Source organism: Triturus cristatus, chromosome 7, assembly GCF_964204655.1.
Source record: "Triturus cristatus chromosome 7, aTriCri1.1, whole genome shotgun sequence".
NCBI lineage: Eukaryota > Metazoa > Chordata > Amphibia > Caudata > Salamandridae > Triturus > Triturus cristatus.
Window position 1 is genome coordinate 1167015474 of NC_140590.1, and position 576716 is coordinate 1167592189.

General features: G+C 47.3%; 1 protein-coding gene and 1 pseudogene across 3 annotated transcripts; both read left to right on the forward strand.

Annotated features, from left to right (window-relative positions):
- Nucleotides 1-22102: 22102 nt before the first annotated feature.
- Nucleotides 22103-482922, forward strand: FBRS (fibrosin). 3 transcript variants are annotated; one of them, XM_085618447.1, is made up of 19 exons: nt 22103-22896; nt 147173-147352; nt 196000-196086; nt 197981-198016; nt 233118-233147; nt 239384-239432; nt 254124-254508; nt 256198-256427; nt 256682-256899; nt 257304-257348; nt 301602-301682; nt 350682-350750; nt 396506-396535; nt 396752-396823; nt 411183-411315; nt 411399-411479; nt 430745-430828; nt 455966-456182; nt 481288-482922. In XM_085618447.1, exons 1-19 carry the CDS (start codon nt 22612-22614, stop codon nt 482462-482464), a joined length of 3489 nt encoding a protein of 1162 aa, XP_085474573.1. In that variant the 5' UTR covers nt 22103-22611; the 3' UTR covers nt 482465-482922. The 3 variants fall into 3 exon arrangements, with proteins under 3 accessions (XP_085474573.1, XP_085474575.1, XP_085474574.1); XM_085618449.1 differs by having other exon boundaries at nt 22121-22896; nt 256682-256878; XM_085618448.1 differs by having other exon boundaries at nt 22469-22896; nt 147176-147352.
- LOC146811343 (CCAAT/enhancer-binding protein delta-like) lies at nt 344433-348810 on the forward strand (annotated as a pseudogene).
- Nucleotides 482923-576716: the final 93794 nt, after the last annotated feature.

A 576716-nucleotide genomic window follows, 5' to 3' on the forward strand; every position in this document is an offset into this window, starting at 1 on the left:
ATAATATGTAGTTTAAAGTGCTACGTAAGTAGATAGTTGGTATGCATCGTGAGGACCTTGTCCACGATAGTGTCCATCCAGAACAGTAGAGCACGTGGTACCACAAATGAACCACGGCTCGACACATATAGCACAATAAGGATGGCTAAAAATACATATATTGATCCCAACCTAATGAAGGATCAAAGATAACTTAGCGATGAAAAAACACGGGGGGATTATCTGTGTCAAATGACTTTACTTGATTGCTTGATCCCATGGAATTAACAAATTCAATCCCCTAATAGCTGTACCCAGAGTAAAGATCCAGTACACTTCTCTGAATTTTCTGATACTATCCATATTAGTTCCTACTTTCTGTATGATCTTTTCAATGACATACCACTGCATGTCATCAGGTTGGTGATTCTGTTCCAGATAATGTATGACCATTGGGGCCGTAACCTTTTTAGTCCGTATAGCGGACCTATGTTCAGTTAGTCTTACATTTAGGGCTCTGCTTGTTTCGCCTACATATCCAAGGCTGCATGGACATACTATCAGATAAATGACATTAGATGTCTTACAATTGCTCAAGCTAGTAGAGGTCAGAACCTGATTGTTGAACCGGAATGTTGGGCCTTCTATTGCTGATACACAACTAGTACATTTATATGTGCCAACCACTGGTTGCATCCCTGTTAAACTGGTCTGATAAGATGGGACAATGTTGTTCATAGGAGAATTGACTATGTAGTCTTTTAAATTTTTATTGCGCCTAAACGCAAACATGGGTTTAGGCATAACATCTGTAGTCAATGTGTCCACATTGAGTATTTGCCAGCTAGAATAAACTGCGTGTCTAATCCTGTCATTCAACATGGAGTGACGGGCAATAAACACTAAAGAAGGATCTTTTGTGTCCTGTCTTTGAGTCAACAAGTGCTGCCGGTCAAAAAACTGGGCTCGCTTGTATGAATCTCTGATGATCTTCTTAGGGTAGCCTCTATTCTGAAATTTAGTTTTCATGGCTATAGCCTTGGTGTCAAAGTCCATTATACTGGTGCAATTGCGTCTAAGACCCTTCCTGGAATATTGCTGGTTTACAGCGTAGACTCCCGGTAGCAGAGTGGACAGACTTTGTGGAGGAGTATGATATTTGGGCTTTTCAGGAGACATGGGCTGTTGAACCCGTTCACCGTTTAGGTTTTTTTAAATTTTTATAAAGCAGAAGTGAAAGGAAAAGTAGGTAGGCCCTCGGGGGGCCTTACTCTTTGGGTTAGGCAATCAATTAACTATAGTTTGGAGGAGATCCCCACAAATAGCTCTGATATCCTCGCCGTTAAACTACACCGTCCTGCTTCAAAGGATATTCTCATTGTTAACGTATATATGCGAGGGATGCCAGGGGGCCAGAGTTCGAAAACTTTTGCTGACTTTGATTCCCTCTTTGATTTAGTGGGGCATGATTGTATTACGATCATAGCGGGGGATTTTAATTGCACATTTGAACACCTAAATTATGAAGGGAGAAATATCATGGATGAGGAGAATGTCGAGTGGAATATTCCCTCGCTTGATCTACCACCCATAAAAAGATGGTCTGAATCGGCTGTGCAATTGCTGGGTTTTTGTTTGGAACGTGGCTTTAGAGCTACCAACGGACGCTCATCGTCAGACAAAATGGGTAGGGCCACCTTTGATAATGGTCTGCATAAAAGCAGAATTGATTATATTTTAATCAACATTGAACATTGGTCCATTTTGGATGATATAATGATTATTGATCGTCCTGAAAGCGATCACAATCCTTTGCTTCTTAGTATCAACCTTACTGTAATGTCGGTTGGTAATGAACCAACAGTGGTGGCCACCGCTGATGCCCTACTAACAAATGATCTACGTAGAGTTCGATGGTCAAGAATGTTTGATGATAAGGAAGCTCTAGAAAACATAAGATCCGAGGTTGCACGGTCATTGGCCATATTGCGATCTTTTAATACCCAGGTGGAAATCAATGATAGCATCTCTAACATTCATGAAGACTTATTTCTAAGTTTGAAATCCCATTTCTCTAACCCCACTAGACCCCAGAAAATAATGAGCCAGAGTAGAGAGAAATCATGGTACAATAAGTCAGGCCGTGAATCTTATAAACTCCTGTCCCTGGCAATTAGGTCCAAACAAATGCCAAACATCAAGATGGCCAGGTAAAATTATAGAAAAGCCTTGCACTGTGCCAAAAAAGAATGGGACGAGCAGCATTGGAAAGATCTGCTCGATGCTAGCAGATTGAAAAACCAGGCCAAGTTTTGGCATATTGTTAAATGGGGTAAGGGTATTCAAACACAATCCCCCGCAAACTATGTTTCCCCAGAAGACTGGGTTAATCATTTTGGTGCTCAGTTGTCTGTATTAGGGGCTGGGACTGATCACTCGCTGCCAGACTTATTATTGGAGTTTAACCCTTGTTCTCCAACAAATAAACAATTTATACCGTTTGATAATAAGGAGGCAGAGGATGCCCTTAACAAGGCCACCAGTGGTAGGGCATCGGGCATGGATTGTGTTCCGGTGGATCTCTATAAAAATTATATTGTCAATGGGTGCCATATATAGTATTTATTGCAAATGCAATGGCTACTGGGGCACACATTCCAGATTCATGGCGGGGAGCTGAGATCTTGCCAATTTACAAGAAGGGAGACCGCTCCAATCCAGGTAATTACCGCCCGATCAGCTTGATCGATTGCATACAAAAAATAGTTGCAAGGATGGTTCTCGTAAGAATACTGAGTTGGATGGAGCAAGAGGATATATTGTCCCCACTACAGGCTGGGTTTCGACCATGCGTAGGCACCATCGAGCAAGTTTTTAGGTTTTTATTGATATATTGGCGTGTGGTGAGTTTGGGTGGTCGTACCATCTATGCCGCCTTTATTGACCTCAAGTCTGCGTTCGATTTGGTGCCTAGGAGGAAGCTATGGAGGGCATTGAGCGAAATGGGGATGCCTTCGGATTTATTGGCCCTAGTTATTGAGCTACATGAGGGAAATTTTGCACGTGTTCGCTGGGGTTTACAAGGGCAGGTCACAAACAAATTCACTGTGTCACGTGGGGTTAGACAGGGATGTGTCTTAGCGCCAACACTGTTTTTGTTGTTTATCAACAGGGTTATGGACTATTTTTCTACCTTTCCAACGGATGCTCCATCCCTGGATGGCACCAAAGTGCCGTTACTTATGTTTGCGGACGACACTCTCTTATTACCCAAAACCCAGATAAGTTTACAACGGGCACTAGATAAATTTGAAGAGTTTTGTTTCGACAATGATCTACAGGTTAATGTCGACAAAACCAAATTTATGATCCTTACTAAGAAAAATCAAGTGGATGGTTTTGTTACCATGAACAGTATCAAGTTAGCCCAGACTAATGTGATGACCTATTTAGGAATCACATTAGAGTCCAAAATAAAATGGAAACCACAGATTGATGTTTTTTCTCTCAAGTTTGCCCAGCTGACAGGGTGCTTAATTAAAGAACAGCGTTCGTCCCTGACCAAAAGGATAGGTCCTGCCCTTAAAATTTACAATTCAAGGATTAGCTCTGCAATCCTGTATGGAGCAGAACTATGGGGCTTCTCTGATCTATCCATGTTGGTTAAGGTCCAAAACAATTTTTTTAGGAATCTGATAGGTCTCCCCGGTTGTACCCCACAAAAACCTCTTTTAATGGATCTGGGATGTTATTCCATTGAGGATGTGGCACGTTATAGGCCGTTGGCCTTTTGGCGGCGGATATGGATTACCCCAGAACTTGATTCATTTGCTAGGGCAATCCTGGATGTTAGATCAATTGCAGGTTCAGGTAACATCCCATGGTTTAAGGAAGTTAGAACGTTCCTGGTGGATATGGGGATGAGTAACTTGTGGTCTGACCCCGCTAATAGCCAATTTCCCACAAAAAAGGTTTTTAAAGAAACATATTGGGCATTAGTGTGTCACAAATATATAACTAAGATTGAGGCCACCTCCCTGACTGGCTTATTTTATGAACACAAAATCGTCCCCTTTATGGAGGATAACTGGGATATTATTACTAGTCTTGTGATCGTAAATTATATCACCAATTCAGGGTTGGCAGCCTTCCAATTAAATCCTTTACCAAATCTTGGAACGGCATGCAGGATGATGTCTGCAAATGGTGTATGGGCCAAAAAGAATCTATTGCCCATATATTTTTTGTATGTCCAGCCTATATTGCCCCACGTAACAAGTGGCTGGTACCTATCTGCCGGAATCTAGGCACACGAGTCTGTTCTGAAGCATTGAGAATTCTGACAACTAATACTCAAGAACCTCTGGTTATAGCGGTTGCTAAATTTCTTGGCTGGATGTGGATCATTAGGGCTGGGAGCATTCCAACAACAATAACTTAGTCTGGGGTCTTCCGGATTGCCGCTAATAGAGATGTTTTCCTGTTTTATTATTGATATTTGATGTCATCGAAATTGACAATAATTGTGTGGTTTTCTTACTGAGAATTATTTTTTATAATTCTTACTTTTATCTGTTTTTTAAACAACTTGGATTTTATTGTCTGGTAATATGTTCTTTGATCAATACTGGTTTATAGTGTATGGAATTTTTAATTATGCCCGATTTTCATTTTACTTGTTTTTTGTTATTGTCATGTCTTTTATGATGAAATATCGAAATAAAGACTAATGAATGAATGAAAGGACACCTGGCATTTGAGATCTTGCTCAGTTAGGCCAAATTCCATGTGAAATAATGACCGGTGGGTGTATTTTGGGAGATGGAATAATCTTCTGTACGCAGAACATTTTAATCTATCTAAAATAGAGGCACGCTTCCCTAGGTACACTTAGTGGCCATATGAAAGTGTAGGTATTAGCTTGGCCTGTTTAAGTCATGTGATGGATTCAGCTGAAGGTGCAAAAAGATGAGAGTTTGGTTTAGATAAGGCGACTATGACCCAATCAAACTTCCTGGCTATATAGTTTATCTGAGAGCTCGCCTTGCCAGTGTCTGGGAACTATAACCTAGGTAATTGTAGGTGGTTGTCTGCACGGTGGTTAAACTTCCTAACTTCCATCAGAGTTTTGCTTTATTTTTTTATATCTCCCAAAGGTCATTACCTTAGTTTTTTTTACATTGACAGCCAGCGTGTTGTCTTCATTGTATCTGTTTACTGCGTCAATAGCACATTGCATGTATACTTTAGTATGGTGAAGAATCAGCAAGGGTCTGCATGTTGAATTATTAGGTGTCTACTTGAGCAAATCCTAGGGGGGTGGTCTTAGACTTATCAGGTGAGCATTCTAAATCAGCAGTGTAAAGATTGAGCAAAATGGGGGCTTGGACGCAGCCTTGTTTGAAGCCCTGATTGGTTGTAATTTGATGTGTGCCTAAGTTCTCCTTTCCAGTTTTGATGCAGACCCATGTGTTTGTCTAAAGCGAGATATTTCCTCTCAGTAGGGTGGGAGAAATTCCCAAAGCCTCTAATTTAGACCACCTTATATTTTGATTGACACCGTCAAAGGCTGCTGTGTAGTCAACAAACATGCAAATAAGGGTGGCCAGGATGGTCGAAGGGTGCGGTCAACCAAATAAGACAAGGCTACCATGTTATCCAGCATGGACGAGTGTCTTCTAAATCCTGTTTGATTGAAGGGGATAATCTTGGCCCTGAGTGCCCAAACCTCCAACTCCCTTAGTAGATCTTTGGCGTAGGCTTAGGCCTCCAAGTCCAGTAGTGCGATCAGGCAGTAATGACTTGGGGCCGGGGGGAATGCCCTTTTTTGTGTATTGGCTGATTATACATAACACAAAACAGTAGGCCTAAGCTAACCAATATACCATGCATGAAAATATGAAAGAAAGCACACTATTGTGAGATGAAAAATGCAACAAATACTGTTTTATATAGTTATATGCATAAAGTAGTCAGAAATAGGAGAGAACAGTTGGGGGCATTAGGTCACAGCAGGGGTGGCTCTAGGCTCATGGTGGCCCTGTGCAGGGAGCGCAGGTAGGGGGCCCCGGAAGAGGGGGTCCGGGCGGGGCGGAGCTCAGGAAGGTGTTTTAATAAAACGTCCAGAAAAGGCGTTAGATGACCAGTACCTGCGGCTGCTCCTACCCTTCCGAATTCGTCTCAGAACGATAACATTTAGAAGGAGGAGGAGGAGGAGGAGGGCATTGTGACACACGACGTGAGGGACTGGCACAGACGGCTGCAGGGCCATGACAGGACCTGTGTCCTCTGGATACGCGGGCAGCGATGTAGTAAATAAGGGTCCGTTTTCACCCAGGCACACCAGGAAAACTTCAAAAGAAACGAATTTCCGCAACCTCAGCACGTGACGCACTACTCATGTTTACCTACTGTTTACCAAAAACCTATCATGCTTCCCTTTCTTCCATTTTTCACCTAAAATGTTTTTTTTCTTTGTATTTAAAAAAATTGTAAGACTCACTGAGACACATCTTCCTACCACAGTTTGGCAATGTGTGACAGCTAGATGGCACCGCACGTATCGTAACGTTCCGAGTCCGACCACAGAAAGAATGCAGACTGATGACACACGCCACGCCGCACGCGGGAAGCAGTTTGAGGAGGTTGAGTCTGCGCAGATCACTCTATCCCCACAGAGACAGAAACACTAATAGGCAGCGTTACTGACCCAAAAAGAAAGACAAAATGACAGACTGCACTGACACATCCAGAAAAATACAGGGAGTAAAGGACCCCTGCATTCAGAGACACACATGCCTGTTGCCCGCTTCATCCGCCTGGAAGGCAGATGTCTCACCTACATCCAGTCACCGCTGTCCCGAGTGGACAGACAGACGGACGTGGTCCGGTATGCGGCCCTCAGGCCGATAAGAGCTTGTGACAGGGCCCGGCCGGACGCGAAGGCTCTCAGATCTCGCGGACGCCACCAGCTCAGCAGTAAAAGGCTTCATCCCGAGCCGCGGATGGACAATAGAAGACCAGACAGACAGACAGAGCAAGATGGCGGCGTCCGCGAGCGCGCCCGTTGAGGGGGAGGCGCGAATCAGGAACGAGAAACACAGGTGCGGGAAGGGGGGGGGGGGTGACGGTCAGGGTGTTTGCAAGTTAGTGGAAGCCGGAGGCCGCCAAATCTCTGCCAGGGGCCGCCACGAATATGTATTGTATCCAGTGGTCAAAGTGGGGGAAAAGAAGTAGGGGAACTGTGGGCGGAGAATCAGAGGGCGGGAATAACCGGAGGATTGGATCAGTGGGCGGAGTTAGAGGTGTGGCCAGGATTGGCAAAACATCCCAATCTTTAGTATTTGTTTGGCATTTCACTGACCATTTACAGCTTATTATGTTATGTAATTCAACCAATAGATACACATGATTATTTAACGATTAATATGAGTTATTGACATTAAAATAAATTCACAAAGTGGGATATGTTTCTAATCACAGAATGTCCCAAATATGCTTAAAAGTGGAAGAACAAGCCATTTGTTTCTGAGCCATGGATTTTCTGTTGTCAGCAATATACACAGAGACAATCAATTTTACGTGTGTAAATCACTGTATGGGAAATGTTACATCAGACAAAGGACTACAAGGTGTAGGAGTCACATGACAACCATATTAGTAGGCAGTATAGTTTAATAGTGATTGATCTGGAGAAACACAAACTCAGAATTTAAAACTTATTACCATGATTGGAGGTTCCCTTTAATAATCATTATTGATTTCTATCCAAATGAACACTTTTTGCAAAAAAACATAAAGCTCTAGTCTATACCTTGCAGTTTGTATGCAGCTCTAAGATGAAAGCTAATAGCTCACTGTTCTTTGTTAGGATTTTAACTTATAAACTGCAAGTAGCAAAATGATCTTACTGTCAAAAGCAGTAACCCACTAACCTATTTACAATATGTGCACTTTGTGATGGGCATGGTACATATTCTTAGCAGCAGGCACATTAACCCTCTGCGCTATCTTTCCATGAGTCAAAACTTCCACTAGACAAAACTCAGATCTCGCTCTAGTAAGACGTTTATTCACCGGAGTTATCATGACATTTTTATTATTGCCGAAAATTGCTGTAGGCCAGGAAGGAGGCCGCAAGTGCTATTAAAACCATAATATACAATGCCCCCACTCAAAGTCAGCACCCGTTGCGGCCACACCGGTCGCATCACCCTAGTGCCAGCTCTTCTCAGGGGTCCTGTGACCTGACTGTTGCTCTAGGGTCTGCTGCTTCTTAGGCCTGCCAGCAAGACTGGAGGTGAACTTCAGTATGGATTGTGGTGGGCAAGCCTTCAAGGTGAACCCACACGCCACTGCTAGGGTTCACCTGCTGGTGTTAAGACAACAGGGCTTTTCCGGATTTGCAGGGTCTTCTAAGGTCTAGCGTGGGAATGTGCTCCCTCGGGAAAGAGGTCTGGGGGACTGCTCATGAAGGCTGAACCTGGTTCCTCAGTTCTAAATTCGGCAGCTCTGCTCCCAGTGCTACATTTGCTCCCTCACTGAACACCATACTGCCCCACTGAGAGAAATTCACATTGCCTTCAACTACAATCCAATTTGACCTGCTATAAACAACTGGATGCGACTCAATTCAAATTAAGCACTGGCAAGAGCAATATGCTCCCTAAAGGAAAAAGTAACAACATCCTGGAAAAAGCAAACACTCATTGGGAATGAAAGATTAAATAAAGCTTGTGAAATGTAAGCAGGAACAACATGGTGAACTTAACGCTTTTACACTCACTATTCAGAAATCAGTGAGTGCTTCTGCCTGAAAACTACAGGGCCCAGAAAGGACCCATTTCAATGTCCACTGCTTATATGCTTACAAAACGTAAGCAGTATGGTTTAAAAAGACCACATTCGTGAACACAAAGCCGCCGTACACATTTTGTTTTCCAATCCACCCATCAACCAGGTATCGCAGTACCTCCAGGTTTGGCGCACTTACCCACCGGGGGAAAACAGCGCTTCACTGGCAAACTGAGTAAAGTGACGCTAATGTTTTTGGGGTTTGAATAAAACCGATCTGGGCACTTTAAGAACATTCCGTCTTGCTTTATTTATTGATTTTTCATATTTTGAACCTTTTATTTCCGTGGCTGCACTTTGGAATAGAAAAATGTCAAAACGGCATTTCCAGCAAAAGTGTTTTTCTTTTTTGCATCCATTTCACAGGGGAACAAATGAACGACAGGAAGAAAGAGAGGGTGAGAACCATTTCTTGAGTCACGGTTTTCGGTAAGTGAGGAGGAGTTAGACAGACAGAGAGGGAATAAGAGTAAGAAAGAGAGGGGGGCAGCTGCCAACGGCAGAGCAGAAGCGGACACCTTCCTTGTCTTGTCTGGGCAGGAAGCAAGAGATGGAGACCTTTTCCTTCTCTGCTCCCCGCCCGTCCCCAAACAGCCACTAATGCCAGCCTTCTCTGCAGTGCTTGGATATTTCTTACGTCCAGGGACGCATGTTCCATATAAAAAAGTAGGGGCACGGAATCTATAGAATTAAAGAAGTAGGGGCACGCCGTGCCCTGCCGTTCCCGCCCACTTCGACCACTGATTGTATCCGATTCCTCGTGGCGGCCCCTGGGGTTTGGCGGCCCTGTGCTGGTGCAGAAGCCTGGAGGCCAACGTCCCCGGGACTCGCTCGGCCATGTTCCAGGAGGGACGTGGCTTGAACAGGTGCGTCAACGCTTGCGGGGGAACTGGGAGACGGGCGGTGGGTCCGGGAGGAGCAGGGGCACCAGTGGAATAGCCGAGTAGTGGGTTATGTGTGCCGATAAGCCCTTGATACCTGCGCGACCCTGGTGGCAGTTACCCTCCCCACACCGCCCTGACTGAAATCCGGGTGATTTACCCCCCCCCCCCCCACGCCCTCTCTTTCAAGCACTCCGTTCTCCGTAGCACTAAAACGTGCTGTTTTCTTCTTTTCTTTTATGTCCTCTCGTATTGGTCTGGCTGCCTTGGATTTCACCCTGATGTAAGAGACCCCAAGGAACAGTGCCGTGGTGGAGAATCCTATCCCTTGACGGAAGACGCGGGAGACTTCCCTTTTTGCTTTTCCTTTATTTTTTTGATTGCATTACTTCCCTTTTGACTGCCCTTTGGGAACTCATTTGTTAAATAAAATACCCTTACAAGCATAATACGTGTGGTACGCTTACTGCCCCCGACAGCCTACCGACCAGAGGCTTCTGGAGTGGTAGAACAGATGAATGGCACCATAAAGAACCGATTGGGAAAAATGTGTTTGGCCACGGATCTCAAATGGCCAGATGTCTTGCCTCTTGTTCTGATGATTATTCCAAACAGGGGTTCAGAGTATACAATTTCACAGTAAGTAAGAGCAATTAATGAACTAGCATTTACAAGTATAACAATGCACACATTGGAATACCAAAAGGATAGAAGAAACTGAATAAAAGACCCTAATTGAAAAATATAATGATACAAAATTTATTTAGTGCAAAATATCACCATGGCTCAGTATCATAAGCTGGTACATATAACATATTACAATCATAAACAAAACCAGACAAGTGGCGGACAAGGAGGAAGAAACATATAGGGCAGAGTTTCAACACTTTACATAAAACTCCGACAAATAAAGCAATGTGTCCTCCAATAATTGCGGCCACAGTAGCGTCGACGGCGTTTCGACCTTTGGCATTAATCCATGGTCATCATCAGGACATAAAATTTAACTGAGCATCCCAAATGAACAATCTAAGAATAAAAATCATAATTACAATCAATTAGAATTAAAAGGGTCAATGTAATGTTTTTTAGAAAGTGTGCTTTCCCAAAAACAAACTATCTTAAAAAAGGTGAGTAAAAGGAAAGAAAACCTTCCACCATACCCAATCAATGGTCATCAATAACCAGTGTGTAGCAACAGAAAAAATCACTGTGCTGTTAATATAAACAAACTTTCAGAAATTAAAAAAAGAGAAGAGAAGAAACTATGTATATTAAATACCAACACCATAGTAGCAAAGAAGCTTCACAAGAACTTACATGTGTATCAAATGACTTCTGTGTTGCTCTTAAATAAATTCAGCAACTGACCACCAAAGCAGAGTTTGGACAATTAACCGTCTCATGGGGCCAAAAAATCGAATTAATCCACTTCAATTAAAGCCCATGTTGTTACCAGGCTAAACCGCAAAAACAATTAGGATTATGATAATTGATTGTCAAATAGCAACAATGTAATTCAACACGTGCATATTTCTTACAGAGGTAATATATATACTGCGATAATATCCACCTCTAATGTCTAAAGCAATTAGCAATCCAACGTTTTCACGTGAGTAGAAAGCTTAAAAACATCAAAAACGATAAGCACGTATTAATTGCCATACGGGGAATAACTTCACCTGCATCGTATTTATGAATTGGTAGGAATAGAAAAAGTAACTTTACGCGGGGCATAACAAAGAAGCCCCATCATCTAAAAAGGCAGAAGTCAGTATTAATTGCCATACAGGAGATAACTTCACTGACATCGTATTTAGAAAATGGCGGGTAAAAATAAAGAAAACAACTTTGCGCGAGGCGTGACAAAAAAGCCTCATCATCTAAAAAGGCATTTTATTGTTGAATTAGCGCGAGTCGTAGCAAAAGGCCTCAGCGTCTTGAGGGGTACGAAAGGGAGGGAAACTTCTATGAAGACTAAAATTAATAGCGGAAGTCTATCTACCGGGACCTAGCTAAACTTATAGCAATCAATTATTGCCGCCTAATATTTTACAAAAAGGATTGGATATCTAAAGCAAAAGCTAAAACTGCGGATGTTACAAGGCTCATTAGACAAGTGTCAAGACCGCTTACCCGACAGAGCGTGCAGCACAGCAAATAAATTACCGACTTGTTCTGATGAGCATTAGATCAATTCCTGATAGGAAGACTGGTCTGAGCCCCCATGAAATTATCATGGGTAGAGCAATGAGACATGTTTTCATTCCTGTCAACAAACTGCTGCCTATATCGGATGACTTTGTCTTGGATTATTGCAAAAGATTGCCTGATATGGTACATTCTGTGTTTCATCAGGTTGGACTAGATGCGACCACTCTTGAAAAGAAGCCAGCTCATGACTTGATTCCTGGAGATTGGGTCCGCACAAAAGTGCACCGAAGAATAAATTGTCTTATTTCACGCTAGGGAAAACCACGTCAAGTGATTCTGAAAACAACAACTGCTGTGATGTGTGCAGGGGTGAAGAACTGGATTCATGCCAGTCACACTCTTCGAGTCCCAAATCCGGAAGACTAATCTGAAGAAGAACATCGAGAAGTATCGGATACCAGTTCAGAATCAGAATCAGTAGAAACAAGAACAAGACAAGAACCAGAAGCAGGGGAACAAGGTCCAAGTCTAATTGCTGGACAGGAAAATGTACCACTAAGAAGACGACTTGAAATTTCTGATACTAGCTCTGAATCTGAGACAGAACAAGGAGGAATATGAGAAAGAACAAATTATGAAACTGGAAAAACTGAACAAGTAATCTTTGGCAAAGAAATCCTGAGCACAAGCATAAGAGAAATTCCACCTGAGGTTATAGAGATAGAAGGTGAGGAATTAGATACAGAGAGTGAGGGTGAAGTAATTGCGGAAGAACCCCGAGGAGGGTTAGGGACACAACACACACAGGTAGAAAAAGGGTCAGATAGTCAGCAGGAAGATTGTGTGGAAGAAACACGAGGAGGGATAGATTCAGATAGTGAACCTGAAATATTGAGGATAACATTAAAAGAAGGTGAAATCCAGACAGAGACAGAATCAGAAGAAAGTGAAGCAGAAAATAAAGGTGGAAGAATTTTGAGGAAAAGAGCTTGGAAAACTGAGTGGGAAAGGAAAGGATCTAAATTAAAAAGACCTTTGAAAGAAGATATTTGGCCCAACAAAATCAAGAGGTTGAGGTACCGACTGACTAGAATAAAGCATGATAATGCTGAACAAGTGAATGAAGTGTCTAGTCAAGAGAAACATAAGGACACTGATCAGAAGCACTTGGAAAGCACAAAGAGGATAAAGAGACCAAATCAGAAGTACAAGTCACCAGAATGGACATATGTGGCACTTCCTGATATACAAGAGGAAGCTGATAGCCAAGAAAGACTAAGAGTGACTGTGCAGGAGGCAGACCAGGAAGAAGAAGATTCGGAAATCCTGAGAGTTATCTTGTCTGACACAAGAGAAGAAACAGATGATCGGGAAGTTCTGAACAAAGACTGTGAACCTAAGGATAAGGACGATTCATACATGGATTGAGTGACAAAAGAAATCGGAGCGAATTAAAAGCCCAGACCAGCACATGACCACAAAAGAACAAAGTAGGCAACTAAATCCTTAGGTTTAGACAAAGGTAAATTGTTGAAGAAAGAGGCTAAGTCAAAAGACACTGATCATTACCAAAATGGCAAACAATGAAAATAGAAATCCAACATGTGGATTTCTCCGGAGATGGTGTAAAATGTGTTTTTGTTGTACAGGATTATTTTGTTTTTTTTTTTTGAAAATTTTTTATTGTGCAGAGAAAAGGTTACAAGCACGGGCCTACAACCGCCAGGGCCGGCCGCTAGTAGTTAAAGTGGTCAAGCAGTTCAAAAACAATGACTGGCCCACAGGGGCTCCGCTATATTACAGTAGCTCAGACTGCACGTAAGGGAAGTCAGGATACACACTTTTAATATAAATAACAACAAAAATAAAGAAAAACAAAAAGCAAGGCGAGACGACTTGAAATGGGCGTCGATGTACAGGATTATTAATGTGCTCGTTTAGATTATATTGGCAATAACAATTTCATTTAGAGTAACATTTGAAAATATAGGTGAGCACACTATAAATGAAACTAATAATGAAAACGCTGATGACAGTCATGTCACAAAACTGGTAGATAGAACAGAATTTCACAAAGATAAGTCTATAAATGATTTTCCTAAGAATGTTTTTTCAAAGTTATTGTATGAGTATGTAAAAACCATGGACGTTAGAGATTGCTATGTATGCATGCAGTTACCTGCATCTGTATCAGAAGGTGTCACTTATCATCACCTTCCTTTCGCATATGGGATGACTTGTAGTGTCTTAGCCAGTTTGTTTTATAAAACAGGAAAATTAGAATACTATTACACTGATATAGATAATATTTTCTCACAGATTCCTGTAGTTCCTGAACTAAACAAGGTGATTCCTGGTAAACCTCTTGGTGAATTTTTTTCTGGAAGCAAGAGAATTAACTTTAGAAGAAGTGTTTAAGAATAACCTTACTTGTAGTTTAAGAAAAGAAGAGAAAACTTTCCTGAACATGGTAGAGGAGAGGAGAGTTAAAATGCAAAAGAAGGTGTCTGGGGAAAAGATGGAAACAAAATTTTGGGATGTTGGGAAGGAAAATCATTTAAAGGGACAAACACACCCGGCAATGGCTTTGGATTGGCCCCAGAAAGGGAAGTTATGCATAACTAGAGAAAATACTGTATATGATAATTATTTTGTAGGTGCAAGTGAGTGCCATGACTTATTCAAAATCATGGGAGGATGGGGATTTAAAGGAGGAAAAGATCCGGTATTCCCTGGAATATATTACATCTGTGGGAACAGAGCTTATTATAGGTTGCCGGACCATTAGTACGGGACTTGTTACGTAGGCCTGGTCTTTCCAAAAATATTTCATGTGGAAAGGGGAGATGACGGATTGCATAAAATAGGTAGACGGCTAACACGTAGGAGAAGGGAGAGTTGGTCAGAAATTATTGGTGATATCTTTGGAGCACTGATACCAGCAGTTGGAATGTCTCTGAATGCACATAAAATTAGAAAATTGTCTACAGTTGTGGATCTTTTATCAACAAGCACAGCTGGAGGGTTCTTAATGGTAAATACCGAAATGGTTGCCATGAGAGCTATGGTAATGCAAAATCGACTTGCCCTAGACATTATATTGGCAAAAGAGGGAGGAGTCTGTGGAATGCTGAAGGTACAACATTGCTGTACTTATATTCCTGACGAAAGTCAGAACATAAAGAATTATATTAAGAATATAACTGAATTGCATGAAGAAATTGTTCCAATGGTGGTTGAAGGTGTATGGGAGAAACTTGGTAAGGGTTTTTCCACTATTAAGAATTTATTAACAACATTAGGTAGCTCCTTTGTGGGAAAAATACTGATATCTGTGACTTTAGTGATTATTTTAGTGCTAATATTAAGATTAGGATGTTTGTGCATAAAAAGAAGAAAATGACAAAATAAGATAAAAAGAGAAAACAAGAAAAATAAAGAGAAACAGATAGAAGAAAAGGAATTAGAAGAATTTCAAGAACATTTGTACAAGAAGACAAAAGAGAACAGTATGGCGAACACTATGATTTAAACTAACAAATGCAAGTGGAACTGAATAAAACCATTTCCGTAGATACATTTAGGGGGGGGATTTATGGAGCAGGTAAAACAAAATGCTGTATACCTCCTCTAATTTGCATGAAATTAATTACGTAATCGTTTTCTAAAATTAATTTAAAATTCCATGTTTGCAGTGGAAGTGTTATTAATCAACCTTTACATAAATACACATGGGACTAAATTGCTAATTGCATGGCAGAACAATTAATTAATTAACTATGGTACGCAAACTAACCTTAGATTGCGGTGAAATAGTAAAATTGCATGATTTATGTTGCTTTGTGATCGTTTGTGCTTTAAAAGTTATCAAGTGGTAAGTATTATTGCTTTAAATGTTGCTACAGCTAGGAAAATACTAATATATATTGGGATTAGTATGGGTTTGAACATCAGAACTTTCATTTCTATATTTTAATTGCTGTTATGTCTATTTCTGCTTTAGTTGACATTTTGGCCTACCCACATTGATTTCTGGAAGTCGGATATGTCCCTCGGCATGATGGTAATTAACGAAAGGTAATTGTACCTGAAAAACGCAATAAAAATTGTTTTTGCAAAAAAAAAAAAAAAAGTTGACATTTTGGCCTATTAGGCCGCAGTACCCAAGATGGCGTTCTCTGAAGCAGATGCTATCATGTGCATGTGATGACTTCAGCGCATGCCCTGATGGCTCTTGAAATCACGAGGTAGCTTGAACTCCTGACATCGTGTTCCATGCCAATGACAAAAGTCGGAACTTGACCACAAGCCAGGAGATGACCAAATGAAAGTCAAGGAAGAGACAAAGAGAGGACCTATCAGTAGGACCCTTTTACCTTGGAAAAAGATACAAACTGCAAATAACCCCGAACTGTCCAATCAGAACAATTGGTCTGCCCCTAAAATTGTTATATCTAAAATGAAGTAAGGCAGAAAAGGGTATAAAACCCTCCCATCAATCATTACGTGAGAGTTGGAGTTGGAAGGGTTGGTTGCAGCAGCGTTCGTTGGTTCGTTCGTTCGTTGGGTCTCGGTTGTGGCTGCATATATCTTTGGGTTATTTCTTTGTGTTTTCCCTAAATTCTATGCTATCAGTCTGAGTGTGGAATTGGTCCATGCTCCGGATTGATGTTCGGACTTTGCTGAAATTCTGAACTTTACTACGCTGTATCCTGTATTTCGCACGATGGTTTGATCCTTTGGTGAGGATTGGACTGCCTGTTCGAGGGAGCCTTCATTTGAGAATGCAGATAACTCTGTTTGATCTGAACCTTTCATCATCTTTCAATTGGTAATGATTCAATGTACTTTTCTGAAAATCTATGTCTAAGAGTATTTTCTGAATGTTCATATTTTTCTCATTAATAAATGTAATGATCAAATACCGAGCTCTAGAAAATAAATGACAATTTAAGAGTTTAATTAACTGTAAGATAAACAAAATTGAAATAATAAGAATTGAGTCTGTGGTTCTTAAATTAATTACAGAAAATATCAAATGTTTCCTAGGCTTTAATTGTGTCTTAGCTGGTTCTAATTCACCATCAACCAGTCCAACTAGTTGGTCCATCGACCAAATAGTGGAGTGCCTTGATGTTAAAGTCAGGATTCTGAAGTTGTACATAGAATGTGTATATAATGTAAAGCAAATTAATCCTGATAGGTAATAAGGTACCCACATGTCCAGCGTCTTTATCCTCCTGTGTTATAAATTCAAGTGAAATTGATTGAATGATGAGTGTGTTGGTGTTATGGGCCCCACCAATAAATGAGTGTATGAATGAGCTGTTGTGAAAAAGAATCTGTGACGTAAGGAGAATATGAAAATGTTTTCCACCCCGATGGATCAGTTTTTCTTGGTAGCAGATTGATGGTTATTATTGTATTGGTTTGGTGATTATCGATTTATGTTTAACACTTTATGTTGAGTATTGTTTATGTTACGTGTAGTTGAAAAATGTGAAGCTTCTGGGAAGTAGGAAGTGGATTTTTGTGGCAAGAGAAGTCACATGGAATTGAACATTGTCTGGTTTCAAGAATTGTGATAACACGGAATTGTGTTATGTTAGGGAAATCTCTGTATGAATGTGTGTGAGTGGAATAGTAGTAGGTTCTTTTGTGAAACTCTGGCCTTAATTCTCAGGAGCATTGGAGTCTCCACATGTGTTTTATCCCGAGAGAAACAGGTTTGCCTTTTGCTTGATAGAAGGGTAAGGTAGAGTTAAGTGCTACTTTATCGGCGAAAGGGAAAAATTCTGTGGTAGGGTAGAGGTAAGCTCTGCCTACTGGAAAGACAGAATTCTTGTGTAAATGAACAAAGCTATCTCTTTGGTTTAGCGAAACAGGCAATGGAGATGTTTTATGTTGTTACTAACAGATTTTGATTAAAGAAAACGTAAGAAAAGTTTACTGATAAAATTTTGTAAAGAAGGGGTCAGCAAGAGCAGGAGTAGTGGGAAAGGCTGACGTCAGAAAGACCGTGCTGGGATTGGTCAGCGGTAGAAAGACAAAGCTTTCACTGATTGGTGCGTTAGTGTGAGATGCGCTGGGATTAGAGAATTACAAAAGTGACGTAGACGCTCCGGATTGGTGCGTTAATATGAGTCGCGCTAGGATTGGTCAGAATACGGAGAAGCCGTAAAGAGGTGATTTGCAAAGCTTAGTTGATTAAGAACTTTTGAAAATAAAAATGATGTACTACGATCCATCTGAGAAAGAGAAAAAGTCATGGTTTGGAAAAATCAAAGACCTATTATAGTTGGGTCTGAGAAAGAGTTGACTGTAAGGTGGGCTTTACGATACCTTTTCTTTTGTTGTAGTATTCTCTGATGCCTGCCTTGTTGTTTTATCTTAGTTACCTAGAGGCTATTGCCTCTAGATTGCACTGCAATAGGGCTCACATTTGAGAGAGTTTAGGGTATTGTCATTGTAAACGACAATGCCTTTAATTTATGTTTTACAAAACCCATAAATAAAAGGCATTGTCATTTACAATGTCCATAGCTAAAACCATTGCAAATGCGAGACCTATTGCATTGCAAATGCTTGTTTTATTTATAGCCAAGCCTTTGAGCCTGCCCCCACACTAACTAACCACGCCCCATCAGACTGAGGAACATAGTTCCCATACTTTGAACAAACCAGGCCTCGCTAAATTCTATCCTGTCGTTATCAGGGGAATCAAGGTACCGGTCAAGTGTACCCAGATAACAAGGCCACAAAGTCATGCTGAATTATTTCAAGCGACTCTCTTAAAAGATGGGTCAAACCGCTGCCAAAGAGACAAATTTTACCAGCGTCACTCACTCCTGATCTTTTAGTCAACAGCGCTTGGCATTCTGGGACCGTCATATGTTCACTATAACGAAGGCCCCACGCGCCACAGTCTGAAAGCCGATGCTAGTTTAACAGCCAATTGAACTGATCATTTTTTCATTTAATTTTTGGTAGTTCCATTTTACAAAAGCCAATATCCGCTAACGGAATTCATATTACAAAAGTAACTTCGTGGTACAAAGCTGAGGCACTTATGAAACAACCGACAACCTAAGCTTTCCAAACGTGCACGACTTGTGATAAAGAGTAAAATGTGCTTCGATTGGGTATTCAATGCAAACAAACAAGGCAATACAGTCTTGCCTTGATTGTTTGCATTGCCAAGTCTTGCCAAGACTGCCTGAGCGTCCTGGTCAGGGCACCATTTGTGACAACGGATGGCGTTGTGCCGTCTATCACGTGCCCTTTCCTGTGCCCTGGAAAGCGAGATGGAACGTGCTAGGTGTTCAGGTCCTGCAGCTCAAACGTAAAACCAGATGTGCCGCACAGCTGCTGATTAACCCCTGAACCTTTCAAGGCTCCAGGGTTTGAAGCGCTATCAACATATACTAACACAGGACTCGTGCACGTCCCAAATTCACTAGTCTAGGTTTCTCTGTTATTTCCACAATATCGGCGTTGTTTAAAAAAATCTGCAAAATACAAAGTTGCATTTGTCATGCAGCAGTAACCCCCCCCCCCCCCCTCAGCCAACACACAAGCCCCTAGTGGAGAGTCCAAAGGAAGAGGGGGGATTCTGATTAAACTTGTTTTGTTTTGCTTGTCTCCAGCAGATGAGCACGTCCCTGGATCCATTCAAACAAAAGAATGCCTGCAGCCCACCCACCGGCCCGCCCCTCCCCTCCTCTCCCCTCCCCCAGCCCCCCCGGCCCGGGCGCTTTACTTCGCAGAGCCCCGATCAGCATGCTGCCGTGCTTGATAAGCTCCTTGATGAACTTGTTGGTTCGGTCCAGTTTGTTCTCGTGAAACTTTAGGCGGTCCCTTAAGTCCGGGCTGTCCAAGTACGAATCGCTCAACTCCAAGGTGGGCAGCCCCATGGCACAAGCGGGGTGCCGAGACTCCGAGGGAAGTGCGCAAGGGGCTGGGAGACTGTGACCCCCCCTGCTGTCCGCCGCGGCTGGAGCACCCCCGCTAGAAGTTCCCTCCAGCGGCGGGGAGCGCATCAGCCTCCAGAAGCCGGGAGTCGTCGTCTGCCGGCTGCATGTTGGCTGCACCCGATCTGAGGGCTGAGGCTCTTGCTGGAGTTTCAGAATGTTTCTGTGCACATACACTTCCGGCAGCTCCGGGCTCTCACCCTCTCCCTCCCAAACTCCTCCTTCCCACTCTCTCCCGTCCGCCTCCCTCTTTCCTCTCTTCCTCACCTCCCCCCCTTATCCAACTCACTTCCCCGCACCGACGTTTTCTCCTCACCTCTCACCCTTGCTCCCTCCCTTCTTCTCCTTTTCAGGCTCCCTCACACGTACAGAGACCCCTTTCCCAGACCCATGATAAACCTCGCGCAGCAGCGCCCCCTCTTTGGGATACAGCTGAAGAAATAAACCCTGTTGACTATTTCTTTAGGTGCACAACTGTGCGCTAGAGGCTCGTGAATGGCAGCCTGACGGGGGTTAATCCTATCCCTCCTCTCCTGGTCTTCGCTGGCAGCCCTCTGCCCTGCGGGCCATACTTTCATTCCAGAAACTCTTCCTGATTTCAGGATAGCTGCTTGGGACTTGGGAGGCAAGCTGTGCAGTGTTGGAATCTGGGATGCACAACTGCTGTGGGCAGTCTGCGAGAAGCAGCATTGTGGTGGTAACACACAGCAAAACTTTTGCGAATGACCTAAGAAGCAGAAAAAGAGAGAACTTTATAAAGGCTTAGAGTTGCTATTGTAGGATGGAGAGAATCTATACACATTAGTTGTGCTGGCGCCAGCAGTTTTTTTTACAGGTGCCCCCCACAGCCAAAAGTTACATAAGATGTGCCCATGGCAGAATTTTGTCCATTTGTGCCGTCTGTATAGCATAGATGGCCCTTATTTCAGAATTCTTCTCTAGTATGCCAGGACCAGCATTTTCTCATTTGCCCTCCCCTTCCCCTGTGGCATGGTTCCACTCTTGTTCTTCCTTATGCAATGAATTACATCCGATATGCCAGCATCAGCATTTTGTCATGGGAGCCCCCATGCCAAGAACTTCCTCTATTATATCAGCAGCATCAGTTTTCCACAGATGCCTCTATGCCAATAAGTACCATCAGTATGCCAGTAGCAGCATTTTGCCATGAGTGCCTTCATAAGCCAAATAATTATTTTCAGTTTTCCAGTGCCAGTTGCAGACTTGCACGCATAACACACTCACACTCTCATTCACTAACACTAATTATTTTACTCACATTTAGTCTGACTCACTCATACTTTCTCAGTCTTACACTCACTCATTCTCACTCACTGTAACTCATTCTCGGTCCCTCACGCTCTCTAACACTCCTCACAATCATTCTTATTCATTCTGCCTCATTTCCAGTTATACTTTTGCTCACTTCTCATTCTCAATCACTCTGACTCAATCACACAATTATTGATAATCCATCTCACTCATTCCTGTGCTCCATGTAAATTTAAATCATAAAGAATAATTTATTATTAGTATAATAAACAAGCATTGCCATAGCGAATAGGTCTCGCCATTGGGACCTTATAAGTGTTTAACAATGCAACAGTTAATGTTGTTGCACCAATGATATTGTGCTGCATAACTAAATAGATATACGGTCCCAAAGGCGAGACCTATGGGCTATGCCAATGCTTTTTTTTTTGTTTTTCTTGACTTCCTTTCTCTTGTGTCTGTGCGCTCGGACCCCAAGCATACAGGTTTAAAATAGAGAGGGCTCTGCGCTGACCAAGACAGGGCGTTATGAGTGCAGATGCGATACTTTAACTCTGAACTTGGGGGAGGGGATGTGGTCCGTGGGCTAAACTGCCGACTTTGGTGTTGGAAATCAGGGTTCAAGCCTCGAGGTCGCGTCCAAATCCTGTGATTCTGGGCAAATCACTTAATCTCCCCGTGCCTGAATGTGTAATGTAAATACGGTGCTCACGTAAAGCGCTCCAATACCTTCAGGTCGAGTTCGCGCTATATAAATATGCAAAAAAACGCTGGAGCGGGCCTTTAAAGCTATAATAAATCTAACGTGCCCCTACCTAGCCTGTTGTCGTTATTACACTTTACCACTGAGATCTATTCGTTTCTCTATAGAAATACGAAATATAACCTAAGGTCCACAAACTCACAACGGGAAGGAACACCTGATCTCGATATTCACATGCGCACTGCTTTTGTGTACGTCCGCTGGGATACGTTACATCACGTGACAGGCGTACACTGCGCTGTGACGACATTACGCACGACGTGCGCGCGGACCGGGCGGCTCCTGAAGAGAAAGAAGAAGGCGGAGAGAGACGAGAGGATAAAGATACTGGAGGCTGTAAGCGGAACTGTAGAGGAGGGCCGGAGCCCCTCACCTCCGGTACCGTTCGTGGAGGGAGTCACACCAGAGGGCCGGGGGGTGACAAGAAACCAGGGGTGCCTGTGAGCCACTAGAAAGGAAGAGCCACGGGGGCGCGCGCAGAGGCCATTTAAGGGGGGAAGGAGGTAGAGAGCCGGCGTCGCCAGTCCAGTTACAGTGACGTCAGCTGCGCGAGGGTACCAAAGGGGTGCCTGAACTAAAATTGCTGTGACGTCAAAGGACAGGTGCAGTGACGTCAGTGACTTGAGCGAGCAGTAAAGCCGCGGTGGAAGGGAAACTTCATTGTGACGTCAGAAGGATACCAAATCTCAAGTGCCATTTAAAGGTTTGGGCTATGCGCGGTGAGTGACTAGGCCTGGCCATGGAGGCCCCGCCCCTCTGCGCGCGTCTGGCCCCGCCCCCGCTGCGCTCGAGGCGTTCTCGCTCCGCGCGGGACCGACGTCGACCCCTCCGTGCCGTTCCGGCCCCGCCCTCGTCTGGTTCGGAGGGGGAGGAGCGTGGACCACATCCCCGTCACCGGCGCCCTCCGAGGCGCCGTGCCGCAACCGGGCCGCCCCCGGAACCACCTAGTGAGGAGGCGGAAGAGGAGGAGCTGATCATCGATGGATTCGCCATCTGCAGCTTCAGCAGCCTGGAGGCGCTTCAGGTGAGCTGGGGCAGATCAGAGGGGGCGGGGCCTTTTATTACAGGAGGAGGCAAGGCAAGAACAAATGTCCTGAGGATTTTCTTACAGGTGTAGGACCCGTTGCTACCCCCCCCGGACCTCAGTGGGATGAGTCGCTTGGTAGATTGAGCTATGGGGGATGTAGTGAACATGGCATGGTTAGTCAGTGGAATAATTCCCTCAAGAGATACTATCTTATGATAAATTGTTTCATATTTAGTAACACTTTCGGTGCGCAGCGTCTGCCAGGGGTCCAGTGTATGTATATGTTTGGCAGACATCAGTTTCATGTGATACCAAGTTCAAACATAATAGTAAACAATACAAGTCAAATAGCATTTTGTATAAAGGAGGAGAGATCGTTGATGGAGAGGTAAATCTTTTTAATTAACGACTTGTTTAACCGAGGAGAGACTGAGAAGAGCAGGGAAGTTGGGAGCGTGAATGGAAAACTAGAGTGACGTCGGTGTATGCCCAGAATGGAGTGCAGATTATTGTTTAAAGTTGGAAGGCTCATACCGTTATGCAATTCAGATCTCATGGCGGGAGAGCGTAGGCAGTGATGTTGGAGGTCTAGTTATTAGACTTTCTGAAGTAGTGTTGCTGTGTAATTGTTGTACTTTTGTCTTCTTATCTTAACTATCGGTATAAATACGAGCACGGAAAGCATATGCCCATAAGATTAAAATTAACTATTAAAATGATACAGATTTTTACGATTACTAACTGCCATTGCATTGGCTGATGAACTTGGTGGAAGAGTGAGGTTCAATGCTGTAGCTATAGCTTTTAGGCGGTTACATGTATTCAAGGGTCAGAGTTGGTCTTTTTTAATAAAATGTGTATACGTTGGTCATAGAAAATAGCACAAGGTAAAGTAAGATAGCTCTGCCTGTTTGAAACTATATTTGTCACTTTTAAGCTAGATACGGCCACTTCATCTGATGAGTTGGAACATGAAGAACCCATCATAACTTGAGAAACTTTTCACTTTAAATTATATATTTGTTCTTTCTCTGGCATTTGTTAATCTCTGTATCGAATGGAACATTTTAATCGAGATTCATCCAATAATTGGCAAACGTCTTAACCTGTTCCTTAAGAGAAGTCAAGTACAGAACTGCCCACCGCTCAAACTTTTATATAACCATGCAGCACCAACCAATCACTCAAAGCTACAAAACTTATTTTGATAACACGTATACATTGTAGTTAAGCAGAGAGTTGGATGACTGGAATTATGTAGAATGTTTTGATCACACTAGATCGTAATGTAAAAGATATTTACCTTCCAATTTGGTCAAAATTAAAGTAAGCATCTTTGTATGATATCCATGCCGAGCTTATGGTGTATTGTTGACTAATACACCTTCTGAAGGATGTTCACTGAACGGCCCCATATGCTAGGTTGAAATAAGTACGTTCATTTCATTATCTTCGCTTTACCCCAGCTAATGAATCTGTGTGAGGTCCAAGCTAAGACTTGTGTTTTTGTAAAATGATTCTTAAATACCTGCACATTTTTTACATCCTTCTAATACCGTGCTTGTGTCTTTCCAACGTTACAAGTCTGTCAAACTCTCAATATTTGACAAGACAAGCCAGTTGTTGCTACAGGCCTTGCTTGGGTCTGTAAGGATGGCTAAGGGCCTTATTTAGGGTTTGATGAAGCAGGATGAACGCTGTAAACTAGTGGTTCCCCTTGCTCTGAGTTGCGGAAACTGCTGAGTTGCTGTTGTCGGAGCAGCTTCCATTGAGGGTAAAACCTGAACCAGAAATTCGCACACCACAGGGTCTCGATGATGGTTGTCCTGACTGAGAGAGGCAGGAAAAATATAAAAAATGATGCGTGCACAAAGGTAGAAAGTTTTCTGCGCATCAAAGCCATTTACCTTTTGTGAATGAACACAACTCCCACTTTGTTTTCCCTTAATAAAAAAAAATGCTTGGACAACTTTCTCCAATCTCATTTTAACAGAGATCCTCTCTTCTTATCCAGGAGCAACAAGCTTGCAATTGCACCACCCCAATCCACTTGTTTTCTTTGAGATTTATCACTAATGCTCAAATTTGCACAAGAATGGTCAAGGGCTGACGAGAGGGTGCACTGGCCCCCAATGGGATCCCACCAATTTTGTTCAAACTTGACTAAGAATATTGACCAGTGGTCACTGAAACCAGTCTTCGAAAAAATCTTGCTAACCTCAACAATTCCAGTATCATGGAGGGGCTCAACTATCTCCCCAATATATGAAAAGGGCAACATAAATTATCCAGTAAACTACCGGTTATTAGCCTTGTTAGACATTGATGCCAAATACTATGCTAGACTTATTTTTCAAGAACTAACAAACTGCTACAAACAACTCAGTCATTCCACTAAATCAAACAGGTTTTTGCAAGCACATGGGGAACACCATCAATATCCTATCCATTTCACTGACGATAGATGCCACAATCGCATTCAAACAACCTTTGTACATATGCTTAATCGACTACAGTTCAACATTTGACCACATTAATAGAATCAATCTATGGTAAAAGCTTTTAAAGATGAACACTCCGCCACTAGTCTTAAAACAGCTAATCCTCATACAGTCTGACAAGTGGTCCAAGTAAAACTGGTGACTATCGGACAAGGAAGATCCCAACAACTGTCGGGCTGAAGCAATGCTGTGTGTTAGCCCCAATACTGTTCAATCTCTTCATGTCAGACTTGTCAGCCAGAATGGACAAGTGTAATTCACACGCCCCGAGGATGGGGGGGGTTTGGCCTTCTCAACCCTACTTTATACGGATGCTCTCATCCTCATTAGCCGGACTCCGATCAGCCTTCAACGCCTGCTCAATGTCATATCTAACTACTCTGGCGAAAATGCACTGACCCTCAACCAGGAAAAAAACAAAGGTCATGAGCGTGCACTCACAGTGAGCAAAGGTACCCTACTGATGGCATCTGCCGTTGCATCAGCTAGCAGTTGTGGAGGAGTATAAATACTTAAGTCATTATTGACAATCGCCATCCTAAAAAATGGCCATAAAAAGTAGGGGGATAGCGACAGCTGTGGCTATGAGGAATCTAAAACACAAGATCATCAGGTCAAGCTTCACCTCTGACACGAGTGATTCAGGCAAAACATATACCATCTATCAGCTGTGGAAGCAAGTCTGAGAGGGAGAGATGCAAACACACTAGAAAACACTATATCAAGAGCATTGCAAATGATCTTTGGCTTACCAAGGTGCACAACTGAGAGTAGAATTTGGGTTTCAAAGGCAAGACCTGGCTCGCAAAGGAGCGTACATCAAAAGCTGGCACAAGATTAAACAAGCATTGGCATAGCCAATAGGTCTTGCCTTTGGGACCTTATAAGTGTTTAGCCATGCTACAGTTGCATAACTAAATACTTATTAGGTCCCAAAAGCGAGACCTATTGGCTATGCAAAGCAGCCATGCGGCCACGAAAGTGAAAGTAATCACGGTAAAGCCCGCGCACATGCACTGTAGCTCTAGGCTGGCCTGGTAGCACTTTTTGGAGCCCTCTCAATAAGTCTTGCCAGTCCAGCGCATGCGCTGGGTCAGGCGAGACATAAAAAGGGACCCAGGGACCCTATAACTTCCACCTATGGAAAGAACTGCAAGCCAAAGGAGTGGGCCCGGCCAGACACTACCTGGAAGATTCATTAGAGCAACTAGGCTTCCAAGACCTCTGGCTGACTTCTGGGACAAGTGAGGGTTTCAAAAAGCTAGTCAACAAAACCATTAAGATTCTCCCTAATGGAGGCTAAAGCCACCCTTTCAGGGAGAGTACACAGCTGGCACACCATACAGAGCTACACTAGGGCCATGCCTCAAACGTACCAGTGCACCACCTTTCCTAAATCCATAAAAGAGAAGCCCATGAAGTTCCGCCCAGGTATATTACCATCTGCACTCAATCAACCGCCGTGGATGCTCTCCCCCCCCCCCCCATTTCCCCCCTTGACTTCGGCAACCTGCCGACTTTGTGGGGGAAGGAAAGGAGAACATACTGCACCTGCTATTTATATGCAGGGTACTGCTAAGGGAATGGCGAACATTACTCCAACAGCTCTGTAATAGCAACAAAATACGTACATGCAGACAAGTGGTCAAAGCAAGTTTTTCTGGAGAGGATGTCCAGCTGAGTTGTGGCCTGGTTAAACTCTCCATAGAAAAAGAATTTGATTTTTTTTTTATGGCAGGACAGGCGGCAAACACTCCGTCCACGAGCACAGAGGAATCGAGCAGGAAAATGAGAAATGCCAAACAGTGTGAGGATAAAAGCGCGTAGGAAGGACATCCAATACCAAGAAACAACCTACAGGCAGACGCCGGTAAACCCAAATTCAGACAACAGTCAAACCATCATACTAGTATTAATCTTAAGGATGGTATAGGGCACTGGGATTTTATCTTGAGAATATACCAACTTGGTTAGGGCAGCAGAACAAAATGCTTATTAATATGGTGACACTTTGTTTAAACAACAACTTATTTGTTTCAAAACCTCGTTTACCAGCAAATGCACAGTGTGGCCATGGAAGCCAGCTTCTCGCCCAGCTATGCCTGTTTACACATGGGCTTGTGGGAGAAGCCGTTCGGGGGGGGGGGGGGGCACACATGGCACACATGGCACAACAATGAAGCAAAATGTAATACTCTTGCTACGTTTTATAGACCACTTATTTGTGGTATGGAAAGGCACCAAGCCAAGTGTACTGTACTTTGTGTCATCCATCAATCGCAACAAAATCCATTTGAACTTCAGTCAGTGAAAAAACTGGAAACTTTTTCGATGTGCAGATCTACATTGAGAATGAAAGAATAGAAACAAAAGCACACCATAAAGAAACAGCAGGCAACTCTGTTTCATGCCACAAGCTTTCATCCCAGGCATTTGATAGAAAGTATACCCTATGGAGAAATGCTTAGGCTGAAAAGAATTTGTAGAAACACCCAGGACCTAGAGATGGCCCAACAGGCAAGCAAACCGATTCTTAGCACACATACTCTCAAAAGGAACTGTAGAGTCTGCCATCACTAAAACAAAATGTTTGGACAGAGCAAAACTATCAGTTAACACCCAAGCTGTGCCTAACAAGGCTGGCCAACCTCTGTCCCAAACCATCAAAAAATATGAAAATCAATTTAAAATATTAGCTTTTAACAAACGGGACAAAGCGCTGAGATGCATCATTGGATGCAATTGGCCCGTAGTCCTAAATGATGCTGTAATTGGCCATCTCCTTCTAAAACAGATCTCCATTACGTACAGAAGAGCACCATCCATGAGCATTTCCTTGTCAAAAGCAGCCCTGAGATAGCAGATGGTAACACCTGGCTATCACAAAGAGCGTTGTTTTTTTTTTTAAATGTAAAACCTGTAAGGCATGCCAATTTGGGGTAAACAAAGCAACCTACACTACACCATTTGGTGATAAAGATCGGAAGATCAATAAATCATTGACGTGTAAAATAGATTGTGTGCTGGAGTGTTCTTGTGGACTACATTATGTGGGTAGCACCAAGCTACAGGCTCAAACGTATACTCCAGCACATACGCGTAGTCACCAATCGGGACCCGTGGCCTGTCACTTCCAAGTATAGGCACAAACAACCATTAACATCTCAAATATTATTTGATTGATACAGTGCCTTTGAACAGAAGAGGGGCAACGGAGAGGGGGTTTTGAGAAAATTAGAGACCCAGTATATATTGGAACTCTATTCCAAACATCCGGGAGGCTTAAACACAATGGAGTAACTGTTCATATGTCTATAAAAAAGATTATTGATCATCAGTTATTGTAGTGCTACAACCATACCAAAATGAGAGTCAAAAGGGTCCATTACTTGGCTGACAAATCTAGAACTTGCCATGTGAGGAATTGAACAAACATTTCTACACTACATAGGAACTATACAAATTATGCGTTTAGACATTTATTATATACAGAGTTTATAAACTGCATACGCTATTAGTCCTATAAAATATATGTGTGTGTGTGTGTGTGTGTGTGTGTGTGTGTGTGTGTATATATATATATATATATATACATATACTTTTTGTATATCGGCACTAAAGCTCTTTAGACTGATATAAGCGGTGAGGTATGCACACACAACACTTTCACAGCATAGCACTTTGCACAAAAGCACTTTAAACAGTCGATTCTACAAAATGTTGGTGTGCAATATAATTAATAACATCAATGTGAATAGTTGTCCGCAAATTGAATCTGAGCAATTTTCATTTTATTGTGTCAACTGGCACTTTAAGCATGTATCCACAACCTGTACTGTATTCTTGAAGTGTAAAGTTTTTATTCAACATGCATTTTATGAAAACAGTAATTGGGTTTTGACCGCAACTAAATTAATGTCCTAACTAACTTTGCCTCACTAATACTGTGAATTCGAGGCATACCATGTAGTCTGTTTATATTAACGACTGTTTGTATGAGCACCTGTCACTTTAAAAATGATAGAACGACGCAGTGATTGTCATGTGATCAAGGCCTGCAAGGGCAGAAATGCGTAATGGCTGACTAAGAAAAAATAAAAAGCAAATTTGCACATATGCTGTGGTCCGTTCCTGTTCATCTGCACCAGGGAATGGCGGGCAAGTAGTGGAGTACATTTTTGTATCTGTGTATGGTTAGTGGGGTACATTTTTGTATGTGTGTATGGTTATATATTTCTTCCAAGCAATCTCCCCGTACTTCCTTTCGGCGAACAGAGAGAGACGGACCCAAACATGTAAGGCAGGAAATGGTATTTATTGTCTCCCTCTGCGACGCGTTTCGAGCACCCTGTGCCCTTGATCACACAAGAAAACAAACGTCCGCCAATGTTATAAATGCTAGGTGTCCACCCATTAGTGAGTCACATGTTCATAAACATAGAAGAAATATTTTGGAAACCGGCATACTTGTTGTGCAATTGGCAAAAAGTCCCCACTTAAAACACACATTTGAAATATAGACGTTTTGCATATTTTGATCAGCATAATACTTAAAAAAGAGAAAAGTGACAATGTCTGAATAAATAAATACGTATCTTACTTATGGTTAAAAAGTGACAGGCAGCATATGTAATAATAAATATATTTATTTACATCAATAAATATAACCATACGACATTTGTGCAAAAATTCGCAAATATGCAAATGAGAACAATAAATATCACCGCAAAAGATTTCTTGTCAGACCGACCTGTTCTTAATTTTGCTGATTATATGTTTCTCTCTATATTATGACCTTAATGCCGTAATCTGCAATACACTTCACCCCATTTGTGTAACATAGATAATTATCTGCATAAATGCTCCTTACATCATTGTCAATATGTCTCTAACCCTCAACCTTGATTGGGTTGTTTTGCAACGTCTCGTGTTTGTGTGGTTCTATGACTGTTGCCTAAAGTTGTCATTTTCACTAATTGGCTCCTCCATAGATTTTGGTTTTCTGTTCGTTATCACTCGTAGCTCTGGGAGTCTATTTTCTATTACTCCATCTGTAAGGACAATAGGCCAATTCTTCCTAATAATCAACTTAATCTTTCTTTCTTGTTTACTATAAGTCGTAATGAGGCGGGACTGTCCTCTTTAATTTCGCCCCCCAATGCCTCTTTAGAAAGCAATAACGTCTCTTGGCCTTTCTTGTACTTTCATTGTAGCATTTTTGAGCACTCTTTCACTATAGCCTCTAATACGCAATCTGTTGAGCGCATCTTGTGTGCATCTTTCAAATTTGTGTGGTGTACTACAAATGCATTTTAGTCTTAGTAACTCACCATAAGGTATGCTTTCTATGAGGTGTTTTGGGTGTCCACTACTTGCATGTAATGTGCTGTTTCCTGCTGTGGCTTTTCTGAATAGTGATGTCTCTAATTTGCTGTTGATAACCAAGAGTTGTACATCCAAAAAATCTATCTTGGTACTACTTATGTTGGAGGTAAAAACGAGATTGCTAGAATTAGTATCCAAAGTTGTAATAAACTCTTGAGCTTCCTCCTCATCTCTATTCCATACAAAATAGACATCGTCTATGTAACGCAGCCACTGTCGCACATGATGCACAGTTTAAACCACTTTCCGGACCTGTTCCTCCCACCAGCCAACATGCAAACGAGCATAGCTGGGGGAGTAACATGATCCCATAGCTACTCCCCTAACTTGTTTTAGGGTTTCTTTTCCAAACAAGAAATCCTTATTTAAACACCATGCAATTAAGCCCAGTAGCATTGTGTTGTGCCCATAATATTCGACAAGTCTCTGAGCTCAAAAAAATTAACTGCATTGAGTCCAGTTTCATGATTGATGCTTGTGTAAAGCGACTCAATGTTTAATGTAATTAAAATAAGGCCATCTTCCCACTTAGTGTCATTTATTTTGATTCAAGAAATCTCCTGTATCTTTGACGTAGCTTGGTAATTCTTTGACAAAGTCCTGCAGGTAATAATCTACACATTGTGAAATGTGTTCACTGACACTATTAATAGCAGAAATGATGGGTCTACCTGGTGTTGGAGAGCCCATTTTGTGCACTTTAGGCATTAGGTACATGATAGGAATAACCGGGCATTCAATATGCAGAAAGTTGAATTCAGTGGATGAAATTAATCCCTCTCTCATATTGTAAAAGTTGTTTTTTAAGGCCTACTTTTGCCTTTTTGTATTCCTTCATGTTGCACCTCATGTAACTTCTTTCATCATTCAATTGTCTCATGGCTTCCGCGATGTATTCTTTCTTAGGCCATAAGACAATATTTCCTCCCTTTTCTGACTTGTTGATGATTATTTCTTGATTGTCCCCTAGTTTTTTCATTAGTTTAGCAGATTGTTTGTCATTATAGCTTTTCTTGTGTTCTTTCTTCTTTGTTGTTTTATCACAAGATCCTAGTAAAGAACAAAGCCTGTTCCAAAGAGATTCTAGCAAGAATTATTACAGTCCCCTAGGATCTGTCAATGGTGGTAATCGGCACCAAAATCTTTACCTACGAAGGTTGTTTGAGATTTCCTATATCTGACTATATTGTAATTCCTTTTATATAGCACTTCCTATCCCTGACGAGGCATCAAAGCTCTTTTCGGCGAGTAGCGTACTACTTCGTAACCCAAACAGGATTTGTGGTGAATTAATATACAGAAATATGAAATTAATTTGAACAGTGGACATGTGAGTCTGTTATTTGGATTGAAAAAGGATAGTGGGGGGGATCAAAGAGGGAAGGGTTTGCATTTATATAGTGCTGGGTTTCCCTGATGAGGCGTCAAGGCACTTTTGGCGAGTAGCACGCTACTCGGGAACCCAAACAAGATTAGTGGTGAAATAGTATAGGGAATTATGCAACTAATTTGGACACATTAGTCTGTTATTTGGATCGAAAAGGATAGTGGAGGGTAGAAGAGGCAAGGGTCCAGAAAGTGTTTATTTGGAGATCATAGCAGCAGGAGGAGGTTTGGAATGTGAATGCAGGCTTTAACAGTTCCACATCAAACCACTCTTAATCCTATTTACTTTACTATATGCGCATTCCATAATAAATCGGGCATGCTTCCTTTGTTCCAATAGGCTAATAACCTTTGTCATTGGATATCCCCATGACCAACTATTTTGAGTATACGGTTTCTTGCACGGCATCCATCAAAAATATAATGGTCAACATCGCAGTTGTCAAAATAACATAATCCCTCTTGAGGTCGTAAAAAAGATTAACATAGTGCAACTCTTCTGCCTCCATGGTTTGTCACCAAAACCCCTGCCTGCTACTGTAATCACTGAGATTCTATGTAACAAAATACCTGCCCACCATATTTAGCACTGTGTAATAACAATGCATCCTTAAAAGCCTGTTCCTTTTTGCACATGTTTTTCTCAATTGGCCATTCGGGCGGACTGGTTTTGTCATAACTACTTATAATAAACCGAGCAAACGTGTAGAACAGACATAACTTTTTCCAACAAACCAATAAGGCCCACATCCTTTACCATTGGTGTACTATAATCAACACAGGTCTACAGAAGTGCGCATAATCTAGCAACCATAATGTGCACAGTTATATAATTATGAATATTTACAAGTCTAGGCAAAGCAATATAGATCCCCTTCCAACAGGGCTTACAGGAATTATCACAGTGAAAACCTTCTACCCCCACTGTTTGTCAGAGGGGGTGACAAGCTCAAACTCTTGTCTACCCTGGTATTCAGAGATTTCACAAAAAAAAGCGATAACAATCCACAATTAAAAGGCTTGTTAGCTTAACAAATGCCTTTTACAGTAAATACGACAGGTCTGCTGTTTTTTGTCATAACTATCTATTGTAAAATATTACCATGGTCATGGCATGCCACCATAATAACTCGGTCTTTGCTTTATTGAGCATAAGCTTTCACAGAAGACAAAGTGCAATACAGTTGCTGCCTTTGAAGGAAGCATACAGCTTCCGCTCAGTCAAATGCTATACGCAAGACAATGTGTGGGCAGAGTGTAGGACAATTTCTCAGTACTGCTGAAAGATTATTTTTCCCGGTTCAATTTTGGAATTGTTTTTTTTTTTTTTTACAGTTTAAGAAAAGGAGGATCTTCCTACATAGTTCGCATAAATACAAATGATATTACAGTTCTTATGGCAAGAGGTACAGTGAGGGCCCCTTCATAGTGTCCATGTTTCAGTACATTCCTTCCCAAGTGTCAACTATAATAAACACTGCAATCGGATAACTTTTATTAAAAAAATATAAAAGGCAACAAACTCTCACCCCCCCACTTGGGTTGCTATTTCATTGGTGCAGTATGCTCATATTGTGCATTTTAGGCGCAGTGGTGTAGGTAAAAACACAAATACTTTTCTGAACGTCAGGGTGGAGCTGGGGCATGTCCAGATACCTATAGGTTGCGGAGCCCACCGAGGCTGTTCCCGGTATTGGTACTGTTAGCAGGCCCATACTACCCATCCATACACACCAGAGTCACTTCTCCAATTCCCTGGCCATTGCGTTGTGTGTAAACGTGTGAGGAGAGTATTCCTATTCTAATTGTGGGTCTAATGCTTTAAAAGCATTAGACCCACAATTAGAATAGGAATACTAATAAAATGGATATTGGGGTCTTCCTAAGCCCCCTATATTCCTCCCTGTGTAATGATTTCACTCTGCCCTCCCCCACCTAACGACTTTCTCCCGCCAGACGTGTATAGTGGCTGGGATTGGTGACTTTTATTGTCTCGTTATAAGCCGCTTTGCTAATAGCAATAACAAATCAGCGAATCTAGTTTGTACGTTTGGTGATCTGGGTCTACGGTAAACCCCCAGTATGCAGCTTTCAAGATATCCCAGTCTTGTTCCTCCAATCACTTGGTTATTGTCTGACTACTCGTGTTATCTACCCTGATAGAGTTGGGCATGACCACATCATGTGCGTCAGTGTCGCATCTGGGTCTACATACCTAGGGCATTGCGCTGATACTCCCGGGTACATCTCATGTAACGTGTGAGGTACGCCCTCTTCAATACCATGTATTGAATACATTTAAATCTCGTGCTTCTGGATACTTTTTTAGGGTAGGACAGCATTTCCTCCCACTCTTTGTCTTGAAGTTCTTTACTTAATTCCCTTTCCCATTTGTCCCTTAATGTTGTGGGGTATCACTGCATGTGGACGTATTCCTCTGTACAGCCACCTAATTTAAGTGTTTTCCATTACCCATCAGGTGTAGGTTGTGTACTAGTTCATGTGTTGGTGGTTCTACATTCTCTGGAGCCCAGTGCTTTCTTACCCACCTCTTTATATGTGCGTTGAGTAGGAACAAAGTTTCCGGGAGCCCCTACTCATGCACAAAGTCCATATGGCTAAGCAACATTCCATCTCTGAATAATGCTCCCATCGTTGTTACCCCGCCTCCTCCCATAATCTTACTCTGCGGGTCGTCCCTATGCCATTCGGAGTGGTTATACCCTGAAGCGCTATATTTGGAGCATATGGCACTGTATGCCTTGTGTATTGCATTGCACTTTTCCAGTACATGAGAGCAATTCCCTGTTTACATAAGGTATTGAGGCACACCAAAAAAATCAACTAGTCTATTGAATCAATTTATAGGGGCTGGTCCAAAATGCAAAAATAAACTGGAGAGCGATATCCTGGGTTGCAATTCCACAATGCTACACAGCAAAGGTAATAGGCATTAAACGTGTCTCAATTAATTGCACTACACCCTGTTTTAGGCCAGGCTCCAGACTAACTCTCATGCTAAAGTTTAAGCAAGATGAATCCAAGACGTAATGAATCTGGAAAATGCAAAGAAATGTCTGAGTTTATGTTCTGTGTAAAAGATAATATAGTGAATTCTGCAATGGGATGGGATTTCAACACAATCCAAGATAAACTAGGCCACGATTCATAAAATAAAATTAATGGTTGGACTGATCTGAATCAGCGTTGAACATTGACACAGGCTGTCTGTTACCTGATTACTTCATGGCAGTCAAGATGACCTAGGGGTTTAGACCTACCTAGAATGACATCTTTAGTGAGACTTGTTCTTGGTGCTTAAAATCTATACTGGTAATCTTACTGACAAATGTTTGTACACCAAAATGTAATCCCCACAGGAATAAAGTAACTGCGACTGTAAGGTGTGTGTAATTTAAACAATTGTGCACTTTCTCCTGGTCTGTACCGAAACCTAGGCGATGGCTATTACACCCTTTAGGACATGTGGTGTAAAGAATCGGATGGTTACTTTGGTGCTGTGCTCTATGTTTAACACACCTGCAGTTTATAAGCCTGTAGCATTGTATGTGGGCTGCATGACTGAATATACAGGAGAAATTCTCTTTACCTTTCCTAAAGTCTTTTAATTCCTTTGGCCCTTTGTAGCCTGCAAATCACTTTTTATAGCGCTATCCTAAGTTCTTTGTTGTGTTTGAATGTTCCTGTTTTTTTATTTTTATTGAATGGTTTCAATTGCTTATATCTCAAACAAAACTGCTTGAACTTGATTCCGTGCTGATCTGTTAATTTGCTTAACTACACGTTACAGGCCAGTGAGATTTTCAGATTTTTTTTCTGTAATATTTCGTAATCTACTTTGTTGAATACTGTGTGCAGGTTGACCAAACAAATGAACAGTTTACTGTTATCCATCCTTGTTGAATTTTGTGCTAGCTACCAAAGTGGATGTATATAATGGGGAATACTCCAGCCTAAGCAGAACCAGGCTGTTCCTTGGGGGGGGGGGGGGGGGGGTTAGGGTGTTCTGTTTTTACCCCCTGTGACGGCTTGCACAGGTAACAAGCATTGGCATGGCCAATAGGTCTCGCCTTTGGGATCTTATAAGAGAGCAATCGCTACCAAAGTGGGTGTAACAAGGATTGACTCAAGGCCGGCAAATCCAAATACGACAGCAAAAAAGTGTAACTTGGACTCAATTCACATAAGTTACTCCAATACAACTGGCGCAATACTGCAAACTGCACTAAATAATGTCTGCAATAAAGTGACTTTGCTGAGCCCAGCCCAATCGCCAAAATTTGATACCAGAAAATTCATTGTTTCCTCTTTCCATGCTTTGTCATGGACATTGAATTATGTAAAGCAATACTGTCATCTTAACAATAATTGATCACAAATATGCACAACATTGTCTGCCAAAAGACAGCAATTCTAGAATACATAATGAAAAAACATACAATTATGTATACTAAAGATCATTTGAATGCCAAATATATTTTTCATTTTAAATCTCTTGCTGTCTTGTCCTGGTGCTAGAAACTTTATTGTTGTGTTCTTGATGTAAAATTACTTGACAATTATAAAGCCGCATTTGTTTATGCGTGTCCTAAAACACTTAAAGTCTCTCAAGTTTTAATCAACAACCGATCCTATAATTAAGAAAACTTGTTGAAAGATCATATACGTTGAGACATTTGCTGAGCTGAATTTGTTATTAAGTGAACCTACTGTAGACTATCATATCAGCTTATTTGATAGGCGAGGGGTGCGTTTTTTGGGGGGAGTGCACGTTTCGTTTTCAGTATTCCAATAAAAAAAATTATGAGCCTGTACGGGCTTTCTGTAACCAGAGATCTGAGGCGTGTGGAAATGTGCCAATCTTGGGTAGGATTTTGAGGTCGATAGCAGAACAACAAATGCAAATGATATTATGCAGCACTTATAATAGTCTTGCACTAGAGGGCGCCAAAGCTGCACACATCAAGGAAATTCATATTAGAGTCAGCGCGCATGCGCTGCCCGGAGAGACTTCAGTAGGTGAGTTTTCAAAGTGCTGCTGAAGGCTGGCGGTTCGCGCGTGAACGCAAGCTTGTCGCCAGCCAGCAGCACTTTGAAAACTCCTAAAGTCTCTCCAAGCAGCGCATGCGCGCTGACTCAGCGAGACCTAAAAAGGGTAGGGGTGGTGGAAGTCGACAGACAACGGTATGGGTAATATTCCATTTTAGAAAACACTTACCTCTGTGCATCGCATACTCTACGATGTGGCATGCCCAAGGTAAGTGGGTTTATTTATTATTGCCTATCCCGTCTGTCTACTTTCGCCTGGCTGCTACTGGTTACTCCTAATTTTTATTTGTAATAGGTGGGTAAAACATAGCTCCAGTTTCCATCTGGGGTATCAATCTGTAATCACTAGGGTCAGATCTACTTTTGAGAAGGAAAAAAAAATTGTAAGGGTCTGGCCTAGTAGCAGTTTTAGATTGTTTTGCCAGCCTTGTGTAATAGTCATGAATGCAAAATCTACATATAGGGGCTTTGTTGATCTGTTCAGCTGTTGTCTTTTTTTATTTTGCAAGCGCCCGCCAGATCATACAACATTGTGCAGTAGATCAGCCCACTTCTGCCATTGGGTGCCATTTTTCCTTGTCCCAAGTGCATATATGTGCATATGTGTAAAAATGTGTATTTCAGTGCCAGGGCTGGTAAGCCAGTATTGACGTACCAGTGCTTTTCTAGGTCTCGCCTGAGCCAGGGCGCATGCTCTGCGAGGCTTTATGTAAGGGCTTAAAACTCTGACCACACGCCCGTGTGTTTTTTTTTTTTTTTTTTTTGGTCACAGGCTATTGGCCTTTCGTGCGTCTTTCTAAGAAAGACAGCACGCAATTGGCCAAAGACAGGTGCATGTCCCGCCTTCTCTCTCCCCTTGCCTAGGGAGCTCGGGAGCGAGCAGCAGTGCGGCCGGGTGCCAGCTGCATACCTTGCATTCCTCGCGTGGCCGCGCTTGTTTTTTTTCTGTCCATTTTTTGCATTTAGTTTTTTAGCCACTCGTAAGCGTTCAAGCTATGTTTGCACTATCTTTGAGTCGCGTGCCAACATAGTATGTTGGCCCTGCCTACCACCAGGCTTTCTCCTAATATTTGTCTGCTGTGTGAGGAAGTAGGGTCTTCATTGTAGCTTTTAATGCTCTCCCCTTAGGTGTGAGGGGAAACTTGTACTGGGCTTTCTGTGCTGTGATTCTTAGTGTTTGTGCTGTAGCATTTAACGTTTCGAGGGAAGGGAAATGAACCCCATGATAGTTAGCATGTTTTTGTTCTGCTGTCTTTTAGTTGAACTTCAAATACTTGTGGCAGAAATGCCAGTATTTATTAATAAACATTGTTGCAATTTGTTCCTCAGTGGGACTTTTAATCGTAACCTATCTCAGTTGAGTGTATAATAAGATGAGAAGGGTGCATGATTACAAAGATGGACACTTTACTAGATGTGTACATGAATGTGTTGTATGACGATTGAATAAACGTATGAATTTACAGGCTGGATGTCATTTTTATTTTTAAAGTGTGGTTTTAAATAAAAAATTAGACCCTTTTTTCAGTTCTCAATTGAGAGTTGAGATTGGAACTAATCAAGCTTCAACCGTAATGCCACCGATAAACAATGTTTATTTTAAGTAGCTACTGTGGTCTGTTGCTAGGTTTCATGTCTTGCTGCTGTAGTGAAGTTGTCCACCTTATTGTGCGTTTTTTTTTTTGTTTGGTTTTTTTTACATTCATTTTACTTATTTATTAGGTCGAGCGCAGCGCACATGTGTTGCTCTAGGAGAAGGCCTCTTGGAATCACTTCAGACTTTCTGCAAACGGGTGCACGTGGTGTTCGATTTTCCACACATGCTATTTGGCCTTTGTGTGAGTGGCTTTGAAAAATGAAAGCACGCAATTGGCCAAAGGCTGGTGCATGTCCTACCTTTTCTGAAAATGTTTACTCCCACAGTGGTTAGCTGTCGGGAGCGAGCAGCGGCGTGCAGCGTGCCATCTGTTGTGGATCATGTTTCATTTCAAGAGCTTGCAGCTTTCCTTACAAGGTGCGTCCCCCTCCACCCAAGGGAAGACCCCCACCGCCACAAGAGTGCGCGCTTCTTTTCCAGCACTCGCATTCATGACAATAAGATACGAACAAGGCGCGTCCCCTCCACTTCGGCCATGGGACTGACCCCCAGCGCCACAAGTGTGCGCGCTTCCATCTCCAGCACTCACATTTCATCTGTCAGCGCTCTTTCTGCACTGTTTTCTTTGTATTAGTATGTTATTGTCAAGACATTTGCTGTACTATGTAGTTGGCCTCTATAGTCTCCTCGTTTTCAGTACCATCTTAAAAATTGACCGCACCTTTTAACATTAGCGTTTTTTCATCACCGTAGTGCGTGCTTCCTTTTTACACTTCTGCGCAGCTGTCGTGCGTGCTACCTTTGACATCTCTGCATAGTGCACAGCTGTCGTGCGTGTTTCCTTTCCCCACATTGCTTTTGGTGCTTGCTCAATCCAGGGGCGTAACGTAGGCCATTGCTGGGGGCTTAATTTGAGCCGGTGTCATGGGCACTTAATTATTAGCACTTGCTTTTTGTGCATGCTTGCTGGCACCGGCTGCTAAATAATGCCTCTGTGCAGCTGTGGTGCGTGCTACCTTTGACATCTCTGCACAATGCACAGCTGTGGTGCGTGCTTCCTTTCCCCTCATTGCAAAGTAAAAAGCTGTGGCGAGTGCTTTCTTTCACCCCACTGCACAGTAGTGGCGCGTGCTTCCTTTCATAATACTGCACAGTGCAGATATGTGGTGTTTGCCTCCTTTCACCCCAGTGCACAGCTGTGGTGCATGCTTCCTTCACCCCACTGCACGTGCCCCCTCCATCACACCCACGTGGTTCTCTCGTTTTCTGTTTAATAAACAAATTTCACACACCGATGCCCAGGTTTCCGATGTTAGCATTTGTGAACTCACTGGGCTGCCAGCTTTTCTTACAAGGCGCGTCCCCTCCACCCCGGCAGAGGGACAGACCCCACAGCCATAAGCTGGATTATAAAGCGCCCTGACAGAAGCACCAAGGCGCTGGACCGTGCCGCTTTCCTTACAAGGCGTGTCCTCTCCACCCCGGCTGAGGGACAAACTCCTCCGCCACAAGCTGCTGTGATAGTAGAAAAAATATTCCCTCAGCTATCAGGAAATTTCTATTGGAGACATTAGATATTAACTTGGTCAGTGTGGCTAATGGCAATTTGTCATCAGCTGCACTAGCACGATCTCCCTCCGGGTACCTGACAACAAATCGTACAAGAAGAATTATTGGTACCAGGCTGGATTTTGGACCATACCTCCTAATTATCCATACTTATCACAAATACCCTATATTAAGTGCACAATGTTGTTTCCCTATGTTGCAATTCAGCATTTGCTTGGAAGTAGACTGCTCAAATGGAGCTCTATATCTGTCACACAAGGACGAGATACTACAGAGAGGGGAAAATATTCATCTTTTCTAGATGAACCTCTCTGAAACAGTGACCTGTGCTCAGGCAGGCAGCTTTGTCTTCTTTTTTCAGCCGTGTAATATTTAGATAAAAATCAAAACTCGACTTTTTGTTTTAAAACTAGGTTACGGCACTGTCAAACTCCACTACAAAAATTGTTTATCCAGCCCCTGGAGCCCCTTTGACTGGTGCTACTTTACTATGGTAACATATATCCGCAATGAATAGGATAACCAGATCAACTGTATCTCCTTTACTACCTAATGGACAAAGATTTTTGTAAAGGTGCTACACATATACGATGTTTACGCACAAAAATGAAACTTAGCCGAATTTCAAACTATGGTACAAGGAACCTTTGAGACAAACTCTATTCCCAAGAAGTCTGAGTGGATCTACTGCTAGTCTCAAGACTGCGAGGGTATGGGTCTGCTTGACCATCTTCGAGACCCCGACATGGCTGATTCCGCTGAAAGGGGGCTGCTCCACGGGGCCAGGTGTCTAATTGGAGAACAGAAAGGGATGGGTGAATGGCAGCTGCATCTGGCTTATCGCCTGAGGTATTGGATCACTGGATTAGTTGAGAGGAAAGGGGGTGTAAAAAGCTGGAAGGTAAATCTCATTTGGGGCATAGTGTCACGTCCATGCTAGCATGCTACTCTGCAAGAAGGCCCGTGGCGTATGCACCTTCCTACGCTCCTGGGCCGTTAACTAAACATAGAAAGCCGGGCACTCTCTTCGCACAACTCTTATCATATTTCTCCCGGCCCTTGCTCTCTGCCCAGGTGCATCCTCTTTGTCACAGCAATCATGGGCTAGACATGTATTGCTAACTCTAAGCGTTGATGGATGGCAACATATCTGTCCTCTATCCCCTTCGTATTTATATTTACCCGTGTCAGTGTCTGGTCACACTCTTAACCCTTTCGTCTAGTACGCCTTTAACCTCTTGCTTTGTCTTTTAACATGCTCTTTGCTCCTGCCCTTGGCTCTGTTCCCTGTGCCTTGTAAACTGCCGGTCTACTCTTTACTTCTATTTCTCGCCATTTAGCATTTTCCTTCAAGGGTCCGATATATGTAAGCTTCTTTCCAAGTCCAACTACTGAGGGCCTCCGGGGGCGGGTACACCCGACAGGCAGACGAGGTCGTATCTTCCCACACCATTTTGCTACTTACCATTAGCAGCTTCCCAGGCAAGTACTTGTGTGAGCTGAAGGACGGTCGGCTTGCGGTATCCTCATCAGGAGGGAAGCCATGGCCGCCTGTATCTAGAGAGTCTGGGAAGCGTCAGTGGAAGGAGGCCTGGAAAATCGTCTGAGTCACTGGCAGCGGCAAACTCTTAATCCACCGTTCCCGTGTCCCTGGCACCGGCCGTTGTCTGTCCTCAACCGGCAGTGGCTGTCGCACAGAACAAGGGGCGGAGATTGTCAAAAGACTGCGTGCCCATTGGATGCCACAGTCACAGACCGAGAACGACACCTCATGCGACTGCAGGATGCATCGTACGCTGTTAAAACCAGCCGGGACGCTAATCTTCTCGCTCGGCGATGGCCCTTGGAGAAAAGTGTGCAATTTAAACGACCGAAAGTACTGCCCTTAAGGGCCGAGAGGGGAGAACAAGGGAACCCTACTCATTAAGGAACCATGGTGCGTAATTTATATAAGGAAACAATGGTTCCAGTGGAATAATACTGTAGAATGCAGTAGTATATCAAAAAGCGTAATAGCAATAAAAGGGTTACGTGGATGTCAGAGAGAGCCAGAAACACCAAGGGTTATATGACATATAGGTCTGTGTTATTCACAGTTTTTAAAGATGTATACAAAATGATATACATAACGTAGTTTTTGCAGTACAATGTGTCCCAAGTGTCATATGAACCTAACAGTTGAGTGACATATAGTGACAATATTTACAAGGTTTCACAAGTGTTCTCAAGGAAAGCGACCGTTAATGAATTTTATCATACAGTAACTTCAGCAACTATATTTAATCATAAGTGCTGCGTGATTGGTTCACTTTCATCAATCGTGTCGATGGCATTTTGACCCGCTTAGGGTATGGGGTCTCTTCAGGACCTGTGATAGTAGGGACATCTAAAAGAGAGCAAAAACTAGAGTCACGGGGAGTAGTACCATGAATGAGTACAATAGATGGATCTAAGGACAAAAATAGACATAGTACTGGTCTTCGTCAAACGCCAAACTCGTATGTGCACAGTGCCAACCATGGGTGAAAAAGGGGTAAATAACTTTTTACTCACAAGTGAACCCAGCCGGGTTCTGGTCAAGTCAGGGGGAGATAAGAACGGAAACGGGAAAGATATGAGCATGGTTTCAACAATTGGACAATATTGCTGGATAGGCTAGTGCCTGGCACTTAGAGTAGGCACTTACCGCTGGTGAGAGTGTGAGTCAGTGGTGGATATCAATTGAGGAGTAAATCTTAGGTCTGCTGGATGGTGAACTTCTATAAAATCTTTTTTTTTTAGTGTGCCCCAGGGATGTGGAACCGCTGCAAGTGTGGCCAAGGACGATGCCTGTAATGAATAAAGTACCAACATTAGCGACCACTCATTACCAATGCTCGTGGGGGTTGGGGGAGGGCAGTATTGCAAGTTGCCTACCTTGTGCACTTCATAGGAGCGATGCGTGGTTCAGCAGTCCGCGCTAATCTGTCTGCCGGCAATGGATTACGTTTTCACTGACGTGCACGAGGGATCTATGATTACCGTAAGCAACAAAGAGCGTGCGCAGGCAAACTGTAGATTGCCGCGGCACTGATGTGTCGGAAGATCTGGCAATAGGGAAGGTCTGAGGGAAGGGACGGCACAGGTTGGAGTGTAAAAAATATACATGAGCAAAGTAGAGGTTGGCAAGCACGCAGAGTGTGGATTAAGTATGGACAGTCTGGCAACGAAGGTAGTTGTTATACGGGTAAGGGAAAGGGACAAGCTAATTAGTGGTGAGCTAAGAATGTGCCCACGCATTAGTAAACACACTGTGTATGCAAATGCATCACTTGACATAGTCCAACAATGTACCGCAATAAAAACAGCTCACATGGAATTACAATATGCGTTGGAGGTAAATCACGTAGCAGTATTACTTTTCTCATGGACATGCGCTGACATACATGTCTTCGTAAAACTCATAAGCATGTCAGTGCCACTGTAAATTGTTCATTGTTACAACAGGGAGGTCAATGCAATACATAGTATACAAATAGCGTTTTGTAATAAGGGTATATGGGCCCTGCGTGTAGAGGTGGTGAGCACGTAGTGTGAGCATCATGAATAGAGGAAGAGTGGGCCATACCAGAGGTACGGGTTGAGGTACACGTTGGTGAGCGGAGCAGTGTTGACGGTGTGCATGTCAGACACCGCCTAGCAGGTCTGGTTATGCTGGCACTGCTGTGGGCTATCGACTGGGCGACACATGAAAGGCAACAGCGAGTTCCACTGGGTGGTGAAACGTTACGGGCATCTGACCGCCGGTTTACGTGACTCGTCAGTTTAAGGTTGCTACAAAACCGCGCCATTCCTCTGTGGAATTGAGTCTTTTGTTAATGGAGTCAGTTCTTTCTATCCAGTGACACTCTTGTCTCGAAAGTATTTGTGTGATGTCCCCTCCTCTCTCTGGAATTTTAGCAATGTCAATAACCTGCCACCTGATCTCATCAGCTGTGTGATGCTTCTCATTGAAATGAGACCAATGGTGCTTTGGCAATCGAACGTCTGATGCGACTCCGGTGTTGCCCTATCCGGGCTTTAATGGGTTGTTGTCTGTCCTATATACGGCAGTTCACAGGGGCACCAGATGCAGTACACAACGTTGCATGTGTTACAGTTGGAGAAGAAGTCTAGGGTGTGGTTACAGTCACCATGTTTTGAAGAGTTGGTATGTTCAGTGGTGCTTTGGTGCTTAAGCAAACGACACACAATTGATGGACGGAATGCAGAACAAATCAAAACATTCTCCCCCCCCCCCCCCCCCGTCGAGATCTGGGTTAAATCCATCATTCTTTTGCTCACCATGCCACCCCAGTTTAGACCTGGCTATATGCAAATCAGTCTTGACCCTGTGCCTCATGGGAGCAGTCCAGCCCGAATTGCCAAGCCAGGTCCTCCCTGGACCTGAAACAAGCATCCTAGGACCAGTTTCGGGGTTTCACCCCTCTTCAGCCAGGATAGCTTGATTCCAGTGGCACAGTGAGCCCAGGACTCGCGTCTGAGCATACCTGGCGCACTTGCGGCGAGAAAGCAAACGACACACAATTGATGGACGGAATGCAGAACAAATCAAAACATTCACCCCCAGTCAAGAGATCGGAGTTAAATCCATCATTCTTTTGCTCACCATGCCACCCCAGTTTAGCCCTGGCTATATGCAAATCAGTCTTGACCCTGTGCCTCATGGGAACAGTCCAGCCCAAACTGGTTTTGGTGCTTAGCAGTTCCTCCCTGGGGCAATACCATGGCCGTTTTTAATGACCTTTTCACGATTTTGTTGTGATAACCTCTGAACAGTAATCTGGTTTTCAATATTTCCGCCTCCCTCATATAGTCTTTTTTTCGAGAGCAGTTCCTGCGCACTCGCAGGAACTGCCCGAAGGGTAGGCCATCCCTGAGTGCCCTGGGATGGTGGCTTTTATAGGCCAGTAATGTGTTTCTTTCTGTCGGTTTCCTGTGGAGTGACGTGTAAAGTTTGCCTTCTGCATGTTGAATGTTAAGGTCTAGGAACGCTATAGTGGATTTGTGTAAAGTCGTAGTGAAGGTCAGATGTGTCTGAATGTTGTTGAGGTATAGTACGAAATCATAGAAATTCTTTTAATTGCAACTCCAAATGAGAAAAATATCATCTATATACCTGTGCCAGCATTTGATGCATGAGCGTTGTTGGTTCAAGTTGCTGAGTGCATAGGTGCGTTCTATGTGATCCATGTAGATGTTCGCTAGGTTAGGAGCGAAAACGGCTCCCATGCTCGTACCAGACCATTGCTAATAGTACTGACCTCCTGATACAAAGTAGTTGGTTTGCAGTGCCACCCTGAGTAATGAGATTATGAAAGTGGTGGGACAACTACTGAGAAGGGGGACCCCTGGTGAGTGATATAGGCAGGTATATCAGGGGAAATGAAGAACAACCAGAACATGCGGTACCTGCCAGAATTAATTCAAGAAAGGCCCTAATAAGGGTCCTAATGATAATAACAAGCCCTCGTGGCAGATGAACACAGAAGTCAAGAGAAAAAGAACACAATTGCAACCACGTTAGATTTTGATAAAGCAAATCAATTACATTTATTTTTCTATATTTTTAAATACCATTTTGTTATATGTACAGATATATCTTACAATGCATCAATCCACAGTTCAAAAAGCTGTCAAATTTCTGTCCCACAACTCTCATCCAGGAAACAACAATCATACTTTCATACACTCCACAACAACATAATCTGATATGTCAAGACACACAATTATATTCAAAAAGTAAAAAAGGCATCAATATGATGAATCTGCCACATAATAATTAGGGTAACAAAGAGGCAGTTGGCATCCAAAGTGTAAGGGTAGTGGGGTTCCAGCTACCACAGTAGCCTTAGATAGCGCCGACGCGCGTTTCGGTGTACTTCCCCAGCCGGGGCTACACCTTCATCAGGGCGAGGATGCACCAGTAGTGTGGAACAGAAAGACCTGATGGTAGGGTTCTTTACGGATGGCCAAAGGAAGTTAGAGGCCCCTCGGGGCAGTAACAAGGGCTTCTGGAAGGGATGGTATCCTTAGACTATCATTGTCCATCGGGTGTTTGTCCTCGAGACGAAGATCAAACGGGTCCACAGGGCGAGGACGACAGTGTTTTAAGGTACTCTCAGGATAATCTGGTAAATGGGCAGTAGAGGCCGGATGTCAATATTCAACTCGGAGAACACTGGGGTGTCTAAATAGATGGGTGGGCTCCAAACGTATAATTCGTTAATTTCCACAACTCAAGGTGGAAGCGCCATCCTCAGGAAACGAAAGTGGTGTGTACACAGAATGGTCTTGGTCTGGTTTCCAGTAGTTGTTCTATAACCAGAATGCTTTCATTTCGGGGGATATTCGTATATAGTGATATGTCTAGAGTTGCTTACCAGTCGGTGGCCAAATTGTAGGGTGTGCCATCCACCAGGTTAATCATGTGCATTGTCACGGACATAGCTATCTTGGGACGGAACAAACTCTTTTATAAAGAAATCAATGTACCTCCCAATGGGTTCCAGGATAGAGCCACATCCTGATAGGATGGGTTTGCCTGGAGGGTTGGTAATGCTTTTGTGTAGAGTATAGAGTATTGGGGTTCTGGGATTGTCTGCATTGAGGAATTCAAACTCTTTTTTTTGGTTAAAAAAAAACGAGTTCCAGGCCTTCCGTAGTTAAGCGCAATATCTCATTTCTTATATCAGATAGCGGATTGTAGTTGAGCTTTTTATAGTGCTTTTCTTCAGAAATTTGTTTATTAACCTCTGTATCATAGTCTGCACGTCCCTGAATGACAATGCCACCCTCTTTGTCCGCTGGCTTAATTAAGTATTAAAGACTTGTCATTTTTCAAGGTGTTGTGAGCGATTCGTTCTTGTAGTGTGATGTTGTAGGGTGTATAATGTCTGGTGTTTTTAAGATCATCTACACTGTTCAAGATTAGTTTCTCAAATGTAAGTAGCTCAGGTGGCATCATACCATTAGTGTGGTAGAACGTTGACGGTGGTCTGAGACCTGTCGCAGATTAATGTGAGGTGTATTCTTTTTCTTTGAAAAACAGTATTGGGCGTATTTTTTTTTAAAGAACTGAAATAGTTCTGCCTTTAGAGTGAACAAGTTTGTTCTTTCCATAATGACGAAAGAAAGGCCCTTGCTCAGTAGTGGATACTTCAGAGGAGGACAATATATGTTTGGACAGGTTATAGATGGGAATAGTCTCCATGTTGTCAGTGTTTCGTTCTAATATGGTTGTGGACCCCACTGGTAGTGTTTGTTCCTGGTCTGCCTTTCTCCCGGGTATTGGTGCCAAATTCTCCTTTTGGCTCTTCCTCCCCTGTCTTAAAAAGGTTGCCCAGGGTGGTTATCCGAGCGACTAGGACCCGCTTGTGCTTCCGAGTCGCTTGAGCCTCCTGAGGATTCGGAGAAGGTGATCGGCTGGTTTCTCCTGAATCTTCCCCAGGTGTTTTCCTTGTTTTGGATCGTGAAGGTGGTATAATAATACTCTTTCTAAGATGGGGATAGGCCTTTTCTTTAGTGAAATTCTTTGTCATTTGACACTTTATCGGCTTTTTTCTTAATCTCAAAAGAATTGAATTCTTCTATGGTTTTGCTAAGTTTGTCTAGTAATGTTCTAGCCTCAGCTACTCCGTCACCACCTAGAAGTTCTTTTTCTAAGTCTTCAATTTCCTTCAGTTCAGTTTTTGCATGTTCTATTGCTGTCTCTACGCCCAGCACCATCCAGTTGTGCGAGCATGTGATGGAAATGCCACAAAAGCTTCCTTTGAATTTAGGATCCTCACAGAAAATACCTGGGACGTTCTCAACTTGCAAGCCCTGAGGAATAATGCCTGCCTTTAGGTACTCAGTTAGCATACGTGCATGTAACTCTATTCTTACGTGTTTCTTCTTTGCCTTTTCTAGTTTGTCTAATAGCTGTTGTCTGGGGCTAGTGACGTGGCTAGGTAAACTTGAAAACAATGATAGTCCACTTGTAATTTTTGCAATGTATTCATCAGTGTATAATTGCACTTCTCTCTCTGTCATTCTAACCCTAAAGAGAAAAATGACCCTGTAGATACATAGGGTGTAGGAAAAAATCTGTGCTAAAGATGCATCCCTTGCGGTGCAGCCACCGCACAAAAAGTCGAAAGGGGAGAACAAGGTAACCCTACTCACTAAGGAACCAGGGTGCGTAATTTATATAAGGAAACAATGGTTCCAGTGGAATAATACTGTAGAATGCAGTAGTACATCAAACAGCGTAATCGCAATAAAAGGGTTACGTGGATGTCAAAGAGAGAGAGCCAGAAACACCAAGGGTTATTTGACATATAGGTCTGTATTATTCACAATTTTTAAAGATATATACAAAACGATATACATAACGTGGTTTTTGCAGTGCAATGTGTCCCAAGTGTCATATGAACCTAATAGTTGAGTGACATATAGTGACAATATTTACAAGGTTTCACAAGTGTTCTCAAGGAAAGCGACCGTTAATGAATTTTAGCATACAGTAACTTCAGCAACTATATTCAATCATACGTGCTGCGTGATTGGTTCACTTTCATCAATCGTGTCGACGGCGTTTCGACCCGCTTAGGGTATGGGGGGCCTCAGCAGGACCTGTGATAGTAGGGACATCTAAAAGAGAACAAAAACTAGAGTGAGGGGGAGTAGGACCATGAAGGAGTACAATAGCTGGATCTAAGGACCTTAACCTCTTCTGTGCCCATGACGAGATAGTCTCGTCATGGAGCACGGTCGCGCTGTGCTCATGACGAGACTATCTCGTCATGAAACCCGCCCACTAATGAAACGCCCAGCACAGGAGGAAGAAAGGGCGTGGCACAGAAGGGGTTAAGGGAGCAGCTGACTGCTAGAAACAAATAGCAATTAGCTACTGATGCGCCATTAAGTAATTTTCTGCCCAGTAATGCGCGAAGACTGTCAGATAAAAACAGCACGTATCTCTCATATAACAAGAGTGCTCCTCACATAACTAACTGCGCCTTGTGTAAAACTGACCGCAAAAGCCAGAGCGTTTGTTTACTTAGGAACGCAAGATCACGATAATGAAGGCATGCAGCTCCTGATGCTGCTAATTAGAAACAGTTGGACTCCTTAAGATAAAAAAATGCTTCGTGACAGCCGCAAAGCAGATGATCCTGTGTGGATGGGCCGGACGAAAGGGAGAAAGGACAGTGACCAAAAAGCATCATTTTCAATGGGAAGCCTGCGTTTAGCATAAACGCTGATGCGACCAAATGAAAATGATGGGCGGGGCTTCAAGTTCCCTTCTGAAATCTTCTCTCACTATGTCTCGCCGAGCGAGTAGCGCATGCGCTGCAACGCTAGGCGAGACGTAAAAACTATAACAAAAATTAATTACAACAAGCAAGGAAACATTTACCTGCATTGCAGAAACAAACTAGAAAACATTTTTTGTATTAATTTTGGTTTTTAGTACAATACTTCAGTTGTGTATATAATGTTTTTTTGGTTAGATATAAGGTGACAGAAATAGTTATAACACTTTGTTTATAGCCTATACATTTTCAACATGCTGCACAACATTCACAATGCTCTACAACACATATTAAAAACGTTAACAAAGCCGATAGGTCTGTCTGCACACTTGCAACGCCCCAAAGGCTAGACCTATTGGCTATGCCATTATTTGTTTGTTTAGTGTCACTGTTAAGGATTTCCAAGTAATGGCGGAGAATTGTGTTATTGACATTAATCCTTTTCCCGTTCTGAGCTTTAAGATGTTAGACAATAGTGGCTGCCAATAATTCAAATGCAGCTGTAGAGTGGTGTTAGGCTGCATAGTCAATAGATTTTGCAGTTTCACCTGGAAACTGTATTTTACTAATGGGTATTAACTTCTCACATCATCCTCAAACAGATATCAAGGCTCAGCCCTTTAATCACTGCATGTTTTTTTGCTGTTCTTGCAGTGGAGAAAATGTTTAACTTGAAGACTCTACAAATGTTAAGAAGTAAATGTCCAAATAAATGTAATTGTTGGACCTCGTTTGGGGTAGAGGGGCATAGAGTAGATGGGGGGGGGGGGGGGTAATACTGGGCCATGCAGTGGTTTTTGAGACCTTTTGCCACAGGTGTTCTGGTCTTCTACAAACTAGGCCAAGCCACACCCCTTTCCACACTTTTTTCACAGGGCAGAGAGGGAGATCAGTCACCGCCTTCTCCTGGAGGTACTGTAGCTCAAAACTCAATAGTAAACTGACAGACATAATGTCTTTTTCAGCCCAGTGCTTGCTTATTAGTGAAAAAAAAAAAGTACTTTCTCTGAGAGCAAACTAAATACTACACAGCACAATTTGAGTAACAGTTACAGGCTTGTAATCCTGTTTTGGATCTTAAGTGAGGTGCTACACCCCCTTCAGTACTCGCCTTCCCTGATTTCTGCGTTTCCTAGTGGTGCCTACCCCCAGTGGTATTAAGTATGTCTAGGCTTAACAATGGCTGTAAACTCACAAATCCCCCTACATTTGAATGCAGCAATTGCTTTCACTGATTTCAGTTCATTTGGTGAAAATCTTAGATTTATATGGGATAGCCCTTCTAAAGAGGAGAGACTTCACTGGTTGGATGAGAAAAGGGCTCTCCACTTCTACATTGATCGTACCAAAAAATGCTAGGTGGATAAACAGCTCTTTATTGGATTCACTGGAGCAAATAAAGGCAAGGCTTTGCATTGAAGGACCATTTTGCACTGGTTCGTACTTTATTAAAAGCTTCTACGGTCTGTCCAAAAAGCATTCCCCTGACGTCTTACTAGCTCATTCTACATGGGCACCACTACATACAGTCACCAGGCACTATTGTCTAGACATTCTGTCCGTCAGGACACTTTAGTCTGAGTCAGTTCAGACCCACCACCTAGATTAGAGGTCTTTAGACTGCCCCGGGGGGCCATACTTGATCCCAGGAGGGGGCACCAGGCTCTGGCCACGAGCAGAATCATGCTTTGTTTTTAAGTGATTAAAAAATGAGCGCCAGTCAGCCCCTTAGTAATGGGCCATCACTAACCTCTTTTGTCATTTATATCCTGACTAGGAGTATGTGTAAAAGGGGTAATAGAAGTTAACTGCAATATTCAAATATGTTTAGACCCATTTACACACTGCTAGCGGGCGGCCCGGGCTGGGTGCAGTGCTCTGCTGAGTAAGGCCCTTTGGCAGAAGTGGCTGTTGACCAGTGCCTGCAGAGTTATATTAAGCGCCTGCTCTGGGATAGGTACTATTAAGTAACTCTGCCAAAGCAAACTCCTTTAGGTCCTGGCCCTGGAAGTGTGTCATCTTGGAGGAGGTTAAACAGGGTCATTGGTACTACTACATGCTGTCAGAGCACTGTGAGCTGTATGGCAGAGGCCCTTGAATCTACTGGGCAATAACTGTACACAAGAAACTGAATTGGGGCGCCTATACACGGGACTGAAGTAAGGTGATAGAAGACATACATTGCTGTGAGTACTCTGTGGGCACCGCATGAAGACCGCGGGGGCCCGTATACTGAGATTTGCTGGCTGGGAGCTCTGGGACCTCGCCAGTATGGAGAAAACAGATAGGCAGCAAGCATGCCTTCAGTTTAAAGCACAGAAACCTGCCAAAACATGCTGCATGTTTTCTCAGACTCTGAGCAGGAGCCTCCATTGCAGTCAGCCACGACTTTGGAAACTACTCTCCTATCTATGCAGCACAGTCTGCAATAAATAGGCGGCAAAATAGATGACCTCAACCTGCGCGTAGACCATATGGCGGCTAAATTAGATGAACAGGGCACCAGGTTGCGTGTAGCGGAGTAGCGCATCTCCACGGCGGAAGACAGCCTGCAGACTGTCGCCACGAAATGCTTAAATGTGTTCAAAGTGCTGGCTGTATTCCAAGATAAGAAGGAGGATTTAGAGGTGCGCTCCTGCTGCAATAATCTTGGGATTACCAGACTGCCTGAGTCTACCAGTACTGGGAGATTGGAGCTGTACATGGAAACTATGCTGTGTGAGATATTCGGTTCTATACTTGTCCGTAGCCCCGATAGTGGAGAGAGCACATAATTCACTGGTGGGGCGCCCTGTGACGGGAGCTCCTCCGTACCCGGTTATTACCAAGTTACCGGGATGCAGTGCTTCGCCTAGCTAGGGAGAAGCAGTCAATAAATTAACATTGCTTTTAATCCTGATTTTACTGCAATAGTTCAAGCAGTGCGCCAATAATTTCTTAAAGTGAAAAACGTGCAGCCTGAACATATACAGCATACCATGCTGCACCTGCCACGGCTGTGCTTAGAGGCTGGGGGCAAAAATAAGATCTTCACTTGGCTGAAACTGGCAATGGACTATGTTAAAACACTGTCGAAGAGGTGGAGAGAACAACCTGAAAAGAAGAAAGACTACGTGGCTAATGAAGACTAGGTCGACGCACCTGGGCAGAGGTCTGGCTGGAGCAAGTATCTGCCACAAGGTAGCAAACTCTCTGTGGCAGAGACTATCCATGCTCTCGGAGATGTTGGATTGCTGAAACCTGGAGTGAAAGGTTGTTTGAAAGTTGGTTTGCTACAGGTGCCCTTCATGACCTTCATAGTTCCTTAGATACTGAGATCCTGATATGCATGGAACTGGGTTTCCTCACATTAACTGTACTTTACAAATGCAGTCTCAATGGTGTAATTTGGCCATCCTCAACCATCAGGAGGAATTACAGGCAATTAGTATAAGGCCCCCCCCCCGAAAAAAAAGGGGTGTATCCCTAGAGCTGATACTTGACCCTTTTTGTCCCTTTTGTTTCTATTGTTGATTGAGATTACTTTAGCAAGTTTGGGGTGCTGACGTGTGGAGGGAGGGCTTATGTTTGTTCGCTGTTGCAGACACAGTGCATATTATGAAGAGTGCAGAGTACATGGCTACCACTTTTCCAGCCGTTTAGGAATACACACAGGAAATGCGTGTCCGAGGGGCCTTGCTAAATTGCTCACATGAATGTGAGGGGTCTTAATAATCCCCCCAAAAATACAGGTACTGGCGTACCTTGACTGTCATGATGTTGAAATAGCCCTGTTGCAAGAAACGCACCTCACGAAATCGACAGAACACAACAAATGGGCTCGTTTGGTGGCAGTGAGTGTGGCCTCGCCATACTCCTCCTATTCTAGAGAGGGGCTATGGTTAGTGAAGGAGGGGACGCCATTTAATCTCCTCCACACAAAAATCAATGAACGCGGACTGTTTCTGCTGGCACAGGCTTTCTGGGAGGCACGAAGGTGACGATGGTTAACACTTAGACCTAACGTAGACAACCCTGCATTTTACAGCGGGTAATGGGGACCACTGTTGCAATGGAGGCTCCAGCCCACTTCATTGCTCGATCCACTATTTAAGGAATGCATAGGCACTGCAACTGCACACTTCTTCCAGGAGAATGAGGGATCTGTAGAAGGGGCGGGGATGCTGTAGGAGGCCTTTAAGGCCATCATACAGGGTGAGGGCATAGTAGTACAAGCGGGCATCCTGAAAGCGCTCAGTAATAAACTGCACTAACTAGAGAGCCCCCTACAAACACTAGAAAGATGCTACGATTGATTGCCCCACCTGAACTTCGCTAGCCCAAATAAGATAGCGGCTTGCAGAATATGCTGATCTGGCGGAGCAAGAAGTGTGACATATGTCCAGAATATGGAAAGCAAGATCATGTGGGGAGGGCTTAAGGCCTGGACGGACATTGGCCTAAAAAATAGCGGAACCTAAAACACAGGCACACATTGGAGACCAGCATTATGTTAAATGCTACACTACAACGGGCATTTTTTAGCATTTATGGACTTTTACGCAGACCTCTATGGGCCGCGATACACTGCCAGCTCAATACCTGGACGATGTGGCCTTGGGCTAGCTATCTCGGGGTCAGAGAGAATACTTGGCAAAGACAATCAGATTAGAAGATGTGAAAGAGGCCATAGGTGCCCTGCCGAATGGCAAGGCGGCCGGGGGAGGTGGGGGGAGGGAGGATGGGCTCCCTAATGCATTTTATAAAATCTATGCAGATCGCCTGGCCCCACAGTTACTACGTAGAGGCTTATGAGAGGAACATCCTACCCCCCCCCCCCCCCCCCCCCTCCCTCCGCGAGGCCCTTAAAATCACACGTCTGAAGCCAGATAAGGGCCCAAACAGGTGTGAGTCATAAAGAGCGCTATCACTTACAAAATATAGACACCAAAATCTTGGCTAAAATAATGGCTACTAGATTCAGCCTCTCGTGCCGAACCTGGTTCTGGTAGATCAATTGGGGTTTGTATCAGACTGTTCGCCTCATAACCTGCAAACACTGTTTACCAAATGGCATCAATTAGACCCGGAAAGGAAGGCTGCAGCTGTGTTGCTAGATGCCACCAAAGCTTTCAAGACTATCCAATGAGGATATATGTTCACGGAATTGCATTGCATGGTAATACCGCAGGCATTTCTGAGGTGGATAAGATTATTGTACAATGACCCAGTAGCAAGGATACAAATCAACAGTTCATCTCTGATCCAGCCTGAATTTGCAGGGGCACTAGGTAAGGCTGCCTATTATCTCCGATGCTGTTCTACATTGCTTTAGAGCCACTAGCGTGTATAATCTGGCAGAGACGTGCATTAGCTAAACTAAGGTTTCTGCAGCGTAAGTTGACCATCTTCCTATATGCAGATGATATGCTGTTATATGTGCGGGACCCTGAGATATATCGGTCACCACTTACACGGAAGTATGTGCGCTTCGAAAAATAGTCAGGTCTCAGCATAAACTGGGATAAGTCCACTATATTCTTATTACGTAAAATACTGACCCGCATTAAATGGGATTCCCACTTGCATGGGATACTGAGCTGAGCCCATCTAATATCTGGGCAAATGGATACACCGGGACCCGGAGGTGGTAGTTTGCATGAACTACGGATGTGCAATTGCGAAACTGACGGACCAAGTCACTAGGTGGATATGGCTACCGCAATCACTGGCTGACCGTATAGCGATAATGAAAATGTCTGTCTTCCCCAAGTTTATATACATGTTTATGAATATACCTATAGTTTTGAACAGCCCTTGGGCTGGAGCTGCCTGCTGTAGCCGTGAGGACTAACCTCCTCACTGAAGTGCTCCAGCCGTCAGCAAGCTCCTCGGAGCCTCTGCTGCAGTTTAATGAAGCACTGACTGACGTTCTGAAGGGCACCTGGTCCAAGCCCTCCACAGTTCCTCCTGTAGACCGGAACGTGGCCCAGTGCCACCGCCCTGCACCGGGTGACCCCAGTTTTCTGTCCATGCACGCCACACCCGAGAGCCTGGTTATCCAGGCCTCTACCTCCCAGACCTCCTTCCCGTCCGCTCCCCCGGATCGGGAATCCAAAAGGCTAGAACAGTTTGGGAAGAAACTGTTCTCTTCACTTAGTTTAGGGCTGCGATTTATCAACACCACGTGCCTTTTGGACCGTTACTCCCACTCCCTGTGGGATACGGTGGAGGACGTGCTGCCCCAGTGTCCGTAGGAGGCCCGGACACCGCTCGCCCAGGCTCTTGCCGAGGGGGTGGATGCGGCACGGCATGCCATCTGATGTGGACTGGACACAACGGACTCGCTGGGCAGGACAATGTCGACCACGGTGGCGCTTCGTCGCCACTCCTGGCTGCGGTCCACAAGTTTTTCCGGGGATGTCCAGAGCACCCTCATGGACATGCCTTTCGATGGCAGTCGCCTTTTTGGCGACAAAGCAGATAGTGCGCTGGAGCGCTTTAAGGACTCCAGGGCTACGGCCAAGTCCTTGGGCCTCTCGGCCCCACGCCTGCAAACTTCCGCTTTTCACCCTTTTCGTGGCCAAGTAAGGGGCACCCCCTTCACGTCCGCCAAGCCACAGGCCGCAGAACCAACCTCCACACGGTCGCGGATGTGGATTCCGCCGAGGCGGTACAGGTGAACAACGTGCCGGTCCGTCCACATCTACCCCAGCATCATCTGCCTCAAAGCCCTCCTAGTCCGAGCTTTCAGGCCCATTCCACGCCAGTGGGAGGCAGAGTTCGCCATCACCTGCTCCACTGGCGTACCATCACATCGGACAGGTGGGTGCTGCAAATCGTCCGAAGGGGCTACTCCCTCCCCTTCGAGGCGACCCCTCCAGCCATGCCACCGCAGTGCCACCGAATTTCGGGGAATGACTTGAAACGTCTGCAGGAGGAAGCTACGGCCCTCTTGGCCAAGGGGGCCATCGAGCGCGTTCCTGGTCCAGAAGTAGGTCGTGGTTGTTATCCCACTACTTTCTGGTTCCCAAGAAGGGCAAAGGGGGCCTGCGCCCTATCTTGGACCTCAGGAGCGTAAACGCCTTCCTCCGGAAGGAGAATTTCAAGATGCTCACCTTAGCTCAAGTTCTGGCTGCCCTAGTCCCTGGAGACTGGATGGTAGCGTTGAACTTGCAGGACGCTTATTTCCACATCACCGTCTTGCCGGCCCACCGGCGTTACCTGCGGTTCACGGTGGGCCAAGAGCATTTTCAGTTTACCGTGCTCCCCTTCGGCCTCACCAGTGCCCCTCGGGTGTTCACAAAAGTGATGGCGGTGGTCGCAGCTCATCTGCGCAGATTAGGGGTTCCCGTCTTCCCCCTATCTCGATGACTGGTTGTTGAAGGCGGGCTCGCCCCAGGTAGTCGTCTCCCACCTCCAGACTACGGCCGACCTCTTGCATTTGCTGGGGTTCTCCATCAATGTACTGAAGTCGCATCGGAGTCCTTCCCAAAAGCTCCTCTTCATCGAAGCGGTTCTGGACTCTGCGCAGTTCCGGGCCTATCCTCCGGAACAGCGGGCCCGGGATATTCAGGCTCTGATTCCCTTCTTTCGGCCTCTATCCTGGGTTTCGGTCAGGTTGTTGCTGCGGCTTCTGGGTCTGATGGCCTCCTGCATCCTGTTGGTGCATCATGCCACATGGCGAATGCGGGCTCTGCAGTGGGACCTGAAGTTTCAGTGGGCCCAGCATCGGGGCAACCTGTCCGACCACGTCCTGATCTCGGCGGGCACTGTGCGACAGTTGCAGTAGTGGCTCATGGACTGCGATTGGGTCAGCGGCAGATCCCTCTCCCTACCCCAACAAGAGCACGTAGTAGTGATGGATGCGTCCCTCCTGGGATGGGGGGGCCACATGGGAGCGGCGGAGCTCAGAGGCCTCTGGTCTCCGGCGGAGTCCCGGCTCCATATCAACCTTCTGGAGCTGAGGGCGATCTGACTTGCACTGAAGGCATTCCTTCCCTCTGTCGGGAGAAGTGTAGTGCAGGTGTTCACGGACAACACCACCGCCATGTGCTATTGCAACAAACAGGGCTGAGTGGGGTCGTGGACCCTTTGTCGGGAGGCTCTGCGCCTCTGGACATGGCTGGAACATCAGGGAATCACCCTGCTGGTTCAACATCTGGCGGGCTCTCTGAACGCCAGAGCAGACGAACTCAGCCGGCGGTGCATGATGGATCACGAATGGCGTCTGAACTCGGACGTGGCGCAAGGCCTCTTTCGGCAGTTGGGAGAGCCTTGGTTAGATCTATTCGCCACCGAAGAGAACGCGCAATGTCAGCAGTTCTGCGCGTTGGAGTTGGCCATTCCTGAGTGGAGTAGCGGTCTGTTGTACGCCTTTCCGCCTATGCCACTTCTGCCCAGAGTGCTGAAGATCAGGCGCAACTGGGCCCAAGTCATCCTGGTGGCTCCGGATTGGGTACGAAGATACTGGTATCCTGAGCTACTCAGTCTGTCGATCGATTCCCCCGATACGACTGCCTCTTCAGGAGGACCTTTTGTCGCAGCAGCGGGGGACGGTCCTCCACCCGAACCTGTCCAGTCAGCACCTCCATGCGTGGAGATTGAGCGGCAGCAGTTGATGCCATTTGACTTGCCTCCTGAAGTCTGTAATGTTGTTCTGGCAGCCAGGCGTCCCTCCACAAAATCGGTATATGCCTGCAGGTGGAACAAATTCGTGGCATTGTGTACAGCAAAGGCTGTGGATCCCCTTTCCGCCCCTCTTTCTGAGGTTCTCCTCTTTCTCCTTTCCCTGGCCCAGCAGGGCTCTGCTCTGGGCACCCTCAAGGGCTATCTTTCAGCCATTTCTGCCTTCTTACGGCTTCCTGATCAGCCTTCTCTTTTCAAATCCCCTATTTCTTGATTCTTTAAGGGCATTACTCACATGTTTCCTCCTGTCCCTTTCGTAATGCCTCAGTGGGATTTGAACCTTGTATTGACCTTTCTGATGTGCGCTCCCTTTGAGCCACTTCATAATTGTCTCCTTCATCTCCTCACTCTTAAGACTGCATTCCTGGTTGCCATCACCTCTGCTAGACGGGTGAGTGAGCTTTAGGCTCTCTCTTCTAAGCCTCCTTTCCTTTCTGTCCATCCGGACAAAGTTGTTCTCAGGACTCTTCCTTCCTTTCTCCCTAAGGTGGTAACTGCCTTTCACATCGGACAGTCTGTTACTCTGCCCACCTTCTTTCCACCTCCACATCCCTCGAAAGAAGAGGAAGAGAGGCTCCACCGTCTGGACCCAAAGCGGGCGTTGTCTTTCTATCTGAACCGCACCAAACAGTTCCGGGTGGACGACCAACTATTTGTTGGCTACGTGTGCGCTAAGAAGGTGTGGGTCTCTGTGGGTCGTTTTGTGTATCAAGGCCTGTTGCTCCTTAGCTAAAAAGGAACCTCCTGTAGGGCTGAGGGCCCATTTCACTCGGGCCACAGCGGCGATCACTGCCCTGTGCCGGTGAGTCCCCTTGCAGGACATCTGTCAGGCAGCAACGTTTGCCAAACACTATTGCCTGGACAGCCAAGTCCGGAGAGACGGCTTCTTTGGCTGTTTTGTTCTCCAGGACTTCCTGGTGTGATCTTGGTTCGCAGGCTCACGACGGGGGTTGGTATTGCTGGGGTATCTATTGTAAGGTGAGGAATCTATCTAACGTGTTTCTTTCAGATGAACAAGTTACTTACCTTCGGCAACGATATATCTGTAAGAAACATTAGTTAGATTCCTCACAGCCCCACCCATCCTCCCCGTTCTGCGAACTGATATCTAGGGTTGAGGTCATCTGTTTCAGGGCCCTAGAATTTTTGGCACCAGTGTCGGTCTCTTGCATGGCTCTGCGTTGCTGGCGCCGAAAGCTATGTACTAGAACTGACGTCCGCGCGTGAGGGCTGCGTCTAAGTACTCCGACGTCATCCCGGCGATGCCGACGACGGACGCGGAGCCGCAGACTACGCCTAGCTACGCGCAAGGGTATTGCTGACAAAATCTTTCCGGATCCAGCCTGGCGCCTGGGGATATTCTAAGGTGAGGAATCTAACTGTTTCTTACAGATATATCGTTACCGAAGGTAAGTAACTTGTTCGACAGGGAGTCTCTCTGAGCTCTGGTCAGTTTTGCTTCACCTTTGGCTGAACCTTGTGAGTAGCTATGTCTGATTCTTCAAAGAAAAGCTTGTTTTTTCCTTTTCTTCCCACATGAAGTACAAGACTACATTTTTTAGGATCCCCCACAAGGAATGTATTTATTGTCTTTACCCAGCACACAATGTTAAAGACTGCAGCATTTGTAGAACCTTCCCTGCCAAGACTTTGAAGGACAGAGAAGGAAGATTGCTGGTTTGGCTGGAGAAATTGAAGGCTACATCTGATGTTGTTTCAGGAGATGATGGCAGTGTTAGTCCTCAGGCGTCCACCCCTCTGGCCAAAAAGAGGGATAGATCAGCTGATCCCCCTGAGCGACAGAGTAAGACCTTAAAGAAGCCTCGCTCTGAGACTGGTCACTCTTCCTCTAGAAAAGAGAAGCTTCCATTCTCTTCAGAGGTGTAATCTGGTGAAAAAATTAGGATTTCAGTGAAAACTGCCTCAAAACAGCAGAAAACTAATTCTGAGTCTGTCAGGATTCCGTCGACGTCGAAAAAAGCACAGTCGACTATGTAATCTCCAATGGTGAGTGATTCCTAGACGAAGCAAATCCCATCGTCGACTATCGCTTTGAGGATGACGGCACTGTCGACTATTATATCATCGCAGTCGATGATGCCAGTCTCTTCGATGCTTACCTCATTGTCGAGAGGTCACATGCTGTAGACGCTTTTGACGATGGTACAACTCTCGTCGACGAGTCCACCGTCAACTATGGCAGCGGCTTCGACAACATCGTAGACTATGGTTTCTCTGTCGACAACGATTACAACGTCGAGAGTAGGTTCTGTTATGGCTCTCGGCTGATACTGGCACACAGTCTATGTACATCTTGTCGACGCTGAAGCGTTCAAGGCCTACATCTTTACAGATTACGCCAGTTTTGACATTTGCCTCCTAGTCACTATCTGGAGGAGTCAGATGATGGACTTTTTAGCCCAGCACGTAACCCTTCTGAACTCCGGATCAAATATTAGGATGACAACTATGAGGAAGAGTACTATGAGCCTTGTGAGTCTCTGCAAGGTTCTCAAGAGACTTCATTTCAGCAGGAACCTATGGTGCAAATGCCTATGGCCTTGATGCAAGATCTGACTGCTATGTTGAGGGATTATCATACACGCTTTCCACCAACAGCGCCTGTTCCAACACAGCCCACTACGCCTACGGTTTTGCAGATTGCAGGTCCTTCTGCCCCTATCAATGTACCTCAGGAGGTTGTACCTGTGACACATTTAGTCCAAGATGATGGCGATACTGTGGCTGAAGATGGGAAATTACCAAACTCAACGACAACTGTGGATGAATGGGATGATTACTTGATTCCTGCGCCATCCTCACCAGTTCCTCAGGCAGTAGATTCCCCTCCTGAAGACATTGGAGGTTTTCATGCAATTATGGACAGGGCAGCAACCAGGTTTCATCTGCCTGCATCTGTGAAGCAAACGGATTGTTTACTATACAATTTTAAGGACCAGAGTAGGAAGTCCGTACGTTCTATCCCTATAATGGATCATATCTGGGAAGAAGTGACTAAAATAAAAAACTCAATTTTCAGTGCCTGCGATTCTCCCTAGAATCGATAAAAAGTACAAAGCACCGGATAATGCTCCTGCTTGCCTGTCCGGACATACTAGACCAGATTCCGTTATTTCACAGGTGGCTCAGCGTAAGCCTCAGAATCCATCCATTCCTGTGACAGCACCGCCGGATAAGGATGGGAGGTGCCTTGATAACATTGGTAAGCGTTTCACCACCATAGCGGGTGCTTCAGTTCGTGCTACAAACTCTTTGTCGATTCTAGGGAGATATGACCGCCAACTATGGTCGGACATTTCTCCATACCTCAATTGCCTACCTGATGACAAGAAGCAGGAGGCAAAGAAATTTCTTCTTGAAGGAGAAAGGGCTGCATCAGAAATTATTGATATTTCTATGGACCTAGCCTCCTTGGGCTTTCGTCAACTTGCCGGAGCAGCAGTCCTTAGACGTCCGGGATGGTTGAAATCTACCACCTTTCGCCCTGAGGTCTAAACTAAGTTTTTGGACATGCCATTTGATGGTGATATGTTATTCGGGAAACATATAGATGAGGCTCTGCAAGACATCAAAACAGATACTGACACTGCCAGAGCCCTTAGCACCATACAATATCGGACGACTCCTTTTCGGGGAGCTAGGGGCAGAGGATCGTATTCCTTTTGTGGTGTCTATCAAAGATACCAAAACCAAGGCAATGGGGGCAGATATAATTATCAACAGCATTCCTACAGAAACCCTCCAGCTGACGGTTATAGACAGCAGAATAGAAGACGTCCACCTCAAGGCAGGGATTCTGCTAGAAAGCAGTGACGACGGCTTAACACCTGCAGCAGATCTGCCACACCTTATTTACAGGATTCCGAATGTATCCCGACATCTCAACAATTGAAAAAGAATAATCGCAGACAAGTGAGTCTTGGATATTCTCAAATTTGGGCATACCCTGGAATTTCAGTACCCCCTCCTCATCCACCTTTTAAAGAAACATCCTCCATCTTGCTCTTCTCAGGAAGGAAGCAAAAACCATGCTCTCGAAAGGAGCGATAGAAAGAGTGCCTCGCTCTCAGGTGGGGAAAGGGTTTTATTCCCGCTTTTTTCTAATAAAGAGAAAGTCTGGGGAATGGAGACCTATCCTGGATTTAAGAAAGCTAAACAAATATCTTCAAAAGAAATCCTTTCGCATGGTCACGCCTCAAGAAATACTTCAGCTTCTTGACCATGCAGATTTCATTACAACATTGGATCTCCAGGATGCGTATTTGAACATCCCCATTCACCCCAAGCATCGGAAATTCCTTTGTTTCACTGTGGCAGGTGCCCATTTCCAATTCAAAGTCCTCCCCTTCTAGCAATGTCCACATGCCTACAGCTATTTTAATCCCTGGGACTGTCCCTGAACATTCAAAAATCAGTTATTTGTCCTTCTCAAAGAATTCAATTTCTAGGGGCAGTGTTGGATACTACCCGGGACAAGGCATTCTTGTCCAAAGAAAGTCAATCACGTCTCATTTCTCTGGCATCAGAACTCCTAAAAAGAAGTATCGCTTCCGTGAGAATCATCAAATCATTCCTGGGAATACGATCATCAGCAATTCTGTTACTGCCTCACACCCGTCTAAGGATGCGGCCGATTCAATAGGAACTAGACAGTCAGTGGCTGCAGATCTCGGGGTTGTTCGACGACCTAGTGGAAACAACTCTAGCTATGCGAGAAGCGCTGTTCTGGAGGCTGCGCTCCGAGAATGTCTCAATCGGGCTCACTTTTCTGTCTTCCGTGCCGAACTTCAGCCTCACTACAGATGCCTCCCTAGAAGGGTGGGGTGCACACCTTCAAGATCTTTGCATAAGAGAAAGGTGGTCCGATGCTATGGTGAAAATGCATATCAATTTCTTGGAGCTTCGAGCCATTTTCCTGGCATTGCAGTCCTTTCTCCCAAGGCTTCAAGGGTCAACAGTTCTTATCAGAACCGACAATACCACTTGCATGCACTACTTAAGCAAGGAGGTACCCGTTCTCACATTCTGTCTCAAGATGCTCAAAGCATTTGGGAATGGCTGCTTTCTCACAATAGCACGAACAAGGTGGAGCATTTGCAGGGGATTCACAACACTTTAGCGGACACTCTGAGCAGGACCTCGAAGTCATGTCATGAATGGGAATTGGATCAATCAGTCGTGGAACACATATTTCGGAAGTGGGGCAAACCAAATCTGGATCTCTTTGCCTCCAAGAACAATCGGAAGTGCTCATTCTTTGCCAGTTGGGAACCAGAGAAGGGCTCGTGGGGATACGCCTTCATAATGAGATGGACAGGGATCTTTGCGTAGGCATTCCCCCCCCCCCCCCCCCTTTCCATTGATCCCAAGACTTCTACACAAGCTCAAGATGGAACCATGTTGCATGATTCTCATTGCTCCGCGGTGGCCGCGTCTGCATTGGTTTACGGAGCTTCTCCTACTGTCCAAACGCATACCATACCGCCTTTCTACAGTTCCGACTTTGTTCTCAATGAGCAAGGGCCAGATTCTTCATACTCGTCCAGTCCAATTGCATCTTCATGCATGGTTTCTGGATTTACAGAATTCAAGGAGATGGATCTACCTCAGGATTGTAGAGATATTCTTGCTAGGGCAAGAGCTCCTTCTACCTTAAAGACTTATGCTTTTAAATGGAAACGATTCTGTGCCTGGTGCGCTGACCAGAGATGTACATCCTGTACGATGTTCTCCAGATAAAGTTCTGCCTTCTCTCCTTTCGTTATCTAAGTCTGGTCTTCTGTTTACTTCTGTCAAGTTACATTTAGCGGCTATCTCGACCTACAGACGTTCTGCAGGAGCTGCATCCCTTTGCTCTAATCGCTTGATCAAACAATTTCTAAAGGGGCTGTTGAACTTTTTCACCCGTCAAAGCCCCTCCTCCAGAATGGAGGCTTAATCTGGTGTTACAGTAACTCATGTAGCATCTATTTGAGCCTGTTCACAAGGCTTGCCTCAAATACATCTCTTGGAAAACTGCACTTTTAGTGGCACTCACCTCAGCTAGGAGAGTCAGCAAAAACCAGGCTTTCACTATCAAACAACCTAATTTGAAATTCACCAACAATTATGTCCTCCTCAGAACTAATCCAACGTTTATTCCGAAGGTTCCCTCTACATTCCATCTTAATGAACCTTTTCTACTGCGTTCTTTCTTTCCCAATCAGTCTTCCTCTGGTGAAAAGACTTTGCATACCTTGGATGTTAAAAGATGTCTGAAATTTTATATTTCACGTACTGTCCATCAAAGTCGGATGAATTTTCTTATGGTGGTCAAAAGCCAGGAACAGCAGTTACAAAATCCACAAGGTGGATTGTATCTACTATCCAATTCTGCCATACTAAAGCTGGACATAATTTATGTGCGAAAACCCAAGGCTCATTCCACATGGGCAGTGTCCTCATCTACTGCTCTTTTTGCCGGAATGCCTATAAAGAAGATTTGCCGTGCTGCGACCTGGAAAACTGTGCACACTTTTACACGACATTACCGTGTGGATCCGGGGACTGAGGCTGAATCAGCTGTGGGTCAAGCAGTGTTGCGAAACCTTTTTAAATAAAGTAAGTTGCTGTAAGGAGGTGATTATTTCATTATCATGGTGTATTGTTTATTCTGTTTTCCTATTATGGCATATAAACATTTTTTCTGCATATGTTATAACATTCTAACCCAAATAAGGGGAAGCATTATATTACATTGCTGAATTGGTGTTACAAGGTATCTATTGTTTTTCTTATGATACCCACCATCCACTGTACAACTAAGGATTTTTTTACTGCTAACTATTCGGATTCTAAGCATGTGAATCTATGAAAGATACCCCAATACTGGATAAGAAAACGATTTACTTACCTGTTACTTTAGTTTTCCAGTTTTGGTATCTTTTATAGATTCACATGCAACCCACCCTCCTTCCCGGAGAGGCTTACCTTACCTGTACATCTTATTGTCACTTGTGCTCCGAAAATCTTAGGGTTTGCCTCTCTGTGGAGGGTTCTAAGAGGGTGCTGCAGCCTGATTGTATGTGTTCCAAATTTGGTTCTTTTTACAAAAGGACTAAGCTAGGCTAATGTAGTGACTTTACTGACCATAGTAGCCTATTGTTGAATGTTTTTTATGACTATTATGTATATATTTTATGTACCGCAAGACTCCCACCTCGTTGGCGGGGATGATTCTAAGCATGTGAATCTATGAAAGATACCAATACTGGATAACTAAAGAGACCGGTAAGTAACTCGTTTTCTCAACGCACGTAGCAGTAGTGGCTTATGATGCTCCCACCAATCCCCTCACAGCCAATTTTACTACACACATGGTCTGAGATCACTCGGCTAGAGATCAGCACTCTACACAGTACCTCTAAGGCCTTGCATGACCCAAGTGCTAGAATGGGCAGACCCTCTATCTGTGCACCAGCTGTGCCATTGGCTGCTCATCTAAATATATCCGTGACACACAATCCCGGGGCAATGGAAATATTAAAGATAGCAGGGGTGACCACATTGGGAGACTTATACACAGATGGACAGTTTATGATGCTAGAAGCACTCTCCGCTAAGCACCCTTTCACTGCGCTACTGGTGTTCGTGTACACCAGCCTCCGAGCTGCGGTAATGTCATTATATGCCATGTTTTCGGAAGAGCCAGTCATTTTAAAAGCGCTGCAGGTGCTTCTGTCGTGTGGTTCACACACTGACCTCCTAACCCAATTGTACAACACATCCCTTAGGGAAAACCCAGAAGACAGAACAGCGGCTCTAGACAGGTGGAATGCAACACTGGATACGCAGGTGACATGGGAGCACTGGGAGACATACTGTGCACTTACAGGGCGCCTCACCACTAACTGTAACCTTGGAACAATACATTTCAAGTGCCTACAATAAATATACTATACTTCTCTCTAACTGCACAGTTATGGGCTCCGAGCCAGCTCCTGTTGTGGGATACGCAGTGGGGCCGGCACTGACTTTCTACACCTGGCCTAGGGATGTAGCCTTGTTTATGAGTTCTCAAAAATGGTGATGGAAAGGGTAGAGTGCACTTCGCAGCTATGTCTGCTGTGGCAGGTCCCATCGTTGCAGCCATGTAATCGCAAATTGGTAGTAATAACTACGTTGCTAGCCAAATGACTGTTGTCCAAACACTAGGGAGGGAAAGCAGTTCCTATAGTGGTTCATTGGTTGAAAGACGTAGTCTATTGCAGAGACCAATTAGATACCTATGCAGAATAACTTCCAGTTGCATCTAGACCTAAGGATATATTGTCACTGGTGACATCATATTTATTAGAATATCCTGGTTTGGCATAATTGATGTAAAATGGAAGGCTATCCAATAAAGATGTGCGTGGTTGACAAAGCATCACACTGGAGGGAAGTATGTGGGCAGCAGTTTCTGCTGTATGGATAATTATGATATTCTCTGAGATGTGTACTGGAATGTACTGCACTGTTTGTTTTCTTTTATTTCTTTTTCATCAATTGTTGTAAGTGAATGTAACAAATGCCTTAAAGTTCAAGAAATAAATATTTAAAAAAATTATCTTGAACATACGTCGAAATTTGTGGTATCGAGCATGCCACCCATTCTGTCTTTCGCCGTAGTACTGCCCTCCCTAAACCATTCAGTTGTCTTTAGAGCTTCCAGTTATTCGATTATGGTAACACTGCCATCCCGCCCCACTTTTTTTGGGCATCCAGTTGGTTTGGATGACGTTTCCTATTGTTGCTTGGATATCTCTGTTTTGAATTCCAACAACTTGTTACATCTCTGTTACCTTGTGATCTTTAATGACGTTTGGAAGTCATTCTTCACATGTTCATATTTGCCTTTGTTGACTGCATTGGTAAGCAATCATCCTGTTAACCCCTTCAGTGCCCGCCCCTTTCCCCGCCCTGTGCCGGCCGTTGCATTAGCGGGCGGGGTTTATGACGAGCTGGTCTCGTCATGGGCACAGCGCAACCGCGGCCCATGACGAGACCAGCTCGTCATGGGCATTGAAGAGGTTAAGCCACAGCACTGTCACCTGCAATAAAAAATCGTTTGCTGCTGGTTGTTGTTGTTGTATGGACCATTGATTCCCATTCTATAGTTTGAGAGGATTAAAGTAGATGATCAAAGTAGTGCAGTTGTCTTTCACATATTTTCTGACAATAAACGGGTGGGAAACATTGTATACTCTGTGGTCATTTTGGCTGCTGTTGCCGTTTGTTTTCACTTTGTTTACACCATGGGCCTTATCAGTTGACATTTCAGCCTTAACATCTAGTGCAAATGCCATGCTTTTTTTTGTGTCCTCTGTATTGGATCTTACTGTATGTTAGTTGATGACTGATGGCTAAGCAATTTACTAAGTTCATTTTGATGGTCTCCATTGGTTAAATGAACTATTCTCTGCTACTCTATTATCTGGCAGATTGCCTCAACAATCACAACATTGAACTTTCACTGCTTTGTTGAATGTAAAGTCAGTACACAAGTGTAGCTTTGTTTCTATATACTGGGCATACTTTATCAATCATGCTGTTGTGTCCCCCTACCTTGGAAAAGTTTAATGGAAGTTATATGATTTCATTGTGATTGTGATGTGCTCTGTTTGATTTGATAAAAGGGAAATTTGGTGGTTTTATTTTTGTTTTCCTTAAAATGAGGTCTGCTACAAGCCAAAACAATAATTATTGGGCTAATCAAACCCAACAGTTGTCTGCAGATTATTATTGTTCTGCAGTTTTATTGCTGTCTTAGCTGCTTGAGAATATGAAATGACTGATTCCAGGCAAAGTTATACCACCTTATGCATCTTGTGATTATTAAAGTGTACATGGTCGATCACAATCCAAATAACTGATCATTCTTTAGTTTATCTAAATAAGACCTATGTTCTATTGCATTCTTTAATCTGATGGCTAGTCTCGTGAATGCTTGCGCTTTGAACACCGTTTTGTGCATTCTTTCTTAGTTGGGGGAGCTGTGATGACATGTTTAAAGCTCTCTTTCAAATAACTGAATATGCCCAGAAGAAACTGGGTTAACGGGTCTCCTGGACAAGAATAATGGTGGCCGCGCCTTTGTTTTATTATTAACATCGCGGAATGCTGCCCCATGCCTTTCTTTTTATGTGTATTATTTTTTTACATTTTTTTTTTTACACAATGGCTGCACCATGGTTTAGCTTTAAACATCCGGCGGGTGCCACCATTGTGCCAAAAGTAAGAAATTTTAAGAAAACACGCCCAGCGGCTTGCCTCCAAGCAGATCTGCTTTTTCTGCAACATTTCCTGTCTTTAAGATTGCTGGCGCTATTTTTGTCACTACGAAAACGTAAAAATTCCACCCTCCCCTTAGTGCAAATAGTAAATTGCCTTCCTACTAAATGGTAGTCTGCCAGCGCCGCCCATCCTCGGAACTCCAGCACAAGCGTCTCCCGCCCTCCACTACCCCCGCCCAGAACTATGACCAAACACTCAGCACAAGTTTAAGACCGCCCTCTGCTTCCCTGCCCAGAACTGTGAGAACACAAGCTTCTCCCACCTCAGCTGCGTTTGGCCCTCCACTACCCCCGCCCAGAACTGTGACGAAACACTCAGCAAAAGCTTCTCCCACTTCACACCTCCGCTTTGTACCGCCCTGCACTACCCACGCCCGGAAATCTGGTGGATGTGCGGGTCAGTTAGTGACACTCACCTTCCACACCTCGCAGCACTTCTTACAGAACTCTGCGAAGTTCGCAAATGCTTCCGGGTGTTTCTTTTCTGCTCCTACCTGCACGTTTGTACAAAGTAGGCATAGGACGACAATTCGGTTTGTATCCTGCTGTTAATTTATGTTGACTACTTCCTGCCGCAGGTCCGTAAATGAAATCCCCGTAACCCTAGTTATCGTAAAATGCATATCTCGCCCACCCAGACCTCTCCGCTATTGGTAAGGTGTGTGTCAGGGGTGCTCTTTGAGTTCTCAAAAACAGAAGCATAACATGGGCCCAACATAAACAAAATCTTCCTGCTTTAACCCCTTCGCCGCGGCACGAATTCCGCCGCGGCGCTGGGGGGGTTTGGGGGCAGTGCGGCGGCGGCACGCTCGTGATGGAACCACTCCGTCATGAGTCACGGGCGAGCTGTGCTCATGACGGAGTGGTTCCATCACGACTCCGCACACTGCGCTAATCGCCCGCACAGGTGGGGAATTAGCGCCGCGTGGGCGGAGCGGCCGCCAACGGCCGCAGCATGACGGAACCACTCCGTCATGAGCACACGGCGCCCGTGGCTCATGGCAGAGTGGTTCCGTCATGAGCACGGAACGGGTTAAGAAACACTGAAGTTTCAATGGTGCTTGAAGCTGCTTCCGCAGCAGGACTCGGACGTGTAGAGTCACACATACTCCAACTGCCTTTTGTCTCCGGCCAGCATGTGTTTGTGGGGGTGGGGCAAAAAACTCCTGTTATCTCACTGGCTTTGTCTTATAAAACATATATATGCACATTACCATTTAGAAACACCTGATATGGGCGTAAAACAAGGGAGTTTTCATTTCCATGGATCTGCACGCAGAGTCCGGAATAGTTAAGAAGGGGACTAATCGACACCGAAATCAACACTATTTTTGGCTAAAAGGAATGTCTTTCACCATATTTGTGTTTTTAGCAAAACAAATGTTATGTTAATGTAAATCACACTTGTAGAGCGCACGGTTACCCTGGGATTTCGTGGTGTCTGCCCTACTTCTTGACTTTTACACGTCCTATGTATGAACCCTATAATCCTCAATGTTTAACGATATTTTTATTAATTAGCCCCACCAAAACCATCTGCACATGTCATTGTTTTGACCCTTCGCGCAGCCCCATCTCTTCCTTCCTGTTGCTGATTGTCAACATTTTTAAAGTTTTCAAAGTATTTTATTCCAGATTTAATCTGTTCCAACCAGTGCTCAGCTGCCACAAAGAAGCGTCACGGTTTAATTCATTTATATTAGGGACGAGAAAAACTTTCTTTTGTTTACTGCAGGGTATCTCCCCATTCGACAACCATGCATGCTGCTGTTTACGCATGTCCTGGCATGTGAAGTGCGCGCGCACTTCCCATCCTCCCTGATGAAGAGCTGGTTCCTTGCTCTCTGGTTAGCTCTGCTGTTTTCATAACACATGTGCATGCTTTCCATACTTCCTTCCGCTCCGGAAACCCAGTTTTCAGGAGCCTTCCTTGTAAGTTAGGCCATGCTGGTGACGACGGCACGCGAGTGCAGAATAATGAACACTGATAATCAACACAATAACTGCGTGACTTAAGGCGATCGCTATATAGGTAGCCTTAGAAACCATTCATTACATATGCGTTCCTCTCCCCAAAACATTAATGTAAATATGCACATTTTAAGCCCCGCCCCTTACATGAAACTTTTCCTACACAGCAGATAAATACATGCTACAGCGACATGGGCTTTTAATCCGAGTAAGCAAATAGCTACTTAAGTATCGGGTTTAGGAGGAAGCATGGCTGTTAAAGTTGCATCAAGGGCCTTCTTACTTGGAAATGCTGGTTCACCATAAACTCTTAACATGCCATGTACTGTGCTGTAATTAATTGCAGCAGCATAAGTAATAAAATTATATCCACCAAGCACGGAAAGGATGCAGTACCACAGTCTGTTACATGTGTCACTATATAGTTGTAAACTAAAGTCATCTCTATTAGCCACATTAGGTACTGCACCCTTTCCTTGCTTCATGGAATGGCTTGTATTGCTTATGCTACCGATGGGATATTTTTTTAACCAAAACATTTATAATTTTACAGACAGTAGCATTTGCAATGTCAATAGCTCAGTTTTACTAATCCGAGACCTATTGCATTGCAAATGCTTGTGTTTTTTTTTGTAGTTATAAATGTGCTTTTTAGCATTCTTAACATCCTATTGCTCTAGACCTTTTATTCAGCCTCTGTCATTCTTCAGTAGTAGGTACAATGCAGTCCATATTTTGATCCTTTGATTTTTCATACACGCCTGTATTGTATTTGTTCTGTCCTTGAAATACTGCTTGTCTTTTGCTTCAGCTGCATTCGTTTTGTGGCCTTGCATTGCTAGTTTGAGGGTGTTATTCAGTTAGGTTTTAGGCAGTCTCCACGAATAATAGGCAAGCATCAGACAATCTGTACCTGTTTGCTTAGCCTTTTCAAGGCTAGTTATGTAAATGGAGTTTCTTTTGCATATTTCCCATGTGTTCGGTTTCTCAATTGTCATTGTGTGATCTGTAGACATGGATGTTAACCTGGTGTATGTATGTATGTATGTATGTATGTATGTATATATATATATATATATTTTTTTTTTGTGGCGTATAGTTGCTGTCTTTTTTTTTTTTTAGCATTACCGCCTGGTACTGATGCACATGACCTCGGGTTCCATTTGACTCCTGCTTGTACCTGCTAGAACACATGCTTTTAAAACTAGTTCCCTCCAAAATACTGTTAAGATGATCAACTGGTTGCTGGTAAGCACCACTGGGACTCTGGCACAGCCAGGGCTCATTTTGGACCACCACTTCAAGGATCAACAGTCACTGGTGTTGGTGCACACACCATGATTGTTACTGCAGTCTGCCATATTAGTTTTATATTTTGGAGGCAGACGGGATCATGGCTACGTTACGTTCGCTTTTTTTTTTGTGTGTCTTGATCACAGTGGTGAAAAAGATACGGATTTATTATTTTTGTAAATGCGCCACATGTGGGACACGGGACAGGTTGGATTGGTGTACCATAGTTATTTAGCTGTACACCACCCAATACTTGACTTTGTCCCAGTCATTACATAACAGCTATACCAAAGCCAAGCTGGCCTTTTAAATGCACTAAGTCATGTCATATATTCACTAAATGCACTACCTTTACTTAGTAGGTGTATATATGCGATTTGCTTCAAAATTACGCCAGTACCATAATTTATCAACTCTGTGGTGCTTTACTAAAGTGTCCACAAAAGCCCATGTAGCTGTACGAGAAATCTTAGAGGGACACAAAGGACATCCGCCTATGATGCCATCACTCCTCTTGTAGTGCTTCCCTGTATCCCTTCTGGGATTGTACTGTCCACTAGGGAGTAGGCATTAATAAGAGCGAACAAATCTACCTACTTACTGGATAATTTACATCCTTGGTTAGCCTTACTCCCTAACCCCCAAATGTGATAAACAAATTGTCGAACTTTGTAAAAGTTCTGAGTGTTCCTGATAAATGTAGCTAGCTCTCCAACAGGGGCACCCCCACAACTTCCCACCATTACTCAACTCAGAATAGAATCTGAAAAGATTAGAACCCCTCAAATTAATAGGGACTTTGGTAATCTCTGCTCGCAGTCTAGCAAGACTTACAAAGCCATGCTTTTCGCTATTAGAGATAGGAAGTACCTGTTGAGCTGATCAGAAAAATGGCTTTAAAAAATGGAGGTTCTTCAGAATTCCATTCACGAGACACAAGTTAAACATCGTTCCACCCCAATGGCGGCATCAAACAGAATTTACCGCCCCCGTACGCAACTCGGCTATTAGACAGTGAGATTTTAACCATTCTGTCTACATACAAACCTACTCCCACTAAGATAGGTGAAAACTATATCCAAACAGTCCCAACGAATGCTGGCAGAACTGCTAAGACTAACAATAGAAGGCTAAATTTTAGCAACCTAAAAAATGTTATTAATTCCTGACAAGATTGTCTCGCCAATGATCAATCCACAGACACATTTGTTGCATACTACTCCACTGTCGTTCAGCAACAAAACATGCTGCTGACATTGCCGACCTCATACTAAACCAAGAAATTGACGTAACCATTTAAACAGAAACATGGCTATCTGACTCATCCTCCCCATGCCTAGACGTGTTAGTCCACCCGACAGAATAGGAGGAGGCATTGCTTGTATACACAGATCAGACATTACAATCTGACCCTTTAGAGTCTTGTGAATATCTGGGCATGTCTTTAAGATCGGCTGATAACCAAAACTGTATTCTCCACGCACTCTACCACCCCCCGGGTATAAAGACCAAGTTCATAGACCAGATGATAGAAATCACTGCCAACTCTAATCTGCAGTCTAATGATCGTTTCTTAGGAGACTTCAATCTTCACTGGTAGGATCATGCCGACAGTCAGATCGCCCTTTTCAAAGCCTTCCTGGAAGAGCACTCGTTGGTCCAAGAAGGTCATCTACCTACCCACTTCAAAGGTTCCACCTTAGATTGGATCATAGCTAAAGAGAAAACGATCGATAAAATTGTAATCACCCCCTGCGACTGGTCTGATCACCACATAATTACATTCGAAATTCCCTTCATAAAAACCAAATTGTCCTCACAACCTATTAGGCCCAAAAAATGGACTCGTGACACTAGGGGAATCAATATGGATAAAGTAGCTCGCTGTGAAATAGAATTGCAACCACCTGAGAGCATGGTTGATGTCAGTGACCTCACGATGCATTATAACAAGACAATGTCAAGCATTATCGAGGACATAGCCCCTTTAAAACTAAAAAGGATCAATGACAAAGACAAAATCCCATGGTTCAATAGTGCCCATGAAGAAGGAAGGTCACAGACTTTCAGAACGTAAATGGCGACAACACCCTTCTACGCCCCACTGATCCCAACTGAGACAGTCCAGGAAAGCCTATAACAAAAGCATTCTAAAATCAAAAAAATACTTTTTCAGGAAAGAACTGGATAATGCAGTAAACAGACCAAGGAAACGATCTACTAAAAGAACAATCCAATAAATCTGCCAAATTGGCACCAGCTATTATAAAAACAATCTTAAATAGTGAAGATTTCTCCTTTCTTTACAAACAAAGCAAACTCACTGGAGGGGGAGCTCAAAAAAGCAGTCGAAGACATTGAAAGCGATAAGGGTACTTTAGATGAACAACAGTTTCCACGAGAATTAGAAAAACCAAAAAACAATGCTCGATGGTCAGGATTTAAGCCGGTCACTGAACTAGACATTGCAAAGATCATGTCGACCACTAAACCTAACAATCACTTTAACGATCCTTTACCGGCAAAGTGCTGGTCTTCTATAAACCACCTGCTAATCCCGTCATGGACAAAGGTCATAAATGCTTCATTGACACAAAGCCAAATACCGGTCTGTCTAAAAACAGGTCAAGTCATTCCACTCTTAAAAAAACCAACAGAGAACCCCTCTGATCCCAATAATTTCAGACCAGTAACAAACATTACCATGCTAGCCAAAGTACTGGAAAAATGTGTCCAACAACAATTGAGTCTTCATATTTCGGAATTCAATCTGTTAAATAATTGCCAATCAGACCAAACCATAGTACAGAAACAGCAATTCTGCACATAGTGGATGAAGCTTTACTTGCTCTCGACCACAACGAAACATGTCTCCTAATCCTGCTGGACCTTTCGTCGGCTTTTGACACGGTAAACCATGCCAAAATACTAGATCGCATGAAAAACAGAATGGTGCTGGAGGGAACAGTCCTAAAATGGTTTAGTTCCTTTCTTGAGCACCGATCACAAAAATTGTCAACCAAGCTCTATCAGGCCCAACCAGAAATTCAATCGGAGTTCCGCAAGGGTCAACACTGTCAACGGCGTTATTTAATCTATACGTAGAACCACTCACAGATATATTACAAAATGCGAACATTGCTTTCCACATGTAGGCAGATGACACTTGGCTGTACATCAAGGTCGCATTGACAGAAGATATAAAGACCATGAGAACCAGGCACTAAAGAGAACCCTCCAATGGTTAACCATCAACCACCTGAAGCTAAACCCTCAGAAAACAGGATTCCTGCTGATTACGCCCCAGAAAAGCAAATCAAATATAGTAAAATGGACCAACCTAATCACGGCTCTAAAGTGTACTCCGAAGATTGTTGACTCTACTAAATCTCTGGGAATTATTCTGGGCAAAAATCTGAACATGTTAGCACATATCAACACAATGGCAAAAAATGCCCGATTCCATTTAAGCTACCTGAGAAAACTAAAATAATTCCTAAATAAAACATCTCAAAACAGCAGTTCAGGCACTGGTCATATCAAGAATAGTGTATGATTGCACAACTCTGGCCAGGCTCCTCAAGATCTCAACAGCCCCACTGAAAGCGGGTCTTAATGCAGCTACAAGACTAATATCTGGATCCCAAAAATGCGACCATATCTCCCCTCATTTTGAAAGTACTTAACTGGTTGCCATTCGAAGCAAGAATTCAATTCAAGTTGGCATGCATCACTCACAAAGCGATACATTACAAAACACCAGTTTACCTAGCCCAGAAACTCGTGCTATCAGGAGGGTGCCGGGTTTCCAGGAGCCACGCAAACCTACTATTGAAACCGGCTCTTTTTTGTAAGAAAATAACATGACCGAGCGTTCTCCAGGGCAGCACAGAGAATCTGGAACTCTTTCCCCCCCCCCCCGCCTAACATTAGAAGAATCCCATCCATCGCGGCATTAAAAAAGTAAGCAAAATTGTTCTCTATGAGGAAATATCTCCCTTAATTATATGCAGTATAGCTATTGTCTGCAAACTTATCATGACTGTTTTCTTGCTACCTCTAGTCGCTCATTAACCAGGTGTGGAGTTGTGTGCATATATGTTTTCCTTGAAGCTTAATGTGTTATCCTAGTCATGGTAAACTAACTGATGACTTGGTAACTTATAAGGTTTTGTTTGTGTAAATGCAACTGTAAAGCGCTCTGATACCCTACGCAGGGTCATGTTCGCGCTACAGAAAAGACTAAATAAAAATAAATAGACCCAGCATGCTTAACATTCAGTAATTGAACGTCGGTGACCCGAGCGGTTCTGGTGGCCTGACGCTCTGCCTTAAGACCACCGCAGTGGAATAACAAACTGAGTCGTCAAACACCTCTCTGCCAGGGCGTGTGGCTGTGTTATAGAGGGGTTTAAAGGATGGGACCACATTGGTATATTGTAGCTAGGTGATGTATGGGTGGGTGACCACATTAGAACATTGCAGTACTTGCAAGGATGCAACATCCTCCATGCTTCACAATTTTACTAATAATTACAGCAACGACACGCCCAAAACACCCGTTTATCAACCACCACCACACTTCTCGAAATTAGTCCACTGGAAGCACAGGTCATGATATGGGGTGGGGGGGGGGGGAAGGGAGGGAGGGGGGGAATGTGGGAGGGAGGGAGAAGTGTCATGAATCTACCGCTCCCTAACTATTAACCGCCTAACGGCGCTCAACTCGCTCAGACGCCAGTGGGAGGGGTGGCTGGCCCCCTGCAGGAGGAAGACTAGTGTGACGCCCTTATGGCCTCCAAGACCATTACCACCTCAGCCAGACTCCGCTTAATTCAGCTATATTATCTCCATACCGCCTACCTTGCCCCAGAGCGCCTCTATAAGGCGGGCTTACATCCTTCATCGGACTGACTGCGTGCATGCGCTGTGGGCTAGAGCTGGCAGACTTTTATCATATGGTCTGGTCATGTCCTCGCCTTACCCCGTACTGGGAAACACTGGAATCTGAACTCGCACAAGTTCTGGCCTGGCAGGTACCCCATAACCCCCTACATCTCATCCTGGGAGTCATGGAGGGTTTAGATGGGTCTTGCACAGACAAACCTTTCCTTGGGACGGCTACTATGGTGGCTAAATGCGACATAGCCATGGCATTTGCACAATCTGAGCCCCCAGGGTTAGCTAAATGGCGTAGGGGAGTGGATGGGTGTGCTTCCCAAGAGACCCCCTTTTTTGGGGCCAAATGGTTAAATCAGTTAGGATGATTGGATCTTATGTCTTTTTAATCGCATTGATTGTATTGTCTATGCACTGTGGAACTGAACCGAGATGTATGTTTACACGCAACCAATGCAGGTACTCACTAAATTGCTAGTGACTAATGGTGCTGTAATGTTTTTTTTTTACCCTTAAATCAAAGTACATCCTGTAGTCAACTGTGGAAGAAATCTGGGTGAGAAGAACACCACTGTTTTAACATAGACAAAAATGGGGGATCGCATAATAAAGCCCCCAAATCTTCTGACAGATGTAATAGTCTCTAGAAATGCCATTTTCCGATACATGTTCTTCAAATCTATGGACAATAGAGGTTTCAAAGGTAACCGGTATACCCTGCAAAGATATCCGTTCTAGAGGGAGATACCAAAGAGGAACAGGGCCGACCACTAGTCTCGAATTTCTCAATAGCCTCCACACTAGACCCTCATCCTTGTCTATTCCTCTCCAAGAGCTCCTCCATGCTGTAATTTTTGCCAACTGATCTCTCATGGAAGAGACAGACATATTTGTCTGAAACCTAGCCTGTAAGATAGCAGTAGTCTCATTTTACCAGAGATCAGGATCTAACCGAAGTTTCCAGTGTTAATCATAATTCTTGAGGTTAGAGGGACGCCTAGAACCCTAAAGAGATATTCCCAAATGCTCTGGCATCCCTCTAATCTAAATCCAACCCTCCATTAATAGAAAGTTTTGATATTGGAAGACACCCCAGTGCATGGAGAGAGGGTGAGAGATATTTTCTGGGCAGGAGCTAGAGTCCTAGATTGCAGCAATGGAAACAAGGTGCTGCAAGCCCAAACAGGAAATAAAGCTGCTACCTCTGTTTCCAACTTCTGGATCCTTGAAAGAAGTAGACTCATAAGGGGAAGCGGAGGAAAAGCATGAATCTGATGACTATGCCATGCTATTTGTGTGCATGGGTTTTCACTGAACAATCCAAAGGATAAAGTGCTGTTAGAGATGGGTAAAAATGTTTGTTGTAACGTACAATTTTAAATAAAAAAAAAAAGCCGAACTTCACCAGTTTACTGAGGTATCTTTGACTTGCACGCCGCCATTCACAGCTTATGATCTCGCATATTACATCACTCATGCCATAATAACATCATTAATAACCTTCAATGAGTGTGACAGTTTGCTAAACTCTTAAATTTATTTTTAGTAAGGTACATGTAGAGCAAATTTTCTATACTTTTGTACTGCTGCATGCACATTCTTATACATGCTTGGCCAACTATTGGGGGATTTGGTGTATGGAGAGAGTCGAATCTCTGCGAAAAGCTGTGCAGAGGATGAAAGCTGTGTTTTGTAGGGGCTTCACTACTTGATGTCTCCTGGCTGTCTGGAGGGAGTGGGTATCCGTGAAGAGTTGTACACAGGGTAAACCCTGTGCGTAGGAGTTTAGGCACCAAATCGGGTTTGGGTCTGTGGAGAAAGTGACCTCTGTGTCGAGCTGTGATCAGGACGAAGGCTGTGTGTAGTAGGGACTTGGCCGCCAAATGAGACTTGGTTTCTGGAGGGTGTGGGCTCTCGCAGAAGAGCTGTGTACATGTAGTCGGCTATGGATAGTACAGGCCTAGCCACATAATTGGGTTTGGGTGTCAGGAAGGTTTGGACTCTCTTTAAACAGCTGTCTAAAGGGTGAAGGCGGTGCTCAGTAAGGACTTTGCCACCTAACGGTGCTTGGATGTCTTGAGGTAGTGGCTTCTCCATGAAGAGCTGTATTGGTTTGTAGAGTAAATTAAACAGCACTAGTGATGTCATCAATGATGTCATTGAACAGAAGTGATGCAGTTCGTGGCGGACGCACAAGTTCTAGTTGGCTCAGTAAAAATTCAATTTTTTTCTTTTTAATTTCCAATTGCCTCACTATAACTGATATTTTCACCTAACCATAACGTCACTTTAACCTTTGTTTTTTCAGTAAACTTCTAAAGTTAAAAAATAACATGTGTTGCTACCGTGAGGCACCATCACTCCACTTTCACAATTTTTTCACTACAATTTTTTTCACCACATCAGGGTGTTAGAGACACAGGCCAGGGGCTACAGAGATAGTTTTCATTTCGTATGAAATTCCTTTTTCTTTCCTTTATTGGTGATTCATACCTATAGCAGTATAGATGGCGTAACCACTTGATTTATAGATTGTCTAAAAATATATGACAGCTTTAATAGGTGTATGAGCTGTGTTTTCACCGTGTGAACAGGTCATTTATTGTATACAAGTCTTTGAGTGGGGGACGACCTGTTCTCTGCCCCTATAGCTCCTTGTGTTTTAGGCCTGTTGGCTTTGTCAAGGGAGCATCACATTAAAATGCAAGTCAGTCATCACTCTAAGATTCCCCATTAAAACCAGTGGATTCGGTAGTTATGTTTAAATGCATGCATTACCGATAAGCATTGCATTATTCATCAACAAAATGATCAATGCAGCATTTCTTTTCAAAACCACATTAAACACGTCTGAGTCGTTCCTTTAGCACTTCAGGCCACATCATGCAGTCATAGGTCTAACCACTAGAAGTCCCTGCACTCCCGAACTGCAGAGCATTAAGCCCCAGCTCTGGGGATACTTATAATTTGATTGAAAAGTCTCCCCAAGTCATGCGTCAGTAGAACTCGGGAGACACAGGGTGAGGTTAATGCAATTTTTTTGATGGGAGCATCACCTCGTGGAGCTCCCTCATAAGTAGCTGGGTGAAATTTGGTGGTGACCCTGCCCCTACACAAGGGTACCACATGCAAGAAAAGGTTAGTTAGCCCCCTTTTCCATTTTGAAATTGCACTGGGGGGAAGCATTTTGAGACCCCCCTCCATTTTCTCTGCCCACACTTTACAGATCATTCCAAACAAGTTCTGCCCTGTTTTCTCATATGTATTGCCCTTCAGAGGCTTTATGGGCTTGTACTTTTAATAGAATCTGGATCGTGAGCTGCGACTAGCAGTGCATTTTTACTTGAATATTTGTCAGTGTGGCAAATAAGGAATACATTATCACTGCGTCCAAGCGGGTAACGTCATGGAAGATGTTTGACTAAGCCTGTGTTCCTGAGCAGTATTTTGACTGTTCAGGCTGTTAAAGCGGTTCTCCAGTTCCCTATCTGCACCACCTCTTCAGCCTTGGCTTTCACCTGGCCATGCACAGAAATGCCACTGCAGGATTTGTACCCTGGAGAAAGGGTAGTGCAGAATCCTTTTGGGAGGTGGTAGGTGTTTCGTATTGGGCAGTGGTAAGGGTTTCAGTGGGGTTATTGAAGCTGCTTGGCTATGGGCTGCGTTGTTGGTATGTATAGTTGATTTTACAAACTTTAGTAAAAAAGACTACCCAATATGTATAATCTGTTAGTTTCTTTCTGTGAAATATTTTTACATTCGTAAGTCTGGGTAATGTTAAAGTTTCGTGTACGTTGAACGTGTATCAGTTGGTTGCCTCCGAGTGAGGATGTTCAGTTCAAAGCAGAGTGTTGTGGTGGTATTTCCCTTTGTAAGGCTACAGTTTTTTTTTATATTTTTGCCTGTATTTAACCATTTTGCTATCCTTTTAACTGTATTTAACCACATTGGTTTGTGTCTGAACTGAGTTGCAAGTAGTATTTTACACATTTTGTATTTAAAAATGTACTGTAGCCTTGTACAAAACAACATCTGTTTTAGTGATTTATTAAACCCATGATCTGAGCTGTATTTTGCTTTGCAATTTTTGCATACCCATGTTTCCAAGTACACAGACTTTGTGCTATCAGTAACAGGTCGTTTTTAAAGTGTGTAGAGCCATGCTGCATCTAAGGATGATAATTGTGCAGTTTGAAATCTTGGACAGTGTTCTACACTATACTTGAAACCCTTGGTGGCACCTGGGGCAGTAATTCAAAAAAAGTGTACTATTTATTTCTTGTCTTTATAAAGAAATACAGTGAAATTGATGCATGTGTGTTTTTATATACACAAACCAGTAAAAAAAAAACGTATGTTGGCAAGGCCAATAATTCTGGCATTAGCTGTCAGCCTTTTGGCTTTGTCAGTGCTTGTTTTGTATTTTCATGGCTTTTACAAAATTTACTGTGGGGGAATGTGCTGGTCCCTTGTCAGTCCATAAAAAAACCTTGGCTAAAATCAAAGTGTTTTGATCTCTAAAAGCCCACATTTCCATAGTAGGCGATTGAACTGAAGCCAACTACTTAGTGTATGTGCTACTTGTGAAAGGACTGCCAGAATTCGTGTGAAGTTGGTTGATGGGGTCTGCTCTGTTGTATGCTATAGTAGGCGCAACAAAAATATGAATTACTCAATAATAGTCAAGTGAATAAAGAGAAATTTCTGAAAGCCCCTGTAAGTTAGCAGCTTTTATCACCAGTCTGAGATGGGAAATACAAAAGGCAATTTGTTTAGAGCTCTAGGAATCTTAAAGATTTATTGGTGCTGCTAGACAGCGTTGTTGGGTTTGTAGAAAGTGATGGGTTACTCTAAATCCTTTGTAGCATGAGAATGTTATTCAGTGTCTATAGTCACATGGATTGTCTCTAAATAAAAGTAAAAAAAAATGTTTATTGGTTTTTCATTGAACAAAGTGCATTCATACTTTGTCATTTGTGATCAGTTACCCAATCATTGTATACACATTGATGTTACACAATTGCACAACCTTCCATTCTGAAATGGATGTTTAGCGGACGCATTGTACTAGTGTGGCCGGTACTGCTGATCTCAGGTTGGGAGGTTCCTTTCTGCAACAGTTTCTTTGTTCCGCCCGACATATGTTCCTTTGTATTTAAAAAAAAAAATTGTGTAGGCACTTTCGTTGCTGCAGCAATCACAAAAGTACAACTGAACTATATGATTTTTTAGACCTATCATACCAGTTGTAGACAGCTGTGGTTTTACCAAAATGTAATGGATTCTTTGAAGCTGTTGACATCTAGCTTATGTTCCCCTCTGTTATCTCAGTGGTATATCGGGATATCAAGGTTTCAGAATGAATGTAGCTCCCATTTCAGCGCCAGCTCTGGTAGGTCGAGGACTTCTTGTGCAGTTTAGAGCTGCAGTGGAAATAGGCATGATTTATCTGTTCGCCTTCAAGCCAGGCATCTGGTCAAATTGTTCTACCAGTTGTCGCTATGGTCCAAAGTCTGCACCTTCCTTTTTGAAGATAAAGTGCTTTATCTGCATTCAGTAAGATTGTCAGTGTTCATACAGCCTGGTTATTAGCACTGGTTTCTCCTTCCTATCTATCACTACCATTGGTTTCATCACTAAGTTGAAGGGAAGTGGGGGTGGGGGGGGGAACCTTTTTGAACTTAATCAGTACTGTGAATTGATCCAGCCTCTGTGCACCTGGGCTGTCCGGTGTAAGTAGAGTAGTCTTGTACATGCTTTACTTTAGTCTCTGTAGCCCATGTTCTTAAAAATTACAAATGGCCAACTCCAGCCAGGGGCAGTGAACGTTTTTTTCAGGTATTTGCTATGGCATTCAGTAAGGTATAGCTCAAAACAAGGGGCAGTTTTCCAAAGCTTAGTGACTTGTTTCTACCAGGTGTGAAGCCAGGTTGATCAGGGTGACTCGGGCCCCAGTAGGAAGAGACCTAGACTGGCTTCATTGGAAGAACTAGAGCTTTGCGAAGATGGACGACATTGTCGAGATTGCACTGGAGAGCTACTCTGCTGAAGGCACTGTGCAAGTCCTCTTGAGTGTTGCCTAGTGGACGTTTTAAAAAAAACCAAAAAAAAACAATTTTATTAATAGTTTTTGCACTTTTTGCCATTGTGGGGTTCTATATAAATTTGTGGAGCGGTCTGTCACAAGCAAGGAGCGTGAACCAATGGCCTGCTTTTACCCATTTCTAGGTTTATAGCATGCGGGTCAGCTGTGAGCCAATTTCACAGTCTACTTATCACCACCAATTTGCTGCATCACTTTTAGGACCTGAACATAATGTGTCTCCATGAACTTGCAGGGCAATAAAAACTGTGTTCTCCCAGTGAAAAAACGAACTGTGTAGAAAGAGCCTTCATCTTTGCAACAGGCCTTATGGTTCATGTGAGGAGGGTGCCACGTGTGTAGTCCCAAAGGGTCTCCTTGTCATGATGAACCTGAATCCCAAGGTATATAAACATTTCCGACTGCCAAGGCAGCAGTCCACTCACCCCAACCCCCTACCTGTTCACATCAGGGTCCTCAGCTTGTGGGTTTAAGGGGACTGCACCAGTACTTAATTTGAGCCGGTAGTTGCTTTTGGGGACCGGCATTATTTTTCCATGCCAGATACTTACTGAGAGGTGGAAAAACACAGTTTGGCGAGACGAAGGAAGCAAAAGACAGAAAACACGTCCCAAAGTGAGAGAGAATGATCCTCCAAGAGTGGGAAAAAAAGGGGAAGAGATTGCCTGGTAGTAGAATAATGAGGCATGAGCTGGATTTAAGACTGTGCAGCCTTGGTATTCGGCACACACCAGTTTAATAGCACTCAACGTGGACATCTTAGCAGCGTCTCGGGCACTAGCCCTCTTTCATTTACAAATTAAACTGTGGACGAGATAGGATTTTTCCAATTGATGTGAAACCTGGAGATAACACTGAAGCTTGCAAGGGTGGTAGTGATGTCTGAGAGGTCCACTCTTCTGTCCCAGATCTTAAGCACTGTCCTCTACGTGTAAAGATACCATGTGAGTTACCAAGCGGTATCCCCTCCCTCAAACCCCCCCCCCCCCCCACAGAAACCCCCTCCCATGCAAATGAATGTCCGCCGGTTCTATGGCAAGCAAGAATAGAATAGAAGAGAGGGTGTTGGGCAGCCTGCTTTGTGCCCCTATATAGTTGTAAAGCAGGGAAGATATGCTTTCCTACTTGGCATTAACCCATTCTAGTTGATATGCATCATGCATGGGATCAATGGAAGGAGATGTTCAGCTACAGTTTTGCTGAGGATTTGTAATCTGTATGAAGCATCATTAGAAGTCGATACGAGGAAAAAACCGAGGCATCTGTGCATAGTTTGGGAATGGGTATCATTGTATCTGCCTTAAGCAACGATTGGGGATGGGCCTCCGCCACTCCTGCGTTGACTAGTTGTTTCAGATGTGGTGTGAGGAAGTCCGAGAACGTCTGAAGATTAGATGAGGTGGTCGTTCGGGCCTAGAGTTCTGTTAGTGGCAAGGGAACAAATAACTTAATTGATCTCTTCTACGGAGATAGGTAGAGAAAGTTCCTGTTAGTCCGGGGTTATGTGGGGCAACAGGAGGTTGTGAAAGAAGGCTGCCATAGCCTCGACCTTAACGTTTGGGTCATGTCCATAAAGTTCAGCATAATGTGTTGTGAATGCTGCATGTATATATGCTTCAGTATGGGTATATATGCTGCAAGTCAGGCAAAGTGAGGGCAGCGCGGATTGAGTTATGTCCAGCCAGGCAAGAAGGGCACCAGATCTGACCACCTTGACACGTGTTCGTGGTGGAATAAAAGGAGTGTACCCGGATATCTGAATGATTGTGCCAGATGTCTTCTAGGGATCTACCCAAAGCCAGTGTGATAGGTGTTCAGGTTGTCTTGCAGCCGGTGCCTAAGACCAAGGAGAGCACGCTCGATCCAGCATGCTGTTCGTGTCGTGCCCCCCCCCCCCCCCCCAACACAAATCCAGGGTAGGCCAACCCTGTAGGCAGGATGCCAGGCAAGCGGTCTGTTCTGTGGCAGTAGTGTAAATTCTGCATATTACCACCGGTTGTCCATAAAGACTCCCTTGACTAGCACCCATCTGCCCTCCTTGTCTAGCACAGTAGGGCACAACGCAGTTGGAAGGGGACCCCCAGCTTTGATCCATATCAGGGTGCCTCCGACAAATGCTGAATAAGTTGAGGAAAGAAGCTTACTACGCGAAGTGCCTCTGAATCCGGTTTATCTCTGGTTCAGTGGTGTGGGATTCCTGTAGACGCAATATGTCCCTCCTGCCTCTTGGTTAAGAAAATACTGCATAGCGCTTGCTGGCTATCTTTTATACCCATATCTGTCCATGTGATTACATTTTAATCCCTGAGTGGCATTAGTGCGATGGAGAGGGGGTCAGGTGCACGTAGAGTTATTAAATGGTGAGGGAGTGCTGCTGAGAGGAAGTGGTTCCCAACTCCTTGGGACAGGGGATAAAAGATTCTCCCGAGCCTCTCTGGGACAGAAGAGTTACAAGAAAAGAACTGCGGTAACATTACCAAGAGCAAAGGGCAAGCAGCCCTCTGTCCAAACCTCAAGCAACAAGCGGATAATATGATGTGGGTTAGTAGCTAATTCGAAATGCTAGGAAGGAGTTATGTGACTGTTGCTCGTTGAGGATGGAGTGCCTGCCCTTTTGATTGGACCTGCCACCGGACTGCTGCTGTTTCTTTCTCCACTCTCTGCCCTTTGGAAAAGCCACAGCAACTCGCCGGACCCGCTTTGCGGGTCCCGCAGCGCGTGTGACATCAGCGGGAGCTGCTGTCGGGAGAGGGGCGGTCTCTTGTGCTAGGACTTGGGGCGTGTTGTTGCTGGCAGGGCTGCGAGCACGGTAGCAGGGACTCCATCGCCTAGGAGTCCCTGCGAGCCCAATCTGATTCACCTGGGCTGCTCTCCCTGCTGGCCCCGCCCCCCCGCCAACGGAGTAAAAACAGGTTCCAGGACTTTGTTCGTGGGACGCTTACCTGCCCTTTTGATTGGACCTGCCACCGGACTGCTGCTGTTTCTTTCTCCACCCTCTGCCCTTTGGAAAAGCCACAGCAACTCGCCGGACCCGCTTCGCGGGTCCCGCAGCGCGTGTGATATCAACGGGAGCTGCTGTCGGGAGAGGGGCGGTCTCTTGTGCTAGGACTTGGGGCGTGTTGTTGCTGGCAGGGCTGCGAGCACGGTAGCAGGGACTCCATCGCCCAGGAGTCCCTGCGAGCCCAATCTGATTCACCTGGGCTGCTCTCCCTGCTGGCTCCGCCCCCCCCGCCAACAGAGTAAAAACAGGTTCCAGGACTTTGTTCGTGGGACGCTTACCTGCCCTTTTTATTGGACCTGCCAACGGACTGCTGCTGTTTCTTTCTTCACCCTCTGCCCTTTGGAAAAGCCACAGCAACTGGCCGGACCCGCTTCGCGGGTGACATCAGCGGGAGCTGCTGTCGGGAGAGGGGCGGTCTCTTGTGCTAGGACTTGGGGCGTGTTGTTGCTGGCAGGGCTGTGAGCACGGTAGCAGGGACTCCATCGCCCAGGAGTCCCTGCGAGCCCAATCTGATTCACCTGGGCTGCTCTTCCTGCTGGCCCCGCCAACGGAGTAAAAACAGGTTCCAAGACTTTGTTCATGGGACGCTTACCTGCCCTTTTGATTGGACCTGCCACCGGACTGCTGCTGTTTCTTTCTTCACCCTCTGCCCTTTGGAAAAGCCACAGCAACTCGCCGGACCCGCTTCGCGGGTCCCGCAGCGCGTGTGTCATCAGCGGGAGCTGCTGTCGGGAGAGGGGCGGTCTCTTGTGCTAGGACTTGGGGCGTGTTGTTGCTGGCAGGGCTGCGAGCACGGTAGCAGGGACTCCATCGCCCAGGAGTCCCTGCGAGCCCAATCTGATTCACCTGGGCTGCTCTCCCTGCTGGCCCCGCCCATCACTCCTACCTTTTGCTATTTTAGAAGGACGCGCGCCCGCCGCGCGGGAGCGCCTGGGGTCTAAGCCCGGGCCGGGCTTATCCTCTTTCATCACAGACCTGAAGTATTTGTTTTATATTTTTTAAGTGTTATTATTATCTTTTAATGGTCTGATTTATAGGTTGTTTTCTTCAGTTGGGATCCTGCCCTGTATTACTCCTCTCAAAAGAATTTCCCCATGATGGCCTTACGTTCCGGAAAGGGTAGGCAGGTTACATCGAAAACGAGTAGTGTTAAAGCAACTGGAACTTTGGATGATTTTATAATTCGGGCAACAGGGATATTGGAAAAAGAAATCGCTCTTACAGAAAAGCGCCTCTCAATAGATCTGGTAACAGGGAAACGCTCTTCACTAGGACGTATTGGTTCTATAATTACCCCTGAAAAAATTTTAGTAAATGATCTGGTAGATAGCCCAATTCCTGTAATGAATTCTAATTCTTATTTAATTTCTTCGATTGACCTGGTGGACTGCCCAAACGAAGACTGTATATCATCAAGCACTGCTAGTGGGGATAGCATACAAAACTGTAATTTGAGCCTTATAGTGCCCACATTAACACAACCCCAGGTCTTAGAACCCGAGCCAGTAGGAATTGAAATTATAAAAACTAGTAAACGGAAAAAAGGAGGGGGTAACAATAAGGGTAGTAGAGCCAAAACAGTAAAAATAAATACTTTAAGAGTAACATCGAAATCAGCAAAACAAAGGGGGATTTCATCTGGGGATTATGAACATACAAATCATTCCTGCCCAAATAATGATGAATTATTGCTTAATATTGAAAAGCTGGTTAGAGGGCTTCTGACGCCTCTTGTAGAAAGAACGCAAATAGTAAATTTGAAACTGGACCAATTAGAACATCTTATTTCGGGCAATACTCGTTGTCTTGAGAAATTGGCTAAGAACAGTAAACCTATTGAAACCATGGGGGGTAACCCCAATGCTATAAAGAAAGTGGGACCAAAAAATCAAGTTGCAGTGTCTCAAATGGCTGCAACTGCTACTTTTGCTAAAGTACCCTTACAAACTGCCTCAAATAATTCTACTTTGGTGGTTGCTATGGGTTGTCAGCAAAAGCCCGCAGTGGCCGCTGCATCCACATCAAAGTTATCCGCACCTAAGCAGGCAGTCACTTCTGGGCCTAGGGTAATACCACAACAGGGACTTCTAAATCATAGAGAAAAAGCTCCACTAAAGAAGCCGGTTTGTGTAGATCTACCCCCTGACTGCGCTCCTTTTATCGCAATTTTGACAGGAGTCCCAGGAGTCAGGCCAAATCAATTGGAGTCAAACATGGATCTTAGAAATAAAGTAACCTTTTGGCTCAATAAAAATGGGGCACTTCCCTCTGCCTCTAGAACAGAAATATTAAGTGTCCGAAGGGTTCCTTGTGTGGGGCCAAGTGAGCAAGATTTTGAGGGGGATTGTATCCTCATAAACTTTAGGGACAATTGGGTTAAAGATTTTATTTGTTGTAAACCAAGGTTTGGTAGATTGGGGGATATACAATGTATAGGCTTAGAATACTTTTACCCCAATCTAAAGCATGTTGCTTTTCAACAATCCCAAAATTATCCTAGGATGAGACCCCAGGGTGAGAGATATTTCGGGTGGACACCAAGTAATATTCCTTTACAACCACCGCGAAATCATCACGGAATGAGATTTCGGGGTGAGGAATACCTTGGGTGGATGCCAAATAATATTGCCCTAAGTAATCGTTTTGACCCACTCTTGGGGATGGAGGGGATAGACTGGCTACCAACCAGTCAAAAGCCCATTGAATTATTCAGCGAAAAGGCTAGTTCCTTAGTGGAACATAGTTATGATGGATCGAGGGATAATACTAATGAGGTGGTATTAACTTGTAATGTACAACGGGATAATCTCTTGGAATCAGAGGTTTGTGATATTGTAGACTATGAGCTGACCTTGCCTGCCCCTAGGTTGGATGGGGCCACCCGTATCGAACATCCAGGTAATCCGTCAGGGGAAACAAGGTTCCGCCTGATTTCGTGGAATATTGCAGGCCTTTCTGGGAGACTACAAGATGAAGCATGGCTGGATTATGCAGGTAGCCATTATTTCTTGTGTCTACAGGAGACACGGAGTAGAACTGAACAGGATATTGACTGTTTTCAGTCCTTTAGTGTACTAGCTGTGCCATCACAGGCAGGCAGGGCAAAGGGTGGGATACTGACTGCACTTTCCCTAAAATTGAATAATTTAACAACATCTAAAATAGTGGACACTCCCTGGTTCCAATTACTTTTGCTACAATCTCTGTTTCCTGTGCCCTTATTGTTGATTAATTGGTATCACAATGTCTTTGATCAAAATGAAATATCTGTAATTGTGAGCTTGCAGGAAGCTATATCCAAGGTGCGTAGCGATTTACCACTACTTTTTATCATTTGGGTTGGTGATTTCAACTGTTCATTGTGTAAATTTGGTGGGTCAAATGAATGTGGCTTGGAAGATCTAAATGAACACCCTGTGCAACACTTTAAGCACACACCCCATGGTGATGCGTTAAATATCATTATTGTAATTAACGATTTATGCATAATGGAACCATGGGTTCCACCAAATTCCCTCCCAATACCAACTTTCCAGGGAACTAGAGGCTCGATGAGTGTTATTGACTTTGCCATTGTGTCCAGTGGTTATTCTCAATACATTGATAAACTTGAGACGCTTGCAAATTTGGCAAGCGATCACAACCCTCTGATTCTAACATTATGCCCCCCTGTTAGCACAAGGCACCCAATCTGGGACCAACCTATAAAATATAATAGGAACCAAGGTGTTATCTTGAAGTGGGGGAAAGTAGACGCAATTGGGTTAGAGGCGGAGGTTTTAAGTGCCAATAGCTCCGAAATGGAGTCCTGTTTTTTACCAACAACTGACCCTGAAATTGTCATTACGAACTTTGAAATCCTATGTGGAAATGTGGCAGAGTATCTTAAAAAACCAATTGGTAATGACAAGATCAAGGGTTTTAAATGGTTTGATGCTGTATGTTCTGCCTCTCTAAAATCATTAAAAATGGCTTTGCAACAAAAACCAAGGAATAAGGAGCTGGTAAAAATGGCTAGAGGCGCCTACAAAGAGGCAATTAGAAAATGGTAGTTGGACTTAAAAAACCTCGCTTGGGATGATTTAGAGAAGGCCTCGGAATTAAAAGACAGCAAGCTTTTTTGGGAAGTGGTAAATCGCCCCCTATTCTCTAGCAATGATAAGGATAATATGGTGATGCAGATAACAGGTGAGACATGGGAGGCCTATTTTGGGGCAATTTTTAATCCCAATTCACTAGCGCTCTTAGGACTGCAGGATGAAACAAAGGATATGGAGTTCTCGCTGACAGCTTCTTTGCTTAGTTCTTCGCTTACATTGCAGGAAGTTGAAGAGGCCTTGAGGAAAGGTGTCCCACTAAAAGCCCCTGGCCCAGATGCAGTGCCATTGGACTTTTCTAAACATAACATTGTTGTATGGGCCCCATTGCTGCTAAATGTAATTAAAGCGGTTATTGTTGGTCGTTTTCCCCTATCCTGGAAGGAGGCAGTGGTGGTGACGATTTTCAAGAAGGGTGATAAGAGCGACCCTCGTTGTTATCGCCCAATATCATTAATTGACGCATCATGTAAATTACTGGGTAGGATAATCCTTATTAGATTGGAGACGTGGGCAGATTCTGTGGGCCTAATTGTAGATTCCCAATATGGATTCAGAAGAGGAAAGGGAACAATCGAACAGTGTCTAAATTTGGCACGGATTATGAGTAAGTACATGAAGGCCAGGAATTCTTCTGTTCATCTGGCCTTCATGGACTTATCCAGTGCCTTTGACACTGTTTGCAGAAACAAATTATGGCGAATGATGGAGGATATGGGTTTTGAGGAACCCTTGGTTACCCTGCTCCGCAGATTACATGCATCTACAACCGTGGCAATAAGGTTTGGGCCAGGGGGGGGGAAAACAATCTATCCCCTCAACTGAGGGTGTGCGACAATGTTGCATTTTAGCGCCTTTTTTGTTCCTAGTTTATACAAATGGCTTGGAAAAGTACTTGTTGGATCATTGCTCTGATTTCCCAAAGGTAAACGGCAAGAAGATACCTATGTTATCTTATGCCGATGATACGGTATTATTAACTCTCACACCAAATAGCATGCAGACTTGTCTGGATGCATTTAATAACTTCATGTTGGACCTGGACCTAAAGGTAAACTTTGCAAAATCTTTCGCAATGGTCTGTGGTCCAAAAGGGACAAAAACCCGTAAGTTTATGGTAACCAACAACACCATTGAAAAAGTGGATAATTTTAATTACTTGGGAAATCTTTTTAACAGTAAATTGAGTTGATGAAGGCGAGAGTACAAAGTACTAGTCGATCCATAGAGGGTCTTTTTCGCTTTTGTAGTAAACTAGGGCAAAAACCGGTCGCACAATTAAAAAGCTTGTATAGAGCAAAACGCTTATCTGTGGCCACTTATGGGGCAGGGGTCTGGGGTACAGAAAGCCCAGCCATGATCCAGGTCATGGAAAACAAATTTATGAAGCGTTTGTTGTCAATCCCATCAGGTTCATCTAACCGTTTGTCACACTGAGATGGGAATGGAATATGTGACTGACATCATTCGCATTTCGCCCTTATTATTATGGGGTAAAATATGGCTATCAGAAGACCTTCAGCTCTCTAAAGATATCCTCCAAGACTGCAAAAATCTTGACGATGCAATGCAGATCCCATGGCTTTCATACGTCAGCGATACTTTGCACAGAATAGGTCTGGGCCACTTTTATGACAACCCCGAAAAAATACAGGGAGACATAAAAACTCTAATTAAAACAAGTTATCGTAAAAGTTTAAGCATGTCATGTCTAGACCAGTCAATAAACTGCTTGGGCAAACTACAGCACCAATTTTATCTAACATTTACCACTCATGTGCAATGGCGTTTTTACCTGACAAGGTTTACTTCATTTTTTTTTGCCTTTCCAAAACAAGGGGGTTGGTGTGAGAGGCTGCCCCCTTGTCCTTGTACAAAGTTAGTCAAAGTACTATCCATATTGTTCTTTTTTTTTGTCCTTTATATAAGGAACCAAGGAGTAGGTTTATTAAGCCTATTCTAAAAGAACAGCAACCATGTAATTATAAAGAAGGCTATGACTACTTGTTATCATTATCTCCTGGAGTATGTTGTGCTATGTTAAGTTTTATAAGATTGTCTCTCCAGATCAGGAAACGGTATAGCTAGTTTGGTCTAAAAACCTTTTATGGTTCCCATTGCTTTCTGACAAATGATGTAAAATTGTACACATTTTTCTTTTTATTCTTTTAATGTACAAATTGTAGAATGATTTTCTAATGGTGTTCTGTATACTTTTATGATTCTTTCTTTTTGAATCGAATAAAGTTTATGAATCGAATCGAGTGCCACGAAGAAGATAATGAGGATAACTGTGAGGCCATAGGATCAGGGCCTACGGAAAGGGAGAGGCAGAATTATGACCCAAGGGGGGACCCTTGTGGGCCCCTATTGGTGCCCGGCTAAGCACGCAGGGTGGGGTGGTGGGTCGGGGTTCAGAGGGCGGCTTGTTTGGGATGCTGACCTGTGATCCAAAGGGGCATGCCATCTAGTGCTCCACGCGGACTGTCCATGCTTGCAGTGGCACTGCGACAGGGCCTCTGTGCCTGTAGAGTGAGGGGAACTTTGGCCTCAAATCTGTTCCACCCAGTCCCAGATAAGAGCTGGGTCATTGAAGAAGTGTGACGTGTTGGCATGAACAAATTTGAGCTTAGCTGTGAATAGGAGCGGGTAAGTGAGGCCCAGCAAGCTCAGTTGCCGTTTAACTGTGGTGAAGGACATGCACCTGCACTGCGATCGTGTTACCTGGGAAGAATATGACTTGTGCATTCTCAATTTGTAACTGGGATGTCGGTCAAGCCTCCCTCAACACCTCGTCTCGACCCCTGTAACACCCTAGAGCAAGAATCTGGCTACTAGCTGGGGGATGGTATCTTTTCGCTCCGATCATGTGTGCCCTTTTTATGGAGAAAAAGGAGGAAAGCTTGTCCCAAAGCATGGTTAAGGCTCCCGGATTTATGGTATTTTTTTTTTTTAAACATTTGTCTGTATTTATCTATATTTTTTATTGCTCATCCCATTGGTATTCCAAATACTCGCAAAACACTAGTCATAAAATGATATGTCCACATTTTTTCAACTGATAAACATGCACTCATACTTTGTTGCTTGTCGCTTTTTTTTTTTTTTAGTAAATTAAGCAGCCAAATATAGCAAAACACTACACCTTCAGGTAAATTTGAGCATAATACAAATAAATATTACCATAAACCTTCATTTATTGACATCTCAACCTATTTTTAACTTCCCATGCTGCCTTATCTGCTCCTTAAAATCACGAAAAACTGCATGGAGAGTCAACCACAAGAAGCACACTTTTCTGCATTTTTCCACTTTTAAAAATAAATACATACAGGAAACACTTTGTTTTCTGTCTGTAAATTATCTGTAAAAATACGTAAAAATGAAAAACCGGGAGCCTTATTTATGATCCATGTCTCCAGATAGAGCACAGTGTCGTATCCCTACACACCCTCTGCCAGGCCCATAATGTGAATATTATTTCTGCAAGACTGTCCGTCCGCATCCTCCATTCGTCCCTCCAAGTAGGAGGCCTTGGCTTGCAAGGCTGTGACAAGCTGCTTCGTCTCAACAGACTCCGGGTTAAGCTCCGCAATGATAGTCTTCTTGCAGGAAATTGTCAGTTTCCTGTGGTCATCTCGGATCAGCCCTAGGTCCATGGCAACAGTGTAACTTACTGGAGTCTTCAGTGGCAGCCAAAATGCAGTCCAGTTTTACCGGGATGTCCATGCTTGTTAATAAAAGGGGAAGTAAGTCATCTGGAGGCGCCGGGCACGCTGTCGCAGATGGAGGTTTCACCATTGTGTCTCACCAGCAACGTGAGGGACTGGGCAAGGCAGTCGCTGCCGTTTGCAGTGCGGTGTAGAGTTCAGTGAAGTAGGGGCACCTTCTAGAGTGCTGAGTCCATCATAGTGTGCCACTGAGGGTGCTGGGCCAGGGGGCTTTTGTTTTTGCCAACTCCATCGCCCCACAGCTCATCTGCTTCCAGGCGCCGCACCTGGAGAGGAGAAAAGTCAGATGTGAGGGAATCCATCACTGTATTACAGAGGATGTGACAGTCGGATAGTGATCCCAGGACAGGCTCGCTCTTCCGTGCCGATAGGCAGGAATTGCGTCAAAGAAGTCAGTAGACCCTAGAGCATGTGTAGGGGTCTCTACAGCTCAACGACCATAGCACGTTTTCTCAGGGCCCTGTTAGGCTGGCCATCACTCACTGCCAGCATATCTGGCAGTTCTAGCTCTCCTTAGCTTGGGAGGGCTGCTTGTCGTGGCCCAGGTAGTTGAGCCTGCTAGGCAGAGTAGTCTTCAATAGCCGCCTTCTGACGGGGTCAGAGGTGTAGCACAATATTCAGCCTGCCTTTGCAGAGCAACAGGTCTGAGTCGGGAAGTCCAATGCCTAAGAGTGAAGCTACTGCTAGTTTACTTTGAAATGACAGATTTAAGATTCCCAAAGTTAATTGTGACACACCAAAATGAATGGATCTGTAAGTTAAACTTGTCCTTTTTAAAGCTCATCCTTGTATGTAGAGTAGTCCATGTAGACATGCCTGAACGACCACTTGAGTCCGACATGCAGCTCTACCTTACGGGAGAGCAAAAATATTGGAATGCCAGCCACTGCACAGCTATACAAGTTGAATTCTACTTTTTCTCAGAGCAGGTATTGAACAGGCCAAAATGGGGGACATGGGGATAGGAACACTGTGCTAGCCTAAAATTTTTTCTTTCACTTCAGCGTCCTTCATATGGGCAAAGAACTAGTATGGATGGGCGCGCAAAAGCAGCAAATTAAACAAGCATTGGCATAGCCAATAGGTCTCGCTTTTGGGACCTTAGAAGTACTTGGGTATGCATCACAATATCCTTAGTGCAACAACACCAACTGTTGCATGGCTAAATACTTCTAAGGTTCCAAAAGCGAGACCTATTGGCTATGCCAATGCTTGTTTAATCTAACTAACCTTTCTGCCTCATGCCCAGAAGTGTTGAGGTTTCAGATGTTAGGCTTGAAACCAGTTGTGCTTGTTCTGCATGCTGAGCTAGCTCTTGTTTTCTGCTGCATTTAGTTATTAAACCTGAATGTTTCTGCAGAAAGCTACCTGCTCTTGCAGTGTCAGTGTATAATTCCCCATGAGACTGACTCAGGTCATGCAACTTTACAGTATGGATGTATAAGAATTTGTCAAAGCTGCTCATTTTTATTTTCTGAAAATGTAAGCGCTATCAGTACCGACACATGAATGCGCTTGCGTTATTCAAAGTATTTAAAAGTAATGAGTCTGAAAAGAGTAAAATAAGCAAACTGTCCCCTACTGTCTTTAATTAAAGGTCAGATGTAAAGAGATGGGTCCACTTGGTAATTGTACATCGAACTGATGTGGCGTCAGCACAACTGTAAAAATATTAGGTGGGTAACAGCAGAAAAACCCCTTAACGCTGCATGTGTTTGACTAAAGAAACCCAAAACAAATGAGCTATGCAACATATACTGTAATGCCTAGATGGACACTATGAAAGTTACCAACATAATATTAAACATACAGCTGCCTCTGCCAGGCCAGTTGGGTTAGGACAGTGTCCCTCTAAAACCAAACCTTGTTGTTCTGCCTGCCTCGAGCATCCAACTGACCCATTTGCAGGTCTGCGTGTAAGGCAGTTGGAGGAAGTCTGCTCACTAGAAATGGGGAACGCCAGAAAATGAAGGGGAAATGTGTTATGATTGTGCAGCAGCTGTTCGGTTGTTGCCGAATTTTCTGTTTTATTGAAACTTTTTCCGAGATATTTGAAGCTGTTTTAATATTCCCGGATGCATTATGGGGCAGTGCAATTTCATCTCAATGCACTTACTTAGCCAATTCCACTCAATTTGCATCATCTGATGACCTTTTGCAGCACCTTTGTGTGTTATTTAGCACTGAGATTTGTTTTATGAAGTAGTCCTGCGTTGACACCGGTCACATGTTACATCAACATAGGTAGAGATTTAGCAAATCCCATGAAAAGGGAGTGAGAATATAAAACAAAATATATGCACTCAGCCCCACAGCTCCTAGAGACCGGAGGCTCTTGCCGTAGAAAGACACTTAGGAGCCCATATATTCCTAACAATGAAGGACACTGCGCGGTAGAGGCTGAAAAATCGATTTACCATGTACCAAAAAATATTTATTTACTTTACTGAACTTAAGTAACACGGAGGGGTCCAGCATGAGCGGGGGATTAAAAAGAAAAGAGGTGAAACAGACAGATTTCTAATGCGCCTTGGTCCCTTCGTAATCCGCTTATGTTGTGGTGGGAAGAGGGCGCCTGTCAGCTGAGATCATGCAAAGCTGCCCCCAGTGTGTGAACCGAGCACGTGCGGGCAGTAGCGTGAAAGGGTGGGGAGGGGGGCGAGGTCGGGTCAGACGTGAGGATGGAGAAGGGCGGAAGAGGCGGTATTAAAGTGTTTCTAGATCAGCACTGGGAATGAGGAAGAAGGGCGGGGCTATGAGGATAGCAAAGCAGCACATGGACAGGAAGAGGCGCGAGGAGATGGAATGGGCGGGTCTAGAATGTAGAGCAGCTCGCGGGCAGGAGAAGGGGAAACCGAGGGGATTGAAGGAGGCAGGGTTATAGCAGTAGACAGACCACGGGGAAGAGTGGGGCGGGATTAGAGTGATAGAGCAGTACACAATCATGGGGGAGAAGAGAGAAAGGTGCGTGGTTAAAGTGACAGCTGCACACATAATTCAGGAGTTGCAACCAATAGACTACCTTTTATTAGCATGGCATTGCCATAGAAATAGAAAAGACTGTTATTGCGCCTTTTAATAACATTTCCCATCACATGGCCACTGCGTGGGCCAAAGACGGAAAAAATATGGGTTATCACTAGTCTGTCGTTTGTCGTTTTCAGAGTGTAACTGAAGTGCTGTAATGGCGAGTGTAGGGTCAGTCATGCTTGGTCTGTTGTTCCTTTGTTGTTTCCCGGCCGGCGGTTGTCAGGCGTAGATTGTGAAGGTGAGCGGATCTGTGCTGCTTGCTTTGTATAGACAACGACGCACTCTGAAGTACCCCTTACACACTGACAATCCCTCATCGCGATCGCTCTAAAAGCGAAAGCGATCGCGCACGCTAGGGATGCGTGCGTAGCAGCGGGTGGAGGGGTATGGTGTTGAAGGCTGGCGCAGGAGATGGCTGGGCGAGAAGGGAGGGGGGGAATGCAGGGAGCAGCTGTGCGCGTGCACGCCATTGTGCACTGTAGCTTGTCGCCAGCACAAAAATGTGGGTAGCACTTTCTAAACCCACCTACTAAATGCCTCGCCAGACCAGCGCATGCACTGGGTCAGGCGATACCTAAAAAGGAGGGTGCGTTTTCATCAAAGGCAGTCTTTGGGTGCATTGACAAGTGTTTTGAGCACAATCTTACTTCCTATTTAACTGTTTAACAAAATATGGTCTATGTGTAAGAGGTTTACCATACTAAAAGCGCAGATACTGGGAAGGCTTTGGTAGTACATTAAGTGGTCTGGGATAGCACTGATTTGTACATAGTAAAGTTTTTAGATAATGATTGTGTGGTGTAAATGAAGGAATTGCTTATTGGTCTCTAATGTTGGTGTATAACATGTCTACTTGTATATTTCTTCTTTATATGTGTATATTTCTTTAAGCATTGCACTTTCTCCTGCACAAATTTAGTTCACATCGTTACGGCCTTTTTGTTTTATTGTCTGTACAAAGGTTTTCCAAAACATTGTTTAAAGTTGGCATTAGAGCAGCTAAAATGTGGCAATGAGTGCCAGTGCCAATTACATGTTTAAACTCTATTAAAGGTGTCCTCAAGTCTCTTACCCCCACTTAATTTAACAAGTAGCATAGAGCCAAAGAGTCTCTGTAGTTATAGATTTTACCCAACTGTAAATGTGTAAACTCTTTAGTAGCCCTATTTAGGTCTTGCCTATTCAGCTTTTACCTTTTAAAGAAAGTCTCTTGTGGACCACACCAAAAACCACCAGTGAACTTAGAACCCTCCTTTTACTTACCATTGGTTGACTTTACCTTTCTCATAGGCTTACTTCGTATTCAATGACTTGCCACCTCTTTTTGTGTTTGTTCCTCACTGGATCATAACCTGTTGATCATCCTTTTGATTAGCTGGTTTGTGTCCTTCACTGCTCCTATTTAAGCAGCTACTTCAAATTTTTGTTAAGCACTCTGTGAAAGTAAATATTTTCTTACTTTCTCTTGTGTGCTTTGTGCCACCCCCTTTGCCTCCCATTCGCCTGGCCCCCATCCCTTCCTCCATTACTCCCTTACCTCACAACATACAATAAGGTAATCTTTTTCAAGAGAACCTGGCAGCTGCCTTTTTCTGCTAAGGCCCCACCAAGCACTTGTACCCCTTTTTTAAGCACGTTTACACCATTTTTTTTTTTGCTCCCTCGCCTCATCCCCTTTTCTTCTCCACTCCTAACTCCTCCACCCCTTACAGGTATGTATTTACATTGTTTTTTTGTTTTTTTTTAACTTTCCAATCTAAGCTGTACCACCACCTTAAATCTGTCAATAAAATAACATTGGCGCCTGCATCATTCTGTAGGCTTGCGCATGCGTGGCGACAAATTGTATTGTAATTGCATTTATATAGCGCTTACTACCCCATACAAGTTGGCAGAACGCTTTTTCGGCGAGTAGCACGCTACACAGGAACCCATGAAGGATTAGTGATGAATTAGTATAGTGAAATATGAGCGGTGGATATGTTAGTCATTTGGATTGAGCAGTTTAGTGGGGGGGGGGGGGGGGGGAGGGGGGGAGGGGGGGAGGGGGGATAGAGGCAAAAAGGCTTGCGTTTATATAGCGTTTGCTACCCCTGATGAGGTGTTGAAGTGCTTTTTCGGCGAGTAGCATGCTACTCCAGGATACCTAAAGGATAAGTGGTGAATTGGTATACTGAAATATGGAATTAATTTGAGTGGTGGACTTGTTAGTCTGTTATTTGGATTGAAAGGGATAGTGGAGGGATAAAAAAGGGAAGGATTTAGATTTGGTTAGATATATTTTTTTTTTTCCTCGAGCTCCTAGTAGGAGGCGGAGGCTTATGATGAGTAAAAGCGAGGAGGGGGAAGAGTCTGAGGGAAGGGTTTAGAAAGGCTTGTTTTGGGAGATTGGGATAGTAAAAGTGGTATGAGATGATGCAAGGATAGGTAGAGTAGGGAAGAGTATAGAAAGGTTTTTTGGGGGATCATAGTATTGGCATGGGGTTTGGGATGAATGAGAGGGTGGAGGTAAAGGATGTATTGATAGAGGTATAGGGTGAGAAATAGGGTAGTGCGTTGGATTGGCTGAATTAGAAGAACAGTAATAAATATATATAGATCCATTAGTACATGGAAGGTAAACTCCGGCTTTGAAGTGTTGTTCTACTTTATGGTTTAATTATTTTATTAAACACTGCAAAAAACAAGCTTGCAGAGACAGGGCCACACTGGCCCATCAGCAATACTGATCAGTGCATTATTTTAACCAAAATCAACAATGAACAATTACAATCCCACCCACCACCCAGTGAGACGGAAGAGGAAGAAGAAAGGAAACATTGAGAGACCCTCCCCCGGTCCATACCAGCAATATAGCGATGTGCCAAGCGGCCCATCGGTCTTGAAGGCGAGTCAGCCTATGCGGAGAGCTCCGGCATCGTTAGGCATAACCGGCAAAAGTATCTCTGGCAGGAAAGCTCCCGGAATTCTTGTGCAAGCAGTGAGAGGAACTGCTGCCATAGTTCGATAAAGGAGGAACCTTTCCCTCCTAGGGTAAGAAATGTTTTGCATGCCTAGCACGTGCCATAGTCGTTGATAACACGCTGAGTGTGCAGGAATACGGGTGGTTCTCCAATGAATTAATATGTTCTGGACGGCAGTACCCAGTGCTATGGCTATCTGCTTCCCTTGCCTAGATTTTAATGGCTAAGCGGGTTTGGCACCCCCAATAGGACCTAAGCAGGATGCCTAGGGATTTCAGTGTCGATATTTGTCCACGTTGTCTAGAATGTGTGTCCAATAGCTTCGGAGAGATTTGCAGTCCCACGGTAAGTGGACCAGTGTGCCCCTTTTCCCGCACCCCCGCCAGCAGTCAGGGCTCTGCGTCGCGTCAGTTTGGTGGAGTCTCTCTGGGGTGTAATACCAGTGATAAACTAACTTGGTGAGCGTCTCAGTGAGGCCAACGTGTGTTGCGTATGGCGCGCTCGGTAGCATGCACCCTCCCATTCCTCGAGGCGAAGATTACGTCCAAGGTCACTCTCAAGGCACGCACGCCCTGCAGGATAAGTATGGGTATATCTGGACAGAAGCATCTTATATAGGTCTGAGATCAGCTTCTTGTCAGAGGTCCGCTTGATGAGCCATCATTCGTATGAAGTGTGAAGTCTAGTGGCCTGGGAGTGGTTGTCCGGGTGCATAGCCCAGTGTCGTACTTGTAAGTAGTGCATACGTTTGGATTCCGGGAGGCCATAGTCTGCCCGAAGCTGCGAGAAGGGGATGATCCTTGGCGAATAAGAGACCTAATGCGTGACATCCAGCTTCTCGCCACAAACGGAAGGGCTGTGGGCCCATCCCGGGGCTAAAGTCAGGATTATTCACAAGTGATGCGAGTGGAGAAGGGAAGGTCGTGAGGCCATGGCGTGTGTTGGTATGATCCCAGACTGTGAGGATTGAGCGTGTCACCTCAGAAGCATACAGATTTGGTGGTGGGGGGGGGGGGGGGGGGGGGGGGGGGTTAGGGGTGTGATGAGCCTTCATGAGAGACGTGCCAGCGACAGCACGATCTTCAAAGAGCCAGTGTTTCTCAGATTCAGCCCGGCTTCATTTGAAGCTGCGTGGCGGTATAATAAAGCGTGAGATCTGGAATCCCTAGACGTCCTTCGCGGGGCGGAAGAAATCGAACTATATGTTTTAGTCGTGGTTTGCGCCCCTGCCAGATGAAATGGGAAAGTTCCGACTCCACCCTATTTAGCCATCCAGGTGGGGGCGGCAGGGGAAGCGTTTGAACAAATAGAGGATTTTGGGGAGTATCGTCATTTTGATAGCTGCGACACGCCCCAGCCATGAGATCGGATGGTGTTTCCACCTCTGTAGCTCAGTGCGGATGTGCGAGTTAAGAAGGGAGTAGTTAGACGTCCGCATAGCCTGTAGGGTCGGGGCCAGATGAATACCCAGATAGGGGACGGCCTCATCGGACCACTGCAGGGGATGACGAGCTTGCAGGTCCGCCTGCTCCTGGGGCGACAGGGAAAGGTTAATCGCTATGGATTTGGTCTAGTTGACCTTAAACCCAGAGGCGCTGGCGAAAGTGTCCAGTTCCTCCAAAAAAGGTCCCAACGCCCTCTCAGGATTCGCTAGGGTGACTAGCACGCCGTCAGCATAGAGACTTGTGGAGTGTGTCCCCTCCAAAGCGAATGCCCTTGATCTGAGGGGGATCCCTAACCCTCTGCGCCATAGGCTCCATGTAGAGAGTGAAGAGCAGGGGCGACAGAGGGCACCCCTGCCTCGTGCCTCTATTGATAGGGAATGGGGTAGACGTGTGCACATTGATTCGTACTGTGGCAGTGGGAGATCTGTAGCAGTTAAAAATGTCTCTTATCTTTTTCCCCAAGCCGAAGCGGACCAGTGCCTGCTCGAGATATGGCCAATGGACCCTATCAAAGGCCTTCTCCGCATCGATTGTAAGGAGCATCTATTTCCCAGGGATGCGAGAGGCTTTCTCTATGAGATGCGCAACATGTTTTGTCGCTTGTCTGCCGCTGTGGTATGAATCTGGCCTGATCAGGATCCACTATTCCCTGTATATAGGGGGCAAGCCTGCTTGTCAATATGCCGGTGTATAGCTTCAGATCTACATTCAAAAGTGAGATAGGCTGATATGACCCACACTCTGACTTTCCCTTCCCTGGCTTAGGGATAACCGCTATCGCCACTTCCAACATCGAAGGGGGGATTGCCCCAGGTGTTGAAAAGGAATTAAATAGCCGGGTGAGCAAGTAGGCGAGAGTTGTGCAAAACTGCTTGTAGAAGGCAGCGGTGTATTCATCCGGACCAGGTGACTTGCCCGGTTTCAAGCGGTCAATAGCCGTGATAACCTCCTCCGGTCTAATCTCTCTTTACGTGAGCCGCTTGAGCTGGAGTCAGAGTGGGGAGACGGGACTGTGTGAGGTATGCCTCAATATCGGCCCCCTCCAGAGGCTGTTCATCATAAAGTTGAGCAAGGGAATTGCAGAAGGTCTCGGCAGGGGCAGTGTCCTCCGAGTGTAGCTCCCCTATATTGTCCCTGATTTCCCTGACACCCTCACGCAGTCGAGCCTCCCAGAGCCTATGCGCAAGTAGACGACCGCATTTGTCCCCGCCCATGTAAAAGGAGCGCCGTAACCGCATCACTGCGTATTCTGCCTTGTCCCGATCAATGGCTGTCAGTTGTGCCCAAGCAGCCGTTAACTGCCGCCATATGCGGGGTGCCCCAATGCGCTGGTGCATCTGCTCCAGTTCCCGCACCTTCTGTCAGTTCCTCCCGCTTTGCGATCCGCATTGTCTGCAGATGAGATGGCAATGACCTCCCCCCTGATGACCGCTTTGAGGGCCTCCCACCGTGTAGAAAGGGAGGTGTCCGGATTATCATTGTGTGAGAGTACGTCCTCTAGTGCGTGTTGTAGCTGTGCAACTGTCAGGTCTGTGCAGTAGGGCATCGCGACAGCGCCAATGTCGGACCGGATGTTAGATTTGTTGGAGGGCCAATAGGACCTCTGCTGGGGCATGGTGGAAGAAGGCAGCTGCCAATATGTCGGCTGAGAGCGTGGTTCGTGCAGTGCCTTGGAACCCAGGAAATCTAACCTAGTGTAAGTTTTGTGGGCGTTGGAATAAAATGAGAATTCTCGTGACCGGGGGTGTTGGTGTCTCCTTAAGTCTGTGAGGTCTAAATCCTGTAGTCTGGTGAGCCCTGTGGGTGAAAGGGCGCCAACCTGGCTCGTGCGTTGTGCTGACCTATCTAACTGGTTATCAAACACCAGGTTAGGATCTCCCCCTATCAAGATATGACGGTCCGGAGTTGCCGTGACATCAGTAAAAGCTTTCTGCAAGTATCGTTCCTGACCCTCATTAGGTGCATTCATAGATCCCACATGTAAAGTATGCCCCCCCCAACAAGAAACTGATAAGTGAGGAGTCTACCTTTTTATCTAAACCCCTTTCTGTATCACCTTCCCCTGGAAAACCCTAGAGACTAGAATTGCTACTCCGGCTGTCTTGTGTGGCTTGGAGGAAAAGAATTGGGTAGGGAATTCGCGTGACCTAAGCTGATGGCAGTCTTTAGGGAGGAAATGTCTCTTGAAGGAGGCAAATGTCCGCACGTGTACTCTCCAGGTAGGAAAGGAGTGCCCTGCGTTTGATGGGATTGTTGAGCCCTCTTGCATTGAGCGTCAGTATCTTAACCGAAGCCGCTGGCATCTAGTATCTAAAGGTGGGTGGGTGCCGAGAATGAGCAGCAGGACAACTAAGACCCCACAGCGCAAGGGCAAGAAGATCATAGTTCCACTAGCAGAAGAGAGGATAGAGCAAGAACCTTCGAGAAGTAAAACCAAGATACCGAGGCGCACCAGGTGCCAAAGGAAGTCTTGAGTTCAGTCATTAGTCCGTCATCCAAGGATGAACCGCAAAGAAGTCTATGGGGATGTAGAGTGGCCAATGGGAGTCGCACCCCCCGCCCCACCCCGCAACAGCAAAAAAAAAAAAGGATATGTCATAGTAGCCAGGCTCAGTCACGTTGTTGATGATTTGGCCAGGACTCCGGTCAAAGCTTCAAGGGCGGCCTGCTGCTCTTTCTTGACCACCAGCGGACCTGGTTGTTGAGTACGGCGGCGTCGGCGCTGCTGTCTCCACTTTGGACGACTGTCACTAGCACCAGAATCCAAGCGTTCACCTTCCTCAGTGTCCTTACAGAGGGCTCCCCAATAGTTTGCTTGCTTCAGACAGGGAACGGAGTTGGAATAGCTTCCCGTCATGCCGGAAGACCAGGCGGAACGGGTTCCCCCAGGAATAGGCAATGTTTCGCTGGCGCAAGGCCTACGTGATGGGCCGGAATGTCCTACGTTTCTGGAGCGTAATAGCATCCAGGTCTTGGTAGGGATCTGGTGATTGGTTGCGAAAAGTGATTGGTTGTGAAAAGTGAGCGGTTGAAGCAATCTAGCATTACGTAGGATTTCTTCTTTGGTGCGAGTCCTGTACGCAGACCAGGATGTCTGCTGGGGGTGCCGTCATTGCCCTTGGGAGGGCCTACTCTGTGTGCTCTGTCCAGCTTCAGGTCAAAGTCCGGTGGGTTACCCAGGATACGATTGAAGAGTTCACGTACGTATCCAAAGATGTCCCCCGCCTCCTCATCGGTGCCCACCCCTGGATTGGGATGTTGTGATAGGAGTGGTTTTTGAGCTCTTCCAGATGGGATTAATCGTCCACCTGCGCTCGTGTATTCGAAGCACTTCTTGTTGCATGGCCTCCAATTCAGTGTCACGGTCATCGCTTTTGTCTTCCAAGGGCGCCACCCTCTCTCCTATGTCATCTACATCTTTGCGTATATCTTTGATCTCCGCTGTGAGATCGCGTTTCACTGTCTGGAGGTAGTCACGCAAGGCTGTGAACAGGAATTCAAGAAAGGCCCGCGTCACCGGTGCATCCCCATTAGTGGCCATCTGTGCTGCCGCGTCTGGCCAGCCAGGAGTCGCTGGACCTCTGCTCTGCGCTCGGGCAAAGAGATCCTGGAGTGATTTCTCCTTCGTGGTCGACTTATCCCTTCTGCCTCGGAAGGATGTCATGCTGAGCACCCCTTGCCGTGCCGGCCCCCACAGCCACGTGTCTGAATGCGTTGGGAGTCTCTACGGCCTTGCGTCTCCTGGCCCAAGCAAATGGATGCCGACTATGTTGCACCTGGTGTAGCAAGATGTCCGCCGGTGCTCTGCGGGTCACCTCCGCTGCGCTGGGCCGTCACCACCCTCCAGTCTCTCAGGGGTCGAATGTGGCGCAGTAAATGTGCAGCTTCTGCGGAGGGGTAAGTCCAACCGCCCACCTCTTGTGTAGGCCCCTCTAACTTATGTGCAATGTTGATCGAGGGGGGAGCAAGGCAGGAACGCGCCTGAGCTCCGCAGGGGCTCTTGGACCGTGTAGCGTCCGATGCTAGGGCTCCACAAAGCGAGAACCCAGCCCCTGAGGCCCGTCCCAATGAGCAGGGTTGGAGCTCTCCGCCATCTTGGCCACGCCCCCTGTGTAGTTGTACTTTAAACAATTTTTTGTTGTAATTCAGCAGTGAAGTGAAGCAATTGTAGATAGTTATGATAAAAGATGTACTTATTTATGCAGTACTTATGCATGTTAAAACCATAGAATAATGTAACTATCAGTTATATGTACATTTGTTAAGCAGAACTAATGAACATCTGTATTTAAAAAAAAAAAAATCTACATGTTTATACAAAGCAATACACATATATAGGTACATATCTACAGTACAAATGAATGCTTATATACAGAGGAGTATACTGTATATTTCTGTTTGTGAATTGTGGTTATGTGGGGAAGAGCCAATTCCTGAGTAGTTTTCTGAAGATAAGGTCGTTGTCATAAAACGTGCATACAGATCTAAGTGACTAGCAACATCGGCACATTGTTTTTTTTCCTTTTTTATTTACTCCTCCCTCACCCCCCAGCAAAAAGCATTGGCTTTTCTAATGTTCGTTTGATATGGGTTTGACTGTACAGCTGTCAAACAGAACAGTTGCTGACAGTATACACATGGGCACTGGAATTATGTGGCAGGGGAGGGCAAATTAAGCGGCAGGGTTGAATGAATTATGCGGTAGAGTTGAGTAAATTATGTGAGAAGAAAAGGAAAATAATGCGGTTTTTAGACTGAACCCTATCTGGTTGCACCTCATTAGTACCAGTTTAATACCTCAATATAGCAATAAACAGAAACTTGACATGAAAACTTTTGCAAAGGGTCTTCCACCGCTTGGCGACATGTATTGCTGTGTTTTTAGAAACCTTTGAACTGTTTATGCTAGAAACAATTTTTGTGTGTTAAAATCAGCAGATTGTGTAGAGTTCCTGGTTTTATGGTTTTTATTTTGTTGAAATTGTACTTATCCAGATCTAATTTCTATGTATTTATCTATTTGTATATTGTTTTCTGTATAAATGAAGCTGCAATAAGGATTTTACCGCATTTGATTGATAAATGTATACACACATTTGAATGTCCAAAAAGTTTCAGTACTATAAAGCGCAATAGCGTTATCTGAAAACACAGGCATTGTGGAATAGCATAAATAATTAAGACTTTCCACAGCTAGGGTGGGTAGAAAATCATGATTTTATAAAAGACACAGAGGCTGATCTCTCTTTAATTGCCAACTAGAAAACCATGAAAAAGAACTTAGAATAGTAAACTTAAACATTCTATTGTCTTTATAATCCAGTGTGCGGCAGCCATCTTCCTTCTTTATGCTGCGAACATGCTTGAAAGTTCGAACCATGAAATTAAAATCTGTTACCAAGTAGAACTTAAAGTCCCAAAGATCCTTTTCTTTCTCCAAAATTACTTCATGTACTCTCCTCCTGAAAAGAATCATAAAACTACATTAATGGGTGGCAAACATACCTTGAAATCTTGTTCTTCTCTCTCCTCTAAAACGACCCCTTCCTCTTTGCTTCTGAGGATAGAATCTGGGAGTGTAGCTTCCAGTTAAAAATCCACCTGATCTGAAACCACGGGAGAAGGAGCATCGCGAAATTCCAAGGCCAGGGAACCGACCCCGCATTCTCCCGGCCATTCCAAATACCTTTTGTCCTTTTGGACCTTTTGGATGGAAGTAAAGGCTCCTGCTTACCTAGCCATCTTTTATGAACTCCTCACCAAAGAGCAAACAGTTTGCCTTGTAACCCGACTCTTAACAGGCTAGCTCTGCTACCTTTGGGTCAATTTTTATGAGCAAGCTTTTCCTTCTCTCAATACACAGTGAAGCGTTGGCATTGCCCAACAAGCATACGTCTCTTTGAAGCCACAGCTCCTCAGTGTTTACTGCACCTTCATGCAAATAAGCATTTCTTACATAAATCAGATATTTTAGTCAACAGACCAAAAATATCAGGAAGGCGGTCTTTGCACCCCTTCAAACCTTTCTCAAGTCCCCTTCTTAGGTCTAGGGTCAAACAAGAGTTCCCATAACAGATCCATGACATGATCCAAAATACTTTCGTCTTTCTCTTTTTTAGCTTTCTTCCTCTTAACATCCTCCTCATCCGAGGAGTCAAAATCAGATGAGCATGAGATAATAATGTCCCCACTACTTGAGGACTCATCGCAGACGATAGCCCTGCGATCCCCTTTACCGGCCTTTATAAACTGATCTTTAAACTCCTTACGAGTTGTCTTCCATGCGCCTTGCAAAGTAAAGACCCCTTTTCCTTTCCTCTCCCTATCCTTCCCCAGATGTTTTCTCTTCTGGGTAACCTTCATTCCACTTCCACTAGCTGTGGTCCCATCCAAAACCTCTTCAACAGACCAGAATTGCTCATCATTATTTTTGCTACCAAATCTGCCCTCTAGGTTATCTATACAATCGTCCAATTCTTTACCTAGTTGTGAAGCCAGGACAGACACAGCCTTTTTCAACGCACTCCCTAACTTTGACATCAACAGCATCACCATTCTCATTAATCTGCTGCATTTTAATTATTTACTAATAATGCTCTTCAAATTATATAACCATTTACAATCCACTCAAAGATCCAATAAATAACTTCTAAAGTCACCTTCCTCTAACATAAACTCCAGATCCACTCCAATCAACTGTTGTACTCCTGACCGCTACAGTGTAACTGGAAACAAAATTAATTAACATTCAGCCACTGGCTGCCAAATATACATAGAAAAAAGCTCTTTATTACCAGTCTAAAATGGCTGCCGTGTTATGTGATGCACCTACGGTGACCCATTAACATTTACTCTACAATCATCCGATGAGTAACTTGCCTTAATGACCAATTTAATTCGATAATTATCACCGTCACTAAATTTCTTAAAAATGTATTGCCTTGATATTACAATGCTTCCCTATCACGCCCAAGCAGTTTAAAGCAGCGGGAGAGGCTTGGAGACTTGTGCTCTCCCGCGATGTAAAACCCGAAATAGCCTCTCTCCCCGAAGTGACCCCTTGGCTCAACCTGACAGTCGTAGAGAGGGCGCCTGAAAAGACACGTCAGGCTTAACTTAAACGGAATAAGCTCGTTCAGCAACGCTCGCGCTTGTTTAACACTTGTAAGTCCCGAAAAAAGTCACATAATCAATTTTTACTGCTGATAAATAATCGTGGTGGAAAACATTGAGAAAATCTTGTTCAAAACAATACTTGGGGCATATAAGAAACCCACTTGAACACGAAGTCACTAATTATATAAAAAATTAGCTGTTAATATAAATCTAGTATTTTAGAATACTCTAAAGAATAAACCAAGACAAAAGAGCATGACTCATCTATCACAACACACTAGCACACAGTAAAAAGACCGCGTCAGTCATGCATATTAAGTAATCATTAATAATTGCGAGCTTCTCAGCTGTGCGCAGCAACAAAGAAGGAAGATGCTGCCACACACTGGAATATAAAGACATTAGATTGTTCAAGTTTACTATTCTTTTTCAGTGTTTTGTAGTTACTGCTGTGAGTCTGCAATTAAAGAGATATGCATAATATTTGCCTTGCCATAAAATTGTAGATCTGTGTGAGAAAGTGACTCTATTTGCATGCTTAGCCCCTACTTTTTGCCTGGTTTTGATGTTTCAATTGTAGTGCACTGTTTCCCTGCCAACCAGGTCCCCTGTGTCAGTGTTTTTCCCCCAAACATATCCACAATTGGTACTTCTGCCCCTGCAAGTCTCGAGTAAATGGTACCCTGAGTACCTTGGCCTGGGAGCTGAAGAGGGTCCTCTGAGACCCACTCATTGGGACCATACCACTGCCCTTGCAGCTTGCATGCCCCAGTGAGTGAGAACTCCAGTCGATCTGGCACCCTGCCTGGATGCCATGCCAGCCAGCACTGCATGAAGGTATAGGTAGGTCATCCCTCTAGCTGGCCTCACAGCCCTTAGACAGGGTGCACTATACCACAGGTGAGGGCAGATCTGCATGAGCAGATTTGCCCCAACAGTATTCGTGTCCATTCCTTAATATTGTATGTGCCAGTGAAGCCATAGAGAGTACATAGCCTGGAATATCTACAACTAGAGTTCCACTGCACCATGGTAGCTTCACTGAACACAGGTGTTTGGTACCAAACTACTCCTCTCAATAAATCCACACTGATGCCAGTGTGAGATTTATTGCACCATGTACTCTGAGGGCACGTCAGGGGAGCCCTCTGAAAACCTACCAACCCTGGTGTGGTCGTGACCAGCTGTACACAGCCAGCCCTGACCATACACATTTCTGCACCCCTGGGTGGAGAACTCCTGCTCTCTGGGACCAGAAACAATGCACATCCTGGGCAGAGGTGTCACGACACCTCCCCCAGGATGGGTCAGTGCTTGAAGGGGGAAGCTTCAAAGGCCTGCTGCCTTGGTATTGCGACCCCCAGCCTCTGCTGCTAACATCAGATGGCAGCCCCGGTTTACTCTCCGATTATGGGCGGGAAAACGTAGAAGAATAGGACATGTCCCCACCTCCTGACAACTCCACCCCTAAGGCAAGGGTGGCGAGGTGAAGCCCATCTTCCAGTCCCTGCCATCTTGAAGATGGGGAGACCCCTCCAATCAGGGCTAGGTCTGCGCCACCTCCCACAGGACGGTGGCATAATAGAGGGTGTAGTCACCCCAGGTAAGGTGCCCATTGGCCGTACCTTCTACTCCCCACATTTTGTATTTAGGTGGCTCCCCCAAACCTAAAACTAGATCCGTGATGACTTAAGAAGAAAGAAGACATTCCTGCCGAGAAGACTGAAGACAACTGCCTTGACCCTATCCCTCATGGCCTGTCTCCAGCTTCTGCGAACCTGCGATTTGTCTTGTAGCTAATGACCTCTGAAAATCCTGGGAGGCCTGCTGCCTTCGAAAAGACTCCATTCTCCTGTGGGCAGCGGACCTGTCCAGAAGAAACTAACTCCAAGGACCCTGGACTCGGGCAGATCTGCGTCTCCTGCCCACTCTGCGCCTGATGCCCATGACCCAAGTCTGAGTGGGTCACCTAGGCAATAAAGTCTCTCTAGAGATCATGACCTTGAGTTAAGTGTTGGCTGATCTCCACTGTGGCGCCTGCAGTGTGAATCCACAGGCTCCCCCGACTGCGTCCTGCTTCGGTAAGAAGACTCAAACGTCGAAAGGCATCCCTGCACCCATAGCCCCTGGGCCTTGGTGAGCTGAACAGACGGCGCCTCTACAACCCCATGCTTCTCTCCTTAACTCTGCGGTCATTGGTTTCCCTCCTGCAACCTTTGGCAAACAGGCTGCAGGCGTTGCACCAAAGTAAGAATCTCCATTGAACAGTATTGTGTGCCCGCTGCTGAAATGGCACCCTGCACCCAGCCGCCCCGGTGCTGCTGGTGGTGTATGTTTGGTGCTGCTTTGTGTTCCCCTGTGTCCCCCCTTTGCTGGTCCTAACCCCTAAAGCTTGGCCCCTGCAACCGATCCACTTACCTGCAAGCAGTGTGGCCTGAACTCTGACTTTGCCCTCTGCACCTGGGCTCCCCTGTGCCGCTGGTGGTGCCATTTTGGTACTCACCTGACCCTTGCTCCTTGCTGACCTTTGGTCCTGAAGACTGGATTTGTAAATGTGATACATACCTGTTTAACCGCGATATTGTTTTCCCCATAGGATAACATTGAACTGTTATAAGTGAATATAATTTTCATTTAAAAACATACCTTATTGCGAAGATCTTTGTATTAAAATAAAATACAAACCAAGCTTATTTTTTATAAAATTAGTGTGGATCTCCTGTTTGAGTCGTGTGTCCATTATTGGTCCTTGTAGTGCAATACACTCCTCTGTGTTGGGCCTAAGGCTGCTTGCCCCCAATACCACTAATGGACCACTTTGGGTTTTGCATTGAGCTCTTTACACTTTCGGGGAACATTAAATTCAGACTTTTTGTCTTTGTCGTTGAATATATTTGATTGTTATTGACTACTTTTGGCAAGGGAAAATATCCACAAAAATTAAGGAGTCTGAAAGTCTGTTAAGGCATCAGTTGTTTAAATAACCATTATTGAGGTCTTTAGGTTTTAGCAAGGTTTTAAAGTGGACGCATTGTTTTAAAATATTTTTTTCTGAAGCACTGTGCATCAATGTACACTAACTCCCATGCTACCTGTTTGACCAACATTAACCTTCCTGATAGTGCCAAAGGAAATTAATGGGATAGTTGTAATTCCCTTTGGTCAAAGGAGAATACGAATTTAATGGATGATGTACCATGGCAAGGCAATTTCTCTTAACACAACCCCTTCCCTCCTAATAGCTGTTAGAGCTTCAGTGAACTGCTGCCTCCCTCTTAGTAAAATCCCAAATCAATCTTTCTGACTTTTTTTTTAGTACTTCCTGATCTGACTAACCCGCTTCCTTATAGAGGAATGTTTGGAAGCCAGGTTACTTAAGCATTAAGGTACTGTGTGCTAATCCTTTCTTGTTAGGAAGGACATCTGTCAAAAAGTGAGTACCTTTTCTTTGAAGATCCAGAAAAAAAAGGAAAGGTATTTCTAGTTGAAACCTCTTGGAGCACATTAGAATACCAAAAAATCTATTGACAAAACTGCACAAGGGGATAGATTTTCTACTCTGAAGGGCAGAACCCAGTGTTTCTAAGTATTACTGATTGCAGCCAGAAACTAGCATTGACCAAGCCAATTGGTCTCACCTATGCAAGAGCTATTGGCTTTTGCCAATATGTTTTAATAATGTTTCACACCAACGTACTGCTGTTCAGCATGTCTAGAAGTTAGTGGGGTAAAGGAGAGGGACATGAAGTGTTGTGAAGTGGAACTTAGTGGATTGGCGTGGAGGGAGTAATGTCGTAGAGTGGAAGTGTGTAGAGTAGAGTGGAGTTGAATGGCGTAGTGTCCGAGAGGAGTATAGTGTCATGGAGTGGAGTAGTGTGTCCTTAGAATAGAGTGAAGAGTATCGTAGAGTGTAGTGTTGTATAAATTATAGTGGTGCAGAGTAGATTGTCGTAGAATTCGTTGGTTTTTAGTGAAGGGGCGAAGGGTGCAGTGGCGTGCAGTGCAGTAGTGAAGAGTAGAACACCGGAGAGTGACAGAGCGCAATGATGTAGATAATTGTCGTTTGCAGTGTCCGTCCATTGGTGCAGAGTAGAGTGGTTTGGAGTTAAGTGGCCGAGAGTGCAGGGTAGAGTGACGCAGGGATAGAGTGACGCAGGGATAGAATGGAGCAGGGGCACAGAGTAGAGTGTTGCGCCCCTCACCTTTTTGTTTTAAAAACAAAAAAGAGAAAAAAAATCCCTGTTTGAGAAAAGCGTTTTTCATTGCAACAGCACCGATATGCAACATGTAGTGTAAAACAATACATGACAACCTGCATTATGGTACTATTTAATTTGAAAATTAATCATACTAAATCTTTTGTAACCAAAGATTAAGAATTATAGGATGGAAGGGTCAAAGTTGGGTAGAACAAATACCTTTAACTATTTGGGAATTTTATTCATATCGTTATTGACTTAGTCCCCCATGATAAACTTAAGAAAATATTTTAGCAGAACAAATGATGCAGTGCTTAGATTTGCACATAAACACAGGCGTTATGTATGACTAGTGTTCTTAAATATTCTGCTGTTTGCACTTCTGTAGGACCAGAACCTTAGTTATCACTTTTAACACATCCTAGATAACATTTCTATGTAACTCGTGCACTTTATTATCGCTTTTCCGACGTAGGAAACAGAATGTTACCACCCTGTGATGGAGTTTCTAGGCATAGCACTTGTCACTTATTCTTTTCCCCGTCACTAATTTTTGGTCCCTATTTTGACAAAGTAAAGCCAGACAATATAAACTATCCATGATGTGTTTACCAAAGCTAGATAGCCCAACGATCTGTTTTTTTTTTTGTTTGTTTTAAATTTCATTAAGAAAGCAATTTGTGTCAAAGATGTGAATCTAGTTTTTGCTGTGTAATTTTAAAAAAAACTTGTACCTTTTATTAATGTATGAGGTCATTCATTCACAATCTGGTATTAGTTTATTTCTTGGAACTTGGCAGGAATTCCATCTAAACTGGTTAACCCTGATTGGCTATTGTACATTGGTGAACATGATGTTAGGATGTTTCAAGAGACCTGGGCCACTGAAAAAGTGTTTGTGTTTACCGCCTTTAGCGTGGAAGCCAAACCCCTTGAGCGCTATGGGAGGGCAATTGGGGGTCTTCTGATCCTATTTAAGAAGAATGTATTCAGATCTTGCACTTTATTGCAATTAAAATACCCAGATCTAATGGGGATCAATGTTATTTTTGCCCCGGGTTGGATTTTGTTCTCTTGAACACCGCAACGATGACATCTGTCGTCGCGCAAGTTAAAGCGGTGGAGCTTGGCTGGTGTAGAATATGTGCGATGAAGAAATTTGTAATGTAGGATGTGGAGTCGGCTACTGGACGTGCTTTGTTCCATCTGTTTGCAGCAATAGTTCCATTGCTAGTCAGTGAGGACTAGTCCCAATTCTACGGATTAATTGTCCCTGGCAGTGCTCTGTGTTGGGCCCTGAGTGGTGCAAAGATTGTGGTAAAGTGAAGAAACCAAGTGTGACGCTGCGTCACTGCGCAATATTGGGCGCAATGAGGTAATCTCCGGAGGTTCCTCAGGGAGGTAGGAGTATGTTCCTTAATGCCCTGGCGCAAGCGGACATATAAAAATATATCCATAGGAGAGGGCGGCTGTGTAGAGAAGAGTTGCTGCGATGTATGGAATTTGCCATGAAGGTAGAGATCTCCCCAGGTCTTAATACCATATTTGCCTCGAGTTTTCCTAAAACATCCCTTCCTGAAGGACGGGCATTTTTAGATCGAAAACTAGGGGAAGCAAGGGTGAATATAACATGGGAGCCTGGGATCGTGTGCCAATATTTTGCCACAACTTCACCATGCTGGTGATGGGGGATCGGTCCTCAGTGCATAGTGCAATGCCAGTAAATATGGCGCTCTCCAGTGGAATGGGATCAGATAACCAATGTTCGGTGGCTACTTGCGGCATGTACCTGGGAGGGTGGATCCAGAAATGGGCGTAATGGGCCTGTGCATGTGTGTAATGGAGTTCAAAATTTGGTATACCGAACCCCGATTGCGAATAAGGTCTAGTGAGAACATCCCATTGTATTTTGGGTTGTTTGCCACCCCAGGTAAGGCGTATCAGTTCTGTGCGAAGCATAGTAAAAAAAGTTTTCCCCGTATGTTCAGAAATAAAAAATAAAGGAGTTTAGGAAGGATAACCATTTTAATCCGGGATATGCGTCCTGCAATGGAGAGCGGTAATGCGATCCATCGTGTGATATTGTCTCTTATCCCATCCAGAGCACGACCATTATTGAGCCGCATCAGTGGTTCGCGGTAACATAAATACCGAGATACTTAACTTTATCAGGGCACCACTCAATGGGAAAATCCGGGGCGAATTTCGTGACCGAAGAGGTAAGCGGGAAAATTTGGGACTTGGACCAGTTTATATGAATTCCGGAAAGCCCTCCAAATCGCACAAATTTGCCGAGCAACTGATGAGGTTAATTTGAGGTTCCTTGACATATAGCGTGATGTCCGCGAATAGGGAGATAAGAATATGGCGGAGTGGGCACCGAAGGGCTTTATCTTGGTGATATTGTCGAATCTTAGTTGCAAGTGGTTTAACTGCGAGAACGAACAAAAGAGGTGAAAGCGGGCACCCTTGTCGGGTGCCCCGAGTGATGGGGAAAGAAGAGTGGCCATTGATAAGGACCTTAGCTTCGGGACTAGTGTAGAGTAAACAAACCTATGAGAGGTATCCTTTCGGCATGCCCATGTTTTGAAGGATTACAAATGGGTAGTCCCACTCTACAGAATCAAATGCCTTTGTGGCATCAAGGAATACGGCTGCTAAAGGTATCTTCAGGTCCACCGTGTACGAAGAGTGGAATAGAGCGTGCATAGATTGATGTCGCCCGGCCGGGAATAAAACTAGCCTGATCCGGGAGCACCAATTTCTCCAGAAGTAGGCTGAGGCGATTGGCTAGAAACTTTGCGAGGATTTTAGTATCCGTATTATGGACAGAAGTCTGTAAGAATCACAGTAATCCGTTGGTGTACCGGGCTTCAGGAGAGAGATCAATGCCGGTCGCATGGACGGGGGGGAAGACAGCCCAGCTCTTGTGCCTCATTAAAGAGTTGTTTGAGAACGGGGAGTATTTGATAAATATAAGCCTTATTAAAGTCGATGGGAAGGCCATCCGAACCTGGGGCTTGCCCGGACTTCATTTGCATTATCGCCTTATTTATCTTGTCATTCTCAAAGGGCGCCGCGAGAAACTCCCATTACGCATCACCAAGCCAGCCAAGGGTGATATCTTGCAAATATGAGGCAAAGTCGGGGGAGTTCATCCCTGCAGGTACCCTATAAATTAGTGTAGAAGTGAGTAAAGGTATGGAGAATGTCCTGACTGTCTCCGTGACGCGCCTCAGCAGAATCCTTGATCTCAAGAACATAATTAAAGAAACTGGTTAGACGGATGGGTTGTGCCAGCATCTTAACCTGGGCGCTTGCCCTCGCCGTACCTGCACGCGATATATTTTTCCCTAAAATGAGGGCTGCTTCCTTGTATTCAGTGAGCTTTTCTCTAAAGGTCGCTAGACGTGGGCCAGACTTATCCCCCCAGAGGTCGCACTCCAGTTGTTCGAGTTCACATTCAAGCTTATGCAGAGTACGACGAAGGTCTCGCAAAACCCCAAAACGTTTGGCCATGCAAGCGCCCCAGATTGTGCCATTAAAGGCCTCCCGGACCGTACTTAACGATGAAACCGAGTCAATGTTGGTTTGAAAAAAGTTAGTGATTTCCTCTCCAATCTCAGCCCTGAATACGGTATCGAGCAACGCCTCGGGCATGAGTCTCCAGATTCTAGGAGAAGACCTTGAGTTGGGCGGGGCTATTGTTATCAGCACCGGGGAGTGATCTGAGTAAGTTCTAGCGAAATGGGTTGCCTGTGTGAGCCATGAGGCCGCACCCCAGGAGACTACCCAGTAATCTAGGCGAGCCCAGGAAGCATGCGATGCAGTGTAATGGGTACCCTCCCTTCCATCTGGATAGACGTGTCGCCAGGCCTCTGTGAGCCCATGAGCTGTGAATATTCCCTGCAGGACCTATTGTGTTTTTGTGTAATGCAAGGGTGATGGGTTGGATCTGTCTGCCGCTGGATTAAAAGCGGTATTAAACGCTTGAGGTGTAAGAACCATCTCCCGTTGTCAAGGGGACACTGAGTGATAGAAGGGGGGAGGGGTTGCTTGGCATAGTATGAGTCATAGGATAAAGACAGAAGAGAGAGTGACGTACAGTCCAAGTCTCATCTGGTCACGGCAGCTCTGAACAGACATGGAGAACACCAATATCAACATTTGTCCCAGGCGCAGAGGACAAGGTTGAGTAACACGAATCAGAGTTTTTTATTCAGTCAGCACTCAACGATGGAGATTGAGAGAGGCGGTCTGGGGAGACTCTGGAGTGAGAGTTCTTACTGACAGCACAAAGGAAATCATCTACCTGCTGACCGTTCGTAAAGAAGTGGTGTTTGTCACGTTATGTGACGCGCAGCTGGGTAGGATATAATAGGGCATACTCGATCTGCAGTTTGCCAAGCTTCTGCTTGGCAGGCAGAAAGTTCCGGCGCGCCACCTGCACCACTAACGTGAAGTTGGGGTATATGGAGAAGTTCGAATTGTAGGTTTTTTTGGTCTCTGGCTTATAAGGTCCCAAATGCGAGACCTATTGGCTATGCCAATGCTTGTTAATTACGCTGGCTCTCGTGAGTCCGCGTTTGCGACTCCTCTTCGAAATATAAAGGGGTTTGTCTGCCGTCTATTAAGGTGCACTTTTCAGGCTAACTGCACCACCCCGGGGGACAAGAAACACTGAAGATGTCCGGGAGCAACTGGGAGGAGGAAGTTTACGGGGGCCGCTCTGAAGACGGAGAATGCCTCTCAGCGCTTTGCTGCCCACAAGCCCGAGGCCTCAACATGCCCCTCGCCAGGCCTAAGATGCGCACTCCACCCGTGCGTTGCTTTACATGCAGCCTCATGTGGGTTTGCATTCTGTCACTCAGAGTATCGGAATGCAAAGAAAATAGGAGTGGGTGAGCAAATAACTCCAGCCGTAGGGCAGGGTGATATCTCCGAACACCGTGAAATACACCAACCAACCCCGCGGCAGGCTGGTCTCTTTGAAGCTTGTGAGATCCACCAACCACAGCGCAGGGTGTTAAAATAAATACCATTCTAAACTCCTTACGTTGTACGCAGCCAATCTCTAAAACTTGAGCACAGCAGAAGTTTTCATGGAAGTATAACCACTTTGTTCAGTCACGCTAATAGCCATAAATGCATCCCATACGCAACATCGCATGAAATCGTAAAATTTGTTTTGCAGCAAGCCTCACGCGCCTCTAGCGTGAAACCACATTTTAATTAACAAAATGCTTCCCATACGCAAAACGCATAGTAACGACAACGTATAGTAACAAGATAGCAGAACACAATGTTGCATGTACCAAATTCAGCCCACACGCAAGACGCCGCGCCTCAAGCGTATACTCAAAAGATAGCGTGTAATGAATAAAATGCATTCCACACGCAACACACCGCGCCTAAAGCGTATAAAAAGAAGATTGTAAATAACACAGCCGATATCAAACAAAACATTCAGTTAAACATTAGCTAATAGTGGTAAATGCACCCCACGTGCAGACGCATGCAATAGTAAAAGAAAAAGGGCCACGAGTTAATATTAAAGCCGTCGTCTCACTCCGCCAGTAAAACATCCAATCCTGGTGGGCATGGCCTAAAGCGGACAGGGTGGCAACCAGGAGGGACTAAATACCCTCCAGTGCAATCAAGGCAGCATGTTCAGCATAATTAGTGATGAAAATCGACGCATGCCAATTACAATCGCACGCGGAGCGGACACACGACTACTGGAACTGTATTGATTCCAAGAAGACCTCGCAGGGCGAGTGCAGCGCATGCGCGCTTCTAACGCCAGGCGAAACCTGAAAAGGTGATGCATGCCCGCTCTCAATTAGCTAATCGATAATGCCCCAAAAAAAATTTGCAGAGCAACATCTTGAAAAACTTACATTGGGTAGATTCAAACAATATTATCTCAGCCCACCAAGCTGGGTTTTGCTCAAAGATAAATACCTCTGATTTTTAGATGTGCCATACTATTCTGGACATCTATTTTATTGCGTCATTAAAAACTTTGTGGCATATCGATCTTGGAGCCGCTTTTGATCTCATTCCACGCACTAATTTGTGGCATGTTTTAAACACTGTGGGGGTCCCCAGGAATCTGATCCATCTTATGTCTCAACTGCTTAGGAATGGTGCTGTCACATGGGAGAAATAACCGAACGCATCCCCATCCAGCAGGGTGCACGGCAAGGGTGCACCCACGCTCTTCCTACTTTATGTAAATGACGTTAATATTTTGATCAACTGCAGAAATTATTCCCTTGTCCAGAACAGTAATAAGGTACTGATTATTTTATTTGCAGTTGACTCCCTTATCATTTCTAAGACACAGATGGGGCTCCAGCTCCTTTGTTGACAAATGTACAGACTTTTGTCTGTCAAGGGACTTAGCTCAATGTTATGAAGACCAAATATATGGTGTTTGGGAAGGGAGTGGTCAAAACTCCATTATTCAAATAGATGGAGAAGCCCTAGAGAGGGTATGGAGTTCTGATTACCTGGGATTCAAAGCAATAGAGAACTTTAAGTGGAAAGGTCAAGTTAGCAAAAGTATGCTACTAGTTGAGCACAGAGCAAATGCTATCAAAATGTTGCATAGGCAAACGAGCTCTTGTGCGGTCTCACCAGCCCTTGAGGTATATCGTGCCAAGACACAAGGGGTCCGCTCTTTATGGTACTGAGACTTGGGGTTGTACTGACGTTTGTCCACTTATAACCGCAGAAAATACATTTGTCAGACAGTGGGGGTTCCGTTGCAAACAGCACACCGTTAATTCCCATATTCTTTGACGTCGTTTAAAAAAAAATGGACTATCTTGCCTCACTTAGACCACTTGTTTACTGGGTTCGCTTATGGGTTACACCCGAGCTAAGAGTTCAGAGACTACCTTGTAGACTTGCTTAGTGCAGGAGGTGTTAAATCAGTACACTGGGTTAAATTTGTTTTGGACTAGCTAAAAAAGTTGTTCTGCAAAGGCTATGGGCCAACCCCCAAAAAATGTGTAAAGATGATTTAATATCTTGAAATCTAGCTGTTTGGACTTGCATCCAAGAGGGCTATATCAATAACAAGTCAACTGGCCCAATGCCAAATAGATTTTTAGATATCAAACCATTTCCTCGTTTTGAGGAATTTTTAGATTTTGTTTCCTCTCCTTTACCGAAAAGTCTCTATATCCGCTTTCGATAAGGTACTTTACCAACAAATGGAATAAGGACTTAGCTTCTAGTATTTGCCCGGCATGTGGCTTGAAAACGAAGAAGAGACAAATATCCTATTCGTTTGTCCTGGCTATCCAGGCCAGCGCCGGAAATGGATCACCCCTCTGTCGTGACCTGGAGGTGACCAGATGTTTAGTGGCTTTTAGAATTTTAGAGAGTGATACTACTCCTGTAATTGTGATGGCTATTAGCAACTTTTTGCAGGTGGTCTTGTTTAAACGTGGTAGATTACAGACTGAGATTGCCAAGGATTAAGATATCTTTTTAAATTATCACCTAGTTTAAAAAAATATATATATATATTCGCTTCAACATCCATATCGTGATGATTGAGCTCTCTTTTTAACACAAACTATTGCAAACTCAAGATTCGAGGTGCAAATAAAATTTTTATTTTGGCCCTTACACCACCGCCATGAGCAGGCCTTGATCACCTCACTCAACGGCAGAGTGCCTTCACATATTCAAAGTGCTAAGTGCATACACATGTCACATGAGATTTTCATAGACCGAGAAGACCTATGAATTTTACGTGCAATATTTCATTATCATGGCTGTTTCTAATGAAAGAGAAACCAATGAATACTTTTCACATAAATGATAAAAACAGTTAACAAAGAATACCTTTTAAATAATTAAAAATGTAAATATTCTAAAATGTAACTGTTTTAAAATTCAACTGTACATCACAGGGTTTGTGTAATACGGCACCTGAATGCATACATGAGTGTACAATATTTGCATGTGTAGGGAGATAAAAATCGTAGGACTGTATGGATTTTTAGTTTCCATAATCCCTCATACTGTGACCCTTCACATAATTTGTTCACCCATGTTCTCGCATCTATGCATTGCCATGCATATAGCCCAAGTGGGCCTATCCCTGTCTCTTCGTTTATATAATCTATGTAAACAAAGTGCTATAGTGCTAAAAAGTGCCACCACAATGAACAATTACTGTTCATAAAGTGCTAAAAGTGTGATTGATAAAAGGAGACTTTTTTTCCTATTGTTGCTATATGATGGAATTCAGCATATTGTTTTATTATTTCTTGTAAGGCAATAGTCTCTCTGGTGGATGATCTACATAATGTGTGATGGGATTAGAGGGAGGTGTAAAAACCTTTACTTGAATTATGACCCTGTGGTGTCTTGGGTGTCCGGTTCAAATGTATACCTTGTCTCAAGTTTTCGTAAAAGTGCTTCCCGGTTGCCACCTCGTCTTAGGACGGGGACTGCATCCACAACAAAGTATTTCAGATGTTCTAGGTTGTTGTTGTGGGTGTCTTTGAAATGCCTTGCAACTGGGTAAGCAGGGTCCGAATTCGTGATTGCCCTTATGTGTTGGAGTGTTCTTTTGTGGACCTGCAGTTTAGTACTGCCCACATGAACACTCCAACACATAGATAGCGTATTCTGTTTTACATGTGAGCAATTTTTTAATGGGCATAGGTTCGTCCGTGAATGGTGTTTTGTAGGTTGTTTTGTTAATTCCAAACCTACATGCACGACAGGTTTTATTGTTGTAAACCAATTGATGCTTGGTCTAACTTCTGGACCACTACTCACTAGGGCATCCTCCATGGACCTCGCTTTCTTGAATGTTATGTTTGGATTCTTTGGCAGTTGACCCCCCAAGTACTGGGTCACTCAGAACTACGTGCCAGTTTTTGTTAAGAATCTTACTTAACATCTGATGTGCGGTTTGTTAAACGTATGTATTAATCTGGTCTTTTGTTCTGATTGTGATGTGTCCGGATTCTTCACCGGGGCCTTCTTGATGAATAGATCTCACCTATTTAATGCTTTGGTTTTTCTAATCGCATTGTCTATTCAAATCAAATCAAATCAAAAATAAGCTTTATTCGGAAAGTTGATTTCAATCCATAAAAGCATATACTTTATAACATATCATACTAAATACATATACGCATAAAAAGGTTTATAAAATCCTATATGTACAAGAAGTAGTGCAAGAACATTATTAGTACAAAATTGGAAAAAGCGAAAGCAACTTTACAGCTCGAAAGATATACAAGTCATTATTTCAAATTTATATGCCCTGTTATTAAATTGGTTAAGATTTTGTGAAACTGGAGACCAAAAGCAATATAATGTATGCCCCCTGCTGCGTTATTAGGATGCAGTTGGGGGATGAAACCAAAACAGCGTTTGGGGCTATGTCTTATATCTATAATACTGTTGGTCCATCTGTTCACCTAGAGCCTAACTGGGAGCCATTTATATGTCATGTGAAGGCGATAAGGAGAATCCACCGAGCAGAAATATATAATACGATATTAACAGCTTTAAAAGTCCATATATACAAAGGTGCTAAAGACGAGTTAACAGTTTTTTAGGGCAAAATAGAAGAAACATATGCCCCCTAGTGCTTTTTTAGGATGCATTGGGGGATAAATCCAAAACAACGTTTGGTAACTGATGTCTATTATTCTTCTAAGGATTTGCTCTATTCACAAAGAATCTAGAGCAATACTATTTCTGTGTTTAATCAAATGTTTTAAAAAGACTGCAACATTGTAATTTATACTGTTGTTATCGAGACATTGTAGGGCCAAAAATGCTGGTCGACATTGACGAATTCCCCAAAGTTTAAAAATTGGTTTCAACCATCTCTTTCTGTGTTCATCGTAAAATTTACAAAATAAGATGACATGAATTGTTGATTGCACAGAAATGGAATCACATGGACAGGGTAAAAGTTCGTTAGACCAGTTATTGACAGTTGGAAAAGTCACCAGCCTATGGAAAACATTTAAACGGAAGCGAGTGAGCACAAATCTATCATAACTTTTATCTGTGTTTAGAAGATATAATTGCATGCCTGGTGAGGTGGATATCATTAGGTTGTGGCTCACTGATAGTTTTGTGGCTTCATTAGTTAGTCTCAAACTCTCCATATGGTTCATACAACGTTTCTTAAAGTCTTTCCTTGCAATAGCTGTCATGGAAAAAGGATTGTTAAAATAGTCGGGATTACCAATGTCTGTCATAAAATCCTTCACATACTTAATCCATTTGATTTCGAGGCAGTGATCCAGTTTGAGAACATCTTGAAGCACCAGTTGATTAAAGTGGTTTGTTTCTGACTTCCAGATACGGTGCCATAAAGTTACGGGTTGAATTTTTATAATGTCCGTGATATAAGGGACTCCCAACTCAGCATGGCAGACGAAAGTGGAAGTTGAAGCTGGAACCGCTAATAGATACCTTAGGAATGCGTTTTCCACTTTCTGCAGTTCAAATACATTCCTATGTCCCCAGATCCCTGCCCCGTATGTTGCCACACTTATACATTTTGCTTTGTAAATTTTGATCAGTTCTGATGGTGGTCTTTTCCCCAGTTTTTGTGAAAAATTAACAAGGGCAGTGGTGGCTCTCGTAAAAAGGAGTTTTCTTTGTAAGATTGCTTGGTTCCATGTGCCCTTATCGTCTATAAGTATTCCCAGGTAAGAGTAAGTAGGTGTACTGGCCAATTTATTCCCATTTAGGTAGATATCTTTACTCTTTTTGCTACCATTACCACAGTTCATCACAAAAGTTTTTGAAATATTGATATTTAAGTCGATGCCTTGCATATATTTGTTATACAATACTAATGCCTTCTGGAGAGCTATGGGGGTCCTAGCGAGGATCACAGCGTCGTCAGCATACAATAATGCTGGTATACGTCTAGGGGTCGAGATTTGCTGAACCTGGGGGACGTCCTGGGTTCCATCCAGTAAAGCCTTCTCGAGGCCGTTTGTATAAAGAGTAAAAAGGAATGGGGCCAGGACGCACCCCTGTCTAACCCCTCTAAGTACTTTAAATGACGAAGTGCATTCTCCCGCTTTTCCGTATCGAACTCTCGCTGAGGCATTGCTGTAGAGGGCTTTTAAAAAATCTTTTAAAGGTTCTTCTACTTTCATTTCCTTTAAAATAAGCCACAGTTTATCGTGAGCAACACAATCGAAGGCTGAAGAGAGGTCAACAAACGCAAGGTATAGTTTCCCTCTCTTCGCCCTCGTGTATTTGCCCAACAAAATGGCTAGATTAAGTCCCTGGTCTATTGTCCCCAGGCCTTCTCTGAAACCGAACTGTAAGTCAGACAGTATATTGTTGTCTGCAGCCCAGGTTTGCAGCCGCGTCAGAAGGATCCTTCCTGCTACTTTTCCTAGTGAATCCAGGAGTGAGATTGGTCTGTAGCAAGAAGGATCCTGTCTATTCCCCTTTTTGTAAATAGGGACCATGATGGATTCCGTCCAGCTGTTAATGAGGCCCTGAGAGGAAGTAGCATTGAGAACGCGGGTTAATATTGGAGCCCAGAGATCTGTGTTGTATTTATAGATGTCTACCGGGACCCCGTCAGGACCAGGGGCCTTGGAGCCTTTACTTTCGTTTAGTGCAATTAGGACTTCCTCAAGTGAGAAAGATAACTCAGAAGTAAGGGGAATAAGAACTTCATGTTGCGGTGGTGAATTTGGGGGACAATTATTTCGCGACTCTGGGTCGCCAAAGATTCTTGCGAAGTGATTCACCCATTGGGCCTCGTCAATAGCTATTTCTATTGATGGTTCATTATCCGTTGAAAGAAACGGGGACCTAATTACTTTCCAGAATTTTTTAATATCATTCTGGATGCTTGCCCTATGTAGATCCTCCCACAGTGATTCTTTTAATAGCTTTTTTCTTGTCGCGATAGCCTGTTTGTAACTTTTCCTTGCTTGCCGGACTGCTAGTCCATCTTTGTCCCTTTTATGGATGGCTCTTTTTAGAGTGCGATAGGCAGTTGTACAGGTTTTATCGAACCATTTTGTTTTCTTGGAGTCTATATTTTTCTTGTTTACGGTCAATGCGTTTTTTATGGTAGTTGTAATGGAAATAAAACTGTCTATGATGGTCGATGGAGGGGTATTGTCTTCCAGACAAGACATTATATGGGGTAGGGCCTTAGTCACCACTGCAGAAGTAATGGTTTCTGGATCTACTAGTTCCCATTTTAAGGAGAAACCATTCAGACTATCAATAGCAAGATTGGGACAATTGTGACGGAATATATTCGTTTTGCGTTTAGTGAGAGAATTGAAATTTTTCCTCATGATATCTACGGTCTGTGGGAAGTGGTCGCTGATGGCGATCTTATGGGTGGTAAATTGCTTTACCCTATTTCCAAGACTGTTTGATGCAAGAATAAAATCTATTACAGAGCCTGTTCCTCTCCCATTGTAAGTGGGTAGGAATGCAGTTGGAGGGATCACTAGTTCATTTGCGAATCTCAGGTTCAGCATAAATAGAGATTCATTCAGAGCACCCCCCAAAATGTTATGAGGAAAGTGTGTATGATTGTAATTGTCCTCGTCAGTCATACCGCAAGTCCTATTATTATTTATGGGGCACAATCTAACGTTAAAATCCCCTCCCCAGATGATTTGGGCATCACCTGAGTTAACCAGCTGAATGTCGTGAACAGCTTGTCTGAGGTGATCAATAACTTTAAGTTCGTTCTCTTTTGGGATGTTATTGTAGAAATTGACGAGTATTAGAACGTCTTTCCTATCTAGTGTGAGGGTGAGTATTTGAAAATAAGAATTTGAGCATTCTAGTTTGGCTTTTTTTAGTACCACAAGATTTGATAAGTATATACATAGGCCTCCCTTTGGTCTTCCATGAGGGGAGGGAGAGGCTGGACTATGGAAAGTTTTGAAGCCATTGATATTAATTGCCCTTACCGACCAAGTCTCCTGCAGACATAAAACGTCCGAGTTTTTAACAAAATCAGTGAAAAGGTCGTTATGAATTTTTGAGTATAGGCCCCATATATTCCAGTATGTGATATTAATATAACCTTCTTCTTTCCTAGAAAATATAAGTGGGAGGTCGGCTAGTCTTCGGGCCTCTGTTTCCTCTAAAGTAAGATTTAGGTTGGTTTTATTATTGCAGGCTATAGTGAGTATATCCTCCTGCATTAACTTATGCCGTGGCTGCTTTTCGAGGTCAGCGGGTGTTGCTACTAAATCGATCTCAATCTCAGGAGAGCTCCTACGAGGCTGGGGAGGCAAGCAGATGTCGGAGTTCCCAGCTAAACTCCTAGCACTATTTAATGGCTTTAGGAAGAGTCAATCTTGATCATCAAGAGAGGTGAGAGCACCAAAACGATTACGGACAGGAATGTTGAATTTCTGATTCAACGAAAATTGGTGATGAACCGGATTCATTTGTTCGCAAGGTGGGCGATAGAAAAAGCCTAAGGGAAGAATCTTAATCCCTTTATCGAACATATTTATTGGCGCGGACCCCAAAATTTTTCTAGCTAACCAAGGGGATCTAAAAGTTAGTATCAGACAGTCGCCCATAAAGGATTTCCTTGATCTACCTATCCATCCTATTCTGCGTATCATCTTGCACTCTTCGAACAGGATGTTAGTGTCACCCACTCTGTCTCCCAACCAATATAGAGCTTTGTTCCTTAGTGATTCATAGCTCTCCTGATCGTTCGGGCCTAAATGGGGAACATTGCCCAGAATCACTGTATAAGGAGTACAAGCTGGAGGGAGATCAAGATGTAAAGGATGAGACGTCTTTACAGATGTTGGATTAATAGCAGAAGAAGAGTGACTTTTAGATACTATATGGGACGGCATGACTGTAATATGTGGTGTCTTTATTACCCTAAGCTGTTTGGTACTTTCAGTTGTGGGAGTATCTACAGGTGCGTCAATAACGAGATTAGTGGTTCGAGATTTCCTGGTGTAATTCGCGCTGTTACTAGTGGACCTTAGGCTGGGGGATGAGATAGGTGTATCTTCTTTACGCGTAAAGAGTTTCGCAACCTGGGACTCAATCTGATCTAGTCTAGAACCAATCGCCTCAACAGCTTCTCTAACAAAAGCATCAAGAATTTTAATGGAAGAGAGGATACATTCCGGTTCAGTCCCCTTATTATGTTGTTGTATGGGGTTATTTGTTACTATGTGGGATGTATCAGGAAGTTGTGTTGAGATTTTCGCCCTGTCTTGGGTTTTTTTCTTGCCAAAATTGTCCTTACCTCTATGTTGCCTGGATTGACTAACCACTTTTGTGCTTTTACCTTGTTTCCCTAACTGTTTCTTAGTCAAGTTTTTCCCCTTATCTTGTTGTGCTAAATTTTGATCGCTGTTATTGTGTACTATTATATCATTTGTAATATTTTGAACACACCCGTTAACTGGTATTACAATATCTGTACGCACAGTCGAAATATTGGGGTTAATGAGAGTGAGTTGATCGTCCCCCTCACTGGCTTCTTCATTCACCAGGGTACCGGCTGCTAGGGATTGTTCTACTGAGGAGATTTGTTTTTCAATTGCCCCCATTGCCCCGGTCAAGTATGTTAATAGGGTTTGCTTTTTTGGCTTCTTTGTGTCCATTCCCTCTATTGGTTCACAGCTCAATGCTTTCCTTTTGCCCATGATAGAGAGAGATGTTCGACTATATCTAAGTGCGTTTATTTTGCCCACAGTCTGGTAGGTGTAATCAAAACAGTTCGGATCGGTTTAGTGTTACAGGAATGAATGGCAATTACCTGCGGATGGACACCAATCCTAGAGGGAGGATCGTGATGGGAAGATATCAGGATATAAGAAAAAAGCCACGATGGGTGGTCCAGTCCGGTCTCACACGGGCACAGACGGGCAAGGACGGGCCCGCCCTTGGCCCGGGCTGCGCCCGGGCGCTGCCCGCGCGCGTCCCGCGCTGCGTGAGCGCCTGCTCAGATTTAAAGCAGACCGGCGCTGAATCGCGTCATCATCAGCGTGCGCTGCCAAGGAGAATGCTGGGATGTGGAGTTTGAACAGGCCGTTTCCCTCACGGCGGTGTTACTCCGTGGAAATTCAGCCCCGCAGCACCTCTGCGAGCCGTTCCCCTCACGGCAAGTAGGTAGGTTGTGGATTTCTGCTTTCTCTGCGTCCTGTAATGAGCGTCCCGCGCTGCGTGAGCGCCTGCTCAGATTTAAAGCAGACCGGCGCTGAATCGCGTCATCATCAGCGTGCGCTGCCAAGGAGAATGCTGGGATGTGGAGTTTGAACAGGCCGTTTCCCTCACGGCGGTGTTACTCCGTGGAAATTCAGCCCCGCAGCACCTCTGCGAGCCGTTCCCCTCACGGCAAGTAGGTAGGTTGTGGATTTCTGCTTTCTCTGCGTCCTGTAATGAGCGTCCCGCGCTGCGTGAGCGCCTGCTCAGATTTAAAGCAGACCGGCGCTGAATCGCGTCATCATCAGCGTGCGCTGCCAAGGAGAATGCTGGGATGTGGAGTTTGAACAGGCCGTTTCCCTCACGGCGGTGTTACTCCGTGGAAATTCAGCCCCGCAGCACCTCTGCGAGCCGTTCCCCTGTGCTGTAAAATATTTGGGGTCTCGCATTGTCTATTACTCTCTGGCCATACATCTATATTTGCTATCAATCTGCGCCTGCTTGAGCTCAATGTCAGTGCTACAGATTCTTCTGATCCTCCGCATCTCGTCATACGAGATGCTTTTAATTATGTGTTTGGGGTGATGACTTGTAGCGTGCAGTAAAATGTTTCCTGCTGTCTTTTTTCGGTGTAATTTGGTTTCAATTTTGCCACCTGTTTTATAGCTTTCAACATCTAGAAAGCACACTGATTGCTAATGGTCTTGGTAAAATGTAAATTCAACATATTAACATTTATTTGTTCATTGAATGAGTGCACTTGCTTCCGTGCCCCTCCAAATCACGAACAAATAATCAATATACCTTAACCAGGTTATAACATGATAATTCAATATGCACTCATATTTCACTTGTAAAACATTCTTCCCACATGGAGGCAAGCATAGCTTGGTTAAAAGCAAGCCCTCATTGCTACACCCCGTGTTTGCTGGAAGACTTGATTCTGAAAAAGAAAATTGTTTTTTAAAAACAGAATGCAATAGTGTTCACAAGCATTTTGTTGTGTTGGTATAAGTGCATTGGCCTGGAGCCCAAATAGTGTTCCACGGCCTTTATGCCATCTCTATAATGGATGCTTGTGTCTAGCGAGGTAACGTCGAGGGACATCAGTAAGTAAGTAATCTGATTCCCATTCGAAATTGTTATTGTTCCTGAGGAGATCACTGGTGTCCTGGATGAACGACTGCAATGATCATACGTGCAGTAGGTCTCGCATTTATGAGAGTTTCAGCTATTGTCATTTACAATGGCAATAGCTCAAACTCTTGTAAATGTGAGACCTATTTCACTTCAAAGAAGTGCCTGCCGTTGTCCGGTAAATATAACCAATGCAATGACACAAGATCACACATGGAGTGAGTTGTGCACACTTTATTCGGGAATAGTGAGCGGAATCCCAGGCTGAATACGGGGTGCGCCGGGGGGATAAAGGGTGCAGGGGGCTGTGTGCCCCGGCAGGTTACTGACGAGGGCCCAGGGGCCCCTGGCTCATGCCATGAGGTCCAGGTACTGGGAATGAGTCACCAGGAGGGCAGGGGTGTTTAAGAGCCATCCCTCACACACTAGAGAGCAAAAAAACACACAAACTCAAATGAAGTTTTAAAAGCCAAAGGAAACAAGACCTATTGGCTATGCCAATGCTTGTTTAGCTATTCCATTCGCTAATGGTGGCCACGCTTAACTTGGTGCCCGATCTATTTTCTGTCCCAGTCCGACCCAGATTAGAGGAAAAAGGTGTAAAGAGATGAAGGTGTAGTTTGCGGTGTGGGTGTGCACGACTGAACTGTCAGGCCCTTTCCAGTGCACCTTTCCAGCAGCTGCAAAGAAGTCGTCTGTCGTCACTGCCTGTCACCAATGTAGGAAATAGCTTTTTTGTACACTCATTGATAGTGCGTGGCCTACTTGCCAGTAAAGGGCGGAGCTTGGCCGGGGACTTCAGCTGCTGTGCTTGTCACTGAAGTTGGAGGTAAGGAACGTTCCTAGTCCTTGGAGGTACGCACCATGGTCAGGAACTGCTGCCGGGTGCAAACAGGAGTGTTGCGAGGCAGCACTGTACCCTGGGACAAAGAACTTCACCAGGCCGGGGCCGTGCTACCACCAGGCGGAACGTGAAGATCAACAGGAGAATAACTTGTGCTGAGCTCTTACCAGACCCGGCCACTGTCTCTTCTGAGGCCACCTTTCACTAGCCCTTAATACAAGCTGGGACTGCACGTTGTGTTACACCACAAGGTGAGCTTTTCTCATGGAGATTAGCGAGTCCTATGCCTGTGGGCTGGCCCATGTAAATGTCATCCTGTGTAGCCTAATAGCTAGAGCGGTCCACCCCGAAGGTGTGGAACCGGCTTTAAGTCCCGGTAGGAGCACGCCGCATCCTGTGATTCTGGGCAAATCACTTAATCTGCCCTGCATAACAAATTGATGGCCGTCTGTAACGCAACTGGTACTCATGTAAAGCACACTGATACCTTCTTGGGGTCGAGTTTGCGCTATATAAAACTCCAGGTGGAAAAAAAACATGTTAAATACCCCTGAGAATGACGGGCCTGATGGAGAGGCTATAGTTAAAGCTGCATCTCAAAAAATAAATGCAGATCCTTCACGGTTTATTGCATTCATAAGTAAAACGTCCCTGGTACTTACTCCAATCTGCGTTCACCCACTGCTTCATCCAGTTTACTCCTATGCTTAGGTCCGCGCCCATTATGTGGCAACTCACAAGATAAATTAGTCTTGCATAGGGAACCAGGCCGTAATAAAATAGTGCTTTAACCCCTTCAGCGCTGCGCGGATTCCCCCGCGGTGCTGAAGGGTTCGAGCGCGGGCGGGGCCATGACGGAACGGTTCCGTCATGAGCACAGCTCAACCGATGCTCATGACTGAATCGTTCCGTCATGAGCATGGAAGGGGTTAAGGCTTGCACGGGGTATGAGAAGCGCTACATAAAATATAATACAATACACAATGTATTTCCGTGCGAGTCTGATTGAGAACCTGAAATCCAGGCAAGAACGCAGCGATGAAAGGAAGTGCATTTGCAAGTGAAGGGTCGTAGAACGTGTATTGCTGAAACTGCGCATTAAAAAGGAGCTTTAACTGCAGCTGGCGGACGGGTGGGTGGAGCACGAGACAGGGAGGCGGAGGTCGAGCGAGGGGCGCGGGTGCGAGTGTATTAGCACCACAGATGACCCGGGGCAAGGGAGCGCGGCAGCGAGGCGAACGCGCGCTGCTGCGCGTAATAGACACCGATGGGAATGGGCGGAGCAAAAGCGGGACATGCGCCCGCCTTTGGCCAATTGCGTGCCTTTTAAAAAAAAAAAAAAAAAACACGCTAAAGCCAATTGCAGCCGGCGAAAGCAAAGCTTCCAGAACCCCCTACATGAGGTCTCGTGCTGTGCGAGCAGTGTTGCGCACTGCAACGCTAGGTGCGAGACCTAAAACGAAGTGTATGTAGCAGGTGGTGTTTTCTAGCCAGCTGTTCCACGCATAAATAATCGGTCTGCCATGTGGTTTGATGGTGTCTTTGTGTACCTTCGGAATAAATTATATCACGGCATCATTTTGTGATCGTTTTTCAGATATTTTAATTCATCACTGCTTTTATAAAAAGGAAGAAAATAAAAATAAATCTCTGGACCTCCCATGCTGCTTGTTGCTTGCTTGCATATAGCCCTTGTTAAACTTTTACGTCCCGTTTTGTATACAGTAAGGATTGCAGGACTGAACTTTTAGAAGCACTTGCTTTTTATCACAAGTCTGAGCTATGTTTTAAAAAGGTATTTTAATGTTATCTATTGTATTACTCTGTGTATATACACTTTGAGGGTACTTGGATACTGAATAATGTATTTTACTGCTACTACTAAAAAATAAATGTGTAATTTACTGGAATGGGTTTGGTGTTCGGTTTGTTTTATGGCTACCCTATAGCTGAATAAAGATACAATGAACTGATAAACGTTTTTGATTGTAACTGCACCAAGATGGAACATATAATAAAAAACTAAAAAAAACGAATACCTGTATTATGTTCCTATATTGACTTCAAAGATTTGTCGGCCTTGTGGCTTGTAAATGTGAGCAGAACTCTGAGATGGCGACATTGTTATTTGCGGTTTGCATATTTTTATAATTGCATGTTTATTTTAATATAGTTCCCCGGTTAAAGTTTTTATTCTGATAGTGAAATATATTTACTGAAAACATTAAGTAAAATACTGTAGTTCACTGGTTTGCTGTCTGCTCTAATATAGAAAAATATTTGGTTAGTTAATGTCAGGGTTTAGTAAAGCATGTTTTACTTTGTTAAATTGTTACTGTCTATAAAATGCAGTTTTGATGCTGTTGCCTTGGAAGTCATAGCTACCGATATAGGCCCTGAGTGTGGAGTGTTCAATTTGAGTACCTTTTAATAAAGATGATAATAGGAGTGGAAATAGTAAAGCTTATTGTGTGTGTTTATATATGCATATTGCCAAACTGTAAATGCTGTTTATCGTCCTTGAGTGTGGAGAGGGGCCACCTGCCACTCACCCCACCCATGCAAACCTCAGCAAGTACAGATACTGTCTCTGCAGTCACTATCTGATAGGGAGATCTAGCCCCACATTCCTTAAATTTTGAATTCTCCCCAGGCGGCAGACTGGATCCGGAAATTTGTCACCAGTCACTGCGCAACGACTGCGCCTTACAAGTCTGTGATGACGTCGACTCCGGTTGTGACGTCGGAGTGATGCAAGTACCCTCTGGGGCGCAGACGTCCGTTTCTTCTCTTCCGTGCTGCAACGCGGATCCGGAGAAGTGGTTCCTCAGGCCGTTTTTCTGGCCTACTGTGACAGTTCTTTGTCGGTGGGAATAGTGTGCCTTTCTCTAATGTCATCGGTTTTGGATTCTGTACTGAACAAATGTCAGTTTACAGACCTGCATTCCATTTGTGTGTGGTGTTTGGGAGAACACCACAACTCCGACGATTGTGGCTCCTGTAAGATACTGAAGGTGCTCAAGGAACACTGTATGAAGTTGCTAGTGGCACGCCTGTTGCGGTCCTCAGACTTTGTGGCCTCTTTTATGGTCATGCAGAGGTCAGTTTGCAAGGCCGTTCTCGGAGCTGTTCTCCAGTATGTCATGCCTCAAACGTCCTAGTGTAAACACAGGAGTTTGAAGTTGCAGTACCCCCTGGTTTTGCCTCACGAAGACTGTCTCCCATGGCTCATCAATGGCCCAGATGAGGGAGTATTCTAATGCTCTACATCTCATTTTTGGGCCCCCACCTTCCTCTGGAGTGCTCACAGGCCCCATGGAGGGGAGTGGAGCCACGCCGGTGGGTTTGTCCTCTATGCCAGTTGGGCCATTTGAATCTTTGGGCCGGCGTTTGCCGACACAGCTACGGTGCCCGTGCACAGCCCTTCGGGGACTCCACCTTTGACAGTTATCGATCAGCTGACTCCGTCATTGATGTCGGTGGTGATGATCTAAGTCTATTCTTCTATCGACATCGAAGGGTCTTCTTCCCGACGGCGATTAGCGTTGGTAGAGCAAATTGGGGGGAATGTGGTATTTTCACTTCCTTCTCAGGGTGATACTTCGGATGGTCACCTTGTAACTGGTGGTGCAAGGGGGCCTTGGCTCTTTCAGCTCATTTCTGAGGTTATTACATCTCGGGTGGAGAAGAGTATATCTGCTCTTAGTGAGGCTAGTGGGCTGGAGTCCTCTCCAGCCTCTGGGCTTCTTTTCTCTCCTAGTCTTGCTATGGAGACAAGTTCCTCCTTTGCATACAAGTTGAGGAAAGTTGCAGCAGTTTTGGAGTTGTCACTGCCTACAGTGGAGAAGTCCGCCAACCCTCTGATTGACGTCCTTTACCAAGGACACACTGGGGACGAGTCTGTCCTTCCATTCAGGGAGGCCCTGTTTGACATATTGCCTGGAAATTGGGCTAAGCCTGATTCTGGGGTCACGGTGAACTGCGCTATATCTTGCAGACATCTGCCTGCAGCACAAGATCTAGTTTCTCATCAGACATCCTACCTCATATAGCCTGGTAGATCAGGGCGACTACAGCCTCTCAAGATATGGATTCTTAACTTAAGTCTCCATTAAGTAGGAACTCTTGGAGTCGAGATACATGTGGCAAACACATCTTTGCTTCTGGTAGTTCTGCGTTAAGGTCTACAAACATGTTTTATGTTCTGGGGTGTTTTCCCATGCTCTGTGGGATACCTTGAAGACTATGTTGCAAAAATGCAATGTTGAGAGGTGGAGGCAAGACTACCACTGACCGGCTGTAGCTAGAAGTCTCAGATCTCCCTACCCCCCCCCCCCCCTTTCTACATTCTGATGGTGATTTAAAGAATGCTGTTGATCCCTATCTGGATAAGTCATCGATTTTATCTGCTCGGGCAAAGGAATTCGATTTATGGCGGTGGTTTCCTCATTCAGTTGCTCTGCTGGTGGGTTTTGTGCAGTATAAACTTGGTCGTATATCAGGGCTGTTACAGTGGTGGAGAGCTAAGTGTAGTATGGCGCCGAGGGGTCCCAAACAACTGAAGGAACAGAATGACCAGAAAGACCAGAAGGGTGCAGGCGGAATTAAAGAAACGCTGAAGGATGCGACGGCCCTGGTCTCGTCTCAGCGTGGCACGGGACAGCCTTGCAGGGTGATGACTAAAAAGCCGGATGAATCGCAGGGCAATGGATGCAGCGGGATCGTCGCGACTGGCGGCAAGAAAGATTCAGCCGGCGCAATTCGGTAAGTCGCTGCATCTAAAACTGGAAGAGATGCGGGCAAACCCAAGGAAACCACACTGCGGCAACCTACCTTGATTGAGTCTTTTACTGAGAGGTCGGCGGAGACCGCTGGAGCCGCTGTGCTTGGACGCTGAAAGTTTGGTAACTGGGCAACGCGAGGATACAATGTTGCACCCCACTCTCTGGGGCTGTTGACAGTCAAAGGGAATAGAGTACGGAGCTAACCGGCAGTGCTCAGGACACAGACTATTGAGGTAGAAACTGCCGCTCTTGGTGCTACGAAAATGAACGTGATCGAGGTGGTGAATGATGTCAGGGGTGCTGAGCTCGAGATTGCTGGGGGAGCGGCGGGGAGGGGACTGCCCCAATGAGTGGTAATTGGAGTAGCCAAGCACTGACCCCCTCAGTAACCTCTCCAGCAGCCGTTGATGTGGCAATCCCAAGGCAGTCACACGAGCTAACCCAACATAAGGGAATTACTGGCTCACCTGATGGGGATTGTTTCTTCTCCCTCAATGATGACTCTGATTCCTTTCTTTCGAGTGAAGGAAGCGTATCTAGTGACTCAGACTCAGTGGTGGGCTCATCTGTGCAGAAGGCGCCTGCGGCCCATAGGGGTTCTCAGCATAAGAGGTCTAAATCAAAATCCAAACTACCAGTTAGTCCGTCAAACACTGGGGCCGCCAGGAAACTTATTTGGGATTACTCAGCCACATCAGTTATATCATGATCGTAGCGGCACAAACACGCAGACTGGGCAGAATAATTTAAGCAGCCCACCTCAGGCCCTTTCAATGGATCCCCCTCTACACTACCCTGCAGCTAATGCAGGTAGACTAGGACAGAGTCGGAGAGCAAAGCAGGCAACAAAGAAGATACAGGGCTCTCTGAGAAAGATGAACAAACTGTACGAAGACATGGCAGATAGGGTCGCCCATGTGGAGGAAAGAACAGGAGGATTGGAATATGATGTTAGTAGGTGGCAGACATTTAAGGAGGCAGACATTTAAGGAGGCACAAGAGAAGGCGGTCGAGGACGTTCAATGGCAGTTGGAGGATTTTGAGAACAGCCAGAGGCGGAACAACATAAGGCTGCTGGGGGTCGCTGAGGGGGGTTGAAGGTCAGGACGTCCGGTTGTTTGTTATTAATTTGCTGAAGGGAGCCTTTCCCAAGATGCCTTCTTGGAACTGGGAGAATAAGGTGCAGAGAGCTCACCGGTTTCCTCTGACCCAAAGGAAAGTCCATGGAGCGGCTCAAGCTGAAAGACCTAGGGCAATCCTGGTCTATGTTGGTAATTACCTTCTTAGGCAAGAAATTATGGATAAGGCAAAGCTGGAGTCTAGGCGCATATTTGACGGTGTTGCATTCTTTGCCCGTCCGGACTTTTGCCACGTTACTGTGGAAAGAAGGTGGAGGCTAAGACAGTTGATTGCTCCCTTTCAGGGTCTTGGGTGTGAGGTCTATTTTATTGTATCAAGCGCGACTTAAAGTTATAGCCAAAGGGCAAGTCAGAATGTTTATTTCCGAAGTGAAGGCCCAACAATATTTGGTAGAGCTGAAGGAGCGATAAGGGAGAGGTCTTGGCTGGGATTATGCATAGTTAGGGGGGATTTTTTTATTTTTATTATAGATATGAGATTTAGGTGGTACAAAGGGTGGAAACAATAGGAAGAGGGGCGACTTGCGACAGTCTAAGCTGTCACACATAGGGCACGAGTGACCTATTTGCCTGTAAGGAGGGTGGGGGGGACTGGGGGGAGGGCTCCTAGGCTGGGGGGGGGGTTGGGAGAGGATTGGGGGTTCATATGGTATAGCACGGCATCTGATATGGTTGGGTGGACACACGAGGTGTGGCAAGAATGGGGTAAGGAGTTCAGAATGGGGGGAAGAGGAATTTGCGTATTGATTCACTGGTCAATTGGATGGGACAGGTATTTGATGTGTTTTAATGAGTGTCCAGATTGCTTCGGCTAATGTGTGTGGGCTGAATGATCATCTGAAAAGGCAACGAGTCACAGCCATTTTGAGATCAATGCGATTGGATTTCGTTTGCCTACAAGAGACGCATGTAGAGGGGTTAAGGGGCTATTTACTGGAGCAGCTGTTTTTTTTTTTTTACTTGCTCATACGAGACAGGGGGCTAATACTAGAGGGGTTGCCATACTGTCTAAAATAAATTTTATGGTCAAAAGAAAGAAGGAAGATCAATGGGGTAGATGTGTCCTACTGAAATGCATAATAAACTATGAAGTGGTTACTATAGGATTGGTATATGGCTCTACTGAGGATGATCTGGATATATTTGAGTTTTTAGACTTGGAGCTAGCTTCATGGCCTGAGCCGGTTATCCTATGCGGAGATTTTAATATAAATGGTGTAGGGGGGCTAGGTACGGAAGTCGGACATTGCTATTGTCGGTCGCAAAAAAAAAAAATGTCGAGCAATAGTTAATCTGGCTCGGCACAACTCCTTAACAGACGTGTTGGCTCGTTTGAAGCCCTTTGATTCTGGTAGTACCTACTATTCTGCCCCACATAAGGTCTGTGTCAGATTGGATTTTTTTTTTATATCAAATTCCTTGTTGTCAAGAAGTCAGATTGTGAAATTGCCTCGGATTCTTTCTGACCATAATCCGCTGGTGTTAACATTAAAATTTACAAGAGCAGTTAGGCGGGAGCAGATATGGACTTTTGAAAGAGGATTACTTAAAGATGAAAGATATCTTAAACATGAAGGATTGGATAGTTACCTACTGGGAAATTAATAGAGGTAGCACTTCTTCAGGGGCAACTTGGGATGCTTTTAAGGCGGGCGTCCGCGGGGAGACGCTGAGCTATAGCTTATATAAACAAAAGCAGGAGGAATTGAGAGCAAAAAAGCTAGCTAAAACAGTTAATGATGGAGAGGAGGAACTGAATTTTAAAATTCTCTCTAGACGCTCCTTAAAGTTGTATGCGCAAAGGCGGAAGCAGTGGAGAGCATTGCTAGTAAGGCAGCTGCTACTATTTTAATAAAGGAGCAATGTCATGAACTGAGTGAGCGTGTTGGGCTTACTCTGGCGGTCCGCACAAGGCAGAAAGTGGCCTCTGGAGAAGTTAAGGAGATTTCGGATGGTAAGGGGTGTACAGTTATTGACCCTGATGGGATCCGAGAGGTTTTTAGACAGTTTTACGCTAGGTTATATAGCGAGGATCATCCAAGGGACCTTACAGCTATCCAAGGGTATCTTAGGGATATTTCTGCTCCTTTACCTTCTGAAGGGGATAGGGAGGCACTTGATGCACTTTTGACTCCCGAAGAGATTTTCGCAGCATTGAATAGTCTCCCGTCTGGTAAAGTCGCTGGACCCGATCAGATCCCCATTGAATTTGATAAAGTTTTCCAGGAGGTAATCCGTCATGATTTGGTAGACAGTACTACAGGCTCAATTAGGAAATTCTGTACCAAGTTCTTGGCCAGGCGCCGATATAGTGGTGATATTGAAAAAAGGTAAATCGCCTCTAGAGCCAGGGTCTTATAGACCTATAACTCTTATGAACTTGGACGCAAACATTTTCTCTAAGGCAATGGCTCTTAGGCTCTGCAAGATTATAGGTGAATTGGTTCGATTCACCCACCCAGCATGGTTTCATTCCAGGGAGGGGTACTACACAGCATGTCTGTAAAGCTATCACCCTCTTCGATGCCATGGAAGTCTCAGGAGACCCTATGGCGGTCATGCTGCTGGATGCAGAAAAGGCATTTGATGGGTCTCCTGGGGCTACCTCTGGATGGCCTTGAGGTGGTGTGGTATTGGCAAGGGATTTATCAATGCAGTCCAGGCTCTTTATAGAGCTCCCACAGCTCGACTTGGAGTCAATGGAGGTTATACGGTGTCCTTGCAGATTAAGCGTGGCACTCGTCAAGGGTGCCCATGTTCGCAGCTTTTATTCGCGGTATATATTGACCCACTGATACGTAAATTGGAAGCAAACTATAAGATTCCTTCGATAAAGGCCCAAGGTCAAGATTTTAAAACTGTGGCATACGCAGATGACGTGGCTATAGTGACCCCTTTACCCGCTAGCGCTATAGTCGAGGTGGAATCAGAAGCCCTGGTATTAGGGCCATTTAACGCGTAGCCTGAAACCTGACCAAAGACCCAGATAATTAAGAATAAGGGGGCAGTCTGTAACGAAGTACAAGTTGTTGATTCTGCTGTATATTTAGGGATTAGTATCTCGGCAGATCTGGATAAGACTGTTAATAGAAATATTGAACCCATAATATTTAAAGCCAAAAAGACCTGGACAGAATGCACAACCTCCTCCTTAGTAGGGCGCTCCAATGTGGTAAAAATGATTATTTTGCCCAAGTTCCTCTATCTATTTAGGGCAATACCATTGATATTTGAGGCTAAATGGTTTTTGGCGCTGGAGCATTTAATCAATAGGTTTATTTGGGCACACGGGAAATCCAGGAGGGCCCTCCGTTTTATGACTGTTCCTTGGGCTAGGCGACCCGACCACTTGAACGGGTTCACCTCAAATTTAAGTGCGGGTTCGTAATAGATCCTGCTCGTCTCCGCCTCATCCGAATATCTCCTTCCACCCCACTCCTGGGAGGTGGAACGTCAGTTCAAGAACCCTAAATTTAGGGCATTGTTATTCAGAAGGGTAGATTACATCCTTTGTCTGACCATTGAAGGTCATTACATATAGACTTCTACCCCTCTGTCCTGAAGAAGTGTCGCTCTATCTTGGAGCACTAATACACGAAACATGTTTACACAAGTCAACTAAAGGCTACCTCAATACCTTTACTCATTAACGTAGCCTCACTGACTTTTAATTAGTCCCAACCTTGAACACTTATTAAAGAGAATCAACAAGGTGTGGGCCTATTTTAAATCACTTTCTCCACACATCAGAAGACATTGTCTTTCTAATAGCCCCACACACCTCTCACAAAACGGCGTACCTCAGATCAGAAGATCTCCGATAAAGATGCCACCAGGCCCGTTGGACATTGCAGCGCCGGTCCGACGAGGAGCGCCCAATGATGAAGCATGACACCCTAACAGGTGTGTGAGGGCATTATGATCTGAATTTCAGATCTCCCCAGATACCATTTATAATCGTGTCGAAAGCCATTGATACTCTCTACTTAGGCCACAAGAGAGGAACTGTTCCCTTCTGATGTGTATATATATATAGCATACTACATCCTTTCCTTGGGCTGAGATTGTAATCTGACTGCCATTGTTTGTATTCCACAGATAGCTGTGTCGCCATATGGAAGTAAATAACCAGCACATTTACACCACCAATGTGAGGGCCTTGTACACAATGCCAAGGCAATGTGATAGTGTTCTCGCGATAGTTCATTCATGTTAGCAGGGATGGTGTTTCCAAGAAACAAACCCAAGTGTAACAAATGCAAACGTGTGTCAAAAGTCGATGTGGAAAAGTGAAGGCAACTTTAGGAAAAAAACGTATACATGTAAAAATGGCAACAGGTCCTACTAGGCGTAACTGGGACACATGACACTAATGCCTCCTTGCTGCCAAAGCACTGTGCATTCATGCCAAAGGCTAGAGTTCTAGACATACACTCCAACCTTGCTGTGGCTATTGAAATTCTAAACTAGGCTGGGCATACCACAATTTTACACATCTTGCACAAGGCTGCAAACATCAAACCAAATGAACCACAAATAACCACTAGTTACTTTATAATTTTTCTAGAAAATACTACACCCCAACCCTTTTTCTCCATCCATAGACACTGGCGGTTTGTTTGAGACACTAAAATGCCACTCTAACAGACTACTGAGCACCATACCTCCTCAATAGCAAAATAATCAAACAGACCATCTGCTCTTTGCTACACTAAGTAACTTGATGTGCCCAATTGGGAACCTGCAGTTCAGAAATACACTGTATACTTTTTACTTTAACTGCTGAGCCCAAGATGTGCAGGATTCGGATGCAATCATGGCATCGCTCACACCATTCATTGTATTACCCTCCTGCAGAATTCTACGTCTCACAAGATCCAAGTCAACTCCAACACTCTGCTTGCAACCCTTTAAATATGTTTTGCAACATACCCAAATAGTGTTTGAATCCATCGACACCAGATTACCTTTCCAAAATCCTTGTTTTTGTTTGCCACTTCATTTCTTCCAGGTAGCTAAATGGCATGTGTCTTTGGAAGGCACACTGGTGTATTGTGCTGCAGTCGTCGCAGTGCTCCTGGGTAAATATGCCCTCACTCTTCCCTTCAACAAGCTCTTTGCTGTGGCCAAAGGTGATGCTGGCTGACAGCTAGTGTATTATTTATTCCCCGTTTGGATGGGGACACCCTCTTCCTGGATGGGGGAGAACATTTCTCAGAAAGAATGTTGTCATTTTTAGAAGGGTTTGCAGTGCCAATGTACGAGCATCACCACCTATATGAATCTCCAACTGACCCAGCCAGTTCTTGTCAACCTGTTGACACCTGAACTTCCCTTATCAATGGAGCCCATGCCACAAAACTTCACATTACCGTAGTGGCAAATCCCAGGGTAAATCTGACTTCAGCACATAAGTATGAAAGACTTCTTTTGGTCTGGCATTTCCACCTCTAGTTCCATTGTTTGCTTAATACAGTTGCTAGAGCATTTTTTTAGGCCATTTTGTCACATAGGTATGGTGGTTCCATAGACTTTAATGGACTGTTATTGGCACAGTTTTATAGGAATCATGCAATGTTAACTACTCATTAACCATACCTAGACTATTTATTTCAATATCTTTGTGTAGTCTCTAAATTTGTCAACCTTGCAACTCCATCTCAGTGAAGGGATTTCTTTTCATTTCTAACTCTTGTACTTTCTGTGGCCAACGTCTTGGAGTACAGCTGAGGGTTCACTACAGAGATCTTTATGCACTTGTAATGCAGATCTTACTTAAAGATCCCAGAGTCAGTGAGTAACTGGAGATTGTTTTTCTAGTTTTATGCCATTTCTCTTGTACAGTCCCTAGCAACACAAAGGCACAGTCTTCCTGCACAAATACAGAAAAACTTGATTTAATAGTTTGCAACCTAGTGTTTCACCTTTTGAAGTTTAGTCTTTGCACATCAACATTCTACAACTAGCGTCTCCAGTTAGGTGAGCACTTCTGTAGCGAGTATATATGAGGGGGATCCCACTCACTGAATAAGATGGGGTGGTCATTTCCGATTTCATTGTGAATGCAAACTTTTCCTTAGTCTTATTGTTCGCTCCAAATTAGATTTGTACCTTTCATCTCCTCGTCTTTGCAATGTAGAGTTTTCTATTTAAAATCTACCCTCATTAATGTTGCAACGTACACAGCATGCACAAAATAAATTCTTGTACACTAGACAAGCCAAAATTCAATTTCACATTCACTTTAATTCTGGCCTTGAGTTATTCCATGCAGAATATCTGCAAGGCTTTAGGCGAAGAAGTCAGAAGGGAGATGAGAAATCTCACTTTTTAGGTCTTGCCTAGCTATTGCAATAGCAATTGCTATGCGAGACTTTAGTAAAGGGGCATTTCAAAGTGCTCCCAAAAGTGGATTGCATGGCGAGCACGCGCACAATCACGTGCATCGTGCCGCCATGCAATCCACTTTTGGGGAAGCGCTTCAGCCCACTGGTGCCCTCGGCATCATACTTCAAAGGGTCCGCTCCCCCGCCTGGAATGCGCTCCCCCGCCAAGCGCGCACGCTTGCTTTCCCTTTCGCGCGTCGTGCGCTCGCGTCCTCAGCTCAGATCAGCTGTCTCATTTCCTGGTTCGATGCTGGCGGAGTGCTTTCCCTGTTTTAAGGGGGTTATTAGCGTACATCCATTTGGGCAGCCGTTGTGTTCAGTTTCTAGCTGCTGTGCAAAGGTGACTTGCAGGTGAGAATGATTTTACTTATTTATTGGGGCTACGTCACGCGGATGCTGTTTGTGGTGACAGGATACATGCTACCGGTTGCTTGAATTAGTTGAAAGGACAACCCCCACTCTGGTGGGATGGCGGTGCATCCAGGGCTTAATTTTGGCTCGCTGCTGCACCCATCTGACCACTTCATCGTTTCGCACGTCGCCGTTTGTTTGGTGTTCTTTAAACATCCTTATAAAAAAATCAAAGACTATTTTTTTCTGAGACACGAGTCCAGATTAAGAAAGCATCGAGGAACAGCAGACGTTAAGTATTCGAGCAGTGGTGTTCCTTTGGTCATGGGACCCGCAGACATTTACCTTGTTTTGGTAGGTACGGTGGACTGGGGAGTAAACTTTTTTTTTCCTCTAGAAAAAAACCCTTTCATACCAACCTGATTGCCGTATATAGCAAGGGGTCTGATTCGGAAAGAACGGTGGTTTGCACGGCTGTAGTCAGTTACTAAGACCGGCACACAGACATATGATAGTGATGCAGAGCAATTTCTTGTACCTGGGGAAAAAACACCAAACTATTGCATGTTAAAAAAAAAAAAAAAAAAAAAAAAAAAAAAAGTCACATTTATGTATTAGTTTTCAGTGAAAATTGCAGATTTAAATGTGTCAAACAAGTTAACCTTACATTCTTAGGTCTAGCATTAGCCTGTACCTTTTGATGTTACTAAAGCGCTCTGATACCTACGGGTCTAGCTAGCGCTATATAAAACTTTAAAAATAAATAAAATCCATATAATGAACTTACTTAAAAGGGTTTTCAGCCACCTCTCTTCACCTAGTGGACTGTTGTTGTGTCGTTTATTTTTTGCTTCCACCCACTACAGCATGGGGCAATGGGTCTGATTAATCCTCTGTTTAACGTCACTTTGAGTGACTGCATTTTGAAGGGCCAGTGGCATCCCTTTGTCGTCCCTAGCTGTTAAGTCACAGGGGCTTCGCTTAGTATGGAGGAATGGGACCTGTGATGAAAAACTTGTGTGCCAACCACCTTGACATGCTGCTCAATTGCCTAACCCCCCTGGATGATCTGTAGGCTGAGGCTAATTGACTTGCCCAACCGGGGCTAGCCATCTGTAACTTCCTTATGAAGCTAATTAGACCTGTTAACCCCCGCGTCCAAGTGGTTTCAATGCTCCTGGAGAAAGTCCTCTGCAAACTTGCATAGGCGCTCAAACTTAGAGGCCCTGTGTAGCAAGTGTAAGGAGATTAAAACCGAGTCCCGTGGGAGGCTGGTACAGTCATGTTTTTATAGCATGGGCACATTTGGTGTTGAGTCTCATATTTTACTCCGTAGTTCGCCCTCCATGTGGAACAGAAGTGCATGGTTTATACAATTAAATGTAAACAATTTGTTGTCCGATCCAAAAGGCTCATTTACCTAATGATTTGTTTACAATCGGACACAGAAGTAAACACATTAGGAAATAGACCGGAATGTGTGGCAGCAAGCCATCCGCATCGCATCTTTATTTATTGATTTCAAAACGAGCGACGCTTTGACTTTAACTCGCCTTTCATTGTTTAAAACAGAGTTGCTTTCACAACGTATTTACTTTTCTTTATTTCACACTGGCAAACCAATTGATTTGCTTTTCAGAAACTGCTGGGCCAGCAGCTGGTTGTTCTCCAGTACCCAGATCACCCCCACCCTCCCTCCCACCCCGCTGTTCACTTGCTCTCATGTCCCAGCCTTTCATCTCCCACCCTGAACCACTTCCCTTCCCGCTGTCTCCTGAGCGCCGATCGCTTGATTTACAGCCTCAACATAGCTTTAACTCTAGTAATACTAGTAATAAAAAAAAAAGCTACACTGCAAACAAAACATGTGTAAAAACATTACCACTACTTCATTGCTGTCTCTCTGCTCTTACTGTCACTTTTTTCACATCGTCACACTACCTCCTCTTTACCAGAGGCTCTCAGTTTATTAGTGGACTCCTCCTTTCACCTCAGCCTTTAACTGTCTTCTAATGGCACTACCCTCCGTTACTTCATGGCCTACCTCTCCCCTCTTCATTCTGTCACTCCTTTTACCAGAGTCTCTCGGTTTCTCAGCCTGTCCCTCTTTTCATCCCAGCCTTTTAGTCCCTCCATCTTATCCATTCAGTCTCTCTATGCGGCTCTTCCACCAGTACTTCATAGCAGTCTCTTCGCTCTACTTGTCACACTGTCCCTCCTTTAGGCTCGCTCTTTTTATTGCCCATTAACTTGTTCTCCAGCGTCGCAAACTCATACCATACCAATAGCACTATGCAAATATATTTACACTACTGCAAATACAAAAGCACAAGTAAAAAATATTGTCCTTTTCAATGCCAATTGCTCCAAGTTTAATAAATGCGAGACCTATTGCATTGTAAATGCTTGTTAGTATATGCATCAAGTGCATTCCGCTGGTTCCCAAATCTTTCTGTTCAGACTTATATTTCCTTCCGGTACATGGCACATCAGTTGCTCTCCCCACCTTTGATGCCACACCTGTTCTTTTAAGCTGAACATGCTGTATTGCAACCGTGCATGTCAAAGAAATGTAGCAATTGAACGGGATATTTCATGATGGAGGTATTAGTGGTGAGGCTAAGCTTGGTGCTGCTGGACGGGTGCATGGCTTTAATTGTTTTAAACTGATAGTGGTTTTTAGAAGCTCTTTCCTTGGTTCTGCCTGCTAAGTGTGCCAGAATGACCACGAAGATAATTTTCAGGGGTGGGTGAAACTCAAGGAGTTGCATAAAACTGAGATTGCGTGGAGTTCTGCCAGCAAGTGGAATTGTGCATGTTGCGTTGCAATTTAGTGGCAGGGCTGAAAAATGAGCGAGAACGACACCATACAGTAAACAAAAGCGTGTAGCTATTCAAGTTGATTTGCTGCAGTTTAAGTAGAAAATCTACCTGAGTGGCAGAAAATCTACTCGAAGCAGCCCCATGGGTGTGAAATTCCTATAGCCAGACGCCCAGGACATAATGTTTTTGTCCTTTGGACAAGTAGGCCCAACCCCCTGCAGCACAAACCCTTAGTCTGCCAGTTTACAGTACCACATTATGATTTGGCACTATCTGCAATTAAGGGAATGCTTGTGTCTGTTAATGTTGTTTTAACTTGTATTTATGGTTCATGAATGCAAAGCCTTTATTGTTTGGGTGAGCGCTGTAGGGAAAAGCGTAAACTTGAACTGCACTACTGAGAGCAGTTCCACTCTAAAATGTGTGCACACGTTTGCGACGTTTAACATGAGGCTACATATAATGCTCCTAGAATGCTTTCTGATTAGATGCATGTATTTGTAGAAGCTTGAAAGCATTACTAATGATTTTTTGATTTCAAATTACAATGTGAACAAAAAATGCAACTAGAAAAAAATGTTTTTATAAACTGTGAAATTGTGGATATCATTTCTTTAAAGCATCATTTAGTAAAATGCGTTGATGCAGGCCAATATTTCCCCCAAAAATATTTATATTTGCAAAATCGGTTTAACCGGTTTCAGCATGATTGTGGGAAGCATGAAAATACACAGGCACTGGCAAAACCAATAGGACGTACATTGTCAATGCGGGTATTGTTATGATATGGTTTTTTTTAAACTTTGTTGTTGTGGGAGCTGCCAGGCCCTCACCATTCTAACAAACACTTGCCAATTATTTTTTTGGGTCACAAAAAGCACACATTACCACAGTAGTCCCTGGTCCTGAGCAAAATTACTTTGTGCCGATCTGTTCCTTGTGCATGAGCAGAATGCGGTCACTCAAAGTGAAAACTGCTGTCGGAGAGATGGGGCTAGAGAGAATTTTAATAAAAAGGTCTTGGTTGGTGCCAGACCCAATTAGGATTCCACTTTTTAAAGAACATAACAAAAGTGCACCCATGGTATTTCTTTGCATTTGTGCAGACTTGCAGCTTTCATGAACTCACAAGAGCTTACAGAAGTAGGCCAGGAAATAGTATTCCTAGAAAATATTTGTGAACTTCATTTTAGCATGAGCATACATGTATGTGTAGATTTGCTCATGTGAAAACTGAGTATTTAAAAGTTACTTAACCTCCATTCCCTTTTTTAACCCCCAATCCTGGAAGAACTTTTACTTCTGTTCTTGTCAGGATTGCATTTTCAACCTTTCTCAATATGGGAAAAGATTAGAGAAGAGCTAGTGAAAACCGCTAAAACATGCAAGTTAGGTTTGCACAGACTCAAAAGGGCATTCCAACCCTGAAACTATTGTTTACCTTGTCTCCAGCCCCAGGATGTACATCTCCGGTGAGGTGGCAAAATGAGGGAATTGCTAGTATTCAAACCCTACTATAATATGAGCTCTGGCATAATCAGAGAGGCTATTATCAGAGCTCTTACATAATGAGATTGCTGCCATAATTTGTGGCTGCACTACTTGACAGCAAAGGGACAAGTGACGTTTTTTACAGGACAAGTAGATTACTGTATCAACCAGTACCATGGGCAAGTGGATATTTGATTAAATTCCACACACCTTCAGCCCACTGGCCACATTAGAAAATGGTGCTAGGGGACGCCATATCTCGCACTCACATCTTGAGCCTCACTAGGAACAGTTCAGCCACATGGCGATTGGCGGAATTCGTCCAGAACTCCACGCTACAAGAGTAGCACGGAGACGCCGATTCCACGAGCGGGATGAGGCCTTCCACCCAATCCTAGTAATTTTTCAATTTTCACGTTTTTCTTTTTCCTTTTCAGAAGGATGCATCCTTGAAGCCCCCTCAGCGTAAAGAGCATCGCATGAAGCACACTGGGAAGAGGAAACGCCCTGATAACGACTCTGAGCCTGAGCACCCAGAGGGCTGTCCAGAACAAGATCTTAACCAGGCCAGTGGGGAAAAGGAGAGAAGGAAACAGAGTAAAAGGAGTAGCAAAGAGGTAAGAAAGAGGTAGAGGGTAATGTGATTACAGAGCTGTTGCACACTGCAGAGAACAGGTGAATAAGCCCACAGAATATTTGACTGTGTACCTTTTTGAGACTTGTAACTTCTAAGATTAGGAGACTGAGCACGCTACCTAGCGTTTAGGCATTCACTTTTCAAACTGCAGAACTGTGAGTGCATATTGAACATACTGGTTGCAGTTGCAATCGCTGTGTGCATAACAATCACCAGGGTGAGGAAGGAGGTGGGATGTTGTACAAAGTCTAGCATTTGTCTTAAGGAGTTGGACAGGTAATTGAGCGAAGTTTAACACTATTATAGAAGTTAAGGATTGCATTATTCTGGCGTTCTAAAGGTGTGGTTTGTGAAGCCAAAGGTTGGTTTGGAGAGAGGTTTAAAAGGTACCGGAGACATTGAGTCTGGGTGGAAGTGGCACTGAGGCTAGGCTGCGGGACCAAATATGTAAAAGGCCAGGAGTACTAAAATTTAAATTTGATACTTGTATAGCGCACTACTCACCCGCAAGGGTCTCAAGGCGCTTGTACGAATACCGCTGTGGAACCCATCCTGGCTTTCCCTGTGAGGCGTCCACTCCTGGGCACCCCCAAGGTGGAGGCCAGGCATCCTTAGCGTTGTGGGGGCCGTTGTGGAGATTAAGCAAGCTATTGCCCAGAGTTGCAGAGTGGGACTCCATGATTGGAATAGGCACCGAGGCGAGAATGATCAGGTCCGTGGAATTTTTGAGCCTAAGACCTGCCAAGGCGGGGAATTGAACCCTGGTCCCAGGCTAGACCTCTGCATCAGGGTCTGCCGCTCTAATCATTGAGCCGCACTTCTCCACTGAAGCGTAGGGAGAGGCTAGGAATCCTGAAGGGTGTGTGCATTAAGATAGATCTTTTTATTTTTATGGGAGTCTGTTACATGGTCTTGCAATGTGTGGTGCATGGCTTATAAAGAAAGAGGCCCACGCCTACGGATTGCAAACTTGGTTTCTGAAGTAGCATGCTGGTGATAGATTCTGGTAAGATATCAGCCCAGGTACATGGCCTGAGGTCATGCAGACATGATCGGTGCCATGTTTAGAAACAAGTGTGACCTATGGATTGGGAGTGGTGTTCCTAAGTGCAAGGTAGAGTGGCTGCCTAAAGGTGAGTAATCAGTGAGTGTATTATGAGGCCAAGAAACTTGGGCAGGAGGTTGTGGAAACTGGATAAAAACAAAGGGGGAACTTGTGACATTCACTCAGGCTTTGAGAAGTCCTTGCTAAGTTTATGTACACCTGATTCTGGGTTCCTGCGAGACTGGTTTCTAGCGAGTTTGAGTTTGGTGTTACGGGCCCAATAGATAATGGGCCTGCGTCAGGATTCTGAGTGCTGTCTTTTTGGACCTAGATGCTTTGTGTCTGACTCAGATTTGATACGTTGTAATCTTTTCTTTTTAATATTAGTATGATTTGTCCTGATGTTTGCGGAGATTATTAAGTTGTATGAATTGTTTGACGTCCTTGTTTCTTAGTTGTTACGGGTTGCTTAGCAGAACTTTGTGTGATTTGTCAAGTTAGTCTGCATTACTTTAGTAGATCTGAGTTGAAAGGTAGCTTTGGTATAGGGGGTAACAGTGTTAAAATTGTGCCTGATTGACCTAGTTTCTTCTGGGCGGATATTGCTACATGTTAGCATATTTTGACCTATTTTGCCTAACCCTTTTAAACTGATTTCACTGTTCAGAAGCTAATTTTGGCCAGAAGTAATTAATAGATTTGGACAATGCTTCCTCTGTCTCTTGCATAGTTTTTGTATATGGGTGATACATTAGGAATTCTGTCCTGTAGTTTGATCTTACTGTTGCGAGAATAATTGGTACCTCTTTTCATGGTGCACCCTTTAAGATGGATTAGATTGGCCATTTTGCTTACTCTTGGTTTGATTTTGCTCATGGGACAATGCCACATTTAGACTAGAGCTGCTGGATCTTATGTTGAGATAAGATTGATGTTCAAAGAATGATAGACTGGATCTGAATTTGAAAGTGGAGCTGTTCTTCCTTGTATTGAAGAGAAGTCACTGATGGGTGGATCTGGGTGTGATTATTATTTTTTTTTCGCTTGGGCCTTCTTTTGCTTTCCTTGGGTAATTCTCATTTTTAAAGGGTATCTTGTGATTATGTTAGACTCAAGTTCTTCTTAAGTCAATCTGTTAAGTTCGGTTAGACCAAGCAGTAGCTCTTGGATGGAAATTTATTTTGGATGATTGGTAGTTTGTTTGATAGTTCTAATTGGTCCTTGAAGTCTCTCTTGGGTTTATGTCCATGTTTATAGTGCTGTTGGTTGGATCAAGAAATCTTTGTAAGAGCTTGGTATGCCCTTTGATTTTGTGTGTTGTAGGTCTGCTGGTTGGTTTGTAAGATCTTCGTCATAAATCTTATTTTAAATTCACATTAATTGCTTAATTCAGCTGTTCAGGGTTAAGCACAAAATACTTGTAATTAAGATTGGGCCTCTGCCATGGGCTTGTTAAAAGTTACTTCTTAGGACGTATACCCAAAGCCTGCAGTGCTGCTCTCCTCCATACCATCTTCAGTTTTTGTTTCCACCACTGCAATTGGAATCGGGGTGATGTCCATAAGCAACAGCAACTACAAAATGAAGGACTCAGTAAGTGAAGAGAAACTATAACTTTTCCAAACCTTCAGTCACTGGCTAGGACGTCCTTTTTAACATGGTCTGTTGGTCTAAATGTACTATTTAAGGTAGAATACAAAAGTTCTTTAAGCCCCCAACACAAGTACAGTGCTGTTATATAGACCATTACTGCATGATGCATCCTATCTTTGAAACCTACGTTAACCAGCTATATGTATAGTGAAGACCTGCAGTTCAAGACACCGGATTGTTTTGCTAAATCTAGATTAGCATAATCACAGTAGGGTAAACCACATTGGAAATCTGTTGCTACTTCTGCTGCACACAGACTTTCATGTTACAGGAGATGACACTGCTGGTAAGTTGATGCTGTATTGTTCTTGGCAGTGTTTGTATTCTTCATAGGAAATCCAATTTCTTCAGTTAGTTGAAGTGGCAAAGCTGTGCATATTAATAGATATGTATACTACCCTAGGCACAGGGCATTGTGAGCTTTGACATCCTACTCCTCATCATGCCTCTGGTCAGCACCTTCTTTTGTTTCACAATTTTTTTTAAAACAAAGTTTGAGTCCTAAATGGATGAAATATACACCAATGTGAACATATAGTAGATGAGAAAATTGCAAAACTGTTGGTGGCAGTTCACTTTTTCTTGGATTAAATTTAATGTTGCAGGAGCATTAATTGGTTTGAGTGATTTTGTTTGGTGAGGTAACATCCTAAGTTGATTTACTTTTAAATAGTTACTGGTTGATTTATTGCTTTGTCTAGCTCTGTTTTGGGTTTGGCTAGTGGTTTGATTACTATTGTTGTGACTTGAAAGAGCTCCTGACTTGAGATGTATGTGTTCGAGGTATCTCAGCTGCAGATCACACACTGTGCATAGATCGCCATCTGGTGTTGGGCCCGGATGTTTGCACTTGTTTTTTTCCTGGAAAAGTCTTTGGAAGTCACGGGACAGGTGACTCCTTCTTTGGACTATAATGCGCATGGGCATCGGCTCCATCCTCAGATTGTTTTTTTTCCGCCATCGGGCTCGGATGTGTTTGTTGCGCTCCAGTTCGGAACCGTTACCGATTCCACTTTCGACGCGCAATCCTTCACCCTTTCGACGGTATTGTCTCGATCGCGAACCCTAATCGTCGCGCATCTCTCCAACTCGAAGTCCTCGATTCCGATTGTCGATGAAGGCCTTCGGGCCTACCTGGGCCTTGGCTTCTGGCTCATGGAAAGAATGCCATTCAAGAATTGTCCTCCATGTGGGTCGAAGTTTCCCCACACCGATCTGCTTGAGGTGTGCAACCTCTGCCTTTCACCAGAGCACGAGGCCAGAGACTGTCCAGCTTGTGCCTCTTTCTGCTCAAAGACCACCATTCGGGACCGACGCGCGCGAAGAACCATGGCTCGCTCGTCGACGTCAATCCCCGACGACCTCTTCCAAGAGGGTGTCGACATGCTGGAGCGAGAGCGGGTCGAAGAAGGCCTCGTCAGCGCCTCAGAAGAAGATGACTCAGACTTCGAAGAGATCACTCCGGCGCAGCGGGTCGTAAGTAAGAACGTCGACCCCTGACCACCTCCCTGCACCATCAAAAAAGTCTTCGGGCCCTGGTGCACACTAAGACTGCTTCCCATGCCCTCCCTCGGGCCTGGCAAAGAAGCCTACTAAGCCTTCAGGCAGCTCTGGCTCGAGTCTGCCTGCCGTCGGTACCGAAACACAATCACCGGCACCAAAAAAGAAACCGCCCTCCTCCTCCTCCTCCTCCATGCCGACAGCTGCTTCCACATCCAAGCACACGGCACCAAAACCCACAAGCACCGACTCGTCGACACCGAAAAAACATTCCGAGCCAAACAAAAAACCACTACTGAAGGGTCCTGATTCGGAGGCAAGGAAAGCCTCGGAACTGAAAAAACAAGTTCCACAGGCCACAGAGACTGTAAATAAGCATGGTTCCAAACCAAAACACAGAACCGCTACAGAGTCTGTGCCGAAGATGCCTACGGAACCAAAACGCTCGGCACCGAAAGACCAACCTCCAGCAGAAGAGCTGTTCACACCAGACCCTGCTCAAAAGACTCTCATAGGGGATCCTAAAACTGGTCAATTGACGATTAGATCTAGGAAAAGACCACTAGAGGCGCCTGCACCGGCTCCACCACCTAAAAAGACTCTCTTCTCCACCTCCCCCACCACCACACCGTTCCCCTACACCATTTACTACACCAGTAGACGATGACACCTTGGATGACATGGGGGAGGATCCGGACGATGTGCTTGTGATGATTATAACACGCCAGATGTCCCTAATGTTCCACAGGATGACATCTGCCCCTCCAGGCCTTAACCTCCAGAGGACACCATGGGCTTTAATCATCTCGCACACAGAGCTGCCCAGTTCGAGGCATGTGGGCTGCTGAATTCATATCTATGCATAGATCGCCGCCTAGTGTTGGGTCCGGATGATTGCACATTGTTGTCCTGGAAGAGTCTTCGAAGTATCACGAGATAGGTGGCTCCTCCCCTGGACTACAGTGCGCATGGGCATCCCCTCCATCCTTAGATTGTTTTTTTGCGCATTGGGTTCGGATGTCCTAATCTTAGCTCTTTGAGTATTTAGGCCTTTACATTCGTCGGTATTGTTTTCGTTCGGCGCCAAGTATATTTGTCGAGGGCGTTCTCGAGTAGATCATCAACGATGGAACCAAAGACATCGAATAGCCCTTTTAAGCGTTGCCCTCTTTGCAACGCTAAGTATGCTCGCTTCGACGTGCACCCGGTGTGCAACAAGTGCCTCTCTCCAAACCACGACGAAGCCACCTGTATGGCGTGTTCCAGGTTTCGATCGAAGAAGACCCTTCGCATTCGTAGAGCAGCTCGGCTCGAGGCGCAAAAAGCGACGCCGAACCCGGACAACATCTTCAGGACAGAAGATGAGGAGGTCGTGGACCTTGAAGTTCGGGGGGAGCTATCGGATCCGGCTTCGGAGCGAGAATCCGACTATGATGCCGAAGACGAGCGTATAGTAGACTAACAGGAAGATGGTGTCGTCGAAGAGGTAGGAGACGACGAGGAGGCCCTTGGGGCTGAGGAGGATGGCTCAGAAGATGAGCTAGGCCCACATGTCGGTACAGGGCCCAGAGAGGCACTCGATAAGGCTCAGGTCGAGGGATCGCCACAAGGCCTTACCCAAGATCATTCCTCTTGTTCTACAGCCCCGCATAAAGGCCCGGCTACGAACTACCCTAAAGAGCCATCGGTATCGAAAGCGCCATCATTCGATCAAACAAAATCGAAACTGAAGGCACAGGCACCTAACTCGAAACCGAAAGTGAAAGAGTCTCTCATCGGCAACAAGGCCTCGAAGCCCTCGGAGCCGAACAAACAAAAGAAGGCCGTCGACGCACAGAGATTCCATGGGGACGTCGAGCCGAAGGCGGCGCCAACAACCAAGGTCAAGGTTGCCGACCCGAAAAAATCGGCGCCGAGGATCGTCGACACAAAAATACAGAGCGACTCGCGACGGCCGACCCATCCCAGTCCTCGTGTCGAGAACACGGCGTCTGGTTCGGGGTTAGATGCCACGTCCAAAAGGGTATCGAAGGAACGTGTCGAATCAACCACACCGTCTCCCTTCCTAAAGAAGAAGGTGTCGGAGTCGTTACTCCGCATCCGCGACACGGCTTCCATGCTCGGCGCAAAAGCACCCCCGCAGCCGAAGACGGTCAGCACAGTTCACATCACGTCGACGCACATAAAATTCGGACTACCACCGGCGGTACGACCGAAGATGTTCGACGCAAAGAAGGGTCCCGAGCCGCAAAAAGGGGTCGACCCGACACCTGTCGAAGCACCAACAGGAATGCCACTTGGACAGAGAGCTGTCGAAGTACCTCAGGAAGATGAGGAGCCAAGACAGTTTATCGATGCGGAGACTGGTAGACTTTCAATATATAAAAGAAAGATACTTCCAGAGAAATCAATGGAGCCATACAAAATTCCATTGAAGAAGAAGAGGACCACATCACCAGTTCTAGTAGAACATGTTCAATATTATGACCAGGAGCCTCAATCATTCTCACCCACACAATTTGATGTGGATGCAGGGGATGCTGGTGATGTTGAGGACACTTATCCTGTGGACACTGACCCTGAAGATCAAAACCAACCTTGGGTGGACGTTATTGGTACAGGGGACCCACATACTGCTCCAGACACACAGGCATATGTGGTAAAATCATCTCCTACTGAGGATACTGCTGCTTTCAATGCCTTGATTGAGAGAGCAGCTAAAAATCATGATGTACAGCTCCACACTGATCCTATTGAGGATGATTTTCTGATGGATACCTTCTCTACCTCAGAAAGATCTGTTAACTCTGCCCATGCTGAAGGGGGTCCTAAAACCGGCTAATGACATTTTTAAGGAGACCACAAGGGCGAGAGTACTAAACCCTAGGATTGACAAAACATAGGCCAGCTCCTGTGGACCCTACCTACATAAGAGGCCAGTTGCCTTTGGACTCATTGGTGGTGTCCAATGCTCGGAAGAGAGCTAATTCACAGACAACGGGTGATGCTCCTCCCCCTGACAATGAGTCTAAGGTCTTGGAAACTTCAGGAAAAAGAGTTGCTGCAAAGGCAGCTAACATCTGGAGAATTGCCAATAGTCAGGCACTTCTGGCTCGATACGACAGGGCGCATTATGATACCCTAGAGACACTGCTACAGCACCTCCCAGATCAGTTTAAGGAAGGAGCAGAGTCGCTTATTACAGAAGGGAAGCTCATAAGCAACGCTTCCATTAAGTGCGCTCTTGACGTAGCGGACACTGCAGCTAGGGCTATTAACACCAGCGTCATGTTAAGAAGGCATGCTTGGCTGAGAATCTCAGTATTCAAACCAGAGATACAGACAACGATACTCAATCAACCTTTCAACCCTGACTCCCTTTTTGGCCCCGAAGTTGACACCACCCTAGAGAAGATCAAAAAAGATACAGAGACTGCAAAGTCTATGGGGGCTCTGCAATCACAGCAGTTTCGGAGTGGGTCCTTTCGTCGCTCTAGCAACAGAGGACCATCTATAAACCAGAACTCCCAACAGTCGCAGTACACTAAAGGAGGTTCACAGACCACCTATAATAAGAATACTAGAGGTGGATACCGTGGAAACAACGTCAAAGGCAGAGGCCGAGGGAACAACAGCTCCAGGTCCTCCGCCACCAACAAACAGTGACGCCTTGTCACTGCCCCCCGACCACGTAACACCTGTCGGGGGGGAGACTCCAGGAGTTCCTGCCGGTCTGGAAGTCCATCACTACAGACAGGTGGGTGAGAGACATTGTCCAGTACGGTTATTGTCTGGAGCTCACATCCACTCCACCAAACATACCACCAAGACACCGTCCTATGTCCGCAGAGCACTTGCACTTATTCCACCAGGAAGTTCTCAGTATGCTCCAAAAAAGAGCCATAGAACTCGTGCCAGCAGAAGAACGGGGATCAGTAGTGTACTCACTGTATTTTCTGATCCCCAAAAAGGACGGGTCTCTCAGACCCATACTGGATTTAAGACCTCTAAACCGTTACATTCTGTCAGAGCATTTTCACATGCTCGCCTTGCAACAGGTGCTGCCGTTGCTCAAACAGGGAGACTTTCTCGCAACACTAGATCTCAAAGATGCGTATTTCCATATACCCATACACCCATCACACAGAAAATATCTCAGGTTCACTGTTCTCAATCAACATTACCAGTTCAAGGTCCTCCCTTTCGGAGTAACAACGGCACCCAGAGTGTTCACCAAGTGCCTGGCAACACTGGCGGCGCACTTAAGGAGACAGCACATACATGTCTATCCTTATCTGGACGACTGGCTTATCCAGGGAAAGTCGGCCCAGCAGTGTGCCAACCACGTAACCCACACCATTCACCTTCTTCACAGCCTTGGCTTCTCCCTGAATTATCCAAAGTCACACCTTCAACCCACCCACGTACAGCAGTACCTAGGCGTGACCATAGACACTCTGGCAGCCAAGGCACAGCCCAATTCACTAAGGATCAACAGCATGCAGTTGCTCATAAAAAAGTTCAAACCTCAACACACACTACCGGCACGAGTGTTTATGCAGTTGATAGGCATGATGGCCTCCTGCATCTTCATAGTCCCGCACGCGAGGTTACATATGCGCCCGCTTCAGGAGTGCTTGGCACGTCAGTGGAATCAGGCTCACGGACAATTGAAGGACCTAGTGTTGGTGAGCGGTTGGGCATACAACTCTCTGCATTGGTGGAATCCACAAAACCTTTGCAAGGGCCGACCGTTCCGAGAGCCTGTCCCACAAATCATACTGACGGTGGACGCGTCTCTCCAGGGATGGGGAGCTCATGTACTCAATTACACAGTGCAGGGACTAAGGACGACACAGCAAAGGAGGATGCACATCAACCTTCTGGAACTCCTGGCAATCTTCCTTGCAATGAAGGCATTCAAAGTACACTTGTGCAACAAAGTCGTGTTGATCCGGACGGACAACATGACTGCCATGTACTACATACAAAAGCAGGGAGGGACACACTCCCCACAGTTGTCTCATCTGGCTCAGAGCATGTGGAAGTGGGCCATTCAGAGGAACATCGTCCTCATGGCGGAACACCTCCCGGTGAAGGACAACCAGATGGCGGATCTGCTCAGCAGACACAGCCACCAAATACACGAGTGGGAGATACATCCATCAGTACTCCAACCGTACTTCCAACGGTGGGGTCATCCGGAGATAGACCTATTCGCCACAAGGGAAAACGCAAAATGCCAAAACTTTGCCGCCAGGTTCCCACATCCACAGTCGCAGGGCAATGCAATATGGATGAACTGGTCAGGCAGATTTGCGTACGCTTTTCCCCCAGCACCATTAATACCGCTGGTGGCACGCAAACTGAGGCAACACTCAATGACGCTCATCCTGGTTGCTCCAACGTGGGCACGCCAACCATGGTACACCACGTTTCTGGAACTCTCCGTGGTACCGCATCAACGACTACGGCTAACACCCACGCTTTTAACGCACAGCCATGGCGAGATTCAGCACCCAGATCCGCAACCGCTGAACCTGGCGATCTGGCTCCTGAGATCTTAGAATTTGGCTACCTAAACTTGCCTCCAGAATGTATGAATATCAAGGAGGCACGGAGACCCACTACCAGAGCCTGCTACGCCGCTAAGTGGAAAAGATTTGTCATTTATTGTAAAAATAATGACATCAATCCGCTGGATGCATCAACGCAAAACATTATCTGTTATCTATTACACTTATACCGATGCCATCTAGCATACAATTCCATCTGTATACATTTAACCGCACTGGCAGCTTACCTTCAGAACAGGCAGCACCTCTCACTGTTCAAAGTGCCTGCCATCAGAGCTTTCTTGGAGGGACTCAAACGTGTGATTCCTCCAAGACACCCCCCTTCACCAGTCTGGAACCTAAATGTGGTCCTCACCAGACTGATGGGACCACCTTTTGAACCTCTACACTCTTGTGAGATTCAATTTCTAACATGGAAAGTAGCTTTCCTAGTAGCCATTACTTCCCTAAGAAGAGTTAGTGAACTTCAGGCACTAATCATTCAAGAGCCATTTATACAGGTTCATGCCAACAGGGTCGTACTACGCACCAACCCTACTTTCATGCCCAAGGTAATTTCGCAGTTCCATATGAACCAATCCATAGAACTACCGGTGTTTTATCCTAATCCTGAGAATGTAGCAGAGAGAATGCTCCACACACTTGATATCAAAAGAGCTCTCCTGTACTATATTGACAGAACACAAAATTTCAGGAAAACAAAACAACTGTTTGTTGCCTTTTCTCCACAGCACAAAGGCAACCCCATTTCCAAAGCAGTAATAGCTAGGTGGATCGTTAGTGTATATAGATTTGCTATGAAAAAGCTAAGCGCACACTAACAATTCCTCCAAGAGCCCACTCTACAAGAAAGTTAGGGGCCTCCATGGCTTTCCTGGGAAATATTCCTTTAGAGGAGATATGTAGAGCAGCCACATGGTCCACTATACATACATTTACCAAGCACTACTGTGTAGATGTACACTCAAGACAGCAGGCAGCTGTAGGACAGGCTGTTCTCAAAACTCTTTTTCAGACTGCTGCAGCTGGCACGGGAAGCCGCCGCTAAATGGAGGGACTGCTATATAATCTATGCACAGATATGAATTCAGCAGCCCACATGCCTCGAACCGAATATGCTACTTACCAGTATGCATCTGTTCTTGGCATGTAGGGCTGCTGACATTCATATCGCCCACCCTCCTCCCCGGCGCCTGTAGCAGCTGTAGCATTCAGTAATTACTAGTTAGCATGGTCATCATTCACTGTATTACCCTCCATCTATGCCACAATGGCGAAAAACAATCTGAGGATGGAGGGGATGCCCATGCGCACTGTAGTCCAGGGGAGGAGCCACCTATCTCGTGATACTTCGAAGAATCTTCCAGGACAACAATGTGCAATCATCCGGACCCAACACTAGGCGGCGATCTATGCACAGATATGAATGTCAGCAGCCCTACATGCCAAGAACAGATGCATACTGGTAAGTAGCATATTCGATACCACGGGGTTGCCTTGCATACAGACCCCATGGAGCAGGATTCCCAAATGGATACATTTGACACCACTCAAAGATCCACCTCAATACTACCTCTGCTTAAAGGCGTTATTAAGCATGCACCTGAAGTCTTTAAAGATCCTGTCAGGGCTCGAGTTATTAACCCCAGGATTGAGAGAAAATATAAAGCTGCCCCTGATGACCCAGCTTACATTAAAGGCCCAGTGCCCTTAGACTCCCTGGTAGTTTCCAAGGCTAGGAAAAGGGCCAGTTCTCAGACATCTGGTGACGCTCCACCACCCAACAAGGAGTCTAAACTCTTGGACGTCTCTGGCAAAAGAACAGCCTCACAAGCGGGTAACATATGGCACATTGCCAACACTCAGGCGCTGTTAGCCAGGTATGATGGGGCACATTATGATGAACTAGAGTCCATAATGCAGCACCTCCCAGATAAATACAAAAATGGGGCCAATGAACTCATACAGAAGGGTACGCTTATCACCAACACCTCCATCCGTTGCGCTCTTGACGTGGCAGACACCGCCTCCAGAGCAGTAAATACAAGTGTCCTTTTGCGTGGGCATTCCTGGCTGCGCATCTCTGGTTTTAAACCTGAAGTTCAAAGCTCCATCCTCAACCAGCCATTTGATCGGGAGCACCTATTTGGCCCAAATGTATGTTCAACCCTTGAAAAAATGAAAGGATACGGAAACCGCTAAATCAATCGGAGCCTTGCAGTTGCAAGCTCCCAGACGTTCCTTTCGTCGCTCACCTTAAAAGGGCACCCCAGAGGCTACTTCTCAGACAACCCCTCCACCTCTTACAAGGCTCCCGCCCAGTCTACGTTTACCAGAGGTTACTAGAGAGTAGGCTACAGAGGCAACAATAACCAAGGCAGAGGCAAGACCAACAACACCTGCTCTGCCTCCACCCCTACCCAATGACTTCCCTCCACTTTCCCCATACCATTCCACTCCAGTCGGGGGAAGACTACAACAGCTCCTGCCTGTCTGGACCAACATCACTACGGACAGGTGGGTGTGACAAATAGTTCAATCAGGTTACTGTCTGGAACTTACTTCTGCCCCCCCCCCCCCCCCCCCCCCCCCCCCCATACCACCCAAACAACGCCCAATGTCCTCACAACACTTAGCTCTGCTAAAGCAGGAGGTGATCTCCCTCCTACAGAAGGGTGCAATAGAACCGGTTCCCCTGCAACAACAAAAAACAGGAGTTTACTCCCTGTATTTTCTCATACCACAGGACGACGTATCTCTCAGGCCTATTATAGACCTCAGACCTCTAAACCTGTACATACAATCGCACCACTGTCACATGGTTACACTCCCAACAGGTCCTTCCTCTTCTTTCACAAGGCGACTTCCTTGCTACTCTAGATCTCAAGGACGCATATTTCCATATTCCCATTCACACAGCTCACAGGAAATATCTAAGGTTTGTAGTGGACGGCCAACACTATCAATTCAAAGTACTCCCTTTCGGAGTCACAACAGCACCACGGGTAATGTAATGTAATGTAATGTAAAATCCACTTCTATAGCGCTGCTATCACTCCAGGGAGTATCTTGGCGCTCACCCAACTCAGGTGTACGAGAAGGGGGGGGAAGAGGTAGACAACATCTCACACAGGACACTGCATCTCTAAACCATTGCTAAGCAAGCTGAATCGGACATAGAGTATACCCAGGTTTTTAGTGCTTTCCTATAATGGGTTTCATCCGACATGGAACGTAGGAAAAGGGGGAGCTTGTTCCAGGCCTTGGCACCCAACACAAAGAGATTTACCACCCTTTGTTGTCAGTCTGAATTTAGGGATAACCAGCAGATTCTGACCCCCAGACCTTAGACAACGTACTGGATTATATCGTCTAAAGCCCTGGCTTAGATATTTTGGGCCTTGATGGTGAAAAGCCCTAAAGGTAATCAAGAGGACCTTAAAAAGGATCCTCTTTGCAATTGGAAGCCAGTGTAGAGCATCCATTGCCGCGGAAGCTGATGATCTGCGTGACCAGCCTAGTACTAGGCGGGCTGCTGCATGTTGGACCATTTGAAGTCTGTGGAGTACCGATCTATTGGTTCCAGCATATAGACTATTACAGTAGTCCAGCCTAGAGGTAATCAAGGCTACAGCAACAGTTTTCCTAGCTGACAATGGCAGAAGATCGAAGAACTTTCTCAAGGTTTTAATGATATGAAAACACGTGCCAGCTACCGCAACAGCTTGTTGTTTAAAGGACAACTGATTGTCAAATGTAATGCCTAAGTTCCGGGCTGATGTGATGGTATTAGGGGGAGTTTCCTCCCCATCAGGCCAACATCCTATCGGGGAAAACAGATTTTCTTTCCCAACTGGTAGAATTTCCGTTTTACCCGCATTACATTTAAGGTGGTTATTTGTCATCCATTTAAATGTTGCAGCTAGGCATCCTTTGAGATTTTCTTCGGCGCCAACCTGCTCCCTGTCTAGTACTAGCATAAGCTGGGTGTCATCAGCATACGAGATGGTACTGATCTGAAAGGAAGCAATCAAGTCTATCAGGGGAGCCAAATACAGATTAAAAAGTATAGGACTTAAGCTCGAACCCTGGGGAACTCCAGAGCTAAGGGCCTTTGCTTCAGATTGGTACTGGCCCAATACTGTAATTTGGTGTCTGTCCCTGAGAAAGTTTCTCAGCCAGGTCAGGGCTGTCCCATCTACCCCTGCGGCAGCTAGACGGTCCACCAGGATGTTATGTGAGACCGTGTCAAAAGCTGCCGACAGGTCAAGTAGAATTAGGACAGCCTTTTTCCCTTGGTCGATGGCCATACGGAGAGTCTCAGTTGTGAACAGTAGGGCAGACTCGGTAGAATGTTTTGACCGAAAACCTGACTGATTCTGATGTAAAATGTCGTTTGCTTCCAAGAAATTCGTGAGTTGAATATTCACAAATTTTTCAGTCAGTTTAGCCATCACCGGGAGCAGGGAGATCGGGCGAAGGTTGGAAAGGGTGGTTGGGTCTGCAAGAGACTTCTTCTGAAGCGGCTTGACGGCGGCAAGCTTCCAGTCACTAGGGACGTCTGCCGTCGTCAGTGATGAATTTATAATACTGTTTATAATAGGATTGATGGTTTCTGCTAAGGTTTGTAAAGCCAAGGGAGGGCACGGATCAAAAGGAGATCCGGATTTGCTTGCGAGAATGGCTTTAAGGGAGTCTTCAACAGAGACAGGAGCAAAAGTATCCAACCTAACTAGAGGTTTAACCCTCTCCACTCTTTCATCTGCTTCTGGTATGGAGGAAGCTGGTGGAAAGGTTCTTACAATGTTAGCAATTTTGTTGTCAAAATAATCTGAGATGTCATCACATAGGCTTTGAGATGGCGGAATGTCCTGCCGCAAGGCAGAAGGATTCATAAAGTCCTTGACTATTCTGAAAATTACTCTTTGCTCTTGAGCAGCCATGTCGATGGCCTGAAGATAGTAGGCTTTTTTGGCTGATTTAATATCAGCATGATACTGTCTTCTTGCCTGTTTGTAGGTGTCGCGGGCAATGATGTCATAGTGCCTGCGCCACCGACGTTCTAGTGATCTTATTTTACCCGTTTCTAATCTCAACGATGGTGTAAACCAAGGGGCCTTCTTTTTCTTTTTAATCGAGTTTATAATGTTGGAAGGGCCTAATTGATGGCCTATTTTTGTTAGCCAATCCCGTAAATTTTGGTTATCTACGATGGTGTTGCCTGTTGGCGCCGGGGTACAAATTCCAGGAATATCCAACACGTCCAATCTGCTAGGTAATTGTTTCCAGTTAGGCTTACAACTCAGATTGGGGGCAGTGGTGTTACATATAGTGCTATTCAGCATTTTATGCTTTAATGAGATTTGAAACGGGATAAAAAAATGGTCGGACCAAATCTGAGGACAGGGGGATTGAACTGTCAGCCTGCTGGAATTGGAGCAAATACAGTCTATTGAGTGACCTCCTGAATGTGTCTGTTGGTGAGTCAGAAGATTGAGTCCTAAGATGTTGATAATGTCCATGAAACAATCAACTCCAGGGGCTGTAGGAGAGTCAAGGTGCAAGTTTAGATCACCCAGTATGGTGAAGTTCGAAAATCTGAGTACCAGATTACTGAGTGTGTCTCCTACCGTTTCCAGGAATTCCTTAGGGGAACCTGGAGGGCGATAAATGAGTACCCCTGAAAAAGTAAACGAATCATGTATCCCCAAGGGTATTCAAGTGCCTAGCGGTAGTAACAGCCCACTTAAGAAGACAACACATTCATGTCTTCCCATATCTGGACGACTGGCTCATAAAAGCCAGCTCATCCAATCAGTGTGTACATCACACTCACACCACATACAACAATACCTCGTTGCCGCAATAGACACCTCAAAAGCATTAGCCTATCCCAACCCCACCAGGATAGCAAGCATCCAAGCTCTCCTACACATTTCAGCCTCAACACTCTTCCAGCACGAGTGTTCATGCAGCTAATAGGGATGATGGACTCTTGCATACTCATAGTACCTCATGCAAGACTCCACATGTGTCCTCTCCAGGAGTGCTTAGCACGCCAATGGAACCAGGCTCAAGGTCAGCTAACAGATCTGGTGTTGGTAGACGGTCGCACTCCTCGATCTCTGCAATGGTGGAACACCAAGAACCTTTCTAAAGGGCACCCATTCCTAGAGCCAGTTCCACAGATAGTCATGACAGCGGACGCATCGCTCTCCGGCTGGGGAGGCAACGATTACATCACACCATGCAAGGCAGGTGGACTCCTCAACAAAAGTTACTCCACATCAACCACCTGGGGCTACTAGCCAGTTTCCTAGCCTTAAAAGCTTTCTAAAAACAAATATCGAGCAAAGCTGTCTTAGTCTGCACAGACAACATGACAGCCATGTACTACATACAGAAACAAGGCAGAACACACTCTGCAGCTCTCTCAACTGGCACAGAGCACATGGAGATGGGCTATACCCCAGAACATCTTTCTCCTAGCTCAACATGTCCCAGGAGTCCAACACCATAGCCGATCTGTTAAGCCGCCAAACGCAACAGATTCACGAGTGGAACTTCATCCATAAGTTCTTCAGCCATTCTTTCAAATGTGGGGACAACCAGAGATAGACCTCTTCGCCACGCACAAACGCCAAATGCCCAAGCTTCGCCACCAGGTATCCACACCCATTGTCCAAAGGCAATGTGATATGGATGAATTGGTCAGGCAGATTTGCGTACGCCTTTCCACCTCTCCCACTCATTCCAATGGTGGTGCGCAAACTACAGCAACATGCACTGACTCTCATCCTAGTTGCTCCAACTGGGGCTCGACAACTGTGGTACACCACATTACTGGAACTGTCTGTAGTTCCGCACCAAAGACTACACCTCTCCCCACGCCTAATCCAGAACCGTGGAGCGATCAGACATCCGGACCCAGCTCAGCTCAACCTTGAGATCTGGCTCCTGAGGTCTTACAATTCGGTTACCTTCATCTGCCCCCTGAATGCATGAACGTCATTAAGGAAGCTAGACGCCCCACCACTAGAGCCTGCTATGCAGCCAAGTGGAAGAGATTTGTAATATACTGTCATACCAACATCAATCCCCTAGACGTGTCTATCCAACACATCATAGGTTACCTACTACATCTCCAAAGGTGCAATTTAGCCTACACACCTATTAGGCTACACCTCGTTGCCATAGCAACGTATTTAAAAAGTGATAGGTGTTGTCTATTTTGTAGAGAGCCTGCCATCAAAGCCTTTATGGGAGGCCTCAAAATTTAAACCTCATTCTCACAAGACTAATGGGTCCTCCCTTTGAACCTCTGCATAAATTTGAGCTCCAACTTCTAACATGGAAAGTTGCTTTCCTAGTAGCTATCACTTCTCTTAGAGTTAGTGAACTGCAAGCGCTAACTATTCAGGAACCTTTCCTACAAATCCATCACAATAAGGTTGTTCTCAGAACCAATCCAAAATTCCTCCCTAAAGTCGTTTCTCCTTTCCATCTCAATCAGTCTGTAGAGTTGCCAGTGTTCTTCTCACAGCCACAGACAGTCACGGAAAGAGCTCTTCATATCCTAGATGTCAAAAGAGCATTGCTCTATTTCAGTGAGAGGACACAACCTTTTCGTAAGACCAAACAACTTTTTGTGTCATTTTCACCACCACACAAAAGCAACCCAATAGTGAAGTCTGGGAGATCTACCCACCCGCCTCTCCAGCTACCTTTATCTGTTTCAGTACTATCGTATTTAGATACAGCATACACGGGCATCTTTCTGTCTCTTACAAAAATCCATTTCCCTGCTGGCGAAAAACAATCTGAGAATGGAGCCAATGCCCATGCGCACTATAGTCCAAAGGAGGAGTCACCTGTCCCGTGACTTCCAAAGACTTTTCCAGGACAAAAACCAGTGCAAACATCCGAGCCCAACACCAGATGGCGATCTATGCCAAGTGTGTCAATCTGCAGCTCTACATGCCAAGAACAGATGCATACTGGTAAGTAGCATTTTCCTTCTTACCTGCCTGTTTAATAGATGTTGTCAATTGCTCATCTAATTGTTTGTGGGATCATTTTGCATCTTGAGGAAAGTACTTGTTTAATCGGAGTGTTGGGAGGCTGTTTCTTGAGTTCAGTTGTTCCTTGAAGTTGCAGAGCTGAAGATTGTATTTTGTGTGTGACTGGTCTTCAGTATAACATTCTGAACAGAATGTATACAATTAAATGATTCTGATGTGGTCTTCCTTATGGAAACATGGTTCTCAGCCGACTCTAACCCACTTCTTCTACTTTGCATAGTTCCTAATAACTATAACTATAGTCGAACTGACTCGAAGGGTTGCCACGGTCATGGTGTAACAATTATCACTCATTTAAATGGCTAGAAACTGCAGCGGGAATAGCAAATATTTTTTTGGCCAATCTAGTTATGACAATGCCCCGGTAAAATTTACATTTCCACAGTGTAATTTTTTTTAACTTTGAGAATTTCATGTTGTGCTGAAATTCCTTAAATTATGCAATTACAGCACGTGTCATAATTATGTGCCTTTTGCGGCAAAATGCACACTTGCACCAAAAATTGACACGAGGGTGAATTTTTGCACTATAATGTAGCACTAAATGATGTGTGTTTTTGTATAATCACGCAGTTTCACATAATGACACAAATTTTGCACACCACCTCGTAATGACCGGCCTATAATATATGGTATCTTGCAGATTTGTACATTGTGCCATTAAAAACCATTGCGTCGCAGCTGAAGCAGCCACATGCACGTTCTCCTTCACAAATTGAAATACATGAAATAAAGGCATGCCCTATGGCTTCTTTTGTTCTACAGGCACGTGCTGACTTTACCAAAAGTTTTATTAGATACTATATGTTCGAGGCATGTGTGCTGTAGAAACACATGCTTTGCATAAGTTTAACTTCTAGTGTCGGGCTTGGATGATTACAAGTTGTTTTTGTTCCAAGAAGTTTTCTAGACGGTCCACCAGGATGTTATGTGAGACCGTGTCAAAAGCTGCCGACAGGTCAAGTAGAATTAGGACAGCCTTTTTCCCTTGGTCGATGGCCATACGGAGAGTCTCAGTTGTGAACAGTAGGGCAGACTCGGTAGAATGTTTTGACCGAAAACCTGACTGATTCTGATGTAAAATGTCGTTTGCTTCCAAGAAATTCGTGAGTTGAATATTCACAAATTTTTCAGTCAGTTTAGCCATCACCGGGAGCAGGGAGATCGGGCGAAGGTTGGAAAGGGTGGTTGGGTCTGCAAGAGACTTCTTCTGAAGCGGCTTGACGGCGGCAAGCTTCCAGTCACTAGGGACGTCTGCCGTCGTCAGTGATGAATTTATAATACTGTTTATAATAGGATTGATGGTTTCTGCTAAGGTTTGTAAAGCCAAGGGAGGGCACGGATCAAAAGGAGATCCGGATTTGCTTGCGAGAATGGCTTTAAGGGAGTCTTCAACAGAGACAGGAGCAAAAGTATCCAACCTAACTAGAGGTTTAACCCTCTCCACTCTTTCATCTGCTTCTGGTATGGAGGAAGCTGGTGGAAAGGTTCTTACAATGTTAGCAATTTTGTTGTCAAAATAATTGAGATGTCATCACATAGGCTTTGAGATGGCGGAATGTCCTGCCGCAAGGCAGAAGGATTCATAAAGTCCTTGACTATTCTGAAAATTACTCTTTGCTCTTGAGCAGCCATGTCGATGGCCTGAAGATAGTAGGCTTTTTTGGCTGATTTAATATCAGCATGATACTGTCTTCTTGCCTGTTTGTAGGTGTCGCGGGCAATGATGTCATAGTGCCTGCGCCACCGACGTTCTAGTGATCTTATTTTACCCGTTTCTAATCTCAACGATGGTGTAAACCAAGGGGCCTTCTTTTTCTTTTTAATCGAGTTTATAATGTTGGAAGGGCCTAATTGATGGCCTATTTTTGTTAGCCAATCCCGTAAATTTTGGTTATCTACGATGGTGTTGCCTGTTGGCGCCGGGGTACAAATTCCAGGAATATCCAACACGTCCAATCTGCTAGGTAATTGTTTCCAGTTAGGCTTACAACTCAGATTGGGGGCAGTGGTGTTACATATAGTGCTATTCAGCATTTTATGCTTTAATGAGATTTGAAACGGGATAAAAAAATGGTCGGACCAAATCTGAGGACAGGGGGATTGAACTGTCAGCCTGCTGGAATTGGAGCAAATACAGTCTATTGAGTGACCTCCTGAATGTGTCTGTTGGTGAGTCAGAAGATTGAGTCCTAAGATGTTGATAATGTCCATGAAACAATCAACTCCAGGGGCTGTAGGAGAGTCAAGGTGCAAGTTTAGATCACCCAGTATGGTGAAGTTCGAAAATCTGAGTACCAGATTACTGAGTGTGTCTCCTACCGTTTCCAGGAATTCCTTAGGGGAACCTGGAGGGCGATAAATGAGTACCCCTGAAAAAGTAAACGAATCATGTATCCCCAAGGGTATTCAAGTGCCTAGCGGTAGTAACAGCCCACTTAAGAAGACAACACATTCATGTCTTCCCATATCTGGACGACTGGCTCATAAAAGCCAGCTCATCCAATCAGTGTGTACATCACACTCACACCACATACAACAATACCTCGTTGCCGCAATAGACACCTCAAAAGCATTAGCCTATCCCAACCCCACCAGGATAGCAAGCATCCAAGCTCTCCTACACATTTCAGCCTCAACACTCTTCCAGCACGAGTGTTCATGCAGCTAATAGGGATGATGGACTCTTGCATACTCATAGTACCTCATGCAAGACTCCACATGTGTCCTCTCCAGGAGTGCTTAGCACGCCAATGGAACCAGGCTCAAGGTCAGCTAACAGATCTGGTGTTGGTAGACGGTCGCACTCCTCGATCTCTGCAATGGTGGAACACCAAGAACCTTTCTAAAGGGCACCCATTCCTAGAGCCAGTTCCACAGATAGTCATGACAGCGGACGCATCGCTCTCCGGCTGGGGAGGCAACGATTACATCACACCATGCAAGGCAGGTGGACTCCTCAACAAAAGTTACTCCACATCAACCACCTGGGGCTACTAGCCAGTTTCCTAGCCTTAAAAGCTTTCTAAAAACAAATATCGAGCAAAGCTGTCTTAGTCTGCACAGACAACATGACAGCCATGTACTACATACAGAAACAAGGCAGAACACACTCTGCAGCTCTCTCAACTGGCACAGAGCACATGGAGATGGGCTATACCCCAGAACATCTTTCTCCTAGCTCAACATGTCCCAGGAGTCCAACACCATAGCCGATCTGTTAAGCCGCCAAACGCAACAGATTCACGAGTGGAACTTCATCCATAAGTTCTTCAGCCATCTTTCTGTCTCTTACAAAAATCCATTTCCCTGCTGGCGAAAAACAATCTGAGAATGGAGCCAATGCCCATGCGCACTATAGTCCAAAGGAGGAGTCACCTGTCCCGTGACTTCCAAAGACTTTTCCAGGACAAAAACCAGTGCAAACATCCGAGCCCAACACCAGATGGCGATCTATGCCAAGTGTGTCAATCTGCAGCTCTACATGCCAAGAACAGATGCATACTGGTAAGTAGCATTTTCCTTCTTACCTGCCTGTTTAATAGATGTTGTCAATTGCTCATCTAATTGTTTGTGGGATCATTTTGCATCTTGAGGAAAGTACTTGTTTAATCGGAGTGTTGGGAGGCTGTTTCTTGAGTTCAGTTGTTCCTTGAAGTTGCAGAGCTGAAGATTGTATTTTGTGTGTGACTGGTCTTCAGTATAACATTCTGAACAGAATGTATACAATGTATACAATTGGATGATTACAAGTTGTTTTTGTTCCAAGAAGTTTTCTTCGAGTCACAAGGCTGTGTGACTCCTCGTATTGGGAATACTGCGCATGGTCAACCTATTTTTCAGATTTTTTTGGATGTAATATCTTGTGCTCCGGATCGAGTCTCCTTCTGTCCCCCATCGGTCCGGGATATATATCTCAACGGTATTGTTTTGATCTGTATAATATACATTTCATACAAGATTTAGTAGTGGGTTTTCGATTAGTCTCTTTGGCATATGGGCCCCGCCTGGCCGGGTAACACTTAAAACAAAGTAAATAACAGAGCAGGAGTTAGCTTATACTTTGGCCAATCAAGTAGCCATTGAGTAATAAGACTGGAGATGTTGTAGCATAGTCAGGGAAGTGGCATCATCTGTGGCTATTGAAGAACATAATGAGACTAGTGCATCTGAGCACCATGTTGTGACCAAAATCCTGGTGCGTAGTCCAAGAAATGGAGAACAATGCCGCCATGCCAAGGAGTCTGTAGGATAGGATGCTACTGGACATGGTGGACATGTTAGTCTGTTATTTGGATTGAGAAGGGTAGTAGCATACTACTAGCAGCAGCTTTAAAGGCCTGAACACCACCCTCACGCCATTTTCTTCTCACTAGAAAATATGGACATCATCCAGCTATAGAAACTATCCTGGCATGATTCATCACCCTAAAACATAATAGTGCCAGTTCTGGTGGACTTGCTTTGGCATCACAGTATCTACAAGTGTTTCTTCTCCTAAAATAGGTATTTTAATGTCCACCTTTAAAATGGAGTTTACTCTTATCAGAATGGTGTAAGGTTTCTTGCAGCAAAGATATTAGCCCGCTGTGCCTGGAGTAGTTTATATTGGGCATAAACATTTTGTTGTAATCTCACTGTTTCCTCTTGGTACGTTCCACCCCCTCCTCATCACCTTACCATGGAATGATCCGCTGAAGCTTGGCTTAGAATGTTGACAGGTTGGAGGGTGGCACATCCCAGTTCTGTGGAAGCTAGCAAAAAGGTCAAACTGCACCAGGCAAAATACAAAGTTTGGTATGACAAAAAGAATGGATTCAAAGCCCCAGGGGTGGAGGGTAGGTGATGTGGTGCATGTGCAGAAGAGCGTAAAGGGGCCTCCCAGCCCAAGCAAGTTCTACCCTCCCTGTCACATAGCCAAAACATAAAAAAATGTGGTCCTTCTTGAAAATGGACACTATTGGAGCTCTGACAAGATTGCAAAATGTAATGTGTTCTCTGTTGGTAAATAAGGGAGATGTGTTGTAATCTCACCGTTTCCTCTTGGTACGTTCCATCCCCTCACTGGGGAATGATCTGCTGAAGCTTGGCTTAGAATGTTGACAAACGTCAGTTGAGAAGAGTTGGATGGCCATTATAGCATATTTGCAACTTCCTCCGTTTCCTGTGCTTATACTTTTTTAACACATTTCTTATAAACCTATGTAAAATTATTGCTGTGAAGAAATGTAGCTCCTAGTTAGTGGGCCCAGATTTTAATTATTGAATTAATTCCCCTTAAGAACTGTCTGTAAAAGCTATGTTTCTTAGCCAGAATATTTAGGCAAATGCAGTAAAATGCAATTTTTAGTCTCAATTTGTTTTCAGAAATGTTCTTGTGGGTCAACTCCCACATCATCTTAGTGTCTGTCTGGTTGCCAATGGCTCTGTGAACATGGAGCTGAAATGAATACATGTCCAGGCCTAGTTATTTATGTATAAAGTGTTATATAGCTTTATGGTAAGTTATGTTCATATGTATAGCAGACGACTCACCCGGGACGTTATCCTGGGTATTTTGATGAATAGTCCAGAGCTAGTGTTAAGGAACTGGCGAGAATTATAAAGATAATGTAAAATATACAGAAGAATGCAGTATGCGGATGCAAAGCAGAGAAAGGGGCGCACATGATGACATCGTGTTTACAGGAAAGTATATACCATGCTCATCAGCAGTCCTATCCACTTGTCTCTTCACATCCTCCCTCTCTTGCGGTGCCCCCCCCACATACTGTTCCAGTACGCCAATGGTGAAGGGAGCACATTTTTGTTCCTTAATATTCTGTGAACATTTGGCACGTAACTGCAGCTGAACAGTGTCCCAGAGGCCTACAGTAGCCGCACGTGTTTTGGTGGTGTGAGGCTGGAAATCTTTCAGGGTGGGCTAGAAGTCAATCATTAGAAGAAGGCGCTGGACCAATAATGCCACCGGCTTGCCTGAGATTTCAGATGTTTAATACCAGGCTGCTGTACATCACACTAGCATTCTCATTTCTTCTGTGCCCAGCCAGTGCCAGTTCACAGCCACCATAAATCTTTTCCTGTGATAGAATACACCCAGGCAGGGGCTAACAAAGGCAGTTTACATGCTTCTCAAGCTGTACATCCTGCTTTGGCTTGTCAATCAGAAGCCTGTAAACATGCCTGTACACCTATATCCATGAAGGAGAGCACAAATTGGCTGCCATCTGATTGGCTGATTGCAACTAAACCTCAGTATTCCGAGCAGTGTTGCAATCAGCCAATCCACACCTTTGCTTTCACAGTTTGTCACGTTCTCAAACATTTCCTCCTGCTGCCATCTAGAGCCTTGTACTGGCACTGCATTGAACTCTGATTAGCACAGCAGCAGGGATCACTCGCCAGGCCAGTCAAGTAGGCCTGAAAACTGGCTCACCCTGAAGAAAATCGACTCAATAGAGAGTGGGCGTGTACATTTTTCACGCCCTGTAATGGAATGCACTCCATTCTGTTTCTGTCTGAAGTGCCACTCCAAATAGCCTCACGCAGACCAACATTCAGTTTGCAACTCGTGTCTCTCGCCCAAACATAGAGAGGACACCTGTGAGGCCTGTAAGTTTTTCGGTCTAAAAACACTCTGAGATTGAAGGGCTAGATGACGAGATGTAGCGCAAGCAAATGGATGATGTCACCGACATCTTCAGTTGACAAGAGGAGGAAGAGGCTTCAGGGGCACAAGAAGAATCCCTTTCCATACATGACTCAGATTCTGAGTATCAGTCAGAAGGACTCGGCCACTGTTCAGCCAGCACAAAAACAACGTTCCGGAAGTACCTCTGCCAATCCAATCCAAATCCTCAGCCTCCACTGAACTGCTCACGGGCGCCACTGCACACAACCCATGGCGTGTACCGAAATCATGATTCAGAACCTTTGTCCTTTGACCCCGCTCCGAAAGTTCAGCCTACAGCAGGGGCCTCTCTTCCATCCGAGATCAAACAATCTCACTCTTTGGTCTCTGCACCGAAAAAAGACCTGTTTTTTTCCGAATGGAATCTTGCTCCATCAAAGAGCAAGCCGCCTCCACCAAAATGCTTGGTTTTCGGTCCGAAATCTCACCCGGAGCCAATCCTCGAGCAATTTAATCAAAAGCTCGATCCAAAGCATAAAAACACTTCAAATTCAGCCTATAACATAGACAATTATGGGACAGTCACCAAAACAAGAAACCTCTAAGAAGCAGTTGAGTTTTGAGGCTTTGGACATTCTTTTTCAAACCTAAGAAAAGAAATGATGATGCAACTAGTCCATTGCACATTTCCATTCCTTCTTCACCTGTATCACAACAAACCTCTTCACCACCCACCCCACCACCTCACTCACCACAATTGTCTGAGGTTGGTAATGTCTTCTGAGTCAACAATAGATGAGGAGCAACACATCCCAGATGACACACAGCCAGTGGATCCTTGGGAGGATTAAAATATTGATCCTCATGTTGACACTGATCCTGATTTATACTCTAGCCGTTCATCACCACCTGACGCATCTGCTTATCAGGGTCTCCTAGCGAGAACAGCCACTTTTCATTAGGTACCTATTGTATTTCAAGCAGGCTCAAGCGAGGAGTACTTATGAATATAAGTTTATTTCTTAAGGAAAGATCCTATCCACCAGCAAGCCAGATCAACAGATCAACTCCAACTGCCCTTTCCAAGAACTCCGTCTCCCCAACCTTCCAACCCACAAAGATTCTACATAACCAACACTTGTCATACATAGCAACTATAGAATAAAGAACCCAGATATGTCATGCCTTACAACCACAGTAAAAATGGAAGATACCACACATCTCCCTTCCTCATAATAAAAAACAGAAATAAATCGGCATGACAAATAAAAAAAAAAATGTGCAAAGTTAAACATAATCCTTCAGATAACTAGGATATGAAGCAACTCTCGACGAACGTCGGACCATCACAGCAGGAGTACATGGATTCTTCCTTAAAGTATTCTTATTTTCTCTTTTCTCCACAGTCTCCTTCAACTTGCCATGGCCATTTTTCAAGAGTACCACTCTGTTCAAATTCCATACACGGTGATCTTGAGTCTTGACTGCATTCCTAAAGACCTTAATAACAGTCATTGGATCAAAATACTTGAGATTTGCATTACCAATTTGACCAGGTTTTTTAACAGCCACAAGATCACCAACCTTTACCTTTAGTGCCTTGACACATTTCTACAGTCAAACTTCATTTTCCTCTCACCAGCTTTAATATCCTCTCTTTCCTTGAGATCCTCTTCATCACACACATTCTCTTTACCCCTACTCACACCGTACTCATTAACCCAACTTGGATCCAAAAGAGTGTTAGGAATTCTCCTTCGAAACAAAAAAAATTGAGTTTTTCCTGTAGTGGAATGAGGAGTTCTTCTATATTCCTCAATTTTCTTAAGAACCTCACCCCTCCAATCCAAAGAAAGACTTTGCAAGGGTAATCGTCTCCTTTAAAACCCTATTGAATCTCTCCACCATCCCATTAGCTTCGGGATGGTAGAGAGAACATTTCTTATGCACAATCCCACAAGAACTCAAAAATTCTTCCATTTCATTAGATACAAATTGTACCCCATTATCAGACAAAACAGACTTAGGGAAACCCTCTCTACTAAACAACTTCTTCAAACACTTGATGACATTCATTGAATCAATATGGGACAAAAAAAATACCTCCGGCCAGCGAGAGTACATATCAATTACAACCAAAAGATAAATCTGAGAATGCTTGGAATGGGGCTACCTGTCCACGGTGTTGCTACAATACAGGTTGGATGGGGATTTCCTCCGGATGGTCGACCTACTCTACAGGAACCCCCCGGTCCGTGTTCGGCTGGGCCCCCATGTCTCGGAGGCGGTACCGGTGGGCCGGGGCACCCGGCAGGGATGCCCCTTGTCCCTGTTGCTGTTCGCCCTGGCGATGGAGCCCCTGGCGGAGGCTGTGCGGACGGCCCTGGGAGATGGTATACCGCTGGGAGACGCTGTTCACCAGGTGTCGCTCTATGTGGACGACCTGTTAGTGTACGTTAAGGATGTGGGATGTATGCCGGAGCGGCTGGCCCCGTTGTTGCGGTCCTTTGCCACTGTTTCGGGACTTCGCGTGAACGCGGGTAAATCTTGTCTGTACGCTTTTAGCGAGGGGACTGCGGACCCGGGTTATCACCTGAATGGCACGCCGGTTCAATGGAGGGACGGCACCTTTCGATACCTGGGGGATACACGTCTACCGCTGCCCAACCGACTTATTCGATGGCAACCTGGGGAGGGCGGTCACGGCGCTCAGGTCGCAGGTGGCCTTTTGGAGCACGCTCCCGCTGACGACCACGGGCAGGGTGGCGCTCGCCAAAATGGTCATGCTCCCTCGCCTCCTGTACTACTTTGTCAATTTACCGCTGTATGTCCCCCCCGCCTTTTTTGGTAGGCTCAATAGGATGCTGCGGGATTTTGTTTGGGGCACTGCCAGGCACAGGTTGGCGCTCGCAAAGCTCTTCCTCCCGACGGACAGGGGTGGTCTGGCGGCTCCATGTTTTGAGCACTACTACCTGGCGGCCCAGCTACAATGGATTGCCCGCTGGTTGGCTGACAGAGGCAGGGATGATACAGCCACGGTGGCAGCCCCTTACTCGCTGGAACGTGTGACCGGTCTTTTTCACCCCTTGGCCGCGGATGCGGGACCGCTGCCGCTCCTCCTGGCTGTGGCGCATAGGTGCTTCCGGAGGGCCTTGTACCTCACGCGCGCTGTAGTGCCATACGCGCCGGCAATACCCCTAGAGGGTTCTCCCGGAGGTGGGGGGGTACTTGCGGCCCCCGCACTGACTGGCTGGTGGGAGGCGGACGTGCACACGCTGGGGGACCTATACAGGGATGGTGAGCTGATACCGTATGAAACCTTAGTGTCAGAGGACGGGCTCCCACCCGGCGGGTTCCTTACACACCGCTCACTACTGGCGAGCTTGACCGCCAAATGGGGAAGCATGGCTACGGAGCCTGGCCAGCACCTAACTATGCAATACCTGCACGTCATGGGGAGGGGCGGGCACCTGGTCCGCTGGTTCGCCGCCTTGTTACGGGAGCACACGGCGATTGGTCTGGGCCCACTCCGCGGCAAATGGGAACTGGACCTGGGGAGGCCGCTGGCGGACAAGGAGTAGGAGAGGGTCCTTAAAAGCCCAGTGCGTATCCCCCGAAATACGAGGTTCCGCCAAATCCAGCTGTTCATAGTTCATAGGGCCTACCTCACACCTGAGCTGATTAATAGGTACTTCCTGATTAATAGGTACTTCCACCGCAACGACGCGCTCTTCCCTCGGTGCCGGGAGCTGGGGGCGGGGATTTTGCACATGCTGTGGAGCTGCCCTGAGTTGCGCACCTATTGGAGGGCGGTCAGTGGGCTGTTACAGGGGAGTGTTGGTCTTAACATCCCCTTAGACTGGCCTGAGCACATCTTACACCAATTTACCAGATCGCCCAAAGACAAGGTAGCGTCCCGATTCCTAGACCTGGGGCTTGTAGTAGCAAAGCGCCTCATCACCAGGCGATGGAAGGCGCATGACCCACCACACACACGGGCCTGGAGTTCCTCATTCCCGGCATGGGCCAGGGCGGAGGGTACAGCCATCCGTAGGGAGGATACTCTGGGGCTGCGGAGGGAGCCCATGGCGGACCACTGGGAGCAGTTGCTTGCTGAGTCCTGGCGCTTGGACGGGGAGGGTACCACGGGCTGCATAGGGGTGGCCAGACAGGACAGCGCAAGCGGCGGCGCAGTGCAGGCAGTCTTGCTGACGGGATAGCATATCCCCTATTATCTCTGGCCCAAAGACGGGGCGTCTGCGAACACTTGAGGATAGTTGCATCTGGGGATAGTTGCATCCGTGGGAGCTGGGGGGGGGGGGGGTGGTGATCCGGGGGGTTGGGATGGGGTGGGGGCGGGGGAGCGGGGGGGGAGTCTGGGTAGGAAGGGGGAAGGAGCAAACTATGTGAATCACTGTTCACGCTGCCTCTGTTATGGGTTCTTCTTTTGCATTGTATGTAACTTCTCTGTCTTTTTTTTACGCCTAAGTTGTGTGGGCGATATAAGTTTCCATGTACGGCGCAGTGGCTGGTAGGTGGTGGCGATGGCCCCTTCTCAAGAGACGACACCAGAACTGATAAGGACAATGTAGGTGGTGGTTGGCGCAGAACCCGACAGCAGGTTATATTCTCTTGACTGCCAGCACGGCTTGCCAATCTGTATATGCTTATGAATCACTGTGTGTAAAGTATGCTGCCGTAACATGTATTCTTTTACCAAAACTACAAACCAATAAAAACAGATTCGCAAAAAAAAAAATAAAGATAAATCTGAGAACCACTAATATTAATAGGTCCCAGGATATCCAATGAAATCTCGTCCCAAGGAACCTTGGGACGACCCCTCACAACCATTGGTTGTACCCTTGGTACTTTAGATTTGTCACTTAAATTACACAAAACACATTCACGAATTTCTCTTCGATAAATTTGTCCATACCTGGCCACCAATAAGATGACCGCAACCTCTCTTTAGTCTTAGTAATCCCAGGATGACTAACATGGCCAAGGTCCACTAACTCTTTCCTAATCCTAGTAGGAGGAATAAGTTTCGAACCTCTACACAAAATGCCTCCATCTACCGCAAGTTCATTCATCACATACCAAAAAGGTCTAGTGATTTCAGACCCACACTTCACTCTTACCCAATTACTCCGAATCAACTCCATAACCTCACAAAGCGTACCATCCTGTGCTACTTCATCAGACCATTTCTCCTCCGAAATGTGATGCGGTTCCACCGTGCAGACACATTCACCTCCTTCATCAACATCATCACAATCACTACAATTCTCAGTCACTAACCTTGAAACCACATCCGCAACCATATTGTCCGCACCAGGAATATACTTAACAGAAAAAGAATACTCCTGTAGTCCAATTACCCATTTGGGAATCCTGCTTGATATCAAGTCCAATGACCTCATCCAACGTAGGTTCATCCCTTAGCCATAATTCCTCCCTAACCTTATCCATATTACAACCCAACATGAATTGATCACGCAAGTGCTCATCCATCAAAGCATCAAATTTGCATGCAGATGCTAACTTCCTCAAACCAGTTAAGTAGCTTTCTACAGTTTCTTCATCACGCTGCATCCTTTTCCCAAAGTGATACCTTTCAAGTATCGTACTTATTTTGGGAAGATAATGTTTGTCTAACTTGCATATACAAATCTCATAATCATTCAAACCAGCAGTTTCACTAAAAGGCAAATCGGGTAAATGATCAAAAACATCTTGACCGTCTGATCCTAAGCAATGAAGTAGCAGAGATGTTTTTTCTTTCCGCACTCAATGACGCACCACATACTCTTGCATACCTTTCAAAAACTTTTTTCCACTTTTTCCATTTAATTGTGGGCTTGCCTGGAGAAGTAAAAAAAAAAAATGGAGCAGCAGTAACATTTTGCATTGCTCCAAACATCTAATGACCCACCTAACGTCAAATTTGAAGAAATATATATATATATATATATATATATATATATATATATATATATATATATATATTTATATATATATATATATTTTCCCTTCTTTATAAAACGCTGAACTTACGTCACCTTTACAATCCTTAACTTTGTTACACTTATATTAAAATTTTGCTCGAAAAACACTCCGACATGAACATTATTCAAAACTCATTACATCATAAACATGTATAGTGATGCATGAATTATTTAAATGGGCATTACATAGAAGCTAACATACTGAGTAAATGAGAATTAAATGGTGGTATATTTATAATGATGACTCTAAAATGTTCATGAGAGTGCGTATCGCTGAACCAACGCACTGTACCAACCAAAGCGTTTTACATAGCTTAAATGTAATCAGTAAATAAAATGCGTGCCCATCGCAGAAGAAGCACAAACACCCTGAAAGGACAATGCTCACCAGAGCAGCGTGCGTGTCGCTGTTGATTGAAATTCAGAAACACTCAAAATATAAAGCAAAGAGCGTACGTTCATACTTTCTCCCACAGAGCGTACGCTTATACTCTTCTAGCGTCCTTGACAACAATCTGATGCGTAGCTGGGCAACCACGACGATAGACGCACGTTAGTACATGTCATTACGCCAAGCCATGCAGAAATAGATTACGTGCTACGCATTCCCATTATTCCCTTGCGTGACGAAGAACTCCAACAATGACGATGGAACGCCGCTTGCAGGGTAAGTGGAACCCTTCAACAAACTTGCTTGCGTTTGTATTTTTAAATGCTGCTCGTTGCGTTATAAAAAAAAACCGAACCAATAGGTGATCCGGATAAACGCCACTACAACACAAGTATCAAACTCCTCAAAGTCCGTGAATTACATCAAAATTCCACACACGAGTATAATAGCACACCGATCGCTCCCAACTCGAAACAGGACCTACAAATGTACACGGGGGAGCATTGTGTGTCGATGACAGGTTATGAGCAGGCACTTAAGGGACGCTGAGCTCTCCGTGTGTTACGTAAATCACAACACCAGCAGACACCTTACGAGGCGCTGAACTCTTCGTGTGTTACGACAATCTCAACACCACAGCCCCAGCCACACACACCGATCGCTCCCAACTCCCAACATAAAGCTTCCCACGTGGATATGAGTGAGCGTTGTGTGTAGAAGAAAGCTAGAGCACACGGGATTGAGTTGTATGAGAAGGAAAAGTCTCACCATCCACCAGCACAGTGTTGAGTCTTTCAGTCCTCCACGGTAAAAATCTTTGAGCGTGTTAGGATCTTCCTGTTGAAAGAGCTGCTGATTACGCCAGTATTGTATTTCAAGCAGGCTCAAACGAGGAGTACTTATGAATATAGGTTTTTTTCTTAAGGAAAGATCCTATCCACCAGCAAGCCAGATCAACAGATCAACTCCAACTGCCCTTTCCAAGAACTCCGTCTCCCCAACCTTCCAACCCACAAAGATTCTACATAACCAACACTTGTCATACATAGCAACTATAGAATAAAGAACCCAGAATGGAGTCAAGGAATTCTCCAGCCATCATAAACACCGTTTTGAAATCAGGTTTAACATTAATTGCAAAACCAAATTCGTTGTGTATGTGCTTGAGTGCACCTGCAAGAGCCAATACGTGGGCAGCACCATCAGAGCCCTGAAAGAAAGAATCAGCGAACATGCCAGGGCCATTCACACCAACGACTCAAGATACCCTATGGCCATACATATAGGCTCTTGCCCCACCCAAGGAGCTCACAAGAGATTTTCCTTTTTTGGAATTGACATTGCCCCACCCAACATAAGGGGTGGTAACCGTGAACTAAGATTGAGACGCCTTGAAGCAACCTGGATAATGCGTCTTCACACAGTGAGCCACGGCCAAAATTCTGACCACGAACTCCAATATTTCTTGGGTTCCTAACTTGTACTGCTCTTCTTTCTCATCTCCCACTCATTGTCCTTTATTGCTGACTACTCCTCTTGTGCTCTTCAAATTAAGCCTTCTTAACCTTAACCTTTTTCCTTGCTTTGAAGTCCACCTTTTCTTTCCTTAGCTGTTTCTCTCTTCCTTCCTTGGTTTTCTCCACTAGAATTTTTAGCCTTATTTTCCTATTTCCTAAACTTTCAATTATTTTGTTCTTTTGATGCACTGCGAAATATATACTACTTCTAAAACATGTTATTTCCTTTTAAACGTTTACTTTCTCTTGTTACTCATATTCAAAGCACGTATTATTCTCTTTTAACATATTTTTCTGCAACAATTGTAACTTTGTGAATACTTTAATTATGCTTCCTCTTCCTTTTCTTTTTCTATCTTTTCCTACATTCATCTCGCCACTCCCCCTTTTTTTGCCTACCATGTTATGCATTTTCTGTGTTTACTTGCTGATAATTAATTTTGCTCTGTCTATAACACTTGTACTGTTGATGTGGCATTTGTCCATTTTTGCGATTATTTAGTCATGCTTTTTTTGCTATATTAATACCTTTTCACGTTTTTGCTTGCAACAACATGATCCATTGGGCGTAGTCTCTTCTCTGTTTTTACATCACCTACGTCACCAGAACCAAAACCACTTCCGGCTATTCTCACGAAAGTTAGCCTTCTAGTCCTCAGTTTATTTTTCCTTTATAACCGCTTTCCGGTTTTACCGCCATCCTCCCGCACTTCGGAAGACAGATCTTCTACCTTGCACCGACATATACAGGTATGTGTCTTTCTCCGTACGCATTGGCCGTCTTGCCGTACCTATGCTGTGCCCTTTAGTTCCTCATTCCTACCGTTTTTTTCCAGCCCATTGGTTTCCTGGTCGCACCGACCCATGGGAGACCGCTTCACTTTTTGATCCCGACGGCATTCCATCATTTTTCTCGTGACATTGCTCATCGTGGTGAGTTTTGTTGCAGTTTTCCTTCCGCACTACGTTGTTTTTGTTTTCTTTTAATTCCCTCCTCTCAGCATGCTTCTATACTTTGCCGTTTTGCCTTTCATAGTCGTAGCTGTTATTTGACATCACCTGTCAACTTAGACTTGTCGTTTCTAATCGTATTTACATGGTGCCACGCACCGCTTGATAGTTGCATGCTTATACGTTTTTTTATTTGTTTTTTTTAATTATTTTTCACTACTGTGTATACTTCTCACTCCGTTTTTTACGGCACCCCTACCTCGTTTTCTGCCCTTTTGCCTCACAGTTGTTGCATCTTTGACGTCCATTGCTTTACTTGTTCTCGAATCTTCAGTTTAGATTTCCGTGGTTTTGAGCAATTGAGGCTGTTTTTATTAAATACAATTGTTTTCTCTTTCTAAACTGCTTTTGCTGTATATATTGTTGATTATGTCAAGACATTCTCTATTACTCCGTGCCAACATTATGTCATTTGACAACACCACTTGGTGAGACCTTATTTCTCCTAGAGCTGTTCATTTTTCATGCTTTTTGCCATTAAGTCTCCATTTATGAACCCTTACCTTTTTGTTCAGATTCTCTTGCCGTTGTCCTTTTTGTTGTTACCCCCTTTTTCATTGACATTTGTCCTTTTTCATATAGTGTTTTATTCACTTATTGTGTCACTTTATTCACCGTGTTCTAGATTCATTTTATGTTTTGTCACCACCATTTTTATATTTTATTAATTGTCACTCCGTTCCTTTTACTTTGTGGTTTTTTGATCCAATATCATATTGTTTCCCAGCCCTGAAGAGTCACAGTTGTTCTACTGTTGACAAAACACGTGTCGGCTGGCGCTCTTTGTACTGATGAAAGACATCGTTTGAATTAAAACAACATCTTTCCATTGTTCATTGAACTGTTATTTTTTCTGTGATCTCATTAATAATACTATCACGTGTGCACAGGATTTGCTTATAATTGTTCTGGTATGGGCTTCTGCCCACACCTTATACAGGGGTTTTGGGTATTCCCCTGACCTGTTTGCACCGTTAAGCATTGGTTCTTTGTTCTTCTGACTTCATCTGTCCGTTTATCTGCCTTAGCGCCATTTATCCTGTCTCCAAAACCCTCTCTGGTCTATAAAAGAACCCAGATATGTCATGCCTTACAACCACAGTAGAAATGGAAGATACCACAGTACCTTTATATATGACTCAATAGAGAAGGATTTCCTCTTTGAAATTTTATCTACTACACAAAGAGGGGCACAATACTCAACACTTTTAAAAGGGAGGACACCTCATGCAGATGAAACTTTCAAACAACCAGTCAAAGCAAGAATAATTACTCGCGTGGATTTAAAAAATACAAACACCACCTTCAGACCCCATTTTTATTAGCGGTCAATTGACTCCTGACTCTTTAGTAGTCTCCAATGCTAGGAAATGGGCTCGCTCCAAACAATTGGAGATCATCAATCAATCATAGCATTTATAAAGCGCACTACATACCCATGAGGGTCTCGACGCGGGGGAGGGGGGGAGGGACGCTGCTACTGTTCGCAGAGCCACGTCTTGAGGAGTCTCCTTAAGGTTAGGAGGTCTTCGGTCTGCCGCAGGCGGATGGGGAGGGTGTTCCATGTCTTGGCGGGGAGGTGGGAGAATGATCTGCCGCCGGCGGTCACTCTTCGGATGCGGGGGACGGTGGCGAGGGCGCGGTCTGCAGAGTGGAGCTGGCGGGTGGGGGTGTAGAGGCAGAGTCGGCCGTTGAGGTACGCTGGTCCGGTGTCGTTGAGTCCCTTGTGTGCGTGGGTGAGGAGCTTGAAGGTTATATTCATGTTGATGGGGAGCCAGTGCAGGTCTCTCGTGGGGTGTGATGTGGCTGCGGCGAGCGATGTCTAGGATCAGGTGTGCGGAGGCGTACTGGATGCGTTGGAGCAGTTTCAGTAGTTTGGCCGGGGCTCCTGCGTTGAGTGCGTTGCCGTAGTCCAATCTACTGCTGACGAGGGCCTGGGTGACCGTCCTTCTCGTTTCGGTGGGGATCCACTTGAAGATCCTGCGGAGGATGTTGGAGGAGGAGACTGCGTTGGCCTGCTTCGTCATGGAGAGGGTGGAGTCGAGGATGACCCCTAGGTTGAATGCGTGGTCGGGGTGGGTTTAGGGGGTTTTCCTAGTGCAGTCGGCTACCAGGAGTCGTCCCAGGCTGAGGGGGTGGGTCCGAAGATGAGGACCTCCGTCTTGTCCGATTTCAGCTTCAGTCGGCTGATTGTCATCCTGTCGGTGATGGCCTGCATTCCTTTGTGGAGGCTGGTTTTGGCGGTGTGGGGGTCTTTGGTGAGGGAGAGGATCAGCTGGGTGTCGTCGGCGTAGGAGATGATGTTGAGGTCGTACCGTCGTGTGACGTGGACGAGCGGTGCCATGTAGAGGTTGAACAACGTTGGGCTGAGGGATGAGCCTTGGGGGATGCCGCAGATTATCTCGGTGGCTTCGGAGCGGAAGGAGGGGGGGCGGACGCTCTGTGTTCTGTCGGAGAGGAAGGAGGTGGTCCAGTCCAAGGCCTTCTCTTGGATTCTGGCGTCGTGGAGGCGTGTTATTAGTGTGCGGTGGCAGACCGTGTCAATGGCAGCTGACAGGTCAAGGAGGATGAGGGTCGTGGTTTCTCCGTTGTCAAGCAGGGTCCTGATGTCGTCGGTGGCGGCGATGAGGGCAGTTTCGGTGCTGTGGTTGCTGCGGAATCCGGACTGGGACGGGTCCAGGATGATGTTCTCTTTGAGGAAGCTGGTCAGTTGATTGACGCCCTTTTCAATGACCTTCGCCGGGAGCAGGGAGATGGGATCGGAAGTTCTTGGGGACCGCCTTGGGTTTCTTGAGTAAGGCGTTGATCTCTGCGTGCTTCCAGCTCTCCGGAAAGGTCGCTGTCTAGCAGGAGATGTTAATGGTTTTCCGGAGGTGGGGTGCGATGGTGCTGCTGGCTTTGTTGAAGATGTGGTGTGGGCAGGGGTCTTCTGGGGATCCGGAGTGGATGGTGTTCATGATCTTGATGGTGTCGTCGTCGTTGATGTTGGTCCAGGCGAGCAGTCGGTTGGTGCGGGTGGTGGTCGTGGGAGCGGTTGGTCTCAGCGGTTACCGGGGTGGTGACGGCGTCGAAGCTGTCATGGATGTCTGTAATCTTGCGATGGAAGAAGGTGGCCAGCGAGTCGCACAGGTCTTGTGACGGTGGGATGTCGTTGGTGTAGGAGCTGGGGTTGGAGAGATCCTTCACAATGCTGAAGAGCTCTTTGCTGTTTTGTGCGTTGTTGTCTAGGCGGTCTTTAAAGGAGGTCCTTTTGGCGAATCTGATGAGGTGGTGGTGTCTGCGGGGGGCGTTCTTGTGGGCGGCGTTCTTGTGGGCTGTGTAGATTTCCGGTGTTCGTTCACGGATCCAGTTCTTTTTGTGTTTTCGGCAGGATCGCTTGGAGGCCTGAAGGTGTTCGGTGAACCAGCTGGCTCTCTTGCTGGTGTGGGTGTGGGGGGGGTTTAGCGGGGTGAGGGTGTTGGTGCAGTCGTCGATCCATTGCCGCGGGCTGCGGCGTCTGGGTCGGTCGGGTTTGCGGGTGGGCTCTGGGTGAGGGCGGTGATTAGCTGGTCCTCGGTGACCTTGCTCCAGCTGCGGCGAGGCATCTGCTGGGTGCGGTGGTGTGTGGTGGGTTTCCAGAAGGTGAAGTGGATGCAGCGGTGGTCGGTCCAGTGGAGTTCGGTGGAAGAAGACGTGGGTGCTTGCTGAGAACATGGGGTCAAGCGTGTGGCCGGCGGAGTGGGTGGGTGTTGTGACGAGTTGTCTGAGTCCGAGGTTGGTGAGGTTGTCAATCAGGGTGGAAGAGTTGGCGTCGTTGTTGTTCTCGGGGTGGAAGTTCAGGTCCCCGAGGAGGATGTAGTCCGTGGAGGCGAGGGCGTGTGTGCTGATGAAGTCTGCGATGGAGTCGCTGAACTGCGGTCGGGGTCCGGGGGGGGGGGGGGGGGGGGTCTGTAGACGAAGGTGCCTCTGAGGGTGGTGTTGGGGTTGGTGTGGATCTGAAAGTGCAGGTGTTCGGCGGTGCTGAGGGTGTCTATGTTTGTTGAGACTTTGAGAGTCTACCTGTAGCTCCTGAGGCGGAAGCCTCAGGTGCTCACTGTATTCTTCCTGGGCACTCCCCCTCCTTTAATTGAGCACAATCACCCCGCGCAGCCGATGTAAACGCTGCCGCGGGTTCTACCTCATTCCTGCCGCCATTAGCCTGACTACGAGGCCACGCCCACTCGCTCGAGGCCACGCCCACCACAGATAGCATATAAGCCGCGCTGAGAGGCAGTTCGCATTAGTATACCTGTAGCTCCCGAGGCGGAAGCCGGGAGGATTACGAAGCGTTTTTAAAAAACTGTACAATTGCTAAAATCTTTGTTTTTACCTGCTCACTGTATTCTTCCTGGGCACTCCCCCTCCTTCAATTGAGCACAATCACCCCGAGCAGCCGATGTAAACGCTGCCACGGGTTCTACCTCATTCCTGCCGCCATTAGCCTGACTACGAGGCCACGCCCACTTGCTCGAGGACACACCCTCCCCTTCCACCCCTTAAGGATGGATCTCGGCCGGACGCACAGCGGGCGCGTGCTGCGGGCGCGCCGAAGGCGCGCCTAAGGCAAGCCTGTCTGTGCCCGTCCGCGCTAGACCGAGCCCAGAGCCCCGGACCCCTGCCTCTGCAACACCTTCGCCACTAAGGTATTCCCAAGATACCCTCTTCCAAATTGGGAATTCTCTCCCAATCCCTCGTTGTAACACCATCTTGCTGGAAGAAGGACAATCTTGTTGCTCAATCTGCCCATTCAGACTGGCACAATGTACTCCCCCGAAAATACGTTGCTTCAAAATGGCCCTACTTAACTGTAGGTCTCTCCCGAAACACCGAGCTGAAATCAATATGCTCCTTATGGAATCTGAACTTGAGGTTCTCTTTCTTACAGAAACATGGATCAAACCCTCATCTGACCCAGATATAGTTCAATCACTCCCCCCCCGGTTACCTTATTAAACATCCGGACAGGTCAGGGGGTGGAATCGCGATCATCTATAAAAACAACTTGTCCTGCCATTTCAAAGACAGCCCAATCCAGGATTGTGAAAACGTCCAGTTCGTCATCCACATATCCCCAGTAAAAACCCTTTCAGGTATACTTGTCTATCGTCCACCAGGACAGTCGAATCTCTTCTGCAAATCCTTAGTGGAAACTATATCATCTCTGGCATGTCTGTCACCTAACTTTATGGTTTTAGGAGATTTAAATCTCCATTTTGATGACCCTTTGAATAAATTATTGGAGGACCTCAAGGAAGATCTCGTCGCCCTTAACATTTATCTGAAAAGTAATTATCCCACCCACTCCAAGGGCCACCTATTAGACCCCATATTCACTAACCTGCCGAACCTAGTAGTGGATGAACCCCTCCCCATCCCTTGGTCAGACCATCACTTAATTCCTTTTAAGCTTCCACTCACAAACGAAGTGTCGAACAAACCCCCTCCCCAAGCACCTTCTCGCCCATGGCAAAAACTAGATATAGCAGCTTGGACCCGCGAACTAGCCTCCACTACTCCAGTCTTAGACCCAGACCCCTCCCGAGCAGATGTCCAACTTCGCTCCTGGATCGAACATTCCCTCGATGTTATCCTCCCCGTTAAACCCCTCTCCAGTAAAAAGCGAACTCTTAAATCCCCCTGGTATAGTCCGGAACTGCACGATCTTAGAAAAAGGTGCAAAAAGCTTGAGCGCCTTTGGAGGAAGGACTGGGCGTACGAAAGTAAAAAGGAATATAGATCAGCCATGAGGGACTATAAAATCTGTACAAAAAATACCAAGGCAACTTTCTTTGAGGGGAAAATACTTGCTGCAGCAAATTCCGCTAAAGAAACTTATCGCATCGTCCGCCTCCTGACAAGAACGCCGGAATTACCTCCAATACCAGACCCTTCAGGCACCAGATGCAATCAACTAGCTGAGTTTTTCTCAACTAAAATTAACAATATCCTAAGAACCCTTTCTCCCCCCAGGCTCCCCACACACCCCCTGATTTTCCCAACTGATACGGAGGCTCCACGTCTCGAAGCATTCCCCCTGGTGTCAACCGAAACATTCATGTCTACTCTCCACACTGTGAAAAGTGGTGCCCCCTCTGATCCAGCACCCCTGAGCAAACTAAAAATGGTCGCTCCCATGGTCTCCATGCCCTTTATCAACCTTATTAACGCGTCCCTTGCTCAAGGAATGGTTCCAACCAACTGGAAAAAAGCCACAGTACGGGCGTTGCTCAAAAAACCCCACCTCGACCCGGCTGACCTGTCCGAACTTCAGACCCATTTCCCTCCTCCCGGCTATCCGCAAAATAGCCGAGAAAATCATTAATCACCATCTATCCCATTACCTCGAGACCAACAATCTTCTCCGTCAATCCCAGACAGGGTTTAGACCAGGACAGGGAACAGATACCGCACTCCTAGCTGTAGTCGAAGAGGCAAGAACCATCTTGGATATGGGGGGGATCAGTGGCAGTGATCCTTCTAGATCTGAGTGCCGCCTTCGACACAGTGGATCATGCCATCCTCATCCACCGGCTCAATATGGCAGGAATATCTGGTGCCGCCTTGTCTTGGATTGAGTCCTTTTTAAAAGGCAGAACCTTCCAGGTCTCTGATGGCCCAGTTAACTCCAGACCTTTTCCCCTTCAGTGCGGGGTCCCCCAGGGCTCTTCACTGAGCCCTACTCTCTTTAACGTATACATGTCGCCCCTTGATGTCGTAACCCCTTTTGGTATAAAAACTGTTATGTACGCCGACGACACCCAACTGGTCGTCTACATAAACCAGTTGACTAATTGTCTGGACAACTTGTTATTCTGTCTCCAGAACATTTCTCAATGGATGTGTGACTCCCACCTGAAACTTAACGGTGAGAAATCCGAGATCCTCCTCCTGGGGAACCCACTCAGATTCCCTCCTTCCCTCTCCTGGCCTCCCTGCATGGGATTACCTCCTACTCCCAAGACAGAAGTCAAGAGCCTGGGTATTTGGATGGACAAGGACCTTAATTTTAAGGCCCAGGCCAGGAAAACTGCCGGCACATGCTTTGGCCTCACTAAGATAGCCCGCAAGATCCTCCACCTGATCCCCTTCCATTCAAGGAAACTGCTAATGCAGGGGTTGGTCAACTCTAGACTGGACTATGGAAACGCCCTTTACTTAGGTGCTCCTGCTTCGGTCATTAACAGATTGCAGTGTGCTCAGAACGCCGCGGCTAGACTCCTGACTGGGTCCAAATCTCGAAGCTCGACCAAACCAGCCCTCAGATCTTTACACTGGCTCCCGATAAAGGAAAGGATCACCTTTAAAGCCCTCTGCATTTCACACAATACTCCATGGTAAAGGCCCGCCGATCCTGAGATCTCTGGTCAAACCTCATCACTCTAACCGACACCTTAGATCAGACTCCCTCGCCCTAGCCAGCGTCCCCAGAATAAACGGGGCCCGCTCAGGGGGACGACTCTTCTCATACAATGCATCCAAGCTGTGGAACTCTCTCCCACTCCACATCCGAAGAGAATCCAACTTGCTGGCCTTTCGTAGGCAATTAAAAACTTGGCTCTTCTCTTAAATATCCTCCCCTCAACTCCCTTCTCTATTGGCCACTGGTCGACTTTCAGCGCTGGGACGCCCCAGGGTAGCTACGCGCTTTATAAATCGGAAATCAAATCAAAAGAGTGTTCCTGTGGACAATGGCAATTCCTCCTCCGACTCGGTTGGTGCGATCCTTGCGGGTGATCTTGTAGCCTTCCGGGATGGCTATGGTGTTGTCGGGTGCCGAGGAGGGGTTCAGCCAGATCTCCGTAAGGAAGGCGACGTCTGGGGCGTTGGTGTTGAATAGGTCCCAGAGTTCAACGGCGTGTTTGCGGGCTGAGCGGGTGTTGAGCAGGATGCATCTGAGGAAGTTGGGTTCTTCGGTGGGTGGGTTGGCTGGCCAGATGCTGGTGAAGCTGCAGTTCCGGCAGGAGAAGGGTCTTTGGGTGCGCTTCGGGACGGCCTGGCAGCAGGTGCGTGATCGTCTGGTGTTGAGTGCGTGGAGGGTGCTGGAGTTGTAGCAGAGGCGGACGTCGTGGGGCTTGCGAGGGCCAGGGGTCCTGGAGCTAGGTGTGGTCCTGGCGCTAGGCGTGGTCCTGGCGCTAGGCGTGGTCCTGGCGCGGATGGGCGCGGGCAGAGTTGCCTTAGGTGCGCCCGCTGCATGGCCTCCATATGTGGGGATGTGGAAGGGAGGAGCAGCTGGGAGGCGGGTGCGGGGCCGCGAATGGGGAGCGGGGGGGGGTCACAGAAGGCAAAATGGGGGCACAGGGGGGGGGGGGGGGAAGGACAACAGTGCTGGTGACAATCCGGGACACAGGAAAAAAACTGAAAAAAAACAGTAATAATTACAGCAGATCGGAATGCAGGCAATAGAAAAGCTGGACACAACCACATGCGAGCGGCAGCAGCAGCGGGCTCAGGGCACACGGGGGCTATGTGTCGGTGAGGGCAGCGACCTGCCTGGTGACAGGGTCAAGGGTCGCGCTCTCTACCGCTGCGTTGCCTCTATATGTGGGAGGAGCAGCTGGGAGGCGGGAGCGGGGCGGCCAATGGGACGCAGCGGCGGGAAACACGAAGGGGGGAGCGGGCGGGGGTCGCAGAAGGCAAAATGGGGAAGGACAACAGTGCTGGTGACAATCAGGAACACAGAAAAAACACAGTAATAATTACAGCAGATCGGAATGCAGGCAATAGAAAAGCGGGACACAACCAAATGCGAGTGGCAGCAGCAGCGGGCTCAGGGCACACAGGGGGGCTGTGTGGCGGTGAGGGGAGCGACCTGCCTGGTTAAGGGTCCAGAAAAGGAATCCAAACATATGGATTCCTCAGGTAAAAGAGTTGTGCCACAAGCTGCTAATTGTTGGCGAATAGCTTATAGCCAAGCATTACTAGCAAGGTACAACCGAGCCCACTGGGACGAAATGGAGGGCCTTCTCCAGCATCTCCCAGATGAAAAAAAGGTCAAGAGCTTGTTAATGAAGGCAAACTTAACAACTCTCATTAACTGCGCATTAGATGCAGCCGACACTGCTGCTAGGAGTACAAGTACTAGTGTCCTAACAAGAAGATATGCACGGTTAAGGGTGTCCAGTGTCAAACCGGAGTTACAACAGACCATATTGAACTTCCAATTTGACAAGGAACATCTCTTTGTCCCCCAGGTGGACAGAGTCTTTTTCGTAGGCCCAGTTTTGAACAAGCGGCAAGGGCAGCTTCCACAGATGTCTTTGGTTCACAATATAAAAGGACCAACCTCAACAACTAAAACTTTCTACAGAGGTTCTTACAGATGTAACCATTTTAAAGGAAGAGACAGAGGGAACAATACATGTTCCTCAAATAATAGTAAACTTTCCCCCACAACACCAAACATCAGTTTGTTGGTCATCTTCAACAATTTCTCCAAAAAGGAAAGTCCATTGCAACAGACCAATGGGTCTTAGACATTATCCAACATGGTTATTCATAAGAACTCCTCTAAATATTCCACCTCGCAAACACAAACTATCTATGCAACACCAAATCCTTCCGCAACAAGAAATAACAGCTCTGTTGTAAAAAAAAAAAAAAAAAAAGCTATAGAACCAGTGTCATTACAATTTCACGGGACAAAAGTGCATTAAAGATGGATCTCTCAGGCCCATTCTAGATCTCGTGAAATCATTACATAATATCAGAACATTTCTATATGGTCGCTCTTCAAGAGATCATCCCTTTGTTACAAAAAGGAGACTTCATTGCACCCTTGGATCTAACGGACGCATATTTTCATATACCAAATTGACCTGCGCGCAGAAATTACCTCAGATTTCTATTTCAGGGAAATCATTATCAGTTCAAAGTTCTTCCTTTTGGAATCACTACAGCACCATGAGTATTCACAAAGTGCTTAACAGTTGTAGCAGCACATCTGCGCTGGGCAAACATTCATGTCTTCCCTTATCTACAATACTGGCTAATTAAAGCAAATACTTTCATACTTTGCAAACAAAACACTCAAAAGACCCTAGATTTGCTACATCAACTAGGGTTCACTGCAACCTAAAATAAATCTCATCTACAGCCAGGTACTACTCTCACGTTTCTAGGGGCTATACAGCACCAATCTAGCGTTTGCATCCCCAAACAGACAAAATACCCAATATACTAACGTTAATTCAATAATTTCAAACATGAACTCACATTCCACCAAAATTTCTCAGACTTCTGGGCATGTTGGCATCTTGTATTTACATAGTTCCACATGCCAGACTCAATGTGAGATCTCTACAACAATGTCTCTCCTCAGTCACTGGACCAACTTCACAAACAAGTGTTGTTAAACAGCCGCACGTATCACTCTGCAATGACGGAATCCACAAAATCGATTCAAAGGGAGGGCGTTTTAAGATCCAGTCCCACAAATAACTCTTAACAGATGCATCTCCAACAGGATGGGGAGCACATCTCCAAAACCTTACTATTCAGGAACTAGGGGATTCCAGACACAAAATCTCCATACCAATCACCTAGAGCTGCAAGCTGTTCATCTAGCGATCAAAACCTTCCTAATTCAACTACAACACAAAGTTGTCCTTATTTGAACAGACAATATGACCATGTATTTACAAAAACAGCGGGGGGGCACACACTCCAATTAACTCACTTAGCTCGGAAAATATGGAAGTTAGCAATACACCACAACATTCAACTATTAGCAGAACATGTCCCAGGAACAAGCAATCAGATTGACTTTCTTAGCCAATCACAAATGAGAATTTTACCCCAGTGTTCTTCAACCATACTTTCGTAAACGGGGATTCCCAGAGATAGACCTATTTGCAACAGAAGAAAACGCGAAATGTCCACACTTCACAAGCAGTTGTCACCAGCATCAGTCCAAAGGCAATGCTCTGTGGATGAACTGGTCAGGGATATTTGCATTCACTTTTTCACCTCTCCCACTAGAGGTCACTAAACTCAGGCAAATGTTGCTCACCATGATCCTATTAGCTCCCATGTGGGCTCGACAACCGTGGTTCTCAGCACTCATGGAACTATCACTAGTCCCACACGAGAAGCTTCACGTCAACCTGGACCTTCTCATGCAGAACCATGGAACATTTAGACATCCTAAAGAAATGAATCTTGCAATTTGACTCCTGAAGTCTTAAAGTTTAGATACTTAAATTTGCCTCAAGACTATATGAACATTCTTAAAGAAGCTCGTAAACCTACTACAAGGCAATGTTATGCAGCAAAAGGGAAACGTTTTGTTATGTTCTGTCACAAACAAAACGTTAATCCTCTTCAAGCAAAGGTATAAACTCTTATTTTATACCTATTGCATTTACGAACAGCTGGATTAGCATATGCTTCTGAGATTACATCCTGAAGCTATTGCCACATATCTCCAAAATTGACAACACATCAGTGTTTAAAATTCCTGTTATAAAAGCTTTCATGGAGGGACTTAAAAGAACAATTTCCCCTAGACTGCCACCTGTCCCAGCATGTCCTATCAAGATTTATGGGTCTTCCTTTTGAACCATTAATTTCTTGTCAGTTGCATCTTCTTTTGTGAGAACTCGCTTTTTTTAATTGCTTTTACTTAGTCAGTGGCATTCAGGCATTAACCCTAGAATAGCCTTTCTTTCTGCTACACAGGGATAGGGTAGTGCTTGGAACTAACCCTAAATGTGTAGCAAACATAGTTTCCAGTTTTCATATTAATCAATCGATAGATTTACCTGTGTTTTTGCCACAGCCTGACAGTTGCAGAAAGGTCATTACACACTTGAGATGTAAAAAGGACATTAATGTATTACATTGACAGGACTAAATCATTTAGGAAAACAAAACCGTTGTTTGTTGCCGTTGTACCTCCCCTTTAGGTAAAGCAATTCCTATATCTGGATTTTCAAGATGGATAGTTAAATGCATGTATACAGACATGCTATGCAAAGGCTAAACTACTTTTACCTGTTACACCAAAAGCACACTCCAGTAGGAAAATTGAAGCTTCTATGGCTTTTTTTTAGGAAACATTCCTATTGCTGTTATTTGTAAAGCAGCAACATGGTCTACTCCACACACACCTTCACGAAACATTATTGTGTGGATGTATTTGCGCTCCAACAAGCCAATGTTGATCAGGCAGTACTTAAGACTCTTTTTCTTTTGCAACCCCTGCAAGTTAACCACTACTCTGGGAGACTGACTGTTTTACAGTCTATGCAAAGCATGTGTATTTACAGGACACCTTCCTTGAATGGATTGTTACCCTATAAGCATCTGTTCTTGGCGTGTAGTGCTGTAGTTTCACATGCACCATCCCTCTTCCCCAAATTCTTGTGTAAATTGCAGTTCATATACTTAATCTCACATGAACACATGGCCATCTCAATGCTTACATACACAGCATTCTTTACATTGTCATCTACCCACGGCAAAACAATCTGAAGATGGCGTCAATGACCATGCGCAGTATTCCCAAGAGGAGGAGTCACACAACCTCGTGACTCAAAGAAAACCTTTTGAAACAAAACCATCTTGTAATCATCCGAGCCCAACACTAGATGGTGGACTTAAGCAAAGCACGTGAACCTACAGCACTACATGCCAAGAGAAGATGCCTACAGGGTAAGTAACGTAATCCTTCCTACCAGCAACTTCATTGTTTTCTAAAACCTTCCCACTAACCCGTTCAGATCACTTTTGTTTATCCCTGACTCGGGCAAGGCCACCAGGAAATGGAAACTATTAGAGGAAGGCTAGTTGCATAATGTTTTAAAAACGGAATTTGACAAGCCTCTTTGGGCCATTCTGGAGGCTGTCCTGAATGTAACTTATAATAATGTTTTAACTTCAGTCTTAAACTAATCTTTTTTTTAATTGGTAACTGTGCTTTCTGATGGCCATTCACGTAACCCATGGTACTTGCAAGAGCGGCAGTCATTGAATATATAACTTCAAATGGCTAAATGAGCTTGGTGCACCAGAGTTCTGTTTACAGAAATATAAACTAAATACACTCTATCTTTAAAAGATGCCAAAAAAATCATACTATAATGTTCAGGTTGCTGAATCTGCAAACTTCTCCAAAGAGCTATTGAGACTATTATGGTTGTCCGCAAGTACCATAGACTCCCCAGATTTTGTGATTTGGCGCTCTGAGTTTGGGATAAAGTGGAGAATATTAGATAACCAAAGCACAACCATTTCTTTAATGCCGATTGACCCCCCCCCCCCCCTCCCCCCAAAGTCCATCTGGTTACTTTTGACCAAGTCTCGGTATATGAATTTATTGAAATGGTGGCTGGTGCTCTACCCTTGCCCCACCGAAAGCGTCAAGAACAATAATAATTGCGCCCATGAACAGAAAGCCCTGTAATCGCTGCTTGCTTAATAAACCCAATTCAGTCTCCAAGAATCCTCAAAAGACCAGTTGGTTACCATTTACAAAATCTAATGTAGGCTCATTGTATCTTGGGTACAGCCAATCAGGCTTTCGCTTGGGCTGTAGTACGGAATTAGTTGTATTGTTTTTCCTTGATGTTTTAAGGATGGAGTTAAAGGTACAGTTGGTTTATTTGTAGCAGCTTAGAATGCATTCATAATCTCCGCATCTAAACATAGATAAACATCCGTTCCCAAGGAAAGGTCTTGAATTGGCCTATATTCTTCCTTAAGATGGTAACACAGGTTGTGTGCACTTAATTTTTGTTGTCACCGTGCACTTTGAAATGGGAGTTGTCGCAGGGGTGCATCCTCTTGCCTTGGCTATTTAACATTTGTATGCAACAGTTAACAGTACTCCTGGAGAGTTGAATTCTACATGTATGAAGACGATACACTTTCGGTGCTCATTGTGACTCCCTCTCACAGCCAGAAAAATCGATCACTGGTGTCTTCCCTCGCTTTAGTGCCGTGGTGGTTGTCTAGTAACTTATTATAGCACAGTCCTGCCAAGGCAGAGGTCCTTCTCACAGCAATTCTCCTGTCTAAAATATGTTTGAATGGCCTTTCCTCTTGGGTGACTACTCTACTCAATTTACCTCTGCCCGTCTCCTTCAACATTGTAATAAATGAACAGCTTCCATTGTAGCTCTTAGCAGCTGCAGTTTCAAGGGACTGCTTTGTATTGCTAAAGCTACTTTGACCTGTTCTTTCATTTTTCAATTTGCAATATTCCATCCTAGATGCCAGTGAAGGTTTTTAATCCAGGCAGGGTTAGGGCTGTAGCTTATATCTGAGCACAGCAGAACATTTTCTGGCTCATCTCCAACTTAATACAAAAATGCAAGCCAATCTGATCGTGGGACAAAAAGTCATATTTCCATAACCTTCCATCTGCTTCAAAGGCTCGCTATTCATAAAAGGATTGTTTATATTGATAAGAATTGTGATAAAGACAATCCTGAAGGCTTCTCGCAATTTCTTAGCAACTGAGTTTAAACTGAATGCACCCAAATGCACCCAAAGATCTTCTGATTTGCTCCTGTTAAATAGCCCTTGAACCTGAAAATTCAAGTCAGGTGAGAGAGCTTCCTTGGTGGACTCTGAAATTCCAGCCGACCTACCGCCACTTCCCCATATCAAATCAGGAAAGAATTAAAAACATAGTTGTTCGTACTCTAGTAGACCCTAATCACCATAATATTGCATTACAGAACAGCATTTATATAGCAATCACTAACTTTATGTAGTGCACTGAAATGCTTGTCTACATGAGTTGCATGGAAGACTGAGGAGTGTGGTGGGAAATGTGTTCTTTGTTTTGATCCTATTGTTGAAGTGTTTCTTTTTTTGGGCGTGCTGACCACCCAGGATTGGCTATTACATTTTGGGACGCACTACTTAGCAGTGTGATGGATAAAGAGGTGTTCGAGACAGAGCTGTGCAGTTTCATTTTCAGTATGCTACTAGCTTGAACCGCTCTTCAGGTCCCTTTAAAGTATTTATTAAGATCATAGTCCACTTAGCTGGTTACTGCATTGGTATGACCAGTCTGAAATATATTATTTAAAGTTTGAAGTGTGAATGTTCCAAACAATGGCAAGAAGGTGCAGCATTGCTGAACTTTATAAATAACCAGTACACTCTTAGTTGGGCTTTGTGATGTTTGTCTCTTGTTGACCAGTGACTCTTTTGGCCCAAATTTAACTTAATCTTGGTTTTGTAGGTGAAATGGGTGGAAAGTGAGAGTGAAACTGGAAAAGCTGAAAGAAAAATTGCAAAAAGAAGTGAGTCCTTCGAAGTTGGAAGTGATGTGAGTATTAAGTTTTGCAGTTTCTCTTTCTCTTGAGTGTGGAAAACTTGCTATATTCTCTGTTTTGCTTTGGGACAAGTTCTTCCTGAGCATGAATATTTAATGATTTAGTTACTTTCCTCTTTATCCTTTTTAGGTTTCTCTTGTATCTAATATATATTAGAAGTGGGCTGTTTTCACTTCCCGTTGTCAAATTACTGTTTCCGTCCGTTGTTGTGAACTTTTTAAAAATATTTTTTATAGGGCTCGCGCCCTGCTTTGCAGAGCGCAGAACTGCTCGCGCAGGCGAGAGCCCTTTTGTCCGGGGTTTGAAAACGGACCCTGGAATCGCACACGCTCGTGTGTGTGCTTTTCCTTTTGGGTTCCGCTATTGGGCTTTGAGTGCGGGTTTTTTTTTTAAACAGAGCACGCAGTAGGCCAAAGGCAGGCGCATTGCTCCGCCCATGGCCTGTTGGTGTCTGTTAAGCGCACCAAAGCCCATGTGGTTTCAATTATCGTGCCCAGACACGGGCACGATAATTGAAAACATATGGCTCGCTGTGGCGCGCACCACTAGCGGGCGTGTTTTTTTTTTTTTATTTTAAAATAGCGATCGCAAAAGCGATCGCTTTCAGTGCCGCTTGTTAATTACACTTGCAGCGGGCATGACATCTGAAGACTTTACAAAAGAGAACCTAATCGTTGGTCCTTGTGGGCACATGTTTTTGTAAAGGATATTTTTAATATGTTTTCACTGCGGAGGATAGTGTGTTTCTGGCTGTACGTCATTGGGTCAAGCTCCCGCCCTGACAGTAATGTCTGTTTTTTCTTTAAAAACTGCTGGCTTACGTTGGTTTCTTAATTTTTTTTCCCCTCTTTCTAACTTTTTCGCTGTTATTTGGCAGTCAATTTCTTATCCTACTCGGGTCTATTTCTATCCCTGTTAGGGTCTGTATTACAATAAGTGTCTAGAGGGTGTTATCGTGTAACAGACAGTGCGAGTGCATTGTGCACCCCCCAGGGTACCCAGGCTTTTATTACAGACGTGCGTCCGCTACTGTAATACTGAATGTCTCGGCACACATGTACCAAAGGCTGAATCCTAAAGGGGTGTTCCCTCAATTCCACAGGCTAGTGCTTTGGCCCTATGCAAATGAGGTAAACCCTGACTCTGTAAATACCAGAGGTGAAACTAGTGACAAATTTCGGGGGAGGGCAGGGGCTAAGAAAAAAAAATGTGGTGGGGGAGGGGTAACTCTCCAAGCATAGGCAGAGTGGAGATGCAGGGGCTCTAAGATGGGGCGAAAAAACGGCAAGCATTTGCAATGCAATAGGTCTAGCAGTAGTTAAAGTTTGAGCTACTGGCGTTGCATATAATGATGCAACGCCAATAGCTCAAACTTTCAGTAATGCGAGACCTATTGCATTGCAAATGCTTGTTTTAACTTTCCCTGGCTGCATGCATTGAAACAGCTTTTACATTCCTGCTCTTTTCATCATGACCCCACCGAGGAGTATTCATTTGATTTCACTACATTCTATGTGGGCTTAAGTTCTCAAACTCTATTTCATGACTTTGTTTTTGGGCAGTTCAAGTGCCTGCATGAGCCGTGTGAAGTTAATTGAATACAAAAAAAATGGCTTGCATACATTTTACTCTTCAGGTTTTATGTTGCTCGAGTACTGAACAGAGTGAGTAGTACCAGTAGTCAACTTAGATATCCAGTCTGATTTATTTATTTTTGTTGATTTTTTTTTATTATAGTTTATAAGCTTTTTTTTTATCACATCTGCTTGGATATCAAGTCTGATATCTTTGTTTTTAGGTTTTGCCTGCACGAACAGCTTATTATTAATCACATAGATGAAACCTAATGCATTTACCAATGTTTGTTGCTTTTTCTTTCTTTTGCAGGCTTCTGGTCATTCCTACCTGGAAACTGGATATGTCGTAAGTGCATTTACTTCTGTTCACTGGTCCTTTCATTCTGCCACCCACCTGTAATTGTCCTGGGTGGGGTATTGGTTAGTTTAGCCCTCTGATAAGTGAGAATGTTATTAAAGGATTGTTTTAATGTTCAATGGAGGGGCGGTGGAGTGTGACGACGGTCCGATTGTATTGTGGTGTAATTGCATTTATATAGCGCTTACTACCCCTGACGAGGCAGTGAATCGCTTTTTCTGCAAGTAGCACGCTACTCCGGAACCCATAAAGGATTAGTGGTGAATGAAAAATTTCCTAGCTATCGTAACATAAAGTTTCTATTTTATTAAGGACTCTGAGGCGAGGATTATGCCTTCTTTCTTCACTTTATTCATACAGCAGCGTTGAAAGAAAACTAACAAAGACTACGTTTCCCATGAACCATAGGGGAAAAAAGTAGTCGATCACAATGTGTAAACAACCAATCACAAGAAAGCGACAACGTCCAATCAGGGCCTCTCAGGATCCATATCGTCCTTTGTTAGTTTCCTGTCCTCCCCTTTCGGAGCGCGAAGACAGCCAAAGTATCGTCTTCAGGAATCCTGTTTTTGGGTATCCGAACCTGCAACAAACAAGGAAGCATTACCAGAGTAAACTACCACCCTAAGTATCATTATTTCAGGTAAGAATACATTATAGTCAATCATTTCCATCAATTCAATAGAACATCAAACCACAACATCTTCCGACATAGGAATGAAGAGAAGAGAAAACATACCTACTTCCATACGGGGAGGGATTTCTTCCAAGAGCATAGGGCGGGATAATCCTCTCCTCAGAGTCCTTAATAGAATTGAAACTTTCCGTTACGATAGCTAGGAAATTTTTCATTCTATGTCAGGACTGGAGGCGAGGATTATGCTTGTTTAAAGCTTGCCCACAACCAGATGAGCCATATTTAGAATTGGCTTGAAGTAAAAACGCTTAAAGGTGGAATCTGAGGACCAGTCCGCCGCATTGAGGATATTCTCCAAGCGAGCACCCAGACCAAACGCCTTAGATGCCATGGCTCCTCTTGCAGAATGCCCACCAAAGTGTCTGAGGCTAATGCCTGCTTCTTGCATCACCCAACAAACCCATCTGGCAATGGTGGGTGAGGAAACCGCCCTAAAGGGTTTCCGGAGCACAATGAGAAGCTGACGTTTTGCAGCGTGAATCTTTCTGGATTCACTATGCTGTGCATTATTCCGCGATCTGGTGGTTGGGTCCGGATTCGTAGTCTTTTTTTTTTTTTTTTTTTGTAGCCCAGGTGGGCGCCGACGTCCCATTTAGTGTACCTCCCGTGACGTCGGCGTGCTTCCTGCGGAAGTCCCACCTTTGGGGCGCCATCTTCAGATTCTTTTTTCCGCCGTTGGGTCTGGATCGTCATCGAGAAGCTCCAGAGTTTTTAACGAAGGAAGAAGAAAAATACACGAGTTTCATCGAAGGAGAAATTATAGAAGACTACAGAGAGCAAGAGCATACAGCCGGGACGACGAAGGAGGAGATCCTCAATCTTCGACGCCCTTACGAAAATGCGCACTCAGACTCGTGAGCGCAATGGACAAGACACCCTTTAAATTCTGCCGTAATTGCCACCACAAATACGCGCAGAAGGACCAACATCCGGTCTGCAACCTTTGCCTGCCGATCGACCACGAGAGCAAGGACTGCAACGCCTGTTCCGTCTTCACGTCGAAGACACTCCGGGTGAGAGAAAGGCAGAGGAGAGCCAACTTCAACATGGAGGGCAAGGGTAAGGCCCCGTCGCTGTACGAACTGGGCCTCTCTACCGACGATGAAGACAACATTGCCGAGGGACCTGATGTCTTCACGGTAGCAGAGACTGATAAGAAAACGCCTGACAAGGTAGGAGACACGTCTAGTACGAAACCCCCGAAAGGGCCCCAAAAATCTGAGTGACTCTCGAAAAACAGAGTCCAAGTCCTCGAAAGGAACACCGGCGCCGAAAATTTCGACGACCGCGAGTGGATCCAAGGACGAAAGGCCCAGCGGATCCTTCGAGAATGACTCCCAGGTGCCGAAGGCCGCCGAGAAACAGAGTTCGTCGAAGCAGGCCCACGAGGTGGGGCGTTCGGCGACAAAGGAGAAGGCCGCGTCGACGCAAGCTCCGTCGAAAAGACCAGCGTTCGCCGCCGAACATGCCTCCGAAATGGAGAAGAAAAAGAGAAGGCTCGAGGCGGAGATGGAGAGCATCCTTTCGAGGAAGATCGATGAAAAAAATTCAAAATCCCAACGAAACCGTCGACGGATGTCGTCGAGATCGAAGAACAGGAAGAGTTCGACGCCGAAGAGCAGTCGAGAGATCCTGAAGAGGAGGAAGAAGACCCCCTACTATGAGGGAGAAGATGAGGAAGAGGAGCAGCAGTCGATCTACGGCTCTGCGCCGTCGACGACACATGAGCTGGATGGCAGGACATCGACGCCGAAAATCCCGAAGAGCCCGTGGAGACCTATCCTTCGAGGCCTTCGCCGCCAGACGACATTGGGGCATACAACATGGTAGTCAAGAGCGCTGCAGCAGCTTTTGGCGTGAAATTGGACGAGGAGAAGCCGAAAGCAGATTTTCTACTCTAAACACTGCTCCCCATCCAGACTAGGAGCCAGTTCCTCCCCATGCTCCAAAGCATAATGAACCAAGGGAAGGAGGCGTTCAAGGACCCAGGAACTTGCAGATCCATCCCTCCCAGAACAGAGAAGAAATACAAGCACTCCTCACAGGACCCGCCATATATCAAAGGATCAGTCACAGCTGACTCCATCATTGCGTCCACGGCCAGGAAAAGGGCCAATGTACCGGCAACCTCAGGGCCGCCTCCCGACAAGGAGAGCAGAAGGATGGACCTCACCGGGAGAAAGGTTGAGAGAAATGCGGCAATGCACTGGCGCATGGCGAACTCCAATGCCCTATTGAACAGGCACCAGTACCAGCACTGGAACGAGATGGGAGAACTAATCAAACATCTCCCCGAGCAATACCAGCAGAGAGCTTCCCATCTGGTGGAGCAAGGGAAGAATATTGCAAACTCATGCATTAAGACAGCTTTGGACGGGGCAGAGACATCGAGCAGACTGATGGCTATAGGAATCACATGCCTACCTGCGCATCCCGATGAACAGGCGCCACAAAAACCTGTTAAGGTTCAACATCAACCAGGATCATTCCCAATTTACAACCCTGGCATTCGGGCTAAAGTCCGCACCAAGGGTTTTCACAAAATGCCTTGCAGTAGTAGCAGCGTACCTACGGAGGGAAGGGATTCATATGTATCCTTACCTAGACAACTGGCTAATCAAAGCAAGTACTCGCGAGGAGCACGCAGAGCGGGTGACAAGAACACTAACAAACCTGGGGTTCTCGATACACTGTGGGGGAAGTCATCAATGGAACCAGAACAGGTGAAGATCTTCCTGGGAGCGCAGATCAACACCTTAGACAAAACGGTCATCCCCAGCGACAGGAGAACAATAGCCCTGCTAAAGGAGACTCGTCTCTACCAGAAGGGGCGAGCTCTGACAGTGAGAACAGCGAGCAAGATCATGGGTATGATGGCGTCGTGCATTCACCTAGTCCCCAATGTACGGCTTCACATGAGACCGTTCCAGGAATGGCTGCAACAACAATGGTCACAAGCAAACGGAAGTTGGGAGGATCTAGTGGTTGTTACGCACGCAGTGCAAGAGGAGATAGCATGGTGGAACAGGGAGAACATAACTATAGGAAAGCCCTTGACACCACCAAACCCAACTGTGACCATTACCACAGACGCATCCCAGATAGGATGGGGAGCGCACATGAACAAGCTCAGAGTGAGGGGTCTGTAGACTCCAGCAGATGCGGTCAGACACATCAACTACCTGGAATTGAAGACCGTACTGCTAGCCCTGAAGGCCTTCCAGAGGCAGCTATACAACCAAAAAGTTTTGATACAGACTGACAATACTACCACAATGTTCTACATCAACAAGCAGGGAGGAACACAATCGTTCCCCCCCTTTCAACTCTGGCACAAGAGATTTGGAGGTGGGCCATCCCACTCAAAATAGACCTGCTGGCGATACACCTACCAGGGAAGGACAATGTGGAAGCCGATTGGCTCAGCAGGCAGACCTCGGCATCCCACGAGTGGGAGCTCAATGGACAGGAAATGCAAAGGCTATTCAAAAGGTGGGGTACACCGACAATAGACCTGTTTGCAACACACCTGAATGCAAAATGCCGAAACTTTGCATCCAGACAACCAGAAAAACAATCCCAGGGGAATGCCCTATGGATAAGTTGGTCAAGGCCTTTTGCATACGCTTTTCCACCAATACCACTGATACACAGGGTACTCAACCAGTGCAAGACCAGCAACATGACAATGATCCTGGAGGCACCACAGTGGGCAAGACAGACATGGTACTCACAAATAGTGGAGATGGCACAGGGACCTCCACACAAATTCGCAAAAAGAAAGGACTTGCTCTCCATGCAGAACGGAGAGGTTCTACACCCAGAGCCAGAGAGCCTCGGACTGTCAGCTTGGCTCCTGAAGACATAGAGTTTGCACACCTTAAACTACCTCAAAGCTCTATGCGAGTGCTGCGGGAGGCAAGGAGGCCAACAACACGAAAATGTTATGGGGAAAAGTGGAAAAGGTTCACAATGTGGTGCAGCAAAAATAAACTGCAAAATAAATTGACAAAGGAATCAACGGTGCTCAGATACCTCACACACCTTCTAAAGGCGAAACTATGCTGATCGTCGCTGAGGGTCCACCTAGCGGCGATCGTAGCTTACACACGAGGTGAGACAGGAGGAAGCTTCTTTACGTCACGGGTAGTAAAGAGATTCCTGGAAGGGGCAAAAAGAATAGCGCCACCAAAGAGGATGCCGCCTCCGGCATGGAACCTCAACATAGTCCTGACGGAACTTATGAAGGCGCCCTTTGAGCCCATTCACAAGGCCTCCCTTCAAATGCTAACAATGAAGACAGCCTTTCTGGTGGCAATAACCTCACTGCGCAGAGTAAGCGAGCTGCAAGCGCTAACGCCGCAAGAGCCCTACATCCAGATACACGAGGACAGAGTCGTAATGAGAACGGACCCACACTTCATGCCAAAGGTGGTGTCAGCATTCCATATAAATCAAACAATTCAAATACCAAGTTTCTTTCAGAACCCAGCAACAAGCGCAGAGAGGGCACTGCACACTCTAGACGCTAGAAGGGCGGTGATGCACTACATCGAGAGGACAAAAGAACACAGGAAAACCAAGCAGTTTTTTGTGTCCTTCGCAACGAGCTTCCTGGGTAGACCAGTGACAAAAAGCACCATCGCACGATGGATTGCACGAACAATACAATTCTGCCACAAACAGGTGGGGCAAGAACTATCCGAGGGGCCACGGGCCCACTCCACAAGGAAGAAGGGAGCAACAATCGCCTTTCTGGCAAATACACCCATTCAAGACATATGCCTGGCGGCAACATGGGCTTCGGTGCACACGTTCACTAAGCACTACTGCGTGGATATACAGATGAACAAGGAAGCACAAGTAGGACAGAAGGTGCTCCAACATATATTCAACGACCAACGCTCATCTTCCACCCAGCCGCCACAGAGATAACAAACCGCTACAAAATCTATGCACAGCATAGTAAATCCAGAAAGATTCACGCTGCAAAACGAATAGTTTCTTACCTGTCGGTGTAGTTTTGCAGCTTGAAGATCTTTCTGGATTCACTAGCGAACCCACCCACCTCCGCCAGGAAGATGAGGCAGGAGTAAAAAGAGTGGAAGGACAGACTGAATTAACAAGATAAAACTGAAAGGATACATATAAGGAAATTACTTAACGCCTAGAGTTAAAAAAAAGAGGAAAGAAAAAAAGAACCCGAAGATGGCGCCCCAAAGGTGGGACTTCTGCAGGAAGCACGCCGACGTCACGGGAGGTACACCAAATGGTGGGATGCCGACGCCCACCAGGGCCACAAAAAAAACAAAAAACAAAAGACTACGAATCCGGACCCAACCACCAGATCGCGGAATAATGCACAGCATAGTTAATCCAGAAAGATCTTCAAGCTGCAAAACTACACCGACCGGTAAGTAACTATTTGTTCTCCCGGAGGACGGTACTCGTCTGTCATTTCCTCGTATGCCTTGAGGCAGCGAACCACGCAAAGGTTCAGAGAATCCAAAAATTCTGGATAAGTGATGACTCTCGTGTGGTACTTGGTACGGCATAAAAGGGTAAACGTCACCCCATCCGGAGTGAACATGTGACTAGAGATGTCTCGTGCCCGCACATCAGAGACCCGCCAGCAAGACGCCAGGCACAGGAGCATTGCGAGTTTAGCTGACAACTCCTTACGGGATAGAAACCTATTAGGTTGCCATGAAAGGAAAAGATTCAAGACCTGATTAATATCCCATGAAGCCGAATACCGCGGCTCCGGCGGTAAAGAGACGAATACCTCTTAAGAGTCTGCAAACCAAAGGGTGTTCCCCCCACAGGGGAGCCACACACCGGGACATGGCCAGAAGAAATGGCCGACCTGAAAGTGTTAATAGACCGATCGGCCATTCCGTCTGACGCAAGTCGCACCAAGAAATTCACGACGTGGACCACGTCAGCGACCAAGGGATCGAGACCCCTTCGCAAAAACCAACGGGACCATCTGCCCCACGCGGACTTGTATCTTTAAACCGTACTTTCCTCCCAGGCTTTTTAGATGAGCTCCTCAGCTGCTCGCGAAAGGCCTGGGGTTTGCCATCTACCCCTGAAATCCTCCACGCCATGAGCCACAGCGAGTTTGTGGATAATAAAGCATGAGGAGTGCCGTTCGGATCCTTGAAGATCCGGAAACCGGGCGGAGTAGGATTGGAAAATCCCATTAAAGTTCCAGAAGAACGAGAACTGGAAACCACACTTGGGACCTCCAAAGTGGGGTGATTAGGACTAATTCTGCTTGCTGCCTGCGGACTTGAGCTGTTGACCGGGTGATCATCGCGAAAGGAGGGAACGCATCACCCCGTTCTTTGCTCCAATCTTGGAGAAACGCATCCATGGCCGCTGCCCTGGGATTGGGCCTTCAACTGAAAAACCCCGGGAGTTGATGGTCTAGTCGGGACGCAAACAGATCCACCGTAAACGGACCCCAAAGGTCGTTGAGGGACGCAAAGATCAAGTCGTCCAGCTTCCAAAGGCTGGAATCCCGGAAGTGGCTTGAGTGGAAATCTGCCTCCACATTGTCGCAGCCCGGCAGATACTACGCCGTGACCGACACGTGACTGTCCAGGCAATGTTACCAGAAACTTGCCGCTAGGTCCGAGAGAGCCTTTGACTTGGTGTCTCCTAGATGGTTGATGTAATGGACTGCCGAAACGTTGTCCATTTTGAGAAGTACATACGACTGCACTGAATCTCGTCCAGCATCTCAGGGCAAATGAGGCCGCCAGAAGCTCGAGACAATTTATATGTAATCTCTGTTCTTCGGGAGACCACAAGCCCCCCGTGGAAAGGTCGCCGCAACGCGCGCCCCAACCGTGTCTGCTGGCGTCCGATTCGATAACCAAATCTGGAACGGAACCGAAGATCGCTCTTACGTTCCATGCTTCCATGTGTGTTAACCACCATTGGATCTCGTCCCGAGCTTCGTCGGACAAGTTGACCTTGTGGGAGTATGGATACCCTTTCCGAAGTAAATACGCCTTGAGGCGCTGAAGGGCCCTGTAGTGGAGCGGGCCCGGAAAGATAGCCTGAATCCAAGCTGACAGGAGCCCTACCACTCGAGCCAGCTGGCGAAGAGACACTCGCTGTTTGGGCCAGAACTCGTCGCAACTCGTGGTGAATCTTTGCAAGCTTTCTGGTTGGCAAACTTGGAGTGGAGGTGGTGGAGTCGATGACGAACCCCAAGAATGTAACGGACTGAGCCGTATGAAGGAGAGATTTTTTCCCATTGATCACAAAACCGAGATCCTGAAGTAGAGTCACTATCATCTGAAGCTGATCCGTCAAAAGACTTGGACAGGACGCCATCAAGAGAAGGTCTAGATAAACGATCAATCTTACACCTCGAGCCCTTAGAAACTCCACCACCGGCTTGAGCACCTTGGTAAAGCACCAGGGTGCTGAAGAGAGCCCGAAAGGGAGAGAATTGAATTCGTAAACCTGATGACGTCAGGCAAACTGAAAAAAACGGCGATGCGGTTGAAAAATTGGGACCACGAGATCAGCGTCCTTCAGGTCCAAGCAGACCATCCAATCTTGAGGGCGGAGGACATCTCGAAGGAGGTGAATGCCCTCCATCTTGAAATGGCGGTAAACTAACCACCCGTTGAACTCGCATAGATTTATGACAGGGCGCTTGCCTCTATCGGTCTTGTCGACCAAAAAGATGTTGCTGAGAAACCCGCGCGGATGGGGCGATGTAAGCGAGATGGCGCCTTTGAGAAGAAGAGAAGCCACTTCCTCGTCCACCAGATTTGCGTTGTGAATTGAAAAGTGAATGGGTCGTGGAGGAACCTGTTGTACTAGGTTCCCGACTAATTCTATATGGAATCCCCTCACCGTCTGAAGTACCCAGACGTCGCGCATGATGGATAACCATGCCTCGTAACAACTGGCCAGCCGCCCCCCTATGTTTTGTGGGGAAGAAGGGAGAACAATCACCAGAGTTTGCGTTAGACGCTCCTCCCCTGAAGCCTCTGCATTTTCCTCGGCGTCTTCTTGTGCGGTAAAAATTCCTGAATTTGGACTGATCTTGGTACTGTGCAGGGCCTCTTTGGTTGGCTTGGTGATTCTGCCGACCGGTCGAGTGGCCCCTCCCTCGACCAGCCCCTCGAAAAACACGGGGAAACACTTTTTTGATAGTGGATTGGGCCCTGTCTAATAAGGTAAAAGTATTGACCAATTTACCCAGCTGGTTAATGAAGGGTTCTCCAAACAGTCCCCCTTGGGCAATGGCACCCGCCTCCGAATCTGCCAGGTCTCCGAGTTTCGGGTCAATTTTAATAAGGAGGGACCTACGCCGTTCGGTGGACAGGGCGCAGTTAGCATTGCCCAAAAATATCACTACCTGCTGAGCCCAGCCGGATAGCGTCTTGGGTGAAATCATGGAGCCCGAAGCTTTGGCTTCTTCAGCAATGTCCAGGATTTTAGTGGTGGGCTCGGACGTCCAAGAGTTCATCTTGGCACGCGCTCCAAGATCTATCCATGCCCTTTTTGGGATACCTAATAAACATTCTAGGGTCAATCTCCGGGGTAAGTGGCACTTTTCCCTCTAGGGAAGGACGGGGACATTCCGCTCGAAGACAATTGCGCGCTTCTTTCTCCAGTGGACGTCTGATATGTTCTGCGACATACGTCGCGACTTTCTCGGCAGGGGACCAGTCCGAAGACAGTAGATGTACAATATCGTTAGGGTCTAACATGTCTGAAGGAGTCGGTGGAGGTTGCAAATCAGAGGGGACTGAAGGAACCTGAAGGACTTGGGAGGGTTGGGAGGGAAGCCAAGGTCAGACGGGCTTGAATCGGGGTCCCCTGAAGGACCTGGCTGTGGGGAAGGAGCTGGAGGCAGGGAGTCCCCCGTACCTTTAACAGACTGGCTATCTATAAAAGCCTGCTTAAGGCGCTCAAAAGCGCCCACATCTACCCCCTGTGCACATGGGCGTTTAGGAGGGGGCGGGCTAGGGTTATCCTGAGAACTAGGAAGACTGGGCAGGTTGAGGAGCAGATCTACACTCCAGGCGCTAAAATGTCTGTTCTATTTTTCGTGTATGCCTGTCCTCTAAAGGGGAAATGGCTTGGTCCAGTGCCCTATAGATAGAGGTATCAACAGCCTCGTAAAACTCCTCACCCCATGGCATATCCGCTAAGAGGTCCTCTTCATCCTCATGGTAATCATCGTAATACTCCATTACGGGTGAGGGAGTGTTTAAAAAGTTTTTGTGCCACAACAGCCAACTGTTAACCAGAGCTGGGTGTCAGCTTTTAATTTCTTGCGTGGCAAAACCCACAAGTTCGAGGCATGTGGGCTGCTGAATTCATATCTGTGCATAGATCGCCGCCTAGTGTTGGGTCCGGATTGTGGTAAATAAAATTCCTTTACCTGGACTTAATTTGATACAGAAACATAATAAAATAGCTCAGTAAAATGAGAGGCAGAATCCGTGGTATTAGAGGTTCGGAATGGGCTTTATTCCAGTGATCGATTATAATCGGTTGCTCCAAGTTCCATCACCACGGGGGTTCAGGAAGTGAAGTACATACTTTATTGACAAGAAGTAACTTTTATAGATCATACATTACAATGAAGCGAATGCAGTAGGCGTAACAATTGATAAGGAAAATGACGATTTATCTGCGTAACCAAAAATGGGTGGAACAAGGAGTAAAAAGGAACATAATTGGTTATGATGTCATATATAGGTGGATCCATAAGATAATACTTGGCATAGATGCGCGCGCAGCAGTATGACGTGTGATTGACGTGCAACTAGGGGGTGAAGGGGACTTGACATTTAGCTCTACATGTGGAGACAAAAAGTCTGGGGGGTCAAGTCAACCTAATCCCAAATCATATCTAACATCCTATGTTTAAAGAACTATGTTATCCACAAAAGAAGGACTCTCGGACAGAATCTATTCTATACTGACTGTGCGTGCGTGTACAAGCGTCTAAGTGTCTACACTAAATGCGAGGGGGTAGAAATATTCCATGGTAACAGGACTATGAATTACTTGCATAAGGGCAGAGAAGCCGGGCCTTTTGCTCGGTAGCTGGAAGAATGTTTACTTAAACTATTAGGCAGGAATGCATCGGCTGAGGGGGAAGCAGATAATTCGAAGGTGAAATACAGTTCTTGGCAGAGAATAGGCTGATGTCAGGCTTCGTGAGCCGCGCAGAGAATGAGACAAAGTTCATGGTCACAGATGCAGGCTCAGACTGGAGCTTTCAGAGGCAGAAGGCAAGAAGAGTTTGATGACAGAATCAGGGCCTACTTGCCTGGACTGTAAAATGGAGTAACTGAGCCATATAAAACCGGTGGCCTTTCATATTTAGGAATGGAATATCCGGCCTATTCATGGCGGATCTGACAGAGGACATGTTGACGGTGGACGCACATGTATTTGCGTCTTCATAACTGGAACTGGAGGGAACATACATGTACTTGTGACATGCACATAGAACCGTTGGGGTCCAAGATAGGGGACATAACTGACCAGAAAAATCCATATTTCCACAGGATGATTGCACATTGTTAACCTGGAAGAGTCTTCGAAGTATCACAAGATAGGTGGCTCCTCCCCTGGATTACAGTGCGCATGGGCATCCTCTCCATCCTCAGATTGTTTTTTTCCGCCATTGGGTTCGGATGTGCTTATCTTAGCTCAAGTTAGGAAAAACTTTATTTAAGGCCAAAAGCCTTTAGATATAGTCGGTATTGTTTGCGTTCGGTATCGATAGATTATTATACTTGTTCTCGGACTCATTCACCCTTCTCGGACCGAGTTTCGGTCCGACCATCGATCAACGTTCGAAGATGGAATCGAGGACTCCCTTCAAGAGATGTCCTCTATGTCACGCAAAATATCCACACGTCGATGTCCATCCGGTGTGTAACAAATGTTTATCAACGGATCATGATGAGTCCAGGTGTATGGCCTGCGCTCGGTTCCGGTCGAAGAAGACCCTTCGGAATAGACGGGCGGCTAGATTGGAGGCCAAAAAGTCGGCGCCTAACCCGGTTAACATATTCAGCACCGATGATGAAGTCGAGAGAGTCGAAGAGATAGAATCGAGCCATGCTTGGGAGCATGACTCCCAATATGACGACGATGATGAGGAGATCTTCGAGGACGAAGACGTCGTCGACTAGGTAGGAGACGACGATGAGGCCCTTGGGGCCGAGGAGGATAGCTCAGGCGAGGAGCTAGGCCAATCCGTCGATGCGGAGGCCGAGGGAGATAGTCTTGATAAGGCTCAGGTCGAGGCATCGCCTGCGGGCCTTACCCAAGATCGGTCGGATCATTCTACAGCCCCGCCTGAAGGCCCGGCTTCGAACATTTCAAAAGAGCCGGAAATATCGAACCGGACTGGAGTCGATTCCGTGAAATCGAAACCAAAACCAGCACCGGTCAAGTCGAAGCCGAAAGTGCAACTGGTACAGGTCGGATCGAAGGCATCGAAACCTTCCAATCCGTCGACACAGAAGGACGTCGGAACCGACCAAAGAAAGAAGGACTTCGGTACCGAGAAACCAAAAAAGGACTTCGGCACCGAGAAACAGAAGGCCCTCGGTCCCGAGAAGACGCAGCGGCCTATGGCACCGAAGGTTGTGGCACCAACAACCAAGGTCAAGGTGGTCGATCCGACTACATCAACACCGAAGAGTGCTGAGACTGCCAAAATACCGGATTAACAAGGCGTCGATCCCAAACTTTGGATCGAAGACCCGAAGACTGGAAAGAAACCGGAGACTGCGTTGAGGCCTGTCTCCAAAGAGCCTGGTGGTTCAAAAGCACCGTCAGCATTCACGTTGCAACAGGTGTCGGAGTCCCTGAAGCGCATCAGGGAACGGGCCACTCTCGAACCGAAAACGGGTCCTGAACCGCACAAGGTCGGCAAGGCTCACTCGGCACCGATCAAGTTTGGATTGCCACCGCCGGCGACACCGAAGATGTTCGAACTTAGGAAGAGTATCGAACAACCACGAACAGTGTCCACGGAAAGAACCAATGTCGACGACTCACAAGACCAGTTTATCGACGCCGACACTGGTAGGCTGTTCGGCAAGCGGAGAATTGTTCTAGAAAAGGCTTTGGACTCATACAAAATTCCACTAAAAAGGAAAATGGCGTCCGGTTCGACACCAGTGCTTGTAGAACCTTACCACACATATGATCAGGTACCACCATCCTTTTCTCCCACACACTCGGAGGTGGATGCTGGAGAAGGCTATACTGAGGATGATACCACTTATCCTGTGGATAATGACCCTGATGAACAACAGCAAGACCAGGATCAAGCATGGGGAGACCCTAATGACCCAGGAGACCCACAAAATGCTCCTGACACTCATCTTTATAATATAAAACCATCTCCCACTGAAGATACTGCTGCTTTTAACGCCCTCATTGAAAGAGCGGCTGCCAATCACGGAGTGGAACTTCATTCTGACTCTGTGGAGGAGGATTTCTTGGTGGACACGTTCTCCACATCAGAAAGAACGGTCAAAACTCTACCAATGTTAAAAGGGGTTATTTGTTTTATTTTTATTTTTTTATTTTTTTGAAAATTTTATTGAACAACAAATCAATTACAAGCATGGGCCTACAACCACCAGGGCCGGCCGCTAGATTCAGAAAGGATCATACAGATGTTAAGGCAGTAGTCGACTCCCGGGGTCCAGCCCCGTACATGAATCCGGATAGTCCTAGGGAAGCAGGATACATAAGTTTAACATAAATAACAAATAAAAACAAAAGGCGAGGCGTAAGGGCAAAAAATGTGGGTCAGGCTACATCCGGGGGACTCTACTTCTGACCTTCAAATAGCTATTAAAAGGAAGGAGTAATGATAGGTCGGGGGGGGGGGTCACGGGAGAGGAACGTCTATATTCGATTCTTCCAAAAGTCGCAAGGAACCATCAAGGGTCAGGGGGACAAGGCAATATCGGTGTCCACTAGGGGGGGGACACAGATACCCCCACGATACGCGTTCCATTGCCCCCAGATTCTACCCCATGCCCCCGGTTTGCCACGAGCCACATACACAGTCTTCTCCCTGAACATGCACCAGTCCATGTTCTCCTACCATACGGACACGGTGGGAGGCCGCTGGGAACCCCAAAGCTGCGCTATATCTCTCTTGGCAATCATGTTTCCCAGGGCCGCCCACCGAGTCTGAGCCGCGTTATAATCATTGGGCTCCCACACATTCAGGACACAGCGACGCACCTCCGGCAGCAGCACAACCCCGGTGACTTGTCCCATGACCACATGAACCCGGCGCCAGTATTCCGCCACCTCGCGACACTCCCAAAGGATATGGAGAAAGGTGGCACTGAGTCCACATCCCCGCTTACAGAGCCCGTCTTCAGAAAATCCCATCGAGACCAAACGGGGACCCGTCACATACACCCGGTGGAGAATCTTAAGTTGGACCAGGCGGAGACGGGCTGGAATGGCCACTTCCTTGGGGGACGACAGTGCGGACTGCCAGTCCTCGTCGTCCAGTTCCACCCCATCCCCCGTCCACGCCTCCCGGAGGCGCACCAAGAGGTCAGCCCGATTATTGATAAGTTTTTTATAAATTAATGAAATAGTACTGTCGGGGACATGACCATCGAGTATGCGGTCCTCGAGGGGCGAAGAAGCCGGGATATTGGTCCCCTCCCCAAAAACAGAGAGCAGGGCATGCCGGATCTGGGCGTAGCGGAAGAACTCCCTTTCCGTAAGTTCGTATTCGCTCTGGAGCGCCGCGAATGTTTTAACAGCACCCTTAATCCATAAGTCTCCCACTCTACTAATACCAATCGTGTCCCAACGTTCAAACCCCTTCGTTGTCCAGAGGCTTCCCAGGCGGTCGGAGGCAAACAGAGGAGTAGCACATGTTAATCGCTCACTCCAGCCCAAGGCTACATTGGCCGCCTTCCAGATCCGTACCGCAATCTTAGTAGGGCCCGTAAGGGTCCGTCCAGCCGAGCTGGAGTAAAGTGCCCTGTTATAGTTTCCGCCGGGAAGCAGGAATTTATCCATCTCATACGCCGGATTCAAGCCAGGCGCATACGTGGCATGGTTAATGGCCGACAGCTGTGAGGCCCAATAATACCTGCGAATGTCGGGAAGCGCGATGCCCCCGTCGTACCAGGGGAGAGTAAGCTTTGCAGAGCGATACGCGCCCGTCCGTCCCACACCAGTCTCCTCTGCAGGCTCTCCACCTCCCGAAAGTAGGACACAGGAATAACATCGAAGGAGTTCTGAAGTGCATAGAGAAATCTGGGAAGGGACATCATTTTAAACCGTGCTGCCCGACCCAGCGGGGACAAGGGCAGCTTACACCACCGAGCCGTGTCCTCCCTCAAACGACGAAGTGGAAGCAGGAGATTCTGCTCATAGCGAGCCACCGGGTCCATCGAGACGTATATTCCCAGGTATTTAAAGCCGGACAGAGATAATTGGATCGGAAGCCGAGGCGGCAAGAGAGGAGGGTCACCGGAGATAGGATAGACACAGGATTTAGACCAGTTGATCGTTAGACCCGAATTTCTCCCAAAGGAAGTCAGAACATCAAAGAGCATTAAGCGACTGCCGCGGCGAGGTGAGATACAGGAGAATATCGTCCGCATACAACGAGACCCGATCCTCGAAGCCCGGGGCCCACCGGATCCCTCTGAGCGAGGGCTCCCAGCGGAGCCACGCAGCGAGCGGCTCCAAGGCAAGAGCAAAGAGCAGAGGGGACAACGGGCACCCCTGCCTCGTACCCCTACCGAGAGCGAAGGGCCGAGAGACCCGCCCATTAACTACCACCTGAGCCATGGGTCCCGTGTAAAGAACCTTCACCCAGCCAAGAAATCCCTCCCCAAAGCCGAATTTGGTCAAGACAGCCCAGAGAAATGGCCACTCGATGGTGTCAAAGGCCATCGTGGCGTCTAAAGAAACCAGCACGGCTGGTTCGGAGAGGTACTCCGCCCTGGCGAGGGCGCCGTGAAGACGCCGCAAGTTAAGAGCGGTGTTACGGTGAGGGATGAAGCCGCATTGATCAGGATGAATCAAATCGCAGATGACGCTCAACAAACGATTGGCAAGGACTTTCGCCAGGATTTTAGGCTCTGCATTTAGCAGCGAAATAGGCCTGTAGGAGGCACAGCGATCTCGTGGCTTACCGTCCTTAGGGATCACGACTATCGTTGCCAGACGTTGGTCGTCAGGAAGGGAGCCTGCCTCAAGGGACTCCTGAAACATACGACGGAGGAAGGGCGCGAGTTTATCCGGGCGCAACTTATATAATTCAATAGGCAGCCCGTTGGGACCCATCGCCTTGCCCACCTCCCAGTCAGACACACATAGCGCCCTCTGTCATCCGAGACTACCCTAGTGATATCCAACGGAAGTGAGGATCGCAGGAGAATGCCCGCCCCCCTGGAACCAGTTGTGAAACCAGAATGGGCCACGAGGCGGTATCCCCCCCTGTTCATTGCATGACAGACATTGCCCACCAGATGCGTCTCCTGGATAAACACCACATCAGGAGTAAGACGACGCAAATACTGCAGTACTATACCCCGTTTGATACGATCCCCCCAACCCATTGACGTTCCATGACATCAGTCTCAACCCGTCCCCCCCCATCCCCTCCAATAGAGCAAAGGCCCCCCAGTCAGTAGCACAGTTCCCGTATCTGGACAATAATCAATACCTCGCCCTGTGAACAAAAAACACACAGCAAAACAACCCCTCCCTCCCCCCAACCCCCCCCCCAAATCCAACTCCCCCCACCCTGCACCCCTGCGGGCCTGAAAACCCCCCCAACTTGCAGTGTGCCTGTCGCCCTACTAACCCCATTCTACGAAAAGACCCCGGAGGAGGAAAGGGACCCGTCCCCGCCCGCCCCCCACACAGGTCCTAGTGAGACAAAATGAACAAAAGAAGTAAAACCCAGCTGAACAATGCAAAATGGTAAAATCAAGGACCAAAAGTCACTCCAAAGGGGGCCCGTCACCTTCGGCGCCTGCAGAGGGCCCGGGACGGTCACCTCTGTCCGGCAGCGAGTCCAGCCAGTCACTCACGGCCACAGGAGAGTCAAAAAAGGCAGTCCGATCCTCATGTTCCACTCGGAGTTTTGCAGGGTAGAGCATAGAGTACTTTAGGCCCAGTTCACGGAGACGGCGCTTCACCCCCTGGAATCCCATCCGCTGTTTCTGGACAAGTTGGGTAAAGTCCGGATAAAAGTTAATGGATGAGTTCTCATGACGCACCGGGCCGTGGACCCGTGAGGCCTGCAGAATCGCATCTCGGTCTCTATAGTGGAACAGTTTGGCCACGATAGGCCTCGGGGGGGGCCCCCGGCCGTGGCCGACCGCCCGGAACTCGATGGGCCCGCTCCACGGCAAAGAACTTACTTAGGCCTGCAGGGGCCAACTGTTGGAGGATGAGTTCCTCAACCAGGAGGTCAACCGGGCGGCTGTCGGAGGACTCCGGTACGCCTATGACACGGATGTTGTTGCGTCGGGCCCGTCCCTCGAAGTCCTCCAGCCGCCGGGCCATCTGGTCGTTGACCGCCTTAATGTCACCAAGCGCGGCCTGCAGGTCCGACACATCCGTACCAAGGGTGGAGGTCCGCACATCGAGAGCCTGAACCCTCTCATTAGTTTTGGAGAGATCTGCCCGAATTAAGGTGACATCGATTGCCACCGTGTCGATTTTACGGGCCAGGGCCTCGTATTGCGTGGCGATGGTTTCCCTGATGCCATCAATGGCGCCCATGATGTCCTGCAGGGAGAGCTCCGGAGAGACGGTCGTGCCACCACCGACTGCATCCGGGGGGGGGGCCGGTCGCTCCAGGGGACCCTCTGCCCTGAGTGTAGCGGTCCATGTTGTTGGCCTGGACCGGTCCCCCGCGGAGGGAGGCCTTAGTCTTACGCCCCTCGGGGCCCCCCATGTGGTCACGGACACCGAAGGGGACCTCCGATCAATAGTCGTAGGGGCACCGGCACCGCAGACCAGCTCCTCACAGAGACCACGATGTAACGGTGCGGGGGGACCCAAGGCGATGGGCACTCTAGTAGCAGGTGGAGACAAGGCCTCGCGCCGAGGCCAAGGAAACACCCCGCCACATCAATTGCATCCGCAGGCCAGCCCCCTGAAGTCCGAAAGTGAAACCGAAAGTGGTAGAGCGGCCACTGGCACCGCAATGCAGCCGCTGTTGTTCAATTACGACACGGCTCCACGGTTCACCTTCGCCCCGGGCACCTCCGTCGGGTGGGTCCCAAAAGTTCGAACACCGACAACTCAGGATTCCCAGGTCCGATTCGAGTTCTGAAAAGAGATACGTGCTCAGCCGGTCTTCATCTGCCAGATTCTACAAACCACATCAGGATATTCTCAGGATAAATTCCGAGGAGCAGCAAGGGTCCGGGGAGCCCTGTGCTCACGCGACCATCTTGGATGCGCGCTAGGCTCCTCCTCCTAAAAGGGGTTATTAAACATGCTAAGGACATCTTTAAGGAGATAACCAGAGTACGGGTATTGAACCCGAGAATAGAGAAAAAATATAAACCAGCCCCAGGAGACCTCATGTACATTAAGGGTCAATTGCCTTTGGACTCCATGGTAGTCTCTAATGCTCGCAAGAGAGCTAACTCGCAGACTACCGGTGATGCTCCTCCTCCGGACAAGGAGTCCAAAGTGCTAGAAACATCAGGAAAAAGGATAGCAGCACAAGCAGCAAACATCTGGCGCATTGCCAACACTCAGGCACTCCTGGCCCGATACGACAGGTCACACTACGACACCCTAGAAACACTGCTAGAACACCTACCAGATGACTACAAAGATGGAGCGGAGCTCCTCATCAGAGAGGGACAACTCATTACAAATGCGTCCATCAAATGCGCACTAGATGCAGCTGACACTGCAGCAAGGGCAATCAACACTAGTGTGATGTTGAGGAGGCACGCATGGCTGAGAATATAGGGTTTCAAACCAGAGATTCAAAATAATATCTTGAATCAACCAGTCAACCCAGACTTTTTATTTGTCCCCGAGGTTGACGCTACACTGGAAAAGATTAAAAAGGACACAAACTGCGAAATCTATGGGGGCTCTACAGTCGCAGCAGTTTCTCGGTGGCTCCTTTCGTCGCCCTGGGAATAGAGGAGCAGCTAGAGGTCAGGGGTCCCAGCAGCAGTATAGTAAAGGAGGTACCCAGAGTACCTATAATAAGAACAATAGGGGTGGATACCGTGGATCCAGCACCAAAGGCAGAGGACGAGGACACAACAACACCAGGTCCTCCGCCAATAACAAACAGTGACGTCTTGTCACTGCCCCCCGCCCACATAACACCGGTCGGGGGGAGACTCCAACAGTTCCTGCCAGTCTGGAGATCCATCACCACAGACAGGTGGGTCAGAGAAATTGTCCAGTACGGTTATTGTCTGGAATTAACATCCAATCCACCCAACATACCACCAAGACACCGTCCTATGTCCGCAGAGCACTTAACATTATTGCAGCAGGAAGTACTAAGTATGCTGCAGAAAGGAGCCATAGAGCTCGTGCCTGTAGAACAACAAGGGTCAGGGGTGTACTCTCTGTATTTCTTGATCCTAAAAAAGGACGGGTCTCTCAGACCTAGACTGGACCTCAGACCTCTCAACCAATACATTCTGTCAGAGCATTTTCATATGCTCACCCTCCAGCAGGTTCTGCCGTTACTCAGTCAGGGAGACTTCCTAGCAACACTGGATTTGAAGGATGCGTATTTCCACATACCCATACACCCATCACACAGAAAATATCTCAGGTTCACTCTTCAGGATCAGCATTATCAGTTCAAAGTACTCCCTTTCGGGGTGACAACGGCGCCCAGAGTCTTTACCAAGTGCCTCACGACAGTGGCTGCACACTTAAGGAGACAGCACATTCACGTCTTCCCTTACCTGGACGACTGGCTTGTTCAGGCAAAGTCAGCCCAGCAGTGTGCCAGCCTCATATCCCACACCATTCACCTTCTTCACAGTCTGGGATTCTCACTAAATTATCCGAAGTCACATCTTCAACCCGCCCACGTACGGCAGTACTTGGGCGCGACCATAGACACTCTGGCAGCCAAAGCTCAGCCAAATTTGATGAGGATCAACAGCATGCAACTGCTGATAAAAAAAAGTTCAGACCTCAACACTCCCTTCCAGCGCGAGTGTTCATGCAGTTGATAGGCATGATGGCCTCCTGCATCTTCATAGTCCCGCACGTGAGACTACATATGCGCCCGTTTCAGGAGTGCTTGGCACGTCAATGGAATCAGACTCAAGGACAGTTGAAAGACCTAGTGTTGGTGAGCGGTCGGGCATACAACTCTCTGCATTGGTGGAATCCACAAAACCTTTGCAAGGGACGACCGTTCCAAGAGCCTGTTCCACAAATAATCCTGACGGCGGACGCGTCTCTCCAGGGATGGGGAGCTCATGTACTCAATTACACAGTGCAGGGACTATGGACGACACAGCAACAGAAGATGCACATCAACCTTCTGGAACTGATGGCAATCTTCCTGGCAATGAAGGCATTCAAAGTACACTTGTGCAACAAAGTCGTGTTGATCCGGACGGACAACATGACTGCCATGTACTACATACAGAAGCAGGGAGGAACACACTCTCCACAGTTGTCTCATCTGGCTCAGAGCATGTGGAAGTGGGCCATTCAAAGGAACATGTTCCTCATGGCAGAACACCTCCCGGGCAAGGACAACCAAATGGCGGATCTGCTCAGCAGACACAGCCACCAAATGCACGAGTGGGAGCTACATCCATCAGTACTCCAACCGTACTTCCAGCAGTGGGGTCATCCGGAGATAGACCTATTCGCCACAAGGGAAAACGCAAAATGCCAAAGCTTTGCCGCCAGGTTCCCGCATCCACAGTCGCAGGGCAATGCGATATGGATGAACTGGTCAGGCAGATTTGTGTACGCTTTTCCCCCAGCGCCATTAATACCCCTAGTGGCACGCAAACTAAGGCAACACTCAATGACACTCATCCTGGTTGCTCCAATGTGGGCACGCCAGCCATGGTACACCACGTTACTATAACTTTCCGTGGTGCCGCCTCAAAGACTGCGGCTAACACCCAAACTTTTAACACAGAACCATGGCGAAATTCAGCACCCAGATCCGCAACAGCTGAACCTGGCGATCTGGCTCCTGAAGTCTTAGAGTTCGGCTACCTGAACCTGCCTCCAGAATGTATGAATATCATCAAGGAGGCCAGGAGACCCACGACCAGAGCTTGCTATACGGCTAAATGGAAAAGATTTGTCATTTACTGTAAAAACAATGACATTAATCCGCTGGACGCATCCATTCAGAACATCATCTGTTACCTGCTACACTTATACCGATGCAATCTGGCATACAGCTCCATCCGTATACATCTAACCGCACTAGCGGCCTATCTTCAGAACAGGCAGCACCTCTTTATTCAGAGTGCCTGCCATCATCAAAGCCTTCTTAGAGGGACTCAAAAGAGTGATTCCAACACACCCACCGGCACCGGTGTGGAACCTGAATGTGGTCCTCACCAGATTGATGGGTCCACCTTTTGAACCTCTACATTCATGTGAGATTCAATACCTCACCTGGCAATCACTTAGTTGAGAAGAGTTAGTGAACTCCTGGCACTAACCATTCAGGAGCCATTCATACAGGTTCACACAAACAGAGTTGTACTACGTACCAACCCCAAATTCATGCCTAAAGTGATATCGCAGTTCCACATGAATCAGACTATTGAACTGCCTGTTTTCTTTCCAAATCCAGAAAATGTCGCAGAGAGAATGCTCCATACACTAGATGTAAAGAGGGCCCTCATGTACTATATAGACAGAACAAAGGATTTTAGGAAAACAAAACAACTGTTCGGTGCCTTTTCTCCACAACACAAGGGCAACGCCATTTCCAAAGCAGGGATAATCAGATGGATCGTTAAATGTATTCAAATTTGCTATCAAAAAGCTAAACGCACATTAACGATTCCTCCAAGAGCCCACTCAACACGCAAGTTAGGGGCGTCCATGGCTTTCCTAGGGAACATTCCTTTAGAGGAAATATGTAGAGCAGCCACATGGTCCACTATACATACATTTACCAAACACTACTGTGTAGATGTACATTCAAAACAGCAGGCAGCTGTAGGACAGGCTGTTCTCAAGACCCTTTTTCAGACTGCTGCAGCTGACACGGGCAGCCGCCGCTAATGGAGGGACTGCTATATAATCTATGCACAGATATGAATTCAGCAGCCCACATGCCTCTAACCGAATATGCTACTTACCAGTATGCATCTGTTCTTGGCATGTAGGGCTGCTGACCTTCATATCGCCCACCCTCCTCCCCGGCGCCTGTAGTGGCTGCAGCACTCAGAATTACTGTATAGCATGGTCATCACTTACTGCATCTACTCCATCACTGCCACAATGGCGAAAAACAATCTAAGGATGGAGAGGATGCCCATGCGCACTGTAGCCCAGGGGAGGAGCCACCTATGTCGTGATACTTCGAAGACTCTTCCAGGACAACAACGTGCAATCATCCGGACCCATCACTAGGCGGCGATCTATGCACAGATATGAATGTCAGCAGCCCTACATGCCAAGAAAAGATGCATACTGGTAAGTAGCATATTCGTTCTATAGGGCGACTGACCCTAAAGGGACTATAGCTGGTAAAATCAAATTTAAAATAACACCGTAGTGAAAACTGGGCTGACAATGTCCCCTTACAGAGAAAGGCCTAATGGCCGGTACCAGACCTCCCAAGGAGGCGTCAGCGCTTTCACAGCAATACTGGACTTGAATCCCTATTCTGCAATATAAGCAGGGAAAACTAGCGTAAATCAAAGCAAATGGCCGCGAGCGCTAACGTTCAGGTCGTGAGTCCGTTACAGACCGTTACCGGCGTTCTCCACCAGCACCAGAGCCCCTGAATGAAACAAACGCGCGCGCGTCTCTGACAGACTGTTGGAAACCCCAGAGACGTGCCGCGCTTGCCTCAGCCTCCCGTGCCCCCAGGCGGTGGGAGGTCCGGAGCCGCACACCAGCCAAATTACCACGTAGGAGTGAGGGCTCTCGCTCCCGCGGCAAAAAGGAAAAACCACACACTCAATAAGCACTCAAGTCTAGAATAACAACAGCGCGTCGCATCAAAGACTCGTAAATCTTCACAACTGACAGCACGATCGCGGCGCTCGCAATAAGCGGCAGCTCTGCTTGAAAAACCAAATGCGCTGCAAATATGACAAGAAGTATGGAAAATTAGACTTAACAAAGCCCCCCAAACAGAACAAGAATCTGAGGAGACTTAACTGGCTGCGCAGCAGCGAACAAAGAGGAGGACAGGACACTAACAAAGGACTATATGGATCTTGAGAGGCCCTGATTGGACATTGTCCCTTTCTTGTGATGGGTTGTTTACACATTGTGATTGACTGCTTTTTTCCCTATGGTTCATGGGAAACGTAGTCTTTGTTAGTTTTCTTTCAACGCTGCTGTATGAATAAAGTGAAGAAAGAAGGCATAATCCTCGCCTCCAGTCCTGACATAGAATTAGTATAGTGACACTATGAAAGTAATTTGAGTGGTGGATATGTTAGTTGTTTGGATTGAGAAGTATAGCAAAGGGTTGGAAGAGGCAAAAAGGTTTGCATTTATATAGCGCTTGCTACCCCTGATGAGGTGTTGAAGTGCTTTTTTGGCGAGTAGCACACTACCCCCCAGATCAATGTGTTTGAATTTAAAGTGTTCTACGTAAAATTTTCAAACTGTTCCGTGGAGTGGTCTAGCTAAAAAATCTATTGTAAACAGCTGTTTATGAATAATAAAGTGCAGTTGGCAAAGTAGACCTGTGACATTCAAAGTGTGATCAGCATTAGTATTTTAACTTGGTGGAGATGCTGTTTTGAGCAGATGTGGTATGTGTGTATATGTATATAACGCACCGGTTCTGTACAATGCCTTACAACTACTGCATCCTTAGTCCCCATTTCACCCGCAGTCCCTCCCATTTTTGAGTTTTGATGTCACAATGCCTTTTACCAGAGCAGGCAGTCAAGGTGAAAGGCAGGCCACAGAGCACAATTGCAGCTGTCGTTTAAAATCAGAAAAAGAGCTGGCTTTTCCTTCTGCTGATCTGCTTCTTAATTGAAGTATGATCAGCAAACAGAAAATATTTATGGATAGGATTATTTTTGGTTTGTGACACTTCGTTACAGGAAAGATACCACTGCTCTGCATGCTTCTACATATTTTTAACAACTTTTAATCTGATTTAAAATAAACTGAAATAAGGAAAATTACTGTGTACTTTTTGGTGTGTTAAAACCATGCCGTGGTTTCACTTTAATGTTGGCCACGCCCCTTTCTTTAGACGTGGCTGGTCTTCCTCTGCGAAGACTTGGCAGTAGGAGGGAGTTCATACATGAAGTTTACTGGACAGGGTGGGATCCAGACAGTATAAAAATACCTCAAAGTTCTTCATATATCACCTTTAGTCATGAAGACTTTGGGTATAGTTATAAACACTTCGCTCTGTGGGTAAGGAGAGCACAATGGCTCAAACCGGTCTGCTAGTTGCCAACATGTTTCTGCCCTCAAAAGTCAGCTTATCTGTTCTGGGGCATTTGTCAGGGCTTAAGGATACTTATCATGAGAGCTGCTAGGCTTAATCTATCATTCTTGGTAGTGCATAATTTGTTTAGGAAAACCAAAGATACAAGATAGGCCTCAATTGCTTGTCTGATTTTTGCACCAGAAAGTAAACCAAGTAGACACTCTGGTTCATTTAGTTTCTTGATAATTTTTTATTTTGCCTGATTCTTTAGGACATCTTCCACTTCATGTCAAAGGCAAATGGATTCTTCCTAGTTTTTGTACAAGTTCTATGCAATTAAATGAAGAAACAACTCCCCTAAGACCTATATTTCTTTACCTTGGATTGAATCTATGCATGGGTTAACACCTACATGTAGTCATTACATAGTTTGAACATACAAATGCACAAATACATGATCTTTTTCCTTTTTTATAAAATATTTTTTATTTCTGGTTAATATTATTTTATAACTGTTATAGGTCAGTATCAATTATTTTATAAAACAGTACAAATCATTTTATATTATAGAAATGACATTCATTAGAAAAGCACCATTTTTTTATACAATTTTTTTTTTTAGTAGTATGAACAAAAATATAATATATACAAGCAGCAACACCCTACTCATGAAAACAATCACTTCTCAAACACATTCATGACTGACTCACTCTCAGTCACACAAAACACATATGCTTGATGGGTACAAGGAGCATATAGATGTAAAGACATCTCCAATATTCTGTTTAGATGACAGCAACCTAAATAGGTCTGGGCGCACATGGTCTACGCGCGTTTCGGTGGGATAACACAACCGTGAACCACCTTCATCAGGATCTCGCCCAACTAGGGTATAGTGTCACCAAAGCAATTCAAGGTAGGGGTACCTTACTAATTGAAGTTGGGGAAAGTACCCGTAATCCAAGTTAGTCAAACTTTGGAGGATTGAAACAGCTAGCTCTTTTTCATCTAGAGCAAACCAAGTTCTATTAACAAGGAATGGTAAATTTAATTTCTGGGGGATTTGTTCAAGAAAAGGACAATTTCCATACATCACTTCGATAAGAATTTATATGTATTGTAGGTTAGTAGTTCACGCACTCATGTACTGGGCCACATGGTAGATTTTATCAAGGGCAGATACATGTATGGACTTTTAATAAGCCCCATGGGCCAAAACCTCCATATTCTAATCTCCTCCCTCAGCAGAAGTTTCTATCTTGAATCCACTAGCATCCCGCAAGTTCTATGCAATTGCCATGTTCTAGGACATTGAGGATCCACTGGTCAGAGGGGACTGCTAGTCATTCCTCGAAGAAGTCACCTATCCGGACCCCTACTTGTGTGTAGGGGTAATCTTTTGGCATTGCATCTGGCTGCAGGCCTCAACTCTTTGGATCATGCCATTTCCTAGGGCTATGCCACAAAAGGAATGCTTTGGTGTTGAACATACTGCCATTGCTAAGTTCAAGGCACTAGTCTGTGGTGCAAGGTAGTGCGAGGAGTGCGGGCTGTGATCATTCTCTTGCCGGGTTCCTGTGATAGGAATTGCTCCTTTCTTTAATTACATCTTGAACTGCAAGCCTCCCACCAATCGCTTTAGCAGTGTGTATTTTTTCATATGCTGGAGGGAATCGTCCCACTGCCATTCTGAAGAGATTTTCCTCTGGAATTACATATTACTGCTCCTTCCACATCTTATTTAAACCCAGACTGTCGCAGCTAGGCACGTCTCCTTAGGGTGGTGCCCAAGCACATCTGTCTGTTGACGCTGTCCATCTCATCCAGTGCTGATTTTAGGCAGGCATTAAATGTGATCTTCCCCTCCTGTATTTCTGGTTTTGTCATCTTCGTGTATTGCTCCTGAAGATGTTCCATTAAATCCTACACCTTCTCCCATTATGGATGCCCATATCTGTTCAGTAGCTCACAGAATTAGCTATGAGCCACTGTGAGGCCGCTGCTTTGTCATTTTTCAGCCCATATTCTCCACTCTCTTGCTCTCCTTGCCTGGTGGTAGTCCTAAGGAAGTGGCTCGCTTTCTTGCCTTGGGCATGATGACAGCCTGCAACTGCACTGTATCTGATGTAAATGGGGTCCTGGAAGAGTGCTTGCATTTCTTCCCTACCCTGGTAGTTACAACTTTGTCAGAACCCGGCTATTTAATGGCTTCCCTCCCCTGAACCAAAATGTTTGTTAGCATGGGAGGTACAGTTTTTTCCCCCCTCTGCAATAGGAACAGTTTCTAGGAGGAAATTGTATTTAGTTTGTTCCGCTTCCAAGTGCACTCTGGAAGCGTACGCTGCTCTCTAGATGGTGTTCGACAGCTATGCCTTTCGCAGGACCTTGGGTGGGTAAGTATTGATCCTTTCATCTGGCGAGTCCGTGTCTAGTTCCTGACACCTCCCTTCTAATGATTTGTGGGGTCCTATAAATAGCTCTGTTCCAACTGGCCTACCTCCTGGGATTCATTCTCGTTTAATAGCTTTTCACCTCTTCTTGAGGCTTGGGTGTTGTCAGACCAAACAATGCGGCACGATATGTAGGATTAATTTACATTTTCCTCTTGTTTCAAGTTGTAATTTCAGGATCTCACCTGAACTAGCGAACCGCAACATATGATTGTAAAGTCTTGATTAACTGCCATTATTGTATGCCTACTTATATGTTAAATAATGAACAGGCAATAAAAATTGTTAAAAAAAAAACTGGCCTAGCAGAAGAAATTAATAATAAAAACTGAATAAATTTAAGTCAACAGCAAAAAAAGGTGACTAAAGAGGCCACAACACTCCTGTAATTACAGATCTGCTTTTATACCGGCATTGCTGTTTCCTTTGTGTTATAAATTCTTTCAGTCGGATAGTGTGAGAAAGTGGCTCTGTATATACTGTTCCTTAATTGGTACAGGGTGTACAGAGTCCACAGTCCCCCAGGGTTTGACAGAGGTTAAAGTTGGGTATAACCTTACTCGCTAAAGTGGTAGCTTGGTCGAGCAGTAAGGCAGTACCAGAGGACAGTGTAAAGCATTCGTTGCACACACTCAGTCAGCAAATGGTTTCACACACTCAATAACTGAACTCTAGGCCAATGGTTTATATATAAAAAATATATGCTTGTTTTATTTTAGAACCAACCAGTTAAAATATACTTTCTCAACAGTAGATGTTTCATATAAATACTTTTGCAATATGCAATAGACTTTAGTAAACAGTTACAAGTGGTTGCAGTAGGCAACTCTATTTTTAAACACAACAATACATTGAGCTCAATGGTAAATTCAAGTTATTTGCAACAGATTACTTTTTAGATTACTTTTGGAATTACAGGACTGGATCCTAGATTCAGTCCTGGGTCAGTTCTCAGACTCAAGTGATAAAAGTCGACTATATAACTAATATTTAGCTATTTTTAAAGTTTACACTTAGAAAATATTTCCGAGAAAACAGTCCATGATTCCCTACGGAAGAAAATGCAGGTTACAGGTACAGTATGTTCTCGTCACTTTTGTAATCCAGTACTGGGTGCCTAGACTCAGTACTGGGACCTTTATCCAAAACAGGTAAGTAATTACGTTTTCAGATATTATACGATTTTTGAAGAATATTTAAAGATTGCAGAAATCGACACTTAGAAGAAATTTCACAGAAAAACAGTCAATGATTTCCTATGGAAGAAAATTGAGTTAAGGGTATGTACAGTTGTAGGTATTTTTCAGAGTCAGTGCTGGGCACCAAGATCCAGCACTGGGAGCTCACCTAAGAGCAGGTGAGTAAATTCGTTTTTGTCACTCGGCTGATTTTTGGTGAATATTTGAAGATTTGAAAAGTCCACACTTAGAAGAAATTTCAGGAGAAAGCCAGTCAATGTTACCCTATGAGGAAAATAGAATTTGTGGTTTAAGGGTAAGTACTCGACTGGCTGAGTTGAGGTTCTGGGCACAGACTCAGGGGTCTCCCAGGGTCAGGTAGGTACAATTGGTTCACCCTCAGCGGCTCTAGGGCGGGCGGGTGCAGAGAGAGTTAGGCCCAATGTTATCCTATGAGGGATAGGGGGGGCCTTGTTTGGTGGCTGGTGACTGGCAAGCCACGTGGCTGTTGGAGCTGGGCTCCTGGTCACTTACTCAGGGCAAGTGGGGAAGTAGGTAGGTGTAGAGTTTTCACTGCCAGGGCCACTCGGGCGGCTGGGTGCAGAGTGCTTTTGAGCCTTCGGGCGCTCAATGGATTTCAATGGGAAATCTCCGGTTAAGAAAAAGACTGCAAGCTCGGGGACGAGGACTCTTCAGGTGCCACCACCACTTCGAGAGGTAAGTTGGGTAGTTGGAGGATAGGTAGGAACCCTGGGATTGGGCACGGGGCCGTGGGGCGCCGCGTGCAGGGGTGCCTTTAGGTGTCGGAAATCTTACCCTCTGTTGATCGCGGTTGGGGGAGCACCTGGTTCTGAGGCTGTAGGCTTCTTCAGGAGTGTCGAGGGAGGTCCTTGGGTGCCGGATTCGGGGTCACAGTCGCCGTGGGGTCGCCCTCAGGGTCTTTGTTCACTCCGGCACAGGCCAGGCTCGGCTGGTGCAGAGTGTGCTGGGTTCGCGGTTCCGGGCTGCTGCCAGGGGTTAGGGATAGGTTTCGAGTAGAGCCGCTACTCATGGGAGTCCCAGGGGCTTAGAGCCAAAAGGTAGCCAGGTCCTCCGGGGTTGGTGAGGTTGCTAGCCACAAGAGATGCCGGGCTGGAGCAGGAGCAGGTTCGAGGGTCGACAGGCCGGTAGGGCTGGGGCCACAGCAGTTGGTGTCTTCCTCTTTTCAGCAGCTGCAGGGCAGGTCTTCTTTCTTCTTGCTCTTCGTAGTTTGGAATCTGGAATCTGGGGAAGGAAGGTTCAGGGTGCCCCTAAATACTAGATTTAGGGGCGTTACAGGTAGGTGAAGGGCAGGGACCAATGGGTCCCCGTCCTGGGGTGGGTACACCCCCTATCCTGCCTCTCTCCTTTGGGAGGGGGGCAGTAGCCTAGTCCTGATAGGGTAGGGCTCCCCATCTTCAAGATGGCGAGAGCCTGGAGATGTGCTTCACCTTGCCTCCCCCACTGGAGGGGTGGGGTTGGCAGGCTGGCACATCCCCTGTCCTTATTTGGGGTTTCCGGCCAAAGCTTCCCGCCAGAGTGGGGGGTTGCAGGGGCCTGGGGAAGCTCACAGAGGCGGCATGCCTTTGAAGCTTCCCCCTGCCCATCCTGGGGGAGGAGATTTAGCACCGCGCCCAGGATGTGCATTGTTGCAGGCCCAGGAGAGCAGGGGCTCTCCTACCCAGGGGTCCAGCAACATGTCTGCTGGGTGGCAGCCTAGGCAGCCTCAGAGCAGGCAGCTGCTTGTTTATATTTGCATTGCCCTTTCACTTTAACAATAGCTGCCGCCCCACACAGCACTCGCGGGGTTGGCCGGCAGCTATTGTTAAAGTGAAAGCACAATGCAAAAATAAACACGCGGCCGCCATTGCCAAATCAGACTGAAAAATAGTGCTTACCGACTAATTAAGGAGACAGTGTAACGCCACAAGTAAATGATCCAGTCCTCATGGGAGGTACCAAATGGCGACAGGGCGGTAACTAGGAGGAACTAATAAGCCTCATGGACAATGACACCAGCCAATAAAAAGTATAGGCCGGAGCGAAGGCGAGGCTTACACACCATACTCTACTACTGCATACCCCGCAGAGCGAGCAACGCTAGACCTAAAAACTAGAGTACATTCCGGATCCAACCACTAGAAGGACAAATATTGTTTCATTGGGGTAGCAGGCCAACAATACTGTTGTACTTCAGTTGAATGGTTAGGTTCTTGCTTTTAGCACTTGGTTCTCTTTTTCTCTACATAATGAGGGTGGCAATAGACTACTTACTCCAGGTGGTGGAGGTGCGTAAATTCAGAAAGCAGTGTGACACTACAGATCTCATTTAGTAGCTTAATTGTCTAGTCGGTACTATGCTAAACGTTTGTTAACTAGTAAGTAAAATACTCCAGTTAAAATATGTTGTACAAAGACAAATATACGCAGTAAAGTCATTTGGAGGTAGTTGGAGATCGCAGTTGCGACCTCTAGCTTGCTCCTTGCTACTCCTGGCACTTCCTTTGCGACCCCTGGCCTCCGAGGAAGCAAACATTTTGCCCACTCTGAGGCCAGGGGTCACAAAGGAAGTGCCAGGAGTAGCAGGAAGCAAGCTAGAAGTTGCAGTTGTGACCCCGGACTACTCCCAAATGACTTTACTGAACCTATGGTCCTTTCTCTTACTGTGTGAGAGAGCAAACTCCTAACATTGGATAAGTTTCCCTCCTGCCGATTGCTACTTTTCTATTCCCTTCAGATAAGAGATGCTTGGTTGGCCTTTATTTCTTAATGGGATAGTGAATGTTCTGGAATTCACGGTTTATGGCCTGACAAATGGTGTTTATAAACAATGAAGTTTAAAGTCAAATGTATTTTTGAAAAGAAACCATAAAAAAGCAACTTCTGTCTCATCGGCATATGTTCCCTATTTAAGTCAACTTGTAAAATTGAATAATAGATTTCAAAATATCTTTCAGAAAAGATTTTTTTCCCCTAACAGAACTGTTTGTTTAAAATTTAGATCTATATTTAGATCATGTCTTTAGTGTTCTTAAGAAGCTTAAACTTAGCGATGCGAAAAGAAAACTAAATAGGCCAGTCTGTCTCTCACCAGACTTTGCAGTGAGAGTATTGTGCTACAAAAAGCCGAAAAAAGGGTCAGTCAAAAAGTGGCATGGTTTACATGAGCATCAGTAGTGTTACAGACTCGGACATTAATTCTGTTAGACATGAGGAGATTAAGTTATTTGCCAGATTTCAGTAAAGCCATTATGGTGCTGTTGAGTTTGTAATGACAAACTCCCAGACCATATACTCTTTATGGCTTTACTGCACTTAAAATGTCTAAGAATGGACTTAAAAACTGTAGGGGTACAGGGCTCATGCACCTGCAATCTCACCAGTGGTAGTGCACCCTGCTAGAGGCGTGGCTTGCCTATCTCCGAGGCTGTAGGCATGGCACACAGGGATGTTTGATATCAAACTTCTCTGCACATTAAACTCACTCTGATGCCAGTATGGGATTTAATAAAAAATGCACTCCGAGGGCATCTGAAAGATGCCCCCTGAGAAACGACTTAACCCTATTGTCTGGGCTGACTGGTTGCTTGCCAGCTGACACCCCAGACATGTTTCTGGACCCCTGGGTCAAGAGCCTCACGCTCTTGGGGTCCTGAAACAAAGCACATCCTGGGCAGAGATGCCAAGCCTCCTCCCCCAGGATGGGCAGGGTCCACGAAGGGGAAGCTTCAAAGGCTTACCGCCTTTGTAAGCTGACCCAGCCATTTGCTGCTCCCAGCAACTGGCCCCCAACAGTTCTGACCCCCACTTTGGGCAGGAGAATCATTGAGAAAACCAAGTTTGGAGGAGGTGTGGCAGGTGAGGTGAAGCAGAACTCTGTTCCCGCCATCTTGACTATGGGGGACCCAGTCAACCAGAGTGAGGTTTATGGCCGCCTCCCACTGGAGGATAGCATCATAGGGGGTGTACACACCGCAAGGAAGGGACCCATTGGTCCCAACCTGTACCTACCTTAAACATGATTTAGGCGCAACCCCCCAACCTTGCTTACTCAGACGAGAAGAACCACCAAAGAGCTGTGCTGAAGGAAGAAGAGGACACCAACGGCCTTGGCATTAGCCCTACTGGCCTGTCCTGACCTCAACTTGCCCCAGCGATATCCAAAGATGTCCTGCAGCCCCCCAGAACCCTGAGGACCTGCCATGCCTTCTCTAAAAAGACTGTCTCCCGTGTGCACTCTATTAGCTTTCCAACAGACTTGGATTCCAGACAGATCTAAAAGTCTGCACCAATCTGCATACGATGCCCAGGGCCCGAGTTGCTGTGTCCGAATACCATTGGGGGGGGGGGGGGGTCTCCCTGCCGATCCTGACCCGAAGTGACCCCTGACCTGCCTGCAGCCTCTATCCACAGTGTTCCGCCAACTGCGACCAGGAGCTGGTAAGGAAACCAGACGACACAAGACACCTCTGCACACGACTGCCCACGGCCTTGGGTAGCCCGACTGACCGGGTCCAAGCATCCCACAGCACCTCAACTTACCTCTCCAACCACTGGTCGCCTCCAGAAGATATTCTTGTCCGAGCCAGCAGTGTTTTTCCAAACCGGAGAATTCACATTGAAAGTAACAGGGCACATGACTCCAAAACTGCACCATGCACCTGGTCGCCCTAGTGCCGCTATGGGTAAACCTTGGGTGCTAACTTGAACCCCACCTTTGCCCTGATCTTAAGTCCAGAAGCTTTGCTCCCTCAACCTTGTGGCCTGCTCGTGAGCAACCACGAACCAAATGCCCCCTATCCCCCACTGGATAACATCGGGCCTCAGAACTTTGCACCTGGCCCCCCTAGTGCTGCCGAGAGTGCTTTGAGAGTGCATCTTTGACCCTGGGAAAACCCACTGCTGAGACCGAGTACTAACCTTAAAACCGATAACCTGATTTTCTCTCATAGGACTGCATTGACTGCTTTTCTGTGAAAAAGTTTCTAGGTGTGAAGTTGGAAAAATTGTATGAGAACCCAAGAAAACTATTTTTCAAGAAAAACTAACTTAACTTTAATCCAGGAAGTGTCCCAGTGCGCTATCTAGCATACCACAGAGTAAGAAAAGTGACCTAAAAAGTGATATTGCAAATACCCATACGGTAATTACAAAATACATGTACAGTAATTTCAACTGTTACTTTACAATTGATTTGCCTGTAACCAAAACAAAGTACATACAAACTGTATTGTTTCTGCAAAGTATAATTTCACTTACCTGTACCAGGCCTGGCTTGGTTCTAGAAATAAGACAAATACTTGTATACAAAATAAATTGGTCAGAGTTCAGTCCTTGAGTGTGTGAAATAATTTCTTGCCTGAGTGTGTACAATAAATGCTTAACACTACCCTCTGATAAAGCCTCATTGCTCGCCCACACTACTTCAAATAGAGAGTAAGGTACTATCTACTTTAACTTCTGCCTACCTTTGGGGATCCACTGGACACTGTGCACACTATACCTCACTTTGGGATAGTTTATACAGAGCCAGCTTCCTAGAGCAAAGCATCACCATTCCAGTTTTCTTAGCTCTGTCCCACTACCAGAAAGAAGAGACTCCATTGGTTGGACCCCAAAATAGCTTTAAACTTGTACATCTCTTGTACCAAAGACCATAGGTTGATCAGCTTTTGTGATGTTCTCTGGGGCAAAGAAAGGGAAGACTGTTTGGAAAAGTACTTTGTCAAGGTAGTTTAATGCAGGGAGCCATCCGCCATCAAGATGTCCTCTATAATTTGGCCAAGAAGCAGCCTCTAGAAGGGCTGAGACCGCATTTTCTCTGGGCCAAGGCTGATACCATCGCTTTGCTATGAGTATTTCGGATTCTTGGTATTTTAGCCCACGACCTAGTTATCGGTGGACATGTTCAGAAAGCATTGTTGCCTTGACAGCCAGGTTCAATGGGAAGTACATTTTGCACAGTTCTTTCCTGCAGGGCTGTTTGATACTCTGAGCCCACTCCACAGACCCTCCAACTTGGGAGGTACTGCTTTTGTGAGTATTCTAAAGATGATTGAACTTTGGTTGGCAGTATCCTTCAGGAGAAAGTTACTTCCCTATATTAATGCTCTTTCTGGTGGATTCGTTGTACGACCACAGATTCCTCACTGTACTACCACCTCCCCATTCTGTTAAGTGGGCCCTTTTTACCATCCAAAAAGGTCCCAAATTAGATATCTACACACTGGTACCTCCAATTGCTTTATGCTCTGCATCCGAAATTAAATTAAATGAATCCGAGAGCTTGGAAAGAGTCACCAGGAAACTGACATCTACATTCAGGGGAGGTGCCTATTTGCTGCTCAATTCTATAATTTCAGGAGCGCAATGAAACCAACAAAGAGGCAAAAACCGTGTCAAAATGATTGTCGTCTTTGGGGTAGTTGGCTTGCACCTTGCCTGGCGTGTAGTATGTGAGTAAAGCAAATGGCAATATTGTTAGAAAACCATTAGGGCCTCATTGTGGTTCATCGAGCCTGTTTTGGTTGAAATGTATATGCTCTTTCTAATGTGTTTTGTTAATTTGTGTGCAGTGTGAACACTGCTAACCATCTACAGGGATTATTGCCAGTACTGGGTGTATGTGCTGTGTTCTGTCAGATTTCTTGGGGGGAGGGGTAGTTTTATAGAGGGTGAGCACATTGATACACAGTGCCGTTCAGCACATGTTCACCTGATCGAAGTTCAGGTAAACAATGTCATGAATGGGTAGTACTGCACATTGTAATGACATAGTAGTGAATGCCTGTTAATATGCTGCTAGTTAAAAAGTACCTTTGAAGATCAGACTGATGATGGGAAATGGTTCATGCGCATGGATCTATGAAAAGTACCAATACTTTAGAGCGGTCATTAAAGGGAAGTTGCTTTTTCTTCCTCCTAATGTAGAAACCCTATGGCTAATATCCATATATGATGTGGTGATGCTTGATGTTCTTGTGGTGAGCACAGCAAGTGCTGTGACCTGGTTGAAATTCATTAAATACTAGATTGAGTGTCTTAGAATTTTATCTTGTTGATGTTTGTCTCTGAGGTAATCAATCTTGCCTTTTTTTTCTTTCAGTGCGACACAGAGAGCGACTCGGATGGCAAGGTAAAGACTGTTTATTTGTGCATGACACAAAGGGCAAAACTGGATGGCACCAAACTCTCATTATTAGTCTATGGTGGTAAACAGACAAGCTAGAATTCATGCTGAGAGCACCGAATCCTGCGTAATTATACCACCTTGGGTCATTTCTAGGTTACATTTGTTTGACTCTGACATCCCTATTTGAGTTTATCAGTCTGTATGGATTACATTTTTTGGTACCCTCACTGATCGTATTTAAGATACTATGTTTCCTGTTCACAATCTGTGACATCTAAGCCTCCTAGAGACTGTACTTCTGCTGTTTTTAAATTGAAAGCTAGGTACAGAGGTTAGATATACATACATAATATGCAGCATGCCCCTATCTCTCAGCAGATGTTTACTTGCCTTGTCCCTTTTTTTGTGCTGACTGCTGTAGATGAGAACCAGCTTCTCGTTTTCGTAATAGGATGCAGCCCAAATTTGTTGCTTGTTGTAAAGTCTTTTTATGTTTTAACCCTTCAAGTATTTCTTCCTTCAAGTTGAGTAACTTATGTCATTGCACTCTGTCTTTAAGCTGCGCACATCGTGCTGTTGGCCATTGATGGCTGCAAGCCCACATAACCTGAACATTTCATGTGTTATGTAAACTAGGGCTGAGACCTAGCTCTACAAGGTTTGGCTTTCCCACCCACGGGTGCCTAGGCTAAGTTCCGTGCACCAGGGCTTGACCCGGTAAAGTCCAGGTTATTGTAGCCACACTCAACCCCACTTGACATACCTGTTGGCGTGTGTGTGCTTTATTTTTCCTTTTCACTGCAGATTCATCATCTTTTCAGTACTTCCCCAGGCGTCTGACTCGATCCTGAAACATTTGAGCTGTACCTCTGTGCACCGCCAGGTGGCGCTGAGGGGCTCTACACTGCTGCTCAGGAAATGATGTGCAGTGCCAGTATACTGCCACACAAGTTTGTTCATTCTTTTCTTTCAAGCCACCAGCTTCTATTCTGAGCTATCTCCTTGTCTTTTCAAGACCAGTTTACTTCAAAATTCAAAAATCCACGGTGTAAAGGAAGTCGGCTCCTACGACCGAGTTTATACATTCTAGGCATTGGCTTAACCGAATGTCTGTGAAGGGTCCCCATCTGGTTTGATTCTGGTGCTTCTGGTCTGCTCACGACAGTGAATCCAAAGGCCATTTTAGACCACGAGGCGAAGCTCTGTTGCCAAATATCGAAAGTTCAGGTGTCGTGACCGGTCCAAGTCCAAAGTTCGGTGTCTGATACTTACCAGGTCCAGAACCCTGTCCTGAGTTTGATCGGTGGACTCCAAATCCTTGGCTAGTTCAAAGGAAAAACACGAAACTTCCAAGCAGGACTCTACCCCTACTCTCCCAACTTGAGGTGCGAGGGCATTGTCCTACCTCTCAGTCTTGCTCCTGAGGTCTGTTGACCTCTGAGTCAATCCTGCAACTTGTCCCAGCACAATCTGAGTTTACGGTGCCATTTGCAACACTGAGGTAATATCCGCGAGGCCATGCTGATCTTTGGATCCCTTCCAGCTCTTTAGTGCTCCAGGTATACCGCCGGCAGCTTGGTGTGCCAGTTGGATCCTCTGAACTCATCACATTCTCTACCGGCACCTTTGCCTAATCCTCTTCCAGCTCCAGTTTGGTCCCTGGGTCGTTAACGTCGACTCCATTGATGCCGATGGATGAGGCACAACCTGACTCAGTCTGTGCCATCCTGACCGGGGCCAACCTTGGTGCCCATATAACCAAAACTTTTGCCCTCTCTTCCTGAGCAGCTTAACATCCCAGTTCCGCAAGACAGGCCTCTTACGCTTTATTCATTATTTGAAATGGACTCCGGTAATGAACTTGATGCGGTAGACACATTTGGACAACTCTGCCATGAAGAAAATTGGTATGAGGACCTCCAGGATGCCAGTGGCAGCAACACCTGTCCAAGCACAGGTCTATTCTTACCTCCAGGCCCTGCTACTGAGGAAAGTGCCTCCTTCGCAATGGTTATGCGGAGGGTGGCTCAGGTTCTCTACTTTCAGCTCCCTACCTTGGAGGTCAAAACTAATGTTCTAACGGAAGTTCTCTAACGAGACAGACCAATACTGAACCCCTGTTGCGCTTTAATGAGGCCCTCCATGACATCCTGTTAGGGGCCTGGGCCAAACCTTGCTCCGGTCAACCCCTCTTTTTTGTTAATTTCCTGACTGCTTGCTCCCTATACCCGAGAGCTTGGTGGTGCAAGCTTCCAGCAGCATGACAAATCTGAATGCCTTACAAACTACTCTGCAGGATAGCGAGTCAAAATAAAAATAGAGACCTTTGGCAATAGGGTAGTTTTCCCCACAAGTTCTGTTCTCTGGTCGGTGAATGCCAGTTGCCTTTTTGACCACTATTTCCACACTCTAGATTCTGTGTAGCTGGAGTACTTCCCGTCATCCCTGCAGACATTTGTGCTGTAATGGCCACAGCCATACAAGATGGCCGCAACGCTGCTAAATTTACCATCCGTTGTGGCCTGGACACCACATGTTCTATAGGTTGGGTCATTTGCAAATTAGTGTCACTATCTATCACAATGCCTGGATGTGATCTACAGGTTTCTCTAGTTGGTTCAGTGGTCCCTTATGGACATGCCCTTGAATAGGACTTGCCTTTTTGGGGATAAAGCAGACTTCTCCATGGAGCGTCTCAAAAACAGGGTAGCAGCATGCTCCTTGGGCTTGTCTGCTCCGCCATGCCTACTGCATCATTCTTTTCAATCTTTCTGCAGCTCTTCCAGGGGTACCCCATAAAAACAGCCACTTCAGCCTCATCAGGGCTCCCAACTTTTTCATGGGCGAGGCTGTGGCACCCACCGATCCTTTGGTCAGGGACAGCGTGCCAGTTAGTCTACCCCCTCCCCCACGGCTCCACTTGCTAAGTACCTTTAGTATGTCATTAGTGGAGCACAGCTAGCTGTTTGGAGACGAGAACCAACAATTTTTACTCGGTTGGCAGCCAGTAATATCAGATAGGTGGGTCCTGCAAACTGTTCAGAGGGGTATGCCCTACCCTTCCTAGCTGCTCCACCATCCCCTGAACAACTGACTGAGGACCATCTGGTCATCTTGTTTCAGGATGTAAAAAGCTTTTGGCGTAAGGGGCTATCAAAAGGGTCTCTGCATCAAAAGTGGGTTGCGGTTGTTATTTCACTATTTTCTGGTCCCAGGGAAGGTCGGAGGCCTTCATCCTATTTTAGACGTTGGCCCTTTAAACACCTTCCTCAGAGGATAACATTTGAATGCTCACTCTGGCCCAGGTTTTGTCTTCCCTCGAGACAGGATGATGGACCTACATCACACTTATTTACTCTATTTCTGTCTTGCTGTTCCACCGGTGCTACATTGGTTTTGTGGTGGGAAGGAGTATTTTCAGTTTGTTGTGATTTCCCTTGGTCTTCACCAGTCCCCTTCTGGTGTTCACGAAAGTAATGGCAGTGGTGATACCACACCTTGGGAGGTCAGGGGGGGTCCCAATCTTCCCTCTACCTTGATGACTGGCTGTTGAGGTGGGCTTGTCCCAGGCAGTTGTGACCCATCTCCAAACGACAGCACACCTCCTGACTTCTTTGGGGTTCACTATCAACATAGCCAAGTCACACCTGACTCCTTCTCAGATGCTCCCCTTTATTGGAGCCATTCAGGACAAGGTTTAGTTCCTTGCCTTTCCTCTGGAAAGATATCAGGATATTAAAGCTATGATCAGGATGCAGGATGTTTCAGCCTCTGTCTGAGATCTGAGTGAGGTCCCCTCTGAGGCTGCTGGTACTGATGGCCTCTTGTATCCTGGTGGTCAAGCGCGACAGGTGGTGCATGCTCGCTCTGCAGAGGGTACTGAAATTTAAGTGGGCCTAATATCTACAGGAACTCTCAGGTCCTGTCCAGATTTTGGAGGAGGCTGCAAATGACCTTCAATGGTGGTTGCTGGACCACGATTGGGTCGGCAGTAGAACCCTGTCCCTACTCCTCGCATTGCTTCTTGGTTGAGTAGGCCACCTCTTAGAAGTGGGGGTGAGTCCTCTGGTCTCCAAGGGAATTGACTCACAACAACCTTCTGGAGCTGAGGGCTATCCACCCGACGTTGAGTTTTCCTTACTTCAATCATGGGGAGCCCCGCTGGTGCAGGTGCTTACGGACAACGCCACTATGTGGTGCAGCAACAGGCTGTGCTGGGTTGGGTCGTGAACCCTGTCCCAGCAGGTGCTATGTGTATGGAAAAGACTGGAACATCACGGTTTATTCAGGTGGTTACCCACCTGGCAGGATCTTTGAATGCCAGGCTGGACAAATGTAGCTTTAAATGCGTAGTAGGTCATGAGTGGCAGTTAAACCTTGAGGTGGCACAAGCCCTCTTTTGCGAATGAGTAGAATCTTGCCTCGATCTCTTTTCCTCTGCATAAAACACCCTCAGTTAGCAATTCTGTGTTGGTTTTTACAATGCGTCTCTCACTAGGAGAGATTGTTCACCTTTGGTGGAACTCAAGACCCCTGTATGCCTTCATCAAATACCTCTCCTACTCAGAGTTCTGAAGATCAGGACCGATAGGGCCCAAGTTATCCTAGTGGCTCCAGATGAGGAACAAGAGTATGGTATCCAGAGATCTTGGACCTGAGCATCTGTCCTTAAATACAGCTGACCTTCCTGGAGGATCTGCTGCAGCAGCAATGCGGTCTGGTCCTGTAGCCAGGCCGTTGCAATCTTGATGCTTGCATGCAGCGACAACTGACCACCTTTGCCCTTCCTCTGGAGGGTTTCGATGTCATCTTGGCAGCCCTGCGTCTGTTGACAAACTCTACACACCTGTCTTTGGGATAAATCTTTGGCTTGGTGTGGCACACGCCACATTGATCCTGACCTGCCAAAGCTATATGATTATATCTATTTGTTCTATCCCTCGACTGGCAATGTTTTGCTTCGGGCATGGTCAAAGGATTACTGTCGGCTCTTTTGTCCTTAATACAGTTGCTAGACAAGCCCTCAGTTTTTTAAATAACTCAGCATTTGTTTTCTCTTTCCCCCTTTGGCGTGCCACGGTGTGATCTTAACCTGATCCTCACATATTTCCTGTCCTTTGCAGCATCTCGCCCTCAAGACAATGTTCCTCATTACCATAACATTGACAATGTGGGTGAGTGAGGTCCAAGCTCTTTGTGTCAACCCGCCATATGCCACCTTCTTCCCAGGCAAACTGGCTCTGGGAACTCTGGCATCATTTCCTCCAAAGGTAGTGACACTGTTCCACGTCTGTCAAACCATCACCTTACCCGCATTCTATACTCTGCCTCCCTCCTATAAGTTGGAGTGGGAACTCCATCTCGTAGATCTCCAAAAAAGCACTGGGCTTTTACATTGATGGTACCAGAGACCACTAAGTGGGCAATCCGTTCTTTGTGTGGTTCTGGGAATGATGAAGGGCTGTGCAAAAAGGCCATCTCTTGCTGGATCCTGCTCTGCATCAAGATTTTCTACACATTGGCCAAGAATCAGTCCCTGGAAGAGTTAAGGGCTCAATTCGCCAAGGCTGCTACAACGGTGTTGGCACAAAGTTTTCTGGGCATTTGTCAGGCGGCTACTTGGGCATTCCTCCATATGTTCACAAAGCACTACTGTCTGGACAGCCAGGTTTGCCGATATTGACATTTCGCCCACTTGGTCCTGCAGAACATTTTGGTTCAATCCAACTCACAGCTCCACCTCCGAATAGGTATTTCCTTGGTTTCTATTCCAAAGGTGAGGAATATGGAGTTGAACGTCTCTCAGAAGAACAAATTGCTTACTTTCGGTAACACTGTCACATATTCCTCACCAATCCTCCCATCTTCTCCGTTTTGTGATTTGGACTCTATTAAAAAGTTCCCAACTTGAGTCTGCGCACCTTCTAAAACTAACTTACTGTTTGAGCACTGCTTTTGTGGGTGCGGGCAGCCTCGAAAGCAACTGCTGTCAGCGCGCGAGAGAGGCACCTATATTGACTGCACGTCATTTCGGGAAAAGAAATGTCAGTGCAGAGTTTCAGGATTCGGTCTGACACCTGGAGAAGTATTCAAAAGGTGAGGGTTTTTCAGATAGTCTGTACCAGAAAGAGTGTTACCTTAGATAAGTAACTTGTTTTTTGTGAATACAGTTGATAAATGAACAGGTAATAACATCATTGTCTTTGCACTACTTATTTTTTATCTTTCCCCCCCTGCAGGTGTCTTGTGATGGCCTTGAATCATCATTCATTATATCAGCTAGCAAAGGTTAGTTTTGAGCTTGGTCTGAAATGTGGGTTTGTCTGTGTGGACTGCACTATAATGTGCCCAATGCTTTTACAGGAGAAATTAATTTTCTGGTGGAGGTGTAAATATGGAGAATATTTGTTTGGATCTTTGGGATGTAGGTGGTGCATCTTTCAAGTAGCAAGATGCTGCTTTGGAAGAGTGATTTCTTGCAACAAAAAACAGAGCGTTACTTAAGTTGTTCCACATAGGTCTTTGGACAAGCCTGAACATATGTTGAAAGTGAAGTCTTTTATTGTTTATTAAAAAACATAAAATATCGAAAATACTTAGTACCCTCTGTCTTAAAATTGTTAGCAAAAGATTTCATAAGAACATTATTAAAAGGTTATTTCATGAGAGAATATACAGTGTTACTGACTTTCTAAATAGAAACAAGACAGAATACTTTAAAAACCAATCTAAGAACCTTACCTAACATATTAAAACCAAAATACATGGTCCAATTTGTATTTGCCGAGAAACTGAGCTTCCATTACTACTTATTTCAGTCCCAATTTTGGAGTCAATAGTGCAATTTCTGCTACCACTTATCAGTTCATAACTGAGGGACTTGACATTTTCTGATACTTGCAAACACTACACAATCAATGACATGGTGATTTTTTTTGTGTCCATTTTCAATAATCAGTATTCTGTTCATACGTATCAAAAATGTCATCACCTCACAGTTTAAATGGGAATCCGTTGAGTCCAAACCCTTGATTATTGCAGATCTACAAGACCTAATCCCTCCATCATTAAATGCCCTTTTAAAAAAATAGGTTGATCCGTTCACTTTGTCTTCATGGTACCACTTGGCCCCATTGATCGTTTCTTTGAGGTTATTTCAGAACCACAACTAAAACATCCCATGATATGGCTGGTGAGATTTTCCCAAATGCCTGGGCCCATCTGAATTTCCAGTAAGATTGACTGAAGCAAACAATGCCGTAGGCCTTTATCGTCTGGACCGTTTTTTGGGTTGTTTCTGAACTTGGGAATAACTTGCAAATAGCTTTAAAGCTATGCAAGAGTCAGACCCAGTTTTTTTTTTTTGGGGGGGGTGGCAGTCACATGGCTAACATGTAACTGGGATGGGGAGATGAGGATCAACTAGTCCCGAAGGTTTTCAAGACGTTTTAAGGAAATAATGAGCAAGCTCTTTCTACTGAGCTCAAATAGTCTCTTTTCTATAAAGTCTATATGTCCATCAAGGCCAAAAGTTTCCTGTGGATGGGTCACCCACTGCTGGCACAAGTCCCACCTGGGATTGATTGGGGTTAGCCTTGACTGTTGCTTTAACCATTGAGATCTTCAGAACCGCATAGGGACACCATTTTGGGGATAATTCATTGGCTCTTTAAAGCCACTCTTGTTTCACGTGCGACCCAACCAGCTCCCTGGAAATGAGCACGGAAGACAAGGCATTACATCGCAATGGTGGACAACGTCAAGGAAGCTGCAACAAAAAGTCGTAAAGAAAAAAAAACTGAAGATGGCAGCTGAACAAAGAGGCGTTCAGGGCAGGAGTCTGTTGTTACAGGGGAAGGACCCAGACAACAAATGATCGATGCTGCGCAGCAGCAAAAAAAAAGACTAACAGAAGAATTCTGGGCCCAACCAGTAGATGACAGAGTAATGCACAGCATGTGAATACAGAAAATTCTTAAAGCTGCAAAACTACTTTTACAGGAAATAGTTTTCTTCTAAGTTAGTCCCCTGCAGAAGCCCTTACCGCAGGTTTCTGTTGCCCATAAAGGATGTACCCCTTTTCAGATTGCCCACACAATGGAGTCTCGAGTCAGTTGGTGAAACTTAATATACGTGGCATGTGTTGGCTGCAGGTACATATGCTGTGCACATTCCTGCCATCTAGTGTTGGGCTCTGACTTCCCAAATAGTTTTTCTGGAAGAAGTTTTTTTATTGCTAACGTGACGGAGAGTTTTCTCTTGAAGAGAATGCGCATATTCAGTGACTCCATTGTTGGATTAATTTATTTGCATTTTTCCCGTCATCTTCGGATGGACTGTGCCAGAGCTCCGTGCATCTTCATTTCCCGCTTACGCCGAAATGATTTGTAGCGGGTTCAACTCGACAAATCAATTTCGCTTTGACATAGTCAGCTGTCAGATCCAGGTTTTCCAGTGACCACTTCGTTCCGACCAGCTTCTATTCCAAAGCCTCCTTCCAGGGTCCGCCTAGAAAAATGTTCAGTTCCAGGTGCTAGAAGGGGAAAAAGGAGAGACACTTTTTTGTTTTAGGAAATACTATCAATGCGGGGCTAAATACACATACTCAGACCAGCACAAAGTCTGTACCCTTTGTATTCGAGGCATGTGTAGCTACACATGCTTTGCATACTTCCACCATCTAGTGTTTGCTCCGGATATGTGCAGTTTTTCATCGAAGTGTTTCGAGTCACGAGATAGTGACTTCTTTCTCCTCTTGGGGAATACTGCGCTTGGGCATCGACTCAAGTCCGATTTGTTTTCTTTCTGCCATCGAGGTTAGGTTGTGTGCTCTATTGCTCCTACTCGAGACCATTTCGGACTCCTTTTGGTTGGTAATTTTTCACCCGTACCCTAGTCTGTATTGTTTCTCGAACGGGTTATCACCCGCAGCGTTTCGATTGAAGAAAACCATCGCCCATCAGTCCAACATGCTTCGATTGCGGACAGCTGGGCCTCTCCCTTTGGGGCTTAGCTTCTCTCCATACGGCTTCATCTACAATGCACTGCTGATGCAACAGACTCTCTTCTATTTTTGCACCAGGTGCCATTCCAAGTACCCACGAACCAAACAACTCCGGTCTGCAACCTCTGCCTGTCCCCTGACCACCGGGAAGAAGACGGTGAGGCTAGTAAATCTTTCGGTCAAAGAAAACTCTTCTGGATCAAAGTAGGCTGCAGAGAAATTCAGCGGTTGGACTTCCGTGAGGAATCGGACACCTTGGCTCAATTTGTTGAACAGGAAGAAGAGATCTTTGAGGCCTCTGCTGCAGAAGAAGAGGCCTTCTCTATCAGGGACTCCCATTCAGATACCGAGACAGACTCTTGGTCAGTGTACCGTGAGTACAGACAACTCTGTCGTCCTACCTAAAAAACATTCTGGCTGATTGAGCAGGAAGCTCCTGGGCCACCACTGCCCTCAGGCCATGGTCGACACCGAAAATCAGCTTTGGACCCTCCAGCTCTGCTCAAACGCTTGCTGAAACCCTCGACCCAAACCGACCATCTTAGGCTCCAGCCCCTTCAGTACCAACTGGTACTGAAAAGAAAACATCTCTGCACCGAAAATTCCAAAGATCGCGCAGAAGACTCTTTCTACTCTGTAGAGCCAATCCTCCATAGGATGGAGGAGAAACTTGACGGCAAGCAAAAAGCAAATACATATTCACCCTACAGGGCATATCCTGGCTAAAGCAGTGATCCCGGCTCCACAGCCACACAAGCGACAACTCTCCTTTGGGGAAGTAATTGATCAGCTTATGCCACACAAAAAAACAAAGACTAATGCAAAGCATCCAGCCCTTCACTTCCTCCTTCACCACTACTACCGTCTAGCCCTCTTCCTCTACCACCTTCACCCTCTCCTCTACCACCTTCACCCTCTCCTCTACCACCTTCACCCTCTCCTCTACCACCTTCACCCTCTCCTCTACCACCTTCACCCTCTCCTCTACCACCTTCACCCTCTCCTCCACCACCTTCACCCTCTCCTCCACCACCTTCAACCTCTCCTCCACCACCTTCAACCTCTCCTCCACCACCTTCAACCTCTCCTCCACCATCTTCACCCTCTCCTCCACATCCACATGGTAATCTACTTGATGTCACCCCTCAGGGGTTCCCAAGGGGAGCAAGACCGACTATTACGTCTGACAAACCACAGGCACCGGACTCTTGGTCAGTATGTAACATGGACCCTCCACGGGACACGGATCTAGATCTATACCCAGCCAGACCGTCGCCTCTTGATGACATCACCTCCTATCAGGAGCTTATCAGCAGAGCCCCTATATACAATCAGGTACCCTCAAATGAGGACCTCTTAGAAGAGGATTTTCTCTTTGAAACCCTCTCTAGCACACGTAGGGCGGCGCAGTATCTCCTTATGCCTAAGGTGTATACTTGATCATACATATATTTTTAAAGACCCTGCATGGGCTTGGGCACGCGTCATTACTCCCGAGGTCAAAAAGAAATAGAAGGCATCACTATCAGACCCAATTTACTTTAGAGGGTCGATTCTACCAGATTAACTAGTGATTTCCAATGCAAGGAAAAGGGCCAATTCACAAGCGCAGAGTGAATCTCGCCCTCCCAATAAGGAAAGTAAGCTTATTGGCGCGTCAGAAAAGAGTGGTTGCACAATCTGCCGACCACCGGCGCATTGCTAATACACGAGGACTCCTCGTAAAATATAATCGTACACACGGACTAAATGGAGGAATTTCTCCTGCCCCTCCCATCTGAGTACAAAAAGAAAGCTCATCTCTAATGCATCAATCAAATGTGCCCTTGATTCCGCAGACATTGCTGCACGGGGCATCTGATAGAGACTACTAGCCGCAGATTCCTTAACGTAGAATTATCCCCAGGCGTGAGACTGGATCTGGAAAATTTTCTGCCACAGCATATCTGCGCACCGGGGGGTGGCACCTCGTGACCCCACCCTGACGTCATCCGCGGAGGTGACGTCCGCGAGGTCACAAGTCCCACCCCGGCGAACTGACGTCAGTTTCCTTTTCCGCGCGCAACGGGAATCCGGAGTGTCCGGTTATTAGGCCTCCTTTAACTCCTTTGCGTAGGGGAACAGTGTGCAATGCCTTCGGGTTTCGAAACATGTGCTTCTTGTTAGCGTCAGATGTCGGCGACGGACCCTCACTATTTGTATGTGATGTTTGGGCGAGCACCATGATACGACGGACTGCGAAGCTTGTCAGCATCTCAAACCGAAGTCCCGGCGGGAGCGTCGGATGAAATTGCTTTCGGCCAGCTTGTCCAGATCGGTCTCGTCATAGCGCCCGTTCCCGGAAGGGTCCAGAAGTCGCCGATTTCAGCTGCGGCGTCATCTTTCGCCGAGGCCCCATGGGCGTCGCTCGCTCGTCGGGAAGTCCGGCAGCTTGCCGCCGTGGCCCTGTCCTCAATTGGCAGAGGGCTCTGGTTCCTCTCTGGACGTGCGCCCTCGCCCGTTGCCACCCTATCCGCCGTTTCCTGGTGTTGGGGCGACACTGGCTCAAATGAGGGCTTACGCTACGGCTGTGCAGGCTTCTTTGGGCTCCCCTCCTCTCCCTGTTGGTCTGCGGATCCCTCGCCATGCGCGGGGCCTTCTGCGGATTTGCCGGCAGCTTTGCCCCCGACGCCGACGAATTCGGCTTCAGGTGTTGGAGGTGTGGTGTCGTCGAGGTGCGGCCCTACAGGGTTCCCCTCTTCGACCCACGGCGTCCCTGCCGCAAAACCCTGCTGGGTTCTCTGTGGTGTTGCAGGAGGTTGCAGGAGGTTGCCGGGACTCGCGGCTTGTCCCCGAGTCCTCCTCGGTCCTCTGGGCAGGCAGCTGTCTTACCAGAGGCAGAGCAGACGCCCTTCCGGCGCCGACGGCTCTCCTCTGGCGACGACGGCTCTCCTCCGGCACCGTGGGTGGAGGCCGGGACTCACAGTAACTCAGAGTCCCTCTCGGTCCTCTGTGCAGGCGTCTGCCTCGGAGGTCGAGCCGGCACCTTTTCGGTGCCGTTCATTGGCTGATTCGGAGCTGACCCCGCCCCTTTCTCCTCTGAGGCACGTGGTGGTTGACTCGGAACCCCTGGTGGACACTTTGGCGCCGATCAAGGGCACACCGGTGCCCAAAGCGGACTCCCCGGCGCCGTCCCATCAGATCGTCGATTCTTCTCTGGTCGTCCCTTCCTCTCCGGAGGATTGTCGTCTCCTTGTCTCCTTCACCAGAGACTGGACGCCGCATCATGGCCTTTTCCCCGGCTGCTTCCAGGGCGGGTTCTATGCTGTCTCCACGTTCACTGCCCCTGGAACAGCTCTCCCGCTCCTTGCAGTTGGTTGCCCCGCTGGCTTCTCCTCCTTCTCAGGAGACCCCTCAGGCCCCTCACTCGTCCATGGGTCTTCCATCACACAGGGGTGGCCGTTTCTTCCTCCATCAGGGCAAGGGGATGGGCGGCTTAGTTTGCAGCCTTTGCCCACGGAAGAGTTGCTCTCTTCCCCACGACGCTCTACGGAGGCGAGTGCGGCCTTTGTCCGGGCCGTTGCCACGGCCGCCAGCATTTTGCAGCTGGGCAACCCAGTCACTCCACTCCCAACGGACCACTTGCTGGAGGTTCTCCACCAGGGCTCTGGTGGAGGGGAGCCGCTTCTTCCATTTGAAGTTTCGCTCCATGACTCTCTTCTGGGTGCCTGGGGGTGTCCTGCCACAGGGGATCCGGTGCCTCAGCCGCTCCTCCACTGCCACCGTCCTGCTCCTCCACTGCCACCATCCTGCTCCTCCACTGCCACCGGTCCAGTCTGCCTTCTTAACCACCCCTCTGCCCAGGGCCCTGTCCTTCAGACTGCTTTTCCTTCCTTTCCTCCAGTGTTGCTCCCTCCATCACTGGAGGCCCAGTGGCGTAACATTTTCGCTTCCACTAGTGCTGCTCTGTGCGCGCTCAACACGCTTTGTGTGTTGGCCAGGGCTACCTCCGTCCTATGGGATTCCGCAGAGTCCCTTTTGTCTCGCACTTCCCACGAAGGTGCCCCTGCTGATCTGCTGCACTGTGTGCTGGATGGCCGGGAGTTACCTGCATTTGTTCTCCGTTCGGCCTTGGAGGTCTCTGATTCTCTTGCCCGGTCTATGGCGAGTTCTGTGGCCCTCCGCCGCCATGCTTGGTTGCGGGATAGCGTCTTTCCGGAGAATATTCGGGAGCGTCTTGTTGACCTGCCCTTTGATGAGGTTCTTTTGTTTAATATCCATAAGACACCTGAGGACCGACAAGCCGAAGCTTACGGAGGGGGAGGAGGACAGAGCCATGCAAGAAGGCGCTGAACAGCAAATACCCACGTGGACTCTACTGTTCAGTGCCTTCTTGCGTGGCTCTGTCCTCCTCCCCCTCCGTAAGCTTCGGCTTGTCGGTCCTCAGGTGTCTTATGGGAGGTGTTTATCCCACCTTTCTCATTGGGCCTAATGTTTTGGTTGGCCCATCTGTGTGCTGTGTGTGGCATGGAATGCCTTCGGGGTCCTTGTGAGAAAGTGGCTCTATATATACTGTTCCCAAATAGGTACAGGGTGTACAGAGTCCACAGTCCCCAGAGGCTTGGCAGAGGCTAAAGTTAGATATAACCTTACTCTCTAAAGTGGTAGCTTGGTCGAGCAGTAAGGCAGTATCCGAGGACAGTGTAAAGCATTTGTTGTACACACTCAGCAAATGGTCTCACACACTCAATAACTAAACTCTAGGCCAATGGTTTACATATAAAAAATATATGCTTGTTTTATTTTAGAACCAACAATTGGATTTAAAATATACTTTCTCAGAATGAGATGCTTTATATAAATACTTTTGCAATATGCAATTGACTTTTGTAAACCGTTACAAGTGGTTGCAATAGGCAACACTATTTTAAACACAATGCAGTGAGTTCAATGGAAGTTTCATGTTATTTGCCACAGATTACTTTTGGAATTCCAGGACTGGATCCTAGATTCAGTCCTGGGTCAGTACTTGGAATCAAGTGATAAAAGTCGACTTAATTACTGTGATTTTTAGACCATATTTTGCTATTTTAAAAGTTGACACTTAGAAAATATTTCATACTGTCAATGATTCCCTATGGCAGAAAATTCAAGTTACAGGTATAGTGTGTTCTCGTTACTTTTGTAATCCAGTACTGGGTGCCTAGACTCAGTACTGGGACCTTTATCCAAAACAGGTAAGTAATTACGTTTTCAGATATTATACAATTTTTAAAGAATATTTAAAGATTGCAGAAATTGACACTTAGAAGAAATTTTACAGAAAAACAGTCAGTGATTTCATATGGAAGTAAATTGGGTTACTGGTAAGTACAGTTGTAAGTATTTTTCAGAGTCAGTGCTGGGCACCAAGATCCAGCACTGGGAGCTCACCTAAGAGCAGGTGAGTATTTTCGTTTTCACTATTCGGCTGATTTTTGGTGAATATTTTTAGTTTTGAAAAGTCCACACTTAGAAGAAATTTCAGGAAAAAGCCAGTCAATGTTACCCTATGAAGAAAATTGAGTTATCGGTTTAAAGGTAAGTACTCGACTGGCAGAGTTGAGGTTCTGGGCATAGACTCAGGGGTCCCCCAGGGTCAGGTAGGTATAGCTGGTTCACTCCCAGCGGCACTAGGGTGGCTGGGTGCAGAGAGAGTTAGGCCCAATGTTATCCTATGAGGGATAGGTGGGCCTTGGTTGGTGGCTTCTGACTAGCAGGCCACGCGGCTGTGGGAGCTGGGCTCCTGGTCACTTACTCAGGGCAAGAGGGGAAGTAGATGGGTGTAGAGGTTGCACTGCCAGGGCCACTCGGGCGGCTGGGTGCTTTTGAGCCTTCGGGCGCTCAATTGATTTCAATGGGAAATCTCCGGTTTAGAAAGACTGCAAGCTCGGGGACGAGGATTCTTCAGGTTCCACCACCACTTCGAGAGTTAAGTTGGGTAGTTGGAGCATAGGTAGGTACCCCGGGATTGGGCACAGGGGGCCGCGTGGCGCCGGGTGCAAGGGTGCCTTTTGGTGTCGGGAAATCTTACCCTCTGTTGATCGCGGTTGGGGGGGGGGGGGGCTTGTTCTGAGGCTGCAGGTTTCTTCAGGAGTGTCGAGGGAGGTCCTTGGGTGCCGGACTCAGGGTCACAGTTGCCTGGGGTCGTCCTCGTGGTCTGTTCACTCAGGCTTGGCTGGTGCAGTGTGTGCTGGGTTCGCGGTTCCCAGCTGCTGCCAGGGATTGGAAGTAGATTTTGAGTAGAGCCTCTACTCATGGGAGTCCCAGGGACTTGGAGTCAAAAGGTAGCCAGGTCCTCCGGGGTTTGTGAGGTTGCTGGCCACAAGAGATGCCGGGTTGGAGCAGGAGCAGGTTCGAGGGTCGACAGGCCGGTAGGGCTTGGGCTAAAGCAGTTGATGTCTTCCTCTTCTTAGCCGCTGCAGTGTCTGTCTTCTTTCTTCTAGCTCTTCTTCGGATTTTGGAATCTGGGGAAGGAAGTTCAGGGTGCCCCTAAATACTAGATTTAGGGGCGTTACAGGTAGGTGAAGGGCAGGGACCAATGGGTCCCTGTCCTGGGCTGGGTACACCCCCTATCCTTCCTCTCTCCTGTGGGAGGGGGGCAGTAGCCAAGTCCTGATAGGGTAGGGCTTCCCATCTTCAAGATGGCGAGAGCCCGGAGATGTGCTTCACCTCGCCTCCCCCACCTGAGGAGTGGGGTTGGCAGGCTGGCACATCCCCTGTCCTTATTTGGGGTTTCCAGCCAAGCTTCCCGCCAGAGTGAGGGGTTGCAGTGGCCTGGGGAAGCTCATAGAGGCGGCATGCCTTTGAAGCTTCCCCCTGGCCATCCTGGGGGAGGAGATTTAGCACCTCGCCCAGGATGTGCATTGTTGCAGGCCCAGGAGAGCAGGGGCTCTCCTACCCAGGGGTCCAGCAACGTGTCTGCTGTGTGGCAGCCTAGGCAGCCTCAGAACAGACGTGGATTGTAGTTTAGGTTTCAGGGGGCATCTCTAAGATGCCCTCTGTGGTGCTTGGTACATTAAATCCCACACTGGCATCAGTGTGGGTTTATTGTGCTGAGAAGTTTGATACCAAACTTCTCAGTCTTCAGTGTTGCCATTATGGTGCTGTGGAGTTCGTGTTTGTCGAGCTCCCAGCACCATATACTCTTAAATGGCAGCACTGCACTTACAGTGAACAGAAATTGACCTGGGTACTGTAGGGGCACAGGGCTCCTGCTCCTGTGCCCACACCATAGGCATAATGCACCCAGCTAGAGGGGTGGCTGACATATGCCTTGGCAGTGTAGGTGATGGGCATGGTACACAGTGATGTGTGCCATGTCGACTCTTTGTTTTGTCTTGTACCCAGACACTCAGCCTGCAAGGGCAGTGTGTGTGTGTAAGGGTACAGGGCCTCTAAGGGTGGCACAGTGAGTGCTGCAGCCCTTAGAGGCCTTCCCTGGTCAGAAGGCCCTGGGTACCTAGGGTACCATTTACTAGGGGCTGACATGTGGCCAGGGTTTGCCAATTTGGTTTTTGTGTTTTAGGGAAGGAACATAGGCCCTGGGCGCCTGATTGGCAGGAGTCCAGGGCACACTCAGTCAAAGTACATTCAGCAATTTAGCAAAAAGTGGGGGCATACCATGCAAGAAAGATGGCACTTTCTCACACTACTCCCTTACTTTCTGAAGTGGAGGTTTCCACAAAGAACTTTAAAAGCTCAGTCAGCAACCTGGGACCGTATATCTTAGAATGTATTACTTAAATCTTCCACAAGAGTGTATGGATATTCTACAGGAAGCACGTAGGCCTTACAACTAGGGCCTGCAACGCAGCAAAGTGAAAAATGTTTGTCCACTAGTGTAACTCAGTGTTTAGACCAGTGGGCTCCAATGAGTAGCTCGGGAGCTACTGGTAGCTTACCAGCACTCTCAAAGTAGCTCGCAGAGGTATACCCAATAATCTTATTCAGAGAGTCTGTGCATATTAATGAAGGCAATACTTCCACTCTCAAGACCCTTAGTGACAGCCAAGCAAACTGACACTCCTCGTGATTATCAGATACATACTCTGCCAGTCAGAGGTCTGCAAAATCACTATTTGTCTCCCGTCTCAATCTAGTTAAGTGTTGTAGATTGAACATGTTGTAGGCCCTGCTCTATCAGTCACACACTGTGTGTGAGGAATTGGCCATTAAAGAAGTGACAGCAGTAGCCTGAGCAATAACCAGTGCTGAAAATTGTGTTATTCTGGTGCATGATCTGTCAGAGCGGAGAAGAATAGCATATGGATATACGGAGTTGAGACGAGTACCATCTGGGTGTGTGTGTATGCATGTGTACACATTTATGTGTGTCTGTGTGTGTGACATTGTGTCCCTCCATAATGCACAGCATTGCTCCCTGAAGGGTTTGCCTGGTGTCATGGACGACAGGAGTCTAACAACCCCCCATCATAAAGGGTTAATCTCTGGCACAATGGTGTTCGTTCATGTCATATTCGTGTGTATGGCATAATAATGGTTCTCATTGACCATTTTGGGCATTCTTGGTCTGGCTGTGACATTCTGGAAGCCATCATTAACCTCTTAAGAGCATGACTGGCCACCTTATAGACATCCCTGAAAATGGTGGCTGCTCCTCACATAAAAATGGCACTATCTGATAGTTAAAAGATAGTTCAAGCTGAGTTGGGGTGACATGTTGATGTGGTTATGTCCTTTGTGCTTTAGGGCATGTGATAAAATATGCTAGTAGCTTGTGAGGACTTTCCTTGAGCAGAAGTAGCTCTCATTACAGAAAAGGTTGGAGACCCCTGGTTTAGACCCTCTTACACCTATGGCCCTAGTCATTGTTTGATATTTGCTTAGCATACACTCCCATACACCAACATCTTGCAGTCATGCAAAAAAGTAAACATTTTACTCTTAGCAAAATACGTCATTAAAACTTTTAGGGAAGGCCATAAAGTGCTTTCACCTAGAGTCCCACCTTATTCCTCTTTGGATTATTAACATAGTACTCACTAGGCTTATGGGTCCCACCTAATTCGAGCCATTGCTTTCCCATCCTTTGGTGTTCCTTTCTTGGAAAGTGACTTCACCGATAGCCATCACTTGTAATGTAATTTGTTATTTGTAAAGCGCTGACTGCCACTCCGAAAGGAGCATCCTGGCACTGTTTGGCTGGAGGTGAGAGGGGACCTTGGGACTGCTAGATGAGAGAGAGAGGCATAATTCGTCTGGGGTGCTAACTACCCACGTTTTCAAGGCCTTCCTAAATTGTGTTTCTGTTTTTAATAATCTTAAATGAGTTGGTAGAAGATTCCAGGCTTTAGTCCCTAGTGTGGCCACTGTTTTTCCTCCTTTAGTCTTGCGTCTGAAGGTAGGTGGTTTGAGGAGGTTGGCTGAAGAGGACCTGAGGTTCCTGGTGGTGACGTCGGAAGTGAACCGTGCGGATAGGTACTTAGGTCCTATTTTGTTCATGGCTCTATAGGTGATTAGGAGAATTTTAAAGAGAATTCTCTTGTGCAGCGGAAGCCAATGAAGTACATTTAGTGCTGCAGATGCTGAAGATCTTCGTGGAAGTTTGAGAACTAGACGTGCCGCAGCATGTTGGACCACTTGTAGTTTTTTTAGTGTTGATTTGTTGGCACCTGCCAGAAGGCTGTTGCAGTAGTCAAGGTGCGAGAGAATCAAGGCCACTGCCACGGATTTCCTTGCGGCAATTGGGATCAGACCAAAGAAGTTTTTTCGCGATTTGATAAGGCTATAGCCGATCCCTGCTTCAACCGTAGCGTGTGGGAGGAAGGAAAGCGCGGTATCAAATTGTACTCCTAAATTTTTAGCTACCTTGACCATGTCAGGTGGAGGTGTTCCTTCTGGCCACCATTTATCAGGCTGGAAGGAGACATCTTTCCCTATAGGGAGAATTTCAGTTTTGTCGGTGTTACATCTGAGGTGGTTGTTCCTCATCCACTGTAGAGTGTTTAAAGTTGAGTTCAGCATCTGTCGAATTATTATCCAAAGAAAGGATCATTTGGGTATCATCTGCATAAGACGTGACTTCGATCCCAAAGGATCCTATCAGAGAAATAAGCGGGGTCATATAGATGTTGAACAAAAGTGGGCTCAATGATGATCCCCGTGGAACTTCTGTTTTCCACCGAGAGGAAGGTGCCAAGGGTAGCCGCTTGTCTGCGGTGGGTGAGGAATGATTTTATCCATTCCAGAACGGTTCCTGAGATGCCACCGCGTTCAAGTCGCTTCAGCAAGATTCTGTGCGAGATGGTATCGAACGTGGCAGACAAAATCAGAACCACTTTACTGCCTTTGTCGGCGATGGTTTTTAGGGTGTCAGTTATTTCCAGGAGGGCTTATTCTGTGGCGTGCTTTGGGCAAAAACCAGATTGTTGAGGATGTTAGTGGCTTCAATGAATTTGGTAAGTTAATTGTGCACAAATTTTTCTGTGATTTTGCCTAGCAGGGGAAGTAGGTAAATAGGGCGGAGGTTTGAGAGCACAGAGGGGTCAATGTTTTGTTTCTTTTTCAGTGGTTTTACTATTGCAAGCTTCCAATCATCTGGAACTATCCCTGAGCTTGCGGAAGAATTGACTATCTTCTTCACTAAGGCTAAGTTATAAGCCCTTACTTTGCCAGAACTTTTGTCCCAGTTTCATCGCAATAGAGTTGTCCTTTGAACCGATCCGAAATTCCTTCCTAAGGTGCGGTCTCCTTTCAACTCAAACCATTGAGTTGCAAAGTTTGTTTACTCTCCTATACCTAAGTAGGCTGTTCGTACCCTTGATGTCAAAAGAGCCTTAATGTACTGCTTTGACCGAACTGAACCTTTTCATAAAACTCAACAGCTTTTTGTCGCCTCAGCTTAACCTTATAAAGGCCATCCAAAATCCAAAGTTGGCATAGCTAGATGGATAGCTAAATGTATTGAACAGGTTCCCTTCAAGCAATGGTGTATCGCCCCACACCCCCTAGGCCAAATTCCACTAGGAAGATAGGAGCAACCATGGCGTTTTTAGTGAACACTCCCATAGCGGACATCTGCAAAGTAGCTACATGATCAACCAATCATTACTGTGTGAATTTTCTTGCCAGTCAACAGGGTAGAGTTGCCTAACTGTATTAAGAACTCCATTTCAGACATCTGCATCAACCACTGACTAGCCACTGCTTGAAGTACTGCTTTACAGTCTATACGGAGCATGTGTATCTACAGCCTCACATGACCCTACCTGCATGTTACCTTTTAAAGAGCTGTTCTTCGCTTGTGCTGTAGTTTCACATTCACCCTCCCTTTCCCCTGGAGTCAGTGTCTTGATTGCACAGATATGTAACATTAAGCATATACTTTATTTGGAAAAAACTATCCGCATGGTCACCACTTTCTCAATACTAGTCCCTCCATACTTAAACTCACCCGTTGTGCGGACTGCAATCTTAAGAATGCAGTCGGCGCTAATGTGCATTCTCTAATAAGGAGGAGTCACAGAATACATTGCGACTTGAAAGGACTTCTTTGAAGAAATTCAACTTGAAAGGCCTAAGCCCAATTCTAAATGGCAGGGATATGCAGAGCATGTGAATATCTACAGTAACACAAGCTATAAACAGATGCTTACAGGATAAGTAACATATTCCTTCTGCTTCTTGGAAGATTGAGGCCACATGCACACAGTAAGCATGTTCACAGAACATAGATTTCTTCATTTCTTTCCTTGTTGAAAGTTGTTTGCAGGCAGTTTTTCCAAGGAGACACGCAAGTGTGGCCCGTTAACTTTAGTTACGGAATCTTCCAAAGTAGCAGGTAGATGTTGCATGCACATTGCTGTTTACGTTTTTATGGTTTCTAGCGTGTGTAGCTGTGTTAAATGGGTTTGTGAGGGGTGCAGCAGTCGTTTGTGGACGGTAGGTGTACCGAGGGAAGATGTTGATCAAGTTTTTATGTCGCTCTTTTGCAGCACCAGATTTTACTACTTTTAATGGTGGTGGTCAGGCCAAACTCTCTGTGCTCCCTAAAATTTCTGGACTGGAGCGGAGCCGAGAGAAGAATCAAGAACCAGAAAAAGACCTTCTGCTAGTGCCTTTACCTCCAAAGGAATCTTCGTCTCAGGCAGCCGTGCCAGGCCCCCTTCCAGCTCCGGTATGCACCTCATCCAGGCCTCCCACCCCAGCTCGCAGCCGGTGTCAGACTCCTCAACTGCAGACTGCAGCACGAACAACACCCCAGCCAAAAGTGCACACCCCTCAGAATCTGCCTCAACCTCAGATGCACATGAAGGTGACACCATACAACTCTCAGCCTCTGAACACATACACTGGTGGTCTGGACCTCACCACGCTCAGGTAAGGTTCTAACATTTTACACAAAACAGTTGCCAATCTCCCCATCGTGGTCAGAGGTGTGAATCTGTCATAACTGTCAACTGTCTTTGAAACAAAATTATGGTGACTTCCTTTGATAGCCACCCTTCATGGAGCATAGATATTTCTTCCTTACTCCTCTGAGCTGAGCCTCTCAGTGGAACACCTGCTTGTCCTGTTCTGTAATGTCCTCTCAAGCATTTTTAGGTCTCTGCTTTAGACAGCGTGCATGTGCTGTCTCAAACCAAGACATGCTGTATCTACTCAGTTTCATCACGTTCCTTGCACGCCTTTGCTTTTAATTGGTGCTTTGGTGGGTCTTTTACTCTCCGTGTCTTTTGGGTTGTGTAACTGTGCCAATTGTCCCGCCTTTGTTTGTTTCTGCCCATGGTGATAGGCCCTTTCACATGTTTTCTTTCTTCTGTGTCTGTTTGTTGTTTTCTCCGGACTCTTTTGTTATTTTAGCTTGCCCACAGGATTTTGGAAGATGTACTTCAGGTTTTGGTGAATCCACTGCATTTAAGCACCATATGCAGGCTTTACAAAAAATGCATACTATGAAGCACAGACCATCTAGAAGTGTTCAGCTGACAGGGTTAAGGGGGTATCTGTTTGAATGGTACGCATCAGGATTTGTAAACATCGGTCCAAAAACAATTTTAAAGGCCGATATCCCTGTGTAACTGACAAATGCTCGGCCTCCTTCCTATCTCCATTAAGAATGGTTTTTTGAGACTAAACAAAACCATCTGTGAACTTTAGATATTATTTATTTATGGTTATCTTCAGATAACACATTTCAGTTTATTTTTTGTGTGCAGAGGGCTATTTAAATATCAGGGCCCATGTTAACTTGTTGTTCAGGATACAAAAAGTGCCTTTTTTAGAAGTATGTTCTTTCACTTCCAAAGACTGTTGATCTGAACAGGAAGGGAGGAGCTCCCAACAGTGCAGCACAATCTGTTCGCTTCCCAGGGGCCTGCAGCACCTATGGGTAAAGTGTAAATAAATAGCCATTTGGCTAACGTGGCACCGAGGCTGCAGCTCAGAAGAGTTTCCACTAATTATCAAGGGTGGAGTCAGTGCCATCATGGATCTGTGCTATAAACAATGTGTGCATTTAACCAATCATAATTGTGGTGTTTGAAGCAGAAAAACCCCATAGGATTCAAGTGCATCCCAATACTTTAACCCCTGTGTGCCAATTACTTTAGAATAGGATTTTGTTAATCATACAAGAAGAAAAAAGTGGCTTAGGATCTAAGGGTCTGTTCTTAAAGCTGTTGGGGACCTTAGCTGATCTTGGGCGCACCCAAATCTCATTCGACTAACACCACATGACTGACTTCTGCATAACTGCAAACTCCCAACATTTTGAAGCCAAAAAGGCTTTTTTCCCCCCTCGTCTCTCGTTTGAAATTGCCTCTGATTCAATATATTAGAAAAATGCACCCCCATTGCTTTTTCACACAAATGCATTTACATTGCCCATAGCTCTTGGATTGCCAAGACCTATTGGCTTTGCCAATGCTTGTTTTCACATAAGCAAGTATTGTGTTGTCATGTTTAGTTTTCCTAAAGTCACATTTTGCAGCCACTTACTCTTTCTTCACTTCTTTGCTGTTTTTTGCATTGTCTTTACTGATGGAAACGTTTTGCTTTCTGTTTCAGTTCAAACCGGAACAGCCATCCTTCAAAGCCCGTTAATGTCAACTCGCAGATAACCCACCGTCCCTCTACACCTTCCCTCCCTCTTCCTCTTAGTAATCATTCCACATCGCACAGCTACTCCTCGGCTGTCAGAGCTGTGTCCCAGCACCATCACCCTGCTATGTTTACACAGTCTCCTGGGCTTCCGCCACCTCCTCCATTGTTGCAAGTCCCAGGACATCCTACAGCTGGTAAGTTTAGATGGTTGAAATATTTTTATTGTAATAGGAACTTTCCTGTGTTTAGGTTAGCTGAATATACGTTAAGCTCCAATCCATGCACAATGGTGATTCAATTAATACCTTGCCTTTAGGCTTTTGCATTCTTTTGTTTAGTATTATAATTTATATGGTCTTACATTGTGTCTTGAAAACGTTTTTGTCTGCATGCGTGGGATGTGTGAATCTCACTTTGAGTGATGATGCCACAATATGTTTGTTTTCAGAACATGAACTGATACGTCAAGATCTGAGTTCGGGTTTCCTGACCTCGCAGGGCGGGGCAGAAATGAATACGGCAGTCAGACCAATGGCATTCCAGTTCCACCAGCATAATCACCAGCATCAGCATACTCACCAACATACTCACCAGCACTTCACACCTTACCCGCCTTCTATCGTCCAGGCACCGGCACCTCCCATGGTGCGTACCACTCGTCAAAATGTGAGGATAAGTAGAACGCGTCCAAGCATCGCCTCTGAGCTGGTCGTACCTTTCTGCCAAGGGAAACCCCGTGCTCTGGGCAGGTACCATGTCTATAGAGAGGGTGAGGGGGTTTAGCTGGTAATTGAAAATAAACCCTAGTAAAGGGCCGTCATACGATGTTAAAGGAACTATTGAGGTGTATGGCCCTCTTGTAAGTTCTCTGCCTCCTAAAGTCTAATACCTTATTGCTGTGTTAGTGATTCTTCTCCACCACTTATGTTTACTGTTTTACTACAATTTATTCTTTGCCAAATTTTTCTCTTTACTGTCAAACCTACCTTTCCCCACTTTCCTCTTGACTTTAATGTTACCCTAATCAGTCTGTTACTTGATTACTGTCATTTGTTTTTTATATTTTCCAGTTTGATAAATATCCTGGACAAAAAGATGGTTTATATAGACAAAATGTGAGTATAGTAGCATGTACTAAATATAACCAACTATTCCCCTTTCTCCTGTGTTGCCCTCATTGCCGGTTATATATTGAAAGTTAGATTCAAAATGTGTTAATTATGATATTTATGGGAATTTCTTCAATAGTCCTAAATCTTAAAGTAGCCCAAACCTACGTGTGCAATCCCTAGCACTTAAGTACTTTTTTGTTTAATTATTTTAGTAAAATACATTTTAATCTATTAAATAGCCCCTCCCCCATAAAGAGTAAATCAGTCTATATAATTTTGATGCGACTACTTGCATGATTCTTGAAGCGCCGCGGTTGCAGAATGCAAAACAGAATTATTTTTTTTCTGATAGATACTTCTAACCGATAGGTCTTTAAACGTATCTGCTACGAGTATTGCATTGCCTCCTCTGCCCTCCCCACCGGGCCATCACTCCTCGGCCTGACTTCCAAACCAGGCTGTTTACCCCCTAGTGTTTAAAAACAAGAAAAAAAACGCGGAGGAGGGAGGGCTCTCATATCTTGCCCCCTCACCTTGCTTCCTGTTGCTTGAGCTCTGTTCCCTGCACATTAAGGGTGACATGGGCCTTAATGCTAGCAAGAAGAAATGGGCCTCCATTTCCTTTTTTGTTGTAAAACAGCCTCACACTCCTGCCTCCCAGTCACTGCATCTGCTGCACTAATGGTAACAATGGCCTTTGAAAGAAAATGTCACCCCCTTCCTCAAGCCATCTGGGAAGGTGGTTTGTCCATTTGTAAATTAAACAAGAATTAGCAAAGTAGACAGTCTGTCAATGGGAGCTATTGACCTTGGAAGTGACTTGGGCTTGTAGCCTGCTGTACAACTACGCAGCTGATATGTAGCATGTCTAATGATTTCTTCTTCTTTTTTTTTTTTTAAAGTGATATTACGTGGTCCGCTATTGTATCTTTTTAAAAAGTAAATCACAATAGTGCTATCCACATCATAGTGTTTTTTTTTTGTTTTTTTTAGCTGTATTCTCTCCCATTTCCTCTTGCCTGTCCTCTCCCCCACACTTTCTGACTGACAGAGTGGGTGAGTAGACAAGGCAACACTGAAGGAGGGAGGGTGTTGGAGAAGAATATGGGTGTGGGGGACAGTGGACAGGGTATGGGAAAGTGTGCATACAAAAGATGGTGGGTGGGGGGGATGCGACAAGCATAGGGACAAAGGAGGCTGGGAGAGGGCCTGGGATAGCATTGAGACGATAGAGGGTGGACAGGAGGGGCTGGAGAAATGCACAGACAACAGGGTAGGCAGAAGGGGGAATGGAACAAACACTAGAAGAGTAAGGAAAGCATACAGAAAGTGGATGCATAAGAAGCAAGCAATAAGAGCGGGACAGTGACACCAACCAGTGATAGGCAATAGGTGGCCTCTAAGCCCATTGTAAGGTAGAAAAAGATAGTATATGGGCAGTCTTAGTAGAGATTTACAAATGGGCTCCCACATAGTGCTCCTCTCTTGTAGGCCATCACATGTCTCTTTTTATGGGACTTTACTTTGAGGTCCCAGGGGTCGCGGTCTATTGGGGCTCTAATATCTGAATGTGACTCTGCTGACATCCTTCCTGCCACATCGACTCAAGTGAAAGGACACCTGTATGTAAACAGAAGTCTAAGTGGGAGGGATTTATGGGGACAAACATCCCCATGCTGTTTTAATTTTACAATGACCGTCCTTGGGCAGTTAATGCTGACAATGAAGTGCCGTTGGTTGAATGTGAAGTGGGTGTCCGGTCTCTGTGCTGTGAAGCAGAGAGAGGGACAGAGAACTAAAGAATAAGAATTCACAGGCACCTGCCTGCTACCAGAAAAAAATGAAAATGTGTGCAATTGGTTAATCACCAAATGTAAAGGCTGCTTGGGAGCCTCTACAGACTTTAATTGATGAAGCCACTTGAAGCTTAATGAACATTTATTCTTTTATGAGTGATATTGCAAAAGGGTTGTCAGCCGAGTTCTGCAAAGGTTCGTTTTAAAGAACACTTCTAAAACTGTTAACGCTTGGTACATCTTAATTAGTATTGCTAAAATACTAAAATATATACTTTAAAAACGTAATTTATCTTCAAAACACTAAATCATTTTGGGACAACCATCTTCTATTATGTGTAATGCAGGATCTGAAAGAAACACGTTAGTTAGATTCCTCACCTTAGAATATCCCCAGACGTCAGACTGGATCCGGAAGATTTTTGTAGCAATACCCCTTGCGCGTCGCTAGGCGTCGTCTGCGGCTCCACGTCCGTCGTTGGCGTCGTGCCCCGGAATGACGTCGCCGGAGTACTTAGACGCCGCCCTCGCGCGCTGACGTCAGTTCTTCTTTTTTCCGCGCCAGTAAACGCCGATCCGGGAGAGCTACCCCTTTTAGTCAATTTTTGACTAACTTTTTCGACTCTTTATGGTCACTTTCTCGACTCTGGTGCCGGTAGGATGCCTGGTTTCAAGGCCTGCGACGACTGTCACCGACTGATGTCGGTGACCGATCATCACCGCCGGTGCCTGTACTGCTTGGGCCTCGACCACGACGCGGAGTCGTGCTCCGATTTGTATGGCCCTGACCTCGAAAGCTAGGCGGGAGCTGTCCCGCAAGCTTCTCGAGCTTCGCCACTCGGCTCCGCGCCCCTCTCGATCCCGGTCCAGGAGGAGGTCCAAGGATCGGTCGCGGAGCCGCACTCGACATCGTCGCTCGTCTGGCTCGAAGTTTTCAGGTAAGTCGAAGCGCTCTAAGAAGTCCAAGAGGCGACACCGCTCTTCGGACTCCCCTCGCCGGTCGCGCGACTCGGCCGAGGGTCAGGGTGGTTCCACCCCCGCGGCTCCACCGGAGCCGCAGGCGCCGCGCAAATCCCCATACCCGCCGGTCCCTGGGATTGACGCGATGCCGGCGGAGGTTAGTGCCTTCCTCTCGGCCATGAGGAGCCTGGCCCCGCCGTCGACACCCGCTGGCGCGCCTTCGGACCCCGCAGACTCGACTGGGCGACCTTGCGTGCCGGCGGCTCCGGCCCCGACGCCGCAGGTCCCTGAGGGGCCCGGGCCTGGGCCCCCGTCGATGCCGGTCGACCTCGTCACGCCTCCTCCGCCGGCGTCTACACCGGTACCACCTCCGACGCCGACTCTGGTCGACGTCGATCCCCGGTTCAGCCCCTGTCCGGTCCCGGCGCCGCCCGACGCCGCATACGACGCCGCTAGAGACACATTATGTCTATCCACCGGCTCCGATCATTCCTCCTGTTTACCAGGAATCGGATGACGGGGGCGACTGGGGAGGGGTCTGAGGACCCTCTGGCCCTTTAAGGGCAACTTTCACAGGACTGGGCAGATGAACTGGGGGAGGCCAGTGGATTGGATACCTCACCGGACACTGGATTCATCTCTCCTCCGACTGTGGCTTCGGAGGAGGGTGCAGCTTTTTCTGTGGTGCTGCGCAAGGCGGACGCGGCCCTTGGGCTTGAGCTGCCTGCCGTGGCTGTGAGGACGAACGTCCTCACTGAGGTGCTTCAGTCTGCCGCATGCTCCACTGAGCCTCTGCTGCAATTCAATGAGGCCCTCACTGACGTTCTGCAGGTCACCTGGTCCAAGCCCTCCACAGTCCCTCCTGTGGATAGGAACGTTGCCAGGCGCCACCGCCCTGCTCCGGGCGACCCCAGTTTTCCCCAATCCTCCTTCCCGTCTGCTCCTCCGGACCGGGATTCCAAGAGACTGGAACAGTTCGGTAAGAAGCTGTTCTTCTCGCTCAGTTTGGGCCTGCGGTCTTTAAACACCGCCAGTCTCTTGGACCGTTATTCCCACTCTCTGTGGGATACGGTGGAGGACGTGCTGCCACTGTGCCCGGAGGAGGCCCGGGCACGGCTTTCCTCGGCTCTGGCCGACGGGAGAGATGCAGCGCGCCATGCCATCCGATGTGGACTCGACACTACGGACTCGCTGGGTAGGGCGATTTCTACCACGGTGGCGCTTAGACGTCACGCCTAGCTGCGGTCCACGTCCTTTTCAGGGGATGTCCACACTCATGGACATGCCTTTTGATGGCGCTCGCCTTTTTAGTGAGAAAGCGGACAGTGCGCTGGCTCGCTTCAAGGACTCCCGGGCTATGGCCAAGTCCTTGGGCCTCTCGGCCCCGCGGCCACAAACTTCCGCTTTTCGCTCCTTTCGTGGCCAAGGAAGGGGCACCTCCTCACGTCCGCCTCGCCACCGGCCGCAGAACCAGCCTGCACGCGGTCGCGAACGTGGTTTTCGCCGAGGCGGTACTGGAGGACAACGCGGTCAGTCCACATCCACCCCGGCAGCATCCGCCTCAAAGCCTTCCTAGTCCGACCTTTCAGGCCCATTCCTCGCCAGTGGGAGGCCGGGTTCGCCATCACCTGCTCCACTGGCGTACCATTACTTCGGACAGGTGGGTGCTGCAAATCGTCCGAAAGGGGCTACTCCCTCCCCTTCGAGACGACCCCTCCAGCCATGCCACCGCAGCACCACCGAATCTCGGAGGATCATTTGAATCTTCTGCAAGAGGAAGTTTCGGCCCTCTTGACCAAAGAGGCCGTCGAGCGCGTTCCGAGCCCAGAAGTAGGTCGTGGTTGTTATTCCCACTACTTTCTGGTTCCCAAGAAGGGCAAAGGAGGCCTACGCCCTATCTTGGACCTCAGGAACGTCAATGCCTTCCACCGGAAGGAACGGTTCAAAATGTTGACATTGGCTCAGGTTCTAGCTGCCCTAGACCCCGGAGACTGGATGGTAGTGTTGGACTTGCAGGACGCATTTTTCCATATCCCCGTCCTGCCGGCCCACCGGCGTTACCTGCGGTTCACGGTGGGTCAGGAGCACTTTCAGTTCACCGTGGTCCCCTTCGGCCTTACCAGTGCCCTTCGGGTGTTCACGAAAGTGATGGCGGTGGTCGCAGATTATCTGCGCAGATCAGGGGTTCCAGTCTTCCCCTATCTCGACGACTGGTTGTTGAAGGCGTGCTCGCCCCAGACAGTCGTCTCCCACCTCCAGACTACGGCGGATCTCCTGCATTTGCTGGGGTTTTCCATCAACGTGCCGAAGTCACACCTGAGCCCCTCTCAGAAGCTCCTCTTCATCGGAGCGGTTCTCGATTCGGCGCAGTTCCGGGTCCATCCACCGGAACAACTGGTCCGGGATATACAGGCCCTGATTCCCGTCTTTCGGCCTCTATCCTGGGTTTCGGTCAGGCTAGTGTTGCGGCTTCTGGGGCTGATGGGCTCCTGCATCCTACTAGTGCATCACGCCAGGCGGCGCATGCGGGCTCTGCAGTGGGACCTGAAGTTTCAGTGGGCCCAGCATCACGGCAACCTGTCCGACCATGTCTTGATCTCGGAGGGCACTGCACAGCAGTTGCAGTGGTGGCTCACGGACCGCGATTGGGTCACGGGCAAGAGCCTCTCCCTACCGGAGCATGTCGTAGTGACGGATGCGTCCCTCCTGGGATGGGGTGGCCATATGGGAGAGGCGGAGATCACAGGCCTCTGGTCTCCGGCGGAGTCTCTCCTCCACATCAACTTGTTGGAGCGGAGAGCGATCCGACTTGCACTGAAAGCCTTCCTTCCCTCTGTCCGGGGAAGTGTCGTGCAGGTGTTCACGGACAACACCACCGCCATGTGGTATTGCAACAAACAGGGCGGGGTGGGGTTGTGGACCCTTTGTCAGGAGGCTCTGCGCCTCTGGACATGGCTGGAACACCAGGGCATCACCCTAGTGGTTCAGCATCTGGCGGGCTCTCTGAACGCCAGAGCAGACGAACTCAGCCGCCGGTGCATGATGGATCACGAATGGCGTCTGAACTCCGAGGTGGCGCAAGGTCTCTTTCAGCAGTGGGGAGAGCCTTGGTTAGATCTATTCGCCACCGACGAGAACGCGCAATGTCAGCAGTTCTGCGCGTTGGAATTTCCAAGGCGGCACTCGCTCGGCGACGCTTTTCGTCGCGAGTGGAGTTGCGGTCTGTTGTACGCCTTTCCGCCTATACCACTTCTGCCCAGAGTGCTGAAGAAGATCAGGCGCGGATGGGCCCAAGTCATCTTGGTGGCTCCGGATTGGGCACGAAGGTACTGGTATCCTGAGCTACTCAGTATGTTGACCGATCCTCTGATACGTCTGCCCCTTCGGGAGGATCTTCTGTCGCAGCAGCAGGGGACGGTCCTCCACCCGAACCTGTCCAGCCTCCACCTCCATGCGTGGAGATTGAGCGGCGGCAGTTGATGCCATTTGACTTGCCTCCTGAAGTCTGGGATATCATTCTGGCAGCCAGGCGTCCCTCCACAAAGACGGTATACGCCTGCCGGTGGAACAAATTTGTGGCATGGTGCACAGCAAAGGCTGTGGATCCCCTTTCCGCCCCTCTTTCTGAGGTTCTCCTCTTTCTTTGGCCCAGCAGGGCTCTGCCCTGGGCACCTTGAAAGGTTATCTTGCTGCCATCTCTACCTTCTTGCGGCTTCCTGATCAGCCCTCTCTTTTCAAGTCCCCTGTAGTGTCACACTTTCTTAAAGGCATTACTCACACGTTCCCTCCTGTCCCTTTCGTAATGCCTCAGTGGGACTTGAATTTTGTCTTAACATTTCTGATGTGCGCTCCCTTTGAGCCTCTTCACAATTGTCCTCTTAGTCTTCTCACTCTTAAGACTGCTTTCCTGGTAGCCATCACCTCGGCTAGATGGGTGAGTGAGCTCCAGGCTCTTATCGTCCAAGCCTCCTTTTCTATCTGTTCATCCGGACAAGGTTGTCCTTCGGCCTCGTCCTTCCTTTCTACCGAAGGTGGTGACCCCCTTTCATCTTGGGCAATCTGTCACCTTGCCCACCTTCTTTCCACCTCCGCATCCTTCCAAAGAGGAAGAGCGGCTCCACCGTCTGGACCCAAAACGTGCGCTCTCCTTTTATTTGGACCGCACGAAACTGTTCGGGGTGGACGACCAGCTTTTCGTTGGCTACGTGGGTGCTAAGAAGGGAAAAGCTGTGCACAAACGGACCCTCTCCCGGTGGGTCGTTTTGTGTATAAAAATCTGTTATTCCTTGGCAAAAAAGGACCCTCCTGTTGGGCTGCGAGCATATTCTACTCGGGCCACGGCGGCTACTACTGCTTTGGGACGGGGAGTCCCTTTGCCGGACATCTGTCAGGCGGCGACGTGGGCTTCACTCCACACGTTTGCCAGGCACTATTGCCTAGACAGCCAAATCCGGAGGGATGGCTTCTTTGGCCGTTCTGTCCTCCAGGACTTTCTGGTGTGATCTTGGTTCGCAGACCCACCACCGGGGTTGGTATTGCTTGGGTATCTATTCTAAGGTGAGGAATCTAACTAACGTGTTTTTTTCAGATCAACTAGTTACTTACCTTCGGTAACGATGTATCTGTAAGAAACATTAGTTAGTTAGATTCCTCACCGACCCACCCATCCTCCCCGTTCTGCGAACCGACATCTAGGGTTAAGGCTATCCTTTTCAGGGCCCTAGATTTTTTGGCACCAGTGTCGGTCTCTTGCATGGCTCTGCGTTCCTGGCGCGGAAAGCTATGTACAAGAACTGACGTCAGCGCGCGAGGGCGGGGTTAAGTACTCCGGCGACGTCATTCCGGCGTACGACGCCAACGACGGACGCGGAGCCGCAGACTACGCCTAGCGACGCGCAAGGGGTATTGCTACAAAAATCTTCCGGATCCAGTCTGACGCCTGGGGATATTCTAAGGTGAGTAATCTAACTATTGTTTCTTACAGATACATCGTTACCGAAGGTAAGTAACTTGTTCTTTAAAATAACTTGCATATTCACAGTGCCTATCACAGACTGATACCTCGTAGCACTATAAATACAAAAGTCACTATTCCCCATCGACCCAACCAGGATTCAATTGTTACTGTAGTCACCTACAAAGACTTCTGCAGTGATCACATTAACCAATTGAAATTGAGGTTCATAATGTAAGAGTGGATTCTCCAGGATTCAATCTTTCATATATATTCACATGCTTGAATCTTCCCTGTTGTTGAGGTGGGAAGTCCCATGGTAGGTATAAGAATTGATGCAAAGAAAGCATTGTACAGCCAAGCTTAGACAAGTGACGTATTTTAATACGGATCAACATGTCAACCATTGGGTTTGGATTTTTTTTGTGTGCTCTGTTAAAGTTAGGCCTTTATTTTGAAATAGGAGCCCTGAAGACCTGTAGAATCATGCCATGGCATTGCACACACTAGCCAGCACTGATAAGAGATCGCTCAGAACAGCTTTTAGCTAGGTCCTTTGAAAATTACTTGGCGGTTGGTGGTGTGGGTATTACTTTTAAATTATGCCTCGCCATTTTTCATTTGGTCACTTGGCAGACTTTTTTTGTTTCACATAAACAAGCTCCTAAAGTGGGACCTTGCTTTTTATATTGGTATAAAAGAGAATACTAATGACGCTGACGCCCTGAGGGCATTCTCCCACAATGTAGCGTAAATTGTCATCTTTTTTCTATCTCGTTTTAGACCGCAAGGCTTTTCCTAGTGGTGCTGAACAGGAAAAAGTACCCCAGACTTTCCGCCCTAGGTAGGCCGGACAGTCTGATATACTTAAACAGACGGCCCAAAGTCTGTCAGACTGTCGTGTACGATTTCTGTCACCACAACCAGTGAGGGCATCACTGACAAACATCACACCTCTCTGGCCACATGTCAGTCCCTTGTAAGGGGTACCATGGGTATCGGGGGCACTGTGGCCAGGGAGGGTCTCGAAGGGCTGCAGTACTTTTTGTGTCAGCCTTAGAGGCCCTGTACCTACACACACACACACACGCTCTCTCGCTCTCTCTTCAGGCTGGGTGTTATGGTGCAGAACAAAGTGAAGAGTTGACATGGCACACATCACTGTGTACCATGCCTACAATCCACTGCCCTGGCATAAGTCATCAACCCTTCTAGCTGGGTGCACTATACCAGTGGTGAGGGTACAGGTGCATGAGTCCTGTACCCCTACAGTAGCTAGACCATTTCTTAGACATTGTAAGTGCGGTAATGCCATTAGGAGTATATGTGCTGGGAGTTTGTCATTATGAACTCCACAGCACCATAATGGCCTCACTGAAAACTGAGAAGTTTGGTATCAAACTTCTTAGCACATTAAATCCACACTGATGCCAGTGTGATCTTTAATGAAAAATGCTCTGAGGGCATTTTAGAGATGCCCCCTAAAAATCGACCAGCCTCTGGTGGGTTACCGGACTGGTACACACTTGCCTGCCACCACAAGACCTGTTTCTGGACCCCTGGGGTGGGACCTTCGCTCCCTGAGCTCAGAAACAAAGCCTTTCCTCGGCGGAGGTGGTCACACAACTCCCCCAGGCCAGGAAGAGCCATCTGTGGCAGGGAAGCTTCAAAGGCCTTTCCGCTAGCCTCTCCTGCTATCAGGAGCAGGCCTCCTTCCTGTCTCCCCTTCTTTTTGGCGTGAAGACAGACGGGATACATTAGCACAGCTCAGAAAGTGGGCCCACCACTGCAAACCCCACCCTTAAGGTGGGGGAGGCGAGGTGAAGCCCACTCTTCAGTGCCCGCCATCGTGCAGATGACAGGCACTCTCCAATCAGGATTAGGGATTGTGCACACTCCTTCACGTGGGATGAGCACACCAAGGGTGTAGTCACCCTAAGTTCAGTAGCCCATTGGCTACTGACCAAAAGAGCCCTAAAAAGCCCCCTAAATGCATTATTTAGTGGGTAGCCCTGAACCAAGTAGACTGATTACTGCAACCTAAGAAGGACAAAAGATGCCTAGCATAGGAGACTACAGAGAAGAATTGACTTGGCCCCAGCCCTGCCGGCCCGTCTGTAGTTTCCAGCCATCCTGCCCCAAAAGTAGCCTTGTCCTGCAGCTAGTGACCTCCGAATCCCTCGGAGGACTGACTGCCTTCAACAAACACCGGATCTCCTGTGAACAGCTGCTCTGTTCAAAAGAATCACAAAGAAAGACTTAGCCTGCTGAGGACTAAGAAACCTGACGTCTGGAACCACCACTGGACCTGACGCCTACGGCCCGAATCCGGGTGGCCCAGTGAGATCCCCCAGCGCTCCAGAATCAAAGTCCATCATCGGTTGACCCCTTCAGGACTCCCCGACATGGCCTGCAGCCTCTGCACGGAGATCCCCCCCCCCCCCCCCCCCAACCACGAGTGACACGCTAAGGTGATATCCAACCTCAAGACACCCCTGCATCCAGGTGCCCTGCGCCCTGGATAGAACCAGAGGTGCACCTAAGTCCCTGAGCCCTCAAACTTACCGGCCCAGCTGTTGGTTCCTCCCATAAGTGTTCCTGGACTGAGCCTGCAGCCAAAACCGGCAACTCCCATTAAAAACAGGGCACCCGATGTCAGAACAGCACCCTGCACCCAGCTGCTCTGCGGGTGCACCTTGTGTGCTAACTCTGATCCCCCTTTGACCTGAGCCTAACACCAGGAGCTTTGCTCCCACAACCTTGTGGCCCTCATGTGCTGCCACCAACCAGAGGCCCTATTCCCCATTGGATAACATTGTGCCTCAGCACTCTGCACCCAGCGGCCCTAGTGCCGCTGAGGGTGCTGCGAGAGTGCATCCTTGACCCTGGGGGAACCCTAGTTCAAACCCCAGAATACCAACTCCGACAGACAAATACTTAACTGTAATCCGATAACTTAATTTCCTCCTATAGGATTGCATTGACTGTTTTCCTTAAATTCTTCTAGGTGTGGAGTTGGTTTGCATGAAACCCTGAAAATCTGCAAGTGTACACTGAGTAGAAAAAGTAACTTAAAAAGTAACGTACAAAGTGATCTATAAAGTAATTGAAAATGTATTTCGAAATATTGACTTACCTGTATTTCAACCAACTGCATTTGAACCTGCATTCAACTGTAAAACATTGCATAAGATTTTGCAAAGTAGTATTTCACTTAACTCCACCAGGCTTGGCTTGGTTCTAGAAAATAAAATAACGAAAAGAATATTTTTATGGAAAACCAATTGGTCTGAAGTTCAGTCTTTTGGTGTGACACATCATTTGCTCCCTGAGTGTGTACAACAAATACTTAACACTACCCTCTGATAAAGCCTTGCTGCTTTCCCACACTATCACAAACCGAGAGTAAGGTGCTATCTACTTTTACCTCTGCCTACCTTTGGGGTTCCACTGGACTCTGTGTACACAATACCTCATTTTGGTATAGTATATACAGAGCCAACTTCCTACATTGACTGATCAGCGGTGGGATATGCAACCTTGCATTTGTTGGACTGACTTGGTCAACACCTGATCACACGACAGAACTCTTAAGTTAGGGGTAAGAGAGGTTAGAATTTTTTGTTAGAATATCTTAACAAGAACCCAGCTGTTTGTGGAGATAACAACAATGACAAAAGAGAATATGGTTGAGGAGCTCGACCTCACCACTTATCTCCACTTAGAATTTAGGGAGATACGGTCTCTATGTAAACTTGAACACGATAATATGGGGTCCATCCCTCATTACAAAAGTTGTTGGCAGGGTATGCTAAGGACCATTCCTCTGAGAATGGTAAAGACCTCTCAGAAGGCAAAGAGAATAGAGGGGATGAGGATATGTTCCAACCCCCCTCCCCTTCTTAGGTAGAAAAGGGCCCCAGTGCCCCTGACTCCAAGAATACAACTCTCAGAACCTAAAGCCCACACAGGTGCTTTTGAGGACATTGAGGACAGCCTCAATGAAGAGACCAGCCTTTTTAGTAAGGTGGTTGGCTAAAAGATTAGACCGAGATACCAGACTCCTGGCTCTAAAAAAAGAAAGAGCAGAGATGGGCCTGGCATCCATCAATGGTGGCAGCAACTTAATAAATAGGGTCAGAGAGCAATCTTATGATCCCAAAATCCCCAAAGGGATTGTCCCTAATTTAGAGGATGGTGATATCACCAAGTGGTTCACAGCCTTCGAGAGGGCTTGTGAAGCCAGAAAAGTGAAGAAAACTCACCGGGGAGGGGGGGGCGGGGCACTCCTTGGGCAACTGTTCTCTGGTAAATGTAGAGACAGACTTCTTACCCTTAGTGGGGCAGAAGCAGAATCCAATGAACTCACGAAGGGCACCCTGATTAAGGGATTTGGACTCGCTACTTGTGAGAGAGTGGCTCTGTATATACTGTTCCCTAATAGGTACAGGGTGTACAGAGTCCACAGTCCCCCCAGGGGCTGATAGAGGTTCAAGTTAGGTATGACCTTACTCTCTGAAGTGGTAGCTTGGTCGAGCAGTAAGGCAGTACCAGAGGACAGTGTAAAGCATTTGTTGTACACACTCAGTCAGCAAATGGTCTCACACACTCAATAACTGAACTCTAGGCCAATGGTTTATATATATAAAATATATGCTTGTTTTATTTTTAGAACCACAAAGGGAATAAAAATATACTTTCTCAGAATGAGAGGTTGAATATAAATACTTTTGCAATAAGCAATGGATTTTTGTAAATAGTCACAGTTGGTTGCAATAAACAATCCTATTTCCTAAACATAACAATGCATTGAGCTCAATGGTAAATTCAGGTTATTTGTAATAAATTACTTTTCAGATTACTTTTGGAATTCCAGGTCTGGCTCCTAGATCCAGCCCTGGGACAATATTCAGAATCAAGTGGTGAAAGTCGACTTAATTACTGTACTGATTTTTAAATAATATTTAGCTATTTCCAAAGTTGACACTTAGAAAGTATTTCAAAGAAAACATTCAATGGATCTCTATGGCAAGAAATTCAAGTTGCAGGTAGAGTACTTTATCGTTACTTTTGTAATCCAGGTCTGAGTACCTAGACTCAGCACTGGGGTCTTTATCAGAAACAGGTAAGTAATTACGTTTGCAGAAATTGTACAATTTTAAAAGAATATTTCAAGATTGCAGAAATCAACACTTAGAAGAAATTTCACAGAAAAGCAGTCAATGGTTTCCTATGGAAGGAGTCAGTGCTGGGCACCAAGATCCAGCACTGGGAGCTCACCTAAGAGCAGGTGAGTAAATTCGTTTTTGGTACTTGGCTGATTTTTGGTGAATGTTTTGAAAAGTTCACACTTAGAAGAATTTCCAAGAAAAAGCCAGCCAATGTTACCCTATGAGGAAAATGAAGATCGCGGTTTAAGGGTAAGTTCTCGACTGGCAGAGTTGAAGTTCTGGGCATAGACTCAGGGGTCTCCCAGTGTCAGGTAGGTACAGTCAGTTCACCCTCAGCGGTTTCAGGACGGCCGGGTGCAGAGAGAGTTAGGCCCAATGTTGGCCTATGAGGAATAGGGGGGGCCTGGTTTGGTGGCTGCTGACTAGCAGGCCACGCGGCTGTGGGAGCTGGGCTCCTGGTCACTCACTCAGGGCAAGTGGGGAAGTAGGCTAGTGTAGAGATTGCACTGCCAGGGCCACTCGGGCGGCTGGGTGCAGGGTGCTTTTGAGCCGTCGGGCGCTCAATGGAAATCAATGGGAATGTTCCGGTTTGGAAAAAGGCTGCAAGCTCTGGGACGAGGATGCTTCAGGTGCCACCACCACTTCGAGAGGTAAGTTGGGTAGTTGTAGGTTAGGTGGGTACCCCGGGATTGGGCACAGGGGGCCGCAGGGCGCCGGGTGCAGGGGTGCCTTTTGATGTCGGAAATCTTACCCTCTTGTTGATCGCGGTTTGGGGTGGCACTCTGTTCCGAGGCTGCAGGCTTCTTCCGGAATGTCGAGGGGGGGTCCTTGGGTGCCGGACTCGGGGTCACTGTCGCCGTGGGGTCGTCCTCAGGGTCTTTGTCCACTCCGGCACTGGCCAGGCTTGGCTGGTGCAGAGTGTGTTGGGTTCGCGGTTCCGGGCTGCTGCCAGGGGTTAGAAATAGGTTTCTGAGTAGAGCCTCTACTCATGGGAGTCCCAGGGGCTTAGAGCCAAAAGGTAGCCAGGTCCTCCGGGGTTTGGTGAGGTTGCTGGCCACGAGAGATGCCGCGCTGGTGCAGGTCCGGGAGTCGACAGGCCGGTAGGGCTGGGGCCAAAGCAGTTGGTGTCTTCTTCCCTTTTTAGCAGCTGCAGGGCTGGTCTTTGTTCTTCTTGCTCTTCTTGTATTTTTTCGAATCTGGAATCTGGGGAAGGAAGGTTCAGGGTGCCCCTAAATACTAGATTTAGGGGCGTTACAGGTAGGTGAAGGCCAGGGACCAATGGGTCCTTGTCCTGGGGTGGGTACACCCCCTATCCTGCCTCTCTCCTGTGGGAGGGGGGCAGTAGCCTAATCCTGATAGGGTAGGGCCCCCCATCTTCAAGATGGCGAGAGCCCGGAGGTGTGCTTCACCTCTCCTCCCCCACCTGAGGGGTGGGGTGGGCAGGCTGGCACATCCCCTGTCCTTGTATGGGGTTTCCGGCCAAGCTTCCCGCCAGAGTGGGGGGTTGCAGTGGCCTGGGGAAACTCCAAGAGGCGGCATGCCTTTGAAGCCTCCCTTTGCTCATCCTGGGGGAGGAGATTTATCACCTCACCCAGGATGTGCATTGCTGCAGGCCCGGGAGAGCAGGGGCTCCCCCACCCAGGGGTCCAGCAACGTGTCTGCTGTGTGGCAGCCTGGGCAGCCTCAGAGCAGACGTGGATTGTAGGTTAGTTGTAAGGGGGCATCTCTAAGATGCCCTCTGGGTTGCTTAGTACATTAAATCCCACACTGGCATCAGTGTGGGTTTAATGTGCTGAGAAGTTTGATACCAAACTTCCCAGTCTTCAGTGTTGCCATTATGGTGCTGTGGAGCTCGTGTTTGACGAGCTCTCAGCACCATGTACTCTTAAATGGCAGCACTGCACTTACAGTGCCCAGGAATGGACCCGGGTACTGTAGGGGCACAGGGCTCCTGCTCCTGTGCCCACACCATAGGCGTAAAGCACCCAGCTAGAGGGGTGACTGATATATGCCTTGGCAGTGTAGGTGATGGGCATGGCACACAGAGATGTGTGCCATGTCGACTGTTTTGTTCTGCACCCAGACACTCAGCCTGCAAAGGCAGTTTGTGTGTGTAAGGGTACAGGGCCTCTAAGGGTGGAACAACGAGTGCTGCAGCCCCTAGAGGCCTTCCCTTGCCACCAGGCCCTGGGTACCTAGGGTACCATTTACCAGGGGCTGACATGTGGCTAGGGTTTGCCAATTTGGAGTTGGAGTGTTTTAAGGAAGGAACATAGGCCCTGGGCACCTGATTGGCAGGAGTCCAGGGTACACTTAATCAAAGTACATTCAGCAATTTAGCAAAAAGTGGGGGCATACCATGCAAGAAAGATGGCACTTTCTCACACTACTGAGGAGTATAGAATTGGATTCAGTGGGGCTCAGAAAAACAAGAGTCAGCCCTGGGGGGAATTTGTAGACGACTGTGAAAACACTAGGTGGCTGGTTGACTCGAATTAAAGTGCAAGATTATGATGGTGTAGGAAGCTGGCTCTGTATATATAAAGTGAGGTATAGTGTGCACAGAGTCCAGTGGAACCCCAAAGGTAGTGAGAGGTAAAGTTCGATAGAACCTTACTCTCTATTTGTGGTAGTGTGGTCGAGCAGTAAGGCAGTATCAGAGGACAGTGTTGAGCATTTGTTGTACACACTTAGTCAGCAAATGAATTCACACACTCAGACTGAACTTCAGACCAATTGTTTTTGTATAAAAATATTCTTTTAGTTATTTTATTTTCTAGAACCAAGCAAGCCTAGCACAGGTAAGTTGATAAATACTTTGCAGTAGATATACAGTTTTCTTTCATTTCCCTGTTAGAAAGGAAAAAATGTTCGAGACATGTGACCATGTGAGCTTTCCAGTCACGAGGTTGATGACTCCTTTCGGTGATAGTGCACATGGGCATTGACTTCATAGTTCGATTATCTTTTTCCGCCATCTGGTTCGGACGTGTATTGCTGCGCTCCACTTTAAAACTGTTTCTTCGGGTACTCCTCAGTGCGCAATCCACTCTACCCACGTCGGTATTGTTTCGAACGCGTATCCCACTTCTCTGCGCATCGTATCCGTCGAAGAAAAACTCTTTAGATCGAAGATCTTCTGGAATGCCATCCGGCCTAACTGCGTCGGTCCACTTCTCAGTCGATAGAACAGGCTCCATTCAAATTCTGCCCTCTATGCCATGCCGAGTATCCGCGCACCGTCTCGCACGAAGTGTGCGACTTGTGCTTGTCGTCAGAGCACAACAAACAGGACTGACTCGCTCAGATCGTTCTGATCGAAGAAAGCGCTCCGTGATCATCTGGCTCACCGTCATGAAATGCATAGTCAAAATGTCGAATACACTCCAGACATCTTAGGCGAAGGATCCGAGCATGAATTCGATGGACATGGGGCCTAAGAAGAACTTGCCTCCATTCCAGAATCTGACTCCGAGATGGAAGATTTTAAACTGGTCTGATCACATGCTAATAAGATTCTCCTGGCCCTTGTCCCGCCCTGCTGAGACCAACCACGCTGAGGCTCATACACAGAAAATTAATTTAGCTTTGCTCTGTGATCATCTCGATACCTTTCGCCCCTCACTGCCTTCAGAAATTGAACCAGCAGTGAGCTTATTCAATTCATGGATTGAAGAAGGGGTTGCTCTTTCCACCAAATTAGGTCGCGTCTGTAGAGTTCGCTCCTCCCCCTCTAAACCCTGGTTCTCCAACACCCTCCGCGATCTTAAATCAGGCTGCAAAAAACTCGAAAGACGTTGGAGACAAGCATACCTCCCTGAGGCCAAGAAAGAACTCAGAACAGCTCAAAAGAAGTATTATGCTGCAATTAGAGTGGCAAAAAGCTCATACTATGAAGGGCGTATTTCCAAGGCCAATAACAACAGCGCAGAAATCTTTGCTGTTGTCAAAAGCTTTGTCTCTCCTAGCGCCGCTCACCCTCTTCTAGCCTCATCGGCAAAATGGTGTGAGGAACTCTGTGTTTTTTGTGGAAAAAATTGATAAAATCCAAGATGATCTACTTACCGTATGCAACAATTTTCCATCCTCCATGACTACTTCTATCCCCACTATGCCCGCTTCTACGGATCAGTTTGCCCTCTTCACTCCAGTGAATACAACCGAGGTCGTGAAAATTCTGGCTACCTTAAAATCGGGTTCCCCTGCGGACCCCTGCCCAGCCAGAGTCCTTGCGGGCCTGGGTAACACAGTCGGCCAAGAGGTGACACATATTGTGAACCTCTCTTTTTCCAGCGCCACAGTGCCAGCTTGCTGGAAACAGGCAAAACTGCTACCACTCCTTAAGAAAAATGGCCTAGATCCAAAAACTCCCGCTAATTTCCGACCCATTTCTTTACTGCCAGCTCTAACAAAGATATGCGAAAAAGTTGCATTTTCACAGCTGGACCGATTCGTAGAAAACTCTCAAGCTCTCCTCCCTGCGCAATCAGGCTTTAGAGCTGCTTTCAGTACAGAGACGGCCCTAGTTGAGGTCTCTGAGGCTATCCGTGAGTGCTTAGACGGAGGTGGCAGAGCGGCGCTGATTTTATTGGACCTCTGCCGCCTTCGATACGGTTCCTCACTCCCTCCTACTTACCAGACTAGCAGACATAGGCATAACTGGCCCTGCTCTCGGATGGTTAAGATCTTTCTTAGATGACAGGTCCCAGCAAGTGTGGATGCCGCCTTTCTCTTCTTCTCCCAAAAAACTTTCAACTGGCGTACCACAGGGCTCCACCTTGAGCCCCCTGCTTTTTAATGTCTATATGACCCCCCTTATCTATCTAGCGGAACAGCTGGGGGCCAAAATTATGGCCTACGCCGATGATACCCAGCTCTTGTTTACATGGCCCAAAAACAACCTGGACACGACGAGAGTCCAATTCTGCTTATCATCGGTCTTCCGCTGGCTGGCCTTGGCTCAACTCAAGTGTAATGAGAGCAAATCGGAAATTCTGCTGTACGGCTCCTTCCCAGATAATTTCTATGATTCTCTCTGGCCCACCGATTTTCCCAGCCCCAAATCCACAGGTGGACCTGCAAAAAACCTAGGAATCTGGTTTAGCAATAATCTAAGATTTGAAGATCACCTGAAAAAACTCACCGGAATCTGCTTCTCCACTCTCAAAACTCTACGCAGATTCCTTCCTTTGCTCCCGCGAGCAGCTAAGGAGACGGTCATTCGCGCTCTGATATTATCCAGATTGGATTATGCGAATGCTCTCTACTGCGGACTCCCAGCCTATCTGATCCACCGCCTCCAAGTCATCCAAAATGCTGCGGTCCGGCTGCTGTTCAACATCCCCAGAAGATCTAGCGTCCGCCAACCTCTCCGAGACCTTCACTGGCTTCCAGTGGCTCAAAGGATCTTATTTAAGATCCTTGTGTTAGCATACCGTGCACTCCACCTAACAGGCCCTACCTATTTGAGAAAAAGATTTTCCCTTTATGCCCCCAACCGCCCACTCAGATCAAGCAATCTTCATCAAATGACTGTACCAAAGTTCAAATATAGTAGGCTAGGTGGACAATCCATTTCTGTTAGAGCAGCGAGAGCTTGGAATGCCCTCCCCCTGCAACTGAGAACAGCCCCTTCCATCATGGCATTTAGGAAAGGCCTAAAAACCTACCTCTTTAACACCAACGCCTAATGACTGTCCCTCTTTTGCATTTACTGTGATCTGCCCCCTTCCTTTTCTCTCCGCGCCAGGATACTATACTATTTAGTAGCAGAGCGCGTTACAAAAGCCTCTATAATAATAATAATAATAAAGACTTGCCACAAGGTCAACGTCCCATGAGTACCGAACGGCCCTTGACCCAAACTCCAACGCAGTAGAAACAAAAGGCTTTGGTGTCCTTGTGGCCACGGCTGACATTGAGGAGATGTTTCTGACATCTGCCCTCATGCTCGGCACCGAAACACATCGCTAAGCTTTCCCGCTCGGGATCGAGTCGGCCAAATAGTGGTACCAAGCCGAAATCATTAACTCCAAAAAACGAAGCCTCCTTCTGCACTGAAATCTTCTGCCCGAATAGTCATTCTACCCCGGCACCGAAATCCTTTGTGCTGAAACCTAAACCTGTTCCTCCAAGACTGCAGGATCTGATTTTCTATGCCCCAACACCGAAATCGCACCCAAAACAAAAGCTTTAGATAAACCCAGAGACAGGACATGTTCTTACTAAATCGCCTCAAATGCAAACCCTTTACCAAATTCCTTTGAAGAGGAAGAATGTATGTACTAACCCCTCTCCATGTTCCCCTACACCAACTTCTCCACCTTTGCAGCATTTACTGATTACACCAACTAACACTCCACCTCCACCCAATGATGATGACAATATTTAACCAATAGACCCCTGGAAGGATTATAACACGGATTCACCTACAGATAACGACCCAGATCTTTACCCTGCAAATTCTTCTCCTCCTCTCGACAATGTAGGCTATCTAGAATTACTCCGCTAAAGCTGCAGAATATCATGGGGTACAGATACACAAGGAATCTCTAAAGGAAGATTTCCTATTTGAAACGCTCGGTAGCACACAAAGGGCTAGCCACATTTTACCTATGCTTAAAGGTATGATGACATGCCGATATCTTTAAAGATCCAGTGCGTGCTCGCTTTCTCACCCCCAGAATAGATAAAAAATATATAAACCTGCTCCCTCAGATCCAGTCTTTATTAAAGGACAGTTACCACTAGGCTCCTTGGTGGTCTCTAAAGCCCGTAAACGGGCCAATTCACAGACTACAGGGGCCTCCGGTAAACGAGTAGCCCCCAAGCAGCAAATCATTCCCGCATTGCCAACACCCAGGCCCTGCTAGCCAGATATGATAGGACACACTGGGACGAAATGGAGCAATTGCTACAACACCTCCTAGATGAGCACAAAGCAAAAGCCCAGGGTTTAGTCCGGGAAGTGAAGCTCATATCCAATTCCTCAATTAGATGTGCTTTAGATGCTGCAGACACCGCAGCTAGAGAGATCAAGACCTGCATGGTTGAGGATTTCTGGCTTTAAACCCAAAGTACAACAGTCTATTTCAAATACTCCTTTTGATAAGGAACATCTCATCGGGCCCGAAGTAGATAAGTCATTAGAAAAAAAGACACAGAAGTAGCCAAGTCCATGGGAGCTCTGCAGTCTCCCTCTTAAAGGGGCTCCTTTTGTCGCTCCTTCTACAGTGGGGGGTCGAAAACCATGTCCTCAGACAATACTGCTGCCTCCTACAAAGGCAACAATAAATCTTCCTCTACAAGGGCCTTCTTTAGAGGAGGATACAGAGGCAACAACAACAAAGGTTGAGGCAGGGGTTCCACACCACGTAATTCCCCCTCCCCCAACAAGCAGTGACTTGCCTAAACTTCCCCGATCTTTTAACACATGTTGGGGATGTCTTCTACAATTCTCTTCCAGGGGATTCTCATCAATAGTCATAAGCACTGAATATTCCCACCCATGTGTGGGGACCCCGGAAATAATAAAACATATAATTTTTCCCCATATCAATGCAGCCCCATAGAGGCTAAACTATGCAATAATAAACAAATTAATGCATTTGCAGATACAAAATGTTAATATATACCACAGGCGTAGAAGTACACTTGAACTCTTTTTAATGAGTAAACTCATGAAAAACTGCGCAAAAAAGCCAGCATTGTTAGCCTACAGGTTGCATTGTAAAGCAATCGCATAGAAACTGAAAGCCATTGTACAGAAAACTGGCACCGTGCCTTTAAGGCAGCCATGACCCCAAGCTTCCTATCATGCCTCAGGGGTGACAGGTCAGTTGTTCTTTCCGGCTCCTTCAGGACCCTGGATTCACAGCTCTTTTGACTTTTCTGTCAAAAAGACCTTTTTTTGTTTGTTTTTTTTGCCTACACTCGACGTCTTGTGACCTTAGAGTGAGGTTTAAACCATTTTTTTGTGACAGAGGAATTTTTTTCTGTCAAGAATGCCTTCTTTGTTAGACTCTTGCCCAGCCTGTGGCAAAAAGAAGGCCAAGTCAGACACACATGATGTGTGCATCCTCTGCCTCCCTGAGTCTCACTCTTCTGCCTCCTGTCAACACTGCAGGAAGCTATCTAGAAGAACCATCAAAGACTGGGAGAGAATCCGTCTTTATGGCCTCTCTGAAAGAGGTAGGTCTCCAGTAAGGAGAAAAAAGAGAACGCGTTCGACGTCGAGGAGCATGTTCCCAGTAAGTTCTCCTTTGGCATCGGGCTTGACGTCGAAGTTATCGTCAGCAGAAAAACAGTCGTCGTCAAACTTTATTGGCGCAGGAGCGTCACTCTTCAACTTCGATGACCAAGTCTCCAATAAGGTTAGAGAAGTGTCGGGCGTCGAGACAAGATCCTCCACTGTTGACCCTTCCACGACGATCGACATCGACACATAGGTCGACGTCGAATCCGAGGTCTTCGGCGTCAAAGCGTAAGACACCATCACCGACGTTGAGACTGAAGACTCCATCGACCTCTCAGCGTAGGTTGATGTCAAGACACAGATCATCAGAACATCAACGATCGACATCGAGGAAAGGGCTTCCGTCGACGTCGAGGCACGATCTCCGCTGGTTTCACAACCGTCGCCGAGACAGAGTCCTCCGTCGACAGAAAGGCACTCAAAGTCGAAACGGAGCCCTCCGTCAAAGAAGATCAACGTCGAGACAGCGGTCTCCGTCGATGCAGTCTGCGTCGAGGCAGAAGTCTCTGCTGGGAAGGGTTAGGTCGACGTCAAGACAGATCAGTTGCTGATGACGCCAAGGCAGAAGTCTCAGTCGGTGTCAGTCCCTGTAAGCTTCTCTCAGTCTCCATCATCAACGTCGAGAGCAGGCTCCCACCATTTCTTCTCCAAGTCTAGATCTCCGGAAGTGGTGATGTCATCATCAAGAAACCAGACCTCTCCCTCTGGACATGAGTGTTCAGTTGAAAGGTCTCATCCGGAGGGGTGAAAATCTCCTTCCACATGTCTACTCTGCTTTTAGAGTAAAGAGGACACCATCGATTAATCTCTCACCCAGATGGATGCGGCCTCTACACTACTGGGCTGATCCTACACAATCGGCAGGTGCTCGGCGTGAGTCCTTCTCACAGGTCTCCTCTGGCTCGCCTGGTACAGACTGTGGATCTCTCTCCACCAAGAGATAGAGCCCGCACTCACTCGCTTGCGCTTCCCTCTAGGAGGAGATCAAGATCATGAAGCAGAAGGAGGTGGCGCAGATCTCCATCTGCTTCCACCTCCTTGACATGCTCCTCAAAAAGGGACTACTCGCCCACTCTTACCGACAGTCCAACGTCAAGGATTTCTCTGGTGGACGATGTTGGCACGTTCCAGGATGTGCTTGGCAGGAGAGCTAACAAGCTGAACATCTCTATGCCAACTCAGCAGAGCACGTCATCGGTAATTTGCGAAACTTTAAACCACAGTACTGCTTCTAGACCGTCACTTCCATTGTTACCGGGTCTCCTCCAGCTGGTTATGGATATCTTTCTCATGCCGGCAACCCTCAAAACCGCACCGGCGAGAATTCCAAAGAAGTATCACCCACCAGAAGGGGACGCATTATTTCTGAAGTCTGATCCACCACCGGACTCTGTGATTATCGCTGCGGCTAGGAAGACCCACTCAGTGGCCGCCTCGTCTACAGTACCACCGGACAAGGAGAGCAAGATGGAGGATGCGTGGGGGAGAAAAGTGGGGGGAAAGTATTGCGAATCATGTGCAAGAGTGTCAAGCTATCACGAAGGACCAGTGGGTGTTAGCTACGCTGCAGAATGGGTACTCTACCTTTTTGGCGTTGCCCACCCTCGATCCCTCCGGTGCCGTCATTGTGCCACCAGATCAACATGCTGCAAAGAGAAGTGGCAATCCTTCTACACAAGTCAGCCATAGGGAAGGTGCCAAAATTACAAAGAGGTTGAGGGGTCTATTCAAGATACTTCTTAGTGAAGAAAAAAGGTTGAAAGTCAGATTACAGGTCCATTCTGGATCTGCGAGCACTCAACAAGTCCATCAAAAGGGAGAAAATTTGCATGTTGGCTCTCCACCAAATATATCCTCATCTCTGAAAAGGGGATTGGATGTGTTCGCTGGTCCTACAAGATGCCTACTTTCAAGTCCCAATAAGTCCGCATCACAGGCAACGCCTAAAATTCCTTGTGGGATCGTCCCACTATCAATTCAAAGTGCTGCCCTTTGGACTGACGTTAGCTCCCCGAGTGTTCACGAAGTGCATGGTGGTAGTGGCAGCCGCTCTGCGACGCAGAGGCATTTTTTTCTATCCTTACCTGGACGATTGACTGCTGAAAGGTCCCTCTCCCCAGAGTGTGAGGAACCATTTCCGGCAGTGCCTAGATCTTTGTCACCAACTAGGCCTCCATGTGAACTTCGAAAAGTCGACACAGCAGCCCACACAAAAAATACACTACCTGGGGGCTATGATAGACTCCGAGCTAGGAAAAGTGTTTCCTTCTTGGATGAGAAAATTATCCATCACACAGAAAGGCAGACAGATTTTAATCAACAATCTGTCTTTGGTGAGTCAGATCGCCTCCCTGCTAGGGTCAATGGCATCCTGCATTTTTCTGGTCCCCAATGCAAGGTTGAGAATGCGTCCTCTGCAGCAGGATCTGGAGGACAAATGGGATCAGCAGACATCTCGCTGGGAAGACAGAATCCATCTGTCACACGCAGCCAGAGCATCCATTAACGTGGTGGATGAACAACCTGAGTAGGGTTTCAGTTCCATCAAACTCCTCCTCAGACTCTGATCAGACTCGTCCCTCCAAGAATGGGGGGCTGTAAGAAAGTGCCATTTTCTTGCATGGTATGCCCCCACTTTTTGCTGAATTGCTGAATGTAGTTTGACAGAGTGTGCCCTGGACTCCTGCCAATCAGGTACCAAGGGCCTATGTTCCTTCCCTAAAACCCCAAATCGGCAAACCCTGGCCACACGTCAGCCCCTGGTAAATGGTACCCAAGGCCTTGTGACCAGGGAAGGCCTCGAAGGGCTGCAGCAGTTATTGTGCCACCTTTGGAGGCCCTGTACCCTAACACAACCACACTGCCCTTGCAGGCTGAGTGTCTGGGTACAAGGCAAAACAGTCGACATGGCACACATCCCTGTGCCATGCCCACAACCAACACTGCCCTGGCATACATCAACCACCACTCTAGCTGGGTGCCCTATGCCAGTGGTGTGGGCACAGGAGCATGAGCCCTGTGCCCCTGTAGTACCCAGGTCCATTCCTGGGCACTGTGTGCAGTGCTGCCATTTAAGAGTATATGGTGCTGAGAGCTCGTCAAACACGAACTCCACAGCACCATAATGGCAACACTGAAGACTGAGAAGTTTGGTATCAACCTTCTCAGCACATTAAACCCGCACTGATGCCAGTGTGGGATTTAATGTACAAAGCACCACAGAGGGCATCTTAGAGATGCCCCCTGAACCTAACCTACAATCCACAATTGGTTGGCTGCCTAGGCTGCCTCACAGGAGACATGTTGCTGCTCCCCTGGGTGGAGAGCCCCCGCTCTCCTGGGCCTGCAACAATGCACATTCTGGGCGAGGTGCTAGGTCTCCTCCCCCAGGATGGGCAGGGGGAAGCTTCAAAGGCATGCCGCCTCTGTGAGCATCTCCAGGCCACTTGCTGTACCCAGTAAACTGGCCCCCCCGGTTCTGACCCCCACTCTGGCGGGAAGACTGGCCGGAAACCCCAAATAAGGACAGGGGATGTGCCAGCCTGCCAACCCCATCCCTCAGGTGGGGGAGGCGATGTGAAGCACATCTCTGGGCGCTTGCCATCTTGAAGAATGGAAGCCCTGCCCAATTAGGACTAGGCTACTTCTCCCTCCCCCCTCCTCCCACAGGAGAGTGGGAGGAATGGGGGTGTACCCACCCCAGGGCAGGGACCCATTGGTCCCTGCCCTTTACCTACCTGTAAAGCCCCTAAATCTAGTATTTAGAGGCACCCTGAACCTTCCTTCTCCAGATTCCGAAAAAGCAACGAAGAGCAAGAAGAAAGAAGACCTGCCGTGCAGCTGCTAAGAAGAGGAAGACACCAACTTGTGGGACACCCCCGCGCCGCACTGCCACCAGCTGCTGCGTGTGCCCCTTTGCCTTGCCTAACTGCCTCGCCGCCGGCCTCGCTGCCGTCTTGGTTCTCCCCATTTGTTCTCCCCATTTGTTTTCGCCATTTGTTTTGCCCCCCATTTGTGCTTGTTTTTCTGTAATCATTGTGCCGTGGTAACAGTTTCCTTCCTGTTTGCCCGCCTACCTCGCCGCCCTCCGCTCTCCCTTCCCGCCACCGCCATTTACCCCGCCCCTTTCTCTTCTGTACCCTCCCCGCTCCCGCCTCCCAGCTGCTCCGCCCACCCGCGCACTTCGCCTTATATGGCGACCGTGCGAACGCGCAGCGGCCACGCGCAGCGGGTGCGCCGATTGTGCGCCAAAGGTAAGCCCGTCTGCGCCCGTCCGCGACCGGATCGCGACCAGCGCCAGGACCCCTGGCCCCGGAAGACCCCGACCAACCCGCCTGACGTACTCCGCCGCCACCCTCATCGCACTAAACACCGGCCGACTCCCAGGATGCCACCAAGCCACACCACGACGCACCCACGGACCCTTCAGCTGCCACGCCTGCAAATTCTCCTGCATCCGGACCTGCCTCGCACCAGCACCTGCCAAGTCGAACACCAGCAGCACCCACCTCAAGTGCATCCTGCTCAACACCCGCTCCGTCCACAGACACGCCATCGAACTCTGGAACCTCCTAGACGCCACAGCCCCTGACGTTGCCTTCCTCACAGAGACCTGGATGAACGCCTCTTCAGCTCCCGACATCGCCATCGCTATCCCAGAGGGCTACAAGATCGTCCGGAGGGACCGCACCGCCAACCAGATGGGAGGAGGCATCGCCATCATCCACAGGAACACCATCCGTCTCACGACCAGCACCGACAACACCCTGACCACCGCCGAACACCTGCATTTCCAGATCCACACCGACCCGAACACCACCCTCAGAGGCACCCTGATCTACCGACCTCCGGGACCACGCACCCAATTCAGCGAGGACATCGCCGACTTCGTCAGCCCGCATGCCCTCCCCTCCGCTGACTACATCCTCCTGGGGGACCTCAACTTCCACCTGGAGAACAACAACGACCGCAACACCAGCACCCTGCTCGACAACCTCGCCAATCTTGGACTCAAGCAGCTGGTGTCCACCCCCACCCACCTCGCCGGACACACACTCGACGCAGTCGTCTCTTCCTGCACAGACATCGACTTCAGCCACGCCACAGAGCTTCAATGGACGGACCACAGCTGCGTCCACTTCACCTTCAAGAGAACGACGACCCACCACCACCAGCAACAGGCCGCCCGCAGAAGCTGGAACAAGATCACAGCAGACCAGCTCGCCACCTTCCTGAGCCAGCACCCTCCTGCCAGCTCAGCAAACCCCAGCCAGGCCGCCGACAACCTCACGAAGTGGATCAGCATCTGCGCGGGCGAACTCGCCCCGCTGAGGACCCCGCCCAGCAGACCCGGCAGCAAGAAAGCCCCGTGGTTCACCGACGAACTCAAGAGCTCCAAGAAGAACTGCCGAGCCCTCGAGAAAGTCTGGAGAAGGGAACCTACACCGGACAACAGGACCACCCTCAAGCTGGCCACCCGGAAGCACCACCAGCTGATCCGCGCCGCCAAGAAAACTGCATTCAAGGACCGGCTGGACAACAACGCACACAACTGCAAGGAACTCTTCAACATCGTGAAAGAGCTATCCAACCCCAGCGCAGGAAACAACGACATCACCCCATCGCAAGACCTCTGCAACTCCCTCGCTTCATACTTCCACAACAAGATCGCGGACATACACAACAGCTTCAACAACCAACCAACGCACACCAAGACCGAACAACCACCCCCCACCACCACCCTCCACGCCTGGACCCTGATCAGCACCGAAGACACCATCCGCACGATGAACTCCATCCACTCCGGATCACCGACCGACCCCTGCCCTCACCACGTCTTCAACAAGGCCGACGCTGTCAAAGCACCCCACCTGCGAGACATCATCAACACATCCTTTGACACCGCCACCTTCCCTGAGAGCTGGAAGCACGCCGAACTCAGCGCTCTACTCAAGAAACCCACTGCGGACCCTACCGAACTCAAGAATTACCGCCCCATCTCGCTCCTCCCATTTCCTGCCAAAGTCATCGAGAAGACCGTCAACAAGCAGATGGCCGCCTTCCTCGAGACGAATGGATCCCTCGACCCCTCACAGTCCGGCTTCCGAGCCAATCACAGCACCGAGACCGCCCTCATCGCCGCCACCGATGACATCCGAGCCCTGATGGACAACGGAGAAACAGCGGCCCTCATCCTCCTAGACCTCTCCGCGGCATTCGACACTGTCTGCCACCGCACCCTAGTACAGCGCCTCAGCAACGTCGGAATCCTGGACAAGGCGCTGGAATGGATCATCTCCTTCCTCGACGGAAGAACACAGAGAGTCCGCCTACCACCGTACAAGTCAGAGGCCACCGAAGTCATCTGCGGCGTCCCTCAAGGATCCTCACTGAGCCCCACCCTCTTCAACGTCTACATGAGCCCCCTCGCGACCATCGCACGCCAAAACAACCTCAACATAATCTCCTACGCCGACGACACCCAGCTGATCCTCTCCCTGACCAACGACCTCGCCGCCGCCAGAGCTAACCTGCTCGAAGGGATGAAAGAGGTAGCCGAGTGGATGACGACCAGCCGCCTGAAACTGAACTCGGACAAGACGGAGGTCCTCATCCTGGGCTCTTCACCCTCCGCCTGGGACGACTCCTGGTGGCCTCCCGCCCTGGGCACCGCACCCAAACCGACAGACCATGCACGCAACCTGGGCTTCATCTTGGACTCCTCCCTCTCCATGACCAGGCAAGTCAACAACGTCTCCTCGGCGTGCTTCAACATCCTACGCATGCTACGGAAGATCTTCTGGTGGATCCCCACCGAGACCAGGAAGACCGTCACCCAGGCCCTCGTCACTAGCCGACTGGACTACGGCAACGCCCTCTACGCCGGTACCACCGCCAAGCTCCAGAAGAGACTCCAGCGGATCCAGAACGCCTCAGCCAGACTCATCCTCGACATCCCACGAACCAGCCACATCTCCGGACATCTGAGAGACCTTCACTGGCTCCCCGTCAACAAAAGAATCACCTTCCGCCTCCTCACCCACGCACACAAAGCCCTACACGACCAAGGCCCGAGCTACCTCAACAGCCGAATCAACTTCTACGCTCCCAAACGCCACCTCCGATCAGCCAACCACGCCCTCGCCGCCGTCCCCCGCATCCGAAGAGCGACTACAGGAGGAAGATCCTTCTCCTACCTGGCCGCCAAGACCTGTAACTCCCTCCCGACCGACCTGCGCCTGACCCAAGACCACCTCTCCTTCAGGAAGAAGCTGAAGACCTGGCTGTTCGAGCAGTAGCGGCACCCCCCCCACCCCCAGCGCATTGAGACGCTACGGGTATGTAGTGCGCTCTATAAATGTCATTGATTGATTGATTGATTGATTGATTGCTTTGGCCCCAGGCCTGTCGACCCTTGAACCTGCTCCTGCTAAATCCCGGCACATCTTGTGGCCAGCAACGTCACAAACCCCGGTGAAACTGGCTACCTTGTGACTCTGAGCATCTGGGACTCCCATGAGCAGTGGCTCTGCTCAAAGCAAGTTTCTTACCCCTGGCATCAGCCCGGAACCGCGAACTCTGCACACTCTGCACCTGCCTGGCCTGTGCCGGAGTGGACAAAGACCCTGAGGACATCTCCCCAGCGACTGTGACCCCGAATCCGGCACCCAAGGACTCACCTCGATGCTCCTGACGCCTGTAGCCTCAGAACCAGGGACCCCCCACTGCGAGCAACAGAGGGTAAGATTTCCCGACACCAAAAGGCACCCCGGCACCTTGTGCCCGACTCCTGGGTACCTACCTATCCTCCATCTACCCAACTTACCTCTCGAAGTGGTGGTGGCACCTGAAGAATCTTCATCCTCGAGCTTGCAGCCTTTGTTTGTCCTGGAGCTTTCCCATTGAAATCCATTGAGCGCCCGAAGGCTCAAAAGCACCCAGCTGCCAGAGTGGCCCTGGCAGTGTAACTTCTACTCCTACCTACTTCCCCATTTGCCCTGAGCAAGTGACCAGGAGCCCAGCTCCCACAGCTGCGTGGCCTGCTACTCAGCAGCCACCAACCAAGGCCCCCCCCTGCCTCCCATAGGATAACATTGGGCCTAACTCACTCTGCACCTGTCCGCCCCAGTGCCGCTGAGGGTGTAACAACTGTACCAACCTGACCCTGGGAGACCCCTGAGTCTGTGCCCAGAACCTTAACCTTGCCAGTCGAGTACTTACCCAAAAGCCGATAACCCAATTTTCTTCCATAGGGTAACATTGACTGATTTCTTCTAAGTGTGGAGTTTCTAAAACTTAAAATATTCACCTAAAATCAACCGAGTAACAAACGGAAATACTCACCTATTAGGAGAGATCCCAGTGCTGGATCTTGGTGCCCAGCACTGACCCTGAAAAGTACTCACAACCGTACTTACCACTAACCCAATTTTCTTCCATAGGAAATCATTGACTGTTTCTCTGTGAAATTTCTTCTAAGTTTCGATTTTTGCAAACTACAAATATTCTTTAAAAATCGTACCATCTGTGAAAACTTAATTACTTACCTGTTTTAGATAGAGGTCCCAGTACTGAGCCTAGGAGCCCAGCCCTGGATTACAAAAGTAACTTGAACATTCTTTACCTGTAACTTGAATTTTCTTCCAATAGGGAATCATTGAAGTGTCAAATTTTAAAATTGCAAAATATTGCCTAAAAATCACAACAGTAACTAAAACGAATTTACTCACTTGTTTCCAAGACCTGTCCCAGGACTGAATCTAGGATCCAGTCCTGGAATTAGAAAAGTAATCCTTAAAGTAATCTATTGCAAATAACTTAAAACTCACATTGAGCTAAATGTATTATTGTATTTGAAATTGTGTTGCCTATTGCAACAACTTGTAACTATTACCTACAAAAGTCAGTTGCATATTACAAAAGTATTTAACTAAAGTCTCTCATTCTGAGAGGATATTTTGATACCTATTGTTGGTTCTAAAATAAAACCATGTATTTTGTATGTAAACCATTGGCCTAGAGTTCAGTTATTGAGTGTGTGAGACCATTTGCTGACTGTACAACAAATGCTTTACACTGTCCTCTGATACTGCCATACTGCTCGACCAAGCTACCACTTTAGAGAGTAAGGTTATATTTAACTTTAACCTCTGTCAAACCTCCGGGGTCTGTGGACTCTGTACACCCTGTACCTATTTGGGAACCGTATATACAGAGCCACTTTCTCAAATTGGTGGATCAGCGGTGGGATACAAACTTGCATTTGTTGGACTACTTGGTTACCATCTGATCACACGACAGAACTCTTAAAATTGCCTTTAGAATTCTGATTGGTCTTTTCCAATTTCCCATTAGAATTTTAGAAAAATAAGTCACTTTAGTCTGGGTAGCGGATTAGAACTGTCAGGTTAGAATGACTCCAACAAACCCAGCTATTAGTGAAAATAATAACATGGACTTGGTGGAGGAGCTCGACCTCACACCTTACTTACACTTGTCTTTCAAGGAATTGAGGTCCCTATGCAAAATTGAACATTTACCAATGGGCCTGCATCCAACCAAACTAGGGCTCCAGGAGCTCTTGGCTGAGTATGCTAAGGACCACCCATCTGAACATGGTGATGACCAGTCAGATGAGGAAAGGGAAGAAGAGGAGGATAATAACCCCCCTAAACTATTCCCTAGGGAGGAAAGGGCCCCCATACCCGGGAATCCAAGAATTAGCATCTGGGACCCTAGAGTTCACACAGGTGAGCCAGGTACCAGAGAGATCACTGGGGGACCCACCAGTGTAGAGGACAGTCTTTTAGCAAGGCTGGCCAAAAGGTTGGATCTAGAGTCCAGGCTCCCGGCTCTAGAAAAAGAAAGGAGAGAGATGGGTTTAGCACCCATCAATGGTGGCAGCAATAATAAAAATAAGGATAGGGAGGAAACTTCTGACCTTAAAATCCCCAAAGGGATTGTCCCTAAATTTGAGGAAGGTGATGATATCACCAAATGGTTCACAGCCTTTGAGAGGGCTTGTGAAATAAGAAGAGTAAAGAAACCTCTCTGGGGGTCACTTCTGTGGGAACCGTTTTCTGGTAGCTGCAGAGACCGGCTTCTGACCCTCTCTGGGCCAGAGGCAGGATCCTATGACCTCATGAGGAAGACTCTGATTGAGGGATTTGGTTTCACTACTGAGGAGTATAGAATTAGATTTAGGGGGGCTCACAAAACCCAGACCCAGTCCTGGATTGACTTCGTAGACTTCTCAGTAAAGACACTGGATGGTTGGTTAGCTGGACATGGTGTGCATGATTTTACTGGATTGTACAATTTGTTGATGAAGGAGCATATATTAAGTAATTGCACAAATTAAAGTTGCATCAGCATTTGGTAGACCTAGGTCTAATTTCGCCCCAAGATTTGGGAAAGAAGGCAAACCACTGGGTCAAGACTAGGGTGACCAGGACAGCCACTGGGGGTGACCAGAAGAAGGTGGTCACAAAACCTCCCCAGGGGAAAGGTGGTGAGAATCCCCAAGATAAAAAGTCTGAGTCTTCCAAAGGGCCCCAAAAACCTGTTCAGGGTGGTGGGACCCAAACTACTCCCTATGTGCCTCAACCCTATAGGGGGAAGAACTTTGATCCCTTAAAAGCCTGGTGTAATAACTGTAAGAGGTCAGGACACCTAACTGTAGATACATCTTGCCCCCACAACAAAGCCCCTAAGGCACCCAGTACAGCTACTCTTGGGGCAGCAAATTTACAGATGGGATCAGAAGTGTACCCTGAGCAAATCTGGGAACATACGGAGGCAAGTGTAGTCTCTCTGGGGGAAGTAGAGTTTGCCACTGTAGCTGTGTGGCCACCCAACTTAAGAAATATTTGCAGTACCCCTGAGTGAATAGAACTAGGGTAGAATCTCTGAGGGATGCAGGTGCCAGTGTCACTATGGTGAAAGACACACTGGTTTCCCCTGAGCAATATTTGATTGGGAAAACTTACCCAGTCACCAATGCTGACAGTGTCACCACTAGCCATCCCATGGCCATGGTGACATTAGGCTGGGGGGAGTTTACTGGCTTGAAACAGGTAGTGGTCTCTCCAAAGTTGCCAGCTGCATGTCTGCTAGGAAATTATCTGGAAACCTCAGCCTGGGCCGAGGTTGGGCTGAAGGCTCATGCAGCCATGCTGGGCATCCCTGAATTGGTGTGTGTGCAAACCAGAGCAAGAGGAAGGGTGAAAAAGTAGGTCTGGAGTCTGAAATAATGGCCCAACCAACCAAGAGAAAAAGGTAAGAAGACTGGGGAACCAGCTTCTGTACTGCAGAACACTCAGGACCCCTCTCCACAGGGAGAGTACTTTGAAACCCCTGAGGGAACTGAGCCCATGGAGCTTGACCCTTACCAGGTTGAACTCTTGGGCCCAGGGGGACCGTCTAGGGAAGAGCTGTGCCGGGGTCAGCGAGACTGCCCCACTCTTGAAAGCCTGAGGCAGCCAGCTGCTTCAGAAGTAAAGGGCGATGTCAGTGGTACCCACAGAGGTTATTGGGAAGAGGGATTACTGTATGCTGAGGCAAGAGACCCCACTCCTGGAACCACCAGGAGGGTGGTAGTGCCACAGAAGTACAGGGAGTTCCTCCTAACTTGGGCTCATGACATCCCCCTAGCTGAACATCTGGGGCAATCCAAAACTTGGGAAAGGCTAGTGAGTCACTTTTACTGGCCCCAGATTCACCAAAAGGTGAAGGAGTTTGTCAGCTCCTGTGTTACCTGTCAGGCCAGTGGCAAGACAGGTGGCCACCCAAAGGCCCCCCTGATCCCACTACCTGTGGTGGGGGTGCCCTTTGAAAGGTTAGGAGTGGACATTGTGGGTCCACTTGAACCTCCCACAGCCTCAGGGAACAAATTCATTCTAGTAGTAGTGGATGATGCTCCTAGGTACCCTGAAGCAGATCCACTTAGGACTATTAGAGCTCCTGCAGTAGCCCTCCTGGGTGTCTTCACCAGGGTAGGGCTTACTAAGGCGGTGGTTTTCAGACAGAGGTTCCTACTTTGTCTGCTTACCTGACACACATGTGGAAAGAGTGTGGAGTGCAGTACAAGTTTACTACACCCTACCATCCACAAACCAATGGCCTTGTTGAGAGATTCAACAAGACATTGAAAGGCATGATCATGGGACTCCCTGGGAAACTCAAAAGGAGAGGGGATGTCCTGTTGCCATGCCTGCTTTTTGCTTACAGAGAAGTACCACAGAAGGGAGTAGGTTTCTCACCCTTTGAACTTCTGTTTGGTCATCCTGTAAGGGGACCATTTTGTAAAAGAGGGCTGGGAGAGGCCTCTTCAAGAGCCCAAACAAGACATAGTGGACTATGTGTGCTGGGCCTAAGGTCCAGAATGGCTGAGTACATGGAAAAAGCATCCAAAAACCTTGAGGCCAGCCATTAGCTTCAGAAGCTGCACTGGTTGAATTTCAACCTGGGCAATAGGTGTGGGTTTTGGAATCAGTGGCACCAAGGGCACCCCAAGATATATGGAGTGGCCCTTACCCTATCCTACAGAGAGTGAGGTCACCTATTTAGTTGACCTGGGCACTAGCAGGACACCCAAAAGGGTTATCCATGTGAACCGCCTTAAGCTCTACAATGACGGGGCTGACATCACCATGCTGAACTTGGCAGCATGGCTCCTAAGGTCCTCCAGTATGGTCATTTAGGTCTTCCATAGGACTGCATGACCATATTGAAAGAAGCAAGGAGACCCTTCACTTGAGTCATATGCTTGTAAATGGAAGCGTGTTTATGTATGGTGCGTTCAAAATCATTGTGGTACTACTAAGGGGCAGGAGGAGGTCATTTTAACATACCTGCTTCATCTAGCCAGAGCAGGTTTAACATTTTCTTCCATTAAGGTGCACCTAGCTTCCATTACTGCATACAGGTGCTCTCCTTCACAGCCCTCGTTTTTCCAGCTGCAGGTAGTGAAGGACTTCCTACAGGGTCTCAAGAAAGTCTACCCTCCGGTCCGACCCTCTTCACCCCCTTTGGAGCTGAACTTGGTACTCTCAAGATTGATGGTCCCACCCTTTGAGCCTATCCACAAAGCGACCTCACAACAACTTACATGGACCTTACCCTCAGCTCGTAGGGTGAGCGAGATTCAGGCGCTCTGTTCAAAAGAACCATACACAGTCTTCCATCTCAATAGAGTGGTCCTGAGAACACACCCCTCCTTCCTCCCGAATATGGTGTCCAATTTTCATGTTAACCAAACCATTTCTCTTCTGACCTTTTTCCCTGATCTCTTCGCTCCTGCTGAGAGGGCCCTACACTCTTTAGACCTAAAAAGGGTTTTGAAGTTTTATCTAGACAGGTCCAAGTCAATGAGAAAGTCTGATCACCTATTTATTAATTATGGTTCGATCAGGACAGGTTTTCCAGCATCAAAGAGGTCCAAATCCATATGGATTGTTTCATGCATCAAATGTGCTTACCCGCTAGCACAGAAGCCTCTTTGTTCCGCTCCCAAAGTTCGAGGGGAAAAGCGGCTACGAATGCTTTTCTTCATAATGTTCCTCTCTCCGAGATCTGCTAAGCAGCCACTTGGAGATCAGTGCATACGTTTACAAGACACTATTGTCTTGACTCAGATACCAGAGCGGACACCCAAGTAGGCCAAGCCTGCTTGAGGAATCTGTTCAACAGCTGATTATTTTGGTTGTTGTTAATTTGGTCACTGTTTCTCACTTGCCTGCAGGTGGAAGATGGGCTTGCTATTCTATTCAGTGGTTATGACTATTGATGAGGAGCCCCTGGAAGAGAAGGATAAGCTACTTACCTGTAATCCTAGTTCTCTTCCAGGGGTATCCTCATCAAAGTCATAAGCAAGCCACCCACCTCCCCAGGCAAATGAGATTGTTCTTTATGGCTAAGCTTTATCCTTTTTCCCTGACCTTCGGTTCTCCGCAAAGAACTGACCTAACTGTGGCCCCTGAGCCATGATGGGAAGCTAGGGGCCATGGCTGCCTTAAAGGCACGGTGACGGTTGTCTGTACAATGGCATCTGAAAGAAACACGTTCGTTAGATTCCTCACCTTAGAATATCCCCAGGCGTCCGACTGGATCCGGAAGATTTTTCGTCAGCAATACCCCTTGCGAGTCGCTAGGCGTCGTCTGCGGCTCCGCGTCCGTCGTCGTGCGCCGGAATGACGTCGTCTGAGTACTTAGACGCCGCCCTCGCGCGCTGACGTCAGTTCTTCTTTTTTCCGCGCCAGTAAGCGCAGATCCGGGAGAGCTACCCCTTTAGTCACTTTTTGACTAACTTTTTCGATCCTTTTTGATCCTGTCTCGACTCCGGTGCCGGTAGGATGCCTGGTTTTAAAGCCTGTGCTGACTGTAACCGCCTGATGTCGGTTACGGACCATCACCGCCGGTGCCTTTACTGCTTGGGCCTCGACCACGACGCGGAGTCGTGTTCGGACTGCAAGGCCCTGACCTCGAAGGCTAGACGGGAGCGGTCCCGTAAGCTTCTCGAGATTCGCCACACGGCTCCGCGAGCCTCTCGATCCCGGTCCAGGAGGAGGTCCAAGGATCGGTCGCGGAGCCGCAGCCGACGTCACCATTGATCGTCGGGATCCAAGTCTTTGGGTAAGTCGAAGCATTCCAAGAAGTCCAAGAGGCGACACCGCTCTTCGGACTCCCCTCGCCGGTCGCGCGACTCGGCCGAGGGTCAGGGTGGTTCCACCCCCGCGGCTCCGGCGGAGCCGCGGGGGTGGTTCCACCCCCGCGGCTCCGGCGGAGCCGCAGGCGCCGCGCAAGTCCCCATACCCGCCGGTCCCTGGGACTGACGCGACGCCGGCGGAGGTCAGTGCCTTCCTCTCGGCCATGAGGAGCCTGGCTCCGCCGTCGACGCCCGCTGGCGCGCCTTCGGGCCCCGCGGACCCGACAGGGCTGCCTTGTCTGCCGGCGGCTCCGGCGCCGTCGACTGCTCCGGCCTCGACGCCGCAAGCACCCGAGGGACCCGTTCCCGAGTCCCCGCCGACGCTGGTTGACCTCGTCACGCCTCCTCCGCCGGCGTCGACACCGGTACCTCCCCCGACGCCGACTCCGCTCGACGTCGAGCCCCAGTTCAGTCCCGCTCCGGGCCCGGCGCCGCTACGGCGTCGATAGACGCCGCGTTCGGCGCCGCTAGAGACCCATTATGTCTACCGCCCGGCTCCGTTCCTTCCTCCTGTATACCAGGAATCGGATGATGGGGACAACTGGGAGGGATCCGAGGATCCTATGGCCGCTCAGGCTCAAATGTCACAGGACTAGGCAGATGAACTGGGGGAGGCCAGTGGCCTGGATACCTCTCCGGACACTGGATTCGTCTCTCCTCCGACTGTGGCTTCGGAGGAGGGCGCTGCTTTCTCTGTGGTGCTGCGCAAGGCGGCCGCAGCCCTTGGGCTCGAGCTACCTGCCGTGGCTGTGAGGACTAACGTCCTCACTGAGGTGCTTCAGTCTGCAGCAAGCTCCACTGAGCCTCTGCTGCAATTCAATGAGGCCCTCACTGACGTTCTGCAGGGCACCTGGTCCTAGCCCTCCACAGTACCTCCTGTGGACAGGAACGTCGCCAGGCGCCACCGCCCTGCTCCGGGCGACCCCAGTTTGCTGTCCCAACACCCTACCCCCGAGAGCCTGGTTATCCAGGCCTCTACCTCCCAATCCTCCTTCCCGACCGCTCCGCCGGACCGGGATTCCAAGAGACTGGAACAGTTTGGCAAGAAGCTGTTCTCTTCCCTTAGTTTGGGCCTGCGGTCTTTGAACCGCGCCTGTCTCTTGGACCGTTATTCCCACTCTCTGTGGGATGCGGTGGAGGACGTGCTGCCCCTGTGTCCGGAGGAGGTCCGGACACGACTTACCCAGGCTCTGGCCGATGGGAGGGATGCAGCACGACACGCTATCCGATGTGGGCTTGACACTACGGACTCGCTGGGTAGGGCAATTTCTACCTCAGTGGCGCTTAGACGTCACGCCTGGCTGCGGTCCACGTCATTTTCGGGCGATGTCCAGAGCACTCTCATGGACATGCCCTTTGATGGCACTCGCCTTTTTGGCGAGAAAGCGGACAGTGCGCTGAATCGCTTTAAGGACTCCCGGGCTACGGCCAAGTCCTTGGGCCTCTCGGCCCCGCGGTCGCAAACTTCCGCTTTTCGCCCCTTTCGTGGCCAAGGAAGGGGTGCCTCCTCACGTACGCCTAGCCACCAGCCGCAGAACCAACCTGCGCGCGGACGTGGTTTCCGCCGAGGCGGTTCTGGAGGACGACTAGGTCAGCCCACATCCACCCCGGCAGCATCCGCCTCAAAGCCTTCCTAGTCCGAGCTTTCAGGCCCATTCCAGGCCAGTGGGCTGCAGAGTTCGCCATCACCTGCTCCACTGGCGGTCCATCACATCGGACAGGTGGGTGCTGCAAATCGTCCGAAGGGGCTACTCCCTCCCCTTCGAGACGACCCCTACAGCCATGCCACCTCAGCACCACCGTATCTCGGGGGATCATTTGAATCTTCTCCACGAGGCAGTTTCGGCCCTCTTGGCCAAGGGGGCCGTCGAGCGCGTTCCGAGCCCGGAAGTAGGTCGTGGTTGTTATTCCCACTACTTTCTGGTCCCCAAGAAGGGCAAAGGGGGCCTACGCCCTATCTTGAACCTCCGGAACGTCAATGCCTTCCTCCGGAAGGAGAGGTTCAAGATGTTAACTTTGGCTCAGGTTCTGGCTGCCCTCGACCCTGGAGACTGGATGGTAGCGTTGGACTTGCAGGTCGCATATTTCCACATCCCCGTCCTGCCGGCCGACCGGCGTTACCTGCGTTTCACGGTGGGCCAAGAGCACTTTCAGTTTACCGTGCTCCCCTTCGGCCTCACCAGTGCCCCTCGGGTGTTCACGAAAGTGATGGCGGTGGTCGCAGCTCATCTGCGTAGATCAGGGGTTCCAGTCTTCCCCTATCTCGACGACTGGTTGTTGAAGGCGGGCTCGCCCCAGACAGTCGTCTCCCACCTCCAGACTACGGCAGATCTCCTGCATTTGCTGGGATTTTCCATCAACGTGCCGAAGTCACACTTGAGTCCCTCTCAGAAGCTCCTCTTCATCGGAGCAGTTCTCGATTCGGCGCTGTTCCGGGTCTATCCACCGGAACAGCGGGTCCGGGATATTCAGGCCCTGATTCCCATCTTTCGGCCTCTATCCTGGGTTTCGGTCAGGCTAGTGTTGCGGCTTCTGGGGCTGATGGCCTCCTGCATCCTACTAGTGCATCACGCCAGGCGGCGCATGCGGGCTCTGCAGTGGGACCTGAAGTTTCAGTGGGCCCAGCATCACGGCAACCTGTCCGACCATGTCTTGATCTCGGAGGGCACTGCACAGCAGTTGCAGTGGTGGCTCACGGACCGCGATTGGGTCATGGGCAGAAGCCTCTCCCTTCCCCAACCGGAGCATGTCGTAGTGACGGATGCGTCCCTCCTGGGATGGGGTGGCCATATGGGAGAGGCGGAGATCAGAGGCCTCTGGTCTCCGGCCGAGTCTCGTCTCCACATCAACTTGTTGGAGCGGAGAGCGATCCGACTTGCACTGAAAGCCTTCCTTCCCTCTGTCAGGGGCAGTGTCGTGCAGGTGTTCACGGACAACACCACCGCCATGTGGTATTGCAACAAACAGGGCGGGGTGGGGTCGTGGACCCTTTGTCAGGAGGCTCTGCGCCTCTGGACGTGGCTGGAACACCAGGGCGTCACCCTAGTGGTTCAACATCTGGCGGGCTCTCTGAACGCCAGAGCAGACGAACTCAGCCGCCGGTGCATGATGGATCACGAATGGCGTCTGAACTCCGAAGTGGCGCAAGGTCTCTTTCAGCAGTGGGGAGAGCCTTGGTTAGATCTATTCGCCACCGAAGAGAACGTGCAATGTCAGCAGTTCTGCGCGTTGGAATTTCCAAGGCGGCACTCGCTCGGCGACGCTTTTCGTCACGAGTGGAGTTGCGGTCTGTTGTACGCTTTTCCGCCTATACCACTTCTGCCCAGAGTGCTGAAGATCAGGCACGACCGGGCCCAAGTCATCTTGGTGGCTCCGGATTGGGCACGGAGGTACTGGTATCCCGAGCTACTCAGTATGTTGACTGATCCTCCGATACGTCTGCCCCTTCGGGAGGATCTTCTGTCGCAGCAGCAGGGGACGGTCCTCCACCCGAACCTGTCCAGCCTCCACCTCCATGCGTGGAGATTGAGCGGCGGCAGTTGATGCCATTTGACTTGCCTCCTGAAGTCTGTGATATCATTCTGGCAGCCAGGCGTCCCTCCACAAAGACGGTATACGCCTGCCGGTGGAACAAATTTGTGGCATGGTGCACAGCAAAGGCTGTGGATCCCCTTTCCGCCCCTCTTTCTGAGGTTCTACTGTTTCTTCTTTCTTTGGCCCGGCAGGGCTCTGCCCTGGGCACCCTGAAAGGTTATCTTGCTGCCATCTCTGCCTTCTTGCGGCTTCCTGATCAGCCTTCTCTTTTCAAGTCCCCTGTAGTTACACGCTTTGTAAAAGGCATTACTCACACGTTCCCTCCTGTCCCTTTTGTAATGCCTCAGTGGGACTTGAATTTTGTCTTAACATTTCTGATGTGCGCTCCCTTTGAGCCTCTTCATAATTGTCCTCTTCGTCTGCTGACGCTTAAGACTGCTTTTCTGGTAGCCATCACCTCGGCTAGACGGGTGAGTGAGCTCCAGGCTTTATCTTCAAAGCCTCCTTTTCTCTCTGTTCATCCGGACAAGGTTGTCCTTCGGCCTCGTCCCTCCTTTCTTCCGAAAGTGGTGACTCCATTTCATCTTGGGCAGTCTGTCACCTTGCCCACCTTCTTTCCGCCTCTGCATCCTTCCAAAGGGGAAGAGAGGCTCCACCGTCAAAAACGTGCGCTCTCCTTTTATTTGGACCGCACTAAGCAGTTCCGGGTGGACGACAAGCTTTTCGTTGGCTACGTGGGTGTAAAGAAGGGAAAAGCTGTGCACAAACGGACCATCTCTCGGCGGGTCGTTTTGTGCATCAAAATTTGTTACTCCTTGGCAAAAAAGGACCCTCCTGTTGGGCTGCGCGCCCATTCCACTCGGGCCACAGCGGCTACTACTACCTTGGGACGGGGTGTCCCTTTGCAGGACATCTGTCAGGCGGCGACGTGGGCTTCGCTACACACGTTTGCCAGGCATTATTGCCTTGACAGCCAAGTCCGGAGGGATGGCTTCTTTGGCCGTTCTGTCCTCCAGGACTTTCTGGTGTGATCTTGGTTCGCAGGCCCACCACCGGGGATGGTATTGCTTGGGTATCTATTCTAAGGTGAGGAATCTAACTAACGTGTTTCTTTCAGATGAACAAGTTACTTACCTTCGGTAACGATGTATCTGTAAGAAACATTAGATTCCTCACCGACCCACCCATCCTCCCCGTTCTGCGAACTGACATCTAGGGTTAAGGTTATCCTTTTCAGGCCCCATGATTTTATTTTTGGCACCAGTGTCGGTCTTTGCATGGCTCTGCGTTCCTGGCGCGGAAAGCTATGTACAAGAACTGACGTCAGCGCGCGAGGGCGGTGTCTCAGTACTCCGACGTCATTCCGGCGCACGACGCCGACGACGGACGCGGAGCCGCAGACGACGCCTAGCGACGCGCAAGGGGTATTGCTGACGAAAAATCTTCCGGATCCAGTCTGACGCCTGGGGATATTCTAAGGTGAGGAATCTAACTAACTAATGTTTCTTACAGATACATCGTTCCCGAAGGTAAGTAACTTGTTCTTTCAGTTTCTATGCTATTGCTTTACAATGCAGCCTGTAGGCTAACAATGCTTGCTTTTTTGCGCAGTTTTTCATGAGTTTACTCATTAACAAGAGTTTAAGTGTACTTGTACTCCTGTGGTTTATATTTACATTGTGCATCTGCAAATGCATTCATTTGTTTATTATTGCATTGTTTAGCCTCCTATATGGGGCTCCATTGATATGGGAGAAAATGGTGTGTGTGTGTGTGTGTGTGTGTGTGTGCGTGTGTGTGTGTTCTCGTGTGTGTGTGTGTGTGTTCTCGTGTGTGTGTGTGTTCTCGTGTGTGTGTTCTCGTGTGTGTGTGTGTGTGTGTGTTCTCGTGTGTGTGTGTGTTCTCGTGTGTGTGTTCTCGTGTGTGTGTGTGTGTGTTCTCGTGTGTGTGTGTGTGTGTGTGTGTGTGTGTGTGTGTGTGTGTGTGTGTTCGTTCGTTCCGGGGTCCCCGCACATGGGCGGGAGTATTCAGTGCTTATGAGTTTGAGGAGGATACCCCTGGAAGGGAACTAGGATTACAGGTAAGTAAATTATCCTTCCTCCCCATTTGGCAATCTATCACCACAGAGAAATGAGTGTTGGGAATTATCTAAAATGGTTACTGCCTGGAGCTTACCAACAATCCTCCAAACATTCCACCACATTCTCATAAAATGTCACAAGAACATTTACATCTACTTCAGCAGGAGGTCCAATATCTCATGTCCAAAGGAGCCATAGAACCTGTGCCGTTACAACATTAAGGGACAGGCATGTACTCACTGTACTTTCTCATGCCCTTTGAGACCTATTCGAGACCTCAGAGAACTAAACCTCTACATGCTTCCAGACCATTTCTGTATGGTTCCACTTCTACAAGTGCTCCCACTTCTACAGCAGGGCGATTTTTATGTCTACTCTAGACTTAAAAGGCTCATATTTCCAATTTTCAATTTATCTCACTTATATCAAATACCTCATTCATAATGGCGGGTCATAATTACCAATTCAAAGTACTACCGTTTGAAGTCATCTCTGCTCCCTGGGTATTTACCAAATGCCTCACAGTAGTCGCAGCACATCTCAGAAGACAACACATACATATCTTCCCATACCTGGACGACTGGATCATCAAAGGCAGCACTTACCAAATGTGTCTCCAACACACTCAAACCACTGTTTACTTACTTCACCCACTAGGGTTTACAGTAAATGTGTTGAAAGGTCATCTACAGCCTTCCAACACACAAACTTATCTGGGAGCCACAATAGACGCTACAAAAGCTCTAGCCTCTTCCAATACAGCCTGGGTTCGCAGTATTCAGTCCCTTTTCACTCAGTTTCATCCCAGCTAATCATTACCAGCAAAAGTATTTTTGCAACTGCTAGGGATGATGGCGTCTAGCATTATAATTGTTCCCCACGCAAGACCATTCTCATAGCTCCCACATGGGCACGTCAACCTTGGTTCACCACCCTGCTAGAGCGCTCAGTAGTTCCACACCAAAATCTGCCTCTCAACTCAAGTCTCCTCACTCAGAGCTATGGAGAAATCGGGCATCCAAATTCCAAGGAACTCAGCCTAGCGTTTTGGCTCTAGAATTCATAGTTTCGTTAGCTACAATTACCACCAGACTGTGTGAATATTCTAAAGGAGGCTGGGAAGCCACCTACTACCAAAGTGGAAATAATTTTTTTATATACTGTAGCCATATCAATCCCCTTGATTCTTCAGTGCAAAGCATCTGTTATCTCCTATACTTACAGCAATCTCAATTAGCCTACACATCCATTAGATTGCATTTAGCAGCAGTAGCTGCATACTTACAAAACAGACAACACATCTCTATTAAGAGTGCCAATGATTAAAGCCTTTATGGAAGGACTAAAAAGAGTAATACCACAAAGAGCTGTACCTGCACTAGTATGGAACTTGAACGTAGTCCTTAAAAGGCTAACCACCTTTTGAACCAATGCACAAGTGTCAACTACAATTTCACTCATGTAAGGTTTCCTTTCATATTGCTATCACTTCCTTAAGGAGAGTTGGTGAACTCCAAGCACTAACTTTTACAAGAGCCTTTCTTTCAACTTCAGAAAGACAAAGTGGTTCTTTGAACCAATCCCAAATGTCTTCCTGAAGTGGTTTCTGCTTTTTACATCAATCGGTTGAGTTACCAGTGTTCTTTCCTCAACCTGATTCTCTAGTAGAATGAGCTCTACACACCCTAGATGTTAGAAAAGCTCTACTATATTATGTGAAAAGAACAAAAGATTTTCGTAAGACAAAACAGGTCTTTGTTGCTTTTTCGCCACCACACAAAGGCAATCCCATATCTAAATCGGGCATTGCAAGATGGATCGTGAAATGTATCCAAACATGTTTTGTGAAAGTGAAAAGAACCTTGACAATCCCCCCTAGAGTGCATTGCACCTGCAAAATAGGTTCACTATGGCCTTCTTAGGGAATATTCCTCTAGCTGACATCTGTATGGCAGCAACATGGTCCACACCGCACACATTCACCAAACACTTTTATGTAGATGTGTTAGCGAGGCAAGAAGCTAATGTAGGCCAGGCAGTACTTGAAACACTTTCAAACAACTGCAACAGCTACAGGTTAGCCACCGCTTTGGGAGTTTACTGCTGTATAGTCTATACACAGCATGTGATCTACAGCTTGCATGCCACGAACGGATAATGTTACTTACCCAGTAAGCATCAGTTCTTGGCAATTAGAGCTGTAGATACTCATGCGTCCACCCGCCTCACCAGGTACCTATACCTCTTGCAGGTTTCTTACTTAACATACATACGCATGGACATCTCTATTCTACCTTTACTAACTCCATTCTTGCCCTTTGTGGGAAAACAATCTAAGAAAGGAGTCGATGCCCATGCGCACGATCACTGAAAGGAGGAGTCCCCTACCTCGTGACTGGAAAGACTTCTTTGAAGAAAAACAACTTGCAAACATCCGGACCCAACACTAAATGGCAGGAGTATGCAAAGCATGTGAATCTACAGCTCTACATGCCAAGAACAGATGCTTACTGGGTAAGTAACATTATCCATTCTGGTACTGCTCCACAAGCTTTAAATACCCATGTTTGCTTATTGTGTGTATTTTCACAATTTTGATTTTGAGACACATTTTTCTGTTTATGTTTTGGGATTCTCACACGTAAGTGCAGTTCTTTTGATAAAGATTCCTATGATGGTGATCTGGTCCTACGGCTAGGTAACTTTTATTTACCTAGTAATGGCATGTCAGTATGTTTGTCTGTTGATTTTTCCAGTCTTTAGCCTGGTGTCATTTGATTCATACTACATTCTGTTTTTCAGTTCTACCCCTTTCCTCAAGTGGCTCCTGTTCTACCTCCTGCTGCTGCTTTTGGGTCTCTACAGGGTGCTTTTCAACCCAAGGTGAGTCCCACGTAGTCTTCCATTTGATAATCCTTGCACAGGGCTTTCGGTGTGTTATGCTGTGTGCTAACTAGAAGGATGATGAGGCAGATTGAAAAGAGGTTGGTGAGAGTAGGCTTTGAAAGAAGAGAAGTTGAGTAGCCTTCAGATGCTTGCTGAATGTTTATTCGTTTTCCAACTGAAGATAATTCTCTTATGTGGTTTAGAAACTGACTAATCCTGAGGATCCAGGATCACTTAGCACTTTATTAAAAAGTTGGAATGTTCAGTGGCAGCAAAAGGTCAGAACGTAGTTTATCAACTGTGATCTTCAGTCATGTGGTATTACTTTCTGCATTTTGTGCCTTAGAACTTTGAGTCATTTTGACCTGTCTAACCCCTTCCAAGCTTATTTCAAACTGATTGTTTTGACCACAGAACTGATATTTAACTTTGACTAAAGTTTCTGACCACTGGGTTTGATTTGTAGTTTGTTCTGGATCCAACCAATTTTACATCAGTTATTAAAGCCAGATACAGCTGTCAAAGTATGAGACAAAAAAAAAAGAAAATAAAGCGTTAAGATACTGCTGGGAGACCTTGTCAACTTATTTAGCTGCTGGGTTTATGCAAAAGTCAGTATGGGAGCAGGGCAGGCAGTCTTTTTTTTTTTTTTTTTTTTTTTTTGTCCTCATTTGCCTCTTTGGAGAGAATATAATCATCTTCTTGCACATTTAAATGGAGTATCCTGACCCCATGTGCTAGGAAACAGTAAGTAAAAAGAAAATTTGGAGATCAGTCTGTTCCACCCTCGAATTTGACCTCCTTCCATATTTTACTGCTCACTATCTACCCACTCCGAGCCAGGAGGGGAGACAGATACCAGTTGAGGCATAGAAGGCTTAATTCTCATCCAGGGGATACTCATCAAAGTCATAATCTATGAATAATCCCCGCCCACGTGCGCGATCCCGGAGCATATAGAAAATACATATATATACATATATATGCATATGTGAAAACCTATACATGCAGCCTAAAAATGTTTCAAACATGGCGATGCTGTAAATTACATAGGTTTGCATTGTAGTGCCCCCTAACCCATAAGGAAAAAAGGAAGCACCAAGCCAATTGTCACACAACAATGCTTTATTGCCATAAAGCAAACTTGTAATTGCAGGCACTTGCCTGTAGGCTGCAGTAGAGTATCAAGAAACAAAGAAAACTGACACCTTGCCTTTAAGGCATTAGAGTAAGGGGACCGTGCCTTTAAGACCTGCAGGAGACCCCTTGCTCCCATGATGCACCACAGGTGACGGTTAGGTCAGTTCTTTTTTCCGGCTCCTTCTGTGAGGGTTCCTGGAGCTTGAGCTCTTCGGTTTTTTGACTGAAATTTTGGTAATACAGAATTTTTCAGAAAATTCGACATTTTCTGGCTCCTGAAAGCGGGTTCTGCTGGTTTCCTGAAGAATTAAAAAAAAATTCCAGTCAGAATGCCTGTTTTATTTAGGAAATGCCCTTCCTGTGGCAATAAGATGGCACTGGCGGATCCACACTCTGTGTGTATTGTGTGTTTACCAACTTCACACAATCCTGACCGGTGCCCCCACTGCCAGAAGTTTTCCAGGCGCACTCTGCGCAATAGAGAGCGCATTAAGCTGCATGCCCAGCTGGAGAAGGAAAGAAGCCGTCGTGAAGGCGACCATTCATCTTTAAAACCACCTTCTTCAGCTAGACAACCGCAGAAACGGCGACATACCACCTCTCCTGACCCCAGGAAGACCAGGGTTCCAGGAGATTCGCCGTCGACGTCGAAGGTACTGTCGAAAAAACCAAAAACGACTTCTGCTTCAAGAGATTAATCTCGACGTCGGGATTCTCCGCCGCAGAGAAGTAAGTCTGCGTCGAGGCGCAGTCCTTCGGGCTCGAAAGCTGTTAGTCCGGTGAGATCTGGACTGTCTCCGTCGACGTCGAGGCTTCCGTCGACGCCGAGACACTCTCCGCCACCCTCGAGGGGATCGGCATCGAGAGATGCGACGACTTGTGTCTCGCCGCGAGTGGGCCGTTCCTTCGCCGTCTGAGGTCAACCCCCATTCGACGTCATGGAAGGTCGGCGTCGAAGTCGCCAGTTGGACGACAAACACCTGTTCGACGATCGACGTCGGTCTCCAACACCGTAGGCGGTCGGCGTCGAGACCACCATCGAGGGCGGAGCGCCATTTACAACAATCTGCACCGATGGTGACACAAACATCATCGACGTCGAGGCGTTCGACGTCGAAGGAAAGAGCAGCAGTGACCGCGGAGAGAAGAGCCAGATCTAGATCTTCAGGAGATCGATCATCATCTCCAGGCCTACATATCGTGCAGATCTCTCTGGAAAAATCACCTAAGGCACCGGAGAAGTTTGGACTTTCACCTCGCTGGTTGGAGAATGTGGGTACAGGTGACTGCAGAAGTCCGGGCTCGGACTTTTCCCGCACGTACTCTCCCTCCAGGTTTTCTCCGCGTAGGAGCAGGCAGGTTTTCTCCGCGTAGGAGCAGGTCCCCTCCTGGTAGTCCAAAGCCACCTTCTCCACGCCGGTCACGATCCAGGGATCGTCCCTCTTCTCACAGAAGGCCAAGATCTCCTTCCAACAAGGATCACGGTCCAGGGGTCATCACAGCGACCGTCCCCACAAGAGGCGACGCACTAGATCACCCACCTGGTCTTCCTCCTCAAGGTCCTCGGTCCGGGACTATTCTCCGACCTTGTCTTCTACACCCCCGTCGCGAGTGTCTCCTGTGGATGACATCGCTACTTTCTCTGACGTCCTGGGTAGAGGTGCGCAGAAATTGAATATCACGCTACATACCCCTCTGGCCCCCACGTCAATTATATTTGATACGTTGCATCACCGGTCAGCACCAAGACCTTTGCTACCATTGGTGCCAGGATTGTTGGAGCCAGCGATGGCCACATTTCTCACTCCTGCTATGGTGGGCTCTGTGCCTTCAAGAATAGCGAGAAAATATAAGGCTCCTGCTGATGATTCCTTGTGTCTAAGGGCGGACCCACCAGCGGACTCCGTTAACGTGGCGGCTACCATGAAGTCCCATTCTGCCTCTGTGTCCTCTTCTGTCCCCCCGGAGAAAGACAGCAAGCAAATGGATTCGTATGGCAGAAAGATGTGCAACACTTCTGCCTCACACATGAAAGTGGCTAGTGCTTCAGCCCTGCTAGGACGGTATGATCGCTCTCTGTGAGATTCCCTCTCCATATTTGCTGAGAAACTGCCAAGGGAAGACAGGCAGGATTTTAATGAAATTCTCCTGGAAGGTGGGCTCGTAGCCAATCAAATTATCAGTGCGGCTGCGGATGCTTCGGACCTCGCCGCACATAGCTACTCTCATGGCGTATGCTCTCGGCGCTCAGCCTGGCTGCGGCTGACGGGCCTCAAGCCTGTTGCGCAGAAAAAAATTCTTAATCTGCCTTTTAACGGGTCATCTTTGTTTGGGTCTCACGCTGATGACCAAATGAACAAAATGAAGGCCAAGTTGGACACTGTAAAAGCTGTTGGGCTGGAAAAGCGCAAGGAATATCGAAAGCGCATTCGCCAGGGCGACAAGCATGCCTTTCATCAGCGCGTTCAAACACCCCAATGGTCCTCCCCAAATCAGCAGAGGTCTCAGTTTCAACAAAGGGGTCGTGGCAGAAGGAGAGGAAATGCAAAGCAGCAACAGTCCTCCACCAAACAGCCCTCAAAACAGTGAGATCTTGCTTCCTCCGCGCTCGTTCGCCACTCCGGTAGGAGGAAGTATCAGTGTTCACCTGGCAGAGTGGGAAGCAATTACAAAAGACAGATGGGTGCTGAATATTGTACAGCATGGCTACTTGCTGAGGTTCAAGTCTCCCCCTCAGCATGTATCCCCACGGAGGCAGCACCTCCCTCAAATCCAAAATCTGCTTTTACTGGGCGAAGTAGCTACTCTCCTCTCCAAGAATGCCATAGAGGAAGTTTCGCCCCTGCAAAGAAATCAAGGAGTATACTCCCGGTACTTTCTTGTGCAAAAACGAGGAGTAGTCAAAGAGTACAGACCCATTCTCGACCTCTGTCTGCTTAACGGATTTGTCAGGAAGGAAAAGTTCAGAATGCTGGTGCTGCATCAGATCTTCCCGCATCTTCACCAGGGAGACTGGATGTGTGACATCGACCTACAGGATGCCTACTTCCATGTTCCTATCTCAGTGAAACACCGGAAATTTCTCAGGTTTCAGATCTCTCGTCAGCACTATCAGTACAGAGTTCTGCCGTTTGGCCTCAAATCCGCCCCACGGACATTCTCAAAGTGCATGGCGGTGGTAGCTGCCTTCCTCCGCAAACAGAAGATATTCGTCTATCCCGATCTAGACAACTGGCTCCTGAAGAGTTCCACTCCTGTTCGACTCCAGAGCCATCTCTCGTTCTGCCTCACTCTCCTACAGTCGCTGGGATTACAGGTCAATTACAAAAAGTCGGTCCTCAATCCCGGATTCACTACCTGGGCACCTCTCTGGACTCCGCAAAGGCAAGCGTGTGTCCTTCGGAGGAGAGGTTATCATCCATGCTTCAGAAATGCCACACGCTTCTCAACGCGGCATTTCCCACAGCCAGGCAAGTGTAGTCACTTCTGGGGTCGATGGCTTTGTGCATTTACATTGTGCCCAATGCACGTCTTCACATGCGCCCTCTGCAACAAGAGCTAGAGGATCAGTGGTCGCAGAGGTCCGGCCGCTGGGAAGATCTCATCTCTCTTCACCAAGCTGCCAAAGACTCCATAAGATGGTGGATGAAACGCTCCCATCTACTTCACGGCGTCCCCTTCCATCAGGCGCCACCGACACACAGTGGTCACAGATGCCTCCATGCAGGGCTGGGGTGCTCATATGGACCAGCTTCAGGTACAAGGTCTCTGGTCCAATACCGAACAGAGTTATCACATGAACTTCTTGGAGCTTCGAGCTGTCCATCTAGCTCTCAAATCCCTGTATCCGTCCCTCCAAACCAACCAAGTGCAGGTTCAGACAGACAACACAACAACTATGTTCTCTCTGAACAAGCAAGGAGGCACCAGATCACGAGTCCTATCTCTGGAAGCTCAGTCCATTTGGCGATGGCTACTAGCGAGAGGCCTTTCGATCATCGCTGTTCACCTGCCAGGGACCCTGAACGTCCAGGCAGACTGCCTCAGCAGAGACTTCGTCGGAGCGCACGACTGGGTGCTCAACGAAGACGTCGCTCAAGAGATCTTCCGGCAGTGGAGAGTACCGGACATAGATCTTTTCGCAGACACGGCAAACAAAAAATGCCCCGTCTTCGCCTCCAGGTTCCCCCAACAGGGATCTCAGGGGAACGCACTTTTGATCAGCTGTTCACAGACATTGCTATACGCTTTTCCTCCTTTCCCTCTCATCCCAGCTGTGATACAGAAATTCTACAGGACCAGAACGCGGATGATCCGGATAGCTCCGGAGTGGCCCCGTCAGTGGTCGTACCCGGATCTACTCCAGCTGTCAGAGGTGCCACACCGGAGATTGCCTTGCCTGCCGAACTTACTGACCAAGGACCAGGGGAGAGTGTTCCATCCCAACCTCCCCTCTCTTCGCTTGACGGCATGGCTCCTGAACTCATCCAGTACGGACATTTAGATCTTCCTGCGGACTGCATGAACATTCTGCGAGAAGCAAAGAGGCCCTCCACTAGGAAGTCTTATGCCTTCAAGTGGAAGAGGTTCTACATTTGGTGTAGAGATAACACCCTTGATCCGATCCGGGGTCAAGAACAGGGTTTTCTCCCCTATTTATTACACTTGGCAAAGTCTGGTTTAAAGTATACTTCCATCAGAGTCCACTTAGATGCTATCACAGCTTATAGAAAATCTCCTACCCAGGCCTCATTCTTCCAGATGCCGGTAGTCAAAGATTTCCTAGAAGGGCTTAAGAAAGTATTTCCACCAGTGAGGTCTCCTTCCCCTCCCTGGGAACTCAACATTGTTCTCTCAAAGTTGATGGGAGCTCCTTTCGAGCCTATTCATAAGGCATCCTTACAGCATCTGACTTGAAAGGCTGCCTTCTTAGTAGCCATCACTTCTGCCCGCAGGGTGAGTGAAATTCAGGCCCTCTGCTGCAAGGAACCTTACACTGTTTTCCATGCTAATAGTGGTACTACGTACTCATCCGAGCTTCCTGCCCAAGGTGGTCTCGGACTTCCACATTAATCAGGTTATTACGTTACCCACTTTTTTTCCTCAGCCAACCACTCCCCCGGAGAGAGCTTTACATTCTCTTGACCTCCGGAGGGTATTGAAATTTTATCTTGCTAAGACCCTTTCACTTAGAAAGTCTGACCGGCTCTTTGTTAATTACGGTCCAACGAATACCGGGCTGGCTGCCTCCAAGAGGTCCATTTCTGGATGGATTGTCTCATGTATAGCCTTGTCCTATCAGCTGTCTCACAAGGTTCTACAGGGTAGACCAAGAGCACACTCTACTAGAGGGAAAGCTTCTACTGTAGCTCTCCTTCGCAACGTTCCCATGTCTGAAATTTGTAAAGCGGCTACATGGCGCTCCATACATACTTTTACACGCCATTATTGCCTAGATTCAGACGCACAGGCCGACACCCACGTGGGGCAGGCCTCTTTGAGGAATTTGTTTGCATGATTGCTATGCTTATGTGATGTTAATGCATGTTCTAAATGCTATAATGCTCGTCCGCGAGACTTTGGGTATGGGCTTGCTACTCTATTCATAGATTATGACTATTGATGAGTATCCCCTGGATGATAAGGATTAGTTACTTACCTGTAATCCTAGTTCTCATCCAGGGGTATACTCATCAAAGTCATAAGCGACCCTCCCACCTCCCCGGACGAGCTTTTTCTCCTCAAGGCATTGTTTATTAATTGCAGATCTACTCGGGTGCGAGTGCACCGTCAAAAAGAACTGACCTAACTCACCTGTGGTGCATCATGGGAGCAAGGGGTCTCCTGCAGGTCTTAAAGGCACGGTCCCCTTACTCTAATGCCTTAAAGGCAAGGGGTCAGTTTTCTTTGTTTCTGGATACTCTACTGCAGCCTACAGGCAAGTGCCTGCAATTACAAGTTTGCTTTATGGCAATAAAGCATTGTTGTGTGACAATTGGCTTGGTGCTTCCTTTTTTCCTTATGGGTTAGGGGGCACTACAATGCAAACCTATGTAATTTACATCATTGCCATGTTTGAAACATTTTTAGGCTGCATGTATATGTTTTCACATATGCATATATATGTATATGTTCGAGGCATGTGGGCTGCTGAATTCATATCTGTGCATAGATCGCCGCCTAGTGTTGGGTCCGGATGTTTGCACGTTGTTGTCCTGGAAGAGTCTTCGAAGTATCCTGAGATAGGTGACTCCTCCCCTGGACTACAGTGCGCATGGGCATCCTCTCCATCCTCAGATTGTTTTTTTCCGCCATTGGGTTCGGATGTGCTTATCTTGACTCAAGTTAGGAAAATTTAGTTTTCAGGCCAAAAGGCCTTTAGTTTTCGACGGTACTGTTCCCGATCGGTATCGACAGTTTACAGGCTAGTTTAGCGATTTTAACAACTTTTCGGATCCATTAAATCCGACCATCGACCGAACTTCGACGATGGAATCGAGGACCCCATTCAAGCGGTGTCCTGTTTGCCAGTCCAAATACCCCCATATCGACGTCCACCCGGTGTGTAACAAATGCCTCTCACCGGATCATGACAAATCGAAATGCATGGCCTGTGCCCGATTCATATCCAAGAAGACTCTCCGGAATCGACGAGCCGCGCGACTGAGACGCAGCAAGCGGCACCGGCCCCGACCAACATCTTCAGCACCGAGGACGAAGATGTCGAAAGCGTGGAAAATATACCCTCCAGCCCCACTTCCGAACACGGTTCCCGATCGGAAGACGTAGATGAAGAGCTTTTTCACAGGGAAGAAGCTGACGATGAGGTAGGAGACTACGATGAGGCCTTAGGGGCCGAAGAAGGTAGCTCTGGTGAGGAGCAGGGCCTACCCGTCCAAATGGAGGATATCCCAGTGTGTCAGTCGACGGCTCCGGTCGAGGGATCGCCTTCGGGCCTTACCTAAAACCAATCCCGCAGTTCTTTGGCCCCGCCCTCTGGCCCGACCACGGACATACAGCGAGAGCCATTATTACCTAAAAAGACTGGTTTCCCTTTCACGAAACCGAAACCAATCATCGCACCGGTTCAACAGAAACCGAAAGTGAAACTGACACTGGTCGGCTCGAGGACCACCACACCTTCGACGCCAGCCAAACCCGTCGGCTCCGACCGCACCAAAAGGGACTTCGGTGCCGAACTCGCTGCAGCCGATGTCGGCGCCGACCCAAAAAGAAAAGCCGTCGGTACCGCCAAAGCGCCTTGCCCCCCGGCACCGAAACAATCTGCACCGGCCACCAAGGTGAAAATAGCCACTGCATCGCAATCCACCTCGAAAGCAGCGACTACGGTTCACTCATCGACGCCGTCGACAGCTACTACCTCTCCTTGACTCGATGACCCGGTGACTTCGAAGAAGTCCACACCTGCCTCTACGGAACCACTCGGTGCCAAAGAACCGTCGGCGTTCCAGGTGCGACAAGTGGCAGCGTCCTTGCAACGCATCAGGGAAAAGGCAGCCCTCCAGACCTCGTCGGGCTCCGAACCGAAAAAGGCACAGAAGGCACCTTCGGCACCGGCCAACATCACCTTTGGTTTGCCGCCATCCACGGCGCCGAAAATGTTCGAGATCAGAACACGTGTTACCCAGACAAGGTCCCCATCTACCGAACACTCTCCTACTGGGACATCACCGTCCCACTTCATCGACGCCGACAGGCTCATGCTCCGAAAGCGGAAGATCACTTCAGGGCAGGCTTTGGACTCTTATAGGATCCCGCTAAAGCAAAAAATGCCGGCGGAATCGGAACCAGTTCTTTATGAACGCATCCACACCTCTTACACAGATCCATCATTCTCTCCAACGCACTCCGACACGGATGCAGTGGAGGACTAGATGGGTGACGACACCACCTACCCCGGGGACATGGACCCTGAGGGCCAGCAAGACCCTGATCAAGTCTGGGATGACCCTGTAGACCCAGGTGCCGCTCTGGATACACAGGACACGCAACTTTATGGCGCAAAAACGTCCCCCACAGAGGACACTGCTGCATTCAACACCCTCATTGAACGTGCCGCAGCCAATCATGGAGTGCAACTCCACTCAGACACTATCGAGGACGATTTCTTAGTGGACACTTTCGCATCCTCCGAGAGGACTGTAAAGACTCTGCCCATGTTAAAAGGTGTCCTCAAGCCAGCAAAGGACATTTTCAAAGAAACCACCAGGGCACGGGTAATAAACCCCAGGATCGAGAAAAAGTACAAACCCGCACCTGAGGACCCCACGTACATTAGAAGCCAGTTGCCTCTGGACTCCATTGTAGTTGCCAATGCTCGCAAACGGGCGCACTCGCAGACAACTGGTGATGCTCCTCCCCCGGACAAAGAGTCCAAGGTTCTAGAGACCTCCGGCAAAAGGATTGCAGCCCAGGCAGCAAACATATGGCGCATTGCCAAGACACAGGCGCTCCTAGCTCGCTACTACCGCTCACACTATGACACGTTAGAGACCCTACTCCAACACCTACCAGACGAGTACAAAGAGGCAGCGGAGCTCCTCACCAGGGAGGGACAACTTCTCACAAACGCATCCATCAAGTGTGCACTGGATGCCGCAGACACTGCTGCAAGGGCAATAAACACCAGCGTCATGCTACGACGACACGCCTGGTTACGAATCTCCGGATTCAAACCTGAGGTCCAAAATAACATCCTCAATCAGCCGGTCAACCCCGACTACTTATTCGGACCGGAGGTTGACACCACCTTAGAAAAGATAAAAAAAGACACGGCCACTGCGAAGTCAATGGGGGCTCTGCAAACGCAGACATTTCGTAGTGGCTCCTTTCGTCGCCCCGGAAATAAAGGTGCAGGTAGAGGACAGGGGGCACAGCAAGCCTACAATAAAGGGGGCACACAGAGTTCCTACGATAAGAACACCCGAGGTGGATATCGTGGCTCCAGCACCAAAGGCAGAGGACGTGGTTACGGCAATACCAGGTCCTCCCCCCAAGAACAAACAGTGACGCCCTCTCCCTTCCCCCCCGACCACATAACACCTGTCGGGGGAAGGCTCCAGCGGTTCCTGTCCACGTGGAATTCCATCACCACGGACAGGTGGGTCAAAGATGTTATCCAACACGGTTACTGTCTCGAATTAACCTCCACTCCACCCACCATACCGCCAAAGCACCGTCCTATGTCCTCAGAGCACTTAGCGTTATTACAGCAGGAAGTGCTAAGTATGCTGCAAAAAGGCGCAATAGAGGTCGTGCCCGTCCACCAGCAGGGAACAGGGGTGTACTCTCTGTACTTCTTAATACCAAAAAAGGACGGGTCACTCAGACCTATTCTAGACCTGAGACCCCTCAACCACTACATTCTCTCAGAGCATTTTCACATGCTCACCCTACAACAGGTTCTCCCGCTCCTCAGACAGGGAGACTTCGTAGCCACGCTAGACCTCAAAGATGCGTATTTTCACATACCCATACACCCGTCACACAGAAAATATCTCCGGTTCACCATTCAGGGGCAGCACTACCAATTCAAAGTCCTTCCCTTCGGAGTGACAACAGCACCCAGAGTTTTCACAAAGTGCCTAGCTACTGTGGCTGCACATCTACGGAGGCAACACATTTACGTCTACCCTTACCTGGACGACTGGCTTGTTCAGGCAAAGTCAGCCCAGCAATGTGCCAGCCACATGTCCCGCACCATTCACCTTCTTCACAGTCTGGGATTCTCACTAAATTACCCAAAATCAAGTCTCCAACCTGCGCACGTACAACAGTACTTAGGCGCAACGATCGACACTCTGGCTGCCACAGCTCAGCCAACTTTAGTGAGAATCAACAGCATGCAACAGCTGATCTCCAAATTCCGACCTCAGCACTCCCTTCCTGCGCGAGTATTCATGCAGTTGATAGGCATGATGGCCTCCTGCATTTTCATAGTCCCACACGCGAGACTACATATGCGCCCGCTTCAGGAGTGCTTGGCACGTCAATGTAATCAGGCTCACGGGCAATTAAAAGACCTAGTGTTGGTGAGCGGTCGGGCATACAACTCTCTGCATTGGTGGAATCCACAAAACCTTTGCAAGGGCCGACCGTTCCACGAGCCTGTTCCACAAATAATACTGACAGCGGACGCGTCTCTCAAGGGATGGGGAGCTCATGTACTCAATTACACAGTGCAGGGACTATCGACAATACAACAAAAGAAGATGCACATCAACGTTCTGGAACTGATGGCAATCTTATCCAGTATTAGGGGTGTCTTTCATAGATTCACATGCCTGAATCATTCCCCGTCGTCGAGACGGGAGCCTCCGGTACATAAAAAAGTAATGTCCTATAGACATACATAGAGAAAAATAGGCCTAAGGGCCTCCCCTTAGCCGCCTATCCAGGTCCTTATGTAAAAAGGACCAAACTCTTAGAGTCAGCCAATCAGCTATCACCTCCCTCTAGAACCTTCCTGGCAGGAGCCTCAGTCCCTCAGATTTTCTACCGCACGTTGTGCTAGGGAGTCTCCAGCCTGAGTTCTCCTCAGGATCTCTTTCAAGCCAGATTATTCATGTTTTTTGGTGACTTTTTCCTTCAGGATTTCAACGCTGACTACTTCAGGCCTCTTATTCCTGCAGTGAGTGTTTATTTCATCTACAACTCCTGGCATGTCTGAATCCCAGAAGAAAGCCCTTTTCAGGGCTTGTTCTTCATGTGGGAAGAAGAGGCTGCATGTGGACGACAAGCATGAACTATGCTTGTATTGCCTTTATCCGGACCACGTCCCTAAGGACTGTAAAATATGTAGGTCTTTTCCACATAAGACCTTGAGAGACAGGGAGGGCCGCCTGCTTATCTGGCTGGACAGGCTCAAGGACAAAGACAGTGTGGTGTCCTCAGAGGCGAGCTTTTCCGGAACCTCTGAAGTCTCCCTGAAGAGGCCGAGAGTGACATCTCCTGGCCCCTCAGACGCTCCTCCTAAGAAGACACACAAGACGTCTTCAGAGGCAAGATCTTCGAAATCTTCAGCGTCTGGCAAGGTCTCTCTCACTTTCAAGAAGCCTACTCTGTCGCCCACAAAAATTGCGACACCATCCTCTGCGCAAAAAAGGCCATCAGGACATGTCTCCACAGCAACGACGACCGTGTCCACATCCACAGCGGCGTTGGTCCGCTCGTCGACGACGACGACCCCTTCATCATCGTCTGCAGGTACCCCTATCTCGTCTATTATACTCTTAAAACCGTCGTCTAAATCATCGTCGACGACGAAGATAGTCCCGTCGAGGACCTCGTCGATGAGGAGCCCTCCGTCGACGGAAGAGTCGACGACGAGGATATCAATGACGAGCGCGTCGACGACGAAGGCATCGTCGACGAAGATGTCGACGAAGATGTTGACGACCAAGGCATCGTCGACGACCAAGGCATCGTCGTCGAAAGCGTCGTCGTCGAAAGCGTCGACGACGACTGAAAGCGTCGACGAAGACTTCGTCGACGAGGAAATTATCGTCGATGGGGACCCCGTTGGTGACAGCCATACCGTCGACAACGGAGCCATCGACGTGAATGTCGTCGTCGTCCATGGGACGGAAAACCACGGAGGTTTCTGTGCAAGGATCTGCTGGCAAACTTTCCAGACCACAGATTACCCCGGAAACAACATCTCCAAGCAAGGTCCAAACCAATTTACCTCTGGAGATTCTGCAGAGCGAGGAGTCCGAGGAGGAGCTCTTTCAACAAGCTACTTCCCCTTCCGAGCTGTTTGTCAAATACCAAAGCACGGACGAGGAGCAGGAAGATTCAAGCGCGCAGGAGCGCCCCGTCCAGGAACAGGTCCGCACAGAGGTCACTCTAATGGTCTGCCTCCCTCTGGCAATAGTTAAGGACCTCAAGTTCCTTATCAGGGATTACATACAACGTTTCCCAGAACCACCAAGGATGGATACAGGGGTCCCAATGCCAACTACAAACCCCCCATCGACAGCCCCAAGGACATCACGGCCGGTTACGCAGGTCTGCCACGAGCCGCCACCTCAGGTGATAGTCATCGGATGAGGAGGCTGAGGAGATGGAAGAGGGAGAGGTCCAGGGAGACCAAACAGACCAAGATGAGGAGGAGGAGTATGTAGCATCTTCACCACCTTCCCCACAACCGCGCCAGGCGGATTCACCACCTGTGGATATTGGTGGTTTTCATAAGCTCGTTGAACGGGCTGCAACGCGCTTCCATATGGTCATGGAGTCGGCGGAGACGGAATGCTTCCTCCATGACTTTAAAGAGCAGACAAAGAAGACGACCAAATCAATCCCTATCATCGACTTCCTCTGGGACCAGGGAAAGAAGTTGATGCCATGAAGGCATTCAAAGTACACTTGTGCAACAAAGTCGTGTTGATCCGGACGGACAACATGACTGCCATGTACTACATACAGAAGCAGGGAGGAACGATCTCTCCACAGTTGTCTCATCAGGCTCAGAGCATGTGGAAGTGGGCCATTCAGAGGAACATATTCCTCATGGCGGAACACCTCCCAGGCAAGGACAACCAGATGGCGGATCTGCTCAGCAGACACAGCCACCAGATGCACGAGTGGGAGCTACACCCGTCAGTACTCCAACCGTACTTCCAACAGTGGGGTCATCCAGAGATAGACCTATTCGTCACAAGCGAAAACGCAAAATGCCAAAGCTTTGCCGCCAGGTTCCCACATCCACAGTCGCAGGGCAATGCGATATGGATGAACTGGTCCGGCAGATTTGCGTACGCTTTTCCCCCAGCGCCGTTGATACCGCTGGTGGCACGCAAACTGCGACAACACTCACTGACACTCATCCTGGTTGCTCCAACATGGGCACGCCAGCCATGGTACACCACCTTTCTGGGACTTTCCGTGGTGCCGCATCAAACGCTGCGGATCAAACCCGCGCATTTGACGCAAAACCATGGAGACATTCAGCACCCAGATCCGCAACAGCTGAACCTGGCGATCTGGCTCCTGAAGTCCTAGAGTTTGGCTACCTAAACCTGCCACCTGACTGTATGGAGATCATTAAGGAAGCTAGGAGACCCACTACCAGAGCCTGCTATGCAGCCAAATGGAAGAGGTTTGTCATTTATTGCAATAACAATGACATTAACCCGCTAGACGCATCCATTAAAAACATAATCTGTTACCTCTTACACCTATACCGATGCAATCTGGCATACACCTCAATACGTATCCACTTAACCGCAATAGAAGCCTATCTCCAGAACAGGCAGCACCTCTCTTTATTCAGAGTGCCTGCCATCAAAGCCTTCTTGGAGGGACTCAAACGAGTAATTCCCCCAAGACACCCACCAGCACCAGTGTGGAACCTCAACTTGGTCCTCACCCGACTGATGGGTCCACCCTTCGAACCTCTCCACTCATGTGAGATTCAATTCCTCACCTGGAAAGTAGCTTTCCTAGTAGCAATCACTTCGTTGAGAAGAGTTAGTGAAATCCAGGCACTAACCATTCAAGAGCCATTCATACAGGTTCACGCAAACAGGGTCGTACTACGTACCAACCCCAAATTCATACCTAAAGTAATATCGCAGTTCCACATAAATCAAACAATTGAACTGCCTGTTTTCTTTCAGAATCCACAAAATGTCGCTGAAAGAATGCTCCATACACTAGACGTCAAAAGAGCCCTCATGTACTATATAGACAGAACCAAAAACTTTAGGAAGACAAAACAACTTTTCGTTGCCTTTTCCCCACAACACAAAGGCAACGCCATCTCCAAAGCAGGTATAGCCAGATGGATCGTTAAATGTATTCCAATTTGCTATCAAAAGGCTAAACGCACATTAACGATTCCCCCACGGGCCCACTCAACACGTAAGTTAGGGGCCTCCATGGCTTTCCTGGGAAACATTCCTTTACATGATATATGTAGAGCAGCCACCTGGTCCACTACACATACATTTACCAAACACTATTGTGTAGATGTACACTCAAAACAGCAGGCAGCTGTAGGACAGGCTGTTCTCAAAAGTCTTTTTCAGACCGCTGCAGCTGGCACTGGTAGCCGCCGCTAATGGGAGGTACTGCTATGTATTCCAATGCACAGATATGAATTCAGCAGCCCACATGCCTCGAACTGAATATGCTACTTACCAGTATGCATCTGTTCTTGGCATGTAGGGCTGCTGACATTCATATCGCCCACCCTCCTCCCCGGCGCCTGTAGCAGCTGCAGCTCTCAGAATTACTGTATAGCATGGTCATCACTTTCTGTATCTACTCCATCACTGCCACAATGGCGAAAAACAATCTGTGGATGGAGAGGATGCCCATGCGCACTGTAGTCCAGGGGAGGAGTCACCTATCTCAGGATACTTCGAAGACTTTTCCAGGACAACAACGTGCAAACATCCGGACCCAACACTAGGCGGCGATCTATGCACAGATATGAATGTCAGCAGCCCTACATGCCAAGAACAGATGCATACTGGTAAGTAGCATATTCAATATGTATTTTCTATATGCTCCGGGATCCCGCACGTGGGCGGGGATTATTCATAGATTATGACTATGAGTATACCCCTGGATGAGAACTAGGATTACAGGTAAGTAACTAATCCTTATCGGACCCCTGTTTTTGTATTTTAGCACTTATTTGTCACACCGTTCAAGCATCGGGAGCCAAAAATCATGATTTCTAAAACCCAACATGTCTAGAGTCTACATGCTTAACAGAGCGCACCCAATTATCAAAGCTAGGAGGAGATGCGGCCACCCATTGTTTACATATCTCCCTACGTGCCAGTAGTACACAGTAAAAAATCAGCTTTGCCTATTTTTAAAAAAAATCTTATCCAATGAATCCAGCTGCCCAAAAATAACTAGCGTAACGCTTACTTCAATGTTAATCTCCAAAAATTCAGACCGACCCCCTACTCCCATCTCTCCAGAAAGTCTGGATTTCTGGACAAGCCACAAACCTATGAACATCGTCCTCTTTCATACTACTGTATTACGGACAGGCGACTTCACCTCCTCTTCCAAACTTTGATAATCTCTGGGGGGACCAATAAGCTCCTTGGATAGAAAAAAGATGGTTTCTTCTAAGGTATGCAAGCTTTAATACTTTAAATAGCATGGTCATAGATACCTGCCATTGATGATCCAGCGATGCCTCTGGCAAGTATTTTCCCCACAATTCCATTGGCAAGGTGAAAGCTCCGTCTTCCAGATTGATCATCAGTCAGTAAATAGCAGCCAGCTCCTTTTTAGGTCTCGCTGAGTCAGTGCGCATGCGCTGCTCTGAGAGACTTTAGTAGGTGAGTTTTCAAAGTGCTGCTGGCTGGCGACAAGCTTGCGTTCACGCGCAAACCGCAAGCCTTCAGTGCCACCTGTCTTCTTGCTTGCTCCCTGCCTCCTCCGCCCCTCCCTCCGCTGCTGCGCGCGCATCCCTAGTGTGCTTTAGCACGTCATCGCGATGACTTTTGCTTTCAGAGTGATCGCGATGACTTTCGCTTTTATGGCTGCGTGGCGTTACTTTTACTGCCACGCGGCCAATGCTTGTTCTTAATGGGCAGCAATCTGCATAGAACCTCACTGGTGGAGGTGCAGGTGGAATCACACTGTGCTGAAATAGCTCTTCAATTACTGCACCAATGCTGGGTATGCGGTCTCTAAAAATCGGCTAAATCTTTTTTTTGCCCTGGATCGCTCATTCTCGGACCCTGCTTGCATCAGTTTTGTTTGTACTCCTAAGAAGGCTGTATGTCATAAGTATCTTTATGAATCACTGGTCTGTAGTGGATGGATGAAATTTGTTTCGGAGGTTGCGATGGCAGTGTGAGTTGGTCTATCTGTATACCATGTGGCCCAAGCCATAGGATCATATCTGAAAGAAACACGTTAGTTAGATTCCTCACCTTAGAATATCCCCAGGCGTCTGGATCCGGAAGATTTTTCGTCAGCAATACCCCTTGCGCGTCGCTAGGCGTCGTCTGCGGCTCCGCGTCCGTCGTCGGCGTCGTGCGCCGGAATGACGTCGGAGTACTTAGACTCCGCCCTCGCGCGCTGACGTCAGTTCTTCTTTTTTCCGCGCCAGTAAGCGCAGATCCCGGAGAGCTACCCCTTTAGTCACTTTTTGACTAACTTTTTTCAATCCTTTTTGATCTTGTCTCGACTCCGGTGCCGGTAGGATGCCTGGTTTTAAAGCCTGTGCTGACTGCAACCGCTTGATGACGGTTACGGACCATCACCGCCGGTGCCTTTACTGCTTGGGCCTCGACCACGACGCGGAGTCGTGTTCGGACTGCAAGGCCCTGACCTCGAAGGCTAGACGGGAGCGGTCCCGTAAGCTTCGCCACTCGGCTCCGCGCCCCTCTCGATCCCGGTCCAGGAGGAGGTCCAAGGATCGGTCGCGGAGCCGCAGCCGACGTCATCATCTATCGTCTGGCTCCAAGTCTTCGGGTAAGTCGAAGCACTCCAAGAAGTCCAAGAGGCGACACCGCTCTTAGGACTCCCCTCGCGCGACTCGGCCGAGGGTCAGGGTGGTTCCACCCCCGCGGCTCCTGCGGAGCCGCAGGCGCCGCGCAAGTCCCCATACCCGCCGGTCCCTGGGACTGACGCGACGCCGGCGGAAGTCAGTGCCTTCCTCTCGGCCATGAGGAACCTGGCTCCGCCGTCGACGCGCGCCTTCGGGCCCCGCGGACCCGACTGGGCAACCTTGCCTGCCGGCGGCTCTGGCCCCGGCGCCGTCGACGGCTCCGGCCTCGACGCCGCAAGTGCCCGAGGGACCCGTTCCCGAGTCCCCGCCGGTCGACCTCGTCACGCCTCCTCCACCGGCGTCGACACCGGTACCACCTCCGACGCCGGCTCCGCTCGGTGTCGAGCCCCAGTTTAGCCCCGCTCCGGGCCCGGCGCCGTTACGGCGTCGATGGACGCCGCGCTCGGCGCCGCTGGAGGCACATTATGTCTATCGCCCGGCTCCGATCCTTCCTCCTGCATACCAGGAATCGGATGATGGGGGCGAATGGGAGGGATCCGAGGATCCTATGGCCGTTCAGGCTCAACTGTCACAGGACTGGGCAGATGAACTGGGGGAGGCCAGTGGTCTGGATACCTCTCCAGACACTGGATTCATCTCTCCTCCGACTGTGGCTTCGGAGGACGGTGCTGCTTTCTCTGTGGTGCTGCGCAAGGCGGCCGCAGCCCTTGGGCTCGAGCTACCTGCCGTGGCTGTGAGGACTAACGTCCTCACTGAGGTGCTTCAGTCTGCAGCAAGCTCCACTGAGCCTCTGCTGCCATTCAATGAGGCCCTCACTGACTTTCTGCAGGGCACCTGGTCCAAGCCCTCCACAGTTCCTCCTGTGGACAGGAATGTCGCCAGGCGCCACCGCTCTGCTCCGGGCAACCCCAGTTTTCTGTCCCAACACCCTACCCCCGAGAGCCTGGTTATCCAGGCCTCTACCTCCCAATCCTCTTTCCCGACCGCTCCGCCGGACCGGGATTCCAAGAGACTGGAACAGTTCGGCAAAAAGCTGTTCTCCTCCCTTAGTTTGGGCCTGCGGTCTTTGAACACCACTTGTCTCTTGGACCGTTATTCCCACTCTCTGTGGGATACGGTGGAGGACGTGCTGCCCCTGTGTCCGGAGGAGGTCCAGAAACGACTTATCCAGGCTCTGGCCGATGGGAGGGATTCAGCGCGACATGCTATCCGATGTGGGCTTGACACTACGGACTCGCTGGGTAGGGCGATTTCTACCTCAGTGGCGCTTAGACGTCACGCCTGGCTGCGGTCCACGTCCTTTTCGGGCGATGTCCAGAGCACCCTCATGGACATGCCCTTTGATGGCACTCGCCTTTTTCGGCGAGAAAGCGGACAGTGCGCTGAATCGTTTTAAGGACTCCCGGGCTACGGCCAAGTCCTTGGGCCTCTCGGCCCCGCGGTCGCAAACTTCTGCCTTTCGCCCCTTTCGTGGCCAAGGAAGGGGTGCCTCCTCACGTACGCCTAGCCACCAGCCGCAGAACCAACCTGCGCGCGGACGTGGTTTCGCCGAGGCGGTTCTGGAGGACGACGCGGTCAGCCCACATCCACCCCGGCAGCATCCGCCTCAAAGCCTTCCTAGTCCGAGCTTTCAGGCCCATTCCACGCCAGTGGGCGGCAGAGTTCGCCATCACCTGCTCCACTGGCGGTCCATCACATCGGACAGGTGGGTGCTGCAAATCGTCCGCAGGGGCTACTCCCTCCCCTTCGAGACGACCCCTCCAGCCATGCCACCGCAGCACCACCGTATCTCGGGGGATCATTTGAATCTTCTCCACGAGGAAGTTTCGGCCCTCTTGGCCAAGGGGGCCGTCGAGCGCGTTCCGAGCCCAGAAGTAGGTTGTGGTTGTTGTTCCCCTACTTTCTGGTTCCCAAGAAGGGCAAAGGGGGCCTACGCCCTATCTTGGACCTCCGGAACGTCAATGCCTTCCTCCGGAAGGAAAGGTTCAAGATGTTAACTTTGGCTCAGGTCCTAGCTGCCCTAGACCCTGGAGACTGGATGGTAGCGTTGGACTTGCAGGACGCATATTTCCACATCCCCGTCCTGCCGGCCCACCGGCGTTACCTGCGGTTCACGGTGGGCCAAGAGCACTTTCAGTTTACCGTGCTCCCCTTCGGCCTCACCAGTGCCCCTCGGGTGTTCACGAAAGTGATGGCGGTGGTCGCAGCTCATCTGCGCAGATCAGGGGTTCCAGTCTTCCCCTATCTCGACGACTGGTTGTTGAAGGCGGGCTCGCCCCAGGCAGTCGTCTCCCACCTCCAGACTACGGCGGATCTCCTGCATTTGCTGGGATTTTCCATCAACGTGCCGAAGTCACACCTGAGTCCCTCTCAGAAGCTCCTCTTCATCGGAGCGGTTCTCGATTCGGCGCAGTTCCGGGTCTATCCGCCGGAACAGCGGGTCCGGGATATACAGGCCCTGATTCCCATCTTTCGGCCTCTATCCTGGGTTTCGGTCAGGCTAGTGTTGCGGCTTCTGGGGCTGATGGCCTCCTGCATCCTACTAGTGCATCACGCCAGGCGGCGCATGCGGGCTCTGCAGTGGGACCTGAAGTTTCAGTGGGCCCAGCATCACGGCAACCTGTCCGACCATGTCTTGATCTCGGAGGGCACTGCACAGCAGTTGCAGTGGTGGCTCACGGACCGCGATTGGGTCAAGGGCAAGAGCCTCTCCCTTCCCCAACCGGAGCATGTCGTAGTGACGGATGCGTCCCTCCTGGGATGGGGTGGCCATATCAGAGAGGCGGAGGTCAGAGGCCTCTGGTCTCCGGCGGAGTCTTGTCTCCACATCAACCTGTTGGAGTTGAGAGCGATCCGACTTGCACTGAAAGCCTTCCTTCCCTCTGTCAGGGGAAGTGTCGTGCAGGTGTACACGGACAACACCACCGCCATGTGGTATTGCAACAAACAGGGCGGGGTGGGGTCGTGGACCCTTTGTCAGGAGGCTCTGCTCCTCTGGACGTGGCTGTAACACCAGGGCGTCACCCTAGTGGTTCAGCATCTGGCGGGCTCTCTGAACGCCAGAGCAGACGAACTCAGCCGCCGGTGCATGATGGATCACGAATGGCGTCTGAACTCCGAAGTGGCGCAAGGTCTCTTTCAGCAGTGGGGAGAACCTTGGTTAGATCTATTCGCCACCGAAGAGAACGAGCAATGTCAGCAGTTCTGCGCGTTGGAATTTCCAAGGCGGCACTCGCTCGGCGACGCTTTTCGTCACGAGTGGAGTTGCGGTCTGTTGTACGCCTTTCCGCCTATACCACTTCTGCCCAGAGTGCTGAAGAAGATCAGGCGCGACCGGGTCCAAGTCATCTTGGTGGCTCCGGATTGGGCACGAAGGTACTGGTACTGGTTCAGGAGGACCTTCTGTCGCAGCTGCAGGGGACAGTCCTCCACCCGAACCTGTCCAGCCTCTACCTCCATGCGTGGAGATTGAGCGGCGGCAGTTGATGCCATTTGATTGCCTCCTGAAGTCTGTGATGTCATTCTGGCAGCCAGGCGTCCCTCCACAAAGACGGTATACGCCTGCCGGTGGAACAAATTTGTGGCATGGTGCACAGCAAAGGCTGTGGATCCCCTTTCTGCCCCTCTTTTTGAGGTTCTCCTCTTTCTTCTTTCTTTGGCCCAGCAGGGCTCTGCTCTGGGCACCTTGAAGGGTTATCTTGCTGCAATCTCTGCTTTCTTAAGGCTTCCTGATCAGCCTTCCCTTTTCAAGTCCCCTGTTGTCTCCCGTTTTCTCAAGGGCATTACTCATATGTTCCCTCCTGTTCCATTCGTAATGCCTCAGTGGGACTTGAACCTTGTTCTTACTTTTTTGATGTGCGCTCCCTTTGAGCCCCTTCACAACTGTCCACTTCGTCTACGGACTCTGAAAACTGCCTTCCTGGTGGCTATCACCTCCGCTAGGCAGGTGAGTGAGCTCCAGGCTCTGTCAGCTAAGCCTCCCTTCCTTTTGGTTCATCCGGATAAGGTTGTCCTCCGGACCCGTCCTTCTTTCCTTCCTAAAGGCGTGACTTCCTTTCACATCGGGCAATCTGTCACGCTACCCACCTTCTTTCCGCCTCCGCATCCTTCAAAAGATGAGGAGAGGCTCCACCGTCTGGACCCAAAACGTGCGCTGTCATTTTATTTGGCCCGCACAAACCAGTTCCGGGTGGACGACCAACTTTTTGTTGGATATGTAGGTGCGAAGAAGGGTAAAGCTGTGCACAAGCGGACCATCTCGCGATGGGTCGTGTTGTGTATTAAACTCTGCTATTCTTTGGCGAAAAAGGTCCCTCCTGTTGGGCTGCGAGCCCATTCCACACGGGCCACAGCGGCGACAACTGCCCTGAGACGGGGAGTCCCCTTGCAGGACATCTGACAAGGCGGCGACGTGGGCTTCACTGCACACGTTCGCCAAGCACTATTGCCTGGACAGCCAAGTCCGGAGAGATGGCCACTTTGGCCGTTCTGTTCTCCAGGACTTTCTGGTGTGATCTTGGTTCGCAGGCCCACCTCCGGGGTTGGTGTTGCTGGGGTATCTATTCTAAGGTGAGGAATCTAACTAACGTGTTTCTTTCAGATGAGCAAGTTACTTACCTTCGGTAACGATGTATCTGTAAGAAACATTAGGTTCGAGGCATGTGAGCTGCAGATTGTACACTTAGCATAGATCGCCATCTGGTGTTGGGCCCGGATGTTTGCAGTTTGTTTTTCTTCTTGGACAGTCTTTGGAAGTCACGAGTTCGGTGACTCCTCCTTCGGTCCGTACTGCGCATGGGCTTCGGCTCCATCCTCAGATTGTTTTTTTCCGCCATCGGGCTCGGATGTGATACTTCGTGCTCCGGCTTCGAACTTCTACGGTTCCAGCCTCGACGAAAATCCTCATTTCTTCGAGATTTCTTCATCATCTTCAGCTCTCGAAGCGGCACTTTCTCCATCCCGTACATCGGCACCGGCCTTCGGGCCCTCCTCGACTCCGGTCCCGGCCGATGGAAAGGACTCCGTTCAAAAAGTGCCCAAAATGTGGGTCTAAATTTCCCCACACCGACCTCCATCAGGTGTGTAACCTTTGCCTCTCTCCAGAACACAAGGCTAGAGACTGCCCCGCCTGTAAGTCTTTTCGATCAAAGAAGACCATCCGGGATCGAAGAGCTCGACGCACCATGGCGCACTCATCCTCCGCAGCTCCACCGGACATCTTCGGAGACGGCGCCGAAGCTTCGGGGCAACTACACACCGAGCAGGAGGACGACGTCGTCAGCGCTTCCGAGGCCGACGACTCCGACGTGGAGGACATCACACCGGCGCAGCGGGTCGTGAGTACTGTACCCCCTCCCACCCCCGCGCCCAAAACCAAAGAGACTCCGGTTACACCCTCGCCTGCAGGCCTGGGTAAAACCAAGCACAAAGCTTCTATCACCCCACCTTCGGGCCCGGTGTCGAAGCCACAAAAGTCTCACGGCAGCTCGGGCTCGAGCCAGCCGACGCCTGGTGCCGAAAAACAGCATCCGGCACCGAAGAAAGCAATACCCAGCTCGACTCCGAAGCCACCGGTGCCGAAGCCTGGACTCTCGGTGCCGACCAAACACAAACAAAAATCTGTCGGCACCGACGCTCCGGCGCCGAAAACTCCTTCGACGCCGAAAACACCGGAGGCCCCAAAAAAGGCACAGAAACCATCGAAGCCCTCGGCTCCGAAATCATCGGCGCCAGCGGACGATTCAACTCCACTGGCCCTATTTACACCAGACCCTTTGCAAAAGACTCTGTCTAAAGATCCAAAGACTGGGCTATTGACTTTATTTGTCAAGAAACGACGCCTTGACACTCCGGCTCCTCCTCCACCACCCAAACGGAAGGACTCTGCTACTTCTCCCCTCAGAGTGCCCTCCCCACTACCTCCTCCTCTGCCTCCTCCACCTCCTCCCCCTCCCAGGTCTCCGCCACCCTTACCTCATCGCTCCCCGACCCCGTCCCCAGATCCGGATTACGGGGATCCAGATTATGACCCGGCGGACGCCCCACTGGACCCCACTCCACCGGGGACCCCTGACCCATGGGAAGACTACCACAACCCTGACATACCTGATATGCCTCTAGACGACCTATACCCATCTAGGCCGTCTCCCCCAGAGGACTCCTTAGGGTTCCATCACTTAGTGCAGAGAGCAGCACACTACCATGGGGTGGACATGCACAGCGAACCAGTGGAAGACGACTTCCTACTGGATACATTTGACATTCAGGACAAATCCACGTCTATTTTGCCCATGCTTAAGGGTGTCACCAAGCATGCTGCAGAGGTGTTCAAAGACCCTGTCAGGGCCAGGGTACTGAACCCTAGAATAGAGAAAGTACAAGGTGACACCCACAGACCCTGCATACATTAAGGGCCCTGCTCCCTTAGATTCCCTAGTTGTCTCCACAGCTAGAAAGCGGGCTAACTCCCAGTCCTCAGGAGAAGCCCCACCGCCAGACAAGGAATCAAAACTTTTAGACGCGTCTGGCAAACGCACCGCCTCCCAAGCTGCAAACATGTGGCGCATTGTAAATACACAAGCACTACTTGCGCGCTATGACAGAGCACACTACGACGAACTTGAGGCTCTTATGCAGCACCTTCCAGAAAAACACAAGCGCAAGGCTCATGACCTGATACAGGAGGGTAAACTAATTACAAACACCTCCATTAAGTGTGCCCTCGATGCAGCCGACACCGCTTCTAGAGCCATAAATACCAGTGTCCTGCTTCGTCGCCATGCCTGGCTCAGGATCTCTGGGTTCAAGCCTGAAGTCCAGGCGTCCATACTCAATCACCCCTTTGACCAACAAACTCTCTTTGGGCCAAAGGTGGACGAAGCGTTGGAAAAGATGAAAAAGGACACAGACACAGCAAAGTCTATGGGGGCACTCCAAACGCAAGCCTCTAAACGTTCCTTTCGACGCTCATCCTTTCGTGGCACAGGCAGAGGCTCCTCCACCGATAACGCCTCTACCTCCTACAAGTCCCCTCCTCAAAATACCTTTTCAAAGGGCAATCAAAGGGGTGGTTACAGAGGCAACGACAATAAGGGCAGGGGCAAAACCAACAACACCCGTTCTGCCACCCCACCCGCACAATGACTTCCCTCCGCTCCCCCCAGACCATCCCACTCCGGTCGGGGGCAGGCTACAAAACTTTATCCACACATGGGATTCCATAACATCGGACAAATGGGTGACCCAAATCATTCGGTCAGGGTACTGTCTCGAGCTAACATCTACCCCACCCAATATCCCACCAAGGCACCGTCCAATGTCTCAAGAACATTCCACACTGCTCAAACAAGAGGTACTCTCACTCCTCCAAAAACACGCTATAGAGCAGGTCCCCGTCAATCAACAAAATCTAGGGGTCTACTCCCTATATTTCTTAATACCAAAGAAAGACGGGACCCTCAGGCCCATTCTGGACCTCCGGCCTCTAAATGCCTACATACATTCAGACCATTTCCACATGGTCACCCTACAACAAGTCCTCCCGCTCCTCTGTCAGGGAGACTTTCTCACTACCTTGGATCTGAAAGACGCATACTTTCACATTCCAATACACCCCTCTCGCAGGAAGTACCTCAGGTTCGTGGTGGACGGGCAGCATTACCAATTCACGGTTCTCCCCTTCGGGGTCACCACCGCACCACGGGTGTTTACCAAATGCCTAGCGGTAGTAGCAGCACACCTCAGACGTCAACATATTCACGTCTTCCCTTACTTAGACGACTGGCTCATAAAAGCCGCGTCCTACCACCAATGTGTGCAACATACAAACAGCACCATTCAACTGCTCCACCAGCTAGGCTTCACGGTGAACTACCAGAAGTCCCACCTCATACCATCTCACACAAAGCAATATCTCGGGGCCACCATAGACACCTCCAAGGGTATTGCCTATCCAAACTCAGCCAGAATCGCAAGCATTCAAGCCTTAAGCAAAACATTCCTTCCTCAACATTCTCTTCCAGCAAGAGTATTTATGAAGCTCATAGGAATGATGGCGTCTTGCATTTTCATAGTGCCCCATGCAAGACTCCACATGCGTCCACTTCAAGAGTGCCTAGCACAACAGTGGAACCAGGCCCAGGGTCAGCTGACGGATCTGGTGTTGGTGGACGGCCGCACACATCACTCTCTGCAGTGGTGGAACATCACAAACCTTTCCAAGGGGCGGCCGTTCCTGGACCCGGTTCCTCAGGTGATTCTAACAGCGGACGCATCGCTCTCCGGCTGGGGAGCGCACCTCCTACACCTCACAATGCAAGGTCTATGGACGCCACAGCAAAAGTCGCTCCACATCAACCATCTGGAGCTCTTGGCGATCTTTCTAGCCCTAAAATCTTTCCAAAAACAGATTTCAGGCAAAGCAGTCCTCATTCGCACAGACAACATGACTGCAATGTATTATATCCAAAAACAGGGGGGGGGACACTCCCCAGCTCTCCCGCTTAGCCCAGAGCATATGGAGATGGGCAATTCCCCAAAACATCTTTCTCCTGGCACAGCACGTTCCAGGCGTACAAAACACCATGGCAGATCTGCTCAGCAGACAAACGCAACAACTACACGAATGGGAACTGCATCCACAAGTTCTTCACCCATTCTTCCAACAGTGGGGGCATCCTCAGATAGACCTCTTCGCCACCCACGAAAACAAAAAATGCCCAAGCTTCGCCGCCAGATACCCACACCCATTGTCCAAGGGCAATGCGATATGGATGAACTGGTCAGGCACATTTGCATACGCCTTTCCACCTCTCCCACTAATTCCATTAGTGGTAAGGAAGCTACAACAGCACTCCCTCACACTCATTCTAGTAGCTCCAACGTGGGCCAGGCAGCCGTGGTACACCACACTACTACAACTATCAGTGGTACCACATCAAAAACTGCACCTGTCCCCATGCCTCCTAACCCAGAACCATGGAGAAATCAGGCACCCGGACCCAGCTCAGCTCAACCTTGCGATCTGGCTCCTGAAATCTTAGAATTTGGATACCTTAACCTTCCCCCTGATTGCATGAACATCATCATGGAAGCCAGACGTCCTACCACTAGAGCATGCTATGCTGCAAAGTGGAAAAGATTTGTAATTTACTCCCGTAACAATACAATCAACCCTTTAGATGCACCCATACAACACATCATATGCTATCTGCTCCATCTTCACAGGTGTAACCTGGCATATTCATCCATACGCCTACACCTAGCAGCGATCGCTGCTTATCTACAAAACAGACAGCATTTATCACTGTTCAGTGTGCCCGCTATTAAAGCCTTTATGGAAGGCCTTAAACGAGTAATTCCTCCCAGGGCACCACCTTCCCCTGTATGGAATCTAAATGTAGTTCTTACACGGCTAATGGGTCCGCCCTTCGAACCAATGCACAAATGTGAGCTACAGTTTCTCACCTGGAAAACAGCTGTTCGAGGCATATGAGCTGCAGATTGTACACTTAGCATAGATCGCCATCTGGTGTTGGGCCCGGATGTTTGCAGTTTGTTTTTCTTCTTGGACAGTCTTTGGAAGTCACGAGTTTGGTGACTCCTCCTTCGGTCCGTACTGCGCATGGGCTTCGGCTCCATCCTCGGATTGTTTTTTTCCGCCATCGGGCTCGGATGTGATACTTCGTGCTCCGGCTTCGAACTTCTACGGTTCCAGCCTCGACGGAAAATCCTCGATTCTTCGAGTTCCTTCATCATCTTCATCTCTCGAAGCGGCACTTTCTCCATCCCGTACATCGACACCGGCCTTCGGGCCCTCCGCGACTCCGGTCCCGGCCGATGGAAAGGACTCCGTTCAAAAAGTGCCCAAAATGTGGGTCTAAATTTCCCCACACCGACCTCCATCAGGTGTGTAACCTTTGCCTCTCTCCGGAACACGAGGCCAGAGACTGCCCCGCCTGCAAGTCTTTTCGATCGAAGAAGACCATCCGAGATCGAAGAGCTCGACGCACCATGGCGCACTCATCCTCTGCAGCTCCACCGGACATCTTCGGAGACGACGCCGAAGCTTCGGGGCAAACACACACCGAGCAGGAGGAAGACGTCGTCAGCGGTTCCGAGGCCGACGACTCCGACGTGGAGGACATTACACCAGCGCAGCGGGCCGTGAGTAATATGCCCCCTCCTACCCCCACGCCGAAAACCAAAGAGACTCAGGTTACTCCCTCGCCTGCCGGCCTGGGCAAAACCAAAACCAAAACTTCGATCACCCCACCTTCGGGCCCGGTGTCGAAGCTCCCAAAGTCTCATGGCAGCTCGGGATCGAGCCAGCCGACACCCGGTGCCGAAAAACAGCATCCGGCACCGAAGACTGCAAAATCCAGCTCGACTCCGAAACCACCGGTGCCGAAGCCTGGACACTCGGTGCCGACCAAACACAAACACAAATCTGTCGGCACCGATGCTCCGGCGCCGAAACATCATTCGACGCCGAAACACCCGGAGACCTCAAAAAAGCATGGCGCACACAGACCATCGAAACCCCCGGTTCCGAAATCACCGGTGCCGACAGACGACTCGACACCATTGGCTCTGTTTACACCAGACCCTTTACAAAAGACTTTGTCCAAAGATCCAAAGACTGGGCTTTTGACTTTAACTACCAAGAAAAGACGCCTTGATGCTCCGGCTCCTCCTCCTCCACCCAAAAGGAAGGACTCTGCTACTTCTCCCCTCAGAGTGCCCTCCCCACTACCGCCTCCCCTACCCCCTCCACCTCCTCCACCACCTCCACCTCACAGGTCTCCGCCACCTGTACCTCACTACGATCTGACCCCATCCCCAGATCCGGATGATGGGGATCCGGACAATTACCCGGCGGACGCCCCAATGGATCCCACTCCACCAGGGACCCCAGATCCATGGGAGGATTACAATAACCCTGATATACCCAATGTACCTCAGGACGACTTATACCCATCAAGACCGTCTCCTCCAGAGGACTCCTTAGGGTTTCACCATTTAGTGCAGAGAGCAGCACACTACCATGGGGTGGACATGCACAGTGAACCAGTAGAAGAAGACTTCCTACTGGATACATTTGATATACAAGACAAATCCACTTCCATTTTACCCATGCTTAAGGGTGTCACCAAGCACGCTACAGAGGTGTTCAAAGACCCTGTCAGAGCCAGAGTACTGAACCCTAGAATAGAGAAGAAGTATAAGGCGGCACCCACAGACCCTGCTTACATCAAGGGCCCTGCTCCCCTAGATTCCCTAGTTGTCTCCACAGCTAGAAAGCGGGCTAACTCCCAATCCTCAGGAGATGCCCCACCGCCAGACAAAGAATCTAAACTTCTGGACGCGTCTGGTAAACGCACCGCCTCCCAAGCTGCAAACATGTGGCGCATTGCAAACACACAAGCACTGCTTGCGCGATATGATAGAGCACACTATGACGAACTAGAGGCTCTTATGCAGCACCTTCCAGAAAAATACAAGCACAAGGCTCATGACCTGATACAGGAGGGTAAACTAATTACAAACACCTCCATTAAGTGTGCCCTCGATGCAGCCGACACTGCTTCTAGGGCCATAAATACCAGTGTCCTGCTTCGTCGCCACGCCTGGCTCAGGATCTCAGGTTTCAAGCCTGAAGTCCAGGCATCCATACTCAATCACCCCTTTGACCAGGAAACACTCTTTGGGCCAAAGGTAGACGAAGCGCTCGAAAAGATGAAGAAAGACACAGACACAGCAAAGTCTATGGGGGCACTCCAAACACAAGCCTCCAAACGTTCCTTTCGACGCTCGTCCTTTCGTGGCACAGGCAGAGGCTCCTCCACCGATAACGCCTCTACCTCCTACAAGTCCCCTCCTCAAAATACCTTTTCAAAGGGCAATCAGAGAGGTGGTTACAGGGGTAACAACAATAAGGGCAGGGGCAAAACCAACAACACCCGTTCTGCCACCCCCCCCACACAATGACTCCCCTCCGCTCCCCCCAGACCATTCCACTCCGGTCGGGGGCAGACTACAAAACTTTATCCACGTATGGGAGTCCATAACATCGGACAAATGGGTAACCCAAATCATTCGGTCAGGGTACTGTCTCGAACTAACATCTACCCCACCCAATATCCCACCAAGGCACCGTCCAATGTCTCAAGAACATTCCACACTGCTCAAACAAGAGGTACTCTCACTCCTCCAAAAACACGCTATAGAGCAGGTCCCCGTCAATCAACAAAATCTAGGGTTCTACTCCCTATATTTCTTAATACCAAAGAAAGACGGGACCCTCAGACCCATTCTCGACCTCCGGCCTCTAAATGCCTACATACACTCAGACCATTTTCACATGGTCACCCTACAGCAAGTCCTCCCACTCCTCTGCCAGGGAGACTTTCTCACAACCTTGGATCTGAAAGACGCATACTTTCACATTCCAATACACCCCTCTCACAGGAAATACCTCAGGTTCGTGGTGGACGGGCAACATTACCAATTCACGGTTCTCCCCTTCGGGGTCACCACCGCACCGCGGGTGTTTACCAAATGCCTAGCAGTAGTAGCAGCACACCTCAGACGTCAACACATTCACGTCTTCCCTTACCTGGACGACTGGCTGATAAAAGCCGCGTCCTACGACCAATGTGTGCAGCATACAAACAGCACCATCCAACTGCTCCACCAGCTAGGCTTCACGGTGAACTACCAAAAGTCCCACCTCATACCATCTCACACAAAGCAATATCTCGGGGCAACTATAGACACCTCCAAGGGTATTGCCTATCCAAACTCAGCCAGAATCACAAGCATTCAAGCCTTACGCAAAACATTCCTTCCTCAACACTCTCTTCCAGCAAGAGTGTTTATGAAGCTCATAGGAATGATGGCGTCTTGCATCTTCATAGTGCCCCATGCAAGACTCCACATGCGTCCACTTCAAGAGTGCCTAGCACAACAGTGGAACCAGGCCCAGGGTCAGCTGACGGATCTGGTGTTGGTGGACGGCCGCACACATCACTCTCTGCAGTGGTGGAACACCACAAACCTTTCCAAAGGGCGGCCGTTCCTGGACCCGGTTCCTCAGGTGATTCTAACAGCGGACGCATCGCTCTCCGGCTGGGGAGCGCACCTCCTACACCTCACCATGCAAGGTCTATGGACGCCACAGCAAAAATCGCTCCACATCAACCACCTGGAGCTCTTGGCGATCTTTCTAGCCCTAAAATCTTTCCAAAAACAGATTTCGGGCAAAGCAGTCCTCATTCGCACAGACAATATGACTGCGATGTATTATATACAAAAACAGGGGGGGACACACTCTCCCCAGCTCTCCCGCTTAGCCCAGAGCATATGGAGATGGGCAATTCCCCAAAACATCTTCCTCCTGGCACAGCACGTTCCAGGCGTACAAAACACCATGGCAGATCTGCTCAGCAGACAAACACAACAACTACACGAATGGGAACTGCATCCACAAGTTCTTCACCCATTCTTCCAACAGTGGGGGCATCCTCAGATAGACCTCTTCGCCACCCACGAAAACAAAAAATGCCCAAGCTTCGCCGCCAGATACCCACACCCATTGTCCAAGGGCAATGCGATATGGATGAACTGGTCAGGCAGATTTGCATACGCCTTTCCACCTCTCCCACTAATTCCATTAGTGGTCAGGAAGCTACAACAGCACTCCCTCACACTCATTCTGGTAGCTCCGACGTGGGCCAGGCAGCCGTGGTACACCACGCTACTACAACTGTCAGTGGTACCACATCAAAAATTGCATCTATCCCCATGCCTCCTAACCCAGAACCATGGAGAAATCAGGCACCCGGACCCAGCTCAGCTCAACCTGGCGATCTGGCTCCTGAAATCCTAGAATTCGGATACCTTAACCTTCCCCCTGATTGCATGAACATCATCATGGAAGCCAGACGTCCTACCACTAGAGCATGCTATGCCGCAAAGTGGAAAAGATTTGTAATTTACTGCCGTAACAATACAATCAACCCTCTAGATGCATCCATACAGCACATAATATGCTATCTGCTCCATCTTCACAGGTGTAACCTGGCATATTCATCCATACGCCTACACCTAGCAGCGATCGCTGCCTATCTACAAAACAGGCAGCATTTATCACTCTTCAGAGTGCCCGCTATTAAAGCCTTCATGGAAGGCCTTAAACGAGTAATTCCTCCCAGGGCACCACCTTCCCCTGTATGGAATCTAAATTTGGTTCTTACTTGCTAATGGGTCCGCCCTTCGAACCAATGCACAAATGTGAGCTACAGTTTCTCACCTGGAAAACAGCTTTCCTTGTAGCTATCACTTCCCTTAGAAGGGTTGGTGAAATACAAGCGTTCACCATACAGGAACCCTACATACAAATGCATCACAGCAAGGTCATACTTCGCACAAATCCGAAGTTTCTGCCCAAAGTCATTTCCCCCTTCCACCTCAATCAATCAGTGGAATTACCTGTCTTCTTTTCGCAACCCCAATCTGTTGCAGAAAGGGCCTTACACACGCTTGATGTAAAAAGGGCGTTACTATACTACATACAAAGAACGCAACCCTTCAGGAAGACTAAACAATTGTTCGTTTCCTTCTCTCCACCACATAAAGGCAACCCCATTTCAAAATCAGGGATAGCTAGGTGGATTGTAAAATGCATACAAATTTGCTATCAAAAGGCAAAGAGAACATTATCTGTTCCCCCTAAAGCCCACTCTACAAGAAAGTTAGGGGCTTCTATGGCTTTTCTAGGGAATATACCCTTAGATGACATCTGCAAGGCAGCCACATGGTCTACACCGCACACCTTCACAAAACACTACTGTGTAGATGTGCATTCCAAGCAGCAAGCTAGGGTGGGCCAGGCTGTACTAAAGCCACTTTTTCAAACAGCTGCAACGGATACCGGTGGTCGCCGCTAGGGTTGGGTACTGCTATATAATCTATGCTAAGTGTACAATCTGCAGCTCATATGCCTCGAACGGAATATGCTACTTACCAGTATGCATCTGTTCTTGGCATGTAGAGCTGCAGAGTTGTACACGCCCACCCGCCTCCCCGGCTACCTGTATCCGTTCCAGTACATCTTATTTAGATACAACACATGGGTTTCTCACTGTTATTACTACGCTCCATCATTTCCCTGTTGGCGAAAAACAATCTGAGGATGGAGCCGAAGCCCGTGCGCAGTACGGACCGAAGGAGGAGTCACCAAACTCGTGACTTCCAAAGACTGTCCAAGAAGAAAAACAAACTGCAAACATCCGGGCCCAACACCAGATGGCGATCTATGCTAAGTGTACAACTCTGCAGCTCTACATGCCAAGAACAGATGCATACTGGTAAGTAGCATATTCCTTTCTCGTAGCTATCACTTCCCTTAGAAGGGTTGGTGAAATACAAGCGTTCACTATACAGGAACCCTTCCTACAAATACATCACAGCAAGGTCATACTTCGTACAAATCCGAAGTTTCTACCCAAGGTCATTTCCCCCTTCCATCTTAATCAATCGGTGGAATTACCTGTCTTCTTCTCGCAACCTCAATCTGTTGCAGAAAGGGCTTTACACACACTTGATGTTAAGAGGGCTTTGCTGTATTACATACAAAGAACGCAACCTTTCAGGAAGACTAAACAATTGTTCGTCTCCTTCTCTCCACCACATAAAGGCAACCCCATCTCTAAATCAGGGATAGCTAGGTGGATTGTAAAGTGCATACAAATTTGCTATCAAAAGGCAAAAAGAACATTATCTGTTCCACCTAAAGCCCACTCTACTAGAAAGTTAGGGGCTTCTATGGCTTTTCTAGGGAACATACCCTTAGATGACATCTGCAAAGCAGCCACATGGTCAACACCGCACACCTTCACAAAACATTACTGTGTAGACGTGCATTCCAAGCAGCAAGCTAGTGTGGGCCAGGCTGTACTAAAGACACTTTTTCAAACCACTGCAACGGATACCGGTGGTCGCCGCTAAGGTTGGGTACTGCTATATAATCTATGCTAAGTGTACAATCTGCAGCTCATATGCCTCGAACGGAATATGCTACTTACCAGTATGCATCTGTTCTTGGCATGTAGAGCTGCAGAGTTGTACATGCCCACCCGCCTCCCCGGCTACCTGTATCCGTTCCAGTCCATCTTATTTAGATACAACACACATGGGTTTCTCACTGTTATTACTACGCTCCATCATTTCCCTGTTGGCGAAAAACAATCTGAGGATGGAGCCGAAGCCCATGCGCAGTACGGACCGAAGGAGGAGTCACCGAACTCGTGACTTCCAAAGACTGTCCAAGAAGAAAAACAAACTGCAAACATCCGGGCCCAACACCAGATGGCGATCCATGCTAAGTGTACAACTCTGCAGCTCTACATGCCAAGAACAGATGCATACTGGTAAGTAGCATATTCCTTAGTTAGATTCCTCACCGACCCACCCAGCCTCCCCGTTCTGCGACCCGACATCTAGGGTTAAGGTTCTCCCTTTCAGGGCCCTAGATTTTTTGGCACCAGTGTCGGTCTCTTGCATGGCTCCGCGTCCCTGGCGCGGAAAGCTATGTATAAGAACTGACGTCCGCGCGCGAGGGCGGCGTCTAAGTACTCCGTCATTCCTGTGCACGACGCTGAGGACGGACGTGGAGCCGCAGACGACGCCTAGCGACGCACAAGGGGTATTGCTACAAAAATCTTTCCGGATCCAGCCTGACGCTTGGGGATATTCTAAGGTGAGGAATCTAACTAACTAATGTTTCTTACAGATACATCGTTACCGAAGGTAAGTAACTTGTTCTTTAGGCAGAATTTTGAAATAGGTTCTCAGAGAGGGAGTAACTTTTACTCTTTGGTCTGGCGTACGTTTTTTTTATTGCTATTTTCTTTGAATTAGCTTTAACTTTACCAACTGAGTAATCTTTCACTGTACCATGTGGAATTTCAGATTGTTATATTGGCTATTGGATTCGCAGGGTCGACCAAAGCCGTTCCTTCCTTCTCTTTATCTCTCAAACTCCATAAAGCATAGTGTGAGAACACCTCCCTCTGAGCAGCCCCACTCACCGCCTTTCTTCTACCTCAGAGCGCCTTCTCTCCGGTATGGTCAGCTACCTCCAGTTCCACCGCTGGCTCTTGCTCCAGGAAAAGGGGGCTGGCTTAGTCTGCCTACTGACTCACCCCTGTCTCCCTCCGGGTGCTTCACCGACCCACAGTCTCTCCTGGTTGTGTAGCCCACGCCGCTACTTCATCGTGGAAGTATCAATTTGAGGAAGCTGAAGCTTGTTCTCCATCCTCTACAATACAGTTGCTCCATAATTGCCTGTCTAATCGTGCCAGAATGGCAGATGCATTAGCAAACTTTATCTGCAGAAAGAAAGTTGACCTTTTTTCCATCGATTCCTATTTGCGTACTACTTTGTCTGGAGGGCACGGAGCACAAAGTCGAAGGTTTGCATGATCTCCTTTGCACTGCAGTGGAAACCACTGAGTTGATCACTTGATTTAATGTAAATAGTGGTGCTGTAATGGTAGTCTTGTATTTCTTTTCAATCCGCAAATGGATTGACTGTCTGTTGCATGGTTTTACATAATAGCTAGGCCTTTCTCCAAGAGGTTTCTCATATTGGGATTAACCTGGCGCTTCTGTGAAACTAGATTTGCACTGCTGATGCTGGTAGACTAAAGCATTGAGATGATTTCTGTAGGAAAGTGGGTTTCTGTTGATGTATTCCCCCACTTGTTGCCTTATTTCTGATGCCATTTGTCTGAGTTTGCACAGTGTCCATGCCAGTCAGGTTCCCAGTGCCGGTGTTCTTTCCCTAAACTGTACCATTGTTTCCACAATTGGCACACCTCTGGCTCATATACTAGTCCCTTGTAGAAGGTACCACAAACACATACACACTGCCATTGCAGGCTATGTATTATATTGTATTGTATTGTAATTGCATTTGTATAGCTCTTACTACCCCTAACGAGGCGTTGAATCGCTTTTTCGGCGAGTAGCATGCTACTCTGGGACCCATAGAGGATTAGTGTTGAATTAGTATTGTGAAACATGCAAGTGGTGGATAGGTTAGTGAGATATTTGGATTCAGAAGGATAGCAGAAGGATAGAAGAGGAAAAAAGGTTTGTATTTATATAGTGCTTGTTACCCCTGATGGGTCTTTAAAGCACGCTACTCTGGAAACCGTTAAAGGATTAGTGGTGAACTAGTATAGTGAAATATGAAAGTAATTTGAGTGGTGGATAGAAGTCAGTTATTTGGAGTGAGTAGGATAGCGGAGGGATAGAAGGGGAAGAAAGGTTTGCATTCATATAGCACCTGTTACCCCTGATGGGTGTTGAAGCGCTTTTCTGGCGTGTAGCACACTACTCCGGAACCCATAAAGGATTAGTGTTGAAAATTAGTATAGTGAAATATGAAGTCATTTGAGTGGTGGATATGTTGTTCAGTTATTTGGATAGAGAACGTTAGGTGGCGGGATAGAAGAGGGAAAGAGGTTTGTATTTATATAGCGCTTGCTACACCTGATGGGATTTCGAAGTGCTTTTTTGGCGAGTAGCATGCTACTCTGGAACCCATAAGGATTAGTGTTGAATTAGTATGGTGAAACAGGAGTTATTTGAGTGGTGGATATGTTAGTCAGTTATTTGGATTGAGAAGGGTTGGGGAGGGGTAGAAAAGGGAAAAAGGTTTGCATTTATATAGCGCTTGTAACCCTGATGGGGTGTTGAAACGCTTAATTGGCGAGTAGCACGCTACTCTGGAACCCATAAAGGATTAGTGGTGAATTAGTATAGTGGAATATGGAATTTGAGAAGTGAACATGTTGGTCTGTTAGTTTGATTGATGAGGATAGTGGAGGGATAGAAAAGTGAAGGCTTATTTTTTTGTCATAGCAGTACGAGAAGGCTTTTTGAATGAGTAATAAGGGTTTTTGTAGGGGAAGAGTTTAGAAATGTTTGTATTGGGCGATCGGTATAGTAAAAAGAGGTGTCAGATAATGCAAGGAGGGGTAGAGTAGGAGAGTCTAGAAAGGGTTATTTTGGGGATCATAGTGGTATGGGGTTTGGGATAAATGAGTGGATGTAGAGGATATATTGATAGATGTATAGGATGAGAGATAGAGTAGTGCATTGGAAAGAGTAGTAAAAAGAAGTTTGAGATAAGTCAGAAAGTTGGGCTAGAAGATACATTGAGAGAAGTCTAGGCTGAGAAATAGGATAGTGCATTGGAAATGCCAAATTAGAAGTAATTGATAAATATATAGATCCATAAGTACATTGAAAGTATATAGATGCATAAAAGAGGTAAGTATATTTAGGTTAAATATATTAATAGAGGTACAGGATGAGAAATAGGGCAGTGCATTGGATATGCTTTTTCAGGAGAAAAATAAAAGACCCACAGATCCAAGTACATGGAAGTACATAGATGCACAATGGAAGCAAGTACATGTAGACCAAAGATGATTTTTTTTTTTTAAACATAATTATTCTACCTGTTTATACAAAGCAATAAACAAAGATGGGTACATATCTATAGTGAAAATAAATGCTTGTATACAGAGGGATATGCTGTCAATTTATATTTGCGTATGGTGCTTAGGTGGGGAAGATCCAATTCTTGAGTAGTTTTCTGAAGGTAAGGTAGTTGTTGGTGAATCTTATGTTGGGTGGGTAAAGAGTTCCATAGTTTGGCTGCTTGAACAGAGAAGGATGTGCCACCCATGTTTTTTTTGTGTATCTTGGGATTTTGAGGTGAGATGCCCCTTTAGAGCGGAGGTTCCTGTGTTGAATTTGTTTGGTGATTTTATTCCTGATGAAAAGCGGTCCCATTCCATGTATTGCTTTGTGGGTGATACAAAGTAGCTTGAACGTGGATCTTCTAGCAACCGGTAAACAATGGAGGGCTTTCAAGGCAGGTGAGATGTGGTCTCATGGTATGATAAGAGTAGTCTGGCAGCAGAGTTCTGAATCCGTTCAAGTCTTTTCATGGTCATGTAGCTCAAATAAGTCTACATGGCACACATTCCTGGGGGGCGTACCTACACACCACTGCCTGTGGCATAAAGTCACCTTCCTTGCAGGCCTTATAACCCTAAGGCTAGGTGCACTATACCACAGGTGAGGGCATAGCTGCATGAGCAATATTCCCCTACTCTCTGAGTCAATTCATGGACACTAAGTGCAGTGAGGCCATTTTGAGAACATGGGCTGGGAGGTTGTCAACACAAACGCCACAGCTCTATGATGGCTTGACTGAAGTTTGGTATGAACCTTCTCAGCATAGTAAACCCACACTGAATCTAGTGTAGGATTTATTATAAAAAGCACCCAGAGGGCATCATAGAGATGCCCCCTGAAAAAACGACCAGATTTTTGTGTATTGGCTGACCTGTCTCCGCCCGCCCGCCAGCCAGCACCAGACAGGTTTCTGACCTCATGGGATGAGAGCCTTTGTGCTCCTGGAGGTCAGAAACAAAGCCTACTCTGGGTGGAGGTGCTTCACACCTCCCCCTTCCAGGAACCGCAGCACTTGGCGGTGAGCCTCAAAGTTATGCTGATTTGGGCAGCTCCAACTAGTGGAGATGCACCCCCCTGTCCTAGCCCCATTTTGTGGCAGCAGGACAGGTGGGAAAATTTGTAAGCAAGTTAGGAGTGCCCTCCTTGGCCTGGCACACCCCTAGGGTGGCCAGGAGCTGAGGTGAAACCCTCTTTACAGAATTATTCATCTTGATTTGGAGAATTGGGACCAATTGGAATAAGGTTGTATCCCACTCCCCAAAAGGAGGGGGTGCCTAAAGGGTGTAGTCACTCTACTGGGACAGTATCCATTGGCTACTGACCTCCAACCTCAGTAACGGCCTTAAATCTTCTTTTGAAGTGCTCCCCTGAATCGTCCTTCATATTCGATGACCTATGAAGAAGGCCGGAAGAGCCATGCAGCAGTAGAGAAGACGCCAACAGACTTGGCCCCAGCCCCACCGGCCTGTCTCCTCCAGTGACGTTGCTCAAATCGGCATGTCCCACGGCCTGCAACCCTCAAACTCAGGAGACTCCTTCAATAAAGACTCTCTCCTGTGGACACCGGATTTGTCCAGCAAAAGCAACCTCCAACAAAGACTCCAGTGCCTGCCGGAACAGCAAGTCCTCACTACTCTGCACCCTCTGCCCATAGGCCAAGACCCGAGTGGCCCCACTATCCAGTGTTTGAGCTTTGTACGACATTTCCTGAGCTTTCCTACGACGCCTGCAGCCTTGTCTTGAAGAGTCCCCCTGACTTTGACTGGATCCGGTGAAAGAAACCAGACGCTGAAGGACACCCCTTCACCGGCAGCCCCCAGCCCATGGGTGCCTGACCGACGGTGTCCTGGTGACTGGCAAGAATCCAACTTATCTTTCCAGTCATTGGTTCCCTTCAGCCAGTCTTTTGGTCTGAGCCTGCAGCAGTTTTCCTCAATCGAAGATCCTGATTGACTTTAATTGAGAGTCTGACACCCAGTTGCATCCTGCACCTAGCCGCCCGTGTACCGCTGGAGGGGAGTTACGAGTGCCAACTTGTGGCCCCCTTTGTGGTATTAGAATCCATGGCCCTTGCTCTGAAACGGCAGGTGTTTACCTGCAACCTGTGCACTTCTAAGTATCCCCCATCTCCATAGACCTGCATTGAGTGCAGAAACCTCCTTTGACGTCTGCACCCGGGCGCCCCTGTGCCGCCAAGGTTGCACCCTTGGTGTCTTTCTGATCCTTGCCTTGTTTGTTCTACAACCTAGACTCTGAACCTGAAACTGGTGTACTTAACTGAAAGTTACTTACCTACCTATAACCAATAATGAAATGGAGACATTTCTATAATAGATCACCGACTCAGTTAATCAGAAGCAGTCTGTGAAAACACCAGGACGAAACAATCTTTATATAAAATTCTACAAGTCGGATGCGTTTTACTCGAGCCTCACTGAAATTATATGTGTCAATAAAAGAAATGGGAACAGTACCCTGTGATATTGAAGAAGTAGTTGCTATGGTAATACAGCTAGGTTGAAGAATAGACTGATGGGAATCCTGTAGGCCGATTTTCTTGATTAACATTAAGACTAAGGTGCACACTAAAATCCTTGCTAAGTTTCACATAAAGGTGATCAGACTCCTGGCCAGAGCAGCTTTATGCCACATGGATCAACTAGACACAATATACATAGACTGAAGAATTCTTTAGAAATGACGAGGGTCCTTGAGAGAGTTAGTGCAATTTGTTGAATAGACTTAGGAACAGAAAAGCATTTGACAAATTAAACTAGAAATGCCTATTCACCCTCCTAGAGCAACTGCAGCTGGCCCCATGTTCCTGACCTATACACATTTTACTTTATGCAGCAGTTAGGGTGCGGGTATAAGTGAATGGGATCCGGTCTGAACCCTTTCACATCCTATGAGGCTCCAGGTAGGATTATTGCCTCTTACCATATCTTGCTGTAGTGATTGAACCATTGGCCGCACTGCTTAGAACAAACTTTGAGGGGACATTATATAAATGGTCTACAGGTGTAGAGGATAAGGTGTAATATGCAGATGTCAAACCACAAGAGCCATGGGCAATCTCCACAGTTGGGAACCAGAGGCTTAGGGTCTATGGTGAGTAGGCCTCCACTAAAATCCTGTCGCACTAAAATCCACTGAGTGAGATTAATTATTTTACAACATCTTATTTCAACATTACTAGTCTGTTCCTGAACACACACAGAGTTTGACTGGATGTCCTCACACACTTAAAAGGTGCCATGCTTCATCGTAGGATATTCCTACGCTCTCCAAAAACTTTGGTTTGATGGAGAGCGGACCTACACCCTGAGATCAGGAAGGCACTTATTCTGACCTTAGATTTGTGCAATAAGTTAAAAACCGATGTGGTTGCCCAGTATGATTTTACTTTGTAGGGTACCACTTGGAATTAACAAATTGAATGGGGAGTATCTGAGAACAAGTACCCTATCCCCGCTATGATGTCAACCTGTTCTACCTAGTGGCTCAGAGTCCATGCAATTCATCAGGACAGTTGTCGGATTCACTGTAAGTCTATACCCCTTTGTATACATTAATTATATAGTGACATACTTGCCACCCCCAATAGTTCATAGGTTACCTAAAAAAAAAGAATATAAAATGTTATCAATACTCCTACTGACTGATAAACCTGTACCTAGAGTTCCTCCATCTTACTTTCGAAAACTGCATGCGGTGCAATCGTGGCACTTCACTCGTGTATCACACTCATACAATATTGTGTATTGTCATGCTGTGAGAACCAGCGCTCACACTCTTACCCTAATTGAAGGTCATCTGGGCCCCATGTAGAAAGGCCCCAGGAACTCCTGTAGTCTTACTCTGGAAGAGGAAAAGAAAGGATTGTCACCCCATAGTTGTAAACATTGCGGTTATAAGTCGCTCTACCCTCCATTACCCACTTACTACACCTTGGTGCGTTACTCGCCGTCAGTCCAAACCTTTTAGGCAGGACACATCAACAAGTCCACGAGTGGGAACTCCACCCACAGATCATACAACGGTTGTTTGAGCACTCCGAATGGGAGTCACTTTGCCACTCCTGAGAATGCAAAATGCCTGAACTTCGCCTCCAAGTACCCACACCAGCGGTCCCTGGGCGATGTGTCAATTGGTCAGGGATATTTGCATATGCTTTTCGGCCTCTCACACTTCTTTCCCTAAGTGGTGCAGGTGATGTGCAATCCTCACAAACCCTCATATTAGTAGCCCTGGTATTCTGCCCTATTGGAAAAGTCCATCAGCCCACACAAGAAACTAACCACTGCCTGAGGCCAGATCAGACACCCCGATCCCAAACAGTTAAATCTCGGGATCTGGCACATCAGGTCTTAGAATGTGGCTACCTAGGTTTACATGGACATCCTGTGGGGGTCTCATAGATCCACTATACATGCTTGCTACGCTGCCAAGTGGAAATGGTTCATCCACCTCTGTACTGCAAACAACATAGACCTTCTTACACCTGCCATTCAAAACCTTACATAATTACTTCATTTATAAAAGACCGGCTTGGCATATACTTCAATATGCCTTAATTTAGTAGTAATATCCGCATACTTGCGGTACAGGTAGCATTCCTCCTTTATTCCGATTCCTTTGATTAAAGCTTTCATGGAGGTCTACAAAAGTTATCTTTCAGAGTCCCACCAACTCCTCTATGGAATCTTAATGTTGTACTCACCAGACTGGTTCCTTAATTTAAGCTTCTACGTTCCTGATGGGTTAATGCCGTCTCATTGAGATTTTTTCTTCCTAAATTAATCCAAAAAAAATACCTTTTATCCTGTGGACAGTAAGAAAATGGAGATTGCTTCACTGATTCTTGCCAAACTAGACTATTGGAATGGGCTCCATCTTGGTATGCCTGAGAAGCAACTTAATAAGCTGCAAATGACTCGAAATGCGGGCGCTAGGCTCTTGCTGGGAATTCCCAAGTTTCACTCGGTCAAAAAACATCTGCAAAAACTGCACTGGCTCTGTTAAGAGCCTTATCTTTAAGCTCCACTTCATGATATTGGTCCTAAGTTTCTGAGATTCCTGCTATACTGGTATGCCACTAAGAGACCTCTTTGCTCAGATGGAGCTAAATTGATAGCAACTCCTAGATTTTTCAAAACCAGCTGGGGTGGTGGAAACTTTAGGGTGGCAGCCACTAAACTCTGGAATGATTTTCCTTTCTTTATTAGAACACTTCCAACCTTGTTTGCTTTCAGGAAGGCTCTGGAAACCTGGTTGTTTAACAAATAGAGACCTGTGCCTTACATGAACCTGCCTACTCTGGACCTCAGCGCCCAGACACCTGGGTTTTTGTGTACCTAATAGAGTACTAAAATAACATAACACAGCTTCAATACCTTTCTGGGAAGATGGCGTTTCTTGTGGCAATAATTTCCTTCACCGCATTAGTGCGATAAAGGCTCTCGTGCTCCAGGAGGCCTTCAAAACGCAAATTCTTGCTTAAGGTAGTCTTCACGGTGCACCTTTACCAGACGATCATGGCCTTCGCAAAAGGCAAAGCTTATGTATCTACAGCAACACATGCTATGAACGGGGAAATGTTACCCCGTAAGCATCGGCTCATAGTGTATAGTGCTATTCACATGTCTTCCCACCTCTCCAGACATGTATGTATGGATGTAACCTCAGATCTCTTCATGCAGTACAAACGGGCATCATTCAATCTTCAGTCACCACCCCCAATCTACTCGCACCTGCTGTGCGGAAAACAATCTAATAATGTAGTCGATGTTCATGCACACTGGCAACTAAGGGTGAAATCACTCTACCTCAAGACTTATTTAAAGAAAAACAATGTAAAAACTTCTGATACAAATACGCGATGGTAGGAGCATGCGGAGTATGTGAATCTACAGCATTAAACGCTGCGAACAGATGCTTACTGGGTAACGTTTTTAGGGGGATGTTCTTTGAATCACATTATGGGGTTTTCCTGTTTTCAGCTTCTTATTTGTTACCTATTTTCAATCATACCATCCTTTCCTACAATTAACACTTTTCCCTTCTTTTTTGACTTTACTTGAATTTTCTCTTTCAAGTATTACATTTCTCAGCTCCATGCAGGTCTTATTTCCCAGCACACAAACTCCTCTTTCCAGCAGTCCAGTTCCACGCCATGGAAAGCATGTGCATGGATGTAACAACTAGTAAGTTTTGATTGCTAGCGATAAAAAGTCAATAGTGGGTATTTAAAACACCTTCCTGCTACTTTTTTCTTTAGGCAAATGGCAAAGATCATCTACTTAGAGCATGAGTTGCACATTGTGGAGTGCTACGTGTGTTTCATGCTGACTGGTTCTTTGCCGTAAATGTGCACTTGCTGGACATTTTTGACAGTTTGCACAAGTCATGTGTATCTTTGTGATATGTGCAGCGTTCACTGTTCTAGTGCATTTTCCATCTTGGGGGGGAAGAAAGTTCACGGTCTGAAGCACTTACTAGGCAACATAGCACAGTGGCTGCCAATAAAAGCTGGCTCTGTATATGGTATACCACTAGGGTTATACGACCCTCACTTTACCTCTGCTGCCTCTGTTGACCTTCATGCAGCCTCCAGTGTGACGCCTGCAGCCTGTCTGTCCAACCGAATTAAAAGTATTTTTCCTCTATTACTGGGCGTCGCACCTCATGGTTATTAACCAGTGGCTCCATGTGCCGGGGGATGACCCCGCATACCGTATGGATCGACAACTACTCGGCCCCGGAGGGGTGATGGGAGCCCTTTACAACCCAAAAAGGGGTCGCGTTCCGGCGGGGCCCACAGCCCATACCCTCCGGATATGGCACGCGGCGCAACGGGCGATGGGCTGGGCTGGAAAGATTACCCAGGCAACGCCGCTTTGGGACACTAGGCAGCTCGGGGTACTTCGCACTACCAAGGGGTTCCACCAGTGGGATCTTATTGGTATCTCCAGGGTGGGAGACCTCTGGCGCAAGGGAGAGGTGATCACTTTTGCCCAACTGCAAGCGGATTACGACTTGGCGGACACCGAACACTTCCGATATTTACAAGTTCAACACGCTCTTCAGGCGGCGATTCCACGTGGGACTCGGCTCCCTGAGTCATCGCCCTTGGAGGACCGGCTCCTCATGGAGCATCTGCTCCAGAGAGCGACGTCCCTAACGTACCGGAAGATAATAAATAACCGCTCCGACCCTTTTTCCGCCCTCAAGGGGAAGTGGGAGGCAGAACTTGGAGAATTTGATGAGACGGACTGGAATTCCGCGCTCTCATCCCCCAGGGAGGTGGGCATATCTTCCAAGCTCAGACTGGTCCAACTCAAAATTTTGCACCGCACATACTACACCCGTACCCTTCTATTCAGACTCCACCGGGTGGAGTCCCCGCTGTGTCTCAGGAACTGTGGCCACGAGGGGACCTTCTTGCATACCCTCTGGGAGTGCCCTGTCGTGGCGACTTATTGGAAAGGGGTGTTGCGTATTCTCTCCCAGGTAACAAAAATTCCCACGCTGCCGGAACCTCGGCTGTGTCTCCTCAATGTCTGGGAACAGACGGACCACAAGAGGGTGACCCAGCTTTGGGTGACTTTGGGGCTCATGCTTGCAAAGCGTAATATAGCCCAGAAATGGGGATCGGGGCAGGGGCCTACCCTGACGCACTGGATCCGAGATATGGACCTTGTAATGGTGACCGAAAAAACTGTGTATGTCCATAGAGGGTGCCCCAAGAAATGGTCCCAGGTCTGGGGTGGATGGAATGTCTACAGGGGAAATATCTGTGAGCCCCCACCGGATGCAGCGGACTCGGATCTCAGTGACCAGGACTAATGGCTCCACTGCTGGAGATGTGCGGGGAAGGAAACGATGGTATGATGTCATTGGGCTGTTTATTTCTCTCTGTGACACCTGTATTGTCATTGCTCCGGTACCTCGTAACCTTTGTATGCCATGCCTTGCACTAAACGAGTGGTGTTTGTTTTATGTGTTGTTGATAAACCCAATAAAAATATTTTAAAAAAAAAAAGTATTTTTCCTAAAAAACGTACTTACCTTTTTGTGAAGTTCTTGTTTTTAAAATAAAACTCAGAGCTTATTTTTCTATAATTGGTGTGGATCTCCCTTTGAGTCCTGTCCGTTATTGGTCAACGTGTGTGCAGTAAATGTCTCACAATCCTCTGTGTTTGACCTTGGCTGCTCACCCACACTACCACTAAGGGAGCACTTTGGGTTCCTCATTGAGCCCCGTACACTTTTGGGGAACCGCTGAACTCTGCGCACTGTGTAACTACCTAGTGGCATACCCTACACAGAGCCAGTTTTCTACACAGAGGCACTTGACCCAGGGGTCCAGAAACATGTCTGGTGGTAGCAGGCTTCCTAAAGCCAGTCTTACCACACCAGGGTTGGTAGGTTTTCCGGGGGTACCTCTGAGATGCCCTCTGAGCACATGTTACAGTAAATCCCACACTGGCATCAGTGTGGGGTTGAGAGGAGAAGTTTGGTACCAAAACACTCCTTCATTCAGGAAAGCCATCCTGATGCTGGGGTAGAGTTGTCAAGTTTCCTGCCCATGACCTCTCTATGGCTTCCCTGGCACTTACAATATCTAAGAATGGACTTGTATATTATAGGGGCACATCTGCTCATGAAGATATGACCACACCTGTGGTATAGTGCACCCTGCCTTAGGGCTGTAAGGCCTGCTAGAGGGGTGACTTCCCTAAACCTTGGGCAGTGCTAGATGGCATGGCACACAGGCAGTGTGCCATGTCAAGTTTGTCGTTTTGTCTCTTACCGAAAGAGCAATTTAGATTTTCGGCTGCCCTTGGATATCGGATGACATTAAAAATGTCACCTCAAAGCTTTTTGTGACATTTTTCAAAAGGCCCATCTGTTTTAAGTGATCCTTGTCACTTATTATTAGTAACATTAACCTGCCTGACTGATGTTGCTGTACATTTTACAAAATAGGACCCGTTCAGTTCTTTAAAAAAGCATTGTGGAAAGTATTTCAAATAAGATACTTACCTGCATAATTATGTACTTTCTTTTGTTATTTTCATCTATTAGGGTCTCGTCTAGCGCTGGGGCGTGCTTGCGCTCCTCGCTCTGCGAGGCTTATTGTAGTCGAGCAGATTTCAGAAGGGGACTTGAAGCCCCGCCCATCATTCCCATTGGCTGGCGTCCTACTTTATGCTAAACGCTGGCCTCTGGTTGAAAGTGAAGCTTTTTTGTTACCGCTCTGTCTCCTTTTGGCCCCGCCCACCCAGACTGGATAGTTTGCTTGCAGCGTTATCCTGTCTCCTTCATGTAGTCGGTAAGCACTTTTTTACGCTATGCTATAGGAACTGGTCCTAGGGACCTGAGCATGCTCTCCACTCAGCTGACGTGCTGCGGCGCGGCACCGCAGGCCCTGGCCGCCGTCAAGCAGGAGCCTGAGTGGAGCGACAGCGACCTCTCCTCGTTCCTGCCCTCGTAGATCACCGCCTGTGCCCAGACTGCAGTGCTGCTGCTGCCCGGGCAGCCTATCAGCCCACCTCCCCGGAGTCCAGCTCCTCCTGCACCAGCAGCCGCTCGCCCAGCTTGTGCAGGGGCGGCAAGGAGCTGTACAACAAGAAGAGCCTGGGCTGTGGCAGACCCAAGTACCGCCAGTGGTGGGAGCGCAATAAAATCGCCGTGCTCAAGAGCCGTGACAAGGCGCGTAACCAGGACATGCAGCAGCGGCTGCTGGAGCTCTCCAGCGAGAACGAGCGGCTGCACAAGTGCATCGAGCTGCTCTCCTGGGACCTGGCCGGCCTGCAGCACTCCTTCAAATAGCTGACGGCAGCCGCCACGCAGGCCTTTAGCCCGCTGCAGCAGCAGTCCAGCGTGCCCAGCAGTATCGACTGCCGGTGACTGCGCGTACAGAGGCACCCCGGACTCTTAGGACTATCGGCGGGCGAGAAGAGCCACTTGGTGAATGTGATTTTTTTGTTTTGCCAAGGACATATTTGAAGCTATTTTTCATAATATATATATTTTTTAATTAACCCCTTCAGTGCCCATGACGAGCTGGACTCGTCATGGGCTGCGGTGGCGCTGTGCCCATGACGAGTCCAGCTCGTCATGAACTCCGCCCACTAATACAAAGCGCGGCACTGGGCGGGGAAAGGGGCGGGCATGCAAGGGGTTAACATTGAGGTTCCTTCGTACGTTTTGCACCTTGTCGGAACCAGCCTATTTCCTATGAACACATGTCCATGCCTCTTAGGATTCATTTAGCTGACAGGAGTTTGTAGCAGAAAGTCGCCCAAAATGTTTGGGCCCTGTTGGATGCAGCCTATGTCCTCGTGTCTCATCTCCTTGTTGACTTTGAGAGGTTTTACTTTAAAATGCACCTCCTGGACTTCCTGTGCATGAATGGAATCTGCAATTTGGGCCCAACTCACACCAACACTGGCACTTTGAGAGCAGGAGGTGGGAAACATTTGCTAAGAAGATTAGCCCATGTTGCTTAACAAAGGGAGAAATGTTTCCGCCAGAGAAAAGGTTTGCACTCTTAGCTGGCGTTTGTGTTTGCATGCGTAGTGTGCCGCGTTACCAGGTCCACAGCCCTAAAAGTGAAAAAAAAAAGCATTTTAAAGTGAGAACAATCACCCTAAGCTGGCGCGCTTCGCTTCACTTTCTTCCCGTTGGGTTTTAACGTTGCCAGATGTATTTACTCTGCTGAAAGGCATTTCTACTTTTCCCCGCATTATAAATGACAATGTCTTTTATTTACCTTTGATTTTGATAACAAAATAAAAGGCATTGTCATTTGCAATGCCAGTAGCTTAAACTCTCGCAAATGCAAGACCTAGTATGTCTTAAGAGCCTCCCAGTGATTTCTATTCCCTAAAATGAAATACAGCAGCATGTGTGCACTGTAAGTTGTACAAAATTGAAGAGGAGGTCTGATGAAAGTTTTCTGTAGTGGGGAAGTGTGAGGGAGACCGGGACCTTGACATCAAGATTCAAATTATGGCTTAAAAAGATGTGTGCGAGGGTGACAAACAGCCTACCCATTTCAACAAGCTTTTTTAAGGAATGCTGAAAATAAATACACTAAGTGCAGTTTGCGGTACTTTTCTCATTTCTGACTTTGGCCTAAAAACATTAATATTAGTTTCCACAACTGCTTCAGCTGGATTTACTTGTCTCCACATAAATTTGAAACAATTCCTGCACATCTGGCCTGCCTCTACTCAAGTGCTCAGTCGTTATAAGCTTCATAGACGGCAGAGCGCCGTTTGGGGTGCAGTTAGTGTGTGTAATTAGAATGATCTGTATTGAAGATAAGTGGGTGGCTGATCCTGCAGTGATAAGCACACAGGTTGGGGACTTAGTCTTAGCCAGCACTATTGGCTTCAGAGGCTTACATTTTTAAAAATGCGAGACCTTTTGCATTGCAAATGCTTGGTTTTTTTAGGTTTAGTTAATGTGGTTAATATTTTGCATGCTGTTGAACTGCAGTAGATGCGTTAAGTTTTCTGGCAGTAAGTAAACCTAATTTTCTGTGATTTCTTCAATTTGTTGATCATTCATTGATGTCTCCTATCTGTAATAAAAAAAAGGTTGCCTTCAGGTATTTATTTGCTATAATTTTTAATCAAATGAAAATGTTATCTAATAAACTATTTTGGGTTCTGAAATGGTTGTGGATTCTGTTTTTTGGCTGTTAGTGACCCAGTCATGGTGAAGTGTAGCTACTGCTCCAAATGTAAGTGTAACTGGTCTTCTAATTACAGAGCACAAACTCCGATTTGCCTACAAGGATAGGGACAGTTCCTCCTTCGTTGTCCCAGAAAACCCCTCAGGTAAGAAATCCAGGTTTATTCTTCCAACACTGGAGATTAGGATCGCCAGATAGCTCTGTGTGTACCAAACGTGTGACACTATTCTTACAAATTACTGTGATATCAGTTAAGGCTAGTGAAGCTAAGGTAAAAAATGCACTGATTGGTTACATGAAATGTCTTTAGCAGAAACTTAGTGAGCTCCAGTACCTACTAGAAAAGTGTTGGGGTGGACACTGTTTAGAATGTTACCTGTAGTAGTGTTGCACATATTTGGATACACTACTGTGTCTGAATTTGTAAGTTATTGAGAAGATGCAAGCGGAGTTGATAGATGTCGGTAGAGGGATTTTGGGGTCGGTCTTGTTGGCAGTGTTGCATTGAGATTTGCAATCTGAAGATTTAACCTCAAACAAATTGCCAAATGTTAAGTTTCTGTTGTCTTCTGAGCTTAAAGGTGAAACTTGTCCTTTTTTTATACTAGCATTAATATGTGAAGTGTGAAATTGATTAGGGTGCAGAGGAAGCTAAAATGGGCAAAAGGTTGCCGTATAGGCTGAAGCTTTAAGACCCTGGGAGAAAACTCTTTTAAGGTACAGATTACCGCCATTATTCTATAGTGTCGTGTAGGTGGCACTTGAGCCCAGTTCTCTTTTCTGGCTCATGCGGACAGGATTGTGGAACACTGAGCAGGAAGTTTGAGTTTTCGTTCCTTAGGAAATAGTTACCAACAGGCCTCGTGAAGAGGCAGCACGGCATCAGAAGATGAATCGAGGAAGAAATGCAGTCTGTCTCTTAAGGTTTTTGACCATGACTTATGCATAAAACTGGATATGGCAAGTTAAGGCAATGAACTTGAAGTCTTTCTTTGGCAGAGAGAACATTCCATTCGTCAGTGACAATCCTGGCACCTAGGAACACACTGTCTTCTGTGGGATGAATCATTAGCATCTTGTTTGCGAGTTCCAGGGCTGATAATTATCATACTGGGGTTCAAGCTGCCTGCTTTACTTGAATGAAAGAGGATGCCCACATTAATGGGGCCTTGAACTGGTAATGAATCCCACACACCAAGAATCCTGGGTGTATTTGATGACTAGAAGTCTCTCGATGATGAATTAAAGAATTTCCTGAAAAGTTAACATATGAAAACCCTGCTTCTTCAAGTATTAGTTGAACCTGCATATATGTATTTATTTGATATTTTTATAGCATAACTGCCATCTGGCTGCATTTGCAGTCTTTACTAGTTTAATAAACAATTGCAGGAAAATATATACTAAACATGTAAACATAGCAATTGTTGTGATATGAGATTAGGGGTTTGGCAGTGATTGGTATGTTATGTTAAAAAGTTAGGGGGATGGAGTACAAGCAGGGCAGTTGATTCAGTGATGGGTACAGTTGCGGAAATCTCCTCCAGGAATCATATGTCATAAGCACTGAACCCTCCTTCCCTTGTACAGGATCCTACGCAGCTTATTAAACATTTTATTTTCTGAAAATTAATATTCATGGGAAAGTCTGTTCAGTAGAAAGGTACGCCTTGATTAAAGAAATAATTGGTCAATCTTTTTCATTTTGAAAAAGAAGCCAGTCAAACCAAATAGTCTCAACTTTAGTAAAAAAAATTGGAAATCTCATGCTTTTCTTTTTTCAGTGTTAACAGATTTTCTGCTATAGACAGGAGAGCAAACTCTAGAACTGTGCCTTTGGAGACCTCACCCTTCCTCCTGTGTCATGCACCATGGATGAGGGGTCAATTACTTTGACTCCTGCTAACAGGATCCTGGGGCCCTGAGCTTGCTTTTTCTCTTTGGAAACCTTTCCATACATTTTCCAACTATTTTCATCAGACTTCCCTAAGGTCTTGGATTGTATTACACACCTTTTCTGACGAAAATGTATTTTCAGGAACTTTGCTTTTTGTGAAGTGCTCGGTCTGTGGCAAGAAGGCCCATTCAACCCCCCCATGACTTGTGTGTAGTGAGCCTTCTGAAGGAGCATTGTCACAGCCTCAGGCAGATGTTAAGGAAAACCCTGAAGGACAGGCAGAACATCTGGCTGGATGGTCTACAGGAGTGACTCCAGGAGTTTATTTCAGAGAGCACGTTGACCTAGTTTCCCAGGTGCCCTCATCAAGACACTGTTGCGGGATAGTGCCCCTTTTGCCATGATTACCTCCACTTTTTGTCTGGTATTCAATGCAATTTTCACAAAGTGCATTAAGTTCCTGCTATCCAGGTCCCCAGTTTCAGATCTCTTTCGTGAAACTGTATAATTGTTTCCCCAATTGGCAAAACCTTTAGCATCCCCTGTAAGTCCTTAGTAAGTGGTACCTAGGGCAAGGAGACTAAAGAGGGCCCCTAAGGACTACAGCATTTATTGTGCCCCCCTAAAGGACCCCTCACCTAAGTCCTACAGATTGCAGGCTGCATGTCATAGTGCAGATAGAAGTGAAAACACGACATGGCTCACATCCCTGTGTGCCATGCCTACAGACACTGCATGCCATATAGGTAAGCCACCCCTACAACCGGTCTTACAGCCCTAAGGTTGGGTGCACTATACTACATGTGTGGACATATCTGCATGAGCAGAAATGCCCCTGTGATGTCTAACCAATTCTTAGATTTCACAAGTTAACAGTGAGGCCATTTTAAGTACATGTGCTGAAAACTGGTAAAAAAAACGAGATGGCTTCACTGAAATGCATGGTGGTTGGTATCAAACACCTTGTATTAATAAACCCACACAGATTCCAGTGGTGAATTTATTAATGCATGCACCCAGAGGGCATGTCAGAGATGCCCCCTGATCTACACCAGACAGCCTCTGTTGTGCTGGCTGTCTGGTGTAGATCAGCCTGCCTCCACAGACAGGTTTCTGACTTCTATGGGGTGAGAGCCCACGCTCTCAGGTTGTCGGGAATAAAGCCTGCTCTGGCAGAGGGTGTTTTACATCCCCTCCAACAGGATGGCCCGTGAATTTGCATTCCAAGGCAGAGAGCTTCATAGGGACCACCGCCTTTGGTATGCGAATCGGGCTTCCCTCAGAGGTGAGGGGATGCCAACTCCCCTGACCATGGCCCATTTGGCACCTGTACAGGTGGGATTGGCATGATATTGCTGCCTAAAGTTATATGAAGATAAGTGATATTTTATAAATTGGTCGGGCTCTCCTTATTGAGTCGTGTCATTTTATTGACTGTGTCTATGCAGCAGATTTCTAACATTCTTCTAATAAGCTTAAGGCTGCTTGTGCACACTAGCCCCTTGAGGCAACTTGGAATTGCTACAGCAGGCCCTTTCCACTTAAAGGGATGCTTGGACTCTTTATATAGTATACCAAAAAGATTTACAGTGCAAAGAGCCAGCTTCCTACATCTGTGAGGGTGTAGGTCCCTAGAGAGAGACCTTTAGTGGATGGAGTACCCTCCCCTTCCATCATCCAGATCCACAATGTGAAGAGAGGTAGAGCACCCACTTGTTTGTAATTGAGGGCAGGGATACTGCAGTAATGTGCCACCCATTGTTGAAGGACAGAAGGCTTTCGCCGGCCAGACCTCTGTCAATGCCTTGTTTGCCTTAGCAACTGAACATCCAAAAATGGGTTTCTCGCTCAACAGATCAAAAGTTACTAAAAGCGCTGCAAAACCTGTTGCTGCGCTGTGGAGGGCCCTTCAGAATGGCGAACTTGGATAAGTTTCTGGTACTTATTGTATTTGGGTACCGAACTCATACTAATGAGGTGAACGTTTGCCAAGATAGTTTTAATGTGTAAAAATTACAAAAAACAATGAGGTAATACTATCACAAAATGCCGTACTCTACGATGCATAAACTGCCTTTCCTTGACACCTAATTTATTCAACCCTACAACATACTTTGCTCCTAAACTGCTGCATAATTCTAGTGGGCCTGATATAAACAAATGGACCGAGAAGAAGTGCAGGATGTTGTCTATACAACAAATATATCCTTTGTTGCATGTTTGCAATACATCTTCAGGATTCCCATTTTCACAGCCCAATAATAAACATGTATCCGAAATGCCTAAGATTTGCGGTAGGCTGTACTTAATTCCATTTGGGCTGGAGTCTGCACCATGACCTTTCTCAGAGTGTTGTGTTCAATAGCCTGTCTCTGGAGGCAGAAGACCTTTGTCTTCCCTTATCTGATAGACTTCCAGCTGCAGATTCCTTACCTTTGAATTTCCCAGGCGTCAAGATCCGGAAACTTTTGCTGAGCAGTACTCCTTGTGTGCGGCATCGGGTGGCTCCATTTGGCTCCGTATGACGTAGTCGGCGTCGTTCGCATCTTTTATGACGTCTTGGTGCCTATATAGGTGCGTGAATGTCCTTTATTTTCTTTCCGCGCCAGTTAAGCACAGATCTGGGAAGAGCTACCCCCTGCTGCTTTTTGCAGATTTTTTTCTCGACTTAGGGATTTTTTTTTTCCGGTCATGTGCGAGGGATGTCTTCAAGGAAGACAAATTTCAAGCCGTGCGGTGCCAGCCACCGCATGTCTGTCACTGTGAGAAAGTGCCCTCTTTCTGCATGGTTGCACCCACTTTTTGCTGATGTGCTTTGACTGAGTGTGCCCTGGGCTCCTGCTAATCAGATACCCAGGGCCTATGTTCTTTGCCTAAAACTGCATTGAAGCCTAAACCCAATTGGCATCTCTGGCCACAGGTCAGCCCCTAGTAAATGGTACCACAGGTACCCAGGGCACTGTGACAAGAGAAGGCCTTTAAGGGCTGCAGCACTTATTGTGCCACCCTTCGAGGTCCTGTACCCTTCACACACACACTCTTTGCAGGCTGTGTGTTGTGGTGCAGAACAAAGTGAAGAGTTGACATGGCACACATCCGTGTGCCATGCCTGCAGCCCACTACCATGGCATTGATCAGTCACCCCTCTAGCTGGGTGCACTACACCAGTGGTGAGGCTACAGGTGCATGAACCCTGTACCCCTACAGTGTCTAAATACATACTTAGACATTGTAAGTGCAGTGCTGCCATTAAGAGTATATGATGCTGGGAGTTTCTCATTGCGAACTCCACAGCACCATAATGGCTACACTGAAAACTGAAGTTTGGTATCAAACTTAAACCCACACTGATGCCAGTGTGGGATTTAATGACAAATGCACACAGAGGGCAACTTAGAGATGCCCCCTGAAAACTAACCCACCACTAGTGTCCAGGCTGAGTGGCTGCTTTCAGCTGCCACCACCAGACATTTTTCTGGACCCCTGTGTTGAGAGCCTTCTGCTCTCCCGGGCCTGAAACAATGCACATCCTGGGACAAGGTGCCAAGCCTCCTCCCCCAGTATGGGCAGGGTTCACGAAGAGGAAGCTTCAAAGGCTTGCTGCCTTTGTGAGCTTCCCCAGGCCAATTGTTGCTTTCAGCAACTGGTCCCCACTGGTTCTGAACCCCACTTTGGGCGGGAGAACCGGTGGGGAAAACAAGTGAGGAAGAGGTGTGCCCACCTCTGCCAACTCCACCCCTCAGGTGGGGGAGGCGAGGTGAAGCACAACTCAGTCCACGCCATCTTGAAGATGGGGGGACTCAGCCAACCAGGGACAGGCTCATGCCCCCTCCCACTGGCGGGTGGCATAGGGGGTTTACCCACCCCAGGGAAGGGACCCATGGGTCCCTGCCTTTTACCTACCTGTAACGCCCCTAAATCTGTTATTTAGGGGCACCCCTGAACCTGGCTTCCTCTGATCCAGGCAAGAAACAAGAAAAGGACCGAACAGTGCAGCAGCTAACAAGATGAAGACGCCCACTGACTTGGCCACAGCCCCACCGGCTTGTCTCCCCCCTCGAACCTGCTCCTGTGAAATCCTGGTGTGTCCTGCAGCCAGCAACCTCAAAACCCCGGACGACCTGCCTGCCTTCACTTCCAAAGACTGCTTCTCCTATGAACACCGGATTTGTTCAACTGCAGCCTCTGGCAGCAACCGGAGACTACGAATCTGCCCCACTCTGCACCTGCGACCCACAGCCTGAGCTCGAGTGGGCAAACGCAACGAAGAGGTTACCCCGGTGATCCTGAACTGAGATCTGGCGACCCCTGACCTGCCCCAAGCCTCCAGCCGACGCCTGCAGTCTAAATCCAGAAGGCCCCCCTAACCGTGACCAGGAGTTGGTAAGAATATCCAACTCCAAAAGGCACTCCTGCACCCGACGCCTCACAGCCTTGTGTGCCCAAACAAACAGTGCCTAACCAACCCCTAACTTCCCAACTTACCTCTCGAAGTGGTGGTTGCACCCAGAAGCACTTCGTCTCCCTGCCTGCAGTGCTTTTGCAAACCGGAGGTTCTCCTTTGGAAACAGGGCATTCGAAACAGCACCCGGCTGCCCTAGTGTCGCTGAGGGGGCACCATTTGGTGCTGATTTGTTTCCCTCTTTGCCCTGAGACTAACACCAGAAGCTTTGCTCCCCCAAACCCAGTGGCCTGCTTGCCAGCAGCCACCAACCAGTGGCACCCTATCCCCCTTTGGATAACATTGGGCCTCAACACTGCACCCGGCCACCCTAGTGTTGCTGAGGGTGTAATAAGAGTGCATCACTGACCCTGGGGGACCCCTGAGTCTGCCCCCAGAACCTTCACTCCCACTACCTAATACTTACCTAAAAACCGATAACCATATGTTCGAGGCATATGAGCTGCAGATCACACACTTAGGATAGTATATCGCCATCTGGTGTTGGGCTCGGATGCTTGCAGGTTGTTGTTGTCTTCGGAAGAAGTCTTTGGTCACGAGATAGGTGACTCCTGCCTTGGACTACAGTGCGCATGGGCATCAACTCCATCCTCAGATTGTTTTTTCCCGCCATTGGGTTCGGATGGAACTTTTCCACTCCGGTTGAAAATCTCAAATACAAGCTTTTCGAAGCGAAAAAACTTCTACAACTACATCGAAGCACCTTCACTCGACATCAAATCCATCGGCTCGATTCCAGACGTCGACGCGGGCTGCTGGTCCTATCCACGCCGTGAGGCCTACGGCTCATGGAAAGGACGCAGTTTAAAAAATGCCCCCAGTGTGGAGCAAAATTTCTGCACAGTGACCATCACAAAGTCTGCAGCCTGTGCCAATCACCGGAACACGACGAAGCCAGCTGTCCAGCCTGCGCAGCATTTCGATCCAAAAAGACCATTCGGGATCGAAGAGCTCGACGCCATATCATGGCACACAAACCAGCCCCGGAACCAGAAAACATCTTTGAGGATCCCGATGTCACGGAAGAAGATTCCGAGGAACTTCAAATCATCTCAGAAGCAGACGACCCCATTACTCCTGGTCAACGCGTGAGTACCCCTGCCCCAACCCCTCCAAAAGCAAAGGCATTGGTCAAGACTTCGCCAGCTGGCCTCAGTCGAGACCGAAAACACCCTTCGGAAGCCCCGCCTCCGGGCTCGGCTCCGAAGAAACATAAGCCTTCCGGTGGCTCGGTCCCGAGCAAACCGCATGTAATGGTACCCCCGGCACCGAAGACAAAAGACCCCTCGGCACCGAAATCGGATCCGACACCCTCTGCACCGAAAACATCGAGGCCCATAGATAAACCGGCACCGAAACTTCCCAAGCCGAAAGACTCAACTTCGGCACCGAAATCTTCATCGGCACCGAAACCTTCATTGGCACCAAAACCACCGGCTAAGGACTATAATACACCCCCTAAAGCCAAAGACTCGACCGATCCCCCAAAACCTCGATCGCAACCGAAAAAATCGGCGCCAAAATCTGTTCCTGAAGAACAAGAACTTTTCCATCCAGATCCAACACAAAAAAGGATCTATATGAATCCAAAGACTGGACATGTCACTGCAGTGCCATATAAGAAACGGAAACTGGACACAACACCTGCTCCAGTTCCTATAAGAAAGAAGGACTCGGCAACATCACCTATTCCTCCTTCCTCTCCCATACGACCTTCTACCCCACCCCCTCTGCCTACACCACCCTTACCTCTACCATCTCCATCACATACACCGCCTCCACAGGATGATGATGTCCTAGGGGGAGGGGGTGATCCTGGTGATCCTAATGATCCGTTCACGGATCCAGATACCGCACCATTGGATGATTGGGCATACCCTCTACCAGATATGCCTGACCCTACACCATATCCCTCCAAACCATCATCTCCAGATGACCACCTGGGGGGGGGGTTTGGACTACTAGTAAACAGGGCAGCACTTTACCATGGCATCACCATGCACTCCGATGCACCCGAGGAAGATTTCCTCTTAGACAGTACAAATTCTACCTATGATTAAAGGTGTCACAAAAGACACCACAGAAGTATTTAAAGACCCCGTCCGTGCCATGGTGCTTAACCCAAGAATTGAGAAAAAATATAGACCTGCCCCAGACGATCCTTGTTACATCAAAGGACTGCTCCCTCTAGATTTTTTGGTCGTTTCCAACGCAAGGAAACGCGCCAACTCCCAAACCACGGGAGATACATCACCCCCTGACAAAGAATCTAAATTATTAGAAGACTCTGGCAAAAGAGTAGCAGCACAAGCTGCTAATCATTGGCGTTTTGCCAACACCCAAGCCCTACTAGCACGCTATGATAGGGCTCACTACGATCAGTTGGAGAATCTGCTACAACACCTGCCAGACCAATACAAGACCCAGGCAAATGACCTTATACAAGAGGGAAAACTCATCTCAAATGCGTCAATTAAATGCGCACTTGACGCCGCAGACACCGCCACTAGAGCAATAAACACAAGTGTCCTCCTCAGACGCCATGCCTGGCTACGCATTTCAGGCTTTAAGCCAGAAGTACAAAGTACCATACTCAGCCAACCATTTAACCAAGAACAGTTATTTGGGCCAGCAGTAGACACTGCACTCGAAAAAATGAAAAAAGACACCGAGACTGCTAAGTCCATGGGAGCATTGCAGTCTCCACAACCACACGGCTCCTTTCGGCGCTCCTTCTACAGAGGAGCCTCCAAAAATATGGGAGCAGACACCTCCTCTACCTTCAAAACCTCTCAACAAACATCCCCCAGCAGAGGATATTTTAGAGGAGGATATAGAGGAAACAACACCAAGGGACAAGGTCGAGGCAATACCAACACTCGTACCTCCCCCGCCACAAAACGGTGACTTTCCTCCACTCCCCCCAGACCATTCCACTCCAGTCGGGGGAAGACTCAAACAGTTCCTACCTGTCTGGAAATCCATCACAACAGACAAGTGGGTAAGACAAATTATCCAGTATGGTTACTGCCTGGAACTCACCACTACCCCCCCCCCCCCCCCCCCCCCACACACACACATACCACCCATGCAGCGTTCCATGTCACCAGACCATCTTGCGCTCCTCAAACAAGAGGTTCTCTCATTGCTTCAAAAACACGCAATAGAACCAGTTCCCTTACATCATCAGGGTACAGGGGTATACTCACTGTACTTCCTAATCCCCAAAAAGGATGGGACTCTAAGACCAATACTCGACCTCAGGCCCCTAAATCTGTATATAAACTCAGATCATTTCCATATGATCACTCTTCAACAAGTGCTCCCACTACTGCAACAAGGCAATTTCCTTGCCACACTAGATCTCAAGGACGCTTATTTTCACATTCCCATGCATCCTGCTCACAGGAAGTACCTAAGGTTTATGGTGGACGGACAACACTGTCAGTTTACAGTCCTTCCATTCGGGGTGACAACTGCGCCCAGAGTATTCACCAAATATCTAGCAGTTGTAGCAGCGCATCTCAGAAGACAACAAATTCATGTCTTCCCATATCTAGACGATTGGCTAATAAAAGCCAACTCGTTCAACAGATGCGTTCTACACACTCACCAAACTATTCAACTCTTACACAGTTTGGGATTCACAATAAACTATCCCAAATCTCATCTCCAACCCTCCCACATACGTCAATATCTGGGAGCTACCATAAATACCTCCAAAGCCCTGGCATATCCCAGCCCAGCCAGAATAGCCAATATACAAGCTCTGATCGCAAAATTTCAAACCCAACTCTCTTCCAGCAAGAGTGTTCATGCAACTCCTAGGCACATCTCCTAGGACACACCACTCAGGGCAAATGGAGCACTCAACAGAAAGTGCTCCATATCAATTACCTGGAACTACTGGCAATATTCCTAGCACTAAAATCATTCTAAATACATCTCCACAACAAAACTGTCCTCATCCGTACGGACAACATGACAGCCATGTATTATATACAAAAACAAGGAGGCACACATTCTCTCCAGCTGTCCCGGCTTGCACAGAACATTTGGAGATGGGCCGTTCCCCAGAACATATACCTACTTGCAGAACACCTTCCAGGGGTTCACAATCAGATTGCCGATCTGTTAAGTCGTCAGACTCAACAGATCCACGAATGGGAATTACACCCACAAGTCCTACACCCCTTTTTCCAACAATGGAGCCAAACTGACATAGATCTGTTCGCCAGACACAAACGCAAAATGCCCAACCTTCGTCTCCAGGCTTCCCCACCCACAGTCGAAGGGCAATGCAATATGGATGAACTGGTCAGGCAGATTGCGTACGCTTTTCCGCTTCTCCCACTCATTCCATTCGTGGTACGCAAGCTCCGGCAACAGTCTCTCAAACTGATCCTAGTAGCTCCCACATGGGCACGCCAGCCCTGGTTCACAACGCTACTGGAACTCTCTAGTTCCACACCAAAAACTGCGCCTCTCCCCGTCCTTATTAACCCAGAACCATGGAGAAATCAGACACCCAGATCCAGGTCAACTGAATCTAGCGATCTGGCTCCTGAAGTCCTAGAGTTCGGTTACCTCAACCTACCACCAGGCTGCATGAATATTATAAAAGAGGCCAGACGACCTACCACTAGATCCTGCTACGCTGCAAAATGGAAAAGATTTGTCATTTACTGCACTAACAATGATATACGCCCACTGGATGCATCCATCCAGAACATCATTTGCTACTTACTACACTTGCAAAGATGTAATTTAGCATACTTATCCATACGTCTCCACCTAGCAGCATTAGCAACCTACTTACAAAATCGACAACACTTGTCACTATTTAGAGAACCTGCGATTTAAAGCCTTCATGGAAGGCCTTAAGAGACTTATTCAGCCCAGATTACCACCTTCCCCAGTGTGGAATCTAAACATTGTTCTTACAAGGCTCATGGGACACCCATTTGAACCTATGCATAAATGCGAACTGCAGTTCCTCACATGGAAAGTGGCTTTCCTTATTGCTATCACATCCCTTAGAAGGGTAAGTGAAATCCAGGCTTTAACCATACAAAAACCATTCCTACAATTACACCGCAGCAAAGTGGTTCTTAGGACAAATCCCAAATTCCTGCCAAAAGTAATATCTCCATTCCATCTTAACCAATCAGTTGAGCTACCAGTGTTCTTCCCAAATCCGGAATCGGTAGCCGAAAGAGCTCTTCATACCTTAGACGTTAAAAGAGCCCTGCTTTACTACATTGACAGAACCAAATCATTCTGCAAAACCAAACAATTATTTGTTGCTTTCTCTCCACCACATAAAGGCAACCCAGTTTCCAAATCCGGGATAGCCAGGTGGATAGTTAAATGTATCCAAATATGCTACCACAAGGACAAACGCACACTATCAGTTTCCCATAGAGCGCATTCCACACGCTAAATAGGGGCTTCCATGGCATTCTTAGGAAACATTCCCTTAGAAGATATTTGTAAGGCAGCCACATGGTCTACAACACACACCTTCACTAAACACTATTGTGTTGACGTGCAAGCAAAGCAACAAGCTTCTGTGGGTCAGGCTGTCCTTAAAACTTTATTTCAAACTGCTGCAACCGATACAGGTGACCACCGCTAGGGGAGACACTGCTATATAGTCTATCCTAAGTGTGTGATCTGCAGCTCATATGCCTTGAACGAAATATGCTACTTACCAGTATGCATCTGTTCTTGGCATGTAGAGCTGCAGAGCCACACACGCCCACCCACCTCCCCGGGACCTGTATCTGTTCCAGCAGCGTCTTACTTAGACATTACACATGGACATCTCTCTTTTCTACAAACTCCATTTCCCATCATGCTGAAAAACAATCTGAGGATGGAGTGGATGCCCATGCGCACTGTAGTCCAAGGGAGGAGTCACCTATCTCGTGACCAAAGACTTCTTCCGAAGACAACAACCTGCAAGCATCCGAGCCCAACACCAGATGGCGATCTACTATCCTAAGTGTGTCGCTCTGCTGCTCTACATGCCAAGAACAGATGCATACTGGTAAGTAGCATATTCCTTTCTCCATAGGATAACATTGCCACTTTATCCTGAAAAGTTTGTGTGGAGTTTTGAAACCTAAAGAAATTCTTTAAAATTGTATGATTTAACAAAAACGCTTTTGCTCGCCTGTTTACAGGAATGTCCCAGTGCTGTATGCGGGCATACAGCACTGAGTAAGAAAAGTAATCCAAAAGTAACTAACCTGCTATTTTACTGAAAATCCCATTCAAGTCTATGTACTGTATTTACAAGTGATTGCATTTCTCTGAAACAATACTGTAAGTCAAACCATAGTACATTTACAATTGCAATTGAACTGTTTTACAATCAGCATTTACTACTGTAAAGTATTTATTCCTTACCTGTGCCAGGCTTGCTTGGTTCTAGAAATAAAATAACTAAAAGAATATTCTCATGCAAAAACTATTGGTCTGCAGTTCAGTCTTTGAGTATGTGAATTAATTTGCTGACTGTGTAAGCAAATGCTTAACACTGTCCTCTGATACTGCCTTACTGCTCGACCACACTACCACAAATAGAGACTAAGGTTCTGTCTAATTTTACCTCTGCCTAACTTTGGGGTTCCACTGGACTCTGTGCACACTATACCTCACTTTGGTATGGTATATACAGAGCCAGCTGCCTACAATCACCGATTCCCCCACCTCCTCTGTCTCTGATCTCCCAAGCGTGACCACGATTCGTGCTCGGACAGCTGGGCCATGGCTCCGAAGGCCTTGAGGGAGCGGGTGAATAAGCTCCTCACGGGCCGGCAGTCGACACCGTCCAGCGAGACTCCACATAGGTCCTGATCGAAGATGAGGTGGTGGGACTGCTCCTGGAGCCCTAAGTCCTCTTCCTCACACTCTAGGTCAGAGGTCTTCAAACTTTTTTACTCTGAGCCCCCCCTAAGCAAAATGTTTTGAGGTCAGGCCCCCCATCAAATCTTTATGACAAGGATTGGGGGAGCGGGAGGGACATGGCTGCGTGCAGGGAGCGGGGCTTATGAGATGATTTCAGGAATACTTTTTCTATAGCTTATGAACTGCACCAAATATGAGACTTATAAAACAGCAAATGCATCAAACAAAAACAGATATCCCAAACAAACTGCTCCCCATAATTGCGGAGTTGTGAGCCTCTCACACTCTTTGACCCCAATGCAACTATACCTGCTGCACTAATAACTGCAGTCCTGGGTAGCAGGCTATCTCCTTTACCTCTTTTACCTCTTCCCCTTCATGATGGATCATCACTTCTGTCCTAATGCTTGAAAGGACAATAAGCTCTGATGCCCCTGTTTTTTAAAGGTAGACAGTCATAATTGTGATGCAGTGGGCCCCCAAAATCCCTGGGCCCCAGTCCTGCTGCATCTGCTCCTTTATGATAACCAGCAGTGGCCACTTACACACTTGGCAGCAGTACCAGCTTCACTAATGAATGTCCCTTTTAAAAAAAAAAACACTTATATTGTCCCCTACTTTGGGGATCTCGCTGAAGAAGCTGTCTCAGACCATTTGTAAACATAAAAATGAGTCTGCATACAGTGCTCCCTATTCTGGGCCTTCTCTTTGACAATATCTATGAATCTGGCTCCTTTCCTCTGTCTCCTAGACCAGTACTGTGAGGCCCCAGGGGTCGAGAGGATTAGGGCTCTGCATCTGATTGCAACCCTGCTGGCCTTCTACCTGCTACCCCATGGACTCAGCTTTCACAAAAAAACGGCCCCTGAATGGTTAATACTGACTTTGAGATGCCTCTGCCTGAAATTGAAGTGCGGGTGGTAGTGCAGAAAGTTAAAAAGAAACCATGGAATTATGAGTTTCTGCAGCAGCGTTTTCCACATAATTATCAGTGTATTGCATTTGCTACATAATCTGCAGATTTCAACAACAAAAAACTTGATTCTAGCTCAAACGGAACAAAAGTTACTTAAAGCGTGACAAAGTGTTCCGGAGCAGTGGAAGGCCCTTTGCAAAGATTGACTGGTAATCTTGTGGTTGCTTGCTGCTGTATTTCGGTGCTACACTGGTACTAATGAGGTGAAATATTTCCCCTGACAGTGTTACCGTGAGTTACAATGACAAAATAATGAAGTCATGCTAACCACAAAATGTGGCGCTTTGTGCCGCATAATTTACCTTTTCTTGCTGCATAATTTAATCAAACCTGCCGCATAATGTTGTCCTCTTCTGCTGAATAATTCCAGTGGATCTGCTTAAAGCTTTATGGTGGCAAAGATCTATTCTTTTTAAGATTTAATGTAAAGGAGTTATCAGCTGGGATCTTGATTAGTGGAGACACTTACAAAAATGTCTACATTTGATACAGTTTGATTACTTATTACTAAAAAGTATGTTTTGTAAGAACTTGCTTTATCTCAATCACTGCATCATGTTGCCGCTGCCTAGCTTAGAGTATGTAAACACTGTTTTAAAATAATGACTTGCATATTCACAGTGCTTTCTGCCACAGGCTGGGACCTCATAGCACTATATACAGGGCTATTGGAATTATGCGGCAGGAGAAGACAAAATTATGCAGCATGGTTGACTAAATTCTGCAGCAAGCAAAGGCAAATTATGCTGCATATTTTGTGATAGCATTACTGCACTATTTTGCTATTTTTACACTTGTTAACTTTGTCCTGTCCTTTATTGCCCCTCATAAGTACCACATTAACACCCACATATAGCAGTAAGCAACAGAAAGGTGACCAGTCAACATTTAGAAAGGGCCTTCCACTGTGAGGTAACATGTGTTGCTGCATTTTTCAATCTGCAAATTATACAGCAGATGATGGATTGTGTGGCAAATGCGGGAAAACCATAACTATGCGCTGTGAGTGCAGGGTGAGAATGAGGCGTGAGTTGTCTGAATGCAGGGTGAATTCCCAGACACTTTAAGTTAACCAGCATGTTATTGACGGGCGTAGGGTTCCAGATATAAGTTAACTATTGCTACTATGGAATTAAATCAGGGAATCGAGGGTGAAGGAAATAAATAATGTGCTGATCCTGCAACAAACTTCCAGTTTTATGATTAGGGTTGCCAGCTCATTATTTTGATGTTGCAGACGGTACAAAAATAAACAGTCACCTAAAGCCCTATTTTCAGCACTTATCTGTGCATACTTCGAAAAGCAAATATAAAGCACTTTTAAATGTGTTCTAGGGCTGCCTGAATGTTTCATGACTGAAAATAAAAGTAACAGACAAAGTCAAATTACAAATGAATACATACTTTTTTATTTAAGACCCTATTTAGTGTCAAAGCAAGGTCTTTGCAGGCTCTTTAAACATACATGGCTGGCCTTTTTTCTATTGGCAACCCTTTTTTATATTAATCTTCATGAAATGCATTTTCACACTACAGAAGTATATGTGAAATACAAATGTAAGGAGGAATAGGCAGAGTCAGGGCCCAGGGGGTACTGGAAAAAGAAGTAAAAAAACAGCCTCCATCACCAGTTTCCAGAGGCATGCAAATGGGCTTTAAAGACCTGTGAAAAACTGGGGCCTGCTGGAGTCTTAATAAGACTCCAGACACTGCCCAGCCGAGCCCCCAGCAGCACACTCACTGACCTCTGGCCCCACGACACTCTGAGGGCTTCGGAGTAAATGAAGACAGCCTGGAAATGCAGCAAATAAACATCGCTGCACTTCCAGGCGTCTTCATTTACATGTCCTTGCAGAGGCCTTCGTGCCCCCCTGGGAACCCATCATCGAGAGGTAAGGAGCACCCACGCTCTAGGGATGATTCCGACTTGCGCCGTACCCCCCCCCCCCCCCCCTTGACTCTTGCTCAAATAAGAGTTTTACGAGGCTATGCATCATATATTTGAGTTGAACAACCTCTGGCCCGCAGAGTCTGAAGGGGCCCCATCGGGTTCGACGCTGTCTGCTCCCGCTGCTGTGCCGGTGGTGCCTCAGGGATCGGATCCGGGTCGACACCTGTCGTGCCGCTGCAACCTCTCCCGACGTCACACCTGAAGTCTGTGCCTGCCGGTGCCCATCGGCAGTGCCAGCCCATCCACACCCCTGACGACACTGAGCCGGAACGACATCGTTCAATGCCAATTCCGACTTTGATTAAACCCAGAGGTTCTGTATTGTCGCCTGAACACTTGATGATGTACTAGGCTCAGTAGAGGAATGGGAGGGGTCTATAAACCCTCTGGAAAACCAGGACGTCTCTGTGGAGAACTTGGACTGGTATGGGGAACTTGGAGGCCAGTGGACTGGACACTTTCCCAGATACTGGTATGCTTACTCCGCCAACAATGGCTACGGAGGACGGGGTATCCTATGCCATGGTGGTAAAGAGGGCAGCTGAGGTCCCTGGACTGGGACTGCCCTCAGTGCAGGTGAGGACTAATCTCCTGACCGAGGTACTTCAACCAGGGGCTTCCACTTCCAAACCCCTTTTTTTCCCCCTTTAGTGAGGCACTTACGGATGTCCTTCTAGGCACGTGGTCAAACCTGCCACAGAACACAGGGGCCCCTCTGAATTGGACGATTGCACGCCACCATCGCCCGGCTACTGGTGACCCAAAGTTCCTCTGCTAACACCCCACCTCAGGCGGTTTGGTGGTCCAGGCCTCTACACCCCAAGGCGCATTCCCTTTTGCCGCTCCGGATAGGGAATCCAAGAGGCTGGACTCATTGGGAAAGAAGCTGTTTTCTTCCTCCAGCATTGCAGTCAGTGAATACTGCATTCTTATTGAGCCGTTTCTCCCATTCTCTTTGGGAGACGGTTGCATAAGTATTGCCACAAGTCCCGGAGAAGGCCCGGGCTGTGCTCTCCCAAGCAGTCCAGGATGGGAGAGATGCAGCATAATTCACCATATGGTGTGGCCTAGATAAGACTGATTCGTTGGGCAGATCGATTTCATAGACGGTCTTGAGGCGCCAAGCCTGGCTTCCAACAACTGGCTTATAGAGTGATGTCCAAGCCAATCTGATGGACATGCCCTTTGATGGAACCTGTCTTTTTGTGGAAAAGGCAGACTCTGCCCTGGTCAGGTTCAAGGACTCTAGCTATAGCCAGATCCTTGGGTCTCTGCTCTACCCCTCGTGGCCAGTCTTCCTTTCACCCCTTTTGGGGCTATGTAAGGTGTTTCCAGCCGTATCAGCCCTATTCCAGCCACCTTCCCACACCGACTGCCCAATCCGTGCATGGACGTGGACGCAGTGCATTCCGATCCCAGAATGGAGGCCAGAAGTAGTCCACCACACTGCCCCCAAAAGACGCCTCCTCCAAGCAATCCTAGGCTGACTTTGCAGTTGGTAGGAGAATTCGTCATCATCTCCCCCCCCCATTGGAGATCCATAACATCGGACAAGTGGTTCTTGCATATCGTCCAGGAGGGCTATTCTCTGCCTTTCCTCTCTTCCTCTTTCTGCCAATTCAGGTACAACTGACGGAGGATCATTTAAGGCTGATTCAAGAGGGAGTTACGGCTCTTTAGGCCAAGGGAGCTATAGAAAGGGTCCCAGCTTCAGAAATAGACAGTGGCTGTTGTTCCCGCTACTTTCTGATTCCAAAGAATAGCAAAAGGTTTGCGGCCCATATTGGGTCTTTGGAACGTCAATCTCTTCCTCAAGATGGAGAAATTCAAGATGCTCACTCTGGCTCAGGTCTTGTCTGCCCTAGACTAAAAAGACTGAATGGTAGCATTGGACCTGCAGGATGCGTATTTTCACATCCCCATTCTGCCGGGCCACGCATGTTACCTTCGGTTCAAGGTAGGCCACGAGCACTTTCAGTTTACCGTGCTCCCCTTCGTTCTTACCAGTGCCCCTCGGTGTTCACAAAGGTGAAAGCAGTGGTCGCAGCTCATCTGCACAGGTTAGGGGTGTCAGTCTTCCCCCCTACCTCGACAACTGGCTATTGAAGGCGTCCTCGCCCCAAGCAGTCATCTCCCACTTTCAGACTACAGCGGACCTCCTGCATTTGCTGGTTTTCTCTATAAACGTGCCAAAGTCACACATGACTTCTTCTCAGATGCTCCCTTTCATTGGAGCTGTTCTGGACACAGTGCAGTTTCAGGCTTATCCTCCTGAGCAGGGAGTCCAGGATATTCAGGTCATGATACTGATGTTTCGGCCTCTATCCTGGATTTCGGTGATGAGACTGACTCTGAGGCTGTTTGGCCTCATGGCATCCTGCTAGGGAAACATGCCAGGTGGCATATGCGGACTATGCCTTGGAACCTTAAGTTCCAATGGGTATAGCATCGAGGAAATCTCACTGACATGGTCCTGATCTCGGAAGGAACTGCGAGAGATCTGCAGTGGTTGTTGATGAACCGCGATTGGGTAGGGACAGACGCTCTCCCTTCCCCAGCCAGATCTGTCCTGACGGATGTGTTACTTCTGGGATGGGGCGGCAATCTGGGAGAGGTGGAGATCAGGGGGGCACTGGTCTCCAGCGGAGACGGTGCTCCACATAAACGTGTTGGATCACCGAGCGATTTGGTTGGCATTAAAAGCATTTCTTCCCTCTGTCAAGGGGAGTCTAGAGCAGGTGTTCACGGACAACACCACCGCCATGTGGAATTGCATCAAGCAGGCGGGGTAGGGTCAGGGGATCTTTTGTCAATTGGCCCTGCGTCTCTGGGCATGGCTGGAACAACAGAGCATAACCCTGGTGGTTCAACACCTGGCAGGCTCTCTGAACACCAGGGCGGACAAACTCAGCCGTTGTTGCCTAGCGGATCAGGAATGCTGTCTCCAGTCAGAGGTGGCACAAAGTGTTGTTTATTAGTGAGGAGAACCTTGGTTAGATTTGTTCGCCTCCGAAGAGAAGGCGGCTATCGTTCGGTGATGCTTTTCATCGTGAGTGGAGCTCAGGCCTGTTGTACGCCTTTACGCCCACACCACTCCTGCCCAGGGTTCTTAGGATCAGAAGCGACCGGGCCCAAGTCATCCTTGAGGCTCCGGAGTGGGCAAGGAGAGTCTAGTATCCAGAGCTTCTGAAGATTAGCATTGATCCTCCGATTGGGCAGCCCCTTTGGGAGGATTTTCTGTCGTAGCATCAGGGGTGGGTTCTCCACCCGTACCGGTCAACTCTGCGCCTCCATGCGTGAAGATTGAGCGGCGGCAGTTGATGGTTTTTTGTTCTTCTTCCCGAAGTTTGTAATGTTATTTTGGCGGCCAGGCGGCCCTCCACTTGGACGGTATACTCTTACCGTTGGCAGAAATGTATATTATACTGTACAGAAAGGTCTAATGACCCTCTTTCTGCTTCTCTCTTTATTGTCCTTTTATTCATTCTGACCCTTGCCCAGCTGGGCTCTGCTTTGGGAGCTCTCATGGGTAACTTTTCTGCTCAGTCTGCTTTTGTGTGGCTGCCGGATTAGCTCTCTTCAAATCTCCCATTGTACATAGGTTTGTAAAAGGGCTGGCTCACCTATTCCCACTTGTGCCCTTTCTTATGCCGTGGTGGGGCCTAAATGTGGTCCTCACCACCTTGATGTGCGCTCCATTTGAGCCGTTACACAATTATCCCCTTCTGTTGTTGGCCATCAAAACAGCCTTCTTAGTGGCGATTTCATCTGCCTGGAGGGTTAGTGAGTTGCAGGCGTTGTCTTACTCGCCTCCTTATCTTGTGTCCTTTCCGGACAAGGTGGTGCTTCGCACCTGGGCATCCATTTTACCTAAGGTTCTGACCCCTTTCCATCTGGGTCAGTCCATCACGTTGCCCACCTTCTTTGTTCCCTCACATCCTTCAAAGGAAGAGGAGCGTCTCCATTGGCTGGACCCAAAAAGTACGTTGTCATTCTACCTTGACGGCACTAAAGAGTTCCGGGTGGATGGACAACTCTTTATGGGGTACTTGGGAGCTGGGAAGGGCAGTGCAGAAGAGGACCATCTCTCGCTTGGTCATTCTCTGCATCAAGATCTGTTATGCCTTGGCAAAGAAGCAACCCCCTGAGGGATTAAGGACCCATTCCACCAGGGGATAGGCTGCGATTATGGCCTTGGCTCGGGGTGTCCCAGTCCAAGAGATCTGTCAGGTGGCAACATTGGCTTCTTTGCACATGTTTACCAAGCATTACTGCCTGGATAATCCAGTTCAGAGACTGCTATTTTGCCCGTTCAGTCATGCAGGACTTCCTAGTATAGGATATGAATCCGCAACCCACCGCCTGGATGGTATGGCTTGGGTATCTAATTCAAAGGTAAGGAATTTGCAGCTAGAAGTCTCTATCATATGAAGTTACTTAGCTTCGATAACGCATTATCTGGTAGAGACTCAATCTAGCTGCAGATTCCTTACAGCCTCACCCATGCCTCCCTGCTATGCAGACTAATATTGTAAGGCTAGGGTTTACTCCACTCTCAGGGCCGTAGTTGTGCCCCCGACTACATCAGTTACTGTCTTGCTTTGCACTTCCAGATAATACAGAATACCACACGGTGGCTCAAACATAACGAAGCAATAGACAGAACACCACACCCCCTGGAGAGGGATTTCACTTTATAAAATGAAGCATATCAAAAACTGTTTTCAAAATAAGGCTTAGGTTTTATTTATGCAATGCTCTCTAACAGAAAGGCTTTCCCAGGCGTCAAACATTCAAATGTATGTATATATATTAATATGTTCAAGGCATGTGAGCTATAGATCACATGCTGTGCATAGCCTGCCATCTAGTGTGGATCTGGATGTTTATGCTGTTCTTAGGAGAAGTCTTTCCAGTCACAAGGTAGGTGACTCCTCCTTTCGGTGATAGTGCGCATGGGCATCGACTCCATTGTTTATTTCCACCATTGGGTTCGGATGTCTATCGCTGTGCTCCGGTTCGACACAGTTCCTTCGGTTTCCCTCGGTGCGTAAGATACTTACCCTCGATGGTATTGTTTCCGATCGTGTCTCCCTTTTGATCGCATATCGTATTTACTTACTAAAGCTAATCTTTTGATCGGAAAGCTCATGGAAGGCCATCGGACCGACCCCCAGTCGATGGAACGAACTCCCTTCAAATTCTGCCCTCTGTCACGTGAAATAACAGCGCACCGACTCACACGAAGTGTGTAACCTGTGTTTTTACAGCTTGAATTTTTCTAGATTCACTATGCTGGGCATTATTCCACCATCTAGTGTTTGGGTCCGGAATTGTAGTGTATCTTTTTTTTTTTTCTTCTTTTTTTTTTTTCGTGGGCATTGGCGATGTAGTACCATTTGGTGTCCTTATGTGACGTCGGAAGCTCCCACCTTAGCCAATTTCAGATTATTATTTTTCCGCCGTTTTGTCTGGATCATTATTGAGAAGCTCCCAAGATTGGAGAGAAGAATCAAAGAAAATAAAGAAACGCTGTGAGGAAGTTCTTTCGACTACAGGAGATCAACGAGGAGTCGAAAATCGAGATCTTCGACGATCAAAGAATGCGCATGCAACGGGCTCCCTGGACGCAGTAATGGATAAAACACCGTTCAAATTTTGCCAGTACTGTCACCACAAGCACGCACAGAAGGCTCAGCCCCCAGTCTGTAATCTGTGCCTGCCGCTGGATCATCGGAGCACCGACTGCAACGCCTGGTCAGTCTTCACCCAGAAGACTTTGAAAGTGAGAGACAGCGATGTGCCAATCATAACATGTAGGGCCAAGGACCACTGCCTTCGTTGCGAGACCTGGGCCTCTCCAGTGAAGAGGAAGATAATGTCGCCGAAGAAGCAGAGGGCGACTAAGAAGGAAATATTTTGGTCGTGGAGATCAAAAAGAAGACTTCAAAAGAGGTAAGGGAGTCATCAACCCTGGAAAAAACCTCAGGGCCCGGAAAAACGGGCTCAAAACTATCTAAGGGAGCCCGGGTGCCGAAAATTTAGACGACCGCGACATCATCCAAGCCAAAACACACCGTAGGATACTTCAATAAGGAGCCCGAAATGGCAAAGGTCCTCGAAAGGGTGAAGACTTCAAAAGATGCTCGGCAAAAGGACGCTTCGGCGCCCAAAAAAGACACAAGCAACACTAGACGACCGCTTCGGCGTCGACGGCCGAAAAACGAATGGCAGATGATCTTGCCGCTGAAACACACGCGGCCGAGATAGAAAGGAAGAGGAAAAAGGCTCGAAGCCGAAATGGCAAATATACTGCAATCAAAGAGAGGCCTCGACAAAAGCTTGAAGCAATTCAAGATTCCACTGAAAACAAAGGTTTTGCAGCGTGAATCTTTCTGGATTCACTATGCTGTGCATTATTCCGCGATCTGGTGGTTGGGTCCGGATTCGTAGTCTTACTTTTCGTTTTTTTTATTTGTATTTTTTTGTAGCACAGGTGGGCGTCTACGTCCCACCATTTGGTGTACCTCTTGTGACGTCGGCGTGCTTCCTGCGGAAGTCCCACCTTTTCAGGCGCCATCTTCAGATTCTTTTTTCCGCTGTTAGGTCTGGATCGTCAACGAGAAGCTCCAGAGTTGGAACTAAGAAAGAAGAAGAGCACGAGTTTCATCGAAGGAAAATAAAGCAAAGACTACAGAGAGGAAGAACATAGAGCCGGGACGACGAAGAAGGAAGAGAACCTCAATCTTCGACTTCCAACGGAGAATGCGCACTCAGGAACTCTGAGCGCAGGAATGGACAAAACACCTTTTAAATTCTGTCTTAACTGCCACCACAAATACGCGTAGAAGGACCAACATCCGGTCTGCAACCTTTGCCTGCCTCTCGACCACGAGAGCAAGGACTGCCACGCCTGCTCCGCCTTCACGCCGAAGACCCTCTGGGTGAGAGAGGCAGAGGAGAGCCAACTTCAACATGGAAGGCAAGGGTAAGGCCCCGTCTCTGTACGACCTGGGCCTTTCCACCGACGATGAAGACAACATCGCCGAGGGACCTGATGACTTCGCGGTCGCAGAGACCGATAAGAAAACGTCTGACAAGGTAGGAGAGACGTCGAGCATAAAACCTCCGAAAGGGCCCCGAAAACCAGACACTGACTCGAAAAAACCAGAGTCTAAGTCCTCGAAAGGAACACCGGCACCGAAAATTTCGACGACCGCGAGTGGATCCAAGGACGATAGGCCCAGCGGATCCTTCGAGAAGGACTCCCAGGTGCCGAAGACCGCCGAAAAACAAGGTTCGTCGAAACAGGCCCACGAGGTGGGGCGTTCGACTTCGATAGTCAAGGCCGCGTCGACGCAAGCTCCGTCAAAAAGACCAGCGCTCGATGCCGAACATGCCTCCGAAATGGAGAAGAAAAAGAGAAGGCTCGAGGCGGAGATGGAGAGCATCCTTCAGTGGAAGAAGGAGTTGGAGAAAAAGATGAAGAGATTAACAATCCCAGCGAAACCGGCGACGGTTCTCGTTAAAGTCGAGGAGCAGGAAGAGTTCGACGCCGAAGAGCAGTCGAAAGCTCCCGAAGAAGGGGAAGTAGATCTCTATTATGAGGGAGAAGAAGAGGAGGAGGAGCAGTCGATCTACGGCTCGGCACAGTCGACGACGCAAGAGCTGGAATGGCAGGACCTCGACGCCGAAAACCCAGAAGAGCCCGTAGAGACATATCCTTCGAGGCCTTCGCCGCCAGATATTGGGGCGTACAACATGGTCGTCAAAAGCGCGGCTGCAGCTTTTGGCGTGAAACTAGAGGAGGAGAAACCGAAAGCAGATTTTCTACTCTAAACACTGCTACCCATCCAAACTAGGAGCCAGTTCCTGCCCATTCTCCAAAGTGTGATGAACCAAGGGAAAGAGGCGTTCAAGGACCCAGTAACATGCTGATCTATCACGCCCAGAACAGAAAAGAAATACAAACACTCCTCACAGGACCCTCCATATATCAAGGGATCTGTCACTGCTGACTCCATTATTGCATCCACGGCCAGAAAAAGGGCCAATGTCCCGGCGACCTCTGGGCCACCTCCTGACAAGGAGAGCAGAAGGATGGACCTCACTGGAAGGAAAATAGAGAGGAACGCCGCAATGCACTGGCGCATGGCGAACTCAAATGCGCTACTGAATAGGCACCAGTACCAACATTGGGACGAGATGGGGGACCTCATCAAACATCTTCCCGAACAATACCAACAAAGGGCTTCCCATCTAGTGGAAGAGGGGAAGAATATAGCTATCTCATGCCTTAAGACGGCATTGGACGGGGCAGAGACATCAAGCAGACTGATGGCGATAGGAATCACTGAAAGGAGGCAGGCCTGGCTCAGAATTTCAGGATTCAAACAAGAGGTCCAGAATAATATACTGAATACCCCTTTCAATGGAGAGACACTGTTCGGGGCACCGGTGGATGAGAAGCTCACCCAACTCAAAAAAGAAAATGAGACAGCAAGGTCCATGGGGGCCCTGCAATTCAGGGGGATGCGAAGAGGTACCCCGACTCGGAGACCTTACGGAAGGGGAGGTAACCAGCCGGGAACGTCACACCAAAGTTTCCAGCAAGGCGAGAGCCACGGCCAACAGGGGCAACAGAAACAAAACTGGCAGTACCAGCCTAGAGGCCAGTCCTTTCGCGGTAGGGGGAACGGACGAGGACAAAGAAGAAGAGGGGGAGACCAATCCACCTCAAAGTGACTTTGCACGAAGAAGATGGCTCACCCACAATATACCGCCGAGGGTGGAGCACAAAAAAGAAAAAAATGGAGGGGGTACACAAACCAAACGTCTACGAGCATGCAACACCAGTAGGCGGAAGACTGAGGCTTTTCCTCCGGGAATGACAAAAAATAACTAGACAAATGGATACTCAACCTCATTCAGTACGGATACTGCATAGAGTTGGAAAGGAGCCCTCCAAACAGAAAACCAAAATGAAGGGAACACTCAAGACAGGAGCTAGCACAACTCGCAGAGGAGGCACAACAGCTGCTCCAAAAGGAGGCCGTAGAACCAGTACCCTTCAAGGAGAGGAACAAAGCAGTGTACTCAAACTACTTCCTGGTACCAAAGGTGGACGAGACACTAAGACCCATCCTGGATCTACGGTTCCTAAACAAGTACGTAAAGACGCAAAAATTCAAAATGACATCCCTACAAGAACTACTCCCACAGATGGGAGACGGGGACTTCATGTCCACAGTGGATCTCAAAGGCGCTTACCTGCACATCCCAATGAACAGGCAGCACAAAAAACTGTTAAGGTTCACAATCAACAAAGATCACTACCAATTCACAACCCTGGCATTCGGGCTGAAGTCCGCACCAAGGGTTTTCACAAAATGCCTTGCAGCGTTAGCAGCGTACCTGCGGAGGGAAGGGATTCATGTGTATCCTTACCTCGACGACTGGCTAATAAAAGCAAGTTCACGCGAAAAATGCGAGGTACACGCACAGCGGGTCACAAGGACACTAACGAACCTGGGGTTCTCAATACACTGGGGGAAATCATCAATGAAACCAGAGCAGGTGAAGATATTCCTGGGTGCACAGATCAACACCATAGACAGAACAGTGATGCCCAGCGACAAGAGAACAATAGCCCTGCTGAAGGAGACGCGCCTCTACCAGAAGGGGCAAGCTCTGACAGTGAGAACAGCGAGCAAGATCATGGGGATGATGGCGTCATGCATCCACCTAGTCCCCAATGTACGGCTTCACATGAGACCATTCCAGAAATGGCTGCAACAGCAATGGTCACAGGCAAGCGGAAGTTGGGAGAATCTAGTGGTTGTTACGCACGCAGTGCAAGAGGAGATAGCATGGTGGAACAGGGAGAACATAACTATAGGAAAGCCCTTCACACCACCACGCCCAACTGTGACCATCACCACAGACGCATCCCAGATAGGATGGGGAGCGCACATGAACAAGCTCAGAGTGAGGGGTCTGTAGACTCCAGCAGATGCGGTCAGACACATCAACTACCTGGAATTGAAGACCGTACTGCTAGCCCTGAAGGCCTTCCAGAGGCAGCTATACAACCAAAAAGTGTTGATACAGACGTACAATACTACAACAATGTTCTACATCAACAAGCAGGGAGGAACCCAATCGTTCCCCCTTTCCACTCTGGCACAAGAGATTTGGAGATGGGCCATCCCACTCAAAATAGACCTGCTGGCCATACACCTACCAGGGAAAGACAATGTGGAAGCCGATTGGCTCAGCAGGCAGACCTCTGCATCCCACGAGTGGGAGCTCAATGGACAGGAAACGCAAAGGCTATTCAAAAGATGGGGTACACCGACAATAGACCTGTTTGCAACACACCTGAATGCAAAATGCCGAAACTTCGCATCCAGACAACCAGAAAAACAATCCCAAGGGAATGCCCTATGGATAAGTTGGTCAAGGACATTTGCATACGCTTTTCCACCAATACCACTGATACACAGGGTACTCAACAAGTGCAAGACCTGCAACATGACAATGATCATGGTGGCACCACAGTGGGCACGACAGACATGGTACTCACAAATAGTGGAGATGGCACAGGGACCTCCACACAAATTCGCAAAAAGAAAGGACTTGCTCTCCATGCAGAACGGAGAGGTTCTACACCCAGAGCCAGAGAGCCTCGGACTGGCAGCTTGGCTCCTGAAGACATAGTTTGCACACCTTAAACTACCTCAAAGCTCTATGCGAGTGCTGCGGGAGGCAAGGAGACCAACACGAAAATGTTATGGGGAAAAGTGGAAAAGGTTCACAATGTGGTGCAGCAAAAATAAACTGCAAAATAAATTGACAAGGGAATCAACGGTGTTAAGATACCGCACACACCTGCTAAAGGCTAATCTATGCTCGTCCTCGCTGAGGGTCCACCTAGCGGCGATCGTAGCTTACACACGAGGTGAGACAGGAGGGAGTTTCTTTACGTCACGAGTAGTAAAGAGATTCCTGGAAGGGGCAAAAAGAATAGCGCCACCAAAGAGGATACCGCCTCCGGTATGGAACCTCAACATAGTCCTTACGGAACTTATGAAGGCGCCCTTTGAGCCCATTCACAAGGCCTCCCTTCAAATGCTAACAATGAAGACAGCCTTTCTGGTGGCAATATCCTCACTGCGCAGAGTAAGCGAACTGCAAGCGCTAACGCTGCAAGAGCCCTACATCCAGATACACAAGGACAGAGTCGTAATGAGAATGGACCCACACTTCATGCCAAAGGTGATGTCCGCATTCCATATAAATCAGACAATTCAAATACCAAGTTTCTTTCAGAACCTAGCAACAAGCGCAGAAAGGGCACTGCATACTCTAGACGCTAGAAGGGCGGTGATGCACTACATCGAGAGAACCAAAACACAGGAAAACCAAGCAGTTTTTTGTGTCCTTCGCAACGAGCTTTCTGGGTAGACCAGTGACAAAGCACCATCGCACGATGGATTGCACTAACAATACAATTCTGCCACAAACAGGCAGGGCAAGAACTATCCGAGGGGCCACGGGCCCACTCCACAAGGAAGAAGGGAGCAAAAATTGCCTTTCTGGCAAATACACCCATTCAAGACATATGCCTGGCGGCAATATGGGCTTCGGTGCACACGTTCACCAAGCACTACTGCGTGGATATACAGATGAACAAGGAAGCACAAGTAGGACAGAAGGTGCTCCAACATATATTCAACGACCAACGCTCATCTTCCACCCAGCCGCCACAGAGATAAGAAACCGCTACAAAATCTATGCACAGCATAGTGAATCCAGAAAGATTCACGCTGCAAAACGAATAGTTTCTTACCTGTCGGTGTAGTTTTGCAGCTTGAAGATCTTTCTGGATTCACTAGCGAACCCACCCACCTCCGCCAGGAAGATAAGGCAGGAGAAAAAGGTGGAAGGACAAAGACTAAAATAACAAGATAATACTGAAAGGATATATAAAAGGGAAATTACAAAAACGCCTAGGGTAAAAAAAAAAAAAAAAAGAGGAAGGGAAAAAGAACCCGAAGATGGCGCCCCAAAGGTGGGACTTCCGCAGGAAGCACGCCGACGTCACGAGAGGTACACCAAATGGTGGGACGTCGACGCCCACCTGGGCTACAAAAAAAATAACAAAAAAAACAAAAGACTACGAATCCGGACCCAACCACCGGATCGCGGAATAATGCACAGCATAGTGAATCCAGAAAGATCTTCAAGCTGCAAAACTACACCGACAGGTAAACTATTCGATACAGCAGGGGAGACAGTCATCGAGGACATAATTCCACCGACAACCCCAGAGCCAGTCGAGGAAGAAGAAGAATCATTCTTCTTCGGGGACGACGTCGATGAAGATGACCAAACGTATGAGGAATCGGCAATCTGAGAATCAAGACCTCCAATGGCAAGATCTCGACGCCGAACCACCGGAGGAGGCTGTGGAGACGCATCTTTCCAGGCTTTCACATCCAGATGACATTGGCATGTATAATCAATTGGTTAAGAAGGCAGCAGACATGTATGGGGGGTGCCTCTGGAGGAGGAAAAACCAGAGTCATGTTTTTTATTAGAGACACTAATGCCTACACAATCGAGAAACCAATTTCTCCCAATGCTACCAAGCTTACTAGATCAGGGAAAGGAGGCATTCAAGTAGCCAGCTATATGCAAAGCTATAACTCCAAGTGCTGAAAAGAAGTACAAACACTCTTGTAAAGACCCCTTCTACATCAGGGGATCGGTGTTGGCGGACTCCATTATTGCATCATCGGCAAGGAAAAGCGCTAATGTCCCTGCTACGGTAGGTCCACCTCCAGACAGGAAGCAAAAGGATGGACCTGGTAGGAAGAAAAGTGGAGAGGAGTGAAGCCAATCAATGGCGCATAGCCAATTCAAATGCACTATTGAACCGACATGCCTACCAACATTAGGAAGTAGTAGGAGAGCTGCTGAAACACCTTCCTGAACAATTCCAAAACCGAGCTACCAACCTGGTAGAGGGAGGGAAGAATATCGCAAATGCATGCTTAAAATCTGCCTTAGATGCTGTCGAAACATCCAGCAGATAAATAATGATTGGAATCACAGAAAGGAGAAACGCATGGCTTCGAAGTTCTGGATTCAAGACTGAAGTTCCGAGCAACATCAACTCCCCATTCAATGTGGAGCAATTGAAGTGTAGTGGATGAGAAACTCAATCAATTGAAAAAAGACAAAATTGCGAGGTCCATGGGGATGCTCCAGTTTATAGGCCTACGAAGAGGAACACCATCAAGGAGACCAGCAGGCAGAGGTACTCAACAACCAACTACCTCTCATCGGGGTTTTCAGAAAACCTACCAATCTGGAAACCAGGGTACACTGAAGGGACAACAGCAAAACTGGCAGTACCAAGGCAGAGCATCCTTTCGTGGGCACTTCAGTGGCAAAGGACAACCACAAAGGTGAGGACAACAAACCTCAACAAAGTGACTTCAAGCTAAAAACAGTACACTCACCAATACTGAGGGTACACACAGACACAACTTTACAGATCCTCCAACATAGCACCCCAGTTGGAGGCAGACTGCAATTTTACCATCAAAAATGGAGGGAAATGACCACAGACAAGTGGATTTTAAAACCTAATACGGTACGGATACTGCGTAGAGCTAAGCAAACAACCTCCAGACAAAGCACCAAAGAAAAGGACATTCCAGGGAAGAACTATCTTGCCTACTCAAGGAGGTGCAAGATTTAAAGGAAAAACATACGATAGAGCACGTACCGCACAGAGAAAAGAACAAAGGAGTATATTCAACATTCTTCCTAATTCCAAAGGTGGATGAGACATTAAGGCCAAAATTAGACCTAAGGTTTCTGAACAAATTCATAAAGACTCAAAAATTCAAAATTACTACCCTACAGGAAGTACTACCTCGGGTACAAACAGGAGATTACATGGCAACATTAGACTTAAAGGATTCGTACCTGCACATCCCAATGAACAAAAGACACAAAGCTATTAAGATTTGTCGTAGTCAACGAACACTACCAATTCAAGGTTCTAGCCTTCGGCCTAAAATTGGCACCAAGGGTGTTCACAAAGTGCCTGGCAACAGTAGCAGCACATCTCAGAAGACAAGGAATTCATGTTTACCCCTACTTAGACGGTTAGTAAGGGCAAACTCATACCGCCTGTGCAAACAGTATATACAACAAGTGGTATAGACACTAGTTCAGCTCGGTTTGTCCATACACGGGGAAAAATAGTAAATGGAACCGGAACGCAAGAAGGTGTTCTTGGGTGCAGAGATAAAAACTATTGGGGAAAGCATTCCCCAGCGAGATACGAATATCAGCCCTATTGAAGGAGACTCCTCTGTACCAGAAGGGGCGTCATCTGACAGTGAGGATGGTGGGGAAATTACTAGGAATGATGGCATCATGCATTCATTTAGTTCCCAATATTCGTCTGCACATGAGACCATTTCAAGAATGTCTCCAAACACAATGGTCACAAGCTACAGAGAGTTGGAAGGATCTAGTGGTTGTCACAGAGTTCATCAGGAGATGGCATAGTGGAACAAAGCAAACCTAGCACAGTGGAGGGTTTTTTACACCAACAGTGACCATAACAACAGATGCGTCCGTAGTGGGATGGGGAGCACACGTGGACAATCTCAAAGTAAGGGGATTGTGGACACCACAGGATGCGGTGAAACATCAATATCTTGGAACTAAAAACTGTTCTTCGCCTTAAAAGCCTTTCAGAAGCAGCTATACGGGAAAAGGGTGTTGGTACAAACGGACAACACTACAACAATGTTCTACATAAACAAACCAGGAGGGACTCGCTCTGTTGCACTTTCGACGCTAGCACAACAGATTTGGAGATGGGCAATTCCAAGGGAAATAGACATCTTAGCGATACACCTACCAGGGAAGGACAATCTAGAAACGGACAAGCTGAACAGACAAACAGTATCCCACGAGTGGTAACTGAACCAAGCAGAACTGCAAACAATTTTCAAAAAATGGGGAACACCACAAATGGACATATTTGCAACACCCCAGAATGGAAATCTAAGAGAAAACCATGCACAAACTTCCAAGAAGAAAGGATTTTCTAACAATGCAGAACGGGAAAGTGCTTTATCTGGAACCAGAGAGCCTAGGCCTAGCAGCATGGCTCCTGAAGACTTGGAATTCACGCATCTCAAACTACCAGAAAGCACAATGGCGGTTCTAAGAGAAGCTAGGAAACCAACAACAAGAAAATGTTATTCAGAAAAATGAGTTACACGCAATGGTTTCTTCAAAGGCGTCTTTCAAAAAAGATTACAAAGGAAAGAACAGTGCTAAAATATCTCACACATTTGCTACAAAGTAAATTGAGTTTTTCATCACAAAGTACATTTAGCTGCAATAGTAGCGTATACAAGAGGAGAAACAAGGGAAAGCTTCACCTCACATGTGGTCAAAAGTTTCCTAGAGGGTGCAAAAAGGATCGAACCACCAAAAATGGTACCACCGCCTGCTTGGAATCTGAACATCGTTCTGGCAGAAATGATGAGAGCACCTTTTGAACCCTTACACAAAGCAATGCTACAAATGCTTGCAATAAAGACACCATTTTAGTGACAATAACATCCTTGCGTAGTTAGTGAGCTGCAGGCACTAACATTACAGGGACCCTACTTCCAGATGCATAGTATCAGAATTGTCATGAGGACAGATCCACAATTCATGCCAAAGGTGGTGTCAAAATTCCACATAAACCAAAGTATACAAATACCAAGTTTCTATCACAACCCTAAAGACAAAGCGGTCTTTGCACATACTTGACGCACGAAGAGCGGTCATATATTACGTGGAAAAGACTAAAGAATGCAGAAAAATAAAACTGCTATTTGTATCCTTTGCAAAGAGTTTCTTGGAAGACCAGTTACCAAGAACACAATCGCAAGATGGATAGCACAAGCCATACAATTGTGCCACACACAAGCAGGACAAACTTTACAAGGGGCGCCACTAGCGCATTCAACAAGGAAGAAAGGAGCAACTATTGCCTTTCTTGCTAACACTCCAAGACATTTGCATGGCAGCAACATGGTCTTCGGTATGCACATTCACCAAACATTACTGTGTGGACATTCAAATGAACAAAGAGGCACAAGTAGGACAAAAGGTCTTACAGCATCTATTTTCAAACCAAAGTTTATCGTCCACCCAACTGCCACAAGACTAGCAAACCGCTACAAAGTCTATGCACAGCATAGTGAATCCAGAAAGATTCACGCTGCAAAACGAATAGTTTCTTCCCTGTCGGTGTAGTTTTGGAGCTTGAAGAACTTTCTGGATTCACTAGCGAGCCCACCCTCCTCCGCCAAGGAAGAGACATATAAGGAGGAAAGATGAAGAAGAGAGACAGCAAATAAGAAAAAAAAAAGAATCCGAAAATGGCTACCAAAGGTGGGAGCTTCCGGAGGATGCCGTCGACGTCACAGAAGGAAACCAAATGGTACTAAGTCGCCGACGCCCACCAACAAAAAAAAGAAATACTACAATTCCGGACCCAACCACTAGATGGCGGAATAATGCCCAGCATAGTGAATCCAGAAAGTTCTTCAAGCTGCAAAACTACACCGACAAGTAAACTATCCATTGTACCCCACACACAAAGAACAAGACTGTGACCCGTTCCAGACTTTCCGCTCCAAGAAAACATTTTGTGACCGTCTGGCTCGATGTCACGACATGCAGAGCCAGCACACAAGCTCCATTCCGGATATCTTCGGGCACCAATCAGACGAAGAGGCTGGGGAGGCCAAGGGAACCACGGAGAAGCAGGAGCTAGTCGCCATCTCAGAGTTCTACTCTGACCAAGAGGACGACATCCCACTTGGACAACTTAACATGAGTAGCGCTCCCCCTTCGTCCCAAGACACAACTCCACATAAAAAGAAGGCTCCGGTTCAACCCGCGCCTCCGGACTCTGGTCGGCACCGAAACCACGCTTCCGACACCCCTCCTTCTGGCTCTGCACCGAAGCCTACTAAAAAGCCTTCCGACTCCGAAAACACTCCCTCCAAATCATGCTCCGAGCCGAGACCTTCGGGCACCAACCCCCACCATTCAGCCTCGAAACACACTTCGGATCCAAAGAAACCGGCACTTACCACTCCGGCACCGAAAACTTCTGCGTCGAAAGAGTCAGATGTGCCAAACACTGGAAAAGCACAGTTTTGATGCTCTTATCGATGAACCGGATCCGAAACAGAAAGTGTTGTTTATTCATCCACAGACTGGACATATCACCACTAAAGTGACTTTAAAGAGAGTGGCTGATAGAGAACAGGAATATCACATTCCTTTGAAGAAAAAGAACTGTTGGAACTAACCCTTTCCCTCCTCCTCTTCAGTCACCTCCCTCCTCCTCTTCAGTCACCTCCTTCCCCTCAGTTTCAACCAATTTCACCTGAACATTCACCACCACATACACCTGACAACCAGGATGATGGAGATAATTTGCCTCTACAGGACCCTAGGGACGATTAAAACACATTCGTCCACAGGCAATGATCCAGACTTTTACCCTACCACCAGTTGACAGTGTAGGCTTCATTGAATTACTGGGTAGAGCTGCCCACTACCATGGGGTGCAGCTAAATAAAGAATCCTTAGAAGAGGATGTCCTCTTTGAAACCCTCAGTACCATGCAGAAGTCATCACACACACACTACCCATGCTCATGATGAACAAGCATGTAGATGACATCTTTAATGACCCCGTGAGAGCTTGTATTCTCACCCCTAGAGTAGACAAGAAGTACAAGCCAGCACCATTGGACCCAGTATATATAATGGGACAGTTGCCACTAGACTGCCTGGTTGTGTCCCATGCAAGGAAAAGATCCAACTCCCAAACAGCAGATGCTCCCCCCCCTGATAAAGAATCAAAACTTGTTGATGCTTCGGGGAAAAGGGTGGCCTCAGGCAGCGAGCTTCTGGCGTGTCTCCAACACTCAGGCATTGCTAGCACGATACGACTGTGCGCACTGGGATGAGTTTGAGCAATTGATCCAATATTTGCCCCAGGAACACAGATCTAAAGCACAAGACCTGGTGCGTGAAGGACAACTTATTTTTAACAACGCAATAAGATGCGCCCTAGATGCTGCAGACACTGCTGCTAGAGCTATAAACACCAGAGTCCTCTTAAGAAGGCATGTCTGACTTCGCTATCTGGATTCAAACCTCCATATTAAATGCACCCTTTTGATAAGGAACATCTATTTGGCCCAGTGGTAGATTCTAAACTAGAGAAAATGAAGAAAGACACTGAAGTGGCCAAGTCCATGGTAGCCCTTCAGTCAACACAAAGCTGTGATTCCTTTCGGCGCTCTTTTTACTGCGGAGGTTCTAAAAATACTTCCTCGGAGACCACCTCCACCTATAAGGGCAATAATCATCCCTCTCCATCTAGGGTTTCTTCAGAGGCTGTTACAGAGGCAGGGGTTCAAACACACGCGCCTCCCCTATCCAATGCAAATCAGTGACTTGCCTCTGCTTCCCCCCGACCGCTTAAAACCTGTCTGGTAAGACTGTCCGATTTCCTACCAGTCTGGCAGTCAATAACAGATAATTGGGTACTACAAATTATCCGTTCTGGTTACTGCCTTGAGTTCATCAACACTCCTCCAAACATTCCACCAAAGTCATACAAACGTTCACCAGATCACCTACACTTCCCCAAACAAGAGGTTCAGTCTCTACTTCTAAAAGGGGCTATAGAGCCTGTGCAACCCCAACATCATGGGTCGGGCGTGTACTACTTTTACTTCCCAATACCCCAAAAAGATGGTTCTCTTAGACCAATATTAGATCTCAGAGAACTCAATCTTTACATTCAGTCAGATCATTTCCACATGGTAACACTTCAACTACTTCCTCTGCTGACGAAAGGCGGCTTTCTGTCTAATCAAGATTTAAAAGATGCCTATTTTCATATTCCAACCCACCTCGCTCATCGCAAATTCCTCAGGTTTGTGGTAGCGGGTCTACACTACCAGTTCAAGGTCCACAGAGTCTTCACAAAGTGTCAGGCGGTAGTAGCTGCTCACCTAAGAAGACAAAGCATCCATTTCTTCCCATACTTGGACGACTGGCTCATCAAAGCCAGCACTTATCAGCTATGTCTTCAGCAGAATTTCAGAACGATTCAGTTACTACATCAACTAGGATTCAGAATCAATGTGACAAAATTGCATCTACAACCAGCCAATACTCGGGACTACCCAGGAGCCACTCTAGATACTCAATAATCTCTGGCCTTCCCCAGTGCGGTCAGAATTCGAAATATTCAGGCTTTAGTTCTCCAGTTTCAACCCAATCATTGGATTCCAGCTCCGTTTTATATGAAACTGATGGGAATGATGGCATCTTGCATCATAATCGTCCCCATTCCAGGCTGCACCTGTGTCCACTTCAAGAATGCTTAGCCAGTCAGTGGAAACAGTCACAGGGTCCATTGACCAATCTAGTGTTGGTAAGGGGCCATACTCCTCGCTCTCTGCAGTGGCGGAACACACAAAAGTTGTCAAAAGGATGGCCGTTCATAGACCCGGTTCCACAGATAGTATTGACAGTGGACGCGTCCCTCACTGGCTAGGGGAGCTCATCTACAACATCACACAGTGCAAGGCCTGTGGAATCAACAGCAGAAGTTGCTCCACATCAATCATCTAGAGCTGCTTGCAATCTTTCTAGCCCTCGAGGCGTTTCAGACTCACCTGGAGGGCAAAGCGGTCTTGGTTCGTACAGACATGACAGCTATGTATTACATACAAAAACGGGGGGGGGGGGGGGGGGCACTCTCTCCAGCTGTCCCACTTAGCCCAAGACATCTGGAGGTGGGCCATTCACCACCAACTTTATCTCCTAGCGAAACACCTCCCAGGAGTGAACAGCCAGATTGCAGATCGCCTCAGCAGGCAGAGGCAGCAAATACACGAATGGGAACTCCACTCTCAGGTTCTCCTCCCATACTTTCAAAGTTGGGGAGTCCCTCACATAGACCTGTTCGCTACATACCAAAATGCCAAAACATCGCATCCAGGTACCCACACCCGCAATTTAAGGGCAATGCACTATGGATGAACTGGTCAGGGATATTTGCCTACGCTTTTCCACCTCTCCCACTCATTGCATTAGTGGTTCACAAGCTCAGGCAAACGTCCCTCACACTAATCCTAGTAGCTCCCACATGGACACGTCAACCTTGGTTCACAACCCTGTTGGATCGATCTCTGGTTCTGCATCAAGTGTTTAACCTCCATTCACCTCACACAGAGCCATGGAGAACTCGGACCTCCAGATCCCAAACAGCTGAACCTCGCGATCTGGCTCCTGAAATCTTAGAGTTTGGTTACTTGCACTTTACACCAGACTGTATATGACTATCATTAGGGAGGCTAGAACACTCACTACAAGGGCCTGCTACGCAGCTAAGTGGAAGCGATTTGTTGTTTATTGTGGTAACAATCATATCAACCCTCTTGATGCTGCCATACAAAACATCGTCTGCTATCTGTTACACTTGCAACAGTCCGCGTTGGCTTACACCTCCATCAGACTACACCTAGCGGCAATAGCTGCATATCTACAAAATAGACAGCATTTGTCGTTAAGGTACCAGTGATCAAAGCCTTCATGTAAGGACTTAAGAGTCATACCACCTAAACTTCCAACTGCTCCAGTGTGGTTTCTTAACCTAGTCCTCACAATTATAATGGGCTCACCTTATTAGCCCATGCACAAATGTGAACCACAGTTCCTCTCCCGGAAAACCGCTTTCCTCATTGCAATCACTTCTTTAAGGAGAGTGAGTGAATTACATGCATTAACCATACAAGAACCATTTTTCCAACTACACAGACAAAGTGGATTTTCATACCAATCCTACATTTTTACCTAAGGTAGTATCTGCATTTCACATAAATCATTCAGTAGAATTACCCATATTCTTCCCTCAACCTGATTCAGTGGCAGAACGAGCTTTAAACACCTTAGATGCTAGGAAAGCACTCTTGTACTACATTGAAAGGACAAAATCGTTTTGTAAAACAAAACAAATCTTTGATGCTTTTGCACCACCATACAATGGCAATCCTATTTCCAAATCGGGTATTGCAAGGTGGATTGTTAAAAGCATTGAAACCTGCTATGCGAAACCAAAGAGAGCTCTAACTGTACCCCTTAGGGCACATTCCACTCGCAGGCTAGGGGCCACTTTGGCTTTTTTGGGAAACATTCCCGTTGACATTTGCAAAGCTGCAACATGGTCTACACAACACACATTCACTAAACACTATTGTGTAGATGTGTTAGCGAGACAACAAGCCAATGTGGGTCAAGCAGTACTTAAGACACTATTTTCAGACAACTCCAACAGCTACAGGATAGCCACCGCGTTGGAAGGATACTGCTATTTAGTCTATACACAGCATGTGATCTACAGCTCACATGCCTCGAAGGGATAATGTTACCCAGTAAGCATCTGTCATTGGCATGTAGAGCTGTAGATTCACATGCGCCCACCCGGATACCTGTATCTGCTGTAGTTCTCTAGTTAATTTACATACACACGCATGGACATATCTATTCTTTACTACTACTCCATTCTCACCCTCTGCGGCAAACTATGTAACAATGGAGTCGATGCCCATGAGCACTATCACCGAAAGGAGGAGTCACCTACTTCGTGACTGGAAAGACATCTTCAAACAAAAACAACTTGCATACATCCGGACCCAACACTAGATGGCAGGAGTATGCAAAGCAGGTGAATCTACAGCTCTACATGCCAAGAACAGATGATTTCTGGGTAAGTAACATTATCCTTCTATCACTGAAGACAATGAGTCCTTTGCAGCCAGTTTCAACAATTGTATTGAGATGGTGGCTAAGTGGATGAGAGAATTGTTTATAATTAAATGGGGACAAGACTGAGATCCTATTTTTTGGTAATCAACAATCCATATGGAACGCCAATTGGTGACCAGAGATACTAGGACCATTGCAGATCCCCAATGACTCCGCAAAAAATCTAGGTGTTATTGTGGACACTAAGCAGGCACCGCATAGCTTCCACCCGTTTCTGCATCATTAGGATCCTGCGCAAAGTTTTATCATATATTCCGTCATCGGCATGCAAACAAGCATTACTGGTATTTATATCATTTAGACATGACTACTACAGTGTATTATATCTTGGTATCAACTCTTCTTTGATCAAGTTGCAAACAGTTAATAATGCAGCACCAAGACTAATTCTAGACATCCCTAAATACCTGTCAGTATCAGCCGAACTAATCAAGCTGCACTAGTTACCAGTACAAAAAGCACATTTGGTCTAAAGCTTTATGCCTTGGTCATAAGGCTTTTCATGATTCGGGCCCTGGAGCAATGAAATCTGTGTTCTGGGGTTAATTCTCCTCTAGACTTCAATCGGCAAATAGAAGTTGGGTAGTTATCCCCAAATTTCAGAAGGCAAGATGGGAAGGTAGAGCCTTCTCATTTGCTACAGCCAAGTTGTGGAATTCTCTCCCCCAGCAGGTCTCTAGCCTGGATTCCCATGCCACCTTTAGAAAAGTACTGAAACCTTGTGTTCGAGGCATATGAGCTGCAGATCACACACTTAGGATAGTAGATTGCCATCTGGTGTTGGGCTTGGATGCTTGCAAGTTGTTGTTTTTCTTCGGAAGAAGTCTTTGGTCACGAGATAGGTGACTCCTCCCTTGGACTACAGTGCGCATGGGCATCCACTCCATCCTCAGATTGTTTTTTTCCGCCATTGGGTTCGGATGTAACTTTTCCACTCCGGTAGAAAACTTCAAGAACAAGCTTTCGAAGCGAAAAACTTTTACAAAACTACATCGAGGCACCTTCACTCGACATCGAATTCATCGGACCGGTTCCGGACGTCGACGCGGGCGATTGGACCTATCCGCGCCGTGAGGCCTACGGCTCATGGAAAGGACGCAATTTAAAAAATGCCCCCAGTGCGGAGCAAAATTCCCACACAGTGACCATCATAAGGTCTGCAACCTGTGCCTGTCGCCGGAACACAACGAGTCCAGCTGTCCAGCCTGCGCCGCATTTCGATCCAAAAAGACTATTCGGGATCGAAGAGCTCGACGCCATATCATGGCACACAGACCAGCCCCGGAACCAGAAAACCTCTTCGATAAGGGTCCCGATGTCCCGGAAGAAGATTCCGAGGAACTTCAAATTATCTCAGAAGCAGACGACTCAGACGACCCCAATACTCTGGGCCAACGCGTGAGTACCACTAAACCCTACCCCAACCCCTCCAAAACCAAAGGCATTGGTCAAGACTTCGCCAGCTGGCCCCAGTCGAGACCGAAAACACCCTTCAGAAGCCCCGCCTTCGGGCTCGGCTCCGAAGAAACACAAGCCTTCCAGTGGCTCGGGCCCGAGCAAACCACATATCATTGTGCCACCGGCACCGAAGACACAAGACTTCTCAGCACCGAAACCGCCTTCGGCTCCGAAAACACCGAGGCCCATAGACAAACCGGCACCGAAAGCTCCCAAGCTCTAAGACTCAACTTCGCCGCCGAAACCTTCATCGGCGCCAAAACCACCGGCTAAGGACTATAATACACCTCCTAAAGCCAAAGACTCTACCGATCACCCAATACCTCGATCGGAACCGAAAAAATCTGCACCAAAGTCTGGTTCTGAAGACCAAGAACTTTTCCACCCAGATCCAACACAAAAAAGATCTATATTAATCCAAAAACTGCACATGTCACTGCTGTACCTTGTAGGAAACGGAAACCGGATACAACACCTGCCCCAGTTCCTATAAAAAAGGAGGACTCTGCAACATCACCAATTCCTCCTTCCTCTCCTGTACCACCTCCTACCCCACCCCCTCTGCCTACACCATTACCTCTACCATCTCCATCACATACACCACCCCCACAGGATGATGATGATGACCTAGGGGAAGGGGGTGATCCTGATGATCTTAATGATCGGTTCACAAATCCAGATACCGTACCATTGGACGACTGGGCATACCCTCTACCAGATATGCCTGACCCTACACCCTATCCCTCCAAACCATCACCTCCAGATGACCACCTGGGGTTTGGACAACTAGTACACAGAGCAGCACTTTATCATGGCGTCACCATGCTCTCCGATGCACCCGAGGAAAACTTCCTCTTAGACACTTTTGAACAGTCTCTGAAGTCGGTTCAAATTTTACCCATGATTAAAGGGGTCATAAAACACGCCACAGAAGTATTTAAAGACCCCGTACAGGCCAGGGTACTCAACCCAAGAATTGAGAAAAAATATAGACCTGCCCCAGAAGATCCTTGTTGCATCAAAGGGCAGCTCCCTCTGGATTCTCTGGTCGTTTCCAACGCAAGGAAACGCGCCAACTCCCAAACTACGGGAGATACACTGCCCCCCGACAAGAAATCCAAACTATTAGAGGCATCGGGCAAAAGAGTAGCAGCACAAGCCGCTAATCATTGGCGTATCGCCAACACCCAAGCCCTATTAGCACGCTACGATAGGGCTCACTATGATCAGTTAGAAGACCTGCTACAACACCTACCAGACCAATACAAGGCCCAGGCAAATTACCTTATACTAGAGGGAAAACTTATCTCAAATGCCTCAATTACATGTGCACTTGACGCCGCAGACACTGCCTCTAGGGCAATAAACAGAAGTCTACTCCTTAGACGCCATGCATGGCTATGCATTTCAGGCTTTAAGCCAGAAGTACAAACTACTATACTTAGCCAACCATTTAATCAAGAACAACTGTTTGGACCAGCAGTAGACACTGCACTTGAGAAAATGAAAAAAGACACCAAGACTGGTAAATCCATTGGAGCATTGCAGTCTCCACAACCACGTGGCTCCTTTCGACGCTCCTTCTACAGAGGAGCCTCCAAAAACATTGGAACATACACCTCCTCCACATTCAAACCCTCTACGAAAACATCCCCCAGTAGAGGATATTTTAGAGGAGGATATAGAGGAAACACCACCAAGGGACGAGGTCGAGGCAGTACCAACACTCGTACCTCTCCCGCCACAAAACAGTGACTTACCTCCACTCCCCCCAGACCAATCCACTCCAGTCGGGGGAAGACGACAGTTCCTACCTGTCTGGAACTCCATCACAACAGACAAGTGGGTAAGACAAATTTTCCAGTATGGTTATTGCCTGGAACTCACTACTAACCCCCCCCCACACACACACACACACACACACACACACACACACACACACATTCTACCCAAGCAACGCTATATGTCACCAGACCATCTTACGCTCCTCAAACAAGAAGTGCTCTCATTACTTCAAAAACACGCAATAGAACCAGTTCCCTTACAACATCAGGGTACAGGGGTATACTCACTGTACTTCCTAATCCCCAAAAAGGACGAGACGCTCAGACCAATACTGGACCTCAGACTCCTAAATCAGTACATAAACTCAGATCATTTTCAGATGATCACTCTTCAACAAGTACTCCCACTACTACAACAAGGCGATTTCCTTGCCACATTAGACCTCAAGGACGCCTATTTTCACATCCCCATGCATCCTGCTCACAGGAACTATCTAAGATTTGTGGTGGACGGATAACACTATCAGTTTACAGTCCTTCCATTCGGGGTATCAACTGCGCCCAGAGTATTCACCAAATGCCTAGCAGTAGTAGCAGCGCATCTCCGGAGACAACAAATTCATGTCATCCCATATCTAGACAATTGGCTCATAAAAGCCAATTCATTCAACAAATGCATCCTACACACTCACCAAACTATTCAAATCTTACACAACTTGGGATTCACAATAAACTATCCCAAATCTCATCTCCAACCCTTCCACATACATCAATATCTGGAAGCCAACAATAAATACCTCCAAAGCACTAGCATATCCCAGCCCAGCCAGGATAGCCAAAATACAAGCTCTGATCGCAAAATTTCAAACCCAACACTCTCTTCCAGCAAGAGTGTTCATGCAACTCATAGGCATGATGGCGTCATGCATCTTCATTGTGCCTTATGCAAGACTTCAAATGCGTCCCTTGCAAGAATGTCTAGCAGGTCTGTGGAATCAGGCTCACGGACAACTGGCAGATCTGGTGTTGGTGGACAGCCGCTCACCTCGCTCTCTAAAATGGTGGAACACTATAAACCTGTCCAAAGGGCGGCCATTCTTAGAGCCTCTTACACAAATAGTGCTGACAACCGACGCATCTCTCACAGGATGGGAAGCCCATCTCCTAACACACACACCACTCAGGGCACATGGACCACTCAACAGAAAAGGCTCCATATCAATTACCTGGAGCTACTGGCAGTATTCCTAGCACTAAAATCATTCCAATTACATCTCCAGAACAAAACTGTCCTCATCCGGACGGACAACATGACAGCCGTGTATTACATACAAAAACAAGGAGGCACACATTCTCTCCAGCTGTCCCAGCTCGCACAGAACATTTGGAGATGGGCCATTCCCCAGAACATATACCTGCTAGCAGAACACCTTCCAGGAGTTCACAATCAGATTGCCGACCTGTTGAGTCGACAAACTCAACAGATGCACGAATGGGAATTACACCCACAAGACCTACTCCCATTCTTCCAAAAATGGGGCCAACCAGACATAGACCTGTTCGCCACCCACGAAAACGCAAAATGCCCAACCTTCGCCGCCAGGCTTCCCCACCCACAGTCGAAGGGCAATGCAATGTGGATGAACTGGTCAGGCAGATTTGCGTACGCTTTTCCGCCTCTCCCACTCATTCCATTCGTGGTACGCAAACTCGGGCAACAGTCTCTCAAGCTGATACTAATGGCTCCCACATGGGCGCGTCAACCCTGGTTCAAAACACTGCTGGAACTCTCTCTAGTTCCACACCAAAAACTGCGCCTCTCCCCGTCCTTATTAAGCCAGAACCATGGAGAAATCAGACACCCAGATCCACATCAACTGAACCTAGCGATCTGGCTTCTGAAGTCCTAGAGTTCGGTTACCTCAACCTACCACCAGACTGTATGAATATTATAAAAAGAGCCCAGACGGCCTACTACTAGAGCCTGCTACGCTGCAAAATGGAAAAGATTTGCCATTTACTGCATTAACAATGATATACGCCCACTGGATGCATCCATCCAGAACATCATTTGCTACTTACTACACTTGCAAAGATGTAATTTAGCGTACTCATCCATACGTCTCCACCTAGCAGCATTAGCAGCCTACTTACAAAATCGACATCACTTGTCATTATTTAGAGTACCAGCGATCAAAACCTTCATGGAAGGTCTTAAAAGGATTATTCCTCCCAGATTACCACCCTCTCCAGTGTGGAACCTAAATATTGTTCTCACAAGGCTCATGGGTCCCCCATTTGAACCTCTGCATAAATGCGAACTACAGTTCCTTACATTGAAAGTAGCGTTCCTTATTGCTATCGCATCCCTTAGAAGGGTAAGTGAGATCCAGGCTTTAACCATACAAGAACCATTCCTACAGCTACACCGTAACAAAGTGGTTCTTAGAACAAATCCTAAATTCCTACCAAAAGTCATTTCTCCGTTCCATCTTAACCAATCAGTCGAGCTACCAGTGTTCTTCCCAAATCCAGACTCTGTAGCTGAAAGAGCTCTTCATACCTTAGACGTTAAAAGAGCCCTGCTTTATTACATTGATAGAACCAAATCTTTTCGCAAAACCAAACAATTGTTTGTTGCTTTCTCTCCACCACATAAAGGCAACCCCTTTTCCAAATCCGGAATAGCCAGGTGGCTAGTTAAATGTATCCAAATATGCTACCACAAGGACAAACGCACACTATCAGTTCCCCCTAGAGCGCATTCCACACGCAAAATAGGGGCTTCCATGGCATTCTTAGGAAACATTCCCTTAGAAGATATTTGTAAGGCAGCCACATGGTCTACAACACACACCTTCACTAAACACTACTGTGTTGACGTACAAGCAAAACAACAAGCTTCTGTGGGTCAGGCTGTCCTTAAAACTTTATTCCAAACTGCTGCAACTGATACAGGTGACCACCGCTAGGGGGGACACTGCTATATAGTCTATCCTAAGTGTGTGATCTACAGCTCATATGCCTCGAACGGATTATGCTACTTACCAGTATGCATCTGTTCTTGGCATGTAGAGCTGCAGAGCCATACACGCCCACCCACCTCCCCAGGACCTTTATCTGTTCCAGCATCGTCTTACTTAGACATTACACATGGACATCCTTTCTTTATTTTTACAAACTCCATCATTTCCTATCATGGCGAAAAACAATCTGAGGATGGAGTGGATGCCCATGCGCACTGGAGTCACCTATCTCGTGACCAAAGACTTCTTCCGAAGACGACGACAACCTGCAAGCACCCGAGCCCAACACCAGATGGCGATCTACTATCCTAAGTGTGTGGCTCTGCAGCTCTACATGCCAAGAACAGATGCATACTGGTAAGTAGCATATTCCTTTTCACTCTGTAATCTCCAGACATAGTATAGAATAATCTTTTTTGCGCTTTTCTCATTTGAATTCCCTAGTATTTTAGCATTTTGACGCCTTGGGGTATGTGTGCGCTTTGATAAATGTAATTTAATTCATCTTGATGCAGTATCACTAAAGCCATATTGAGTGTGACTGAAACTGGCATGACCACATCAATCTCTTCCTATTAGAGTGGTACCTGGACAACAAAAAGATTTGGACGCTAGCCTGTTTACTTCCTCTACTCAGCCAGAAGTTTCCATAACTGATTGCCCAGCTCAACTGCAGGATTTGTACGTGGGGCTTTCTAGTTCCTGGCAGACGCCTGCTTATTGTATGTTCCTTTTGATGCCAAGGGTGGTCCGGTCTGTTCTCAACTTTATTGCTGTGAGTGCAGAACACCTGTATGGTCCTCACAGACAACACAAGAACCATGTTTTATAACATATCAATTCTAGAATAAGATCTCACCTGTTAACTTTGGAAGATCACCTGTGACTCTGAAGTAAAAGCTTAATAGCTTGGCTACTTTGTTCTAGGAGTAGACCACGTATTCTCAGATCCTCTATGCAAGTAAAAGGCCTCCAATCGTGTAGGAAATGGACTAGTCAGCTGTCACTAATATTCTAGCATTGGTGAACCCTACAGTGGGATCTTTGCATAACTGATCTGAAAACCAAGCGTCATCTTTGTCATGATGCCCAAGATCTTCACTGAGGCGCTTTTGATAAACTATCTAGATCAGAAATGTTTCTGTGCCTTTTCCTCTGTCCTTTACTTCCATTGTGCTGTGCAGGACCACACATGATTATTGACAGCACCAAACTGAATCAGTCACTGCATTGATTAATATATAGACAGACCCATCATGAACAGTGTAAAGTATTATTCACAATACTTTCCAAAGCTAAACCAATAAACGGCAAATTGGTACGCTGCATATGAATTCAGAATACTCTTGAACAGCAATATTTTTTTTGAAGATTAGTAACTTTTTCCTAATTCTTTTCTGAGTACTTGATTTCATTTTGCTAAACCATCAACTTCTGATCTCCCCTTAATGTCGTATTTGTTTTTTGCGTTGCAGATTACAGATCCTTTCAGACCCGCCCTTAGAGTAAGTGAAACTGAATTTCCATTTAACAGCATATTGCCCCTGCTTGTTTAATTGTCCACGTATTGTAGGTGTATATGATTGTCCTACATATGTCTAAGATGGCTATGGTTTAAAGATGTCATGATCACCATTTTCAGAGTTTCTTTTGGAGCTTGTCGCTAGTGTCTGATCTGAGTGTTCCACCTCACAACTAAACTTGACATTATTCTTCTACAGAAGTCTGGGAAATGGTGTGCAATGCATGTGCGTGTGGCTTACATGATCCTTCGACACCAGGAGAAGGTGAAGGTATAGTACATGCTTCAAGTTTCTTCTTTGAACTGATAACTAATGTTCTTTCTTGTTCTAGTTTTTGCTGTTTCACATTCAGTGCCAAAATGCCTTTACTGAGTAAATGTTATGCTCCTAAATTCCCAACTTTAACCTTACTTGCATTTCTTCAGCCTTACTATACCACCAAGTTGGATCTTCGTGCTTTCGGCTGTCTCAACGCGTCTTTCCTGACTATTCTGATTTGTAACTATACAGTTCTTTGTAGTGATTAGTGATAGTTATTGATTTGGAGGTGTGACTAAATTGTCTTAACTTGTTTGGAATCTTTAGAGATCACATTGTCTAAATAGTTTGTTGTGAATGTTGGATGGTTGTCCATTGCAAGCCAGTTGTGTTGGATTCAACAAGTAGGAGGCAGGTATGAGCTGGGGGTTGTTTGTCTGTGGTTGAACGTCCAACTAGCAACTTGTATTCCTCCTCTGAGTGATGGCTGTGTTAGGATAGGGAAGTTCTTCTTCCGTGGCATCTTTTTGCCTGCTGTATCTGTGGTTCTACACTATAAGTGAGCTGCTTAATGTATTATGGATGTTAGGTGCATGAGTGGTATGGTCCTAGCAACTATTCGGTAGACATGGCTTTCAGGCATAGCATCCTGTTCACATGAGGCAATGACAGATGAGCATGGTCAGTCAATGTTTTTGGAGTTTGAGGTTCTGCATTTTTATTGATAGTCCTAAACGCTTGAATAATTCACCACTGCTTGCTCGGATCTTAATGCATAGTTATTCTTCTATGGACATTACATTTTACAAACTTTCGCTACCCTCGTAGCTTTGATTTTTATATGTAACTAAAGTATTGTGTGGTGGTGCACTGTCCTTTACGGACAGCACATTTTCCATTGAAATGGCCACTAGATTTCAACAGACAGAATTGTTTTTGATAAAACTATATTGCACAGAAATCATGAGGTGTGGAAATTGTTTCATTGAATATTTATCATTTGTGCACCACCAAGTAAAGTGCATCGATTTGTTTCGATCCTTTTAAAATCGTTGTTTTCATCACACTTCGAAATTGTTGCAAAAAGGCTTCTTTTTTGCCTCCCTAACTGCTGAATGTGTACAGTTCTCTTACAAATATCTAAATTTTGTTGTGTGAAAAAAAAACATTCAACGGTCTTTCCTTTTTATGCATATCTGTACCCCAGCAAGATTACTACATAATTTAGTTTTTCTCCAACTGCAGAGTGAGAGGAGTCTGTAAACACCATTACCCATGTTAAAAAAGCAACCGTTTGTCAGAAGACATAGCCTGATATTTGCCCTCAGTAGGAAGCTGCGGTTCTGTTGCAGTAACTCTAGACCAATGGTTTGTACATAAAAATGTATGCTTGTTTTATCTTAAAACCAACAATAGGTATCAAAATATACTTTCTCAGGATGAGATGCTTTAAATAAATACTTTTCAATAGGCAATACCCTTTTGGATGCAATGTTACAGTTGTTGCAATAGGCAACACAATTTCAAACGCAATTATACATTGAGCTCAATGGGAATTTCTAGTTAAATGCAATAGATTACTTTTGGGATTACTTTTCTTACCACAGGACTGGATCCTATATTCAGTCTTGGGACATCTCCTGTAAACAGTGGAGTAAAAACGTTTTGGTTACAGTTGTGATTTTTAAGGAATATTATTGTATTTTAAAAGTTGACAGAAGAATTTCTGGTGTAAACCAGGCAATGTTATCCTATGGAGGAAAATCAAGTTAAAGGTAAGTACGGTTGTAATTACTTTTCAGGGTCAGTGCTGGGCACCAAGATCCAGCACTCGGATCTCTCCTGCTAACAGGCGAGTAAATTCGTTTTCGTAATTCGGCTGATTTTAGATGAATAATTTAAAGTTTCAAAACTCGACATAGAATCGGGGGGTCTCCCAGGGTCAGGTAGGTACAGTTGTTACACCCTCATCTGCACAGGGGCAGCCGGGTGCAGAGTGAGTTAGGGCCAATGTTATCCTATTGGAGGCAGGGGGCCTTCGGTTGGTGGCTGCTGGCTAGCAGGCCACGCGGCTGTGGGAGCTGGGCTCCTGGCCGCTTGCTCAGGGCAAATAGGGAAGTGAATTAGAGTAGAAGTTGCACTGCCAGGGGCACTCTGGCAGCTGGGTGCAAGGTGCTTTTGAGCCGTCGGGCGCTCAATGGAGAAGCTCAAGAACGAACAAAGGAAGCAAGCTCGGGGACAAAGATTCTTCAGGTGCGACCACCACTTCGAGAGGTAAGTTGGGTAGTTGGAGGATAGGTAGGCACCCAGGAATTGGGCACAGGGGGCCGCAGGACGCTGAGTGCAGGTGTACCTTTTGGTGTCGGGAAATCTTACCCTCTGCTGGTCACGGTTGGAGGGGTCCCTGGTTCTGAGGCTGCAGGTGTCGTCAGGAGCGTCAAGGTGGGTCCTTGGGTGCAGGATTCGGGGTCACAGTCACCGGGGGGACGTCCTCGTAGTCTTTGTTCACTCCAGCACAGGCCAGGCTTGGTGGGTGCAGAGTGTGCAGGGTTCGCGGTTCCTGGCTGATGCCAGAGGTCAGTTACTTACTTTGAGCAGTACCACTGCTCATGGGAGTCCCAGGTGGTTAGTCACAAGGCAGTCAGGTCCTCCGGGATTTTTGAGGTTGCTGACCACTGGAGATGCCGGGGTTTAGCAGGAGCAGGTTTGAGGGTCAACAGGCTGGTAGGGCTGGGGTCAAATCAGTTTGTGTCTTCCTCTTGTTAGCAGCTGCACGGTAAGTCTTCTTGTCCCTTGTTCTTCTTTCTTGTTTCGGAATCTGGATCTGATGAAGGAAGGTTCAGGGTGCCCCTAAATGCTAAATTTAGGGGAGTTACAGGTAGGTAAAGGGCAGGGACCAATCGGTCCCTTCCCTGGGGTGGGTACGCCCCCTATTCAGCCACTCTCCTGTGGGAGGGGGGCAGTAGCCTAGTCATGATTGGGCAGGGCTTCCCATCTTGAAGATGGCGAGAGCCCGGAGATGTGCTTCACCTCGTTTCCCCCACCTGAGGGGTGGGGTTGGCAGAGGCTGGCACACCCCCTTTCCTTCCTTGGGGTTTTCGTCCAGTCTTCCCGCCAGAATAGGGGTCAGAACCGGTAGGGGCCAGTTGCTGAGTTCAGCAAGTGGCCTGGAGAAGCTCACAAAGGCGGCATGCCTTTGAAGCTTCCCCTGCCATCCTGGGGGAGGAGACCTAGCACCTCGCCCAGGATGTGCATTGTTGCAGGCCCAGGAAAGCGGATGGCTCTCTACCCAGGGGTCAAGCAACATGTCTGCTGTGTGGCAGCCTAGGCAGATCCTCAGACAAGACGTGGATTGTAGGTTAGGTTCAGGGGGCATCAATAAGATGCCCTCTGTCGTGCATTGTACATTAAATCCCACACTGGCATCAGTGCAGGTTTAATGTGCTGAGAAGTTTGATACCAAACTTCTCAGTCTTAAGTGTAGCCATCATCGTGCTGTGGAGTTACAGTTGACGATCTCCCAGCACCATATACTCTTATGGCAGCACTGCACTTGGAGTGCCCAGGAATGTACCTGGGTACTGTAGGGGCATAGGGTTCATGCACCTGTACCCACACCACTGGCATAGGGCACCCAGCTAGAGGGGTGGCTGATGTATGCCAGGGCGTGTTGTGAGTATGGCACACAGGGATGTGTGCCATGTCGACTGTTCTGGAGAGAGAGAGAGAGAGAGAGACTGAGAGAGAGTGAGAGACCGAGAGAGAGAGACCGAGACCGAGACCGAGACCTCTAAAGGTGGCACAATAAGTGCTGCAGCCCTTAGGGGCCTTCTCTGGTCACAAGGCCCTGGGTACCATTTACCAGGGGCTGACATGTGGCCAGAGATGCCAATTGGGTTTAGGCTTCAACACAGTTTTAGGGATGGAACATAGGCCCTGGGTACCTGATTGGCAGGAGCCCAGGGCACACTCAAAGTACATCAGCAATTTAGCAAAAAGTGGGGCCATACCATGCAAGAAAGATGGCACTTTCTCACAAGGGGTACAGGGCTCATGCACCTGTGCCCTCCCCCCCCCCCCCCCCGATATAGGGCATCCAGCTAGAGGGGTGACAGATCTATGCCAGGATAGTGGGTTGTAGGCATGGCCCACAGGGATGTGTGCCATGTCGACTCTTCTTTTGCACCAAAACACGCAGCCTGCAAAGGGTGTGTGTGTATATACAGATATATATATATGTGTGTGTGCACATATATATATATGTGTGTGTGTGTATATATATGTGTGTGTGTGTATATATATATATATGTGTGTGTGTATATATATATATGTGGTGTGTGTGTGTGTATATATATATGTGTGTGTATATATATGTGTGTGTGTGTATATATATATATATATGTGTGTGTGTGTATATTACCTACTGGCGGTCGCCAGTAGGTAGTTATAGTTAGGACCACGTTTCCATAGGAAATCCGCAACATTCTATTTTGAATAACTTTGGCGCCGGTCGACGAATCCTCGCAAATTTTTCAAAATAGGTGGGGCGCTACGCTCCGCTCCTACCCTGAAAGTCTCGGGGGGATTCGTCAAGCGGGGGCTGAGATAAAAGGGGGGTCCCAAAACTCGTTTTTCCCATGCATTTTTCCATAGGACCTTTAGACACAGCTACAGCCCGAACGGCTGAACAGAATTACTTGAAATTTGGCAGAGAGGTAGTCCTCAGGTCAAGGAAGTGCCTTTTGTAGGTTTGGTGTAAATCTGTTCAGTAGATTCAGAGAAAATAGCCTTTAAATCAATATATATATCTGAGCCAGCTTACGGTGCGCTTACCGTACGCGTACGGTGGCGTGCGCGAGCGCGATTTTGATTGGCTGTTAGATCTTAGTAAACATTCGAATCGGTCGAAACCAGGAAGCGGCGGCCGCCATTTTCTCTCGCTCTCTGAGTTGGGCAGCAAAAACGATGCCCAAAAATGTCTAAAGAGGCAGTTTCTTGAGATCCTAACCACCCAGCATTGATATAGGGGTCCCCAAACAACCCCCAAGCACAAATAAAAAAAAATTGTTCGAGGCATATGAGCTGCAGATTGTACACTTAGCATAGGTCGCCATCTGGTGTTGGGCCCGGATGTTTGCAGTTTGTTTTTCTTCTTGGACCGTGCTTGGAAGTCACGAGTTTGGTGACTCCTCCTTCGGTCCGTACTGCGCATGGGCTTCGGCTCCATCCTCAGATTGTTTTTTTCCGCCATCGGGCTCGGATGTGATACTTCGTGCTCCGGCTTCGAACTTCTACGGTTCCAGCCTCGACGGAAAATCCTCGATTCTTCGAGTTCCTTCATCATCTTCATCTCTCGAAGCGGCACTTTTTCCATCCCGTACATCGACACCGGCCTTCGGGCCCTCCGCGACTCCGGTCCCGGCCGATGGAAAGGACTCCGTTTAAAAAGTGCCCAGAATGTGGGTCTAAATTTCCCCACACCGACCTCCATCAGGTGTGTAACCTTTGCCTCTCTCCGGAACACGAGGCTCGAGACTGCCCCGCCTGCAAGTCTTTTCGATCGAAGAAAACGATCCGAGATCGAAGGGCTCGACGCACTATGGCGCACTCATCCTCGACAGTTCCACCGGACATCTTCGGAGACGACGCCGAAGCTTCGGGGCAGACACACACCGAACTGGGAGAAGACATCGTCAGCGCTTCCGAGGCCGACGACTCCGACCTGGAGGACGTAACACCAGGACAGCGGGCCGTGAGTACAATGCCCCCTCCCAGCCCCGCACCGAAAACCAAAGAGACTCCGGTTACTCCCTCGCCTGCCGGCCTGGGCAAAACCAAAACCAAAGCCTCGATCACCCCACCTTCGGGCCCGGTGTCGAAGCACTCAAAGTCTCACGGCAGCTCGGGATCGAGCCAGCCGACGCCCGGTGCCGATAAACACCACTCGGCACCGAAGCCTGCAAAATCCAGCTCGACTCCGAAACCACCGGTGCCGAAACCTGGACACTCGGCGCCGACCAAACACAAACAGAAATCGGTCGGCACCGACGCTCCGGCGCCGAAACAGCATTCCACGCCGAAACACACGGAGACCTCCAAAAAGCAAGGCGTACACAGAACATCGAAACCTCCGGTTCCGAAATCGCCGGTGCCGACAGACGACTCGGCGCCATTGGCTCTGTTTACACCAGACCCTTTACAAAAGACTTTGTCCAGAGATCCAAAGACTGGCCTTTTGACTGTGATTACTAAGAAGCGTCGCCTTGAGGCTCCGGCTCCTCCTCCTCCACCCAAAAAGAGGGACTCAGCCACTTCTCCCCTTAGAGTACCCTCCCCACTGCCACCCCCCCTCCCACCACCACCCCCTCCACCTTTACCTCACTACGATCCGGCCCCATCCCCAGATCCGGATGACGGGGACCCGGACAATGACCCAGGGGACGCCCCAATGGATCCCACCCCACCAGGGACCCCAGATCCATGGGAGGATTATAATAACCCTGATGTACCCAATGTACCTCAAGACGACCTATACCCATCAAGGCCGTCTCCTCCAGAGGACTCTTTAGGGTTTCACCATTTAGTGCAGAGAGCAGCACACTACCATGGGGTGGACATGCACACGGAACCAGTGGAAGAAGACTTCCTACTGGATACATTTGATTTACAAGATCGTTCCACTGCTATTTTACCCATGCTTAAGGGTGTCACCAAGCACGCTACAGAGGTATTCAAAGACCCTGTCAGAGCCAGAGTACTAAACCCTAGAATAGAGAAGAAGTACAAGGCGGCACCCACAGACCCTGCATACATCAAGGGCCCTGCTCCTCTAGATTCCCTAGTTGTCTCCACAGCTAGAAAGCGGGCTAACTCCCAATCCTCAGGAGATGCCCCACCACCAGACAAGGAATCTAAACTTCTGGACGCGTCTGGTAAACGCACCGCCTACCAGGCTGCAAACATGTGGCGCATTGCAAATACACAAGCACTGCTTGCGCGATATGATAGAGCACACTATGATGAATTAGAGGCTCTTATGCAGCACCTTCCAGAGAAATACAAACGCCAAGCTCATGACTTGATACAGGAGGGCAAACTAATCACAAACACCTCCATTAAGTGTGCCCTCGATGCAGCAGACACTGCTTCTAGAGCCATAAACACCAGTGTCCTGCTTCGCCGCCATGCCTGGCTCAGGATATCAGGGTTCAAGCCTGAGGTCCAGACATCAATACTTAATCACACCTTTGACCAGCAAACACTCTTTGGCCCAAAGGTAGACGAAGCGCTCGAAAAAATGAAGAAAGATACAGACACAGCGAAGTCTATGGGAGCGCTCCAGACCCAAGCCTCTAAGCGTTCCTTTCGACGCTCGTCCTTTCGTGGCACAGGTAGAGGCTCCTCCACTGATAATGCCTCTACCTCCTACAAATCCCCTCCTCAAAATACCTTTTCAAAGGGCAACCAAAGAGGTGGCTACAGAGGCAACAACAATAAGGGCAGGGGCAAAACCAACAATACCCGTTCTGCCACCCCACCCGCACAATGACTCCCCTTCCCTCCCCCCAGACCATTCCACTCCGGTCGGGGGCAGACTACAAGATTTTATCCACGTATGGGAGTCCATAACATCGGACAAATGGGTGACCCAAATCATTCGGTCAGGGTACTGCCTCGAGCTAACATCTACCCCACCCAATATCCCACCAAGGCACCGTCCAATGTCCCAAGAGCATTCCACACTGCTCAAACAAGAGGTACTCTCGCTCCTCCAGAAACACGCCATAGAGCAGGTACCCGACAATCAACGAAATCTAGGGGTCTACTCCCTATATTTCTTAATCCCAAAGAAAGACGAGACCCTCAGACCCATTCTGGATCTCCGGCCTCTAAATGCCTACATACATTCAGACCACTTTCACATGGTCACCTTACAACAAGTCCTCCCACTCCTCTGCCAGGGAGACTTTCTCACAACACTGGATCTGAAAGACGCGTACTTTCACATTCCAATACACCCCTCTCACAGAAAATACCTCAGGTTCGTGGTGGACGGGCAACATTACCAATTCAAGGTTCTCCCCTTCGGGGTCACCACTGCACCACGGGTGTTTACCAAATGCCTAGCAGTAGTAGCAGCACACCTCAGACGTCAACATGTTCACGTCTTCCCTTACTTAGACGACTGGCTCATAAAAGCCGCGTCCTACCACCAATGCGTGCAACATACAAACAGCACCATCCAACTGCTTCATCAGCTAGGCTTCACGGTGAACTACCAAAAGTCCCACCTCATACCATCTCACACAAAGCAATATCTCGGGGCCACCATAGACACCTCAAAAGGTATTGCCTATCCAAACCCAGCCAGAATCACAGGCATTCTAGCCTTACGCAAAATATTCCTTCCTCAACACTCTCTACCAGCAAGAGTGTTTATGAAGCTCATAGGGATGATGGCGTCTTGCATCTTCATAGTGCCCCATGCAAGACTCCACATGCGTCCACTTCAGGAGTGCCTAGCACAACAGTGGAACCAGGCCCAGGGTCAGCTAACGGATCTGGTGTTGGTGGACGGCCGCACACATCACTCTCTGCAGTGGTGGAACACCACAAACCTTTCCAAGGGACGGCCGTTCCTGGACCCGGTTCCCCAAGTGACTCTAACAGCGGACGCATCGCTCTCCGGCTGGGGAGCGCACCTCTTACACCTCACAATGCAAGGTCTATGGACGCCACAGCAAAAAACGCTCCACATCAACCATCTGGAGCTTTTGGCGATCTTTCTAGCCCTAAAATCTTTCCAAAAGCAGATTTCAGGCAAAGCAGTCCTCATTCGCACAGACAACATGACTGCGATGTATTATATACAGAAACAGGGGGGGACACACTCTCCCCAGCTCTCCCGCTTAGCCCAGAGCATATGGAGATGGGCAATTCCCCAAAACATTTTTCTCCTGGCACAACATGTTCCAGGCGTACAAAACACCATAGCAGATCTGCTCAGCAGACAGACTCAACAACTACACGAATGGGAACTGCATCCACAAGTTCTTCACCCATTCTTCCAACAGTGGGGGCATCCTCAAATAGACCTCTTCGCCACCCACAAACAAAAAATGCCCAAGCTTCGCCGCCAGATACCCACACCCATTGTCCAAGGGCAATGCGATATGGATGAACTGGTCAGGCAGATTTGCATACGCCTTTCCACCTCTCCCACTAATTCCATTAGTGGTCAGGAAACTACAACAGCACTCCCTCACACTCATTCTGGTAGCTCCGACGTGGGCCAGACAGCCGTGGTACACCACGCTACTACAACTATCAGTGGTACCACATCAAAAACTGCACCTTTCCCCATGCCTCCTAACCCAGAACCATGGAGAAATCAGGCACCCGGACCCAGCTCAGCTCAACCTGGCGATCTGGCTCCTGAAATCTTAGAATTCGGGTACCTTAACCTTCCCCCTGATTGCATGAACATCATCATGGAAGCCAGACGTCCTACCACTAGAGCATGCTATGCCGCAAAGTGGAAAAGATTTGTAATGTACTGCCGTAACAATACAATCAACCCTCTAGATGCATCCATACAACACATCATATGCTATCTGCTCCATCTTCACAGGTGTAACCTAGCGTATTCATCCATACGCCTACACCTAGCAGCGATCGCTGCCTATCTACAAAACAGACAGCATTTGTCACTCTTCAGAGTGCCCGCTATTAAAGCCTTCATGGAAGGCCTTAAACGAGTAATTCCTCCCAGGGCACCACCCTCCCCTGTATGGAATCTAAATTTGGTCCTTACACGACTAATGGGTCCGCCCTTCGAACCAATGCACAAATGTGAGCTACAATTTCTCACCTGGAAAACAGCTTTCCTTGTAGCTATCACTTCCCTTAGAAGGGTTGGTGAAATACAAGCGTTCACCATACAGGAACCTTACATACAAATGCATCACAGCAAGGTCATACTTCGAACTAATCCGAAGTTCCTGCCCAAAGTCATTACCCCCTTCCACCTCAATCAATCAGTGGAATTACCTGTCTTCTTTTCGCAACCCCAATCTGTTGCGGAAAGGGCCTTACACACACTAGATGTGAAAAGAGCGTTGCTATATTACATGCAAAGAACGCAACCCTTCAGGAAGACCAAACAGTTGTTCGTTTCCTTTTCTCCACCACATAAAGGCAACCCCATCTCAAAATCAGGGATAGCTAGGTGGATTGTAAAATGCATACAAATTTGCTATCAGAAGGCAAACAGAACATTATCTGTTCCCCCTAAAGCCCACTCTACAAGAAAGTTAGGGGCTTCTATGGCTTTTCTAGGGAATATACCCTTAGATGACATATGCAAGGCAGCCACATGGTCTACACCGCACACATTCACAAAACACTACTGTGTAGATGTGCATTCCCAGCAGCAAGCTAGGGTGGGCCAGGCTGTACTAAAAACACTCTTTCAAACAGCTGCAACGGATACCGGTGGTCGCCGCTAAGGTTGGGTACTGCTATATAATCTATGCTAAGTGTACAATCTGCAGCTCATATGCCTCGAACGGAATATGCTACTTACCAGTATGCATCTGTTCTTGGCATGTAGAGCTGCAGAGTTGTACACGCCCACCCGCCTCCCCGGCTACCTGTATCCGTTCCAGTCCATCTTATTTAGATACAACACACATGGGTTTCTCACTGTTATTACTACGCTCCATCATTTCCCTGTTGGCGAAAAACAATCTGAGGATGGAGCCGAAGCCCATGCGCAGTACGGACCGAAGGAGGAGTCACCAAACTCGTGACTTCCAAGCACGGTCCAAGAAGAAAAACAAACTGCAAACATCCGGGCCCAACACCAGATGGCGACCTATGCTAAGTGTACAACTCTGCAGCTCTACATGCCAAGAACAGATGCATACTGGTAAGTAGCATATTCCATCCACACCCTCCCCACCCCGTGTGCAAATGGTGCCCGAAGGGCACCATTTGTGCATGGTTTCTTACAGGTAAGAAATAAACAAAGAATAAATTTCACAAAGATGCGCATAATATGTCCCCCATGTGCGCACTATGCGCGAAGCGCATCGTGCGTACATGGCCCATCCCGCATAACGTGGGCACGCGGTGCGCTGCGCGCACCGCGTGACCACCGTGCGTGCACGGCACTAACTGCGTAAAGTGGGCGCGCGGTGCGCGAAGCGCACCGCGTGCTCACCGTGCGCGCACGGAACGAACTGCGTTAACTGGGCGCGCACGCCACGAATGGCGTAAAGTAACTTAGCATTTAAAAAAACGTACAAATTCACTGAAAAAACCATAGGTTTCACACACGTTATAGTTAGGAATTAGCATTTAAAAAACCTTGCAAATTCACTGAAAAAACCATAGGTTTCACACATGTTATAGTTAGCTGTACATTTCACTCGTAAAAAACCACTGAAATTCCCCCGTTATAGTTAGTGCAGGCAACTATAACTCACGCGACTGCAATCTTCTGCTGATGACATATGTGTCTTTATGGAAAAAAAAATATTTGTAATATATGTATAGCTAAAATTTAATGGAAGAAGACATGGGCAAATAAGTGTCTAAATACAGTATTAGCATCAGCAGAGGATTGCGGTCGCGTGAGTTATAGTTGCCTGCACTAACTATAACGGGGGAATTTCATTGGTTTTTTACGAGTGAAATGTACAGCTAACTATAACATGTGTGAAACCTATGGTTTTTTCAGTGAATATATATATGTGTGTATATATATGTGTGTGTGTATATGTATATATATATATATATATATATATATATATATATATATATATATATATATATATATATATATATATATATATATATATATATATACACACATATATATACATATATATACATATACATACATACATACATACACAGGGCCTCTAAGGGTGGCACAATAAGTTCTGCAGCCCTTAGAGGCCTTCTCTGGTCACAGTACCCTGGGTACCCGTTGTACCATTTACCAGGAGCTGACCTGTGGCTAGAGATGCCAATTGGGTTACTTTTGGGGTAAGAACACAGGCCTTGGGAATCTGATTGGCAGGGACCCAGGGTACATCAAGTCAAAGTGCATCAGTAGCCTGGCAAAAAGTGGGGGGGTTGCTGCAACAGAAACCCACTTTCCTACAAGGGGGTCCCAGGGGACCCTCTTCAGGCTCCAGACCCTAGGGTACCACCTACTAGGTACTTACAGGGGGCAGAAGTACCAGTTGTGGACATTTTTTTAGGGAATGAACAATGGTACTGGGAACCAGGACAGCAGGGACCCAGTACTCTACAGTCAAAGTTTCAACAAAAGCCAGTGCAAAAAGTGTGGGGAGGGGGATACTGCAACTGAACCCCTTTTTCTCCCACCAGGTATAATCCGGTCTCTGTCATTGGCACCATCTTCCCTCCTTCCCCAATTCTTAGCCCACTGCTCTTTAGCTTCTTGTGTAGTGCAGTCCTTGTCCTAGTCTTTGACTGTAGAGGAAACTACCCTGGTGTCTGAAGTCCCAACAGCATAAGCTTACTAAACAGAAGTGCTCTGCATGGCTTTGGGAAACTTCTCTGTCCTCCCCGTCCTTTTTTTCCCCTTCTTTCTTTTCATATGCCCTTTATTTTTCTTCCATTCAGCTCCACGGTCATCTACGCATACTGTAGGGTTCTGGTTTCCGAATACTCAAAAGAACACCCAAAGGAACCACACTCCCCATTCAGAGAGAGAATAGAATCCATGCTTGTACACCTTTGTCTCCCTCCTTGAAATGTGTACCTGGTAGGTTAGTCCCTTCTTGTTCCCTTTTGTCTAGTATAGGATTTACTTGCCCTGATTGAAACGCAACTATCCCATTTCATGTGTGGCTGTCACCCATGGTAATGGCAGCAGATGCACGAGTCTGAGGTCTATAGAAAGACACCTTCACCAGTCAGAACAGATCAGATTGTTGATTCTGGTCTAAAAGTCCACAAAATCTTGTAAACGACAACCGAATGTTAGGACTAGAGAAGCACGCAAACCTTGTGGCTGGCACTTGCATGTTGACTGCACCACCAGAAGGGTTTTAGTATTGAATTCCTCAACCACTATTTTTACCTCTTATTTTGGCACTAAGGAGATATGCACTGCAGTGCAGGAGAGAAGTCTCTGGGCATGGAGTAGAATGAATGCTTGTTTGCGCTTCAGTCTAGGAAAGCCTGAGATAGTCTCCTTGCTTCCTTGACCTCTGGAGAGAAGGAAGACTTGCCTACCTGTTAATGGGAGGAAGGAGAAATACATTCATGTCCAGGATGACAGGCTGGTGTACTAACAACATAAAGGACCTGCATGAGGACATCTCTATAATTGAGCCTGCCCAGAACTCACTTGAAACAACAAAACCCTCAATGTCCTATAACTGTTGCAGCACCCTTCGATTCAAGGGTGAGCTGGCATAGTCCTGACTAATCCTTTGCCTGGTCCCTCCTCAGCTGGCACACTTGAGTTTACAAGGGGACATTTGTCCTCTCATATTTGCTGTTCAATCAGGTTCCAGTGGCTCTAGAACTGCTTCCTGATTCGAAACCAGTTTGAATCCTCGGTTTAGCCTTCACAGCTCAAGAGAGATCACCAGTTGAATTTGCGGTCACTACCCTTAAGGGACCAATTTCCCATTCGGACTGGTGTGCATGACTACAGTGGTTCCCCATCCACTGAAGGATACTGACATGGACTGTTCGATCCCAAGATAAAGGAGCGGGCACCCTTGTAGCTCAATTATGGGAGTTCGCCCACTGTATTAATCCGTACCTTTGATAAGTATAGGGGGGGGGGGTTGTAATAACTTTTAAAGTTAGTTCTTGGCTCCAGAACGCGCTTTTATTATTTTGTGATTCCTTTTTACTTGTGTTAATTCTTTTCCTTTTCTAAAGTAAAGCCCTGATATTGTACTGAATTTCTTATCCACTCCACCTCCTGTAGTTATTGTTTGAGTGATTGTCTTTGCTATGTTAGTCTAGTGCATACATTTGAACTACTGTCTTATGAGATTGGACTAGTATTGAGGGTTACTAATGCCAATGAAACAGTGGTATCCACTCAGGACACTGACTGCCCCAGGGCCCCAAGAAAAGGCTCCATACCCTCAAAGGTGTTTCTTAATTGCAATGGACACCCTGAGGGAGGAGTTTATGAATGATCTTTCCTAGCTGCCGAATGGCTAGGACTAGTTAGAGGTAGGATAGGTGATGTTACCTCGACTATGCTGTTTGATTGTGGCCTAAAGTGTTGGGGTGGATTTAAAATGTGCCTTTTTATTTATTTGTGCATGAATGTCTGGCAAGTAAAATTATGTGGTCTCCTTTTCAGCTGATGCAAGGTGATCCTCCTAAGCTGGATTTCCGAAATGATCTCCTCACCTGCCTTCCAGGATCGGGAGCCTTTGGAGCCCTACCTCCTGGACATGAACTTGCACGGCCAGCCACACATTTCACTGCAACAGGTTATTCCACATTTTAATGGTGTCTAAGGACGTTTATTTTATGTTTGCTTGGCTTCTAACTGATTTACCCATTCTTTCAATAGGTGCTGTTCACCCAACTGGTGCCCACTTTGGACCACCATCAGCTCCTCATGGGTCTTTCCTGAATCCTTCCACACACATTGGTAAGCTGCAGTCTGGTGGGTAGGTTGGTCTTTTGCAAGATGGACCAATTTTTCATGTTATTTGTGCGCTCTCTCAAATGAGAGTAGATAGCATGTGTTACACTCATGATTTGCTTGCCACCAAATGAAAGATGACTCCCATACTTCCTTGTCGGTCTTTTCTCTGTGCTTTGTGTAGTGAATGATAAAACACTAGGTTTGAGGCATGTGAGCTGTAGATCACATGGTTTGCATACTCCTGCCATCTAGTGTTAGATCCGGATGTTTGCAAGTTGTTTTTCTACGAAGAAGTCTTTCCCGTCGCAAGGTAAGGTGGTGACTCCTTTCGGTGATAGTGCACATGGGCATCGACTCCATTGTTAGATTATTTTTTTCCACTATCCGGTTCGGATGTGTATTGCTGCGCTCAGGTTTGAAACTGTTATTCGGGTTCCCCTCGGTGTGCAATTCACTATACCCACGTCGGTATTGTTTCAAATGTGTTCCCACTTCTCCGCATATCGTATCCATCAAGAAAAACCTCCATTTCGATCGGAAAACTTTGGGAAGGCCATCCGGCCTAACAGAGTCGGTCCACCTCGCAATCGATGGAGCGAACTCCATTCAAATTCTGTCTTCTGTGTCACGCGAAGTATCCGCGCACCGACTCACACAAATTGTGCAACTTGTGCTGGTCTCCGGAGCACAACGAACAGGACTGTGATGCGTGCAGATCTTTCGATGGAAGAAAACGCTCCGACCGTCTGGCTCGATGTCGCACAATGCAGATTCAGAACGTCGAATACACGCCGGATATCTTTGGGGAAGGATCGGAGCACAAATTTGAGACGTAAGTGGCCGAGGAAGAACTAGAAGAACTTGCATCTATTCCGGAATCGGACTCCGAGATGGAAGAAGACTTGCTACAAGGTCAACATCCCGTGAGTACCGAACACCCCTTACCCCAAAATCCAAATCAGCCCAAGCAAAAGGCTTTAGTTCCACCCCTGCCTTCAGGCCAAGATCGGCACACAGATGATGTTTGGCACAGAAACACGTCACTAAGCCTACCGGCTCAGGATCGAGTCAGCCAAAGTCGGGTACCGAGCCGAAACCTTCAAAGTCGAAAAACGCTTCGGAGCCGAAACCATTGACACCGAAATCAAAGACTGGTTCAGAACTGAAATCTTCTGCGCCGAAAAGTCATTCCATCCCAGCACTGAAGTCTTCAGTGCCAAAACCGAAAAATGTTCCTCCAAAGCCGTAGGATCCAATTTGCGACGTCCCACCACCAAAATTGGACCCAAAACAAAAGGAACTTTATACAAAGCCACATACAGGACATGTCCTTACTAAATTTCCTCAGATGCGCAAACCTGAATAAGAGGACACAATTTATCGTATTCCTTTGAGGAGGAAGAATGTAGGTACTAACTCCTCCTCCTTCACCACGTTCCCCTACACCATCTTCTCCACCATTGGAGCATTTACTCGTTACACCAACTAACTCTCCACCACCTGATGAATGATGATGGAGCCAGAGGGAACAACATTTTACCAATAGATTACTGGAAGGATTACAACACTGATTCGCCCACAGATAGCGACCTAGATCTTTATCCTGCAGAGCCTTCCCCTCCTGACAACAATGTGGAATATCTAGAATTATTTGCTAGAGCTGCAGAATATCATGGAGTGCAGTTACACAAGGAATCTCTAGAGGAAGATTACTAATTTGAACCACTCAGCAACACACAAAGGGCTATCCAGACTCTACCTATGCTCAAAGGAATGATGAGACATGCCGATTCTATTTTTAAAGACCCCGTGCATGTTTGTTTTCTCACCCCCAGAATAGACAAAAAACATAAGTCTGCTCCCTCAGATCCAGCTTTTATTAAAGGGCAGTTACCTCTAGACTCTTTCGTTGTTTCAAATGCCCGTAAACTGGCCAATTCACAAACTGCAGGGGATGCTCCCCCTCCAGACAAAGAGTCAAAACTGTTAGACGCCTCTGGTAAAGCAGTTGCCACCCAAGCAGCAAATCATTGCCAGCACCCAGGCCATACTAGCCAGGTATGATAGGGCACACTGGGATGACATGGAGCAACTGCTCCCATATCTTGCAGATGAGCACAAAGCAAAAGCTCAGGATTTAGTGCAGGAAGGGAAGCTTGTGTCCAATTCATCAATTAGATGTGCTTTAGATTCTGCTGACACCTCAGCTAGAGAGATCAACCTTAGGGGGTTATTAAGGTGGGGTGCATGGTTAAGGATTTCTGGTTTCAAACCTGAAGTCCAACAGTTTATTTTAAATACTCCACTTGAAAAGGAGCATCTCTTCGGGCCCGAATTGAATACGTTATTGGAAAAAAATTAAAAAGAGAAGAGAAGTAGCCATGTCTACGGGAGGTCTGCAGTCCCCTTCTAATCTGGCTCCTTTCGTCGCTCCTTCTATCGTGGAGGGTCAGAAACCATGTCCTCATAATACTACCACCTCGTACAAAGGCAACAATCAATCTTCCTCTACAAAAGGCTTCTTTAGAGGAGGATATAGAGGTAACAACAACAAAGGTCAAGGCAAAGGTTCAACACCACGTAATTCCCCCCCCCCTAACGAGCAGTGACTTGCTTACACTTCCCCCGATCATTTACCACCTGTTGGGGGACGTCTTCTACAATTTCTCCCCATTTGGCAATCTTTCACCACAGACAAATGGGTATTCGGAATTATCCAACATGCTTATTGCCTGGAGCTTACCAACAATCCTCCAAACATACCACCACGTTCTCACAAAATGTCACAGAACATCTACTTCATCAAAGGCCAGTCTCTCCTCTCCAAAGGAGCCATAGAACCTGTGCCATTACAACATCAGGGGACAGGTGTGTACACATGTACTTTCTCATCTTAAAAAAGGACAGCCCCTCGAGACCTATTCTAGATCTCTGACAACTAAACCACTACATACTGTCAGAGCATTTCCACATAGTAACACTTCAACAAGTGCTCCCGCTTCTACGGCAGGGCAATTTTATGTCTACTCTGGACTTAAAGGACACATATTTCAACATTCATCCTGCTCATCGTCAGTACCTAAGATTTATCATAGTGGGCCATTATTACCAATTCTAAGTACTGCTGTTTGGAGTCACCACTGCTCCCAGGGTATTTATCAAATATCTGGAAGTAGTCGCAGCACATCTGAGAAGACTACAGATCCATGTCTTACCATACTTGGCCAACTAGCTCATCAAAGCCAGTACTTACAAATGTGTTTCTTAACACACTCAAACCATTATTCACTTACTTTTTTTTTTTTTTGTTTGTTCTCATTTATGCGATTGTTGAGATTTTGGTACACCAGATCACCTTATGAAAGAACTCTATCAAAAATTCTCTAATTTTTTTATTTTTCCGACTGAGTAGAAACCGCCCTTCTGTATCAAGGTAGGATCATGTCTTAAGAACCTTCAAATTCTTTGCGTTAATCACAGATTCACCATGATGATTCTCCCGAATTTGTTGTATCGTGTAGGGTGTTTATTGGACATTCCTCCCTATCCTACCTCATGTTTTTATCCCATAGTTCCCAAAATCTGGTTCTATTACTCTTTCCTCTGGACTCGTCTAGTTTCCTAACCTTCTCTACAGAACAAAGCCATCCTACTGCATTAGGAGGAGTTGCGAGTATCCACTTTACCCATATCTCGCATCTGGCTAATAAAATTAAGATAAATATTAAGTATTTTTGTTTTTTACTTAATACAGTAGTGGAATCATTACTTTCCAAAATACCAAAAATAATGATAAATGTGCTTACCTCAATGTTCGTTTCTAAAACTTTATCGATAATCTTACACACTTCTTCCCAGAAAATGTCAAGTTGCGAGCACAGGTGGAACATGTGAATGTCGTTCGCTTTTGGTTCCCCACATTTAGGACCATTTTTCAGCACCTGTTTATTCATTTTGGATAGCTTTTCTGGTGTCCAATATGACCTGTGTAAAGTGAAAAGATGATTTCTCCTAAGTGCAGAAACTATAACTTGCCATAAAAGGTGCAGGATACTTGCCATTGCTGTTGCAAGTCTTGTGCTGGGAAGATCTTTTTCCATACATCATCTAGGGTAGTAAATTTATAGTCTCCTGTCTATCAAATGCCAATACCGCTTCGGTATTTCCTTTCTTGTTTGGTCACTTTGTATTTAATTCTCCAGATTCTCAGTAGTTTCTAAGATTTTCTCTTGATCCTTTGCCCAACTCGCCAGCTGATAATATTTAAACCTGGATAATTTTTTATTCCTGCCTTCCTTCAACGGGCCTTCTAAGGAGTCTTTTAAGCAGTCGGGTTCGCGGTGACCTCCAAATAGATAATATTTAAACCTGGATAATTTTTTATTCCTGCCTTCCTTCAACGGGCCTTCTAAGGAGTCTTTTAAGCAGTCGGGTTCGCGGTGACCTCCAAATAGGTGCTTGCCGACTGTAGTATGGAATTTTCCATGCTCTTCTTAAATCATACTGTAACTTGCAAGCAGTACCTAGTACTTTTAATTATATATTTTTTTTTTTTTAGTATTCTGGGTGCCCAAATTTATATAGACAGTGATCTTCGTCTGTGACATCCTTCCAGTAGGAAGAGTAAAAGGCGTGTAATCTAAAAAGGGTTGAAAAGCTCTGTAGTAAGAGAAAATCTGGGCTTGCTATGCCACCTCGGTTCTTCTTCTTGCGTAGTTTTTTCCACACTATTCTCACGTCTTTCGTTGCCCATAGAAACCCATTAATTTCACATTGGATCTTTTTAATCCATTGAGTCTTAAATTCTAGTGGTATAGCATTGAATAAGAAAGTAAACTTTGTCAAGATGGACATTTTTATAACATTAGATCGCCCCAGAAAAGAGAAACTCCATGATCTTAAAAACTTCTTCATTTCCTTTGCTTTTAAATCCAGATTTACTTGAGCAATTTCATCGATATTATTTAAAACCTCTATCCGGAAGTATTTGATTCTGTTTCTTGTTCCCGCTGTTAATGGATCTAAATTCCATTGCATTATTTCCGTTTTCTGATGATTGACTTGATAGCCGGAGATTTTTCCAAAATCTGTTGGCAGCTTTGTAATGGTGGGAAGGGACTTATTTAGATCACTTGTATATACCATTAGGTCGTCGGCATATAGAGCCACTTTTTTTAACCCATCCTTTAAATTTGAAAGGAATAACTTCCTGAGATCTTCTAATCATGTTTGCTAAAGGTTCTATATACAAGTTGAATAGATGAGGAGAGAGAGGACAACCCTTTCTCGTCCCTCTTCTAATCTGAATTTCTTTCAATAAACTGCCATTTATAAGTATTTTTGCTACCGGAGTGCATATATATTCATTATTGCTCTTAAAAAAATTCTCTCCTAGGCCATAATAAGATATTACTTTCTGCAAAAACAACCAGTTCACTCGATCAAAAGCTTTTGCATCGTCTAATGTAAGGACTGCGAGTGGAAGTTTTTCTTGAGTGGCAATGTCAACAGCTCCGATAAGCTGGTGAGTAAGGTTGTGTAATTGTCTCCCCTTAGTGAAACCTTTTTGATCGATATGTAAAAGTTTATTGGTTATATTCCCGAATCATGTGGCTAATATCTGCATGTAAATTTTGTAGTCGTTATTTAAAAGGGATATGGGTCTATACGACTCGCATTTTAGGGGATCCTTTCCTAGTTTCAAAATTAGACTAATGGTGACATCGTTCCAGGATTTTGGGAGTGCTAAACCTTCCAAATAGATGGTGTTAAAAAGGTCCACTGATCTAGGAGCCAATGTATCTTTTCAAACTGCGTATACCTCATTTGGGATGGCGTCTGGGCCTGCTGCTTTCCCTTTTTTAAATCTTTTTAACACACTCAATACTTCTTAAATAGTAATTCCTGCGTTTAGTATTTCACATGACTCAACCTCCAACTTTGAGATCGCTGATTCCCGAAGATAGGAGTCCGCTATATGGCCAGGGGTACTAAATCTTCCTCGTATAGGAATTGAAAGAAATCTACTAAAGCTTTCTCTTTCATCAAATCCAGTACTTACAAATATGTGTCTAACACACTCAAACCACTATTCACTTACTTTACCAACAGTAAATGCGTTGAAGTCTCATCTACAGCCTTCCAACACACAAACTTATCTGGAAGCCACGATAAACGTTCACAAAGCTCTAGACTCTCCAAATACAGCCAGGATTCACAGTATTCAGTCTCTTCTCACTCAATTTCAGTCCATCCAATCATTGCCAGCAAGAGTCTTCATGAAACTGCTAGGCATGATGGCGTCTTGCTTTATAATTGTTCCCCACGCAAGACTTCACATGCGTCCCCTTCAAGAATGCTTAGCATTTATGAGCCGGGAGGCGTCTCCCTCTTTCACTCATGATCTGTTAAGAGCCTACTTATTTGTATTGAGTGGCAGAGTGATGTGTTGAGTAATATGTACCCTACTGATGTTGTCCAACATCATATACATTGTACTCTTGCCTGCTTAACGCCCCCTATAGCCTGGTGGTGTTAATCTTTTCTCTTTGTTTTCAAACTCAATAAAAGATTTAAGCACAAAAGAATGCTTAGCAAGTAAGTAGAGCCAGTCGCAGGGTCAGTTAACCGATCTAGTGTTGATGGATGGCCGCACCAATCAGTCTCTGCAGTGGTGCAACCCACAAAATGTATCCAAAGGGCGGCCCTTTCTCGACCCTGCTCCACAGACTGTGCTAACAGACGCATCGCTCACTGGTTGGGGCGCTCACCTACAGACTCTCACAATCCAAGGATTATGGACTCTAAATTCCAGGAGCCTACATATTCATCATCTAAATTACAGGAGCCTACATATTCATCAACTAGAGCTACTATCAGGGCTTCTAGCGCTCAAAGCCTTTCAAACTTATCTTCTAGGCAAAACTGTCTTAGTCCGCACTGACACCATAACAGCTATGTACTACATACAAAAATAGGGGATACTCTCTCCACATGTCACGCCTAGCACAAGCCATTTGGAAATGGGCCATACATCACAAAACGTATCTCCTAGCAGAACACCATCCAGGAATAAACAATCAAATTACAGACCACCTCAGAAGACAGACAGCAAATCCACGAGTGGGAACTTTATCCCCATATTCCTCTTCCCTACTTTCAGGAATGTCCCCACATAGACCTGTTCGCCACAGCTCAAAATGCAAAATGTCCAAGCTTCGCCTCCAGGTTCCCATACCCGCACTCCATAGGCAATGCCCTATGGGTGAACTGATCAGGGATATTTGCCTACGCTTTTCCGCCTCTTCCACTCATTCCGCTCGTAGTTAGGAAACTTGGTCAAACAAGCCTCACACTGATTCTCATAGCTCCCACATGGGCACGTCAACCCTGGTTCACCACCCTACTGGCGCTTTAAGAAGTTCCACACCGAAAACTGCATCTCAACTCCAGTCTACTCACTCAGAGCCATGGAGAGAAATCGGGCATCCAAATCCCAAGGAACTAAACCTGGCGGTTTGGCTCCTGAAGTGAGATGTTGGTTATTTACAATTACCACCAGACTATGAATATCCTAAAGGAGGCTAGAAGACCTACTACTAGGGCATGGTTTGCTTGCAGCAAAGTGGAAATATTTGGTTATATACTGTAACCATATCAATCCCTTGATGCTTCATTACAAAACATCAACTGTTATCTCTTACACTTACGGCAATCTGGATTAGTTTATACATCCATTTGATTGCATTTAGCAGCAGTAGCTGCAGACTTACAAAACAGACAACACTTATCTCTTTTTCAGAGTATCAGTGATTAAAGCCTTTATGGTAGGACTAAAAAGAGTAATCCCACTTAGAGTTCGACCTGTACCAGTATGGAACTTTAACATAGTCCTTACAAGGCTTATGGGTCCACCTTTTGAACCAATGCACCAGTGTCCACTACAATTTCTCTCATGGAAGGTTGCTTTTCTTATTGCAATCCTTTCCTTAAGGTGAGTTGGTTAACTCAAGGCACTAACTGTACAAGAGCCTTTCTTTCAACTTCACAAAGACAAGGTGGTTCCTCAAACCAATGCCAAATTTCTTCAAAAAGTGGTTTCTGCTTTTCACATCAATCAATCAGTTGAGTTACCTGTGTTTTTTCCACCACCTGATTCTGTAGCAGAACGAGCTCTACATACACTTGATGTTAGAAGAGCTTTACTTTATTATGTAGAAAGAACAAAAACTTTTCGTAAGACAAAGCAGCTCATTGTTGCTTTTTCTCCACCACACAAAGGCAATCCCATTTCTAAATCAGGTATTGCAAGATGGATTGTTAAAGGTATTCAAACATGTTCTACACAAGCAAAAACATTGCCAATACCCACTTGAGTGCATTCCACCCGCAAAATAGGGGCTGTTGTAGGGGAATATTCCCTTAGCTGACATCTGTAAGGCAGCAACATGGTCTACACTGCACACATTCACCAAACACTATTGTGTAGATGTGTTAGCGAGGCAACAAGCTAATGTAGGCCGGGCAGTACTTAAAACACTTCTTCAAACAACAGCTACAGGTTAGCCACCGCTTTTAGAGAATACTGCTGCACAGTCTATGCAAAGCATATGATCTACAGCTCACATGCCTCGAACGGAAAATGTTACTTAGCCAGTAAGCACCTGTTCTTGGCATTTAGAGCTGTAGATTCACATGCACCCACCCGCCTCCCCATGTACCTATACCTGTTGCAGTTCTTTCTTATCTTACATACATATGCATGGACATCTCTATTCTACCTTTACTAACTCCCTTCTCACCCTCTGTGGGGAAAAAAAATCTAACAATGGAGTCGATTCCCATGCGCACGATCACCGAAAGGAGGAGTCACGTACCTCGTGACTGGAAAGACTTCTTAGAAAAAAAACAACTTGCAAACATCCGGACCCTACACTAGAGGGCAGGAGTATGCAAAGCATGTGAATCTACAGCTCTGCATGGCAATAACAGATGCTTACTGGGTAAGTAACATTTTCCTTCCTACTTAACTGCAGGTCGCGAAGTAAACATGAAAATTAGATCTATCAATGTCTTGTCGACAAACAACCGGATGCCTTGCTCCTTACTGAAACTTTGCTGAATGAGTCCTCAACCCCTGAGATTCTAGTAACTCTACCCCAAGATTATGGCATTTTAAGGTATGGCCTCCCAATGAGGCGGAGAGATAGCTATTATTCATAAACTCTCCCTTAAATGCACTGTTAAAGCAGCTAATAATAACTGTGAAGATATGTCCTTCACTATTGCTGCTGTAGACGATTATGCGATAACCGTTTTTTAGGTCGAGCCTAGCAGCGCGCATGCACTGCTCTGCGAGACTTCTTGTGTTTACTCCGTGTGGGTCTGACTCCTCCCACACATTGGATTGGCTTTTGCGTGTGTCTTTCAATAATGAAAGCTCGCAAATGGCTAAAGGCGGGTGCATGTCCCACCTCTTTTGTAATGTTCACTCCCACAGCGGTTTGCCTGCGGGAGCAAGCAGCGGAACGCAGGGTGGCAGCTGCATTCCTCGTGGGTCAGGTTACCGTGCTTTCTTTCGCTTGCAATCTGGTTTAGAAATCCAGTTCAACAGATTTGCAATGTCCATTATTCTTAGTTTAGTTATTTGAATGTACAATAACACCGCAGCCGCTAATTAAAGAGTTTAGAAACGGCAGGAGTGCGGTATGGAGCGCTTTAAAATCATTCTGGTCATTAACAACGAAGACCGCGCCTCTTTCACTCACTTCTAGGCACTTATAATGCGCGTGTGTGCACAGGATTGCGAATGGCCACCAAAGGGGTCAAATGCATTAACCAAGAGCAGTGCCAGTTTTCCAATTCCAGTCTACCTGGCTAGAGATTGGTGTGTAGAGTAGTTTATTTCCAGTCGGAGTTTAGGGATTTATGCTTCACTAGATCTTGTCCAAAGAAATTAGAAAATGCAGCCGCAATGGGGCGACATTTAATGATGGCATTACTGCATTTTTTTTCACAAAACAGTTAAAATAGCTATCTAGAAATCATTCAGCTTTTGGCCTCTTTCACCATATCCTAATTATTTTTTCTGATTTCGAAATGTGCAAGAAGGTAGAAATCGGCAGAGCTCTAAGCATGATTTTGCAACATCCGACACCGGAAATGCACATACTTCTAGAGGATAAAATCCCTACAACCAGACCTAAGTGCAAGCAACCTGTCCCAAAATCTGAAAAAGAATCTGAAAACAAAAAGGTGCTGTAAGCACAACCAGTGTTGACAGCTTCTTAGCTTTTTTAATTTACTTTCAATCGTGCTGCAGCCGCTGCACAACATGGCTATAAAAACATTGAAAAAGCCAATAGGCCTGTCGTAGGTGAGACCTATTGGCTTTGCCAATGCTTGTTTGATGTACCGACCTCCTACTCCGGTAGCCAACTTCATAACTATCCTCGTGGAAAATGTGGTTCAGTTAGCTATGTGCCACAACAATTTGATTATTCTAGGTGATCTTAACCTACATTTGGACTCTAACCCGAACGTCGAAGCGGAGTCTATGTCAAGAACTAACTACCATCAAATAAAATCTGAAAAACAATTGTCTCACACATCAGTTGGGCCATATATTAGAGCCTATCTCCTCCAACTGTCCTGAGATCGAAGTTGAAACCCAGATTGCGGTCCCTTGTTCGGACCACCATCTGATGGTCTTTTTCCAACCCTTTGTCCTGACCCAGTCTACCTGTTGGATGCAATTGCCCCATGGATGACCTTCACTACTCAGAGGCGGACTAACTCAGCGCCTTGTTATAATGAAGAACTGATGACAGCCCAAAAATCCTGTAAGGGCTTGGAGCGCCAATGGAGGAAGGATTTTTCTGACATTAATACAACTGTATTTAAGAATGAGCTAAACATATATCATGCTCTTGTTAGGAAAACTCATGGTGCATACTAAACAGATAAAATAGAGCAAGCCGAAAACTCCTCTAAAGAACTCTTAATCTTTATCATCACTGGAGTGAAGTGTGGCCCCTGTTCCCAGCTCTTTGTAGAATTGTAACAAGATTGCTGACTTCTTTGATGCAAAAGTAGCAAAAATCTATGATGCCTTTCCTCCTGATGCTCGTAATGGCACCTGTCCCAATTCTCCCAATAATACCCAGTTTGAGGGTATCGCTCTCTGAGTTTAGATCACCTATGTTGGAGAATCTTAAAGGTCTGGCCTTGAGCATCAAATCCGGTTTCCCATCGGACCCAGCCTCACCCAAAATCTTACGGCGAGGGTTTGATGCTATCCTGCTCTATGTACATCATCTCCTAGATCTCTCCTTCCGCTAAGGCAAAATCCAACTGAAATGGAAACAGGCAATTGTTCTCCTGCTAAAGAAAAAAAACCTTCTGCCAACCCGGTTTTCTTGGGTAATCTTTGCCTCATTTCGCTGCTGCCTTATTTTTCCAAAATTGCAGAGAAAGTGATGAACTTCCAGCTGGTTGCCCACATCAATTGAAACAACTTACCCATCCTTTGGAATCTGGTTTTCGAGCCGCCCACTCTATGGAGTCGGAGTTGCTCCTGGCAACTGAGACCTTGCGTCTCTGTTGGACCTCTGTGCAGCCTTTGACACCGTCTCTTATAACTGGCTCCTTCAGAGATTAAGGATCTGTGGGATTAAGGGTCCAGCTGTGTGCTGGCTGACCTCCTTTCTTCATGCTTGCAGCTTCCAAGTTGCGCAGCATCCGCATATTTTCAAAAAACATCCCACTTTCACAGGGGGTCCCACAGGGCCCAATATTGAGTTCTACTCTTTTTAAGCTATACTTTGAAGCCTTGGCAGGTATTGTTGAAAAATATAAAGTTACCATTGTTTCCTATGTGTTTGATACACAACTAATTGTCACCTTATCTCAAATCTCGGAGGACGCAGCCAATCAGTTTTCTTCTTGCTTGAGCGAGCTTGCCACCTGGATGACTAATAACTGCCTTAAATTAAACTGCAGTTATACTGAGGTACTGGTTGTGGGGAAGGCCCCCTTCTATTTGGTCCTCAGCATGGTGGCCCCAGACTCTGGGTCCACCCGTGTTCCCCTAAGAAGGAAACTAAACATCGTGGAGTTTGGTTTGACACCAAACTCTCCTTCGAGACCCTCGAAAAATGCTTTGAAACCCTCTAAGTCCTAAGAAAAATCTTAGACTTACTTCCTCTATGGGCGAGGAAAACCTTAGTACAATGCCTTTTTACCTCTCAGTTGGACTATGGAAACACCCTTTAATTAGGAGCAGCGAGAAAATGTCTGAATAAGCTGCAACGCATTAAAAATGTGGCTGCACGTCTGGTTCTCAATCGCCCCAGAAAAGCCGCTTCTGCCAGAGCTCTGGACACACACCACTGGTTGCGAGTAGAAAGAATCTTCTACAAAGCTTTGTGCTATTGTCACCGAATTTTGTAGGGAAAGGCCCTAGTTCTCTTCCAGGGGATCCTCATCAATAGTCATAAGCACTAGAATATTCCCGCCCTTGCGTGGGACCCCGGAAACACAATCCGATATGTGACAAACATATATGCTTATATATATATATATATATATATATATATATATCTGTAAGGACTCCCCTGTATACAATAAATAATATATCTATTATAAACAATATATCATAAAAACAGGGAAGAAACAACAGCAAAGCATGTTTGAAAATTGTTTTAATGCTTAGCGTTCATCACAAAACCTCAGATAGGACTGAAAGCATTGACAGCTCACAGGCTGCATTGCAGAAAACTACAGCCTAGAAAGGCACCGTGCCTTTAAGGCAGCCATGACCCCTAGCTTCCCATCATGCCTCAGGGGTGACAGTTAGGTCAGTTGTTCTTTGCGGTGACACAAAGCCATGACACAGAGTTGATAATTTCTTAAAAATAAGGCTCCTTTGCCCGGGGAGGCGGAAGGGTTGCTTATGACTTTGATGAGGATACCCCTGGAAGAGAACTAGGATTACAGGTAAGTAACTAATCCTTCTCTTCCAGGGGATCCTCATCAATAGTCATAACCACTAGAATAGAATAGCTCACCTCACCTCATCCACTGCGGGCAAAGGAAAATAACAATTAACAAACTCAGAAAACTGAACTTGAAAACCCAGATATTTCTCTTATCTGAATAGATTTCTCAAGGAGGCCTGGCCTACTGGAGTATCCGCCCTGGAATCGGATTCAAGACAATAATGCCTTGTGAAAGTATGCACCGATCTCCAGGTTGCTGTCTTGCAAATTTCTGCCATTGGAACGTCATGCAAGAAAGCTGTTGTAGCTGCTTTCCCCCTAGTGGAGTGTGCTTTAGGAGACAACAGGGGTTTATTTGCCAGCTGGTAGGCCAATTTTATACAGGACACTGTCCCTCTCGAAATGGACCTTTTGGAAGCTGGAAAGCCTGTCCTCGTGGTACCATAATTTAAAAAACAATTGCTCTGATTTTCTTATGTCCTTCGTTCCCTCCAGATAGAACTTAAGCACTCTCTTAAGGTCTAAGGAGTGGAGTGACCTTTCCGCAGGAGTAGTGGGATTGGGAAAAAAGGACAGTAAGGAGATTGACTGATTAACATGAAAATCAGATACAACTTTATATAGAAAAGCAGGGTGAGTCCTTAATACTACTCTGTTGTGGTGAAAGATAGTATATGGCTCTTTGGAAGACAGCGCTTGGATTTTGCTTACTCGGAGCGCTGATGGAATTGCGACTAAGAAAGCGGTCTTCCATGTCAAATGCTGCAGCGTGGCTTTATGGGTGGGCTCAAAAGGAGGACCCATTAATCTAGAGGACTAAATTCAACTCCCATGGAGGAGAAGGAGGCCGAACAGGAGGATACACTTTCTTCAACCCCTGTAAGAAATCCTTGACCACCTGTAGTTGAAAAAAGGAAGGCTGGTTTGCAGACTTTCTGTAGGCCGTAATGGCCGCTAAGTGTACTCTGATCGATGAATATTTTAAAAGCTACGACATCCCGTCTGGAGGTTCAGGCCAAAGTCCTAGACATGCAGTTCGGCGAATTTCTCTCTGGTAAACATGTAGATGAAGTGCTGCAGTCAATCAAATCTGATACGGCTAAGCGTATAATCTGTAGCAGAAAACGTTTGCTTCCTTCCTAGGCAGAGGTCAATATCTCTCTCGCCCCCAGCTTCAGCAGTGTTTCAAGCCGTTTTATCAACGGGGCTTTCGTGCTCAGTACTTTTCGCAGTCCTTTCGTTAAACCTCAACACCAGCCTACTCTAGAGCAGTGGCACATTGATGCCCATCATCAGAAGGAAGGGCTCACAACTCTAATAAGAATCAATAGGGAGCCGCAGGCCCCTGCTACCGTAGTCACACTTCAATTCGGCCCGCTTGCTCACAATTCTTCAGTCAATGGAAGCTTATATCTTTCGACAAATGGGTGTTAGACATATTTTGCCACGGTCACACCCTGGAATTTGTACAAGAGACCCCAAATTTAGAACTTCCCATAGTCTTCTCCAAATCCTCAAGAGGTAAATCCAATTGTTCCTCCCCAAGCAGGCAATCGAAGAGGTGCCACCGGATGAGCACAGTCTGGCGTTCTATTCTCACATAACCACCCTCTTGGAACTGAAAGCAGTTTTTCTGGGCCTCCAAGCATTCCTGCCAAGAATCAGGAAGTCATCGACTCTGATTCGCATGGACAACACCACCACCATGTTCTGTCTGATGCAGCAAGGTGGGACAAAAACTCGGGCCCCCTCAATCCTGGTTCAGCATATCTGTGAATGGCCGATAGTTCACGGAATATCACTACAGTTTCAACATGTGCAAGGAGTCTAAACCGATTGGACCAATTCCCTCAGCAGGGACACAAAGCAGTGTCACGAGTGGTAGCTAAATGAACAGCTGCAAAGGGTTTTTCACTGCTAGGGGTTTCCAACCCTAGATCTGTTCGCTACGTCACTAAACAAAAAATGCAGATTCTATGCCAGCATATTTCCTCAGACAGGCTCCTTAGGAAATGCCTTCCACTTCTCTTGGCAGGGAACATTTGTCTACGTATTCCCTCTGTTTTCTCATATTCCAGAGGCTGTGCAAAAGTTCAAACGAGAGCCTTGCCATGTCATTATAATCACCCCGGCGTGGGCCCGACAGTACTGGTTCACAGAGCTGTTTTGCCTATCAAGGTTTTCTCTAATTCTGTTCAAGCCAAAAGAAAATCGTCTCTCCATGATGGTTCCTCCTCAAATCCACATACTACACTTGGCTTGGCTCCTCATCACACAGATTTCGGGCAATTAATGATGTCTGAGGAATGTCAGGCAATATTACAGAAAGCCCAAGCTCTTCCTACAATAAAATGCTACTCGGCCAAGTGGAAAAGATTCTGTATATGGTGTACCACGCACTCTTGCTATCCTCATCGATGTCTGAGGACGTTTTGCCCTATCTCTTGTCTCTCACCAAAGCTGGTCTGGCGCATGCGCCCATCAAAGTGCACATAGCGGCAATCTCCAGATACAGACTAAGTTATGCTTGTTTGCCTTTGTGGTCTAACAGACTGATAAGCTTTCATGAGAGGACTTTTCAGGGTCTACCCTCCAGTAAGACGACCTCCAGTGCTATTGCAATTAAATACTGTCCAGTCACAGCTTATGAAGTTACTGTTTTAGCCAATTCACAAGTGCGACTTAAAGTACCTCTCATGGAAGATGGCCTTCCTAGAGGCCATTACGTCACCTAGACGTATTAGTGAAATTCAGGCCTTCACAACAATGGAGCCCTACCTGCATTTCTTTCCAGATAGTGATTCTTCATACCAATCCATCTTTTATTCCCAAGGTAACTTCTGCATATTATCTAAATGATCCAGTGGTTTGCCCTCCTCTTCAGCTCCATCTTCGCCAGCTGAGAGCACTCCATTTTCTGGACATTAAACGATGTTTAAAGTTCTACTTGCAAAGGACTCAGCCTTTCTGAAAATACCCTGTTAACCATTACCTTCTCTGCCCCTAGGAAAGGTCAGTCTTTGACGCGGGCATCTATCGCTCGCTGGGTCTCACCGACTGGTCTCTTTTGTCATGAGAGGTCTGGCCGCCCTCTGAATTCCAAGGTCGCAGCGCACTTAACACACAAGGTGGCAGCTTTCTCTGCCCTATTCGTAGTCGTGTCCTTGCCTGATACCTGCAGGGCGGCGACATGGGCGATGTCCACACCTTCACAAAACATTACTGCCAGGATGCTTGGCAGAAGGCGGATGTAGCAGTTGGTCAAGCTGCTTTGAGACGTCTGTTTGCAAGGTGTGATCTCCTGAGTGTATTTTTCTCTTAAAATAAGTGTACTATTGTTATAAGTAATTCATGTTTTTATAATATTTTCTAATTTAAGTTTTCGTATATGTATACATTGTTATGAGCTTATGTTAGATGCTCTTTATGGTTATCATTCGGGTTTTGGTTTCTGGGTCGCATGGTGGGATGGTTCACCTTACCCCGCCGCCTCTGACCCTTTGGTACTGCTTGCTATTCTGATTCAAGCATGTGAATCTATAGAAGATACAATACTGGAGAAAAAACGAGTTGCCTGTTCTCTGTAGTTCTCCAGTATTTTTTTTTTTTTTTTTTTTTTTTTTTTTTTTTGAAAAACCTTTATTGACATTTCGATCATTGACAAGTATGGGCCTACAACCCCCCAGGGCCGGCCGCTAAGCAATCAGAGCAATAAGGTCAAATATAAGCACATGCGGCACCTCGGTAGCAAAATCTTCATACTAAGATAGTTCGGCCCGGGAGCCGCGCAGGTAGGACACCAGGAGAAAAGGGGTTTTTCATTTTATAATGAAACAAAACAGTAGGATCAGGTGCCAAACAATTTCCCAACAGCGATAAAGGGCAGGCCGCATGATAGACGTTAGCAATAAACAGCAATCAATTGAATCCATGGCGCAAACACAGGAAATGATGGGGAAGAATATCAAAAACAGTTGCGCCTGCAGGCCCCCATACCTAACGCCCAGAGAACCCCGGGAAACTGTGGCACACACGGAGAGGCAACGGTTCACAGCAAAAGAGGCGTACCACGCTGATCCCAGAAAAGAAACACAAAAAAAAAAACGGAGAAGAAAAAGGAGGCCATGGAAAAGAGAGGAAGACTGAGAAAGAAAAGAGTCCCCCCCCCCCCCAACCCCCCACCCTGCACCTCTGCAAATGAGTATGGCCCCTCCCCCCCAGCAGTGTGCCTGTCGCCCTGGAACTAGACCCGAAATATAGAAGAAGCAGGGAAAAAGGAATAAGAAAGAACCCCACCAGGCGGGGGGGTGGAGAAAATATAATAGACTGGAGGAGGGCCTTCAGAACATACCCCCGGCTTCTCCCTCCCGCACCGTAAGGTATCCCAGCAGCAAACAATAAGTAGCACCAAATCGACCATAACAAAAGGGGGAATGGGGAGCATTGCGCACCGAATATGCTAGTAGCTATGTCCTGGGAGTACACAACCATGAGTCCGCCCGTCTACCAGGTGACCACCCCGAGGGATCGGCCTCATCCCTGACCACTCCTGGCGATGCTGCCCATGCCTACCCCTCGACCCAGCGCCATGTCCGATGTTCCAAGGTGAAGGGATGTCCCAAAACAACCGGGAAGCGACGCACACAGGTGGGGTGGAGGTCTCAGAACGCCAACACAGTCCGCATCTCGGAGGGACGTCTTTCCCAGTGCTGCCCCAGGATCTGTACTGCACACAAGGTCCGGGAAGGCTGAATCCTCCAAAGTAGACAGACATTGCTGGTAAAGTCTCTGGGTCACCGGAGGTCGTACACGGGACGGGGCCACCACCTTCCACTCGGAACCACTACCTCCGGAACAGATCAAACCCTCAGTCAGCCGATCATACGGTAGCATACTGTCCGGAGTGTCCGGCTGCGCACTAATCGCAGGGATGGCCGCGACATTATCCTCCTGTGTGCAGTGTAGGAAGTCCCTGTGCAACTGTGGACTAGCATGCCGCCATTGTCCCAACGCTGATGCCACACCGTCGATCTTACTCCCCAAGACCTCGATGCCACGAGCCAAGGAGAAATGAAGGGCACCAAGGGCTTCAAGGGGGTCGCCGTACCCCAGCACTGCTCCCCGCGGTCGCTCTGCCACACTCCCAAAAGTCACACACTCCCAATCCTGCTGCGACCCGGTGGACAGGATAGTAGGCTGCATCGCAACAAGATGGCCGCCGGGGGAGGCCCGGCTCGTATGGGGGCCGGGACCCAGGGACAAGCACCTCGGGGTCCACGTCGCTGGAGACAGGGGTCCGGGGGCAGGTACAAATTCAGCCGTTGGGCAACAGTCGTCTCCACCAAGGACCAGCGGCCGCGAAAATCCGGGAGCAGTCTGCAAGGATCAGGGCGAGCTAGGGGCGGTGTCCGGGCAGCTCACCGTCAAAGGCAGGGGCAAACACCGAAGAGTCTGAGAACTGCACCCCCGGGCATGCCCTCGATCCACTACGCTTCAGCAACGGGAGCGGCCGTGGCGAAATGCAGGCCGGGGGCAGCACCGCTCCGGTGGACCGACTCCACCCAGTCACCACAGGCCGTTGTTGTTAAACTGCCACCCGGCCAAGGCGTCCACTCGAGGTCCCGGCTCCGGGGCCGCACGGGCCGCAAAGTTCATCCGCAAATTTCTCAGGCGGTACAGTAGCCAGAAACCCCGGAGTCACACGATCGGTTGCCACTCTCCTTCACAAACACGATCCCATGGCGCAAGCTGAGGATCTAGTACAGGATATCCGTGCGGGATGCGGAGGTTCACGGAGCCGGGAATCTACGCAGCCGTCTCGGTCGCCATCTTGGCTCCTCCCACCTAGTTCTCCAGTATTGATATTTTTTATAGATTCACATGCAACCCTCCCTCCCCTTTCCACGTTCACCTTCCATACCTTTCTTATTACCTTGTGATACTGTTGCTCGAAATCTGAGGTATGGTGGCCCTACAGGGAAAGGAGACTCTACAGTCTATGCTCTGATTGGCTAGAGTTTGGATGTTTTATAACAATGGTAATAGGTTGCGAACAGATGTATACTCATATGGGTGGTGCATATATGTGCATCCGCACAGTCACTTCCGGGTCAGTTTAAGGCCATCTGTGTTTGTGCCACCTGTAGCTGCGTGTGAGAAGTTATTTGACTCATGTGATGTTTGTGTATTTCAACATGTTTCAATACATTGTAACTCAATGGCACACTTTTCCTGTCCATTTTTTAAAATGTAGTGTTCTCCATATTTCAGATCCTTTTTCAAGGTCAACTGGATATACCCCTCTGGCATCCCTTACCAATGGCGCCTTTGGTGGATTGGGAAGCCCCACCTTCAGTGAGTACATCAAGGATCTCCTGTGGTCAATCAGTATTGGGAAGCCCCAGAGATATCTGTAGCTCACCTTTTTCCAGGGAGTGTTTATCTGGAGCTATAGCTAGTCTTGAGACTGCTTCTCTTCTCCTTAATTAGTCTGTGGTTATTGTATGGGTAAATGCCATTCCTAGGGTCATCTTGTTCGTAGAAGTCCATAAAGTGGCTCCCTTTTAATCCAGTCTGACATGGTATATTAGAGTAGCACACTACTCACCCAAAATGGTATCCAGGCACTTCTCATCAATATGAGATTTGTAGTTATGGTAGAGTTGTGTGGCTGCAGTCTCTGTAATCCTTCTGTCCGGCACAATCGTAATGATGGATTTCAAGGTATTCTAGTGGAATTGTAATATTGTCTGATTTGAGTATGGTTAGCCATGGTGGTGGGCCAGTCCGAAAGGTAGTAATGAGTAGCAGTTTTTGAGTGAGCGAGCTGGATGAGGGGTATAGGTCACTTAAGTTCAAGGCATCTGTGGCTGTAGATACACATGCTTTGCATATTCCTGCCATCTGGTGTTGGTTTCGGACGTGTGCAAGTTGTTTTTCTTAAAAGAAGTCTTTTGAGTCACAAGTTAGTGGTGACTGCTCTTGGTGATAATGCGCATGGGCATCTACTGCATTGTCAAATTGTTTTCTTTCTGCTGTCTGGTTCGGAGATGTGTGCCTGACCCCAGGGTCTAGACCCTTAAAGTGCTCCATTCTGTTTGTCCTCACTGGTATTGTTTTCGATCACATTTATCCATCTTGCTAATTGAGTTTAAGAAACGTTATCGTTCTTGAATCGAATTGCTTCAACCACAGCCCTCATGGGCCTCGCCCTTTGGGATGCCAATTTTCAGTCTACACCAGGTTCACCACAGGATGCTCTGCTGGTGATAGAACGGACACCTTTTCATTTCTGCCCATACTGCCATGCAAAATACCCTCAGACTGGTCTCCATCCGGTCTGTAACCTGTTTGTCACAGGAACACAGGGAGGAGGGTTGTGAAGCCTGTATCTTTAAGGTCGAAAAAAACTCTTAGAGACCATGGGGCACGTTGACGCGAAATGCACCTGAGCAGTATTGAAGACACCAACCTCTTTGGACATCATGATGTCATGGATGAGTAGCAAGAACTCCCTGGATCAACTGTGGCAGAGGAAGAGGGCGGTTCCAGCTCTGAGCTCGAAATGGAGATGCAGGACATTTCGCCGGCTCAACAATATGTGAGTACGGTAGCCCCTGTCCCACAGCCCTGTCTCAAAACCTAGGAGGCATTTGTCCCTACCTGAACAAAAGTCCCTTGGACCACCACTGCCTTTGCGCCATTGTTGGCACCGAAAGACTGATTCGGATGCCCCACCCTCGGGCTCTGCACCTAAAAACCAGCCAAAGCCGTCTACGTCATTCACCTTGGTGCTGAGTCAATCTTCGATACGAAGCCGACCAGCCCCATCTACGCCTCTGATCGTACCATTGATGCTGTAACAAACACACCTCTGCTTTAAAACCGGCTCTAAAATCTGATCCTGGCAAGCCTGTGGAACCTATTGTCCACAAATTAGATGCTTGTTTAAAGAAAAAAAAACATCAGCACCACACAGGGAGCACTCTTGCCAAACCTTAGTTTCAGCTCCACCACCATCGAAGAGACAGTTCTCCTTCGAAGAGGCTATTGATACTCCAGTCCCTGCCAAACAGAAGAAAGTTGACGCGGCCACCAGGCCTTTACCACCTCCACCTCATTCGCCATCTTTCAACACACTCTGATGGAGATTCCTTAGATGTAACACTTCAAGGTTCTCCGCATTCTTACACAAGTGGGCAGGGGATGATACTTTAGGTACACCACCACCCCTAACCGACCCCTGGATTGCATATTATGTAGACCCTCCATTGGACACCGATTAAGAGCTATACCCTGCTCGTCCATCTCCTCCTGATGGCTCCACATCGTACCAAGACCTCATTGGTAGAGCTGCTACTTTTCATGAGGTCAAGCTACACCAAGAAACTCTGGAAGAGGACTTCCTTTTTAAACGCTCTCTTCCACACATCGGGCCACCTAATAGCTCCCTATGCCTAAGGGTATGGTACGCCATACAGTAGACCTCTTTGAAGACCCTGCTAGAGCCATGTACGGGGACAGATTCCTCCTGACTCGCTTATTACCAAGCTTGTAAGCGAGCTGATTCCCAATCTTCCAGTGGTGCACCACCTCCTGACAAGCAAAGCAAACTCTGATGCCTCTGGTAAAGGGTCGCAGCTCAATCAGCCAACCATTGGCGTATTGCCAACTCAATGGATTTGCTTGCAAGGTATGACTGTGCCCACTGGGGTGAAATGGAGGAACTTCTCCAGTATCTCCCAAAGGAGCACAAGAAAAGGAGTCAGGAGCTTGTCTCTGAAGGAAAGCTCATCTCCGTTGTGCCATAGATTCTGCAGATACTGCTGCGAGGGAGATCAATACCAGTATCTTGCTGCGGCACCTGGTCTGGCTCCGCATACCTGGTTTTCAGCCAGAAATCCAACAAAGTCTATTAAATGTCCCTTTCAACCAAAAAAATCTTTTCTGTCCCCAGAATTACCTGGTCCTGGAAAAAAATGAATAGGGTTAGAGACTGCCAAGTCTATGGGTGCACCTCAGACACCTAGTGGCTCCTTTCTCCACTCTACTAAGCGGGTTAGAAAACCAGCTACCCCGATGCCTCTACCACGTACCAACGTGGCCAGGGTCGCCATTCCTCTTACCTAGTTTTTATAGAGGCTCCTATAGAGACAACAATGCCCAAGATAAACGCAAAGTGCTTCCTCAAGTGGTGCCGCACCCAACACAAAACATCGACGTTCTTCTACCCCGAAGACTTGACACCTATCGGGCGACGATTACAGGGCACATGGCAATCAATAACAGACCAGTGGGTGTTGGACATTATCCGACATGGTTGTTTGGAGCTCATACCCTCCCCCCCCCCCAACTTTCCACCTGACACTCGCATGCTCTTCCTGTAACACCATACACTATTCAAACAGGAAGTTCAAGTTATCTTGCTCAAAGGAGCTATATAACCCGTCCTTCTACAACATCAGTAGTATACTCCCTTTACTTCCTAATCCCCAAAAAGGATGCATCTTTACAACCAATCTTAGATTTACGACACTTAAATCATTACATCCTGTCAAAGCAGTTCCATATGGTCTCGCTCCAAGAAGTTATCCCACTTCTCCAGCAAGGCGATTTTTCACATTCCCATACATCCAGCACATTGCAAATTCCTGAGTCTTGTGATAGCAGGCAAACATTACCAATTCAAAGTCCTCCCATTCGGGGTGATTACTGCACCTCAAGTATTCACCAAATGCCTAGCAGTGGTAGCAGCACATTTACACAGACAAAACATTCATGTCTTCCCGTATATCGACATCTGGCTGATCAAAGCCAGCACAATTCAGATGTGCCAACAACACACTGAAATACCATAGACCTGCTCCATCAACTAGGCTTCACCTTCAATGTCCAAAAATGTAATCTTCAACCTTTACAGGTTCAACCGTATCTGGTTACTATCCTAAACACACATGTGGGATTAGCCTATCCCAATACAGTAAGAATTCAAAATTTCCAAACCCTACTACCTCTTTTCCAAGCACAATCAACAGTTGCCAGTCAGACCTCTCGTGCGCCTACTGGGTAGATGGCCTCATGCATTACCATAGTGAGACATGCACTGCTACACTTGCGTCCACTCCAGGTATGTCTTGCACAACAGTGGTCTCAGTCACAGGGTCAGTTAGAGGATCTGGTGTTGATACACAGCCACACTCATCGCTCTCTGCAGTGGTGGAACAGGGAAAACCAGTTAAAAGAGCAGCCTTTCCTAGACCCTGTTCCCCACATTATCCTGACAAAGGACGCATCACTGACAGGCTAGGGTGCTCACTTACAGAATCTCAATCTGGGGTCTCTGGGACACCAAACACCGGGGTCTCCTAGAGCTACAATCTGTTCACCTAGTATTGAAAGCGTTCACTCCTCACCTAATCATCAAGCTTGTCCTAGTCCGGACGGACAATATGACAACTATGAGCTATTAACAAAAGTGTGGGGGGGGGCATTCTCTACCGTTATCGAGCCTATCTCAGACCATTTGACTTTGGCCTCTACATCACAACCTTAATCTGTTAACGGAACACCTCCGGGAACAGACATTAATTTTGCTGAGCTCCTCAGCAAGATACAGCAACAAGTGGGATCTCCACCCGAGTCCTCCTCCCTTACTTCCACAAGAGGGGATTTTCACAAATAGATCTGTATGCAACTGCAGACAAAACAAAATGCCCACACTTCCCATCCAGGTTCCCACACCCACTATAGAAGGGCAATGCCCCGTGGATGAAGTGGTCAGGGATATTTGTGCACACTTTTCCGCCTTGCCCTCCTCTTTCATTTCTGGTTCGGAAGCTCTGGCAAACCTCTCACATTCATACTAGTTGCTCCCACCTGGGCCCGACAGCCCTGGTTCATAACACTACTAGAACTATCAGTAGTTACCCACTCAAAGCTTTTCCTCAAACCGGACCTTTGCAATCAGAACCATGGAGAAATCAGGCACCCAAGGAGAGCTCAACCTAGCAGTTCCTGAGGTCATAGAATTTAGTTACCTCACTCACTCACCTAAATTTATGACCAGTCTCAAAGAAGCTCGCAAGCATGCTATGCGGCTGAATGGAAAAGTTTAGTCTGTTACTGTCAGAATAAGAGTATCAATCCATTTAATGCTACAATAAAAAACATTGTTACTTGTTGAATGTACAGCTTTCTACCCTTGCATTCACGTCCATATGCTTGCATCTGGTTGTAGAGGCTGCTTATCAGCAAAATAGACAACACATGTCTTTGTTCAAAATACAAGTCATCAAAGCCTTTGTGGAAGGTCTTAAAGTGATTCCACCCCGGGTTCCACCAGCACCTACCTGAAATCTTAACATTGTTCTCACAAGACTTCTGGATCCACCACTTGAATCACTACATAACTGTTCCTTTCAACTTTTATCTTGGAAGGTTGTTTTCTTAATTGCCTTTACTTCACTCAGACGTGATGTGGCACTGACTTTGAAAGAGCCTTTATTCCCACTCCACAAAGATAGTGGTCCTTCGCACCAACCCAATTTCTTCCAAAGGTGGTCTGTCATTTCCACCTTAATCAGTTGAGTAACCAGTGTTCTTTCCTCAACCAGACTCAGTTGCGCAAAGGGCTCTCCATACATTAGATGTTGAGACCTCATGTACTTCATTGACCGAACTAAAGACTTTGCAAAACCAAACCGCTTTTTGTTGCATTTTCACCCCCTCATAAGGGAAAGTCCATATCCAAATCAGGCATTGCCAGGTGGATAGTAAAATGCATTGACGTTAACCCCTTCAGTGCCCATGACGAGCTGGACTCGTCATGGGCCGCGGTGGCGCTGTGCCCATGACGAGTCCAGCTCGTCATAGACCCCGCCCGCTAATGCAACGGCCGGCACTGGGCGGGGAAAGGGGCGGGCACTGAAGGGGTTAATTCAAAGTCGAAAGGACTTTACCTACACCCCCTTGAGCGCATTCTACTGGCAAAATAGGGGCTTCTATAGCTTTCCTGGGCAACATTCCTCTAGCTGATGTATGCAAATCAGCTACATGGTCTTTACCATACACTTTAACCAAACATTATTGTGTGCATGTTCTAGCACTCCAACAAGCTAATGTAGGTCACAGTGCTACGTACACTCTCAACAACTGCGCCACCCACAGGTTAGCCACCGCTTTGAAGAGCACTGCTATACAGTCTGTGCAAAGCATATGTATCTATAGCCACACATGCCTAGGAGGAATTTTTAATTTTGAAAGAGCCTTTATTCCCGCTCCACAAAGATAGTGGTCCTTCGCACCAACCCAATTTCTTCCAATGGTGGTCTGTCATTTCCACCTTAATCAGTTGAGTAACCAGTGTTCTTTCCTCAACCAGACTCAGTTGCGCAAAGGGCTCTCCATACATTAGATGTTGAGACCTCATGTACTTCATTGACCGAACTAAAGATTTTGCAAAACCAAACCGCTTTTTGTTGCATTTTCACCCCCTCATAAGGGCAAGTCCATATCCAAATCAGGCATTGCCAGGTGGATAGTAAAATGCATTGACGTTACTTCAAAGTCGAAAGGACTTTACCTACACCCCCTTGAGCGCATTCTACTGGCAAAATAGGGGCTTCTATAGCTTTCCTGGGCAACATTCCTCTAGCTGATGTATGCAAATCAGCTACATGGTCTTTACCATACACTTTAACCAAACATTATTGTGTGCATGTTCTAGCACTCCAACAAGCTAATGTAGGTCACAGTGCTACGTACACTCTCAACACCTGCGCCACCCGCAGGTTAGCCACCGCTTTGAAGAGCACTGCTATACAGTCTGTGCAAAGCATATGTATCTATAGCCACACATGCCTAGGAGGAATTTTTAATTTTGCAGCTTGAATCCTTTTCTGGATTCACATGCTTTGCATCCTTCCGCCATCTAGTGGTTGGGTCTGGAATTGTCTTTTTTTTTTCTTGTTTTGGTCGCTGTCGAACACCATTTGGTGCCAGGTACGACTCCTGTGTGACGTCAGACGGTATCCTGGAGGTCGATGTGCATGGTGGCCATCTTAGGTTTCTTTTTTCTGCCATTGGGTCTGGAAGCAAGACTGGAAACGCCAAAGAAAGTTTTTGTTTTTCCCGAAAAAACTTCAAAAAAAGATCCAAGGATCATTGAAGAAAATTCGAACAACCGGAGGCAGGTGCAAAGCGTCTGTTGGAACGCCAGTGGACCACTCCGGTCCACAAATGGCGGGCTAGGGGTCATGGAGAATACCCCTTTCAAATTCTGCCCCAAGTGCCACCACAAATGCGCACAACGCGACCCACATGACGTGTGCATCCTTTGCCTGCCTGAAGATCATCAGGACAAGGACTGAGGCCTGCGCAGCTTTCCTGCCGAAGACGCTCCGGACTAGCCGAAACCAAAGACCGGCCCACTACACCACAATGTCTTCGTCGACAAAGAAATCTTCCATGAGGGACATGGGTTTCGCTAGCGACGAAGAAGAGCTGGGAGCTCCCGCTGAGTCGACACACAAAGGATCGGACATCGAAATACTAGAAAAGGACTCCGAAAAGATCCACGCTGAAAAGGAGAGTGAGTCGAAAAAGAAGACGGAGAAGGTAAGACATAAAGATCTGTCGGAACCGAAGGGCCACGAACATAAGACGCCCAAGGCCGCCCTGACGCCGAGCAAGATGGTGATCAGGGGTCCGCCGTGATCAAAAGAACCCCACAGAACCCATCCAAAGGTTACCGAAGAGGGAAAAGCGCAGAAGGCAGCGAAGCCAAGGGTCGACATCGAACCCGCAAAAAAGGGCAACCCATCGCCGAAGACTAACGTCGACGGCGAAAAGAAAGTCCCCGGCCTCCGACGCAGCGAGGGCTCTGCCTAAAGTCCGCCCTAGATGCAGCAGATATTGCAAGCAGACAAATGTGCACAAGAACCATCCTCAGAAGGCATGCCTGGCTCAGAATTTCTGGATTTAAACAAGAGGTTTAGACCTCAATCAACAGACCATTCAACGGGGAAGCTCTGTTTGGCAAGGAAGTGGATGAGTCCCTTCAGCAAATTAAAAAGGACAATGAAACAGCAAGGGCAATGGGGGCTATACAGCAAAGAGGTACTTTTAAAAGAGGAGGCTTTTCTAACAGAAAACCCACAGGTAAAGTCATCTTTGACCAAGGACAGCAGATGCCACAACAGTCTCGGGGTCAGAACCCAAACCAACAGATGGGTCAACAGTCTGGCTACCAAGGCTGGCAACAGCAGCAGAAGCAGCCCTTTCGAGGAAGAGGGAATGGCAGAGGAAGAGGCCAGTCCTCTAGAGGAAGAGGAAATGGCTCTAACTGACTCACTCACTGAAAAGGACCCACACAACACCAGTGGGGGGGGAAGAATATCAGTTTTCCACAAACAATGGGAAAGGATCACAACAGACAATTGGATATTAAATTTGGTACAATACGGATATTGCATAGAGCTAACAAAGACACCACCTGCATATCCACCCAAAACAAAAATTACCCAAAGCAGAACAAACACTGCTAAATACAGAAATCCAAGAACGATACCAAAAATAGGCAATAAAAAAAGTACCAACACAAGAATGGTACAAAGGAAACTACTCACCATACTTCCTAGTACCCAAACAGGACCAGACCCTAAGGCCAATCATGGACTTTAGGTTCATAAACAAATTCATACTCTCACAACACTTCAAGATGTGTACCCTTCAAGAAATAATCCCACCTATTCAACAGGGGGATTATCTAGCAACAATAGATCTCAAATACGCCTACTTACATATCCCAATGAACAAAAGACAAAGTACCTAAGATTCCTACACAACGAAACACACTACCAATTCAAGGTACTCCAGTTCGGCATAAAATTTGCTCCACGGGTGTTCACAAAGTGTTAAGCCACAGCGGCGGCACACCTGGGAAGAGAAAATCCACGTTCTCATCCAGGGGATACTCATCAATAGTCATAATCTATGAATAATCCCCGCCCATGTGCGGGATCCCGGAGCATATAGAAAATACATATATATAAATATATATATATATACATATGTGAAAACATATAAATGCAGCCTAATAATGTTCAAAACATGGCAATGCTGTAAATTACATATTTTTGCATAGTAGTGCCCCCGTAACCCGTAAGGAAAAAAGGAAGCATCAGGCAAATTATAACACAGCACTGCTTTATTGCCATAAAGCAACATGTAATTGTAGGCATTCGCCAGTAGGCTGCAGTAGAGTATCAAGAATACAAGAAAACTGACACCTTGCCTTTAAGGCATTAGAGTAGGGGGACCGTGCCTTTAAGGCCTGCCCGTGACCCCCTGCTCCCATGATGCACTACAGGTGACAGTTGGGCCAGTTCTTTTTTCCGGCTCCTTCTGTGAGGATCCTGGAGCTTGAGCTCTTCAGTTTTTTGACTGAAATTTTGAATTACAGCTTTTTCTAGCTTTTTTCGACGTTTTCTGGCTTATAAGGGCTAATTCTGCTGGTTCCAGTGAATTTTCCAATTTTTTTCCAGTCAGAATGTCTCCTTTATTTAGGAAATGCCCTTCTTGTGGTAATAAAATGGCACTGCTGGATCCACACTCGGTGTGTATTGTGTGTTTACCATCAAAACACGATCCTGACCAGTGTCCCCACTGCCAGAAGTTCTCAAAGCGCACTCTGAGGGACAGAGAGCGCATTAAACTGCATGCAAGACTGGAGAAGGAACGAAGCCGTCGTGAAGGCGAGCATTCCTCATCAAGACCACCTTCTTCAGCTACGCAAGTACAGAAACGGCGACATACCAGCTCCCCGGGCTCCAAGAAGACCAGGAGTCCAAGAGGTTCGCCGTCGACGTCGAGGATGCCGGCGAAGAGGCAGAGAACTTCGGCGTCAAGGGATTCATCCCACCATCAAGAGTCTCCGCCGCGCAAAAGTAAGTCGGCGTCGAGAGGCGGCCCTTCGGGCTCGAAGGCTGCTAGTCTGGTGACATCTGAACTGTCTCCGTCGACGTCGAGGCTTCCGTCGACGTCGAGACACTCTCCGCCACCCTCGAGGGGGTCGACGTCGAGAGATGCGGCGACGTACATTCCGCCGCGAGTGGGCCGGTCGCCGTCGATGGTTACCCCCACTCGGCGACATAGAAGGTCGACGTCGAGAGGAAGATCGACGTCAAGAAGTCGACGTCGAGAGAGGTCGCCGTCAAGATCACCACGTCGACGTCGAGAGAGGTCGACGTCGAAGTCGCCCAGTCGACGTCGAGAGAGGTCGACGTCAAAGAGTCGGCGTCGAGAGAGGTCGACGTCGAAGTCGCCCAGTCGGCGTCGAGAGAGGTCGACGTCGAAGTCGCCCAGTCGACGTCGAGAGAGGTCGACGTCGAAGACACGGCCGACGTCGAGGTCATCTAGCCGACGTCAGGTGCCAGAGAAGAGGAGATCGACATCGAGGTCTCCACGACCGGCGTCGAGACCAGAACGGCCACACTTGCCGATGGTGACGCAGACGTCGTCGACGTCAAGGGATTCGACGTCGAGGGCGAAGACTGGACCGCCCGCGGAGAGGTCCCCAGGAGAACAGTCATCATCTCCGGGACTGCACATCGTGCAAATATCTCCAGAAAGATCACCCGAGGCTCCAGAGCGGTTTGGACTGTCACCGCGCTGGTTACGAGATGTGGGCGCTGCCGCATGTCGGAGTCCGGGATCGGACTACTCCCGCATGTATTCCCCACCGCGCAGGAGTAAATCGCCTCCGAGGGATCCACGGCCAATTTCACCACGCCGGTCTCGTTCCAGGGACCGTCGCACCGCGCCAAAACGTCCAAGATCTCCGTCCAAGCGCAGATCAGGATCAAGGGCTCACCAAAGCGAACGCTCCCACAAGAGGCGACGCACCAGGTCGTCCACTGGGACTGCATCCACAAGATCCTCAGTCCGGGACTACTCTCCTACTTTTTCATCCACGCCTCCATCGCGAGTGTCCCCGGTGGATGACATTATAACTTTCTCGGACGTCCTGGGTAGAGGGGCGCAAAAGTTGAACATCGCACTGCACGCCCCTCAGGCACCCACTTCTGTGATCTTTGACACTTTACACCATCGGTCAGCTCCCAGACCTCTGCTCCCGTTGGTGCCAGGATTGTTAGAACCAGCGATGGCCACGTTCCTTACACCGGCTACAGTGGGCTCGGTCCCCTCGAGAATAGCAAAGAAGTACAAGGCTCCGACCGAGGACCCTTTATTCTTGAGGGCGGACCCGCCAGCGGATTCGGTGATAGTGGCGGCGGCCATGAAGTCTCACTCAGCCTCAATATCTGCTTCTGTCCCCCCTGAGAAGGACAGCAAGCTGATGGACTCCTACGGCAGGAGAATGTGCAACACATCTGCCGCGCACATGAAGGTCGCTAGCGCTTCAGCCCTGCTAGGGAGGTATGATCGTTCCCTATGGGATTCCCTGGCCAGATTCGTGGAGAGATTGCCTAGGGAGGACAGGCAGGACTTCACGGAGATCCTACATGAAGGCGGACTGGTGGCAAACCAAGTAATAAGCGCAGCGGCGGATGCATCAGACCTAGCCGCGCATGGCTACTCCCATGGCATCTGCTCCCGCCGTTCGGCCTGGCTCAGATTAACAGCCCTCAAACCAGATGCGCAGAAAAGGATTCTTAACCTGCCGTTTAATGGATCATCGCTATTTGGAGCTCATGCGGACGACCAAATGAGCAAGATGAAAACGGAATTGGACACTGTAAAGGCTGTGGGACTGGAAAAACGCAAAGAGTTCCGCAAGCGCTTTCGCCAGGGCGACAAACGTGCCTTTCACCAGCGCGTTCAAACGCCCCAATGGTCCTCTCAAAACCAACAGAGGTCCCAGTTTCAGCAAAGGGGCCGGGGCAGAGGAAGAGGAAATGCTAAACAGCAGCAGTCCTCTAACAAGCAACCTCCCAAGCAGTGAAAACTTACTTCCTCCGCACTCGTTCGCCACTCCGGTGGGAGGAAGTGTCACCGCTCACCTGGCAGAGTGGAATACAATTACAAACGACAGATGGGTGCTGAGTATTGTAGAGCGTGGCTACTTGCTGAGGTTCAAATCTCCCCCTCCGCAGGTACCCCCACGGAAACAGCCACTCCCTCTCAGCCAAAACAAGCTTTTAAAGGACGAAGTTGCCACTCTCCTCTCCAAAAACGCCATAGAGGAAGTTCCAAACAGGCAGAGAAATCAGGGAGTGTACTCCCGGTATTTTCTTGTTCAGAAAAGAGGAGCGATCGGAGACTACAGACCCATCCTCGATCTCCGCCTACTCAACAGATTTCTCAGAAGGGAAAAATTCAGGATGCTAGCACTGCACCAGATCTTCCCACATCTACACCAAGGGGACTGGATGTGTGCCATCGATTTACAGGATGCATACTTCCACATTCCTGTCTCAGCGAAACATCGGAAGTTTCTCAGATTTCGCATCTTTCACCAACATTATCAATACAAGGTCCTGCCATTCGGCCTCAAGTCCGCGCCACGAACGTTCTCAAAGTGCATGGCGGTGGTGGCTGCATTTCTCCGCAAACGGAAGATATTCGTCTACCCATATCTAGACGACTGGCTCTTAAAAAGTTCCACCCCGGTTCAACTCCAGAGTCATCTCTCGTTCTGCCTAAACCTTCTACACTCGTTGGGCCTTCAGGTCAACTACCGGAAGTCGATCCTCAATCCAATTCAGCGGATCCACTACCTGGGCGCCTCTCTAGACTCCTCAAGCGCAAGCGTGTGTCCTTCGGAGGAGAGGTTATCCTCCATGCTGCAAAAAAGCTGCACGCTTCTCAGCACGGAATATCCCACAGCCAGACAAGTGTCATCTCTCCTGGGATCCATGGCCTCGTGCATCTACATCGTGCCCAACGCACGTCTGCACATGCGTCCTCTGCAACAAGACCTAGAGGATCAGTGGTCGCAGAGGACCGGCCGCTGGGAAGATCACATTACCCTTCATCAAGCCGCCAAAGATTCCATCCGGTGGTGGATGAAGCGCTCCCATCTGCTTCACGGCGTCCCATTCCATCAGGCGCCTCCGACACAGACGGTGGTCACAGACGCCTCCATGCAGGGCTGGGGGGCTCATATGGGCCGGCTTCAAGTACAAGGTCTCTGGTCCGCTACCGAGCAGAGCTATCACATCAACTTCTTGGAGCTACGAGCAGTCCACCTCGCTCTCAAGTCCCTGTACCCATCCCTGCAGACCGACTATGTTCAGGTTCAGACGGACAACACCACAACTATGTTCTATCTGAACAAGCAAGGAGGGACCAGATCACGGGTCCTGTCTCTGGAGGCCCAGTCAATCTGGAAATGGCTTCTGGCGAGAAACCTGACGATCGTCGCTGTTCACCTGCCAGGGACCCTGAACGTGCAGGCGGACGGCCTCAGCAGAGACTTCGTCGAAGCGCACGACTGGGTGCTCAACGAAGGCGTCGCTCAAGACATCTTCCGCTTGTGGGGCATACCAGACATCGATCTGTTCGCAGACGCGGACAACAAAAAATGCCCCGTCTTCGCCTCCAGGTTCCCTCAACGGGGGTCGCAGGGGAACGCGCTGTTGATCAGCTGGTCGAGGACATTGCTTTACGCTTTTCCTCCTCTCCCTCTCATCCCGGCTGTGATTCAGAAGTTCTACAGGGCCAGAACTCGGATGATCCTAATAGCACCGGAGTGGCCCCGGCAGTGGTGGTACCCGGATCTACTCCAGCTGTCGGAGGTACCACAGAGGAGGTTGCCATGCCTGCCGAACTTGCTGACCAAGGACAAGGGGAGAGTGTTCCACCCCAATCTCCCCTCCCTCCGCTTGACGGCATGGCTCCTGAATTCATCCAGTACGGACATCTAGATCTTCCACCGGACTGTATGAGCATTCTTCGGGAGGCGAAGAGGCCCTCCACGAGGAAGTCGTATGGCTTTAAATGGAAAAGATTCTGCTTCTGGTGTAGAGATAACACCCTTGATCCGATCCGGGGTCAAGAACAGGTTATTCTTCCCTACTTACTGTACTTGGCGAAGTCTGGGTTAAAGTACTCTTCCATCAGAGTACACTTAGCTGCTATTACAGCCTATAGGAAGTCTCCTACCCAGACCTCATTCTTTCAGATGCCAGTGGTAAAGGATTTCTTAGAAGGGCTTAAGAAAGTTTACCCACCTGTGAGGTCTCCTTCCCCTTCCTGGGAACTGAACATCGTTCTCTCTAAACTGATGGGAGGTCCTTTTGAGCCGATTCATAAGGCTTCCTTGCAACATCTGACCTGGAAGGCTGCCTTCTTAGTAGCCATCACTTCGGCCCGTAGGGTTAGTGAAATTCAGGCCCTCTGCTGCAAGGAACCTTACACGGTGTTTCATGCTAATAGGGTGGTGCTCCGTACTCATCCGAGCTTCCTGCCCAAGGTGGTTTCGGACTTCCATATTAATCAGGTGATCACGTTGCCCACCTTCTTTCCTCAGCCGACCACACCCCCGGAGAGAGCTCTACACTCTCTTGACCTCCGGAGGGTTTTGAAATTCTATCTAGCTAAGACCCTTAATCTTAGAAAGTCAGACAGGCTCTTTGTTAACTATGGACCCACTAATACCGGGCTGGCTGCGGCCAAGAGATCTATCTCTAGATGGATTGTCTCTTGTATAGCTTTGGCTTACCAACTGTCCCACAAAGTTCTGCAGGGTAAACCTAGAGCACACTCTACTCGGGGGAAGGCTTCTACGGTAGCACTCCTTCGCAACGTTCCCATGTCTGAGATCTGTAAAGCGGCTACATGGCGCTCAGTCCATACTTTCACGCGCCATTATTGCCTAGATTCAGACGCACAGGCCGACGCCCAGGTGGGGCAGGCCTCTTTGAGGAACCTATTTGCATAACTGTAATGCAAGATGTGTCTTTTAATGTATGTTTTAACTGCTTTGTTGCTCGTCCGCGAGACTTTGGGTATGGGCTTGCTACTCTATTCATAGATTATGACTATTGATGAGTATCCCCTGGATGAGAAGGATTAGTTACTTACCTGTAATCCTAGTTCTCATCCAGGGGTATACTCATCAAAGTCATAAGCGACCCACCCACCTCCCCGGACGAGCAATGTTTTCTCTTTAAATAAGTGATGTATGGAAGACAGATCTACTCAGGTGCGGAGGCACCGCCAAAAAGAACTGGCCCAACTGTCACCTGTAGTGCATCATGGGAGCAGGGGGTCACGGGCAGGCCTTAAAGGCACGGTCCCCCTACTCTAATGCCTTAAAGGCAAGGTGTCAGTTTTCTTGTATTCTTGATACTCTACTGCAGCCTACTGGCGAATGCCTACAATTACATGTTGCTTTATGGCAATAAAGCAGTGCTGTGTTATAATTTGCCTGATGCTTCCTTTTTTCCTTACGGGTTACGGGGGCACTACTATGCAAAAATATGTAATTTACAGCATTGCCATGTTTTGAACATTATTAGGCTGCATTTATATGTTTTCACATATGTATATATATATATATTTATATATATGTATTTTCTATATGCTCCGGGATCCCGCACATGGGCGGGGATTATTCATAGATTATGACTTTGATGAGTATACCCCTGGATGAGAACTAGGATTACAGGTAAGTAACTAATCCTTTACCCCTACCTAGACGAATGGCTAATAAGGGGACGCACAAAACAAACATGCCAGAATCATGTTAAAAAAACATTTCAGACGTCTAAAACACCATAAAGAGAAAAAAAACCTTCCTGGGAGCAAGACTGAACATGGCAAATGCCAAGGCTTATCCCACACAGGCCAAGATACAAGCTATCGATCACAAAACAACCCTCGACCAGAAGGGACCGTGACAGTGAGGAAAGTAATTAAACTAATGGGCATGATGGCATCTTGTATCCTACTCATCCCTCACGCTCGCCTACACATGCGCCCATTCCAAGAATGTCTCACCAACAGTTGTTCATAAGCCACAGGAAGTTGGGAGGATCTAGTGGTTGTTACATAAAGGGTGCAAGCAGAGATACAATTGTGGGCATCCAACAACATAGCACAGGGGAGACCTTTCAGGGACCCAACTCCATCTGTGAAAGTCACCACGGATGCATCAATCAACGGTTGGGGGCACATCTCAACCAACTGAAAGTTCATGGTCAATGGAGCGAACAGGATTCCACGAAGCACATCCATTGTTTTGGGAATAAACTGTTTTCTGGCACTCAAGGCATTCCAGAAACATATTCAGGGGAAAACCATCTTAATACAGACAGACAATACAACTACAATGTTCTACCTGAATAAACAGGGTGGAACAAAGTCCTTTCCCCTAAGCAAACTTGCACAGGAAGTCTGGCATTGGGCAATACCCAAACAAAATCACTTTACAGACAGTACATCTACCAGGGGTAGATAACATCACAGCAGACCAACTGAGCAGACAAAACAACTGTTTTGCAGCGTGAATCTCTCTGGATTCACTATGCTGTGCATTATTCCGCGATCTGGTGGTTGGTTCTGGATTCGTAGTCTTTCTTTTGTTTTTTTTTTTTTAGTAGCCCAGGTGGGCGTCGACGTCCCACCATTTGGTGTACCTCTCGTGACGTCAGCGTGCTTCCTGCGGAAGTCCCACCTTTGGGGCGCCATCTTCAGATTCTTTTTTCCGCCGTTAGATCTGGATCGTCATCGAGAAGCTCCAGAGTTTTTAACGAAGGAAGAAGAAAAATACGCGAGTTTCATCGAAGGAGAAATTATAGAAGACTACAGAGAGGAAGAGCATACAGCCGGGACGATGAAGAAGGAGGAGATCCTCAATCTTCACCCATCGGAAAATGCGCTCTCAGACTCTGAGCGCAATGGACAAGACACCCTTTAAATTCTGCCGTAACTGCCACCACAAATACGCGCAGAAGAACCAACATCCGGTCTGCAACCTTTGCCTGCCGATCGACCATGAGAGCCAGGACTGCAACGCCTGTTCCGCCTTCATGCCGAAGACACTCCGGGTGAGAGAAAGGCAGAGGAGAGCCAACTTCATCATGGAAGGCAAGGGTAAGGCTTCGTCGCTGTACGAACTGGGCCTCTCCACCGACTATGAAGACAACATCGCCGAGGGACCTGATGTCTTCACGGTCGCAGAGACCGATAAGAAAACGCCTGACAAGGTAGGAGACACGTCAAGTACGAAACCCCCGAAAGGGCCCCGAAAATCTGAGTGACTCTCGAAAAACAGAGTCCAAGTCCTCGAAAGGAACACCGACGCCGAAAATTTCGACGACCGCGAGTGGATCCAAGGATGAAAGGCCCAGCGGATCCTTCGAGCGGGACTCCCAGGTGCCGAAGGCCGCCGAGAAACGGAGTTAGTCGAAGCAGGCCCACGAGGTGGGCCGTTCGGCGACAAATGACAAGGCCGCGTCGACGCAAGCTCCATCGAAAAGACCAGCGCTCGACGCCGAACATGCCTCCGAAATGGAGAAGAAAAAGAGGAGGCTCGAGGTGGAGATGGAGAGCATCCTTCAGAGGAAGAAGGAGTTCGATGAAACAATGAAAAAATTCAAAATCCCAATGAAACCGTTGACGGAGGTCGTCGAGATCGAAGAACAGGAAGAGTTTGACGCCGAAGAGCAGTCAAGAGATCCTGAAGAGGAGGAAGAAGACCCCCTACTATGAGGGAGAAGATGAGGAAGAGGAGCAGCAGTCGATCTACGGCTCGGCGCCGTCAACAACACATGAGCTGGAATGGCAGGACATCGATGCCGAAAATCCCGAAGAGCCCGTGGAGACCTATCCTTCGAGGCCTTCGCCGCCAGACGACATTGGGGCATACAACATGGTCGTCAAGAGTGCTGCAGCAGCTTTTGGCATGAAATTGGACGAGGAGAAGCCGAAAGCAGATTTTCTACTCTAAACACTGCTCCCCATCCAGACTAGGAGCCAGTTCCTCCCTATGCTCTAAAGCATAATGAAACAAGGGAAGGAGGCGTTCAAGGACCCAGGAACTTGCAGATCCATCATTCCCAGAACAGAGAAGAAATGCAAGCACTCCTCACAGGACCCGCCATATATCAAAGAATCAGTCACAGCTGACTCCATCATTGCGTCCACGGCCAGGAAAAGGGCCAATGTACCGGCAACCTCAGGGCCGCCTCCCGACAAGGAGAGCAGAAGGATGGACCTCACCGGGAGAAAGGTTGAGAGAAATGCGGCAATGCACTGGCGCATGGCGAACTCCAATTGAACAGGCAGCAGTACCAGCACTGGGACGAGATGGGAGAACTAATCCAACATCTCCCCGAGCAATACAAGCAGAGAGCTTCCCATCTGGTGGAGCAAGGGAAAAATATTGCAAACTCATGCATTAAGACCGCTTTGGACGGGGCAGAGACATCGAGCAGACTGATGGCTATAGGAATCACTGAAAGGAGGCAGGCCTGGGTCAGAATTTCAGGATTCAAGCAAGAGGTCCAGAACAACATACTGAACACCCCTTTTAACGGTGAGACGCTGTTCGGTGCTCCAGTAGACGAAAAACTCACCCAACTGAAGAAAGAAAATGAGACGGCGAGGTCCATGGGGCCCTGCAAATCAGAGGGATGAGAAGAGGCACCCCAGCTCAGAGACCCTACGGAAGGGGAGGAAACCAGCCGGGAACGTCACACCAGACATTCCAGCAAGGACAGCAAGGTGAAAGTCACGGCCAGCAGGGACAGCAGAAACAAAACTGGCAGTACCAGCCTCGAGGCCAGTCCTTTCGCGGTAGGGGAAACGGACGTGGCCAAAGAAGAAGAGGGGGAGACCAACCCTCTTCAAAGTGACTTTGCACGGAAGAAAATGCTCACCCCCAGTATACCCCGAGGGGTGAAGCAAAAAGTAAGCACAGTAAGGGAGGTAAACAAACCAAACGCCTACGAGCATGCAACACCAGTAGGCGGAAGACTAGGACTTTACCTTCAACAATGGCAAAAAATAACCACAGACAAATGGATACTCAACGTCATACAGTACGGATACTGCATAGAGTTGGAGAAAAGACCTCCAAACAGGAAACCAAAGAGAAGACAACGCTCTGGTCAAGAGCTTGCTCAACTCAGAGAAGAGGCGCTACAACTACTCCAAAAGGAGGCCATAGAACCAGTGCCATGCAGAGAAAGGAACAAGGGAGTGTACTCAAACTACTTCCTGGTCCCAAAGGTGGACGAAACACTAAGACCCATCCTGGATCTACGATTCCTAAACAAATTCATAGACGCAAAAATTCAAAATGACATCGCTACAAGAAGTGCTACCTCAAATACGAGGCGGAGACTTCATGTCCACCATGGATCTCAAAGATGCCTACCTGCACATCCCGATGAACAGGCGCCACAAAAACCTGTTGAGGTTCAACATCAACCAGGATCATTACCAATTCACAACCCTGGCATTCGGTCTAAAGTCCGCACCAAGGGTTTTCACAAAATGCCTTGCAGCAGTAGCAGCGTACCTACGGAGGGAAGGGATTCATGTGTATCCTTACCTAGACTGGAGCAAGTACTCGCGACAAGTGCGAGGAGCACGCAGAGCGGGTGACAAGAACACTAACAAACCTGGGGTTCTCGATACACTGGGGGAAGTCATCAATGGAACCAGAACAGGTGAAGATCTTCCTGGGAGCGCAGATCAACACCTTAGACAAAACTGTCATGCCCAGCGACAGGAGAACAATAGCCCTGCTGAAGGAGACGCGTCTCTACCTGAAGGGGCGAGCTCTGACAGTGAGAACAGCGAGCAAGATCATGGGTATGATGGCGTCGTGCATTCACCTAGTCCCCAATGTACGGCTTCACATGAGACCGTTCCAGGAATGGCTGCAACAACAATGGTCACAAGCAAACGGAAGTTGGGAGGATCTAGTGGTTGTTACGCACGCAGTGCAAGAGGAGATAGCATGGTGGAACAGGGAGAACATAACTATAGGAAAGCCCTTGACACCACCAAACCCAACTGTGACCATTACCACAGACGCATCCCAGATAGGATGGGGAGCGCACATGAACAAGCTCAGAGTGAGGGGTCTGTAGACTCCAGCAGATGCGGTCAGACACATCAACTACCTGGAATTGAAGACCGTACTGCTAGCCCTGAAGGCCTTCCAGAGGCAGCTATTCAACCAAAAAGTGTTGATACAGACGGACAACACTACCACAATGTTCTACATCAACAAGCAGGGAGGAACACAATCGTTCCCCCTTTCAACTCTGGCACAAGAGATTTGGAGATGGGCCATCCCACTCAAAATAGACCTGCTGGCGATACACCTACCAGGGAAGGACAATGTGGAAGCAGATTGGCTCAGCAGGCAGACCTCGGCATCCCACGAGTGGGAGCTCAATGGTCCGGAAACGCAAAGGCTATTCAAAAGGTGGGGTACACAGACAATAGACCTGTTTGCAACACACCTGAATGCAAAATGCCGAAACTTTGCATCCAGACAACCAGAAAAACAATCCCAGGGGAATGCCCTATGGATAAGTTGGTCAAGGACTTTTGCATACGCTTTTCCACCAATACCACTGATACACAGGGTACTCAACAAGTGCAAGACCAGCAACATGACCATGATCCTTGGCAGTTCGGGCTGGACTGTTCCCATGAGGCACAGGGTCAGACTGATTTGCATATAGCCATGTCTGAACTGGGGAGGCAGAGTGGGCTAAAGAACGGTGATGGATTAAACCCAGATCAGTTGACTGGGGGTGAGTGCTTGCAATGTTCAACACTCCGTCCATCATTTCCTTTGGTTTTTGCAATGATCCTGGTGGCACCACAGTGGGCAAGACAGACCTGGTACTCACAAATAGTGGAGATGGCACAAGGACCTCCACACAAATTCGCAAAAAGAAAGGACTTGCTCTCCATGCAGAACGGAGAGGTTCTACACCCAGAGCCAGAGAGCCTCGGACTGGCAGCTTGGCTCCTGAAGACAGAGTTCGCACACCTTAAACTACCTCAAAGCTCTATGCGAGTGCTGCGGGAGGCAAGGAGACCAACAACACGAAAATGTTATGGGGAAAAGTGGAAAAGGTTCACAATGTGGTGCAGCAAAAATAAACTGCAAAATAAATTGACAAAGGAATCAACGGTGCTTAGATACCTCACACACCTTCTAAAGGCGAAACTATGCTCATCGTCGCTGAGGGTCCACCTAGCGGCGATCGTAGCCTACACACGAGGTGAGACAGGAGGAAGCTTCTTTACGTCACGGGTAGTAAAGAGATTCCTGGAAGGGGCAAAAAGAATAGCGCCACCAAAGAGGATGCCGCCTCCGGCATGGAACCTCAACATAGTCCTGACGGAACTTATGAAGGCGCCCTTTGAGCCCATTCACAAGGCCTCCCTTCAAATGCTAACAATGAAGACCGCCTTTCTGGTGGCAATAACCTCACTGCGCAGAGTAAGCGAGCTGCAAGCGCTAACGCTGCAAGAGCCCTACATCCAGATACACAAGGACAGAGTCGTAATGAGAACGGACCCACACTTCATGCCAAAGGTGGTGTCAGCATTCCATATAAATCAAACAATTCAAACACCAAGTTTCTTTCAGAACCCAGCAACAAGCGCAGAGAGGGCACTGCACACTAGACGCTAGAAGGGCGGTGATGCACTACATCGAGAGGAAAACCAAGCAGTTTTTTGTGTCCTTCGCAACGAGCTTCCTGGGTAGACCAGTGACAAAAAGCACCATCGCACGATGGATTGCACTAACAATACAATTCTGCCACAAACAGGTGGGGCAAGAACTATCCGAGGGGCCACGGGCCCACTCCACAAGGAAGAAGGGAGCAACAATCGCCTTTCTGGCAAATACACCCATTCAAGACTTATGCCTGGCGGCAACATGGGCTTCGGTGCACACGTTCACCAAGCACTACTGCGTGGATATACAGATGAACAAGGAAGCACAAGTAAGACAGAAGGTGCTCCAACTTATATTCAACGACCAACGCTCATCTTCCACCCAGCCGCCACAGAGATAACAAACCGCTACAAAATCTATGCACAGCATAGTGAATCCAGAAAGATTCACGCTGCAAAACGAATAGTTTCTTACCTGTCGGTGTAGTTTTGCAGCTTGAAGATCTTTCTGGATTCACTAGCGAACCCACCCACCTCCGCCAGGAAGATGAGGCAGGAGAAAAAAGGGTGGAAGGACAAAGACTGAAATAACAAGATAAAACTGAAAGGATATATATAAGGAAATTACTTAACGCCTAGGGTTAAAAAAAAAAGAGGAAAGGAAAAAAGAATCCGAAGATGGCGCCCCAAAGGTGGGACTTCCGCAGGAAGCACGCCGACGTCACGAGAGGTACACCAAATGGTGGGACGTCGAAGCCCACCTGGGCTACAAAAAAAAAAAAGGAAAGACTACGAATCCGGACCCAACCACCAGATCGTGGAATAATGCACAGCATAGTGAATCCAGAAAGATCTTCAAGCTGCAAAACTACACCGACAGGTAAACTATTCGTTCCCACAAATGGGAGTTGAAACATACAACAGTACAGTATTTATTCAACATCTGGGGAACACCAGTGTTGGACCGGTTTGCAACAATGCAGAACAAGAAATGTCAATATTAGTCTTGAGGTTTCCACACCACCTGTCAAAGGAAAATGCGCTTTCACTCAATTGGTCTCAGACATTTGTTTACGCTTTTCCACCAATACCCTTGATGCAAAAAGTGCTTCAAAAAGCAACGGAACCAGGAACAACATTATTCTCATTGCTCCTCATTGGCCAAGGCAAACATGGTACTCAACCCTCCTAGAACTATCCAAAGGAGAAATGGTCAAGATCAAAGCAGAAAAAGACCTGTTGACAATGCAACAGGGACAGAGATTTCACCCGGAACCAGCAACGCTACAACTAGCTGCCTGGCGCCTGAATGCATAGAATTTAAGCATCTCAATCTACCGCTAAGAACAATGGAAATTCTAAAAGAAGCGAGAAAGCAGTCAACAAGAAAATGCTATACAGCAAAATGGAAGCGATATACCAAATGTGCGCTGCTAACATCATCATTAATTCAATCAATACACAAGAAACAGTTTACATACCTTTCTTACCTATTGGATAACAACATCAATGTTTCGAGCCTTAAAGTGCACCTTGCTGCAATAGTGGCATACACAAGAGGAAAAACATGCAAAAGCTTTTTTACAAGACCAGTCATTAAAAAGTTCTTAGAAGGAGCAAAAAGAATAGCTCCACTAAGAGTTGCTCCTGTACCAACATGGAGCTTAACCCCTTCAGTGCCCCGCCCTTTCCCCGCCCTGTGCCGGCCCTTTCATTAGCGGGCGGGGTTCATGACGAGAGTCTCGTCATGGGCACAGCGCAACCGTGCTCCATGACGAGACCATCTCGTCATGGGCACTGAAGGAGTTAAAAACAGTACTTTCTCAACTGATGACAAAGCCCTTTGAACCCATGCATACAGCGGACCTCAAACATATTACTCTAAAGACCGCCTTTCTCTTTGCGATAACATCACTACAAAAAGTACGTGAACTGCAAGCGTGAACGATACAGGAAGCCTACCTACAAATCCACAAGGATAAATTAATCCTAAAAACTAACCCACAGTTTTTGCCAATAGTAGTATCTAAGTCTCACTTAAATCAAAACATTCTTGTGCCAGGTTTCTTCCAGAACCCAAAAACTAGAGCAGAGAGAAGTCTCCATACCCTGGATGTAAGGAAAACATTACTATATTATTTGCAGAAAACAGAACAATTCAGGAAAACTAAGCAATTGTTTGTTGCTTACCCACATACCAACACAGGATCAGCTGTCACAAAAGCAACTATTGCAAGATGAATAGTACAGGCTACCCAGTTATGTTATGCCAATGCCAAAAAGGAACTTACAATGCAACCAACAGCTCACTCCACTAGAAAGAAAAGAGCAACTCTGGCATTTATGGCAAATGTACCCATTGATTCCATTTGCAACAGCAATATGGGCATCACCACACACCTTTACGAAGCATTATTGTGTGGACATACACATGAATAAGGAAGCTCAAATTGGACAAAGGGTGCTTCAACACCTGTTTGCAAAGTCTTCCTTTCACCACAGCCTCCCAGGCGTGGGAGAAACCGCTACATAATCTGATGCACAGCATGTGAATCCAGAAAAGGATTCATGCTGCAAAACAGAATGGTTACTTACCAGTAGGAATAGTTTTGCAGCTTGAAGAATTTTCTGGATTCACATGCGACCCTCTCAACCTCCCCTGTAAGGAAAACAAACAGTTGGGGAAGCAAAGGACTACATTAGTATTTTCAAAACCATCTCCAGGATTACAAAACATAATGAAAACAGAAAAAAGAATCCGAAGATGGCCACCACGCACGTCGACCTCCAGGATACCGCCTGACGTCACACAGGGGATTTACCTGGCACCAAATGGTGGTCGACAGCGACCAAAACAAGAAGAAAAGAAAAAAAGACAATTCCGGACCCAACCACTAGATTGCGGAATGATGCACAGCATGTGAACCCAGAAAATTCTTCAAGCTGCAAAACTACTCCTACTGGCAAGTAACCATTTTGTTACCCTGTAAGCATCTGTTCTTGACATGTAGTGCTGTAGATTCACATGCACCCACCCTCCACCCCTGTAGCCCGTGGCCATTGTAGTTCCTTTACTTTTTCATATGCTTGGACATTTCTTTAATTACACTTACTTTACACTCCATTCACAACCGTCCGCGAGAAAACAATCTTGACATTGGAGTCGATCCCCATGTGCATTATCATCAGGAGTCGTCATCACTCCACCTTGTGACCCGAAAGACTTCTTCAAAGAAAAAAAGTTGTACACATCCAGACCCAACACTAGATGGCAAGATTATGCAAAGCATGTGACTACAGCACTTAATGTCAAGAACAGATGCTTGCAGGGTAAGTAACATAGTCTAGAGTAGCTCTTGCAACCAGAAGTCTGCACCAGTCTGACAAACTGGTGTAAAGGTACATTTCTTGGAAGTCTTGATTAAATAGGAAGATATAAACTCCTTTACTAAACGTGAGAGGAAATTGTTGGGTGAAATACTTTGCTTAAAATGCAAGCATCCCTAATATCAATTTATTATGTTTTTTGGTGTGTGCAAATTACCTGTGGTCACCAATGGTAATTAGGGACAGACAATTGTGGTAATGCTGAAGGGCTCTTCAGGTGAATGTCCTGTCTTTAAACTTAAGAAGTCTTGTGAAGAATCCACAGCTGATCAGTGTAATAGAGACGTATGGGGAGCTTTAGGTTGTTGACATGTATTAGATCTGGTTTTGGGTCTTTAAGGTTGTCCTCTGTGGAGGGTCTTGGTGCAATCTGAAGAATGTTCTTGTTTTTCCTCATGCAGTATAGCTCTTGAATACATTGTTCCTTACTTGCTGAATCAACGTTTACTCCATTCTGACTGGTCTTTGAAATTTCTTTCCTAGACCCAAATCCAATGTTTGGACAGAAAGATAATTCTGCGGCCCACAGCTTTACAAACCCCCAGGATATCTGGAATAGACTTCGTCGCACACCACCTTCCTTTCCCACTGCACCAGCACAAGTGTGGACCAAACCGGGAGAGGCAGAACGTAGCTTGCACGAAAAGGAGAGGGAGAATGAGAAACGGACAACTCCAGTGATAAAAGATGAGAAGGACAGGTGAGTATCAAGCATTTAGAAGGGTACATCTTATTCGCAGGTACCTCACATTCGTCACATTTCCATTCATGTAGGTGAAGTCCAGTGCCAATGGCGCTTGGAGCATATTTTTGCCTAGAACAGTAATAATTATATTTGAGGCACTGATGGATGTGCAGCTATCACCCAGACATGCAGGATAGCTTTATTACCTCAGCCCTTCCTCTGCTGGAAGAGAGCAGATGTATTTGTATCCATAGTGATGGTCACTGAGGTTTCATCAGTTTGGGATCTTTCATAGATTCACATTCTTGAATCATCCCCTTTGTCGTAGTGGGAGTCCCACAGTATACTTCTAAAAGCAGTAGTTAATACTACCATAAGCTACAATGCAATGAACAGTCACTGCAATAGCCTATCATTTTTTACAAAAGAAAATGAACTTAACTAGTAGCCAGTCGGTGTGAGAAAGTGGCTCTGTATATACTGTTCCCAAATAGGTACAGTGTGTACAGAGTCCACAGTCCCCAGAGGTTTGGCAGAGGCTAAAGTTAGATATAACCTTACTCTCTAAAATGGTAGCTTGGTCGAACAGTAAGGCAGAATCAGAGGACAGTGTAAAGCATTTGTTGTACACGCTCAGTCGGCAAATGGGCTCACACACTCAACTGATCTCTAGGCCAATGGTTTATATAAAAAAAATGTTTGTTTTATTTTAGAACCAACAATAGGTATTAAAATATACTTTCTCAGGATGAGAGGCTTTAGTTGAATACTTTTGCAATATGCAATTGACTTTTGTAGATAGTTACAGGTTGTTGCAATAGGCAACACAATTTCAAACACAATAATACATTGATCTCAATGGAAGTTTTAGGTTATTTGCAATAGATTACTTTCAGGATTACTTTTCTAACTCCAGGACTGGATCCTAGATTCAGTCCTGGGACAGTTCTTGGAAACAAGTGAGTAAAGTCGACTTAAGTTACTGTTGTGATTTGTATACAATATTTTGCTATTTTAAAAGTTGATAAATTTCATAGAAAAAACAGTCAATGATTCCCTAGGGGAGAAAATTCAAGTTACAGGTATGGTATGTTCTCGTTACTTTTGTAATCCAGTACTGGGTGCCTAGATTCAGTACTGGGACCTTTATCCAAAACAGGTAAGTAATTACGTTTTCAGATATTATACGATTTTTAACGAATATTTAAAGATTGCAGAAATTGACACTTAGAAGAAATTTCACAGAAAAACAGTCAATGATTTCCTATAGAAGAAAATTGGGTTAATGGTAAGTACGGTTGTGAGTACTTTTCAGGGTCAGTGCTGGGCACCAAGATCCAGCACTGGGATCTCCCCTAATAGCAGGTGAGTATTTTCGTTTTCGTTACTCGGTTGATTTTAGGTGAATATTTTAAGTTTTAGAAACTCCACACTTAGAAGAAATTTCCGAAGAAACTAGTCTGTTACCTATGGAGGAAAATTGGGTTATCAGCTTTTGGGTAAGTACTCGACTGGCAGAGTTAAGGTTCTGGGCACAGACTCAGGGGTCTCCCAGGGTCAGGTAAGTACAGTTGTTACACCCTCAGCAGCACTGGGGCAGCCGGGTGCAGAGTGAGTTCGGCGTAATGTTATCCTGTGGGAGGCAGGGGGGGGGCCTTGGTTGGTGGCTGCTGACTAGCAGGCCACGCGACTGTGGGAGCTGGGCTCCTGGTCACTTGCTCAGGGCAAATGGGGAAGTAGATGGGTGTAGAGGTTACACTGCCAGGGCCACTCGGGCGGCTGGGTGCAGGGTGCTTTTGAGCCTTCGGGTGCTCAATGGTTTTCAGTAGGAAAGCTCCTGGATGAACAAAGGCTGCAAGTTCGGGACGAAGATTCTTCAGGTGCCACCACCACTTCAAGAGGTTAGTTGGAGGATAGGTAGGTACCCAGGAATTGGGCACAGGGGGCCGCAGGGCGCCGGGTGCAGGGGTGCCTTTTGGTGTTGGGAAATCTTATCCTCTGTTGATCGCGGTAGGGGGGGGTACCTGGTTCTGAGGCTGCATGTGTCATCAGGAGCGTCGAGGTGAGTCCTTGGGTGCCGGATTCGGGGTCGCAGTCGCCGGGGGGACGTCCTCGGGGTCTTTGTTCACTCCGGCACATGCCAGGCTTGGCAGGTGTAGTGTGCAGGGTTCGCGGTTCCGGGCTGATGCCAGGGGTTAGAAGCTGGTTTTGAGCAGAGCCACTGCTCATGGGAGTCCCAGGTGCTCAGAGTCCAAAGGTAGTCCGGTCCTCCGGGGTTTGTGAGGTTGCTGGCCACAAGAGGTGCTGGGATGTAGCAGGAGCAGGTTTGAGGGTCGACAGGCCGGTAGGGCTGGGGCAAAAGCAGTTGATGTCTTAATCTTGATTAGCAGCTGCACGGCAGGTCTTCTTTCTGTCCTTTTTTTCGGAATCTGTGGAAGGATGGTTCAGGGTGCCCCTAAATACTAGATTTAGGGGCGTTACAGGTAGGTAAAGGGCAGGGACTAATGGGTCCCTGCCCTGGGGTGGGTACACCCCCTATCCTGCCACTCTCATGTGGGAGGGGGGTAGTAGCCTAGTCCTGATTGGGCAGGGCCTCCCATCCTCAAGATGGCGAGTGCCCGGAGATGTGCTTCACCTCGCCTCCCCCACCTGAGGGGTGGGCTTGGCAGGCTGGCACATCCCCTGTCCTTACTTGGGGTTTCCGGCCAGTCTTCCTGCCAGTGTGGGGGTTAGAACCAGTGGGGGCCAGTTTGCTGGGTACAGCAAGTGACCTGGGGAAGCTCACAGAGGCGGCATGCCTTTGAAGCTTCCCCTGCCCATCCTGGGGGAGGAGACCTAGCACCTCACCCAGGATGGGCATTGTTGCAGGCCCAGGAGAGCGGGGGCTCTCCTACCCAGGGGTCCAGCAACATGTCTGCTGTGTGGCTGCCTAGGCATCCTCCCAGACCAGACGTGGATTGTAGGTTAGGTTTCAGGGGGCATCTCTAAGATGCCCTCTGTGGTGCTTTGTACATTAAATCCCTCACTGGCATCAGTGTGGGTTTAATGTGCTGAGAAGTTTGATACCAAACTTCTCAGTCTTCACTGTTGCCATTATGGTGCTGTGGAGTTCGTGTTTGACGAGCTCTCAGCACCATGTACTCTTAAATGGCAGCACTGCACTTACAGTGCCCAGGAATGGACCTGGGTACTGTAGGGGCACAGGACTCGTGCTCCTGTGTCCACACCACAGGCATAGGGCACCCAGCTAGAGGGGTGGCTGATGTATGCCAGCGCAGTGTAGGTGGTGGGCATGGCACACAGGGATGTGTGCCATGTTGACTCTCTGTTTTGTCTTGTACCCAGACACTCAGCCTGCAAGGGCAGTGTGTGTGTGTGTTGGGGTACAGGGCCTCGAAGGGTGGCACAATGAGTGCTGCAGCCCTTAGAGGCCTTCCCTGGTCACAAGGCCCTGGGTACCTAGTGTACCTGATTGGCAGGAGTCCAGGGCACACTCAGTCAATGTACATTCAGCAATTCAGCAAAAAGTGGGGGCATACCATGCAAGAAAGATGGCACTTCCTCACACTGTAGATCATATACGTTAGCATAGATCGCCATCTGGTGTTGGGCCCGGATGTTTGCACTTTATTTTTCTTCGGAGAAGTCTATGTAATCACGAGGTAGGTGACTCCTCCCTTTGGTGATAGTGCGCATGGGCATCTACTCCATCCCCAGATTGTTTTTTTCCGCCATCGGGTTCGGATGTGTATTGCTGTGCTCTGGTATAGTTTTCGAACCCCTTCGATGCGCAATACTCTACAATCGATGGTGTTGTCTGTCGATAGTAGTTTCCCATTCGACGCGCATCATAACATTTGTAAAACCTTGGAACTGGAACTTCGAGGCGGGCCGTCATGCCTACCCATGCCGACCACACCAGTCAATGGAACGGACTCCATTTAATCTATGTCCTGTGTGTCGTGCTAAGTTCCTACGCATCGACCTGCACCAGGTTTGCAACATGTGCTTATCCCCGGAACACGATGAGGAGGACTGCCAAGCGCTTTGATCGTACCGATCGAAAAATACTCTTCATGACCGTCTGGCTCGATGCCACGAAATACGAGACAGCGGCTCCGTACCGGACATCTTTGGCGAAGATTCAGAGGTCCCCTATACAGACGTAAAGGCCGAGGAAGAAGAAATGGTCTCAGTCTCCGAAGCCAATTCTGACATGGAGGAAGACCTGAACATCACCCCGGGTCAACATACCATGAGTACAAATCCCCCATGAGACCACACACCCCAAAAAAAACCTAAGACTCCAGCATCACCCCCGCTCTCGAGCTCGGGTCAATGCCAACAAAGTTTCTAACCCTCCGGCCCGGCTACGAGACATAAGGGCAAGCCTTCCTGCTCTGGCTCGAAACACCACCTTCGGCAACAAAACATAAACCGCCTCATGTGCCACACCCTACATTGCCGGCACAGAAGACACCTTCGGCACCGAAGGCCGCTGAGCCGAATAAGCTTCATAGCTGAAAATGTCCACACTAAAATCCTCGGCACCTAAAAGCTCGGAACAGCCAACCTCCGCACCAAAACACTCGAAGCCAAAACATCCCTCTCTGAAATATTCAGGTTCTTAACACAAAAGTAAGCATTCGGCGCACAAAAGACCCTCATGAATTTTCCACCCCGAAACCCATTCCTAAGGACAAAGACACTCCTTCCAAGGAACTTCCATCTGAAGACATTGTTTTGGACCCAAAACAGGAAAAATTCGTATTGATCCCAAGACTGGACACCTTACAGCCACTCTTCCAAAAAAACGGAAGCTGCATCTCTCACAGGACTGTCCTATTACTCTGAAAAAGGAGGATATGGGTACTAACCCTTCTTCCCCTTACACACCTCCTTCTCCATCTAACCCACATCTTCTAATTGCACCATCAAATTCACCACCACCCCTATTTTCACCTGACCCACAGGTTGATGAATATGGGGACGAGGTTGGGTATGAGGATCAGGACATAACACAAGACATTCCACAGGACACTGATCCATGGGAAGATTACAATCGAGACCCAGATCACAATAATGACTCTGACCTGTATCCCTCGAGACCCTCCCCACCTGATGACAATATAGGCTTTGTACAGATTATTAACAGGGCTGCTCAATACCACAGAGTTGAGCTACACTGAGACCCTCTAGTGGAAGATTTTCTTGTGGAGACATTCACAGAAGTCCACTAATACTTAACCCATGCTCAAGGCCATGATAAACGCGTGGAAGAGGTCTTTAAGGACCCAGTTAGAGCCAGAATATTGACCCCTAGAGTGGATAAAAAGTACAAGCCTGCTCCTACAGACCCTGCATATATTAGGGGACAGTTGCCCTTAGACTCTCTTGTCGTATCTAACGGCCGCAAAAGAGCAAATTCCCAAACTACTGGCGACGCCCCTCCTGATAAGGAGTCTAAATTAATAGATGCATCAGGCAAACGAGTTGCCTCGCAGGCAGCTAACCATTGGCAAATCGCCATTGCTCAGGCCCTGTTAGCACGCTATGACAGAGCTCACTATGATGAGTTAGAAAAACCCATCCAACACTTGCCTGATGAGTACAAGACAAAGGCTAACGACTTCATTCAAGAAGGGAAGCTTGTCACCAATACTTCCATAAAATGTGTACTAGATGCTGCAGACACAGCATCTCGTGCCATCAACACCAGCATATTATTACGCAGACACGCTTGGCATCTCTGGATTCAAGCAGGAGGTCCAATCCTCCATACTCAATCAGCCATTCGTTAAAGAGCATCTTTTTGGGCCAACAGTCGACACTTCACTTGAAAAGATTAAAAAGGACACCGAAACTGCTAAGTCCATGGGGGCCTTGCAGTTACCTTCCAGCAGGGGTTCCTTTCGCCTCTCCTTTTATAGAGCTGGCTCAAAAACAGTGTTGTCAGAGACTCCCTCCTCCTCTTATAAAAACAACCAATCCACCTCCTCCAGAGGTTATTTTCGAGGAGGCTACATGGGAAATAATATCAAGGGGTGAGGCAGAGGTAATTCCACCCGCATTTTCCCTGCCAATAAACAATTAACCTCCACTACCCCCTGATCATTTAACACCTGTCGGACGTCTCTCACAGCTCCTACCTGTCTGGAATTCAATCACCACAGACAAGTGGTTAATACAGATTATCAAACATGGTTATTGTTTGGAACTTACCAGTACCCCACCAACAATCCTTCCGCGACAGCGTACAATGTCATCAGAACATCTCATCCTGTTATAACAAGAGGTTGTCTCTCTGTTACACAAACATGCAATAGAACCGGTCCCAATACGTCATCAATGAATGGAAGTGTACACCCTATACTTTTTGATTCCAAAAAAGGACAGCTCCCTCAGGCCCATATTGGACCTAAGACAACTAAACCTCTACATTCAATTGGTCTAATTTCCACATGATCACCCTTCAGCAGGTGCTCCCATTACTTAGGTTTGTGGTGGGTGGACAGCATTACCAATTCAAAGTCCTCCCATTCGGGGTAACTACAGCACCAAGAGTCTTCACCGAGTGCCTAACAGTAGTCGCAGCTCATTTAAGAAGACAACACATTCAAGTCTTCCCTTAGTTAGACGACTGGCTAATAAGAGCCAAGTGGCAACACAGCTGCATACATCACACTCCCAAAACAGTTCAGCTGCTGCATGACTTGGGATTCACTGTCAACCTCACTAAGTCTCCTCTTCAACCCTCCAATACGCAAGCGTACCTAGGAGCCACACTAGACACTTGCAAAGATCTAGCGTATCCCAACCCAGTCAGAATACATAACATGCAAACACTAATATCAGTTTCAACCACAGCACTCACTACCAGCACAAGTGTTTATAAAATTAATCGGAATGATGGTGTCTTTAATTCTAATTGTTCCTTACACAAGATTTTAAATGCGCCCCCTACAAGAATGCTTAGCACATCAGTGGAACCAAGCTGAAGGTCAGTTAACCAATCTGGTGTTGGTGGACGGCCGCACTCCTCGCTCTCTGCAGTGATGGAACACACAAAACCTTTCCAAAGGGAGGCCATTCCTCAACTCGGTTCCACAGATAGTACTCACAGCAGACGCATCCCTCACTGGTTGGGTAGCTCATCTTCAACAATATAACATTCAGGGCATATGGACACTACAACAAAAACAACTCCACATAAACCATCTGGAGCTGCTAGCAATTTTCTGGCATTGAAAACTTTTCAACTACACATAGTAGGCAAGGCTGTCCTTGTCCGTACAGACAATATGACAGCAATGTACTACATACAAAACAAGCATTTGCAATGCAATAGGTCCCGCATTTGCAGGAGTTTGAGTTATTGGCATTGTAAATGACGATGACTTTTATTTCTTTGTTTCAAAACCTGGAAGCGGTGTGTAAACACGCACTTTAAACTTATAGTCCTTGCTTATGAGAAGCAAGGCTGGCAGTGAAAGAGGTGGTTACTGGCAGCATTGCTTCTCCTAAGCAACGACTAGATGTACAAAGTGTGTGCTTATGCACCTCTTGCAGGTTTGCAAAGCACATAAATAAAAGGCATTGTCATTTACAATTCCAATAGTTCAAATTTTTGCAAATGTAAGACCTATTGCATTGCAAATGCTTGTTCTTGCATTGGTGTAAATGTCTTTACTTATGTGCCCTTCCACTAGGCAGAGTTACAGCCCCCCCCCCCCCCCCCCCCCCCCCCCCCCCCCACCCTTCCCCCAACCAACCCTTTCTATTAACATGGGGCTATACACATTATACACTAGGGTCTCGGACCCTGGCCTAGAAACCAACACTACAGCACTCCATGGCCAGAGCATTTATAAGTCCTGTCCGTAGGGCAAGCCTAGTAAGACTCCAGATACAGGAGTACTCGGCCCAGAAGTACCCTTTCAGGACTGGGTACGAGCACAATAGTCGCACCTGAAGAGATATTATGCAGATCCTTAAATTCAACTAGGACAGTTGTCTCCAGCTTAACAGAGTCTATTTGGATTGCCAGCTCATGAGCCCGTCCTAAATATTCATTTTTATTTTTTAAATCTAAAAACCAAAATTGGGCGTCCTCAATTATTAATCTCGTAATCTTTTCATTGATTTAACTTATTCGGATAAAAATGGCGTGGGTGAGTAACGCTACGAAGATTACACACGCCGAGGTTGTAAGAAAGTGGCTCTGTATATACTGCACCAAAGTAAGGTTCAGTGTGCACAGAGTCCACAGTCCCCAGAGGTTTGGCAGAGGCTAAAGTTAGGTATAACCTTACTCTCTAAAGTGGTAGCTTGGTCGAGCAGTAAGGCAGTATCGGAGGACAGTGTAAAACATTTGTACACACTCAGTCAGCAAATGGTCTCACCCACTCAATTACTGAACTCTAGGCCAATTGTTTTGTATATAAAAATATATAGTAGTTTTATTTTAGAACCAACAATAGGTATCAAAATACTTTCTCAGAATAAAATGCTGTAGTTGTATACTTTCAATAAGCAATAGATTTTTAAATGCAATAGTTACAGTTGTTGCAATAGGCAACACAATTCAAACACAATTATAACATTGAGCTCAAAGGGAGTTTTTAAGTAAATGCAATTTCAGTTACTTTGCGTATGATTTTCTTAATCAGGGCTGGATCCTGGATTCAGCCCTGGTGCATTTCCTGTAAACAGTTGAAAGAAATCGTTTTTGTTACACAGGCGATTTTTAAGGATTATTTGTATGTTTCAAAAATCGACACATAGAAGAATTTCTGGCAAAAAACCTGGCAATGTTATCCTATGAAGGAAAATCAAGTTATCGGAAAGTACAGTTGTAATTACTTTTCAGGGTCAGTGCCGGGCACCAAGATCCAGCACTGGGATCTCTCCTGATAACCGGTGAGTAATTTCGTTTTCGTTGTTCGGCTGATTTTTAGTGAATATTTTAAAGTTTCAAAACTCCACACTTAAAAGAATTTCCAAGTGAAACCAGTCAATGATACCCTATGGAGAAAAAGTGAGTTATCGGCTTTCAGGTAAGTACTCGACTGGCAGAGTTAAGGTTCTGGGCATAGACTCGGGGGTCTCCCAGGGTCAGGTAGGTACAGCTGTTACACCCTCAGCAGCACAGGGGCAGCCGGGTGCACAGAGTTAGGCCCAGTGTTAGCCTATGGCGGGCAGGGGGCCTTTGGTTGGTGGCTGCTAGCAGACAGGCCACGCAGCTGTGGGAGCTGGGCTCCAGGTCACTTACACAGGGCAAGTAGGGAAGTAGAATAGGATAGATGTTGCACTTACAGGGGCACTTGGGCGGCTGGGTGCAGGGTGCTTTTGAGCAGTCGGGCGCTCAATGGATTTCAATGGAGAAGCTACCAGATGAACAAAGGCTGCAAGCTCGGGGACGGAGATTCTTCAGGTGCGACCACCACTTCGAGAGAAGTTGGGAAGCTGTAGGTTAGGTAGGCACCCAGGAGTTGGGCACCGGGGGCTGCAGGGCACGGGGTGCAGGGGTGCCTTTTGGCATCGGCAAATCTTAGCCTCTGCTGGTCGCGGTTGGAGGGGTTCTTGGTTCTGAGCCTGCAGGCATAGTCAGGAGTGTCAGAGGGTCCTTGGGTGCTGGATTCTTGGTTCCAGTCTTTTAGAGTCACAAGGCAGTCAGGTCCTCCAGGGTTTTCGAGGTTGCTGACCACTGGAGACGCCAGGGTTTAGCAGGAGCAGGTTCGAGGGTCGACAGGCCTGTAGGGCTGGGGCCAAGTCAGTTGGTGTCTTCCTCTTGTTAGCATCTGCACGGCAGGTCTTTCTTCTTGTTCTTCTTGCTTGTTTCGGATTCGGGATCTGAGGAAGGAAGGTTCAGGGTGCCCCTAAATACTAAAATTGGGGGCATTACAGGTAGGTAAAGGGCAGGGACCAATGGGAGATGTGCTTTACCTCGCCTCCCCCACCTGAGGGGTGGGGTTGCCAGAGGCTGGCACACCTCCTTTCCTCCCTTGGGGTTTCCCACCAGTCTTGAGTACAGCAAGTGGTCTGGGGAGGCTCACAAAGGCGGCATGCCTTTTAAGCTTCCCCCTGCCCATCCTGGGGGAGGAGACCTAGCCCCTCGCCCAGGACGTGCATTGTTGCAGGCCCAGGAAAGCGGATGGCTCTCTACTCAGGGGTCCATCGACATGTCTGCTGGGTGGCAGCCTCTCAGGCAGGACGTGGATTGTGGGTTAGGTTCAGGGGGCAACTCTTAAGTTGCCCTCTGTCATGCATCTTACATTAAATCCCACACTGGCATCAGTGTGGGTTTAATGTGCTGAGAAGTTTGATACCAAACTTCAGTCTTCAGTGTTGCCATCATGGTGCTGTGGAGTTCGTGTTGACGACCTCCCAGCACCATATACTCTTAATGGCAGCATTGCACTTACAGTACCCAGGAATGGACCTGGGTACTGTAGGGGTACAGGGCTCATGTACCTGTACCCTCACCACTGGCATAGTACACCCAGCTAGAGGGGTGGCTGATGTATGCCAGGGCAGTGTTTGTGGGCATGGCACACAGGGATGTGTGCCATGTCGACTCTGTTTTGTTCTGTACCAAGACACTCCGCCTGTAACGGCAGTGTGTGTGTCCGGGTACAGGCCTCTAAGGGTGGCACAATAAGTGCTGCAGCCCTTAGGGGGCTTCTCTGGTCACAGTGCCCTGGGTACCTATGGTACCATTTACCAGGGGCTGACATGTGGCCAGAGATGCCAATTGGGTTTAGGCTTCAATGCAGTTTTAGGGAAGGAACACAGGCCCATGGCACCTGATTGGCAGGAGCCCAGGGCCCACTCAGTCAAAGTACATCAGCAATTCAGCAAAAATTGGGGGCATACTATGAAAGAAAGATGACACTTTCTCACCGAGGTGCTTTGTGGTACAAGTTAAACAAGCATTTGGCAAAGCCAAAAACAAAAAATGATAGCAATTTCCCTTTTTGATAATTACAGCAGTGTGTGCCTTCACAGCAGACCCATAAACTACTTCCTACGAAATCCTCTTCCAAACCATGTCAATTCAGCGCAGTATAACGCGCACAGCCTTTTGGGCAGCTAACAGACGCGCTCGGTGGGAATATGTGCTCTAGTAGGCAATCAACCCAGAGGGGCACTCCTTGCGAATAGCGTTACCAGATAGCATATTGTGTGGCGTTCAAAGGGCTGCGTATACCACTGAAGCTATGCGAGCGGGGGGCAACGTCTCGGGACACAGCCTGGAGGGGCATCCCACGGCATCTAACCCTTCCATAGCGCTGTTGCACAGCCTTCCGAGGCTCCCTGCGGCATCGCTGGAGGTGGCTGCGGCGTGGTGCACGTCACCACTTCGGCGTACTCTCTCCTGCAGGTTTCCACCTCGGGGAATGTTGAGTCTACGCTGGTCTGACTCAGAGCGGTTGAGGCCTTTTCGTAGGTCGTCGACGCCGGCTCGACTCAGACGGTCACGACCTTTTCGGAGGTCGCCGGCTCGACTCGGGTGTTCGAGGCCTTTTCGGAGGTCGCAGACGCTTGCTCCACTCCCCAGTTTAGGCCTTTTCAGGGGTCTCCGACACCGGCTCAACGCCGATCGACGTCGGTACTGTCTCCAGCTTTAGTGGTGGAGGATGTGGTCGCGGTGGGATCACCACCCCCTGATTCATTTCCCTGCTCTCCAGAGCAGGCGCCAGTGGAGCATTGACCTACTCATCCTGCTGAGCCTCCAAGTGGCCGGTTTAGCATGCGTCCATCACCTACTGATGTCTTGCTTTCACTGTCTCGCTGGGCCGCGGAGGCTAGTGGGACGTTCGTCGGGACTGTTTGCAGGGCTGCAGACACAGTTTACGGATGGAGCCGCCCTCAGTCTCTAGTCCTTCGAAGCCTTTGCTGGTTGTTCTCCACCAAGGCGCGGGGAACATGGAACCATTGTTACCTTTTGCGGAATCATTATTTGACCTTCTTGGAAGGTGGGCACGGCCCTCCACGGGGGACCCTGTGGATCGTGCTGTGGCACATCGGCCGGCTCCAATTGATCCCGCCTGTTTGACCCTCCATCCTGGAGCTGGAGGACTTGTGCTTCAGGCAGCTCTTTCTGTGACTCCTGTTCCGTTGCATCCTCCCACTCGGGAGTCTCGGTGGTTGGAGTCATCTGGCAGTGATGTGTTTGCATCCGCCAGCTCGGGACTCCAGTCCCTCAACACGTTGTGGATATGGTGCACTTTTCAATTCGGTCTGCCATGGACACCACAGACACTGTGGGTCGTACTATGGCCAGGTCGGTTGCCATACGCCGCCACCCGTGGTGGCGTTTTCCCAGAGTATGTTCAGGAGCGGCTTAAAGATATACCATTTAATGAGGTCTCTCATTTGGATGCCCATGCTGATTCGGCAGTCGGGCCCCTCCTGTATATGTATCTCCTTTCTGTTGCCTGTTGTGGGCCGCAGATGTTCTGGGTTGTGTGGCTGCTTAGCCGTGGTTTATTATTCTGGTACAGCTGGTTAAGCTGTGTTTACCTTTCTTTTGAGCCTCTGCTACGAGCTTGTCTCAAGAGGGACCCTTCTTTTGTAGGGCTGTGCCTTACCCTATGTGGGGTATTTGTTGGCAATCATATGGCTACTCTTCTTTGCCCAGGAACTTTTGGCGCGCACATACTCTTCCTACTGTTGTAGGCTGTCTCCTCTGGTGAGATCCATAGAATTGGTTTCTCTCCAAGTGTTACCATTGGTTGTCTACAGTTGGTCTGTAATACATCCCCTCCTCCGTAGGGGGTTTTATCACCCTGGTGTGTTCCTACAACATCGCTGCACACTTCTTGCATGTCTATCAGTGGACATGCGCCCCTGGAAGGCGGGGGGGGGGGGGGGGGGGGGGGGGGGTCTTCCCTGGCACGGTCTCCAGTTCCTTGCTTCTTGCAGGACACAGGGTCTGGTTTGTCCCTTCCCTTCCTGTCCTGTGCGTAGTCCTAGTTCTCAAGGAGTGGCTCTGGTCTATGCCTTTCTGCCTCTAGATCTGTGCTCCACCCCTGATGTTTTTCTGGGTGTGAGTTCTTACTCCCATTATGGCACAGGTGCTTCTTTAAGTGGCATTACTCTGTGTGTATTCTTCTCGATGTTCTCTATTTTGGTAGATGGAGTCGGTCTTAGGCGATGTAGGCTTTTGGTGCCAGGCTTCCGTCTGTGCTTTCTTTCTATCCTTTGTGGGCAGTCTTGTGGTCTGTTTCCGCTGTCTCACGGGGGACCAGGATTCTTTCCCCTCGGGGACCTGTTATTTTTCTCTGCATTCTTACCTGTTATACAGTACACCGGTGCCATGGTGCCGCTTGCATTACTCCCCTATTTCGGATTTAGTCACTCTACGTACTTGTGTCGACTTTCCTGTCTCTTGTGTGAATATCGTGGATTCTATACGCCACTGGGGTGCTCGTATACTAAGTCTTTTTTGCCTTAGTGTCAGACATTCTTGCTTACTCTTTCCTTCGGGTTAGTGCCCTCTGTGTGTTCATAGCCTTGCAGGTTATCAAATCACATTGGTGCCTTTTAATTCGTTTGGCTGCATGCCTACCTCCTGAGCTTCTGCTCAAATGGTGGCTGCTCTGTCTCTGTTGGCACTAGGCTCTGGGCTCGGCCCTGCCACTGTTGTCACATGTCCTAGGCAGCACACATTCAGGTGTTTTTTCTTCCACCCACGGGCCTCATGCTGTGGCTTTGGTTCTTGGGCAGACAGTCTTCTGACTGTCCCCTGTGGCTTCCACTGTGGTGTGTGTTCAGGCGGTCTGCTCTACCGTTGTCATGTTGTTTTGACCATTGGTACTTCGTTCCTCTTGGGCTATAGGAACCGATGCCTGGGTCCTTCTTTGAAGGTCTCGCTGCATTGTTTCTTACGTTGGTACGGAACTTTCTAGTTATGTTTTCCTTTTGTCTGTGTCTGGGCGAAAGAGGTCTTGCACCGTTCCTTGTTGGATTTTGTGTCTTCACCATCCCTTGTTCATGCTCCTTAAGGTGGGTCATGGGTCTGATGCCCGTTGTCCTGGCATTGCGGTTTCCACCTTTTTGTCGTCAGCCTCTTGACAAATATGTTCTCCTGGAACTTGATGGTTGTTTTGCAGACCCTCCTCCTATGGGATATGACTTTGGTATCTATTCTAAGTTAAGGAATCTGCGGCTAGATGTCTATCAGATGGAAGAGTTACTTCTGTAGTAGGGGATCTCTGTGTATAGTCATAATCTAGTGAATAGTCCCGCCCATGTGCGTGGACCCCGGAGCAATAAAAAATAATCTCTAAAAGGTGACAAATCATGCAGACCTGCATACACCTTTAAGAGAGAATTTAGTTTAAAGACAGATAATGCAGCCTATACCCACAGGCTACACTGTCCAGTACTTCAACTAGAATTCCACCAACATCCACAAACAGCACTGCCTGTCTAGTTTTTCTCCACATAGGAAAAAACCCTGCCTCTACCAGCAAAAGCCTCTGGAATGATAGAGAGGAAGGAGTGGACAGACAAGCCCCATAGGCTGCCATTATGTGGCTTAGAACAGGATACTGTGCCTTTAAGAAAACTTTCCAGATTTCCAGAACTTTCCCCAGTATCCCAGAATGCCCAGCAGGTCCCATTTACTTTCAGTTCTTTTTTCCGGCTCCTCCTAGCAGGACCCTGGAGCATTGAGCTCTCCCTTTTTCAAGGGTTTATTGGAGATTTTGTCAATTTTTGTCACTTTTTCAAGTGTAGTAGCTGGTACTGTCAACATGCCTGGCTTGTTCGACAAGTGCCCGGAATGTGGTAGAAAGAAGGCTAAAACTGATCCACACGAGGTGTGTATAGGTTGCCTTCCCCAGTCCCACGTGCCTGAAGACTGTACCATCTGCCACTCGTTCTCAGCCAGGACCCTGAGGGACAGAATGAAAATCAGGCTTCAAGTTCTGGAGGAGAGAAGACTGAAGGCACCAGGTGGGTCTGGAGGGGCTGATTTGGCCCATACTGAGGCCTCTGGGGGGCTCCCCAGAGGCAGGAAGACCAGTAAGCGCTCCCACTCCCCGTCGACGTCGAGGAGGATGACCACCGTCTGTTCGCCGTCTCCCCAGGGCTCTGGGGAGAAGCGGCGTCGACGATCGGCGTCGAGGGACCTGAACAGGCCACCATCGACTACATCGGCATCGTCTGCGACGACGCCGTCCTCGGCGCCGTCCAGCAGTAGGCGTCGATCGGACCCGGCGTCGGCGCTCGCCGTCGAGGGGAGTTCGCCGTCGATGAATAGGAGACGGTCGACGTCGCCGCCGAAGAGGAGATCGGCGTCGAGACGCTCGAGGTCGAGGAGATCGCCGTCGAGGCACAGGTCGCCGTCGAGGCGAAGGTCGCCGTCGAGGCGAAGGTCGCCGTCGAGGCGAAGGTCGCCGTCGAGGCGAAGGTCGCCGTCTAGGAAGAGAGAGTCACCGGACTCGGTGTACTCTGTGGTGTATACGCCTCCTCGGATGCCTCTGTCACCTCCTCCCCTCCCACCGCCTCCGACTCCGCCACCACCACCACCAACGCCACCGCCTCCACAGCCGCGGGCACTGCCTCCGCCGCCCCCCCCCCCCTCGGTCGCTGCCACGCACTCCAGTGGGACCGCCGCCGGTTCCCCCGCGGTCGGTTTCCCTTCCGAGGTACCCGACTCCGCAGCAGGGAACCCCGAAGCCACGACGCCCGCGGTCGCCGGGACCGGCTAGACCGGCGGACAGGCCGAAGCCGAAGAGGTCGCGCTCCCGCCCTCACAGGAGGAGAAGGTCACGGAGCCGTGGACGGTCATCGTCGGACTCAGGGCGACGCCGTAGGAGGCACAGGTCCAGGTCGCACATGCGCTCCTCGACCAGAGACTTTTCCCCGACGCTGTCGGACTCACCGGGGACTAGGGTGTCTCCGGTGGACGATTTGGTCTCTTTCCAGGAGGTGCTGTTGAGAGGGGCAGCAAAGTTGGGTATCACGGTGACGGTTCCAACACCCACGACATCCGTGATATTCGAGACGCTTCATAAGAAACATCTGTCTCGCCCTCTACTGCCTCTTGTACCAGGACTGGTGGAACCCGCGTTGGAGCTGTTCCTCACTCCCGCAACGACGAAGGCCGCCCCTTCCAGGCTCATGAAAAAGTATAGGGCCCCGGAGTCGGACCCTACCTTTTTGAGAGTGGACCCGAAGCCGGATTCGGTCATCGTGACGGCGGCGAGGAAGCAACATGCGACCGCCCCTTCGTCGACGGTCCCGCCGGACAAGGAAAGCCGCTGGCTGGACTCTGCGGGCAGGAAGGTGTGTGGGACCGCCGCCACCACCATGAAGGCGGCGAGTGCAGGGGCTTTGTTGGGCCGTTACGACCGGGCCCTGTGGGAGTCCCTGCAGCAGTATGTGGACCTGCTGCCCCGGGACAAGAAGGAGGACTTCTTGGAGACAGTGCGCGAAGGCATGCTGGTTTCTAATCAGGTGATCGGCACAGCGGCGGATGTATCCTTGCTGGCCGCCCACGCATACTGTCATGGCGTCCACCAGAGGCGGCATTCGTGGCTGCGACTGACGTCCCTCAAGCCAGAGGCGCAGCAAAGAGTGGCCAACCTGCCCTTCTCGGGGGAAGCGCCCGTTCCAAAGGCGGTTCGGGTCTTCGGGCAGAGGGCGTGGGCAGGGTTCGGGACAGCAGCAGCAACAGCAGCAGTTCCGCAAGCCCTTCCAGAAGCGCCAGAGGGGTAGAGGAGGCCAGCAGGCTGCCACCACTACCAAGGGCCCGGCCGGGTCTCGGCCCTGAGCGGTTACTTCCCCCTCAACCGTTACCCACTCCAGTGGGGGGAAGCATTCAATTTTTTCCGGCAGAGTGGAGAAAAATTACTCCGGACAAGTGGGTGCTGAATATTGTTTGCAATGGATACAGTCTTCGGTTTATCAGCCCGCCTCCAGCGATTCCGCCGGTCAGCTCTCGATTCCAGCTGAGAGAGCTCCAGGCGGAGGCAGACATCTTGTTAAGAAAAAAGGCGGTAGAAGAGGTACCTCTGTCTCAAAGGGGAAGTGGTCTGTACTCTCGGTTCTTCCTCGTTCGCAAGAAGGACAAGAACGAGTTCAGGCCCATTCTGGATTTGCGACAGGCAAACAAATGGATTCGCAGAGAGAAGTTTCGCATGCTATCGTTGCACCAGATTTACCCTCAGCTGCAACGGGGAGACTGGCTCTGTGCCATAGATCTACAGGATGCGTACTTCCATGTGCCCATAGCACGGAAGCATAGGAAGTTCCTGCGATTCCAAGTCGGCGCCAATCACTATCAATACACAGTACTGCCATTCGAGCTAAAGTCTGCGCCCAGGACCTTCTCGAAGTGCATGGCGGTGGTGGCGGCACACCTGCGGAGGAACAAGGTGTTTGTCTACCCGTATCTGGACGATTGGCTGATCAAGGCTTCATCCTTCTCGGAAGCGCAAGATCCCTTCCGATGGACGTGCGCTCTCTTGCACAAGCTGGGGTTACACGTCAACATGTCCAAATCGGTCACGACTCCGGTCCAGTGCATACAGTACCTGGGGGCCTCCATCGATACGCGGTCAGCAAGCGTGTCTCCTTCGGAGGAGAGACGGTTATCACTCCTTCGGAAGGCTCAGGACCTCAGGACTGCTCCATCGACGACAGTGAGGAAGGTGTCTTCTCTACTGGGATCCATGGCCTCCTGTATCTTCCTCACGCCTCACGCACGGCTACACATGAGACCACTGCAGGAGTGCTTGGAGGATCAGTGGGATCAGAGGACAGGCTCTTGGGACGACAGGATACGACTGTCGCTGCATGCTCTTCAGTCTCTGAAGTGGTGGTGTTCGGCGGAAAACCTCCTCAAGGGGGTTCCCTTCCACAAGGACATTCCCGCGACGAGTGTAGTGACGGATGCTTCTCTCCAGGGCTGGGGAGCGCATTCCGGGGACTTGCAGATTCAAGGAAAGTGGTCTCCTTTGGAATCGACGTACCACATCAATTTCCTGGAACTCAGATCTGTCTTCCTGGCACTGAAGGCCTTCCTTCCGTCCTTCCAGACCAACTCGCTGCTGATACAGACGGACAATACAACCACGATGTATTACCTCAACAAGCAGGGGGGGTCGAGATCGCGCACTCTGTCGCAGGAGGCGCAGGCGATCTGGCGCTGGCTGCTGGCCCGAGGACTGACTATTACGGCCACGCATCTGCCAGGGGTGCAGAATGCTCAGGCGGACGCCTTGAGCAGGCTGATGCAGGAAAACCACGAATGGGTCATAAACGACGAAGTACTAGGAGAAGTCTTCGCAAGGTGGGGGACTCCAGACGTAGATCTGTTCGCCACCGCCGAAAACAGCAAATGCCGAGACTTCGCATCCAGGTACTACCAGCGGGGGGCGCTGGGGAATGCACTATGGATCGATTGGTCGAACAGCTTTCTGTACGCTTTTCCACCCATTCCCCTGATTCCGGCGGTGCTCATCAAGCTGTCCCAGTCCAGGGCGCGGATGGTCCTGATCGCCCAGGAGTGGCCCAGACAGTGGTGGTTCACGGACCTTCTTCACCGGTCTCTCCTTCCTCACATGCGGTTGCCGTGCAGGCTGGACCTTCTCACGAAGTTCGTGGGGCGGATGGTGCACCCCAACCTCTCGTCTTTGAGTTTGGCGGCATGGCTCCTGAAATAGTGCAATATGGCCATCTGAATCTACCAGACGATTGTATGGACATACTGAAGGAGTCTAAACGACCTTCCACTAGGACATCCTATGCTTACAAGTGGAAGAGGTTCTGTATCTGGTGTAAGTCCAAGAACTTTGATCCGACAACATGTAAGGAAGATGTCATCCTTCCATACCTTTTACATCTGGCGCAGTCTGGCCTTAATTTCCATTCCATTAAGGTTCATCTGGCTTCTTTGACTGCTTACAGGAAATGCCCTTCACAGACTTCCTTCTTTCAGATCCCTGTGGTCAAGGATTTTTTGGAAGGCTTGAAGAAAGTGTTTCCTCCCGTCAGACTTCCCTCGCCTTCCTGGGACTTGAATGTGGTGCTGTCCAGACTGATGAAGGAGCCTTTTGAACCCATTCACAAGGCTTCATTGCAGCACCTATCCTGGAAGGCGGCGTTCCTAGTGGCCATTACATCGGCCCGCAGGGTGAGTGAACTTCAGGCATTATGTTGTCAAGAACCTTAGACTGTATTTCATGCTGCTAAGGTTGTGATGCGTACTCACCCTAAATTTCTTCCTAAGGTTATCTCTGATTTTCATGTCAACCAGACCATAACTTTACCTACGTTCTTTCAGAATCCCTCTTCGCCAGCGGAAAGGTCTCTCCATTCCCTGGATGTTCGGAGGGTGTTGAAATTTTATCTGGATAAGACCAAGGATATTCGCAGGTCTGACCAATTGTTTGTTAATTATGGATCAGTCAGGACTGGTCTTGCGACCTCTAAGCAGTCCATTTCTAGGTAGATTGTGTCCTGCATACAATTGTGTTATCAAAAGGCTAATAAGACCTTAGGGGTTAAACCTAAGGCTCATTCCACCAGGGGCAAAGCTGCCACGACGGCTTTGCTGCGTAATGTTCCTATTGCGGAAATCTGCAAGGCGGCCACTTGGAAGTCGGTCCATACCTTTGCTGCGCATTACTGTCTGGACTCGGATGCCAGGGCAGATGCTCAGTTTGGGCAGGCTTCGCTGCGAAATTTGTTCGCACAGTAGTGGGTTTGTCTTGTTTGTTCTCCACCGCTGCTGTTGTGTGGGGATGGGCTTGCCATTCTATTCACTAGATTATGACTATACACAGAGATCCCCTACTACAGAAGGAGTAGTTTCTTTTCTGTAACTCCAGTTCTGTAGTAGGGGTATCTCTGTTATAGTCATAAGCGCCCGCCCTCCTCCCCGGTGGAGAGATATTTATTCATATGAAGAATGCTACAGGTCTGGCGTGCTACGCCTTCAAAAAGAACTGAAAGTAAATGGGACCTGCTGGGCATTCTGGGATACTGGGGAAAGTTCTGGAAATCTGGAAAGTTTTCTTAAAGTCACAGTATCCTGTTCTAAGCCACATAATGGCAGCCTATGGGGCTTGTCTGTCCACTCCTTCCTCTCTATCATTCCAGAGGCTTTTGCTGGTAGAGGCAGGGTTTTTTCCTATGTGGAGAAAAACTAGACAGGCAGTGCTGTTTGTGGATGTTGGTGGAATTCTAGTTGAAGTACTGGACAGTGTAGCCTGTGGGTATAGGCTGCATTATCTGTCTTTAAATTAAATTCTCACTTAAAGGTGTATGCAGGTCTGCATGATTTGTCACCTTTTAGAGATTATTTTTTATTGCTCCGGGGTCCACGCACATGGGCGGGACTATTCACTAGATTATGACTATAACAGAGATACCCCTACTACAGAACTAGAGTTACAGAAAAGAAACTACTCCTTACCTTTTGGTAGCGATATATCTGGCAGAGACAGTCTAGCCGCAGGTTCCTTAACGCCCGCCCATCCTCCCCACTCTGCGAAGACCTTTTCATATGGTGTCTTTCCACCTAGCCTCCCTCTTTCTGGTGGCTTTGGTCTTCCGGGGGTGTGCTCTCGCACCTCACTCTGGGGTAGGGTGTGTTCTACGTTAGGCCCTTCGGACTCCCCTCCGTCTAGTGATTGGTTGGCGGCGTCCTCTTGCGCCTTCCTTTGGCAGCTTTCGAGCCCTTTGTCTCTCCACTCCGTCCACGTTTTAAGGCGGTTCAGGTCTATACTTTTTACTACCTTATGTTTTCCTCCTGTGCTACTCACGCATTATTCTGTTTTTAATTCCCTCCCACCGCCCACACCTATGCCGCCCCTTACCCTGGCAGTCGGTTGGGTTGGGTTCTCTTGGTGCTATGGTTCTTCAGTCTCTGGAGTGTGTGTGGTGACCTTTCTATTGGTCGTTCACTTCTACTTCCTTGTCTAGCAACATGTTGCTTCAATATTGTGGTTCTTTTCATTTCCCTTCTGTGGTGACAAGCTGTGCCTCGCTTGTCATATCTTCTGTGCTGCTGTCGGTGCCCTCTCGTGGGGGGTACGGCTTGGCAATTTGTTGGGCCCTTGCTCGCCGCAAGTACTCTGTGGGCTCCCTTCAGCCCGTCCGGGTACTGGGTGCTTTTTCAATGATTTTATTCTTTTTTGACACACTTTTCCTGTGCTATCGCAGTTTTTTGCACGACTCCACGTTGTGGCGCGGAAAAGCTTCCTGTAGAAAACGGACGTCAGCACGCCGTGAGGGACTTGTATGGCTCCATTGACATCACTTCTGTGGACGATGTCAAGACTGAGCCGGGCGACGCCGCCTCCCGGCGTGAAGCGGTATTGCTGGGGAAAAAAGGATTTTCCCGATCCAGTCTGACGACTGGGAGGATATTCTAAGTTAAGAAATCTGCGGCTAGACTGTGTCTCTACCAGATATATTGTTACCGAAGGTAAGTAACTCTTCCGATGTGGCCACTGCACCTAGAGAGAAGCAAAATGTGTTGCAATGGCCTTGAACTATGTTCCTACTGGTAAAAGTGAAAATATGAAATATGCCACACTAACGTCCTCTTGTTCACATTTACACCCCATTGAACAAAGAAACCCATCGCATGCCTGCAATACAAATGCACAGTGTCGTGCTTTAAAATGGCGGCGCGTGAGATGCCAAGGTGACGAGCCTCCCTCGCCCAAAAATGAAAAGCGCCCATCAAGCGCCAAGGCTTGCGGTACTTTGGCGAGAGGAGGGAAATAAATGTATTCCTCGTGTGAATGCCAAGCAGCACACAGCGGTATGTGATAGGAGGTAGGTGGCTGCCCGTGGCGAAATGCGTTTGTAAACGCAATACGGCCACACCGATGGCTCATTTCCGCTCCACAAACAGCATTTCACTTCGTTTCACCTCAAATATAGCAGTGTTCATCTGCTGCTTAAAACAATCCCCCTCTAGGCTTTCAAAGATTGCACCCAATGTACACAGCGGAGTCGTGCGATTTACTGTCCTCCAATAAACCAGCAGTCGAGGCTGGAAAGCACGCATTAAATTGGTGTGTGGCATCGCTTTGTGCCGTGAGCGTGCACATCGGCTGTCCGGGCGCAAGCAGAGATCGCCAGAGAAGACACGCCAAGAGCTTGCATATCGGCTGTCCAGGAAAGTGCACATCTCCTGTCTCCCTTCGGACACAAAACTGACAACAATAGATCTCGCCAAGGCGAGCAGCGCATGCGCTGCGTCGCTAGGCAAGACCTAAAAAGGGGGGGGGGGGGCACGCTCTACAGCTTTCACACTTAGCTCAAAGCATATGGAGATGTGCCATACCTCAAAAGATGTATCTCCTTGCAGAACATCTCCCAGGAGTAAACCATCAGATTGCAGATATGCTCAGTCGTCAGACAACAGATCCACGAATGGGAGCTACATCCTCAAGTACTCGTTCGACACACACCTCAATGCAAAATGCCCAAACTTCGCGTCCAGGTATCCACACCCATTGTCCAAAGGCAATGCGCTATGGATGAATTCGTCGGGGAAATTTGCTTACGCTTTTCCACCTCTCCCGCTAACTCCATTAGTGGTTTGTAAGCTCAAGCAACATTCCCTCCCAATGATCCTAATTGCGCCCATATGGGCTCGACAACTATGGTACACAACCCTGTTGGAACTGTCAGTAGTTCCTCATCAAACGTTACACCTCGCCCCCAAGCTTCTCACTCAGAACCATGGAGAGATAAGACATCCAGATCCCAGTCAACTCAACCTTGCGATCTGGCACCTGTAATCTTAGAGTTTGGCTACCTTAATCTCCCGCCAGACTGCATGGACGTCATTAAAGAGGCTAGACGCCCTACCACAAGAGCATGCTATGCAGCAAAATGGAAATAATTTGCGATTTATTGTACTAACAATAAAATCAATAAGTTAGATGCTTTTACTCAAAACATAATTTGCTATCTGTCACACTTCCAACGTGCTTACTTAGCATATACAAATCTATACGATTACATCTTGCCGCAATAGCGTCTTACCTACAAAACAGGCAACACTTGTCTTTGTTTTGGGTACCCGCTATCAAAGCCTTTATGGAAGGACTCAAAAGAATCATTCCTCCTAGACTTCCACCCTCTCCTGTGTCGAATCTTAACATAGTCCTTACAAGTCTTATGGGCCCGCCATTTGAGCCTTTGCACAAATGCGAACTACAGTTTCTGACTTGGAAGGTAGCCTTCCTTATAGCCATCACATATCTTAGAAGAGTTGGTTAGCTCCAGGCACTAACCATACAAGAACCATTTTTACAAAATCACCACAATAAAGTGGTTCTTAGGACTAACCCAACATTTTTACCCAAAGTCGTTTCTGCCTTTCACCTCAACCAGTCTGTTGGGTTACCCGTGTTTTTTCCTCAACCAGACTCAGTAGCAGAACGCGCTCTAAACACATTAGATGTGAAAAGAGTGATACTTTATTGCATTGAAAGAACCAATTCTTTTAGGAGAACTAAACAACTTGGTTGCTTTTTCCCCACCACACAAAGGCAATCCCATTTCTAAAGCAGGCATTGCACAGTGGATAGTTGAGTGCATCCAAATATGCTACCTCAAGGCTAAACGCACCTTAGCAATTCTCCCTAGAGCACACTACACGCAAGCTAGGGGCTTCTTTGGCATTTTTAGGGAACATACCCTTAGGTGACTTCTGCAAGGCTGCAACATGGTCTACACCACACACATTCACAAAGCACTATTGTGTGATGTGTTAGCAAAACAACAAATTAGTGTGGGCCAGGCAGTTTTAAGAACACTATTTCAAACCACTGCAACAGATACAGGTTAGCCACCGCTGAGAAGATAACTGCTGTTTATGCTATGCTAACGCATATGATCTACAGCTTATATGCCTCGAACGGAAAATGCTACTTACCCAGTATGCATCAAAGCTGTAGATTCATATGCGCCTCCCCGCGTACCTTTATTTGTTGCAGTATTATCTTACTTAGATACCCTATACATGGACATCCCTTTTCTACTCTTACTAACTCCATCATCACCCTCACGGCAAAACAATCTGGGGATGAGTCGATGTCCATGCGCACTATCACCAAAGGGAGGCGTCGCCTACCTCGTGACTACAAAGATTTCTCAGAAGAAAAACAAAGTGCAAACATCTGGGCCCAACACCAGATGGCGATCTATGCTAATGCATATGAATCTACAGCTTTATATGCCAAGAACAGATGCATACTGGGTAAGTAACATTTTCCTTACTCAAAACCCTCTAACTTGCCCACCTAATGTAGGTATGAAAAGGCTTTGGTAGTTGATTTGGGTAATGCTAAACTAAGACTGGGATTTTGAAGAGATGGTGTTGAATTTTACTTGAGCTGTTGTAACAATGAAGACAGCCATTAAAATGAATGAGCACCACCTAGTACTAGTTTTGGTTAGTATGTTGTAGATGGTTAACCCTTATCTTTTAACTAGACAGTGAATTAATGCTGTTTGCAGCCAGTTTGATGATGATACAACGGTTCAGTCTGTCTTTACATAGTAATACTGTGTAGCTGTCGTCTTTGAAAATTGTTTATTTGTTCTTTCCCAGAGAAAGTTACTTACTAATGGACAGATTGTGTAGTCCAGGTCCCACTGCCCGAAGGCTTGACATGCACTTAGTCATGCATGGCAAGTGGACACACATTTTTAATGTCTTCTTAGGGTAGTAATGGAGGCAAAGGTCCACAGTTGTTCCTGGTTCCACATTAAATCATTCTTCTGATGTTCTAGCTAAATGTTAAGGAAAGATAAAAACAAAATGTGCGTTCAAAGCAGCAAAGTTGTCTAAAGTCTACAACATTTGAAATCATAGACTAGAAGTATATAGCCACACTTTCCGAGTGCTAACACTTGATACTTTATGGAGTCAGTCTTGCTGTACAGTTCCAATTCGTTCACATTTATCTTTATTGGATATATCCATGGTTTTGTATCTTTGCACCTCTGAGTGATACGTACCATGTTTATAAGGGAATACAGATGTTTGCCGAAAATAAAAGGGGATTGAAAGATTTAAAACTGCAGTCTACTGATGTTGCACTAGTTTCACATTTTTTTTCCACTCTTTCAGGGATCTCTTCTCAAAACATCCAGTCAGAGGATCTCCAGCAACTCCAACCCACAAACCTCTGGTGGCACACTGCAGTGGTCGTACATCAGTCGGAGATGACCGTGGACATGGCAGTAGTGATGTGCGTGACAGGGAGCGCAGCCGGGAACTTGCAGACCCAAGCAAAGACCACTACCTGTCAGAGCAGAAGCTGCGTGACACACATGCTATTGTAGAGAGTGGTCTGGTCAGACGCCTGGCCTCTGAAGATTCCAAAACTGTGGCCAGGGAGCATTCTCCATATGTCCGGACTCCTGTGAATGAAAGTGTCCGGCCCAACAGCAGGTCTAGCGTTAGCCGGGAGGCAACAGACCGTAAACCACAGCTAACGCCTGAACAGGCTTTGAGGAAGCATGATGTCAAAGTGAAAGAAGAGCGCAAAGAGGAGCCAGATGTGATCATGACTGGGTTTGAAATGGCGCAAGTTCAGCGTGCCAATAATGTCCTTCATGCAAGCCCCTTGCAGAACATTCCACATGGCCAGGCCGGAATGCACATACCCCTCCACATGTCTCCTGCTGGCATGCACTCTCTGAACACCTTGGCAATGTTTGACAGGCCTAGAGCTATGGCACCATACCTCAGCATGGGACATGTCATGGGAGTAGGAGAGCGTTTCCCACACGCCTCTTTTGCCCTCGAGGCGTGGAGGGAGCCCTACCGCAGCAACTTGGAGATGCATCGCAGAGAGCTGCTGAGCAGAGAGCTGGCCCTTCGCTCAGATTCTTTGCAGCGTCTTGCCGCTCCACGCTACTTCGAGCATGAGCAGGCCTTCAGAGATCGGGAGCCTGAGCGTGCCGCTGCTGCTGCACTGATGGACGAAAGAGCGCACATGTTTCGAGAAGACTATGAGCGGGCCCGTCTATATGGGCTGCCCCACTCTGCCTTGGAAGCCCACCTTCCACATCACACTATAATGGCAAGTCTTGGGGGACACCTGTATTCTCGAATTAACCCCACCATGGGCCACCCAAACAGCCTTCTCAGTAAGACTCCTCCGATCAACCTGCTGAGTGCCCCACCTCCTCTTATTCCCTCCACAAGTACGCGACCTGGCTCACCACCACGCAGGACCACACCCCATGCCGCAGAGTTGCGGGACCTCTCGGCACTATATAAGGACAGGGAATCCAGATAATAGCGTCCCCTGCCTTTGTCTGTTCTCAGTAATATTATTGTTATTATAATTAATATTATTATATGTATTTGGACTCTGAGCCTTGGGGTGGGGAAAAACAAGGCTTTTGGAAGTAATGTGTAAATATTTATATATTCAAACTCCGCAGCATCCCTGACTTTAAAGAAAATATTTTGTACATTTGTAAGGTTTGGGGTGTGATTTTAAGCACTGCATACACCTAATTTCCCTTGTTTTAATGTATTTCTCTTTTTTATTCCTGTATGTTTGTGTGAAGGGTTGCGCTCTTCCTCACCCCTTCACTGTATGTGTGTGAATGGTAAAAGAAACTGATGTAAATGAAATGGTGAGTGCTGGAGTAGGGGAGTGGTGGGAGAATGGGATGGTCCACCAGCCTTTCTCCCATCTCTTGTTCGCTCTCTGGGCCCATTTGTGACTTCATTAAATCCTAAAATGTCTATTATGTTTCTTTGACTGACTTCTGCACTGATGGTGAGGCTAACCAGAGGAAAGGGTAAAATATTTTCTGTGTTAATGATCCCACCAATTGGAGAACATGTGTTACCATCCAGCATCTGGGATCCCTTATTCTATATTGAAGTTTGCTATGAGTTCAGGTAAAATCTTCAAACCTGTAATCTTTTCATCTTGGCTGCTGAGGCTTTTCCACCCCCAGCTGCTGAGCCCTTTTTATGTTAGAGCCTACCCGACAGCGCAGCTATCTGGTTTGCTAAAGACCTCTTGGGGACGTTCAGAAAGCTTCCTTTGGAATGCGTTCTGCCCATTGCTTACCACTGGATTTGTGGTATGTATTTCATATTTTCTGGCTTTCTATTTGCTGACTTTGTTTTAGACTGTCCAGAGTGAGTTTGTCCTTTCCAAGGAGCAAAGCCTTTTCATACAGACTTCTCTTATATTCTTCCACAAGTGCTCCTTTCTGTAAACAGTCTTCTAAATCTGGTTATTGTCTTATCACATTTGCTGCGCATTCAGAGACGGAGGTCTAATGTGAGTCTGTCTTCCGAGGTAGCTTGGTGTTTACTTTTCTTTCTCTGACTTCAAAGTGAGAGGATTTGTTTGACAATCTTGCTGGATACTGGGACTAGGAAAGTTTTTTTTTATAGCACACATTTAAATTAACTGTTTAAGTATTTCAGAATATATCAAAATTAGAAACGCACAAACAAAGTACTTTGTTAATTTTGAAGTGTGTTGGAAACAAATACTTTTATATGATCAGAACAAACCAGTACACACACTAGGTGATGCAATTCCCAACTTCTAGTTAGTGTGCTGTATAGTTTTATTAGTAAAACTGTATGTCCGTGCAAATGTAATGATCATTTGAATTGAAAATGTGATGTCTGTAATTATAGTGTGCTACCACACCATGCATACTCCACGCCAATGCACTCTACTCTGCACCACGCCACTTTACACCACTACACTTCACTCTGCGCCACTCCATTCAAGGCCACTGCAATCTACTCTGCACAACTCCACTTTACGATACTCCACATCACTCTGCAGCAGTGCACTGTATGCCAATTCACTCTAAGCCAATGCAATTTATTTACTCTGCAACACTCAATGCTCATTTGCAGTGTCCTTGGGATTCTAAAGGTATGCTGGTTTGTAAATTCCACTGGAGGGACCGAGAAAATAGCCAGAATATATATATATATATGTGTGTGTTTTCACTCCTAAAAATGCCATCAACAAAAGGTTTGCTGTGCTAGGATGACTTTCTTCCCAGCTTTCAAGAACACGCAGAGTTGTATCAAAAATATTTGTTTCCCCACCTTTTTGACATTTTTCTTAGAGGTAGACCATTTTTCCTAGTTTTGTGGCTTGAACCTGTTTGCAGTTGAAACCGGTGCAAAACCCGTGGATGGTCCCGGGAAAGCTATACATTTCTGAAAAATACTCATTTCTGAATTCAGCAAGGGGTCCCCAAAGAATCTGTAAAAAAAAAAAAAAATGTAAAAAAAAGGATGAAAATGAGTTGGAAAACGCAGCCATTTTGTGACTATGGCTGATTTACAAAAGCAGCATACCATTTCATGTGATAGACCCTTTTGGTTGTAAGCATGAATGTATGTTTGTAGTGTCTCCATAAACCTGCGATATGCGGAGCCAACTGAGCTGCACCTTACAACACTTCTGCTAACTAGTGTTGGGCTCAGACTTAAAATGTTTTTATCAAGAATCTTTTTACTGCGGATGTGACGTCCAGTATCCACCAATTTTGTTATATTGATTTTTCCGACATCTGGTTTGGACAGGTTGCACCTGAGCACTATAGTAGGCTGGCTTTGTATATGCTATACCAAAAAGCGGTATAGTGTGCACAGAGTCCAGTGAGTCCCGAAAGGTATGTCAGAGGTGAAAGTAGATAGATAATACCTTACTCTCAATATAGAGGTAGCTGGGCTGAGCAGTTAAGCTCATCAGAAGGTAGTTTTAAGTACTTATTGTACACACTCTGGCAAGAAATGATAGTGCACACTCAAAGATTGAATCCAGACTAATTGGTTTGTATAAAAAGTTGTTACTTTATGTTCGAGGCATATGAGCTGCAGATTATACACTGTGCATAGATCACCATCTGGTGTTGGGCCCGGATGTTTGCAGTTTGTTTTTCCTCCTGGAAAGTCTTTGGAAGTCACGAGGTTGGTGACTCCTCCTTTGGTTCGTATTGCGCATGGGCTTCGGCTCCATCCTCAGATTGTTTTTTTCCGCCATCGGGCTCGGATGTAATACTTCGCGCTCCGGTTCAGAACTTTTCCAGTTCACCGATCGACGCAAAATCCTCGCTCATCGAGATCCTTCAGATAATAAATCATCTTAATCACCTTCTCTTCGGCACTTCTTCGATCCCGGTCGTCGACGGCGGCCTTCGGGCCTATTCCGGCTCCGGTCTCGGCTGATGGAAAGAACTCCCTTCAAGAAGTGCCCTCGATGTGGGTCCAGGTTTCCCCACACCGATCTTCATGAGGTGTGCAACCTCTGCCTCTCCCCTGAACATGAGGCCTGAGACTGTCCCGCCTGCACGTCTTTTCGATCTAAAAAGACTATTCGAGATCGACGGGCTAGACGCAACATGGCGCACTCCTCGACCTCTGCTCCAGTTGACATCTTCGGGGACGACGTCGAAGCTCCGGGATAGCAGAACATCGAAGAAGAGGACGACTACCTCATCAGTGCTTCCGAGGCAGACTACTCAGATGTGGAGGACATCACCCCGGCGCAGAGGGTCGTAGGTACAATACCCCCTCCCACGCCGATACCCAAAAAGGCTTCGGTCACCCTTTCGCCTTCGGGCCTAGGCAAGACCAAGGATACTGCTTCTCACACCCCACCTTCGGGCCCGGTAAAGAAGCCTATTAAGCCTTCCGGCAGCTTGGGCTCGAGCCAGCCTACCAGCGGTACTGAAAAACACCCTTCGGCACCGAAGAAAAGATCGGCCTCCACCTCCACACCGAACCCAGCACCAAAGCCTTCGGTGTCGAAACCTACCCTTCCGGTGCCGACCAAACATCACAAGGCCCTCGGCACCGACACTCCCGTGCCGAAGCCTTCTTCGGCACCGACCAAAAAATCGGAGGTCCCAAAGAAGCACGGCTTAGACAAACCTAAAAAGCCGTCTGCCCCGAAAACTTCGGCGCCGGCCGAACAACCAGTGTCGCAAGAACTTTTCACACCGGATCCTCTGCAAAAGACACTTACCAAGGATCCAAAAACTGGACATTTGACACAGTCTTCAAAAAAGAGACACTTAAACAAACCAGCTCCACCTCCACCTCCAAAGAGGAAGGACACTGCTACCTCCCCTTTCAGAGTGCCTTCCCCACCTCCTCCACCCCTCCACCTCTGCCTCATCGTTCTCCAACCTTGTCTCCAGTCCCAGTCGATCTAGAAGACCCTTATTATGATCCAGCAGATGTGCCACAAGACCCCACCCCTACTGGATCTCCAGACCCACGGGACGACTATAACAATCCGGACATCCCAGATGTCCCACAGGATGACCTTTAACCATCTAGGCCATCCCCGCCTGAAGATTCGTTAGGCTTTCATCACCTACTACAAAGGGCGGCACATTACCACGGGGTGGAGTTACATACTGACCCAGTGGAGGAAGATTTTCTCCTAGACACCTTCGATAATGCACATAGGTCTACTGCCATTCTACCTATGTTAAAGGGAGTAATCAAACATGCACCGGAGGTTTTTAAAGACCCAGTCAGGGCCAGGGTCCTAAACCCCCGTATAGAGAAAAAATACAAAGCCGCCCCCACAGACCCTTCATACATTAAACGCCCTGCACCATTGGATTCCCTAGTGGTATCTACAGCGAGGAAGCGCTCAAATTCTCAGGCGTCAGGCGAAGTACCACCACCTGACAAAGAGTCCAAGCTCCTAGACGCGTCAGGGAAGCGCACTGCGTCACAAGCCGCCAATATATGGCGTATCGCCAACACGCAAGCGCTATTGGCCAGATACGAAATGATGAGTTAGAGACCATCATGCACCATCTCCCTGAAAAATACAGGAATAGGACTAATGAACTGATCCAAGAGGGAAAAACAATAACTAATACCTCTATACGCTGTGCCCTAGATGCAGCAGATACAGCCTCCAGGGCCATAAACACCAGTGTCCTTCTCCGTCGCCATGCCTGGCTCAGAGTCTCAGGTTTTAAACCGGAGGTACAAGCCTCTATATTGAACCACCCATTCGACCAAGATCATCTATTTGGCCCAAAAGTTGATGAAGCCCTCAAAGATGAAAAAAGATACTGACACGGCGAAATCCATGGGAGCCCTACAGTCACACACTCCTAGGCGCTCTTTTCGCCGCTCTTCCTTTCGGGGCACAGGCAGAGGCTACTCCTCGGATAGTGCATCCACATCCTACAAATCCCCTCCTCAATCTACCTTCACAAAGGGTTATCAAAGAGGCGGATACAGAGGTGATAATAATAAAGGCAGAGGCAAGACAAATACCGCCCGCTCTGCCACACCACCTACCCAATGACTTTCCCCTGCTCCCTCCAGACCATTCCACTCCGGTCGGGGGCAGAATACAACATTTCCTTCACGTCTGGGAGACAATCACCTCAGACAGATGGGTGACCCAAATTATTCATTCAGGGTATTGCCTAGAATTAACATCTACCCACCCAAACATTCCACCCAGGCAACGCCCTATGTCTCAAGAACATGCTACATTACTAAAACAGGAGGTAATCTCCCTCCTGCAAAAACAAGCCATAGAGCAGATCCCCATCAATTAACAAAATTTAGGGGTCTACTCCCTGTACTTTCTGATACCAAAGAGACGAGACTCTACGACCTATCCTAGATCTCGGACCTCTAAATACTTACATGCATTCAGACCATTTTCACATGGTAACCCTTCAACAGGTTCTTCCACTCCTCTCCCAGAACGACTTCCTCACCACTCTGGACTTGAAAGACGCATACTTTCACATCCCAGTACACCAGGCTCACAGAAAGTACCTCAGATTTGTGGTGGACGGGCAACACTACCAGTTCAAGGTGCTCCCGTTCGGGGTAACAGCACCAAGGGTATTCACCAAGTGCCTAGCAGTAGTGGCTGCACACCTCAGAAGACAGCACATTCACGTCTTCCCATACTTGGACGACTGGCTAATAAAAGCCACGTCCTACGAACAATGTGTGCAACACACCGCCGCTACAATCCAACTGCTTCACCAGCTAGGCTTCAGAGTGAACCGCCAAAAGTCCCACCTGGTACCATCACACACAAAACAATACCTCGGTGCTACCATAGACACCTCAAAAGTCATAGCCTATCCCAATCCTGCCAGGATTGCAAACATACAGGCTCTACATCAGAAATTCATATTTCAACACTCTCTCCCAGCAAGAGTGTTTATGCAACTGATAGGGATGATGGCCTCTTGCATTTTCATAGTGCCCCATGCAAGACTCGATGCGTCCACTCCAAGAGTGCTTAGCGCGCCAGTGGAACCAGGCCCAGGGGCAACTGACAGATCTGGTGTTGGTAGACGGTCGCACCCATCGCTCTCTGCAGTGGTGGAACACCACAAACCTTTCCAGAGGTCGGACCCGGTTCCACAAATAATCCTGACAACAGACTCATCGCTCTCCGGCTGGGGAGCTCATCTGTTACACCTCACAGTACAGGGCACATGGACGCCGCAACACAAGTTACTCCACATCAACCATTTGGAGTTACTGGCGAACTTCCTAGACCTAAAATCCTTCCAGTCGCAGATTTCAGGCAAGGCAGTCCTCATTCGCACAGACAACATGACTGCCATGTACTACATTAAAAACAGGGGGGGCACACACTCTCCACAGCTCTCTCGGCTAGCACAGAGCATATGGAGATGGGCAATTCCGCAAAAAATCTTTCTCCTGGCCCAACACGTCCCAGGAGTCCAAAACACCGTGGCAGATCTGCTCAGCAGACCAACGCAACAGATTCACGAATGGGAAATTCACCCACAGGTTCTTCACCCGTTCTTTCAGAAGTGGGGGCATCCATACATAGACCTATTCGCCACCCACGAAAACAAAAAATGCCCAAGCTTCGCCGCCAGATATCCACACCCATTGCCAAAAGGCAATGCGATATGGATGAACTGGTCAAACAAATTTGCATACGCTTTTCCACCTCTCCCACTAATTCCATTAGTGGTGCGAAAGCTACAACAGCATTCCCTAACACTGATCCTAGTGGCTCCAACATGGGCCAGACAACCATGGTACACCACACTGCTGGAACTCTCGGTAGTACCACACCAAAAGCTACACCTCTCACCATGTCTCCTAACCCAGAACCATGGAGAGATCAGGCACCCGGACCCAGCTCAGCTCAAACTTGCGATCTGGCTCCTGAGGTCCTAGAATTCGGATACCTTAACCTTCCCTCTGATTGCATGAATATTATCAGGGAAGCTAGACGCCCTACTACTAGGGCATGCTATGCTGCAAAGTGGAAAAGATTTGTTGTTTACTGCCACAACAACACAATCAATCCTCTAAATGTGTCCATACAGCACATCATATGTTACTTGCTCCATCTACAAAGGTGTAACCTAGCATATATGACCTCTGCAAAGCAGCGACATGGTCAACACCGCACACTTTCACAAAACATTACTGTGTAGATGTGCAAACCAAGCAACAAGCTAGTGTGGGCCAGGCTGTACTAAAAACACTGTTCCAAACCACTGCAACGGATGCCGGTGGTCGCCGCTAGGGTTGGGTACTGCTATATAGTCTATGCACAGTGTATAATCTGCAGCTCATATGCCTTGAACGGAATATGCTACTTACCAGTATGCATCTGTTCTTGGCAAGTAGAGCTGCAGATCTACACACGCCCACCAGCCTCCCCGGCTACCTGTATCTGTTCCAGTCTATCTTATTTAGATACAACACACATGGGTTTCTTTACTGTTATTACTACGCTCCATCTTTCTCTGCTGGCGAAAAATAATCTGAGGATGGAGCCGAAGCCCATGCGCAATACGAACCAAAGGAGGAGTCACCAACCTCGTGACTTCCAAAGATTTTCCAAGAGGAAAAACATACTGCAGATATCCGGGCCCAACACCAGATGGCGATCTATGCACAGTGTATAAATCTGCAGCTCTACATGCCAAGAACAGATGCATACTGGTAAGTAGCATATTCCTTTATCTAGAACCAAGAATCACTTGGTGCAGGTACGTTGTACAATGTTTTATAAGTAGCAATACTGTTCAAGAATGCAGTAATGTTTTGTAAATGCATTTATATACTTTACAGTATTAATGTTTTCTGTAAATGTCAATCAAGTACCGTTGTATGCTTTTGTAGTGAGGTTAGACAGTTTAATATAATAGAACTACAATGCAATCCTATGGAGGGAAACCATGTTAACACAGTTTGCAGATAAGTCCTCAACTTCGGGGATTTCGGGCATTACAGGAAAAAGTTCAAGACCCGGTTGGTACTGCACCACCAGCGGCACTGTGCCAGACGGATGCAGAGGACATTGGGTCCAATGTTACCCAATAGAGCTGGGGGCACCTCGAAGAGGCACAGTTTGCCGGTAGGGACCCGCCTTCTTATGGCAAATACCCCAAGGATTGAGGTGAGCAAAGAGGGGGGGGGGGTGTTAGTACAAAGCAGCACCAAAACTTAACCACCAGCGGGCCAGCAGCAGCTGGGTGCATGGTGCAAATCCACGCCCTATGCTTTCCAACGGGGGGGGAGTCTGTTTCGGAAAGAGACTGCAGGCTTGGACCAGGAGGCTGGATTAAGGCGACCCAACAGCTGGGTAAGTAAGTTGGATAGATGAGGGGACACCTGGTCACTGTAAGCTGGGCTCCCCAAAGTTGGAGCGCAGAGGATGCAGGGGTGCCTTTTGGTGTTGGGTTTTCTTCACTGTTTCTGGCCATGGTCTGGGGTGACCCTTAGAACAAAGGCTGCAGGCATTGAGTGGGGGTTCTGTTGGTCAACCACTGATGCAGACAAGGTCAGTATCGCTAGGAAGGTCTCACAGGATAGGTGTGTCTCGTACTCGGGCCGTGAGCGTTGGGTGCAGAAGTCGCGGATCTGCCTGGAACCAGAGGCCTTGAAGTTAGAGTTCCTTTGTTGGACAATCTGTGTCCTCTGGAGAGAAAAGTCTTTATTGAAGTCCGCTCCGGTCCCTGGAGAGGTGCTGGCTGCAGAACGCACCAGTTTCTTCGAGCAGGGTCGCTGGAGGAGGAGACAGGCCGGTAGGACTGGGGCCAAGTCTGTTGTCTTCTCCACTGCTGCACGGGTCTTTGGTCCTTCTTTGTAGGTCGTCTCAATCTAAGGACCATGGTTCAGGGGAGCCCTTAAATACTACATTTAAGTGCATTACTGAGGTCGGGGGCAGTAGCCAATAGCTACTGTCCCTTGGAATGCCTTTTCCCTTTTAGGTACCTTTCCCTTTGGGGAGAGGGACACATTCCTGTTCCTATTGGCCTAATCCTCCAATTCAAGATAGAGAATTTCTAAGAGCGGGGTTCACCTCCGCTTCTGGCGACTCTAAGGGTGTGCCAGGCTAAGGTGGACACTCCTTCTCTGCTTATTAAGTTTCCTGCTTGTCCTGCAGCCAAAAGTGGGACCTGGACAGGGGGGCGGGCATCTCCACTAATTGGAGCTGCCTAAATCAGCACATCACAAGGCGGGAGCCATGAGGCTCGCCGCCAAGTGTTGCTGTTCCTGCCAGGGGGAGATGTGAAGCCCAGAGCAGGCTTTGTTTCTGACCTCCAAGAGCACAGAGGCTCTCACCCCTTGAGGTTAGAAACCTGTCTGGTGGGGACCAGTCAGCCAATACACTAAAAGTTGGTCTTTGTTCAGGAGGCATCTCTAAGATGCCCTCTGAGTGCATTTTATAAAAAACCAACACTGGCATTAGTATGGGTTTATTATGCCGAGAGCAGTTTCGTACCAAACTTCTCAGTTTTTAGTAAAGCCATCGTGGAGCTGTGGCGTTCGTGTTGACCAACTACCAGTCCGTGCGCTCAAAATGGCTCCACTGCACTTACAATGTCTGTGAATGGCACAGACATTGTAGGGGCATATTGCGTGTGCAGCTACATGGATGTCTGCCATGTCACTCTTCAGTTTGATCTGCACCAAAATAGACACTGTGTGGATGTTACGGTGAGGGGTAGAATGAGGGTGGCATAAGACATACTGCAGTCCTCAATGGTCCTCTCTGGTCACAAGGCCCTTGGTACCAGGGTACCTTTTACAAAGGACTTCTATGGAGCCCTGAGGTGTGCAATTGTGGAGACAAAGGTATAGTTTTGGGAAAGAACATAGGCCCTGGGAGCCTGATTGGCAGGGACCCAGGGCACACTTAGTCAAGTTGGTATGTATCTGGCAAAAAGTTATGGGGTAATCATGCAAAAAGGGCCACTTTCCTACAAGCACCATGCAGCTTCGACACCTTTGCGGCCTATGGACACCTAATGGCTTGTAACGGCCTCTACTCATTGAAAGCGACTTCGACAAGTCATTGTTGACTAGCAGATCCGAGTATTTTCAGCCACTGCAGGATTTATGGTCCACTTCAGTAACACAGCTCCCTTTCAGGACCCGTCACGAATGTTCAGCTCTGGGTAATAAAGGGTTTTAAAGACAGTCTTTTTTGTGAATGCCCTCAGCGTGGGGCTAAATACGCGTATTCTGACACACACATCTGCAATCTTTGCCTGTCACCGAAACATAAGGAACAGGATTGCACAGCCTGTTCAAAATTACACTTCCACCCAACGGACCACTGGCTAGCCCATAATACGGAATGGTGGCGGAAGCAGAATTTTCAGCAAAAGAGGAACAACCTCTATAAATCATAAGAGATTAAGGTAATGCTCCAGAGAAGGAGTCGCTATCTTGGCCAGTCCACACTAATTTGCTTTCCGCCAACACAAAGATAAGGAGACCGCCTTGCTGGTAATGGAACCACCACACAGAGACCATTGGTGCTGGGGCCCATGATGAAGGCCATGCCAAGGGCCATGAGTACACAAGACCCACCCCACATAAAGAAAGCATTCTTTCAGCCATCCCAACATTGTCTAGGTGCAGCGCGGCACAGCCCTCAAGTTCTGGTTGAGCCAGAGAGTGCACCTTGGAGCCAAGACAGGACGAGCCCATCCTCTATCCTGATCGGACCAGAGGGCCAGGCACTTGTACAGCAGTACTCTATGCTGAAAAAGCCGTTGACTCCTGCAAACAACACAGGAAAAAAAGCCTCACCACCCTCAGGCACCAACAAAACCATTGGTGCCAACAAACGCACGGTGTGGACTCACCTTATGGGCACCAAGACACCCTACACTACTACTGCAGCAAAAAAAGAAAAATACATGGCGCCGAACAGCCAAAACACTAGTGGCCTATGAGTAGCAAGGATTTATTTTTTTAAACCTTCACGAGATCATGCAAAAAAAGGGCCAAACAGGTGAGGAACTTTTACAAGAAAAGTCTCATAAAAGGAAGTTTCAGGACACTGACATGCCTTGGCTGATTCCAAAGAAGACCATGACGGAGTATAAGGCCCAAGCCCTATGCCAATTGACTTTAATACATCTCCACAGCCTATGTCACCATCTGCCACATACACAGCAGAGGAGGAGGAAAGGAGTCAGTCACTTAACACACATGATTCAGACTCACACGGAGACCTCCCACAAAGTCCAGACCCATGGGATGGGACCTAGGAAAAGGTGAGGAGCCACAGGCAGATGTATTCATCAGAAGATGAGATTTCTCCAACACCTTCTGTAGGGGTGTTTCCGGTACCGAGGGCCGTTACTCCTCCGACTACAAGGAATGTTACTCCTCTGCGGCCAAGGTCTGCGACTCCACTTCCGGCACTGAGAACTCAGACTCCAGAGCCGAATTTGGTGCCTCCACTTCCCTTTGTTCTGGATCCAGCGTTTCCGACTCAGGGATCCGATGAGTCTTCAATTTTTTTAATGCTAGGTACAGCATTTTCTCAAGGCCCGTCGCATTTTCAGGAGGGTTGTGACCCTTTGGATGATTCACCTTTGACACCTTTTGGATCTGAACCAATTTCAACCCCTGTTTCCTTGGGTCTTCCTACGATGCTGCTTCCTAAGTCACTGACCCCGCCAATGCTGATACTGAAAAAGATCTCAGAGAGGTTCAAAGGCTGCTGCAAGAAGAGGAATGACAAGAGGAGCACGATGGGGTTGAAGAAGGGGAGATTTTGGACCTTGACCCCGAGTTTGAGGGGTTACAAGAGGCAAGTGGTCTGAATACCTCCCCCCGAATGGAAATTGGCGTCACCTAAGGGTTTACCATCTCCTGAGGTGACTTCATATCATGCAGTTATTTGTAAAGCTGCGTACCTGCTGGAGTTACCACTTCCCACAGCTGAGCTGAATATTCTCACTGAGGTTCTCCATTCATCAATTTCCACATCAGAACCATTGTTGCCCTTCAATGAGGCTTTAACGGAGCCTATTTTAGATGTCTGGCAGAAGCCAATGTCCTTTCCTGCATTTTCCAGGACAGTGGCTAGGAGATACTAGGTGGCGCCTGGGGATCTTCCCATTCCTCACTAGACAGCTTAGTTGTCCATGCTTCTTGCTCTTAGCAGGGTATTTCTCAACCATGCCTGCTGATGGGGAATTAAAAAGAATGGAGCAGTTGGCCAAAAAGTTTTTTTTATTTGGGAGTATGGCCTTGAAATCTGCAAATTCCGCCTTTTGGGATGTTACATTCACGCCTTCATGGATTCGGCTAAAGAGGTTGTCCTGAAATTGATGCTGCTTAGGCTGCTGCCCGTCAAGTAATTCAATCTGGGCTGGACATGGTGGTCTCTGTGGCTAAAACAATGGGGTCTTCTGTGGCGACAAGAAGGCATGCCTGGTTAAAGGCTTCAGGTTTTCCATCCGATCTTCAGGCTACGTTGCTGGATTTCCCCTTTGAGTCCCACTTGTTCGGAGCTATGGTGGATTTTTCAACGCTTTAAAGACCGCAAGGCCCTTAGACCTTCAAACCCAGCACCAGGGACTATAGGTAGGTCTGCAGGTTTCGGGGCTCTGCTAAGAACTTGTTTTGTGGCAGACAACCACCACAGCAGCAGCAGTCCAATCCTCTGTATAAATTCTACAGAGGACGGGGCAGGAGTTGTCTGTGGTGTTCTGCCCGGCAACAAGTCTCCTCCTCCTCCTCCTCCTCCTCCTCCTCCTCCTCCTATTCCTCCTCTTCCTCCTCCTCCTCTTCCTCCTCTTCCTCTTCCTCTTCCTCTTCCTCTTCCTCTTCCTCTTCCTCTTCCTCTTCCTCTTCCTCTTCCTCTTCCTCTTCCTCCTCCTCCTCCTCTTCCTCTTCCTCTTCCTCCTTTGTTGCATGGAAGCAGTTTTACCTCTGCCATCTTAGAGCATGCTTGTCCCATGAGAGGCCTATTTTCTACCTCATTGGAGGTCTGTCACTACAGACCTCTGGGTTTTAAATACCGTAGAAAATCGGTATGCCCTGCAATAGAAAGTACTTCCGGATTCCTAAAAGTATGGTAGTTTATGACCGATTCTTGACCTCAGAATTGTTAATTTTTGCCTCAGACAGAAGTTCAAAATGTTGACCCTGATACTGCTTCTCACGCTGTAGAAGGAAGACTGGATGGCATCGATCGATTTTTCAGGATGCATATTTTCACATTCTTAGTCTGAAGTCGCATCAGAAGCATCTCTGTTTTACAGTGGTTTCTCAACATTATCAGTTTGCGTTCCTTCCTTTCAGTCTTACTTCCGGACCTCTGGGTCATCACAGAGGTGATGGCAGTGATGGCAACACATCTCAGAAGGTCGGGGATTCCTGTGTTTCCCTAGCTGGATGATTGGCTGCTCTAAGCAAAGTTGCCAGAGATAGTTTTGCATCATTTGCAGGTAACAGCTGTTCTTTTTGGGGTTTTCAATAAATGTATCCAAGTCTCACCTGGTGTCCTCTCAGCGCAGCCTGTTAATGGGGGTAGTACTGGACACTACTGTAAGTCGTGCCTTCCCACCTCCACAAAGGATTCAAGACATCCAGGCTATGATTCCATTTTTTCAAAATAGTTTCTGTTCTTGTCCTGATGGTCTTGTGCCTACTCAGTCTGTTTGCTTCTAGCATTCTGTTGGTTAACCATGTCCGCTGCCAAATGAGGGCCCTCCAATGGTACCTTTGCAGGCAGTGGTTTCAACACAACTGAGATCTCGAAGAGTTGGTCAGAATCTCCAGGGCCACTGCAGCGGATCTGCAGTGGTGGTGTGTCCCAGGCAGTTTCACCCTCCTTCTCTAGTGGCCACAGTGATAATGGATGCCTCCACTCTAGGGTTGGGAGCTCATCTTGGGGATCTGGAGGTCTTTGGTCTCCAGAGGAAAGATTGTTTCACATCATTCTTTTGGAATTGTGGGCGATATGTTTGGCTCTCAAGGCCTTCCTTCTTTCCCTTCGCGGTCAGTCAGTTTAGGTCTTAACAGACAACACTACTGCGAAGTGGTGCATTAACAAACAGCAAGGAGTAGGGTTGTATCTTCTTTGCAGAGAGGCTCTGTGACTCTGGTCCTGGACTCAGGACATCAGATTTGCGTTATACCAAATCACTTAGCTGAAGTGCTAAATGTGCGTGCGGACAGTCTCAGCAATATTCGTCCGATCACAGGTGGTGGTGTTGCAGGGATTCTGCGGAGTCCTAGAACTATGCTTGCGATCATAAAACCTTAGTAGGCAGGGACTAAATCATCCTACCGCCTGAGTACCCATGAGCCTGGGACTGACTAGCTATAGTGTCTCACTTGCCCTCCTCACTCCCGGTTGCAGGACACATCTTTTCGCTCTCACACTCATACTAGTCCACAGTAAGTTGTGCCAGAGGCATGAGCAAAGTTTAAAATGTTTATTTTAACCATCGTGCTCTAGTATGCAGTATACATGCCACATTAAGTACGAAAATGCTTAACACAAATACGGTCAGCATAGTAAGTAGTCCATAAATCATAAAAGGAGCTGTCATATACGACAGGGTAGCCTAAGCTAACTCCCCTTCTACAAAAGCAAAAATATTATATATCCGAAGATCTCTGGGTGTTGGCAGCAGACCTTGTACCTTTGCATACACAGATGAAAGTTCTATGTCTCTGGTGATGTCACGATCTTTTCCCTGGAATGGTCCCTCTCCAAGTGTTTTGTTACCCATCTGTGCATACCTATATGACCAAAGTATGTGGTACCAAACAACAGCTGCATCTGCATGGTTTGTCTTGGTGCTAGTGCCTGACGAGAACACAATAACAAGGGGCATTGTTGTTTGACCTTGTCTTCGGTGTTCAGACTAAATCCCAGGAAAGAATAGAACGTGTGAAGAGCAGGTTTCTGTGTGAAAGTACAGTGTGGCACAAAGTAAAATGTTTGTAAAGTAACATGCGCAAAGCAGAGGTTAGTCTGCAACGTGCTCAGGCTAAAATAGGGGAAACGACAATGGGCCTGATGACACCCTCCCCTTGGTCAGGATGGTAGCACCAAAATGACTACAGAAGTCCGATAAGCAGAACCAAATTGTATAACCAGTTCCATTCAGAGAGCTTCTGAGAAATAGTGTGCCGAAGTAGAAGGAATGTTTTGTGATAAAAATATATCAAATTAAAGCATATCGCTGGAACCCAGGATATAGGATGCTAAGTGGGACGACATAAATTCCTGTAAGAAATCCAAAACTTCCAAATTTGAAATGTCAGCCATTCAATTGAGGAGTTCAAAGGAACAAACATGCACCTTGTTTCCAGTTGTCGATAGGACCATCCAAGGTGAACCTGTGTTGACTAAGATGAAACTAAATCAGGAGACGCTCTGCAGTTGCACTGAGATGGCCACTGGCCCCAACGCTGGGTTGTACACAAGCCACGTACCCAAGGATCAGTCTTGGTTATGAGACTCTAAGAGACCCCTCAACAGTCTGAAATCCAGGGCAGTGTGAGAAGGGGTAGCCAGGCAGATATCCAGGGCCCACTGAAAAGGGAACTGGATGCAATGAAACACAGGTAAAGTAAGCATATTGGAATGTTAAACAAAATTCAGCTTCCAGAGCGTCTAAGGGCACCGTTCCAAAATGTTGTAGATTCACTGATGGTACAGCTGCAGCGATGCCTGTCCAGGCAGGACCACAAATGGAGCAGCCATTGCGGAATAGAAGCAACAGCACCATGATGCCGCAAATCAAGCCGAGCATCAGCAGGAACCCACTGAATACACCTGAAAAATAGAATGTATAAAAGCTGGGATTACTCCAAAAATAGTTCGAAAAATGTCACGAGGCCGTAACCCACAAGTTTAATAAAGTGTGCCAGGCCAGTGGTATCAGACACATTAAATATTTGATGTATCAATTCCCCGAAATGTAGGGGTAGATTTGTGTTTAACAATGACTTATTGTACTAGACATCGCCACCTGAAATTTGCAGGTATCACGGACTGAAGTGATAGCTGCCACTTGTAACAATATCGATTTGAGTCGGCCTAGCATATTGAAATCTGCTTTCAGAGGTGGAATGGAAGGCCACAATGAACTATCTACACTCCATTGTGGAGGGGGAAACCTGACATTGTTGCAACAAGTTACTGGGAAACACACATATGGGAATCCAGCCCGTAGAACGCAACAGACCCGATTATTAATGACGCGATAACTGCCATTTGAAAGCAATGCAAGCGTGGGAATAATTGCGGGAACAGGAGTTCTTTTCAAATTACAAGCCAAATTGGGGCAAAAACATTACAGGTGCCGTGAATTTTTACTTGTTTATATACAAGGGAATGAACGGCAGTGGAGTTGCATTCTTCCAACTTCTTTCATCTCGCTGACAACGATATGTAAAAGGCGGGGACCATAACTCATGTATGTGACTGCTCCCAAGGGGTTCATATCTACCTACTGGAAAGTGTTTCATGCAGGCAGTGAATTGGCACATCGAGATGGGCAACTAGATAACTCTGTGTTTTAACCAAATCGCGGAGTGAGTTTCCTCTGCAGTGAATAGAAGTTGTTAAAGTTTCTCTATATTTAGCATGGTATAACTAGCGTCTTTCATAGCCATTGTTTGCGTGTCAAACTTAAATGGTAAGAATAACGTGGTACAATATGGGTAATGCCAAGGAACGTGCCCGTTTTTAAGAGTTTGCAATGTCCAGCTAAATTGCATGACTGATCTGAGTTGATTCTGCCCTTAACCCCTTCGATGCTGCGCAGATTCCGCCGCTGTGCTGACGGAATCTTGCGCGGGCGTGGTCATGACGGAATGGTTCCGTCATGAGCACAGCTCAACCGTGGGTCATGACGGAACCATTCCGTCATGAGCACCGAAGGGGTTAATACAAGGTAGACATTTCATTTTTTACAATATCAATTACAGAGGACAGAATATTATCTGAAGTATAAATATGAGATGATAAGGTATTAATACTGTTGGTGACAGCAACAAGCACTTCATCTAAATTATCCTGATCGATTTGGCGTAAGCATACAGCAGCCCCATTTGCGACAATTTCCAAAATTCATTTTACGCAGCATAAATAAATAGTTTTGAACGAGGGGATTTTGCACCCAAAAGAAAATCAGAAAGGTTTTTGTCTTCCAATAAGAGAGAAAGATGTTTCACAGCAGACAATGTGAAATGTTCTAACCATTGTTGACATATTTACCTATGGAATAAGTAGTAACAATATTGGAATGTGGTATTTGTGATTTTGCAGCGTGAATCTTTCTGGATTCACTATGCTGTGCATTATTCCGCGATCTTGTGGTTGGGTCCGGATTCGTAGTCTTTTCTTTCTTTCTTTTTTTTTTTTTTTTGTAGCCCACGTGGGTGGCGACGACCACCATTTGGTGCACCTTCCGTGACGTCGTCGTGCTTCCTACGGAAGTCCCACCTTTGGGGCGCCATCTTCAGATTCTTTTTTCCGCCGTTGGGTCTGGATCGTCATCGAGAAGCTCCAGAGTTACAACCGAAGGAAGAAGAAAGAAAAGCGAGTTTCGTCGACAAATACTGCAGAGATATCACAGGAAAGGAAGATATTTCATCAGGAGCGCGAGGAAAGGAGGTTCAGCCCCCTTTTCTTCGACGACCTTGGAGAATGCGCACTCAGAGGGCCTGAGCGCAATGGACAAGACGCCATTCAAGTTCTGCCCAAACTGCCACCACAAGTTCGCGCAGAAGGACCAGCATCCAGTCTGCAACCTCTGCCTGCCAGTCGAACACCAGAGTAAGGACTGCAACGCCTGCTCAGCCTTCGCGCCGAAGACGCTCCGGGTGAGGGAGCGGCAGAGAAGAGCCAACGCCAGCATGGATGCCAAGGGTAAGGCCCCGTCTCTCTACGATCTGGGCCTCTCCACGGACGAGGAGGACAACATCGCCGAGACAGCCGAAAACTTCACGGTCGTAGAGACCGACAAGAAAAAAGAAGACTAGGTTAGAGAATCGTCGAGCGCAAAACAGAAAATACCTCGAAGACACGAGGGTGACTCGAAAAAATCAGAGTCAAAGTCCACGAAGGGAGCCCCGGAGCCGAAAACTTCGACGACCAAAGGGGGAACCATGGACAAGAGGCCGAGCGGATCCTTCGAAAAGGACTCCCTGGAGCCGAAAGACGCCGAAAAGCAAGGGTCGTCGAGGACAACCCAGGATTCAGGGCGATCGACGCAGAAAGAACGGTCGACGTCGACGCAAATTTCGACGAAAAGACCCGCGGTCGACGCCGAAAGCATCTCCGAAGTGGAGAAAAAGAAGAGGCGGCTCGAGGCCGAAATGGAGAACATCCTTCAAAGGAAGAAGGAGTTCGACGCAAAGATGAAGGAATTCAAGATTCCAACAGTTTCATCGACGGACGTCGTCGAGGTCGAGGACGAATTCGACACCGAGGGCCTGACGAGGGATCTCGAGGAGGAAGACGAGACCTATTATGACGAGGAAGCAGAGGAAGAAGACCATCAGTCGGTCTACGGCTCGGCACCGTCGACCAGCCACAAGATCGAATGGCATGATCTCGACACCGAAAACCCGGAGGAGCCCGTGGACACGTACCCTTCGAGGCCTTCACCACCCGACGACATCGGGGTGTACAATATGGTGGTCAGGAGCGCAGCGACAGCCTTCGGCGTCAAACTCGACGAAGAGAAGCCGAAAGCCGATTTTCTCCTCGAGACCCTGCTCCCCATCCAAACGAGGAGCCAGTTCCTCCCCATGCTACAAAGCGTGATGAATCAGGGGAGAGAAGCCTTCAAGGAACCAGCGACCTGCCGGTCGATCACGCCCAGGACTGAGAAGAAATATAAGCACTCTTCCCTGGACCCCCCTTACATCAAGGGTAGCGTGACCGCCGACTCCATCATAGCTTCCACGGCCAGGAGAAGGGCCAACGTACCAGCGACCTCGGGACCACCACCTGATAAAGAGAGCAGGAGGATAGACCTCACAGGAAGAAAGGTCGAGAGGAACGCCGCAATGCACTGGCGCATGGCGAATTCCAATGCACTCCTCAATAGACACCAGTACCAGCACTGGGACGAAATGGGGGAGCTAGTAAAGCACCTCCCCGAAGAATACCGCCAGAGAGCCTCACACCTGGTAGATGAAGGCAAAAACATCGCCAACTCCTGCATAAAGACGGCGTTGGACGGGGCAAAGACTTCAGCAAGACTCATGGCCATAGGGGTCACCGAGAGAAGGCATGCATGGCTACGAATCTCGGGATTCAAACCGGAGGTGCAGAATAACATCCTTAGCACCCCCTTCAACGGAGAGACACTGTTCGGAGCAACAGTTGACGAGAAGCTCACCCAGCTGAAAAAGGAGAACGAAACGGCGAGGTCCATGGGGGCCCTGCAGCTGAGGGGAATGAGGCGAGGCAATCCCTCAAAGAGACCCTACGGTAGGGGAGGAAACCAGCAGGGGCCGTCGCACCAGACGTTCCAGCAGGGTGAAAGTCACGGACAGGGTCAACAGAAGCAAAACTGGCAGTACCAACCTCGGGGCCAGTCTTTTCGCGGGAGAGGGAACGGACGTGGCCAGAGAAGGAGAGGGGGGGGGGATCAGCCCTCATCAAAGTGACTCAACACGCAGGAAGACGCCTACCCTCGACATGCCCCCAGGGGTGAGGCGCGAAACCGTAACATCGAGGGGGAGAGAAAGATCAAAGGCCTACGAGCATACAACACCAGTAGGCGGAAGGCTGAGGTTCTACCTTCACGAGTGGCGCCGTATAACCACAGACAAGTTGATACTGAACATCATGCAGTACGGATACTGCGTAGATTTGGAGAAAAAACCGCCAAACAGGAAGCCAAAGGGAAGGCAAAGATCGGCTCAAGAACTGACCCTACTCAGAGAAGAAACACGGAAGCTCCTAGAAAAGGGAGCCATAGAGGCAGTGCCGTTCAGGGAACGCAACAAAGGGGTCTACTCAAACTACTTTGTGGTGCCGAAAGTAGACGGAAACCTCAGACCCATCCTGGACCTGCGATACTTAAACAAGTTCATCAGAACACAAAGGTTCAAGATGACCTTGCTGCAGGAGGTACTGCCCCAAATAAGACACGGAGACTTCATGGTAACCGTGGACCTCAAGGATGCCTACCTGCACATCCCAATAAACAGAAGACACAAGGGACTTCTAAGGTTCAACATCGACCAGGAACACTACCAGTTCACAACCCTGGCCTTCGGATTAAAATCGGCGCCGAGGGTTTTTACAAAATGCCTGTCGGCGGTCGCGGCCCACCTACGAAGGCAGGGGATACACGTCTACCCCTACTTAGACGACTGGCTGGTCAAGGCAAACTCTCGCGAGAAGCACGCAAAACGCGTAACAGACACTCTCACGAGTCTGGGGTTCTCGATTTACTGGGGGAAGTCATCACTGGAACCGGAGCAGGTGAAGATTTTCCTGGGAGCAAAAATCAACACCCTGAACAGTACAGTGGTGCCCAGCGACAGGAGGACAGATGCCCTACTGAAGGAGACGCGACTCTACCAGAAGGGGCGAGCTCTGACAGTGAGGTCAGTGAGCAAGATGATGGGGATGATGGCGTCGTGTATCCAGCTGGTGCCGAATGTACGCCTGCACATGAGACCATTCCAGGAATGGCTACAACAGCAATGGTCACAAGCAAACGGAAGTTGGGAGGATCTAGTGGTTGTTACGCACGCAGTGCAGGAGGAGATAACTTGGTGGAACAGACAACATGACAGCAGGGAGAAGCCTGACACCACCAAACCCAACAATGACCATTACCACGGACGCATCGCAAAAGGGATGGGGAGCGCACATGGACAACCTCAGAGTGAGGGTTCTGTGGGCTCCAGCAGATGCGGTTCGCCATATCAATTACCTCGAGTTGAAAACAATCCTGCTAGCCCTGAAGGCTTTCCAGAGGCACCTGTACAACCAGAGGGTGTTGATTCAAACAGACAACACCACGGCGATGTTCTACATCAACAAACAGGGGGGGACACAGTCGTTCCCTCTCTCCCCTCTGGCGCAGGAGATTTGGAGATGGGCCATACCTCTCAGGATAGATCTACTGGCAATTCACCTACCGGGGAAGGACAATGTGGAGGCAGACTGGCTAAGCAGGCAGACCTCGGCATCGCACGAGTGGGAGCTCAATGGCCAGGAAGCGGAGAAGCTTTTCCGGAGATGGGGAACTCCCACAATAGACCTATTTGCAACACGCCAAAATGCAAAATGCCAAAGCTTCGCGTCCAGGCAACCAGATCAGCAATCCAAGGGAAATGCCCTATGGATAAGCTGGTCGAGGACATTTGCCTACGCCTTTCCACCGATACCCCTGTTGCACAGAGTGCTCGACAAGTGCAGAACCAGCAACACTACTCTGATCCTAGTGGCTCCGCAGTGGGCAAGGCAGACATGGTTCTCACAAATTCAAGAAATGGCACAAGGCAATCCATACAGGTTCGAGAGGAGAAAAGACCTGCTCTCAATGCAAAACGGAGAGGTCCTGCATCCAGAGCCAGAGACCCTCAACCTGGCGGCATGGCTCCTGAAGACCTAGAGTTCGCACACCTAAGATTGCCTCACAGCACTATGCGAGTGCTACGGGAGGCAAGGAAGCCAACTACACGAAAATGCTACAGCGCAAAATGGAAGAGATTCACTGTGTGGTGCAGGAAGAAAGGCCTGCAAAACAGAATGACAAGGGACTCAACAGTGCTGAGGTACCTCACACACCTTCTAAAGAGTAACCGCTGCTCGAGCTCCCTAAGGGTACACCTAGCGGCGATCGTTGCCTACACCAGAGGTGAAAAGGGTGGAAGTTTCTTCACCTCGCAGGTGGTGAAGAGATTCATGGAGAGAGCCAAAAGAATGGCCCCGCCGAAAAGGTTGCCGCAACCGGCATGGAATCTAAACGTGGTTCTGACGGAACTCATGAAGGTGCCGTTTGAACCCATTCACAAGGCCACACTGCAAATGTTGACGATGAAGACGGCCTTTCTAGTGGCCATAACCTCTCTACGCAGGGTGAGCGAGCTTCAAGCGCTAACGCTACAGGAACCCTACATTCAAATTCACAAGGACAGGGTAGTCCTGAGGACGGACCCGCACTTCATGCCCAAGGTGGTGTCGGCCTTCCACATGAATCAGAGCATTCAGATACCAAGTTTCTTCCAAAACCCGACTACAAACGCAGAAAAGGCCCTGCACACCCTCTATGCCAGAAGAGCGGTGATGCACTACATTGAGAGAACCAAGGAACTCAGGAAGTCGAAGCAACTGTTTGTGTCCTTTGCTACTAGCTTCATGGGTAGGCCAGTGACTAAGGGCACCATCGCGAGGTGGATTGCCCTCACTATTCAATTGTGCCACAAACAGGCTGGACAGGAGCTAGCGGAGGGGCCCCAGGCTCACTCCACAAGGAAGAAGGGGGCCACTGTTGCCTTCCTGGCGAACACGCCCATCCAGGACATTTGTCTCGCGGCAACTTGGGCATCTGTGCACACGTTCACGAAACACTACTGCGTGGACATTCAGATGAATAAGGAAGCACAGGTTGGACAGAAGGTGCTTCAACACATTTTCAACGACCAACGCTCATCTTCCACCCAGCCGCCACAAAATTAGGAAAACCGCTACAAAGTCTATGCACAGCATAGTGAATCCAGAAAGATTCACGCTGCAAAACGAATAGTTTCTTACCTGTCGGTGTAGTTTTGCAGCTTGAAGATCTTTCTGGATTCACTAGCGAACCCACCCACCTCCGCCAGAAAGATGAGGCTGGAGGAAGAGGGGGTGAAATGGAAAAGATCAAGAAATAAAAACGTACAGAAAGATGGACAAGAAGGATTAAGCAATCGCCTAGGGTTAAAAAAAAGAAAAGGAAAAAAGAACCCGAAGATGGCGCCCCAAAGGTGGGACTTCCGCAGGAAGCACGACGACGTCACGGAAGGTGCACCAAATGGTGGTCGTCGCCGCCCACCTGGGCTACAAAAAAAAAAAAGAAAGAAAGAAAAGACTACGAATCCGGACCCAACCACAAGATCGCGGAATAATGCACAGCATAGTGAATCCAGAAAGATCTTCAAGCTGCAAAACTACACCGACAGGTAAGAAACTATTCGTTAACGCAGATCAGTTCTATTTAACTTGAACCCAGAGATGGTATTCATGAAACGAGAATGACCAGCATTTGTGTCTGATGGCCATAATGCCCACCAGTTGGAATTATATAAGTATTAAATGTACTGTTTCTTATCATACCATTTAGTTGATCTTCAGTATAAGTTGTATAAGACTGCCAATTATCAAAAAGGGCTAAAGATGGAATAGTGGTAGTATTCAATTCCTTAATCTTAGCTAACCCAAGACAAGTCTTTTGGATCGTGTCATTCAGAAAAATGATTTGAGTAGGTATCAGACATTCCCCGTCTAGAGATTATGTACCTTGGACTTGCCAGGACCTAGTGCACCATACAGATTTCAAGTCAATGTTGTCCTTCCAATAATCCTATCCTTTCAGGGCTAGCTTATCGATAAAGAGGGATGCATAGATCAATTTGGTCTGCATGAGCATATATTTTTTCGAAAGTGTGGGGGCCAATTTAAAATAATGATGCAGGATACAAAAGGTCATACCAGTGAAATAAGTGTATTTCATTGAACTACCCTGTGATGGAGTTGGGCAATGTTCCTATTGAGTATTATTAAATTGAGGATGCTGTCAATTAGCTCTGTGTAAAAAATGGTGTCCATAATGTTGATAACAGAACAAATGGCATAGGTGGCAGAATTTAAATATAACTCTTCCGTGTCAAAGACGGTGTAAGATTGAAATTCAGGAAACAGAATTCACAGCATCGACATCCCAATCATCTGATTGCAACCCAGGTATTATCGCATCACCCATAAATACACATGGCATCTGTAGGGTCTCCATAGGACAGAATACATCAAATGGTACTTTAGCCCATACAATTCCATCAGTGACTGGGACCGCTGCAATGTTAATAAGGGATTGGTCTCTTCATTTTATGCGAGAAGGAATGTGGGGCCAACACCTCTTCGACCAGTTCTGCAGCAGAATTCTGGGAGGCAGTGGCCATTAACCAAAAAGAAAAAACAGTCACAATTCCAATCCACATGAACAGCAATGCCATGGAAATCACAATTCAGACATATGTCCAAGGTGGAACATGCTATGTGCGTTTTAACCAGGAGACAAAAAACACAAATCCGCACTTGTGGTGGGGATTAAACAGAAGACAATGAAGAAATGTCTGAAGAAAAGTTGTCTTGATCGATATAGTGACCAGAGCAACTCCATTGGAATAACCGAGGTTGGGATTCTGGATGTAAACCTAAGGCTAGCACTTCAGAAGGGGCCTTGAGGGGTGGATCAGAATAAACTATATACATAGTGGAGTGTGAAGAAGGTAAATCAGATACCAAGTCAACTGAAGGCTTGATAGCCCCCTCCGGCAGCCGGGTAGAATTGGAAGCAACGGAGCTCACAGGCTGTAAAGGAATATCCTGTCCTGGAATAACCCGAGGCATACTAATGAGTATTAGTCAAATGGTGTAACTTGCCATGTTCAATTGAAACCAAGCGATTCTCTTTGTATCCAGGGAGTGGAGGTAAAATCACAGTTTGGGTACCCTAAAGACCAAGCACTGGATCAGGAGCACGGTAGGAGACGCTGAATTCTTTTTTGCTTGCCACCTTTTCATGAACCAGATCTCCAACTTTAGGAAGCCAGCCAAAAACTGGAATCGGAACAGCTGCATCCAATGGCGAAGTCGAGGACTTATGTGTTTTAGCCAGAGCATGTCAACAGTTTTGTAGATCCTGTACGACAGCACAGTGGTTATCTACGTCAAAGGTTGCGGCAGCCGCCACAATGTCTAGTCCATCAAGGTCTGGGACATATATTTTGATGCTAAAGAGCATTTTGTATGGGGTCCACCTACCCAGAGATCTTCTTGGAAGGTTATTAAGAGCATGTTGAACCCCATAAAGCTGAGTAAACTAGCCACGGCCTGTACCTTGTCCTCTTGCTGTCGAGGATTGCTTTAAGTCACGGTTCATCTGCTCCACCACAGAATTGTCCTTGGACCTATATGGATACAAGAAATGCACCTGCACTTCCAGTGATGACATCGAATCACGGTAAGCCTTAGAGGCAAAATCTGGACCATGGTCTGAATGGAAATTGCCACAGGCATTAGTTCTAACAAAGACGTGCAAATCCTTTATAACAGTTCAAGCGTCAGCTGAGTGCTGTGGCTAGACCCAGAGAAACCACTCCACCAATAACGTTGCTGTAAGAGCGAAACAGTTGTGGCCACTCTTGCGTGTGCCGAAGCAACACCTTCATGAGCGGCTAGTGTCAGTGGCCAAGGTTTGGTATCGGGTTATCACCAACATCAGGAATATATATACAAAAGGAATTTTGTATCTCGAGAACTGAATCCTTGCAGAAAACGAGTACCGTCCCTACTAGTGCAATAGCCGCTAAAATGTCATTGTCATTTTTAGTCATAGAACAAGAAACTGCGGCTACTTTAACTGTGGCTACTGCAGATTTGGCTGTTTCCTGCGCCATTGAATTTCCAACAACGTGCGCTCCCGGACGTTGAAGTTCCAACGAATGGACAACGTGTAAGTGCCAGGCGTTCCTTAAGAGCAGCCACTCAAACCCAAAGTGTTTTATGCTTTATCGTGCTACCTTTAGAATACCGAAAATCATTTTGTTTCCAAAAGAACACATTTTCATTGAAAAATTGTTCACAATAAAAAGTCTCGCACTCAACAAAGGTGGGTAATTCAGGATCAGCATATTCGAGAGCTAAAAGGAGAGCCCTTAAAACGGCCAGCTGGGCAATGCAGTCCCCAATGGACTGGGTATGAACTAAAGAGTGAAAGACTTGGTCTTCCAGTGTACACACAACAGTAGCACAAGCTGCAGAATTAGTCTGCTTAGAACTAATGACCGGTTGGGCCGAACCATCAGTGTAAATTATACATTTATACTGATCAAGAGGAAGAATCGAATAAGGTAGACGGTGAACATGTTCATACTGAGGAAGTTCTTGTGTTTGCAAAGAAGGATCAAAACAAAAACTGACATCAGCCAACATTAAACATGAAGCTCATTGAATCCAACAAGGATGCAGAGCTTTAGAATTGGGAACATAAGCTTTTGTGACCGCCTCTAGGGCAGGCACGGGTGAAATGACAAAAATGCGTTTACCTTGAGTGAGAGGATGTTGTTTACGAATGGCCATCTGTACAGCTGTCAGAATTTTTTCAGTTGACATTGCAATTCTGCAGGAGTATGCAGATGAGACTTATAAGCAATTGGGACCGTGTCACCCTCATTAAGTCACATAAGTGAAACCAAACACACAGGGCAAAATCCGGATGACCAAATTGGTAGTATCCAATCTGATCTGCAAGTACTGCGTAGCAAGCAGGTCAGACTGTAAAGCGCACCATACATCGGTGTGTTACGGAAGCCAGGATGATGCAGATAAGGATTGTTGTATCAAAGCCTACAAGGGCTTGGTACGCTTAGCATAATCAGGAATGTAATTTCTGCCAAAAATTTTAAAACCAAGCATAGACTGCAATTTTATACTGTAGATGGCGAAGGCAATTGAGCACACTTTAAAAAAAAAAAATGGAGTGCTAAACCCGACCCTAATTTGTAAATTTATAACCAAGAAAAAGACAGCCCAGAAACGCAATATGTGATTTTGCAAAATTTAATATGTAGCCGATCCACTCTCGCAAGATGGGGATTTTATTAATAGTCTGTCAGGTATATGTCATCCACATAAGAGAAAGCGTCCGGATCAATATCATGCAAAAGGGGGACAAAACGTGCCGCAAAGACGCAGGGGCTATTCCTATACCCCATGGGCAGTATCACTTCTGAGAACTGAGGGCAGCGAACGCAGACCACTCCCGGCTCTCAGGAGCCAGGTTATGACTAAAAAAGCCATTTGAAATATCTAGTGTAATTTTAAACTTATAAAAGACCTCTGCCAGGGACCTGCCCCGTGGCTCCGGTCTGCCGTGCCTCTGCCGAACGAAGCTAGGGGTTTGAGCTGGTAAGGGTTCGAGCCCAGGTTTCGCACCCTGTTGCGCCTGATATTGTATTTTTTTCATCCTTATGCCTGATATTGTATTTTTTGTTCCTTGTGCCGTGCACTGGATTGCTTGCTCCTCTTCTTGCTCCTCTTTACCGTTTTTCTTCCCCCACTGCTCCTGCCCACATTGTTCTGGTTTGCTCTGTGTTGTGATCCTTTTTTACTTACTGCCACTTGTTATTTCTGCCCACATTCCTTCCCATCTCATGCCTCTTTCCGCCTCCCACCTGCCCCCGTGGCCTCTCCCCTCAGACGTCTCCCGCTCCCGCCTACCAGCTGCACCTCCTCCCACCACTCCCATAAAATGCCGGCCGCTGCGCGGCTGGCGCGCCAAACGCATGTCCGTCTGCGTCTGACCGCGACCAGCGCCAGGGACACTGGACTTGCGCACCGCCAACGTTACGACCGAGAAGCACTCCACAAACTCAACCCGGGCCGCATCAACTGCAAGCCTGCTTCTCCGGCTGACACTCACGGACCCTTCAGCTGCCACCGCTGCCGACAAGCCTACAGCACCGCAAGGAACACGGAGCCAGGACAACCTGCTCGTAACACACCCGAACCAAAGACCCTACAAAGCATCCTCCTCAACGTCCGATCCCTCCACAAACACGCCACCGGAATCTGGGACCTCCTCGACAGCTTCACTCTGGACGTAGCATTCTTCACCGAAACCTGGACCAACTCCTCCTCAGGCCCGGACATCGCCATCCCACAAGGGTATAAGATCACCAGGAAAGACAGCCACATCCGCCTGGGAGGAGGAATCTCCATCCACAAATCCACCCTCCGCCTGAGCACGCTTCCTGACGAACCCACAGACCTGATGGAACACCTGCACTTCAAGATACAGGCCAGCCCCTCCGAAGAACCCACATTTACCGACCACGCGGACCTTTCACCAACTCCATCACAGACATCTCCACGCACGCCATCGCATCCACCAACTACACCCTGCTGGGAGACCTCAACTTCCACCTTGACAACCAGCTGGACCCCAACACCACACCCCTCCTCAACATTGGACTCCGCCGATTCGTAACCGAACCCACGCACTCAGCAGGACACACCCTCGACCCCCCCCCTATACACAACCGGAAACTCCATCACCTTCAGCCACACCACCGAACTCCCATGGACAGACAACCGTTGCGTCCACTTCACCTTCAGAACACCAACCATCCATAGACGCCAGCACCTGCTCCCATGTAGAAACTGGTCCAGAATCACCAACGACCAGCTCACCTCCTCACTCAGCAGCTCCACCCCAACCAGTGCCGTAAACGACGAACCCAACACCGCAGCCTGAACCATGCACAGATGGATCTCCAACGGCGCCAACACCATAGCCCCCTTCAAGAAAAACAATACCCACGCCAAAATGCCAGGTGGTTCACCCCTGAACTTCGAGAGTCCAGACGCACATGCCGCCGCCTTGAAAAGACTTTGAGGAACACCAAATCCAAGGAAACACACAACTTCAAAGCCGCTACCAACTCCGCCATCAACTCATCAGAAAAACTAGAAAAAAAGCAATTAAAGTCCAAATCTCCTCGCACGCACACAATAGCAAAGAACTCTTCAACATCATCAAAGAGTTTGCCCAACCCACCCTCACAAGACCTCTGCGACAGACTGAGCAACTTCTTTCACTACAAAATCCAAAGCATCTACAACAACTTCGACGGAGACAACCAACACACGGAACCCCCACCAACCACCCCCGACCAACTGAAACCAGCGATGGACAACTGGACAGCCCTCGCCACCGAAGACACACTGACGACGATGAAGTCAATCCACTCCGGTGCCCCCACAGACCCCTGCCCCCACCACATCAACAGAGCCGCCTACACCATCGCACCCATGCTCCTCCACACCATTAACCGCTCCCTGGCAACTGCCTCGTTCCCTGATGACTGGAAACACGCCGAGATCAACCCCCTCCTAAAAAACCCCTTGGCTGACCCCACCGACCTCAAAAACTACAGACCATGTCTCTGCTCCCGTTCCCGGCGGAAGTCATCGAGAAAGCAGTCAACAGCCAACTCGCCACTTTCATCGAAGAGCACAACATCCTCGACTCCTCCCAATCCGGCTTAAAAAAAACCACAGCTCAGAAACCGCTCTCCTCGCCGCAACAGACAACGTATGCAAGACCTTCAAATGGATCCCCCTCGAACACAGAAAAACTGTCACTCGCGCCCTGATAACCAGCACACTCGACTACGGCAACACCCTCTACGCCGGAATCAACAAAAACCTCACCCACAAACAACATCCAGAACGCCGCAGCAAGACTGATCCTCAACCTGCCAAGACACTGCCACATCTTTCAGCACCTGCGCACACTACACTGGCTCCCCATCGAGGCAAGATTCACTTTCAAGATGCTCACCCACGCACACAAGGCCCTCCACGACACCAGACCAGCATACCTGAACAGCCGATTCAATTTCCACGCACCCAAAAGGACCCTACGATCAGCCCAGCTCTCCTGCGCTGTAGTCCCACGCACCAGAAAAACCAGAGCAGGAGACTGCTCATTCTCCTTTCTCGCGGGCAAAGCCTGGAACGCCCTTCCGTTCCACCTTAGACAACCTTCCCATCTTCGCAAGACACCTCTGGCTCTTCGGCGAACCCCCTTCCCCTCCTATGGACTGGAACCTACACACCCCGCGCCTTGAGACCCCCACGGGTGAGTAGCGCGCTATACAAATGCCTGATTGATTAATTGATGCATGATATTATGCATCAAAGCTTGACTATGCGTGTTTTGCTCTGCAAAAGTACGGGTATGGCTATTTAAATGTCTATAATCCAAAACTATGCGATAAGAACCATCCGGCTTCAAATTAGGAAAAAGAGGATTATTCATTGCAGAGACACAGGGTTCAATAACGCCCTGATATTCTAATTCGGTTAGAATCTCCCCCCCCCCCCCCCCCCCCCCCCCCCTCCCTCCAAAATTTTATGGCAAGGATTGGGGGAGTAGGGGGGAAATGGGTACGTATAGGGAGTGGTGCTTATGAGATGATTTCAGGAGTACTTTTTCTATAGCTTATAAACCTCACCAAATATGAGACTTCTAAAACAGCAAAAGCATCAAACAAAAACATGTATTATCCCAAACATACTTACCCCCATAATTGGGGTGTTGTGAGCCCCTCCCACTCTTGGACCCCAATGCAACTACACCTGCTGCATTTCTCATAACTGCAGTCCTAAGTAGCAGGCTATCTCCTTTGCATCTTTTACCTCTTCCCCACCTTGGCGGATCATCACCTCGGCCCTAATGCTAGAAAGAAAAATATTCTGCCATGCCCCTTTTTTAAAGGTAAACTGTCATAATTGTGATGCAGTGGGCCCCTCAAACCCCTGAGCCCCAGTCCTGCTTCATATGCTTCCCTAATGATAACCAGCAGTGGCCACTTGCACACCTGGCAGCAGTACCAGCTTCACTAATGAATGGCCTTTTTAAAAAGAAATTAAAAAAGAGACCACTTATATGGTCCCCTTCTTTGGAGTATTTCTCTCAAGGAGCTGTCTTTGGCCATTTGTAAACATAAAAATGAGTCCCCATACAGTGCTCCCTATTCTGGGCCTTCTCTTTGACAATATCAATGAATCTCACTCCTTTCCTCTGTCTCCTGGACCATTACTGTGAGGCTCCAGTAGTCGAGAGGATTAGGGCTTTCCATCTGAATGCAACCCTGCTGGCCTTCTACCCGCCACCCCATGGTCTCAGCTTTCACACAAAAAACTTCTCCAGAATGGTTAATATTGACTTTGAGGTGCCTCTCCCTGAAAGCGAAGGGTGTGGTGGTAGTGCAGAAAGTTGAAAAAGAAACCAGCCATTAATTGATTGAGTCACATAAAGCCAGGGCGACTGGAATTATGAGTTTCTGCAGCTGTATTATTTTTGCACATAATTGAGTTTACCGCATTTGCTACATAATCCATAATTTGCACATTCCAACAAAAAAGACTTGATTTTAGCTTAAACGGAACAAAAGTTACTTAAAACGAGGCAAAGTGTTCCGCAGCAGTGGGAGGCCCATTGCAAAGATTGACTGGAAATCTTGTAGTTGCTTACGGCTGTATTTGGGTGAGATGAAATATTTCCCTTGACAGCGTTACCATGAGTTAAAATAGCAAAATAATGAAGTAATGCTAACCACAAAATGTGCGGCATAATTTTTTTTGTTGCATTATTTAGTCAACCCTGCAGCATAATGTGGTCCTATCCTACTGAATTATTCCAGCGGCTCTGCTTAAAGCTTCATGGCGGCAAAGATTTATTATTTTTGAGATGTAATGCAGGGGTGTTAGCTGAGATTTGGAATAGTGGAGGCACTTACAAAAATGTCTGCATTAGATACAGTTGTATTACTTATTACTAAAAAGTACATTATGTAAGAACTTGTTTTACCTCAATCACTGCATCATTTTGCTGCAACAGCAGCCTAGTTTAGACTATTTAAATACTATTTTAAAATAATGACTTACATATTCAGAATGCTTTCTGCTACAGGCTGGGACCTCATAGCACTATAAACAGGGCCACTGGAATTATGTGGCAAGAGACGGCCAAATTATGCAACAAGCAGAGGCGAATAATGCTGCATAATCTTGCCTATTTTATGATAGCATTATTTTGTCATTTTTCAACTTAACAGTGTCCTGGCATATATTTCCCCTCATTAGTACCACTTTAACACCCACACATAGCAATAAGCAACAGAAAGGTGACCAGTCAACCTTTAGAAAGGGCTTTCCGCTGCAAGGTAACGTGTTGTTGCTGCTGCCGTTTGAGCTCGAAACGTGTTTTTTTTTTTTTTTAATCGGCAAATAATGCAGCAAATGATGGATTATGTGGCAAATGCAGGAAAGCCATAACTGCTCAAAATGCTAACACACATTTACAGTGATGGTAGTTGCAAACTGAGGTTTCATAACCTAAAAGAGTGCATTTGTCACCAGTTAGTTTAACTTGCATTTATTTTTCAATTCTTCTGTTATTGTATTATTTTATACACACTTAAAAGACTGTGATAACACAAAATACTTGCCCTTTTTTTTTTTTTATCTTCTTTGATCCTGCCAGAACACTCACTGACCCCCGACCCCACCGCACTCTGATAACAGTTGTCACTTTCACTTCAAGGCCTGGGTGTAAATGAAGACGGCCTGGAAATGCAGCAAATAAAGATCGCTGCACTTCCAGGCCATCTTCATTTACATGTACTTTCAGAGGCATTAGTTGCCCCCCTGGGAACCCATCCACGCCCGCCCCCCCCCCAGGGGGGCGAGCCCCACAGTTTGAAGACCTCTGGTCTACATGGTAAAGTCTATCGGTGTCCCCCCGCGAGTATCCGCGGTTTCAACAGTTACAAAGGTGTCAGTTGCTTATGCCTCCAGAAACTGGTAGTGTCTGAACTTCTGCTGCGCTGTCGGAGAGTCACAGCCCTACTCCTGTCCAGGAGGAGGGTTCTCGGTGTATGCGGCATATTTAACTTTCCAAGTGACCTTTTTCTTCTGAAACAAGGCTCTATATGGAGGTGGGTCCTCTCTCTTGACTTTCACGTCAAAAGGGCACTGCAGGTCCTGTTTGGGTTGCGTGGACTCGCCCTGTCTGTGATCTTGCCGTACTCCTCGTCGTGCTGTTGATCAGACGATTCTTGAACGGAACAAGGAGAACGAGGATCAGGAACCTGAAACCTCTCAGGAGTTAAAATTTTAGACAGATCACGTAAATCATATCTGTGTTCAGAACCGACCTGTGGCTATGACCCACAACGAGACCTAGGTGTCTATTACTGCTTAGATTTGTCCCATGTCTTTTTAGGAAAGACAGGACGGCCCTCCTTTTTAGGAGGGGGGGTACCTTCAGAGAGTAGAAGGTCTCCACCCCCTTCCCCCCCCCCCCCCCCTAGTTATTGCGACCTAGGGATATATAAACATCAGCAATAATCTGCAACTCCAGTTCCTGGTCAATGTCAGCCACCGCCGACAGGCGTTGAAGAACCATCAAGGATGTTGCCTCACCTTTAATATAAGAAAGTATCATTTCGGAGAGTACAGGAAAAATGCCCATCAACTGCATCCCCAAATTCAGGGCAGGACCTGCCCCATGTTCATTCTGTACTTGTTTGAGAATGCTCAGACAAACGCTCATAGAGGGGGTGCCATAACAGTGTTTACACTGAGGCAAACACTGTCCCCCAGGTGTTGCAGTACTCAAAAGGAGGAATTACACTACTAGGCAAGCACATAGTAAGTATCCTGTGTTTATCTACAGGACCCATAAGAGGGAAAACTGCATCAAGCTGGTCAGTTTTCTGAGCAATCCAAAACGGAAAGTCCTAACAGTTCTGAGGACGTTTGCCCATAACTGAATTAATAACGGTGCTAATAGCAAGACCCCCACCGTGTGCAGCCTGCGCAGGAGGCGCAGCTCCAGATGGAGACACAAGAAAAGCACGGACAACAACTTGGATCAGACGTTTATAAAGGAGAAAGACCTGAGCATATAAAAAACGTTCATCTGCCAAATTAGCGTTGAGATAATTAAGATACAGAGTAAAACTGGTCAGAACAGGCCATGTGGCCCCATCAATACTTAAGGGGCCCATACAAACAGCTTCAATAGGATGGGGTAGGGCGCCATTAAACCAAATCTGGTGCTCCCAGACCATAGGAGGAAGTTTAACAACCGCATAAGGGCTATGAGCCGCTGGAACTACAGCATAAGCATGAAAAGAATCATCATTCACATTCACAGTGGGAATTGTAATCCAGGAGTAAAACACTTTGATACGGTATGCAGGATCCGCTTCAACTACAAAAACTACCGGAGAACCCGCATTGGGGACTCCATGCTGCAACAAATGTTAAGGTAACCGCCACGCGGCAATGAGCAGCAATAGGTTGAGCCATGAATTGGAGGAAAGGGAGTCAGACGGTAGCAAAAAAATGGGTCAAAAAACGTATATAATTCAAGCTTGGAAAAACCTACAGCAATAGGTGATCACTACAAACTGAGGAGGCAAAGCCCTCCCACCACGTATGTCCCCGGGACACGGTGTGAGGGTATTGTGGACAAGAACAAGTGCTACTCAGGGGGTCCTGTGAATTAATACCAGACTAAACGTTGGTGGTGCCATGTTGCAGGCATTCTGTGGAGTCACAGAACTACGCTTGGATCATAGAACCTTAGTAGGCAGGGACGTAGTCATCCTACCACCCGAGTACCCATGAGCCTGAGACCGACTAGCTATAGTGTCTCAGTTGCCCTCCTACTCACAGAGGAACAAGTGATTAGACACCCCAGAACAGGACACACTCTTTCACACTCGTACTAGTCCACAATAAGTTCTGACAGAAACATGAGGAAAGTTTAAAATGTTTATTTTAACTATCGTGCTCTAGTATGCAGTATACATGGCATAATAAATAAGAAAAGGTCTAACACAAATATGTCAACATAGTAAGTAATCTATAAATCGTAAAACGAAGTGTCATTCTAGAAAACTGGGCAGCCTAACCTCCCTCTCCTTCTACAGAACCAAAATGATTATATTTCCGATGATGTTTGGGTGTTAGCAGCAGACCTCATACCTTTTCATACACAGATGAAAGTTCTACATTTCAGGTGCTGTCACGATCTTTTCCCTGGAAAGGTCCCTCCCCAAGTGTGTTGTTACCTATTTGTGCTTGCCTATATGACAAAAGTACGTTTTCCCAAATAACAGCTGCATTTGCGTGTTTTGTCTAGGTGCTAGGGCCTCAACCAGCACACAATAAGGGCCATTATTGTTTGACCTAGTCTATGGTGCTCAGACTAAATCCCAGAGCAAAGCAAAGGATAGTCTGCAACGTGCTCAGGTTAAAATAGGGAAAATGACAATGGGCCTGCACTGGACATTTGACGTCTCTATCCGCGGGTTGTTCTTCACCTTTTTATGATGTGGGAGTTTCCTCAGTTGGACCGGTTAGCCACTCACGAGAACGCGCACTGCCCATCATTCTGCAGTATTCGACGCAGGGAGCTTTGGGGGAAGCTTTTGAGTTACATTGGGGTTCACAGCTTCCTTATGCGTCCCCCGCCACCTTGATTCCTTGAGTTTTGAGGAAGATTTCGCCAAGACCGGGCCCAAGTCATATTGATCTACCTGGAATGGAAACAAAGGGTGTGGTACACGGACCTCTTTTACCTCTCAATTTGACCTCTTTTCTGTCTCCCTCTCAGAGCAGACCACGTCTCCCAATTGCAGGGGCAGGTTCTACACCCCCTCCTCCAGATCCTGCACCTTCATGCCTGGAGATTGAACGGGGCAACCTGAGTTCTTTCTCTCTCTCACCGGATGTGGTGGACGTTATTTTTATCGGCCAGCCACCAAATCTGTCTATGCTGGTAGGTGGGCTAAATTTGTGAAATGGTGTAGAGAGAAATCAATTGATCCCTTAAATACCCATTTTTTCTGATATTCAGAGTTTTTCTCTTTTCTTAGTGCAACGGTTGCACAGTGGCAACTGTTAAAGGCTACTTATCTGCCTTGTTGGCTTTTCTTTGTTTGCCAGATAAACCCCCTTTGTTTAAATCTCCTATAGTTATGAGATTCATTAATTGTCTCACTAATAGGTTTCCTCCCACTCCCTTTATTATGCCTCAGTGGGATTTGAATCTAATTCTTACGTTTTTGATGGGTTCACCCTTTGAACCGTTGCATAGTTGTCCTTTAAGGTTTCTCGCATTTAAAACTATATGTTCGAGGCATATGAGCTGCAGATCACACACTATGCATAGGTCGCCATCTGGTGGTGGGCCCGGATGATTACACTTTGTTGTTGTCCTGGAAGAAGTCTTCGTAGTCACGAGATAGGTGACTCCACCTATGGACTATAGTGCGCATGGGCATCGACTCCATCTTCAGATTGTTTTTTCCTCCATGGGGCTCGGATGTGTTTGTCGTGCTCCCGGTCGGGTTCGTTACCGATCGACCTTTCGACGCGCAATCCTTAACCCTATCATTGGTATTGTGTTTTTGATCGCGATCCCTCTTTGACGCGCATCGTTTAAAACATACATTTCGATTTTGGTTGTCCACGTGGGCTGTCGGGCCCACCTGCGCCATCAGGCCCTTGGCCGACGGAAAGGACACCTTTCAAGAAGTGCCCTCAGTGTGGACACAAATTCCCCCACACTGATCTGCACCAGGTCTGCAACCTCTGTTTGTCGCCACAACACAAAAGTCGACACTGCCATGCCTGCATCGCCTTCAAGTCGAAGAAAACCATCAGAGATCAACAGTCTCGAAGGGCCATGGCTCAAGCTTCACTGCCTCCAGTCGACAACATCGTCCCAGAGACTACAGATCAACAGGAGTCAGAAGACACCGAGGTATAGTTGGTCATTGACTCTCAAGCCGAAGACCCCGATTCCGAAGATGATCAGCAGGCTGATGACGAAGCAGACGATGACGACAGCATTCCGGCAGGTCAACGGGTCGTAAGTACAGACGTCGACCCAACTGACCCCTCTCACCCTTCCATGTCAGACAAGGCTATGGTAACACCTTCACCCTCTGGCCCGGCAAAGAAGACGAAACTAAAGGCTTCAGGTGACTCGGGCTCGAGTCAACCTTCCCACCACTCTGACCACGTTCCGGTCCCGAAACAACTCCCCCTGAAGAAAGTGTCGGAAGCTAGCCACCCGGAACCGAAAAAATCTTCGTACCGAAAAAACACTCGGAACCGAGGCAGCCAGAACCGAGGAACATTTCGGACCCGAAGCAACTAGAACCAAAGGAACATCCAGATACAAAACAACCGGGACGGAAAAAACATCCGGAACCTATACTTCTGATGGATACATCTGCCAGTGGATTCCTCACCTTGTGAATATCCCCTGCGCCAGCATTCCACTGAACTTTTTTCCCCAGCTCTATACGCCGACGTGGACGTCATAATACCTCGGCTCTGCTCGCAACTTTGTATGACGTCACCGGAGCCATAAGAGCCACGTCGGCGTGATGACGTCAGTTCCCTTTTTTCCGCGCTGTCGACGGCTAACGGTTTTCCAGCACTCTCCTGCTACTTTGTAGTCTTGTAGTGGGTTACTGTTTTTGGAGAAGTGATGTCTTCGACAAGGAAGTTGGGTTTTAAACCTTGTAGGGAATGTGGGGACCACATGTCCATGACTGACCCCCATGAGGATTGTTTATGGTGCCTTTCGTCGGACCATGATGTGGATGACTGCTCTAGCTGCAGAAAAATGGAGAAGGAGGCGAAACTCTTTATGGCCATGGCGAAGAAGGAAAGAAGAGGTAGGAAGAAGGAGAAATCAAGGCCGGAGTCGTCGACTTCGCACTCTTCGAAGTCGAAGAAACATCATAAGAAGAGGAAACATAGCTCTCGGCGCCGGTCTTCGAGGAGTAAGGCTTCGAGGTTACCGTCGCCTCGGCGTCGAAGCAAGGATGTTATATCTCCATCTCCTTCTCGAATGTCTCCAGAAAGGTCACTTTCGCCGAAGCAGACTCCGGCGCGGTCCCCGGTGCAGTCCCCGGCGCAAGTGGAGTCTCCAGCTTCTGACGCCGAACCGGATCAGGAGGAAGAGCCCTCTCCAGGACCAGCTGAGCCTGCGGCGCCAGTTGAGGACACTTCGGCTCCGGTTCCTGGTACTCCTCGACCGGATCCAGGGCCAATCCCATATCCGCAGTTTCCCGACTCCGGGTGCAGATTCAACGCATTTCCTCAATGCGATGTATGGGATTTTTCAATGGGCTGCCTTCCCATCCGGCGCACCATCTGGTCCCGTTGGTCCTATGGCATACACTTTGGGAGTGCTGCAGCATTATGCTCCGGCTCCCTTTATGCCCTTTTTGCCGATGGCTCCTTCGTGGCAGTTTCCGGCGCCGTCTGGTGATCCATCCCGGCTTCATCTGGATCGGCCTCCTTCGGAGCCTTCCTCGCCGCCGTTGCCGGCTCCTTCGGCTCCACGCCCGGCGCTACCGACTCCACGTTCGGTTCCTCTGAATCCGCGTACGGCGCCGCCGACGCCGGTTCCTCGGATCCGTTCTAGAAGAGAGGCCCAGAGGGTTTTGGAAGAGGAGCGTTATAGGGAGGAAGTGGAAGAAGGTGAGGTTGATGGATCCTCTGATGACTTTGAAGGCATTCAGGATGCTAGTGGTCTTGATACTACTCCGGAGTGGGAGCATTCTTCTACTAGGTCTTCACCACCACAAGAAGCGGCCCCTTATCATTCAGTCATCAAGAAGGCTGCAGAGTTGCTGGACTTACAGTTGCCCTCTGCAGAGTATAAGCTGAACCTCCTAACTGAAGTCCTGCATTCACCATCTTCGATAGTTGAGCCCTTGTTGCCCTTTAATGAGGCTATTTTAGAGCCTGTGATGGACGTTTGGCGCAAGCCACTTTCTTCGCCTGCAGTCTCCAGGCAAATGGCAAGGAGGTATAGGGTGGCTGCGGGGGATCCAAGCTTTCTTTCTTCCCACCCTTCTCCAGAAAGCCTTGTGGTGCAAGCTTCATGTTCGACGCTTTCTTCAGGCGCCCTCCCTCAAACACCTGCGGATAGGGTGTCTAAAAAGACTGATCAGACAGCCAAAAAGGTCTTTTCTTCAGGAAGCATGGCGCTTAAATCAACCAATGCCACTTGTTTATTGGGGCGTTATGTTCATGCGCTGACTAACTCTATGAAATTATTAGCTCCTAAGCTGCCAGAAGAAAAGAGAACCTCTTTTATGGAGGTTGTCACGGACACTCAGGCTGCTGCAAGACAGGTTATTCAGTATGGCCTAGACACGACTGATTCTGTGGCTAGAATAATGGGGTCTTCGATAGCCACTAGGAGGCAAGCTTGGCTTCGTTCTTCCGACTTTTCGGTGGATGTTCAGGCCACCCTGGTCGACTTGCCTTTTGATGGGGAGAAGCTGTTTGGCGAGAAGGCTGATTCTGCCTTGCAAAGGTTTACAGATAGCAGGTTTACTGCGAAGTCTTTGGGTTTACAGACTCCTGCTAAGGGATTTTGACTCAGGAAATTTAGAGGATTTGGGAGGTCCTCATTTCGTTCCTTCCGGCAACCTCAGCAACAGCAGCAGCAGAATCCCTCTATAGGTCGTATAGAGGAAAACAAAGGGGTAGGAGAGTTTGTGGCCGCAACCCATCTTCAGCCTCCTCTGCTCCCAATGAGGCTTCAGGGAAGCAGCCCTAGATCCCCCATCCTAGATCATGTGAGGCCGGTGGGGGGTCCGGTGTCCCACTTTTTGCGAGGTTAGAAATCTGTCACGACCGACCTTTGGGTTTTAAACCTCGTGGAGAATAGGTACGACCTTCCCTTTCGAGAGTTTCATCCCCCTTACCCTCCTTTCCAGGGTTTCTGTTTGGAAGACCATCTGCTTCTTCTGCAGAAGGAGGTCCTTGCTTTACTACAAAAAGGTGCGATAGAGGTGGTTCCGGAGCAGGAAAGGGATCAGGGATGCTACTTTCCTGATTCCCAAGAAGGACGGCAGATTGCATACGATCCTGGACCTCAGAGTCTTGAATTTTTACCCGAAACAGGAGAAATTTAAGATGCTTACCCTTGCACAGGTTCTTCAAGCGTTGCAGCAAGGAGACTGGATGGTGTCGATCGACTTGCAGGATGCGTATTTCCACATCCCCATCCTGAAGTCGCACAGGAAGTATCTCCGTTTTACGGTTGGGTCGCAACACTACCAGTTTGCGGTCCTCCCGTTTGGTCTTACTACCGCACCTCGAGTCTTCACAAAGGTGATGGCAGTGGTGGCTGCTCATCTCAGGAGGTCGGGGATTCCAGTATTTCCTTACCTGGATGACTGGCTTCTGAAAGCAGAGTCCCCAGAGATGGTGCTACATCATCTGCAGGTAACATCTCAGCTGTTATTCGACTTGGGTTTTTCAATCAATGTGCCCAAATCTCACCTGGTGCCCTCTCAACGCAACCTGTTCATAGGGGGCGGTACTGGACACTACTGTGTGTCGAGCATTTCCTCGTCCTCAAAGAATTCTCGACATTCAGAAGATGATTCCTTTATTCCACAGTGGAGCGGTTGTTCCAGTTCTGAAGGTCCTTCGGCTGCTCGGTCTGTTCGCCTCCTGAATTCTGTTGGTCAACCATGCACGCTGGCACATGAGGGCACTCCACATGCAGTGGTATCAGCACAACGGAGATCTCAGGGAGCCTGTGAGGATCTCCAGATAAGCTGCAGCGGATCTGTCTTGTTGGAGCGTGGAGGGCAATCTGTCTCAAGGAAAGCCCTTTCATCTTCCTCCAACGGTGGCCACAGTGATAACGGATGCCTCCACCCTGGGTTGGGGTGCTCATCAGGGAGATCTGGAGATCAAGGGTCTTTGGTCTCCAGAGGAAAGGTTGCTTCACATCACCCTTCTGGAATTGTGGGCTATATGTTTGGCGCTCAAGGCCTTTCACTCTTCCCTTCGCAGTCAGTCGGTTCAAGTCCTGACTGACAACACTACTGCGATGTGGTATGTGAACAAGCAGGGAGGGGTAGGGTCGTATCGTCTCTGCAGGGAGGCGTTAAGGCTCTGGTCCTGGGCTCAGGATCATCAGATTTGCTTGATGGCGAATTATTTGGCCGGGGTGCTGAATGTACGTGCGGACAGTCTCAGTCGGCAGTTCTCGACCGACCACCAGTGGAGGCTTCATCCGGAGGTGGTTCGTCACGTTTTTCGGACGTGGGGGACTCCTCGGATAGACCTATTCGCCACCCGCGAGAACGCGCTTTGCCCGTCGTTCTGAAGTCTCCAGTTTCCATTGCAGGGGGTGTTGGGGGACGCGTTTCAGTTGAATTGGAGCTCACAACTCATTTACGCGTTTCCTCCCATACCCTTGATTCCTCGGGTTCTGAGGAAGATTCGCCAAGACCGGGCCCAAGTTATTTTGGTCGCTCCGGATTGGCCAAGAAGGGTGTGGTACACAGATCTACTTCACCTCTCATTGCACCCTCCGCTCCGTCTCCCTCTCAGGGCAGTTCTCCTCTCGCAATCGGGGGGGCAGGTTCTTCACCCCCACCTCCAGAGCCTGCACCTTCATGCCTGGAGATTGAACGGGGTAACCTGAGTTCCTTCTCTCTCCCGCCTGATGTGGTGGATGTTATATTATCGGCCAGGCGACACTCCACCAAGTCAATTTACTCATATCGGCGGTCTAAGTTTGTTGAATGGTGTGGAGAGAGATCCGTTGATCCTTTAAAAGCCCATCTTTCTAATGTGCTTCAGTTTGCTTTTTCCTTGGCTCAGCAGGGCTGTGCTGTGGCCACGGTCAAGGTCTTACTAATAGGTTTCCACCTACTCCTTTTGTAATGCCACAGTGGGACCTTAATCTTGTCTTAACTTTCTTGATGGGGTCTCCTTTCGAGCCCCTTCATAGTTGTCCTTTAAGCCTATTGTCTTTTAAGACGGTCTTTCTTGTAGCCATAACCTCGGCAAGGAGGGTGAGTGAGCTTCAAGCTCTTAGTTCTAAACCCCCGTTTTTAACCTTACATGCTGAAAGGACGGTTCTTAGGACCAGGGCTGCTTTCCTTCCTAAGGTAGTTCTTCCCTTTCATCTGGGGCAGTTCATTACTCTCCCTGTGTTTTATCCGCCCCCTCATCCTTCCAAGGAGGAGGAAAGACTTCGACTGGACCCAAAAAGAGCTGTGAGCTTTTACTTGGACAGAACGAAAGACTTTCGTTTGGACGATCAGCTCTTCGTGGGCTATGTTGGACATTCTAAAGGAAAAGCTGTGCACAAGTGCACTCTGTCCAGGTGGATCATCCTAGCCATCAATATCTGCTACGCCCTTGCTGTTAAGGTTCCTCCTGAGGGGATTAGAGCTCATTCTACTAGAGCTAAGTCTTCTACTTCTGCTTTGGCCAGGGGTGTTCCTGTGGCAGACATTTGTAAAGCCGCGACTTGGGCCTCCCTCCATACTTTCGCAAAGCATTATTGCTTAGACTCTGAGATGAGGAGGGAGGGCCACTTTGCGCGCTCTGACTTTTGGTATAGAAAGGTGGACACCCTCCTCCGGGAGTGGGACTGCTGTGGGAATCTATTCACAAGGTGAGGAATCCACTAGCAGATGTATCCATCGGAAGAACAAGTTACTTACCTTCGGTAATGCTTTTTCTGGTGGATACAGTATCTGCCTGTGGATTCCTCACTGGCCCACCCGCCTCCCCGTTGTCCACCTTTGTATACCTTAAAGAATGCCTTGCTTGAGATGTTGTTATACTTTGTAGATTCTTTCTATCTGGTACATTGGTAGGAAATGCTTATGTTCTTTAGCTTTCCTTTTGTATATGTACTATGTATATTTGATCGAATGTTGTATACTGTGTATGCTTTGAATCTGTCGTTTGTCCACCTGTTCGCCTCGGAGGCTTGGAGAAAATGGGTGGAACTGACGTCATCACGCTGACGTGGCTCTCTTATGGCTCCGGTGACGTCATACGAAGTCGCGAGCGGAGACGAGGTATTATGACGTCCACGTCAGCGTAGAGAGCTGGGGAAAAATGTTCCGTGGAATTCTGGCGCAGGGGATATTCACAAGGTGAGGAATCCACAGGCAGATACTGTATCCACCAGAAACTGAAGAAATCTTCGGAACCTAAACCTTCCGCACTGAAAAAAGATTCCGGTCCCCCAACCAAAGAAAGGTTCCGATCAAAAGCAAAAAAAGCTAAAAACACCTCCAAAAGCTACACCAGACTTAACGCTCGGACCCGAAAAATTCAGTTCCCAAAATGGACACTGCTGGTGAAGAACTTTTTAAGCCGGACCCATTGCAAAAGACTCTTTTACAAAACCCCCAAATCAGGTCAAATAATACTGCAGCCTAAGAAGAGGAAATTGGCCCCTCCAGCTCCAGATCCTCAGAAGAAAAATGCCCAAACTTCTCCCAAAAGGGACATCTCACCACCTCCATTCGTGCTTGACCCTGACATTTCTCCTATAAATTCCCCATTACCCCAAAACACTCCACCTTTAGATGACGATTTTGAGGACGGAGACAATGAACCATTTGAAGACCCCAGGGACCCTAGTTCACCATCACATGACCCCTGGGAAGACTGAAGCAACAAGTGCACCTGATGTGCCTCAGGAGGACATTTATCCCTCTAGACCATGGGTACTCACAAACTTTCTTTCGGGGGCCAAATTTGCAGTGTGGTTTATGGCCGAGGGCTGCACCGGTGGGGGCGCGGGCAGTGGGGTAGGGGGGCGGGGCTAGAGCAAAATAAAAACTATGCTCTTGAGGTTGAACACAGGCCGCTGCAGCGGACGCCTTCGTCCACTGAGCCACCAGACCCGGCATACACACATCACTCTCTATTTATCTATCTCTTTCAAGCTTTGTCTCCCTCCCCCTCTCTATCACTCTCTCTCCCTCCCTCTGTCTCCCTATGTCTCACTCACTGCTTGTGTCTCTCTCTCTCTCCTCTCTCTCTCTCTCTCTCTCTCTCTCTCTCTCTCTCTCTCTCTCTCTCTCTCTCTCTCTCCTCCCTCTCTCTCTCTGTCTCCCTCCCTCCTCCCTTTGTCTCCCGCTGTCTGTCTCCCTCCCTCTCTTTATCTCTCTCTCTCCGTCTCCCTCCCTCTGTCTGTCACCCTCCTCCCTCTGTCTCCCGCTGTCTGTCTCCCTCCCGCTGTCGTCTACCTCCCTCCCTCTGTCGCCCTCCTCCCTCTCTTTATCTCTCCCTCCCTCTCTCTCTCCCTCCGTCTCACTCACTCTGCTTGTCTCCCTCTCTCTGTCTCCCTCCCTCTATCTGCCTGTCTGTCTCACTCCGTCTCCCTCCCTCTCTCCCTCCCTCTGTCTGTCTCCCCCCGTCTCCCTCCCCCGTCTCCCTCTGTCTCCCTCCCTCTGTCGCCCTCCTCCCGCTATTGCCCTCCTTCCTCTGTCTGTCTCCTTCCTCCCTCCATCTCTGTCTCCCTCCATCTCTGTCTCCCTCCATCTCTGTCTCCCTCCATCTCTGTCTCCCTCCATCTCTGTCTCCCTCCATCTCTGTCTCCCTCCATCTCTCTCTCTGTCTCTCTCTCTGTCTCCCTCTCTGTCTCCCTCCCTCCATCTCCCTCGCTCTGTCTCCCTCTGTCACCTCACCCTGCGTGTGTCACCCCGGGCTGAGACTCCTTCCCGGGTACACACACAGCTGCACCTGAGTACTTCATAGGTCTTTAAAAGACCATTCACTTGTTAATGAGGCTTTGTTGTATTTCACCTCTTCTTAGTGCCCCTGCATCTCCACTTATTATTTATTATTATTATTATTATTTATATGGCGCACGAATCCTCCCCAAAGGGATCTCTCGGCGCCTTGGGAGGCAGGCTTCCAAGAACAAAGCGACTCAGTTGAATAACCAGGTTTTTAGGTGCTTCTTAAAAATGGTTAGGTTGGGGCATGAGCGCAAATCTAGGGGCAACTAATTCCAGTAATTAGGAGCCAGATAGGAGAAGGCACGGCCCCCCATCTTAGCTTTTTTAATTCTCGGCATTTGGAGAAGCTTTTGGCTGCCGGATCTTAGCAGTCGTGCCGGAGTGTACCATACCAGCTTCTTTGTGAGATATATGGGTCCTTGTCCGAAGAGTGCTTTAAAAACTAGGCACAAAAGTTTAAAAAGTGCCCTCTTTCTTATCGGCAGCCAATGCAGCTCTCTCAATAGCGGTAAAGATGGAGTAAGTGGAGGCTTATTTAAGGCTAGACGGGCAGCCGTGTTTTGCATGACTTGTAGCCTAGAAAGCAGGTCCTTCCTCACCCCCACTAGGAAAGCATTCCCGTAATCCAGTCTACTGACTAGCAGTGACAGGATCAGAACCCTTCTAGCAGAGAGATGAACCCACGGGAAGACCTTCTTCAAGGTGCGAATCAGGGTAAAACATTTGCCTGATACTCAATCAGAGGGGAGATGCAGGGGCTCCAAGAAGAGGTAAAATACAACAAAACCTCATTAACAAGTGAATGGTCTTTAAAAGAATCGCCTGGCCCCCATAGCTCCGTGCTGCTGCAACCGGCGGTGTTTGCTAACACTCTTTTTTTTAAAAAATTTTTTTAAAAAAAGCACAGGTACGATGTCTGCAAGGTCCGCGGGCCGCCAAGAAAGGCTTGCCGGGCTACTGGCGGCCCACACTATGAGTACCCGTGCTCTAGACCATCCCCTCTAGACGACACCATCGGATTTTCACAGCTACTACACAGGGCTGCTCAGTTTCATGGGGTAGAGATGCACACTGACCCCATAGATGATGACTTCCTTATGGACACAATCACACTACCTATGCTCAAGGGGGTCATCAAACACACCCTAGAGGTCTTTAAAGACCCTGTAAGAGCCAAATTTATCAATCCTAGGATTGAGAAAAAATATTAGCCTGCCCCTTCTAACCCAGTTTATATTAAAGGCCAGCTCCCGCTAGACTGATTAGTTGTTTCTAACGCTCGAAAGAGAGCCAACTCACAAACCTCAGGGGATGCCCCACCCCCTAATAGTCTAAATTATTAGATGCCTCCGGTAAGCGGATGGCATCCCAAGCGGCTAATGTTTGGAGGATTGCCAATACACAGGCGTTACTGTCAAGGTATGATAGGGCTAATTATGATGAGCTGGAGACCCTATTAGAACATCTCCCTGATAAGTATAAAACCAGGGCTAACGAACTAATTCAAGAAGGTAAAATTATCACAAACACCTCCATTTGCTGTGCTCTAAATGTTGCAGACACAGCCTCTAGGGCAATAAATACTAGTCTGCTCTTTCGTAGACATGCATGGCTGCGGATCTCCGGATTTAAACCAGAGGTGCAAAACACTATTTTAAATCAGCCTTTCGATCAACAACATTTGTTTGGACCTAGTGTTGATACATCTTTAGAAAAGATGAAGAAAGACACTTCTACCTCAAAGTCAATGGGAGCCTTGCAAACCCAAACTGCGAGAGGGTCCTTTCGTCGCTCCTCTTACAGAGGCGTGGCCAAGAATTTCCACACTGACAACGCCTCCTCTTCTTTCAAAACTCCCACTCAGTCCTCACCCGGCAGAGGATATTACAGAGCAGGCTATAGAGGCAACAATACCAAAGGTAGAGGTAGAGGCACCAACACTCCTACTGTCTCCACTTCCAAACGGTGACTTCCCTCCCACCCCTCCCCTGACCATTCCACTCCAGTCGGGGGGAGATTATCACTGTTCCTACCTGTCTGGAACTCCATCACAACATACCGGTGACTAAAACAAATAATTCATACAGGTTATTGTCTGGAGCTCACTTCAACTCTGCCACACATACCACCCAGACAGCGTCCCATGTCACAAGAACATCTGACACCACTTAAACAGGAGGTCAATGCTCTCCTACAAAAGCATGCAATAGAACCAGTTCAACTGCATCACCAAAATACAGCGGTTTACTCCCTCTATTTCCTCATACCAAAGAAGGACGGTTCTCTCAGGTCCATACTAGACCTCAGACCACTAAACCTTTACATTCAATCAGACCATTTCCATATAGTCACTCTGCAACAAGTCCTTCCTTTGTTAACACAAGGAGATTTCCTTACAACTTTAGATATCAAGGACGCCTACTTCCACATTCCCATTCACCAAGCTCACAGGAAGTATCTTCGGTTTGTGGTGGATGGTCAGCATTGCCAGTTCAAAGTCCTCTGATTCACCACAGCCCCCCCCCCCCCCCGAGTTTTTACAAAATGCCTCACAGTAGTAGCGGCGTATTTAAGGAGGCAGAACATTCATGTTTTCCCCTTACTTGTATGACTGGCTAATAAAAGCCAAGTCATATCACCAGTACATACAGCACACTTACCAAACTATTCAGCTCTTACACAAACTTGGGTTCACCATAAACAAGACAATGTCACATCTCCAGCCGTCCCGTTGTCAACAGTACCTAGGTGCCACAGTAGACTCCTCCAAAGCACTTGAAACCCCCAATCCAGTCAGGATAAACAGCATGCAAGCTCTTATACAAATATTCCAACCACAACACGCATTACCAGCTCGAGTGTTCATGCAACTCATAGGAATGATGGCCTCTTGCATCTTCGTAGTACCACATGCAAGACTCCAGATGCGCCCTTTACAGGAATGCTTAGCACGCCAATGGAACCAGGCCCAGGGTCAGCTAACATCTGGTGGTGGTGGACAGTCGAACACATCACTCTGCAGTGGTGGAACACCAAAAACATTTCCAAAGGTCGACCGTTCCTGGACCTGTTTCCCGCAAGTAGTGCTAACCACAGACTCATCGCTCACCGGCTGGGAGCCCATTTATCAGAAAGAAGAAAATAGAAAACACAACAATGGGGGAGGGTCCAAGGGAGAAAAGTTTATAGACCTGCAAGATAGTAATACTCCAATCAAGTTAACTACAAAACACAAAGAACTATCTTGGGTTTAAGAGTGAACAATGATCACAAGCGACAGAGGTTAGTTACGGTAAACGCCCACTAGGAAAAATCCCTTTATAGGACTGGAAACCTCACTCACCCTAGGTGACATGCTTCATCATAGAGTTCTTTCTCCCGATGGAAAAACCTAGTTCCACCGAGGGCTACAACCCCCTCACTGTGAGGGAGGAGTCCAGGGATGTTATATGTAAAGATGAGGCTGTATACAAAGGAGATCCTTTTTAGTCCTTTATGCGGTGAGTGGAGTGAGAAAACAGCAGCGCAAACAATAAGCTAATTTAGGAAAAAGAGTGTGGTGAAGTTAAAACTGAGTGGTGAGAACCAAAATATTTTTATTTTGTAGGTTTCACCATCGGGGTTAAAAAGCAGTGCAAATAGAGCAGTATAGAGCTTTAATCTGCTCGATGTAAAAGGTCAACATGTTTCAGCCCTATTGATCTGTAGGAAGTATCCGGGCTTTCTTCAGGACCGTGTGTAAACAATAAGCTGCTGCTATTTGGTGCTTAGACAAACGAACAATAAATTTTGATACTACACCAGTAATCAGTTCATATGTCTTCGGTATTACTGGGTATATCTAAAAGAATAACGTAAACAAAATCTCTGTCAGAAAAGTGTCAAAAGTTCATACAACACTATTGTAGTATATATTTACTACTAATAAACCAATTGGAAATAATTGGAAGCCCGTGCTGTGGGCAAGGCACTTACCCAAATAGTTGGATATCCACCCTCACCTCAACCTGGTAACATCTCGGGGAAGGGGGGCCCCGCTATAAGAAGAATAAAAAATCCCTCTGTCAGACCGTGGAGAAACCTACTTGCTGACAAATTGGTCTATTCCTCAAAATATTCTTAAGTGTCACAGAGAGACACATCAGCAAACAAACCAACTTTAAGACTATGTATGAATATTAAGTAGACTGGCCTTCAGTCAAAAGAGGAATACATGATGGAATTTAAGTAAGGTTGTCTGGTGACATACAACTATTGAGCAAAAAAAGGGTTTGGGAATGCCAATCGGACAGTATGTGAAAATATATCTGATGGAGCTCATTCTCCCAACACACTCTCTTTGTAATGCTAGTTTCAAAATCAAAGAGAATCAGAGGGTAACAAAATAATAGAGAAAAAGAGTAGGGGACATAATCTAAACAGTTTCTGAACCAAAGTTCCTATTCTGCTCATGCAAGCCCTTACCTCTCCGTCGGTACCCCGGACGGTCGTTGAGCTGGAACCGGAGGTACCGACTGGAGGCTAACCCACTCTGTTAAATAGTGCCTGTGATCAAGGTTGACTGCTGGCAGCTGTGGTGGACCCAGAAAGTGCCACCGAGTGTGCCTGATTGGGAAAACGGTAGTTCCACGTACTGTGCATGTTCAAAGAGGCAGCTACTAACCTAATGCAGTGTCCCATGAACCGAGCATGCCCGGTAGAGAGGCGGTGGTTCTACGTACTGGGCATGCTCAAAGGGGCATTTATCAGACCATACAGTACAAGGCAAATGGACATCTCAACAAAAGCTACTCCACATCAACCATCTGGAGTTACTAGCCATATTCCTAGCCCTAAAATCCTTCCAAAATCATGTCTCAGACAAGGCTGTCTTAGTCCAGACGGACAACATGACAGCCATGTACTATCTACAAAAACAGGGGTGGGGGGGCACTCCTTACAGCTCTCACAGCCAGCGCAGAGCATATGGAGATGGGCATTTCCTCAAAATATTTTTCTCCTAGCAGAACATCTACCAGGAGTTCACAATCAAGTGGTATATCTGTTAAGTCGTCAGAGGCAAGAAATCCACAAGTGGGAACTGCATCCACAAGTTCTTCAGCCTTTCTATCAAAGGTTGGGACATCCAGACATAGACCTGTTCGCCACACACCTGTACTCAAAATGCTCAAGCTTCACCGCCAGGTACCCACACCCATTGTCCAAAGGCAATGCGATATGGATGAATTGGTCAGGCATCTTTGCATACGCTTTTCCGCCTCTCCCACTCATTCCATTAGTGGTACGCAAGATGCAGCAGCACTCGCTGACGCTCATTTTAATTGCACCAACTTGGGCAAGACAACTGTGGTACACCACACTACTACAACTATCAGTGGTACCACATCAAAAACTACGCCTCTCTCCACACCTCTTAACACAGAACCATGGAGAGATCATGCATCCGGACCCCATGCAGCTGAACTTAGCCATTTGGCTCCTGCGGTCCTAGAATTTGGCTACCTAAACCTCCCGCCTGATTGCATGGACATCATCAAACACGCTAGACGTCCCACTACTAGAGCCTGCTATGCAGCCAAATGGAAAAGATTTGTTCTCTACTGCAACAATAACAATATCAATGCACTTGATGTTTCCATCCAGCATATTATATGCTATGTACTACATCTTCACAGATGTCATTTAGCATATACATCCATCAGGTTACATCTAGCTGCTATAGTAGCGTACCATCAAAACAGACATCTGTCGCTTTTCAGAGTTCCAGCCATCAAAGCCTTCATGGAAGGCCTCAAAAGAATAATTCCTCCCAGGGTACCACCCTCACCAGTGTGGAATTTAAACATTGTTCTCACTAGACTTATGGGTCCTCCGTTCGAACCCCTACACAAATGTGAGCTACAATTTCTTACATGGAAAGTTGCTTTTGTAGTGGCTATCACATCACTCAGAAGAGTAAGTGAGCTCCAGGCACTAACAATTGAAGAACCATTCTTACAAATACATCAAAATAGAGTGGTTCTAAGAACTAATCCAACATTCCTACCAAAGGTCATTTCACCTTTCCACCTCAATCAATCTGTTGAGTTGCCAGTATTCTTCTCACAACCTACAACAGTGGCTGAAAGAGCTCTTCATACACTAGACCTTAAAAGAGCTCTTCTTTACTATATTGATAGGACAAAGTCCTTCCGTAAAACAAAACAGCTTTTCATGTCTTTCCACCACACAAAGGCAATCCCATTTCATAAACAGGTATTGCAAGGTGGATTGTAAAATGCATACAGATTTGCTACCACAAAACAAAACGTACTTTATCCATTCCCCCCTAGGGCTCATTCCACCCGTTAAATAGGGGCATCCATGGCATTTTTAGGAAACATTCCACTAGATGATATTTGCAAAGCAGCTACATGGTCTACACCGCACACATTTACAAAACATTATTCTGTAGATGTGCAAGCAAAACAACCAGCTACTGTGGGCCAGGCTGTACTCAAAACACTATTTCAGACAACTGCAACAAATACTGGTGGTCGCCGCTAAGGGAGAGAACTGCTATGCAATCTATGCATAGTGTGTGATCTGCAGCTCGTATACCTCAAACGGAAAATGCTACTTACCAGTATGCATCTGTTCTTGGCATGTAGAGCTGCAGAGTCACACGTCCACCGACCTCCCCGGCTACTTTTATCTGTTCCAGTATTATCTTACTTAGATAAACCATTCATGGACATCTTTTCTGTTCACACAACTCCATCATTTCCCTTCATGGCGAAAAACAATCTGAAGATGGAGTCGATGCCCATGCGCACTATAGTTCATAGGAGGAGTCACCTATCTTGTGACTACAAAGACTTCTTCCAGGGCAACAACAAAGTGTAATCATCCGGGCCCACCACCAGATGGCGACCTATGCATAGTGTGTGACTCTGCAGCTCTACATGCCAAGAACAGATGCATACTGGTAAGTAGCATTTTCCTTTTGTTTGCAATCACTTCCGCTAGGACCGTTAGGAGGGTGAGTGAATTGCAGGCTCTTGGTTCCAAGCCTCCTTTTACATCTTTCCATGCAGATAAGATGGTTCTTAGGACCAGAGCTGCTTTCCTGCCTAAGATGAACACTCCATTCCACTTGGGGCAGTCCATCACTTTACCTACTTTTTATCCTCACCCTTCTAAGGAGGAGGAGAGACTTCATCGCCTGGACCCTTAAAGGACAGTGAGTTTCTACTTGGACAGAACCAAGGATTTCAGGCTTGATGATCAGTTCTTCATAGGATGTATGAGCAAGATGAAGGGCAAGGCTGTCCACAAAAGAATGTTGTCCAGGTGGATAATCCTGTGCATCAAGATCTGCTATTCCTATGCCAAGAAGAAACCCCCTGAAGGTATTTGTTCTCATTCTATCAGAGCTAAATCTTCTGCTTTGGCTAGTGCGGTCTGTGAGAAAGTGGCTCTGTATATACTGTTACTTAATAGGTACAGTGTGTACAGAGTCCACAGTCCCCAGAGGCTTGGCAGAGGCTAAAGTTAGATATAACCTTACTCTCTAAAGTGGTAGCTTGGTCGAGCAGTAAGGCAGTATCAGAGGACAGTGTAAAGCATTTGTTGTACACACTCAGTCAGCAAATGGTCTCACACACTCAATAACTGAACTCTAGGCCAATGGTTTATATATAAAAAATATATGCTGGTTTTATTTTAGAACCAACACTTGGATTTAAAATATACTTTCTCAGAATGAGATGTTTCATATAAATACTTTTGTAATATGCAATTGACTTTTGTAAACAGTTACAAGTGGTTGCAATAGGCAACACTATTTTAAACACAACAATGCATTGAGCTCAATGGAAAATTCAAGTTATTTGCAACAGATTACTTTTTAGATTACTTTTGGAATTCCAGGACTGGATCCTAGATTCAGTCCTGGGTCAGTTTTCAGACTCAAGTGATGAAAGTCGACTTAATTACTGTAATGAGTTTTAAACAATATTTACCTATTTTAAAAGTTGACACTTAGAAAATATTTCAAAGAAAACAGTCCATGATTCCCTATGGAAGAAAATTCAAGTTGCAGGTACAGTATGTTCTCGTTACTTTTGTAATCCAGTACTGGGTGCCTAGACTCAGTACTGGGACCTTTATCCAAAACAGGTAAGTAATTACGCTTTCAGATATTATACGATTTTTGAAGAATATTTAAAGATTGCAGAAATTGACACTTAGAAGAAATTTCATAGAAAAACAGTCAATGATTTCCTATGGAAGAAAATTGGGTTACGGGTAAGTACAGTTGTAAGTATTTTTCAGAGTCAGTGCTGGGCACCAAGATCCAGCACTGGGAGCTCACCTAAGAGCAGGTGAGTAATTTCGTTTTCGTTACTCGACTGATTTTTGGTGAATATTTTAAGATTTGAAAAGTCCACACTTAGAAGAAATTTCAGGAAAAAGCCAGTCAATGTTACCCTATGAGGAAAATAGAGTTATCGGTTTAAGGGTAAGTACTCGACTGGAAGAGTTGAGGTTCTGGGCATAGACTCAGGGGTCCCCCAGGGTTAGGTAGGTACAGTTGGTTCACTCTCAGCGACTCTAGGGCGGCCGGGTGCAGAGTGAGTTACGCCCAATGTTATCCTATGAGGGATAGGGGGGCCGTGGTTGGTGGCTGCTGACTGGCAAGCCACGCAGCTGTGGGAGCTGGGCTCCTGGTCACTTACGGCAAGTGGGGAAGTAGGTAGGTGTAGAGGTTTCACTGCCAGGGCCACTCGGGCGGCTGGGTGCAGGGTGCTTTTGAGCCTTCGGGCGCTCAATTGATTTCAATGGGAAATCTCCGGTTTGGAAAAAGGCTGCAAGCTCGAGGATGAGGATTCTTCAGGTGTCACCACCACTTCGAGAGGTAAGTTGGGTAGTTGGAGGATAGGTAGGTACCCCGGGATTGGGCACAGGGGGCCGCGGGGCGCCGCGTGCAGGGGTGCCTTTTGGTGTCTGGAAATCTTACCCTCTGTTGATCGCGGTTGGGGGGGAGCACCTTGTTCTGAGGCTGCAGGCTCCTTCAGGAGTGTCAAGGGAGGTCCTTGGGTGCCGGACTCGGGGTCACAGTCGCCGTGGGGTCGTCCTCGTGGTCTTTGTCCACTCTGGCACTGGCCAGGCTTGGCTGGTGCAGAGTGTGCTGGGTTCGCAGTTCCGGGCTGCTGCCAGGGATTAGAGGTAGGTTTTGAGTAGAGCCTCTACTCATGGGAGTCCCAGGGGCTTAGAGCCAAAAGGTAGCCAGGTCCTCCGGGGTTTGTGAGGTTGCTGGCCACAAGAGATGCCGGGTTGGAGCAGGAGCAGGTTCGAGCGTCGACAGGCCGGTAGGGCTGGGGCCAAAGCAGTTGGTGTCTTCCTCTTTTTAGCAGCTGCAGGGCAGGTCTTCTTTCTTCTTGCTCTTCTTTGTAGTTTTGAATCTGGAATCTGGGGAAGAAAGGTTCAGGGTGCCCCTAAATACTAGATTTAGGGGCGTTACAGGTAGGTGAAGGGCAGGGACCAATGGGTCCCTGTCCTGGGGTGGGTACACCCCCTATCCTGCCTCTCTCCTGTGGGAGGGGGGCAGTAGCCTAGTCCTGATAGGGTAGGGCTCCCCATCTTCAAGATGGCGAGAGCCCGGAGATGTGCTTCACCTCGCCACCCCCACCTGAGGGGTGGGGTTGGCAGGCTGGCACATCCCCTGTCCTTATTTGGGGTCTCCGGCCAAAGCTTCCCGCCAGAGTTGGGGGGTTGCAGTGGCCTGGGGAAGCTCACAGAGGCGGCATGCCTTTGAAGCTTCCTCGCCCATCCTGGGGGAGGAGATTTAGCACCTCTCCCAGGATGTGCATTGTTGCAGGCCCAGGAGATCAGGGACTCTCCTACCCAGGGGTCCAGCAACATGTCTGCTGGGTGGCAGCCTAGGCAGCCTCAGAGCAGACGTGGATTGTAGGTTAGGTTCGAGGGGGCACCTCTAAGATGCCCTCTGGGGTGCTGGGTACATTAAATCCCACACTGGCATCAATGTGGGTTTAATATGCTGAGAGGTTTGATACCAAACTTCTCAGTCTTTAGTGTTGCCATTATGGTGCTGTGGAGCTCGTGTTTGACGAGCTCTAAGCACCATGTACTCTTAAATGGCAGCACTGCACTTACAGTGCTCAGGAATGGGCCTGGGCACTGTAGGGGCACAGGGCTCCTGCTCCTGTGCCCACACCATTGGCATAAGACACCCAGCTAGAGGGGTGACTGATGTATGCCATGGCAGTGTAGGTGATGGGCATGGCACACAGGGATGTGTGTCATGTCGACTTTGTTTTTGTCTTGCACCCAAAAACTCAGCCTGCAAAGGCAGTGTGTGTGTAAGGGTACAGGGCCTCTAAGGGTGGCACAAGGAGTGCTGCAGCCCTTAGAGGCCTTCCCTGGTCACAAGGCCCTGGGTACATAGGGTACCATTTACCAGGGGCTGACATGTGGCCAGGGTTTGCCAATTTGGATTTTGTTTGTTTTAGGGAAGGAACATAGGCCCTGGGCACCTGATTGGCAGGAGTCCAGGGCACACTCAGTCAAAGTACATTCAGCAATTCAGCAAAACGTGGGGGCATACCATGCAAGAAAGATGGCACTTTCTCACTCTGTCCCTGTTGTTGACATCTGCAAATCGGCTACTTGGACCTCCCTCCACACTTTTGCAAAGCACTATTGCTTGGATTCGGAAGTGAGGAAGGATGGCCATTTTACTTGTTCTGTGTTGCAGGCAGGCACCCTCCTCCAAGAGCGGGAGTGCTTGAGAATTCAATTCAAAAGGTGTGAAATCCACAGGCAGATGTATCCATCAGAAGAACAACTTGCTTACCTTCAATAACGCTTTTTCTGGTGGATACAGTATCTGCCTGAGGTTTCCTCACTGTCCCACCCGCCTCCCCCTTACCTGTCTGCATATACCTACAAGTGATTCATTTTTATTTTATGTGGTTATGACTTGAATCCTGAAGTTAATTGGAATTGGGAAATATTTATGATGTAGAATTTCCATATTTGGTTGTGTTTTGTATGCTTGTGCGATGGTTGTTGGGTCACCCGTTTTGCCTCGAAGACATGGTGGAGGTGACGTCAGCATGCCGACTAGATATTTTTATGGGTCCAATGACGTCACGTGGAGTCGCGTGCGGAGCTGTTCCATTGTGATGTCCTCGTTGATGTGGGAGTGCTGAGGAGACAAGTTTCCGTGGAATGCTGCGCATTAGAGCAATTCAAAAGGTGAGGAATCCACAGGTAGATAATGTAGCCACCAGAAAAGGTGTTACCGAAGGTAAGTAACTTGTTCATTGTGGCCACCCGACTAATGTCCTCACCTTTTGAACCACTGAACTTGTGTCTTCTGCAGTTCCTTTCTTGGAAGGTAGCTTTCCTTGTAGTTATAACTTCCTTAAGGAGAATTAGTGAAATTCATGCATTAACCCTTGAAGTGCCGTACTTTACATTTTTCCAGGATAAGGTTTGTCTATTTACGAACCTAAAATGTCTCCCAAAGGTCATTTCTCCCTTCCACCTGACTCGAACGTTAAATTTGCATGTCTGTTGTCTGAAACCAGAGAACATGTCTGAAAGGGCTCTTCGTACATTTGATGCTAAAAGAGAATTTGTACTACATAGAAAGAACTTGGACTTTTAGAAAGGCACAACAGCTACTTGTAGCTTGTTCAAACCCTAGGAAAGCTAATGCCATCTCAAAAGCTGAAATTGCAAGAAGGATTGTAAAATATGTATACAGATTTGCTATATGAAGGCTACAAATGCTCTTCCAAGAGCTCATTCCACAAGACGATAAGGTGCATCATTGGCTCTCTTAAGAAGCACCCTTTTAACAGACATTTATGAAGCCGCTACATGGACAAACCCGCACATGCAGTAGTGTTTTGTAAATGTTCATGCCAGACAATCTCTTGTAGGACAAACAGTTATACGCACATTATTTCAAACAACTGCACATTCTAATGTCTAGATCTACTGCGAGAGGAGTACTGCTTTGCAGTCTATGAATTGCATTTGTATCTGCAACCAACACCTGCTACGAATGGAAAATGTTAACCTGTAAGCATCTATCCTGTGGGAGAGGTGTGACACAGCAGCCAGAGCGTCTGACTCCAGAGCATGGGGCTCACGGTCGAGTGGCAGCTCCGCGTCATGTGACTGAGCAATAGCTCACCTAATCTCCCTTCTGGGCCCCCAGTGCCTTGAAACCCTAAGGGGTGATATGTTTGTTCTTTACAAATATGAATAATTATCTATGATCCGTAGCATGTAGTGCCACAGGTTCACATGCACCCTCCTGCCTCCCTGGCAGTTATGAGTTGGTGTCTGATGTACACATCTCAAACACCCTATATATATCTCACCATGTTACACATATGTTCAACAGCAATTACTATCCTGCAAGACTACATCCTCACTTGCCAACATTGCAGGGGAAAAAATGAACAATCTAACATAGGCGCCATTGGACATGCGCATTCCCTCAAGGAGTTTGAGACTTCATGTCTCATCAGCAGTAAAAAGACTTCCTTGAGAAAAACAACTTTTAAAGTCCAAGCCCAACACTAGATGGCAGGAGTGTGCATAGCATGTGAATTTGCGGCACTACACGCTATGAATAGATGCTTACAGTGTAAGTAACATAATCCATTACTTACACAAGATACAGAGTTTAGGAACAGTACGTTTGTAGCTTGTTTGGCTGTGGATAAATGCGCTCTGCATACTCCTGCCATCTAGTGTTGGGCCCAGATGTTGCATTTTTTGTGTGCAGTCTTTTTGAGTCATGTGGTACCCTATGGATCCTCCCTTAGTTGGCATTACACAAGGGCACCGACTCCATTGTTTTTCTCATCCATTTGGTTCAGACATGTACAGACTGAGCTCCCGGATTTGATATATGCATGCTTCAGGGCCTTGCAGTTCTTTCCTCTGCTCGTACTTACGAGAAAGATCATCAACGTATTTGTTTCGATATTAGTTTCTTCTACTCTGCCAGACTTCGTAGCGCACTCAATATCTTCGGTTCATATCCATGAGGGCATCCCTTCGAAGAACGTGCCCACAATCTACTGTCTAAGTTGAGCGTGAATGCCCTTGCATGGTAGGTGATAGAACGGACCTCTTTAGGTAGATATCTCCTCATTGCCACGCTAAATACCCTTGGGCTGACCTCCGTAGCGTCTACAGTCTTTGCCTCTTACCAAGGCATAATAACGTGATTTGTTGCAAAAAGACCCTAATAAAGCTTCAAGACAGTTGTTGGCCCACATTAGAATGCAGAGGCAAGCAGCCTAAGAAGCTCCCAACATCTTCACAGAAGCAGATACTTTGGGCGCAATGGAGAAAGATATCCAGTCTGTCAGTGTCTAAGCTCACCAATCCAATCTTGAAGTGATCAATTCTAGTGCTTCTTTCGCCAAACAGGACAAAGGCTGAGACCCCATCCACTTAAGTCGAAGCAAGTTAACTAGATCATGCCCAGGTCAGTGAGTATGGACTAATACCAGCCATACCAAGTTCCACAAGAGATCGCAGTGTGAGCCCGAGCACTGCTGTAAAGGAAGTCTGGCTTTTAGCCCTGTGCATTAGAAAAAGCAACTCTGGTTCTGATTACCACACAAGGACAAGGAAAGACCTTGAAGCCGAAACGCGGCCAGAACCGAAAAGGCTTGATAGCTGCTGAAGCCAATACCTACCTCTGCTTTGGTGCTGAAGAGAGCACCGGTGTATAGAACATTTTGACGGGTTGCAAATACCTCAAGAAGCCCATTTTTTAGAAACTCTATGGACACCTCACCGAAAAGCAAAAATGGCTGTTCATTCATCCTCGCACAAGGAAGATTACTGCCAAAGTCCCCCACCAGAATCTGTGGACACTTTAGCAAGGACAAGAAGACTTGCTTTCGAGGAATCACCTGCTTTGGAGACCCTGCCAGCTCCAAATAGGTTTAAAGAAACTGCAACCAGCCCACCTTCTTTTGCCCCCCTACCGCCACTCCCTTTACCTCCTACACCACCACCCCTCCATCACCAGATTCGCTCAGGGTCACCACACTCCTAGTCAGTGCATGGGATTCTATACTGCCACCCTTGAAAAAGAGCTTGGGGGATTCCTTTCACCCTCACTTTAGGAATGACCCTTGGTAAAACTGACATCTCTCCCTTTCACCTGAACCAAAAAATTGATTTATCAGGTTTATTTTCCCCTCACCCATACTCTATAGCAGAAAGGGCCCTTTACACATTCGATATCAGAAGGGCCTCAAGACCTGGCTCTTTGACTAATCTGGAGCTGCACCTCCCCCCGCACCAGCGCCTTGAGACCCTTACGGGTGAGTAGCGCGCTTTATAAACCCCCGATTGATTGATTACATTGATAAAACAAAATCATTTAGCTAAACCCAGTAACCATTTGCCACCTTTAAAAAATAACACACAAAGGACACCCAATATCAAAAGCTGGCATAGTTAGATGGATAGATAAGTGCATCTAAACGAGCTACCTGGTCAATCCCACAAGTGTTTACTTTACACTACTACTCTGTGGATATTCTTTTATGTCAACAGGCTGAAGTTGGGCAAACAGTATTAAAAACTTTGTTTCAGAAATCTGCGACATCAACTCACTAAACACTGCTTTGGAAGTGCTACTTGATAGTGTTTGCAGAGCATATGTATCTACAGCCACACATGCCATAATCAGAATATGTTGCCCTATAAGCATCTCTTCCTAGTGTGTAGTGCTGTAGATTGACATGCGCCCGCCAGCCTCCCCGATGTCAGCGAAGGGTTGCACAGTTTTAACATCATCACTTGTTACCATTATAAACAATTTGCATGGTTAACAGATTTCAAACAAACACTCCATACTTTCTCTTAATTGCTGTGCAAAAAAACCCTAACAATCGAGTCAGTGCCCTTGTGCTTAGCCAGCTAGAGGAGTCACAGGGTACCTCATGACTTGAAAAGACGTATTCAAACAAAAACTACTTGCAATGCCTGATCCCCAGACTAGATGGCAGGTTCATGCAGAGCTTGTAAATCTATAGCAATACAAGCTATGAACAGATTCTTACTGGGTAAGTAACATATTACGTATTTGTACACCTCTGAATTTGTGATTACTCATATGATCATCTTGTTGCAAGGATTCTGTTTAGGGACAGAACTATGCTTACCATAGAACGTCTGTAAGTAAGGACTGGGTCACCACCTCAAGACCCATGAGCCTGATTCCGACTAGCTATAGTGTCTCACTTGCCCTCCTAACCTTAGCCAGAGCGAAAAGTGACTTGACACCCCAGAACACAACTCTCCTAACCCTCTCAGGGATCGCAGTAATGGGACACCCTCTTTCGCTCACACACTTGTACTTGTTCACAACAAGATATAACAGACGCAAAGGAAGTTCAAAATGTTTATTTAAAATATCGTGCTCTAGAATGCAATATGAGTGCCACAATCAGAAAACAAATGCATAACAAAAATACTGTCTGCATAGTCAGTAAACCATATATTATGAAAAGCTCTGTCATATTATACGACAGATTAGCCAAACCCCCTTACCTTCTACAGAAGCGGAATTATTCTACTACAAAGATCTCTGGTATTTGTAGTGGACCCCGTACCTTAGCATACACAGGTGGATGTTCTAAATCTCTGGTAAAGCTGTGATCTCCTCTCAGAAAGTCTGTCTCTCTATATATATATGTTACATTACTGTGCACACCTATATGACAAGGCGTTTATGCTCACAAACAGCTGCACTCGTGTTATGTCTAGGTGCTAGTGCCAAACCAGAACAAAATAACAAGGGACATTGTTGCTTGACCTTGTCTGCTGTGTTCAGACTAAATCCCATGAAAATACAGAACGTGAAAAAAGCTGCAAGTTCTGTGTGAAAGTACAATGTGTCACAAAGATAAATATGTTTATATACTAACGTGCACAAAGCAAATGCGACCTGTATCGAGCAGAGGCTAACGTAGGGAAAACTACAATTGCTCAAGCACTGAAAGCTTGATTGTCTGTTTCAGAAAACATTTTGCCAAATATCTTTCTTCTTGCACACAGGCTTACATTTGAAAGCCATGAATGCAGAGAAATTCAATTGGTAATAACCATTTTTCTACTATTCTGTGTTCACACAAGTCTCCTAATTAAAAAAAACTGTAACTCCTTTGTGTGGGTATGCGTAGTGCCCGCAATAGGAAAGGGCCTAAAATGCAACATTAAAACCAACCTTTTTTTTGTCATTTTCAGTGTGGGTAGCTGCAGGTTTTAGTCCTGGGTTCTGCCGCCATCCAAGGTCACCTGCAAAACTAAGACATTTCTGAAAACTAGGCACCAGGAGGAGTGCAGCATGGTGTGACTTTGTGTCTCAAAATGTTTATTTATGCAGAAGCCTGTACACACCTCAAACTTTGGCTCAAACCACGCATGTTCCTCACATTTTTGTGGGGGTAAGTTCCAGAATCTCCAGAGACCACAATTTGTTTTACCACACAAGTCTTCTGATAATTTTTATTTTTTAAATGGTTCCCCACTTGTATGGGTGGGCATAGTGCCCACGACAGGAAAAGACCCCCCCCACCCCCTCCCCTGTAAACCTCAGACTTTGGGCTTAAAAACGCACATTGCAAAGCACTTCCATTATCCCTTGTTTGAACCACTCCTGTTGCAACTGTTAGGTCCAGCTGCAAAAGTGGGGTAGCAGGTTTGAGACAAGTGGAGGAACACTGAGTGATAGGAATTTTTGGGGATTCCTGTAGATTGCACAAATTTTAAGTACAGAAAAGCAAGGAGAATATATGATTTTAGGCTACGTTTGCAGGGCATTGTGGGAATGAAAACGTCATGGGATTAGTACAAGGCACAATGGAAAGTATTTTTCCCAGGCAACATATAATCATACAAGTACAAATATGGTGCAAGAAATGAGTTCAAAAAATAAATTATAAAAACAATAATGTTTAATCAAAGAGCAAATACATTAACCTTTCATTAAAAAATACATCAAGTTCCTAACATTATTAAATTCATATTACATAGAATATCTATTGTGATTTAAAAACAATAAGTGGCAGAGATAAATTCTTCGCGCGTTTCGGCACTGTGGGTGTCTTCGTCAGGAGTTGCCACCAATAAACTTGTCTTAAAAATGTATAGAGCTTTAGTCTAGTAGAATGTAGAAGACCCCAGGATATGGAGGAACAATCTCACTTTTTAATAGAGAAGCGTGGATGCTGATAAAAGGACCGAAGGAAGGAACTTCTCATTCGGATATTCTGTATGTATTTAAAATCTTATAATAGAGAGTAAGCAACGATACGTACATTCAGCAACGCTGCTATTGGATTCTTCGTATCGATTTAATTCAGTTGACTGAGCGATATTCGCACCAGTATGGACCCGGGACTCTTACACGTTAGAAGTCAAGAACTCTAAAGATTACCACTTTTTTAAATTAAATCGATATGAAGAATCCAATAGCAGCGTTGCTGAATGTACGTATCGTTGCTTACTCTCTATTATAAGACTTTAAATAAATACAGAATATCCGAATGAGAAGTTCCTTCCTTCGGTCCTTTTATCAGCATCCATGCTTCTCTATTAAAAAGTGAGATTGTTCCTCCATATCCTGGGGTCTTCTACATTCTACTAGACTAAAGCTCTACACATTTTTAAGACAAGTTTATTGGTGGCAACTCCTGACGAAGGCATCCACAGTGCCGAAACGTGCATCGAAGAATTTATCTCTGCCACTTATTGTTTTTAAATCACAATAGACATTCTTTGTAATATGAATTTAATAATGTTAGGAACTTGATGTATTTTTTAATGAAAGGTTAATGTATTTGCTCTTTGATTAAACATTATTGATTTTATAATTTATTTTTTGAATTCATTTCTTGCACCATATTTGTACCTGTATGATTATATGTTGCCTGGGAACTATACTTTCCATTGTGTTTTTGCCCTGTCCCAGGAGCTACATTGTTCTACATGGGGTCCTTGATATTCACATATTAGTGCAAGGCACACCACCCAGGGCTCCCATCAATGTGTAGTTTAAAAAGAAATCTGGGCTTTGTAGGTTTTAGTTTGTATTAACCAAGCATGGGCCCGAATAATGAAGCCATCCAGCATGGCAATCAAGAAGAGATTTGGATTTATCCCTACTCTGCCAGTCCATATGTCAAAACAAAACTACACCCAAAAGAATTCCAATTTCCTCTTGCTTGCCATGGGATTAGGGATGCTTTGGGCCCCAGGTGAGCACAAAATCTATTGGGGCTTTAGGGGTAGGGATAGGATATTTATTTTCTCCCTAGTGTCCAGCATACTTTTTGCGCCCCACTTTTATCTTGAGGTTGGAAGTATGGTAAACCTCTGAAAATACCCCAAAGGGGGGAGGTGGGGGGGCGTGGTAGGAGAAACTATGAGGCTCTTCCTAGATTGGGGGTCACAGTCTAATGTCTGGTATAGTGGGTTTTCTGCTCCTGCGGGGGTATATTGAGTAAACTTCCCAAATTTGCCTCCACCAAAGGCGTAAAGATCATCAGGCCCGAGGTGGAGGGAGCCCAAGCTTTACACAATGGTAGTACAAAAGGGGGTGGTGATGGACGGAGCATCAGAACCAATCACACACTCACACCCAGTCAACAGATCTGGGTTTGATCCATCACCGTTCTTTAGCCCACTCTGCCACCCCAGTTCAGACATGGCCATATGCAAATCAGTCTGACCCTGTGCCTCATGGGAACAGTCCAGCCCGAACTGCCAAGCCATGCCTTCCCTGGACCGGAAACAAGCTTCCTAGGACCGGTTTCTGGCATTTCAGCCGTCTTCAGCCAGGCTTGCTTGAATCCAGTGGCAAAGTGAACAAGGGACTCACGTCTGAGCATACCCTGCCACCTTATGGCGAACAAAGCGGTACAAAAGGGGGTGGTGATGGACGGAGCATCAGAACCAATCAAACACTCACACCCAGTCAACAGATCTGGGTTTGATCACTCTGCCACCCCAGTTCAGACATGGCCATATGCAAATCGGTCTGACCCTGTGCCTCATGGGAACAGTCCAGGCTTGTTCGGGATGGACTGTTCCCATGAGGCACAGGGTCAGACTGATTTGCATATGGCCATGTCTGAACTGGGGTGGCAGAGTGGGCTAAAGAACGGTGATGGATCAAACCCAGATCTGTTGACTGGGTGTGAGTGTTTGATTGGTTCTGATGCTCCGTCCATCACCACCCCCTTTTGTACCGCTTTGTTCACCATAAGTTGGCAGGGTATGCTCAGACGTGAGTCCCTTGCTCACTTTGCCACTGGATTCAAGCAAGCCTGGCTGAAGACGGCTGAAATGCTGGACTGTTCCCATGAGGCACAGGGTCCGACTGATTTGCATATGGCCATGTCTGAACTGGGGTGGCAGAGTGGGCTAAAGAACGGTGATGGATCAAACCCAGATCTGTTGACTGGGTGTGAGTGTTTGATTGGTTCTGATGCTCCGTCCATCACCACCCCCTTTTGTACCGCTTTGTTCGCCATAAGTTGGCAGCGTATGCTCAGACGTGAGTCCCTTGCTCACTTTGCCACTGGATTCAAGCAAGCCTGGCTGAGACGGCTGAAATGCCAGAAACCGGTCCTAGGAAGCTTGTTTCCGGTCCAGGGAAGGCATGGCTTGGCAGTTCGGGCTGGACTGTTCCCATGAGGCACAGGGTCAGGCTGATTTGCATATGGCCATGTCTGAACTGGGGTGGCAGAGTGGGCTAAAGAACGTGATGGATCAAACCCAGATCTGTTGATTGGGTGTGAGTGTTTGATTGGTTCTGATGCTCCGTCCATCACCACCCCCTTTTGTACCGCTTTGTTCGCCATAAGTTGGCAGGGTATGCTCAGACTTGAGTCCCTTGCTCACTTTGCCACTGGATTCAAGCAAGCCTCGCTGAAAATGGCTGAAATGCCAGAAACCGGTCCTAGGAAGCTTGTTTCTGGTCCAGGGAAGGCATGGCTTGGCAGTTCGGGCTGGACTGTTCCCATGAGGCACAGGGTCAGACTGATTTGCATATGGCCATGTCTGAACTGGGGTGGCAGAGTGGGCTAAAGAACGGTGATGGATAAAACCCAGATCTGTTGACTGGGTGTGAGTGTTTGATTGGTTCTGATGCCCCGTCCATCACCACCCCCTTTTGTACCGCTTTGTTCGCCATAAGTTGGCAGGGTATGCTCAGACGTGAGTCCCTTGCTCACTTTGCCACTGGATTCAAGCATGCCTGGCTGAAGATGGCTGAAATGCCAGAAACCGGTCCTAGGAAGCTTGTTTCCGGTCCAGGGAAGGCATGGCTTGGCAGTTCGGGCTGGACTGTTCCCATGAGGCACAGGGTCAGACTGATTTGCATATGGCCATGTCTGAACTGGGGTGGCAGAGTGGGCTAAAGAACGGTGATGGATCAAACCCAGATCTGTTGACTGGGTGCGAGTGTTTGATTGGTTCTGATGCTCCATCCATCACCACCCCCTTTTGTACCGCTTTACACAATGGTAGCTCTGCCCCCCCCCCCATAAGAAAATGGACAACCACCATTCCCTGGTGCCCGGTGGGCTTTCTGCTCCCTTATATGGCAGATTGGGGGTAGGCACCCTCTACCTCTGAGGGAGGGGGGGCAGAAAGTAATATGACCAGGTTGTGGGGGAGGGGGGTGCTCCCCCCCCCCAAAAACAAATGGCTATGGTTTTATTCAGTTGTGTCTAGTAAGCTTTCTCTGCCCCTTCCCCCTGCGGGACAGATTTTGAGTAAACACAACTCATCTGCCCCCCCCCCCCCCCCCCGGAGGGACAGAAAGACTGGTTAGTCTGTAGGAAGAGCACAGGCCATAACTTGGGGGGAGGGGGGGCAGTCCTCCCAAAACTCCAGGAAATGAATATTCCCTTTTGTCATCTGAGCTTTCTACCCCAGGGGGGCATATGGGGGTAAACACCCCCTTTCTGGTCTGAGAAGGGGGGGGGGGGCAGAAAGGCTGATCTGACTGAGGTGAGGAGGATCAGACTCCAATGCCGAGGGTGCCAGGTCCCCCCCAATAAAACTGGTAATGGTTTTCTTCCTTGGTTTCTTGTGGGCTTTCCCCAGCCCTGGGGAGAGGGGGCAGATTGGAGTAAACACTTCCTATCTTCCCCACCCCAGAAATGGCAGAAAATCTGATATAGCTGAGTGTGCTAGTGGAGAGGATCCCTACTTGGGGATAGTATGCACAGCGCCATTTCCAAGAAGGGACCCACTAGGGAAAGGCAGTGCTGGAAAGAACAATGTCCTTTTTCGAACGCTGCCTCTCCCATGTTTATCGGTGCTTGGGTCGCAGAATAATGCCCCCTGGTACCGATCAGAAGAGAAAGTGGATCACACCATTGCTGCCGTCTGCTTTGACTTTTGTATTGATGTGAGGTCAGCGTGGTAGTGTTACAGCCCCAATAATCAAGCTCTGGATGTGAGGGAAACTTACATCCAGAGTTTGAGTTCTGGCAATAAATTTAGCAATAATTTTTTCGGAAGCATTTAATTTTCATGTACAGAGGTTGACCCGTTGACGTCCTCCGCACTATGAAGATAGTGCAGAGGAGGTCGACGTGTTGTCCCTCGCTTTTAAAAGGTTAAAAAACAGGAAGTATGTTTTTTTGAAGCGCATATGGCATAACATCTAGATTCATTCTGCACTCTATTTCCCATTCAGCAACATTTCTGCAGCCTGTTTTACCCCTTCATGGGAAGATCTCTGAACGCATCACAAAATGCATATTTCTTACATTGTGGGTGGGGGGTTCTCCTTTATAACACATTATGAGGGTTTTTCTTGTGGTCCTGGGACAACAACTGTTTAGTGTTCATTATCCTGTATGCTTTGTTGTTTGTATAGCGCTTTGTAGGCATTAATATGGCCTCAGTCATGTCTGGTCTTGTTGTTTACCATGGGTGCAGTGCATTTGGGCAATCAAGTTCTCTGTCATCAGAGTCTCTTATTTACAAATGAGCTCTCTGCGCATAAACGTTCTCCAGAAACACTTTTTATAACCTATTCTTTCGTGTGGGGGGAAAAACGGATAAGAGAAAGCGTGCCTTCAGGAGACACTTTTTCTTGTTTAAAATGCATTTTGGGAAATAAAGGGTAAAATGTGGACTCTGAAATAAGATGTGCACTTAATACAGCACGGGCACTGCAACTTTGAGAATTCCAGAAACTGAAATTCCCATATTGTTCTTCAGAGTCAGTCAAGCTCTGGTTTTTTTTCCTGCTCACTGAAATTTGATGTAAGATTTTATGCTTCTCTAAAGGTGTTATGTTGGTAAAAATACAGTGGCTGTAGATGCACAAGTTTGTCATACTCCTACCAGCTAGTGTTGGTCATAGATGTTTGCAAGTTGTTTTTCTTCGAAGTTGTTTTCAAGTTGTAAGGTCGGCTGTGATTCCACCCTTAAGAAATACATTTGGTCAAAGACACTACCTCAGGTTGCTGAATCTAGCTATCTGGTCCCTGAGGTCTTGGAGTTTGGTTATCTGAAACTCCTGAAGGTTTATTTAACACGGACACCCTTAAAGTCTCTGAAGTAGATCATTTGTTTCTTGGTACGTTTGCAAAGAGTGGGATTGGCTTATACTTCTCAGTTGCCACTCAGCTACGGTAGCATCCTAAAGGCAGACTAGGGAGCTTTTGTCCCTTTTCAAAATTAAGTTTTTTTTTTGGAGAGCCTTCAGACTGATTACTTAATTCCTGTGGCATGCAATTCATGGTCCACCCCACACACATTCATTAAACACTACTGTGTTGAAATTCAAGCCCGCTAGCAGGCTTTAGTTGGCCAAACAGTTCTGAGAATATTTAAAACATCTGCATAATCCACTCACTACCGACTGATAAGGGGGGGAACTGCTTTATAGTCTATGCAAAGCATGTGTATCTACCGCCATGTATTGCATAGAAAAAATGGCACCCTGTAACGATCTGTTGGTAGCCTGTAGTGCTGTAGATTCACATTCCCCCACCCATCTCCTAAGATGCTGTTGATGCTCACAAATGTCTTCACTTTAGTTTTATTCAACATTTCACTCCACTCATACTACTTACTGGGCCAAATATAATCTGAGGATGAGTCTTTATCCTGATGCGTTGTGGGCTGAGGGTGAACTTACATCAGATCTTGTGACTCTAAAACATTTTCTACGAACAACCAGTTGCAAATGTCTGCCCCCAACACTAAATGGCAGGAGTATGCACTGTTTAGGTCCCTCTCGGCATCAAGAACTTCAGCTTCTAAGAGACTTCTAGCTGCAGATACCTCACCTTTAGAATATTCCGCAGGCTGATATTAAACTAGATTCTAAACCTTTTCAGCATTACCTCTGCATGTTGGAAGGTGGTGCCTTGAGGCTCTGCACTGACACTGTTCTGCTTTGGAAATATGTGTGGCTGTCTGTCAGTCCCTTTCGTTCTGTGCGGTGATGTTGGTGCCTTTCTTTCTACGCCACAAGACGCAGATCCAGAGCTCCCTCAATGTTTCTTTGAGATTTTTACCACAATTGTTTTTCCAGTGTGCCAGGAATGTCAAACCCCAAGGCCTGTACTAAATCAGTGAACCCGAAGGGCATCCGGGAATGCGAGGTGGAACTCTGCATTGCAAAGCATAATTAGTCTCAAAGTTGGTGCACCTCCAAGTCGTGGTCAGAGTCCAAGATTCATTCCTGGGTTCGTCAGAACCTTTTGAGAGGCGGTCTTCCTCGCATTGCAAATCTTTCAAGTAGAGCTAAAACGCACAAGAAGTTGTGTCAGGATTTCCCTCTCTCACGCCACTCATTGCCTGACAAGGAGCTGCAGCAATCTGAGGACTCACCTCGCTGCAGCTCTGACCAGCTCTGGGTTTGGTAGCCCCCCCATCGGCCCCACCGGTGACCGTGATTTTGCTTGAAAACAGCAGCTGTGGCTCCCCACCCAAGGGACGATGTCTGGGAGACTAAGTGACCCCCCCCTCCTGACAAGTGCGCCTCCCACGAAGTGCACGGTGTGGCGGTGCGAGCGGTGAAGAGACTGCAACATGGATCGCGGGGACAGCGGCCCGCCCTCGCCTAGGGAGCTGAAGTGCCACTGAAGGTGCCTGTGGGGTGGGACCAGGCTGCCGGAAGTGAGTGACGTGACACCTCTGCGGGAGCTCGGGACATCCTTGAGTGATTCTATTACAGGACCGGAGGCTTCGTATTATGCTTCTCTTTCTATTTATTGCTACCCACAGCAGCCAATAAAAACTTTTGTTACATGAAAAAACAACACTTTTCTCATGATGCATATGTCACATCACTTCCTGCAGGGCCACATAAGAGCCAGCCATACCGGAACTAGTCCTCTTTCTTTGCTGCTCACGCAGACAGTTAAGTTGAGAGCTACGATTGGGATTGTTTTGATGTACATGTGGTTTTTTGGTAGCGATAGCTATTGTTGATACTAAGTGCTTATGCTGTAATACTATCTATGTTCCGGCGCGCGCGCCCTGATTTGTGTGCAACCTTTGGTTTGCCGGGGGTCTAAATCGCGCTGCGGCGCTTTGTGGACACCGCGGTGGAACGCGGTTTTGATCGGCGGCATAGTTTGCCGGTGAGCGGGCAGAGGCGCGAAAGCGCATACTTCAAATTCAACTGCCTTGCGCGCGGCGCTCGGCCGCTTCGCATGTCCCTGCTAGCGCGTTGCGCTTTACCGTTGTCAGCACCAGGTACCGCCCCGCCTTCGGTGGGTTTAACATTGATCGATGGGCGCTGGGCTTCCCTTGTATGCCGCTGACGCCAGGAGCCGGATAGTTGTAGTTTCGTTTGTGTTTCCACGTGCGTAGCCCAATCTGGTAGGTTTAGTAGGATTTGGGCTACGCACATCGAAACGACCCGATTAGTTTAGTTTTTTAGGCATTTTAGCTGTAGTTTTACTCGAAGAGCACTGCTGACGCCTGGCTGGCTGTAACAACGACCTGGGCCTGGAGGGAGCACACCTCCTTGTACTTGATATTTGCTCTTGTCTCCACTACGCCCTGTGGGCTGGAATAATTGTTCTACAGCTGTAGCTGAGGAGCTAGGTACCGGTGCTGCTGTGCTGTGGGTTGGCTCCCCCCTTGGCTTCCTCCTTGATATTACCTTATGAGTAATTACCGTTACAAGTGTGGTTCCACTATGGATACGTGGGTGCGCTATGAGGAGGACGATACCCTCTATGAAGAGGTGGTAGGAGGACCTGCCATTGAGGACAATATTGTTGAGGCCCTGGATGCTTCTGTCCAGGAGTCGGTCAGCAAGGCCCTAGAAAAAGCAGTTCCTGGAACTGTTCAACAGGCTCTGGCGACGGCTTTAAAGCCCATCACGAAGCAACTGGAGAGGTTTGCAAAGAAGCATGGCTTCCCTAAACAAACAGAGGGGACGGCAGGGGACTCCCAGGGTCAGCCTTGGCCGCACTCAGAGTCCTACGAGGCGCTTCCGCGCCCAAATCGAGAGCGTGAGAAGGTTCAGGACACTGACAGAGTCTACGTCCACTTCCTCGGACACCCCGGATGACTCCCCTCCTAGAAAGAAGTCCAGGAAGACTAAGCATGCGGAACCTCCAGAGGTTCCTACACCCTTTACTTTCAATCCCGCAGATATTGTGCATCCCCGATCATCGGACTGGTTACCGGCTCCGGAGGTGCTGCGTACCTGCACGAGAACTTGCGAAAGGGATTTGACAAGGAGGTGCGCAGTAGGCTCAAATCAGAATGCCCAAGACCGGACCTCTCGGACAAAGTGGCGGAGACTCCGGACATTGACCCTAGCATGCTAACGTTTCTAAAAAAGTTCGCCAAGGATCCCAAGAAAGGGATTGATCGCGCTTGGCGGGGTTGCCAAGACAAGCTCCTAGACGTGGTCGGGCCCCTGGCAAAAATTTTGGAAATGGCCCTGGAGGCGCAGGAATCAGGGAGTGCGATCGACCCCCACGTGCTCGCAGGCTGAACCCAACGAGCTATCTGCTTGTTAGGGAATGCCAACTGCGCGATATCGACAGAACGCAGGAAATCGATACTAATGCGGATGGACGCCAACCTTACTGAGCTGGCCGCGTCGGAACCTGGGCCGTTGGCGGACGGGAACCTCTTTGGGGACCGGTTTGTTAAGGATGTCGCGAAGTATGTGGGCACGTTCACTACCCTGGACAAGGCTCAAGCAGGAATCAAGCGCGTGTTTCACGCCGGTGTTTTCAATAGGGCCGGACGAGGGCGGGGACGCTCGTTTGGCCGTCAACACTCTCAAGGTCCCCAGCGAGGTGATTTCGGACGCGGCAGGGGTGACTGGGACTCCACCCGTGGTGGCACTTTCTACCCCACCAGACAGCGCTTCAACAAGCGGCGCTTCAACAAAGGCTCCTACCGTGGAGGATTCCAAGCCGCCGATTCCTCAGGTGAGCGCTCCAGATTTATTTCCTCTTCCCTTGGGGGGGCGTACTCGGTATTTCTTTCACAATTGGGCTCAGATATCACAAGACGCTTGGGTACTACAGGCTGTTCAAGGATTCCAACTAGAGTTTTTTCAGACGCCCCGTCGGGTACAGCGTCCCAGGCAGCTTACTTTTTCCCAACTCGAGTGCGATTTTATAGATTCCGAAATAGACGCATTGCTGCAGAAACACGCGATAGCTCCTTGCAAAGGGGGCCCTCGCGGTTTCTGCAGCAATATTTTTCTGGTGCAGAAGAAAGGAGGCGGTTACAGGTTGGTACTCAATTTGAGGGATTTCAACCACTTCCTGACTTACAAACATTTCAAGATGGAGGGCATCCATCTGTTGGCGGATTTACTGAAACAAGGGGATTGGTTGGTCCGTCTGGACCTGAAGGACGCTTATCTGTCCGTTCCCATATACCGTCCCCACCGCAGGTTTCTTCAGTTTCAGTGGCGGAACCGGTGGTACGAGTATTTGGTCCTTCCTTTTGGACTTTCCTCAGCACCGTGGTGCTTCACCAAGGTGCTGAAGCCGGTCGTGGCCTACCTCGGAGAACAAGGGGTTCGCATGATTGTCTATTTGGACGACATGCTCATTATGGCGCAATCTCCGGAGCTAGTGGCTCGGCATCTGCGCATGACCATTCATATTTTGCAGAACCTGGGGTTCGTGGTCAACGAACCAAAATCAGTCCTCTCTCCCACGCAAACAATAGACTTTCTGGGGTTCGTCATAAATTCTCAGACGGCCCAGCTCTGTCTCCCGAACTCCAAGTTACGAGATATCAAGAAGGAGCTACGCTCGTTCCTGTCCAAGCAAATGGTCTCGCTCAGGGGGATTGCCCGCATAGTGGGCCTCCTTGCGTCATCCATTCAAGCGATATTCCCGGGCCCCCTGCACTACAGGGCCCTTCAACGCCTAAAGATCCAGCACTTACAGAAGGGCCTTTCTTACACAGACATAGTCCCCCTCACCCAGGAGGTGAGGGAGGAGATGCAATGGTGGTTGGCCCACGTCGAGGCGTGGAACGGCAGAGCAATCTTCGGCTCGTTGCCGGAGGTGGTCATAGAGTCCGACGCCAGCCGTTGGGGTTGGGGAGCGCGCTGCGGAAATATTTCCACAGGGGGACGGTGGTCCCTAGACGAGTTAAATCTTCACATAAATTGTCTGGAGCTCCTCGCAGGATCCTTTGCGATCCGGACGTTGGCCCCTCGGCAGATCTCATGTTGCATCCTTCTTCGGATGGACAACGTGTCGGCAGTCCGATACATCAACAAATTGGGGGGCACGAGGTCTTCGATGCTGGTGGAGATAGCGAAAGCCTTTTGGCATTACTGCCTAACCAACCAGATATCGGTGGTAGCGGAGTACATTCCGGGTCAGGCCAACGTGGTGGCGGATTGGAACTCTCGCCACCTCAGGGACTACAGCGACTGGCAACTTTTCCCGCGAGTGGTTCACTGGTTACAGGTGATCTGGGGACGCTGCGAGATCGACCTATTTGCTTCCAGGCTGAACCGTCAAATGACGCAGTTTTTCAGCTGGAGGCCGGACCCTCTGGCGCTGGCGACAGATGCCTTGGCACAGGAGTGGACTCAGCAGTTGAACTACGCGTTTCCACCGTTCATCCTCATTCCAAGAGTGTTCACTCAGGTGATGCGTCAGAGAGCGGAGGTGATACTGGTGACTCCCCTGTGGAAGTCGCAGCCTTGGTTCCCGTTGCTGATGGAGGCGAGTTGCGACTTCCCCAGGCGGATCCCTTGGTCCGCGACCATGCTCCAGGGCCCTCAGGGGGAGACACACCCGATGGTGCTATCGGGGCACCTAACCCTGATGGCCTGGAGACTTTCAGGCAGCGTTGGCAAATGCCAGGATTTTCGGACCAGGCTGCAAGCTTTATCAATCAGGCATGGGCCCCCTCTACCAAGAAACGATATTCTTCAGCCTGGGGAGGCTGGGTTCGTTGGTGCGTGGGACAACATGTGGATCCCGTGGGGGCAGGATTACCCTTTGTTGTAAATTTTCTTTCGGAGAAGGCGTCGCAGGGTTTAGCCTACCGCTCGGTTAATAACTTCCGCTCCGCCATCTCGGCAGGCCACTCTCAGATCGAGGGCAAGCCTGTCGGGATGCATCCTCTCATCTGTAAACTCCTAAAGGGCATTAGAGTAGCCAATCCTCCCAAACCAAAGTATTCCTCTTTGTGGGATGTCTCGCTGGTTCTGTCCCTCTTCAATAGTTGGCCGGACAACAATAGGTTGTCCAGGAAACAGTTGTCGGCCAAACTGGCCATGTTACTTTGCCTAGCGGCTTGCAGACGCTCCTCGGATGTCAAAGCGCTCGATATTACAGGTAGAGTATTTACTCCAGAGGGCGTTTCGTTTAATATTACGTCTAGAACAAAAACCTTGTCACGTAGTGTGGATTATCATGCTTTTCCTGATAATGCTAAACTTTGTGTGGTTCAATGTCTTAAGGTTTACGAGGAATGTACCAGGTCTCTCAGGCCTGATGGTGTGGTACAACTGTTAATTGCTCTGCAAAAACCGTATAAACCTGTTACTGCGGCTACCATAGCCAGATGGCTGAAAGGTGTTATGCAAGAGGCAGGGTTAGATACCCAGGTGTTTGGTGCACATTCTGTTCGAGGCGCCATGGCCTCCAAGACTTTCATGTTGGGTTCTACGGTGCAAGATATCATGCGTTCCGCAGACTGGTCGTCTGAATCCACGTTTAAACAATTTTATTATAAACCGGTGGGTGATATATCCTCTGTTGTTTTTAATCAGCGTTAAACTAGCATAATACGAAGCCTCCGGTCCTGTAATAGAATCAAAAATTAGCTAGCATTCGCGCCAAGAATTTTCAATTCTATTAAGGACACGGAGGCGAGGATTATCCCACCCGGTTAAATTACTGTAATGTAATTTTTGCCCACCCGTGTTGTATTTACTCTGTTTTTGACAGAAGTTACGGGTTGTTCATTTCTATTCTTTCAGGATCTGACAAGAAGATGGATTGATCCGCTGTACGGAGTGGTCTGTTTCCCAGCTGGTCTGGTGTTCTTCCACGTTGGAAGCTGTTATCGTTGAACTTTAATACTTATTGGACTTCTGTTCGGAGCAAAGAAAGAGGACTAGTTCCAGTATGGCTGGCTCTTATGGGGCCCTGCAGGAAGTGATGTGACATATGCATCATGAGAAAAGTGTTGTTTTTTCATTTAACAAAAGTTTTTATTGGCTGCTGTGGGTAGCAATAAATAGAAAGAGAAGCATAATCCTCGCCTCCGTGTCCTTAATAGAATTGAAAATTCTTGGCGCGAATGCTAGCTAATTTTTGATTCTTAGTTAGAGGTACGGTCCCGGCAGCTGAAGGGAGGAACCGCATGGAGGGCAGACATGAGGCACATCAGGGGGCTAGGCCGCTACACATGCACAGGCAGACCCAGGGGAAACACGAGGCGCCCCGCAGCACAGGCATTCACGGGAGGCGTACGGAGCCGGTGGTATTCCTGATCGAGGAGGAGCCACACAGCACACAGGCAGTGAATTTCAGGCCAAACGGCCCCAACATCACTACAGGCTGCCTGCACACAGGGGGCCCATTGCCCACAGAGGCCACCGGGATGGCGAATGGTTCCCCTCCTCCTCACAACAAAGATATGTGCTCACAACTATAATGGTGTGATTATCGCACACGGGATTACTGTATGTAACGCTGATCTCATGATGCTATAGTTGGGGAAAAACTAATAAAAATTGTTTAAAAAAAAAAAAAAATGGTGTGATTATCGCACCCATGAGCACGAAGCAAAATTAAGGGCAAGAGATTAACCAAACCACGATGAGAGGGGAAGGAGTGTGCACCCTGCTTTCTCCCTATCTGACAGGGCTATTCGAAAAGTGAGAAGGTGACTAGTAGCTTTCTCAACAGAGGTTTAGGGGACTTATATGTGGATGGCAGGATTCTGGGATATGCTTTTGCACCCAATGGGATGTCACGGGTAGCTGCTTCCTCATGTATGCTGGTCTGGCGATGGCGTGGCGTAACGAAACTTGAGGGCCCCCCCCTGCAAAGTACATGGAGGGGGCCCCCCTGGCCGCCCGGCCCACCACCTACCACTTTGCCCCACCGCCCACAAATCTGGTATATTTTGATTTGAAACCTCCAAAATTTAATGAAATGCCTCTATATTGCCTTGCTCAAAGTTCTAATGAGAAAGTGGGAAACGCTCTTAATATATAAAACTACGCCATTTGTAACATTGTCAAGAGCAGATTATTTAACTGAGACAGTAATCAGAACAATGCCAAGGAGCGGTCCTGTTGTCTCAGGAACTGCTTATCGCTGAACAACAAAGAACAACTCTCTATGGTCTGAATTAGAATTTATATTGATGGACAATAACTTGAAACGGTTACAGCAGCTCTACGGAAACGAAGGTCATCATTAATGCCAACTGCTAAGAAAAATACCTAGAGTGTATTTCAAATTTAAGAAAGCCAGGCAGTGTTGTGTTCAATCATTACCACCCACTTGACCTCTGGTTTCTAAGACACTATGCTGGGCTAACATTATTTACATTCTGTTACTCCCTGCATGAATGCCCAAGTTCATTACACTTATTTCTCATGAGTTTTCTAGTAAATAACGTAGGAGATGGAAAATATTACTTCCCATGTGAATGATAAATACTTTTTTTTTTTTAAAACATGCATTTGATTATAATTTAGGCCTTGTTACGCTGCTCATCTGGTTGTACCATTCTTGATGACATGAAGTGAGAATATTTGCTATTTTGACATTAGGCAGTCTACGAAAGAGGAAGTTATTGCAATCAATAGTGTGTGATACTTCTGAATACTACCAATTTCTCTTGCATGGTATAGTAGTGTAGTACATATTAAAATAAATGCCAGACTGCCCACTCCTCATGTCACACACCTCCAGCTCGCATTTGAAAAAGGCTTTGTGGGTTCAACCAACTCTGATTTCTGTGAATTGTGGGCAATTCAGAATTCATCAACCTTTATTTACTAAGAGATGTGTGGATGACGTACATCTGTAGATGTAGGGTTCGTTTCTGCATCATGATGCTCTTTCCCTAAGGTAATAATTCACATTGAGGGAATGTGATGTGAGCACACTTGTATTACAAAGAGAACTGATGTACAGTGGCTGTAGCATTTCATAAAACCTCAGAAACCCTTGTGCAGAATTTAAACATTCCGTAGCTTTGCTATAATCTGCTTTTTTTGTTGAACTTTGTACACAAAATATCTTTTCCATGGGCCTAGACATGTCAGCACACGTGGTAATTGGGGCCATCATATTCGCAGATGGCGGCACCAGGGACATCCTAAGGATTTTCGGGGCCCTGGGCCAAGTATATTTTCGGGCACCTGTTTTGAATTTATGATTCTATTTCAGCTCTTTCATGCCCTCTTAGGCCAAGTCATTGTCAGAGCCCAGACCTACTTGTCAAACTTCTAAATGTGTTTACATGTAATATTCTGGGACAGTGATGTGTGTGTTCAATATTGTAACACAGCAGCTGCTTGCTAATATTTTTGCAAATAATCTCTGTGACGCACTGCCATTTCCCATATGTGAGGTCATTATTTGATCCAAAATAAACTATTTTATGGATGTTGCATGAAACATAAACACAACAGTTCTCTGCAAAATGTAATACACACACATATCACCCACAGTGAAAATAAAGCAATGGAAAATGATATTTAAAACAATCTGTTTAAGAATCATTCAAAGCCATCAAGCAAGCAAGCCTCTAAAGAACAGAGCTGGTTCTATCAGGGTGCTCCTTGAAATGCTGGGGCCCTGGGCTAGAGTCCACTTTGCCCATGCCTTAAAACGTCTCTGGCATCGTCCCTTAATTGGTTGCAACAATCTCCCATCCAGTAATGGCAACTTAATAAAAGGCAACAATCGTGACCTGGGGAAAACAAAGGAGGCCCTAGCAAGAGGCCGCCTAGACATACTGAGTCGGGTGCCCACTCTGATGTTCCGAGTAGCAGCAAGCAACCCCAAAAAAAGCAGCAATGCCATCACAAACCCCATAGGTACGCCACCTACCCTCTCCCTCCTTTGCAGCTACCGGAGTCACTGGACCCTCCATTAAAAAATCATCAATCAATCCAATGCCCTTGCAGGACAACATGCAGGCTAGACTGGGCTGTATGTAAAATGATAGCATAGAAAAGGCCTTGCCTGCGAAAGCTTGGTATATCGTAAAAAAATACAGGCAAGCTGCAGAGGCCGTTGTCAGGTCTTTAAAAAGCTTTAGAGTGTACATTAAAAACATGATGGCTCTTCTGGCTCAAGTCGGGCTACAGCACCGTGTGTGATTAAGACACTGCTTTAGAGCAGCAAACACATTTTAAATGGGTCAGCCATTTTAATATCGCTAACATTTATTGTTTATACCCAAGAAAGTACACCAGGGGCAAGAAAATGTATTCCCCAATCCAACTGCTGTCATCCGAGTTGGAGAACAGCAATATTAATAAGTCCTTTAACCCCTTCGCTGCGGCGGGAATTCCGCCGCAGCGCTGGGGGGTGTGGGGGGGCAGCGCGGTGGCGCTGTGCTCATGACGGAGCCACTCCGTCATGAGCCACGGTTGAGCTGTGCTCATGACTGAGTGGTTCCGTCATGACTCCGCCCAGTTGCATTGTCCCCCGCACAGGCGGGGAAACAGCGCTGCGTGGGCGGAGCGGCCGCCAACGGCTGCGGCATGACAGAACTGCTCCGTCATGAGCACACGGCAACCGTGGCTCATGACGGCGTGGTTCCGTCATGAGCGCTGAAGGAGTTAAATGGAAAAAAATAAGTGTAGGTACTCATTAAATTGAGCTGGGGCGTAGCTAGTGGGCGGGGTTAGAGGCGGGGGCAAGACATGATGATGCAAAGACATTTCTATGGAGTATTCATTTTGGTCTTGCATTTCCCTTGCTAGTACTTCCCATATATGCAGACTGACAGCTTTTAAATTAATACAATCATACCATCAACAGCCCTATTCAGGCTAATAATCAGTGTGGCTCAGAACGAAAGAGACTCTGGAATAGCCGCATTAATAATGAGTACTACGCCAGTTGCAGGACATCACAACATGTGAGAAAAGTGTCAATATAAACAAAACGTGTTAACTCATTACACAAAATAAAGGCCTAACACGATATGTTAAGGTTTCCTTGTTTGGTAATATTTGCAGCTTCTTACTGTTATACTGTTCCGACTTGGTTACTTTTGGCACTATACTTACATATACACAGAAAAAAGCAGACATGCACACACAAAAGCATTCCATGCATTTCTTTAAAACTACCTCCTGAGAGTGTCCCGAATCTCTTCCTCACTGAGCTCGCTTTCTCTCTCACACTCAAACATACACAGAGTCGGCAAACACACACACACAAGCAGACAAATACACACCAAAAAAGGTTCATTTGGGATTATTCCTGTGTTACTGCACAGCAAGCGACAGTGTGAATGGGAATGACAGAGCAGGGCCTAAATGGGCCCTACTCTATCAAACAGAGCAGGACCTGAAATTTCCAACACACGGGTATCTTGCATAACAGGAATGAGCTGCTGCTGAATGGTTAAGCAGTGACTCTGCTAAGAACTAGAGAGGCGCTTGGCTGTCAGAGTGCCCTGTAGATCTACTCCACTCTGACTGCCTCAAGCTCAGCGGCAATAGCACCAAAGAGCTCACCTTCAAGGAGTAAACGGTACTCTCCTTTGCAGTGGAGAAGTGCCGCTAATCTGATCGGTAAAAAAAAGAAGTGCCGGTACCCAGTATCTGTGAGTACCAGCCCATTTAAAGCACTACAAATAATAGTTTAATGTAAAGCCTGCAGTCACAATGAAAGTGCTATCAATAAAGCATGGCACATAAGGCTTTGCTGCGCTGGGGAGTGAGAATGCAGCCGCCATCTGCCGTTGGAAATGAAAGCACGGCAACAGGATCAAAACTCTCAGAACCGTTTTGGTCCCCAAACTCGCAGAACGGCGGCAGCACGCCCGACAGTGGGTCAGACGCAGGCTAAGGGGAGATAGGTCAAAAAGTACAAACAATCACCAGTATGTTAGAATAATAATAATAAGGAGGCCATATTTTTTAAGCGCACTAAATACAACAACGCAGAGGTTGTTAAGCTACCGGTCTCTGACGTAGGATAAACAGCTGACTGGCTCTAAATTCAAATACTCCCAGCCTTTACCATCTTGTTAGATTTGGTGAGCTGCACTTTCTGAATTCAGGCCTCATAACGCCCATTGACAACAACCAATACACTTTAAACGCAAACCAGAGCGTTGTATTGAGAAGAATTTACATTTGGTCATTTCACATTCTTTAACTTGCCTATTCGCTGTTGCATACGTCAGTTTTGCTTATCTTCTACTGCGGACGTACGCATAGCTGCCAAGGTTTCAGATTGCTATGTATGAAATTTTCTGAATTTCTGTTTAAGTATGAGTGACATTCCAACAACTATGAGTGACATTTTCTCGTGTTCAAAATCAAGCAATAAAGATGAGGGGAAACATATAAATATCAGAAATAAAACCCATTTGAGCAACGAAAAACTCAAAGATCATCTTAAAACTGCAGCAAAACACCAGAAATGGAAGAGCTTGCCATCAGGGTTTTAAGTGGGAAGAAAAAAGTGGGGGTCTTTAGAAAGGGCATGCATGGCCTGTGTAATTAGGCGTATGGCTTAAACATAAACTATATTTCTCCACTGGCAGCACTTTGCTGGAAGGATTACTTCTAAAACGATTTTATTAGCAGCTTATTTCACACTTCACAACTGGGGCAGAAATGCGCATGGTGCAGTCACAACAGAATGCCCCGTCTTGTTCCCGTGGTAAAATTATTCCCTCTTAACTACTATCACCTGAAACTCTTCCTATAAAATGAGAGAATTAATGAACATGTCAAGTTCACGGGGCTTTAAAGACACCCCTATTTGCCATTTAGCTCAGTTGGGGCACGTACGGGTTCCACCAGCTGGAAAAGATAGTGCCATTATTAAATCCCCTTTGTCATAATAGAATAATTTACTAGCAAGACCGAAAAACGGGGGGAGGGAATTAACATGGGAAAAACAGACTTTTTAAAACGTATTTCTTGTAAAAGCTAATAGGATTCAGTCAATAAGAGTACTAGCAAACAGAAAGTTACCAATCACAGGGGTCAATTGGCATTTTTCTCACTTGATGGGGGTGTTCCGTAACCCACTTATCAACTTAGATCTGGCCTTGGTTGTAGTTTTAAAATATGTGCAAATGTAGAGGTAACAACATCACCTCAAGAAAACCATGAGGACTGCGGCAGGATGCAGTGAGTGTCTGTTATGTTGGCGAAAGACACTCTGAGTGATAAAGCAGTTCTGGCAAAAAAAGCTTTCATTTGTCAAACCGTGTTCTAAGTAGCACGTTGTAACACTTTTATTTTCTAAATGCCCGAGTCTTCCGAAAACAGAAAGGAACACAAGCTGAGGTGCCGATATGCTGTGCTGCAAAGGTAATGCAGCTTTTCTAGCGTTATGGCAAAAATGTAACCATGGGAACTATTCCCTACTGTGATAGCGCAAATTCGACGGGAAGGTTTTGTTGAGGCGCTATCTACTAAACTGTTCAACACTTAGCGGGCTGCCAGCAGGATATTAACCCGAGGCCAGAGAAATAGAGTCGCCGCACCCGGGACAAACTGCCGGGCCACTCACTCAGAGAGGCGCTCGGCTTGATATGCGAGATATTTAAGCATTGAGGGCCTGTTACGGAGTGTAGTTGGTTACAGCTGTGCCATTTAGGAAACGATCCCCTCCCCATAAGGGACTAGGACCGCAATTTTAAATATGGCTTCACTCACCTCTTCAGTGCTCCGGACCCACCAGCCTGCCTCCTCAAGTGCAGTTTACACTACGCATGAACCTTCCAGTTCAGCCCCTGCCCCACCATGAGGTCGAAGACGACAAAGCTGTGTGCATGCGCTGCGCAGGGCGCACGCCTCACGCGGCATTTAATTTAATTCAGGAGACTGTCTGGAGCGCATAACTTTTAAACTAAGTCCCAGCATAGTGCGCAGATCATGCTGTAAATTACTGTACTGTGTGGCGTGGGCTGAGGGGGCCTCATGTCTCTTTTGAGTGTAAAGGATTTCTGTCTATACCTCACCGTGCCGCAGTGTCCAGCTCCTCCTCCCAGATCTTGTGTCTCTTTTGAGTGTAAGGGATCTCTGTCTATAACTCACCGTGCCGCAGTGTCCAGCTTCTATAACTCACCGTGCCGCAGTGTCCAGCTTCTATAACTCACCGTGCCGCAGTGTCCAGCTTCTATAACTCACCGTGCCGCAGTGTCCAGCTCCTCTTCCCAGGTCTCATGTCTCTTTTGAGTGTAAGGGATCTGTCTATACCTCACCGTGCCGCAGTGTTCAGCTCCTCTTCCCAGGTCTGGTGTTTCTTTTGAGTGTAAGGATCTCTGTCTATAACTCACCGTGCCGCAGTGTCCAGCTCCTCCTCCCAGATCTTGTGTCTCTTTTGAGTGTAAGGGATCTCTGTCTATAACTCACCGTGCCGCAGTGTCCAGCTTCTATAACTCACCGTGCCGCAGTGTCCAGCTTCTATAACTCACCGTGCCGCAGTGTCCAGCTCCTCTTCCCAGGTCTCATGTCTCTTTTGAGTGTAAGGGATCTGTCTATACCTCACCGTGCCGCAGTGTCCAGCACCTCCTCCCAGATCTCGTGTCTCTTTTGAGTGTAAGGGATCTCAGTCTATAACTCACCATGCCCAGTGTCCAGCTTCTATAACTCACCGTGCCGCAGTGTCCAGCTCCTCTTCCCAGGTCTCGTGTTTCTTTTGAGTGTAAGGATCTCTGTCTATAACTCACCGTGCCGCAGTGTCCAGCTCCTCTTCCCGGGTCTCGTATCTCTTTTGAGTGTAAGGGATCTCTGTCTATACCTCACCGTGCCGCAGTGTTCAGCTCCTCTTCCCAGGTCTCGTGTTTCTTTTGAGTGTAAGGATCTCTGTCTATAACTCACCGTGCCGCAGTGTTCAGCTCCTCTTCCCAGGTCTCGTGTTTCTTTTGAGTGTAAGGATCTCTGTCTATAACTCACCGTGCCGCAGTGTTCAGCTCCTCTTCCCAGATCTCGTGTCTCTTTTGAGTGTAAGGGATCTCTGTCTATAACTCACCGTGCCGCAGTGTCCAGCTTCTATAACTCACCGTGCCGCAGTGTCCAGCTCCTTTTCCCAGGTCTATTTCTCTTTTGAGTGTAAGGGATCTCTGTCTATACCTCACCGTGCCGCAGTAATCAGCTCCTCTTCCCAGGTCTCGTGTTTCTTTTGAGTGTAAGGATCTCAGTCTATAACTCACCATGCCCAGTGTCCAGCTTCTATAACTCACCGTGCCGCAGTGTCCAGCTCCTCTTCCCAGGTCTATTTCTCTTTTGAGTGTAAGGGATCTCTGTCTATACCTCACCGTGCCGCAGTGTTCAGCTCCTCTTCCCAGATCTCGTGTCTCTTTTGAGTGTAAGGATCTCTGTCTATAACTCACCATGCCCAGTGTCCAGCTTCTATAACTCACCGTGCCGCAGTGTCCAGCTCCTCTTCCCAGGTCTATTTCTCTTTTGAGTGTAAGGGATCTCTGTCTATACCTCACCGTGCCGCAGTGTTCAGCTCCTCTTCCCAGATCTCGTGTCTCTTTTGAGTGTAAGGGATCTCAGTCTATAACTCACCGTGCCCAGTGTCCAGCTTCTATAACTCACCGTGCCGCAGTGTCCAGCTCCTCTTCCCAGGTCTATTTCTCTTTTGAGTGTAAGGGATCTCTGTCTATACCTCACCGTGCCGCAGTGTTCAGCTCCTCTTCCCAGGTCTCGTGTTTCTTTTGAGTGTAAGGATCTCTGTCTATAACTCACCGTGCCGCAGTGTCCAGCTCCTCTTCCCGGGTCTCGTATTTTTTTTGAGTGTAAGGGATCTCAGTCTATAACTCACCATGCCCAGTGTCCAGCTTCTATAACTCACACCGTGCCGCAGTGTCCAGCTCCTCTTCCCAGGTCTCATGTCTCTTTTGAGTGTAAGGGATCTGTCTATACCTCACCGTGCCGCAGTGTTCAGCTCCTCTTCCCAGGTCTCGTGCTTCTTTTGAGTGTAAGGATCTCTGTCTATAACTCACCGTGCCGCAGTGTCCAGCTCCTCTTCCCGGGTCTCGTATCTCTTTTGAGTGTAAAGGATTTCTGTCTATACCTCACTGTGCCGCAGTGTCCAGCTCCTGCTCCCAGATCTCATGTCTCTTTTGAGTGTAAGGGGTCTCTGTCTATAACTCACCGTGCCGCAGTGTCCAGCTTCTATACCTCACCGTGCCGCAGTGTCCAGCTCCTCTTCCCGGGTCTCATGTCTCTTTTGAGTGTAAAGGGTCTCTGTCTATACCTCACCGTGCCGCAGTGTCCAGCTCCTCTTCCCGGGTCTCGTATCTCTTTTGAGTGTAAGGGATCTCTGTCTATACCTCACCGTGCCGCAGTGTCCAGCTCCTCTTCCCGGGTCTCGTATCTCTTTTGAGTGTAAGGGATCTCTGTCTATACCTCACCGTGCCGCAGTGTCCAGCTCCTCTTCCCAGGTCTCGTGTTTCTTTTGAGTGTAAGGATCTCTGTCTATAACTCACCGTGCCGCAGTGTCCAGCTCCTCTTCCCAGGTCTCGTGTTTCTTTTGAGTGTAAGGATCTCTGTCTATACCTCACCGTGCCGCAGTGTCCAGCTCCTCTTCCCGGGTCTTGTATCTCTTTTGAGTGTAAAGGATTTCTGTCTATACCTCGCTGTGCCGCAGTGTCCAGCTCCTGCTCCCAGATCTCATGTCTCTTTTGAGTGTAAGGGATCTCAGCCTATAACTCACCGTGCCGCAGTGTCCAGCTTCTATATCTCACCATGCCGCAGTGTCCAGCTCCTCTTCCCAGGTCTCATGTCTCTTTTGAGTGTAAAGGGTCTCTGTCTATACCTCACCGTGCCGCAGTGTTCAGCTCCTCTTCCCAGGTCTCGTGTTTCTTTTGAGTGTTTAGGGTTCTCTGTCTATAACTCAATATGTCTTGCAAGAGACCATGCATGCTCTGTCTTCGACATGACCTAAAAATGTGTATACCATAGTCATATATTACATCCCGTCCCGTCCTCTGCCTTGAACATTTTGTTAGCTCATCCCAACCTCACTGTCTGTTTAAAACCACCTGACAACATCTCCAGGGACATTGGACAACTTTGCACTTTATATATCTATGAGCAGGGCTAGTGGAATTATGTGATTCTGCAGTTAGAGTGTTTTTGTATGATTATGGATTTGCCACATAATCCAACATCAGCTGCATAATTTACAAATTTTAACAAAAATGTGTTTCTACCTGAAACAGAACAAAGGTTACTTTGAATGCAGCAACGTGTTGCAGCATGATACGAGGCTCTTCTCGATGGTTGACTGGTCCCCTTTCGGTAGCTTGTTGCTGTATTTGAGTTTTAAAGTGGTACTGATGGGGTGAAACCTTTGCTAAAACAGCGTTAACGGTGTACAAATGACAATCATGAAGTAATAATGTCATGAAATGTGCTGTATTAAGCCGCATAATTTGCCTTCTTTCCCCCACATAATTTAGTCAAAATTGCAGCATAGTTTGGGCCTCTCCTGCCACATAATTCTAGTGGCCTTGTCCATCAGTGATACTGACACGTTGCTTTGAGTCCATCGCAAAACATTAGCAGGTAACAAACTGATGTCACTTGTAAGAGTGCCCCCTTACAGCTGTAGGATTGGAAATAGGTCTGGAAAGACATCCTTTCATCGCAACTTGAATGCAAATTAATTTACACACTCCCTACAGCTATGCGAAGAACAGGAAACCCCACAATTTAAATTTAGACAGGCAAACATCAATACTAAAGACATAGAGACATATACACAGCACAGGAATCTGCTGCACTGGCAGCCAGACAGGGAATCTTACAGGGCCGGACGGCTATTGTTTTATTTTTTGCATTTTCCTAGTTGACTGCAGGCTACAGGGCTCCTTTCAGAGCAGGATGAGTTGCCATGACATGTTCGAAAAATGTCGGGTCCACTTAGCCTTTCATCCTTCTGAGGTCGATAAAATTAGTACCATTGAGTTGGGTAACAGCGCCAAGATACCCTGGTAGGGATGAACGTGCGCTTTACAAATACATGTGTTATGTTACAAGGGGGCAGATGAAAATGGGAAAGGAATCTAACTGGTGTGTAACCACATGATGTAAGAGTATAAATGATGTCAGAGTACTACCAGTAAGCACTGGCAAATCCAACCGATCTGGCATTATCCCCCAGTCTTTTGGCTTTGCAAATACTGTTTGTTTCTTCAAGAGTTTTTGTAAAACGTTGCTGTTGGGAAAGCAGCCTAGCCCTGATTAATATAAAAAAATATTGCCTAAAAGAACTTGGACATATATGGTTAAGGAAAGGTGTTTATTTTAAGACAACTGTTGGCGCAGCAGAATAAAAAGGAGCTCCAGTCACTCATTCACCCTCTCCGCCATTTCAGAGTTTAAACCAAGGAAAACCCAAACCATGCCAGTTTTGCAAAGAGAAAGTGAAATGAAAACAGTCCACTGGAGGGTGCAAATATTAACACCCTCTTCTAATTGTGTGGTAATCCAGGTAAATGCTAAGGAAACGTCCTCGTTGGTGTGATATTTTTGCGCGTTGATTCTTGCGTGAACCCCCTCAAAGATGGCCCCCCTCAGAGTGTGACTGGTCCTAGGAAAAAATGTAATTTCTGCTAAGAGAAATAAACTAATGCATGTGCAAGCGGCCCACGTCTCGCTAAACCCAAGGAAACCCCCTTATTTGGAACAAATATCGCTGGTTTTATTTTTAACCACAAATCTCAATGACATTAATTTAATTGCATCCAAATGTCCCCGATAAAATATTATGATGATCTCAGATCTGCTGGAAATTAATTTACCACATACTTGGAGAAACTGAAAAACATGAAAAATTACATGGAGTAAAATTAACTATGCAACAACAGAGCAGGAAAAACATCCCAGCCAGTTCTCTCTGGTGTTATTGCCAAACTTGGGTGGCCTCTGGTAAAAGAACTCATAAGACGCCTTTTTTCGGAACAGCTTCCTAAATCGTTTCGCAACGGCGAGCAATATTCCCCTTAGAATAACCGCCAGCAGGAGATTAACCCGAGGCCAGAGAAATAGAGTCGCCGCCCCCGGGACAAACTGCCGGGCCACTCACTCAGAGATGCGCCGCGCTCGGCTTGATATGCGAGATATTTAAGCATTGAGGGCCTGTTACGGAGTGTAGAGTTTGTTACAGCTGTGTCATTTATGAAACGATCCCCTCCCCATAAGGGACTAGGACCGCAATTTTAAATATGGCTTCACTCACCGCTTCAGTGCTCCGGACCCACCAGCATGCCTCCTCAAGTGCAGTTTACACTGCGCATGAACCTTCCAGTTCAGCCCCTGCCCAACCCTGAGGTCGAAGACCACAAAGCTGTGTGCATGCGCTGCGCAGGGCGCACGCCCCACGCAGCATTTCATTTAATTCAGGAGACTGTCTGGAGCGCATAACTTTTAAACTAAGTCCCAGCATGGTGCGTGGATCATGCTGTAAATTACTGTACTGTGTGGCGTGCGCTGAGGGGGCCCCCTGGAGCTCGTGCCCCGCCGCAACGCGGGAGCTGCGGGGGGCCTGTGTGACGCCCCTGTGGCGATGGCTATAAGCAGTGCTTTAAATGGGCCGGTCACCGGTACGGAGTACCCGCACTTTTATATTTTCTCCCCTTGAGTCCCGGGACCTTTCCTAGGGAAAGGAGAGTACCGGTACTCATAACGGCCCGGTTTTGATGCAGTTGGTGCTGCGCTCCCTCCTTGACAGGTCTTTTTGTACGGCCTACAATGGGTTAAAGCGCCTTTCAAACCAAGCTGAAGCCTGGGCTGCGCTGGTTCAAAAGTGTTACAGTTAGCGCTCTAGCCGGAAGCGCCACACGCAATGCGTAGATTGCGCTCACGTCGACGGACGTGAGCGCGCATATATAATAAACGGGCAGGCGAACAGAGGGCAGTTCGCGCCCAACGATACCAGCGAAGTGTGTGTGTGTGTGTAATTATTGCGCATCGCGCGCGCGAGGCCTAGGCAGGTGCATGCAGGTGACACATGCCCCCACCCACTAGCACGGGGGAAGCCTCACAACACTGGCGACGAAGGTGGGCCCCTGATTCAATTTCGGAGATCGGAGCAGCCCCAGCTACCCACGCCACCGGCCTCTGAGCTGCAGACACATTCCTCGAGCCTGGGAAGGTCTCGCCTGGCGGTGCAGCGCACTGACCCTGCTGGTAAGAAACCACCGGCACATCACGTGAGTGGAGGACCACTGTGGCCATAGCAAGCACGTGGGTGGTGTCCCGACGCCCTCATGAGCGACACTGAACAGGCAGGCCCAGCAAGGGCGCTGCCCCATCACCCCGCGTTAGGGGTCTTGCCTCCGTTCAGCGAAGCAGCTGACCCAACGACAGCCGCCCTGCGATGGCAGACCTGGCTGGGCAGGCTAGAGAACTATTTCATTGGGTCAAGGGAGACAGATGGAGCAGTAAAACGGTCCCTCCTCCTCCACTACGCCGGGGAAGAAGTATACCTGCTCTTCAAGCACCTGCCCGACACGGGGAACCCAGATGACTACCAGGCAGAGGTGAGGGCTCTGAATGCGCACTGCGACCCCCAGGTCAACCCAGACTATGAACACTTTAAACTACGCCAAGCGAGGCAGCGCGAAGGGGAGTTGGTGGATGCTTTCCACACGAGGTTAAGGGCCCTCGCAGACACGCACCTCGTAGGGGACAGGGCCAAAGAAGAGATCCGAGCGCAAATAATACTGGGAATCAGGAGTAAGACGCTTCGGGGGCTGATACTTCGAAAACCCAACATCACGATGAACGAGATCCTGTTCCTGGCCAGAACACACGACTTGTCGGTGGCGCGAGCAGAAGAGCTGGACCAAGCCTTAATCAAGGGTGCCGGCAAAGGCGTAGAAGTGAAGGTAGAAAAGACGGACGCAGTGTGAGCAAAGGAAAGGCCACAAAATCCCCGGGACCGGCGAGCCCCGGATCCAGCCCGGCAGTGTGGATACTGCGGATATGACGACCACCCTCTCAAAGCATGCCCGCCCAGAGGAAAAACGTGCACCAACTGCGGCATCGACAACCATTTTGCGTCAGTCTGCCGGAGGAAAGCACAGAGAAGCGGAAGTAAGCGGGACAGGCCGCTGCGGAAGATGGTGAGACAGCTCTCACACACGTCGCTGTCGTCACAGCCAAAGCCCGGGAGGGGACAAACCAAGGGGCATCAAGACTCAAGCACAGAGTCCGATGATGAAGATGAAACGTACCTCGTGTCATTCACCAGGGCCCTAAAGAGTACCAGACAACCGCAGCCACGGTGCGACATACTCATAGCCGGGTCAGCAGTGAATGCCGTGATCGACACAGGTGCGTCCGTAACAGTGATGGGTATACAACAGTATAATCGCCTCAAGCCAAAGCCCGAGCTCCGACGATCCAAGGCCAAGATATACGCCTACGGAAGTGACACGCCGCTTCCGCTGAAAGGGAAGATGACAGTGGGAGTGAATTCAGGACAATCAGAAATTGTCATCGACATCCACGTAATCGACCAAGAAGTGGATACATTGCTCAGCGGGCACGCCGCAGAGGATCTAGGACTCATCACGTTCCTCCGGATGGTCCAGGACAGGCAAGTCGAAGACCTGTTGGAAACATTCCAAGGCCTATTCTCAGGACTAGGGAAGATCAAGAGGCCACCGATACGCCTCCACATCGACCCCACGGTACAACCGACAGCCCTCAGGCACAGGCGAATTCCATTCCACCTACGCCCGCTGGTAGAGGAGGAGCTCCAAAGACTGGAGGAACAGGGAGTGATCGAGAAGGTCACAGGGCCCACACCGTGGGTATCCCCAGTGGTGATAGCTGAGAAACCACGACAACCTGGGAAGATCCGGCTGTGCATCGATATGCGTCTCCCCAACAAGGCCATCAAACGGGAGAGGCATATCACTCGGACCATGGATTACATTGTGTCGGATCTAAATGGTGCCCGATGGTTCTCGAAACTAGACCTGAACGCGGGCTACCACCAGCTCACCCTGGCGAAAGAGAGCAGGTACATTACGACATTCAGCACGCACCTAGGGCTGAGACGGTACAAGCGTCTAAACTTTGGGATTTCGTCGGCCGCCGAAATCTTTCAAAACACTATCAAAGACATTTTGATCGGCCTCCCTGGCGTCCTGAACGTGAGAGATGATATCCTCATCTACTCCAAGACAGTGGAGGAGCACTACAGACATGTCCGGGCCACCCTAGCACGTCTACAGGAGCACGGCGTCACCCTACACCGGGAGAAGTGCCAACTGTTTCAACAGACGATCGAATTCTTCGGATACGTGTTTACTAAAGAAGGCATCCAAGTGGACCCCCGGAAGTCACACGCCATCAAAGTGGCGGCAGCCCCCACATCAGTAGCTGAAGTCCGCAGCTTCCTGGGGATGGCCACTTATTGTGGGAGATTCATCCCGAACCTGGCCACCCTGGCCGAACCTCTCCGGAACCTCACCAAGACAGACGTAATGTGGCAGTGGACCAACGCCGAGGAGGCAGCGTTTGAGGCGATCAGAGAGGCGCTGCTGGATCAAACAACACTAGTCTATTTTGATCTGAGCAAGAAGGCCGAAATCCTAGTGGATGCCAGCCCCGTAGGGCTCGGCGCAGTCCTGGCCCAAGAGCAAGAACCAGGACAGTGGGCAGCTCTAGCATACGCCAGCAAGGCCCTCACGGACACAGAAAAACGATATTCCCAAATCGAGCGTGAAGCGCTGGCGATCCGATGGGGCTGCCGTCATTTCCATCTGTACGTATGCGGACACCCGTTCACGGTGGTGACCGACCATCAGCCTCTGGTGCCACTATTCCGAGGGACAGCGCCACACCCTCCCCCACGGATAGAACGATGGGCCATCAGCCTGCAACAGTACCACCTAAGCGTAGTGTACAGACCAGGAGCCAAAAACCCAGCGGACTTCCTGTCCCGACACCCGGACCGCTGTAGCAAGCCTGAGCCAAAAGACAGTGAGGAAGAGGCTGAGGGTCATCTCGACATGGTGGCTGCGTTGACGTGTCCACGGGCCCTGACGCTAGAAGAGGTCCTAGAGACAGCTGACCAAGACCCGGTAATGGCCAAGGTCAAGAGCACCGTTCTTGAGGGAACCTGGCAGCACTTTCTTCAAACAGCAAACTCGTGGGCCAACGAAGACAGAGACGACCTTCAACACATGTGGAGGGTACGCCACGAGCTGAGCATGACCAGAGGGGGGCTCCTCCTAAGAGGCGCACGAATTTTCGTCCCTGCGGCCCTCAAGACCAGAGCTACGCAGCTAGCCCACAAAGGACACCAAGGGACGGAGAGAATGAAGGCTCGAATGAGAGAAAAGGTCTGGTTCCCGAAGATGGACGACTATGTCGACGATGCCGTCCGTAGCTGCCAGTCATGCCAGTTGACGGGTGGAGCCCAACCTCCGGCGCCCATCATAACGGAAGAGCACGGGCGAAGCCCATGGGAGAAAATCAGTGTGGACTTTGGGAGCCTGCCCGACGGGCGAGTCACGCTAGTAGTCATCGATAGCTACTCGAAGTACCCGATAGTAGAGGCATTACTATCCACCGCCTTCGTGCACGTAGGTCCCGCCCTGGAAAAGGTGTTTGGGATGTTCGGGTGCCCCGAAGAACTGTGGAGTGACAATGGGCCCCCATTTCAAGGGCACGAGTTCGAAGAACTCCTAAAATCACATGGCATCCGACACAGGCGCATCACCCCACAATGGCCCCAAGCCAATGGGGAAGCAGAGCGGTTTATGCGCACCATCAATAAAATACTGCGCATCGCCGTGTCCGAACAATCAGACCCGGAGCAAGAACTACAGCGATTCTTAGGGGAGTATCGCAGCACGCCCCATTGTTCCACCCGTCAGGCGCCCTGGGCCCTAATGTTCCACGGAACTCGCAGAGATGGGCTACCAGTGGCCCCAGGATGGACAGCGCCGCCATTCAGCGAGGAGGAGGCGTTCCGAAGGCGCCAAGAACGCAACAATCGAGTCAGCGAGGAGCGGAGAGCCGTGACCAGAGAGGTCTGCGCTGGAGACACGGTGGTCCTAAAAGAGTGCCGACCGGGAGGAAAGTTCAAGACACGGTATGAAAAGGGATACTGGAGAGTAGTCGACCGCCGGGGGACCATGGTGACGGCGCGCCGAGGGAGAGATGTGGTCACCCGGAACATATCATGGTTCAAGGAGGTGAGGAGGCCCGCAGACGACCGAGAGGCGGCGGTCGTGGACGAGGACCATGACCCTGAGGACCTCCCAGCAAGGGCACCTAGTCCCGCTCCTCGGGGCGGCCAAGCGACTGATCCGGACAGCGCCGAACGCCCGGGCAGTGAACCAAGGCAAGAGGCGGCACCCGGGACCCACGTCCCGGCCTCGCAGAGAGCTTCAAGGTATGCGATGAGGGAGAACCCCAGGCCCAGCAGTCGGCTGAGAGACTTTGTGTGCCAAGTAAGTGATGCCGCGAATTAAGCGTTGAACTGCCGTCAAAGGACTGAGTTGGAGAGGGATGTTACAGTTAGCGCTCTAGCCTCCGGCTAGAGCGCCACACGCAATGCGTAGATTGCGCTCACGTCGACGGACGTGAGCGTGCATATATAATAAACGGGCGGGCGAACAGAGGGCAGTTCGCGCCCAACGATACCAGCGAAGTGTGTGTGTAATTATTGCGCATCGCGCGCGCGAGGCCCAGGCAGGTGCATGCAGGTGACACATGCCCCCACCCACTAGCACGGGGGAAGCCTCACAACAAAAAGCGCCAGCAGAACAGCTCGCCTTTAGTATAACACAGAGCTGCGTGTGCATCTATGGAGTGAAAGGTCTAGTATCGCTGCAGGGTCCCTTTCAGAGGGGGTCTGAAGGTGACAAAAAAACCTAATTGGCGCGAGCGTGGGCCACATTGTTCAGGGACACAGCTTGTTAGTATGCCCATTGTTTTAATCGCCCGCAAATCTTCGCCCATCAACAATTTAAATGAGAGGGATTTGCACGAAACAAAATCCCAGCCCTCTAGATTATATCAATGCATTCTTTAAAAAAAACAAAAAAACTGCAGCACTAGTACTGATTCGTCAGTGTGCCATTTATTGGAAAACATAGCCTGCCCCCTTGCCCCGCCCCAAACTCCGCCCCCAATCCACTACTTTTTTTTTGTGAGTACCTGCACTTATTTTTTTCCATTTAAAGCACTGGCTATAAGGAAGGCATGGCCTGGGTTTACTCAAGAACAGGATACGCATGTCTTGAATTAGACACTGCCAGACCTGGTGGGGGGGGGGGGCTTATTTCACTTCTGTGCCCTCCTTGTGCCAAGCGCAGCCTCCCACATCACAACACTAAAAGCACAGTTGGAGGGGGACATGGGAAAGAGCTGAGTAAGCATTATTGGGCTTCTGTGCTGGGTAATTGCTGGAGGGTGCTTCGTAACACGTGGTTAAAGTTGATACATTATAAATGCGTACACAGGGATTATGTCACAACACAGTTGCTGCACAGATTAGAGCTGACCAAGCAGGAACACTGTTCAGGCTTCCACAAACCAGTCTAATCCAAACAGGTTTCCCTTCACTCCTCCTTCTTACTGGGAATCTTAATGTGTAAAATATTGGGCAAGAGGTTCTCTTCATCCACCAGCCCAGCCTTCCGCTCAGTCAGTGCCAGCTGCTTGTTGGGCCGTTACTCCCATGCCATTTAGTATTCGGTGGCTCAGGTCCTCCCAGGTGTTCATGATGACCTTAGCCCAGGCAATTCAAGATGGTTGTGATATGGCTAAGTTCACATTACGTTGTGGCTTGGATCCTACGTTCTCCATTGGGCAAGCTATTGTTGCCAGTATTGCTATCCTCCGCCATGCATGGCTGCGATCTACTGGGTTCTCTTAACAATGTACAATCCTCACTAATGAACATGCCCTTTAACAGGACACGCTTGTTCAGGGACAAGGCTGACTCAGCCCTTGTATATTTTAAAGTGAGCAGGGCTACGGCTTGCTCTTTGGGCCTCTCCTCGCCAACCTCACCAGTCTCAGCGCTCCTCTCTCAGTTTTGAACAAGGCATCCTTTACCACCAGTCTGTCCAACCCCCTCAGGGGACCCAGTAATTTCATGACTATGGCTGAGGTACTTAATGCCCAAGCGGCCAAAGTCATCATGCCACCCAATCCACAATCACCTCGTTCCTCCCACAGGCAGCCTCTCCTGCCAAACTTCTTTAGCGTGCCTTTGACGGAGCACAGCCACCCAGTGGGAGGCAAAATCTGATTATTCTTTCCTGGTGTGTAGGAAATCATGTTAGACAGGTGGGTCCTGCATATAGTTGCAGGATGTATGCTCTCCCTTTAATTTATTCTACACCACACCTTCCACCCCCCCTCATCCCCCCTTTCCAGTGGCCGATGGAGGATCATCTCTCCAGTTTGCGTTTGGAAGTGCAAGCCTTTTTGACCAAAGGATCTATCGAGAGGACGTCGGTGCCAGAAGTAGGGCATGGTCCTGCTGATTTCTGGTGCCCAAGACGGTTACCTTGGTCTATATTAGATCTGCGCCCTCTCAATGCCTTCCTCCGAGAGGAGGAGTTAAAAATGCTTACTCTGGCTCATGTCTTGTTTGCCCTCGACCCTGGAGACTGGTGGTGTTGGACCTACAGGCTGCCTATTTTCGTATATTCACATCCTGCCGGCTCATCAGTGCTACCTGCTGTTTGTGGTGGGACAGGAGCATTTCCAGTTTGCTGTGCTCCCTTTTGGTCTCACCAGTGCCTGAAAGTGATGGTGGTAGAGGCAGCTGAACTTCAGACATCAGGGAGTACCAGTCTTCCCCTACCTCCTTGACTGGCTACTGAAGGCAGGCTAGCTCCAGACAGTTGCCAAGCATCTTCAGATGATGGCTAACATTGCTGGGGTTTATTATCAACATGCCAAAATCACATCTGACTCCTTTGCAGATGCTCCTATTCATTGAAGCGGTTCTACATATGGTATGGTTTTATGCCTTTCCCCTGGAGAGGAGAGTTCAGAACATTCAAGCTATGATCACAATGTTTCAGCCCTTGTCCTGGATATTAGTGCAGATATCTCTGAGGTTACTGGGGTTGTTGGT

Excerpts from the sequence above, each read along its gene's own strand:
- FBRS (XM_085618447.1), top strand. The coding sequence starts at position 22,612 with ATGGAGGCCCCGCCCCTCTGCGCGCGTCTGGCCCCGCCCCCGCTGCGC. Across the intron at positions 196,087-197,980 it reads CCTTCGAAGTTGGAAGTGAT|GCTTCTGGTCATTCCTACCT; the intron begins GTGAGTATTAAG and ends TTTCTTTTGCAG. Across the intron at positions 430,829-455,965 it reads ATTGGGAAGCCCCACCTTCA|ACCCAAATCCAATGTTTGGA; the intron begins GTGAGTACATCA and ends TTTCTTTCCTAG.